Genomic DNA, 576,716 nt, shown 5'->3' with positions numbered 1-576,716 from the left:
CTTATTCTTAAATCATATCCTTGATTGTAAAAGTAAAAATGTGATCATAATGCGTTTACCTTAAAATTTTCAATTTTAGAGTAATAATATAATATAAGACAATAATTCAATTATATAATCGTTAAAACAACCAGACACACATAAAACTATTATTTTCTATATATTATGTAGTTAAATGCATTAATTTTTCAACTACTCCCTTTAAAAAAAACCGGAATCGCCAAGAGGTGGCGTTAAAACAAACATTTATGATACGCCAAGATATTATGTGGTCTACCTTTCCCGGTTAAGTGCAAATTAAAAAAATATAACTATAGTACGCAATAAATTAAAATAATAAATATAATTTTATTTAAATAATATAAGTAAACAAATGGTAAGTACTACTCATACTAGATGGCACTTCACAGTAATGATAGCCACGTCAACATAAAGAAAATTCATACTAACCATCAGGCCCCGGAACCACAGACACAATAGAAAATCTATTGTGTCTGGGACCGATCGGGCCGCTTGGGGCTCAATGGGTTAATACAATCTGAAAACTGTTTCACTATTAGAATCCTAATTTAAAAATAATAGTCCTTTTAGAACATGAAATTAAACTATTCACATTAATATTTATACTCCATTGAAAAGTTACATTTGGGGTTGCATTTTTTAGAGGACGCAATTTTATTTTTTTATGTGTAGGGGGGTCAGTATGAAGCTATCACCAAGTTTGTGGGGTCGCCACCCTTGTCCCATAGTTTAAGAGATATATCGTAAAAACCATTCCAACCGCTATTTTCAAGATGGCGGCCGTGGGACAAGGGTGACGATCCCACAAACTTGGTTTTAGCTTCACACTGACCCCCCTACATATCAAAAAAACAAAATTGCGTCCTCTAAAAAACGCAAGGTTAGGCCTAAAAAATGTAACATTTCAATTTACTATTAAGAAAACTGTAGCAGAAGGACAGCTAAACGTGACGTCACATTTGCTATCTAAAACTACTCTTCTAATTAGGGCACCTCCTCTTTATAAATCGCTTGCGGCTGAAACATACTAAGATCCAGCCCACTATCTGGAAATATATTCGCCAAACCTCGCACAGGTAAAGAGGAGTTACACCGCGCAGTGATTGCCTTTTGATACAACCCTGACTGTAGTTTGATGAGTATTGGCGGGTCATGATTATGGATATTCCCTGTTTTCATTATATGCATATGTTTGTCCACGTACAGAAACGCCTTACACTTCGCATAGCACGTGCACAGCCACCTGGCTTTGGCCGCGGATTTACGCTGGATGTAGAAAGTGTAGCCATTATGTAGGAGTTGCTTCCTGCCGTTCATGAGGTGTATAATCTTACCTGGAATAGACAAACGAAATGCAAGCTTTGTTGGATTGCGATATGCTGTTAGTTAATATTTGGTTAATTGCAAACTGCATGTTTACTATAGTAGTTTTCTTATAAGAAGTATTTTTATATTACTTTTGCACTAGTAATCATTTTTTAATACATTTTAAAGTAGATTTAAGCAGAACTTTTCTTCTTATTAATCAAGAGGTTAAACATTAGGCATCACCTTCATGCTTAGTTCTTTTATATTCGTTTAAATCCAAAAGGTTTTCTAATAAAATTAACAAACACATCGAAGTAAATACTTTATTGCTACACGACAAAAAGATACAATTAAGCTTCGTAATACAAAATAGCGTTAAAAATTAAATGCAGTCTATAAATGCAATGACGTGATGTTAAAACGAGATCCAAACGAGATACATTATCACAAAATCACACAGTCCTTATTTATATACCTACTTACGTTTCTTTAATCACAAACTTAATACTGGATACGTAATCATTATCACACTGATATAGGGATGTATATATTGATAAGCAAGAGAAGAATAGACTTATATTAACGTTTACTTCCTTCTAGGCGTAGGCCCGTGATTTTTTAATCAATTATGTAAATATAATAAAAATAAGTCGGGTTTTCCTTCCTGACGCTATAACTCCAGAATGCACAAACCGATTTCCACGGTTTTGCATTCGTTGCAAAGGTCTCGGGCTCCGTGAGGTTTAGCAAAGAAAAGGTGTATCTGGTGGCGAAACGGAGTTCGCCCGGTTTGCTAGTGTAAATATAACGATTTCCCAGAACTAGATAACTTTTAAAGTAAAACAGATGAATTCATGAATATAAAACCCGACGTGAGTTTAAATCTATTCTTCTCTTGGATATCGAGTCATACATACCTACAACATATCAAAAAATTAAAAATTAAAATTAATGTGTATTAAAACCACGATTATCATGCGATATACTACAAGGCACTTTGATGATTATGATAAAATATGATGATATAGTTCATCGCTAAGTACGAGTAAAATCCTTAAAAATATAAACTTAACTAAGATTTAGTTGAATACACCATGGTTAATACTAAACCACAATCTGAGGCATCAAAACGAGCTGCAATACTGTGTAAAGATCACACTTTAAAAATAATCAATTGATATATCACCGTTATTACGTCTAATAACCATAAAAATTCGATAAAAATATTCAAGCAAACTATTCGATTTATCTTCAAAGCCATTGAAGTGTATTTCGCATCACTTTTGTCTCAATTAAGCATTAAAATTATTTGTATGATCATAAGGTTCTAAAATTCTGCGTTTCAATAACTCGGAGCATGATTTTTCGTTATCCGTGTCGAAAGAATTAAAATGTTCTTGCATATCCATTTTACATCAGAATAAGTGGTTTAATATGAACTCAAGTTAAATGCAGTACCGTTACATTACAATATGCAGTATTTATTCCTAGATCTCTACTTCAAATGCAAGATTTCTTGTGCTCATATAAACTTAGCCAAGTATAGTAGTAACTACTTATACTTAGTTAATAGTGTACGATTGCTTCTACAATAAAATGTACGACTAATTCCCTTAAAAATACATGTGCAGTTTTAGGCAATGTTAATATTATAAATCTAACATGCAAAAATGTATGTTCTACATAATAGATGCAGTATTTGTATACCTCTTTATAAAACGTAACCTAAACTTTAGTAAAATATGGTAAATTCTTAATACAATGATCTGTTTAAAATCACAGAACCCATAAAATCAAATAAGGAACTTTTAAAAAATTGAGGCAAGATCAGCGTCAATTATGAAGCAGTACAAATCATAATAAAAAATAAGCAAATAATAAATCTGTTAATACAAAAATACATTATGTTGACCTAATATGAAAGCACACTTCACTTGATACAGTTAAATTATCACCATTGTCTTCAAATAATTGCTTGATGGTTTACCACTGTGATGTTTATTGTAGACCTTCAGGAATAACGCAAGAAAACATAGTTAGGAACAAAATTAACTTAAAAATACTTCCAATTTTTAGTAACACCTTTAGTAGTTATTGTAAACGCTATGAGCTACCAAATAATCGTGCAAAGGAGTTAGGGAGGGAGGAGTAACTAGCTGGGGGAGTCCATTTTGCTTATCTTTCCTCTCCTCTTTAACTATAGGGTACAGGTATGGGAGTCTGGGATCCTTCTTCACGCTGGGTGGATGACTGTGAGTAATGCTGGCTTTGAGAACTTCCAGCTTATCAGTGATGACGAGGTGAGCCTTACATTTCCACTTGGAACCATAGGCAGTGCAGCTCCAGCGATAGGCGTTACTTCTTGCTTTGAGATGCTTGTAGAAGGTGAAATTGTTCAAGCGCAGATTGATACGACCGTTCGGGCGAAGGTAAAATTCAACTGTTGACAAATATTACCGTTAGTACCTGATTTTGATGGCTATGTAGCATGCAGTTATCATTACCTAGAACTATTTCAATATACGATGCATCATACCAGATTCATTGCTTTTATTAATCACGTCACAGGAATGGGAAATGGTAGGGTAGTTTTGAATTGGAATCAAATAAAATAAATCCCTAGATTACACATTTAATCCTTTCCTTAGCTTATACATCTAAAACAGTTCAAAACATGATTAAATTGTAAGCATGGCATTAAAAAAGAAAAACAACAATAAAACGAAATAAATAATAAAAACAAACACAAAAACAAATGTTAGTTTATTTGTATTAAAATTATTGTTATGTTTAAATAATCTATCCAATTCCACCTTCTCTCTTGACTTCTTCAATAAATTATCTAATTTCAGTTTTTAGTTTGTTATTTTTCCTTGCCTGCAACAAAAATAAAGTTCTGTAAGGAATTAAGTAATTATCACAAAACATTTTAGTCGATTATTATAGCATCGAATATTTTATTTTTTGCAACCTAAATAAACTGTAGTTTATTTTAATAACTTTTTACTTTTCAAATGTTATCATTATTTGGTTTCTTCTTTTACGATCTGTCGAAAATGTGAGTCCGATTCCAACGTCTGATAAAATATAGTGTATAAAACATAGTGTTTGGATATTCATATAAGAAATCACAAAATGAGTATATTAACGAATTGTCTAGTTCCCACTGTTTAATGCGCTTAAATAGTACCAAACTCTTAAAATTGTCCCATCTGACTTCAGCACTTTCGCCTCATATAGAAATATCACAAACATGTACTTACATTCGACAGATTCTTCTTCACGTTATGCAGATAGTACGTCGCATACGGCGGGTGCGTGTGCTGAATATAGGCACGAACCACCATCATATCGGCAGACACATGCAGGAAACCCCTGCAGGACCTGGATCCCATCTGGGTGCAGCTCCATCTGAAGCCATCTCGCAGCAGCTTATGTTGGTAGTACGTGTAACCATTCAGCATGAGCAGGTTCTTCCCGCTCCGACCCTTCACCATGATTACTAAAAGCAACACTCTTGTTAAAAAAATACGACGACGAAAGAGTATTTTCTCCATCAATGACTTATTACCAACAATGGCTGATGCCTTCAAAAGATTAATGATAAAACCACGAAGAAAGGTTGCTGTTAACATAATGTAACACTTTTGTATTTATTTAATATTCGCAATAATTTCAATAAATTTCAACTAATTTGACACTGAGCAAAATTCCCAAGATTTAGAACTATTTACATCAGAATACATTACTATTTAGACAGTGCGCGCACGAGCAACTTTGTCTCCGCAACTTTTTTGTCTCCGCAACTATTTTGTCTCTCCCACCTATGGGCTAGTATGAAAGTGCGCGCACGTAGCGACGCAACTCCCCATACAAATTGATGGGAGAGACAAAATAGTTACGGAGACAAAGTTGCTCGTGCGCGCTAGCTCGAGATCATAAATTGTATTAAAATATTAACAGCCGGTTTCTGAATTAAGAATTGATTTTTTTTACGATTTGAGAAAGCTTACCTCAGAATAAAGAAAATAAAAGTAGGATTTGAGACGATCTTACCACCAGACGTCAAATACTCAATTCAGAAACTTAGCATTCCGTTAACCTAATCAGTTGTGCTTTTCAGGAATATACCGTTCATCTACACTAATATTATAAGGAGGAAAACCTTGTTTGTTTGTTTGATTGTAATGAATAGGCTCATAAACTAATGGACCGATTTTAAAAATTCTTTCACCATTCGAAAGCTACATTATCCACGAGTAATATAGGATAGGTTTTATCCCGGAAATTCCACGGGAACTGGAACTATGCGAGTTTTTCTTTGAAACCGCGGGCGGGGCCGCCGGCGGAAAGCTAGTCTTTAATAAAACGAACAGCCGGTTTCTGGTAGACGCACAAAAGTGTTGCCATTCATGACAAAATTTGGCGGGGAATGCGTATGGTCTTCATTCTTTCTGATCAGTTCTCCCGCGTTACTAATCGTGAGATGCGCAGGACAAGCCTTGGAGGATTGGCTCGAACACTTCCACCTATAACCTTCCTTGACGGGATAATGTCTCGCGAACGTATAGTTGTTAAGCATCACTAACGACTGTCCTCTTTGGCTGTTGATAAAACGAACTGAAATACACAGTTTAAATGTACACTTTATTATTTAGAGCAGAGGTTTTAAATTCCTGTAACTGGTTGTTTTTCTTAGGATTCTTTAGAATACGATTGTTTGTTTTAACAGATTGAGACATGAAATAGGGGGAAGTCCCCTAGTACCGGACACTAACAGGCAACAGCCGTACAAATAAAAACTTGCTTATTCAAACCTTATGCAATGAATAGATATGATTGGAATAAATAAAGAATAAGGATGTCATAATTTCTTACAAATAAATTTGGAATAACGTCGATGTAACTATGCTCATGCTATGCAATAGGAGCGAAGCGGCAACGTAGCAATTCATTCACAAAATTATGAAAACCATCGAAATTGTCTACGGTTAAGTCTTGGTGCTGTCATTTTGACGCTCGTTTGACTTCGTCGAATTTGTTGTGAAGTTTCATCATACGATGTTCTGTTTATTTATTTTTTAAATATTTATTGTTAAAAATTTAAACATATCATTAAATATGCAAGCAAATGAAAGAGAACGATATTCAATATCTGGAGAATAGAAGATAAACCCACCTTGAGATAGAGAGTTACACAATTAAATATATTACAAAACATACAACTCCAGGCTTAGAAGATTTATATTTTCAACGAAAGTTTATAACTATATTATTGTGATAAGTTTAGAAATAAATTTTATGTATGTATGGTTTGGCGCATTCCGTAAATAAATAAATCATTATAAATATCAAAAGGGTTTTTCATAATTTCGTATGTTTTGACATTTCATACAAAATTTTCCATGTCAATACTTAATGAAATTATTATAATAATTCATTTATTTATTGAACATCCTTGGTCCACTTGTTAGTAACAATATTCTTATCCTAGGTTAGTAACAATACAAATTTTATTCTAGTTAATATGTCAGACGCATTATTAATTTGCTCAACTTTTTCTACTTCTCGTATTACTCTCATTGCTATTATCTCAAATTTAGATTGCAAATTGCTTCTAAAACTTATAAAACACAGCACAATGTACTAAAAGATAGGTTATACTCGGTTATGTCAGACTTATTCTAGGGTGGTAGCCGGAATAAGGACGGAATAGCATTAGTATGAATACTTTTTACGAAGTTATACTAGGTTACATATTTTATTTTGTGTTTATTTGTATGATTTTTCCTTATTCTTAGTTTATTCTTTGCATAAAATGTTATAACTCGTTTATTTGTACGGCTGCTAAGGTTGTGTAAATAAAACAAAAAATTCATTCATTTTCATTTTTTCTGCCAGTTTTTTGTATGGTGATTGCGTAAAAATTTCACTTACTACGTTCACATTTTCTTTTTCGAGCCACTCCTCATTTTTGTGCTGCGTCTAGCAACGGCGATAAGTTATGGACCAAAACTTGTCAAGCTTATAAAATAAATGTTTGTCAAATGGATAGATTCCAGTACATTTGAATTCAGCTATTGGCTCAAAAATTACTATTTTTTAACATATTTTTAACGGAGCTAATGTTGTTATTGTGTCGTCTAGGTACTCAGCAGCAACTTTTAGGTACTTTTGCACGTAACTGACACCAGTTTCATCACAGTTATAAATTCTTGAGGGTATGAATTTGTACTGTGTCATCAGACGTTCAACATTGTCGTAGAATAGATCCACTTGTGGTTTGTTAAAGTCAACGGCACGCATCATGCTAATCGATTCCGGTGATCTTAGTGAAATGTCTTTTCATGAAATCGTGGTAAAAATGCTTACCAGCACTGCCTTTCTTTTTGTTGGATAGATGAGGGATCTTCATGACTTCAGCTAAGTCCTAGTCTAACTTCAGAAACTCATTTTTCATGAGCGGCAGAAGATGTTAGCGAACCTACCCAACTTTGGTTCCATCTTTATTGCTTCGCCTTCATTTAACGCCTTTTTACGAGTTATTTTGTCATGTAAAGTGCTTTTGGGGATATTATATCGCATTGCAGCTTGTCGTATACTAAGTTCTTTAGACAAAACCTTATCCATAGCAGTTCGTAAGTTCTTCCACGATCTTTTTCTTTTCTTCTTTTCCATTTCAATTCTCTTTGTTTTTCTATACTCTAAAACAAACTTAAATAATTAGAATAAATAACGTAAATTCTGACAAGAAATATCAATATGTTTGCCGTCCGGTGCTATGCGAAGACGTGTCCGGTGCTGACAAATTACTTCGTACATTAAGTGTGCCTACCTACCAAAATTGTTAAAAAAGTCTCATAATATTATACCAGTTTCCAGGTAATAATAAAGTATGTACTACTTTTTATTTTTAAAAACCATTGCAATTGCAATTGCAAATGCATTGTATATAAATGTGCCTGAATCATTTACCTCGAATTTTACGTGACGCTGTGATTGCCGGCAAAAACAACTAACACTTGCTCCTGTCGTGGCCTCGCGCGTTACTGGCGAGCCGCGGCGCCTCTCCCTTTACATAAAATCCCTCTCCCTTTCACTTGCATTTCGAATCGAGCAGGTTTATACTGGCTTAAATAGTACGAGTGTCCGGCACTAGGAGCCGTCCGGCGTTAGGGGACTTCCCCCTATATAATTAAAGTAAAATTAAAATTGAATGTTTAAATGAGAGTTGAAAAAAGTCATAAACTAAAGGAAAAAATAACAAAAAGGAAACATAATTTCTAATTTGTATATTCATGACCCATATAACAATAAGACTCGAAATATAGAAAGTTATATATAATTTTAGATTCAATTTGGCACAGGATGATATTCATCAAAAGTGGGATGACTAGCAAAGTAAGTTAAACTATATTAAGTCTATACTATAATTTACTCTACAATAAGTATACATTTGAGCGTAGTGCTTGGGAATATTATATAGTATATACGATATCTACATTTCTCTTAAGACTCTTAATTACAGACGATCGGCAAGTCGACGGCACTCACGGCAAGCGGTTGCCTGTCGACGGCAGCCGTTGTCACCTGTCTACGGCAGTCGTCGACGTATTGACTGCTGCCGCCGACGCTTCGACGACTGCCGTCGACATGTGGCGACGGCTGAAGTAGCCTCTGCCGTTCACAACTTGCCGTTCGTCTGTTAGAACGCTTACAAACAAAAGGTGAAGTCGAAATAACAGTGTGATTCTTCTCTACATAAGTACATAATAAAACAGCAAGAGAGCTGAAACTGGCACTTTAACTTATAAATAATACATCACGCTCAGATAAGTAGGTAAGATCAAAACATTATTAGAAGAACATATACAGGCAGTGATAGAATAAAAGCTATAGACATGGTCACTTGTCCTACTTAATGTATCTACCAAATTCATTCTTAATAAACAATATTCATTTAAGCCATATACGCGACAATGCATTTTTAAACATCTAAATATATATGTCACGGCTAAAGGTAGGTGAGAACATAAACTTAAGATTAGCCGGCTAAACTTAGGTTTATTTTCGACGAGGTGTTAATGTTAGTTTGTTCTATCTTTAGCCGGCTAAACTTAAGTGTAACCGCAGGCCCGTGGCTAAAAATGTCGGGGTGGGTAGATTTGGTTAGCGCCGGGCCGGTGGAGGGCTTGAGGGGCCCGCACAGTGCCAGAAAACACTCGCCCTGTTCCTTACATGTATTATAGTAACCAAATCTACCCACCCCAACTCAGGGCAGAAAGCTGGTGGCTAGGTTAGGTTAGGTTAGAACTCTTAAGACCCGCACGAGCCGAGCGAGCGCAGCGAGCGTGCTGCGGCAGCAGCCGGCGAAGTGCCAGAAAACACTCGCCCTGTTCCTTACATGTATTATAGTAACCAAATCTACCCACCCCGACATTTTTAGCCACGGGCCTGCGGTTACACTTAAGTTTAGCCGGCTAAAGATAGAACAAACTAACATTAACACCTCGTCGAAAATAAACCTAAGTTTAGCCGGCTAATCTTAAGTTTATGTTCTCACCTACCTTTAGCCGTAACATATACATATACAATTATAAACCAATTATTAATTAATGAATTGTCCATTATTTAAAGGACTGGAATGAATTTTCTGCCAGAAAGGGAAAATTAATGCTATGTTTGAGCAAATTAAAACCTTCTAACAAATTTCCACATCTATTTATCAAATGTAAGCTTCTTCCCTGTAGAAATCCTTTGCAGCCAGTTATTTTTTTTTTCTTAAATTAACACGTATTAAGTACCTACAGTAAGAACTGTCTTTGACCTTTATACAAATTATTGCCCATTATTCAAATAAATATACTACAACTTATTACTGACGAGAGCGTATTATGCATATTTCTATACTACATACTCAATAAGTATAAAACTAAAAGCCTTGGTAGTATGGCAAGGACGATACAATATACATTTCAAACAACACAGTTAAAACCTATCAATTCAAACTGGAGAACGACACCTAATTATTGCTTCCATTAATATCTATACCACACATTTACGAAAGGCTTGTGACTACTTTTATGGAAAACATATGGAACAAACAGTCTAGAAATATGGAAACATACAACAAACGTATATTCTGGAAAACGCCTTAGGGAAGAGGGTAGTATGAAAAAATGAAGACGTCACAGTTTTGTCATTAGCAGTGGCATTAGTCAGAGGATTCCTCTGCTAAAATATTTCCAGTAGCTACAGTTCTACTGACGACGTGATAATTGGAAGTTGCGACGACGAAGCATCGCATCAGTCGTTGAAGTTATACTTGGTGTAGTTATCTTCGTGATTGTGGAAGCCCTTGTGTTTGATGTAGCGGCCCTCGACGGTGGTCTGCACGCAGCTGTTACACCCTAGCCGCTTCCTGTCCCTGCAGGTCCAGTTTATCGTGTTCTGGTAACGGTTGTTTATCCAGTACTTGTTCTCTTTGAAAATGAGCACCATGCTACCGGTCCGGTGCGAGGGGAGATAGTAAATCTCTGAATCTGAAACAAAACCTTGTTGTAATGCGAATTCTACTTTTTATCATTTAATACTCATAACACAAAGTCACAAAAAATATTTTATCATCAGATTCTTTGTGACTTTTTTAGCTTTTTTTGTTCAAAATGTTACCAGGAGTAGGATAGGAATGCAGGAATAATAAAACCAAACCATTTAAATAAAATAGAAATCTATTTGTAAATTGCTATAACTCGTATACAAATAAAACGTCCACATATACGAGAATAATATATTCTAAAAAAATGAAATTCACAATATTAACCGATCTAAACTAGCAGGTCCCTATCAGAAACATCTGTAAGACTTGTCATTGTATAACCATCAATAAGTACATTTATTACATCACATGATTACTATAAAATAAAATTATTATAATATATAACAATATCTGTGTTACAACGATTTGTGTATTCGACTGAAGTCTTTTTCGCGTATGAACCTTCCATCGTGGCACTGTCGGAGGCGTGGGGGGTAGTGTATGTGTCGTCCTCTGAATATGGATATATAGTCTCTGCCGTCATAGCCTTTATAGGTTATGACGTCAGCTCTGCAGCCGTGGACGTCCCTGGATGAGCAGTACCACTGTTTCTTGCCGTGCGCTTGGTGATTTTTCATGTAGAATGTGAAACCGTTGAGGATGAGAAGCCCAGCCCCCGTCCGACCAGCTATGAACTGTGCAGGCACTGTGAGCAAAACCGAATATTATTACCTTTTGTACCGAATACCTTTACCTTTAAAAGAAGTATGTAACACTAAAGTTAAGACATACTTTAGTCTTTAATGTTGCATACTTACAAAAATTAAATTATGCTTTTTGTCTGCATTCAAAAACAAAAAACATCCTTTTTAATGATAGACGGCAAGGAATAGGGAAGGGAAAATAAATGATACACAATCCCGTAATTCTTTATTTGTTTTTTTTTTCAGGAGTTGGGGTTTAAATAAAACACAAGTACAAGAAACATCATTCTTTTACAATATCTCTGTAGATTCTAGGGATTTGATTATGAATGTTAATTGAAGGTTTAGAAATAAAAAACAAAATTTATTTTTCATATCCCTCCAGTTGTTTTTTCCCTGTAAAATTTCTTAAAATATTTTTGTTTAACATTTTTTTATTTTTTACGAATACGCGAAAAAAGTAATGGCACTATGGTTTCTTTGAAACAATTATATATAAAAACAAGAAATTCCAAAAGCGGTGAATGATATCTTCAAAATAATTAATTGGTCTATATGTATGAAAGCTTTTTAAATAACCATCTTATCGTTCAACTTTTATTTTGACACCATATAAAGATTCATACCATTTGATATTTGTGAAATGTTCTTAAATGTCCATTACTTGGAAAATAATTTCATATTTCGTAGAACTCAGTAATTATACAAATATCTTAAACTAAAACTAACTTAATTCCTGTCAATTTAAGTTTTCTTATCAATATATCTTTGCCTCGCACAACACACACATACACTTTGAAAGCTCATCAGGAATCGAACCTGCTACCAATCAAATTAATCTCGTACATAACATTTAAATTTTAAAGTAGGATTTGAACCCACTATACTAAGACACATTTTTTTTATTTACCAGGAATTGAACCTAGTATACATTCAATAAAACATGTTTCTTATCAGTTATAGTTCGGGAATCGAACCCTATACTAATAACAATAGATATTCTTCTGCTTAACGTCTTTATTCTCTCTTCGCTAGAAATAGATGAAATTTCACCAGGCTTCGAACCTGGTCAAACTATGAAGACTAACATATAAATCCTAGAAAAACTTTAAAAACTTATACCTTGGTATTACAGGAATCGAACCTGTTGCATTAATTTTTTCTTAAACATTATCAATGAGCTGGGATTTGAACCCAACAAGATTGTCAAAACTGACAATCTGTAAAAATAATCCTTCGGTGTGACAATGGCCAATATTTCTTTGTTAGCTGTTACTGGGAATTGAACCCAAAACTTTTCTGTGATGGTTATATATGAACTGCGATTACGTCAAAACTTTAACTGGGGCTTGAACCCAGCACAAAAGTAATTATATATAAAACTTAATACATTTTTTGTAGGAATCGAACCCACTACCTACTTTTATTATTTCTAAAGAAGCCACTGTAACAAAGTATTACATCAAAACTTTAACTGGGGCTTGAACCCAGCAAAAAGTAATATAAAACTTAGTAAAACATACTATGTGTAGGAATCGAACCTACTACCTACTTTTATTTATAAAGCAGTAACTTCCAGGATTCGAACCTGGCAAACAAAAACTTCACTTAATTATAAAACCATATTTAAATCATAAGATGGGAATTGAACCCAAAATAATTTTCATTTGACACTTTTAAATATTATTCTACATTGTATACCTTCAATTTTACCCAAGAATCGAACTTGGTATAAAACTATATCCTTTATTCATTCATTCAACAAAATCAATTTTCATTACTATTTTCTTCAGATCACTGCAGTTGTTCCATATTAACAATATTATATGACCATAAACGATAATATTAAACATTTACCGGGGATCGGACCTAGTAAATGTCCTGTCATAATACTGAATACCATTTATAGAACACTTCTTTTTTACTTACACTATCGCATAAGCAGTTTATCAAACATAACCCGGAATATTATACTTAAACATATTCTAAATAATGATACTTTGCCGACAACATTACAAATATCAACGTTTTAATCGAATAGTTTAAGATAAGGTGTAATTGTCAAATTTCTTACCTTTTGAAATGATTCACAAAGTGATATAAGTCTCGAGTCAATATAAAATTGTTTTTATTTCAACTTACAATACTTTTATCAAGTTGACCAAAACTACTAAATAAAACCATGACAGAAAAATTGTATAAACATGGTATGGCTTGCAATCACTATGTTTAAATGAGAAACAACGTATAGACCAATTATATTGAAGGTATCACCTACCTTTATATACTTGAAAATGAATCAAAACAAAAACTTTTTAAGTAAAATAAATACTTCAAATGACTTTTAAAGTGTGAGATACTTTTGGAATTCCTTTAGCATAAAACTTACTTGCTATTACTCACCAAACTGCCGACTGGTACGGGGTATAAAACCCCAAAATTTGGTAAAAGCGGGAACAAAAACTAACCTCAACACATAATAACACTATCACTTTTTTCACTTACACATTGATAACACGATAGATTATAATGCACTATAACAATAAACCAAACAATTAACACTATATATTATCAACATTAACCCATTTTATAGAGAAAAACAAACACAAAACAGCGATTAACAATTTGACATTCCTACGTTTTAACAATATACAACGATTAAAGAACACTTAATGCACATTCACTTTGCTTAACCGGTGGTGTATTTAACTACGTAGTCATAATACGCGAAAAACTCGATCTCGACGCTTTACGCGGAGAAAAATTAACAATAAACATTGTAAAACAACAGTTATTTGGCATCGAGAGAGTTATTTTGACACTTCTGAAGTATTTTTACCATAAATACTGACGTGCGTCGTTTCTATTTTATGTTTTTTGTGTCAACTACTTGCCTTTTAGAGAGTGACCATAGACAATTTTAGGTGGAGTTAGCAAAGTTTTAAAGAAATCAATTTTCTAGCACATATTATTTTCACCGAACTACATACTCTTGATATATTAATAATTCGTAACGCAGTTTGAAACATTTAACCATACATAGCCCGGACAGACAAACAACGGGAAACGAATTTGTTTTATTTGTTCTATGAAATCATTCTCACTTTTATTGCTCACATATACACATGATTTCTACTCTAAATTTTTCAATGGATAGTTTCCGTCAATAGTTTCTGTGTAAAACTTAGTGTACAATAATATTTTATAAATATCTGGATAAGCTATACATAAATAAGTAATACAGTATACTTAAATAGGTATTATATAGTAGGACAACTGCACATTATCGCGGAAGAATTCCAACCAATCACTGCGGCTGGGCCCCACGGAACACAGTGAGTTTTTAATCGGTAAGAATCCGACATAATCCACAGCTCCTTCCCCGGGGGTCGTGGATATCTAGATGCAAGATTACCCCACTTAAAAAAAGGACACCTGCACATTTTCAGTTAATAAAGCAGTGTTCGGAACCGTACAATAATTATCGTACAAATACGATAATTTTGTGCTTAAGTTTCACTTTCACCGTGGTTTCATAAAACCACACAACATTTTTTTTATTAGATTAATTACAATATAATAAGTACAATATTATTGTTACTTTAATTATAAACAGCATACCTACTGTATATTATATTATTTCAGTAGGTAAGTATTAATTTCGTGTTAATGTATGAGGAATAAGTTGTTGTTTTTCAGGTTGAACTTTATACGCTACATATTTTTACTATAATATCATGATATACATTTAAACAATTCAGATTTTGGTAAGAAATCGATCTTTATTTTCATTTTATGTCTTTCAAAATATATTATTTGTCCATATATAACTTATAATATAGTAGCGACATCTCTTGGGGAGTAGCAGTATAGGATAATTGTCATTTTTGTATCAGTGACATCTAGTGTGTGTTATAGGAACTGCCAGTAAGATTATTCATTCGCTAACATGACGAAACTAAAACAAGTTCATAGATGGCAGTGTTTTAAAATTGGACACAAAAATTGTTTCCAGGGATGTTTATTGCTTAAATTTTAGGTAAACTGTTGATAAAATATTATAACAATAATTCACGATGGAAACAAGTAAATATTATTGATTAGGTAAATAATACGAGGAATTATAATATATTATCTCTATAAGGGCCGATTTTTCAATGCTTGGATAAAAATTATCCGTCCAATAAAGTATTACACGATAATTTTAAAATGTCACGTAAACTGTCAAATACGGGCAATTTGAATACGTTTTTAAAATTATAGTTTTATGCATTATTCGACGAATAAGTTTTATCCAAGCATTGAAAAATCGGCCCTTAATAATACAAATAAATTATAATAGGTCAATGTTTATTTTGAATAAAAATAAAAATGAATTAAAAAAATAAAAGGAATTTGCATCGGCCGGGAATCGAACCCGGGCCGCCCGCGTGGCAGGCGAGCATTCTACCACTGAACCACCGATGCTTGTGGATAGTATGCGAAATTATGTAAAATATGAGTAGGTTTATTAAAAACTTCTATGTATATTCAATATACATACTATGCCGCGCGGTTTTACCCGCGGACGAATCTGCAGGCAAGATCGAATTCGAGTTTAAAGTATTTCATATGTTATTTTGATGATATATTATCTTATATAATATAAAATTCTCGTGTCACAATGTTAGTCTGCATACTCCTCCGAAACGGGTGGACCGATTCTCATGAAATTTTCTGTGCATATCGGGTAAGTCTGAGAATCGGCCAACATCTATTTTTCATATGTACCACGGGCGAAGCCGGGGCGGACCGCTAGTTCTGATATAACTTTTATTAAAGTACAATTTCACTTAAATCCAGCCTTCATTCGAAAAAAGGATGGAATTTTTTTTCGTAACAAACATACCTTTCGCATTTATAATAATATTAGCAGTATCAAAATATCGCCCGATCACCTGTTTACAAAATATATATAAGATCATCACATCAGCTTTAAGTGAAACAATACATAGACATATACAAGAACATAACATTTTATCAGAGGAACAAAAAGGATGCCGAAAAAACAGTCAGGGATGCAAAGAACAACTTACTACTGACGCTGTAGTATCAAAGCTAGCACTCAAACAAAAACGTAGCATTTACACTATGTATATAGATTATAAAAAGGCTTTTGATTCAATTCCACACTCTTGGCTACTATACATATTAAAACACTACAAAATTAATCCGATAATTATTCATTTTCTAAAAAACATTATGCTTAACTGGTATACAAAATTAAAAATATGCAATTTTGATAAAACTACTGAAACCGATTTCATCCCCATAAGAAGAGGTATTTTCCAAGGAGATGCCTTAAGCCCCTTATGGTTTTGCCTTGCCCTTAACCCGTTATCCCACATGCTTAATAAAAATAACATAGGATTTAAAATAACACACAATACAGAAAACATAACTCTTTCACATCTCATGTATATGGATGATATAAAACTTTTTGCAGGCACGCTAAACGAAATTCATGCGCTTGCCGATATTACGCAGATATTTTCAAAAGATGTAGGCATGGAATTCGGAATCGATAAATGCAAAATCCAATCAATCAATAGAGGGGTGATAGAACATAATGTGTACCAATTAGCGAATCATGATACCATAGAAACGGTGGACCCCGCTGAAGGGTACAAATATTTGGGCTACTACCAGTCACAAGAAATTCACCACAAGGACACTAAAAAACTACTTCAAGATAATTTCAGACAACGACTACATAAAATATTACACACTCACCTCAATGCTAAAAATACTATTAAAGCCATCAACACTTTTGCTATCCCCGTTTTAACATACTCGTTTGGGATCATACGCTGGACAAAATCGGAACTTGCTACGCTACAAAGAATAATAAATACTACAATGACAAAACACAGAAAACATCACCCTAGAGCCTGTATCCAAAGATTAACCCTACCTAAAATTGAGGGCGGTAGAGGAATCATAGATATAACAAACCTCCACAATAAACAGATCACACTACTTAGGGCCTTTTTTCATAATCGCTCACACCAATCACGTTTACACCAAGTTATATGTCAGGTAGATACATTCACTCCACTTACACTCTCCGACTTCAACAAACAAATAAACATAATCACCAAACAACAAAAGATAGACTTATGGACCCAAAAATCTCTCCATGGCCGACACCGCCTGGACTTGACCAATCCAATAGTGGACAAGATAGCGTCAAACGCTTGGTTAAAGAGGGGTGAACTGTTTCCCGAAACAGAAGGCTTTATGTTAGCAATTCAGGATCAGATTATAGACACTAAAAATTACAGGAAGTACATTATTCGCGATAGCAGCTCCAGAAGTGACCACTGTCGACACTGCCACAAGCAACCGGAAACGATTCAACATATAACTGGCGCATGTTCATCAATCACTCAAACTGATTATAAACACAGGCACGACCAGGTAGCAGCCATCATTCACCAAACACTCGCCTACAAATACCAACTAATAACGGAAAAAGTACCCTACTACAAATATACACCACAAATAATTTTAGACACCGCAGATTTCAAAATTTACTGGGATAGAACAATACTTACTGACAAAACCATTCACCACAATCGACCAGATATCACACTTCACGACAAGAAAAATAAAACCGTATATTTAATAGATGTAGCAATCCCCAACACGCACAATCTTAACACCACTCATACTAGCAAACTGACAAAATATACAGACCTTACTATAGAACTTAAATCTCAATGGCAGGTAAATACAGTCAAGACAATTCCAATTATAATTTCTAGCACAGGCGTCATACCGAAAACACTCCACGCTAGTCTTAAAATCTTAAATTTACACCCACTCACTTTTATACTTCTACAAAAAGCTGTGATATTAAACACCTGTAGGATTGTTAGGAAGTTCTTGTCAATTGACTAATTATAAGGTAACCATAGTTGTTTGGCCAAAAGCCCGCAACCTTGGTTTAATTCCCCAGTAATGGGCGAGGTATTTATGACCTAAAAAACAAATTAGCAGTATTATTATTATCTTTTAGTCGAACTTGTTTTCTTTTCATTTTTCTTCGTAAAATAGACATGTTGTCCAATTTTTGATTATTTTAGTGGGGATTTAAATTACAAAAAGTTAGTAGGCACTTCCTTAACAAAAACAAAATTTCATAAAACTAATGGCGAAAAGAAAGAATATTTATTAAAAACTAAGATAATAGAATCCAGATTTCTAAGTGATTACTATTGAGACTGTAGGTACTTCCTTCTGATTAAAGTGATGTTTTGTTTAAGCTTTAAAAGGTTCATTTTAAATAGATGAATGCGTCTCCTTGATATTTCTGAATTCTGTTGCAAAGAAACAATATTATAAGTCACTTTTCTAAAGTTAAACTCGTCTTACGTTGCATTTACATCAAATGAACGAATGCTCATTATAAACCAATATGTCAAATTATTTTGTGTAAACTGGCCCCAAGTGGCTTTCTATTAGCGTAAAGTTCAATAGAATAGATTATGAATGTATGAGATTGACGTAATCAATCGTCGTCGTCGTCGTAATCAAACGTCAATCTCATACATTCATAATCTATTCTATTGAACTTTACGCTAATAGAAAGGTTACCTATCTTAATCTCGAATTTTAATATTCCGAATATCATAATCCAGAAAACGTTTGGACATTTTTTCATAACCCCGAATTTTAAAATTTCGAAGTTTTGTTTGCCATATAATCGCAACTCCGAATTTCATTAGCCCATTTCTTTATTTGTACGACGTTTTACAATCCAGACGAATGAGTTCCAGACATACGAAATCTAAATGCACTAAATCCAGATGACCGTAATCCATATGCACGAAAGCCAGATTTTTAAAACACAAATTTTTGAAATACAGTTAATTGATATACAGGCAAACAATGTCCAGATTTTTGAAATTCAAATAAACGATATCCAGCAAAACGTAATCTTTCCAGGGGGACGCAGCACGAACCTAACCTAACCTTCTGAATAGATTTTAACACTTTAACCTTTCTGTAATGGGCAAGTAAAACAATAGCGAGTCGGTTCTGGCACTCGCCGGCCGCTGCCGCGGCACGCTCGCTTCGCTCGCTCGGCTCGTGCATGGGGGGTCACAGTTCAAACCTAACCTAACCTACTGAGTCGAATTTGACACTTTAACCTTTCTGTAATGGCCAAGTAAAACAATAGCGAGTCGGTTCTGGCACTCGCCGGCCGCTGCCGCGGCACGCGGATTTATTGGAGACGTCGACCTATCGCTCCTTTTAAATCGCGCACTTGCCCATCGTCTGAGCCTGTTTTGTTCGCATGATACTTCACTACACTCTCCCCGCTCGGGTAAGGGAGACGCACGAACACTAGTAACACTTTTTTGGTGCACACACACACTAGAATCGACACACTCTTGGGGTATTGTCCGAGACTGAATAGTTTGTTGCGCTGCTGGGACGCTCTGCTGTTGCGCTGCTGGGACGCTCTGCTGTTGGGCTGCTGGGACGCTCTGCTGTGGAGTCGCTCGACTCCTTCGCCACCACACGAAGAAAAAGATGCTTGCTAATATTGCTAGTGTTAGTGTTCCATATGACACTGCGTATTGGTGTAGGTCGTGTTTTGAAATACCTAAGGTATCCGTATTCTCGACAGCGTTTTTCATTATTTTTTAATTCGCAAAAACGTTCATGGTTGCTAAAGCTTATTATAGGACCGTGCAATTGGCAAAAATAAATATCATTCTGGTTTTGGCATGATTGTAGTTCCGCTAATGTTAATGTAATGTAGGCATCTCTCTTTATGTTTATAGAAATATATTCCGCTATTGGTTTTATACTTATCATGTTGCTGTTAACTTGCTTGGGTATGGGTATCAATCTATATAGTTGGAAATTGTCCCGGCTAATTAATGGTATGAGTATTTCAAATATAAAGAAGTTTTCGGTAATTCTAGCTTTTACCTTTATTAATTTATAGATTTTATACAGGTCGGTATGAATGTTCTCTATGGGTAATGTGACGTCCTTGGGAATCTGACTTGATATAATTTGCAGCTCGTCGCGTAATTGCTTTGGTGACAATAAGTGTACATTTATCTGGCCGTGGTAAATTTCAGTGGTGGTGTCCAATAGAGTATCTTGTATTCTCCGTAAATTCTGAATCAAATTGTTGCACGCTATTGCTGATAAGGTCACTTCTTGAATGGTCTCAATTTCTGATTGGATTACATTTGTTTTATTGTTTAGGATATTTAAATGTCTGTTAAAGATTTTGTACTGCGTTTCGATGGTTTTTTCAGTTCGCTTTAATATGTTGAATTCGGCTTCTATGACTGATGTTTGGTTCTTCCAAAGTTGGGTTATATGGTTGGCGTTATTTTTAATGAGCTCGATTTCCTGTTCATATTTCTCAGCAAAGCTTTGATCAAGTACTCCGAATAATGAATTAGCCACTGAGCCGACCGCATTGAAAAGACCGCGCCGGGTTCTTGACCGCGCGTCGAAATGCTGATTCAGTAACAGCTGGTTGTAGTATTGCAGTTCATTGTAATCGTGACGTATTTGTAACAAGATAGTCTGGCAGTGATTCGATTCATTCATATTAGCGCAGGTTTTTTCTAAGTAATCCGATAAAAGATCTGCCGCTGTGTTCCCTTGCCAATATGGAGACATGTCAAAATATGCGATTAGCTTCCATTTGTCCCTAGCTAGTTGCATTTCGCCCATCGAGTCAAAGTATATGGATAGATTGCTTTCAAGCTGTTTTAACTTATATTCCGCTGTAGAGTACGATAAAATGCTCATAAAAAATATTAATGATAATACGACGCTTACAAGTTTTGAAGGAATATTTTGTCTGATTCGACTTTTCTTTCTTTCGCTTTTCAATTCGCTGCTGTTGTTTTGAATGATTCGACTTTCCTTTCTTTCGCTTTTCAATTCGCTGCTGTTGTTTGGAATGGATATATTATTATTTTGCTGATAATTGCTTTTTTCTTCGAGTGGTAATAATGATAACTTTACTACTGGCCGCTTTAAGATTCCATTTTTTGTTTTTAATGTAACGACTCTTACTAACCCGTCGCTCCCTGGATGGGTTTCTACTACTCGGCCCACTGGCCACTTCCCGGCTGGCATAATATCATCGTGAATAGTCACTAAATCCCCTATTTTGAGGTTCCTTTGAGGTTCTAACCATTTGCTTCGAACCGTCAACTGGCTGAGATATTCATTTTTCCAACGTTTCCAAATATCATTAAAAGTTTTATTTACTAAGTACCATCTAGTCCTGGCATCATGTGCTGTTTCTATTAAAGTATTCTCCGCTCGCTGATTTAAAAAATGTGAAGGTGTTAAGAAATCTAGATCTTCTACGTCTTCCGTAATTGAACATAAAGGCTTTGAGTTAAGGCATCCTTCTATCTGGGCAAGGATTGTGCTGTATTCTTCAAAGGTTAATGCTTGCTCTCCCACTACTCTTTTTATATGCTGTTTTAGGTTTCTTATCGATCTTTCCCAAATTCCTCCTGCGCTAGGCCACGATGGACAGTTCCAGTGCCATTCTATCTCCATTTCGGTGATTTCTTTGTAAAAACTATCGCTAAAATTGCTTATTAATTCATTATATTCTTGTTGTATAATTTTATTTGCTCCGACAAAGTTCGTGCCATTATCTGAATATATATGCTTTGGGGTTCCGCGTCGTGCTGCCATGCGTCGCAGAGCCGCTATGAAAGTTGTGCTGCTGAGGTCGGAAACTATCTCTATATGTACCGCTTTCGTAACCATGCATATGAATAACGCTATGTAACCTTTCGTGGTTTTAACTCCTCGACCTTTATTAATCTTGACGTTGACGAATCCTGTAAAATCGACTCCTGTATGATAAAATGGAGGAGCTGGATTAACACGATAACTAGGCATATCTCCCATTAGTTGATGTAATTTTGTAGGCTCTCGCTTTTTACATGTGATACAGGTACGAAGTTGCTTCTTTGTTGCTCGATATCCCTTAACTATCCAGTATTTTTGCCTTAAAATTGAAATAGTAATTTTTGCTCCACCGTGAAAAGAAAGTTCGTGTGCTTCGTTTATCAGTAGTTCCGTTAAACGTCCGCTATATGGAATAATTATTGGATATTTCATATCTTCGCTGATGTTTGCATTCTTTAAACGACCTCCAACTCTTAAAATACCGTTTTCATCTAAAAATGGATTTAAGCTTAATAATGCACTATTCGATCGTAATTTATTTTCCTTTTTTAATTGCTCTATATCAGCTGAGAATTCAGTCGATTGAACATATTTAATAATTGCCGTTTTAGCTTTTCTCACGTCTTGTAATGTGAGATACGTCGGCCTTTGTTTTAATGACGGTGTAATCGCTCGTAATATCCATGCTAATACTCGTACTATTTTTATTAATGAACTATATTTGTTTAATAAATTATCTATTATGCTTGATGTGTATGTTTTTTGAATGATATTTACTTGTTTTCTTATTTCTAAATTTGTCATATAATTAGTGTGCTGCTGCTTATTTTTAAAATCTGAACTCAATAACCATTCTGGACCTTGCCACCATAATAAGTTTTCGTTTAATTGTAATGCTGTTTGACCTCGACTCGCTGCGTCAGCTGGATTTTCTTTCGTTTTTACATAGCGCCATGATTGAGGTTGCATTGTTTCGTGGATTTTCTTTACTCGATTTGCTACAAAGGGCTTCCAACGGTCGGGGTTGCCGTTAATCCAACCAAGAGCTACCATTGAATCGCTCCATCCATAAATTTCAACTTTCGTGCTGCTGATGCTATTTTTTATTTTATTCATTAATTTTGCTAATAACTCCATGGCACATAATTCTAATCTAGGTAAAGATACTTCTTTTTTATTTGGTACTAATCTGGATTTTGCTGCTATTATTATAGTTGAGATTGCGCTATTTTTTTTTTGCGACTCTGGCATATATGACGCATGCATAGGCTTTTATTGAGGCATCGCAGAACCCATGTAATTCAATTATGCTATTCTCATCACATTTATACCATCTGGGAATTTTAATACATTTTAACGTATTTAGCTCCTTTTTTATTTTTATCCATTCGCTTTTTATATCTTGGGAGACTGGATCACGCCATTCAAGATCTGCTTGTAACCATACTTTTTGGAATAAAATCTTAATTTTTGTTGTAAGTGGCGTCAACCATCCTAATGGGTCAAATAGCTTAGACATTTCCGATAATAATTTTCTTTTCGTTAACTTTGCTGAGTTTTCATATAATACGCTATCATAGTCGAATACAAATACGTCACTAATAGGGTCCCATCGTAGGCCTAAGGTTTTCGGCGTGTTTTCCGTTTTAAACATAAATGTTGATTGCTCGTCTCGTTCTTTGCTGATTATGTTTTCAATGAGGCTCTTATCATTTGCAATCCATTTTCTCAATAAGAACCCTGCTCCGCTAAGTACATGATTTACCTCCGCTATTTTTTGCTGACCTTCGCTAATTGTGTGTGCTCCCGAAATGTAGTCATCCATATAAAACTCTTCTTTAATGCTTTTTGCTGCTTTTGGGAAATTATTTTGCTCATCTTGTGCTAGCTGATTCAACGTCATAATTGCTAAGAAAGGTGCTGCTTTCGTTCCGTAAGTGATAGTTGTTAATTGATACGCTTTTATAGGCTGTTCTGGGCTTGATCTCCACCATATTTGTTGAAGTTTTTGGTCTTCTTCTTTTACTAATATTTGTCGATACATTTTTTCAATATCAGATGTATAGGCGTAACGGTATAGTCTCCAATTGATAATGATACTTTGTAAATCCTTTTGCATGTTGGGTCCCTTGTGCATAACGTCGTTTAAGCTGTAGCCTGTCGTGGTTTTTGCTGATCCGTTAAATACGACTCGTAGTTTAGTGGTGCTGGATGCTGCTCGCTGTACCCCATGATGTGGTAAAAAACATTGTACGCTTGAATTTAATGCTGCTAGTTTCATGTGTCCCAGTTGTATATATTCGCTCATAAATTGCTTGTATTGCTCCGATAATTCATGCTGCTTATTAAGTTTATTTTCTAAATTCTTAAATTGTGCTAACGCTAGTTTTTCAGACGATCCCAATTTTTCTAACGCTTGATCCTCCATAGGTATGCTTACTTCATAACGTCCGTTTTTTAATCGCTTTGTAGTTGCTAAGTAATAATCTAAACACTGCTTATCTTTCGCTGACATATCATTTTGCTCTTGTATATCCTCTATTTTCCAAAAATCTTGAATTGCTTGTATATGATTCAAAATAACGTTGCAGTGGAAGGTATTTATGCTGCCTCCACATAATAACCATCCCAATTGCGTTTGCTGTGCTAGTGGTTGTGAGATTTCGCGGCCTCGAATGATCCCATTTAACATAATGTACGAATAAATATCTGCTCCAAATAAAATATCTATTGCTCGGCTTTTGTTAAATTCTGGATCCGCTAAGTTTAAGTGCGCTATACATTTCGACCAGCCGGGTTTTTCAAACGATCTATTAGGTAGATTTTTTATAAGATTAGTCATAATGAATGTATCGACGTTGAAGGTAAAATTGTTATATATAGATTGGCAATTAATCTTGAGTTTTCCACGACAGTTGTTTTCTTGGCCCCCTACACCAAGGACGATCCCTTTGCTTTGTTGACGTTTTAAGCCCAGTTGCTGTGCTGCTCGTTCGGTTATGATGCTAATTTGAGACCCTTGGTCGATCAGTGCTCGCATTATGTGCTGTTTGCCATCTTTAGCTGTTACCTTTACCAATGCGGTGGCTAAAAGTACTTCAGAGTCATCTTGCTGAGACATATTCGATTGATTTTTGGGGCTGTAATAGACCTGTCTTTGGGTGTTGCTACTCATCAATTTTTTATTTCTAAAATTTTCGCTAGCTTGCTGCTTAAAACATTCGTGTAATAACGTGTGATGTGCGCCAGCACACACATGACACCGCTTATTCGAAGTACATTGACTTCCATTGTGATCAAAAATGCAATTAATGCAAAACCGTAGTTGCTTAACCGTTTGTAGTTTATTCATAAATGATAATTTAATAAATTGTGGACAATTAGTGAGCGCGTGTTCGAAATTGCATAAGGGGCATTTTTTCGCTGATGTGTGCATTGACGTCAGTGACCTCTTTACTTGATTATTAATATTAATTCTATTTGAATTAATATGTATGGGTTGTCTGTTCGTTGCTAATAATTGATTTGATGTTCTATGATATCTTTGTTCTGCTGCTGAATTTTGGTTTCTTCGTGATGATTCAAGCGATGTAAATTTGTTTTCAAGAAAATCCAAAAATTCTTGTAGTATAGGGAGCTCTCGAGAATTTTTTAATGATTCTACGTATTCAGAATAAGTTTCGCTGTCTAATTTTTGCGATAATAAATGTACCAATAGCGGATCCCAAGTAGTTATATCTACGCCCAGGTTTTTTATAGCGTGCAAGCTTTCTAATGTGACGTCATGTAATTTCTTGATTGCTAGATATGATTGCTGCTGTATATTAGGTAAATTGAGAAATATGTTAACGTGCGATGTAAAAATTAGCTTCTTGTTATCAAATCGATGATTTAGGATGTTCCAACAAACTAAATAATTATCGGAGCTGATAGGCAAATGCTGTATAAGGCGCTCGGCTTCCCCGCTTACTTTAGCTTTCAAAAATTGCATTTTTTGCGCGTTCGAGATTGATGTATTTTTATGTATAGCTTCATTAAAAAGGTCTTTGAATGATACCCACTGATGATAATTGCCAGAAAATGTCGGTATATCCATCTGCGGAGTTGATTTATCTCTATGACTTGTTGCACACATTTTCGAATTTATAGCTCTCTTTGTATTGATATATATTTTTTCATGCTTAGTAAAATTAATTTCGTACGCTTCATCTTCCTCTCCAAGTTCACCAACTATCTCCCAATGTATATTTTCCACCGCTGTCCATCGATTGTGGAGAATACGAAGGGAGTCTTCATATTCCCACTTCTCCTCCAAATTATTCACATCAATATTGCTTACTGCTCTGATAAATGCTTTAAAATTGACTTCCTGCTTTCGAGATAAATCATCTAATTTGCTGTTGGTCCCCCGTGATTGAAATGTTGTAGACCTAGGCGTCGTTTGAGATTCTAAACCGGATCCTCCCGCTTTCGGCTCTAGATGGGCTTGCTTTTGTAATAAAAAATTATCATATGCTTCACTGATCGCTTCCTTTGCTCGAATATAAATGTCGTGAATGTTAATAAATTCTTCCCGCATAAAATATTGATGCTGTGTCGATTCATATTTTAAAAGCTTTTCATGATTTTTCTGGCATTCATCCCATAAAGATTCTAATATATCTAAACGCTGTCTGCAATATTCGATACTCTTACGCTCTGCACTATCTTTTTTAAAATTCGCTAATAACTTCTTTATTTTGTCCTTGATCTCAAGTTGGACCGTATATAAAGCTTCCATTGTAATATAAAATAATCAAACGGTAGAAATAAAAAATAAAATGGAAAATTCTTACTTGGCTGTCTCGGATACGGTCGACGTGGCTACGTCCCCGGATACCTTAGGTTGCTTGCTGTTGCTGGCTGAAGTGGCGGTTGACGCGTGGCGGCACGTGCTGATGACGTAGGCGGCTGGCTTACGTCTTGCTGGTTGCTGGTTGCTGATTCCTTGTTGCTAATTTCTGATGGCTATTTGCTGCTTGCTGATTGCTAGATGCTAATTTTTGGTCACTGATCGTCTGATGCTAATTGATAGTTGCTGATTGCTAGATGCTGACTGCTGAATGCTCGATGCCAATTGCTGGTCGCTTAATGTTGGATGCTAGATACTTGATGCTAAATGCTAGTTGCTGGTCGCTTATAGTTGATTGTTATATGCTAGATGCTGGATGCTAGATGCCAAGTGCTAGATGCTAATTGCTGGTTGCTAGATGCTAGTTGCTAGATGCTGGATGCTAGATGCTAATTGCTGGCTGCTAGATGCTAGTTGCTAGATGCTGGATGCTAGATGCTAATTGCTGGCTGCTAGATGCTAGTTGCTAGATGCTGGATGCTAGATGCTAATTGCTGGCTGCTAGATGCTAGTTGCTAGATGCTGGATGCTAGATGCTTTTTGCAGTTCACGGATTGCTGATTGCTACTTGCTATATGCTGGTCGCTGAATGATAATTTCTGATTGCTACTTGCTATATGCTGGTCGCTGATAGATAATTGCTGATTCTGCTAATTCTGCTGTTCTGTTAATTTCTATTCCGCTCGAATGCTGCTGCTAGATATTCTGATAGGGGGTTTTGCTGCTGGCTGGCTGTACTTTGCTCGGGGCGATGCGCGTGGCGACACGTGGAGCTGACGCAAGCTCTTTTGTGGCTTGAAAATTCTGGATTTTGTATCTCGTTAAAATGCTAATTTTGGCTGCTGTTGAATGATATGCTGCTTGCTTGTAGTTATAAGATAATACGCTGAATAAATATCACGGGGACAGGAGGGACACGTGGATTTCCGGTTCCACGTCACACTTTACACTCGCGACGCGGCACACTTTTTTACGGTAATCCGGCTCGAAAATGTACGGTTTACGTATTACATCGAATGTGGACTGTATTTAGGTCGCTAATATGCTGATGATAATGCTATGATATTATGGGACAACTGGGAACACTTTAATTATCGCTAATATATAATTTACGCGGATTCGAGCGGATAGATTAGCACTCGGGCGCTGCTATGGAAGAACTGCGCTTTCCGGCCGGCTCGGCCGTCGCACGATAATAATGCTGAGGCAGCTTGACCTCATTTACGTATTGCTCAATAATTGTCATTAATGTAATGTAACTATGGATAATAAGTAATTTAAAATAAAATGTTTGTTCGCTGCTCGAACAGGTATAATCACGATTGTATGGAAATCAAATAAAAAGATTATGAAAATCTGGCAATAGTTTATCTGTTATACGATTATATGGGAACCAAATAAAAAGATTATGAAAATTTGGAAATAGTTTATTTGGAAAATGGTAGTTACGATGGGAAACAAAAAAAAGTATTTTGAGAATCTGGTTTATTGAGATCTGTATTATGAGAATACGGGAAACAAAAAAATACTTTTTAAAAATCTGGTTTTGGTGCATCTGGAAATTGATTCATCTGGGAAATTAAAAAAGGAATTTTGAAAATTTGTCATTCATTACATCTGTCTTTTAAAAGTTCTAACAACCGTTTTCGGGGTTTTAAGATTCGGGTAATAGAAATTCGAGTTTTTAATAGGTTACCTAATAGAAAGCCACTTGTCTAGGGGGGCTGCTCTGCGTTCGAAAAGATTCTATGCAATTTTCTAATACTGAACAAAATTGAAACGAGTTTTCGTTTACACTAAATATGTTGTAAATATTATTTCCATAACAATTTATCAAACCAGATTGTTATTTTCAGGACACCGACGATAATAATGATTTATCACAATATGTATTGATATTATAATATTATCAAGACTAGCAATATTTTATTTTAGTACAAAATACACTATACTTATTAAAATTGTATCAATTAATAGCTATAAGTGAACTTTCTTGGTATACATATATATGCCTTATTTATTAAATTATTTATGAAGTACGATCTGTGTTTTATTTCTCTAGTGTACATTAAAATAACTAAATGTGAAGTTAAAATATTATATTATTTCATTTTATTTACCTTGTTAAAGGTACTGATGTAACAGAAACTTTGAATTCAAACTAATGATGTGCTGTGTATAGCAAGTATTCTCCGAAGTAGGTATTCAGTTCGAAGAATCTTGTTATCCATTTCAATAGACGATGTATCTATCATGTAGGTGGAATAGATGCTAATACCAAAAGGTTACTTGTATGATGTATCCTATTATAAATGTTGAAGTCTATTACTGTAGAAACTTAGACATACACCTAATTCATATAATTTAGTGAATACTTATTAGATATTAAAAAAATCCTCTTTGAAACAGATTTATATGTATTTTCTAGTGTTTGATTTTACGCGAGTATTATACATTTAGAAATTAAAGACTTTTTAACGGATTTTAAACGCGATTTATTCATTATATTATTTTCCCGACGTTTCGAACACTTTACAGCGAGCGTGGTCACGGAGAGACACGGTCTCCCCGTGACCACGTAATATAATGAATAATAAATCGCGTTTAAAATCCGTTAAAAAGTCTTTAATTTCTAGATTTATATTATGTATTTTTTATACCTATAATATTATAATGGTGATGACATGAAAAATAACTATTTAAGCCTTTTCACCTTCAAAAAGTAGCTTATACAGGGTGTCCCACTATTGGTATACTAAGCGCGAAGGGACTTGTAGTTTTGCATACACTGATCACGTAAAAAATACTTAAAAAACAAAATTACATCAAAAATTTTTTGCTAAATTTTTCCTGAAAATCTATGTTTTCTTCTCTAGCTTCGCGCAGCCGGCATATACCGCTCCTCTAATGTGAGCATTTTGTCTATGAAAACATAATCTTAAACGACAGCTCACGTGCTGGTGGCAAAGTTGGGTGGGTTGCTTGTTATGGGTGTACACATAGAGTTTTAAGAATTCATCTTTTTGAAAAAAAAATGCGTCTGGAATTTTTTAATTATTTTTTACGTACTCAGCGTATTCAAAACTATAACCTCCTTTGAGCTTAGTATACCAACAGTGGGACACCCTGTATATGAAAATTAAAATCTTATATCTTTTATTATATAATTTCAATTTTTTTTTGTAGGTACTTTATAAAAGTGCCTGTTTTCTTTTTCTATACTGCGAAATTATTATTTATAGTTTTATTATTACAAGATTACGACTACATTATTTACCTCACATATTTCTACACGTTTATTTTAAAATCCTACTCAAATATGAAATATTTGTTCTAGATAGAACGTAGAATATTTTATTGTGTTAAGAAAGCAAACGACACGGAATGTTATTCCATGCACGTTGCTTTCGATGCAGTTTCTGAACAAATAGAGAAATACTTGAAGGTGTTTATTTAAAAATACAAATATGGATCTCTTTACGTTTTATTTGTTTCTATGATAGTTTCTTCTTTACTTTGTGAACTTTGTAACAAAATTACAATAACAAAGGAAAATGCTCAGACTATCTATACTAATATTATAAAGAGGAAAGGTTTGTAATTATGTATGTATGCAGTATGTATGGTTTTCATGCATAAACTACTCGACCGATTTCAAAAATTCTTTCACCATTAGAAAGCTGCATCTTCACTGAGCAACATAGGCTATAAAACATGTAGGTACTAGGTACCACGGGCGAAGCCAGGGCGGACCGCTAGTATTTTATAATTATGCAGACATCCGTTAGGTACACATGCACGAAATATAATATCAATTTTGTATATTTTTAATAGGGTAAACCTACCTAAGTCCTAATAATATATTAATTATTTGAAAACTATTTTGCTACCCTACAAAAATTATCTATAGACAACATTAAACTATAAAACAAAAACTGCAGCCTTGTCCCTAAAAAATGATCTCCTTCAGGCAACCTAGGGAGAATAGTAAATGAATACAAATGTGAGAAGGTAATCAAAGGATATAGGACCTACCTTCATATTATATTAGGTATCTATACTCCATATATTTACCGCAATACAGAAAAAAACTTAATCTTGAAAAGTATTCGATACTACGATTTACAATAAAATATATAAAACGTGGCAATCCTGCAAACGTGTCAAGGGGTTAACCTTTTCATTGTGTGTTAAAATATAAATATATTGAAGCCAAAGTGTATAAAAATATGCCTGTGAAAAGATAGCGAAGGTCTACACAAGGGACCTGGCTTGCTGACCTGCTTTTTACGTAAATAGGTAATAAGTTTGCCACAATAATAATTCAACTAGGTCCCACTAGAGGCCTTAGTTTATAAAATTATTAAAAATTGAACTTGACGAATTAGCTAAGAACAAACTATTGCAGTTTTAGAGATAAAATCATAGTAACTACGAATTATTTAGCAGGCTCATTTTTTTTAAACTATAATAAATAGATACCTAGAGGTAGAGGTATAATATTGTCTACATAGGTATAAATCTGAAGCAACTACTGGGTCCGATTTGAAACATTAGCAAAATTTTATTTTACTAGAGCCACTACACACATTCAGTTCAAGGTTATCTGAATAAAAAAAACAACATTATACTTACCTACAACTTTTCCTTGCCTTTTTACGCTGCATTTACATCAAACGAACATAGAGCTAGAGCATTCTTTCGTAATATTTAGTGACATTAAACATATTATGGAAATAAAATTTCTAACAGTTACAGATACTGTTGTTTGTAATAAAATGTACCTAGGTACTTAGACATAATTTATAATATAATTCTGTGATAATATATGATACTAGCGGTCCGCCCCGGCTTCGCCCGTGGTACATATGAAAAATAGATGTTGGCCGATTCTCAGACTTACCCGATAAGCACAGAAAATTTCATGAGAATCGGTCCACCCGTTTCGGAGGAGTATGCAGACTAACATTGTGACACGAGAATTTTATATATAAGAAGATATTATAATACCCGGATAATGAATGTACTTACCCTAATAATTCTTTCTCTGAGTATAGACATTTTATTACACAAATATGTAATTTTCTTATGTTTGATTTTACGCGTGTATTATAAATTTATAAATAAAAGATTTTAACGGATTTTAAACACGATTTATTCATTATATTATTATTATCCCGACGCGACGCGGACGTCACGAGAAGACCACGCTCTAAATCGCGTTTATTATCCGTAAAATCTTTAATTTCTTAATAAATATGAAAAATAACCTCAAAAATACTAAAGTAATATTGTCAAATAAATATTAAATATAATATGCATCTAAATCCAAATTGAAGATTGGAACTCCATTTATCGGAATGCAATTTCAATTTTCGATGTTTCATTTGAATGCCGAGTTTGAATGGCATACATTAGAATGTTCTCGAATGAAATGTCAGATTTCATTTCTAGGAGTTTCCTTCATTCCGATACCTGAATAATGTGAATTTGTTATAAGTAGCTTTTAACGGACGTTTCTTTTTCTATTTTAGTTTTATTCGTATCTAGTTATGACATGAATTATAAGATTTTTATTACATTTGATGATATACCTATGTGCATTTAGATTGCAGGTACCACAGACTAATAATAATATACTACGTCAGGTACCTATGTATGCGTCGCTCGTCATTTTGATGACAATTTTTTAAATCTTGTTAATTACCTTTATATTGACACTTAAAAACATAATTTAAACTTAACGTAATAAGTACCTACCTAGTAAGTAAAATATAGCTATACTTTTGTAAAGCAATGATTTTAATGTTAAACATAATCCCACACGTAATAAATTATTCCAATGGTAAATCGAATGCAGATAACGTAAACAAAAATTGTGTTTGTGAATTCGTAATTAGTGCGAATTAAAGGCTGATGAAAATAATGCTTACCTATCTCTATAATATAAAAATGAATCCCAAAATGTGTTGGTAAGCGCATAACTCGAGAACGGGTGGACCGATTTCGTTAATTCTTTTTAAAGTGAAACTTTTATTACATCGTCTCAAACTTTTTGGTCTGTGTAGCGCATGTCGCGTGACGGTCGGCTGCCGAGTAGCTATACCTACTCGGCAACCGACCGTCACACGACATGCGCTACACAAAGCAGTGTTCGGAACCGTTCGAACAGTTTCACTTTTACCGTGGTTTCATAAAACCACACAACATTTTTTATTATATTCCTTGAAGTACGAGGATGGTTTTTACGTAGAGAAAACCTAAATATGTACCACGGGCGAAGCCGGGGCGGACTGCTAGTTTTGTATAAAAAAACATTGTTTATCTTAAAAGTATAATAAAATACCTAATGATTTCTTTTTGTCACTACATAGTATAAAATAAAGTCGCTTTCTCTGTCCCTATGTCCCTTTGTATGCTTAAATCTTTAAAGCTACGTAACCTAACTATTTTGATGCAGTTTTTTTTTATATATAGGTAGAGTGATTCAAGAGGCAGGTTTTAGTATATAATCTGTGCTAGCAATTAAGTACTAGCGTTTTTAAGCACCTATTATATGATACAATTTTCTATTGTAAGAAAAATGGTATCTAAACAACAAAGCAGTTTTAATTATGTTAGCAAGATGTCTTCTAAACATTTTTTCACAACGATTTTCTCGCCACTCACCTTCTGAATTCTGTGGAATATTTAACATGATATTTACCAAAAAATATTATGTACCTAACATCGCATTTTATTTAAGAATTATATATTTTTTATGAAACCCACCTCGTACCTTTTAATCCTAGAGGATTATACTTTTGTACCTAATATATCATCTGAATGTGAAAGCGCCTATGAAATATATTTTCGTTACATTTTGTACTTTTTTGGATGTTTTTTTGAATGATTTATCACAAAGCCTTTGATGCCATCAGTATCAAAAGCTTTGTGATAAATCTTACTAAGTAAGTTTTTAACTTTCGTGGACAATTGGAAAATTCGATAGGTACTTACCTAATATTATGTGTTTTTCCTGCGTGTTTTAATAAAATTGTGCAAATTTTTCATGAATTACCTACCTTATTAGGTATATCTTATAATTTATAAGTAGGTACTAATCTAAAGTTTTCATTTGAGTTTATTTAATGTTTCAGAAATAATATACAGATTTATTGCATAAACATTATGAGATATTCTCACCAAAAATATGACTCTCTGACGTCTTCATCGTAAAATTAAAGCATAAAAGTTATTACCACACATGGTTGATGTTAGAAAGTTATGTTGATGAACTTAGCAGATCATTTTTAGCAGATCAAAAAAAAATGTGAGTTCTTATCGCGTGCAGTTGAGTTCTACAGTTCCTGATACTTTTTAGAAATAGTTCTGGCGTTTTTACCTTAACAAACGACATTTGAAAAAACCCGACCTGGACCCGGCTTAACGTGATGCTACGACGTGATGCTACGACGTGATGCTACGGCGTGATGCTATGCTGTGATGCTACGGCGTGATGCTACGGCGTAATGCTACGACATGTGTTACGGCGTGATGCTACGGCGTGATGCTACGGTGTGATGCTACGGTGTGATGCTACGGCATGATGCTACGGCGTGATGCTACGGCATGATGCTACGGCGTGATGCTACGGCGTAATGCTACGGCGCGATGCTACGGCATGATGCTACGGCATGATGCTATGGAATGATGTTACGGCATGAAGCTACGGCATGATGCTACGGCATCATACTACGGTGTGATGCTACGGCGTGATGCTACGGCATGATGCTACGGCATGATGCTACGGCATGGTGCTACGGCGTGATGAAATATGACATAAATAAATTTTCTAGTGTTTCATTTTACGCGAGTATTTCTAAAAAACTCACGTAAGAACTCACATTTTTTTTTGATCTGCTAAAATTAATGATCTGCTAAGTTCACTAACATACATGGTTGATTGCACTGCCCATAAGTGCGAGGGAGACAGACATATTTCAGAGAGTTCCATACATTTGCTTTTTATTTTCGGCAAATTTTAACAAGAACATCTGAATCGTAAAACGAAGTGTTTTGACTTTTGATAGCAAGAATAATAGGATAGAGCTTAGTCGTAAAGGTGCTTTGTTTGGCAGCACTCCAAAGGAATATGAGGTTTATCTTATATTATCTACGAGATAGATAGGTTTAATATAATATATAGATATATACAGGGTGTAATCGTTAAGTGTGCACAGGTGATTATTCCGTAACTATTGCAGGTATCAAAAAACTTTAAACTGATATCGAAAGTACTTAACCTAATGAGTGAAATGACAATTATAACTTTTTCATAATATAACGAGAAATATCTAAAAATTTTACTATAAACACTCCCATAAAATCTGCAATAGTTACGTAATAATCGCCTGTGCACACTTAACGATTACACCCGGTATATAGATTTCCATGTAATCATGATCCTGACTTTTTGTTTCTTTATATATACGAAATTTGTATTTTTGTAAAAAGACATAAGTATCTTTTTAGCACGGCCCAAGACATATACAGCCACGACCACCGTCATCCAAATCGACTTGTCTATAATAAAACACCCAGGACCACTTTATATACCAAAAATTGTCATGCTATGTGTATTCGGATATTTAATAAACTTCCGGAATCTATAAAAATATTAAATATCGATCCTTTTAAGACAAAACTGTATCAGTGGCTAAATAATAAAATTTTTTATAATGTATCGGATTATTTAAATTTGTGACATTGAATTTTTTATCTTGACTAATTAATATAATATATAATGTGTACCTTTTATGTAAGACAATGAAATAATGTACTTTTTATATAAAATAATGTTGCGGAGCTGATAATATAATTTGCACGCCATTCATGGCTAATGTGTTGATTCGACCTATAATGTAATTTGTTATCTTTGTACACACATTATGCAAATAAAGAGATTTATTATTTATTTATTCAAGACAATAAGACTAAACATTTTTCTTTATCAGATAATAGAAAAAACTTTACATTACTTTTCAGGTTTCTTGCAGTTTAATTTTTTTCTACTGACATAATATGAACATTGTTTCTTTGAGTCCAAAATAAATGCGTAAAAAATCAGAGCAAATATTTTTATATAATAATACTTATTCGCTTAAAAATCAAATGTATAGCTACCGACAGCATAGCTAAAATCACTAAAAAGCGTCATATTATTCATCCGACTTCACAGTACCCGTAAAATTTAAATATAAAATGCTAAATTACACCATTGAGAGTAATAAGAACCCTTCCCGGACGTTTCTGTGAATCCCGAAACGAAATTATCACTGTAACCTTGATTTTATGCAAATTGACGCGCTCTCTGTTTTATCTGTGGTCTGCAATATTATACTCTGTGGTATGCTATAATAATAAATGAAAATGAAAAATGAAAAATGAAAAATTATTTATTTCAGCAAAAACACAGTATGTAACAAAACAAAGTTTAACAACATCATATTTTGCTGTCACTTATTATACAATATAATTATTAACTGTAGCTCCCACACTAAGAGAACTTGTGTCGTGGGAGCTGGTACGATTATAAAGAATGGATTTGCTCGTGGTACCGTAATTGTTGATTAAAAAAGATTTAAAATAACTAATTTAAATATAAGATATGAATTGAGTACAACTAATGAACTAAATTTAAAAAATAAATATAAATAAATAGATACCTAACTATATAAATAAATAAAATAAGTTAAATAAGTACATAAATTAAAGTTAAAATAAATAAAATTATATGATACATATACAATAAAATGTAAATAAACAATAATGTATATTAATTTAATGTATTGAGACAAGAAGCTTTTCTGTTTGTGTGTAATTTAATGATTTTAAATAGCATGTAATAACTTTTTTAGCTTTAAAAATAGAAAAACTCTTAATGTTACATTTTAAATTTATTTTATTATATATAAAGATGCCAATGTATGGGTTCATGCGCTTAGCGAATGTTGAGTGTGTAGTTATGTTTGGAATTTTGAAGACACGCTTTTTTACAAGATCTTTGTAATCAACTAAATTTAAGATAGATTTATGGGTGGAAAGAGAGCTATAGAGGATGAAAAGCTGCCGCACCGTCAGAACGTCACTGTCTTTATAAAGTTCAGAGGTTGGGTATCTGAAGGGCTTGCATAACATTGTTTTTAGGACCGCTCGTTGAGCTCTTTCAAGGCCGATAAGTGATGTTTTCGCAGCCCCGCCCCAAGAGTTAATACAATAAGTGATAATGGATTGGCAAAGAGCATAATAAACATTCCTAAGCAGATCAGTTTTAGCAGAATTCCGAAGTTTTTTTATTATACCTGAAATTTTACGGACACGATCAGAGAGCAGATGTATGTGACTCTTAAAGTTCAAATTTTCATCCAACATGATACCCAGGTATTTTACCTTTTGAGCTCTTTTAATTGAAAGATTAGCCGTCCCTGTTTGCGGAAACTCTATCATGTCGCATAAAGAGGGTGCCGAAACTGAAGTTTTATGAAAACAAATATAATTGGTTTTATCTACATTTAGTGTTAGTAAATTGCGTTCGAGCCATGAATTAATTTGAGTCATACCTTTTTGAGCGGTAGACACAGCCTCATCCCAATTTTCACCGCAGAATATGACAGCTGTATCGTCTGCGTAGCAGAGAATATCCGCGTTAGATAGAGGGACCTTGTGAATGTCGTCCATATAAAGTATAAATAGGGTGGGGCCTAAGATGCTACCTTGTGGGACTCCAAAATTGACCTCTCTCGTTGAGCTTCTTTGGTCTCCAATTTTAACACACTGAAGCCTTCCCTTCAGATAGCTCTCAAACCACAGAAGTGCGTGGCCTTTGATACCGCATCCATCAAGCTTTCTAAGCAGTAATGGAATAGAAACGGTATCAAATGCCTTTGCAAGGTCGAGAAATACACAAAGACAGCTTCTTCTGCAATCTAAATGCGAAGCAACAATTGACGTGAGGAGGGAGACTGCATCGGCTGTGCTTTTCTTCCGTCTAAAACCAAATTGATGGTTTGAGATTAGGTTATTACTCTCTAAGTATTTAACCAAACGAGAATTTACTATTTTTTCGAGAATTTTTGAGAAGACACCCAATAAAGAAATAGGCCTGTAATTATTCGGGTTGTCACGTTCCCCCGCTTTGTGAATTGGGGATACTGAGGCAATTTTCCAACTATCAGGGAAAATTCCCTGTGATAAACTAAGATTATATATTGAGGTTAGGGGGCCGAGGATCTCTTGACGGATCCGCTTAACCAGTAAATTGTTCAGGCCGTCAATACCCGGAGCTTTGTTGTTCTCCAGTTGCATTATCAAAGATTCCACTTCATGTATGTTAGTTGGTGTCATAAAGAATGAGTTTACGGGAGAATTATTAAAACAAATTGTAGAAGCTAAATCTTCTTGAGTGACTTTAATCTTCTCTAATATCTGTGTTGCGTAAGATTCTCCAATAGAAGTAAAATGTTTGTTGCATGCTTCAAGGGACTGAGAAGGATTTAAACAGTGGATGTTCAAGAGCTCTGACGGTTCTCTTTTAGAAATAGATAAATTACAAATATTCTTTACGGCTTCCCAGGTTTTTTTTGGATTGCCCGCACTATCACTCAGAAGGGAAACTTCGTATTCACGCTTAAGTTTCTTCAGTAAATTATTTGTAAAGTTACGGTAACGATTGTAAATGTGCAGTAGCATTGTATCAAGAGGATTTCTTCTAACACGTGTATGGAGTCGATCTCTGTGTCGTATACAACGGAGTAAGCCGGGACTTATCCAAGGTTTTAAGATAGTGTTTGACCTGCGGCAGGGATATTTGCGAGTGTGTTTGTTTACTATTGATAGAATCGTATCGGTGAAAGTTTGGACTATTAGGTGTAAGTTGTTTTTATCGAGGATACTTTGCCAGTTTACAAGATTTAAGTCAGACTTTATAAGCTCAATATCTCTTTTGAAAAAGTAACGTTTTGCGTTGCGAACCTTTATTTTACCAAGTCTCATCCCAACCATAACCATATCGTGGTCTGATATGTCAGATTCGCAAACTACGCCAATTACTGCTTTATTGGATTTTACAAAGATGTGGTCAAGGCACGAACCTTGTCTAGTCGGAAGTGTTATTGCAGGCGCCAGATCAAATTCTGAGACTAGGCATAGGTATTCCTGCCACCAGGGACTATCAGACGATTCCAAAATATTAATATTAATGTCACCTGCTAGGACAATATATTGATTATTCAGACTAGTGAGGTGCCTGTCCAGCGATGTGAGAAACATTGAGGGATTTCTAAATGAAGGGGAGCGATAAATACCGAGTATACACACCTTTTTGTCAACAATGAGTTGTAAACAGTTTGCCTCGTCGATGGGAGGTTCTGAAACTGTGACACAAAGACCATCCCGTACGTATATCACAACACCACCATTTTGATTAATAATTTTAGTAGTTTTATATGCTGTGTAATTTTGCAATAATGGAATTTGAGAATGTTCACTAAGCCAACATTCATTCAACAAAAAACAATCCTTAAGATTTTTTTAAATCTTTATTTTATTAAAGAGTGTTTGATATACACAAGCCTTGAATAAGGTGGAACTATTTTATTGTCACCGATCCTTGATAAGTGTACAAAGTTTGAATTAAATCTGTCCATTTAAAGTTTTTTTGGCACACGAGCTGGCGGGTCTCCTGATGGAAAGTGATGCCCGCCGCCCATAAGCATTCGCGATGTTAGGGCCACCGCGAATGTGTTGCGGCCTTTGAGGTACAGTGTCAAAAGGCGTAGCATCCGCGTCGATTACATACAAAGATACAGTTCAAGCTAATACTAGCGTTTAGCTACTATTATGTATTCTGTGCTAATACTTATAAGCGCAATACCGAGTTTACATACGAGGATACATGCGAGGATACATACAAACAAAAACCTCATGCTTTACTAGCAGCTGTGCTCCGCGGTTTAACCCGCATTGCACCGCTCCTGTTGGTCTTAGCGTGATGATATTTAGCCTATAGCCTTCCCCGATAAATGGGCATAACATAGGAATAATTATTCCAATAGGACCCGTAGCTCCTGAGATTTGCGCGTTCAAACAAACAAACAAACTCTTCAGCTTTATAATATTAGTATAGATAACAAGAGTTTCCTTTATCATTAATAACACGCCGATAGATAAACATTTGATATGTTCAACTTAAACTACTTTAAAGTTCCCGCATTATCAGCCACAAAGCGGAGGAAGTTTGCCAAAATTGAAACCAGGCCGTAAATTTACGTCAGGCGACAAATTTCGTGTGCGTGCGTTGTTAATAGCTTGTTTGATACCCTATTTTATACTGGTAGTGTATGGATTAAGGACGATATTCCTTGTGAGGCTCAATATAAACTATGGTTTGATATAATCGAAGTATGTACTTATATTAGTTTTGGGGATGTTGCCCATTCGGTAGGAAAATAACTTCTTAGTTCCTAGATGGTTTGTTTTTAAGCTAGTAAGTAGCTTAAAAACAAACCATCTAGGTATTTAAAGATCTATTAATTTGACGATTTTATTGACTGCAGCTGAAAGAGAGATGTGTGTTATGTTTCTGGTGTTTATTTTACTTTAGGGGTACCTGCATACATGCGACTTATTTGCACTGGTCACACGAACGTGTAAAAATTGCATTTTTTATCTCTATCATCTAAAGTCTAAACTATTGAACCAAATTTTAAGAGATATGTTAAACAAATAAAAATAGTTTACGGTTAGTGTACAATAATATTTTTTCCTAATCAATCATTTTTAATAAGCTTTGTACACTTAGCTCAAATAATTTTAATCTAATAAACACGACACAAAGCAGACGACATTTGCAAAGCATCTAATTTAGAGCTACCTTTGAAATGAATGCAGTGACTTCGTAATCCCATTAACGGCCGATTTTTCAATGCTTGGATAAAACTTATCCGTCCAATAAAGTATTACACGATAATATTAAAATGTTACGTAAACTGTCAAATACGGGCAATTAGAATACGTTTTTAAAATGGTCGTTTTATACATTATTCGACGAATAAGTTTTATCCAAGCATTGAAAAATCGGCCCTAAGAGGCGCAAATAAATTCTATTTGCCTTGTCACTTTAGATAAATTGCATTTCTAACGAGCTTGTGGAATATATTATTTTAACTTCATAGATTTGAATGATATTACTTGTATTTATTATCTAAATTCTATATATGTTACGGGCGTAGGATCTTTTCCTTTTGCTTTTCATTTCGTAAACAAAATCATTCCTATACATTATAGTTATAAGTAATTGAGGTCAGTTTATCAATAAATACAATGAAATACACAGACTAGATTTCCGCCCGCGGCTTCACTCGCGTTTTCAGAGAAAAAACCTGCATAGTTCCTGTGGGATTTCCGGGATAAAAAGTAGCCTATGTCTTATTCTGGGTCTTCAACTACCTACATATAACATAACAAATTTAATTGTAATCGGTTCAGTTGTTTTTACGGGAAAGAATAACAAACATCTATCCTCACAAACTTTCGCATATGTAATTGTATTACATACCTAGTAGGATAAAACAATTTTACAGTGATTCTAAACACGTGTGCACAACGTCGTCTTTGTTTTTTGTATTTGCATAATATAATATTATTATACTAAACGCAGAAACATAAAGTCCGCAAAGTGTAAATAAACAATAATTTAGTCAAAATAATGAGTTCACTCAATTAGCTGACCTGATAAATCAGGCAATCGATCAAGTGATCAGAGCTGATGAATTGGTACAGATGCTAAGCCCTTGGTAATCCATTATCAACAGCTTAGGGCTGGTGTTAGGGTTGTCACTACATATATTTAACTAGCCGCTCCGCGCGGTTTCACCCCCGTGGCTCCTCTCCTGTTGGTCGTAGCGTGATGGTATATAGCCTATAGCCTTCCTCGATAAATGAGCTATCTAACACCGAAAGAATTTTTCAAATCGGACCAGTAGTTCCCGAGATTAGCGCGTTTAAACAAACAAACAAACAAACAAACAAACAAACTCTTCAGGTTTATAATATTAGTATAGATTGGAGTGTTAAACTGAATTAAAAAGTTCGTATAAATTGAGATTAAAGTAACATTTTAAATTCGAATAAGTTTTATTTGTTGAAATTTTGTAAACTTGGTGTCTGTTTTGAACTACTATAACTATTATTATATAGGTATCTAGATGTAATAGCATCGTAGATTTTTGTAGTTTATTCGTACATTTATGATAAAATTTATCAATATGTTTAGATACGCGAAATAAAGACTATAGTAAGTATAGACACCAAATGAAGACTTTATTCTAGTTTTAATAGAGATCACAAGTTTATGGCATAATCTCTAATTTATATGTTAAATTATTGATGAGGTTTGAACCCTACATAAATTTAAATACGTAAAAATTTCGTACAAAATTGAAGTGACTGTGAGTACGTACTCAAGATATCAGAAGAGCACCGTCAATTTCGATAAGCGGTGAAATTATACAAATACTACGTCCTTTTAAATATACTTCATTCATATATTATGTAATAGGTCATCTACTCTTATATATTTCATAAATAATATGCGATCCGTATTAATATCTTTTTGTTTCGTATAATATCTCCATTATGATAAAATATTACTTGGACTTATTCATTTGAAATTGTTTCTTTATTTATCCATTAACAGACGACTCGTCTTTTGTTTTGCAATCTTTTGTTTTGTTCACTTAGATTTCTAATTCATAGGTTACACGCTCAGTCTGGCATCAGTTCAGTCCATCAGTCTGCTCAGAATGACGGGAGAATTATCGTCTAACCGGTTGACTGACGGACTGATGGTTCAGATAGATACTTAATTACTTATTCTCAGACCTGCCAAATACACACAAAAATAAATTCATTAACATTGACAAAGTACATATATGTTACGGCCGGGCCTTCACAGCAAACTGCTGACTACGCCATTCGCATGGGAATGGAATGCGAGAGTGGTTTTGCTGTGTTAGTTTTTAAGGTTTCTTTATAATTATTATTGAAATTGTATAATTAATCTAGAACTCCGGTCTGTATCGAGCAGACATTAGTATTAGTGTAGTCATAAAAAGTACATTTCAATTTTTTTGGGGCCTCCGGCTGTGGCGTTCGTAAATAGTATTTACCTATTAACTCACAATGTTTGTAATATTATGAGTTGCCACACGATATTTTTTTTATGCATGGATTAAAAGGAGCCTGGTATCATAAAAACGTTACATAACACGTTCCTAAAGAATTTCTCAGCATATCAGCATTAACATTACAAAGATAATGGTAAATTTCACTCAAATAGGCAACAAGAATAATGCAGTGGCAACCCTGGACAAATGATCCCAACGCGACCGTTTGTACCGTTATATTTCTTAAGATAAGGAAACATATAGGTATTTTCTGGAAGGGAAACCGATAAGGCATGTTACCTGAACCACAAATTGGGGGCTTTTTATGGTGTATGGTGCAATTATTTTACTTATAATAGTCTAAGATCCCACTGCAGGATTACTTCGTTCATTGTTTTTTGATGAAACCAAAATTTTATGTTTATTTATAATTAGATAGTAAATATACATACAATTTTGGTTTCATCAAAAAAACTATGAACGAAGTAATCCTGCGATGGGATCTAGTATGTACTATAAATGGTGAGGCTAGATTGAACTCATTTTATTTTTCTGATCATTTTCATAATTAGATAGAAATTAGAATCCAAATTTATCTATGAATATGTACATAACAGTTTAGTCAGGCAACGAACGACTTGAACAAGGAACGAGCAACGTTACGACGAAATAAATGATGCAAACCTATTTATTTTATACTAGCTGTGCCCTGCGGTTTTACCCGCAGTGCTTCACTCCTTTTGGCTTTAGCGTGATGATATATATATAGCCTATAGCTTTCCTCGATAAATGGGCTATCTAACACCGAAAGAATTTTGGACTATTGTTAATTATTTAAAATAATAATTTAAAAAATATATTCATGAGTTTTCAATCTATAGTGGTTTAAAGTTAACTCAAAAATGGACCACTTTCGTAAATTTTCTAAAAAATCTTAGAGAAAGTGTAAGAAATGTATATAGTTTGCTATATATTCGTGATCTACTCAATAAGCTCTTTCATTAGATACCCCACACGGCATGTATTGGAAATTTTTATTTTTTTCTTTGTATGCCATATTTAATTACCGGGGTGCGGGCAGCTCTTTCATTTGATACCCCACACGGCATGTATTGGAAATTTTTATTTTTTTCTTTGTATGCCATATTTAATTACCGGGGTGCGGGCAGGGGGACCACAAAACTGGTTGGCAACAACTGTCTATAGGATGTCTGGGATCTATACAATATATATCAGAAGTCAGATTTAGGTCCGCGATTTTTGCAAACGAAACTCCACTGAGAGTCCGGTCTAGAAGATACTGGCTTTTAAATACGTTTTCTTCGTGTTTTTGTTTTATTTTTTTTATAGTAATTCCACTGTCCACAAACTTTGTCATTAATTAATGTACAAATATTGGCAATCTTTGCTTTCCTGGGATAATTTTTTGTAACTTATTTATGGGCATATTACGTGTGTCCATTTATTTAGCCTAGTTCTGGTAAAACTGTTACGGATCGGTGAATAAATTGCCTCTAAGATGGATGATGCAATTTTCTTGTACAAATATTTATTTTATATTTATGTTATAATGGGTCCAGCTTACATTTAACGTTAGAATACCTTATACTTATTGACTTATTGATATGTGCTGATAAGTTATGATTGAAAATCCTACGTACTTATATAATAAATAAAAACGCATTTTTAATTATTCCACTATACCTACGTACATATACGTATTTATATCTACAATGTTTACGTGTTTGAATGTTGTATCTGTGACTGAATTGTAGTTTCTGTATAATTAAGAATATGTTGTGTTGCATAAATTCGTAGGTATTTCTGGTGATGAAAAAGTTTTCAAAGCGAAAGCTTGACATTGAACAATTGTCAGTAGAGCCTACGCCTACAGAGTTACAAAAATTTACTACAGATGGTTTTATTCTGGTACTATTTCGTTCAGAAACTTACAAGAGTTTAAAGCCAAAAAGAAAGCTTTGTCAGAAAGTAATCGTAGGAAAGGTTTTCTTGTTTTTTGCTGAATTTGTGGAAATGGGAATTGTTACAATTTCGGCCACACCTGGGACTCATAACGTTGTATTATGGCTTGCTTTGTTATTTATTTTCGATACTTCAAATTTATTTTTCTTGTTAAGGTATTTTTGTGAAGTAACAATATTGAATTATGCTTAGTTTCATATTTAACCAAAAGGACAAATTAATATATTTTTTTACATAATTTTATATCGCATGTCTTCGCATGTAGTTTATTCGACATTTTATAGTTAGAAACACCTCTAGATAATTTATAGCCAGTTTTCGACTTAATTTCAGCGACTTGCAGAAATAATACATGAAATACTTATTTAAATAGTCTTAGTAAATATGTATAATATGTAAATGTTCCTATATAGAATCTAAGAAATAATACTAAGCCTTATTTTATCTTCCACAAACATCATCTAACGACATATAACTAGGACGTACGCTACGTTCACACGGAGCCACGATTTGCCGAATCATTTTCATCAGGAAAAACAGAATGTTGTGTTCACACAGCACCTCTTGCATTGTCGTATCGGACGGTCTCGTATCGAGATCCCCTATGTTAAAACCATCCGGCTCTTTTTTAGCAAGAGCGTGTGTGTATGAACGTATGTATTCAAACTCAAACTCAAACATTCTTCTAGAAGCACTTTCGATCGTTATTACATATTTTAAACATTTACCACCGATTCGGAAAGCAGCATCTATGGAGAAGAACCGGCAATAAACTCCATATAGTTGCTCTTTTAAAATCATGTCAATATTACGATAAGGTAAAGATTCGGATTATTGCCGTGTCTTGAAACTGAATGCATGTGTGAACTCATTAATTGAAATACATACAACCAAATCCTGCCAAAAACCGATACGGTAGAGACACACTCAGCACTGTGTGAACTTACCGTTACACAAAAATATGACTTGTTTGGTCTAGCATTTGTTATAAGTACTATAAGCCTTAGAATTAGGGCTATATCCACAAAGTAAAAACGTCGGAAAGCAGCAATGACTACAAATTATATAAATTGCTTTGACTTGCCCCTTTTTGTTAGCTTTTGTTTTTCTTTGGTAAGGCCTAATGTTTGAGCCTTGTTTCATTAAAAATGTAGTCGTTATTCTTTTGGACTTGGGTGTTGAGCTCTGGTTAATTTCTTTGTGTTTATTGGATTTATTACTGAAAAATGAAAATACTTTTATTTCACAATAAGAGTGTTAAAAATGATGTTTCTTATAACATAGAATATACGCTCGCTCAAATATACATGTACATATAAAATTTCGTACTAAGGTTTTGTAAACTATGTGTTAGAAATCAAATCATATAAAGTTAAAAATCTATATATAAATGAAACCCGTTTTCCTTGGTCACGGCATCACGCGTGAACGGGTAGACCGATTTCGATAATTCTTTTTTTATTATATTCCTTGAAGTACGAGGATGGTTCTTATGTTGAAAAAACGTTAATATGTTACCGGGCGAAGCCGGGGCGGACCGCTAGTAACATAATAATAAGATTAGATAAGGTTCTACTTTACAAATAGCATCACGTCGTAAAAGGACTTGGATAAATAAATGCGATCGGACCCGAGGATAGCTTCAATCCTTCTTAAAGATATATTGCACAATAATAAAATTCCGATTTTTAACTGAAAATTTTAAAGGAGAGTTTATTTTGTATTTTCTATTATATTATTCTTTAAAGAATAGGAAAATGCGTATAAAAATATTTGATCACTAGCGGTCCGCCCCGGCTTCGCCCGTGGTACATATTTACGTTTTCTCTACATAAAAACCATCCTCGTACTTCAAGGAATATAATAAAAAAAGAATTATCGAAATCGGTTCAGCCGTTCTCGAGTTATGCGCTTACCAACACATTATTTTTTTTTATTATTTTTTTTTATATATAAGATTAACATAATTATTATGTTACCTTTCGTATACAGCATACTTTCAACAATCTCAAATCACAATTATTGACTATCTCTATGTTTTGTCTTTACAAAATCAGTTCAGCATTTTTACCATGTAAGCGATATAGAAAATCATAAACATTCTCAATTGAATGGATATTACACGTAATATTTTTATTAAATACGCTTTAAATAAAGGTACATAATATTATAATTATAATAAATAAAACAAAGAATCGAAATTCACATCATCAGCGTAAAAGGTGGCCGACATTTTTCTGCAATTCTGCAGCCATGAATGCGGTTATTGGTTAATAACAGTATATTATTTCATACGTTACTAATTGTTAAATGTTCGTCCAGCCGAAAACACACATATTTTATGATATATTGTGCCCCGCGGTTTTACCCGCATTGCTCCACTCCTATTGGTATTAGCATGATTTATTATAGCCTATAGCTTCCTCGATAAATGGACTATCTAACACTGAAATTATTTTTATTTTAGCACCCGTAGTTCCTCAGATTAGCGTGTTCAACCAACCAAACAAACATAAATCATATATTCAGCTTTGTAATCTTCTTCTCTATATACAGGGTGTCCCGCTATTGGTATACTAAGCGCGAAGGAACTTGTAGTTTTGCATACACTGATCACGTAAAAAATACTTAAAAAAAAAATTACGTCCAAAATTTTTTGCTAAATTTTTCCTGAAAATCCATGTTTTCTTCTCTAGCTTCGCGCAGCCGGCATATACCGCTTCTCTAATATGAGCATTTTATCTATGAAAACATAATCTTAAACGATAGCTCACGTGCTGGTGATTTTGTGTGATCTGAAAAATAAAGCCAACATAGCCCCTGATAAAAGTAAGCAGAACAACGTTTGCCGGGACAGCTAGTATTAATATAGATATTATGGAGCACCAAAAATATGCGTAATAAATATTAATGTTGGGGACACATCTGGCCAAAGTCAACTTGTATATAAATATTTACTTTCGTACGAACTCATAAATAAACCGCTTTCATTCATATTAACATCATCCTAAATAGATGTTTCATGTCGTTGATTTTATGACCTTATGTTATGCTTTCTATAACATAAATAATACGAGATACTTAGAACTAAAACTTTATAAAACATTATTTTTTAAACTATATCGTTAATTGATCAGTTGGCTTGATTGGTAGTGATCCTGCCTTCCAAGCCACTGGACGTGGGTTCGATTCCCTCCCAGGGTAAATATTTGTGTGATGAACATAAGGTGTTAATAAAAATCTATATAGTTATTTAAAAATTTTAATATCATATATGTATGTTTATCTGCCATTTGGTTTCCATAACACAAGCGAAAGCTTAGTATGGGATCCAGATCGTGCCTTGTGTGAAAAATGTCCTGAAATATTTATTTATTGTTGAGATGACACTTCCCGCCAATATTAAATTTAATCTAATATAGATGTGAAAAATACAGTAAAAGCAATTGCACGCCTCATAAGCGAAGCGTTGAGGTGGGTACTGCTGTCACTTCGCGCAAAACATCTGATTTTTCAAACTTAAAATGTCTTTATGTATCATACATTGCACTTGTAAGATAATACATACACACACATATTAAGATAAAACACTATTTTTAACGTTCATGATATTTTTGATGTCATTTTTGTTATTTAAACTAGTTAAAAAACAGTTTAAAAAAGTTCTGTCTTGGACGTCCGTGTGTCTGTATGTGCGGATCCTTTTTCTTGTTAACACGATAGCGACCGAAATACTTTACTAATTGAGTCTTTTTTTTTCTCTCACGCTTGAGTATGCTCAGGAATAGAACCCTTTCATTTTTCAGGGTCTGATTCGATGTGGTTTAATTGTTATTAAATAAACAAAAATAATAATTAATAAATATTTATTAAAAAAAATTATGAGGCGTGCACTTTTGGATTTTCCAAATTATTTTGATTAATGACGAATCTCCATTTCTTTTAAAATTAAACTTGTAAAAAACAGCAATCCAGTTAAAATTGAACGTGATTTTTCCTTTAACATCCTACTGAATTAATTTGAATTAATAATGGACGGTTTCATTTGATGCATCTCATTCTTCCAAACGGAATAATTGATATAAATTCATTAAAATTTACATAGTATCGTTTCTCAAAGGGATATATACAAAGGGACATTGATATACTCATCTTTTGTTTACGTAAATCTAATTAACCCGAGGATTTTACGGGTATTGACCAGATTGGGACTTCCTACTAATATTATAAATGCGAAAGTTTGTGAGGATGAGTATGTGTGTGTTTGTTACTCTTTCACGCAAATACTACTGAATTGATTACAATGAATTTTAGCATACATATAGAGGGTAACTTGGATTAACACATACGATAGGATTTATCCCGGAAATCTCACGGAAACTGTAACCATGCGGGTTTTTCTTTTAAAATGCGAGTCAAGCCGCGGGCGGAAGGCTAGTAGGTAATATTACGAAAATATCCGACTTCTAGAAAGAGATTTAAAAAAATTGACACTTAAATTCCTTAGAAATATATTTAGTTAGATATATTTTTGAATCAAGATCCAATATCGCTTAGCAAAAATCTTAAATCCATAATATTGCGATCTTATAATAAATTAAAAGAGTTAACTAACTAAATATCTATAATGAAGTTAACCAATTCCTCGTAAAATCTATTGTAAGATTGAGCAAGTCGACCGCGATGCAGCAATTCCAGATAGCGGAAATTCGAAATACTTTTTGTCTAGTATCTAGAGAATTCAATAAATATCGAACAGTATTGTATTGCAGTTACGCTACGGGCGACTTTACATGTTGCAATTGCATTGTATGCCGTTTTAGGTGATTGTTTATGTATTTATTTTTATGAACTTTCAGGTTTTTTATATGGACACTCAATTATTAAGATGGATTCGTTTTTATATAATTATTATCTACGGCATAGGTCAATCTACGTTATACTAGAAGTTTAAACATAATACTATAGTTAAAAGTAGTATATGTGTTCTATTTATTTTATCAGACATTTTAATACTTTTTATTATAAGGATTATTTTTCCGACCCAAATATCGACCAATAGAATTGCACCATTCGACGTCACGTGGTACAACCTACAAAAATTTTCTCTGGTCGTTGACGTCAAACTGACAGGTTGAATTCAATTGTGAAATTATTGGCCGACATTTGGGACGGAAAAATAATCCCCCGAATACCACACGAGCTTCAAAATTTTCTGGCATTTCCCTCAAGGTTCCCTGCAAACAAATAAAGTCGTCAAGTTTTTCAGGAAAAATCACTCGAGCTTCGCGCTCGTGATTTATTAACCTTGACTAAAAACTTGACTCCTTCATTTGTTTGCAACGAACCTATCGGAAAATACCCGATAATTTTGAAGCTCTTGTGGTATTATAAGTGATTATTCTATTCAATTTAATAAGAAATACATTATGTTATACGTAACATTGGAGCGTAAGATGGGATTCGATTCGCTTCACTGACTGCAAACCACTAAGTACCTAATAGATATTATAATATTATTATAGGTACAAGCTGCATATCCCGGCTTTGCACGAGTTGTCTCTGGATAAAAAAACAGCCTACTTAGTGAATAGCATTCTAACGGAAAAAAAATCGATAATGTAGTTTTTGAGTTTAATCATAATTCATAACAAACATTCTATAAATAACTATTTTCATTATAGTACAGTGTTTTGTTTTATCGAAATTATTTTGTTTATAAACTTATACTCTTATAAATAAAGTTCCCAATTTCGAACGATTCTCAATTTATTGCGTTTTCACTTTTCATATTAATGGGGTATCTATTTAATTTAATTTAACTGAACGAGAAAAAAATGGCGACGATTATGAACTTAAATATTGAAACAAGAAAACGGACAATTAATTTCGGCACATCCGAAATCCAGAGGGAGCGTTTTATCAGGCTTTGTCAGTTTTTTCTCGACGACATTCCGTAATGAGCTCTCTGCCGTTCTGTACATCTGAACCTTTTTATTGGACGCCATTTTCTTGAGGACTTTTCACTATGATGATAGGAATTATGAGCAAATGCAGAATACTTTATAGTTATTAACTATTTATTGTATAAATAATATTGAATATGTACTTCTTAGTTATTTTTATTTACTGTATTTTGAAATGTATGTATTGGAAAAAGGTAAAGCACAAGGGCGAACTTATCGTTCATCAGCAATCTCTTCCGGGCTGCCTTCCGGCTTCTCTTAGGTAAAGAATAAATAAAATAAATGTTATTTGTGAAATAATAGGTACTATTATTTCACGCTGGCGTTATATATTTTATCGCATACACATTGAAACAATTTGCGGTAAATTCGTTTGTGTTCTGTATTTTCTTTAAAATCATTGAATAAAGAAAAATTAAACAAAGGTCGGTTGTTCAAGGAAAAGCCTTTAAAAAAACCTGAATGGAAATTGGAATGAAATAATTCAGGTTTAAAATAGGGGATGAAAGCATTTGTTGTATGTCCACTAGAGCAATCGCGGATATACAGTACCTATTCTAAGAGCTTTATCTTATGCTAATGCGAGATTGGTCATGTCCCATATGAGCACTAGATATTATCTAGGTATAGATAAAATACGATAGCATTCAAAATTACCGTTTACATTCAAACAAAATGCAACGAAAATGAGCAAAATAGGAAGCAGTATCACAATACCACAGTATTGCATGCGATTATTATCCGTTAAATGTGATTTTCAACCGCTCCAGCTTATATCACGAAATCTCATATTGCTGTGTTCAGAAAAAGCGACATTATTACATTTTGCGGTACGTGTCGCTACGAACTAAACGAAATTAAGTTTTTCATTGTATCAACTTTTGCACGCGAACAATGTGACTATGGTCGGATGAAATGTTTCATTTGTTTTATAAGCTTCCAGATACATGTTTTCATTATAGTCTGAATTTTCTATCGTAAAACTTCGTTTTTCGTTGCAAGGTGGTAATTAAATTTATATAATAATGTATCAAATATGACTATTACGTAGCAACAAGGAAATTATAGATAAAAAAGTTAACAAGCAACATTCTATCCTAAAAAACGGCGCACTGCGTTACACACGATTAATCAAATAATGGCAGGTTTCGATTATAGTGTGCAAAAAATGAGCACCAGAAGGAAAACGTAGCTAATTAGCCACATTTGACGTGCAACATTTTTGCTTATATTTATAGCAAGGAATGTTATTTATGAAATAAAAAATGAAGCTACATTACGACTTCCGATATTAATTTAATTGTATATTCGAATAAGGAAATGCCAGATGCAAATATTTTTACATTTCTCGCCAGATGCGCTAAATAAATGTAAATGAAAATGCAATAACGAACCGCAAATCGGAAATAAGTTGATAGAATTCAATTTGGATCGGAGAGAATGTTTGAAATCCAGGAAGATATATGATTTTTGCATTTATCCCGACGGTGAGATGGATTTCTCTATCATTATAAGACTTTAGGTATTTCTTTGAATTAAGGAAATTGAAATGAATGTACTGAGTATTGTGGTTATAAATACTAAATTTAAATTATAGTTTTACACAGGATCTAACATAATAAAAGCAATAGATATCGTTACCTATATCTCGTGTAGGTAAATTCTATTGATGTACCTCTATCATTATCCATACTAATATTATAAATGCGAAAGTAACTCTGTCTGTCTGTCTGTTACTCAATCACGACTAAACTACTGAACCAATTATCATGAAATTTGGTATGGAGATATTTTGATACCCGAGAAAGGACATAGGCTACTTTTTATCCCGGGAAAATGACGCAATCCCGGAAATCACACGGGAACGGGAACTATGCGGGTTTTTCTTTGACTGCGCGGGCGAAGCCGCGGGCGGAAAGCTAGTACTTAATAAATAAGGATGAGTCATTAGAAAAAAAAACATATTTTATTTCATGCTATAATCCTATTGCATTACATACCTATCAGCTATGACGTAAAATATCAAATATTGTATGTTTCTCATATATATATCAAGGCATAAAACAAAGTCACTAAAACAAAATCACTACATAGTATAAAACAAAGTCGCTTTGCCTGTCCCTATGTCCATATGCTTAAATCTTTAAAACTACGCAACGGATCTTGATGTGGTTTATTTTAATAGATATAGTGATTCAAGTGGAAGGTTTTAGTATATAATTTATTAGGTTTTAGACAAAGCGGGCGAAGCCGCGGGCGGAAAGCTATTATTTAATAAATCCTATATTCCTATTAGAGTAGGCACTCAGGTTATAATACTCGGCCATTAACCCCTTTCAGCGGAATATTGGAGTTAACTGTCTTGTAATTGACTACATAGACAAATATCGTCCATGTTGACTATGAACTAAACTTACGCTTAATACTCGGATAGGATTAAAAGTTTAAATTGATATTGCATCCATAAACTTTATTAAATTATCTTTTCTTTAATGGTTCATGGATTCATTTATAAGTTTTAAATTAAAAAAAATGAGCGTGTGTGCCGAGCACAGTTGTCAAAAGTGAAACTTCTTGGGCAAGATTAAAAAATAAAAAAATCGTCGCCTTACTCCATGACGCGACCTTGAAATTTTACTCTCAACGCGCCTAAAAAAGTTTCACGGCAATAACGATCAATGCATACTTTTATTGATAAACAATTTACAATAAAAATAACATTTGAAACTAGTAAATTATCGCCATGAAAGTACAATTGAATAAAAGGTCTTCTGGAAAAATATTAACACAATTTTTAAAGAATAAATGTTAAGGCTGTGTCTAAAAGTCAAGCTAGCCTAAGGCTATGAGAAACAGTGCATTCTTAAGAATAACTGTCGTTGAATGTTCTCTGTAATTGGTCTGTCTAGTGACACTAGAACGAAGATATTTCTTTGAGGCAAAGGAACGTCAAGTTGTTCAGTCAAATGGTTAATTTTAAAGGGAATTTAAAATTAAAAGCATATAGCGGTGATGCCGTGATGATAGAGTCACAATTATTAGAGAGTTATTAATATTGTCATATAAGAAGCTATAAAGTCTTGGTATACTTAATATTATTAAGCCGAACAGTTTCTTAGTTTGTTTGTTTGAACGCGTTAATCTCAGGAACTAGGTCCAATTTGAAAAATTATTTCGGTGTTAGATAGCCCATTTATCGAGGAAGGTTATAGGCTATATATCATCACGATAAGACCAAGAGGAGCGGAGCAATGCGGGTGAAACCGCGGGACACATCACACAGCTAGTTGTCATATAAAAAGTATATTTTTTTTTAATGTTTTAAATTAATTCGAAGTATATTTCTATATATTGTGTAAACCTGATTAAATCCAAATACCAACTGCTTTATTCAATATTCTTCATTTACTTTTTCTAGACTTTTATCATTACTTTAATGATCTTTATCAAAAAGCCATCTTTCTCTTAATACTATTGAGTTTTCAAACTGTAAAAACATATTACATTGATATCCCACTGAAGATACAATAAAACCGAATAAATTTTACTGCCCGCGTAAACCGGATCTCGCAAACAGGGGACTGTAAAATTTATTTGTGTACGTAATTTGGAGTTTTAAAATGTTTTACATCTTTCAAGCTAGTTCTTTGTTACATTGTTGATGTGTTATAACTACATCTTGTAAAGTTTTCTCTTGTAAAAGAAAGCGTATTTTTTAGTCACAATGTTTCATTCGTGTTATTGTAAGTTGTTCTGCTTTGTACATTTGGAAAATATAGGCCTACAATAGGTAGAGAAATGTGAAATATGTACTATACTTACATAATATATATTTTGACAACATGCTCCTACAATCATATCTTATATACAGAAAGGGTTAAAACTGAAACATATTTCTATTTTAAACAAAAATAGTAGTGAGTTGAACTGAAAAAATAGGAGTGATTAACATCATTCGTACGAAAACACACATAATTAATCTGGATGCTTATCTATGTATATATATTGGTAGATACGGTTTTTGGTACATTTAATTATTATTGAAGCCGAGTAGTGTGATAATATTGATAAATGGTTTGAGTTAATTCATGATCTACCGGTGTGTCTTAAATCATTTTAATACACATGCATCACAATATAGTGCATGTGTGTGAGTTATAGGTATTAGCCACAGTATTAGCACAATTGAATAGGTACCCATTCTCGTGAACACGCTTGCTTGTGTGCGTGAGCCATTTCAAACGTTTTGTATGAAGTTTCCCTACTGGTTGTATCTGTATACTGTTATGTAATGTGCATGCACCCAATTTATCTAAGATGCTCATATATTCACAGAATCGTAAAATATTACTTCACCTAGGGCCGATTTTTCAATGCTTGGATAAAACTTATTCAATTTTACTACAGCTCAATAGAATTATATTCACGAGTTATCAAATAAAAAAATGATACTCACAATCGAAAACTTTGCGGTATTCATCGCAAAGGAAAAGCAATAAAAATATGATTCTGTTAAAAGTATTTTTATAAAGAAATAACTCAAACATTTCCTTGTTGTTCATTTGTTTTATTTGTGGTGAAGTATGATAATTCAAAAAGTTTTAATTTATTGCGTTTTGTACATTCAAATTTTTCATGAGCTCGTGTAGGAATGCAAATGGGCAGAATTTTTACTTTTTGGAGCTTTTGATACTCTTATAACTGCTAAAATACTGCAGCTTAGTGCTTCTTAAAAATAGTAGCTTGTATGCGTAAAAAGCTATAGTTAGACGAACACAACAATCGATCTTCAAAAACGCATAAGTAACGCTATCGCACACACGATAGGACGTCAAAATGGCATGATTTCTATCATGAGCGAAAAACAGACAACTGAAATAAATTGTGGCCAAGATTGTGGCTAATTACCTAATGGATCTAATTAATATCCACAAATTTTTACTTATAATATCAATGCTTTTAACTTACATGAAATTTCGTAAACTAAGATTAATGCTACTATTTTTTCTTAGCATAATAACTTTCAATTTATAAAATACTAGCTTTCCGCCTGCGGCTTCGCCCGCGTTTTCAAAGAAAACCCTGCATAGTTCCCGTTCCAGTAGGATTTCCGGGATAACACCTATCCTATGTGTTAATCCAAGTTACCCTCTATATGTGTGCTAAATTTCATTGTAATCGGTTCAGTAGTTTTTACGTGAAAGAGTAACAAACATCCATACAAACTTTCGCCTTTATAATAGTATTAAGATATACTTCTAATAAAATGGAATAATCGAGTAACGTTTCAATTCGCTCTTTTGCATTCGGTTAAAATTTAATAATAAATTGAACCGCTCTTCATACAAAACCAAGACGAGAAACAGACGACTTTAAACTCGAAGCGAAGTTAACAAACGTTTTTGTTATATCATCCGTTATACTAGTTCGTGACGCATTGTTAAACTCATGTTCCACTGAACATACAACGGTATGTACTATGTTAACACAAATTTTACTGTAAAATATGTTTTCGTAGAGCAGATTTCGAGAGTAATTATTTTTAAGGAATTTTTGAAGGGTTGAGTAATAAGAGAAATGAAGTTTGATTATGAATGTATACTGCGATAACAGATGATTATACCACAGTGCAGAAAGAAACAGAGCAAGCGACAAACGTAAAAAATGATTCGACTTTTCGACATGATAATTGAAATTCACATATTGCGTTTAGAAATTTACCATTTTTGGACCAAATTGTTGATTTTCATTTCGTTCCTAGATTCCTAAATATAAGCATAAGTTTTAAAAAAGAAGGTCATTAGAAGTTAACAGAAAAGTCGAGTGCATGTTTCTAGGTAATTGAATAGTGCCTAACTCTGCGTATTCGCTGAAGTTGTAAGGAAGTTTGAGCACTAACACGTTCAAAGCCTCATGCAGTGTAATTAGGAAAATCGATGAACTACTTGAAACCTAAGTAGTAAGTATATGTAGTGTAGATATGTTGCAGGCTTTAGAAATTCACAACTCTGGTATGCTTGTTGAAATATGATATATTCTACACGCTAAATTAGTTACCTCAAGTGATACAGGTTAATTATTGTACAAACTAAACATGTAAAACAAACTAAACAGGTAAAACCAAGGGTAAAACCGAGTGTGTCGTCGCCAAGCATCGAATGGTCAAATGAAAAAGTGTTAATGTTTTTTATGGTTGACGACGACGATGTATACGTCTTTTTACTACCTACATTAATATAATTAGCTATACTAAAAATGCATAGCGCGCACGCTGCCATCGTTTTAACGTCCATTGTGTGAGACAAGGCAAATGACAAGTTAAGAGCGTCGCGATTAATTGCGCGAGTAGAGCAGTGTGTGGCCAGAGAGGGCAATGTCGCGGCGAATAACGGCAGCGCGATGAGCAAAGCGATGAGCAGAGCGATGAGCAGAGCGATGAGCAGAGCGATGAGCAGAGCGATGAGCAGAGCGAGGAGCATAGTGTGGTTGCAGCATAATAGATAATGATTTAGATACATGTCACTTTTAAAGCATTAAATCATCTATTGTTAATAGACAAAGCAAAATAGACAAAGGCATAATGACAAATCACACTTTATTAATTTATAAACAAACCAAATCACAACAAATAGTATGATACAATACCTACAGCCTATAGAGTTTTAAACATTCGCTCTATACGAGGGTCTAAAGCAACTTACGATGTCTCATTACAAGCAAGTTGTTATTTTAGTGATTCTCTTAAAATTTAATACAAATATTAATTGTGATAAAGGAAACAAAACTAATCAAATTGTTATAGTTGAAAGAAAAACTAATTCAACAGTTATAGATAAGAATACCGAAGAATATAAAATTAGTAATAAAATGGCTACATCTCTTGGAATAGTCACTGCCAATTTTCGAGATGTAGGTGTGAGTACTGAAGATCAGAAATTCTACAGTATTTGTCCACATTTCAAAGACAATAAGTTAAATATACATAAGATGGTGGATGTATGGCAAACTGTCTATTATCAAGCATCCGAGAAAGTGCCGTGTTTTAAAATTCTTATAAGATCATTAAGTACTATTGTAAGTAATCTATATTGTTATTATTAAGCTGAAGTTGTTTTTATAATAAAATAAAATAATATTTGTGTTTAAAAGTAGTTATAGTAGACTGGACAAGTATCATGCTAGTAACTGCGCCTTGCGGCTTCAACCACATGGCTCCGCTCCTGCTGGTGTTAGCGTGATTATATACTTACGTGTATTATAGCCTTCCTCGATAAATAGGCAATCTAATACCGAAAGAATTTTTAAATCGGAGCAGGTTCCTGAGATTAGCGCGTTCAAACAAACAAAATCTTCAGCCTTATTATATTAGTACTATAGAGTATAGATAACTAATATAAACGGATCATGAATAAAAAAATACGTGTGGCACTCGGGGACTGCCGCGGTAAAGCTAGTGCATAGCATGCCTTCAAGCCACACCTCCGAGCCCGTCGAGTGGGGAGCGTGAGGTTTTTTCGTTACGGAATTTCTCGATTCGGTCCCCGCGCTAAAGGCCCGCGATAGAAGCTATGCAATAGCTTAAAAATATTGAAAAATTAAGTCTTTTGAGAGTTGACGAAGATATTACGTGAAAGTATTAGTAAATTTTACTTGTCTATTAAATATATTGCTCATTTCAGGAGAGGAAGTTGAATGCACAGAAATATGGATCGTTTCAAAACAAAGTCTTTTGGGATAATTGTACGTTGGAGATCAAATCGGAATCAGCTACAATGAAACATTTTCTGCAAGAGACTTCTTTAGGTCATGGGATATTACTTAACGTAATCATTGAAATTGGTAAGTGTTCTATTAAGTATTGTTAGCCTTTTTGCTGATGTAAGTAAAATATAACCATCAGTGGTTCATAGAAATAAAAAAAGACGTGTGGCTCGGGGACTGCCGCGGTAAAGCTATTGCATGCCTTCAAGCCACACCTCCGCGCCCGTCCCCGTGGGGAGCGTGAGGTTTTTCGTTACTAAATTTATGAATTCGGTCCCCGCGCTCAATACGATATGAACGATATGATATGAAGCTATATTAAAAATATTTTACAATGACTAACTTAACTTTTAGTTTTTTTTTTATATTTGTAAGCACACTGGGAACAAATATATCTAAATATTTCTCTAGTCATTTATCACGACCACTAAAACTTGGCAAGATTGTGACAAAGAAAGTCAAAATTCACAAAGCCCAGATAGTCGTAAATTTCCTACACTCGACATTTCATAACTCAGCGAAATTATGCCCCAAATTTTCCACTTCGGGTGCATTTGTTGCAGTTTCTTTAAAGAGAATTCGTGAAACATCTGAAAAATGAGCTGATGTCTCCTTGATGTAGTTTCGAATGTAAATAAGCTCGGTGTGAACGTTTTGGATAAAGTTTGCAAACATTTTTAGTAAAGGGTATTGTCAGATAAGAACAGTATTCAAAGGTTTTAAAATATGCAGATCAAGAGAAAATATTAAGTGATGTTTGAGAAATTGTTGATTAAAATATCAATAATCGACTTATATGTATTGTAAACAAAATAATATTATTTTGCACTACAGCGTAATAAAATAATTTCTACTTTCAATAACTCTGTATTAAGTAGGTATTTTTTTTATAAAATATACTTTTAATGATAAATAATGACTTTGGAATTGACTCGCGATAAAATATAATATCGCCAATGCTTCTCAGGAATAATGAGCTTCCTGTTGGTGACAGAATGTTTTTGGTAATATTTTCGTATTTTCCTTACAAACCTTTAAAATACCAAAATACAAAAATATATCTATATCACATAACGAGTAATACATAGGCATCGAGTATATCTAAAGAAGTCTGATAATAATTAAGGAGTTTTTATTTACCCTTCTTTTTACAGGAAACGAAACAAAACTGGCCACCGAAGGTCCAGACCAGTGGTTTGTTCAGCGGAACTTGCTGCTCATGAAAGACTGCTGTTCTGGCGATGTGGTAGTTTTTGCGAGGGTACCCTTCTTACCAAGAAAGGACGTGATCATGGAGGGTTTAAAGCTAGTAGGTGGTACGGGTGGCAAGTATACCTGCGTGGATCCTGCTACTAGCTCCCATTACAAAGATGTGGAATTTGAGATATTTGGTGATGTTAATGAATTCATATGAAAGAAATATTAACGTGCCTTGATATTGATTAAACATATTAGAAGTGTATTTATTAGGTGGAATATTAAATAAAGTGACTGGTATATTATTTTTATATAAATTGAAATCGTTAATGCTATTCATTTTTAATTGTTTAAGCTATAATCTATACAAATATTATAAAGAGGAAAGGTTTGTATGTATGCATGTATGTATGGTTTTCACGCATAAACTACTGGACCGATTTTGATGAAATTTGGCACAGACAATCTTTAGACCCTGAGAAAGAACATAGGCTACCTTTTATTGCGAAATATGTACCACGGGCGAAGCCGGGGGGGACCGCTAGTATTTAATATTTTTCTATTGACAAAGATAAGCTGTTTTGTCGATCCAAATAACGGTGATCTAAAAATGTTTTAGGTTGTGTTACTATGTAATGTGTCTTATTAAAGCTCTTTGAAGCAATGTTTTATTACAAGAAACTAGTTTAGCACCCGCGGCTCTGCTCGAGTGCTCGATTCATTAAAAATGTCCTGTCCAGGATTTTCCCAGTCAACCCATTTTTAATACATTTTTTAATACACTAAATTTATTATAAAATTGGTCTCATTCTATTATCACGCCGTTGCATTTCGACTTATATTCGGATCTTAGACCATTCTATACATGAAATATGTATAAAGCCGCTACATTATGAATAATAAATAAATAAGGCCCAATTTATACAAAAATTGAAAATTTTAATTGCAACAAAGAACACTCGTTACGAAAATAAACCAACAAAGTTTATGAAAAAATATGTTTTGCATTATTTTTGTAATTAACAACCATTATTTTTATCCTATCCCTGGGAAAGGACTCTGCAATAAACAGGGATTTACCGACCCTCTGTGAATCTCCTTTATTCACAGTAAAAGCCCTCCAGGAGGGAATTCAGACGATAACTTCAAATTTATGAACATAATAGCTGTTATTATGATGTTTCCTTAGATTTTAACCCCTTTAACACATGGCGGAAGTAAATAATATTACCTCTTGAGAAAATGAATATTAATTAAAATGTAGGTTGCAAGGCTTTCGTTTTGGCTTAAATTGTAATATACTTGTAAATAGTACTTTTGAAGAAGATAATTTAATTAAATAAATATTTGAATTTGAGTCAGAATTTGAATGGCATAAAATTATATTCATAAAAATTCTGTAATTGCTTTGGTTTATTATATAAAATTACAGGAAGCAAAGTATGAAGGCATTGGACATAAAACACTAAGAGCTAAAATATAAATATTATAGAGACGAAAGATTTCTTTGTTTCTTTGTAATGATTCAACTAAATAAATAAATATTATAGGACATTATTACACAAATCGACCTAGTCCCACAGTAAGCTCAATTAAGGCTTGTGTTGTGGGTACTGTGGGTACCAGGAAGAAATACGGTTATTATTTCTTCCTGGTTATCCCAGGTGAAGTCAAAACTAACAAATGTGTAATTTGACGCAATTCAAAAGGAATAATAAACAAATACAGATGACATTACTACCACCACCACCTACGACAAATCTTTTTAATATATATAAATTATAAATCTCGTGTCACAATGTTTGTCCTCAATGGACTCCTAAACCACTTAACCGATTATAATAAAATTCGCACACCATGTGCAGTTCGATCCAACTTGAGAGATTAAATAGTTTAAACATGTAGGTACCACGGGCGAAGCCGGGGCGGACCGCTAGTCTTCTATTATATAAAAATGAATCGCAAAATGTGTTGGTAAACACATAAGTCATAACTAAGTAAGACTGAACCGATTTCGTCAATTCATTTTTTATAATATTCCTTGAAGTACGAGGATGGTTCTTATGGAGAGAAAACGTAAACATGTACCACGGGCGAAGCCGGGGCGGACCGCTAGATAAGAAACAAACAGCATTAATAACCGCGCGTTTTTACACTTTTCAACAATGTTTTCGCAAAAATTTTTACAAAGTATGAAAATACATTTCTGCAAAATCTCGAAGGGTAAATGAGTGTTCGTTTAATCAGCAAAGGGCTGTGCAAAGTGGGTCAATGTGATCTAGTGGTGTTATCACTGCAGACCTTTTTGTATTGTAATTATGTTAAATGGGGTTGGGATTCAAATTAGTTGATTAAAGTTAAATTCGACCTAATTACCTGGTGGGTAAGGTGTTTTATGATCTAATATTATGATCATTTACATAATAATAGTGTACATATTAGGTATTCTTTCGTCAAACTTTGTTTCTTAAAACACCTTTAATAATCACGTAGCAGGCATGCAACGATTAGTCCTTTTTATAGAAGAAGAAGAAGAGAAGAAGATGATGTTTAAAAAATAATCTAGAAATAGAGAACACAGTTAGAAAATTAGATATTATCACATCACATCACATCAGCTAATTTGTTATTTAGACCGTATATGAGCCTTCAACCTATAATATTGTTCATTTCATTCTACGCAGAATCTAATAAAAATTTAAAACCAATAACTGCGCCCCATAAATGAAGACATGAAAATAATAACGTCATAGAGCAATTATTATCCAATCTAGAAGTGCAATGCAAGATAATCCCAGATGCCATTATTGAAGTCTATTAAATTTGCGACTCACAAAGACTATGGAATTCTTCAAAGGGTTCACTGAAGCGATTATACACATAAATGCTCATAGTTATTTTATAATTTGAATATATTTTCATTTCAGTAGATAAGAGATGTGTTTTGTTATAAAAAGGAATAGCTTGTTAGATTTAATTCGTTTAAGGATAATAATTCATTTAAATATGTTAAGCCTTTCGTTTATATTGCAGATTTTATGATACTTTGAGAAGGTTATTTAGTGTTTTTTTTCAAATGTCTATAAAAAATTTAATAAATTGCTATAAAACAAAGTAACAGAATTAAATTGGCTTGGAAATAAACTGGTTCATCTATAATCTATACTAATACTAATATTGTAAAGCTCTAGATTTTGTTTGTTTATTTGAACGCGCTAATCTCAGGAACTACTGGTGCGATTTGAAAAATTATTTAAGTTTATGGAGGAAGGCTATATGCTATATTATAATATCAACACGCTAAGACCAAGACGAGCGGAGCATTGCGGGTAAACTTGCGGGTCATAGCTAGTGTACCTATAATAAAACTAAACGAAAGGACTCTTAATTAACCATATGAGGAACTAAGATGCACAATGTTCGCTTTACACGAGATTTATGGCTTTCCATTATTTTCATCTTCTTTTAAATATATGCCACGTTCATATAACGGAGGTCATAACATAAAATGTTAGAGTTAAAGAGGTACTTTATTTTCAGTGCGTTCCCGCGGTTCGCACTATTTGTTACAAAGTTGTAAACTATTGTCTATATTCTTATATTTTCCTACTAAAATAATGATAAAATAACAAAAAAATTTAACGGATGCATTCGGGAGGTTCTATTCAGTAAGAAACAAAAATAATAATAGAATAGAGTTTTCCACAACTTCTGTATACAAACTAACAGTCCGGGCCAGCATCGCCTGTAGTATACATTTTTATTTAAAACTATATATATATATATATATAATATATATATATATATATATATATATATATATATATATATATATATACAGTGGTGGTCACATAATTAAAGACACTGAGAGCATTTTATACTACCTGAGACACTTTTCTCGACATTTTTCTTTACACTTCCATTGGAACTTGCTAAATAATTTTAAACTGTTTAGATAGATGTTGTCTAATGCTAAACTAAATTTTATCGACAAAACTTGTCTGTTTGTTAAATTTTAATCGGTTTATCCTTACTACTAGCCGTTTTTACCTAACAAAGGTCTGGCCATATAATTAAAGACATTAGACTCGCTTATAAGAAATTTAAAAATTTATTATTTTAATGAGATTATGTTTCTAACACAAAATGCCTGACATATTTTCAAAACATTTTTACACTTTACAATATTTTATTGCATATCCTTTGGCAGTAATGCCGATTTACATCTCTTGGACATTGAAGCAACTAATTTTGTACAAGTTTCATCAGTAATTTGGTTCCATGCTTTGGTAAATGCTTCCCAAAGTTGGTCGATGTTTTATATCTGCTTTGCCAACACTTTTTTCTTCACTTGAAACCATAAGTTTTCTATCGTATTTAAATCCGGACTGTAGGGGGGCTAATCCAAAACAGTTACAGATTGGTTCCTTGACAAGCCTTTCACTACTTTTGCTGTGTACTTTGGATAATTATAATGTTGAAAAGTCCATCAACAGATTAATTTTCCTCCGCATACGGCAGCAGGGATTGCTCTAAAATACTGTTGTACTGGAATTTATCCATGTTACTTCTATCTTTTTGACAGGTCCAACGCCAAGTCCAGAAAAACAGCCCCACACCTTGATATTTCCACCCCCATGTTTGACTACTATCTTGGTGTATCTTGGATGCTTTTCCTTATTGGGAGGGCATCTTACATATTGTTTTTTGACAGAATTAATCATATTAATTTTAGTTTTATGCGAAAACAGCACATGTTTCCATTTCCGTTCAGTCCAGTGATCGTATTTTGTAGCAAAGTCAATCTTGCCTTAACATTTTGTTTTTTCAAAAGTGGTACTTTCCAACATAATCTTCCGAGCAAGTTTTTCTCACACAGTCTCCGTGTAATTGTCCTTGCAGACACCCCCTTCAAGCCTGCTGCACCATACAACACTGAACTGTATCAGTTCCAACCCTTTGAATGGATCTTTTTTAGCCAACAACACCATTTTTTAATCTCCTCGCCGAGTAGTTTCACTTGGTTTTGTTTTTCTGAGTACGTTTTCGGTCGTGTGGAACATTTTGACATGTTTTATAGCATTCATAACCATGTCCTTGGAACAGTTTAATTATCATGGAAGTGAAAAATAATTTTTCTTGTGGATGAGTCGCAACTCTTGTTTTTTCTCATAATAATTGATATTTAAAACTATTAAAAGTAGGAATTTTAGTTATAAAAGTTAAAAAATACTCAAAATAAATATGGAGTGTCAACGATTTATGAAATTGTCTTTTTATTTATAAAAAATTATAACTATTTTTTGTTGTCTTTAATTAAGTGACCAGCTACAAGTACGTACACAAAGTGTATATTACATTCCCACAGAGAGCAAGTGTTGAAACTAACATGGAATATAACTATTTTTTGTCCCTCATTTTAAAGAACACATTGTCTTGTATGGTTTAATAAAAATAATACTAGATTAAATACCTTTTTCAGATAATTGTAGTCCCTAATGTAAATCTTTTGTGGTCAATGTCTGGGTGTCTTTAATTATGTGACCACCACTGTATATCCAACGCGATATCAAGTATTTTTGTTAGAAAGTATTTTTGAATTCGGTAGAGTAATCCCCGAGATTAGCGCGTTCAAACAAACAAACTTTTTAGTTTTTTTTGTATACTAGCATACTAGATAATATCTATATTATAGATTACATTAAATATTTCTACATATACTTAATACTGGTTAATCACATACTTTTTTACCACTGCCACATTATCATATTTCTTTGCTTACAGAAAAACCATTTTATCCTATAGACTTCTTCTTTAGTCCAAACGTAGATAATGACATTAGCTTTGTGCTGATGTTGGTCTATAGATCGAAAATATCTTGGTCTCAGCTGTCTGGAGCTATTCCAGTGATTTATAGCCGTCCTGCGAACAATAGTTACTTGTTTGTTAAATATCTTCTTATAAATGAAGATCAAAACGTAATGTATTCTCAATTTATTGTGAACTTTACAGAATCTATATTATTTAGGTTCTATAAGGTAACTTAGTGTATTTTTTTGCACCCTACAGTAGTCGCGTATCTAAAAGTGACGTGTGAGGTCGCGTGGTCTACTAGGGCAGGTATGAATGTACATCGATAATAATTATGAAAATGGTAATATATTCAAACGTAAAACAAATAATAGTACCAGGCAAGCATAAATATATACACAATATACATGCAAATCATTTTAAGTAACACAGGTAATGGGAATTGTAAGCAATCCGATAAAATCAATCTTCAAATATGAATATTTTATATATATTTAAATTTCGTCCCAAATTCATGCGAATAATTCGTAAGTATGCATGTAAAATTAACTTGGTTATGGTACTGAGCGATCGGCTCGTAAATTGAACGAGCAATATTAGGTTTTATTAGGCTGAAAACTTCGCTATTTCTTTTATATTGTAACTCGAGTTTTGTGAGATGAAAATAAATGTAGTTGATATTGCTTTTGATAATATTAGTTCAAATTATTATGGAAAATATCTATACATATAATAAATCTGTAGAAGGGTCAATTCTGTACATTGAAAATATTGAAAAAAAATAAATTGGAAAATCCAAAAGTGCACGTCTCATAATTTTTTTTAATAATTATTTATTAATTATTATTTTTGTTTATTTAATAACAATTAAACCACATCAAATCAGACCCTGAAAAATGAAAGGGTTCTATTCCTGAGCATACTCAAGCGTAAGAGAAAAAAAAGCCTCGATTAGTAAAGTATTTCGGTCGCTATCGTGTTAACAAGAAAATCCTCCGCACATACAGACACACGGACGTCCAAGACAGAACTTTTTTAAACTGTTTTTTAACTAGTTTAAATAACAAAAATGACATCAAAAATATCATGAATGTTAAAAATAGTATTTTTTCTTAATATGTGTGTGTATGTATTATCTTACAAGTGCAATGTATGATACATAAAGACATTTTAAGTTTGAAAAATCAGATGTTTTGCGCGAAGTGACAGTAGTACCCACCTCAACGCTTCGCTTATGAGGCGTGCAATAAATAGCAGGGGGTGTTACTGGATCCATACCAAATCCAAATATGTGATTAAAAAAATTTTGTCTGTCTGTCTGTCTGTCTGTCTGTCTATCTGTATGTGAAGGCATCACGTGAAAACGGTTCGATTTCGATGAAACTTGGTATAATTAAACCTTATTACCCTGGGCATAAAATAGGATACTTTTTATGCCGGAAAAATACGTATAAAAAAAAATCTTAATTTTTCCGCGCGGACGGAGTCGCGGGCGGAAGCTAGTTTGATAATATTAGTTCAAATTATTATATATGATCAAACGAACTTCAGAGTGAAGTTCGATCATTATTATATGAATCGCTTCATTCGAAGATATTATTTACTATGTAGTTCCCTTTTTCAATGCTAGCAACCACGCACGCCTTTAGATTTTTTTTTTTTTTATTTGAGGGTATTACGACCTGACAAGTATTTGCTTGCTTTGTACGATATTCATTATTTTTAGAGCCTGTTATCTTACAAAACTTTGGGTTAGGGTGTGGTGGGTGTTAATATCTTCGAATGAAGCGATTCATATAATAATGATCGAACTTCACTCTGAAGTTCGTTTGATCATATATTATATTTCATCGCTTCATTCTTCAGATATTATTTACTATGTAGATGTTAAGAGATAAAAGTTTTGTAAGAACCATTTTGTGTGCAAGTTTAGAATACCTAAAACGTAAACATCAATATTATTAATTTTGTTTTATAAATTAACAAAAATATAATTAAATACTATTTCTGTTAAATCGATTATGCAAATTCGTTCTCATTAATTACATTAAGTTTATAGAACCTTGCAAAGGTTTTACGTATTATATATATACCACTAGCACAAGCAGCAGAAGTTGAAGCGTGTCTTGTGCTAAGTGAACTAAATATTGAAATGTTGACACCACTTTCCGATAACACATATTTTTTGACCCAACGACTGATTGTTTGTGACATAGATGTAATCAGACAGTACAGTAGTGGGCAAATACTTATATTTTGTTTGAAATATGGAAGTATAAGAGAAGGTTGGTCTCTACCTGGAGCCGAAGTTTTTACGAGGTCTGTAATGAAAATTTTAGCTCCACTGTCTGAGAAATAAATATTATTAATATTTATAAGAGATAACGTCTGCACTCGCTGTGCTGTACACAGCGCTAATAAAATTACTAGTTAATTTTTTATTCAATTGTACCAAATTTACGTTTCTATTAGGAAACCAGCTTGAGATATGGTTCAAAAGTCAAAACTAATTGTGGGTCCCAAGAATAATTGTATTTAGGCATTCATCTGACCCGATATTATTTCCTAATATTAAAGATAGGCAGACGTGTGAGTTTAAAGTACCACACGAAGCCCCTTTGTTAAACTCTTCTGTTAAAAATTATATAACAGCCGCTACTGTACTTTCAAAATTGGAAATATTCCAATTTAGACAAAACTGCCACCATAATTGCTTTGTTACGTTATATTGCTTCTGAGTGTTACTGGAAAGCGATGCCAACATTAGTTCGATGGCTTCCGATGGGATGTATCTCCGTAGGAAGGCTTCGCGGAGAGCCTCGCTGCAGCCAGCGTAAGATGTGAGTGCAGTGGGCGCGACAGGTGACTGGGATGAGAATGCGTTAGATTCGTATCTGTTTTCAAATATATAATGTTTGATGATATTATAGCTCTCTGACGAGAGGAACCCATGGCTGCGAAGGCCACCACGGAACGCTTCATCATTAACTATTTTTTGTAAACATCTCAAAATAAAAATTAATGGGGAAATGCGTAAAAAATTATATTATTCCAATTTATGGTGAATGCGTCGACACATGACGCATGGGTCGGGATGCCGCGACACTTACTTTCTGCATTTAGCATTGGTGCGAGAAGCGAACAAATCAATATCTGCTTTACCTAATGCTCTTCCAAATTTTTTGATATGTTTCATTACATAAACTCCATTCGATATCAGGATTTATAATTCTTCTTGACTCTTTGTCAGTGTCGACGTTATCTTTACTATTACTATAAGACGCGAACCACCATATGTTTCGATGCTCGCACCATTGCCACAGTTGCTTTGTTAGTTTGTTAAGGTGGAGAAATTGTATGCCGCCCATTCTATTTATGTTACCAACAGCAGTTTTATTATCTATTCGTAATAATATTGCACAATTAGAATAGGTATTTGCGAATGTTTTTAAAGTTAAAAAGACAACCATTAACTTTAAATAATTTATGAGATAGATTTTTTCACATTCTTTCCATGAACCATGTACTCGATTATTATTTCAAAAGTCACCCTAAGAAATTTTTTGGAGATTTCATAAATTTTGTTTTATTATATATATGTTGTTGACCACCAGTTTAATTCACCCAGAATATAACTTGATAACTGAACTTTGGAATCGTAATTATTGTTATGTTGATTTAAAAATAAATATTTTTGCCGTTCTAACATCATAGTATAAAGCCACCCGTATTTAATAGCAGGACAAGCTGCTATCAATACACCTATTAGGTGTGAAAATTCTCGGATTGTACCAATAGGTAATTTTGGAAATTTATTAACTAAATGTGCAATGTTATTACCTTTATCATCAGGCAAAGAAAGTAGGATACATGAAACATATAATATATATAAACCCAAGGAATTTACATTTCTGACTTGGAATCAATGAAGCTTTTTTTTTTTTTTTAATTTTGATTACAAAGCCTAGACAAGACAATAGTTTTATTGTCTCGTTAAAATTATTTAGGCATTCTGTATAATTTTTAACTATACATAAAATATCGTCGAGGTAAATGACAGACTTAAAACCTCGGCGTCTAAGGGGTGTTATAACTGCCTTCATTAATTTAGTGAACACTCTTAGCGCAATGAAAAGACCATAGGGCATAGCTTTAAACTCTTAAGTCACACTATTACCTTGTTTATAAAATGTTTATAAATTTTGTTATTTATAAAATGAAAACGTAAAAATTTGCGAAATACCGGCTCAATTGGCATTAAAAAAGGTAAGCTTCTTTAAGGTCTATTGTAGCCGATGAAACCATTTTCGGGAATAAGTTTCGACGCCGTCCTACGATCTTCGATTTTAAAGTGACATTTTGATATAAATTTATTAAGATTAATTAATTATTATATATTTGAGATATATGTATTTGCCCTTTATTGGGTTACAAACATGAATAGCTCCCAAGTCTATAAGGTTATTTATTGCCAAAGACATGTCAACTTTATCTTGCCCCGACCAAAATTGAGTACGCACTGAATTTTGAAAAACTTCGTTAGAAAATGGTAAATCCACACCGTCTTTAACCCATTTAAGAACGGTTGTATTATTAGTAATTTTACGCCAGCAATCTTAAAATAACGTAATTCTTTATTACTATTTTGGTGCCCAATATTTGCTCGAGCTGGTCATCTTTGGCTGCGAAGAGGGGGTTGGTCTTTGTATGTTCCTCTTGTAACCTCCTCGCCCCCCCCCTGTTTGACTGAAAGCGAGAAGGTGTCTGCCAGTTTCTGGAAACTACTGCGAGATGTGTATGCTGTATGAGCATGTGAACTAGAAGGTTTTGGTGTGGAGGATGTTATCTTTATTTGTTGACCCTGTTTTGTAATAACCTTCGAAGCTTTTATTTTATCAGATAAATTGTCTCCAAACAATGTATTATCCCTTTCAGAATGATCGACAACTTGCAAAAAGTTTTGTCAAAGCAAGGCGTAATAAACTTTTTTCTTATTTCCGTTTGTCGATGATGGAGGTCCGAGAGTATGCGACATATATAACTTATGGCCTCCATCTTATTTTCGTTACTACGCAAGTTTAAGCCTTATTAACGGCTGTTATAACGGCCCCCAATTGTTGCAGTGAATTAGCCATTTTCTTATCCCGGAATTTACCGGATTCAGGGGTAGCAGCCTGAGTCTCCGGATTTTATGTAGGAGCCTGGAGTAATACGCAATTTTCGGGAATCTAATAAGTTTTAAGAAAACTTTCTCTTGATTCCTTTATCAACCCTTTCTTAAGGCTCGACAACCATATTTTGGCGAGACTTTCGTGAATTTTTTCACCATATTCTGGAATCTCATCATTAGCAATGCTGCTAAGATTTCAGGTTCTAAGTCAACAGGTTTCGATTGAGGAGCCGTGGTATCAACCATTACTGGTTCATTTGCTTGAAGCGCAGCTGGATCAGTCGTATTGGTCATAATTCTCGGCAAAGAATTTGTTGGTGGAACAGTTACTGGGATATCTGGATCCGGTAACAAAAAGTTTGTTATCGAGGGTACTTATAAAATTATGATTTAGGGCTATTTTATTTTATACATAAGTTGATATTCAACTAACAAACCATCGTGCTATTATCTCGAATAGCCTCCTGGTAATCTGGTAATTATTAAATAAGTAATTATATACCAATAAAGATTAATAATTTTTCAATAAAATTACCATTGTGATATCATCGCGGATATCCTCCCGGCTTTTATTTTTATTTTTTATTCTATTAAAATTTTTTCGATTTTAACCGTCGTGATGCTATCTCGAACATCCTCCCGGTATAAACATGTACATATATCAATACATTAATGATACTTAAGTATGTACTCGAAAGTAAAAAATTACATAACCTTTGTGATGCAATCGCAGACATCCTCCCGGCATAAATGGAGTAATTTGAAAATATCATTTCACTTCTAGAAATCATGAGCTATTAAATTACCTTTGTGATGCTATCTCGAACATCCTCCCGGTATAAATATGTATATCAATACATTAATGATACTTAAGTATGTACTCGAAAGTAAAAAATTACATAACCTTTGTGATGCCATCGCGGACATCCTCCCGGCATAAATTGAGTAATATGTAAATATTATTTCACTTCTAGAAGTGATGAGCTATTAAATTACCTTTGTGATGCCATCTCGGACAACCTCCCGGTATAAACGAAAAATATTTGAATATTTTTCTACGCTTCAATTTCGTAAGTTATAAGAAACTTTCATACGTCGTATTACAGAACGAAATAAAGACACTTTAAAACTCCAAAGTACTTACTTGTATCGTCTTCGGATTCCGAAGATGATATTATCTATAGGTTTTATGCGACGATGTTTTTTCTTCAACTTCCTAATCTTCATACGATAATAATCAATTTTCTCCTTCGAATTTCTCTTCAACATGACGAAACTTGCACTTATTTAAGACGTCCGTACGTTGCGGCGCACGAAAAAGGAATGAATATCGTACAAAGCAAGCAAATACTTGTCAGGTCGTAATACCCTCAAATAAAAAAAAAAAAAAATCTAAAGGCGTGCGTGGTTGCTAGCATTGAAAAAGGGAACTACATAGTAAATAATATCTGAAGAATGAAGCGATGAAATATAATGGAAAATATAACCAATTACCTCTTTTGCATTATGACGTTTTGTATTTTGCCTCTGAAACCCAACAATTTGTTACTTTTATCACAGTATTAACTATTAACTGAGTTGATTGAAAAATAAAAACAACTATAAAATGGTATTTCTATAAGGTAATGTAATTTTCCTTTAAGTGTGTATATATTATTGCGATTGCAAGTATCAATCATACAGCAATGCGATTAGAAGTATTTTTGTTAATTAGAGACTGGGAAGTTTTAATCACATTCATTTGCGACCATCGGTTTAATGGGTCTTATTATGGCTTGGTTATGGGGTTTTTCTAGTGGAGTATAAGAAATGCATCTATTAATTTAAATACCTAAGCACAATAATATATTACGTAAATAATACAACATTACTGAACATTACAGATTTTTTGAAATTTTACAACAATTTTCATATCAAGAGAAGGCAAGAATGGCTGGTATGGATAAGCGTTAAATAAATTACGTATCCCAAAATTTTGACAAGAAACTGTATTATATCTTCGTTAATATTACAACGTTCGTTAAAATTACTATCTTAATATATATAAATCTCGTGTCACAATGTTTGTCCTCAATGGACTCCTAAACCACTTAACCGATTATAATAAAATTCGCACACCATGTGCAGTTTGATCCAACTTGAGAGATAGGATAGTTTAAACATGTAGGTACCACGGGCGAAGCCGGGGCGGACCGCTAGTACGTATATAAAGGAAGCTCTAATTATACTACTGCTGTTCAGCTACCGTGAAACTGTAGCGAAGCGAAGGCGAATCGTTAATTCATAGTTTTAACCACGCTGTATTATCTTCAGTTTCTCGGGACGTTCATCTTGCTACACTCATTAGCCCGCTTGTAACTGCATCCTAATTATACAAGCTGTGCCATAGAGGTATAAAACAACTGGAAGGAGCAAAATCATTATTATATTAGGAAAAAATAAGAACGAGTAACTTTTCTAGCGCTGTAGGTGTGTATCGACGCTGATCGTTTCGCATTAGGTGTCTCTTAAAAAAAGATATTTCAAATAAATAATACTAGCTAATATAAATAATAAGATTGAATTATCTATGACCTATATATAGCTTCATATCCCGGCTTTGTGTATAGTCTTAATCTACTTTTGAATAATATCTAAAATATAATCTGTGTCCACTGAAAAAACTCTGCTTCAAAAACAAAGCTTACTACATAAGGAGTAGGAGCTTTGCGCTTAATCTGCATGTAAAAGTGACACGATTGGTAATTGCTCTTTCTATTTCTTGTACAATCTGTGGTAAAGAGCTTGTACCCTATGAGCAAACTCTGCGGAAATTTATCTTACAAGCTACGAAGAAACTTTGATACATTTCTGTTTCGAGTTCAGAAACATGATTATTTAATTCAGGGCAAGTTTAAATGTAAATGCACAATGCTTAACAAGAAATGATTTTAAACATTTGTTATGTTTTCTGTTGTTTCTAAGGATTTGTAGTAAAACTTTTTCTTGATTGTAGTGTGAGTGTGAATGTAGTTTTTATATAAATTAAAAAGTTAAAATCACCGTGTTTTGTTGTTCATGATTTGAAGTAAGTAGGTAAAGTTTTTCAACAATTTATATAATTATCGTCAGAAAATGTGCTTTAAATACAATAATAATAAAAATCATTTTTTTTAATACAAATAAATATTACAAGTTTTAACAATTCATATTAAAACTTGATTATGATTGATTCACTTCCGACAGTAGTCCTTAAATAAATCTTCTCTTAAACTTAGTTTAAAGAAACTCGCTTGTAATCAAAGTTGATAATCTGGATAAAAATAGAAAGATGCGCTTTTACCTGAATTTTTTATACTTCCTCATCTAATACTAACATCAATACACACTGAAAGTTTCCTTAAACTTTTCCCATTTTCTCCACGCTAAAATTCATCCAACTATCTGGCAAGTTTAACAACTTTTAAAATACTTCACATCTTTAAACCTAGGTGTTAAATCAGGTTTAAAATATTTACTAGACGTGGAGGAAAATTCAAGTTAACTGTTTCAGCGTATTAAAACAGTAATAGAAAAAAATCATAATAAAATATAATATGTGAGTGATAAATATAATACTAATATAATATTTTCCTGTGTTTGATTTTACGCTAGTATTCTAGATTTAGAATATAAAGACCTCTAAAATAATATAATATTGAATAAGATATTATTACTTCAGGCTATTGTCTTCTACTTAAGCATAGTTAGTTACGCACTAATTAATTTTCATATGTCTTTGATAACCATCAAAAACCACAAAATTAATTTTAAAACCTAAATATCTAATTGACTCTATCGTTTTAAATGTTTAGCTTTTTTATTGAATCAGAATGAAATAGGGAATATTGAATAAAATCTAAAAACGTCTAATGGAGTGTAGAGCAGGTGCATTTTATATGCTATCGATTTTCCTCCACTTACGAGCCAATTTACCTTACCTTGTTACTTTTTGTGTTCGTCGAATAAAATTAAAAGGCGATTAAACCCTCTATTAAAAAAACTCAATTAAGTTAAATAACTTTTGTCGTACCTATAAACTAATTAATGTTTAAATAATTCTTACCAACTTGAAAGTCAAACGAACTGATTACTCAATAGAAATTATCTATACTACTAATATTATAAAGCTGAAGAGTTTGTTTGTTTGAACGCGCTAATCTCAGGAACTACTGGTCCGATTTGAAAAATTCTTTCGGTGTTGGATAGCCCATTTATCGAGGAAGGCTATAGGCTATATATCATCACGCGATCGCGCGCATCCTACAGGAGCGGAGCAATGCGAGTGAAACCACGGGAAACAGATAGTATATAAAATAAATGTAATTTTAGTTACGACTTACGACTAGTTTGTTATTACTATTTCGTAAATGATTTGTTCGAAGCAAAGTCTTTAGGAAAGCAATAGCGTATATTAATTAAATAATTAATTACCTACTTTAGTCGATGACTTTAGTTCTTCATTTAGCGACTACGGACTATCTGTAATACAAAACATTTAGAAAAAATGTTGTGTGGTTTTATGAAACCACGGTAAGAGTGAAACTTTTCGAACGGTTCCGAACACTGCTTTGTGTAGCGCATGTCGCGTGACGGTCGGCTGCCGAGTAGGTATACCTACTCGGCAGCCGCGATACACGCGACATGCGCTACACAGACCAAAAAGTTTGAGACGATGTAATAAAAGTTTCACTTTAATAAATAACCACTCTTCATTAACAGGCATTTAGTCTTTTTAGCGCTTTACTAAAAGAAAATGTAAAAGCTACGCTATCATATTCTTTTGTATCACACAAGTAATCCTCCATTACCCAAAATTTTCCCGATTAAGAAAATCCACGTGAGAAATCCCAGTTTCTAGCAAGAACAATGAAATTCGGTTTAGATAGATTTATCTGATAATGTGATTTATTTCACGTTTTATTCCCATTTCGCGTTACAGCGTGTTCTCTTATGACCTGAGTTTTACGATAAGTTTAATTTTAGTTCCAATGTTCTTTTATATTGGAGACTAGCTTCCGCCCGCGACTCCGTTCGCGTGGAAAAATTAAGATTTATTTATTTCTACGTATTTTTCCGGGATAAAAAGTATCCTATTTTATGCCCAGGATAATAAGGTATAATTATACCAAGTTTCATCGAAATCGAACCGTTAGTTTTTACGTGATGCCTTCACATACAGACAGACAGACAGACAGACAGACAAAAATTTTTTTAATCACATATTTGGGTTTGGTATCGATCCAGTAACACCCCCTGCTATTTATTTTTTCAATATTTTCAATGTACAGAATTGACCCTTCTACAGATTTATTATATGTATAGATATAGATTAGTACTAAAGTGTAGTTATGACTTTGGTGTAGGTAATTGTAAATCTACTTTAACTCAAACTCAGTCATCACTACATAGTATAAAACAAAGTCGCTTTCTCTGTCTCTATATCCCTATGTATGCTTAAATCTTTAAAACTACGCAACGGATTTAGATGTGTTTTTTTAAATAGATAGAGTAATTCTCGAGGAAGGTTTTGGTATATAATTTATTTCGTTTTAGACAAAGCGGTCGAAGCCGCGGATGAAAAGTCAGTTTACATATTATAATGAAAAGTCAGTTTATTATTATTAAAACATTACTTTTTAGAAGCGCAAATTATTGGTCAAAATATCGATATAATTTAATATTTACCAATGGTTTTCGAAGCATGCATAGGAGTAAAATATAGATCCTTCATCTGATCTTGTTCTCTCTTGAACCTATGAAAAGGTGAAGAATAATTATCTTAATCTTAATCTTCTTAATACTATTATAAAGGCGACAGTTTGTATGGATGTATGGATGTTTGTTACTCTTTCACGTAAAAACTACTGAACCGATTACAATGAAATTTAGCACACATATAGAGGGTAACTTGGATTAACACATAGGATAGGTTTTATCCCGGAAATCCCACGGGAACGGGAACTATGCGGGTTTTCCTTTGAATACGCGGGCGAAGCCGCGGGCGGAAATCTAGTACATGACATAAACATTATGAGAGCTGGTCAAGAACCTTCTAAAACTATGTTTATATAACCTTTGAAGACATAAAATTTGAATAATATCCAAACATTCACGTTTCAGCAACTCTGTAACTATCTATAACTTTATGTAAATATAGGGTCCTATAGGGAATTATTTAAAGGTACTGAGTGCCATAAAATAGTACCATTCGACCACTGGCTCATTCTTTATTCAGAGCATCGAGGACATTGAGGCCGGACGGTCATCTGCTTATATTCTGCTTATTTTGCTTCGTTTCTCGTATTGTATTATTTTGTGCGACATGACTTTGTGGGTGTAATCACAATTTCCAATTTTCTGTTTATTGTGTTGTAAACTATTTTATACTTAGGTACAATTGTTTTATTTTTATGAAGGTCATCTAAATACGAGTTTTAGGCATTAATCCTATATATTATACATAGTGTCAAAGAAGTAGAAAATAATCTATTAAGAATATTTCTCATATGAAAACACGATTGAAAATCTTTAACGCCTCTTTAAATAAAGTAGAGTCACTAAGAATTGACCTTCAAATCACACCAAATAAATCTGGCTATACAAACTGACTGTCACGTCTCCAAGCTTACAACACGCTTACGTAAATTTTAAACAGCCCTTTGAGCACTCGGCAACAACTGACGCAATATCAAAGTGTGTGCTACGGATTTAAGGTCGTTTAAGGCTATATCTAACATCGATGCATTGAATTTTAATGGAGAAAAAAAAATAGCGTCAAAGTAGGTAAGTGAGACATGGATTAGTTAAAATTATTTATACATAATTTATTGTTTAAGGATGTACAAAATAATAGTATTTGCTGTGATCCAGATCAAAAGTATCTAAAAAGTGTTAGTCTTATTTTTACTCCTGCTAACTGTTGGATTCAGACTTTCATAGTTAAATACACTTGGCAATATTCATTTCAATAAAAATGCTAAAATGCTATAAGCTTTAAAAAACTTGCTAATTTTATTTCAATAAATAGACGGAACGTTTTCATTTTGTGATTTATTAATATGATTGTAGGTTACTCAAACCAACACTTCAAAATAATCTACGAATATTGTTAATCTTACTAATAATACACTCACGGGCATCGGTGTATTCTAATAGTAATATTGCTTACTTTTCTTGACAAAAAAAAACATTTATCCCCAATCTAAGATTAATGATTATTTGAAAAAACTAAGTTCCTTTTCAATACAAAGTTTGCTCGTTACGAAGAAAGCAACTCATTGATCACGACTTTGTTTATAGATTTTTGCTAAATCGACTGTTTTTCACTGTTCTTTAAACCAAATTTGAGCGCTTAAAAGTATACAAATTATCGCAATAATTCCTTCATTTTATTTAATAAGGATATCTTGATTTTTAGAAGTAAAAATTATTGATATAAATTATTAGTATAATAACAACTATTGCTATTAATTTTTAGAGAATAATAATTGTTTTGGTTTGCTTCTATTTTAGACTTATTTTACTACTACTTATTATACTTATTTGACTAACTACATAATTATAATATATAAAAAAATAATTATAATCGTCTGTGATCGTGTCAAGACAGTAAATAAAAAACGTGAAACTGAAAAGTGTTAAAGTATATTGAGTGTGATTTAAAACCAGAAAATGAACCAGAACATTTCTTACCACTTTTCATCCAAATAATTTTATCTAAAGAGATGAACGTATGAAGAGGCTAAAATCATAACCGTAGCTTCTCCGTATTTTCAGGTTAAAATTACACGCTACGCAAAGTATAAAACGCGATGCAGTATTAAAATACGAAGCCAGTGTAATTTAATTTGGAAACAGGACTTGAAACTTTCTATACAAAATATAAGAGCGAAATTGAATTACTGCCAGGAGCTTAAAGAATAAAGATAGGTCCTGAAATATGTAATCTTGAAAATAGCTCTTGCTCGCTGTTAATATTTTGCTGTTATATATTTGTGTTAAAGCTTTTCAATTTTGCTTGTTTATAGACTGCAGATTTTTTGCCGTTCTAAAGATTCCGATGTTTAGTTTGGGAATATAGTTAAAGTTTTATAATAATACTAGATTTCCGCCCGCGGCTTCGCCCGCGTTTTCAAAGGAAAACCCGCATAGTTCCCGTTCCCGTGGGATTTCCGGGATAAAACCTATCCTATGTGTTAATCCAAGTTACCCTCTATATGTGTGCTAAATTTCATTGTATTCGGTTCAGTAGTTTTTACGTGAAAGAGTAACAAACATCCATACATCCATACATCCATACATCCATACAAACTTTCACATTTATAATATTAATAGGAAGTTTTCCCGGTGGAAGCTTTTCAGGATATAAGGTACTGATTTGACAGACGCCTTGTATTTTTACAAGCATGGAAATTGACATTCACTATGATAATATTAGGTTTGACATTCACTATGATAATATTAAAAGAGCAACTATGGAGTTTCTTGCCGATTCTTCTCCATAGACCTCCTGCTTTCCGAATCGGTGGTAAATGTTAAAAATACTTATGTAATGACGATTCGAAAGTGCTACTAAATAGTAGTCTAATTGAATAAATGAATGTTTGAGTTTGATCCAGATGTTTTTAATTATTCATTGTTCATTTCACAGCTATGATTGTGAATATTCTACCAGTGAAACGAAAACCTAAGAATAACCCATACTGAAAATGAAAAACAAACATTTTGCTAGTTTTCAATCTAAGTATGTTACCACAGACTAATAATAATAACCTCCTGAGACCAGAGGCGGCTCGTGACAAAATTTTATGGGTGTTCACTTGAAATAAAACACTGAAAATACATGGTGTAAAGCAGTACATTTATCAAAAAAATTACTTATAAAGGAAATACATAACTACGTCTTTCTTTTTGGTGTGCAAAAATATCTATAACTTAAAGCGACAAGACATTCGTAAATGTCTGTTGTTGCTTTCATCACAACCACACAACCATGGTGTTTTCACATAATATTGTTCGGATTTAAACACACGCGTATATGTTTTCGTTTTTGTCGTACATTTTTGCGAAAGGTCAAGTTCAGGCCGTGGCAGTCCCTGCTTTCAATTCAAGCCGAATTTGTAACGTTTTATCACACTTTTTAATGAACGCCACATTATAATTATTGTTCATTTTAACACTCACAAGTAATACTGATAACTACAGGCTATTTCAACACGTATTTTATAATTTTAATTAGAAAATTGCATGAATCGCGCGCGAGCATTGAAGTTGACTCGAGTGTTTGTTTATATTAATAGAAGTGGTAACTGGCAACGTCGCGCCGCGCCGCGCGCGCTATCGCTGTCCTGCCGGGCGGTAAAAACGAACCGGCAACGTTTGCGGGTGCGCCGCTCCGAATTTTGCTACTTTTCCATAGAAAATCTTTTGTTTCACGCGCAGGGCTTTGGCAAAACCCTCTCTTTCACTCCTATTGGATTTCGTATTAGGAAATGTACTAAATCTTTTTTCATTGGATCGCAATCGTGAGCGCACCGCTTCGCGCGTTACATTAATACAGTATTAGGTATTATACAGGTGTATGGGATGATGGTATGATGGATATATTCATTGGTATTAACAGTAGTTTTAAAGATTACGATTGATTTTAAATAGTAATAATTAATGTTAATAATTAAATTAAGGAGTATGATTTTATTATAATTATTTATGGGAGTTCACTGCACCAGCGCTCCTTAGGGCGAGCCGCCTCTGCCTGAGACCCAGGACCCCAAAAGTTATAGGATCTTCGTGATTTTTGGAATAGTGGTTGATATTGATGTAGAGACTACGGGAAAAATATTTAAAAAAATCCCCTCCTCCCACAAACCCCAGAATAGGGGGTATCACAGGTGATACTATGGGATCATAATAGTATTAAAAGGCATTAAAATTTATTGAATGTTTTTTAATAGACTTTTAATCAACCTTAAACATTAATCAACGAACCTTAAAAATTAATCATGTTTGGTATGAAATTCAAGAAAACAATTGCGGTTTACATTGAAACATAAGAAAATGTTACAAGTAGAACATTTTACGAATGTTAATTGTCTGCATTTATCGAGTCTACATTTAGACCGATTGCTTTGACTGCCCTTCACGCATATTGGTAAGTGTTGAGCTTCTTTTATTCTTAAGCTTCATGGGGAAGAGAATGCACAAGCCTACGCTTCCGGTTTGAAGGTAGTGCTACAATATCCTCTTCCGGCTCTGAGCATACTCCAGGACTACTGGTACCACTTCGAGGGCTATTACGGGAGATGCGTCGCAGCGAAGGACTTGGACATGACTCTGGAGCGGGAGTTTGACTTCCGTAGATTAAATGGTTGGCTAGGTCCATTTTGAACTCTAAATTCGTTTCCGTGGCAATCCAAACTTGGTCGCATCTTCTCGGTATTGAATCCATGCAGCAGCAGCGGAAAGGTCAAAGAAATGATAAATGGCTTGTACAGTCCATTTACCAGTTCTGCCTCGCATGGGGTATTTGTATTGGGGTATGATCCCATCTCAAAGGACGGTTTCTTAATCTTCTCGTAGCATTAGCACGTGCAATTGAAAAAAGCGGCTAATCGTCAGAAGAATCCCAATCACTTTCGTCTAAAGGCCGAGGTACTACTTCCTCGGAGATATCTTCTTGCTCTAAATTTAGATCTTCCTCGTCTTCTTCATCTATATCTTCACACTCTGATTCATCTAAATTCATTAAATTCTGAATAATTTCACCATCCCGCAACCCTGAAAATGATACGAATTTTAGACGCGAGTGCCCAAAGTATCACCTATGATACCGAAAGAAATGTGCCAAAATTATGTATTTAATTGCATAATCTATACAGTATAACTTCGTGAACATTTAGTGTAATGACGATTCTAAATAGTTACAACAAAAAACACACGCAAAAACAATATAAAATAATACTTACTTCTGCTCAAATTCTCCATTTCGGTTTTTCTGCGTACCTTCAATTTCAAAGCATGATAGGCAAGACCCAGACCAACCAAAACGAGTCGTAGCCACCTAGTAGCATAGCCTAATAACTGTTTCAAGTGATTTTGATAATGATTCAAACAAACCGCGACAAATGGCGTTGCAAAAAAATTATTTTCCCGAGTATCATAGGTGACACCGAGGGTCTCAGGAGGATATACTACGTATACAAACAGATGTTACTGATTATTTGGTAAAATTTGAAGTAAACCTGTGTAAATCCACATGTGTTAGTAATATATACCACTATTATACACATAACAATGCAGGCACTCGCTTGTCACCAATAAATCCATAACCATTACACGCTTAATTGAATTTGGCATTTCGGTACAAAACATGATCGATTTCAATATGTCGACCATGCACAATAGAAACTTAACAATGGCAATGTTCACAAGCTTAACCATTCAATTTGTGGAGATTTCTTTAGAAATATAATTGAATAGAACTATAGATATACTAATTATTGCATAATAAAGATATTTTAGATTGTAGAGAGTTTGTTTGTAGATTTATGAGACATTTTTAAAGAATACAAAAAATTCGATCGCGAGGCGTGATTCGAACATACATTGGCAGAAAGATGCGTGTTCGTATCCCGCCTTGTGATCGATTTATTTCTATGGTTTAAAATTTCTCATTTATAAATTATTTTAATGATTTAAAGCTTAATATAAAATTGAGATTTAGAATATAACGATCATATAGTTTAAGAATTGATTTAAAGTCTTGAAGCGTATTTGGATTTAATATCACGAAGAGAACTATAATCTCAGACAGTTTCATCTAAGAGCTTCCGCTCGTTGCTTTTCATTTTGCGATTAATTGCACTGGTCTGTAATTAAATACTCCGTAAATAAAAATGTACAGAGAAACATTATGAGTTCAACATGGACACAGATTTAACTTGCTCTCTATCTTACGTTTTATCTATATATCTATATCTTAATATATGTAAATCTCGTGTCACAATGTTTGTCCTCAATGGACTCCTAAACCACTTAACCGATTATAATAAAATTCGCACACCATGTGCAGTTCGATCCAACTTGAGAGATAGGATAGTTTTAACATGTAGGTACCACGGGCGAAGCCGGGGCGGACCGCTAGTATATAACTGAAACCTAACCTAAAAAATGAAACCCGTTTTCCTTGGTCACGGCATCACGCGTGAACGGGTGGACCGATTTCGATAATTCTTTTTTTATTATATTCCTTGAAGTACGAGGATGGTTTTTATGGAGAGAAAACGTAAATATATTACCACGGGCGAAGCCGGGGCGGACCGCTAGTACGTTAAATAAAATGTCATATTCAACTATCTTCTATTAATGAGTACCTACCTAGTTATATTTTGATCAATGAAAAAATCTAAAATGTTTTTTCTTATAGATTTTCATACTTTCCAGTAATTTTTACTGGCTTGTTTTTCTGTGCAAGTTAAATAAGGCGAGTTATTAGTGTATCTATATACGAGGGAAACATAACAATATTTATACGAAAATTAACAACATAACAACAACAATGGAGTATTCTAATATGTATGTTGCAAAATGCACAGATACATATTATATAGATAACAAAGTACTTAAGCTTTGCTATATCAAGATCCACTGAGGTTTAAGGACGGTCTCTGTTCTCTCTGATAATTAATGCTCTGTGCACGGCTTTGTATAAAGATGAGATTTGCAAGTTAAGTATTTAATCAAGGGGTGAAATACATAAAATGGCCAAGATTAGATGTCCTTAAGTATATCTATATTAATTATATCTATACCTACCAACATTTTAAAAGTTAATGGGATTGATTCACGTGTAGCTGTTATTTATAAATCATACCTATTTTAATTTATTGCAAAAAAAATATTTAACTTTAAATTACTACTCCTCGCGCTGGCCCTCGCGGCGTAGGGGAGCGTCCCCCGGGTGGCGGATGGGGGGATGGTCGGTAGTACAGCCTAGCTACGCTACCGGCTAAGTCCGATGGACTCGCTGACCAACGATGGGTGTGGTCCTCCAGCAATATGGGGGTTGTGCGGCGGGTTAACACCCCTCCCACATAAAAAATCTTCGTGTTACGAAACCGAGAACGAGAAAAAGAAAACCCGATCCCAAGAACGACGACTCCAGGCATGGCATAAAGGATTTACGAATAGCTTCATGGAATGTCCGCTCCTTGTTTCGCCCGGGTGCCATTTACCAAGTAAATAGTGAGCTGCGTAGATACAGTGTAAAAGTAGCCGCACTTCAAGAAGTAAGATGGCCGGGCAAAGGGGAGTGTAATATTGACGACAAAGCGATTTTATTTTATAGCGGTAATGACACTGGACACCATACACACGGTACTGGATTCATAGTCGCCAAAGATTTTATCCATAATGTCATTCGCTACGACGCTGTATCTGATAGAATATCAGTACTTCGTATTAGAGGTCAATTTGCCAACATATCCTTAGTTAATGTATACGCTCCTACAGAATTAGCGGAAGACGATAATAAGGATCAGTTCTACGAACAGCTTGAATTAATATACGACCAATTACCGAGCTACGATGTTAAAATAGTACTGGGGGATTTTAATGCCAAAATTGGACGGGAGAATATATATGTCCCAACAATCGGAATACATAGTAAGCATGTGCACTCTAACGACAATGGGCTAAGACTAATAAGTTTTGCTTCAGCCAAAGCCATGGTAGTCAAAAGTACTATGTTTCCGCACAAGGATATTTATAAGGGAACTTGGCGATCCCCGGACGGACACACCATTAATCAGATCGATCACGTAGCGATTGATGAGCGTCACAAAAGAACCATTGAGGATGTAAGAACTTTCCGCGGGGCAGACTGTGACAGTGATCATTACTTGCTGGGAATAAAACTGAAGTTTAGAATAAAATCAGTAACAAGACATTCACAAACTGCAGATGATAGAATTGACATAGACAACCTAAAATCACAAAATATTAAAGAAAATTTTCAATTAGAATTAAGTAATAGATTTAAAGATTTAGATATTAATGATAGTATTGACACAGTTTGGGAAAATATAAAGAACACCGTAAAAGAAATTGGGTTTAAAGTATTAGGAAAGGTCAAGAAGAAAAAGCGGAGGAAGTGGTGGAGCCAAGAGTGTGAAGATAAAATGCAAGAAAAACGACACTATAAGGTTCTGGCGGAGCAAGATAGGCAATGGATTGGAAAATACATGGAATGCGGGTTACAGCTCAAGAAAGCAATCAGAAGAGCCAAAAGACGGCATTTTGATGACCTCATTCAAAATATGGAGTCATTTATACGAGCCGGTGAATCAAGGAAATTCTATCAGGAAGTCAAAACCACAAAAAAAGGATACCAACCAACAACCCAAGTACTGGAGGACGAAAATGGTGACCTCATTACTGATAGAGATGACATCAAGATGACATGGCGAGAGTACTTCCAGAACCTACTTAACTGCCCACCTCCTCAAGCTGAAATAATCAGGGAGACTGAAGACAACAAGGAAGATGTACCTGCTCCCACATTTGAAGAAGTGCACAAAGCAATTATGCGGCTCAAAAATAACAAAGCACCAGGTATTGACGGCGTGCCTTCCGAAATATGGAAGCAAAGTGGAGCGGTGTTTCAATCCAAGTTGTACGAAGTCCTTAGAAGGATATGGGAGGAACAGATACAGCCCAAAGATTGGAATACAGGGATCATCTGCCCAATTCACAAGAAAGGTAGCAAGAAGAAATGTAGCAACTACCGCGGAATTGCTCTGCTGCCAACAGCATATAAAATCCTGTCGTACATACTGCTGGACAGACTGGAACCCTACGCGGAAAAAATTCTCAGTGACTATCAGTGTGGGTTTCGTCGGAACCGAAGTACGATAGATCAGATTTTCCTCCTCAAACAGATCATGGAAAAGAGGTGGGAATATGCTCAGAGCATGCACGCGCTATTTGTGGATTTCGAAAAAGCTTACGACAGTATCGATAGAGGCGCCCTGTTCGCAATTTTAAAGGAGCTTGGAATTCCAACCAAACTGGTGGACTTAATAAAAGTGGCGATTGGAGACAGTAACATGCGAGTGAGAGTAGGCAAAGAACTAACAGAAGAGTTTGCGGTTTTTACCGGATTAAAACAAGGCGATTCTCTGTCGCCTGTGCTATTCAATTTGGTACTGGAATACATCCTGCGGAAAATGCTTGCATTGGACTGCGGAGTGCTACTAAATGGAAAGCATAGGGTAATTGGATATGCAGACGACCTCGCATTGCTTGGTGAAAACCGTGACGAAGTTAGCAAAGCCGCTGAGATCTTGAAAGAAGAAGCAGAAAAAGTCGGACTAAAAATAAATGTCAAAAAAACGGAATATCTCCACATGAAGCGCTATAGGGACACACGAACTCAGCGCCAAAACCTACAGGTTGGAGATACAACGTACACGGGAGTAGCTAGCTTCAGATATCTGGGTTGCACGATAACTGATACACACACCAGAGAGGAAGAAATTAAAATCCGCATCCAAAATACCCTCAAGTGTGGTGCAGCATTGCATAAAGTGCTCGTGTCCAGGCTTTTAAGTAAAAAAACCAAACTGCGGATATACAAGACGGTTATAAGACCAATACTTACATATGGTTGTGAAGCCTGGACCCTAACCCAGAACGAAGAGCGTAACCTTTTAGTTACCGAACGAAAGCTTCTTAGGAAGATCTTTGGTCCTATCCAACAAGAGGATGGAAGCTGGAAAGTCCGTAAGAATGCCGATTTAGAAAAACTCATGGCCGAGCCAAATATACTTGGGGAAATAAAATCACGACGCCTGCGTTGGCTCGGGCATGTAGAGCGAATGGGTGAGGAGCGAGGTCTGAAGAGAGCATACTTGGGTCGTCCGTCGGGCCGACGGCCAGTTGGTCGACCCAAGTATCGCTGGCGCGATCAAGTGGAGAGGGACCTGAGTAAGCTCCAAGCCAATGACAATTGGCAAGAGACCGCTCAGGACCGGGGAAGGTGGAGAGTTCTCGTCTCGGAGGCCAAGACCCACTTCGGGGTTTCAGCGCCACAGGAGTAAGTAAGTAAGTAAGTTAAATTACTACTACTACTATTTCCAAAAGAATTTTAACGATTTCATCCACTCGTTCTACTTACTACAAACTATAATTAAATGAACGTATAAACTAATAAGATATATTTTATAACTATAACTAGCTTTTCGCCCGCGGTTTCGCCCACTTTGTCTAAAACCTAATAAATAATATACTAAAACCTTCCTCTTGAAAAACTCTATTTATTTAAACAAACGGCATCAAAATCCGTTTCGTAGTTTGAAAGATTTAAGTATAAAAAGGGACATAGGGAAAGAGAAAGCGTCTTTGTTTTTTACTATGTAGTGATGATTCCCTCAAGAGTTAAAGTATAAGCTATCCACCAGTAATTTGGATTAGGTCATGTGTCTAAAAGGTTATTTAAATACCCATTAAATTTTAACAAGCGTCAGTAGAAATTAGAAACAGACATTGTATCTTACTCTCGCGAGAGATTAATGTAGTTTCATATTTCTGGTATAGCTGTTAATAACAAAATAAGAAAAGGTAATTATTACAATAATCTATACTAATATTATAAAACTGAAGAGTGTGTTTGTTAGTTTGAACGCGCTAATCTCGGGAACTACTGGTCCGATTTGAAAGCGGAGCACAGCTAGTATAGGATAGGAACAGAAGTGTCGGTTTCATTTCTAAGTTATTACACACGTGTTTGTTACAAATTATATGGTGTAGGAATAAAGAGTATTTTTTTTCTATACTAATACATAAATAAATGATGAATAGCATCTTTAGCATTCTATTAATCTATTTACTAACAGTATTTGACACTAGATTTCCACCCGCGACTTCTCCAGCGTTTTCAAAGGAAAATCCGCATAGTTCCCGTGCGCGTGTTATTTCCGGGATAAAACCTATGTGTTAATCCAAGTTACCCTCCATATGTGTGCTTAATTTCATTGTAATCGGTTCAGTAGTATTTGCGTGAAAGAGTAACAAACACACACACACATCCTCACAAATTTTCGCATTTATAATATTCGTAGGATTTTAAGTTGCAAAATCGACTAGTCTTATAAAAGCTGTTTGTTTTACATTACCATTTCATATAGACTTACTAGTTCTAGATATTGTTCTAGACCAAACAGCAACAGAAACAACGCAGTCTCCTGTGAAAAGTAACTACAAGATATTTTGTGATACAGATTCATTGTAAATAAAGTTGAAAAGATTCAGGTTTATTGTAGTACTAGATTTCCGCCCGCGGCTTCACCCGCGTTTTCAATGTTAATCCAAGTTACCCTCTATATATGTGTGCTAAATTTCATTGTAATCGGTTCAGTAGTTTTTACGTGAAAGAGAACATCCATACATCCATACATCCTTACAAACTTTCGCCTTTATAATATATATTAGAATATTAGAATAGATAGGCTATGTTAAAAAAATATTTTATTTGCTTATCCTGTTTATATTTTACTAGCTTTCCGCCCGCGGCTTCGCCCGCTTTGTCTAAAACATAATAAATTATAAACTAAAACCTTCCTCTTGAATCACTCTATCTATTAAAAAACCGCATCCAATATCCGTTGCGTAGTTTTAAAGATTTAAGCATACATAAGGACATAGGGACAGAGAAAGCGACTTTGTTTTATACTATGTAGTAAAGTTTAAAGGAGTGAATAAACATATCTATACATAATATAATAAAACAGTAAAAAGACCGTGTCTGTATATTGTACGCGAACGAAGCCGCGGGCATCAGCTAGTCTACAATAACTTAAATTAATATCCCTTTTTTTTCAGTTATAGATCTTTTCAATACAATTTTAAATGCATGTTCGTAGAAACTGCTTTCCGAAGCGGTTGTAAATACTACATATTACATAGTAATACTTACACTACATAGTAAAACTATATAAGATCCATTCAAGGGTGATTTATGAGTAGTCTAATTGAATAAATAAATCTATACTAATATTATAAAGCTGAAGAGTTTGTTTGTTTGTTTGTTTGTTTGAACGCGCTAATCTCGGGAACTACGGGTCCGATTTGAAAAATTCTTTCGGTGTTAGATAGCTCATTTATCGAGGAAGGCTATAGGCTATATATCATCACGCTACGACCAACAGGAGAGGAGCCATGGGGGTGAAACCGCGCGGATCAGCTAGTGTTTGAATATGCAGATACTGTTGTAAAGCGGATGTTTTACAGAGAAGACATTATTTATTTTAACAATTTATTAAACTTAACTGCAACACTCCGCAACGCTAAAGATACAATAATTCGGGGTACAACTTAGTTACAATAGCGTCTTATTAAAACTTGGTCTTGTTACAATAGGTTTGTACCAGTTGTCGTATTACGGTCATAAAACTTGCTCCTATTGTTTTGTTTATTACGTAAATTTGAAGTTTGCCTTGTAGTTTAAGATATTACATAGGTATTTTACGAGTATATTATTTATACGTAGTTCCGTTTTTTTATTTACAGTTTTACAGCATCTTAACGAATCTTCTGTTAGAATTTAAATATCAAAACTGGTTAGTTAGCCCAGTAAAATTCGTAAACTGAACTAATACTGATTATTATTATTAGTTCTTTAAATGGTGTTTTAATAAAATGAAATAACATTTCTTCACACCTCATGTTATTTTTTTTAAACAACAAATGAAGAACAAATGAAGGTAAGAGACAAAGAGGCTATCAGGGGCATTATCAATAATTATTATCTCTATAACGACCAATAAAAAAGAAAACCAGTGTTTTCCTGTTGGAGCGTAGGATCGGTTTAGATAAAGGTCAGATCGTCTGTACTTGTAATCAGTATTTAGGGACACGAACCTACTTCTCAAATGTTTGCAAATGAGAAATCTGTGAAGCTTAAGTGATGGAAAATAAATATTGCTAAATGCAATTAGTAGATAATACCTATATTTATTAAAGAAGGTAGAATTTGTGCACTATTGTTTGATCTTTATAAAAAGTTGTGTAACAGGAATAATATAAACGATGTGACTATTTGTATGGGGACTGTACGAATAAGTTATATTCAATTATCATCAAAATTATTCGTACGACTTCTGTACGAATAATAATAAATTGTCAAGTACCAGTATTAATAATTATAAAATATTAGTACGATAAACGTATTATTAATTATAAATTGTTCATACAGTACCAGTATTAATAGACTCAGCCTAATATAAATTATATTTTTCAATAGGACCAATACTTAGATTAAAATCCTGTAAGTTTACGTGTCCCAGTCGCGAACAGCAAATTCTATAGCAATTCTTTTGCAGTTCGCGCTGTTAAGCTATGGAATGAACTCCCTCTAGTAGTTCGACAAGCTCAAACTTTGGGCAGTTTCAAAAATCTCCTCAAGGCACACTATCGTAATTATACGTGATAAAATTTATTTTTTCCAACGCAATAATTTTTGCTCACCAACCTCCTTTAAATGTGTTTTCCTGTTAATGTTAATGGTAGTCTGGAAGAGATCGCTGCCTAGCGATAAGGCCGCCATTTGTACATACTTGCATCTATTTGTCTTTCTCTGTGTTTATTGTAAATCTTGTGTGTGTGCAATAAAGAATTATCTATCTATCTATCTATCTAAAAGCGTTATAGATATTGGCCAAAATCAAGAAAAGAAAATACCAAAGTTTAACTCCACGTTATCTCGTATTTACAGATAAATAGAAAAACGCACAAATGTTTTTCTATTTGGCATTTTCGTACATTTATGGAGCGATAACACATCTCTGGCTTAAGTGAAAACTGGAAGAGAAGATTTAGATTCAACGAATGTTCTGGAATTCCGATGATACGCATTGTCATGATTGTTTATTTCAAATTGATCCTTGGTTACATTGATTTTGAGTTTAGTTTTAAGTGCTATTCATGGTGCTTATAGGTTGTGTGATATGATAATGGAATGGCTCTGGAATGAATCTAATTTTTTTATGGCAATGTAAATACAACAATAGGTTAGAAACGAAATACCGGAGTATTTTTAATTTAAGGGAAAAAAGGCCTTATCCACATTTCCTTTTTTATATTAAACAACTAAAATGATCTTTCTATATAAAATTAATAGCCTCTGATTAAAAAAAATGTAAGTATAATAATCCAATTTTATAAAAAGTCCAATTTTAATCTTAATATAATGGAAGAAATAAAGACGCGAAGCTAGTTTAATATTAGTTTGAATGTAATAAGAATGTACTGCGATTCTACACAGCTACCTAATTGATGTAGGTAGTTGATAACAAAACGCAGCTAGTCAACGACTATTAGTAAAGTGAGGGTAGTTGGGTCGAACGTCGTATAAACAGCGTCAGAGCCCCTAGGCACGATTCGTACGAATGCGCCACGAGACAAAGGAATGCGGCAATTTATAGTATGCGACAACTAAGCATGTTCGGACAGGAAACAGTGACAACTATATTGACAACTACTCATCCACAAAAATATTAAATCAAAAGTTACGTCTAACAATAATATATAAATCTCGTGTCACAATGTTTGTCCTCAATGGACTCCTAAACCACTTAACCGATTATAATAAAATTCGCACACCATGTGCAGTTCGATCCAACATGAGAGATAGGATAGTTTTTAAGAAAAAAAACGTAAACATGTAGGTACCACGGGCGAAGTCGGGGCGAATCGCTAGTTTATTTATAAATTTCAAGTTTAATTAAACTCAAACATTACGCAATATTTACGTTAACTTGCTTGTTTCATTCCAAATTGTAATGATGTTAATTTGAAATTTAATATGACGGTATAATGAGTGTGTAATTAGGTATTTAGTTCGCGGTATTAACAAACATAAATTCATTAATTAGTATAATTTTAGTAAGTTAATGATAATTTACTAAAATATATATATAGCAAAATAGCATTTATTAACCGGAATTATATTTTTCATTCTACGTCTTTCAAATAATAAACGATTTAAAAATATAACTCTCAAAGAAAAGTACTAAAGCTACGAACCGTAGCCAACAGTAATTTCGTAGAATGGCGCTACGTGCGGGCGTGCTACGAGAGATGCTACGCACCTAATTACCACTTTTTATCTAGAGTAAATTCTACCTTATTTGCTAAGTGTCTTGATTTAAAATTGAAAATCGTTTATAAGACTCATTATATTACATATTACATTTACATATTATAAGAATTACATATTACAAAGAAAAAAATATATTTAGGTTTATTAACTAGCTTAAAACTTAGTACAAAATTGTATTCCTTATCGAATACTGGGGCCACTGAAAATCAGTGCTGTGCTGTTGAAGGCACAGCTTAATACTGAGTTGGTCCCCTTTTTGCTAAAGGTCTGCCACACTTTTGTCTTTTTCTGTGTTTTTTTGTATTCCTTATTCTTTTCATTATATCTGTTGTTGGCTTTTGGCGAAATAAATTATTCTTATTCTTATTCTTATTCTTATTGAATAATATAGATTTTTTACTCATTTACATCGTTTGTTATAGAATAGCCTTTTCCCCCTTCAACATATTTCCAATATCAACATTTCTATTTGGTACTAATAAGAGCTATCTTTGCAGAAAATAACACATACATAAATAGCGCTGCTGTACCAAGTACCAACACTATAGATTACGCCAAATAGCAATGTCCTTTTAATCCCCAGAGGTATTACGGGACAAATTTCCAGCTTCCAGATGGAAAAACTTGAGAGATTATAGTCAATAATGTATTGTTACTTTTTTGTGATGGCAATTTCAAAGTATTATCAAAATTGTTTCTGAAACCTACTTATAATACCTAGATTTAAAAACAAATAAAATACATTTTACAATATGGCATAATATTTATTTTTCGATACAATTTTGCGTATATTACAAATATTTTGTATAATAAATATTTGGGTTAAAGTTTTAAATTATTTAGATCCTCAGTGAAACCTAGTATAATGAAAAAAGTTTTAGTCACAATTAACTACACAAACTCGAAAGAAAATCGGACTAATACAGAAGTAAACTGCATTTACCTCACAAGTTAGTTAAATACTATTTATAGATATAAATGTTCACGATAATATCTCTTCGGAGCTGGTTAATCACCACAGAGTATAAATCCGCTAGACAGGAAGGTCGGGATGTCTTACTGTACCTAAAAGCTCACTGATAAACTGGTATTTATCTGTATTCTAGGTATAAATTTAAACGATAAATATAGTATTGAAATTGTATCTCTACTTGTTTTATAATAGACAAGTGAGTATGTAACTTAACTTAGTATTGAGTAGATTTTTTTGCATGTTTGTACTAAAATAGTATGCGACGGAATAACTTCAATCATTTTGAAAATTCTTTCGCCAGCAGAAAAGTAAATGTGGGCTAAATTTTAGGCTAAATTTTATTGAAGTGAAACTTCTTTATCGGGGGTGGACAAAAATTTTGTGTAACATTTTTGCGTTACGCCGCGCGCGTGACATTTTTGCGTTACGCCGTACTCGTGACATTTTTGCGTTACGCCGTACTCGTGACTATATACATTATACATGTTATATTAAAGTGATCAGCAAAATCAAAGGGTTTGTTTTAATTCTAATTCCAGTGAATTTCTAAAAAAAGTAAATAAGTAATTACATCTATTTTTCTAATACTTAGGTGTAATAATGGTATTTATTTTTCTAAGTTATTTATGATTAACCTCACTTTTTGATTGTATTTTTCAATACACTAACACGTGGGTGGAATTATGGTATCAATTTTTTCTAATACTTGAATGTTGATTGTGGTATTTATTTTTCTAAAATTATATTTAAAGTTAACCTCAGTTTTTGATTGAATTTTTTAAAACACCAACACGTGGGCGAGATCATGTTATTTATTTTTCAAGTTATTTAAGCTTAACCTCTGTCATAATATGTATATACTATGTGCGTCATTAATTTCTGACTGTTTCGAGATTTCGACATTAGGAATTTATATTTATTACCTCTATTGTTCGAACAAAAATAAGTTACCGCCTTTAAGAACTTGCCGACAATGTAAGTACAGTATTGTTTCTTAGAAAACATTTTAGGAGTATACGATAATAAATCTATGACTCACGTTAACACGTGTTTGCTTGATTGGTGTTCAATTATGATTTTGTGAATTCAATATTTATAAGAATAAACCTCAAACTCTTTATGTCCAATCAAAATCCGCCTAAGTCGAAATCCTTTATAAGTTGAAAACTCTATATAACTCGAATTTTTTGGCGTCTCCCTTGGTCTTTTGAACTACCGCACGAGCTGAGCGAGCGAAGCGAGCGAGTCGCGGCAGTGGCCGGCGTAAATATTCAAATAGGTAGCGAGGAGCGAAGCGACGAGCATCTTAGGTTAACTTTTGAACTACCGCACGAGCCGAGCGAGCGAAGCGAGCGAGTTGCAGTAGCGGCCGGTGTAAATATTTAAATAGGTAGCGAGGAGCAAAGCGACGAGCATCTTAGGTTAACTTTTGATTTTTGAACTACCGCACGAGCCGAGCGAGCGAAGCGAGCGAGTTGCAGCAGCGGCTGGTGGAAATATTTAAATAGGTAGCAAGGAGCGAAACGACGAGCGTGTTAGACTAACGTATTTCTGTAATATTGTATACAAGCTGTGCCGCGCGGTTTCACCCGCGTGGCTATGCTCCTGTTGGTCTTAGCGTGATAATATATAGCCTATATTACTCGTGGATAATGTAGCTTTCGAATGGTGAAAGAATTTTTAAAATCGGTCCAGTAGTTTATGAGCCTATTCATTACAATCAATCAAACAAACAAACAAACAAAGTTTTCCTCTTTATAATATTACTGTAGATAGTAAATTATTTTTTGAAAAATAAGGTCATAAAGAAGTTTCACTTCTTACGTGTGTACTCTAGTACACGCACACATTTTTTTTTTTTATTATTTTTCGTATCAAATCTTAGTAAATAGATACATCTAGATACTTGGCGCTCTTCCACCGTGCGATTTAGGAGGAACTTTCTACCACGCACCACTCCTCTGTGGAACGACCTCCCGAGCTCAGCATTTCCGGACAGATACGACTTAGGGTGCTTCAAAAAGAGAGCGTACTCTTCCCTAACAGGCCGGCAACACACCTGCATCCGTACAGGTCTTGTGGGTGATTATGGGCGGCGCCAATCATCGCATTAATCCGGTGACGCGCCAGCTCGTTTGCCCGCTTATACATAAAAAAAAATATATTTACATTATAAATTAGTACATATTCAAAGACAGTATCATTTGTTTTGGATTTAATTACATATTTGGCCGATCCACCTATCCCAATTGAGGTGTTTGCGTCTTAAAACAATTTCAAAGTAATTCATGCAAAATGACGTCACAAGCGACCGGTTGAAGTTTTGCATTGCAAATGGTGCTGCATTCAGTGCAACATATTTCAGTTACGGCCTTTCATAGGGAGATGGCTTCTATTGAAAACTAGTAAACATATTGCTACTATATTGCCTGAACTTTGCTATCTGGAGAATAGTTTTTGATATCGAAGTTGAAGATATTTTTTCTTTAAAAAGAAAGTCACTTTTCTCTCCATACATTTTATATCTACAAATCTCAAACTAAAAATAACAGATACGTGTTTTACATTGGTCATCATAAAAATACTTGCACTTATATTGTTGGTCATGTATTCTTTAATTATAAGCTAATTTTATAAGCATATACTCCACTGTGTCAAGAGTTTGATGTCACCTGTATCCCATACCTTTACATATAGGACATGATGTAATATCTTATTACAAGGGTACTTGAATCCATACTAATATTATAAATGCGAAAGTAACTCTGTCTGTCTGTTTGTTACTCAATCACGCCTAAACTACTGAACCAATTTGCATGAAATTTGATACGGATATATTTTGATACCCGAGAAAGGACATAGGCTACAGCTTTTATTGCGAAATATGTACCACGGGCGAAGCCGGGGCGGACCTCTAGTATGACTAACTATCGTCCCATTGTGTGTGTAATTGAGATTGTAAAACTATGATAAAGGAAGGGTTTAAACATTCAAATTAAGGGAAATCATCTCTCTGGAAGCCTTTGTTATTATATTGATAACTTCACTATAATGTCTTTTTAGTACCAGGCTACCTGAAAACAGCTTAATTTAAGCTAAATTATTTTAGTTTTGACATAAAAAGAATCAAACACCTTCTTTCGTCAATTAAACTATCTATCTATCGAACTAATACCTAATTAAAAAACGTTGTAAAATTCTTGATGTTTTTATTACATTATAGTGGCTGTATCTATAGGCTGTATCTTATTGCTCATAAAACAATTGGATTTGACGAAAATATAACATTAAAAGAATAATCTTGCCCATCAAAGAAAATAAACGTTTTATTAGTACATTCAAACACACTAACACTAATACAAAGCAGATGTTACGGTACATCTGTTACACTGATCGATTTTATTTGCGGGCAAAAAGGCGGGTTGTTGTGCCCAAGGGATCACGACTTTGTTCGGATCTAGTTCTATTTATTTTTTAGTAAGTCAAGTAAAGGTTAATGCTTTAGTTTTGTATCATTTATTTACGTAGACTTTTATAAAAAATCACCTTTGAAAGATTAGGAAAGTATTATGTAGAATATTATACTTATACAAATGAAATAAATAAACATAGGAGATTATAAATTACTAGTGAGTGTGTGGTTTCAGCTGTCAAAAGCAAGAAATTCTATAGATTATGTATATCACTGCCAAGTATCATCAAATTCCATCCAGTAGTTTTTAACAAACACACATACATCACTACATAGTAAAAAACAAAGTCGCTTTCTCTGTCCCTATAATATGCTTAAATCTTTAAAACTACCCAACGGATTATGATGCGGTTTGTTTAATAGATTCAAGAGGAAGGTTTTAGTATACATATTATAATTTATTACATTTTAGACAAAGCAGGCGAAGCAGCGGGCGGTAAGCTAGTAGATAATATTAATAGGACTACTAGGTAAGCCGATCATAATATTCTGAGTGATGATAATCGACTTGTTCAAGCAAAGAGCCAAAATATTATGTTCAAATTTACAAGAGATTTTTATGGGCATGGTTCAAAGTACAATTTTTTCTCCCCAAATAAATTAAACCTTTTAGCTTAAGCCATGCTCAAGACCGTCATAAATAAAATATGGAAAATATTCGCCATAGTGGTTTTAGAGTAAAAATTCAAATAAGAAGGTGTGGCAGATATTTCCCAATATCTTAGGTTAATGTTTAGATCTCAAAGTAAATAGGTAAGGTATATTTCCCCACGGCAAATGATAATATAAGCCAGAAACAATCACTGTCAACATTTTCGCATAAATTTATTACTCAATTTGCAGGAAAAATTGTGGCCAAGAAAGGAATTTTCTTGGCTAATCGGGCTTGAGATTAAAACCTTGTGACAGTGTTTATAAGGGTGAAATTTGAAAAGCATAAAAGTGACGGTTTGAGGCTTGAAGAAAAATTTACCAATATGCATGCTTCACTCTACGTCGCTATCGACAGGATTAAAATTGTTATGAAAACATTTTTGGACTTTGGGAGATTGGTGTACACAGAGATCGGACAAATTATGATTTTATTTTTATGAAATATTGATTGTGTTAGTTTATGTCATTTCATGAAACTTTTTTTTAGAAAACCATCCATGTCACATGTATCATTATATTTTGTATTTGAGTTTTTATTAATTATTGATTTTAAATTTACTTTTTTTATATAGATTTTTGTCATTTCCTTATTTTAAAGATAATTTTTTCAATTATAAAATATATAAATAAGATTTGCGTATCATATAAATAAATTTCGTTCATAAATTTAATTATTCCATGCAGAGATTTCTCGAGAAATCTAAGATAATGCAATTTATTGTAGATGAGTTGATAGCGCGCATGCTTTTGGCACATCCGATAAGACTTGGCCCGATTTCAGTATGTTTTGCCAACGCTATTTCAGTTATATTTCTGTACAAAATGATATAAATTTTTCATTTTGAAATTTTTTTTCAATTGAACTCAATTTAGAATTGTTTTCTCAAATTTCTATAATATAACCTACATGTGTATTTTTCAGATTGTGTAAAATATAAATATTGTAAAATACTAGTTTTCCGTTATCGATGTTCCTTAAAAATATCAATTTCTTATTTCTCTACTCTTGTTTTTCCGACGGTAAGTAAATTTTTGAAGTGAAAACTTCTTTAGCGGCGTTGGGTATAAAATCTTAAACTCGCGTCAGGACACGTGACCTGATCGAAAAAGCGTAAGACGGATGGATATCAAACATGCTCAACGTTAATAATCAAGTTTTCACTTCTGCCGGCACTCCCGGAGTGCAACCCGTCTTTTTTATGTTTTATAGCTTCCATATACCTAGATTTATAATCATATTAAAATATTAAGAACCAAAAGGTTTGACAACTTTAAACAAACAATATAAATAATTATCACAACAATTACTAAAAAGACGTATCCATTAAATAAGTTATGATTAAATATTTATAAATACATACTTACACAATTCTTCCCACCTTATAACCTGTTTAAAATACAAATTTTCTAAAGACTTAAATACCGATTCTCGCACCATTTTACAATCTATGCTATATTTTGACACATAACATGAAAGCCGTTGGTATCTCTCTTATCCGGCAACACGTAGTCAGATCACGCCCGCTCTTCTACAAACATATGGAATGTAAGTAGCATTTTGATATAATATTTGATATAATTATGTGTATTATAATAATTTTTATTATTTGGTGTATCAATGTGGGATCAAACTGAATAAGTATGAAATAGAATAAAGTACATGGTTTATGCAACAAAATATAATGTTAATTTTAACAATTCATGAGGAATTGACGCTATTTCTAAGTTTATTTTATTTAGTTTATTTTTTATGAAGTAATGTAATTTGTTTACCCTATGTAGGAGGGGGGAATTATTAAGAATAAATAAAAAATAACAAAGACAGACCCTGTTATAGTATTTATGTTTATTTAGGTGTAAAATGAATATACCGGTAGGAACATAATAAACCCGAAGCTTGAACATGAAAACATCTACATTATTATAATAAACTAGCGGTCCGCCCCGGTTTCGCCCGTGGTACATATTTATGTTTTCTCTATATAAAAACCATCCTGGTACTTCAAGGAATATAATAAAAAAAAGAATTATCGAAATCGGTCCACCCGTTCTCGAGTTATGCGCTTACCAACACATTTTGCGATTCATTTTTATATTATAGATGTGTACATTTATTTACTTCACCTTCAGCTCACGGTTCTTCGCAGTAAATACACAATAATCATGTAATAAAACTATAATACTCATTTATTGTATTTGTGTACCTAAAACAACCACGGCATACAAACAATCTTTATTAAATGTTGGGGGGTTAAAACGATGTCTTAAAGCAGTATTACTTCCAGTGTGAAAAACGACAGGCATATAGGCATATAGGTCACAAACATAGCGCCATCTTTTTCCTATTGTGTAAGTAATACTGTTTTAAAACGGCATGATAATCCACCTGGACATTTGAAAATTTAATTTTACCATATTTACCTTGCTTCTCCACGTAGCCATAGGAAATTCCATAGGAATGAGATTTTTCACCTCGATTTTGAGTAATTTATGTATTTATCATTGTAGTTACTAACCAAAGCAGCCTTTTAGATTAATCTTTAAATTTAACACGCACAAAATGGGCTAATCACATAACAGTGGTCTCTTCCAGGCTACTCAAATTTTTATCATCTTTATAGAAAACAGACTAATTGAACCATTTACAAGCACGTCCAGCACCATTTTCTTCACAATCATGTTCGGTAAGTTCTCTCTATAATTTACGAACTCCACATTCCAAAGCTTTACCTTGAAGGAGGTCGATAGAACAATCTTAACTAAGCCTGGATAAAAGTTACTCCTTGTAATGCCATCTCGTCTTATTTGCGACGCAATTCTGACAGTACTATTAAGTGACCCTTTTCGGAATGAAGGACTGTAAACGAATACATAATAGGATTTTATTATAAATATTATTAAAATTTCTATTTCTATTTCTATTTCGCTTTCTTGTCTACATAGAATTAAGAAAGAAAGAAAGAAAGAAAGATCATTTATTTGACTCCACAATAATAACAAACACAATTGACACAGAATACAATAATTAAAATTAAAGCAACACAACATGAAAAAAAAAACAATACAAGTACAATTAGGACTTTTTAATTCATAATAAATATTAATCACACAATCCAATAATAAAATAATAAATTATATCGTCAAAAGTATATATATTATTTTTTATTATTATATCAATAGTATAATTGAAGCTGTTTTATTCATACAATATTAATGTCGCGTATTTCGTTACTTCGGAATAATTTTCACAGCCTTCAGCTACAGGATTATTGCATTTGTATGAGTTTCTGACAACTTCGACTGGTTTTTAAATAGATTTACTTCTTACTTTTATTATGAATACTATGAATAAATAAGTTCCTAGAAAATTAAAGAAATTGTGAACCATGATGTGTGTATGTTATTGTAATATGCCTCAACATGACGATGATATCGCAAAGCGATAAAGCCCTGTAAATTAAAAAAAAGTAAGAAAAATAATTTATCTAAAAAAGTAAAGAAAAAATGTTTTTTTTTTTTAATTCACATATAAACCTATGACAAGGATAGAGCTACGTGTTCAGCAGCTAGAAAGAGATAGTACCTAGGTACCAAATAACTCTTTGTACACTTTAAAATATTTTCTATTTGTTGCAGGAAATCAACTAGATACCTTATGCCTCCTTTATACAAAGTTCAACGCATAGGCACATAACTGAAAGTTCCTAGATACATTCCCGGTGGAGACAAAGTATGAAAATTCAACCTTCTGCTTTTCTTCTTTCTCGGGTACACAAAAAATAGAAAAAATACACTTAAGAAATTTAATGTGTAAGGTTACAAGTAGACACGAAATTTCTACACTTACTTGAAGACATTTCTTAACTAACTCAGAAAAATAAAAAATAATGTATAGTATAAAAACTATTGTATAACATACGCTCAGTCTTTTCGTCTTATAAGTCGTCTAACAAGAATAACTTTGTACCTTCGTTGTTAAAACTTGTATTGTAGGATCCAATTTTACTTTTATTATGTTAACAAATACAGTATTTTATAGAGTGTTGTTGAATAAGTTTTTATTTTGAAACTAAGCTTACCTTCTTTCTTCGTTTTCTACACGATCGTTGTTTTTGTAAGAAAATTACAAACAAAGATGTACCACGATACTGAATATTGGGCTTATTAGTTCGTATCCACTATAAAATATGTCTTATTTTTTTGTATAATTAAGAGCGTATACGCACTATGCGGGTAGCCGCATTGCGGGTAGCCGTCCGGCTGACCGCAAGCACAATTATGTACGTAATATTCATTTCTATGCGCACTGTGCGGTCTGCGGTAGCCGCATCGCAGTGCGCGAAATGAATATTACGTACATAATTGTGCTTGCGGTCAGCCGGACGGCTACCCGCAATGCGGCTACCCGCATAGTGCGTATACGCTCTAACGCATTCACTTATTTACCTCAGCTTCAAAATGTAATAAATGCTTCCCCAAAATACTTTTTATACTATTTTTGATACACTAGCTTTCTAGTATCAAGAAACTAGAGATTGCGTTCGCGTTACTATCCTGTAATATTACTTTGAATATTACCAAGAATATTATGTTCTCTAGAATATTGTCCAAGACATTAAATTCGAATAATTTCTGTTCTAAGAACATAAATGTAATTCCAATGACATTTAAGAGCATTATGCAAAGCATTCCTAGAAATTGTGCATAAATTAAGCTTTGGTACAAATATCAGTTAATATGCGATGAAATACTATCCCTAGAGGCTATTGGTTCTGTATTGTGGATAGGTAATGAGGCAATGATTGTCAAACAAAGGGTAGCCATGAAGTATGAGTACTTTCTTCCCTATATGGAACTGTTAGTAATTAACTACTGAAAATATGTGTATGTAGATTGTACACAATTGACCCAAGAAACGTTGTTTTTCCAGGACACTTATTGGTTACGGGTATAAAGTTGTTTATGACCTTTTCTTATACCTAATATGCTTGCACAATAATTGTATAAGAATCGATCAAGCCGATTTGGTGGTGTTTGGTTATAAAGACAGATAATAATAAACAAATTCTTTCTTTATTTGACAACAAAAAATATACATGTACATGCAATTATGGGATAACTTACATATAAGTAAAACATAAACCGTAGCTGTAGGTACTATTAATTGCAATATTTGAACAATGTCTCCTATGCTAGGAAATGTCCTGTGTTACAGGAGAAGATTGAATATGAAGATGAGATATGAAGATTTTTGATACAGGTAATAAACGGTGTGCTTTTATATGGTCACAATGATATTGTTAATAATATAAAAATGAATCGCAAAATGTGTTAGTAAGCGCATAACTCGAGAACGGGTGGACCGATTTCGATAATATAAACACACCGCTATAGTTGTTAAATATAAACACATGAATTTTATTTAAACACTAGCGGTCCGCCCCGGCTTCGCCCGTGGTATATATTTACGTTTTCTCTACATAAGAACCATCCTCGTACTTCAAGGAATATAATAAAAAAAGAATTATCGAAATCGGTTTAGCCGTTCTCGAGTTATGCGCTTACCAACACATTTTGCGATTCATTTTTATATATAAGAAGATTATATTTATGCAAATAACAGTATTTCATAGAAAAATGTAGATTTAATACTTTTATGAACTGTTTTAAACGAACCCAATATGAGTCATAAATAATGAATAATATCTGCAGTTCCTTTTAATTTACTGCCCGCAGCAGCCAAAATTCAATAAGTATCATATTAATCTTAATACTATTATGTATAAAGGCGAAAGTTTGTAAGGATGTATGGATATATGGATGTTTGTTTCTCTTTCACGTAAAAACTACTGAACCGATTACAATGAAATTTAGCACACATATAGAGGGTAACTTGGATTAACACATATGATAGTTTTTATCCCGGAAATCCCACGGGAACGGGAACTATGCGGGTTTTCCTTTGCAAACGCGGGCGAAGCCGCGGGCGGAAATCTAGTATTAAATATTATTGTATTATCAGTCATTGCATCCCATTGTATTTAACTACCTTTTGTGTAAACCCGAATACTGCATTGTTCCGTTTCTATTGTGCACGGTACATATTGAAATAGCCCCTAATAGGTTTTGTTTAGAAATACCAAATTCAATAACTGTGAAATAAATTAATATAGATGATTATGCAATATATTAAATAATATTATATAATATTATAAAGAGGAAAGGTTTGTAAGTATGTAGGTATGCTTTTCATGCATAAACTACTGAACCGATTATAATGAAATTTAGCACACATATACAGGGTAACTTGGATTAACACATAGGATAGGTTTTATCTCGGAAATCCCACGGGAGCTGGAACTATGCGGGTTTTCCTTTGAAAACGCGGGCGAAGACGCGCGAGCAAGCTAGTAGTTCATATATTTTCTAGGTACTTTCCTTGTCTTTATGTTTCTAAATAAAATTTTGCATACTTTTTACTTTTTTACAATTATGTTAACAGAAAAATGTAGAGACCGTGTTATAATAACTTCATTCACATAAATTACTTTTCAGTCATTATGTATCTTACACGATATATTAAGAAATAGTTTGGAAAATCCAAAGTGCACGCCTCATAATTTTTTTTAAATAATTATTTATTAATTATTATTTTTGTTTATTTAATAACAATTAAACCACATCGAATCAGACCCTGAAAAATGAAAGGGTTCTATTCCTGAGCATACTCAAGCGTAAGAGAAAAAAAAAGACTCGATTAGTAAAGTATTTCGGTCGCTATCGTGTTAACAAGAAAATCCTCCGCACATACAGACACACGGACGTCCAAGACAGAACTTTTTTAAACTGTTTTTTAACTAGTTTAAATAACAAAAATGACATCAAAAATATTAGAATGTTAAAATAGTGTTTTTTCTTAATATGTGTGTGTAATGTGTATGTATTATCTTACAAGTGCAATGTATGATACATAAAGACATTTTAAGTTTGAAAAATCAGATGTTTTGCGCGAAGTGACAGTAGTACCCACCTCAACGCTTCGCTTATGAGGCGTGCAATATACTCACAGTTTAATTACGTCTAGAACTATGTTGAAACATAGATCTTTCAAGCAAAAAATGTATAAAAATCTATGTAACTCGAAACATTGTTATGAATAGAAAATATTGATCACGAGTCGGAATTCGAACTTGCGTCTATCAGACATGATGTGAACTTATGATAATTTTTTATACCTATTCTTTAAAAATATTTAAATATTACAATACTATAAAACTAAAAACTGTATTGAAATTTACATTAACTGCAAAAGTTACCCTACTGCTCATTTCATATCTCCTATTAAAACTAACACGAACCAAACTTCTACAACCATCCCAAAACGAAGAACATGCTCCCAATTAGCCTTAACAAAGATCGATAAAGCCTCGTACACAATGTAAGTTTCCAATCGTATTACCAAGGGTAATGTCAGAATGAGATTATCTGCACTCAGCCTAAGGTTGCGTTTCCACCAGAGATGTACTGCTATATTGCTGTGGATGTGTTTGTTATTCACCAGTCATATTCACTAGTGGAAACGGACAGATATGTTTTTTTATATGGCAGGATGTGTGCTATGGATGCGTGCTATGGATGTGTGCTATTGATGCGTGCTATGGATGTGTGCTATGGATGCGTGCTGTGTGCAGAGCGCCTACTATCGATACATCGCATGGCTCGAGCTCTTACTCGCACAGCTACTCTGCGGCGGCGCATCTTCATAGCACATCTTACTCACACCGCTACATAGCTTAGTATCAGTGGAAACAATCACATAGTTGCATAACATAGCTATTACATTTTCGTAGCATCCTTCTAAATTTTCGGGTGTCTGGCAGAAATCGCTTACAGCGATAAGACCGCCCTCTGTATTTGTTATTACTTGTATAGCTCTTATTTTCTGTATTCAGTGTGCAATAAATAATTTTTCATTCATTCATTTCATAGCTGCAAAGCACATCTCTGGTGTAAAAGCAACCTTATTCCCAGACGGAATTATTCTAGTGCATCTTTGACGCGACCACTTACAGTTGTAAAGTATGAAATGTCTTCCATGCATATTTTAGAACTATCAAGTGGATAATTTCTACTACCCTAGAGACGGACGTATGAATAAATGTTTTTGAAATTGCATAAAGATGATTAAGTTATGTTTATGACAATTTGAGTTGTTTTATTTATCCGGTAATTTATACATAAATATATAATACGCTTGTTTATATAGCGACATTAATAAATAATAAAAATCGTTTATTTGGAAACAATACATAAATACAAAACAAATTAGACACGATGATCGCCTCAACTAGGAACATACCTGTGCTAGAGACCATCAACGCCTTCCTCTCCAGACATAGCCAGTATTGTTTAGTTAACTTATATACTAGTAGACTTTACATATTTTATAAAGTACAGATAATTAGAAACAAATTAAGAATGATATTATTTACTTCGTTACATTTACGTTAATTCATGTTTAAGAACGGTAAGTACCTATCTACCTAACTTTAATTTTTATATATTAACTACATGTAATAAATTTTTGTTAGCGATATTTTATTATTGAAGAATTCAACAATTATCAGTTAAAAGCAAATGACACAGTTAATACAACAGAACAGAGTAAAAGGGTAACAATTACTGTTAATAGCCTCTCTTTATATCTAAAGTAAGGTTATATTGTATGACTTATTATTGCTATTATGAACAGACACCGAGATTAAATTCATACTAATTATGTGAAAAGTTACTCTTTCTGTTTGTTACGCTTTGACGACTCAACTGAATGGATTAGGAAGAATTATAAGAGTTATTATAGGATTAAAAATAAATATTATTCATGGAATTGCGTTTCAAAAAGTTCACAATGAAAGTTTGTTTCGTTATTCGAAAAGTTGGGACTGGGGATGAAAATATTATAATCGAGTTTTTTGCATTAACATATATTTAATACTCGAAGGTTAATCGGCTTGTATTGAAAATATTTGCTGCAGTCGTGTTAGAATGTATTATTTTATAAAAACATAAATATTTTGACTATCTCGCAGTCGGTTAACCATATACATTGCTCAGCTCCTGTTGGTCTTAGCGTGATGATATATGGGCTTCTAACACAGAAATAATCAAATCGGACCAGTACTTCCTGTGATTAGCGCGTTCAAACAAAAAAACTCTTCAAATTTATAATATTACGTATAGATATCAAAGAGAAGTTATCTAAAGTTATTTATATCTAACCCTTTCCACGTCAGAAAGCTTAATTCAAACAAAATACTCTGGAGAGCTACCAAATGCAGTTATAATATATTGACCGCAATTTCTCAACTTTTTCCATCTCAGAGCTTGAAATTTGTCCAAAAATACCCTCGGGAGTCTGTAGGACATTCCCGTGATGCATAGAGGTGCCAAATGGCTGCAATTTATCAGTTTTCATTGCAAACATTACTGCTATTCGTTGTTAGTGCATTGGGTTAGTAAATAAAACTTGGACTTTGATTTTGGACTTTCTTTTAAGTTATTTGTTTGATATGACAAATAATTCTTATAGATTTATATTTTACACTAGCTGTGCTCCGCGGTTTTACCCGCAGTACTCCACTCCTGTTGATCTTAGCGTGATGATATATAGCCTATAGCTTTCTTCGATAAATGGGCTATCTAACACCAAAATAATTTTTCAAATCGGACCAGTAGTTCCCGAGATAAGCACGTTCAAACAAACAAACTCTTCAGCTTTATAATATTAAGTATGAGATAAGAATTCAGCTTTATAATAGATGTTCCTAAACTAGAGTGCCAGAGTTTTTTCTAATTAATAAGCTTTAGTTAATCAATCTATCTTATTGTCCAACTTTAAAGCAAAAGGCCGCCATTTTCCAATTTAATTCACCGGACAAGCGATAGCTAAGTCATAATTTTATGTTCCATATAGAGCAATGAGGAATAGATTAACTTTAGAGCAATAATTGAAATGTATAAAATCAAATTATTATTGAAAGTAATTGTTTTTTGAACAATTTTGAGAAATCACACAGAGTTTAGTAAATATCTATTCTTCTGATTTAAATAAAATTAGATGTGTTCATAATATTACGCTTGTTTATAAACACAAATAAAAGTAAACCTTAATCTAAGTTAAGTGAATATTATTCACAAAATAGGTACTTAATGTTATATTGCTAATAAGTATCTTCGACCTAATAGACTAAATATGCAAACGAACCTATTAAATAAGGGTTTACTCATGCATGCATTGCCTGTATCGTATAGTTTAAAAAATGTTCCACATTTCCACAAATCCAAAGCGTAATAACAACCAAATGAACAAGAAATAATGTAATTTTTCCGTAACCCGTTCTCTGCGAACGGTGACACTTTATCCAGCTGTCACTTGTCACGTAGCACGCCGACTGGCCGGAGATTCACGCACGAAATGGCGTGACATTTCGCAGCGAAGCGGCATTTGTATGCACGTAGCGTGTCATCGAGTAGGTTTAAAAATTCATGGTGTCGTTTTGAAGGCGGCGTTTTGGTGTTAATTGTCACGTCAACTGTTGTAAATTGAGTGAGAATTTGAATAGGAAGTAAGAACTTCTAAGCTAAACCTAATAACTACTACCTAACTTACCTATTAAATATATTCTCAGGTTTCAATAAAATCATCATAAAGTGGAGGTTTATCACATAAGATGGCCGTCGAGGCTTGTTTTGATTGATATTTTACTTATTTTTTTAAGAAACAAAAGCTTTTTTGCATTCAACCAATATTGCTATTTATTTTCCTTGTAGGTAAAGGTTCAAATAGGTATATTCTAAAGTGAAGATACCTATTCCCAAAATTACATAGGTATGCATTGTATTTTTAATAATTAAATGAAAATGAACTGACTCTGTGTTTTATTTACTCTGTGCAAACCCTAAATTCCGATAAGCCTTTAATTAAAAGTTTGTCTCATGAACTGCTCGTATAATAGCAATATGAAAAACGAAATAACCTAGAAAGCTATATAGAAGGGGTTAAATGTGGGGTTAAAGGTAATCTTAATTGTGATTGTAAACTAGCCACTTTTCTTGGATTTACCTGGTTTGAAGAATTTCAATTTAAATAAAATATGCAATTTAGATTTGTCAGTTATTTGTAGGTGTATTGAATATTATCAAAATTTGTTCAGATTTTAACTGGAAAACGAAGATTTTTGTTTAGATTTTTTAATTCCACATTGTTTGACAATTTTTTCATTTAGATTTTGTCAGTTGCAGCTGTAGTATATCACATTTCATGAAAATTCGTTTAGCCGTTTCTGTGGTAGCATAATTAATCTACGAAACAGACGATGTGACAGATTACTATGTGCTAAGAACATTAACTTTTTTTTAAATAATGCTCCAGATATACTATGCTTTGAGTGATCGTTTCTAAAACAAAACTATTTTCAAATTTTGAAATGTGTAATTTCATAATTTTTCTTCGTCATCCAGGTGTTAGATTTCAGGTCTATCATGGCTGTTAAACGATCTACTAATATTATGGACATATAAAACATTTTATATACATTTAAAAGGACTCATTCGAAACGGTAACACATGGTACTTAATTGTTCCAAGTGTATAATAAAAGGAATTAGGGCGTTAAAATAAAAGCAGTAATGTTCCTAATGCTTTCATAATACCAGTAGTGTACTTCATACTAATATATACTTACTAGCGGCCCGCCCCGGCTTCGCCCGTGGTACATATGAAAAATAGATGTTGGCCGATTCTCAGACTTACCCGATATGCACAGAAAATTTCATGAGAATCGGTCCACCCGTTTCGGAGGAGTATGCAGACTAACATTGTGACACGAGAATTTTATATATAAGATTTCAAATTTCAAATTCATTTTTTAATTGCTTGAACACGTACATTAAGCGTACATTAGATGTTTTGTATTACAAAGTATACAGTGTTCGGTACTGCTGTTCGGTGTTTGGTACTGCTTCAATATTATATTTATACTAATAATATAAATATGAAAGTGTGTGAGGATGTGTGTGTGTGTGTGTTTGTTACTCTTTCAAGCAAATACTACTGAACCGATTACAATGAAATTTAGCACACATATAGAGGGTAACTTGGATTAACACATAGGATTTATCTCGGAAATCCCACGGGAACGGAAACTATGCGAGTTTTTCTTTGAAAACGCGGGCGAAGCCGCGTGCGGAAATCTAGTGTTATATAAACTTGTAATATAAACGTGCTCTTAGTAGAATTAATTGAAGCTTCTAAAGTTTTAAACAAGATCTTAATTTATGTCCGTTCTTAATTAACTGTAACGAGATGAGTTAATATTTTAGGGTCATAAAGGCTATTTTTGTTACTGCTATTTCATTACTGTAGATAAATTAATTGTCTTTGACGTTTTGAATTTCATTTTATATTGGACTAGCTGCTCCGCGCGGTTTCACCCCCGTGGCTTCACCCCTGTTGGTCGTAGCGTGATGATATATATCCTATAACCTTCCTCGATAAATGGGATATCTAACACCGAAAGAATTTTTCAAATCGGACCAGTAGTTCCCGAGATTAGCGCGTTCAAACAAACAAACAAACAAACAAACAAACTCTTCAGCTTTATAATATTATATTAGTATAGATAGACGGTGAGTCGATTAGATAGAAATATTCAGTGAAACTCTCAAAGATTATTCTGGATAAGATTTGTATCACTCTTTCATAATAATCGTTCTAAAATTAGGCACAAGTATTAAGACGATACACAAATAATTTGGAAAATCCAAAAGTGCACGCCTCATAATTTTTTTTTAATAAATATTTATTAATTATTATTTTTGTTTATTTAATAACAATTAAACCACATCGAATCAGACCCTGAAAAATGAAAGGGTTCTATTCCTGAGCATACTCAAGCGTAAGAGAAAAAAAAAGACTCGATTAGCATCGAGATATACTACTAGAGGGGTTATTCCAAACAAAAACATTGCGCGCGGCCGATGTGGTGGGGTACGTGTGGAACGAGCGAGGCGTGGCTTCAAGTTCAAAGATTAAGCAATGCGTGCAGATGCGACACATTGTGCAATCTGTTTACTCGGTACTATCTGGTGGTACTGATACTAGGGAATTAATAAAACGAGGATTTTATATTAAACTATGTATTTTAATTTCCTTTAAATAATATCAATTTAGTAAGCTTTTGTCGTTTTGTGTAGTAATCAATAGTTTTATCAGTTTTTGCTTCATGATGTAATCGAATTTTGGAGTATTGGTTTATAATAGCCCTAATTAAATGGATACGATGATTCAATGTTGATGGCGTTTACGTATAAGAAACTCACATTTTGAAAAATCTCACGTGAGATTCGAGGATGGGGGAGGGGTTGAATAAATTCTTACGACATCTCACCAGGGGGGGAGGGAGGTGCAGAAAATTTTAAAAAACACCTCACGTAATTTATGAACGCCCCCTTACTCGATCACAATTTTTGTAACGAATGTGAGAGACGAAACAATAAATACGCAAAGCGGCTTTTACTATAAACGGAACTACATTTAAAAATATACTTTATTTATTGAGTTATAAGGTTGCTTCCATTCTGTTTATTTACATTCTCAAAAACATCAATCGCCGCAGAGGTGGCTTGCGACAAAGGCGGCTTGTGTCAAAGGCCTCGGCGATATCATTTAAGAACATAATATTATGTACTTTAAGCAAACTTGTCATAAGATCTATTTTACTTTCTTATTAGTCCATTTGACAAGGATATTGGGTAAGATACCTATTGGAATAATTTTATTATTATGTATGTACTTATTAAATCCGCGAATAAAAAAAATGTTTAGTCGTGAATATAGAAATTGGGTCGCATTTTTTTAATCCGCGAATGCGAAAGGAACTTTTACTGTATTAGTTTCTGTGAATGTTGTGTTTATTTGTAATGGTTGTGCATAATAATTTATAAATCCTATTGGAACAACTGTTGATTAACCTTTTTTTAATAAATAAAAATAGGTAAATAAATAAATATTACTTAATATAACCTACCGTTTTACTTTGCGTAGTCGGGTAAAAGTATAAATATTTAGGTACTACACCACGGTAATCTTTCCTAGTAGATATTGTATATACATAGTTAAAAAAATCCAGTTACATTTTTTTAACAGACTCATCGATAGTGTCACGTCTGTGCTGTTAGTCTATGAAAAATGGCGCGAAACGCAGAACGCGTGGTGATTTTTCGCAAAATGATAACAATATTAGTAAAATGCATGACTTACTCATAATAAGGAAACTTACTGGTGAAAAGTCACTCCTCGGGCTTTGTTTGTATTATGGGAACTGTTAAAACAATATCTAAGTAAACACGAAGGCATTTTGAACAGAGCAATAACACGTGTTGACGCGGCAAGCGGGGGGCACAGTCCGACACAGACTAAAGAGACTTGTGATTCTTACCTCTAGCTCGTGTTAAAGAGAGTGTAGTAGCGATCGCCTCTCTAGTACGTAGTACATACTATCTCGATGTCGATTAGTAAAGTATTTCGGTCGCTATCGTGTTAACAAGAAAAAGGATCCGCACATACAGACACACGGACGTCCAAGACAGAACTTTTTTAAACTGTTTTTTAACTAGTTTAAATAACAAAAATGACATCAAAAATATCATGAACGTTAAAAATAGTGTTTTTTCTTAATATATGTGTGTATGTATTATCTTACAAGTGCAATGTATGATACATAAAGACATTTTAAGTTTGAAAAATCAGATGTTTTGCGCGAAGTGACAGTAATACCCACCTCAACGCTTCGCTTATGAGGCGTGCAAAATCCACTGCTTGGCGGGCGGAGTCTAAGCTCGCTATCGCGAACGCCGGTGTGCGCGAAGTCATTCTTGCAAACTCGCCGCGCTGCCGCTGGCCGACTCGGGACAAACATGTATGGAGTCGTCATATATAACAATATTATAACTGTATAATATTGTTATACATTTATTCAATTGTTGATTTATTGGTTTTATTTTCTTGCTTATAAACAAATAATCTTCTTTCCAACAACTACTTAGACATTATTAATAATTATTATTATTTCGTAATGTTTACTTTATTACAAAATAATACAGGTTATAAATAATCTTTAAAATAACAAAAAATATTGTTACTCTGAAAAAATGAAATGGTACTCAATAACGCGGACTACTGAATTGATTTAGATAGAATTTGATGCTGACGTAGATATTACATCATGCCCAGAAATGAAAGGTACTATTTCTGAAAGAAGTTATAAACCCTAATTCTTCTCAGTTAAAGTCAAGAGTGGAAGATATCACTAATACAGTAAAACTGATGCGAAACTTTGGATGTTAATTTGTATATTTTTTTGTTAGTTGTTACTTAATCACGTCAAGACTACATTACCAATTTTGATAAAATATAGCTAATTGCCTGGATTTACACATAGGATACTTTTTATCCAAACTGAACACTTCTGTGGGATAAAACAGGATTCACGATATAACCTAATTCCACGCGGGCAAAGCCGCGGTAAAAAATATCATTGTAATTATTCATTACAAATAATCAAAATAAAATAGCCAGAACAAAGTTAGGCCCTGGTAGGGTAGGTAGGCAGGTACAGCAATGTGAGACGAACACTGGCTTATTTATACCAATAATAATGTATTATAAACATTAAATTAAGTTTACTTTCTAACAACAAAAATACATAATATTAGCTAATGTGAAAGCGAATCAACCAATCATCCCACAAAAATGAAATGTGCACACAAATATTCATCCAAATCGGTTCATGTCATTAGGAGCTTCTTGCTGATGAAATTGTTAAAACTTTTAAAACATTAAATTTAAAAAAACATGTGATCTCTGGGGTATGTCTGTAAATTTAGTAAATAACATCATAGAAAACATTGCCAATCAACTAGCGTTTATATTTAATCAGTGTTGCGACTGTGGTATATTCCCTGATTTACTAAAGTTTAGCAAAGTTATTCCTTTATTTAAAAGTGGTGACCAAGAAGACAGTAATAACTATAGGCCAATTTCCATATTACCAACTTTGAGCAAAGTCTTCGAGAAACTAATTTTAAACCAATTAAATAGTCATTTTGCATCAAATGGTTTACTGCACGCCAAACAGTATGGTTTCACAAAGGGGCGCTCTACCACTGATGCCGGAGTAGCTCTTTTGTCACATATATACAAAGCATGGGAAAATTCAAAGAATGCTTTGGGGATATTCTGCGACCTTTCTAAGGCTTTCGACTGTGTAGAACATTCCACTCTATTACGGAAACTAAATTTTTATGGTATCAAAGGTTTAGCTCAGGATCTCATAGCTTCATATCTTCAGAACAGGGTACAAACCGTTGTCGTTAATGGAGAGAAATCTCGCGGTGCGCCGATTAACATAGGTGTTCCGCAGGGATCTATCTTAGGACCGTTTTTGTTCTTAGTGTATATTAATGACCTACCTTATTATTTGCAGGATATGTGTGAAATGGTACTGTTTGCAGATGACACCTCATTAATTTTTAATGTGGATAGACATGACACAAATGTTGACGAAGTAAACTCTGCTCTTTTACGCATATCCAATTGGTTTAATGCTAATAATTTACTATTAAATACAAAAAAAACAAATTGTGTAGAATTTATCCTCCCAAATGTAAAAAAGGTGAAAAGGAATATTATTTTAAACGGGGAGGTATTATACCCTGTGGAATCGACTGTTTTTCTTGGTTTGACATTAGATGAGAAGCTTCAATGGGGGGCCCATGTTACCACCACCGCTGCTAAGCTCAGCTCAGCTGCATATGCAGTTAGAAGAATAAGGCATCTCACCGATGAAGAAACGGCTAGATTGGTTTACTTTAGCTACTTTCATAGCATAATGTCCTATGGAATTCTGCTATGAGGCAGGGCTGCAGATATAGAAACTATATTTATATTACAGAAAAGAGCCATACGCTCTGTATATAATTTGCGTGCTCGAGACTCACTAAGAGATCTCTTTAAGAATACTGGTATCCTTACTGTACCGTCGCAGTATATATTTAATAATATTTTATATGTACATAATAACGCTTACTTACACACAAAAGTAGGAGATAGACATTGTTATGACACAAGAAACAGAAATAAAATTGAAATGCCATTTTTCCGGCTAGCTAAAGTTAAAAATTCATTTATGGGCCAAGGTATACGCTTTTACAACAGAATTCCTCATAATATTAAAGAGTTTAGTAGTTCTAAATTTAAATCTTATATAAAAAATGTACTTGTCAAGAGAGCCTATTACAGTATTAAGGAATATATGGAAGATAAAAACCCATGGAGGGTTGTCGCGTGAAAACCACAGGACAGTTCTTTGGCATATTATGATAATATATTATGATATTACTTAGGTAATTTGTAAAATTGTAAATCTGACATGATTAAAAAGAGCAACTATGGAGTTTCTTGCCGATTCTTCTCCGTAGATACTGCTTTCCGAATCGGTGGTAAATGTTAAAAATATGTACTTAATGACGTTTCAAAAGTGCTTCTAGAAGAAGTCTAATTGAATAAATAAATGTTTGAGTTTGAGTTTGAGTTTGGAGGAGTGACTGCAGCGCCATCTTCCGGGCCCAATTGTGTTTCCAGATCACCCAGGAACTCAATTTAATATACTTACACAAAATTTTTCGAAATGAAAACTCACATTACTATGTAAATATGAATATAAACCTGTTTTATTACTTAGCAATTTCCCGCACAGGTGTAGTAAGTATAAATGAAATAAATATCAACATCAAATTCTTTATACAACATACTTATCTACCACCTTCTAAGAAATGTAATTGCACGCCTCATAAGCGAAGCGTTGAGGTGGGTACTACTGTCACTTCGCGCAAAACATCTGATTTTTCAAACTTAAAATGTCTTTATGTATCATACATTGCACTTGTAAGATAATACATACACACACATATTAAGAAAAAACACTATTTTTAACGTTCATGATATTTTTGATGTCATTTTTGTTATTTAAACTAGTTAAAAAACAGTTTAAAAAAGTTCTGTCTTGGACGTCCGTGTGTCTGTATGTGCGGATCCTTTTTCTTGTTAACACGATAGCGACCGAAATACTTTACTAATCGAGTCTTTTTTTTTCTCTTACGCTTGAGTATGCTCAGGAATAGAACCCTTTCATTTTTCAGGGTCTGATTCGATGTGGTTTAATTGTTATTAAATAAACAAAAATAATAATTAATAAATATTTATTTAAAAAAAATTATGAGGCGTGCACTTTTGGATTTTCCAAATTATATTTTTCATATGTACCACGGGCGAAGCCGGGGCGGGCCGCTAGTACTTTATAAAAACGACTCTATTATTAGAATATTTTTAGAATACTCGTGTAATCTTCTTATATGTATATAAAAATGAATCGCAAAATGTGTTGGTAAGCGCATAACTCGAGAACGGCTGAACCGATTTCTTTAATTCTTTTTTTATTATATTCCTTGAAGTACGAGGATGGTTCTTATGTAGCGAAAACGTAAATATGTACCACGGGCGAAAGTACGATTTCTTTTAAATATAATAATACTCCAATGAGCTCCTGTTCCATATTATGTCCGCCATACTTCCACTAAGTTCACCATGATTTTTTATTTCTTTGCACTTTGTTGCTTTTTGCTAAAAATGGAATCATGCGATAAAACCAGTAGAACGTTGATAACATACATTTTTGACTGAATAAAGGTACGAAGGAGTGGGTTCACATTGTGAACAATCAGTGGGTTTATTTTCCTTCTGGATTCCGGATTTCTGAAAAGATTATCTATGCTTTAAATGAAAATATCTTACACATTCGTTATGTACTTAAAACAGGGGTACATATCAAACATCGTCTATAATACAATTATCATCAAATTTAAAATAAAACCAACTTACTTCATTAATTTGTTCCAATTGTAAGCATTCTTTTTCCTCCAACCTTTATGTTTCTTCTTCTTATTTTCTTTATTGTCCCCATTTGTCTCATTTTGTCTTATCGTGTTGTCACCCTTTTTTACGATTGCGCGAGCGACACAAGTTCCCCGTGTGACGGCCGTAGCGGGAATGACTCGTGCAGCGATCGGGGTAGGAAGGTACAGGGCGGCTCTCGCTATATTGGCTGGTCGCGCGCTAATATCAAGTATTTCTTGTTTATTTCAAAACCATCGCATATTTCAAAATTCTAAATCGATAGACGTATAGGTTGTATATTTTATAGTTAATATCCAAAAAGTCGTAACTTTACGTTTGTTATTTTGAAGATGCCAGAGATTATAAAAAAATAACAATGAGAACTTTGTATTTTTTTTTCTATCGAGAAAATATCATGGAATCATGTTTCTAAAACGGTAGACGTATTGTGTTACTATTGAACTTTCTTGTCAAGAATTTTCATCACGACAACTTTAATAATATAAAAATTACGAAGGTTTAAAAAGGGCCGTAAATGTAAGAAAAATTAATTCATCACCTTAACCTACTAAGACTAAAAGAAGAAGAATACCTACAATCTACATGTATTAAAGTAACAGTTAACTTTTTAGGCCAGTTTTTAAAGTACATTTTGATTATAACATGATAAGTCAGCCTAAAGAATAGAGAAGTAGAGCCTAGGCCCTAAACTATCCATCAAAATCAATAAATTTTCGAATATTCCTATGTAAGATGTAGTATGTTTCAACTCGTTTCTATATCTGCTTGAGTTTATCATGTTTCAAACTCAATAAGAACAGTGAATAGATATTACATATTATTTTGTTAAAAAGTATATACCAAAATAACAAAAAGCACATCATAAATAGTAACGATATTCGTAAAAAGATTCGAAAATGTATTACCCAATTACATTCGGACAGAAAATCAACCTGCGCTTAATATGAAATGTCACGTGAAACAAAGGTCAGAAAATAAAATTACCCCGGGAGTATTTGAAAAATGATATAACGCTCGGAGGCAATAAATAAATGAAAGATGAATGTTTGCTTTACGAGTAATATGCAAATAGCGAGTTTTTTCTCAATTTCGTGACACGCAGTAATTGGTAATTTTGTTATTTTTAGGGTTCTTTACCAAAAGAGCAAAATGTGTCCAACCCTCTGAAACGAGGCTGTATCTCTAGCACCGTGAGTGAAATTTTTATAGATGTAAATTTCTGTTGCTGCTACAAAAAAAAAATAACGATAGGTATTTAGCAAAGATCGGCAGGGTCATAAATTGGATGGGTGACATATTTTTTAAATTATTTGTACGGAACCCTTAGCTTCACAAGTACGACTCGCACTTGACCGATTTTTATTCCCGTAAAATAATTTTTACGTATTAAACGGACAAGCAGCTACTTTGTGCAGACAAAAGGAGGATCCTGAAGCGCGAAAAAGCTTGGACAGTGTAAACATGGCTCAGCCGAGGAAAATGTACGCCTTCATTTTCCTCGGGCAAGGCACGTTCAGACCACAGGTCGAGCTGTTTCGCGCGCAAAATGCTTCGCGAGGTTGCTCGCTCTATTTGAACCACAATTTTGTAAATAGTGCGTCTACATAATATATATTTTCAGCTATGCATGTATCTTTATATGGATTTAAGGGCAATTTACTAAGTAAACAGTACCCAATGGCTCGAATACTATAACAGCGAGTTTTGTCACGTTCAGTGTGATCGTGATAAAATGCAGGAATCCCATTTGAGATACGTAGTAAAGTCAAAATGTCAATATTACTTTTTTTATTAACCTTTAGAGAAAAAACGTAACGTTGGACAGTGGACAAGAGTTATGGGATAAGTTTTTGTGATAAAGGACTTGTAACACTAAGGGCCGATTTTTCAATGCTTGGATAAAACTTATTCGTCGAATAATGTATAAAACTACCATTTTAAAAACGTATTCTAATTGCCCGTATTTGACAGTTTACGTGACATTTTAATATTATCGTGTAATACTTTATTGGACGGATAAGTTTTATTGCAAGCATTGAAAAATCGGCCCTCAAGAGCACATATCTGTTTCTTTAATTGAAATTTCTTTAGGAAAGATTTTTGATACAATTTTCCCACTTGACATTTTGATGCAAAATATATGTGCGAACGGTTTATTATTTTTTCTGAACAAAAGTTCAGGGAAATATGGATAAATGCTACGCTTATATTACTAGATAATTGGGCAAGCGCTTGACCACGATCTCGTCTGTTGGTAACATAGTTGGTAAGCTTAAGATGCGGCCGATAGAGCAGGGCGCACGAACCTTTTCACTCTTCTTTTAAAGACGTCCTAAATTATATTCTAACGAGAAACGTATCTTATTTTTATTTGTAAAATGATTATCTAATAAATTAACGCTCTTCACCCTTCGTCCTTTAGTGTTAATAAAACACAAACACTAAAAGTAACGACAGAAGTGCACAGAGATTGTAGCTGCCAATCTAAGTCTAACAGGGGCGAATAAAACCTTATTGTGCGCTATAAATTTGCTATTACGACACGATAAAGTGCTTAAATAAAATAATAATGTACTGCGGATTTTACGAGGGGTTTGATCTTGATTCAGTTTAGATGTTGCGCCAATAAGGCCTTTCATTTTCGACGATTTGAACATTAACTAGAACGGGAGAAGGTAAAAATATATAGAAACGATAGGTGCCTACTTAAGGACATTTTCTGGCAAAACAATATTATACTGTAGATGAAAATAAGTAAGAAAATGATGCTCTATTTATAGAATTATCATAATTATTCAAATCTTAATATGCTTGTGCAACTAAAACTATTTTAGTGCGGTATATTCTGTAGCCTATTTCAGCCACTTATCCAAAACGACCCTCAAGCAGTATATATTTTTAGCTCTACCTTAATAAATAGATAGTTTTTTAACCTTCTAACGCCGTTTACAAAACACGCAATATAATGCATATTCATCTTTTTAATCTCTCACAATTTTGGCATCAAAAGTCTCGTTAAAAAGTGAATTTCCCTAAAATAAACAAAGTTTTAAACCGTGAAAATAAATGTATCGAATCGAATGCACAATATAAATCCCTGTCACATACATGAATCGCATTGAGTTGACTCCAAAATGATTTATTCTTCGCATACATTAGCTCTGGTTGGAAAGATACATTCATTTGTCATGATTTTTCATACCTGTTTATTTACTGAATAAAGGGGTATCATTTGTCAGGTTTGTGAACCGTACTATTAGTTTTTATAAAGAAAACCGCGTAATGTAGATGTTTTTCAAAAGTCTGCATAAAGCAGCTACCTACTGATATTAGAATATCAGATAGACTACTGAAAGTTTTAGATAGGTATACCTAAATGGCAAATTTCAACTTTGATAGCATATATTCAAAGTTTACATTTGATTGCGCGTACCTTAATTTCTCATACTTACATAATTTCTGTGTAAAATAGGTTCCAGATTACTTTTATACTCTACCAAATCTATATTTAAGAGATAATTAAGCATATCCCTTCTAGGCAGAATGAAACAACGATCAATTGAACTTTTTTATAGTATTTATTTACAACTAGTGGTCCGCCGCGGCTTCGCCCGTGGTACATATTTCGCAATAAAAGATAGCCTTTGTCCTTTCTCGGGTATCAAAATATCCATATACATATACCAAATTTCATGCAAATTGGTTCTAAGTATACGTTAGAAGTGTTTATATTTTATTTAAGTTAAATTCTTCACCAATTTAACATTTGAAAAAAATGTTTCTGTAGGCTTAAAATGTATATGCATAAATAAATCGCTTGATTCAGAAATAATCACAAAATAATATAAAATATTTTTCAATCAATTCGAAGCCAAACCTTATTGGTGCCAAGCCAAGGTTTAATGAAATACAAATATTGATTTACAATCAGCTGAATAAATATAAAATGATAAATCAGTTTGCAAAGGGGATAAATTAAATTGAATTTTTTGGTATGATAATTCGGAAGAAGAAATAATATTGTTATGATTTTGCGTCTGTTGTTCTTATGTAATGTAGACTTAAAAGCCTCGGAAATAAAAACTTACGGGCAGACTGAAAATCAGCGCTGGTCAGGTGTTAAAGCCCGACAGCATGGCTGAGTCTGACCCGATTGCCATGTAAATTCTCTATTTTTTTTTGTAATGTAAGTAGTTGTTAAGTGTGTATAACTTGTGGCAATAAATATTTTTTCTTTCTTTCTTTCTTATTGATTTTTGTTGACTTTAATAAATTCTTGAAGATGAGAAAAAAATCGGTGACCAGGCGGGATTCGAACCCGCGTCTTTCGCCCTTTCTTTAGCTTGTCGAACTTGTCTCTAATAAGTAACGTATCTTTTTGCCTTTATATTGAAATATTTTTGTGATGCCACTTTTAAGCCATGAACCTAGCGAAGACTTAATTTTAAAGAATTTATTGACAGACATCTTCGGAGGTCACTTCCCGTTTCAAATCTTTTCAAACTAAAAAAAATAATTTTTCAAATAGGTCTCGTCTTCGAGTAATAGAAGATACATATAATATGTATTATAAAAAAAGGAGAAATAAGAACTTATTTTTTGCGATGGCAGTTTAAAATATATTTTTAATACTTACAACCAAAATAAAACTTATTTTATGAATTTTTTTTTATCTTGCCATAATATTATACATGTTCATATGTTTGTATGCCTTTCCCTTCGTAATTCCAATGTAAACACACATTGTGCGTAGCCCGTAGGCTCGTTTGCTTTTTGCCTAAAATGTTTATAATTAATGGTGTTTTATGGGATAAGTTTTTGTTCGCCTTGCGGTATGGTGTTGTGTCACACCATCATAATTCTTCTCATTAGATAAAGGTCTTATATAAGGGTTTAATTATTATGCTTAGAATAAATTGTCACAGTCCTCGTGATAAAATTTTTTCTATTCTTTATAAATTTAAGTATATAAAATATTTATTTTAAAATTATTGGGACTTCTAACATAATTCAACTATAATTTAAATGTTCTAGAAGCCTTGAATCTCTAAGGAGAAGCACTCAATATAACGATGCTCTCAGAGTCTAATTTTGAAGTCAATTATATAAATGGTTATTTTAATCAATTTTAGTTGAAGACATAATAAAAGTTTGCCCACGAGACCCTAGCGTGAGCTAATTTTAATAATTTTAAAACTTTATCAGTATTAACACTATTAATAGACAAATGAATTTAAAGACATATTTTTAGGATAGAGTAAAGATTGTCGTAGTTATCGTATAATTTACCTACATGCTATTTCGCAAATTTTAATATTATTTTTTTTTCATAAATTTACTGTAAGCATTAACTAAACAAATACTTCCACAATTTCATATAGCACAATATAATCAGCTGTTATTTTGTCAAAACAAAAATAACCTGAAATATTAATTCCAAAGGTATATTTTGCGCTACGGTGTGATATAGTCAGGCAAAACCATTCCGTTGTGTTATAAGTTATAACTTGCGGTAACTTCAAAAATGGTTGGCAAATTAGGGTAATTTTCATGATGGCCTCAATTCAACCGCATAAATTCAACTTTATATCTCTGCTTTGTGATAATGTTCTTTAATACGAGTTCTTTTTGGAAATTTCGTATTATGACTTTTTCGAAGTTTTCTGTTGATAAATGTATTCGGAATGTTTTGTGATATTTATGTGATTAAAAGTTGTGTGGGTGTTTATTTTTCAACTCGAAAAAATGTTATTGTGCATGTATCTGTGTTCTTTATACTTAATTAATTATTATTGATAGTTTAGATTCTTCGATCATTATGCTAAAATCTGAAATAATATTATGAACAGTAGGGTGCATAATTATATTATTGTTTTAAAAAGGTTTTTATTCTTACCTTTTGTGTAACTATTGTGCTAATAACTAATGATCAAGAAGGCAACTACCTATGATATTAATTATAATATTAAGTACATGTTTGGGTTAAGTGTATATGGGGGAAGTGAAAATAAAACACGCATTGGAAGGACATTAAATCATTTATTTCAATTATTTAATTATAATATATACATACAATAAATTGATCTAGGTGTGTAATAGCGGATTATAATGATATATTTTAAAATTTCAAACAAATACTTCAAATTCCAATAGTATATAATAGATGTTAAAATTGGAATTGCATATGCGTCGATGGCAGTTATCTTAATTTCGACAATATTAAAATTAAACACTATTAAAATGAATTTAAAACCACAATTACAAATACATTCGTAAACGTTCGTTGTAAATAGCTAAGATTGAAAATTTCTAATTTGAGCTTTAAGAGGATGAAAACGAGTCTAGAAAGACTATAGAAGAGTAAATTACACTAATACATTCTGAACACCACGCAAAATTAAAATGTAATAATGTTGACGCAGTCCCCGCGGGCGTTCATTATTTCAGAAAATTTAATCCAATTGTGCCCGCGTCGGACTCGATTTTTAAAACGGTCCTCGAATCTAAATGGAATGTTCTAGATCTTTCCACGGGTTCCCTTTAGAAGCTGGTTCTGCCGAAAATGAAGTTTCCTGGTGCGTTAGGATCCTCGGTGGAGAAATACTCCTTCCAAAGTTCCTGGAATTCCTCCCAGGAGACGTTCGCCTTGCCCTGTTGGAGTGAAATACATGTTCTCAGAAAATTTAATTAACGGTTGTGTTCGTATAAATCTCAGCTTTAGAGTGCTTTATGCTGTGGTAAATAAGATTGCATTTCGCTTGGCTTATTTCTACAAAGCGTTACATTTTTGCGACAGTTTCTGAAAATATACGCCTGATTAAAATATGCTTATCAAGGGAATCCCTTTGTTATGATTATTTTTCATATATTACACAAACATTTATGTTTCGGCACGAATTTAGTGGCGCACACACGATTCTATTAGCCTCTGAAATATACGGAAATATACTCTGTACTGTTTAATATTAAAAAAAGAAATCATAATATTTATATGTTTAGGGATTATAAGTACTGCATTAAGTGTGCGTTTATTATATTTTGGTTGTACTGATATAACTATGTGCTGGCCCAAAGAAAATATTCGATATGCTATTTTCTTTTTCTCGTAAAATTAGGGATCGTTGAAAGTCGAAGATCGTTGAAAGTAACTATGCTATAAACTATAGAATGAGGCGTAGTCACGAAATATTGTGTTGGATGGTGGTATAAAACGAAATTAATGATTTCCGTTGAAGTATCTTGAGTATTTATTTACTTTTGGTTTAAAATTTATTTTGATAAAATAATAAGTAAAACCAAAAAAATGCAATTAATGTTTAATCTGTACGAAATATGGTTTTTTTAAGGGATGAATACAAAGTTTTACATTTTGATAGATTATTTTGGCCATTAACAAAATAATATAGGTATTGTTTTGATCAACTTTGTAACTTCTGTCTTTTAAACAAAGTATATGAGTTATAACTTATTCCTTATGTTTATATCCCTGCTTATAGAAAATATTCGATATGCTATTTTCTTATTTATTTACCTTAGAAGACGTCAAAACAATTTGCATAGATATAGTGTAAAAATTACTTAGCCATCTTGACAAAAACGTTATCTTCTTTGTACCTACTGGTAATCAGTATGTCAAAAGATCTCAATACATAGATAACCAAATTACCTTAGCCATCTTCCCAAAAGCGGCCTTACACTCCTGCGGGTTGATGCCATACGACGAGCACACGGTGGTGAATTCATCACAGTCGATGGTCCCATCTGCGCTGGCATCCTCCAGCTGAAACATGAAGTGGCAGTACTGCTGCTGCCACTTCAGGGCTGCTGAGGGGTTCTGCGCGTAGTCGTTCCACATGGACACCCATTCTTCTACGGACACCTGGGGGTTTATAAGACCTTTAATAGCGTGATCACAGGTAATTATTGGTTTATATAATACAAATACAAATATATTACTTTTACAAAGCGCAGTTAAGAAATTTGCCAAGTTGACAGAAATAAATATAATAAAATCGCTCTGGTGCGATGTCACAGAGAAACAAACACACTTTCGCATTTATAATATTAGTAAGAAAGTATAACTATTGCTAGCTTTCTACTTGCATGGAAGGAAATTCCTGAGGGAGAGGTTTGGGCGCGATACAAATTTTAAGTTATTTAATATAAATAACCTAAATATTTGTTTTAGTGTCGCAAAATGACTAATCCCTTAATTAAATGCTGTTTCTGTTACATAAAATTCTTAAATGATCAAGAAAAAGGTGCCATAAGAGAAACGTAGAGTAACAAAAATATCACTCATATAAAACAACTCTGTCATATAGCAGTTAATCTTTCCAAAGATCTTTAATCCCAGGACATTAAACAACATTAGATAGAAGCGAGATAAAATGTTACGTCGTAAAGTAACTCGCTTAACGGGATCCAGTTTATTTAGGTTTTTCTATCTGAAACCTATTTTATCTGTGCAATACTTTAATCCGGTGATAAAACTGTCTGGAATATTTTTGTAGTAGTATACAGGCTAAATATAGAGCTTTTTAAAATGTTTTTGTTAGATTTTATCTATAACACTTGGAAATAAGGGACATTCTATGTCAGTCTGAATTTTTGAAGTATTTCTTGAAGTAGTAGTCTTAGATAAAAAAAAAAATACTGAAATTAAATGAAATTTATTCAAATCCTAGATGGTACCATATAACATTTCTAATACGATTGAAACGAAAGCTTATTCTTTAAAATATATTTACTTGTTCTATACTACGATGAAATAAATGAAACTATGTGTAAGTATGTAATGCATATTACCCAAAATCTTTATACCATGTTTTCGGTAGTCGTAATAAACAATGATTATTATTATCCTTAAGTACGTAGATAAAATTGCACACAATAATTGATCCATGTATAAATAAAAATTAAGCTTTATTGTCCAAATGAAAGCCAACTGTGAGCCATTTCAGTGAAAAATGTGTTCAGAATGATTAAAGCGAGACTGATGGGATTAATTTTTATGGGTAGTCCAGTGATAAATGGGTTAGCGCAACATTTTATTTTATGGGTTCCGGCCCGCCAAATTATGGGGTTAAAAGAGACAAGAAAGATAAAAAATGTTTGAGCATATGTTCCATAGAGGAATGTATTTAAATATTTTTTCTTTTTGCATTCACATCATTTAGGTATATGTTTTTCGCTAAAATATATTGAAAGATTCCTTAATTTATGTTTAGCCAGTCACAAAGTATATAGCACAAAATAGACATTTTTAAAATGAATATGTCGTTATCATTCAATGAACGCTAGTCATTCAATCAAATAGCAGATTCATCCAGATGATTTCGACAAATCTGTAGAAGTCCTTATTATTCTAGTACAAAGTAAACATTTTGATCCCTCTTATCATCCCATAGGACTTATTTCGAACAGCATTTACAAATCCTCTTTGCGATCAACCGATGCCACTCTGGGAGCATGAATATCGATTATTATACCACGTGCTGATAGTAAATCCCAAAGCGGCTATGGAAATATTATGTATGACATTTTTATTGATGATGAGTTACTTCCAATTGTTAGAGGTTGTTGGTTGTTATACGGAGAGTTATTTTTTGTAATGTGAGTGTATCTACAAAAAAATATTTCCTTCATCTCATAAAATTCCTTTAGTTTTTTTATAAAAATTAATTAAATAGCAACACACTCTAAACTGATCAGGTTTAACCATAGCTAAAAATAAAAGCTACATAGGTATAGCTTAAAAGCTAAATTTCGGCGATACGTACCCACCAAAAGTTATTTTGGGGAGATTTGAACAAAACAACCCATTTTTTCTTTTGGATAGCATTTCTTTAAAAGTATAGTTTATGCATCTCTTTTTATTTTTAGAAACGATTATATTATAAGTTAAGGCTAAGAAATGGTCGTATAAAGGTCACGAATCAGCTTGACATGCTAGTGTAGGGCCATCTACTACCAAGTGATATGGATTTGCAGTTGGATTGCCATTTTCCCGCCTTGATGTAGAAAACTTGAGAAAAGTCTTCGTGCTTTGAATAAGGTTTAATTTAAGGGAACATTATAGCCAGTAAATAATGTGAACAAATGAGAGAGGTAGTTTTAAAGATTATTCGTTATATAATTTATTTTGACGTATTGAATATATAAATAATTTTACACCGCGGAAATATAATCAATAAATCGCATTAATACCGTTAAAAATTCTTAAACTTTGAATATCAATGTAGAATTAAACGGTAAAATCACTCTATGACCAATATTCCTCAAATCAACCGCAGGCCTTTTATCTATAGTATGTTATAAATAAATAAACTAATAAATATTATAAAAAAAAACATGAAATGGAAGAAAATCCCTGGAAAGTTGTCGCGTAAGAACCATAGGACAGTTCTTATTCATCATTATGATAAATGTAATATTGACGTGATTTTAAAAGAGCAACTATGGTGTTTCTTGCCGGTTCTTCTCTCATAGATACTACTTTCCGAATCGGTGGAAAATGTTCTAGAAGAAGTCTAATTGAATAAATAAATGTTTGAGTTTGTTAAAAAACAAACATACCTGTCCATCTTTATTGAAGTCAGCTCGTTTTCTAAGCCCGTCCCAGACTTGGATCATAACTTCGTGCGTCTCTGAGTGCTTGGCATCGCCGGGCTTCCAGCCGCGAAGGCTGCAGATTTTCTGTACAAAATTATATGTAGGTAAGCGTTTTATAATTAATGAGTGAAGGTCTTGAATGTGGAATGTTCTCGACCGTCGTCATTAGAATATTTAACGTTTCTTATGTTCGTTAGGAATATCATGATAAACAGCAGATAGCCTATTTATTATTCAAAAATAAGAAACATTTAACACGTTCGCTGCGAAACAGGGCTTGAAACACCCTGTCCGTGTCTCGTCGTTATAGCGGTAGGAAAAAACTTAAACTTCTCTGTCGTGCGGGAGGCATAACTTCCATCTGGTTCAGTGTAGGAAAGTGATATCTATATATATCTGAGATGTGCTATTGATTCCTAGTTCAATGGTATACCGACCTTAATACCGGGTTTCTTAGACCTCGTGCCGCACTGAACAAATAAAAATTCAAACACAGTGCGGAACGAGGTTGCGAACACCTCGTACCACCGCGCACCTCGTACCGCACCCTAAGCTAGCTTCACGCGGTTAGTGTTGTGCAACGCATTCGAGACTATTTGTGGAACAACTTATTGAAGCTTTTACAAAGAAGGACTTGAATGTGGATACAGGTACCTAATTTTCAAACTACTCGTTATAATAAATATCGTTAATAGAAACGTGAATGTGACATGTTGAGTAACTTTCTTCAAATATGTTGATAATCATGATTACTATTAGTGTGTTTGTTCATTGAATCAACTAGCGGCAAATCCAAAACACCCGGCAATCGGTGTATGGCTCATCAAAATTTAACTCTTGCCCAAGTCAACAAGCCAACAAACAAGGCACATCATCTCTTAAAGGGATCAAAGAAGAGGAGATGTGTAGGATGTTACGAAAAACTCCGCATCTTCTTAACAAGTCGTGAGGCCGACAAAAAAAGTAAAGGAAATTCTCACAGAATGCACTGGTTGCAAACAATATTCTGGTTTGGCCTGTTTTAATAAAAACATCCATAAGTTTGATAAATAAATACAATTAAATAAAATCGATATTTCTTTTCCCATCACTAAATTATATGAAAAACTGCTATTGTTCAGTGCGGTATGGGGTACATCAGACCCCACATTTTATTTTACCCATAGAATCTAAACTAACTAATCTAACCACGGGCGACGGTAGATTTAGGTTAATGAACTCATTGTTAATAATAATCACGACAAAAGCCACACACTTTGTCTTATTTGGCGCCAAAAAAAGGATTTTGGTCTCCTACGGGCGGTGGGGTTTAATATGCCTCGTGCCGCCACAATCTCTGGTATAGGACAAGGTTTAAAACGACCCGTAACGCAGTAATGGAAAGTACAGATATATCTGTGCCGCAGCGAACGTGTTAAGTCACAAGACACTGATCTAATTTTCTTTTTCGGCAGAAAGGAATTATTAGTTTATAGTATTGTTGAAAAATATAAGAATTACTGTATACTAGAACTTTTACTTTAACTTTTGTCTTTTGCTTTTTATTTTTTAGATATATTATTATTATGATTAAAATATTGCACGTTACCTCTATGGCCAGCTCGAAGTCTTTTCGTTCAATGGTACCGCTCTGATTGACATCTAGAAATAAGATAATATAATTAAAAATCTCTGATTAAAACGTGATTTATTAGACTACAGGCTCATGTTGAAAAATTTATGGGTCATTTGAACCACCAGGAGTCCTATCTAGAGCGATATAAGAGCATAAAATAAAAAGATTCAGCACTATGCTGTCACTTCTAAGCTGTCCACCTGATCCAAAAATGGTGGTCCGCAAAGTCGGAATTTATTTTTATTTTCCGACAATTTCCGGGGTAAATTTGGTCATTTGATTTTGTACGGCATCTGTGTCATACTATTTCAATACTGCTTTTAAAACATTATTCCGCAACGCCGTACAAAAATCATGGAGACAAGGGGAAGAAATCTCTACCTGTACTTTCAAATTCTCATCTGCACTCAGGTGGACAGCTTACAAGTGACAGCATAGTGCTGAATCTTATTATTTTATGCTCTTATATATGGGCCTGTAGTCTATATTTCATTGAAATATGAACTAAAGAAAATACTAATATCGTTACGGTATAACGTTCACTATTTATAACTTCGACCTGTTTTAAATTACTAGATTATGCTAATTGTGACAGAACATAATATAGTAAAGAACAGAACAGAACAGAACATAATAAATAATATACGAATATAATAAAAAAAACTTACCAAAGAAAACGTTGAAGACATAGAGAAGCTTCTTCCGTCTGAACTCAGAGATGGACATGTTTGATCTGTAACAAAAATAAATCTATTTAATCACACAGATTCAGTATCGTATCATAAATTTTTATTTTTCTTTAATTTATTATTATGGTACGTATAATAAGTGCCTAAAGAAGTGCGTGTAGTTCATTCACAATAATCCAAACTGCCTGCTTTTATTTTACAATAAAAGTTTGCAAGCAAATATCAATGAGATATAAACAATCATTGAAACTTTTCGTAAAAATCCTAACTGTAACAGTGCAATAAATGTTTGCTAGGAAAATATAAACTGTACAATCAAAACAAGCTGTCATGTCATGTCCCCAGGCTTTATCGTCAAAGTAAAGTCTGTTGCAAAGTTTCACTGCAGTCACTTCAATTACGTATTGGAATCATGAAATTCATACATCGATGTGAATAAACGGCATTCATCAACTTTCACTCGTTTTCAATTAACTTTGCTATAAAAACATAAACGTTATGAAAATTAATTGCTTCAAGCGCTTGAAATGTAGTTACGATCTTTTTTTCTTTTGAGAGTTTTTATTTTCATAAAAATTATGTTTTTGTGTTGTGCTTAATGAGGTTTTACCTTTATTGTCGTGTAAGGTTTTGTTTAGGTCATAATTATTGGCTTAATTAATTAATCTAAATGCATCTAAATCCATTGTGTAGTTTTAAAGATTTAAGCATTGGAACATCGGATGTAGGGACACAGAAAGTGACTTAGTTTTATACTATGTTGTGAAATAGCAGATTAATTACCCTTTAAAATTTAATTGTTTAGTAAGGAAATGTCCTTACTAAACAAATACTATGAAAATCTATCATCAACGTGACCCAAAAAAGTACGAAAGAGCTGAATGGATTTTCAACAAAATTCCTACACTTTTACTAAAACATAACGCGATACTCAATGGTGATATTTAGAAATATTTTATCAATATCCAATCGGCACCAGGTGTTCATAATCACAAGGGTCGCTTAGCTACACAGGTAATAGTTTTGGGCAAAATTTATAGTAGACTACAAGCCCGCATATGAAAAAAATATGGGTCAAATGAACCACCAGGGGTCATATCTAGAACGAAAGAAGAGCAAAAAATAATAAGATTCATCACTATGCCGTCACTTGTAAGCTGTCCAACTGAGTGCAGATGAGAATTGAAAAGTACAGGTAGACTCGGTAAATTTTGGTCATATATTTTTGTACGGCATTCTTAACCATCGATAGATCCATTAAAAATAATAAGAAACCGCTCAGTGCCGTACAAAAATGTTGGTCCACCAAGTCGGAATTTTAATTTCATTTCCGAGAGTTACCGGGGGTAAATTTGGTCATTTGACCATGTACGGCATCTGTGTCATACTATTGCTATACTGCTTTTAATCCATTATTCCGCAACGCCGTACAAAAATCATGGGGACAAGGGGAAAAAATCGAGAGTTGCAATCCCCTCTCTTTCCCCACTCCAGGGGGTCATTTGACTAAGTACGGCTTCGGTTCCAAAACATTATCTAGCACTCAAAAGTACTATTAAAAGCAATGCCGTCAAAAAATAATTGTTCTTTTAAATGTATACCAATAATCATCTTAATTTCATCGAATTCTTGATATAAAGAGCTGTAAGGTCATTTGACCCTGTACGGGAACTTTTTTTTTAACATGATATTGTAAAATTCAATTGTTGTATAGTATTGCCGTTCAAAAGAAACCGTTCTAAAAAAAGTTATAGAGAAATGCAAAACCAGAAATTTTGTTAAAGTTTAAACATCGTAGATTAATGAAATGTAATGGTTTTCTACACTTTATTCGTTGTTTTAAATAGTATTAACATAGATAAATTAGGAAAAAACGATGCCGTACATTTTTGTGCAGACCACATCTTTTAGGCTGATGAAAGCGACGAAAGCTACAATTTTAAGGGTGCTTTATGGCCATTTGATACAGTACGGCATTAACATATTTTTAGCCAACTACGGCAAAGCAAAAGGAGGGTTATGGTTTTGACAGGTCATGTATATATGTTCATCTATTCCCTCGTAACTTCTAAACTACTTATCAGAATTCGACAAATAACATATCATTAGAAGCATCTGAATTGTTCACTGGATAACCAGCGACCAGCTAGCTAAAGGCTATATGGGGTTTCACAAAATCTAATGTGGCGCCCTCTAGCGAACAAAACATACAGAGTAAAAAAATAAAGTTAAGATAAATATGCCGTGTTTGGTATCATTTGAAAGCGCTTTACTTGTACATTTTGAACATGTATATAATACTAGCATTTGCTTGTGACTTTACCTGTATTCATGGGCTGATTGCATATAATTCACATCTTTTCGTTCATAGCTTTTTTATTAGTTCATCAATTTAACAGAGTCCATTCCACTTGACTCCGACTTTCCAAGGTGATAATTAACCACCTCGAGCTTCTTAATATTAATGTTTATTTATATTTTATTATCAAAATATAAAGCAAATATTTCGTTATATGGATTTTTTCTTTTTCAGATTTTTCCCCTTTGAACCAACGAAAATGTACGGCACATGAAAAAATATTATCTATGCATAAAATACTTTAAAAATAAATTTATTTCGTGTTGTGTCAAATGACCCCCTGGAGTGGGGAAAGAGAGGGGATTACAACTCTCGATTTTTTCCCCTTGTCCCCATGATTTTTGTACGGCGTTGCGGAATAATGGATTAAAAGCAGTATAGCAATAGTATGACACAGATGCCGTACATGGTCAAATGACCAAATTTACCCCCGGTAACTCTCGGAAATGAAATTAAAATTCCGACTTGGTGGACCAACATTTTTGTACGGCACTGAGCGGTTTCTTATTATTTTTAATGGATCTATCGATGGTTAAGAATGCCGTACAAAAATATATGACCAAAATTTACCGAGTCTACCTGTACTTTTCAATTCTCATCTGCACTCAGTTGGACAGCTTACAAGTGACGGCATTGTGATTAATCTTATTATTTTTTGCTCTTCTTTCGTACTAGATATGTCCCGTGGTGGTTCATTTGACCCATATTTTTTTCATATGTGGGCTTGTAGTCTATAGCTGTTAGGTCCTGTATTGTATGGCACTATGCGTGTTTCTATAACCTATTGATTTTGGTCCTTGCGAGATGTTTTGGTAGTGTACTTTAGTTGTGTCCTTTGAAAATTGATGAAGGTATGTAGTAACTAATGAAAAAGTTCAGAAGTTTTAGGTTTAATTATTTAAAAAGAAAAAAACTAATTTATCTGGTTTTATGAAAAGGTACACTTTGTTAAAACATAAATATCAAAATGGCAATTTTAAAACTACAATAATTGAAAAAATTTCATTTTCCCTACTAAGTAAGTACTCAGTAAGTATTTTTGTCTTTAATAATCACAATAAGCTTCTGTTTGAAGGAAAACGATAGAAAAACTAAATTAAATTCTTTGAAAGTTATGGAAAACAGTTTGTTCTTATGCATACGTGCAAAATACAAATATAAACTTTACTCTAGTATGGCGCGAATGTTGTCTACAGCAGCTGTGCCTTTTTTATAGGTTTAATATACAATTGTTATTGTTAATATTAATGGTTATTTTAATGCTATGAACTGCTTTTTAGATTAAAGTGTGGAATTTGCTTCCGAAAAACCTACCTATCCTATCTATCAACCGGTTTTGATTAAACTAAAAATATAGAGTAATATGTGAACTTGATTGAATTGTGTTAAAAATAGATGGAAATTATATGAATTATTTTATCAAGTATTCAATTGCTTCACTTAACATATAATTCACCTGCTCTTTATTTAAATAAATGGTAGCACCAAATAAAAACGTCTAAACAATAAAAACAAGTAAAAGTAAAACTAACTCAATTCGATTCTATTATATTTTACGAATTATAACATCATCTAAATATGGACATAGTAACGTAATGGGTATATCAATTTTTGACTCAATCAATTACCTTAAAGTAAATGACATCAAAAACAACACTAGTTACAATTTGCAAAACTTATTTTCCATACAAAAGGTACATTCCAAATCTATCTTTCCAAATGAGTAGCTTAGTCACGCCTCGCAATCAACGTGCAGGCTATTCTGTTTCAAATGAACATGGGTTGTGGTTTTCATTACGTCAGTAATGTTAGGTGCTGAAATTCTCTATACGCCTATATTTCCTGTTTATGAGCCATTGAGTCCACGAGTATAATTAGGGAGGCCTCTGAGCTATTGAAATGGCGTCTCAAAGTCCTTTCTCAAACCCCTTGGTTGAACTATTTTTATGGCTGTTGTGATAGGCTGGTATGTTTTTGTTGGATATTGGCACTATTTGTTCATGGTGTTTGGATTTTGAACGGATATGGTAACCTTTTTGTTGGTAAAATGAGAATTGGATGAATTAAATTGTACCCTCGTGTATCAGTCACGCGTGCGCATCCGTTGGCGCCGGTTGTGTGAACGAGAACCTATCTATATATACGTTTTAACGATGTCGACTTTAAAGTGTTGTCATTGTAATATTGTGATTGACGAAATGCTTGCATTTATACAAAATAAGCTGTCCATAATGAGTGAGGACGGTTTAGTGCGAATTTGTTTGTCCGCATTTACGCGAGATCAAGTCGATACGTCCTGGACTTTATTATCACAATCAATTCCAGTGGAACATAAACCAAAAACGACTCGAAAAGGACAAGGAAAAGAAAATCGAATTCTTAACGATATAATTAATCTACTCAAGACCGTTGAGCCTGATGTCATTCCTGTGTTCGTGGCCAGGGACTTGGAAAAATTACCGCCCGTGACATTTGATCATGTTGATGTGACGAAATTACTTAAAGATATAACGTTAATGCAGTCGGAAATAAAAAACATTAAGTCTTCCTATGTAACGCTGGAGAAATTTCAACATATGGAAAATGAGATAAAAAGAGATAGAATTTCATCGCCTCCTACGAATAATATCAACTCTAAAAGGGGTGCAGGCTGTTCATATGGCTCCCCAATTACCCCAACTACAATAACCAAGGAATATTCCATGCATAAAAGTAATGAAAAAACGTTTTCTACGAGCATGTTATATAAAGAGGGTACATTAAAATTGACGCCACGGAAAAATAACGGCTCGCGGCTGCGTCAAAAAGAGAGGTACGAGCGGTCGCCGTCTTCTCACTCCCTCGCAATGACGTCACATGAGCGACACGAAGTTTCTATTAAACAACCAATGAGAAGTCCGAACAAATCTGACATGACAAATGTCAATAACATTGAACGAAATGAAGGCTGGATAACGGTACAAAGGCGTAAACAATACAAGAAGAAACAATTATCAGGAAGGATTGGCACAGCAGATATACTTAATACGTTTAAAGCAGCGGAAAGAAAAATACCTATATTTATAACGAATGTGCATAAGGATACTTTAGAGGCCGATATATGTGAATATATTTATAAAAATACTAAAGAAAGTGTTGAATTGGAAAAAATTGACATTAAAAAATCGAGTGAATATTGTGCTTACAAATTTTTTGTATGCAGTCTAAAGAAACATTTATTTTTAGACGAAAAGCTATGGCCTAAAGGTATAATATTCAGGGAGTTTATACACTTTAAATATAAACGTCCATATGAGCTTCGCTCCAACGGCAAGTCACATATAAACAATCCATACTAATATTATAAATGCGAAAGTAACTCTGTCTGTCTGTCTGTCTGTTACTCAATCACGCCTTAACTACTGAACCAATTTGCATGAAATTTGGTATGGAGATATTTTGATACCCGAGAAAGGACATAGGCTACCTTTTATTGCGAAATATGTACCACGGGCAAAGCCGGGGCGGACCACTAGTGTGTAATAAGAATAATGCTATGTGTAAATTTGTAAGCTTCAACTGTAAAAGTATAAAAGTAAAAGGTCTATTGACAGTATAAGGCAGTTGTGTATGGACGCGGACATAATTGCGTTGCAAGAAACTTGGTTGCTACCGCATGACCTTTCATACCTACACAATATTAGCGATGAATTCGCTTGTACGGGAACGTCGGCGGTGGACACTGCGGCGGGCGTGTTGCGAGGCAGGCCGTACGGAGGCTTAGCTTTGTTATGGCGAAAGAGTGTGTTCAACAATGTGTCGATTGTGCAGTGCAGTGATAACCCACGCGTGTGCGCAGTGAAAATAGTGCTAGAGCAAAGGTCTGTTTTAGTGTTCAATGTGTACATGCCGACAGATTCGGCGCAAAATTTAGTGGATTTTACGGATTGCCTTAGCTTGGTGAGTGCGATTATTGAAACTTCTAACATTGAAAACTGTTATATTTTAGGGGACTTTAATGCACATCCAAATGAGTTATTCTATGGAGAATTGTTAAATTTTTGTAAAGAATTCGAATGGAGTTGTGTTGATACGGAACTGTTAGGTATAAACACAAACACATACACTTTTGTCAGTGAGTCGCACGGATCTAGGAGGTGGTTAGATCATTGCGTAGTTACTAAAGCTGCGCGTAAATCAGTCTGCTCGGCATACGTAAAGTATGATACGTTATGGTCTGATCACTATCCTCTCATTTTAGAATGTATTTTTCAAAATGTGTGTGTGAAAAAATCACCAGTTAGCTGTAGTGTAAACAAGGCTATATGGGGCGATAGAAATATAAATCAAATAAAATCTTATACAAGTAAATGTCATGAAAAATTAAGTTTAATACAGTGCCCTATAGTCTTGAGAAGCTGCATGCACGGCGTCTGTAATAATCAAAACCATTATAGCGCAATTGACGAGTTGTATGAATTGATTGTGCGTGGTCTCAGTGACTCTGCCGTGGCCTGTTCGGGACGTAGCAAGTCCAAGAAAGTAGTGATAGGTTGGAGTAGACTTGTGGCTGGTGCATACAGGGAGGCCAGGTATAAATATTCAGTATGGGCGCGGAGGGGTAAACCACACATTGGAATTGAATATAATGAGATGTGTGAATCTAGAAAAATTTTTAAAGCACGTCTTAAATGGTGTCAGAACCATGAAGAACAAATCAAAATGGACAACTTAGCGTCACATCATTCGCGTAAAGATTTTCGTTCTTTTTGGAAACAGACTAACAAACTGAACTGTAAACATGGCCTCCCTGTATCTGTAGGTGGCGCTAATGATCCTGTTAGTATTGCTAACCTCTTCAAAGAGCATTTTAAAGTTACGTCTCCATTAGGTCCGAGTCTGTCTGTGCCTGATACTGTGGATCAGGATGATCGGGAATTTAAAGTCACTGCTTTAGAAATTCAGCGAATAATAAGTAAAATGTCTAAAGGAAAATCTCCCGGTCACGATGGTCTAAGTATTGAGCACCTAAAGTATGCAGGGCCTCACATATCGAGAGTGTTATCAATGTTTTTTAATCTGTGTATTCAGCATAAGTATCTTCCCAGTGATTTAACAAAAACTATCGTAGTGCCAATTGTTAAAAATAAAACAGGTGATTTAGCGGACCAGACCAACTATAGGCCTATTTCTCTTGCAACGGTAATTGCAAAGGTATTTGACAGCCTGCTTAATGAACAACTAAACAGGTACGTAGAAATACACCAAAATCAGTTTGGATTTCGATCGGGACTTTCTACGGAAAGTGCAATATTGTCTTTAAAGTGGGCTGTCAAGTACTATATGGACCGAAATACGCCAATATATGCGTGCTTCCTTGACCTGTCGAAGGCGTTTGATCTGGTTTCTTATGATATCCTTTGGGATAAGTTAAAGAAAGCTAATGTACCGTCCTCTCTTATTAACACATTTAAATGTTGGTACAGAGGCCAGATCAATCAAGTCCGATGGGCGGGGGCTTTATCTCAGCCGTTTGGGCTGCAATGCGGCGTGAGGCAGGGGGGGTTAAGTTCGCCCACGCTTTTCAATGTATATGTCAACGAGCTGATTGAATCACTCAGCAACGAAAGGATTGGTTGTCATATTGATGGAGTTTGCATTAACAATGTAAGTTACGCAGATGATATGGCGTTGCTGAGTGCTTCAATCTGCGGTCTTAGAAGATTAGTGGCCATCTGTGAAGAGTACGCTGCTCTTCATGGATTGGTCTACAATACTAAGAAAAGTGAAGTCATGGTCTTTGAGTCTGGGCGCCGAGTTACGCATTTTTTACCCCCAATACGTTTGAACGGAGTGCCATTGGGGAGGGTCTTTAAATTCAAATATCTCGGACACATATTGACCCCTAGACTCAGAGACGATGATGATATTGAAAGGGAACGACGGGCACTGGCAGTGAGGGCAAATATGATAGCTCGTAGGTTTGCACGTTGTTCTAATGAAGTTAAAAAAACCCTATTTCGTGCGTATTGTACATCTTTTTACACGTGCAGCCTATGGGCTAGTCATACTCAACATTCTTACAGCTCGCTCCGTGTTCAATATAACAATGCGTTCCGGGTGTTAATGGGGCTGCCCCGTTATTGCAGCGCATCAGGGATGTTTGCAGAAGCTCATATAGACTGTTTTTACGCTACAATGCGAAAGAGATGCACATCCCTGGTGCGCCGTGTGCGGGACAGCCCCAATGAAATCATGCGCTGTATAGCGAGTCGGCTCGACTGCTGGTATGTGAACCACTGCTGCAGACTGTCTGCTTCCTTGATAGCTTTGTAGCGGTGGAGTACATTTCTAGCAGTCATAAATTTTATTTTTACTAACATAATTTTTAAGATAATAATTGTTACTAACAAAATGAGTCCTGGTTACTTGAATAAATAAATGAATTATTATTATTATTATAAAACGCTCGATCGATGGAATTCGCAAACTATGCGAATCAGCTGACGTTATTGCGCTTCAGGAAACATGGTTGCTGCCACATGACATATCATTCCTTAATAATGTACATAGCGATTTTCAATATACCGGGACTTCGGCGGTGGACACATCGGCGAGTATACTACAAGGGCGACCCTATGGCGGGGTCGCTTTGCTGTGGAGGCGTGATATGTTCCCCGTTGTGTTCAGTGTCACAATCCGCGAATATGTGCAGTGCATTTAGAAGTGAATAGAAAGCATATATTAGTGATAAGTGTTTATATGCCTACAGACTGCGTTATAAACCTCACGGAGTTTACGGACTGTCTCGCATCGGTGAGTTGTATAATAGACAATGAAAATACTGAATATGTTTATTTGTTAGGGGACTATAATGCCCATCCAAATGAATTGTTTTATAAAGAATTGATTGATTTTTGCAATGAACAAAAATGGCATTGTATTGAAATTGAATTATTAGGATTAAATTCTGGTTCCTTTACTTTTATTAGTGATAGCCATGGTAGTAAGAGATGGCTAGACCATTGCTTGGTGACACAAGCAACTAAGCTTACAATAAGACATTGTTATATACAGTATGATAGTTTCTGGTCTGATCACTTTCCTTTGATTCTTGAATGTGACTTGGGGTCTGTAAATGTGAAGATATCAAGGACATTTCTTCCTTTTAATAAAATTGTATGGGGGGAACGGAATACTGAACAAATAAAAATGTATAACAAAAATTGTAATGATAAATTGAAATTGTTATCTTTTCCTGATGTATTAAATTTGTGTTGTAATAAGCATTGTAATGACATGGAACATAGAAAATTATTAGATAATATGTATAACAAAATTATATCAATATTATGTGACTCCGCTATTAGTAGTAGTGATGACCATAGGCATACCTGTAGGAGAAAAAGAGTTGTGGGGTGGAACCGACATGTGGCTCCAGCATATAGGAAGGCTAGGTCTGCCTTGCAAATCTGGTTAGACATGGGTCAACCACAATTTGGTAGAATATATGATGAAATGCGTGAAACCAAACGCATATTTAAATCACGTTTAAGATGGTGTCAAAATAATGAAGAAAAAATCAAAATGGATACTTTAGCAACACATAATACTAACAAAGATTTTCATAGTTTTTGGAAGGCAACAAATAAGCTAAGTGCAAAGCCAAGCCTTCCTGCTTCTATTGAAGGTTGTAGTGATCCACATGAAATTGCCCATATCTTTAAATGTCATTTTTCTGTAAAACCTTTGCAAGTGGCTTCGTGTGAAGAGGTGCCGGATGCTGAGACCTCCGATGATATTACTATTCGGTTCACTGATAAAGATATTCAAAATAGAATAAACTGCATAACTCGAGGGAAATCACCTGGTCATGATGGTCTCAGCATCGAGCATCTGCGCTATGCTGGACCCCACATGTCGCGTGTACTTGCTTTACTGTTCAATTTATGTATCAGTCATTCTTACCTGCCTTATGACATGATGAAGACAGTAGTTGTACCAATTGTAAAAAATAAAACCGGCGATCTCACAGACAAGGGCAATTACCGACCCATTTCACTGGCTACGGTGATTGCCAAGGTCTTTGATGGGATGCTTGAACCGCTTTTAAAAACCTCTATAAATCTACATGATAACCAGTTCGGTTTTCGAGCCGGACTAGGCACTGAAAATGCTGTCCTGTGCTTAAAACATGTCATCAGGTACTATACATCAAAGCAAACCCCAATCTATGCCTGCTTTCTGGACCTGTCCAAGGCATTTGACCGGGTGTCATATGAGGTCTTATGGAGGAAGCTTAGAGATTACCACTTGTCTCCTGAATTGATCAGGATTTTACAGTTTTGGTATGGTAACCAGGCCAATACAGTTCGTTGGGCTGGTGTTCATTCGGACACATTTAAACTTGAATGTGGGGTAAGACAAGGAGGGTTGACTTCTCCAACACTCTTTAACTTGTACATTAATGCACTTATTGTTGAACTTAGCAACACTCATATTGGGTGTCATATTGATGACACTTGTGTCAATAATATTAGCTATGCAGATGATATGGTCTTATTGAGCGCGTCAGCATGTGGGCTCCGTAAGTTGATTACTATATGTGAAAGGTATGCCGATGGTCATGGCTTGCTCTATAACGCATGTAAAAGTGAGGTTATGGTTTTCGAGGCAGGCCGGAAATCACCCCGGTCAATGCCTCCAATCACCCTGAATGGGCTTGTTTTAAAAAGAGTCAATGAATATAAATATCTTGGCCATATACTGACATCCGACTTGAAGGATAATGCTGACATAGAGAGGGAGCGTAGAGCGTTGTCGGTCCGTGCGAACATGGTGGCCAGGAGGTTTGCTCGTTGTTCCACTGAAGTGAAATTAACACTATTCAGAGCATATTGCTCTAATTTCTACACGTGCAGCCTCTGGTATAACTATGGTCGTCGGGCATACAATGCTCTGCGTATTCAATATAACAACGCATTCAGAGCGCTGATGGGGCTGCCTCGCCACTGTAGCGCATCAGGGATGTTTGCTGAAGCTCGGGTAGATTGCTTTTATAGTATAATACGGAAGAGATGTACATCTCTGGTGCGCCGGGTGCGGGGCAGTACCAACACTGCTCTAAAAATGATCGCAGACAGATATGATTGTGTGTACTTGCACCATTGCGAGCAAGTACACACATCCTATATCAATAAAAATAAAGTGACATATAAGTGGTAAATTGTAAAATGATAATATTTAAATAATTAATGTAATGTACTAACATAGTAATTAAGAAATTACTAACAAGTGGACCTATGATGTCTTATCAATAAATAAATTATTATTATATATTATTATTATTATGGAGTTTGTAACACTTCCGAAAATTATCTCTATCGCCATTACCATCTCAGCTGAGATAATATACATAATAATTATATTGTTTTATAACATTACTAGCTTTCCGCCCGCGGCTTCGCCCGCTTTGTCTAAAACCTAATAAATTATATAGTAAAACCTTCCTATTGAATCACTCTATCTATTACAAAAAACCGCATCAAAATCCGTTGCGTAGTTTTAAAGATTTAAGCATACATAGGGACATAGGGACAGAAAAAGCGACTTTGTTTTATACTATGTAGTGATAATATGTATAACTAAATATTATTTTAACTAAAAAATTATGTAGTTTAAATTGTGACAAAAATTAAACGTTTCGAGAAGAGATCTTGAGAGAAATTAATGTTCTTAGTACTCAATATTCTTAGCTGTTTCCTTGCTACGAATACATATTCTTACCTAGAGTTCCCATATACACAAACCAAAATTAAACACACGAGACCAATATAATCAAATCACGTGACACAATCTCTTTGCTGGCGGTTTGCGAATTAATGATACAGCAGGCCAAATTTCCATTTCGATTCCCACGGAAATAAGGTCTCGGAGGGCAGAATGAAGGAATAAAATCTCACGTGAGGAAATTCTCCTTCTAACCTTATATTTAAACTTAGGAATTTTCTATTATTTTGTATTTTACTAGCTGTGCTCCGTGGTTTCACCCGCATTGCGTAGCCCATTTATCGAGGAAGGCTTTAGGTTATAGCCTTCCTTGATAAATGGGCTATCTAACACCGAATTTTTTTTTCAAATCGGACCAGTAGTTCCTGAGATTAGCACGTTCAAACAAACAAACTCTCCAGCTTTATAATATTAGTATAGATTTATTCCCTAAATTTTTCTTTTGGGAGATCAAGATACAGCATGTTGAATTTAAACATTTATAACCTCCTCTGTAGCTTTCTCCAATACCAGGGATCTCTAACAGGAGACATCAAAGTGCCCACATAAATATTCCATAGTGGCTTACATAGCTCTCATCACACTGTCATCTAACAAGGGATAGTACAAACTACACCACAAAGAGACAATGAACCTTACTAAATACTCAAACCAAGAGCTTTGTAGCATTGCAGACGAACTAGCCCAAGCGATACTACAATATACGTATATATCTGTACGAACAGCAAGGGATAGCACAAACTACAACATCATACCACAAAGAGACATTGGACCTTACTAAATACGCAAGCCTGAGCTTTGAAGCCCAGGCCAGTACTAGCCCCAAAGATCTTATACTAAAATATAGGTATATTTACGAGGAGCGTTCAAAACTCGAAACCGTTATGTAACGTTTGGCAAGGCAAGTACGATCGATAGCTTCACGTAAACTTTCAGACATGTTTGTGTAAGAAAGTGTACATATGTTATCAGTATTGTGTACCTCGAAATGTGCTTAGCATATCCGATATGTTATTGAAGAGTAGAAGTATGCCAAATGCCCACTAAATATCTATTCTGGCATATTTTACGTAGATGTTGATATAGGTGAGGTAGATGATATAGGTAATGACACTAATAATCCATAATGTTAATTTTTAGGTGTGTTAAAAATACCTTAATACTAATACTATTTTCACAAATTAGTCTAGAATATTCTCGGTTTTCATGCGTGTTGGTAATTGCTAAGACTATCATTGCCCTGGTACAAGACTTCGCAATCTTAATCGCATGTGAAGAATCTATTTTGAGTAGCAAGATTATTATCTTCCGTAGCTCTTTATTAGCTTTCTTGGAATATAATACCTTTCTTTATTTATTATGTACACTAGGTATACACTAGCGGTCCGCTCCGCTTTTCTCGTGGTACATGTTTTCTCTCCAACAAGGATAGTTCTTAAACTACCCTTGTAGGTCGAGAAATATTATAAAAAAGAGCGTGTATGCCGATCACATGTGTCAGAAGTGAAACTTCTTAGACAAGATTCAAAGATACCAAAATCGTCGCATTACTTCATGACGTGACGGTATTACCATGATGCATCCTTGAACTTTTACTCTCAACGCGCCTAAAGAAGTTTTATATCAAAAATAATTAACAAAATCGGTTTAGCCGTTGTCGAGTTTTTCACTTAGCAAAGCATTTGGCGATTGATATTTTTTATTATATAGATTTCTAGTATCTTCAGTTTTAATATATCCTCATAAAAGACTCAAGATTAACTGTTATCTTAAACATTTACAGCCGTACAAATAAAAACTTGCTTATTCAAACCTTATGCAATGAATAGATATGATTGGAATAAATAAAGAATATGGATGTCATAATTTCTTACAAATAAATTTGGAATAACGTCGATGTAACTATGCTTACGCTATGCAATAGGAGCGAAGCGGCAACGTAGCAATTCATTCACAAAATTATGAAAAACATCGAAATTGTCTACGGTTAAGTCTTGGTGCTGTCATTTTGACGCTCGTTTGACTTCGTCGAATTTGTTGTGAAGTTTCATCATACGATGTTCTGTTTATTTATTTTTTAAATATCCATTGTAAACAATTTAAACATATCATTTAATATGCAAGCAAATGAAAGAGAACGATATTCAATATCTGGAGAATAGAAGATAAACCCACCTTGAGATAGAGAGTTACACAATACAAAACATACAACTCCAGGCTTAGAAGATTTATATTTTCAACGAAAGTTTATATTATTCTGATAAGATTAGAAATAAATTTTACTTATGTATGGTTTGGCGCATTCCGTAAATAAATAAATCATTATAAATATCAAAAGGGTTTTTCATAATTTCGTATATGTTTTGACATTTCATACAAAATTTTCCATTTCAATACTTAATGAAATTATTAATTTGCTCAACTTTTTCTACTTCTCGTATTACTCTCATTGCTACTATCTCAAATTTAGATTGAAAATTGCTTTTAAAACTTATAAAACACAGCACAATGTACTAAAAGATATGTTATACTCGGTTATGTCAGACTTATACTAGGGTGGTAGTCGGAATAAGGACGGAATAGCATTAGTATGAATACTTATTACGAAGTTATACTAGGTTACATTTATTTCGTGTTTATTTGTATGATTTTTCCTTATTCTTAGTTTATTCTTTGCATAAAATTTTATAACTCGTTTATTTGTACGGCTGTTATTGTATAAACTGCCTTACAAAATCATGTTCACCCGCAAGCAATACATTCTGCTCACTTGTCTTTATAAAAATAAATAAACTGTTATCTTTTCAAAGTTTAAAGTGTGTTATCACAAAATGAAGTTATTCTGCTTGAAGTTTCACATTTAGTGTAGTTGGTGATTCACTTATCTTTTTATTGTGTGCAGTTTCTAAAGAATGTACTTTATTTTTATTTTTGGTGCTCATTTAAAGTTGGACAGAATTTATTTTGTGTCTTTCATCAGTATTTTTTATGAAGCATATTAGGAATCTTGGTTTAATAATAAAAATGCTTGTATATTATTTTATTTAATAGTATTATGCAGAAACGAACGTTATTGTTATTTAAACGCCTGAACAACTAAAGTTGAACCTGAACTGGTAATAATAATAATAAAGAATAAATAGGGGTTGTAAGGGTTTGCGTAATCTTATTTCATTATCGAAAGAAAAAAACCATTAACTACTTCTGCGTCATCGTTCATAATATGTAGAGACGTAAATTCAAATCTTATGTACCTAGATTTTATAAAATATTGAAGAAAAAGTTAATACAGAATACTGTGTAATAACTCTACTCAAAAATAATTAAAATATATTTTGATTGCTAAAAAATAACAGACTGAAAAAATAATAACAAGGCGTTTGTATTAAACTACAAAAGAGACTTATCGTTAATTATAAAAATAATTCGATACAACAGTCTTAATAGGTTGTTAAGAAACAGTTTTTAAATATCCAATGAATAAAAACGTCTAACAATTCAATATACAAAAGATAATGATTCTCTTAAAAAGTTGAACATCTTTAAAAATAATTACGCAAATTTTTATACGCTTTTGTTTTCTAAATTGACGTAAAAAGGTCAACTTCTTATTTTATTAACAAAGTACTTTATTTTTTTCATAAAATGAGTTTTTGTATCGAAAAATATAAGTAAGCATACTGAAAATAATTAATCCTACAATATTTAATGTCATCTACTGTTCATCTAATGATAATACAAAAATAATAATTAAATCCAGGATTTTCATTTTTATACCTCTAAAATTAACTAACCAGAAACAACTATACCTCGAAGGCTCAAACAATACTAATTACAATCAAACTACTATTCGATACACATGAGTGTACACATAATTATACAAACTAATTTGCATGTTGTAATTAAATTTCAAACTACAAAGTAAATGATAATTATGAAATCACAGTCCTATGAAATAGACATGTAGTAATTGAGCACGAGTTCATTGGTGAAATCATTATCTGTTGATAACAGATGGTTGGATATTAATTATTATTGGTAAATAATATGTCAGAATCGACAGAATAATCGCTACGTCATCGGTGTACAATAAGCAACACAGTAAGCAATGAAAACACAAAATATTCAAAACGGTTCGAAAACTTGTGACTTTTACTCCATTTGTTTTATTTTACATAAAATTGAAAAATAATTTATTTTACACATTACCAAATTGTGATGATTGACTCAATAAATTATCAACACAGTCCGAAATACCATTATAGAGCATTACAATCATACAATTTGGCAACGTACTGCCTTTTACAATGTAGGTAAGTACTAAGAAAGGACTTTAAGACATTCTCCACTTATGAAGAACTAAATCGATAAAAACGTAGTTCATAGGAAAGCACAGAGGGTAGAAATCTACTCGTATAGGAACTGAACAAAGCAAATGGAATGTCAGGCGTCTACACTCTGAGCAGTTCTTGACAATTTTTAGCTTGACACAGTTTTACTATAGCTATGTCTGTTACACTATCTTAGTGACCTTTTAAGTCTTTAGAAGTTTAATGTGTTACAAATGTTCTTTGTTGTTTATTTTATCACGGTAAGTAAAAGTTTCTAAAAAGTTTTTGTTAGGTATGTTCATGTTTAGGATAATAAAATATGTTATATCAACATCAGGTTAAAAAAGCCATTTTTTTCAGTTTACAAAGACAAAGGATTTATTTACGATTCGGTCAATCTTCTTCATGCAGGCCGAGTGCATACTTATCTGAGCACATAGAGTTATTGGATTATTTAATGTTTCTGTACTGTTTTTGTATTTATTTAAAATCAAACAGCACTTGTGTTGCTATATTAATAGGCATTTATGATCACGTGCTGATGCATGCTTCTATTGCTGAAATTTTATTATGATGGTAAGAATAAAATTACTTGCGTACTAGGTACACCATAAATTCATGGGCAAAATGTCGTATTCTGTTCGATGAATAAAAATAATACTTTGGTTATTCAACGATAAAAATCCTTTCCTATATCACAAATGTTTAATAAATTAAAGGGTAAATCCCAGCTATGACCCCAACGTAATTATATTAAACCCACGTGACTGTTACACGACGGCGGCCATCTTGATTGATGGATCCAAAATTACCTTATATTTGCCGACTAGCGTAATAAATCTTTGAGTCGATAAATTTAATCTGATTTAGGGTTAGCGATATTAAAAATTCCTTGTTACATAATACGTGTAAAATTATACTATGTATATTAGTAGTAGTACTTGTAAAATATGTGTTGGTTGTATGGTGCTTTTGTATGAAGGGGTTGCAAAAGCGGGTGTCAATAACTATTGGACAGTGAGCATAAAATAAATGAGTATATTTAAAGAATGTAAATCCGCCTAAAAGCGAATGAGAAAAAAAAAATTAAAAAAGAATAAAAATTATAACATATTTAAGTAAACAGTTATCGATATTACGACTTCTATTTTAATTCATAGTATGCCCCTCCATGTATTGCCCAAAGTTATACTGTGACAATTTTTATTTTTCCAACATAGTTAAGTAAGTGAATAGTTGTTTTTATTTGTCATACCTAAGCTGAAAAACGATACAACCGTTTTAAAAATACTTTCATCGGTGCAAAGATTTGCCTAAGGTAGAGCTACAATGTTCTCTCTTTTAGTTTTCATCCCAGCTCCAGCAGCTAATCAAAAGGACTAAGCTTTTGAAACTAACGAAGTCTTCCTAACTTTACTTTCTTATTATAGTTTCTGTTGACAGTATCAGTTCCTACTTCCTACATCATTTAACTTTTTTAACAAGGTGCGTATAGTATCCTTGCTCATTTTAACAAGTTGCGTAGGGAGTAGGGACATCCTTTTTCCATACATTTTCAAATAAACGAAACGTAATATTTGTTTATGATTTTCTTATTCAAGCTAACAATTACTTGCCATAAATTTCTTTAAATCGAGACCCGTGCCCGTTATCGAAGTTGAAAATTTGTGTATTGCATGTTACATGCGACGTTGAATGGGAAAAAGAATTGATTGTTCTTATCAAATCCAATCATATTGTATGATTTGACATGCCAATGCCTTGAAGGTTTGTAAACAAAGAAAATCATGAGAAAGTAGAGTTAAATGTGTTTCGTTTTCTTCTAGAAACAAAAGAATATTAATATATTTTTCTTACGGTGCATTTACATCAAACGAGTGAACGCACATTCTAACCCCACTGTGTCAAATTCTTTTAGTGTAAACAGGCGTAGAGCATTCTTTCGTTGTTCTTAGTGCGTGCGAAAAGATTCTATGCACTGTTCTAATACCTACTGAACAACACTGCATACGAGTTTTAAGATCACGAAAGAATGTTCTAAATGTGTCTAGCTCTATGTTCGTTTGATGTAAATGCACCGTTATATTTAGATATATAAATTAAATTCTTAATTAGATTTTATGTAGTACCTATTCCTATACTTTACCTTACCTATAAGTATTTTTTCAGGACATAATCATAATATTTGTTATGCCTTTGTATTATTTTTATAAAACATTTATATATTCAATACCTACCTTAAATGTCCTTTGTGCTATACATAACTTAATATACAAGAACATACCGTAATATTTCAGAGAAGAGAGTAATATTCTTGCTTCAAAAGCTTTTTCAAATGCTAATGTTTCTAATAAAATCTAAAATAAAGAAAATATTTCACACCCGCTGTATTTACCGACATTTAGAGGAGTGGTTTAAGAAACTAGTTCATTTTATTCAATTTTATTCATAAAACCATAAAACATTTTTCTTTTTACTTAAATATTTAATCCGAAAAGGTTACCTACAACACAAATTAATTTGTTATTTTTATGTGAAACTTGACTTATAATTATTTTGTGTACCTGTGTAAATCTTATTATTAACACAACTCTCTATGTAAAATTTATGTATATGCTAAGAGAAAAAGCACATACAGAATTTCTTACTAGCACTTCTCTGTAGAAACTTCTTTCCGGACCGTTGTTAAGAGTCCTAATACAAAATTGCGCTGGACGAAAGCTAGTATTTTTACGTTTTAACGCGATCATCGTGTAGTCGAGTAGCAAAGGCTGAAAGCGCTCAAAGTGGAAACATTATAGGACCTTATTATCTCGTTATCGTCTACTCCACCAATTCTAATCTAATATCGTGGGCTTCCCGCCTACTACGCGCGGGAAAAACGTACTTTAGTAATTTTGTGTCTGACGGAGCAGCGCAACACGTCCTACTCCCTAAAGCGCGGAGCGCGGTCTGCCGTAACAGCGTTTGCGCTCCCGTATATAATCGAAAATTCTAGAGAACTTTAAAATATTCCATTACTTTCATAAATCATATAATATGTATTTTTTTGATTGCAAATTTTTAAGCATAAATCTATCATTTAATGTGTATTTTTTATTTATTTTTTACTCTGTTGTATGTTTTAGAAATTCGACACCAAATACACATAAAATTTCATCAAAGTAAGGCTATTTTAACTTAGATTTTCTTTGAATTTTTGAATAAAAGTACTTAAATTGCCTCGAGCATATTTTAGGATGTCTCAGTGTCTTTACTGTTGTATATTTTATATGAAAACTTCTTCTTTTAAATTCCGTGTAAACTACAAAGACACGAACGTCCCGCATGGAAAAAATTGAAACACGCCTCAGGTTATTGGCTATTAAACAAACTGGACAATGAATATCAATAAATTGTCTCGAGCATATTTTAGATATTGAATGAATCTTTAATTTAAGATAATAAAACACATTGTTACTAATTTAGTTTTGTTAAACGAGCGCCTAAAGAATTACAGAAACAAGTCAAAATCACTCTAAAATCGATATGGCCTCTTAAATAATATGAAGGAATAATGTTGATTAAAAAAAATGTTCGTAAATTAAATAAATATTTGAATAAATGAATGCTTCGGCGCATATAACGATATAGGTATTTGTAGCTGGAAGGTTCACCCTTGAGAAGATAAGCTTTTTTGTCCTTATTTACTATTTATATTGATGAATGGGTTATCCATATCCTTACCCAAACCTTTGTAAACCTTACCCTTAGAACCCTTCTTCTCAATATATAAATTGCATGATGTTTATCGTTTAATAAGACACGACTAAAAATATTTGTATTATATATTTTACTCCTGTTTTTAGATCCTACTAGGTAATATTATAAATGCGAAAGTTTGTGAGGATGGATGTGTATGTGTATGTTTGTTACTCTTTCACGCAAATACTACTAAACCGATTACAATGAAATTTAGCACACATATAGAGAGTAACTTGAATTAACAAATAGGATAGGTTTTATCCCGGAAATCCCACGGAAACGGGAACTACGCGGGGTTTTCTTTAAAAACGCGGGCGAAGTCGCGGGCGGAAAGATAGTTATAACAATAATTCTGAAAGATTGCACGAGCTGATAAATCTTTGATTAGGTACTGAATATACTACATAGGGTTGGTTCAAATTCAAAACGTAAGTATTAAAATGTAAAAAGTCTTTACAGTCATTAAATTTAAAAAAGTGGGTTGATATTAGATATCATGATTTATTTTTTACTATTTACCGAAATAATCTATACTAATATTATAAAGCTGAAGAGTTTGTTTGTTTGAACGCGATAATCTCGGGAACTACTTACTGGTCCGATTTGAAAAATTCTTTCGGTGTTAGATAGCTCATTTATCGAGCCTTCCTCGATAAATGAGCTATCTATCTATCTATACAATCATCACGCTAAGACCAACAGGAGTACCCTACTAATTATATAGCCACGTAACATTTACAAGTCAAAACGTTAATGGACGGATTATATCAATAGTTGGATTATCACCATAAGTAAAGGTATAATTATTATAACTATAATATCATGTTTTGTGCCTGATTGTTTTATAACTTCTAAGTTCTAATGTACATTTCATGTAATCGATGACGTAAAAAAGTTACGACCGAGTCGTGAAATGCGGTAAAAAGCCTTTTACAATAAATTATACATTTTATGATTGGCGTAACTTGATATAAGGTATAATTTTTTTTATTTCCTTATAAAGGCTAGCTTTCCGCCTGCGGCTTCGCCCGCTTTCTCTATGATAAATTATATACCAGAACCTTCCTCTTGAATCACTCTATCTTTAAAAAAACCGCATGAAAATCCGTTGCGTCCTAGTTTGAAAGATTTAAGCATACATAGGGACATAGGGACAAAGAAAGCGACTTTGTTATATATATTATTATCTAGTGACTATACACAAATTTTTTATTCACATTTAATTAGCTTCGATATTGCTAATGGCCTTTTACGAAAATGTGTTTGTAATCCTTGATTTTGCTCTTCCATTTAATTTTTAGAGAAATAACACATTAATTAAGTATATTAAAATAACACAGGATTAACCAGTTTACATTTTATAAGTGAAAAGCATTAAAATTATTCTTAGTAATATAATTCATAAATCAAACAATATCGAAACGGACAAACAAATCTGAAGATCTTTTTCATTATTTTAAGGCCGTATAGTCTTATTACATACCCATTATACAAAGGAAAACTTTAAATGCAATAGAATTTTGTTATAAAAATGTTTACGAATAATTTAATCACAATACTTCACAATTTCTATCGAATTACCCCAATTTATGGCAAGTTATTACACCTCTGAATTAAAATAGCGTGTTTACGTTTTCAACGAAGGTCGCGATAACCTGAGATGGTAATCTTAAAATACGAACTGTTTAGCGGTCAATATTAAAGGTAAGGTATATATAGCACTAGGTTAGACACCTGACTATGTTTGTTTGTTGTGTGATGTTTGTAATAAAGAAGATTATATAATCATGAGTGTTTAACTGGTTATTTTACGAGTATTTATTGGGATTAGCTTTTTCTTCACTAAATATTTAAATGTCGTAAATACATAAAGTCAAGGCATTTCTTTTCTATGTAGGTACCTTTTATTTGTTAATTATTCGCATTTAGCTTTATTAAGCTACTAGATTTTCGCCCGCAGCTTCACCCGCGTTTTCTAAGAAAGACCCGTATTTTTACAATTCCTGTGGGATAAAAAGTAGCTTATCTCTTATTCCGGGTCTTCAGCTACCTAGTTACATACCTACTAAATTTCATTGTAATCGGTTCCATACATCCATCCTCAGAAACTTTCGCATTTATAATATTAGTAGGATTTACTAAAAACGTATATAACCAAAACGTAATTAGCTAAATTCTCAACAAACTTTCCTCCGAATCTAAAATTACAAAGAATCACTAATACATGAATAATGAATTGCTACTCTAACATAATATGAAGAGGGTTCAAAATAGTAGAGCAATTAATTAGCCACACACGGTTCTCTATTAAAATTCAGTCGCATAAGCTAGACTCGAGAACGATCCCGATAACAATGTTGCAAGTTTTCTTTCACAGTTTCCTCTTGTATAAGTTTTAAATGCAATTTAATATTAGCTTCTTTGGAACTTAGAGATTGTGTAGGAATATTCTAGTACATATGAGTAACTTTAATCGAACCTCTTCTTTTTCTTTTGATACAGCAGGGCCCGTAGACAAAGTAACAATTAAAAAACGATAACGAAGTTAGAAAAGGAAAAATGTATGGGATTGACATTAGATAGACCACGTGATCTAACGCGGCGTATGTCAATCCCATACATTTTTGTAATTTGGCCCTGCGCTGTGAATTTAAAACCGATACTTTGTCATCGTATTCGACGTGAACATTTTCTTGTTAAATGGTTAAATGCTAAGCTTATATATCCTTTTTAAATCGGACATGTATTTACAATCAAACTTCTAGTGTAGAATGTAGATAACTAATATTTCAGCGCGATACTTGTAGCCAGAGAGTCGATACAATGAATTTGATTACGTAGCTTATAATTAATATTATGTATATTTCAGGCAAGCCTTTTGGCTAAAACAAAATAATAACTTTTCAAATTATGGTGGAAAATAAACGATTTATTGACGTGACAAGAACTTATAATTCGATAGAGCCGGCTGCACGCACGAGAAAACATGACTCATGCGGCGTTACCTCGCTCTGAGGCGTTCCATGTAAGGCTTGAAGTGCAAGCGAGAGCGCGGAACGAGCGACAAAGAAGCACAATCGGACGTTGTCACGTTCAACTATCGTCAGTAAACCGACTTTACAGACAACCATTTTTTTTTAAATTTACTTCTAGAATAATGCTATATCCTGGTCGTTTGTATTACGGAAATGTATTACGGATGAATCTAATTTTATTGAGTTAAGTGAAGTTGATTTGGCTATACGAATATATTTCAAAGTAGATAATCACAACATAAATTATGATACGATACATACGTTGGGGTGCCTCAAGGACACATCCTTAACCCGACATTATTCCCAGTCAATAAAGAGCTGTATTCCCAAGTTACCTTCCTGAATAGTTCCTATTCGAATCGGTCCACGTCCATTAATATTCAGGATCTCGATAACCTAGACGCTGTTAGAATATCGGAACTAGAGCCAGTAAATAAATTCAATTTGTGTGGTCGCAATCAAAACTAGAAAGCTTCCGAATACCGAATTTAACGATTCGGATTTACAATTATTTATATGGTTGTCGATGGTTTCAGATTGCTTCCAATAAATTTAACGATCTAGAAGTGCATTTAGAGCAATATTTGATTTATCGGTATTTAAATTTCAATGCCTTTAGACCTAACTAGGATCTTTTCAGGGACCCGTTTTTTTACATTAGTTATTGTTTCAGCAATCATAATTTGTTTTTCACTGAGTGATTTTCCGTGTTATGTTTTAATTAAGTTATAAAATGAAATGGAAGAGTCATGCCGTATGTCTTTGGCAGGCTGTCATGTTTTGTTAGTGTCCCCTAGGGACGGCAATAAAAACCTATCCAGGGCTTCACAGTTGTCAAACACGCGAAGAAAATATCGGCGAGCAATGATATTGTAAGTATTATAGTAGAGTCACATTTGACAGTTCAACAAAATTCAACAACGTAACCTTGTAAGGACGGCATAGGCATATATAATTTTAATCGATGTTTTTAGACAGGTCACCTCTCTACGAAGGTAAAATTGATAGACGAAATGTTGCCTATTAAATTGGCTCCACTGTAAGGTGTAGATAGATTAATTATTATCAACATTTTACTGCAGTTGTCATTTTTTGATCACGATAACTGAAACATCTTTGACGTCTAATCGTGTGTGCGTTAGTGTGCCGTTGAAGATCGAATGTTGTGTTGGTAACCTATCTACACCATTTTACTTATAATATCACTAGCGGTCCGCCCCGGCTTCGCCCGTGGTACCTACATGTTTAAACTATCCTATCTCTCAAGTTGGATCGAACTGCACATGGTGTGCGAATTTTATTATAATCTGTTAAGTGGTTTAGGAGTCCATTGAGGACAAACATTGTGACACGAGATTTATATATATTAAGAAGATTTTTGGCGAACTTTATACCTTCCATCGTGTTATATGAATGCTTTTGCAGTCCCATATTATAAAAGGAAAATTTATATTCGTACGTGATCGTGTTCAGGAACCTGTCGAAATATCCAAGTGGCATACTTTGAATGTATTGTTGGATTCGTGCATTGAAAAAGGTTTGTATAAACACGGAAGGTCGGGAGATGGGACCGATAGGACAGAATTTATGATACATACGTTTTGGATAATGGAATACAAGTGGATTTTGGAAATGTTTCCTTATTCGTATTACGTATATCCGTATTTGAATGTTTTGGAGTTTTGAATATGATAATATTTATGAATTTGTAAGTGCTTTTTTGGGAATATGGCTGATATAAGAACGAGTCTATACTAATATTATAAAGCTGAAGAGTTTGTTTGTTTGAACGCGCTAATCTCAGGAACTACTGGTCCGATTTGAAAAAATCTTTCGGTATTAGATAGCCCATTTATCGAGGAAGGCGAGAATTTAGATAATAAACAATTATATAAATTTTAAATTCAATCTTAAAAAGCGTCATATAGTTAAAAAAGTAAATTCCTGTGACTCCTTGTGGGTAACAGGATGTAATGAATACGGAACAAAAAAGTTATATACAGTTATTTCTGATTATAATATACTAGCTGTGTTCTGCGGTTTTACCCCCAGTGCTCCACTCCTATTGGTCTTAGCGTGATGATATATAGCCTATAGTCTTCCTCCATAAATGGGCATAACACCGAAAGAATTTTTCAAATCGGACCAGTAGTTCCCGAGATTAGCGCGTTCAAACAAACTCTTCAGCTTTATATTATATAGTATAGATTACGTAATAAATTACCTTTCATAACATTAGACTAATTAATATTCGTTGCTATTTTAGAAATATTGAAAGATTAAGTACTCATATTATGATTTTCCTCTTATTTGTAATAGACATGTATTCAATAATAAAATCAGGTAATAAATAAATAATATAAATATGTTCTTAGTGAATGTAAAATTCATTCATTTTACGTAAATGTTTGCCTTTCTCTAAAACATATTTTTCCTACACAGGGAAGGTTAAAGCTTCTTACGCCCGCGGCTTCGCTCACGTACTTTACTCGTTATCGCAGGACTAACGTTTCCCATACTAATGTATACGCTATGTTTTCTTTGAAGTTTGCAAGACAAAAAAGATTAGCTATACATGTATAGTGTTGTCATATATATATATTTATTGTATAAAACAAAACTAATTCAGATCAATCAGAGTAACAAGATAGTTATTTCAACGCAAGATATAGTTATATTTATTACTTTCGATTATTTATTTGATACATGATTAGGAAGCTGCTTAAGTACTTGTATTATGTATGTAGCGACGGCAAACTGCACATGAAAATAAAATAGCAAAGAGCCATTTTATCAAACCTATAATATAGGGTCATCTTATTCAGTGTTATTGAGAAGTATAGTGAAGTCCCATGTCCCCTAGTGGGGTAAGGGGCAGATGCATTATACATCTGTTTCACTGATCGATTTTCTTTAGGGACAAGTAGGTGATCAGCCTTCTATGTCCTACCAGATCGAGACATTTTTTTTTCGTCCCCACCGGGAATCGAATCCAGGACCCCTCGGTGCTACGCTCAGGCGTTAACCACTGTATCAAGGAGGCAGTCTGAGAAGTATAGGAAAGTTCTATATATCCCAATGACGTAGACAGTCGCCACAGTATACATTTATTTCCGTAACTACATTCTTACCTTCACACGTAAATAAATGAACAGAAGTATCCCCCCTGGGATAGTCGTTACACACGTCAGCTCTTAATTAAAATTTATTTAGTTCGTAAAATAGAAGTTTTGTTTTAAAACATCACACAACGCATTTGAACATTAATTTGTCGTCTACATAATTATGAATATAAAAAAAATGAATTTATTTTTATTTTTACGGTACGCCATGTTAATAAAGTAAAAAAGGGAATTGAGTAAGTCTAATGCTTGATTATATTTATTTTATTATACATTCTGGATTATTTTTCGGCCTTTTACTTCGTGATTTCATTTTGTTTCAGAATAATTTCATACATTTTGGTGCGAGGATAGAGATAAAAAGTACGACTGCCTTTTAACGGTTAAGTTTCTTGAAACGAATGATTTGTATAATAAAAAGTCCCAAATTATATTTTATATTAAAATTACTCACTACTTATTACTCTAAAAAGTAAGAAGAAATTCCAAAAAAGGCAAAGCACCTGTTCTCTTCTTTTTGAGTATAACAAGTGTTTATGTGCGGTGGTGACCACTTAACATCAGGTGGCTCACCTGGGGTCACAGTTGAATTCCAACCAATACCCGCGGCCCCATCCGACGGAACACAGTGGGGCTTTAGTCGGTAAGAATCCGACATAACCCACGGCTCCTTCCCCGGGGGCCGTAGGTATCTTTGGAAGATTTCCCCACTTTAAAAAAAACCTGGCTCTTTGCTTGCTCTGACAAAGAAAAAGTTGAGTTACCTAAAAATATGCTTACATTTCAAAGTCAGTAGATAATCAACGCGACATTACACAATTTAAAAACTTCTACCGTTAATTAAATAAAATGAAACAAGCACATGTTACAAATAAACTTTGTACAAGCAAGGTTACTGCCAAAATAAACTTGAAACTTGAAGCTTCCGTACTGTTTGCTCTGACAAGTTTGAGTAATTACATAAAGTTTTAATGTTAGTTTCAGTATAAATTACATTAACAACTACGTTTTATGCCATTACTATACATACTGTACTTAAATAAAGACGGAGAGTTTTTTTTTTGCTTGAAAAGTAAGCGAATCGGTCCAGGAATTAATTTTTATGTAAAAGAATAAGATTTATTATCCATACTAATATTATAAATGCGAAAGTAACTCTGTCTGTCTGTCTGTTACTCAATCACGCCTTAACTACTGAACCAATTTGCATGAAATTTGGTATAGAGATATTTTGATATCCGAGAAAGGACATAGGCTACTTTTTATCCCGGGAAATAGGATAGGTTTTATCCCGGAAATCCCACGGGAACGGGAACTATGCGGGTTTTTCTTTGAATGCGCGGGCGAAGCTGCGGGTGGAAAGCTAGTATTATATAAAAAAACCGCCGCCATCTGCAAAATAACTGACAGTTAATATCACAAATTGCAAATAACAATTTTATTAGAACAGAATGTCATTTAATTAAAAAAAGTACATATGTTAAAAACATAAACGTAAAAACAAAACCGGGATCAAAGGATTTCAAATTTGAAATTCCGAACGATACAACGTTAAAGGTGCGTTTACATTATACACATAATTCAGAAATATTACAACGCACTTAAAAGAGAAAAAAGAACTGCTAATAGTAATAAAAGAAATAGAGCTATAATGATGGCCTTTGTTCTTTGTTCCTTTTTATAAAATCTGTGGTTTTCCTCTTTTGAAGATATTGTCACAGATTACACGCTATACAGGGTGTAATCGTTAAGTGTGCACAGGCGATTATTCCGTATACATATATTTTAGATATCAAAAAAATTTAAACTTATATCAAAAGCCCTTTACCTAATGCGTAAAATTTATTATTGTCATTTAAATCATTAGGTAAAGGGCTTTCGATATCAGTTTAAAGTTTTTTGATATCTGCAATAGGTAGTTATGGAATAATCGCCTGTGCGCACTTAACGATTACACCCGGTATATAAACAATGATTGCATATTTTGTTAATCTTCTACGAAAAATCGTTTATTTTTTCGTATAGATATGACAAAAAATAATTTTAAAAGTAGCCGTGGATTTGGAACCTGTTTCAACAATATATGTATTATTATTTATTGACTATTTTCAGTACAAGCGTACTCGTAGCTCTGTGTGACACGCCTATTTTCTATTTGCTTTTTTTATGTCAGAGCAAGCAAAGGGGCAGGTGGGCCACCTGATGTTAAGTGGTCACCACCGCCCATAAACACTTGTAACACTAGAAGTGTTGCAGGTTCTTTGTTAAAAATATTCAAAATATAATATTATTCTTAAATCTGAACCTCATCTAATTAAATAAACTTCCCACGATTTTCATCAACTTGCAAGAAAATCCCGCGTTTTATGAAAGTTTGAGCTCAGAGAGCAATCTCATTTGCTTGGTAAGCGTTTCGCAAATCTCTCAGAAAGGGTTCAATTGGAGTTTCCGCCATACGATTGAGGTTTTTAGGAGTCGCTTTGTAAGCTTGTTATTGGCTAACAATGTCTTTTTAGTCTTTGCTGTGTAAACACGTATTTAAAAATCAGTAATCGAAAGTCAACATATATTTTTCTTCAGTACTATTTAAATATTTAAAGAAAATATTAAAATAAGAAATATTGAAGGCTGAAGAGGTTAAAATATAATATACAATTACAATAAAGAATAGTTTAAAAATTAAACTGCATTGTAGAGAAATAAGAATAAAATATAAATTACATAACATACCTATACCTAATATTTTGATCTTGATCAACAACGTAACTTAATTTTTTAATTAAGTGCTTTTGCACGGAAAAAATATTTTGATATGCAATACAAAGTAAGTAAGTATAATCTAATTCAATGTCATAAAAAGGAAATGAATTCCTTTACTTGATTTTCAAATCAAACATTTGAATAGTTTCCTTCGCAAGAGTTGAAATCAATCAGTATTCAAAGTTTACATACAGTTCTAACCCTAACTAGATCTTGCATTGAAAATTTACTATTCGATTATTCACTGAATATGATCTGAATGAATAATTGAATAGAATAGTTATTCAACCGATTGTTGAAATTCTGCGAGATTGTGGCTTGTAATAACAGTAGTTAAAGTTAGATATTGAGTGTTTTATAAATCAAGAATTTATTGCTTGAAAGGAGATTTGTATGTTCCAGGTGCCTTATACTAAGTTAAGGAATAGATTATAATATAATGGATTAACAGACGTCTCTTATTCATACATGATTTGACTCGTAGACACTAAAGCTCTACTATTTCATTCATTACTATCAATTAGAATTTTTTTATAAATTTTAAATATCTTTCTGAAACCCTAGCTACTGGTAATATCTAAAAGAACAAACAAACAATACAGTTCAATTTAATTCTATAATACGTCTAGAGCCTCATAAATAATCAAATACCAAAGCTATTTTCATCCTATTCACGATTCAATTCAAGTCAAAGGAATGATACAATTATTCTTAAACGAAAATATTTGAAACAGGAGCTATTTTCTCCAGCTCATTTGCATCCCGGGCTGGCGATTTTTAATTTGACGTTCCCGACCCTTGCCCGAGCAATTAATTCGTGTAATTATGCAGGGCTTATGAAGGGTAAAAACAATATTTGTTTTTTATTAACTGCCGATGGTTGATCAGCTTTCTGTATAACGTTTCTTAGAATATTGATATAGTGAAAATTTATACTGTAAGTTAGCCAGCTGTTATTCAAAACACACGTAAAACTTGTATTTTAGAATTGTTACTATCGTTTTTCGAGAGAAAAGCTTATCCCATCAAAAACATCCTGTAAAAAACCCAAGTCTCGCAGCTCAGTCTTTCTACCGTCAAAAGTTGTGAGATCCATGTAATACCAAGTCGGTTAATCTATTTAGTGTCTACTTGAAGGACCTTCTGTCTTAAGTTATTACATAAGTTATTATCATGCCAATATTAAAAATATTTAACGTTTTAAACAAATAGATCGACTTGGACATCGCTTGATTTGATTATTAGTATGTATCACACTACACAGCACGACGGGCCAGCGACCAACAGGAACGAGAGTTTCAATCGCGTGAGGCGCGAGAGACTAAAGAATCTAATATAATATTGTAATATTCATTTTGTTTTCATGCGATGTCCAAGTCGATCTATTTGTTTCAAACGTTAAATATTTTTAATATTGGCATGATAATAACTTATGTAATAACTTAAGACAGAAGGTCCTTCAAGTAGACACTAAATAGATTAACCGACTTGGTATTACATGGATCTCACAACTTTTGACGGTAGAAAGACTGAGCTGCGAGACTTGGGTTTTTTACAGGATGTTTTTGATGGGATCTCACTTCTTTTTGTAGAGCCTTTCTTTTTGATACCACCACCAACCACCAACTGCATAAATAACTTTGTAATCCCATATATTTATATGGGATTACAAAGTTATTGATGCAGTTGGTGTATTTGGAAAACTGGACCGAAATTACAAAATATTTAAGTTTTCCCATGATTAAGACACTAAACTCTATATGTATTCCAAATATGAAGCTTCTAAGTCTGCTAGAAGTGCCTTGGACTTTTGATGATCGGTGAGTCAGTGAGTGACAAAATTTAGAAACTTTAACAAGTTGTCATTCTTAAACTACTGGTTCAAATTGACTGAAATTTTAAATATTCCGTGTTTATACAATGCCGGATTAGTTACTGAAGATTCAGGTTTCTTGCTTTATCCACAACCGAATTATAGGGGGTCGAAAAAGGCCCGAATTGCTTCGAGAAAAGGATGGTACGGCCGTGCCGCTTTTTTTTTGCTCAACTTGGCGGGGGCACTGCCGTGCCCCCAGAAATATCGTCGGGAAATCAAAGGCATATTAGAAAGTTTACGCTATTAATAAATCGCACCTTTACCATAAAAATAGAAATCATCACATTTAGTTGATCTTAATATATTAATCATGATCGTTTTATTCACGCTTGTTTTAAAATTAAAAAAAATATATTATAAAGGTGTATCACAAGACCTTGTCAATTTTAAGGTCGATTTTGCCACGCATAACTTACAGATTAACGCAGACAAAGGGAAGTAATTTTGTGTGTAAACAAAAAATAATGGGGCTTTTTGTACAAACATTTTTAATAAATGTCAGGACGCACGGTGTCTTGGTATTTGTGTTGTAGATACGAAGGAGGGGTAATATGCTATTATATTATTTATATACTAACTGTACCCGGTTATTCGACAGATTTTGTCCTATATTTAGACCAAATTCTTTAGTTTTTTTTCAGAAGAACGATTGTTCTGACAATAACGAACACATGAAAAAAATAACTATCGAAATCGGTACAGTTGTTCACGCGCGATACTTGACCAAGGAAAATAGGGATTATTTTTAGATAGTAGGTATAGAGATTTACGTGGTTTTAATAGACATATGTTTTTTTTAACGTTACATTCATTATTATAATGACTAATTGTTATTTTCAGTACCATATTTTCTGCGTCTAAGACGGTTTATCATATTTTTTAAATGTTGCGGAAAAATGGTCTTTTTAAAACGAAAATTCATTTTCATACACATTTATATAACAAAGGATAGGATAGGATCGAGGAAGAAAAAGTAATTTACCTTCAGGCAACAACAGTACTTGCTCGTTATGGCCTGAAGTAACAGGAAAATATTGACTGTAATTCCAATTAAATCGCTTTGCTATCGGAACGGAACAAAACATGGTTATTAATCCCTGTTTCCTCTGACTTTGACTTTCACAAAATCACTCGATCTTAAATTAAAATAACTAGCTGACGTAAAAGTTTTATTAAATTTTCTAATTTCACATTATTTTGAATTGTTTTCTTTAGGCTCTTTTTACAATAACAAATATAACAACAAAAAATGGTCAAAATCTTTGTTATGTGTAATCGTTGTTATGTGCTATACCTATTATTAAAAAACATGGAGACCTTCCTAATCATATATTATGACATAAACGAAGAGATATTCCGTCATTAGTTGTACTTTGATAAAAAAATCTTCATCTGCCCGTGACCACGTTCACCACAAAATGTGCGAAACGTCTGGATAATAATATTTATAATGAATAAATCACGTTTAAAATCCGTTAAAATCATAAGTTTGTTCAATATATTGTTTTAAATTTTAATTTAAAATTAAAGCAAGCGTAAAATATTATACAAATGTGGTTGACACAGCAGATGCGTCGAATTGTCGCTTTAGCATTTGTTCCAGAACATTTAATATGAAAATGTTGCTAAATTGTTAAACGGGCATGTATTGGTGATAAACTCTATCTGTATTTAGAATGTATTTAGCTATAACAATGCGGTTATGCTAGCCCAATTTGAATATTAATTATTGTTTGATCAAATTAGTTTCTCGTTAAGATAATGATCTACTGTTAATATAAATGAGTACATGAGGATGTGTTGGAATTCCAGCACAAGCAAATCGATATTCTGATGTGAATTGGCATAAATTAAACACAGATCTATATGTATACGATTGTTCGTTTTTAACAAGTTTTGTCAAAATATTCATAGGGGATTTAAAAATAATTTAACCAGCAGAAATATTTAATATACATCCTTGTTACTGGACATGGGTAATATTTAATTTTTTATTCAGGACGAGCGGCTAGTATAGGTATTATAATCAATTTGTAAGCTTCCCATGCGTGGCGCCCGGATAAAAAGTAAAAAATGGGATAATCCAGGGTAATTTGTCTCTCTTCCATACCTTATAGAGATCCGATCACCGTTTTATGCGTGAAAGAGTGACGAAATCTAACGATGTTCACAAATTTTTACGTTAATTATAATATTCGAAAGATATGAATTTATGTGTACTATCTTCATAGTAGGTACACATAAATTCAAGTTTTTTTATAATTTTTTTAAGCTATTGCATAGCTTCTATCGCGGGCCTTGAGCGCGGGGACCGAATCGAGAAATTCCGTAACGAAAAAACCTCACGCTCCCCACTCCGACGGGCTCGGAGGTGTGGCTTGAAGGCATAGCATGCAATAGCTTTACCGCGGCAGTCCCCGAGTGCCACACGTCTTTTTGTATGTTTGTATGTATCTCAGTAACGGGACATATCGTAGGTAAATAATAGCTGTATAACTCAAATATTAAATGACAAGTTAATTAACAAAGTTTATGCACATGCAGCGTCCAATATTCATTAAATTAAAACACTCATTTGACGTCCAAATGGAGCTCACAAAAAGGCTTTTGTTTTACGAGAAAACATTAATTTCGTGACGTATTCTGTGTACGCTTTAATAACAATATGTTAATTATGGTAAAGAGGATTATATCTTATTTGTTTATTTATGGAAAATATTGGATATATTGTAATTTATATTTACTTATATTGTTATTTTATGTTTTAATAATAAAAGCTCACAGCAACTGTATTCTGGCGTTAGTATATGTTGTCATATTAAGAAGGCGTTAACTTTAAGTTTTAACCATATAGGTACACCAGTTTTCAAATAAAAAAAAAGCATAATCTAATTCACACAGTTAAAAGTCTAACTATTGAGAACCTCCTTCCTTTTTTTAAGTCTTTTAAAAACGCTGCAAAATTGGAAAACATTCCTTGTATTAGAAGCCGAAATTATGCGATCGGTTAATAGAGGTATAGCCCCCGTATAGGTATAGTTTGCATAAGGTGAAGGGTCCAATCAAAGGAAATCAAACTTTCAAAGTGATCCCAAGTGATGATGAATCAACAACTGAATTGGATTAGAATTTGATTTAATGTTTGATTTGAATTCTAATAGCATTTGAATATTTTGATTATTTCGGCGTAATTTATTTGATGAAAACTTTAACGTAAAACCATGATTATCTATACTAATAATATAAAGCTGAAGAGTTTGTTTGTTTGAACGCGCTAATCTCAGGAACTACTGGTCCGATTTGAAAAATTCTTTAGGTGTTAGATAGCCCATTTATCGAGGAAGGCTATAAGCTTTATATCATCACGCTAAGACTAGCAGGAGCGGAGCAATGAGGGTGAAGCCGCGGAGCACAGCTAGTCAGGCATATACATTATACATCTCTTCGTCTTCGTACACATGAACATTTCGTCTAAGAAAAGTCTGTCACAAAAACGTTCAAAAACATTCTTACTTTAAATTTTCCTTGTTATAAATTTCCACCAGACTGGGCTGTATTAACACGTTCTTTGTAACACGAACACGTTTTAAACTGCTATTTTAAATGACTATTTAGGTTAATGCAACTTAAACTGCTTGAGCTCGAGTGCACTGAGATAAGTGGAAAGCAAATTGTAATCCGGGAAATGTCTTTTTACTATTTATATATATATAGGAATGTTAATCTATGCTAATATTATAAAGCTGAAGAGTTTTGTTTGTTTGAACGCGCTAATTTCAGGAACTACTGGTCTGATTTGAAAAATTCTTTCTGTGTTAGATAGCCCATTTATCGAGGAAGGTTATAGGTATATATCATCACGCTAACACCAAAAAGAGCGGGACAATACGGGTGAAACCGCGGGGCACAGCTAGTTTATTATATAGGAATAGTAATGTACTGTAGTCTATAAATTAATTATTTTATTTAGGTACTATTCAGAAATAGGATTAATGTTTTTGTTAGTTTCTCGAATTCTCAACAGTTATTCCGGATTCAGGTGGACATAAATTCAACCAACCAAAAATCATTAATATCCGATCCGATCACCCGTTATACTGAGTAATAAGGTGACTAACATAACTTTCTCTTATGTAGTGATATTGCAATTATAAACATCTCAAATATTTCTAAAGCTAAACGACGTAATTACATAACGTAGGTAATAATCTGTGACAACAAGCGTTAATTGCTTCATAAAAAAATACTAAGTATGTCATTTTTTATAAAATAGAATACAAAATTATTTATCGAAGCAAGACCTTGTCGAAAAATAATGTCTGTTCTTTTTAATAACCATTATAAGGAAATTCTATTACGTAAAATTATCCAAATTAAATCATCATTTTTAGGAAATTTTATCAAGTAAAATGTTCTCATTACTCATTGATAAGCAGATGTCCCAAAAAGAATTTCATCACAGCTTAAAATTCTCACAGATAAAATATAATTTCCTGAAATTGGAAGACGGACTGAGAAACGAATTTCCTTATACAAATACAATACTTTTTTGTTAAAGTGAAATACTTTCATTATATAATTAGTATAATAATATGCTGTAATGTATGTATAAGTATAATTCGACTGAGATAAAGAATTGTTGGAGTAATTATGGCAACAGAAACTACCTTAATAGTACGAAAAACATAAACAATACATTTCACCTGTGATAATATATTTTATCAGTTAATCAGTTCATTGAAAAATATTTGAGCACCAATCGACCGTACATTACAAAAATTTAAATAACATACCAATAATAGGCATACAATAGACAAAAATTTCAACGTATTTATAAGAAATACACACAAAGCGCTAAACTTAAAAACTTGTAAAAAGCCTTCGGATAAAGTCGAAACATTATTAATTTAAAAGATTCACCCAAAAGAAAAGTCAACAAAAATATTTTAAACACTCCAGTTAAAGTACTGAAAGCAGTTAATAAAAAATTCACTTACGTGTTTTTCGAAGAGCAACGAGTATCTGAAAACAAAAAGAATCGTTAAATACACATACTTATAAAACTTTTACACAAAGTTTATTTGTAAAGAAAGAGAGGTTTTATTTTCCAAAAAAAATTTAATGACATGGTACTAGGTACCATTAGGTATTTTTTAAAATATAATATACATAATATTTTACTATGTATATTATATTTTAAAATGGAGGCTCTTATTGTCGGAGGCCAAGACTCACTTTGGGTCCCTGCGCCACTCCAGTAAGTAAGTAAGTAAGTATAATATTTTACTAAGATGTGTAATACTAAAAATAATAAGCAAATAAAAATATTATTTGAAAAATATTATTTAATATTATCTTGTAAGTTGTAATTCAATTAGTATATGTTTTTAAATTATGTATAACATAAATAAATACATTACATAGTAAATAGGTAACTATATAAAAAGGAAAGGTCAAATCTAGTAATAGATTCAATATTTGTTTTTTTTACTTTCATACCCTTTGATAACGACTAGACCACTTCACAGCCTCTAAAGAAAAAATTGAGAACCCTTTTCCGTTAAAAACGTTAAGGATATCCAATAAAAACCGTGATTCCAATAACAGAATGTGTGTTCAGGACACAAGGCCCTTACAAAGGCGGATTATCATAATATAGGATACGGTATACCACTTTCAATAATGCTGAGGGCTTATTGATTTTCAAATTTATGTGCATCTTTGTTACGTTAAATCATAAAGTTAGGAATTGGTTAAAAGTAAGCCAAAGAAGGATGAAAGACGTAAGATTTTCCCATTTCCAAAATTGTTTTGTTTCAAAATAGATCATACCATATGTCAGAATCAGATAAAATTAAGTTGTAAATGGGTAAGAGAGGTACAACTTTTTTCTTCGATGTTTTTTAATTTTATTTAATCACCAAAGTTATTTCCTAAGACGTTTAATTTAACTTTTTTTACGATTATCTTACTATCTAGGTACCTATGTCATGAATGATCTAAACTACATTTGAACAAGTAGCACAAATAGATAGATTGGTTCATGAGGAAGGAAGATAATATTATTTGTTAAGTTTTAGACAATGTGGGCAAAGCCGCGGGCTAAAAGCTAGTAGATCATACATTACAAATGTACAGTAAAGATAAAACAACTTTTTACCATTGTAATGCCTTTAGGCCTTTCAACTATTTGAACATTTCACCCCAAATGTGTTTGTATGTTTATCGCGTCGCAATTGCATACGATTCCAAAGTGAGTTCCAAGTTGGTAGTTATCTTGAATGTATTTTGAATATTCATACTTCACGGGTATATTATGTGAAAATACTGATTGTTTGGAACAGGTACGATTGAAAGATAATGTTTTACGTAAAGTTAATAGGCATTGTAGATAAAATTGATTTTACATCTTTAGTCTTTGTAGTTGGCACGTTTAAAAACATATTCCCACAGGACGTATTGCACATCTAAATCACGTGGAAAGAACAAAAATAGTTTCCTAATATTATAGACGTTTATTTCAAATACATAATGTATTTTTTAACGATGTTAAGCTTCCGAGCTTAATACTCCTTCGGTATGTCTGCAAATAGGTAGTAGGAACTTTTTTACCCCCAAGGTTTATAAATGTCCTAGCAGAATAACGATAGACGGGCTAGCTGTAATATCATTAAGTATACAGTACAGAAGTGAAGTTAGTGAAAGAACATGTAACTTGCCAAGTTAAAATGAGATGACTCTACTTTTTAAACTTGTTAAAAATTGTTATGTAATGCGGCACGTTCTTATAAAATTATCTGAAGCTTCTATTACGATACAAGTTTTATCTCACGAAAAAACACGGTAAAAATTTCATCTCTTATTTCAACCGCTAGGTAACTATAGAGATTGATTTTTTTAACTATTTGTGCTGAGCATTCGAGTAATTTTTTTCCAAGACTTTGTCCAAAATGTTGCTATGATTTAGTCGTGGAAACGTAACAAACAAATGTCATAAGTATTGATATGAAGATTGTTTGGAAAGATTTCCTCAATAAGAAGATTAATAAAAGAACAAAATTTATTAATATTTTCATAAGATCTGCGAACACGTTTCGATAACAGTTTGAGTTTGAAATTAGTTTCCCTAACTCCTTACTTCTTTGAATTTATTGCTCACGTTATAGGTATCAGAAGTTTCTGAGTGCCTAACATATATTTTATAAGGTTATTTGTACACATTTTCTTGGTTAAATAGAACAAGGACAATTGATTAGGAATAAATGTGTAGTTTTGATACGCCATATTTAATTGTATTATGCCGTCTAAAAAACTGAAATATACCGTAATGAAAATTTGAGGCGGTTAAGTTTTTTTTTTTTATTTAATAGAAAAGAATATTAAAATGCGTTGCTAAACGTATAACTCGAGAACGGCTCCAACCAATGCGGCTAATTTTTTAACGTTTTTGTTCAGACACAAGGAAGGTTCTCATGGAGAAAAAAGCCTAAGAGGCAATAGGGCAGAAAAACGTCTAGTTTATGCCACAAATAATATAATACTATAGTTTATACTAAAATTAGTAACGATTAAACTCGAAATATGATTATTTTTGTGTAATCCGTATTCACGTTTCATTCAACATAATTATTATTTAACACAAATAATGCTTTTCACTACATGAAATGAATTAAGTGTGGAAAATAATTAATATTCAACTCGTTATCCGTAATTTAATACTGAATACGGATGTAACTTTGACATTTGACATTGTGAATTTGTTTAAAAGTTATGTCTGATTTTAATGAACCGTGATGCAAAAATAATATGGAATGTAGGTCAAAAAATATTATTGTTTAAACTTAGTATACACATTTTTAGTGGTAAATAAAACCATATTATTCGACCAAGCCAACTAGACGCTCGGGTGGAATGCGGCCTCCCCGCCCGCTTACCGCCTCAGGTACCGCGTTCGCCTTAGTACGGTTCGCAGCATCGACGCATCTACGTTTCGCATCGCTAGTTATTTCTGTACTTTTTATTGTTAAATCGTTAAATCTTGTTGTTGACTGTTAAGTTTTTTGTTGTTATTTGTTTAAGTTTTTACCCTTTCCTTTCATTCATAGACAGCCCTCGAAATGGGGAAAAATAAGACTATTCATAGCGGAGAGCGAACAGTGATATTATTAATATTTTTTTTTTGCTATCTGTTCCCGAGACATGGGCGGGTGACGTCACAGTTGAAAAGGGTCTAGTTGGCTTGGTCAGGTAGTAGGTGATAATATCTAGGTTAATAAGACATTGGTTGTTGATTGTTCGGTTCCTAATCAATCCAGTAGAAATTAAGAAATTGTAAAATAAATATTTTATAGATAAAAATTGTACTTATTGATATTTGAGCTCTATGAGAAATGCAATAGCCCATTAGGTAAATACCTATTTTATATTTTCACAAGTAAGTATATCTCCAAAAGTAAGTCCTTAATAAAAATCTATAATTAGATAATATTAATTACATAAAATAGATAATAACAGTAACAAAAATAAAACGTTATCAATTCTTCATTTAGACCTCTAACTGTTGCGCAAATGATCGTGACGTCATCAGGCCATTCACCTCATATTGAGAAAATTGAGATAATATCATCATTACTTCAATACAAATAAAGTGTAGAATCGAGTGAAAGTAGTGAATTTATTTGAAACTGTTACATGTTTCGGACAATAACAACAAGCATCGGTGGTTCAGTGGTAGAATGCTCGCCTGCCACGCGGGCGGCCCGGGTTCGATTCCCGGCCGATGCAATAATCTTTTTTTTTCCTTTTTAATTTAAAAATCTATCTTTAAAATTATTTTTAAATTCTATTTCGCAAAAGACATTATAATATACCAATTGGCTGAACATATTTTATTATTCTTATTTATTTATAGTTTATTAATATTTGTTGATGAAGGTAATACGGAATTAGTATAATAAAAAATTATACATTTATCTACTGCAAATTAGACTTGTAAGGTTAAACTATACATGCAATTCTACAAAGTACTGACTTTTAATTGAATTATAATTAAAATCCATCAAAGTGGCTTACTGATTGGCATTTCATATCAAGCCTTCATGGCTTATCAGCAATCTGAGCATCTCAAAAAGCGCATATCTCTCAAAGGGAAGATATCATCAAAGAGGTCGAGAGATGAAGGTCTTATTTTATTTATAGCACAGATAATATTATACTATATAGAAAACTAATTTTCTTAAATAATATTGCGCTCGATCATAGATTGAAAAAACTTATACAGATTGTAGAGATATTATTTATCTTTGAGAAGGCTCATTTTTAGTGCCTTACTAAAAACAATAGGGTAGTATGTACTACGTACTAACGTTATTTTTAGTCGGTTATTACTGTTGAATTCAAAATAATTCACTTACATTTTTCAGTAAAGATGATCTATTATGGCAAAAGTATCACCCACTACAAGGAGATAATTCAATTCATAATATATGAATTAACAATTATTATTATTTAATAACAAATCGAGATATTATTATGCTTTAAGGGCGCGTATAAAGTCAAATCACCAATCAACTTTTAGTTGATACGTGTAATATTCAAGACCAAATATAAAAAATAAAATATATGTAAAACTTGATGATATTTTCGATTATATTGTCAGATCAAAAACATAAAATATTGAAATTGACTCGATAGAAAAAATTCACGAAGTTACCTCTAAATTTCACACTTTTACGTTTTTTACTGGACATGGTAATACTTATTAAGATTTTTTTTTCATAAACAATTATATTAAAACATTTGCAATATATTTGTCAGAGCATTTTGTGTAATTACTTTTAGTTTTGGTTTAATCACGATAAAACACTTTTGGCGCTTACTATATTTTTAATTACGCAAGAAATCATCTTCCATCGCACGTTCCGGGAGCTAAAAACATAATTCTATTTCATACATCAGACGCTATCGCTCCGTTGAGACGAGTAGACCACGCTAAAATTGCTGCGCCGTGTTTTATAATTACGCCGAATATTGATTTGTAAACAACAAAATGAGAAACGAGAACTAAAAAAGATTCAAATTGAAAAGATAACTAAATGTCGAAGGTAAGTTATAATAGTATTGTTATAATATTAATAAATAATAATTATAATATAAAAAGATAAGTCTTGATTTACCTATTTGAGAAAGTTTAGTTTCTGTAAAATAATTTCCGCGGGCTGAATATTGACGCGATAGCAGCAGCAACTATAGATAGGTAAATAAAATTCATAGTGGTACCTAATTCTTACAGTCGCGGTGCAATCAATCAAGTCAAGAAAGATTTATATTATTATTATTACTATAGGCAGATCCTATGTTCGCTCCAGTAAATAATAATATCAATAATATGTAAACCGGTTGTGAATAGTACATATATATTATATTTACAATCTGTATTAGATAATCATACATAACATCTATACATAGGTATAACAAATTCGTACGAAAGTCAAAACTGTACTTACATTGAATAGGTATTTTTTTATAATATACATAATATGTATATGTATATATATAATATATTCATAATCTGTATTACATAGTAATATGTAGTACATATCTATACATAAATATAGTTTTTAGAATTTTTGTACGTCTGTCTGTATGTATGTCTGGGCTCTAATTTTGGTGCAGATATAGCTTGAGACCTGAGAAAGGTCATAGGATGAGTTTTATCCCGTAAATAAAAAAAAACTGTCTGTGTTTGTCTGTTTGTTTGTACACGCTAATCTCCGGAACTACTGGACGGATTTGAATGAAAGTTATTTTGTTGTGTAGGTACTATTATATTATCCGGGAAATATAAAATAATAATTTATTTTGAAAACTGAAACACCTGATGCAGAACCGCAACAGACCACCTAAACTATAGATTCATTTGAGAAAGTTTATCCAGGCGAGTTTGGATATTATTATTTGTGTAAATTCTGTAAATTCGTTTCGGGAAAATCGGGAATGTTTTATAATATTATATATATATATATATATATATATATATTATAGTATTACTATAGGTAGATTCCTATGTTTGCTCCAGTAAATAACCAATACAAGTTGTGAATAGTAACTACACATTATATATATTTACAATCTGTATTAGATAATAATATTACAATCACATAGGTATAAAAAAAAATTGTACGAAAGTAAAAACTGTACATTGAATATTTTTACGAATACCTACTTGGGGCGTGATTTTCAATCGATATAGGAGCCAAATTATAGAATTTTTGTCTGTTTGTCTGTATGTATGTCTGGCTCTCTAAGCTCTAACTTTGATACAGAGATAGCTTGAGACCTGAGAAAGGACATTGGATAGGTTTGTTCCCGTAAATCCTAAAAAAACTCTATGTGTCTGTTTGTTTGTACACGCCAATCTCCGGAACTATTGGACGGCTTTGAATGAAAGTTATTTTGTTGTGTAGGTATTATCTGGGCAATATAAATATACAAATTCGAAGATCTAGAATGTATGATGAGGGACCCTGAGATCACACTCTAACATTTATAGGAGTGACGTCAACAAAAATTGTTGCGTCTGATGGAAATTTTCTGTTGATTAAAAAAAATCAAAGATCTGGAACATCTGATATAGACCCATAAGAGCCCAGCTACACATTTATAAGAATGATTTTATTTTTAGAATAATTGCTGAGTCGAAAAATGTCGTACAATCTAATAGTCCATTGAATAAAAAGTTCTAGAGTGCGTGAGTTAGTAACGTAAGATGTTTCTTCGGAAACATGTCAAGAGTCCCTAGGTAATAAACATACTAAAACCCCGGGCCACTAGGAGGAGCCCCGGAGTGGGGGGAGGGGGAAAATGGGTCCATTTTTTTCATTTTTCGCTTAAATCTCAAAAACGGTACATGTTAGAGAAAAACTTTCAAGGAAAAGTTGAAAGGCCATAAAATTATCTACAAGTTGTACCTGAATCATTTTTTCCTATATCCTACCGTTTCTTAGTTATACGCAGTAAAACATGATTTTGGCTCAAACAATTTCCACATCAATCGATCAAAAAATATTTCTTTCTTCCAAAAAACTCAAAAGTGCAACTTGTGACCGGTACTGATAGATTGCTCTTAATTAGGTCTATAATTGGTAAAATAAACACATTCCTCCATGGAAGCCTTTAGGAGGAATCGATTGTCAAAATATTATATTATGGTAGTTTGAGTTACTGAACTTGATCTTTTTTATTTTTTTCTTCCAAAAAACTCAAAAGTGCAACTTGTGACCGGTACAGATAGATTGCTCATAATTAGGTCTATCATTGATAAAAATACTAGATTCCACCATGGAGGCGTTTACGGGGAATTGAATTTTATTAGGGTAGATACGATACTTGAACTTTTTATTTTTTTTCTTCCAAAAAAACTCAAAAGTGCAACTTGTGACCGGTACCGATAGATTGCTCATAATTAGGTCTATCATTGATAAAAAAACCAGATTCCACCATGGAGGCCTTTAGGAGGTATTGAATTTTATTAGGGTAGTTACGACACATGAACTTTTTAACTAACTACCCTAATAAAATTCAATTCCCCGTAAACGCCTCCATGGTGGAATCTGGTATTTTTTATCAATGATAGACCTAATTATGAGCAATCTATCTGTACCGGTCACAAGTTGCACTTTTGAGCTTTTTGGAAGAAAAAAAATAAAAAGTTCATGTATTGTAACTACCCTGATAAAATTCAATTCCCCGTAAACGCCTCCGTGGTGGAATCTGGTATTTTTAGCAATGATAGACCTAATTATGAGCAATCTATCTGTACCGGTCACAAGTTGCACTTTTGAGTTTTTTGGAAGAAAAAAATAAAAAGATCAAGTTCAGTAACTCAAACTACCATAATATAATATTTTGACAATCGATTCCTCCTAAAGGCTTCCATGGAGGAATGTGTTTATTTTACCAATTATAGACCTAATTAAGAGCAATCTATCAGTACCGGTCACAAGTTGCACTTTTGAGTTTTTTGGAAGAAAGAAATATTTTTTGATCGATTGATGTGGAAATTGTTTGAGCCAAAATCATGTTTTACTGCGTATAACTAAGAAACGGTAGGATATAGGAAAAAATGATTCAGGTACAACTTGTAGATAATTTTATGGCCTTTCAATTTTTCCTTGAAAGTTTTTCTCTAACATGTACCGTTTTTGAGATTTAAGCGAAAAATGAAAAAATGGACCCATTTCCCCCCTCCCCCCACTCCGGGGCTCCTCCTAGTGGCCCGGGGTTTTAGTATGTTTATTACCTAGGGACTCTTGACATGTTTCCGAAGAAACATCTTACGTTACTAACTCATGCACTCTAGACCCCCCTTGGAGGGACTCATTCAATGGACTATAACCAAATTAATCAAAATAAAGTTCTGGAGGAATGTGTGTCGTCGACTGCGTATGTTTATTTAAAAATAGTATCTATACTCGCTATTTCGACAGACTTTTTTTACGGATTCGTGCTCTATACTGTTTCCCTAATATTGTTTTTTTTTATATATTACATACAGACAGTTTTTTACTGTTTTATAATATGTATCGATTATCATTAATAATTATAAACAAATAATAATAAAAAGACATATTACATAATTTGTGATGATTTCAACTTCACTGTTTTATACAATTATTTTAGACAACATACCTACTAACTACCGAAAATACGCGTTGAACGAGCGAAGAATATTGTGTATAATTTAGCGTGCGATGAACTTTACGTACGTTGGATGAGCCGGGTGTATGAGGGTATTGTGAGGGCGCGCGGCATGGCGCGTAATGTGCGGGGCTTAATCGTAGAATTATCTGGCTTTATACGCACTCTTAAGCTGTCATATATCTTAATTGCTTCACGAAATATGCAATATTCAACAGGCAACAGGAAAAGATATAAGACCTATTTTATCAAAAGCTTGTACGTATATAATCTTATAAATTGTATGTTAAATCTATACTAATATTATAAAGCTAAAGGGTTTGTTTGTCTGTTTGAACGCGCTAATCTCAGGAACTACTGGTCCAATTTGAAAAAATATTTTTTGGAGGAAGGCTTTGTATCATCACGATAAGACCAACAGGAGTGGAGCACTACGGGTAAAACCGCAGGGCACAGCTAGTTGTACATAAACTTACTGTAACTATTTACAGCTGCATTGTTTAATTTTCACTTGTCAATGTTAAAGTTTGTCGAACGTCGACATTAAGTTTGCCAATACTTTGACAGATTTAGCACAGTTGTCAAAAGTCTTCAGCAAATACCTAATGGGAGTCACTGCCTATTTTGAATAAAGTAATTTTCTAAGTGAGTTATAAATGCCGGTATCCGGTAAGGCTTTTCGCATTTAGAATATATGATTATGTACCTATAGTTGAAAAATAAATAAAAATAATATTCGCGATAAAGGCAACTCGTATTTAAAACTTATTTAAAATGATCGAAATTACGAGCTTTGCTGATTTTTTTAATTTTTATTGAGAGAACTACCCACTAAATTTCATAAAAAATAACGTATCAAGGACTTGTTTTCTTCGAAAATTAATGCAGATTTTATAAAAATAAACACTTGACTTTTAACCTTAATTTTTCATATATAATTACTGCAAACGCTAACGGTAATTTCTTCAAGATTTTAAACATATTTTGAGCGTTAATTAGAAGCAATTAAGATTAATCCTTGAATGCTTAAATCCATTTAACTAAAATAAAAGCTCATAATTATTTTGTAATTAAGTATTGACGATAAAGTAAAAACAATAAATTGATACAAACAGAAAATGTGCAAAAAGTAATGTAAATAATCAAAATACTTTAGTAAGTAGGTCATAAATACCTATAATATAAAAATATGCTGTCTATAATTTAAAGAAAAAATGAATCGCAAAATGTGTTGGTAAGCGCATAACTCGAGAACGGCTGAACCGATTTCGGTAATTATTTTTTTTATAATATTCCTTGAAGTACGAGGATGGTTCTCAGGAGAGAAAGTAGGTACCACGGGCGAAGCCGGGATGGATCGCTATAGTTCAATATAAAAATTAATTAGGTATAATAATTATTTTAGAGTTACAACATTTAAAAGCACATATTTCGTTCAAAAATGGAACTTGATAATATTTTATACCGATGCACATTATTTGAACCCATGCAATCACACTCTATATTTCAACACGGTACCAAGTAGATATCGTTTTATCAATGAATACACCATTTATCAATCAAACTATCAACTACAAATGCTCTTTGAACAAGAAGTGTCAATCTTATGTTTTATTAAATCTAACCTATAATTTTAAATGTTTATTATTGTTTGTCAATCATGCTTAAACTATTCTAATAATAATTAAGGATAGACCAAAATGGATATTTTAATGCTGCTTTTAACACAAGGTATAATTTTGTGAGGTAATCCATTCAATTATTTCCATTAATTTCAATTCATTTTGGATTATTTGTTCAATTCCAACACAAAAAGAACAAAAACATTACGTAAAGAATCACATTACTGTATCAAATCTTAAAAACTTTTACTGATAGCATTCGGCAAAAACTCCCGATATTGTTTCGACATTCAAAAGCTTGCAAAAAGTGCTATTTCGCATAAAATTATTAAAATTCAACGAGCACTCCCAGGTGTTGAAGTGTGTTAGGACCGTTCCAATTTATTCTTCCTGGCAATCGCCTGGCCCATTTATTTTTATGGTTTTATTTAGCACACTTCAGTTTTAAAAATCTTTATAAATGGCCCTTACTTAAGCTCGCGACAGGCAATATAGAACAGTCAAGGATCGGGGCGCGTTCATTTTTAAGGAAAAACAGCGTTAAAATACGATGTGTATTAAAAAAATGATAAAAAAGTATGTGTATATGTGGTCTTATCCTAAGTCGTTTTATATTGAAAACTAGCTTTCCGCCGGCTGCAGCGGCTTCGCCCGCGGTTTCAAAGAAAAACTCGCATAGTTCCCGTTCCCGTGGAATTTCCGGGATAAAACCTATCCTATATTACTCGTGGATAATGTAGCTTTCGAATGGTGAAAGAATTTTTAAAATCGGTCCAGTAGTTTATGAGCCTATTCATTACAATGAAACAAACAAAGTTTTCCTCTTTATTAAGTGTAGATGTGTTGAAAACGACGATTTTTAACGGTTTTGTTTTTTTTATAAAATAACAAAATACTCGACTGCCGCAGTTCATATCAAGAATAAATTAGGTAACTCTTTATTTTAAGATAGACGAAAGGATTTATAAAAAATATTATTATTTAAAAAATGGTATTCAAATTCAAATGCATTAAGTTTTAATTCGATTTTCAGAAGATTCGCGTATTATTATTATTACATATACCAAAGGAAACTCCAATGGGAGTTTCCTTTGGTCTGGAACCAAAGTAACAGTTCGGTTAATGAACCGATTTATTACATTCTGTAAACACTAGGTATTCTTTATCTAACTTTTCCTAAATTATTGATTAACCTTAATCATAGCAAAAGAACTTTTTATTTGTATCTGTTTAATAAATAAATAAATAAATAAATAAATCATTTATTTGCACCATTAGATATATCTTACAAAAATTTAATGACCCAGGCTCCTAATATAGTTGTAAACTGTTTTTCAGGAGCCTGTGTTCACACTAATTTATATTACACTGTTACAATGGCGTATGTACACGAATTTATTCAGCTTTAGACATAATTTATTATAATATTATTTGTTACATTTCAACATTTGTTCATTATACATTATTATTAATTACCTATTTAATAATTATGCATGCATTAAAAAATAAAAATTAATAACTAGTCTATTAAATTTATAAAAGTAAAGCGCAGTTATGTGCCAACCCTGACAGGATTGTTGCAAATAACAAGGATGCAATAACAACTACCAATTGATAGAAACGTACTATGTCGTATGATCTTTACTATTATACAATCTATACTAATATTATCAAGTTAAAGAGTTTGTTTGTTTGTTTGAACGCGCTATCCTCGGCAACTACTGGTCCGATTTGAAAAATTCTTACAATGTTAGATAGCCCTTTTATCGAGGAAGGATATATCATCACGCTAATACCAACAGGAGCGGAACACTGCGGGTAAAACCGCGGAGCACAGTCAGTAAAAAGTTATTTATATGATCAATTGCAATATCATTCGATTGAGGGAGTAAAATGACAATTAAAAATAAATAAATAATTATTTATAGATTGTTAGTTTGACGTGAAGTTCATGAAATATGGAACTGTTTATGGTTTTCGTTTGAATTTTCCTTTCTTTTATTTTACTTTTCACAACAAACTCAAAAATATTTTTATAATTTAGAAAACAGAAGAATTGAAAGCTTCATAAGCTTTTTCTTATTGACCTAGATTTTCAGCTGAATATTAAATAGTTATAAAGAACATTACACAACATTATAACAATAAATATATCATCGAGCGATAGTACAGAATCATAAATATAATTTATTCCCATACTAGATTTCCGCCCGCGGCTTCCCGCATAGTTCCCGTTCCTGTGGGATTTCCGGGATAAAACCTATCCTATGTGTTAATCCAAGTTACCCTCTATATGTGTGCTAAATTTCATTGTAATCGGTTCAGTAGTTTTTACGTGAAAGAGTAACAAACATCCATACAAACTTTCGCCTTTATAATAGTATTAAGATTTCCATACAAATTACCAAAAATATTCCCCATACATCAACCAAATGAAATACTAAAGGGGCACCAATAATACATTATGACGTCATCAAACTACGAGTGATATCATGCCTCGTAAACATTTGATATGGAATTATTAAATTCTTTCTCGTACAAAACGTCCAGTATTGCTTTAATTAAAACAACCAGACAAATGGGTTGTACATGCTGTGTTTTATTGTAAGTCCACGGTGCGGTAACTTCGATCACGTAACTTTTTTTTTATGATAAACTAGCTTACGGCCCGCGGCTTCGCCCGCTTTCTCTAAAACCTAATAAATTATATACTAAAACCTTCCTCTTGAATCACTCCATCTATTAAAAATAACCGCATCAAAATCCGTTGCGTAGTTTTAAAGATTTAAGCATACAAAGGGACATAGGGACAGAGAAAGCGACTTTGTTTTATACTATGTTGATGATGATGAAGAGGTAAAAGGGACTTTGTAATTTTAAACATTATTCACGAAAATTTGAGATAGGTAGGTCGTTACTAGTTAGGTACCTTGTGCAATTCATTTCATTATACTATTTGTACATTTTTAAAAGTTATATTTTGAGTATTCTGGTTTCATTATTAATTTTTCATTGTTATTAATTTCGACAAGAATTTATTTTCATTACTTCATAATATAAGTATATTCATAATAGTCTTATTATGATTTTTTAATAGTGCCAATCAAGAATATTTATTTATAAACTCAAATTTGATAAAAGGACTTTTCCTATGTTATTTAGCAATCCACAATTGTAAAAGAACGAAATGCAATACTATTATTTTGCCTTACAACGGGTGGTCTTAAAAAGGGCGGGGCTTTTACATACTGATGTAAGTAATTTACATTATTATTGTTATACTGTAATTTTATTGAAAAACTCACCAAAACGGCACACCGCAAGCAAATAAATAACAATTAAAAACTTTACCCTAAATAAAAACTTACAAAATAAGTTCTTGTTACATAATCTATGTAATGTTTAAAAATAAAAGAACGGGAGTAAGAGATAATATTTTAAACCGTAACAAGATATGAGTTACGAAACGTTCGCAAACTTTCACATACAACCTTATGAAAAATTCCTTCAAACTTTGCACGATACACGTTGAAAGGAATCAAAGTTTTACACATAGAAGTTAAAACTGAAGATTTGACAAGCCTTTGTTTCTTGCCATATAAAATATAACGTGAAGAAAATTATTGCATTTAATTTATCCTTTTACGCAACAGGATACACGACAAAAGCTTTAGTTCAAAAATAAATCGATTTTAATTGATTTCGTTCAATATTGGTCGTAGTTTTTTCAAATATTAATTATATGATTTATAGAGTTTAAATTTTGGCATTTCAAAGTTCTTAAAAAGTTTTTTCTAACTATTTTCGAACAGCATGGAACCTTTTTACGCAGTCCAAAATTTAAAATTCGAACACTTCTAAATAAAAAAGAATATAAATTATTCTTATAATATTTTGTTACTGGCCGTTACGTTGTAAAAAAAAATAAAATTCGAACATGGAGGCCCGCTTACCGTTTAGAAGTCAGTCGGCTGCCGGCGGCCGCGTCACAACGAATAATGCCGTGCGGCGGTCGGGCCCCGACCTAAGCTAAGTCTACGTATTGCAGTACTGAAGAAATGGAGACCCAAAGATTGATCGCTATTGCCCCAGGGGTGTTTCTGTACATCTTTTCACACCACAAATCGAGTGAAGTTTTAATAGAAGTCGATTAACAGGAATGACTTGTGGAAGTAGTTCGAACGTTTTATCACCGTTAAGGATACGCGCTTTTTCCTGTAGGTAAAAAGCTTTAGGTAAAAATTCAATTTAAAATCGAAGAGCATTAATTGTTTACTATTACATTCGTTCAAATAAAAGGACTTTTTACATTAATGAAATATGTAATTAAAGTAGCAAAAATTTAAAGCTAGTTTAAACTATACCACCCTCTCTTACTCTGCTCTTAATTAAATCAGGAGAGAAAAGGAATATGAAGAGTAATTATAAACCAACCTAGAAGTAATCTACAGATAGAAAATTTTTGAAAAATGGTTTTGTTATTTTAGAGCTCAATGCCGTACCTACTAACTACTACCTATAAGCCGTACGTAGTACATATCTATACTAAATACTAATATTATAAAGCTGAAGAGTTTGTTTGTTTGTTTGTTTGTTTGAACGCAGTAATCTCGGGAACTACTGGTCCGATTTGAAAAATTCTTTCGGTGTTAGATAGCCCATTTATCGAGGAAGGTTATAGGCTATATTTCATCACGCTACGGGCAACAGGAGTGGAGCCACGGGGGTGAAACCGCGCGGAGCAGCTAGTAACCCATATAGTAGTACTACGCAAAACTTATTTGTTTTTCATGATTCCTCATGTTTATATTACGTGATCCTGCCACACGCCATCGCATTTCAGTGAAGGTCGATCTAAATAATCTACGTATATTGTATCATTCTATCCAGCCTCAATTGAATAAACACCGACCGATTTGTATGACTAAGGAATATATATTATGCGCACGACTTGATACGAACCACGGGTTGGTTTTCCTGTAATATAATGTTGAAGTTTTACGAATGTTTACATTATATGCACAATTATTGTAGATAAATAATAATAAATATAGCTAAGATCAGATACTTGTTTTGTATAAAACCAAAACAAAAAAATACAATTCATGAAACAAAAAAGTAAGCGTGAGAGCAGTAACTACAAATACTGTAGGTAAGTCAAAATTATTTTGCAACATACTTGCATATAATAGAATGTTTCATCATATTAAAATATACAGGTGAGGTTGATATTAAAAATATTATATTTAAATACATAATTGGACTCATTCTTTTCAAAAACACACAAATTGTACCAACAACACTGTCCCTTGTTTTTACCATCTTCAATTGGGTAAACATAAAAAAGTTTCGTTGCTGATACAAATTTCTTTAAAAATTGCTTATTAAATTGAATTAATTTTTATTTTTATTTTCATTTCGCTCACACCTGGTGCTCTGCGCTTTGTCTTTCCGCTTCCGGCTTCCTCCAAAATTAAGTTTGTGCCATAAAAAACAAAAGCAGGGGAAAAAGTACATTATTCCCTAATTTAAAAAGGTTGAGTTTAGTATTCATGGTATGTTTTAAGGAACTTCGCAATTTCTGGGTTCCGTAGTTCTCAAGAATACAAATTAAGCTTTTTGGTGACTAAATTTTTCCTGGGTAGAGTCTTTTTCAGTCTAAACTACCTTTTCTAGGTATAAAATATTTCATTTTAATTCACTGTTAAGGTCAACCAAAGGGAAAACTGCTTTTATTTACGATTAGTTATGAATATTTTTAGCTAGTTTGGTTTCAGCAAGATTGTACAGAAATATATACTAGAAATGAATCTTTGTTTAACTAAGTATTAGGTACTTATGTAAGGGTAGCGTCTAAATCTGTTTATTCAGAAAAAACTAGATTCTTTATGCAATCGGTTGAGTTATCGATGTAAGAAAATCGCTGCAGAGATGGATAAACATACATTAAAATATAATTATAATATAAAATTGACGCATCCTAAAATAATGAAATACAATTAAAAATTTATCAACCTTAAAACACCTTATCCAATTTTTGCTGAAAATATTAAAATTCAATTATGGCTGATTGTATATTTTCCCCAAGAATATCGTTGAAATAGGTACGTACTCGATGGCATAATTGGATCATTAAGAAGGTACTTTTATAACCTCACCTAGGGTGTTATTACAGTAGTGATGTGCGACTTTATCGATAAGTCGTATTTATTTTATAGATACATATTTTACTTTTGAAAAAAAAAAGACATGCAACAGAACTTAGCTATCTACTAGGCACAGTGCGGACTTATTATGTAGTGAATTATGTTGGCAGATAACTTTAAATTAGGTCGGCAAAACATCTATATGTATTAGATATTAGGTGTGGTATTGAATTCAAATAGAATGATAGATTTTGGATAAAGTAATTGTTTGTATTATACATACGATGACTCTAACACGATTCACCAGAAGATGGATTTATAAACACATTTTTTAGAAAATCTCCAAAAAATTTAAACCTCCATTTATTTCAACGGTAAATTTGAAATACAAATTATATAACGTATCGATAAACCGTCACATCACTAAACATTTAGACAAACGTTTATCGATAAGGAGCCAATTAGCAGCTCTAATACTAGCTGGAGAGGATTCAATCCCACAGAAGGTACCAAGAGATAGTTGTTGATACGATCAGATTGGTAAAAGGTATTATTTTTGAAGAGCTTCTAATAATTTGGAAAATCCAAAAGTGCACGCCTCATAATTTTTTTTTAATAAATATTTATTAATTATTATTTTTGTTTATTTAATAACAATTAAACCACATCGAATCAGACCCTGAAAAATGAAAGGGTTCTATTCCTGAGCATACTCAAGCGTAAGAGAAAAAAAAAGACTCGATTAGTAAAGTATTTCGGTCGCTATCGTGTTAACAAGAAAAAGGATCCGCACATACAGACACACGGACGTCCAAGACAGAACTTTTTTAAACTGTTTTTTAACTAGTTTAAATAACAAAAATGACATCAAAAATATCATGAACGTTAAAAATAGTGTTTTTTCTTAATATGTGTGTGTATGTATTATCTTACAAGTGCAATGTATGATACATAAAGACATTTTAAGTTTGAAAAATCAGATGTTTTGCGTGAAGTGACAGTAGTACCCACCTCAACGCTTCGCTTATGAGGCGTGCAATATTAGGGCTTAACAAAACGATCTCTGTATGTTTCATGAATTCTATATGGCCTTTGTAGGAAAATAGAATATAGAGAATTTGGTAATTTCAATATCTACGTATCCATTTTTGTAAAACAAAAATGATAGGGCCATGTCCGCGTATTTATTGCATCGATTGTGCAATTATGCGAAATTATTAAAACCGGTTTACATTTAAAATGCTTATTATTTATTTTTAAGAATAATTAGTATTTATTGTTTACTTCTATTTCTGTTTATAATATTATCACCTCTATTTCAGGTAAAAGGTCATCGAAGGATTAATTATCTAAAAGAAGCGATATTTAAAAAAAAAACAAAAACTTCTGACAAAATATAAAGTTGGCATTAATTATTTATTTGAGTGGGTATTGTTCCCAGAATTATCAAAAAGGAAACCCGTATCTACAAATAATTGAAGACACTAACTCATTTGGTCTCGCATTTTACCTCGCAAATTGTTAGTACACACACACGTTTCAATTACCGTGTGTAATGTAAATCTTCCTCGTTAATTAAAACTATCTTATGTGGCTGTTTCAGTAACAGCGATTAGCGATGAGCAAAGCGAATGGAATCTCTAGAATGATCTCTATGGCACTTTCTGTCATTTTTTTTACAGCTAGCAGTGGTGGAGAGCCCTTATCTTTCTGCAAATGTTTATAGGCAGAGGTGGTCGCTTACCATCCAGAGGTTCACCAGCTACTTCGGCAGCTCTGACATAACGTATTACCTAACGAATTACGAACACATCCAAAGCTATAATGTTTTCTCTCTACAAAAAATATGATCTTTCGATCTGAAGTAATGTAGAAAAAGTAATATCACTGCAGAATTCTCTCATGTGTCTGTCATGTGTATGTGTAGAATGTAGATATGTCTGTCATATACCATCTTTCTACCATCGGCGACACAGAAATTGTGAAAAGAGTGATAGATTAAATATTGTTGAAAAATATCATTGAACTCAAAACTGAAAAAATTGTTAAGATGAAAGAAAGAAGGACACTGCATCTAGCGGCACTCGCGTTTCGACTGATAAAAGCAAGACGACCAGCATACCTCTACGCTAAACTTACGTGGATAGACGACTATCACGCTCTCAATACGCGTAGTAAGAATTCCAGTCAGTTGGTGATACCGAAGCATAACACCTCAGGCTTTAAAGGTAGCTTTAAGTACGCCGCGTCTAAAATCTGGAATGACTTACCGCCACCTCTAAAATTGAAACAGGATATATCCTTCTTGACATTCAAAAGAAAATTAAAAGACATTCTGTTACAAAAGCAAATCGAAGACTGGCGCGCCGTAACCCAATAGCTTCCTTTCTATTGATCTTGGGGTGATGATATACCTATGGCCTATGAGAACGGTATTCAATGTACTGTTTTGACTTTCCTGCGATGTATATGTATTATTGTATATGTATATATGGGTGATTATACAAAAATGGGGTAACTCGATGTCATCAGCCAATTTAAACAAAGTCTTATTATATTTTATTCAAATAACAATCTATTTTAAAACAATGAAGCGTCCTTTATTTGGTCACTCAATTTCACTTCTTTATTTAAAATAGAAATGAATTAAAAAAATAAATAAATACCTCAAACGTCAGTACTTTGGCATGTCACAACTCCGAAAACCAACAATCAAGTGACTATCGTTTAAACATTATCATCGATTTAAGAAAACTTACTAATTCACTACAATCTTTGATGTACATAGTATTATATACTACAACTTTCATAACGCAATGTTTTCCATTTTATTTAAAAAATAAAATCAAACTTTGTCATCGTTTTCACTAGTCAGTCCGTTGTGTGTTTTTTAAATTCGAAATTCTCGCTAAATATCATCAAGTCGAGGTCAAATCCCTGTCTAAGTATTAATGTTGGTAATGAAGTTACTTGTGCACCGCATATTTTGACGGCCGTCATAACTGTACCAGCGCTAGGGTTGTGTTTGTCCTCTAAAATCTTGCTGCGCCAGTCAACATTTCAGTCCTATGGTGAGTCGTTATTTTATTGTTAATCCGATTTTTATTTTCATTTATAAATGGTTAACTATGATTTGTAAAAATATAGTTTGTTGATATTAGAAATTAGGCAAAAAAACATAATTTGTGATTATAACCTCATATTAAGTCCCTTTTCATCAATCCGCTGGCATCAGTCCTTTGTCAGATATCGTGCCAGAGGACTGACGCGACCCCATAGTACTGATGATTCTGTCGTTTTTGAGAACTTTTATCTTGATTGCTATTGGTATAAGCATTTCTCTTTTATATTTCAGTTTAAAACATCATGCGCCACGCTAAAAGAACCTGAATTTGACTAGGGAAGAAACATTTAAGAAAGAGTAGCAAAGAAAAGAGCTATTGAAACAAACTACTAATAATTTTATTAAAAAAGATCTTATTTTATTTTAATTATTGATTTTGATGCTTTCAGGGCATAGCTTTTTATATTTATCAGATAAATACGTATACGTATATTACTGTGAAGTAAAATTACCTCAAAATAACATAAAAGTTAATTAATATACTTAATAACATTATAAAAATGTCAAGGGGCTCTTATGAAAACTCAGATGAGACTTTCATTCGAGACTTTGGTTTTTAATTTTACTATAATTAGTACTTTTAACATAAATATTGGTAGATTTTTAGGGCTCCAAACCTCAAAAAGAAAAAATAGAACCCTTATAGGATCACTTTGTTGTCCGTTTGTCTGTTAAGACATTTTTTTGGAACGCGTGGAGGTATCAATCTGAAATTTATATTGGATACTCAAGATTAAGAACCCTTGGGGCTGTAAAAAAATCAAACTTATAACGCAACGCAATCAAAAGATACCTACATCCGTTAATACTGCAAATTTCCGCAAAATTCAATATTCGCAAGGGAATAAAAAAACACACAGGATGCTTGCCGTGTATACAGTCTTCTATAAACTGCTATATAGTTTACTTCTACTTGGTAAATAGCATCGTCTTATAACACAGATAAGGAAAAATTGCTAAAAGTGTAAATTTTTTGTTACAAACATAATAAAAAATAGACTCCAACTCGCACTTGGCCGTTTTTTTGTTTCTATTGTTTGTGAATTACTTGAAATATCAAGTAAAACTAAGTCAAAGTAGAAAAAGTTAAGTAAGAGGGTAAGAATATTCACGTAGCGTTAAATGTCAGAAGGCTGTTTAGAAACTTGAGACATTGTTTTTTCCCAGTATCACATATTATTAATTATCATTTTTAAACGTAACTAAGTGATTTTAATACTTAAAAGACATGTGCCATTATTAAAACTGAGTGATTTGTAGTAATTTTCATTCAATTTCTTTAAGAATATTACAAAATTGTGTTTTTTATCAGTACCATGTTAGCCTCGTCAGTCCCCTGGAGGCCAATTCCAGAAAATTTTAAATATCTCACAATCTACTTAAAAAACTGGCTGGCCCGATTTGGAACAATATATTCATTAGATTAGCTATCATATACACCCTAATTTGTAACAATCTGATATAAAAAATATAGTAAACAAAATATCCTCAAAAGTTACCCCATTTTTGTATAATCACCCATATATATATATATATTCTGCCCTAACATAAATTATATATGCATATATTTATTATATTTATTTATTATTAATATTAATATACTTCATTATGTATTTATTTTAAGTAGATACGCTTAATTTATTTTTTTTTAATATTAAGACGGACCTCAACCGCCGGTGCAGCCTGAAAATCAGCGCTGTTTTTGTGCAGCATTTTGCTGAGGCTGTATCCGTTTGCTAATCTTAAGTTAAATTTTGTTATGTTGTTGGCTGTGTTTTTTGCAATAAATTTATTTTCTTTCTTTCTTTCTTTCAACTCAAAACTCACAGAAGTTACCTTTCCCTGACAAATATACAACAAAATTAAATCGCTTACCGAAATATACAACAAAATTAAATCGCTCTCGCTTCCTCCCATACACGAGCAAGTACTTCGTAAGTCAAAGTCTGTAAATCCGCATCTGATGCAAAGTCTCGACACAGCCATCAGCCAACAGATGTTAATTGGACGCCAGTCTGAGAGAATATTCGAACTTCATCAACTGAACTGGGAAGAATTGTGAAACACGTGTGATGTAGCGATTGTGTGAAGTACTGAAGATTGACAATAAGCCTAAGTAATTGTTGACTTAGGTAGATTGGAATAATGTGGTTCTTATACCGACATAGCTTAAGTAAGATTTTTAAGTCATGGATAACTTCTCATTCAAAAAGGAATTTGATAATGTTTTTCCATCTATACTAATATTATAAAGAGGAAAAGTTTGTAAGTATGTATGTATGTATGTATGTATGGTTTTCACGCAAAAACTACTGGACCGATTTCAAAAATTCTTTCACCATTAGAAAGCTGCATCTTTACTGAGCAACATAGGCTATATTGCATTTTCAAAAAAATTAGAGATCCTTACCAAAAATGCAATAATGTAACCCAAGGTGTAAAAAAATCCTCAATAAAACTTCTGTCATCGCGTGCGCTGCGGAATCTATTGAAGATAGAACAAAAAAATGTTCTACGGTATTATAGAATGGATCAATATCTACAAGAAAGTCCGCGATACCATATGTCCATCTTCAGTAGTTATGTTACTACAACAACTTTTTTACGTTTTCAAACTAAATAGAAGCGCCGACAGTAATCAAACCATGTTATTCATACACATATATTAATCCTTATCCCATTAAATGATGTTTTATTATAGACTGTTTCAATACCAGCAAAATACTTTTTAAATGAAAAGAATTGGATATTCCATTCAAAAGATATAACGAATTTTTAAAAGTGTCAATCTACAGAAAATAGTAGGTATACTGTTCGAGCAGGCCGTAGTGCGGGAGTCACGGAGGAATTCTACCAATATGCGTCTTGACGGAACACAGTGGGGTTTTGGTCGGTAGGAATCCGACATAACCCACGGCCCCTCCCCCGGAGGCCGTGGGTATCTATGAAAGATTTCCCCACTAAAACAAAAAAAAAAGGCCGTAGTGCGGGACGGGGTAAAGGTGATTTTCATGTGATTAAAAATTAAACCTATAGTCCGACCTATAGTAGACTTTTCACTGTAACGATATCGCTATCTATGCGGGTGAAACCGCAGGGCATTGCTAGTATATTAATAAAATAGGACATTTCAGCGGATGTCGAATGCGATTTTACTTACTTGTTACCCGACCCGTTGTGTACCCGACACTTCCTTTCTATTTGTAGTTCAAAGATGAAATAGTAACTGCCCCGGAGAACTCTAACAATGAATGCAATATTGAAATTAATAAATACTCAAGTTAAATTATTAACTGATATTATTGAAACTCTCTACAAAAATTGAATTCAATACATTATGACTCAACATAAAACATTCAAACAACCGCAAACAGCACTCAAAACTAACAAGGAACTTATAAAAATTTTATCGACATCAATATAGTTACAAAGTAAAGTTTGTATTTCATGAATAATTGTAGTTGCCATTCGCAATACATGTTGGCACAGTACGAGGGAAAAATTCATTCGCACGGTTTAAATTTACGACAATTGACATTGGTGCGACGTTATTGTTTTTTAAATTATTGTCATTGTATGGAGCTACCAAGAAGCTTATATCTAATACACTGGAGATTGCACTATGACCATTAACTTGTCACAAGAAAATATAACCTTGAATGACGTCAGTGTTGTTTTTTGTCTCTTTCTGTGGGTGACCACACTGGTTTGTATATTCAGGATTTTTCGAAATAAAAAAAACTAAAAATCATGGTCTATAAATAATAACGACATATATTTTTAACAGTATTTATATTATAATATTACTGGTCAACTTAAATGAATAATTATTATCTTTATAGGTACATACCATTTTAATTGGTAGAGAATGATAGTTTTAAATAACGCTTGATAACTTTTGATCTCATACTACGATTTTTTAATTAAAATGAGTGCTACATACATTAAAACATCGTTTTGGTTACTCAAGCTTCAGTCTAAAACTTTTCAATATTCCAAAGGGAGAGTTGCATCGCTAGTGTTCATGTGTGGTAACGATATTACAGTTCTCAGAAATTCGTATGTCTTTCAGGAGCTGTACTTACGGTTACTAATGGTTTCATGGTGGTTAATTATAATTTAATTAAAATTACTTTATCCACAGTTGAGACGCAGTAACAAGAATGTGGTAAATAAAAAGGTATAGCACTTTTCAAAAGGTATTTTTTTTCTGGACCGTAATCCTCAGGCTTAAAATGCAAACTGCATATTCTGGCATGTTGATAAATTTTACCCTTGATAGGCACTATGGACAGCCATTTATTTCTTTTTATTTCATTTTTGGAAAGCTGAAATAAGTAAAACAAAAAAAATTTGGTATGTTAAAAGAACTATTAATTTCTATGTTAAAGAAGAACAAACATAAAACCACATGTGAGTGCAATATCGATGTCGTGCGTTGTTTCATTACTAGTATAAAAATCTTTGAAATGGTGTTCTAAATGTTCATCATAATTTTGTTAACTATTACGATATTTTCTCTTCGCTATCCGTAAAAACTCGTCATCATGGTTACCTTACTTGTTAAATTGGTTTATTGAAAAATGATGAAATTATTAGGAAAAGAAGATAGATAGAAGATATTTAGCATGATTGATTACTAAAATGATGATAAAATTGACGATTTTTGCCATGAAAATGATTCTAAACAGGTAAATGCATGAGTATTGAGGAATATTGTAAATAGCGTAAATATACACTTGCCTGTGAAATTTTATGCCAGAATTTGGTGTCCAAAAACTTCTGCAATTTTTCACAATGCAATACATTATTTATATTCGGAAAATATTTATTAAATACGCAACAATATTAACTTAAATATTAAAAGCGACGCAATTTTTTTGACACTTATGCCATATTGTCAAAGTGAGAGTTGCTACAATTTTATTATGGTAACTACCCATAATCAGGGAGTATCGCTTTTTAATAATTGGTTCAGATACTTATTTTATTTAGCATAAATAATAATTGTCTCATCCAACAATGCTTCTGAATGACGTTGTTGGCAATTTATCAACAAACTCATGTACAAAAACGAACCTTTTGCACAGAATATTACAGCATACATAGTAGCCTTGGGAAAACTTCGTATTAACAGTGGCAATACCAAGTTAGGTGTGAAAGTGATAAAACACAACAATTTTCTTGTTACACGTCAAATGTTCATACCGAAATCTCCAGTGTATTAGATATAAGCTTCTTGGGAGCTACTATGCAGTGACACCCAGTATGGATATACTGAAGTTTCATGTCCAATAGTGGGGTAAGGGACAGATGCATTATGCACTTCTATTATACTGATCGATTTTCTTTAGGGACAGGCATTTTTTTTCCTCGTCTCTACCGGAAATCGAACCCAGGACACCTTGGTTCTACGCTCACGCTTTAAGCAGTCTTAATAGGTTTGTTAAAAAGAATCAATTTTAGCGGAACTATTATTAAAAGTATCAATAATAGAAGACACTCTCATAGTCTCATAGTCTTTGTCCAAACATGTGATGTAAATATATGTTATTGTATAAACATGTGATGAATGCTTAAATAAACTTCCTGCAAGCTAGATTTTTCTTTCTCATTCTAGTAAAAGCTTCAGTATCCTTAAGGTTCCGTTCACACAGACCGGCTCGGAGAGGAGAGCAAATTCTTATCACGATGAAAACAGAGTTTATAGTATTTGTAGTAAGGTTTATTTTTGAGTGTGCACTGCTTTTGACATTAATAATGCTTGAACGTGCTTGGTGTGAAATAATAAGAAGAGTTGACCGGCTCCGATCTCGCACTTTTTCTCGTTCGCGCAGCCGTTCGGCTCCGATTGCATGCGCATCCGCTTTCAGATCTATGTGAAATAGCTGGCGGCTCCGCTTCGACCAACTCCAAGCGTATACGATCCGGTCTGTGTGAAAAGAAAAATGCGCGCCGATGCTCTCCGAGCCGGTCTGTGTGAACGGACCTTAAGTTTCATAAGTGCATGGGCTTTGCAATAGCTTACGATTTGGTTACAAAGCTAAAGGTGGAGTAGGAGGCAAATAAGATTGTTTTTGTAAAAACAATACTTTTTGGATAGACTCGTCTTTTTGACACCATACTAAACGTAGATACCTACATAGGATATGTTAAAATGAAATGGAGCCTATTTACAAATAATGTTTTACGATTTATAAAAAGATTCGATTACCAGTAAATAAAGTATAAAATATACTCCAATAACGAGAACAAAACAAAAAACTTAACACATAGGCATTCCCAAAGCAGACATTTAGACAAGGCATACACCACTTGACAGGTTTTCCCCATTATTTTAAGATGTTGACGCAAAATACGCAATAAATGTGTATTCATCTTAAGTGTTACCTACTGTAGGAAAAGTATTTTATAGTAATGTTCCATGAAGACATTTTTTCTATTGCTTATTGCATTTAAAACAGAAATACCACTTAACTAGTATAGGCCTATAAGTATAATATTATAATTTTAATTTCTATCTACTGACATTATTTAAACGCCAAATCTTACTAATAATTAGTGGTCCTACTAAAATAACATAACAACTTTCATAGTTTTTTATTTGTATTAAAAATACGATTTCAAGGAATATTGTTTAAATTGCCATTTTGTTAAGCCCTATATTCTAGTGTTCTCAATAAATACGCGAATACAAACTGTATTCAAATCTACTAGTTTAAAATTTATTTCTCGTTTAAAGTAAATTTATTCGGTATAGATGTAAATTGTATCAAGGGAATAATTTATTTGGACTTTGGTCGTGTTAAAGTGTCGTTCTCTGAGTAGATTTAACTTCAAGCCAAGGAAATATTGGCCTACCTACTACCTACTAGGTTTATTTCCTAGAAATAATATCTATCTATACTAATATTATAAAGAGGAAAGGTTTGTAATTATGTATGTATGTATGGTTTTCACGCATAAACTACTGGACCGATTTCAAAAATTCTTTCACCATTAGAAAGCTGCATCTTCACTGAGCAACATAGGCTATATGGCATTTTCAAAAAAATTAGAGATCCTTACCAAAAATGCAATAATGTAACCCAAGGTGTAAAAAATTCAAGGAAAATACGAGGAAAACCCGATTATAAATTATTTTACTCTTTGTAAGTTACATCTTTATTGAGTAACATAGGATATTATTTTTATCCCATAATATGAACTAGGGTGATTCCGTAGCAAGTGTTAAACTTATTATTAATCTTCTTATATATAAAAATGAATCGAAAAATGTGTTGGTAAGCGCATAACTCGAGAACGGCTGAACCGATTTCGATAATTCTTTTTTTACTATATTCCTTGAAGTACGAGGATGGTTCTTATGTAGAGAAAACGTAAACATGTACCACGGGCGAAGCCGGGGCGGACCGCTAGTTGACGTATAAATTGCTAGGACTTATATTAGATATTTTATAAGTAACTAGCGACCCGCCCCGGCTTCGCAGGGGTGCAATGGCGGCCGGCCGGTACCGCCGCAAACGCTACGTCCCGCAATTTTTAAAACTGTAATATCTTCGAAAATATTCACTTAAATCGTACGGTGTAATAGATCTATATTAAATGAACAATGGATTCAAGGTATTTAATTGGTTAAGGATTAATGCTGTATTGGTTAAAATCGCTTCGAAAATTATCCATTATTTGTCGTAAAAAGTAAATGACAAAAAAAAGTTATTGTGGGTTACCCATAAGAGATAGACATATACCATCGCGGACTTTTCTGTAGACCTTTTCAATGTGTACAATACTTAGTACATTATTTTGATAAAACTCGTAGGGTTCAGCCTGCGTTTGCAATATAAGCGGAAAAAATGTAATTATTTACGACATCACGTTAGAAACCTCAAAAATAACAGTACTTCTCCACTATTTAATGGATGTTATTATACATATAAACCTTCCTCTTGAATCACTCTATCTAATAAAAAAACCGCATCAAAATCCGTTGCGTAGTTTCAAAGATTTAAGCGTACAAAGGGACATAGGGATATAGGGACATAGGGACAGGGAAAGCGACTTTGTTTTATACTATGTAGTGATAATATGTTTACGTTTACAGTGTATGTGAAAAGAAAAGTTTTTTTTTTGTAGATTTAACCCTCCTTTATGAACATACATAAATATATTTTGTAAAAATAAATAAATAATCGGGCTTTGAAGATACGTGGCCCGAAAACTGATGTGTATTTGACGGCTCACCATTTCCTATTCAATGTTTCATTCGTTTTCCTATTTTTCATTGTTATCTATTCATTTTAAGACGTAAAAAACCTAGTCGAAGGCTTAAATGAATTAGAGGAATTACATATCTAGTATGACTATAACGTTTTAATAAAAAAGGCACGAATCATTTAGGAAACATGTCTTTAATTAAAAAATATAATATGTATGAGGTGTAATACTGATAGGTATACTTCCAATTTAACTTGTAAAGGTGCTATTATAACCAACCTATTGATTACATCATATCAAACCTCTATTAAATTCGAATAGCCCTCGGCATCGGAAAATTACAAGTTTCGATATTACCCTTAGTTCGTGAATATTATACCCGTCACTGTTAGAAAATTGTAACCTGTGTTGTAACATTCTTGTTTACAACATAATTATAATCTTAGGAATTCAAGGTAAAAATTTAAAGGTAAGTAATATATTATATTTTATTATTTAAATGTGTTTCAGTTAATCAGCTATATTCTTTAAATTCTATAGTTATTTAACTGCCCTATCTCAACATAATGCAGAGAAGTAATTTTAATGAAAATAACGCATATATACGGAATTTGCTTAGCAGGATCCAAGGCATCAACGTTAACATTTGGCACCAGGCCATGTAGAAGTTATTTGTACTGACATCCAAGTATATTTCAAATGTAGCATTTGCTTTCTCGTTTATATAAGCTGTTTAAGAAAGTCTTCGTGAATTACTTGGAGAATTTCAGCTCGTTGTTTGGTGGAATTTGAATAATATAGCTGAATATAACATTATACAGCATTTTATTACATTTCATATATTTATTTATCCTACTAATATTATAAATGCGAAAGTTTGTGAGGATGTGTGTGTGTGTTATTCTTTCACACAAATACTACTGAACCGATTACAATGAAATTTAGCACACATATAAAGAGTAACTTGGATTAACACATAGGATAGGTTTTATCCCAGAAATCCCACGGGAACGGGAACTATGCGAGTTTTTCTTTGACAACGCGGACGAAGCCGCGGACGTAAATCTAGTCTCCGTATATATTCTTATGTAAATTAGTCCTTTTTTATAATGATTTTACAAGCTCCTAACATATGCATATCCTTTTTATATGTTCTGTTTTTTAACCAGTTTTGAACTCGATCATAGTTAGATCAAAACTTTTTTTTCAATAATGTAATGTAAAGTAAATTCTTAATTAAAGATCTCTATAGGAAATCCAGTGAAATAGAATAGCTAATGATATTTAAAATAACAACTTTAAACATACGAACAAAATAATGAAATCATAAACAATAATTTTCATGTATAACTGAAAACTTTAAACCCACACTAACTTTTCCAAACAAATAGTTAAACCATTCTCTATTTGGAAAATTCATACCACACTTAAAACCAAAGTGTGTTTTCATTTCATGAACGTAACCACATTACATGTTCTCTTGAAGTTTGAACAACATTTTCATTAAGTTTGGCAACGTCGCATTCTTTATAATAAGGCCCGGTTTTACCACGTTTTGATAATGTCGTGCCTATTTTACACTTTTTGACGTACAATTTTATGAATTATTGTAATTTTATTTGATAAAGTTGTTTCATTTGAATTGAAAATATTATTATAGGACTCAAAAAGAAATCATAGGATTGAAAATTATTGTAACAGTTTTCTGTACGATGAAGTTTGAACAATATTTTCATGAAGTTTGGCAACGCCGCATTATTTATATTAAAGCAGGTTTTTACCGCGTTTTGATAATGTCGCTGATAGCCTATTTTATACTTTTCGAATGCTTTTCAACGTATAATTTCTGGCATTATTTTTATTTTAAGTGACTGTTTAGTTAATTTTATTTTAAGTGAATAAAATATTATACTCAGTACCCGAATTTCGCATTTTACTTTATAATATTGAACTAAAATGATTTCATATTTCTTTGTATAAACAAAAAAATGTTGTGTGGTTTTATGAAACCACGGTAAAAGTGAAACTGTTCGAACGGTTCCGAACTACTGCTTTGTGTAGCGCATGTCGCGTGACGGTCGGCTGCCGAGTAGGTATACTTACTCGGCAGCCGCGATACACGCGACATGCGCTACACAGACCAAAAAGTTTGAGACGATGTAATAAAAGTTTCACTTTAAAAATTCACACACGAATCCAATACCCACAGCAAAACGAACATCAACATAAAAGAGCTTTACAAACATTTTTGCCTTAAAAAAAGCTATATTCCCCAATAAAAGTTAGCCACAACCGCATGCAATTAATCGAGCGTGGAATGAATTCACATCTGTCGTTTCACAAACTTTCCGTACCTGAATAATTGAGTATTGACCGAAACTTCTGGTTACTGCGACATGGCTTTGGTGATTCGGTTTGTAGTAAATACCTACAGGTATACCTGGTATATAATTTGATATTGGATTGCGTAGAATAAAATGATTGCCGCTGTTTTGACTGATTTTATTATGATTATGAAAAATCCTCTACCTGTACCTACTAATAATAAGCAAATTAGTATTATTGGTATTACTATACCTCATTGCGTAGTATAAAATGATAACTACCGTTGTTTTGTAGAAATTTAAGATTTTGAACTTAACATTAGCTTATATAATATTTAATTACGAAAAATGTCAGCATAGCTATACATACATAGAAACATTTTATTTGTGTATATATATGATATTATCTTATTCATTAAATGTTCAATTTACTTAAAAACTTTATAAATACCTAAATGCTTGCCATTTACCTACGGAACCAGTATTATAATTAAATTTATGAAAAGCTTTAACAATGTAGTGAAGTCTGGCTTGCCACTTGGCAGAGGTCCATGCAGTCGCATGAGCGCGGTCTATAGTACCACCTTTTTGTGACGTAGTCGGTTAACATAATTAATGATTGTAATTACTTGCCATTTATTGGGTCATGTTCATGATTGAGTTGCGGCAAACTGCTTTTCATACTCGTATATCAAACTTTTTGCCTTTTAAACATATTTTTAACATAGTAGATACATGTAATGATAAAAAATTAGCTGTGCGCCGCGGTTTTACCCGCATTACTCTGCTCCTATTGGTCAGCGTGATGATATAGGTAGCCTTCCTCGATAAATTGACTATTTAACAGTAAAATAATTTTTATATCGGACCTGTGGTTCCGGAGCTTAGCGCGTTCAAGCAATCAAACAAACTCTTCAGTTTTTTTTAATATCAGTATAGATTACACATAGTATGATTGTTAAAGCTTCAAATAGAGCACACTCCTTAATCGATCAGTGCCTTGACTTTAGGAGTTACGATGCAAAATATGCCAAGATTAAAATTGTATATTGCCAGCTTACTTGTAGCCTCGGAAATAACAACAGACTAGTTTACGTGTATTTCCTCGAAAAACAAATTTTGAAGCTATGTAATTTTATCCCTCATTGCTTGAGTTAAGGTCCAAAATATTTGTTAACATTATTTTGCGTAAGCACAATACCATAGTGATAACATGAACTATATATATACATTTAAAACGATAAACCAAAATTTCAATTCTCTTCTCACACTGAATTGGTGTTTATTTTTTGCATAAACACGCAGAAGAATAATTTCTCAAGCGATTTATTATACCACACCATAAAGCATAAACTATAGGTACGCAACAATACAATAATTTACAAAACTATTTTGCGTTTACAGGCTTAAATCGACAGAAAAAGACCGGTGAAATGTATAGAACACAATAGCAATTTATTTCTAGCAATCATGGCCGCGCCTTTGATTATGGGGAAAAACGCAATTCATTTGAGCATTAGAAAGAAATTTTATTATAGAAATGGCTACATGCAAATTACAGGTAACGTACGTCGCAGGTCTTTTGACATAAATTGTACTATTCAGGTAACATGAAGCATAAGCATTTTCTTTACTTAGGCTAGTAATTGACTTCCTCGTTACCCTGGTCACGTGGGGGATAGTTACTGGCTATAGTTCTAAAAACTTTGGACATTTTCACAGTTTAGTAGCTGCTCTGAAACTTGTAGAGTTGTGCAGTTGGTAAGTATACACTATGTTGAAAAATATGATCTACTATAACTATTTAAGAGCCTTTAGATTCATATGTACATCAATTTTAGCTAATTATTATGTACATCACCTTTAGCGTATTATTATTACTTATTATTATTCACCACCTTTTCTAAAAATAAACGTTAAATAATAAAGTGATTTGCCTATTAATTTGTCATAATATTAAATTCACATTTTCACATATTTTTATGTATAAAACATGCAAAATTTCCCTTCCACTTATCTAATGTATTCCACTTTAAGCATCTGAATAGACTACAACCGTTTAAAGGATCTGCCGAAGATAATGACGAGCAATTTAAAATTTTCAATACATTAACTTGTAGCTTGATTATACCTTCCTACATTCCCGTATCCTTGGATACTCATTTACATATTATGTGAAAACTAAATAATGTACTTGTAAAATGTATGTGAATGGAGTATTAAGCATTTTAGAGCTGTTAAATGTTCATTTGAGAAGAAGTGTTTTAAGATTAACATTTATATTGTTTTATTGTGCTCTTGTGTGTATGTCTATAGTAGTGGTATTCTTTAATGCGTCGATTTAAATGTATATTTGTTTTAATTGAATTTATTATAAGTGTAGAGAATATGTTCTCACTTCAACTATGATGCAAGTCATTAGTCCAATATTTTAATCTCATTAGAACTATCGTCTTGATTTATATTGCAGTAAATAAGTCAACTTAGTTGTGTATTTAGTGTCAATTGACTGACCGGTTGCCATGGTTGGTAGTGGCCCTGCCTTCCAAGCCAGAGGTCGTGGGTTCGATTTCCACAAATATTTGTGTGATGAACATAGATGTTTGCTCTGTGTCTGGGTGTTAAATAATATCTATATAAGTATTTATTTAAAATTATACATGTATGTTTATCAGCCATCTGGTTTCCATAACACAAGCGAAAGCTTAGTATGGGATCAGATCGTGCCGTATGTGAAAATTGTCCTGAAATATTTATTTATTTATTTAATACTTATTATCTTTTCTACAGGTTTATCGATATTTCTTTCATTTTACATTATGAGTAAAACATAGTGTATGCGTGATAGATTTAACCATTCATTCCGGATTTATAGGATTAACAGGGGCCTTAGACAAAGTAACAATTAAAAAACGATAACGAAGTTAGAAAAGGAAAAATGTATGGGATTGACATTAGATAGACCACGTGATCTAACGCGGCGTATGTCAATCCCATACATTTTTGCCTTTTTCTAACTTCGTTATCGTTTTTTAATTGTTACTTTGTCTAAGGCCCCTGTACTTTTGGATTTCCCTTTCATTGAGAAACTTTTCAATTAATTCCCGTGCGACGTAATCTTCGAAAGAAAGTCTTTATGTGAAAAGGAAATACGAATTGCGATATATCAAAGGTATCATTAATCTAATAGCAAAAAGGTGCCACATGGAGTTGCTTATCATTCCATATAATTATTTCTGCCAGCTTCTTTAATATTTTTACCTGCTTATTATGTGTTTCGTAATCTTTATTGAATCTAAATGATATTTCTATAGAGGCAGAAAACATTCAATACTTTAACAATAGTGCAGTTACATTTTTAATATTTCTACTACATTATTGTTAAAGTAAAATATTTATTATCTGTGTTTATTTTAAATTGCGTGCCTTTCATTTGCTGTGTATAATCTATGGTCGCAGAGTAGACTCTGTGAAACATCGAAATGATTGTGGAAAAAGTAATCTTATTAAATCTGCTTAAAATACAAGAAAAGCATTTTATTGCCACTCTACAATAATTATTATATGTATTTTGGATATTATGCTTGTCTTATCAATAAAACATTGATATAAAGCACAGATACTTCTAATGTTATAATTGCGAAAGTTTGTGAGCATATGTGTTTGTGTGTGTGTTTGTTACTCTTTCACGCAAATACTACTGAACCGATTACAATGAAATTTAGCACACATATAGAGGGTAACTTGGATTAACATATAGGAGAGGTTTTATCCCGGAAATCCCACGCGAATGGGAACTATGCTAGTTTTACTTTGAAAACGCGGGCGAAACCGCGGGCGGAAATCTAGTAGATAATAATATAATACACTATATAAAGCATCGATCAATTTGATTTTATTCAGTATAAATAATTATATTCGTCAACTATAAATACCTGAAACAGTTCAGTCGCTAGAATAATGGCGGTGCGAAGCAGTTAACAAAATCAGGTGCCGTGAAATAACAACAATAAAAGTTCATATATTTCATAGTGATTCAATGCACGTTTTGTTTTTCCTTTTATGTAGCGGGATAACTTTATAGCGATATTATTTACTAGATTTCCGCCCGCGGTTTCGCCCGCGTTTTCAAAGTAAAACTAGCATAGTTCCCATTCGCGTGGGATTTCCGGGATAAAACCTATCCTATGTGTTAATCCAAGTTACCCTCTATATGTGTGCTAAATTTCATTGTAATCGGTTCAGTAGTTTTTACGAGAAAGAGTAACAATCATCCATACAAACTTTCGCCTTTATAATATATTAAGATTACTTCGTTTACATGCAACTATTGCTTTATTTATTTTATTACTGTATTTATTTTTTGGTTTTGATACTGTATAAACCCATGAGTTTTCAACTAATTAACTTGATTCTGTTTGTGTTATGGCATAGTTCCATTTTAGAATGGAGCCGGAGTACTTTGGAACCTTTGGAATTTCAGTGAAGATTTTTGTTGTAAATATATATTTTAGTTTTGTATTTATTGAAATATCACTTGATTATAGTATCTTAAACCCGATTTTTCATAAACATTTACTGATACTGTATATACATTAAACCCATAATATAATGTAAATAAGCTTAATATTTAAAAGCTGAAACTTGTAAATCGTGTTACAACGTTAGCAAATGTTCTTACTCTTAATTGCCCCAGAAACGGGCTCAGTGTAAAGGAAAGATAAAAAGGAATTGATTACCAAGTCTGGAAAAAGTGTAAAGCCGAGGTATTTCGATCTAGGACGCCTCCATCCATCCAATATAAATGATAAAACACTGTCACTATCAAACTTATATAACTGCGTAGGTTTTAACATAATTATTATGTATTATATACTGTTGATTTATTATTTCTTCTTTATGATTGTGTATTCATTTATGGAAGTTAGTAAATCTTTAGTCTACTTTTATTGAGTTAATTTGTATTTTATGTCATTACCCACTCTTTTCATCATAAAATATTTCGCATCGTCGTAAAAGCTACTACTAATCTAGTGTAATGATAACTCAGTAACTATGCTTACTTATACCTACTGTTACTATTTTTATAACAAAACATACTACACTTCTGTGCTCAATATCCTGAAAATCAAAGCAAAAACATAGCTTTAATAGCAAAGGTAAGCTTGAAAAAAATAAATCGAAATATGCCTCCAACGTATAGACGCCGTTTCCATAAATTGAATCTGCAAAGTTTCCTCAATTATTTGCCCCTTTTATTTCGTAACTTTTTCATTCTGGATTTGCGAATAAAAATTTAATAAAGGAAGTATTCTGTTCTTTACGGGATTCCAACTTTTTACATTTATTGGATAACTCAATTGAATAATTCAAACATTTATTTTATTTTTATGCTTGATTTCGTAGCGGATATTTGATACCTGGTAATCTGCTGGAGAATTTAGATTTGTTAATACTAGTAAATAATGTTATGCCTCAGTCATCAGTCATATTGGATGGTGATGATATCAAATTTTATAATACTTATACCATTAGGTATAATGCGGTGAAAATACCTGTTTACAATCTTTCAACTTTACTCTTATTTGAGAAAGATAGACATGTTACTTCTCTACCTTTCCTTACTTTCACGCTCTCATAATATGTTTTCATATAATGAGATGTCACTCACAAAAATGTTTCCCTTTGCAAAGATAAACACGCATTTCAGATAGAACAGATAGGTATAAGACAGAAATTGTTAGAATATATTATTTTAATTAATGCATCATTTATGATTTGTGCAGTTTTTATGAATTTAGAATGAAAGGACAACCGCATTAAAGATAATATTATTTATATATTTAAAATAAAAAAATTGGTTGTCTGTAAAGTCGGTTTACTGACGATAGTTGAACGTGACAACGTCCGATTGTGCTTCTTTGTCGCTCGTTCCGCGCTCTCGCTTGCACTTCAAGCCTTACATGGAACGCCTCAGAGCTAGGTAACGCCGCATGAGTCATGTTTTTTCGTGCGTGCAGCCGGCTCTATCGAATTATAAGACGTTGTCACGTCAAAAATTATTAAATCTATTACTACTTAACTGAAAATTAAGAATGATATTGTTTATTCTATCTATTAACATACGATACGTATTTTACTTGTTTTAATAATATTTTATCACAGCATCGTGCAAATACTAATTCATTTTGTGTCACAGAGTATAAAACATACCATCAAAACCTTTGATGTTTCCGTCAAAGCCTACAATTCCTCCATTACATAATTGTCAACAGGGTTGTCACAACTTTGAGTCTTACTTACTATAAACTCGACTTGTGACAGCCCTAGCTCATATCCCATACGTGTATAGGTCAATTAAGGAAAGCTGGCATGTTCACAGTACTCACACTTATGCAATTTCACTTACAGTATGTTCAAAAATAAATGCGACTCTAGTTTCATTTTAGACTTGAATTGTAAAATGGGTGCGTTGTAGATAAATATATGCAAATATAATTACTTATGAAAGATCTCATAATTTACCTGTAAAATTATAATTTAAAAGTAAATCAATTGATGAAGTTAATTATTTATTCTAATAATAATCAATTGGATAAAAGTATTAATAATCATTCAATTATCAAATAATAATTAAATTTCAGGTCATTAAAACAATACAAATAACACGTGCGCTTACCTACTCCCAACACACGGATGGTTGTTTTGAATTTTGATAATGATTTAAATAACGGACGTCTTCTGCAGTTGCGGAGCAGTCTTGTCCTGACTTTGGTCGAGTAAGGATATCTAAGAAATATTATATTTGTAGTAAGTACGTAATACCTACCAATACGCGCTAACAAATATGTGTTACATGTTTATTGTATAATTTTCACACTATTGGTTTTAAACTCAAACTCAAACATTTATACAATTAGACTTCTTCTAGAAGCACTTTTGAATCGTCATAACAGTTTAACAGTTTTAACATTTACCACCAATTCAGAAAGCAGTATCTATAGAGAAGAAGAAGAATCTATTTAATCATAATCGTAATCTTCTACTTCACTGAAACTTTCATCGCTCGAAGAACTCACCGTCGGAATTTCTTAATGTTATTATAAATGAGTCAGTGTAATTATCTACTTTTGGTTCTAATTGAATATATTTTTCCTCATGTTCTCGCGTCTTTCTCCAAACGTCACTAAACATATCCAGACTAATAGCATTTGCTTCCTTTCTAAATAATTCTTCCACAGTTTTCAAGTTAAAGTTCACATTTTGTGATGCTACTTTCCCTTTAATTATGCCCCATAGTAACTCTATTGGGTTGAGTTCTGGATGGTATGGTGGAAGGCGCAATACACTATGTCCATGATCTTTGAGGATTGCATCAAGTAGGTAAAAATTGTGTATAGTTTGGCTTATTTTTTTAAAAAATGTGATAACTCTGATTATTAAATAGTAATTTGATTTTTGAAAAAAAAATGCCGATTTTAGTCAAAATTTATATTTTTCTAACAAGATCCTTATCATCCAAATTTCCACCTTGGTGAGAAAAATTGACATTTCTAATGAAAATGAACAAAAAATTAAATGATTTTATTAAATACTGCAAAATAGTCTATAATTCTTCCATATTTACTGTATCACAAAATTCTTCATAGATTTTTAGATATTCGTACTACACCAATAACATCACCCTGTATTTATAAACAATTGCAAAATATGACACATACATAGGCCGGGAGATACTGACACAAAATTTCGGGTCATTTGTAACAGAATGGCGGTTCTACAGAGGTCTTATAACTTATTACGCAATGACTAAAAGAAAAATGATGGTCAGAACTCAGAACGCTGGTACCGGCGGACTAGTCGCGAGGGCGTTAGTCGAACTCGTCGGATAAATAGCGAAAGTCAAACGATTTGTAACACAAAAATTTTACCGATAGCCCATAAAAAAGATGTAGGCGGTAGTGTCATGCCATACTTTTCCGGTGTAACTTACAGCCCCCCATATCGACGCGATGCGTTGATTTAAAAAAAAACAATTCAACCATTTGTACCAGGCTAACTTTTGCACAGGTAATCATCATCGTGCAGACATTTACGAAAATCGCCATGCCATACTTTTCGGACGATTCCAAATGGCCACCATACCGCCGAAAATCTGCAAAAAAAAAATTTTTTTCGCCAAACAATTTGTACCAGTATTGCATTTGGATTTTTGGAGAGTTTTTGATAAAATGTGACCATGATTATATATTCCATACTTCTAGTAGGGGGAAAAAGTGCTGCCATACTTGAAAAATTAATTTATTCGTCACGTTTCAAAAATACGACTGTACAATACGTAAAATAATTTTTTACAGTATGGGATCATTATATTCTGTTTGTTTGTATACAATTCTACCTAGAAAAAAATATCGCAGATTGCAAACATGGGGCGGATGATTGTAAGACTTAAGCCAAGACGTAAAAAAAATGAAAAGAATTGGCGATTTGTACCAGTACGGCATTTTTGGAAAGTATATGATGCAACGTGACCATTATTATATTTGCCATACTTTTAATAGAGGGAAAAATTAGTGCCATACTGCTACAAATCGTTCAAACTACGAATAAAATCTTACAATAAGAAAAAAATCTTATACACATTCGCCACCTCCCACAGGTATGGCATTATCACACTTCTATTTATATCATTCAGGAGTTGTTGAAAAAAAAATGTAGGGTGGTACAAATCGTTTGGCGAGAAAAAAAAAATCAAAAATTTGCAGATTTTCCGCGGTATGGCGACCATTTGGAATCGTCCGAAAAGTATGGCATGGCGATTTTAGTAAATGGCTGCACGACGATGGTTACCTGTGCAAAAGTGAGCCCGGTACAAATGGTTGAATTGTTTTTTTTAAATCAACGCATTCACGTCTTTATGGCGGACTGTAAGTCACATCGTAAAAGTATGGCATGACACTACCGCCTACATCTTTTTTAAGGGCTATCGGTAAATTCTAAAATTTTTGTGTTACAAATCGTTGGACTTTCGCTATTTATCTGACGAGTGTGACTAACGCCCACGCGACTAGTCCGCCGGTACCAGCGTTCTGACCATCATTTTTCTTTTTGTCATTGCGTACTAAGACCCCTCTAGACCGCCATCCTGTTACAAATGACCCGAAATTTTGTGTCAGTATCTCCCGGCCTAACATGTGCAATGTGTAAATGTGTTGACGTTCCAGCTCTTCTTAATATACCTGTAAGGAATTTAGTTGCCATACGTGGGTCACCTCACTGCGTCAGCTCTATTGTTCTGTCTAGATGCCTTTCCCGTGCTTTGAATAGCTGTATAATAATTATTAAAATAAACCACTGAAACTAGATAATGCTAGTTCTTATGTTAGTTAGATTGCTCATTCACTTGCCTAGAGCTTGGGCGTCTCTCCTTTCAAACAGAGTTACTTATAATCACTACATAGTTTAAAACAAAGTCGCTTTCTATGTCCCTATGTATGCTTAAATCTTTAAAACTACGCAACGGATTTTGATGCGGTTTTTTTTAATAGATAGAGTGATTCAAGAGAAAGGTTTTAGTATATAATTTATTATGTTTTAGACAAAGTGGGCGAAGCCGCGGGCGGAAAGCTAGTATGTAGTAATTATATTATGCTTAAATAGGCATGATTCAATATTTTATCATGGACATAAAATTTTATAATTTCTTAGAAAATATTTAAAGTTACTTAATAGATATTAAAATGAGACTGATAAAAATATTACCCTCTTTTAAACAATCAAGTAAAATGCTACTTACACAAACATTTAGATAAATTCAGTCACTAGCTTTCAAACCATACATAAAATAGCAAAACCTTTGACTCTACATACTCCTCCTAACATGAAAAGTACCTACTTGTTTAGTTTATAAAAACCGCCCCGGCTTCGCCCGTGGTACATATTTCGCGATAAAAGGTAGCCTATGTCCTTTCTCGTTTATCAAAATATCTCCATACCAAATTTCATGCAAATTGGTTCAGTAGTTTAGGCGTGATTGAGTAACAGACAGACAGACAGAGTTACTTTCGCATTTATAATATTAAGTATGGATTTCCTAGATAAACTTAAATATGAATATTTAAAGCTATGTACACATTGCACTATACAGTGTAGACTAAACTACTATCATTACCATTTCCATAGATTTAAGCTTGACTAGATATCCTTTTAAATCCTATAATAGTATTTAATAAAATTCTTAAAGAATAACTTTTCTTATTTTTGATGCTTTACAGGCGTTATACAGAAAGAAAATGAAGTTCATTTTAGAACAAACAAAAATTTATAAGGTTGAAAGGTTGTATTATTTTTCATTATAAATTGCCTCCGGGAAAAGCTATATTATCAGAATACCAAGAGAATAATTAAGTTAAACGGAAAATGTTGGTGCATAACATTAATTTTGGTTTTTAGTTGGTATTAAATAATTAAATTGATGTTTCTGTAAATAAAGTGCAAATTTTTTCAGCTAATTATTATTTCTACTAAATATTTAAATATTTAGATGCGTATTGTAATTGATTAATTAATCAATACAATACGAAATTAACTCTGTCAGTCGGCCTGCCTGACTGCTCTAGTCTTCGCGCCAAAACGAGTGAACCGATATTGATTAAACTTGCAGAAACATAGTTTCAGATCTAAGATAGGATAAAGGATTGGTATCATCCCGTGTTTTCGGTTTATCTCTATGGCAAAACCGCCTGCTACGTAGTAACTATAATTTTTATAAATAAACTAGCGGCCCGCCCCGGCTTCGCCCGTGGTACCTACATGTTTAAACTATCCTATCTCTCAAGTTGGATCGAACTGCACATGGTGTGCGAATTTTATTATAATCGGTTAAGTGGTTTAGGAGTCCATTGAGGACAAACATTGTGACACGAGATTTATATATATTAAGATTAATTCAAAAACATATTTTTAAATACTTTATCTTCCATTTTAACTATATCCAGTATTTTCTAAATCCTTACTCAACTAAACTGTTATATTCACGATCAGTCTCATCAATATGTACATATTCTATCATCAGTGAAACTTCCAGAAACATAATAAACTTTAAATAAAGGCTTCCACTTAATTAAGAAGCTTGGCATCGCTCCAATGAGAAGATTAGGCTTTTCCTGATAATTATATTTTAGTAGAAAGTGTCTTCATAACGCTCGGAAGTTGTTTGATGTTACTTTAAAGCCCGTCACACACGGTGAAGATACTATAATATTTTACCTTAAGATACTGATATATTTTATATTAGAGTATCTTAAGGCATCCGGTATCAGCGTTCTGACCATCATTTTTCTCTTTGTCATTGCGTACTAAGACCCCTGTAGAACCGCCATCCTGTTACAAATGACCCATAAAATTTCGGGTCATTTGTAACAGGATGGCGGTTCTACAGGGGTCTTAGTACGCAATGACAAAGAGAAAAATGATGGTCAGAACGCTGATACCGGATACCTTAAGATACTCTAATATAAAATATATCAGTATCTTAAGGTAAAATATTATAGTATCTTCACCGTGTGTGACGCGCTTAAGAATGTAAAGGACTCAATTTCATTCATTATAATCATAAAGGTAATTTTTAAAATTTTAATCTTCCTTTCAAGCGTATAAATTCAAGTAAATTATAAATTATATATTGTACTAGCTTCCGCCCGCGGCTTCGCCCGCGTGGTGTTTTGATAAAAGGTAGCCTATGTTCTTTCTCAGGGTCTAAAGATTGTCTGTGCCAAATTTCATCAAAATCGGTTGAGAAGTTTAAGCGGGAAAGCGTAACAGACAGACAGAGTTACTTTCGCATTTATAATATTAGTATGGATATTGTTTTATTTCATTTGATTTGATTAGGAGTTTCGAATGCTTTTTCATTGAAGTGGATTTTTGTCGGCATACATTAATCTGTATTACTTCAAAACATGTGTCATCAAACTAGTAAATTCAAATGTCTTTCAGTGTTATTGCACCACAAACAAGCAATACCCGATAAGCAAGGGATGAATATTGGCAGCTTTAAACGCTATCTTCTATATTATTTGACAAACATCTTTGCTACAATAAATTCACTATATTGTGTGCACTTTGCTGATATCTTTCTCTAAAGTCTGGAATTGGATTTGTATGTGTACATTTTAGTTCTCTGTGTTTTAAGAGAAGGTAAATAAATTTAGAAAGAGTTTATGAGCATTTTTTCACATTCGTATTAGAATTAAAAGTGGATTTTAAATGTTTATAGTATATAAGAATAAAATCGGTCTCTTTTGCGATTAGACAGATAAGATTTTTTTTGGGGATTAGAGAATTTGGGCCTCATGTCTAGGGGAAGCTGGAGTACTTGGCTTACAGGCACTATATGAAAAAATATGTAAATATATTTCTAAATTTACAAAAAATGGGAAAGGAGCAAATTCGTATAGTTCTGCAATTAAGCAAAAAATTCATAATAATTAAATATATATTTAAACATAGGTAATATATTAATTTTCTGCTTAATAAAAGAGACCTTATAATACCTAATAAGACCTAATAATTCAGAAGGTCATAAAACTAAGCCAATAAGTGCAATGTTTCCAATAAAGCATGAAGGCTGTTGCCATAAACTGTGTATTGCACCTCATAAACTGAAACGACTTGAGTGAAATTACATAACAGGCTCAAATTACTATGTTGGCAGTATTTTTGTACGTTATTTTAACCTTTTCACGTTCAAGACGTTAAATTTATTTGACCTGATATTTTTACGATAAGTATGTATTACACCAATTACTATTATATATTAATAACTCTCTATTTAACTGTTAATGCTGTAGCGATGGACATTTCTCATAAAAAATAATGGTATCTCCTGCTTCATTCCAACTACTTACGCAGCTTATTTCAGTTATCAAATTCATTTATTTTATATTAAGTACGAGTAAACAAGTTTTACAATTACAGATGCTGTTAAAAGTTTAGTGTAAGTATTTCATAAAGAACAACAGAGCACCTAGGCGTTTATAATTATACGTTTAAAAATATACAAAAATATATCAATGGAATAATGAGAATAAAGATGACTAATTATGCGCTAAGATAGAACCTTATTTGATATAGATTTGTGTAACGATGATAGAGTTTTATTTTCCTTGACATATTAACCACCAAAACACAATTATACAATTTGTAAATGTAATCTAATATGAAGTACACAAAAAAATTATTACTATATTACATAAAATTTACATTGTGCATGCAGCACTTATACAAAACTGATAATTCCCCTTCTACACGTCATCTTTATAATATTTCACTGCAAAATTAATTGGATTGCGTCGGGCTTTAAACTGCGATCAATTGAGGCTCCGTGATTTCACCGCTATGACAAAGGGTGGTTATTTGATATGTCACGTTCAGGTAAATGTAATTTTATTCGATATATATTCCTCTCTGATGTCCCGTATTCCATTTGCTATCTTTTGTAGACTCCAATTCTGCGAACAAAGTTGACGTAAAACCTTTCATGTTATTTTTTAAATCGATATAAAAAAGGGACTGATGCTTTTTATATAAAAATATTGGTACTGTATTTTATGATAATAGTACGGTTAAATTCAGTTGTAAGAAATCACGTATAACACAGAAAATATTTATAAAAAAAGATAATTAAAAGCTCACGTCACTGCCCTTTCTTACAACTTGCCTACACTAATTTATTAACTTATTTTCTACTTACATATCTTTATATATAAAAATGAATCGCAAAATGTGTTGGTAAGCGCATAACTCGAGAACGGCTGAACCGATTTCTATTATTCTTTTTTTATTATATTCCTTGAAGTACGAGGATGGTTCTTATGTAGAGAAAACGTAAATATTATGTACCACGGGCGAAGCCAGGGCGGACCGCTGGTTTATTATAATTCCTAAGCTAATAGCTCTTGAATTGGTAACTTAAGCTCTCCAATTCATAATTATAAGTTATGGACACATGTCCTAAGAACTTGAACTCATAAAGTAGCATTTTGTCTCAATAAAATATGATATATTATTCCAAGAATTTAGCTATAAATCTGTTCAATTCAGTCTAATAGGTAGAACTTCAAACGGTTCTTACGGTGCATTTTCATCAAACGAACATAGAGCTAGAGCAAGAATATTCGTGATCTTTCAGTTTAGGTAAACGAAGAGTCGTGTTCAGTATTAGAACATTGCATAGAATCGTTTCGAACGCACTAAGAACAACGAAAGAATGCTCTACGCCTGTTTACACAAGAATTTGACATAGAGAATGAGCATTCGGTCGTTTGACACCGTTACAGAAATCACATATACTTAAGAATACTGTTAGGATTTAGAAACTTGTACTTTCTCTATTATCTGTTTTAAGATTCTAGTTTCAGGACAATTTTCACTTAAATATTTCATATAAAGTTTCATATAAAGTTGTCTATTTAACCGAAGCTACAAAAGTTTCTATGTAAGTAATAGGTTGTGACTTCTATCGCAGATTCTTTTCAATGCAATGAAACAGCTTTTAGGTCTTGAGTTTATCACTCGTGTTTGATCTTCACTTATTTTATATCGTGGGCCAATAAATGTAGTATGTAACATATAATGGTGTATAATTAACGATTTTTTTTATCTTTTTTTATATTGTACAGGTAATTGGTTTGAATATAACTTCAAAAAACACCTTATTAACAAGGTGGAGGTTGACGTAAAAACACAGATAAATATAACAAGAACTTTTATAATATGTTCCAACTACTAATAAATTAGATGCATGTAAAGTGTAAACATATCAACGGAAGCATTAAGTATACAGAAATATAATAATCATATCCTAAACCTAAACATGTCATTAAATGTTTGTTCAACTAAAAATACGAGCAACATAAAAATAACGTAACGACACCCGACAAAAACACCTCTTAATTCTTATAACGAACCCGCATTTAAAATATCTTGGCAAAAGATTGAATGAGCCCAGCCAAATGGCAGAATTTCCATTGAAGGCTGTTTTTCAGGTTTTTTGAAACAATACTTTTTCTGTAATCGTGACTTTTATTACACCACGGTGAATACATTGAGAGTTAAAGCATGTTTTAACCATATAAACTTCCAAAAAATGAAGCTTATATTTTTTTTGCAAATTCTTAATTATATTTAACTCGCTGTGGGTTTTATGTTTTTATTATTTTCTTTGTTAAATTATCAGACCTCTACAAAAGTTGGTAAAGCTAGTAAACTACAGAATTTGTAATATTTCGATAATTTTTTTATAATACAATAAAGTTATTCGAATTTTTCTACCATTACAAAAGCTAATTTTTTAGAACCATGAAAAAAAGATAAACATTTTTACTACTTGTTTGATCACGTGTTCAGACAATACTCCTTCACATTCCACTATACAGGGATTATTCATTTGAACCGAGTTGCGTACTCAAGTTTAAATTGAGTGAGCTGGCTGTTCGCCAAACTGACCGTTACCATAGTATAAAGAGAACAAGTATGCTGACTCCCAGCGTTTAGGAGCGCACGGTACCTAAACCCGCGAGGCGCAGGGTTGTCACTAGTCACGTTGATACATTAAATAATTGTATAAACAAACACCGACCGCTCACAGAAATGGCGTGGCCCTCACAAGAACGGTCCATGAGAAGGATCAGTATACGGATCATCAGGTCCGATGTACCTTTGTTCGAAGATAACTTACTTGTTCTCTTTATGCTATGCCGTTACTGTGTGTCTGGCCCATTTCCCTTACAATTGTAACTTCCTCATTCGTTAGCCTACTAATTACATTTTGATTCTACCACGTCCGCCCCAATTATAACATAGTATGATCAAATAATGTATTCAGGGGCTTCTCAAGTCTTAATTTATATGTATGTAATACCTACCTTATAATCTGTGAATCACAATAAATAATTTTGAATTTGAATTTTTGTACAAAACGAATCAACTAAACTTTTATGTTATATTATGAAACTTTTTCATGACTTTACAATAACTACAATATTCAAACAGCCTTTCGTAATATAAATAATCATAAGTTGTATCTTATACTAGCTTACCGCATGCGGCTTCGCCCGCTTTGTCGAAAACCTAATAAATTATATACTAAAACTTCCTCTTGAATCACTCTATCTATTAAAAGAAGCTGCATCATAATCCGTTGCGTAGTTTTAAAGATTTAAGCATACATAGGGACATAGGGACAGAAAAGCGACTTTGTTTTATACTATGTAGTGATTAAATTATCTTAATTGCATTCATTAGAAAATCTAATTAGACCGCACCTTGCTACAATGGACACTAAACACAGACGAAAAGCCTGGCAGAGAATTCGCTGATCACCTAGTTATCCGTAAAAAAAATCGATCAGTGAAACAGATGTAAAATGCTAATAGACTAGAGTAGATAATTTTTGAAACAAAAAAAATCGCAGTCGGATGAAACCCATTAGAAAAGGAGGGGAATATGATAAAAATGTAAGGAAAAATAAATTACGGTCAATCCGAGTTCGGGAAGCGGGAGGGGGGAGCTTTTAAGAGAAAAAAATGGTTTCTCTCGATTTCCGACAAAACTACAAGTCCTATAGAAAAAAGTTCAGTGGCAAAGTTGTAGGTAATTAAAAGTTCTACAACTTTTGTATACACAATTTTTTCACATAACCTCAAAATTTAGGTGAAAAATTAAAAAAACCAAGTTTTTGGTCTTTTATTTCTATCTACTTCAAAATTTATTTTTTTTCTACGAAATTTTGTGGAAACTTACTTTATTATGTCCCAAATACACTGTAATTTATTTGATTGAAAATATTTATTTTTTCGCCTTATTTTGAATTAATACCAAAAAAACAACCTAATTTTCAATCGAAAAGTCACCCGTCAAAATATCAGCTTTTTTCAAAAACTGGGAGTGCCTTTTATTCATTGAAATCTCTACTTTCATATGGTGTAAAAAAAATAAACACCACCATAGTAAATGTTCTCAGGAAATGCATACAAAAAGTCTGAAAATTAGCTTTTACTAAATCAGGCACACTTCTCGAACTACCTGAAATGTTTTTATCGACATCATTTTGCTTTTGAATATGCTGTAAAATATTAAACTTAGAACAGATCATTATTTTTCTTTTTAAATATTACCGAAAAGCCGATACAAGAGAAGATATAGAGTTCAAGAAGTGTGCCTGATTTAGTAAAAGCTCATTATCACACTGTTTGTATGCATTTCCTGATAATATTTACTATAGTGGTGTTTATTTTTTTTACACCATATGAAAGTAGAGATTTCAATGAATAAAAGGCACCCCAAGTTTTTGAAAAAAGCTGATATTTTGACGGGTGACTTTTCGATTGAAAATTAGGTTGTTTTTTTGGTATTAATTCAAAATAAGGCGAAAAAATAAATATTTTCAATCAAATAAATTACAGTGTATTTGGGACATAATAAAGTAAGTTTCCACCAAATTTCGTAGAAAAAAAATAAATTTTGAAGTAGATAGAAATAAAAGACCAAAAACTTGGTTTTTTGAATTTTTCACCTAAATTTTTAGGTTATGTGAAAAAATTGTGAATACAAAAGTTGTAGAACTTTTAATTACCTACAACTTTGCCATTGAACTTTTTTCTATAGGACTTGTAGTTTTGTCGGAAATCGAGAGAAACTATTTTTTTCTCTTAAAAGCTCCCCCCTCCCGCTTCCCGAACTCGGATTGACCGTAATTTATTTTTCCTTACATTTTTATCATATTCCCCTCCTTTTCTAATGGGTTTCATCCGACTGCGATTTTTTTTATCTTTTCATTATTTTCAAAGGCTTCTACCCCAGTCTATAATCTAGTTACATCCAATCGAATCTTTTTGGTTAAAAAAACTTCACGTTAAAATTGTAAACTCAAAGATCGCATAGCGAATTCTAATCAAATAAATATCGTACGAAATGTAGTTCAATTTGCAACTAAAAGTGTATTGAGCTTGCAAATTTTTCAAAGCCCAATTTGCAATTACAAAATGGCAGTTTTGCATAGCAACTGATGCTTTGAAACTGATGTTGTTTTAGACAAACTAAGCGACATTCTAGGTGAAATTGGAGGCAATTTTATTTTGTATTTGAATCATGTTTTGGTGTATCTGCTCTTTATTATGTACACGTATTACGTAATTTTTTTTTTAGTTCGTTTCATTTTTATTTAATATTCATAAAAGTTTAATTCAAATGCCTGTTAATGAATCTGCTAATTATTAACTCAGGCCCCGGAACCACAGACACAATAGAAAATCTATTGTGGACCGATCGGGCCACTTAGGGCTCAATGGGTTATACAAAATTGACAGACAGGTAAAAGCAATTGATTTATACTGTTTTGGCATAGAAAAAATGTTAATTAGCATAGTTTAGGCATTGAAAAATAACGCGCATAGAGTCGCGTAGAAGAACTAGTATATATCCATCTACTGACCACAAATTTCATCTTGGGTGAAGTTTGTGTGCCTTACCATTGTGCAAATTATAGTTATAATTGCTTAATTTACTTCGTGATGAACGTGATTCAATTAGCGCCGAAGCTTCCTCAAATACCCTCTAAACTTAAATCATTTACGGAATCACCAACAATACCTGGAAATATGAATATTTCGGAAGATTCTAGAAGGTACTGCCATCTCATTTTATGAATATAAAACCTTACGTGTGTATAATACGCCATCTTTACCAACATGTAAATATTTGTAGCACGCTACGCTGCTACGAACGTAGCACGTTGAAGAAATGAGTTGAAGTTTAAGGCATTAAGAACTAGATGGCGCTGTAATAAATTTGATAACTTGTAACCATCTACGAATGTTTTATTATTTTTTTTTTGAGTTACCACTTATAGCAAAAAGGTTTTAAAGACTGTGTAAATATATCAATATTATTCATAGTATTTCATAAGAGATCCGCGTCATTTACAATGTATGTAATTGTATTTCCTCGTATATACAATCAGTAATGTTATTCATTACATGAAAAAATCAATGATTGTCGTATGATCTATACATAGTTATATACATAAAAATTCTACTTATTAATGTGTTACATGTCTTACAGCTAAATCAAACAATTAATTACATGTCTTACAGCTAAATCAAACAATTAATAACGATACAATAATATTATTACAAAATTAATTCATAGAGCCGCTGAGTTGGCAGAAACTGTATCTTAAGGGTTATTGTGACTACAAAACACAACTTTGCACAATTAGAGGGCGACAAAACTTGATATATTTCGCCTATACATAAGTTCATTAATTAACTTACTCAATTATATTTCAAAGTAATAGTCATTGAAATTGTAAAGTTAAATTCATGACTACCGGAACTACTAACTACCGGATTCGTGCAGCACTTTAATATTATGTGTCTTAAACTATTTGAAATTCTATTTTCATATATGTATTAAAATATTCGAAATATAAAGTCCTAATGAGAAACTGTGACAGAACATAATATTTTTTTTTTATATATATTTATTCATTTGACTTCTTCTAGAAGCACTTTCGAATCATCATAACATATTTGGAAATAACCGATTCGGAAAGCAGTATCTATGGAGAAGAACCGGCAAGAAACTCCGTAGTTGCTGTTTTATTATAGGTATAAATGTTATGAAAAGTTACTAAAAAGTAGTATATAAATGATAACATATCAACAATATTTTAATAATATATTTTAGTCCCCTTAATTTTTAGACGATAATCTACAAAACATTTTTTATGTCTACTTAAAGATCGCCTACGTACATACTAAAGCCAAGTTCTTATGTCAGAAAGGACCAATAAACAGACAATAAAAACAAAATGGCGTCGATCCAGACACCATTTAAACACAAGTGCTTTATTAGAAGGATGTTACGACGTAAATAATGAGGTCTTAAAACATATGAAATATGACTTTTTTAATGTTTGGTGAGAATTTTCTTTGCCTAAATTTGTTTGCCATAAACAGCAATGAGTCAACTACTATTTGAAATATATTTCATGTAAAACGAAGTTGCAAGATTAATAATTGTAACGTATTCATATGCGTCCGTTTATATAAATAGACATTATTTAAGCCATCTGAGATTCGCTGATGATATTGCCATACTTGCTGAAACTGCTAAAGACCTTGAAGAGATGATGAAATCACTGGACTACGAAAGCTCTAAAATCGGACTAGAAATGAATGTAAACAAAACCAAGATATTAACCAACAATCATGAACGTCTAATAGATATAAAAGGGAACAATATACAATATGTAAGTGATTACATCTACTTGGGGAAGCAAATCTCATTTAAAACGACAAGTAATGAAGAAGAAGTAACAAGAAGAATCAACACAACTTGGAAAAAATTCTGGGCACTGAGAGAAATCTTAAGGGAACTACAGCTTGCACATGATATGGTACGCTTGTTGTATGGCTGTCAAACTTGGATATTCACAAATAAAATAAAACAAAAAATTAAATACAGTCAAACAGCGATGGAGAGGAGCATTTTAAAAATTTAAAAAATACACAAAGTTAAGAGCGAAAATATTCGTCAAAGAACTAAATTCACTGATGCTTTCAGACACGCAAATCACTAAAGTCTCACTAAAGTGGAAATGGGCAGGGCACATATCACGATATGAAGACGGAAGGTGGACCATGGAAGCTATAAGATGGAATGGACAAAGGGGAAAAGGAATGTGGGCCGACCATTAAAAAGGTGGGCTGATGATATAATACACGTCGCAGGAAAAGACTGGATAAAGACAGGCAAGGACAGAGAGTTATGGAAAAGGATGGAAGAGGCCTTTACCCAAAAAGGGGTCGAAATCTCTTAAATAATACTAACACTAATTATAAGAAACATTAATTTTAAGTAACTACTTACTAACAAAATTGTATATAACATAATAAGTGAGATTTCGAATAAATGGCTTATTTATTTATTTATTTATTTATTTATTCATATGCATCATTAAAATATTTTATTAAAGCGGACTTTTTGTACAAACTAAATAGGTAGTATAATGATTATTAAGGTTGATGTTCCGACCGTCCCTCCATACATTTTTGATTACCTCTAAACACTTAACACAGACACTATTTCTTTAAAACTAATCATTTTATCACTTCTCTATAATGAAATGTGTGCGCGTTCGACCTTTTTAATCAATAATTTACAATATTTACTTAGAAAAACAACAGTAAAATACCGGAAAAATTTGACACTTCTACAGTAGTGTGCGTGACTTTTGCCAAGCGAAACACGACATAAAGCACGACATCTAGCGCATAGACTATATACTTATTACAGATCTAGCGCGTCAATGTCTAAACGAAAGGCGATGTTTAGACATTGACGCGCTAGATGTCGTGCATTCGCGTTCGTTATCTTATGCATAATGAGCATAATTCTAATAAATCAAAGTTCTGTGTAAAAATTGAGTAATTTCATTTCCAATCGTTCAAAGAAAATAACAATAAAATAAAATAAAACTAATGACCTTAGAAACTATGTTTTTTTTATTTATTACTCATTATTGTTCGTCCGTCGTAGGTCTGTAAACTGTATTGTACACTGAAGGTAAATGGTACTGTAGGTACTTTAGTTCGGCGTCGTCGCTCGTCGGCTTGATATAAAATTACATTCTTGATTTCATTGACACGCGCTATGATTTGCGCGCGGAATTTCTTGTGTTGTGAATTTATTTTTGTATGCTATGCATTTTAATTGATTCAAATTGCAATGTTTCTCTAGTATGCATTTGAGACTATATTGTAAATTGTAATAATTGATCGTGGGTATAGTAATTAATTATTCTAATAACGCAATTAGTAATATATGTATTTTCGGTGGGATTCAAAACAAAAAATTGGCCCGTGATTTTTATGAAATTTCACCACATTGCAAATCACATCAATCATAGTTCATACACATGTATGACGAAAGTGATTAGTATTGTGGCTAACATTGACTCATCAGTTCATCACTGAAACCAGTGATAAATCAGTACCTATATCATATTGTGTTTGAATATTTTTAAACAATGATATAAGTATACAATTATTATAAATCGGTAAACTATCAAAGTAATCACAAACTTGCAAACATTGGTAAAATGTCCAGTAGTTTATGAGCCTATTCATTACAATCAAACAAACAAACAAAGTTTTCCTCTTTATAATATTAGTGTAGACAAACACTATGAATACGATCACGAATGCAAATTCGGGGATTTTCTAATTATTGCTAAATAATAATTGAATTCGTTTTGAAATACTCTATAATTTTTAGTGTATAAATAGACATTTATAATGTGGTGCTCATTTTTTTTGTACTGCTAACGCTATTGTAGGTACCTATTTTCGTTGTTTTATTTCAAGTGAACACGGCCATACAATTTTGTCACGAGCCGCCTATGATTGTAGGTACTTTTGTTAGGCTCCTTCGTCGTCCGCGTCGGCTCGAAAGTTCTTGATTTCATTGTCACGCGCTATGATTTGCGCGCGGATTTTCTTGTTTTGTGAATTTATTTTTGTATTATTATTATTTTTTATTTATTTTTTTATTTTATTGATTCAAATAAAATATTTCACTAGTATGCATTTGAGACTATATCATACTATATTGTATTATGTATAATTTATCGTAGGTATAGTTATTCTTATAACGCAGTTATATTTTCGGTGGGACAATTTGACCCGTGATTTTTCTGAAATATCACCACGTTGCAAATCACATCAATCATACACACGTATGACGAAAGTATAGTGGCTATAATTGACTCATCAGTTCATCACTGAAACCAGTGATAAATCAGTACATATATCATATTTTATTGTGATTGAATATTTTTTAAACAACGATATATACAATATTATTATAAATCGGTAAACTACCAAAGTACTTCCGAATTTTCAGACAGACAAACAAGTAGTTTGAACACGCAGTTTTCTTATACTAGTAGCAAAAATCAAAACCATAATATTATGTTTCCCTACTATATTTTACTAAAAGTCGAGTGCGTCGAAATCGTAAATAATAATATGTTTTTCACCTTCCTGGTTATTTTCCCATAGTAAATAGTGTTTTAGGTTTGTTGTTGTAGGTAGGAATAATAATAATTATTCTTACATGTTGGTTATGAAATGTATATTGAAATAATTTACTTTTACAAATCATTAGTGATATAAGTTTTGAGTGAAAATGCTTGGATCAGCATAATATTATATGGTACTTCAAATACATGTTTTGATAAAAAAAACAATAGTGTAATAAAATAAAACTGCGTTTTATTGTAATCAATGTTGACAATTTTAAATTCCAAAATTATTGATCAATAAAATAGTTTACACCAACAAATATAACTTTTATTTTTATAACAATCGTTCATAATATAAACCGTAGCAGGTGGCGTTTTGAAGTTCTGTCTACTCATACAGAAAAATGGAAAACTTGTTTTTTTTGTAAACAATTTATTACTCATGTTGTTTGGCAACTCGAAGCGTGGTCGTCCGTCGTAGGTACTTTTGTTCGGCGTCGCGTCGTCGTCCGCGTCGCGTCGCGTCGGCTTGATATAAAACATTCTTGATTTCATTGACACGCGCTATGATTTGCGCGCGGAATTTCTTGTGTTGTGAATTTATTTTTGTATGCTATGCATTTTAATTGAATCAAATTGCAATATTTCTCTAGTATGCATTTGAGACTATATTGTAATAATTGATCGTGGGTAGGTATAGTAATTAATTATTCTAATAACGCAATTATATTTTCGGTGGGATTCAAAACAAAAAATTGGCCCGTGATTTTTATGAAATTTCACCACATTGCAAATTATATATTATACAATTACAATTACAATTATTATAAATCGGTAAACTATCAAAGTAATTACAAACTTGCAAAATATGCTTTTCCGAATTTTCAGACAGACACACAATTTTATTAGTTTGTTTTAGCAAAGTAGGTACCTATACCTATACGCTTACGTCGCGCGTCGCGTCGTCGAAAACGGTGCGCCCAGAAACAAACATACCTAATTCAGTTACAATCCTTTTTTTGTTCCGTAATTTATTGTATTTATTCTAATACGATTTTTTTTATTCGTCGGCCAGTTCTACTAGGTATAAAAAGATAAAATTGAAATATAATTATTGTAGCGACAGCCATATTATGTTACTATGTTTTCGTAAATATGTTTTTCACCTTCCTGGTTATTTTCACATAATCTTATCTTCTTATATATAAAAATGAATCGCAAAATGTGTTGGTAAGCGCATAACTCGAGAACGGCTGAACCGATTTCGATCATTCTTTTTTTATTATATTCCTTGAAGTACGAGGATGGTTTTTATGTAGAGAAAACGTAAATATTATGTACCACGGGCGAAGCCGGGGCGGACCGCTAGTATATATATATAAATGAATCGCAAAATGTGTTGGTAAGCGCATAACTCGAGAACGGCTGAACCGATTTCGATAATTCTTTTTTTATTATATTCCTTGAAGTACGAGGATGGTTCTTATGTAGAGAAAACGTAAACATGTACCACGGGCGAAGCCGGGGCGGACCGCTAGTCTTATATATAAAAATGAATCGCAAAATGTGTTGGTAAGCGCATAACTCGAGAACGGCTGAACCGATTTCGATAATTCTTTTTTTATTATATCCCTTGAAGTACGAGGATGGTTCTTATAGCTAGAGAGCTAGTTAGTTTAGTTTTAGTGCAGTGGCAGTGTAAATGTTGTTGTTGAGGTTATGTAAATTTAACACTTTAGTTAACTACCAAGATATAAAGAAATGAGGATAGGACACAATAACTATTGGTTGAGGTATTTATAAACTCATAATATACTTTTAAAAAAATCACGTTTTAATAAATTTCTAGAATTAAATTAGAACAGCTGATTCAAAATAGCCTAAAAAATCTTAATAATAATAATTACGCTTCACAGCAAGAAGAAATGTACCATATGTACCCGCACAAAGTCGATATTGTGTTGCCTACCGTTCGACTCAATGGCTAGGGTTGTAACTACCTTTAATAATTATTACCAAACTAATAAACCGAGTGATGCGAAATAACCATAATTCTTTTAGAGTTTGATAAAATGATCAGGCAGGTATTTTCTTTAATCCTCTGAATTCTCGGTTACTAAATTGTATCGTTGAAATTATTCTTAATCGCGTAAATTTAATAAATAATCATATGGAAAACACTTTTCATTTGTTTTTTTACTTTCACGCCCAACTACTATACAATAATTACGTTGTTTCAGTATTTTGACGAGAAAACGCAGGAAACATCCGTTGTATCATTTTAGATAGATTGTATATTTTGTATCTGTAGAATTGAAATCAAAGCTATGTATATGTTGTCTCCATTCTTTTCTTATCGGATTGTTGATCCCAATGCGAATGCGTCACTTAAATTTTATAAAAGACAATTAAGAACATCAAAAATAAAGTGATACGTAAATATTTCACAGTGCAATATATTATGTAATTAATAATAATTATATATTTATGAAAAAATAATTACATCAGATTTAATAATAGCAATTGTTTTGAATGTACATAATATGAATAAATGATTACATCATAATAGTAATAATCACAATTGTTTTATTTCCCATTTGTTGCAACCCTAGCATATTTTCATGTAGCAGCAGAAGTACCTACACTGGCGGCGCGGCGGCATCGTGCGACATCAAAGGCATTGCCTTACTAGGTAAGTTTATAATGACTCATTTCTTTTATTATATAATTTACGTTTTACTTTTACAGAATCCGATTCAATGGATTATGAAGACGAGTCACACAACGCCATACGATAGTGATGATGAATGAACATTTCAATAAATGCATGCGTGTTTTTTTATGTTGTTTTGTAATTGTTAATTGTTTCTTAAATAAAGAAATAAACTAAATATTTAAATGATGATTTGTTATTTGCAACACAACTTTATATTTGAGATTCTTTACAAATGTATATTTAGTTTTGTATCATCAAATTTATAAATTTTATTCCATAGTTTTCAAAATTAAATGTAAATGACCATAAAAACATTAATAAAGTAAATCATTGATGTAAGGTCAGGGAACGTAATACATATATACATCTGACCATGTAGAAGCTAAGTCTTGTTGACTGCTGAAGTCTGTAAAGTTTTGTTGTCTGCTGAAGTCTGTACGCAATGAAAATGTCTGCCGTTTCGAAAATAAGTTTTTAAGACCCTAATAAATAAAATATATGAATGGCAGATCTGGTCAAATACTTTCAAAATTGTATTTTTTTCAGCACTTTCATAAGTGTCTGCCAGAATGTTATCCGCGTGATAATGGTCTGCCATTGTTATTTTCCGATAGTAATAATAATCTATTTTCAAATATCAAAATGGCAGACGTGGTCAAATGGTTTCAAAGTTCGCCAAAAATTTCCACCTGTCTTACCTAAGCGCGCGCCCCGTCCACCACTCTGGGCTTAGTGACTCCTCATCTCATGTATAGTAGGTATAGGGGAATCAACACACAAAAATCCAGGTCTGGTCAAATACATACAGGTAGCTTTGCGCTAGCTCTCTAGCTATTACTTCTTATGGAGAGAAAACGTAAACATGTACCACGGGCGAAGCCGGGGCGGACCGCTAGTAAATAATAAAATAATAAATAGTGTATTAGATTTGTTATTGTATCTTGTATACCTACGAATAATTATTCTTACGTCTTGTTGGGAAATGTTCAAATACCTACCTATTGAAATAATTTACTGTTACAAATCATTAGTGTTATTAGTTTTGAGTGAATAGGCATGGATCAGAAATTCAGAATATAATATGCTACTAACTACTCAAATACATACATGTTTACACAACAAACACCACTGACCTCTATAACTATAAGTTATAGAGGTCAGTGACCGTCAGTGACAAACACTATGGATACCTACGCTCGCGAATGCAAATTCGGTGATTTACTAATTATTGATACCTAGTCATTGAATTCGTTTTGAAATAGCCTGTACTTTGTAATTTTTAGTGTTATAGACATTTATAAAATGTGGTGCTCATTTTTTTGTAATAAATCATCCCGAACGCTGTTGTATTTTCGATGTTTTATTTCAAGTGAACACCTATACAATTTTGTCACGAGCCGCCTCTGGCCTCTGGGTGAAATAAACAAGTCAAATGATTTTTGTTCTAATTGTATTTTGGTAGTAGTTTGTTTAGAATTTACATTACCATTGTTTAATTTTTATTTTGTATTTGCAGTAAAATAAAAAGATGAAAAACTTCATTAGGTATATTGTACGACACCTCACTCTGAATCGCGCTAGCGAAATTTTTTCGTTACAGAGCACATATACAACTTTCGGACAATCTTCATTGAGGCCGGCCGGCAAATCGAGTATGTCGAGAAACTTCACTTATTCGATGGAGGTATTCTACCTTCCTTCCTCCACAGTTGTGGGACCCCGACGTGCATTGAACACGCAGCTTTCTGATACTAGTAGCTAAAATCAAAACCACAGATATGTCTGTGATCAAAACCATAATAATATTTTTACCTATTATTTTACTAAAAGTCGAGTGCATCGAAATCATAAATATGTTTTTCACCTTCCTGGTTTTTTTTCCATAGTAAATAGTGTTTTTGATTTGTTGTTGTATGAATAATTATTCTTACTTGTTGGTTATGAAATGTATTTTGAAATAATTTACTTTTACAAATCATTAGTGATATTAGTTTTGAGTGAAAATGCTTGGATCAGCATAATATCATATTTGCTACTTCAAATACATGTTTTGATAAAAAAAAAAACAATAGTGTAATGTAGGTAATAAAATAAAACTGCGTTTTATTGTAGGTAATCAATTTTGACATTATTTATTTCCCAAAATTACAATAAAATAGTTTACGCCAACAAATATAACTTTTATTTTTATAACAATCCTACTTCCTACTAATGCGAAAGTTCATACATGTTTCAAAAGAAAAACTTTTACTTTTACATACGTAGTATATTATTATTAGTCTGTGCTTTTACTATTATTTCAATTTATCCGGTTTAATTAAGACTTAATATTGATACATATGATCATTATAAATACAAATAGGAATTAACAATATAACGAATACGTGGCACAACTAAAATTTTACCGATACCACCCGTGGTCATTCTCCTTTGTGGGTCATTTGTAACAGGATGGCGGTTCTACAGCGAAAAAAGAAAAATGATGGTCAGAACGCTGATACCGGATACCTTAAGATACTGTAATATAAAATATTACTAGATTAGATAAAATATTATAGGTAGTATCTTCACCGTGTGTGACGCGCTTTACATTCACGCCATCTAGAGTTAAATCTTTATCATTTTTGTATACGTCTGTGTGTGTAAACGACCCTGTATGCAATGACAGATGTTAAAACGCATAATTTTACCGAATTGGGTGGATTTTAAGGCAATGATATAACATATTTCAATAAAATATAATATTCAGTAACCGCCATGACTATTCCTAGGTTTGATGACTATTCCAATTACGCAAAAACTCAAATAAACTAGAAATGTAGAATTCAGCGCCATCTAGCGGGATATTGGCTGGGAACAGATCGTTGCAATCACCTTAACGTACAAATATAACACATATAAAAATATATTATAAGACCACAATTGAAATTATTATGAGCTAGAATTTAGATTCAAAATAAAGCAGAAATGATGCTCTTTCTAAATGGTTCATGCAATGCATTGTAGAATATAGCTAAATACTAGAATTAAAAGAAACAGTTACCATTATGTTCGACATAAGGGAATGGAACAGGAAACGGAAAGAGTAAGGGACAGCATAATGACCTGCATTCTACAGAATGAAAATAGCATATATAATTATGTATATTAGGACCTACATTTGAGAACTAAGTATTTTTAAAGTACTAATGACGTAGTACTAAACAGAGTAAAATACTAATATAGATAGCTTTTCAAAGTGTTTCATTCTGAAATTCACAGAACAGAATTAATTTTTTTTTGGTTCACGTTTAATGAATATTTTCTTTGAAAATAAATAGATACACATTGTAAATCGCACCAATATATTATAATTTTAATTATTACTTGATCACTAATTGCTTTATAAAACGAATTCTATTTTTAGCAATTTAAACTTTATTTAAAGAAACTCGCAAGCACCGCCTCCGTGTAATTGAAATATGAGCTTAACTTGTTACTGTTATCACAATATTAGATAAATAAGTTAGACTTAAAGAAACTACTCGTTCCTGTAATTATAAAAGTTCATAACAAACCTCTTTAGTGTTTACAATAAATACAATCTACTGTTCAACTTTAGAAATAATTGTTGTTAGGCCCGGATAAAATAATAAAAATATTTATATAAAATTGTATTTAACTGCTTTAAAAGTAATAATAAAAAATAAAAATAAATATTGTATATTTATAAAAATTTTGTGGATTTTATTGGCTTCAAATAATGCCGCGTTATCGCTCACGCCGTAGGTCTATTTTACTGTCGTAGATCCCTTCGTAGCAAGCGCGTAGACCATCTACACTCTCAATAATAACTAAATATTTACTGTTTCTTTTATTATGAAATGTGAAGACAATCATTAATATTATTTACAAAAACTATTTGCTCTACAAAAGGTATGGTTTGATCAAAGGGTGATCTTCGAATATGTATCGATAACGATGACAAAAAATTATTACTAATAAGCTCACTTTTTCACTGTTTATTTGTTTATATTTATGTTATTTATTACATAACTTGTATAAATGTATAGTATTTCAAAAAATATTATATAATATATTCAATTTATTGAATTCAAATCTTATTTACGTTTAAAATGGAATAAACTCTATTGTTTATTTAATCTAAAATTTGTCTCTAGGTTGTAGTTACTATAATCATACCATTAAATAAATAGATAGGTTGATTTCTGTTAATTTAAAACATTTAATGGGAACGGGGTTTCTTACAGCAGATTTTAAAATATAGTGCAGTGTTTGTAAGAAAATTAAACTCGCCATTTATATCGAAGATTAATAAATTATTTCTTTTTTGAAGTGAAACTTCTTTAGTCACGTTGATAGTAAAATTTCAAGGTCGCGTCATTGTAATACCGTCACGTCATGGTAAGGCGACGATTTTGGTATCTTATTTTGAATTTTGCCAAAAAAGTTTCACTTCTGACGCGTGTGCTCGGCACACACGCTCTTTAATATTAAGTTTTGACAATATATTGTATCAGTTGTTACTACACTACGTTGTATTGTGTACAGTACGTTTCGTCAAATTGCACGTGGGATCCTAAAATAACTAAGTATGAAAGCTATTTAAATTTATAAAATATGAGTATAAGATTAATGGCTTTTCTCTACAACTTGATCCTGTTAAATACGTCTCGTCTGATATTTTATAAATAATAATAAAAAAAATAATTTAATATATTATTTATACGTGTATAGTAACTTAGCACTAACATCATACAAACCCATCATGTTTTGCACAGGGTTTCTGATGTTATAGTACTTCATAAATGAGATAATTTCGATAAATTGTATTATAATTAGAAATAGAAAATTAGTTATTTCAATAATATTCGATTGTATTCAAAATATTTGCCTACATGAACCAGGCATCTGAATGAAACATATTATTATTATGTTTCATGGTACAGTTTTAATAGGGTACCTGCATATAACACAAAATAATTCCCTTTTTAGCCAGTACTACTTCAATTTACAAATAAATCATCAAATATTTAACATAACATTGAATTTAAAAGTAAAAATGATATCGCCCTGGTATTGCAACGACAATTATGTTATCATAAAAAGCCATATAACTAAAATTCTATTTTATGTTTAGACATAGATGTGTATGTGATTCACAGACACTTTATTCAATAAAAAACTAAACTAAAAAAGCAATATTAGTCGCCAAAATACATTTTACTTTCACAACAGCGTTAATTCGAGGCTCCAATAGAAGCGCGGGTAAATACGCGATCGTTGTTAGCTCAAGTTGTAATGTATGCATAATTTCATGTTTATGCAGTAATTTTAGTTCTGCCTACATCACTTATGATTTGTAGTCCTTGAACCTTTATACGGTTTAACTGATATATGTTTAATACGAGAATATCTGTTGCTAGTTGAAAATCTCTATATATTACTAGCGGTCCGCCCCAGATTCGCCCATGGTACATTTTTACGTTTTCTCTCCATGAGAACCATCTTCGTACTTTAAGGAATATTATAAAAAAAATAATTAACGAAATCGGTTTAGCCGTTCTCGAGTTTTGCTCTTACCAACACATTTAGCGATTCCTTTTTATTATATAAGATATTAAATTCCCATGTCACAATTATACCATACCATACTACTCCGAAACGGCAGGACCGATTCTCATGAAATTTTGTGTGCTTATAGATCTGAGAATCGGCCAACTTCTATTTTTGAGACCTACCTCTAAGTGATAAGACTAAGGCAGAACAACGGTTGTCAGGACAGAACTTAAATAATAAAGCTGAAGAGTTTGTGTGTTTTAATGAACGCGTTTATTCACGAACTACGGGTCCGATTTGAAGAATTCTTTCAGTGTTAGATAGCCTATTTATTGAGGAAGGCTATAAGCTACATATCATCCCGCAAAGAGAGACAGGAGCGTATCAATGTGGGTAAAACCACGGGGCACAGCGCGTAAGTCTTAATATAATCATTTATTTTTGTGTTGATGATATTTTGGACAATCTATTATCTCAAAATAAAATATTTACCTACTTGTAAACGTAAAAATAACGAAAAAGCTCTTAATGGATAAGCTGTTTTTAAATTATTACGCTTAGCATTATGGTCATGATAACGAGAGGCAAAACGATTTTATTGTACGTTTATGTTTTTCCTATTTGAAATTTCAATTTTGAGTCTTATATAAAGTTGAAAATCATTAAATACTACACGAAAAACATAATTTTATATGTTTACAATCTATTTATTTAAAACTATCGGTCCGTCCCGGCTTCGCTCGTGTTACATGTTTACGTTTTCTCTCAATAAGAAACATCCTCGTGCTTCAAATAAAAAAACAAAATCGGTTCAGCCGTTCTCGAGTTTTGCGCTTACCAACACATTTAGCGATTCATTTTTATTATATAGATAAACACTTTTTACTATTGGTATTAAATAGCTCTCTTTATTTCCCCATTTTTACATACATTGTAAAACTTATCGCACCAAATATTTATTTCGCCGGCTTAATGCAAACTCATATTTTCATACGAACCGCTATAGAGTGGATTAGTTCTGATGACGTGAACAAAATAATGACATGTTTAACAATTACATTTTATTACACGATAAGAAGCAATGATAAAAAAACAATAAACTTTCAGAGCTTTGTAAATTCATTTTTCAGTGTAACGCCGATAGCTTAATAGGAAAAACTATACATAGGTACTCAACACATCACTACATAGTATAAAACAAAGTCGCTTTTTCTGTGCCTATGTCCCTTTGTATGCTTAAATCTTTAAAACTACGGAACGGATTTTGATGCGGTTTTTTTTAATACATAGTGTGATTCAATAGGAAGGTTTTAGTGTATAATTTATTAGGTTTGAGACAAAGCGGGCGAAGCCGCGGGCGGTAAGCTAGTAATTCATATTCTAAAACTTTTGTAAATATGTAGTTTACAAATAATAGTAAATCTCACGGAACAATAATTGATAATAATACCTTTTGTTAGAAACAGTCTAATTAGGAACTGCAATGTTCAATACAGATTATAAATATTTTATGAATTAGTAAAAAGTGAAAAAAAAACTTTATTAATATAAAGCCTGCAGAAATAAACAAAACTTAATTAGAAACACTTGCTTAATTCATTATCGATTTTTTAAATTTACATAAATTCTTAAGTCCTTACCTCAAACCACCTCGTTGGACCTTCTACTACCATAAAAAAGAATAATGAGCCAAACTACAAAAAAATTATCCCCATAATAAAATAGGAATAAATATGAAAACTCAAGTACGTAGGTGCGTTGAGTATATAAGGGAGCGAGTTCGACTCTACCGCCTAGACACCTGTGCGTCGCGATCAGTGCTGCCTGCTTGTCGTGAGTTTGTACGTGTTTTTTAATTATATGTAGTTTTATATTATTTCAAAAGTATTTTTTATGTTATTTTAGTAATGGTTAGGTAAATAATTGTATAATAAATATATAAAACAGTTTTTCTGGTAGAGTTTAAAAATGAAATACTTTTGTAGTAAACTTTTGCTGAAGAATTTCTGATAGGTTTTAAAAAGTTTATGTACGTAATTTAGGTTTTTTTAAATATAAATTGTATCGAGTAATAACAATAATTAATTTAATAAAATAATGTAGACTACTTTGTACCAAAACCAAATGTATAATATTATACAAAACTTTAAAAGCTCGCTCTACTACTTGTCTTGTAATTGTAAAGTTTTTACTAAGTTCTGTAAAACAAATTTAATTATTACGTTTAAATAGATAATCTTATGAATATACTAGCGGTCCGCCCCGGCTTCGCCCGTGGTACATATGAAAAATAGATGTTGGCCGATTCTCAGACATACCCGATATGCACAGAAAATTTCATGAGAATCGGTCCACCCGTTTCGGAGGAGTATGCAGACTAACATTGTGACACGAGAATTTTATATATAAGATTTATTGTTTTATGCGCGTGATATAATAAATATAAGATAATTTACTTACATAGTTAGATCTATACATAAATCTTGCAGACACGTTCCAGAAAAAAAAATTTAAGTACCTTAGTTACCCTAGTTTCACTATTTCGTTTTATTATTTATAGTTTATGCATTATAAATATTTCCTTTCGAAGTTTAAGTAGATAACTTATGCCTCCTAACTAAATGAATACGTTATTAAAATAATTTTAATTTGAACTAAAAGAAAAATCTTCTTAAACGTTGTGAATTTGCGAAAAATAGAAATGTTCTTGATAAAAATTAATAATAAATTAATATTACATTAAAATTTTTGTAATAAATAAAAATTAAAGGATTTCTTCAGAAAAGGTCTATTATAGTTGATTTAAATTAAAAAGTCTATTTCAGCTACGACTTTCTATAAAAGTTATCTTCATATATATAAATATCGTGTCACAATGTTTGTCCTCAATGGACTCCTAAACCACTTATAATAAAATTCGCACATCATGTGCAGTTCGATCCAACTTGAGAGATAGGATAGTTTAAACATGTAGGTAGCACGGGCGAAGCCGGGGCGGACCGCTAGTATGTATATATTTCCTTACGATATTCAATTGTCTATGAACCCTATAAAGAGTTACGAATTTATATTCATTGTTCTTTATACCTTATATCTTTTTTCTATCTTCATACATAAAAATTACCGTTTGAAACGATCTCGTAAGAGAGCGAAAATAATTTCACATATATGTATTTTCGTATCCTTAGTAATGAAGTTAATATAATGAAATAACAAACAACAAAAAGAGATATATATTTAGAAACTTTATATAAAACTGTATGTAGTATTATTGGCATAGTTTTTAGTTATTTTCAATCGAGATTAAAAAGCAGTTAGGTAAAAATCCCTACTAATATTATAAATGCGAAAGTAACTCTGTCTGTAACGCTTTCCCGCTTAAACCTCTCAACCGATTTTGATGATATTTGGCACAGACAATCTTTACACCCTGAGAAAGAACATACGCTACCTTTTATCAAAACACCACGCGGGCGAAGCCGCGGGCGGAAGCTAGTATGTTATAAAGAATTGAATGGATAAGAATAATGCATCTTCAAGGTATTAAAATACATTAGTTTTATAAAAACAGAAAATTTCTCGATCCAAAAAATACTTTTCACTATGATCGCGTAAAAGATGATGTACAAAAGTTGAAAATTTGAGGTTAAGGAAAATCTAAATAAATTCCAAGAATTTGTTTGTCAATGAGAAGACTATTTATTTTTTTCTTTTTTGTTTTTACCTATCTATATAAATCAGCACAACAAATCAGAAACATGCCAGAAGCAGCTCTTTTCCTGTGATTAGAAGTTTTTATTTCAGTTTTATTAAACTTAATAAATCCAACAACATTTAACTTTTTTGTAAATAAATCTGAACACAGTAATTTACCAGAAAGACAATAATTATTCCACCCGTAATAAAATGACTGTTTAACTTTCTAACAAATTAAATAAGAGTTCTGTTTACTTATAGAAAATGAGAATTATATTTCGTCTTCCATAAAAAAATACCTGAAACATGAAAAATACTTACATGAAAAATTCTTGAAATTATCTCTTCAACTAAAAGTATTTCAAGCTTAACTCGCGACAATATCAGTTACTTCCTCCACTAAAAGGGAGGGAAAACTAAAAAAGTATGAAATTCTTATTATTTATTTAAATGAGATAAATTCATTTGTCCATTTTATGTTTTACAATTAATGTACGACTAATATATAAAAATCCCGTGTTTTCCCCGTTAGTTACCATACTCCTCCAAAACGGCTGGACCGATTCTCATAAATTTTTTGTGCATATCGGGTAGGTCTGATAATAATCGGCCAACATCTATTTTTCATACCCCTAAGTGATTAGAGTAAGGCAGAGCAACGTTTTCCAGGACAGCTAGTAAATAAATATATAAGCATACTAGCTGCGCTTCGCGGTTTCACCCACGTGGCTCCGGTCCTGTTGGTCTTAGCGTAATAATATATAGCCTTATAGCCTTCTTCGATAAATAGGCTATCTAACACCGAAAGAATTTTTCAAATCGGCCCAGTAGTTCCTGAGATTAGCGCGTTCAAACAAACAAACAAACAATTTCTTCAGCTTTATAATATTAGTATAGACTATAGATAATAGTCCAGTCTGTGGGGAAATGTAAAAGCCTCTGCTCTACAAAAGGTGGCGTAGAAAATGTTTTGAAACAATATTGTTTAGGTATGAAAGGTTAATAAAAATCCAAGTTTTCGACCTTGACGGACCCAGGCGCTAGCCGCCATCTTGAATTAAAGGTGCTAAAATTAGGTATATTTTAAATAACTTCTCAATTGTTTACTGAATCACAAAAGTGTCTATGAGGGGTTCAAAGAAGACAAAATTACCTACATTTTTTCATACATGATTATTCTGTAAGTCTTAAAGGTAAAAAGTTACAAGCGTCGGAAATAATAATATTTACAGAAATCATATAATTTTAATTTTGTTTAATAATTGTGCAGCAATCTTTTTTTATTCTTTTTGATGGCCCGGGCTGGTTAATGGTGGCTTCTTCATTATCGTCGCTGAAATTTTCTGTTTCATTGTCTGTATTTTTAGTTTCCAACCATGAAATTTCGTCGATTAAATTTACTTTTTATTGATAACTTTATGAATCGTTCATATCGGATATCTTCTAAGGATTCCTTATCCATGTCCCCTCCGTAAAAAGTTACTAGAAAGCGTGCTCCAGCGTCTTCGATTTCTTCTGGTCATGATGACGTAATTTCATGGTTGGAAACTAAAAATACAGACAATGAAACAGAAAATTTCAGCGGCGATAATGAAGAAGCCACCATTAACCAGCCCGGGCCATCAAAGAGAATTAAAAAATGATAGCTGTACAATTTTTAAACAAAATTAAAATTATATGATTTCTGTAAATATTATTATTTCCGTCGCTTGTAACTTTTTACCTTTAAGACTTACAGAATAATCATGTATGAAAAAATGTAGGTAATTTTGTCTTCTTTGAACCCCTCATAGACACTTTTGTGATTTAGTAAACAATTGAGAAGTTATTTAAAATATACCTAATTTTAGCACCTTTAATTCAAGATGGCGGCTAGCGCCTGGGTCCGTCAAGGTCGAAAACTTGGATTTTGATTAACCTTTCATACCTAAACAATATCATTTCAAAACATTTTCTACGCCACCTTTTGTAGAGCATAAATACCTACAGACTGGATTATAAACAAAGGCTACACTCACATCGATGACAATATTTCAAATTAATTCAATTTCCATTGCATACGATTTTTTATTTTACTCACGGGAACGTAAAAATGAAATTAATGGATAAGGATATATGAAAATACTTTTTTTAACAAATTGAAAAAAAAATACGAAAAACAGTTGTCATGTCATGTTATTTGTTTGAATCTTCATCACATAGTAAAAAACAAAGTCGCTTTCTCTGTCCCTATGTCCCTATGTCCCTATGTCCCTTTGTACGCTTAAATCTTTGAAACTACCCAACGGATTTTGATGCGGTTTTTTTTAATAGATAGAGTGATTCAAGAGGAAGGTTTATATGTATAATAACATCCATTAAATAGTGGAGAAGTACTGTTATTTTTGAGGTTTCTAATGTGATGTCGTAAATAATTAATTTTTTTCCGCTTACATTGCAAACGCAGACTGAACCCTACGAATTTTATCAAAATAATGTACTAAGTATTGTACACATTGAAAAGGTCTACAGAAAAGTCCGCGATGTATATGTCTATCTTTTATGGATAACCCACAATAACTTTTTTTTGTCATTTGCTTTTTACGACAAATAATGGCTAATTTTCGAAGCGATTTTAACCAATACAGCATTAATCCTTAACCAATTAAATACCTTGAATACATTGTTCATTTAATATAGATCTATATGGCCTTTTACACCGTATGATTTAAGTGAATATTTTCGAAGATATTACAGATTTAAAAATTGCGGGACGTAGCGTTTGCGGCGGTACCGGCCGGCCGCCATTGTATACCCGTGCGAAGCCGGGGCGGGTCGCTAGTACAAAATAAACTCAAAAGACTTCTGGCAAAAGACATAAGTTCAAACCCCTGCCTCGAGTAAAAAAAAGTCTATCCTATCCTACTAATATTATAAATGCGAAAGTTCGTGAGGATGTGTGTGTGTTTACCACAGGTGTTTACTCTTTCACGCAAATTCCACTGAACCGATTACAATGAAATTTAGCACACACATAGAGGGTAACTTGGATTAACACCATATTATTATAGTACTCTTTGATTAACACATAGGATAGGTTTTATCCCGGAAATCCCACGGGAACGGGAACTATGCGGGTTTTCCTTCAAAAACGCGGACGAAGCCGCGGGCGGAAAATCGGAAATCGAGTTCTTTAAAAATTCTACAATATTAACTCATTTCGCTATACTTCCCTATTTTTATCACTTAAAATTTATCAGATTATCTATATGAAACTAACAAATATTATAAAAATATTCTTCTTTAAACTAAAATCTGATAGTGCACATGCTATGTAGGAGTTTCAGGAATTACGAAAGGAAAATAAGACAGCTTAATAAGACATAAGCCGCTTTATTCAAGTTTTCTGAAGTCATTGCTTTTTATATAATTTATTTTTTAAATCTTGTATGACAAACGTAGCATTAAAATAATTATATGGAATGATTAGGTAATCTATTGTATAAACCAAGAAAAATACGAATAATAATAATTCATTAAATAATTCTCGTACTCATTCTTGTATTATACAATAGTTTAAAATACTTTAGAGTTTAGAATCTTTGACGAATCAATAGTACCGTAAAGTATTCAAGATAATTCATTTTGAAGCAACTTTTTTTAATAATAAATCTCAAATCGTAGCCAATTTTGTACAACAATTAAGTAGGTACTTAAAGCATTAAAAATTAATCTGTTACATCTTTTTTAAAATCGTCAAACATCGTAAATCAAACAAGCTTTTTATATAAGGTAATGATTTCTAATAAACGATCTCTAAAAAAAAATCTTAATTACAATAATATTATACCCGTTAAGCAGTTGATCTATTTAAAGAACATTAATCATAAACATTTAATGACAGTGACGATGTTTTGTTAACATAGTATTTAATGCCTAAATTACTCACGTTTTAAATTACATTTACTTCTTACTAGCGGTCCGCCCCGGCTTCGCCCGTGGTACATATTTCGCAATAAAAGGTAGCCTATGTTCTTTCTCAGGGTCTAAAGATTGTCTGTACCAAATTTCATCAAAATCGGTTGAGAGGTTTAAGCGGGAAAGCTTAACAGACAGACAGACAGAGTTACTTTCGCATTTATAATATTAGTAGGGATTTAATTTTTGTTTCATAAAATTTCAATATTTTTCATTCAAACATCACAAATTTTATTTAACCTTTAAACAACACACGATTTGTGTACAAATTCCGCTAATCCTTTATTCTGTCCATTTATTTGATCTGGCGTTTATAGAAATGCAGAAAAAACACGCGACGATTCTTTTCTATGCGAAATAGACTGTCAGTGAAGACATGCGAACGCTTTGTCTGTATAAATGTTGTTCCTTTGTGCGTGCAGCGGCGCCAGTTGTAAGCGACTTTGTTTAAAATATGACCTGTCACTTTGGTCATGGCATTTTTTTTAAATACGACCTGTCACTTCTGGTCATGGCATTTGTTTTAAATAGCTGTCATTTTTAGTCTGTGGTAAGTTTAAAAAATATAGCGGTGGTTAGACTAAATAATTTACCGAGTTTATCATAGGTTTTTGCTATGCTTCCGACTTTTGAATTGAAACTTCTTTAGGCGTGATGAGAGTAAAATTGTATGGTCGCGTCATTGCAATACCGTCACGTCATGGAGTAAGGCGACGATTTTGGTATCTTTGAATCTGGCCAAAGAAGTTTCATTTCTGACACGTGTGCTTGGCACACATGTTATTTTTTTAAACGTTTGTTATTTTTTTAATGATAATTAATGATTTAGTATATACCGAGAACATAAATGACTTGTTATTCCATATTAAACTATCGGTGATAAATAGAAAAGATGTGATAAAAACAACGCAGTATAAGACATTTCCCTTCCTATTTTACGACTATAATATATAATAACTGAAATTTTACTGCCTGTCATTAAGCCTTGGGATGTTGTATTTTTTATTGTTTTCCGGTCACAAATATGTTCGAACTATATATTAAGAAATTAGTCTAAAGTCATAATTAGAACGAGACATTAATAACTTATGAAGGTTACTTCCATGCAGTGATGTCTAATGGAACATAGACTTACGTTCTTAATTTTTTTAATAGAAAATTAGGCAAACGATCATCGCCTGGTGGCAAGTAATTCCACAGACCATTGGCATCTACAGACGTGCCTGAAGAGGTGTTGCCGATTTTTTTACATTACCTACTTCATACAATTCTAAAGGATTTATTTAAAATTTTAATGTTTATTAGGTTATGAGATATCATCATCATCATGAGCCCATATACGTTCCATATACTTTTGGGACACAGGCCTCTTATGAGGGTACAGGCCATAATCCACCACGGCTAAGTGCGGGTTGACGGACGACACATGTCGTCGAACTTTTGATTCTTCGACATATAAAATCACCTCATAAAGATATTAACTCATGTTAATTTTCAAATAACAATATATGTAGAACTATAAATTTAAATTTATAGAGCCTAAAAACGTAATCGCTTATAACTTAATACTGACATATAGCAGTCATTGCGGATCCGAGATGGCAAGCGATTAAAAACCTTTATGCATCTAGAAACAATAAGACGACGGAAGCTTATTTTCTGCTAACAATTGAGAATTATTTGACCTCTGAATGTACACATAATTTCTTACGTAGGTATCGTAACATAAAATTATGTTTTTTTTTTTAATAATACCTAGTAAAATTATAAAGATACATGTTATCTGATTTCGAAAATTATTGCAATGTTTTCAATGCACATGAATAGTATGAGAGAAGAAATAAAAAAGAGGCATTTGTACTGCAAAAATGAACAATTATTTGATGCACAAAAAAACCTTTTACAATAAAACGAACTGAAACAAAAACATCTAGATCATGGGGTTTTTGGAATATAAACAACATTAAAAAAATGAAAACATCAGCGAGTTGGTTTTTTATTTTTTAATGTAATTTGCGCAGTCATAACAACTATTATATTCAGTGAGCTATCCTGGATTATCTATTCTAATATAATGTTATTTTGTTTAAGAAAACATTAGCTTCAACCCACAACTTTACATGGTTGTTGTTATTCTATATTATAAACTGTTGGCTCACATGTTACTTAAAATAACCGCTAAATCGCTTCAATTTAAGAAGAATCTACATCCATATACCTAAAGTTTTTGTTTACTAGCAGTCCGCCCGGACTTTGCCCGTGGTATGTGTTTACGTTTTTTTTCTCCATAAGAACCATCCTCGTACTTCAAGGCATATTATAAAAAAAAATTAACGAAATCGGTTCAGCCGTTCTGTAATTTTGCGCTTACCAACACATTTGGCGATTCATTTTGATTATATAGATTAGCCAAAGATCAGTCGTATCGTTCAATATAATAATAAATAATTTCCATAGTAACAATAATCATTAAAAAATAGATATCTCAAAATTAGATGTTTATTATTCTAAAAGCGGCCCAAACTCAGCGTTATTATTATTTATATTCAAAACAATCTGCTTATAAAATCAAAGACTGCTTATTCGGTATTTACAGAAGATTGTTTACTTTATTATTATATTGACTTGGACCTTGTCTTAACAATAATTTGAATTATAAACAAAACCGGTAAAATCTGCTGTATTTTTTGTGGGTATATTAAATTTCGGTGTAATGTTATAATTAACTTGAAAATGAGACTTCATTAATTGCAGTTTGTCATACGCCTACAGCGCATGCAAATTTCTTATACTTACGTGCGATTAGGGGACATATAAAATGGTAACCACACCTTTTCTAATAGAATTGTATTCTCATTTCAAATTTTCAAACAGAGTTACTTGTCTCCATGTACATCCACTACTAAATTTCTCTACTCTATCTACTTCCTAGATCCTTCGTTTGCGTCATAATTTTCCAATAAATTAGTTATACCTTTTCCATTATCAACACTTTTTCTCTATATTACCTACAATACAATTATATTTTTGTTACAGATAAAAAAGCAGCAATGCAGAAACAGAAATCCACTAAGTCATGCCTTCCCAGCGCGTCTGCCACGGCCTTACTAATCATTCTACTGATCGTCTGCCTCACTGAGGGCGCAACAGGTATGTCCTTATAAGATTACGACTGGGAGACTAATTCCTGATATATCCTTGGTGATGAAATAAATATAAAAAAAAAATTGTATGTCAAAATTTTGGCGCGAAACGAAGATGACGTTTATATTTTTTTTTTACTGTGCACTATTCAAAAAGGTTCATAAATGGAGGTTGAATTAGATTGTTTTTTTTTTTAATTAATTGCATGGATTCATTTTTCTTAAACATTAGATACGTACATTTTAATTATAACAAAGTACTTTGTCACTTTTAAACGAAACATGAAAACAATATTGAATAAATTATACGAACTATTTAAAAAGCTCTATCCGTATTACTGTTTGCTAGCTAAAAAGGCAGCTATAATAGCTATTTAAGCCAAAAAGTATTTTTAAATAAGTTCTATTCGGCTAGGAATAGTTCTTATAATGTTAATTTACTGCAAATAACATACAGTTTTCTTAAGCTGGTAATGGAACTGTAATAATATTATCTTTCTACAAAAGAGTTCTTGATTAACATACATTAAAATATTACTGAGAGTCAGATAGTTATAAATTGGAGTTATACTTGAGTATACTTTGAAATAAAAAAAAATGTGTGCGTGTACTAGTGTACACACGTAAGAAGTGAAACTTCTTTATGACTTATTTTTCAAAAAAAAATTACTATATATGCAGCTTTACGGAAAAACTTCGAATCACGCGTGATAGAGATAAGAAAAAGATGGCGCGTAACGGAAAAATGTCACGCGTAACGACAAAATGTTACACTAAATTTTTTTCCAACCCCGATAAAGAAGTTTCACTTCAATAAGTATAGATGTGTTTTAATCAAGAGTTTTAATACCATATTTGACATAAGGTTGACATGGTATAATAGAGTAAAATGTCGGATATTACAACACATATATTTTCGTAATCCGTTTTTATCAGACATAATATCCATTAGTCTCTTTACAATTCTGGAAGGCAATTTAATAATGTTCTAATTATATTTTTCTATTGTTAATCCTCCTCTATTTGATACAATGTTTACGGTATTTCGTCTTATAACCTTTTCACCGTTTTAGGAAAATCTGTAATGTGTCACAATTCTATAAAAAAAGTTCAGTTCAAGACAAAATTAGTATACACTGAAAAAAAAAAATGTATGCGTGTACTAGAGTACACACGTAAGAAGTGAAACTTCTTTATGACCTTAAAAATGTCACGCGTATGGCGTAACGCAAAAATGTCACGCGTACGGCGTAACGCAAAAATGTCACGCGTACGGCGTAACGCAAAAGTGTTACACTAAATTTTTGTCCAACCCCGATAAAGAAGTTTCACTTCAAAATTTTACATTAATTACCTACAGGTATTCTCAAGTCTACTCTACCTATATATTTTTTAAATTTTAGAATGGTGTGAATTGCACGTTTCTAGAGCCAATTAATTATTTATTTTTCAAAAACCGTTAAATATCGTATCGAAGTTACAACGCATAGGTAAAACCTAACACTGAACCTAATTCTTTTAGTAAAACCTAACACTGAACTTTAAAATTAAGCTGAAACGAAAAAAAAAAGACGGGTTGCACTCCGGGAGTGCCGGCAGAAGTGAAAACTTGATTATTAACGTTCAGCATGTTTGATATTTTGGAATGGTATCCGTCTTACGCATGGAATATAAGGGCTAAAAGAAAAAAAAACATCCGTCTTTCGCTTTTTCGATCAGGCCACGTGTCCTGACGCGAGTTTAAGATTTTATACCCAACGCCGCTAAAGAAGTTTTCACTTCAAAAATAGGAAACAATCTATTAATTTTATTAAGGATATTTTTTCGAATAAGTAGCAACACTCGTAGGTATAATAATTATGTGAATTGTTAATTTTATTTTAAAAACAAACTAAGTCGAGACGTGAATAAAACTGTTTTCTACGAATTTAGCACCTTATCTTTTTGGGATATTTAAAAATAATCACGTACTACATGTAAACAATTATTAACTTATAACTAGTTGTATTGTTTTGACAAGGGAACCTTCGATTTGGGAACAACTTGGTAACTTTGTGTTTTTTTGACGTTCTCTGATTTCCAACGAAACACAGATTCAATTATGGGAAATTGTTTTATTAGTTTCCATTATCTAACACGTGTAGACTTATTTAGTTTTATTTCTTATAAAATTTGGTAGTAAGTTGCTTGATTTATTTTTATAATAAACTAACTTCCACCCGCGGCTTCGACCGCGTAGTGTTTTGATAAAAGGTAGCCTGTGTTCTTTCTCAGGGTCTAAAGATTGTATGTGCCAAATTTCACCAAAATCGGTTGAGAGGTTTAAGCGGGTAAGCGTAACAGATAGACAGACAGACGGACAGAGTTACTTTCGCATTTATAATATTAGTACAGATTGATACTTTACCTTAGCTGGATAAAAATAGATTGGATAAAAAGCTCTAATGTTATCATTATCAACATATAAGTAGGTACGTACTTACTTTGAATTTTATTTATTTACACATAAGATGGACTCTATAGTTTCACAAAAAAAAATTAAGCCGTTTATTTAAAAAGCGTTCGAAACGAAATTTGCTATTTTTTTTACACAGATTATTTTTATTTTATTTTTTTCAATAAATAAATGAAACGATACCTTCGACGCTTACAATTTTTATCAATAATATTCACCTAACTTTTGTAACAGATCTTTGTGGACTATGTTATGTAGGTATAGACTATAGTATATACTTTCAATAAAAGCATTCATATTACTATTATCGTAGTTCAAATTTTAATGAAATATCCGTAAGGAAAACATGGAACTTCCTTCTCGATAGTTGACTCAGCTGAAACTGGTCAACTAGTCTGCTATGATAGTAAAACGGTTTTAAATCACGACATAAAATGAAACTTTTCATGATGACGTTCAACTTTATTATTTAATGCAAGTCTGTTATCTGTGGTTTTGAAAAATATTGAAATATATTATTTTTCTTTTGATTCGCCTGAGCTTTGACCTCGTTAAATTATTCATAGTTTTGTTGTCTATAATAAGTTGTTATTAATAAGTTGGACTGTCTATTCTTACAAATTTTTATTTATTATTAGATAATAATAATTAATTTTATTATATTGTTGATTTTACTTTGTTGGAGTCATTATATTCATGCCCTTACGTTTGACAGATGATTAAAAAAAAGACGTGTGGCACTCGGGGACTGCCGCGGTAAAGCTATTGCATGCTATGCCTTCAAGCCACACCTCCGTGCCCGTCGGAGTGGGGAGCGTGAGGTTTTTTCGTTACGGAATTTCTCGATTCGGTCCCCGCGCTCAAGGCCCGCGATAGAAGCTATGCAATAGCTTAAAATAAGTTTTAGGCGGGAAATTCAGTAACTGTCAAAAGTGTATCATTCTCGTTTTACATATAATTTACTTCTATTCAATTTAAAACAGCATCATGTATTATTCATACTTTACTTTACAACTTTTATTTCTATTTTTAATTCATATAGTATGAATTAAGAAATAAATCAGCCCGTTTAACGCTGGCTAATATTTGTGTGATATTTTATGTCGCCGTTAAAGTCTAATATGATTGGCCCTCTCCACTTTACGAGCGGACAAATATGTATCGTGCTGTAATTAATTTAACGGCTTAATCTAACTTGGTTTACCTTTTAATCCTAGTTTTATTTTTACTGTGAAATTGACTCCAATTAACAACTAAATGTTGTGTGTTTTTTTATTATACTTATTGATAGGTAATTAACTTATCCGAATATATTGAATCTTTTTAATGAAATCTGTCTGTTTTAAGTAGCTCAAAATCGAGTCTAAATAAATCGGTTACATAAAAACATACCAGTAAAACGTGTTAAAAATAATCGCGAACTTCATGGTAATTGCCATTTCCACAAATATTTCTAAACGTATTGAGGTAGGTCTACACCACAGGTCTACACGAACGTGCGACGTAATGGGTTCATTACACACGGAGGGATTTGTGTATACGACCTTACATTTGTTCTTTTAATATTGTAATGTGACGTTTACACAGAGTACAGAAAATTATGATTTAGGAAGATGGAAAGAAACGGAAAAGATATTGTTTTATGTATAATGCTGCATAATATGACAACACACTTAAAAATAGATATATGTAATGTATCTTTCCCTTCAATAATTGTTCTAAAATGAATGCCTTGTGAGCTAGGTATTTATGAAACAATAAATTAAAATAATATCACAATATGAACCCTTACCATAGACCTACTTGCAACTTATCTTCTATAAATATCAAATTTTAACAATAATAGAAATTGTAAAACGCTATTCCTAAAACAAAACAATAAAAACTCAACAAGTTTAAAAATCCTAAGAGCAATGACATTCCATAATACCACATAATGCAATGTTATTTCCTACAAGTCCACAATTCTAACGTAATCGGCTTTCAAATAAGCCAATTCTACTTTCCACTCAATAAACGTTTAAACAGACGTTAAACCGCTTGACGTCTTGCTCATAACGATGTTTATTATTTTCAAGTTCTCGTCATATTGCGAGATCAGACAAGTGGCCATTTTTGCTTATTACTTGAAAAGCTACTTTTTGAGATGGTTAAATTCAAATGTTATGCACTTATGAAATTGTTTCTCAATATTTTTTTTGGCTAACCGGAGTGTCTTTTTAACCGACTTCAAAAAAAGGAGGAGGTTATCAATTCGGCCGGTATATATATATTTTTTGTAATTAAAAACCAACATTTAATTGAAGAGTGTATGTATGTAAATTGTTTCTTTCACCACAAATTTAAAGCGTCCTAATACCTACGTTTAGAAGGACAATAATAAAGTGTAACTTCTTTTATTTTTCAAAATTAGCTTCTAGAAAAAAATCGAGAATTAATTTGAAACTTTTGCATAAGCTTATCTGCTAAGCTACATTTGTGATATGATGTAAAAATATTACATTGATGATGACGAAGTTAGTTTTAAAATAATACCTAACTTAAAAGTTAAAATTTTACATTCGCGTGATTTTGAATATAATATTGAATATCTCTTAGAATTTTGTATAATTATGTTATATTTTGGTTCACAGAACAAAGAATTAATAATAGGGGTAGCAAGTCGTCCCATCTTATACAGAAAATCAACGGATGGCGCAGCCAACGCGGAGGTATGAAACTGTGCTGTTACACTTGGCTCATGTTACCTGACTTGGCTCATGTATACTCATGTTTCATGACTTGGCTCATGGTTCTTGACTCTCATCTCATGTATGTTGACTTGTTTTTTGTCTTGGCTCATGTATATTGACTCATGTTTCATGACTTAGCTAATGGTTCTTCATCTCATGTACTTGACTTCTTTCCTATCTTAGCTCATGTTCTTTCTCTTAACTCGTGTCTCTGGACTCATATATCTCATGTACTTTAACGAACTCTTTCGCTCTTTTTTCCTGTTATTTGTTCGAAATTCATTCTTGAAATCATTGTACTTTCAATGGTAAGTAATCTTCTATGTTTTTGTTAATCTGTTTAATTGTTTTATATTCGTGAATGTCTGTTCCTTGTAGCTGTTCTTTCCGGAGCCTCGTGTCTCTAGCACAGTGTAGTTAACGCATTGCACTGTAGTTTGAATAGAGGGCGAATCAAATGCTGCCTCTATTATTCATTACACTACGCTTGTAGTTTTTCAAGCTTGTATACAGGGTTATTATCATTTCAACCATCGGTCAGGCAATTATAAATATGCATGCGTTTGCATTTTATAAAAAAAGTGTAATATTTTCACGGAACCAGCTAGCCTTGTTGTGAATGATTCTGGGAAAATTAAATAAAGCCCTTAAAATTGAATTATTCGAAGTGCACTGCCAAGGTTAGTTTCCATGAGTTTCTAGTTAAACATTGAAGTAATTACCACAATATATTTCAATACTTTTTTGTAAATAACTTTATAATGGTTAGTCGCATTATCGCATAACTTATTAAATGTACTTATAGATAAACTTATTAAAGTCACACTTGTTTTTCAGTCAAAATATAACTTTAAAATAAACATGAAAGGCCTCATACAATTTTTATTGTATCCAGATATTAACATATTTTAGATACTTAGATATATTTCGATTATATAGGTAATAATATTATAAAACTGAAGAGTTTTTTTTTTCTTTGAACGCGCTAATCTGAGGAACTATTGATCTGATTTGAAAATTTCTTTCGGGGTTAAATAGCCCATTTATCGAGGAAGGCTATAGGCTATACAGGGTGTAATCGTTAAGTGTGCACAAGCGATTATTCCGTAACTATTGCAGATGTCAAAAAACTTTAAACTGATACCGAAAGTACTTAACCTAATGAGTAAAATGGCCATAATAATTTTTAAAATAAAACGAGAAATATCTAAGAAAATAACTTTAAACCCTACTTTCGATATCAGTTTAAAAATTTTTGATATCTGTAATAATTACGGAATAATCGCCTGTGCACACTTAACGATTACATCCTGTATATCATCACGTTAAGACTAACTGGAGCGGAACAACGTGGGTAAAACCGCGGGGAACATCTAGTATTTAATAAATATAATTTTGTCATTGGCATTAATAAAATTATTAAATCGTTCGAGTGTAAACTCGGAACGATTTAATATATAATATAGACACATGAAAAATGCAAAAATGCGTTTCATTCTCTAATATAAATGTCTGAGAAATAATATTTTAGCCCAGAATATAAAACAAATAAGTACTTATTATATGAGCTTCCGGACATCCAAAAGCTATCATAATGCCGATTTAAATTTTGAAATGATCTGATTACCATAGAGAATTATAACACTCAATTTAGTTTTCCAATTGTGTTGAAAACTAATAAACACGATGAAGCTTATTTATGCACATATATTAACGAATGGATATTACTCTATCCTATATTAATCTTATGGTTTAATTTATAATAACGTAGATAATCAAATTATGTTGTGACAACAATCACAATATAATTTACTAAAAAAAATCATTTTTAAATGCAGTACTTTTGGCATTTGATTTTTTTAATTGAAAATATTTAAATTTACCTAAACCGAACAATAAATCCGTTACTTCCCTTATTTATTACTGAAAATATTTGTATTATTTTATGAGCCCGTTGAAAAGTCAGCTGTAGAAACGAAAATAGCACATAATATTTTAAAAAACGTTCTTGACTACCTATAAAAAAATAACACAACACAATTGCATTTCCTTATCCCATATTCATCCCACTTCATCTAATACAATTCTAAAGAGCCATAAACAACTCATAAAGTGAAGAATAAAAATTTCCCAAGCGGTTAACACTAATGCAATTCTTTCAACATAATATGCAAAGGCGTTTAAAATCCACATGAGTGGAAACTGTCATGCGTTTTACTTATTTTGTTCAATTATTTCAAGATAACGCCTTGTTCTTTTGAAACTAGAGTTCTTTTATGGGTTCACTTGTTTGGTGTATCATGTTAAGTAAATGTTAAAGCTATTGTTAATAGATACAATTAAAGGTACTCAAGAATTATCATTTTAAATTAAATTTCTCGAGAATTGAAAATCAAATGACTCTACCTTTTTATTTCGGAAGAATGGTCGCATAGTTTTAGAGTTTATCGAACACAGTCAAAAATACATACTAAATCTTTCCCCTGAATAAACGAAGATTTAGAACTGAAATTAGTTGAAGTTATTCGAATAAAAAAATGCCCACAAATACGTCGGTTTTTACTCGCAGGTATCTAACGAAATATTAATTACACTTTACTACACATTTTACGCCTATACCTGTCCCAAAAAAGGAATATAACGTATTTATAACTCCTAATTATATTTATATGAATCTACTGAATCTTATAAATTTTATTGCGATGCTTTCTAAATACCTGATGGATTTAGAAAGCATCGTAATCAACTAAAATTCTATATGGATCTCGATACTACTATACCAGTTGAATTGTCAGCGTTATTTTATCAACCAACTACGTATTTAAATAAAAGTAAAGAGAAGAAATAACTTTAATAAATAACAATTTTACTTCTCAGCTTTCAACAAAACTTGTCTTGTTTTCATCGAAACACATCGATCGCTATACGTTACATCAAAGTGATAGGTTAATGTCTTCACTTATTAGATAGAGGATAGAAGCCATTCCTAGTGCATGCGTTTTATGATCTAATGCAGTGGAGTGCCTTGTGGCTGTGCGATGACTAATAACCTAATAATAGGCAGTAATATAGGCAGTATAAACAATGTGAGGTGTTTGAATACATAGTGTTAGTTACAATTATTACTTTATATCGGCTAAAACGTTTTTTAAAGTACTCAGTGTTATTTAATGCACTTATAAATCAAAATTGGCGGAACGAATTTTAATGATTTATGAGTTGGATTCGACTCCAATGGAATTAGGATACTACCTAATTAATGACATTTTGGAAAACACACACAGCTAGTATGTGAATAAAAATGAATATCGTAATGTATTTCGGAGTATAATGGCTTTACCAAATACGGAAGTATTTTCATGTATTCAAGTTAAAAAATGTACAGAAAACTCGGTCGGGCGTAGCAAATGCAAACGGAACTAGTAGCTAATTTCATAAATTACTTAGTATTTAATTGTATAAATTCTATATATGAGAGAAATACTGAATAACACTATTTGTGTAATGTTTTAAGCATAATATGTTTATATTTTATACAAATCTTACAGAAATACTTGAAGATATAATATGTTATTACTATAGCTGAAGCTTTCATGACACGCTTTTAAAACTGCAAAATTCTTATTATTTCAGGATCCTGTTTAAGCTACGGACATTCTTGTTGGGGAGGTGAGTTAAAGATATTAATACTTACTAGTTGTAATAATATTATTAATCACTATCTTTCAGTAATAACATTATTAATTACGATCTTTCAATCTTCTTGTTCCTTATTAATAAATATTTGTTTTGTCTTCTCCTTCTAGATAATTATTTCTAATATATAACAATATGTACAGTACAGGTGTAATTTTGTATTAATTTTCGTCACCTGCGCAGTAAAAGCAAATAAAGAGCTTATCAAAAGACAGTGTTGACACAAAAAATATAGCAATCATTATCATTGCCGATTAAAGCATTAAGTTTATTGCCTGCAATAGATTACATCGACGATTACTTTGATAAATAACTCATAAATCGACATGACAGGGACAACTGCATTTTCCCATACGAATGCAATGGAACTTTAAGTTAAAAATAAGGTTGTTTATTAGTGTAACATCAATATCTGCACTTGACCGCCTCCTTGGTACAGTGGTTGACGCGTGAGCGTAGAACCGAGGGGTCTTGGGTTCGATTCCCGGTGGAGACGAAGAAAAAAAAATGTCTCGGTCTGGCAGGAAACAGAAGGCTGATCACCTACTTGTTCCTAAAAAAAAATCGAACAGTGAAACAGATGTAAGCATAATACATCTGCCCCTTACCCCACTAGGGGACACGGGACTTCACTTTAATATCTGCACTTAGCTTAACAAATTATTGTGCATTAAAAACCAAAGTTTTATTGATTTATTAACACACATTGTAATATTATAATGTTCAATCTTTTTCTCTATGTTTTTCATTTTTTTCCGTTAACAAATAAACTAAAACTTACCTACTAAGATGAATCACTTATTAAATCTAATTAATTTCAAATAATGTAGGTATGTTTAATCATTCTTATTCCTGATATTGTGTTGCTTTTAATCAATCATTCTGCTATTTCTTAAAACCCACAGTTCGCGAAATTAAAGCTAAAAAATCTCAATATCAATCGAGCCTAATTACAATTGCTACGTTTTCCAAATGATGCGAAGATTCCTCATTGTCTAATTTCTAAACGAAACGTATTTCCATTTCTGAAATTTCATGGATAACATTTTCATTCATAACCAATATTAGGAAAATTTCACAAAACATTTGGTTTTAAACAGTTTTTGTAAAACGCAGACGTTGTTTTTTCTTGTTATTTTTTTTAAAGACTTGGTATTATAACTTCAATACTACTGAAACCAATGAAACAGTTTCGAAATTCTCTCGCCTAATGTAAAACGATTACCTGAACTTAGACGCATTATTTTTTATACTGATATTTTTAACACAAATCGTATCATATAAAGTATTTTTTAAAGTTTTTTTATTATGATAAATAAATAAACCTAAATGCTATGTAATTAGTTTATTTATAGAAACACCTTAATTGACATTTACCTGATTCAGTTTTAATCATGGCGGACATTATAATCTCATCATTTCAAATTATTTCGAACACGTCTAAGCGTTTCCCGCCAAAATGTGCCACGTATGAATATTAATATGGCTAATGAATTAAATACAACACCCGCTAATCCTAATATTACATATGAATCGGGTAAATTACCTTTTTATTATAGTAAAGGTTATTTAACGGTTATTTAAAGGTTAATAACCCAAATATACTAGAACAGAAAATTTAACGGTATGCCAGGAAGTAGGGTCATAAATCATAATATTAGCTAATAAATATGGGATCAAAAAGACTAAAGGCGGTTTCTAATTATTGAATATTTGAATTGATTTGATGTGATTAATAAAAAATAGAAAGATCAATTAGTAGAAAGACGTATTATAGCTATATTGTTACTTTGTAAGATTTATATTTTACGTACGTACAAAAAGAGTATTCTTTGAACAAATTTTAAGAAAGTAATAAAATATCTAAAATATCGTTTTTTCTCAAATCCAATTATAAGAAAATTAATATAGAATGTGACCATTAATAAAACTGAATGTTGATTAATTTGAAACTTTTTATTAGAAAGCTAGATAATGATAGACTTAAAACTTTGTAACAGACATAAATGGTCTTCAGGGAATATATTTTTTATAATTCTCCCCGCGTAATTGTGAGAATTAATATCATTATTTTAACGAGTTCTATGCAATACATTATTATTTCACGGAACATCCTACTAATATTATAAATGCGAAAGTTTGTGAGGATGTGTGTGTGTTTGTTACTCTTTCACGCAAATACTACTAAACCGATTACAATGAAATTTAACACAAATATTGAGGGTAACTTGGATTAACACATAGGATAGGTATGATCCCGAATCCCACGGGAACGGGAACTATGCGGGTTTTTCTTTGAAAACGTGGGCGAAGCCGTGGACAGAAAGCTAGTAATAAATAAATACGATATGTAGCGTAGGTACAATGTAACATGCTACCTACGCTACATACACATATAGAATACCTATGGATTAATTTTGCTCAATATTAAAGATAAAGTAAAAAACAAAGCTTTTCCATATTATTATTATTTATTCACTTTGAAAAAACTGTAAAATAAAACACAGTTATCTACGTCCTTCACATCTAAAAGTATAACTTAACATACCTATACATCTTATAAATAAACAATAATTATTGATTACGGCTATTTTGGCGGGATAATATCGTCTGATCATATTTTTTAAACAAATCCAGAAATTTACTTAAAAATAAAAAATATATTTGACTGTAAGAAAACTAACAATTTCTCTACCTATCTATTAATTATCTTACTACCAGACATTAAGGCCTTAATAGGGGCTATCGACCTTGCTAGGTGATTTACAAGGCGGGATCGGGGGACCGAATCTACCGTAGTAAAAGTACGTATAAAAATTATTAAAAAGATATTTGGATAATATGGAATCAAAATTTAAAACAACCATGCCCTGTGTTTCAATTTCATAAACACACTGTAAAAATACTACAATAGTTGACGTTATATTGACTTAGCGTTTTGGTTTAAAGTCCAAAAATCGACCTCAGTTCATGATTTTTTTCCACAAAACCTGATTGTAAAATAAACAAATTAAAACAACCATGCCCTTTATCATATTCGAAACTTTAATATACATTTTTTTAGATAGGTATGTACATTAAGAATCTAAGAAGAAAAACGGCTATAACTAGAGTTAATTTTCGGTATTAAAAGGGAATTCTACATAAAATACTAGCCGTCCGCCCCGGCTTCGCCCGTGGTATATGTTTACGTTTTCTCTACATAAGAACCATCCTCGTACTTCAAGGAATATAATAAAAAAAGAATTATCTAAATCGGTTCAGCCGTTCTCGAGTTATGCGCTTACCAACACATTTTGCGATTCATTTTTATATATAAGATATTATGGCTTATAAATAGAAAATTAATTAAACATTTTAATTTTCAGCACACGGCAAACGATCCGGGAAGCCGCCCGCATCGGCTCCTGATTGGTTCATTACAAGAATGTTACGTCGCATGGCTAATAATGAAATGGTAATTTTTGTCCTTTTTGACGTGACAACGTCTTATAATTCGATAGAGCCGGCTGCACGCACGAAAAAACATGACTCATGCGACGTTACCTCGCTCTGAGGCGTTCTATGTAAGACTTGAAGTGCAAGCGAGAGCGCGGAACGAGCGACAAAGAAGCACAATCGGACGTTTTCACGTTCAACTATCGTCAGTAAACCGACTTTACAGACAACCAATTTTTTTTCAAGTTATTTTTCATATGTATATATTAATTTGCTTAAGTTTAAAATGCAAAATAATAGTCATTTTTCTTAACATTATAAATTTATTGCTAAATCTGCGTTGAGTGAATATTTGGGGTCCAAATCGCAAGAAATAAATCACCGAGATTTATTTCTTGCGATTTGGTTGAGTTGAAATAGGTATGTATTTTTCTAGTAGTGAAATAATTTTTGAATATGGTCCAGCAATTTTTGTGTGAAAATATTACAAACTAATAATATCAGTTTAGATTTAAACGTAATTTAAGATGTTGGAGGACAACGGCATCTATGATTACAACATACATTGCTAAAATCTAATAAACCGCCATCTATACAAACACTAGCAAACCGGGCGAACTCCGTTTCGCCACCAGAGACACCTTTTCTTTGCTATTTAAACCTCACGGAGCCCGAGACCTTTCCAACGAATGCAAAACCGTGGAAATCGGTTCTTGCATTCTGTAGTTATAGCGTCAGGAAGGAAAACCCAACTTATTTTTATATCTATCATTTTACAGCATAACACCATCAACTTTGAAGTGAAACACGACGACGCTGACGACATCTTCCGGGTGGTTATAGACGACTCGTCGGCGAACAGCCCTCTGTAAGTTTTCGTTTTTCAGTATAATAGTTATACGTGTGAACAATAGATGGCGCTGAAATAAATGACAGTTTGAAAAAGCTTCACTTAAAAAGTTTCTAGCTTTGTGTTAGGGGGTAATCTTCGGAAGTAGAGAGATCATGAAAATTATGTACTCTGATCATGAAAATTTTGCACTACTAATCAAGTATTTAATTAATTTTAAAATTTTAGTTATATCGACCATACCTGCCGATATCCTTTAATTAAGGTGCTTTGGCGAAATTCCGGCAACGGGGAAAAAAAAGTGTTAAATTAGATATTATATTACACAATTACATAGTATAATACGTAACAAGTAATTGATTAAGCAAATATGTACATGCAAATATTATCAATTAACCCATATAATATCTCCATGCAATGGCATCGCGCGATACTTACAATAAAGCAATACCTAGGTACTCTAAAGTGGTATTAACAATTTTCTGAAATTACCCTACATCCGAAATTTCTCCAAAGCAGTAAAAGTCAGTAAAAGTTAGGAATTAATGATTTAGCTTCGGCAACAGATAGCTAATTATAAATTCTCTCCTCTCTCTTTTCCAGAAAATACAGTGAAGAGCTACCTCAACAAAACATAGACACAGCATCAAAGTTACCCGAGGCCAAACCAATGTTGGACGACGATTTACTTACAAAAATAAAACTATGGCAGATAATGGTATGTTACTACTATTGCGTTAAACATAATTATTTTTGAACAAAAAATTCACACACAATTAAACAGCCTTGAAATGGTAAGAAGTGGAAAAAAATTAATTAAGACCAACCGGCTTTCAAATAAAAAAAATCGTCAAAATCGGTTTATCCAGTTGAAAGTTTTGAGGAAAAATACTCAAAACAGTCGAATTGAGAACCCTTTTTTGAAGTCGGTTTAAAAAGAGCTTCGTCGTAATATCTATAACTTCTTAACTCTATAATAAATTGAACGATTAGTTACTATTCTAGGATATGACATTGTAGGGGCTTGTTATGTGCGGGTGTAATAAAAGATGAATAACTACGCAAAGGTTATATTTCGTTAACTACATATATATATTCGTATGTAATTCATATTCGACCTAATGCGACCAACCCGCGTCCCGACAAGCCCGAAACTGTCTATGCATAACGCACAAACTGTTCATATACGAGTTACCCTGTGAACCTGTGGTGTGAACTTTCTTAGTAGGTACTACACTTGAAATTCGGTAACTCGTAAATTGGCTTGTCGTCGCTACAACATTATAACATTAATTCTTACCTGTGGAAGTAATCCCGTGCGATTAAACCCACATGTTGCACAGCAGCTCAATTTTCTTCTTTACAACGACATTTTAAAAGGTCATAATAATTACCTACAACACAGGTACTTATCTTCTTTTAAAGAAATACTTCGCATGAATCTAGGGGTATAGGAAAAATTAAATTGTATCTTTGTCATCGATTATGTTAGGTGTGACATGTCAGAGTTCGATATCGTTTTTGTTACAATGTTATTCCCATTTCATATTTTATATAGTTCTCTTATTACGCCCTTAAGTTTAAAAATACTTACTATTCATCCTACACTTTATGTGAAGGAATTTACCCATAAAAATTTTTAAAAGCCGTTTCGAAGGAGTGTGATCACAACACTAATATTAGAATATTAATTTATTTAATTTATACATAATATACCAACAGAAATTTTAAATAAGAGCAGGACATTTGATACAAAGGGCGGCTTTATTGCTTCAAGCAATTTCTTCCAAGCAACCCCAGTAACTAATGTAGTATTTAGAAGTGATAAGGAAAATTATGTACACAATAAAATAATATGAATATTGTGTAGATAGTAACTTTTTTAACTTTTGTAACTTTTTTATATGTTTTGTTTCGTAGTTTTTGACGTATCTAATTTTTTTTTTTTTTGTTTCAGCGAGTCGCCTCACAAGACCACTAAGCTACACTATTGACTGAAGAGTTACTACATCTTATTTATACGAATACTCTTTTATCATCACCGTCAGTTGTAGGGCTGGGTTACAATTGACTGTCTGTATCATATAGTATAAGATTTCTGAAAACATATTTCTATACAAACTATTATACTTCAAATGTCTCTTAATATTTTGAATTTTGTCTGTTGGAAAATATGAAAATATAGTAGCTCAAATATTACGTATGTATAAGTACGGATATAAAAATATACTTCATTGTTGGTGTTAAATAGGAAATCTGTAAAATAAAGGCAAAGTAATTGTAATATGTTTTTTTTTTATCCTCATTTTTTATATTAACTTCTTGATACACAAATCTCACTTATTTTAAAACTAGCTTACCGCCCACGTCCTTCCGCTTTGTCCGCTTCGTCCGCTTTGTCTAAAACCTAATAAATGATATACTAAAACCTTCCTCTTTAATCACTCTATCTATTAAAAAAACCGCATCAAAATCCGTTGCGTAGTTTTAAAGATTTAAGCATACAAAGGGACATAGGGACAGAGAACGCGACTTTGTTTTATACTATGTAGTGATACTGTTTTCAAATAACATTTAACTGATAAATTTGAGTTATTTCGAAAGGGATTGTGTTGTTATTCAAAGTGACGAAATTCTTCAAATATACAGTTCGTCTCAATTGAATAATTCAACATTAAGTTATCTTGGTAGAAAATACTTATCATAATTTATAATTTTAATTACATTAGGTTTAAATTATTATCATGACGATTATTTTCTTATTGCAAGTACCAAGTTCATTATCATTTTCTTTGTTTCAAAATAGCAGTGAAATATTATACATAATCCTACCTATTTAAAGATTTATATCATTTTTTGATAAGCTTCATATAGATTTCGAGGGAGATTCTAATCCAAAATTAACAAACACGGCCATGTCCAAAGGCCTTATAGATAAAAACACAAAATAAGCTACAGCATGTAGGTACGAAAGAGAGGAAGTTGGATATAAAATTCCCAGATTTGTACTTTTACACGATTATTAAAAAGGGAAAAATGTCTGGGTCACGTATGAACGTATGAATTCCACAATATTGGTATGAAAATATTAAATAATAATAGGTATCTATTTTTGCATTTTGAGTGTAATCGGTTCTGTATCTTTTGAATTTTAAGAAATGCATACGTCAAATTAAAGTTCTACTACCCACGTAGATATAAGGATGTTCACTCAAAAACGGCGAAACAGATTTTAATGTTTTTTGTTGTATCACAATACATACAAAATGTAAAATTTGAAAAAATTTCGAGAAACCTGAGCGCAGGGAGCAGCTTATAAAAGATAACTTCAAAATAAAATATGCAAAGCATGTCTGGTGAATCGATAGTATTGACTCAGTTTCAGAATATTTATAGGCTTAAGGTTATTTCAATTTGAAAGTTTATTTCAAAACCACCTGAAATAGTTTCCAAACTTTATGTGCAAATAAAAACAGCAAACAAATTGAACCAAAATATTCAATACAAAAAATGTTGTGTGGTTTTATGAAACCACGGTAAAAGTGAAACTGTTCGAACGGTTCCAAACACTGCTTTGTGTAGCGCATGTCGCGTGACGGTCGGCTGCCGAGTAGGTATACCTACTCGACAGCCGCGATACACGCGACATGCGCTACACAGACCAAAAAGTTTGAGACGATGTAATAAAAGTTTCACTTTAAAAATGTTTATCGTATCTACCTATAGGTATTCAAAGTTAAGTTGCTTTTACACATTCGCTAATTTTGACTCCAATCTCCTTGCAAGTGATCTTTCTAATGGATCCTTCTAACAATACAGTAAGTTCAGTAAAACTACAATAATTTGTTGTAATGACGAGTTCACTAAAAGCATTCTACCCTCCCAGAGGATCAGAGTTCTAATTGCGTATACCCATTGGTGTATAGAAGTAAAATATGTATAGCAACAGGTATTTTATTCTGCGCAATTTCTGGTAAGCAGTATCCTCTTTATTTTTATATACCCTTACTGATATATTTTATACGTATATTTTATTGGTAAAAACAAGGTTTAATAAAATCAATAGTAAGTAAAAAGTAGAGCAAAGGCTCTCCGTTCACTGTTGTTATTCACATCAAAGATTTAAAACATAGGAATAAAGTACTATGACGTAAAAGCTTCTCGAAAACGTTTTTTTCTTTATAATCCAATCTTCGATTTGTACTTCATTGTTAGTAATAAATAATCACTTTCCTTATGAAAGTAATTACGTAGTTTTTTTTTCCTAAACTTTTAAATTGCATTATGCCTCTCGTATAATATGAAGGCGGGTTTTCTCATCACATCATACTTTTCCTAAGCTTTATATGACTCAAATATTTATTTATTTAAACTAGATAAAAATCGCTTGGAGTAATTGTTATAAGATTTATATTGTACGAATTACCACCGCTTCAGAGAACTGGCTTATAAGTTTTTAATTGTGTGTACATTTACGTAATTAATAATTTAAAATAAAAAGTTTCTTTAATATGCTTCCATTATGACGCGCGGTCATCATTGAAAACTTGGTAACAACTAACACAAGATCCCCTTCATACTAAGATGTGCTCATCTCCCACTTGACACTAGGTAATGACGTCTTTAATACATGTGACATAAGCATTGTTTTTCTATATCAATCCCTTATATTTAAACTAAGATAAACATGCCTTACAAATAATAAGTAAGAATAAGAAATATCTAAACCAATAAAAACTGACGATAAGAATGAATACTAAGAAAAAGTACATACGTTTTATTTGTCTTAAAAAAATCTAGCACTCAATATAGAGCTCTATAAGTTATCATAATTTTAAGAGTTCATTCGTTAAAACCTAAATGTAAAGTCATAAACAGATTCATCGACAGAGCCTGAACGCGACATGCCGCGACATTTAAATTGCAAAGTGAGGCGCCACTCGTTAAATCTGATTCTCCATACACGGATATAGAATTACTAAAAACAGTAGTATATGGTACAGTCCCTTAACGCTCCGCTAATACCTATAATTGTTTTCTGCGCATCGGATCGGACGATGTTCCGAGCCGCCATTAAGTTTAAATCGTACTATAATAGTCTGTACTAAATTAATTTGGAACATTTTGGTTGCATGGATGAGGAATGAGAAAAGGTTGGGCCGCCTGATAATTCCAACAACGAATAAAACCAACAAAAGAAACACATTTTCATTTTTATTTCTGTCACTCATCGATCAAATTAACATTTAATCAGATGCTAATAATTAATGTATCTACCCCATCAAGTATTTATTCTATTGCTTGTGCTCATGCCTTAATAAAGAAAATATACAAGACTTTACTTGCTGCAATAATTAATTACAATTGAAGCATTTTTTATGACACTGTCGTAAGTATTAAAAATCGCCTATAAAATAAACTGATATTAAATATTAATCTTATCGCTTCCAGTAACGCTAAATCATTGAGATACGAAATTGAATCATAGCTACCTCGATTATCCGTACTCCTAAACACTAGAATGGTATTCATTTCAACACTCCAAATTTCCATGTTCGATGAATTTTTTACGAATGAGAATAAACTTTGGTGTTTAATTTTCATATGAAAATGTGGAGATATTTATTGAATTTGCTTCTTGTTAAAGATTGCACAGTATGATTTTAAACATTCTCTTTTAAACACGCCATCGTTAATGATACCTTTTTAATCTGTCTTCGCAAACGAAAAGACGTACGTAGCAAGAATGGAAGAATATATAGGACTAATAATAAGTTTAATAACGGAAGTTTCTATATAATATTTTTCGGGGTGAAAATCGCAAGTCAACGAAATATTTCGCTCTATTAAACCATTAAATTTCACCTCCTCTGAACCTCTACGATAACTTCTTAAATTCATAACTCGATTGATTCATTTCTCTCTGACGTAAAACTTGAATCTAAAAGGATTAAAACACTGATTAAATTAATAAGTGTCGCATTTTTAGAAGTTAATTTTACTCTTTTGTTTTTGGTTTAAAATATTGCTGATATTTTATAACTATTCCCGCCATCATTGTACCAACAGATTAAATAAGCGCGCGAAATTCAAATTAGGAACAAGACTCATTTTTTTTTTGCATCCAGAAGCAGTTTACAGCCAGTATTTTTCCATAGTGATGTTACCTCGTGTATGTGAGTCTATATGAGGATCGGTCCTCATTTCCCTATTACAGCTAGGCTCGTTGCCTCGCAAATACCGGAAACGGCAGGCTGAATCCGTGTGCTTGTTACATTTTTATAGTTCTATTGCATTTTTTTTCAATCGACTTTAAATAAAGGTGGAGGTTCTTGAATTTATTTTTTTTATATTGTTACGTAAGAACTATTGACTGGGTGAAGCAATTATGGTGATTCTTGTAATGTTTGAAAGCTAGTGATTCCGAATAAAATAAATTATAAATGAAACCATCATATCGAATATACATTTTTATTGCAAATTTTATACCTTATATTTATCGAGCACATTATAAAATAAAATTGATAATGTTATCTGGTCACTATATTATATTATTATTGTTAAAATGGTACATCGCGCTTTCCTCTTAAAATAACATTTCGTAAACTTGTTACAATTATACAAGTTTGAAATATTCTATCATAAACGATAAAGCACGTCTAAAATCCTTAACGAATTCTAAATTGTACATCAAAACAAAGTATCTGTATAAATTGTTAAAATTCAATTATCATTGACGATACTCCAGCTGTAAATAGGTAGATACTAACTGTAAATTAGCTTTAAAATACCGTCTCATTCCACGGCATTCTTGATACATTACGCTCGTTAAATGGAGGAAGAATTAATTTCTCTTAAGCCCGGGTCAATTGGCGCAAGGGTTACGATTGTTTTCAGATTTTATCTGTTTTACCTGTGTGAATCGTTTAATGTTACTTTTTTGTAATATTTTGGCAAAGGCTATAAGTATTTTTATGGTTTTTGAGATTGGGCATTGTGCAGGAAGCTTGTGTATTTTTTACCGTTTAATTTTGATACTTTGATAAGGCACACGCTAAAACATATAGCTTAGGTACTTTTCAAACCAATTATCTATCTATTAAAAATACAAGTGATAACTGCGTTAAAAACAACCGACTTCAAACTTGCACTTGCAACATTTACAAATATACAGACAAAAATGCTCATAAAATAAAAACTACTGGGCCTATCCGAATAAAATTTTTATGGGACCAATTCGACACCATCCCGCTGTTCCCGCATCGAACAAAAAAAGAATCACGTAAATCGGTTCAGAAACCTCGGAGTAATCGGTGTACATACATAAAAAAAAAAACATACCGGCCGAATTGATAACCTCCTCCTTTTTTTTGAAGTCGGTTAAAAATATGTATATAGACCAGTTTACGCGCGCCGGTGGCATTCAAAATACAAAATAATTTTTAAAATCGATTGAATTTAGAAGTTAAAGATTTTAACGGATATTAAATGCATGATACATTAGCCTCTGTTAGAATTACAATATCAATGATTTTGTTTGATTTACATAAAATTTGTTTTCACTTTCAAAGGGATAAAATTGGGCGTCAACGTTTATGTGGTTCCTTTTTTATTTATCCTAATATTTTAGATTAATCACGCGACCGAAGTCGTCGACAAAAGCTAGTAATTTCCACCCACGACCCAAACAATAAGCCCATTGAAAAACTTCTGTATCGAATCATTTAACCACAATTATTGTTACGGTAAATAAACATTGCAGCGTATTTTGTTAAACGCTTTAATTTGACAGAGGAAATTTTCCCCTTTATTTCAACAAGTTTTTAACTCTTTCTTTGTAATTTTTCTTGCCACAGCTTCAAGAAAAATTTAAATTGCGAGGTTAACTTTTGTTTTTTAATTCATTTCTCATGATTCGTAAATGTTTTCTTGGCGAGTTGTTTTAATGATAGTATTTTTAGGCATACGGATAATTCATAGCGTCTCTATGCAAAAGAAATCTTTTTATTAAAGATTTCTTTTGCATAGAGTATTTCATTTAACTTAAGTAAATCTGAACCAGAGATCCCAAAATGACGGAGTACCTTAATTCGCAGTTAATTTTTATTATTAAGTCGTATTTTTAAATATAAAATAGTAGGTTTCTAAATTATTATAAATCAAAATAAAATGGATAATTTATTTCTATTTTTGATTTTGACTAAAATGCAACGGAGGTTTTCTTTTAGTATATGTCGTAACACATTAGATAATTATTTGATATTTATATACTGAAATCCCTTTTCCTATAAAGATACCTACATGATAATCACAAATAGTTCTAGACAATGATTCATAATTAACACACCGGTCCCTTCACACAGAGATAAATTCACTTCTAGTCCAATTAAAGATTACCTTTAGCAAGATAATTCGACATGTGATTACGTAGAAAGATTTGTGTGTCGGCATAATATGTATTTTTACTGTAAAAGTCTGCTTACATGAAACTATAATTATAATGAAAGGGAAATAAATCCTTTCTATTATTATAAACTAGCAATGCCCTGCGGTTTCACCCGCATAGATAGCGATATCTTTACAGTGAAAAGTCTACTATAGGTCGGATATGAAAATCACCTTTACCCCGTCCCGCACTACGGCCTTTTTTTTTTGTTTTAGTGGGGAAATCTTTCATAGATACCCACGGCCTCCAGGGGAGGGGCCGTGGGTTATGTCGGATTCCTACCGACCAAAACCCCACTGTGTTCCGTCAAGACGCATATTGGTAGAATTCCTCCGTGACCCCCGCACTACGGCCTGCTCGAACAGTATACCTACTATTTTCTGTAGATTGACACTTTTAAATTCGTTATAGGTATCTTTTGAATGGAATATCCAATTCTTTTCATTTAAAAAGTATTTTGCTGGTATTGAAACAGTCTATAATAAAACATCATTTAATGGGATAAGGATTAATATATGTGTATGGATAACATGGTTTGATTACTGTCGGCACTTCTATTTACTTTGAAAACGTAAAAAAGTTGTTGTAGTAACATAACTACTGAAGATGGACATATGGTATCGCGGACTTTCTTGTAGATATTGATCCATTCTATAATACTGTAGAACATTTTTTTGTTCTATCTTCAATAGATTCCGCAGCGCACGCGATGACAGAAGTTTTATTGAGGATTTTTTTACACCTTGGGTTACATTATTGCATTGTTGGTAAGGATCTCTAATTTTTTTGAAAATGCAATATAGCCTATGTTGCTCAGTAAAGATGCAGCTTTCTAATGGTGAAAGAATTTTTGAAATCGGTCCAGTAGTTTTTGCGTGAAAACCATACATACATACATACTTACATACATACTTACAAACTTTTCCTCTTTATAATATTATATATATATAAAAACATAGCGGCCCGCTCCGGCTTCACGGGTAATAGATAACCGGGCGGCCGGTCGGTACCCACCGCAAACGCTACGTCCCGCAATTTTTAAATCTGTAATATCTTCGAAAATATTCACTTAAATCATACGGTGTAAAGGGCCATATAGATCTATATTAAATGAACAATGTTTTCAAGGTATTTAATTGGTTAAGGATTAATGCTGTATTGGTTAAAATCGCTTCGAAAATTAGCCATTATTTGTCGTAAAAAGTAAATGACAAAAAAAAGTTATTGTGGGTTATCCATAAGAGATAGACATATACCATCGCGGACTTTTCTGTGGACCTTTTCAATGTGTATAATACTTAGTACATTATTTTGATAAAACTCGTAGGGTTCAGCCTGCGTTTGCAATGTAAGCGGAAAAAATGTATTTTTTTACGACATCACATTAGAAACCTGAAAAATAACAGTACTTCTCCACTATTTAATGGATGTTATTATACATATAAACCTTCCTCTTGAATCACTCTATCTATTAAAAAAAACCGCATCAAAATCCGTTGCGTAGTTTCAAATATTTAAGCGTACAAAGGGACATAGGGACATAGGGACATAGGGACAGGGAAAGCGACTTTGTTTTATACTATGTAGTGATATTTTCTATCTGTATTATTTATCATTCATCACATGATATTTTTTTTAATAATAGTATAAAACCAAGTCCCTTTCTCTGTCTCTATGTAAGCTTAAATCTTTAAAACTACGCAACGGATTTTGATGTGGTTTTTTTTATAAATAGAATAGAGTGATTAAAGAGGAAGGTTTTAGTATATAATTTATTAGGTTTAAGACTAAGCGGGCGAAGCCGCGGGCGGAAAACTAGTTACTTATAAAATATTAAAATACCATAAAGGCTTGTATAATACCATAAATATTAAAATACAAGAAAAATATTTCTAGTCTTCAGTTCTATTTTTTCCCAATTCATTAGTCTAACAAAAATGAGGTCACAATGCTAAAGACCTTTAATGCATCAACCGCTACTTTTTATGCTTATTAATTCATTAGAAAATTTATTAGGAATTTAACAATTGAATATGCAATTCTGCTCATCTTTATTTGTGTGTCTATCAAAATGAAAAAAAAAATATTGCTATTAAAGAAAGAGTGTGTGTGCCGAGCACATGTGTCAGAAGTGAAACCTCTTGGCAAGATACCAAAATCGTCGCCTTCATTCATGACGTGACTCAATTGCCATGACGCGACCTTGAAATTTTACTCTAAATGCCCTAAAGAAGTTTCACAGTTCACTCTAAATATTACAAGAAATATCTCTATACTGTGCAATTTTCAATGTAGGTAATTTTTCCGGAAACTAAGGAACGGATGCTTATTATAAGATGCTACTAATGTAATAAATAGGGACATCCCCATTCTATTACTTGAGAAAAAGGTCACAAGTCAAACAACTAATAATGTCATTTTCTAGTAACCTCTGCAGTCCTTCTATCATAAAAGTATTGACAAAAAATCCTTGAGATAAAAAGTTACATACGCTACAAAATTAGTTTAACGTAAACTTAAAAAGTTGTCACAGGAATCGGAACTATAAGCTCGAATACAAATTCAATATAGAGTCAAACTAGCTTTATGCCTGCCGCTTGGCCCAATAGAATAATACCATATGATCATCTTTTAGCTTTAAAATTACATTAAACTATATGTATATTTCATTATTCAATGAGATCTTTGTTTCTTTAAATTTCAAAAAATACCCATTCAAATCGGTTCAGTGCTTTATGCGTAAAGAAGAGACAGAAAGACATTACAGATTACTTACGCATTTATAATGTGAATAGTTCTATATTAGTTAAGAGAAGTGGTTAAGTGAGTCCCAAATATTCACCACCTGTTTAATTTTGTTGTTACTGTGAGCCTGAATTCATAGATTTCATTCATTTCGTCTTATTAAAGGTGTATTATAGAAATAAAACAAAATACAATGTCTAATAATTTATTTAATAAAACAAAGTCACTTATCAACTCTATAACTACTCTACAATTTTCGTGTGATGGTAAACTTATGTTTTACTCCATATTTTATTTAAGGACAAAGAATTAAACATTCAAGTTAAACAACAATAGATTTTTTTAATAACATTTTGTCTTAAGAAACAATTATCTGTTTAACAAGAATAGAATATGAAAAAAAAAATAGATTATAGAATATAATTAAAATATATCAAGACTAACCCAGCCTTCTATTATTTATATCTAAATTTAAGAAAAAAAACAACTCTTAATTGACAATAAACATTTTTAAGTTTAATTTTTTTTACGATTTTCGTTAACATGTTTTTAAAAAGAGAACAGTCAGTAGAGAGTATCATTTTATTGAAATTAAATAAGTTTTATACAATTAATAATAATGTTGTTTTGCTTGCAATTCGTGTAATTTTGAAAAGTTCTATGTTTGTACAACGAAAAAATGATACAATTTCTTTGTTTTTTTATTCCAATAACTTTCCTTTATAACAAGCAGATTTTGAAAATTTATTGAAAATTTTATACAAGAAAAAAAGATACCCTCTTATTATACATAAAATTCTTATTAAAATGAAGCGATCGTAATTTACAATGTCTCGATATAATACCCGTCTTCATTCTGTTGCGACCGTCGGAAATTGTCCATCTGTACAAAAAAAGACATTAGTTAAGTATATAAATTTGTAAATATATTAGAAAAAAAAACATATACGTGAAATTACTACTTATGTTTCATAATTAAACATTTATAAGTGAAACTTCTGTAAGTGCGTTGAAAGTAAAATTTTCAAGGTTGCGTCATGCCAATACCGTCACGTTGTGGAGTATGGCAACGATTTTGGTATCTCGAATCTTGCCAAAGAAGTTTCACTGTGCTCGGCAGACACGCTATTTTTTATAAAATTATTACACCAGAAATTTCTTTAAGTAACACACTACACTGCAAGCTTTGCCTTAAGAAAGCTTACATTTTACAAGGAATACCTGACACAGTTTACAATAAATATAATTCATTATATTAAAATGATATCTAAATTTTACGATTCACTCATTTAGGAACTTATTTTTTAAATTAAGCTTACACCACAATATTATTGTTACATAGTTTTTTGTTAGTTCATACATACCCAATGTTTTACGATGTTCCGCAGCTTCATCCTCATAACATCTCGCACACCGTTGTCCTCTCGGTCGTAAACACCTATTGAGTATTACAATTAGTACATACTTGTACAAACACAACAAGACTACCTAAATATTTATAACAGTAAGCAGTTTTATCCTCGGAAAACTAGTCTCTACATTATTATCTGAATTATTAACATAAGGCGAACTATTTTTTTTATAGTTCGACAGGAAGAACCTTCAAAGCTTTATAATATAATAGTAGGGGAGCCCAGGATGCTAAATGTGGATTTACTCGAGCGTCACGGGAACCTATTAGAATTGGTAGATTAGACCATAGCGAGAAAAAAAGGTCCTATAATGTTTTCACTTTTAGCGGTGGGGAAGGGTTTTTTGATTTTTTTTAATTTAAAAAAGAAAAAAATTGGCTTGGAAATACTCAAGCGCGTTAGATATTGATATTTTGCATGCTCCAGGACGTCACTGAAAAAAAGTATACGTTAATCTGACGATTTAAGTGGCGATTTAATCGCTATGAAGAAAGGGTAAAAAATTTAAGTAATATTATTCGAGCGCGTCAGATTAATATATGGGGGGGTTAATTACAATATAAGAAGTCCCCATTTCGCTAATCTGACGATTCGAGCTCAACCTTAGGAAATTATGGATTATTCAAATTTTCCAGCGGGGCCCCTGAGCGCACCCACCAATCATAACTTCTCATATTGACTAGAGGTACTAATGAATAGCTAAGGTACCGTCCCTTATAGTAATCTGACGCGCTCGAGTAAATCCCAAAATCCCCTCTTGGGCTCCCCTACTATAAGAAACACATTATTTCTTTAAATTACAGTACGATAGAAATTCAAGAGGACGGAATGATCAATTGTACCGATTTGAAGTTACAGTGTGGTTAGAGCCTCTACAACTCTTTTATGTGTACTTTCAAGTTTCAGCAAAAATACTTTCAAATAATATTATTTTATAAACCAAAAAATTTATATATCCTTACCACCATCCCTTACAGGTATGATGTCATCACCAGAAGGCAGGATCCCGTAACCAGAGTGAGGGTACACGGGATGTGGGGCAGTTTCTTCCTGACCTAGCTGACGGCCCATCAGCTCTGAGCTGGATGGCTATGGAGACATAGCAAAAATCATTGTAGTATATAGACTCTCATAGAAAATCCCCCTCCCCTTGTAAAGAACGTGGCGGACGAACTAAATTTTAAGCTATTGCATAGCTTCTGTCGCGAGCCTTGAGCGCGGGGAATCCAGAAATTGCGTAACGAAAAACCTCACGTTCCCCATTCCGACGGGCGCGGAGGTGTGGCTTGAAGGCATAGCATGCAATAGCTTTACCGCGGCAGTCCCCGAGTGCCACACGTCTTTTTTTAGTTTTACTGATCGATTTTGTCTACGAACAAGTAAGATAACCTCATCTAGGTTCCTTAATCCTTAGCCTTATGCGTCCTGAATGACCAAGAACTATTTTTTTCTTATGTTCGTAATCGAACCCTGGACGTCTGGGTCCTTGGTACGTGTACTATGTGGCGTCGTATTGCTTATATTATGTAAATATGGCACTTGTTAAGACTTCAAGATAGATGACGAATTGATTACTTATTATTTATATAATACAGACCAATTTAAACAATCTGTTATTGTAAAGAACAAGGGCATAATATTATAGGTAGATAAACATTTATGATTTACAGCAGCTATGGCATAATAGAATTATTAGGTACATAATTATTTTCCTATCCTCAAATTCCCTGTAACATTTATTAGTAAAATAGTTGCATATTACAGTTCAGCCGATGGCGATCAACAAGTCAAACAAGACAACAGTCAGGAAAGTTTGTTTGTTTGTTTGTGTTTGCCGATACATCACGTGACCGCCGACCTTGGCTGGTAAACGAGAGACTAATAATATCTTGTGTTTTATAGTCTTTTTGCGCAATTTGATTAAATTGTTACATTTGTTAATTACTAGATTAAGATATTAATACTAGCCACTAGTTTACCTTTCTATATTTATGAAAATATAAGCTCTATATAGGCCACGATATGTAGATACCTATGGGCAAATTATATTACACACAAAGTTTTATGTAACCGTGTTTTTGAAAGTGAAAAGAGACCTTCAGGAGTGGAATGGAATTCTCTAGACTTTCGTTTTGAGAAGACAGATGGCTATGTAATTACTTAATCAAGATTATGTTGATTACATTGAATTGTACTTATATTCTTCTATATATATCTTTATTATACTGTAAACGCTTTGTTGTATCTTTAAACATACCCTTATAATATATATTCAGGCTATTGGCTAAGTTCTATTAACTAAACATACTTAAAACCCTTGAAATTTCTTGCAAGTTCCAAAGGTCAATTTGTTTATTAGGGCAAATATTTTATGTAACTCTTCGATCAACGATGTAATATTACCTATATTTTGAGATACATTTATACTTTATTGCTTCATTCTATTTCTATATACAGAAGACAAAGTAGGTAGATATAATTTGATAAATAATCAAAATCACACAACTTACATTGATGGGTGAATCACCAGACCTTTTTCCGTGACCACCGAAGCAAGAGTGACCAAATGCTGAACATCCACCTGTAAAAATACTTTATAAGTAACACAATATATTTTTAAAGTATTGGAGACGTATTGGCAGATTTAATTAAGGAGATATTAAGGTAGGTACCTATCCCCGTGAAAATCAAAGTAAAACTATCAGTAGGTACTTATAGTATCATAATACTTTCTTTAGTAAAACTAATTTTTATCTAAACGAGCTACAAGATTTAGAGAACCAATGTAACACATTTTAATTTTTAACAATATTGTAAAAGAGATTATGTAGCGAATAATAAATGTTCACTATAGAAAGACGAATAAAGGAAAACATAAAAAGCTCAATTAAAAGAATCATTTACGCGCCAAGCTAGTCCGTTATAATTTAAAAAGACAATTTAAGTATTCATGGCGCATTATGTTAATGTTGACAAACATCGTCCCTGTTTCCTGCACATTCGTTTGTTTCGTTATATATGCGGAAATTTACAAAAAAATATTCTTTGCAAAGCTCTGAAAACCGACAGAATAGTGATTTCATACGATGATACAACAAAATGAAAGTACTAGACTACACACGCTCATTTAAAATAACGATTAACTTAAAAAAAATCTAGTAAGTATGAAGAATGTAATTTAAAAAAAAATTTTCATGTAAATAAATATTAATGTATTTATAATATTTAATTTTATAATTTATCTACTTATTACCATTACATACACAAAGTTTCTTTCATTTATATACATAATATCAGATTATAAAAGTATGATTTCTTCTCTTTCATTAATAATTTTTGCATTTTTCCAAATAATCAATATTTTTGATTATTTGATCGTCATACCTTCATGATTCAATTATATCGACATAATAGTTTACGCACTCTATAAAGATTTCTTTAAAATAAAAACTAAACTAAAAATAACGAAGCAAATGCAAAACGGACGCGCTTTTACCTATAATAACCTAATTACTCTATTGAGACATCTACAGGAAATTAATTCTTGCAGACAATAACCACAAAAGTCGAGACGTCCATGGCCTACATTACGTATAATATGTTTAATGAAACATTAGAATGCTATTTTATTTCTATAAATAACTAGCTAGAAGAAGTTATCCTATTACCCCTTATTCGGGTTTTCTCTCCTTTGCCTTAACAAAAACGTAAAAAAATTAAGCCGAGGATTGGTCGCTCTCGATTTTAACGCTTAGCGATACATTTAGCTATTTATTTTAATTATATAGATTTAATAATAATCCATACTAATATTATAAATGCGAAAGTAACTCTGTCTGTCTGTCTGTTACTCAATCACGCCTAAACTACTGAACCAATTTGCATAAAATTTGATATGGAGATATTTTGAAACCCGAGAAAGGACATAGGCTACCTTTTATTGCGAAATATGTACCACGGGCGAAGCCGGGGCGGACCTCTAGTAATTTATATATTTAAGATTTAATCATAACGAAACTAAAAGTCTAGTAGTAAACTTTATAAGTTTCTGAAAACAGTAATTTGTTAATCTATCACGATTTGAAATGTCGCTTATATTGAAAACTAGCTTCCGCCCGCGGCTTCGCCCGCGTGGTGTTTTGATAAAAGGTAGCCTATGTTCTTTCTCAGGGTCTAAAGATTTTCTGTGCCAAATTTCATCAAAATCGGTTGAGAGGTTTAAGCGGGAAAGCGTAACAGACAGACAAACAGAGTTACTTTCGCATTTATAATATTAGTAGGGATGCAATTCACAGCAGTTTAGTTATAATAAGTATAGCGTAAAAAAGTTTTTCGTTGTTTTTTAATAAAACCATATAATATTAATCTTTATCAAAAGCATTAGGAGTTAATTTTTCAAAAAGGCTTTTACGTACCTACCTCGTTACTCTTTAAAATAATGAACATACATAAATTGCTTTTTTGTTTCATATAAACTAACAAGACTATTTGAAACAATCAGAGCTGAAAGTTACGGTTTCTGCATTAAAATAATCCGTCCTTAGATTATGGATTGGTCTCCGCGCGCGCGCTACGACTAGATACCGCCGGCGTACTCGAAAAATGCGGCAACTAATAGTACGCCGAATTCGGCGTACCCAATTGGTACCCAAGCCAGTCGTGTCACAAGCATTGTGTGGAGAGGGCGAACCGATAGTTTATAAAGATTTTGAACAAAATCTGAAGTAAAATGCCTATTTGTGTCATAAAACTATTTAAAAATAATACAACAAAAAATAAGAAAGACACTGGTATCACGTACCATCACTAAGTATCGTATTAATCGAAATTTCTCCTTTACTTCGAAAATTTTTTCTACGAAAATACGACGCCATTCAGTGTTGCCGTACTGCATATCCAAAAAAATACACGTGGTTGAGGAAATCTTTTAGCAATAATTTGAACTTTTTTTTCAATACTATTACTAACACATGTATAAAAAAGTATAATAACAATAATTTATTTCTGTTTAACCATGTTTAACTGACTCATTTATTATGTTTTTTTTATTTCCGCTTTTTTACTTTTAAACAACCTTTGTGACTATAGTATAGTAGCGTCGCAAGTGGATTTGAGTCGCATGTTCATGGATTCGATTCCCGGCCAGGTCAGGATGAAAAAAATATTTTTCAAACTTCTTTCCAAGATGCCAGATTTCCCATTTATGAGGTAAAATTTATGTAGCTGGCAGCCCAATTCTTCACACACACTAGCGTCTTTACAAATTGCCTAACACACACTACAGAAATGAGTTGCCGCACTCACAGAGCTATTGTTTTTAGGTGGGGCGGTATCTAGTCGTAGCGCGCGCGCGGAGACCAATACTTAATCTAAGAATCCGTCATTAATTACGCTTTTGTAAATCCTAGATCTTTTATCAAAGTTATCGTTATTTCAACATAAACATTATATTAACTAAGGCCCATATAAAAATATATTCTCATTTTTAAATTCAAAGGAATAAAGTAGTTTAAAAATATGTTCAAGTAACTATGAATTTAATGTTTAAAATTTAAATGATTACTGTCATTCATTTGAAATCATATTACTTATTCATGACTAAAGTTCGTTCTGAGTTATAAAAAGTTTGCAAGTTTTCAAATTTTTCTACTAAATTATATTTCAAAATATCATCTTGAAGATGATATTCCTAACTTATTTCATAATGTATAATCTCGTGTTTATTTTTAAATATTTGAACTGTGTTAAAAGTTAAAAATTCACATTAGGTACGCAAAATTTCGTAATATTCATATATGCTGTATTTACTTTATATAATTGTGATATAAATTAGAAAGACTGAAAAACTTTACATCGATCGTCGAGTCATATTCTCAACTTCCGTAAAAGTTTAAAAAGCTCAGTAACTCTTCATTTCATACGCACCAAACAAAAAGAACTAAAGATTAGTTACCACGTTAAAACGTAATAAACAAACATACTATTTTAAATAAAAACGTGAACTAACCTAAAAAAACAATCTTTCTTTGAAACTTTCTCTTTAAATTAAAATACTTAAGAATAAATAAGTTCATAATCATGTTTATTTCCGACGAACCACATCTCAGCTTAACCTGCGTTGACCCGGGATAAAAAGTAGCTTTGGCTTCTCTGCAAAGATGAAGCCTTCCTAATGGTAAAGTTTTATTTCAAATTAGTCGAATAGTATTTAATTTAAATTTGCAACAAAAAGTTAAATCTCTTTTTTTTTCTAACAATACCTACCCAGTACCTACCTAGTTACAAGACTACAAATTACGCTTTTTATTAACAACTAGCTGTGCTCCGCGGTTTTACCCGCATTGCTCCGCTCCTATTGGTCTTAGTGTGATGATATTTTTGAGTAAAGATAGCCGTTAGCCTTCCTCGATAAATCAGCTAACTAACACCGAAAGAACTTTTCAATCGGACCAGTAGTTCCTGAGATTAGCGCGTTCAAACAAACAAACTCTTCAGTTTTATAATGTTATACTAGTATAAAATAATGAAAACAATATCACAAAAACTAACTTTTATAATCTGTAGCAACGATTGTACGTTACAATTAAGCTAATACTCGTACCTCTAATACCTCCCTTGGAGCACTATATCAATTCTGCAAACAGCATTTTTAACCTCAACGTATGTACACAGGGCGTTATTTGGACATATGCTTTACTAGGACCTTGTGTACACAATACGTATTAGAACCTATGGTAATGTTAAGACGTGAAAATACTGTTTTAATTCGGGTACAATGGGATACTTTTGTTTGCTTTGGGAAAACATTGAGACAGAGATATATTTTTGATACAGCAGAAATATATGTCTGTGTGTATCTTTTTTTTAAAGTGGGGAAATCTTCCAAAGATACCCACGGCCCCCGGGGAAGGAGCCGTGGGTTATGTCGGATTCTTACCGACTAAAACCCCACTGTGTTATCCGTTGAGCCGCTTTAATGATGGAACCGCGGGTATATTGGTTGGAATTCTTCCACGACCACCTCCTACCTACCTAAATATTCTCTACTCTCTCATTTAAACTACTTTTTCTAACTTAAACTGCACTCTTATTAAGTTAAAACATATGACCACAATAAACATAGTGCAAAGGCGAATAATAAACTCACTAATACTAGAACAATAATGCAAATGGAATACCCAGGATTAATTTAAACCTGTGGTCCATTGTATGCGTTATATAATAGTTAATATCGCTAGTGACTGTCGGATTAGCTGTACCTCTAACGAACCTTACGGTTTGGCACTTAATCCAGTTACGAACGATGTTACACAATCAATGGGCTCGCTTGACAAAATATTGCTGATTTGCTGATACAATAAACATAATTGTTGATGGAGATTGCAATATTGTAGGAATGTCAAAACTGTACATTGAATATTTTTTTAAAAGAATACTTGGGGTGTGATCTGCAATAGATACGGAAGCCAAAAATATAGTTTTTAGAATTTTTGTCTATGTCTGTTTGTGTGTCCGGGATAAACTCAAAATGTACTGCATGGATTTACTTCAAATTTGCTACAGTGATAGCTTGAGACCTGAGGAAGGATATAGGATCCCGGAATTATCCCGGAAATCCCAATCCTATGCGGGTTCTTTAACTACTTACGCGGGCAAAGCCGCTGGCGGAAAGCTAGTATGTAATAAGGTGGATCGTTAAATTAATTTAAAAAGGGATCTGTGTTCTCTTCAACGTCAAACGAGATAAAATAATAATTTCTTAGAAAAACTATAAAATATGTCTCATCAGAGGAACCATCATCTGCAGAAAAACAAAACAGGATAAATTAAATAAGTAATTAAATAATTGGTCGCCCACAACTTTTATGTATATTTAATGTATCTTTTAAAATAATGTTAAAATCATAAAAGTCGACACCAGTAAAATAAAATTCCTTTTATTAAATGCTCTATAAAAATATACGTCATAACTCTTACCACACTATACCAAATAACACATAAAAAGCGCAGTTCCTAATTATCTAAAGATTAAAAATGCTATTGCTAAAACATCATTAAGGAAGTGGAAAAACAAGGGAAAAATTGCAAGCAGAGACTATAGTTTTATTGCTTGAATGTATGGAAAAAGGACGAGTCGAGAATTATATGTATTTGCAATTGCTTTAACGCTCAATAAAATAGAATTAACATTACTATTAGTAAAGGGGACATAAAAATTATTCTGTAAAGGCTATATGTTATTTAACATTTAGTTTCTCAAAGCCTCAACAAAGTCAATCATGGTAAATGTACTTATTAGTAACGTGTGGAAAACGTATTAGTTCAGAGAGCCTATTACAGCATTAAGGCGCCCTTGTTCAAAATGTATGTTTCTAAATCATGGTTTTTGGATAGAAATCATCATATTTAAAATCCTAAAAAAATATATAGCACAGATAAACGTTTGATCTAGTGACTTTTTTGGATAAAAACACAATATTAAACATTTAACTCGATCAAAAAAAAATCAGAAGTAACATCGATTTTGAAAGCATAATCAGTTTTATGAGAATTAGGGGAACGCTATGTTTATGAAAATTTTACATTTCATTTACTAATCAGGTTTTACAGGGAAATTTTTGGATAGATTTATAATTTAGCCCTTATTTTTTTCTATATAAAATATAATACGTAAAATGCGACTCGCGCGCACCACGTCAGTGCCGCCAGAGTCCAGCCGGACGTCATCGAAGGAGGACCTGTGCTAGTTTTGCTCCCGACCACGTTGTAGTCGCCGTTCGCGTATATAATATTTAAGTTTATTCAAAATAAGTGTAATATATAGAAATTAGTTAAAAAAATACTCGTATCGAAGTACACAATAATAACCTATTTTTTTAAACAGTGTTTGTAAATAAATACTTTTTGTAAGTTGTGATTTAATTAAAATGGCGAATAAAAAATGCAAAATTAGGAAAAGAAGCCTACCTAAAGTGAAGAAGATCAGAAAGTGTATTGCGTAAGTATTTAATAAGTTCCCATTTACAATAAAAAAATACATATTCGAATAATTAGATATTATCTATTTTAACAGGGACATAGACTAGCTAAATCTGTATGATAATTTTTATTTTCATTTTACAATTTACCTTAGAGCAACAACCAGAGGCGGTTCGTGACAAAATTGTATGGGTGTTCACTTGAAATAAAACAACGAAAATACAATAGCGTTAGCGGGATAATATATTACAAAAAAAAAAATGAGCACCACATTTTATAAATATCTATTTATACACTAAAAATTACAAAGTACAGGCTATTTCCAAACGAATTCAATGATTATCAATTAATTTAACTTTCGCCTCTATGGATAATATCGAAAATTTCAAAAAGGGATAATTTGCGCCTGTAATCACACTAGACATATATTAGCAACATAATAAATTATCTATTATTATACGAATTTATTTAGATCAGTCGGCCGCGAAAATTCCAATATTTTAAATATTTTTTAATAAAACTCTGGGTGTTCTACTCGTGCATTCAAAAAGAGAAGCTCCTTAGATATTTCCAATAAAACAAGAATGTCAGTTTTTCGGGCCTAAAAACACATAAAGTGCGCCGTTTATAGCGGTTATATAAAACAAAATGACGCGATCCTACCGCCATTTTGCTAATGTCAGTGAACGTGTAAAAACAGGAGCGAAATATCCCAAATTGTAAACAAATATGCGTAACAAAAACAACATGAAGTAACTTTCTATAGTAATTTTCTGGTTTTCAAAAATTGATAGCTCAAAAAGTAAATGGTTCCGTCAACTGAAATTTCATATTTATGTTCCATAGGACAATAGCTAACCACAAAAAAATTTACGCATTTCAACTCGACGTCCGATAAAGTACAGTTTTACCTCGTATTAAATAAGTATAGGTACCTAATGCAATTTATGTTGTATAGATTTATAATCTCTCACACTTTTTTAACCGCTATGTTTTGAAGTCAGGCACGACTTTTTTATTCGTGATAAATCTAAGTGATAAATATTTAGATGTCAAGACAAACACACACTATGTCACAAATATTTATTTAGTTGTCTATGTGTGTGTTTTTACCCAGGTTTGTACTTATGTGTGTTTAGTCTATGCTGGTGTTTCATTATTTTGTTGTGTGCGTGTGTAGCGACGTAATCCAAAAATGCGTAAGTGTTAACACGATTTGTATGTGTTGACTCGTCCCCCCCCCCCCCCGCAGATAATGGCAGACTTTTTGACTATGAAAGAATTGCGCGTGTCGTCTCCGGTTGGTTTGATGCTCTAAGGTTTCTTTCGCTACACAGACTAGATCCTATAGTAACATTCTAACTTATAGTAATTCGTTTTTTTTCATTTATTTATTCCATTCCAGATCTCTGAGATCTCGTACCGAAAAAGGTACTTTAATGTCCAAAGAAACTACTGATGGGCACTCTAAGGAGAGGCAGTATGCGTAAGTACATTATATGTATACATAATATTACACAATATACTAGGGTGGAGCAGTTTTACCTATTATTTATATTAATAGAAATTACAAGAGAGACCGGGTTAAATATTAGTTTGAAATGTAAAAATCGCAGCTAGTTAACGACTATTAGCAAAGTGAAGGTAGTTGGGTCAAACGTCGTATAAACAACGTCCGAGCCCCTAGGCACGATCCGTACGATTGCGCCACGAGTCAAAGGAAAGCGGCAATGACAGCTAAGCATGTTCTGACAGGTGACAGTGATAGCTATATTGACAACTAGCAATGCCCTGCGGTTTCACCCGCATAGATAGCGATATCGTGACAGTGAAAAGTCTACTATAGGTCGGACTATAGGTTTAATTTTTAATCACATGAAAATCACCTTCACCCCGTCCCGCACTACGGCCTGCTTCTTGTATTGAACAGTATACCTACTATTTTCTGTAGATTGACACTTTTGAAAATTCGTTATATCTTTTGAATGGAATATCCAATTTTTTTCATTTAAAAAGTATTTTGCTGGTATTGAAACAGTCTATAATAAAACATCATTTAATGGGATAAGGATTAATATATGTGTATGGATAACATGGTTTGATTACTGTCGGCACTTCTATTTACTTTGAAAACGTAAAAAAGTTGTTGTAGTAACATAACTACTGAAGATGGACATATGGTATCGCGGACTTTCTTGTAGATATTGATCCATTCTATAATACCGTAGAACATTTTTTTGTTCTATCTTCAATAGATTCCGCAGCGCACGCGATGACAGAGTTTTTATTAAGGAATTTTTTACACCTTGGGTTACATTATTGCATTTTTGGTAAGGATCTCTAATTTTTTCGAAAATGCAATATAGCCTATGTTGCTCAGTAAAGATGCAGCTTTCTAATGGTGAAAGAATTTTTGAAATCTGTCCAGTAGTTTATGCGTGAAAACCATACATACATACATACATACATACTTACATAATTACAAACCTTTCCTCTTTATAATATTAGTATAGAGTATAGACTATTCATCCACAAAAATATTAAATCAAAAGTTACGTCTAACACGGCCATACTGACAATCGTACGTCCTCGTACGCCTTTTCTCGTATAACAATACAACGGTAGTTCATCTCGGGATTTCAAAAATACACTGCCTCGGCCACACTGACCATACTTTTCTACGCACTCGTTAGTAAAACAGCGACTAGACAATACCTCAACGCTCAAATCCGACTAGCGAGTCAACTCACTACGGACATACAGATGGCGACTTGACGGTATATCTACGCTCGTACGACTAGTGAAATACATCACTACGATACGTCAGCGACTAGACAATACCTCAACGCCAGGGTTCGACTAGCGATTTGCATTTACATTTGAGTCAGTATTTTCCGAATGTATGTGATTATATGCCTAATATTTGTTTACAAATATTGATTATTATTTTTCGATAAATTTAATTTCAGATAGTTTAAACCAAATCCCTTTCATTAATGACTTTCCATTGTTTCAGGAAAACTAGAAATGACGAAGATGATCCCCTTGTCGTTTCAGCTAAGAATCAAGAAGACAAGTTTCAGAAGACAACTAGAAAAGACGAAGACGATTCCCTTGTCGAAGATAAGTTTCAACCATTGGTAGGAAGACGCATTTGTGATATAAATTATATATTAAGTCAATTACAAGAAAAAGCACGCCACAACAACTTATTTGACTGCAAAGCTGGAAATTTTCAGCTAATCAGTGAAAAAAGGGTTGGCTTACTTTCAGTATTTAAATTTGAATGCAATATTTGTAAACAAATTTGCCTTATAAAATCAGAAAATATTGACTCAAATATTAATGTGAATATCGCAGCTACTACTGGCATCATCGCAACAGGGATCGGCTTCTCACAATTCGAAGAGCTTTTTTCTGCAATGAATATTCCTGTATTTTCTACAAGATATTACAATCAACTCCAGGATCAAGTGTACGAATGTTATGAAAAAACAGCAGCCGAATCGATGCAAGATGCAGCAGAAGAAGAAAAAAAATTGGCTATCGCAGAAGGTCGCACCAAAAATGGCATACCGGTAATTGACGTTTACGTCGATGCTTCTTGGTGTGCTAGATCGTACGGATCAAATTATAAAGCTGCTTCTGGAACTGCGGCAATTATCGGTAGAAAAACCGGTAAAATAATTTTTCTGGCTGTAAAAAATAAATACTGCCTCGTGTGCGCCCGTGCAGATAACAAAAATGTCGCTCCTAAGGAGCACAATTGTTTCAAAAACTTCGATGGTTCATCGTGTTCTATGGAGGGTCAAATAATTGCCGAGGGGTTCAAACTATCAATTTCAATGTATGGCATAATTTATAAAAGAATGATTGCAGACGGAGACGCCTCGACATACGCAAAAATACTGAAAGAAAATCCATATAAAGACCAAAATATTACGGTGGAAAAAATTGAGTGTAGAAATCATATTTTGAGAAATCTGTGCAAAAAATTACGTAGTCTGGTTTCAGAAACAAAATACCCTTTGGCTCACCGAAAAACTTTGACAGTTGTGAAAATTATGTCCATGAGGAAAGCAATAGTAAGGTCAGTTATACACCATAACAAAAATCGAAAGGACAATGCTATAACGATTCTTCACAGTGATATCATCAATTCTGTAGCGCATGCATACGGCGATCACAGAATGTGCCAGGATTATAACTGTGACAAAGAAAAAGTTTATAGCGACGGGCTGAAAACGATTCAAAATTCAACATTTTTGTTCCGGATGAATTCGATTATTTCTAATGTGGCAGCAAAATCACGAAGTTTAATAGAAAACGTGAATACCAATCTTGTTGAATGTTTCAACAATGTCATTGCGAAATTTATAGGAGGAAAGCGAATAAATTTTGCCTTGAAACGAGGGTACCAAGGGAGGTGTAATGCTGCAGTCATAAAATTTAATGAAAAGTCAGCCATATCGCATGTGCAAAACACATTAACAAATAAAAATCGACCCGGAATGGGATTAGCTGAAGTTGTAGAAAAGAAAAGGGAAGAAGCTCAGAAAAGAAAAAATAACTCAGAACGTCCAGTTAGAAAGAAAATCAGGAAATTGATAGACTCGAAACAAAAACAAAATGACTATGGCCCCGGCAGTTTAGATCCAGATATGTCCCAGTCTGAAATAGAAGTAGCTAAAGAAGAATTTCTAAAAAATTTAGAAATTCTTACTGCTGACAAGGACGCGATTGAGCGTAAATCGTAATACAATACTACAGAGAGACAGTAGCGAATGGTTAGAAATTCGAAAAAATCTTATAACTGCCTCTAATTTTGGCCTTATTTGCAAAAGGCAAATATCAAAAGACTCCGCACCGCTTGTAAAAAATATATTGTACAAAAAAAATTTAAGCCATGTTGCATCAATTGCTTATGGCATTGAAAATGAGCAGCAAGCATTGCACAAAATACAAGTACAAGAAAATGTGACTATTGAGCCTTGTGGACTCTTTATAGATGAAGATTTTCCATTCATTGGTGCTACGCCAGATGGGCTCATAGGAAATGATATTCTAGTTGAAGTCAAATGTCCTTTTTCGGCATCGAAAATTGGCACAAAAAAAGCAATTGAGGAAAATAAAATCGAAATATTAAAATTTAATAAAAAAACGCGCACTGTAACACTTAATAAAAATAGTAATTGGTTCTACCAAATCCAGGGACAATTGCATGTGGCAAGACGACAGAGATGTCTACTTGGTATTTGGGCTGGAGAAAAAGAGCCAGTCCACATAGAAATAATTGAAAAAGATGACGTATTTTGGAAATCGAAGATGGAGACCAAGTTAATACAGTTTTACCATAAATGCCTACTTCCCGAAATTGTAAATCCTAGACATACGCGTGGTATGGGCATAAGAAATATAACACAAGAAAACAAATCATCCGAAAATAAGGAAAATGAAGAACCTGTAACACAAAACAATCTGGATTTGTTATCAGATCCTAGTCCCCAACACGGAGGGAAGCGCCATGAGGACTGTGGCCCTCTAAGACGAGACTCAAGCCCAGCATTGAGGAATATATGGGTCGATGAAAATGAACCTGGACCTAGCACACGAAAAGTAGATTTTATTGAATTTTAATTTCCAGTTCGCTGTTTTCCATTCTTCAATATTAAAATCTTTTTGAGCTATTTATAAAATTGTTATTAATAAATACTAGCGGTCCGCCCCGGCTTCGCCCGTGGTACATATTTCGCAATAAAAGGTAGCCTATGTTCTTTCTCAGGGTCTAAAGATTGTCTGTGCCAAATTTCATCAAAATCGGTCCAGTAGTTTATGAGCCTATTCATTACAATCAAACAAACAAACAAAGTTTTCCTCTTTATAATATTAGTGTAGATTAAATATATATGTATAAATAATATTCATAAAATAAATCTATAAAAATAATTTTTGTTATTGTTTATTTTTTCCTTTATTATTAAAATTTCACCCAAATTTTATTTTAATTTTTTTGATGATTATAAAGAAGCCTTTTCAATCTTTTGAAGCATTTCGTAGTTGAATGGCAAAAACCGGAACCGACACTACTTATAACCGCTCGGCTACGTAACAATTATTTCTATACTAGCTTCCGCCCGCGACTCCGTCCGCGCGGATGTCGGTCTTCGCGTGGATGGTTTATTTCTCCATTTTGAGTAACTCTGACAATGACATCTTATAAATATCTATTATAAAGACCAAATACGGCTCGACCTATAATAATACGCAACGTGTGTTCGCGGTTCTACAGAACAACGTCTATAGATAAAACTGAAAAATTAAGATAATTTTTTTCTACGTATTTTTCCAGGATAAAAAGTATCCTATTTTACGCCCAGGATAATAAGGTATATATTATACCAAGTTTCATCGAAATCGAACCGTTAGTTTTCACGTGATGTCTTCACATACAAACAGACAGATAGACAGACAGACAGACAAAAATTTTTTTAATCACATATTTGGGTTTGGTATCGATCCAGTAACACCCCCTGCTATTTATTTTTTCAATATTTTCAATGTACAGAATTGACCCTTCTACAGATTTATTATATGTACCTATAGATTCTTTATAAGAATACCGGTGAAATTACGAAACGTACTGCGCGGGTAAATCTTTGTGCGTGAAAATACGGCTAAAACGATTTCCATGAGACCTAACTAGATCGATTTTTCGTCCCTGTAAACCCTTAAATAGAAACTTTCATAAAATCGTTAGAGCCGTTTTCGAGAACTTTCCAGATTAATATATAAACAAATATATAAATATGCAAATATTGCTCGTTTAATGGTATAAGATAAGTAGGGAATTTATTGATCAACAACATTCCCAGGATAGCAAATAAAATCGAACTACTGATTTATTTATACTGTGGTGTAATCGCCCGCCTTCATAGGTCACCGGAGTTCATGTCGCGCGGGCTCCAGCGCAACGTGGGCGCGAGCCGTCTCAGTGCCTAAAAATGCCTAAACTTTCAGTACAAGGGGCTCTTAAGGAATATATGGAAGATAAAAACCCATGAAGGGTTGTCGAATAAAAACCACAGGACAGTTCTCTGGCATATTATGATAATATACAGTTACATATTTTGTAAAATTAAATTGTTATACTGATATGATTTAAAAGAGCAACTATGGAGTTTCTTGCCGGTTCTTCTCCATAGATACTGTTTTCCGAATCGGTGGTAAATGTAAAAATATGTATTGACGTTTCAAAAGTGCTTCTCCAAGAAGTCTAATTGAATAAATAAATGTTTGAGTTTGTTTGAGTTTGAGTTATACTTGAAATGTGCCAAAATAATTCCGACAAATCTGATCAAAGCATCAAAGAGACTGTAAAGATCCATTAAAGTGATTAACAGATGTTAAAATATCGAATTCGAAGTACCTAATATTATTATTATTGAATATAGAACTGCTGCTGCATTCTCTTTTGAATTATGTATAAGATTAATAATTCTAAAGAGAATGCAATAAAGAGAATTAATAAATAGATTAATAATTATTATTAATAAAGATGCTATGAATACACGCATGAAATTCTATTTACGTCTAGACCTGGTCAAAATCGTACATCGTAAGTTGTCCTAAAAGCATCTCATCCGAGAGTCTATAGAGCAAAATAGGTGATTCAAAATCAGCGACATGGAAGGGACAAAGCAAAAAGTGACTTCTCGTAGAACAACGAATAGTGTTGATGTAGGGTAAAAACCTGTGACATTTTACCTAGCATTTAGTATTAGGTCATTTATCTTGGCTGGAGTAGAGTTTCTTGCAAAATCTTAAGGATTTGTCACAATATATTATATATTATGGTTTTATGGTCAATTACCTCGATTGATTATAAATGTTTTGGTTTTATTTGTCTCTAAAGTCCAACTAAATAAATAAATAAATAAATAAATAAATAAACGTGAACGGAATTACTTAAAATACTGTATTGTAATTTGACACAATTCTTTAAAACAACTAAACTACACACAAAATATGTTCTATAAAAAAATGCATTCAAAACTCTCCACTTTAATAGAAATTGCGTAACTCAACCTTTTTTAAAACATCAAAAACAACGCCGATTACAAATCCTGGTTAACGCGGTAGTTGCAAAGTTCCCAAATTGATAACAACACGTCTTTCGTACACAAAATTCACAAAGATACAGATAACACACGTGTTTATTAACTTTTATCCTCATGTACTTGAGGTGATGTTACTTGAAAAAGTTTCGGCTCAGTATAAGAGGCTGGCTGAGTTATGTTTAATAGGAGGAACACGCATCGTAATATAACACTATCGTCTCTAAATATTTCTTATAATTTGATTTTTTATAAGTTACAGTTAAAAACCGTATAAAAAGCATTAGTTTAAACTAAATACATAGTTCGATATAGGGAAACCGCGTTGTACCGAAAAACGGATTTGAACACATCAAATAATTTTATTAAATAACTATAAGCTTTCCGCCCACGGCTTCGCCCGCGTTTTCAAAGAAAAACCTGCGTATCTCCCGTTCCCGTGGGATTTTCGGGATAAAACCTAGCCTATGTGTTAATCTAAGTTACCCTCTATATGTGTACTAAATTTCATTGAAATCGGTCCAGTAGTTTATGCGTGAAAACCATACATACATACATAATTACAAACCTTTCCTCTTTATAATATAAATATAGAAGTATAGATAAACTAATTTTACGTATTGACAATTAGCATCTTAATTAATTGGTCTGAATATTTATTTTTTATAAAACACATGTAAAATATTCTTCCTTTTCAACAAGTGGAAAATCCTATAGTTATGTTACATCGTTAATGGTAATTAACAATAATTATTGGTTCTACAGTTTTCATTCGCTCGATCTCGAATATCCCAACACTTTTCTAATAATGCTTTACAGGAGACAGGAACTAATTACATCTGGGAGTTGAAATCCCATATCCATGAAGGATTGAAGACGTTAGAATTAAACGACTTTCCTTAAGCCGAAATAAGGTGATTTTCAAAAGTATAGGATTAAAAGGTATCTATTTTGGTCCCTCATCTTTAATTTATATTATACTAGTGGTCCGCCCCGGCTTCGCCCGTGGTACATATTTCGCAATAAAAGGTAGCCTATGTCCTTTCTCGGGTATCAAAATATCTCCATACCAAATTTCATGCAAATTGGTTCAGTAGTTTAGGCGTGATTGAGTAACAGACAGACAGACAGAGTTACTTTCGCATTTATAATATTAGTATGGATTGAAATCACGAATGAGGTAGGTATATGAATTTTATAAAAAAGAAACCCTACCGAATCGATCATCATCTATTCTCGGAAAACTAATTCATCTTATTTTTTCACCATGAGCATACATAGGTACTTCACTCAACCGACTTAGCATTTTCCTCTGTGTGATTTATGAAGATTAGACCTTAATATAGACCATATAGAAAACTAACAAATTTAAAAAAAATTGGTATGGAGGAAAATAAGCAATGGACATTGGTATATCAATACAGTCACGAAATAAAGTGCAATGAAGTCATGGGTTAAAAGCTAGTGAAACGTGAAGAAAAGTAAAATGCACTAGCAAGAGGTAACAATTCAAAATAGAACGAATAATGTTGTAACAATGTGTTTGGTTTATTTATAAGAAACCACCGCTTTAAAGTTTGAACTGATGCAATGCTCTCAATAGTTATTGATATAATTTAAAAGAGCAACTATCGTTTTTCGTGCCGGTTCTTCTCCATAGATACTGCTTTCCGAATCGGTGGTAAATGTTAAAAATATGTAATGATGATTGAAAAATGCTCCTAGAAGAAGTCTTTTTGAATAAATAAATGTTTGAGTTTATGTTGTTTAAACTTGAAAGTTCATGGCGTAAAACGTGGCATACTATAAGGTACCTATACTTCATCTTTATATTGTGTTTTTTGTTACACAAACCTTGAAAAATTATATAAAACATTAAATTAAACATATTTTACGTAGTTAAGTACCTACAAAGTTTTGTTAACACAAAACAATCTCTGTGTGTTTAGAGGCATCATTTGGTAAAGACGTTCTTAGAACAAACAATAGTTGTGAAAGTTAACTATAATAACTTCCATTTAAATCTAAACTTTTGCCTGTTGTTTACAATCTCACTTGGTTTTAAAAGCAAATATCTAGTAAGTAGATTTTCCTTATGCAGGAAATTTACACCGGCTAAACTAAGAAAAGACGAGCCAATTTTGCATTTGATTTGTGTAAGTGTACATATTGTCAGATATAAACAATAAATACAATAAAACAAATTATAAAAATCTTTACTTCTATTTCATTAAGTAGAAATAAAATATTAAAAACTCAATAGAGTTTAATTTAAAGAATACGCGGTAGGTACCTACACTATGTTTCTTTGGAGTTTCAAATATTGTTAAATATTATATGTGTTTCAAATTCAATACATACATACTTAATGAATTAACACAAAAACCGGTAATTCGCCCACACATTTTGTATTCAATCTTATTTTTATACATTCCAAATATATTGTTATCCCTTACCACAAATGAAGGGTTTTGTCTCATTACGAAAACTCGCAAGTTAAGTAATTTTCAGTTTGTAAAGGTCTAATCAAGCGGAGAGAATGTATTGTGCGATCGTGTATTTTAATATCAACAAATCTTACTTGTAATCATTTCTTGAAGGTTATTTAGCATGCATGAGTTTTCATTTTAATTATATCGGAGATTGTATAGTTTAAGACTATGACAAATATATTATTATTCATCAAAAAGCATAAACTTATTTACATATATATACCTAAGTAAAAATATGTAATCAAGGGCTTGTAAAAAAATTGTCTATTTACATTTCAGCTTCCTTGTTCAAAATCATGATTTTATAATTAACAAGTCTGAATCTGGAGATAATAGATTTACAGGAATAAATATAATAAAAAAAACTTACGTTTTGCACTAACTCCAACTGTAATTACAAGCACTGCGATGATAGAGACTGCCAACAGGTTCTGCGCCATTTTAATTCTGCAACAAAATATCAAATGTAAAATAATGTTTAACTCACTCTATATTAAAAAAATGTAGGCAAATGGTTTAATAACATCGTTATATTGTTTTGTGTAAACAGCGATTTTTATTATTCCCGCCAAAACTAGAATAATAATATGACGTTTGCTCTACTTTTTTTTCTTTGTACAACAAAATTATAATGGCCAGTATCAAGTCTTCACGTCATTATTTGCATAGTCTATAAATATGTTAGGTACTCATAGTAAATCTTAACATTCTATTCATATTACTTAAAATCTATAACATATTTTTTACAAATAAAATAACGCACCACGCCTTTGTTAAATTACTTTGAACTAAAAAGGCTTCATCAATAATGTCTGCTAAAGAAATCTGACTTACGTATAAAACAATTCGTGGTCAAAGTTACGAGGTTTTGTTCATTACAAAAGGGAAATTAATTATAATATCTATTGTTCAAATCTTAGAAACAAAAATGTATCAAATGTCGTTAATTTTATATTCAATCTAATCATTATTACAACTACTAATATAGGCATATTATGATGTACTAACCGATATTAAAAAAAAAGTTAAAACAAATATTATAGTATTTTGTGCATGCAACACCAATCTAATAAAAATCAGAACAGTCACAAACGTGGAAGTCAAAAAAGAAAATTACTCAGTTAAACTTCGTGTCTAATCTCGATCCTCTTAAAAATTATGAGATGCAGCTTTAAAATATGAATCATCAGATTCACCTTCTCAAAAGTTCTGATAAACCGCATACAAAATCCTATCCTATTGTAAAGTCGGTAACACTGTGTAAAATTCGGCACATTGTCCATAAAACTTAATGCTATTATCCCGTATTAAAAGTTCAATTTAGCTTTTAACTTACGTCAACCTGTGAACGGTAAACCAAAAATAAATAAATTAATGGAAACGCTTTATAAATTGTTTGAAAGAAATACTTGTATTTACTAAAAATGTTTCATAAAATGATGAACGAATGAATTTTGAATCTGTATTTTTCATATTTTGTAATATTTAGACAATTTTCGCCTGGCCGTTAAATCTTAAAAAAAAGTCAATTTTCGAATCTACGTTCAAATTTGAATTAGGTAGATAGTAACCTATTTAGTAATCTATGGTAGAATCTTACGTAGCTTTGTAAACAATCATTGTAATTGAATTAAAAACACTATCAATTAATTAAATAACTACCAAATTCACACACCAATTATCAAAATGAATCTCCGATTCCAATAACTATCATGCACTTTATACGTAATGGATTAATAAACAAACGTGCAAAATCTCGCAACACATGTTTGTGACCGCAGATCCGATTTTATCTTCCACGTGTTCGGGCCTTTGATGACGTATCTGCTGTTACATCTGATTTTGTTCAACGGAATGAAATGACCTTTGGACTTTCTTTTAATGAATCGAAATATTAGATCAAAGTTGAGGGAAAGTTGTCTATTTTTAATCTTTTATGGTTGAAAGACAAATTTTGATATTAAATGTATAAATTGGAGTTCAATGTACTATTTACTAACTCGATTTATTTTTCCACTTTGTTTACTTATATATAATTTATATATCTCTTTGCATCTTTACTAAAACCGTTAATTTCAAAAATATCAAAGAATTATATTAAATTCATTTCATTTTTATTGATTTTATAGACTTTACATTTTATATCAATTTTAAAACAATACAGTGCGTTATAAATCCGTGGTATTCAGTCTTTAATTTACAAAGTGAATAAAGTGGGTGTGCCAATCAATTTTTCAAATTGAAACTATCAATCACAAAATAAATTGATAACTGATATATATTACAAATTACAATATATATACTACAATGTTGCTGCAGAATATTTTTCCCTGTTTTATAACGAATAATATATGTATTAACAGAAACGCTTATTAAGATTTCTTAAAATATAGTAATTAAATAAAATTCATACAGACAAATTAAAGCTATGAGTTGGAAATTTTCATTCATATTAGCATAAAAGTTGAGTCCTCAAATCAGTTTATCCCATGTTATTCTTATAACAGATTTAATCAACTACTTCACTACATAGTATAAAACGAAGTCGCTTTCTCTGTCCCTATTTCCCTATGTCCCTTTGTATGCTTAAATCTTTAAAACTACGCAACGGATTTTGATGCGGTTTTTTTTAATAAATAGAGTGATTCAAGAGGAAGGTTTTAGTATATAATTTATTAGGTTTTAGTCAAAGCGGGCGAAGCCGCGGGCGGTAAGCTAGTAGTGTATATTGTATAAGATAAATATAAATCCAAGAGAGTGGCACAGGCACCTAGCCACGTTAACAAAGTAAATAATTATAATAAGCGCGAAACCGTGTAGTTTCATATTTAGATTTAGGTTATCCCGAGAGAGGAATAATTTTAAAAGGATAACCTTGAAGGTAAGTAATGCAACGCTCCAAAAATTGTTAATTTTAATGTTGGGTGTAGACTGTAGAGACGCTTTACTCTCGTTGAATTCATGCTACTCTAAAATAATGTAATATGTAATATATTATTTATAAATAAAGAATCAAGGCAATTATCTAATTAAATCTGTATGTTTCGAAATTTCTGAACGAAAATTTTTTAAACCTGCCTTTAGTGCTAAGGCCTGTCCTAGGCTTTGATGTCTCGAATATGATTTAAAAAGTAATTAAATCTCTAATACCAGAAGCTAGCTATCCACTAACTATTAGTAGGTACTAGAAATTAATAAGAGCAAACTGAGCAATAAGACAAAGAAACACGAAGCAACAAACTTGAAAAGAAAGCAAGAACAAAGAAGAACGAAGCAAGTGAAAGGTCTCAAATATTTTGGACACAAATTGTACATATCTACTACGAAATTACAATACAAAATATTTCTACAACTGATAATATCATACAAAAATACGTGTATTTCTTTTGTACCTGAATAATTACACTATCCTTTGGTATACAAATATCATTCCTAAACAACGTACCTACTTTGGAAGTTACATAAAAAAAGATAAATAGGTATGAGACTTTCATCCCCGCTCTCCCCTACCAAATAATAGACGACCTATTTTAAAGAAATTCGCTTCTTATTAAATAAGTTATTATTATTTTGTAGTACGTTCTTATCAAGTCTTAAATTTCCTAGTAGATTTCCACAGTGAACTCCATTGGAAAGACAGATTTCCAAAATCAACACGATGCAGGGGTCACGTTATTCTGGTCACCGCGACCGGTACGAATAGTTAACTTAGTTGTTGCTGGTCCCAATCTGATTAGATTCATGCACGAAGTCACTCTGTCAACATGTGGGTATATAAATGGATCACCAAATACGCCCGATCAATCTGTATATTTGTTTTGACGAATTCCTAGTTACAGGTTAAAGTCTTTGAGTGTAAACGCTGTTTTATCTGTATTTTTCTAAATAGAAGAAAGAAATACTGTTTTGTACGTATTTTTAAGGAGTAAATGTTAAAGTTTTTGTTGCACTTTGCACATATATTTCGATAATTTTCAGTGTTTAAATAATATAACAATTTTAGTAACATGTTCTACTTATGGTTTAATAGACTATTGTCATCTATACATATAATAAATCTGTAGAAGGGTCAATTATGTACATTGAAAATATTGAAAAATAAATTGCAGGGGGTGTTACTGGATCGATACCAAACCCAAATGTGTGGTTATTTTTTTTTTTATAAGATGTCATTGTCAGAGTTTATTTAGAAATAAACCATCCACGCGAAGACCGACATCCGCGCGGACGGAGTCGCGGGCGGAAGCTATTTGAATAATAAAATAAATGATCTATCTTTTCATTCTAATACAGTATTTAATTTTCACATGTACACAGGTTACTTAGGTACTGTAAGTGAACACCTAAACAAGCTTAGTTGATTCAAATAGTTAAAAGCGTGATATAAAATTTTTATCACAAGTCTTCATTTTGGCGCGAAAGCATGAACTCTACGGCCATATTATGTTGATATTATGAATACTAAAACATCGTAAAGCAGCCAGGCTTTTGTCGTAAAGTGACAAATAATGTACTCATGTGTATAGAGATTATGTTTAATGCCATTGAATCGACTTTACACGCGTTTTATTACAAATACGCTTGTAGGTCGTCTTAAGTGATTTACCCTTTTCTCAATTTTTACATCAGGCGAACTTTTTTAGATGAAGTCGTATTGCTAAAAAAATAGGTTTAAAGTAGCCAAGTTAAATCATTTAACTTCAACATAAATTAATAAAAATTCCAAACTTCGACTATAAATACGTATTACAATTTATTCTTTAAAACAATGTAAGCGAAGGTTCTGGAGGTTTGAAAATAAAACAAATTTATGTAAGCATCACAAAATCCTTGTTGATATACATCTGTTTGGGAATTTGTTAAAATGTTTACTGTTGCCTTTGCTATAAGTACATTTCTTATCTTAGGTATGTACGTCTCTACTATTCATTAAAAGAATTGCACATATCTTTTGTTTAAACAATATTTAAAGTATTGATCATTAATATTTTACTTATCAGAACCAAACATAAAACAAATAAATGATAAGTAGATGTACCTATGTAAGTAATGAATTTTTCGTAAGTTTATAAAAATTAAAATTAATTTAAATATCATTTTCACTCAACATATCTACGAATCTACCATCTACGAATTGTTCCTAAATTAGATAACTTAGTAACAATAGATAGTAGAATATAACCTTTAGCTACAGTAAACAATCGTTTCCCTTCAATATCCAAAACCTAAGGAATACCAATTTATAGGCTGTGATATTTAAAATGTATATAATTTTAGCTAGTAAGGTAAATTGGGTAATCTTAATTTCTATTTTCTTTTTTCCAAACTCACCGTTCATCTTGATGCGTTTCCTTCCCTACAAATCTATTAAAACGATTTTTTATGCATACCAAAAATAAACTCGTATTCAGTGTTGTTCAGTATACGAACATTGGATAGAATCTTTTCGAACGCCCTAAAGTAAGCTCTACGCGTTTACACTAAAAGAATTTGACATAGTGGGGTTAGAATGAGCATTCGTTCGTTTTATCTAAATGCACAGTTATAAAATATCATATAATATTAAAAATAACATAAAGAACAATATAGCAATTGACACATCAGTTGCGACGTTCCCGGGAGGAATATAGCCTTACAGATAACAAATGCTGTGTAGGTATTCCTTAGCGATTCTTGCAGTATAAGTGCTCAAGATCCATTAGATACGTAATATATTTTGACAATTGCGATACGATAACCTTTAAAATATGTTTTCAAATTATTTTTACCTTAAAACAAAATACTTCTGGTTCTTGCTGGTTCATTTTTAACAAAATACGGGATCAAGATAATATCGTTACAAAACATTATAAAGTATGTAAGTGTGTATGTATGTATGTATTAATATGTAACTTTAAGAGCTAGCGCGCACGAGCAACTTTGTCTCCGCAACTATTTTGTCTCTCCCATCAATTTGTATGGGGAGTTGCGTCGCTACGTGCGCGCACTTTCATACTAGCCCATAGGTGGGAGAGACAAAATAGTTGCGGAGACAAAGTTGCTCGTGCGCGCTAGCTCTTACTCCTAAACATAAGCATTAGGCACTTATTATATTTATACAATATAATTATTGTCAAATCCACCAAAATTGTATGAAGCAACCACAACTTAAGCTAATAATACCCTTCCTTAAAAATAGTCTTCGGTAAACATAAATAAGAAATGAATGTTTTGAAGAGTGCCCAGTTATTTATCGGCCTTGAAGTTAGGTTACTTCTTTAATAAATGATATAAAAAATCGTACATTCAGAGAAACGCGTGGGAACTCCCTTTGCTATTTTGAAAGTATAATTCACGCAATGAAATATAGATACTGATCTTTATCTCTGGATAAATCCCGAGAAATCGTAGCAATGTAACCCTTTGTAGGTTATCTGTTTGGTAAAAAGTTCTACTTGAGATATTTTGGGCATAAATATGAATGCCGTATATTCTGAGAAACGTAATGGCAACGGTGCAAGAAATAAGAGTACTTCTAAAAACTCATGAAAAGTTAGATAAATTATCAAAACCATTCGGTTATCGTTTATATTAACAAACAAGGACCCAGTTATTTGGGAACATTGCTCCACAAGAAGTCATCCATTATCTTCCATATATAATTTAACTAGCTTTCCACCCGCGGCTTCGCCCGCTTTGTCTAAAACATAATAAATTATATACTAAAACCTTCCTATTGAATCAATCTATCTATTAAAAAAAACCGCATCAAAATCCGTTGCGTAGTTTTAAAGATTTAAGCATACAAAGGGACATAGGGACATAGGGACAGAGAAAGCGACTTTGTTTTATACTATAGGGACATAGGGACAGAGAAAGCGACTTTGTTTTATACTATGTAGTGATTATACTTTTAATCACCCCAAATGCGACATTTTGAAAACTAGACGTATTCACATGAAATTCGTTAATACTATGTATGAGCTACACACAAGAATAATTGAGTTATTGTTTCGTACGAAATCGTGGATTATCCACGATTTCTGGAATCTGCTAGTTATGTAAAAAACGGTTCAGAGAAAGTTCAACGAATCTGAAACTTGTCCTTAATTATGGTTTAGATTCGCGTAACTACGTGTGAATTTAAAATTCATAAATAATTGCTAATATATTCAAGGATCTATATTGACTTTAAAGACTTTAAAGTATTCATATTATTGCATATTGTTCTCCGTAATTTCTACAAACATCGACGTTAATTTGCAATTGAGATCCGGGCTTTAAACTTCATTTAAATTTATGAGTTTATATATGGAAAATAATGATTGGAAATGTACACTGATTTAAAAAATTCCGAAGGTATTTTGGTTTCGTGACATTATAAATACCTATTAAGTGTGCTTTAATTTGTTGAGAACGATCTATACCTACCTGTTACGGTGAATTTACATCAAACGAGCGAATACTCATTCTAACTCTACTATGTCAAATTATTTTGGTGCGAAACAGACTTATAGCATTCTTTCTTTGCTCTTAGTGCGTTCGAAAAGATTCTATTCAATGTACTGAACAACACTGAATACGAGTTTTTGTTTACACTAAAAGATCACGAAAGAATGCTCTTGCTCTAGCTCTAGCTCTATGTTCGTTTGATGTAAATGCACCGTTAGAAGACTAACGGGTGTTATTACAGGTATATCTAAAAATATCACATTGTTAAATTTAAGGAGATTTGAGTTACAAGTGCCTACAGAGGGACACATTCTGTCTTCCTTTTCACGACAGGAATAATGTAACTAAAATTCCACTGCGACACATCACTACATAGCCCTTTGTATGCTTAAATCTTTAAAACTACGCAACGGATTTTGATGCAGTTTTTTTTTAATAGATAGAATCATTCAAGAGAAAGGTTTTAGTATATAATTTATTAGGTTTTAGACAAAGCGGGCGAAGCCGCGCGTGGTAAGTTAGTAATCTCTAAAATATTAATTATTGCTGTTTAGGCTCTTTTTATTGATTGCTCACAAAATTGATCACATACCTTCCGTTAAAATGGATATGCACTTTATTTCAAAGGAAAGTAGATATAACTTTATTTAGATAGGTAGGTAGTTTTAAACTTGTTGAATGTTAAATTATCTATTCCTTGATCCTTTTTCTTTACAGAGTTACTTTATCACAACATTAACATCGATATCTAAATTTTCCCATTCATAAAATGAATGGTACACGAAAAAGAATATTCTGGAACAATTTTCCCATATTTTATACGAATTTGCGAAACAAAAATTTAAAATACGACGCGTACAAACCAATCCAATTTCATTCGTATGAACGTATATGAGTAAACGGCTCTTTATGAATCTCTATTAGCAATACAAATCCATTTTTATATAGCTTTAAGCTTTATGATAATGGAATATTGTAATAGATAAGTGTTATTAAATATTTATTGTGCTAAAACTATTAAAACATTGTGTGTTTATTTAAAGCTTCTAGAATGTGTCCATTTTATAACAAAAAACAACTGTAATCATTTCATAGTTTACGCTTAATATAAAACTCGTTTATTTCCAATAAAAATAATATGTTTATGTTCATGTCTTTTGAATTTCTTAAGAATTTAGTATCGCAGTTTTAATTTTAATACAGTCTTTTGACATCCTATACTTATAATATTATAAATGTGAAAGTTTGTGTCTTGCACGCAAATATTACTGAACCGATTACAATGAAATTTAGCACACATATAGAAGATAATTTGAATTAACGCATAGGATAGGTTTTATCCCACGGGATCGGGAACTATGCTGGTTTTTCTTTGAAAACGCGGGCGGATCCGCGGGCGGAAAGCTAGTCTTTCTATATTTTAGTTTGTGGTTTTAACGCGAATTCGTGTAAGGTTGACAAAACGTGAAACTGACATGCATCATAAATCCTGAAACCGGAGGACATGTTGCTGTACAAACTTAATGCATATTAACGACAATTAGTAAAATAAACTATAATTTTAACGTATCATTCGTGTTTATCGTGTTAAATATATTTTTCTTTGTAAAATTCATAACTCATACCGAAACCTTCAAAAATTTTAAATTTTCATTGTTTTAATAAGATAAAAAAAACTAAATTTGAAATTTCGCAGAATTGTTTTAATTTAGTTGTAATGAGAAAAAGAATTGTCTTTATCAAATTTAAAGTGAATTTACTTTACACTACTAGTGAATCTTAAGTGAATTTAGGTTGTTCGTTTTTTTCAATGGAAATAATATATTACCTATATAAATGTAAATAATTTGGAAAATCCAAAAGTGCACGCCTCATAATTTTTTTTTAATAAATATTTATTAATTATTATTTTTGTTTATTTAATAACAATTAAACCACATCGAATCAGACCCTGAAAAATGAAAGGGTTCTATTCCTGAGCATTCTCAAGCGTAAGAGAAAAAAAAAGACTCGATTAGTAAAGTATTTCGGTCGCTATCGTGTTAACAAGAAAAACCGGCCAAGTGCGAGTCGGGCTCGCGCACAAAGGGTTCCGTAGCAGCAAATATAATAAATTACAGTTAAATCAACCTATCTCAAAAACTATAAGAGATACTTTGATCAAACCAAAAATCGTTGAAAGAGTTAATTAGCATGCATCACCTCTATTTTTTTTAGAATTTTATACCCCGTAGTTATAAAAATAGAGGGGGGGGACATACTTTTTACGACTTTGAGAGCTGATATCTCAAAAACCGTTCACTTTAAGAAAAATGTTTTTTAGAAAACTTTATATCATTTTAAAAGACCTTTCCATTGATACCCCACACGGGTATGTACATCGAAAAAAAAATTTCATCCCTCAGTTACATGTATGGGGGGCCCCACCCCCAATTCTTTTTTTTACTATTTAGTGTCATATTTTTGTAGCGGTTCATACAACACATATTCCCATCAAATTTCATCACTGTAGTACTTATAGTTTCCGAGTAAATCGGCTGTGACAGACGGACAGACGGACAGACGGACAGACGGACATGACGAAACTATAAGGGTTCCGTTTTTGCCATTTTGGCTACGGAACCCTAAAAAGGATCCGCACATACAGACACACGGACGTCCAAGACAGAACTTTTTTAAACTGTTTTTTAACTAGTTTAAATAACAAAAATGACATCAAAAATATCATGAACGTTAAAAATAGTGTTTTTTCTTAATATGTGTGTGTATGTATTATCTTACAAGTGCAATGTATGATACATAAAGACATTTTAAGTTTGAAAAATCAGATGTTTTGCGCGAAGTGACAGTAGTACCCACCTCAACGCTTCGCTTATGAGGCGTGCAAAATGAAACCCGTTTTCCTTGGTCACGGCGTCACGCGTGAACGGGTGGACCGATTTCGATAATTATTTTTTTATTATATTCCTTGAAGTACGAGGATGGTTTTTATGTAGAGAAAACGTAAATATTTACCACGGGCGAAGCCTGGGCGGACCGCTGGTTAGCAATATTATTACAACTAACTGACATAATTACGGACATTTTGAATATCCTTTTCTTTTTATTTTTGTTCATATATTTATTTATGCTCTGCCCTACTCCTATCCTTTACTTAATTTCTCTCTGTACAACCGGTTGTCTGGAAGAAATCGCTATTTAGCGATAAGGTCGCCATTTGTTACAATGTATCCTAGATTAAGTCTCAATTTGTAATTTTTAAGAGCAATAAAGAATAAATAAATAATTTGGAAAATCCAAAAGTGCACGCCTCATAATTTTTTTTTAATAAATATTTATTAATTATTATTTTTGTTTATTTAATAACAATTAAACCACATCGAATCAGACCCTGAAAAATGAAAGGGTTCTATTCCTGAGCATACTCAAGCGTAAGAGAAAAAAAAAGACTCGATTAGTAAAGTATTTCGGTCGCTATCGTGTTAACAAGAAAAAGGATCCGCACATACAGACACATGGACGTCCAAGACAGAACTTTTTTAAACTGTTTTTTAACTAGTTTAAATAACAAAAATGACATCAAAAATATCATGAACGTTAAAAATAGTGTTTTTTCTTAATATGTGTGTGTATGTATTATCTTACAAGTGCAATGTATGATACATAAAGACATTTTAAGTTTGAAAAATCAGATGTTTTGCGCGAAGTGACAGTAGTACCCACCTCAACGCTTCGCTTATGAGGCGTGCAATATGCCGAAATGAAATTTAAAGTCAATAGAGATATTTAAGTAAATATTCAGAGAATTTCAGATGCCGAACGGGAAATGTATTACCTAATTATTATTCATTACTTTTAAAATCTATGCTACAACTTTTGCACATCGCTCACCTTTAAAAGAAGCAACTTATGACATTAATTTTCTACTATTTTTAAAGTTAGGAAAGTTACTCACAAACTATTATACAGTGGGTACTTTATCTCATATTATTACGAAAATAAAATACAGTTAAAACCTATTTATCAAGGTGGAATAACTTAGTTGTTCTAGGTACCTATATGGTTATTAATTTTAAAATACTGGCTATAATATTTCACCAAAAATTAACTTTTAATGAGAACATTCTTAAAATGCATTTAATAGCCAATGATTACTTACAAAACAGTTTCATTTTTAATATTAGAGTTTTATTATACCAAATTAACCTAGTAACGAGGTAAAAAAATATTTTTCGTAAATAAGAATACTTCGAGCGAAGAAATGCTGAAAGTTTTCGATCTAGTATGTAAAAATTACTTGTTGCTGTATTTGTTATTATAGTATATTGTTATCACTTAATTATATGTATTAAGATTGTTAAGTTATTCAATTGTATTTGTATTTGTAGAACGACATTTATTTCACTCATTTTATACTGAATTTTGGTTATGACACAAAGTAACGACAAAAGTTAGTTTTATGTTCTTGACTCACTTCGTATCGTACAAAATTTTAAAGAATATTTGAATCATATATTATACTTTTAATACAATATTAGTAATTCTAAAATATAAATGACCAATGTTTATTATTTCAAAAATTACACATAATGATTAAAACTTTTGGAAACTGATTACTACGTTTTTAAAACTTTATTTTATTATTCGCTTTTATGCCATAATAATTTCTAAACTAAATTTTACAAAAACCCTACTATTTTCAAAAAACAGATAAAATATTCAAAACAAATTCTATTCTTAATTTTTTAATTTACAACATCCAAAATCCTGGCTGCACGCATTTAAAAAAAGAAAAATAAAACTTCTACTCACGCCAAAAGTGCAGGTGCTCGTTCAGGAACCACTAGCAGCGCTGCTACCACGCAAAGTACGATGGGGCGGGCGGAGCGCGGACTTTTAAAACCCGCCCATAGATCTAGTTAGCGCGGAGAGCGCGGGACGAACGTACGTAGGTACGTCTATATTATACGTTTCTAGGTACTGATACATTTTAAACTGAATAAGTAATGTTGTAGTGCTGGTGTTTAAAGCACACATATTATGACGATAGTAACTTTGGACAACTTATTTTTAATCTTTTCGTTCAATATCAATACTTCCTTCTCTTATAAATATAAAAGATCTTAACGATATACCCTAACATTGTACTAGTTATAATTTCATTATGATATAGATTATAGAGTATGGCTCTCTCAAAGTTATCAATTACGATTGTTTTTAAAACAAATCTGTAATAGAATTAGCTACTTCTAATTACTAATTAGAAGAAATAAATAGCATTTATTAAACATAGGTTACACTTTTACACAAATATTATAATATCTAACTATGTACTTAGTTATCGATTTAACAATACATAAGATTAATAAAAACTGAAATATTTTAACACAAAATCTATCAGCTCTATACATTCGTAGCTCTACACAGAAAGCTAACTTCAACCACCGACTTCAGGGTTTAGGGGAGGAGCGAGACGGCGCATGTGCCTCTCGCTCGCACACCATACACACTCAAGTTATTAAAATTGTAATCAGTTGATTATGGAGTTGTTATTCAGTTGATTATAGGAAGCACTCGAAGCTTTTTAATTACAGCCGTTATCACAGATCTGTAATGATACCCATAGGTTATTTTGATTTTTCAATCTGGAAGCTAACAAACTTTTGACAGCTACGAGATATCGTTATTGTTTTGACGGGAATAAATTGTTAATTATAACTTTTATCGTAACGTAACAACAACGTTTATGAAGTTTTACCTAATTATTGAAATTGTTATATTGCAATCAATGCTTTGATAACATTGTATTAGGCAAAATATATAACTAGAATATGTAAGTATTAGATGAATAGTAAATAATATGAAAATATAAATAACTGGATTTTCCTTTACGAATTTTATTACTTGCATCGTCCCGAAACATTCTACCTTTATATTTAAATCTTATAGTTAACTAGATTTCCGCGGCTTCGCCCGCGTTTGCAAAGGAAAACCCGCATAGTTTCCCGTTCCCGTGGGATTTCCGGGATAAAAACTATCCTATGTGTTAATCCAAGTTACCCTCTATATGTGTGCTAAATTTCATTGTAATCGATTCAGTAGTTTTTACGTGAAAGAGTAACAAACATCCATACACCCAATGTGTTGTTCACTTCGATATCAAGAATTAATATTTCTTCTTAATTTACTATTTCACATCCTGATGTCATCACAAATGTGTAAATTAACTTTAATTTTCAATCTATCTACATAACTGTATAAAAATAGTCCTAATGTATTTCGTTATTGATTTCAGAAGTAATAAATTGATAGAACTTTTCAACGTATATATTTTACTAGCTTCCGCCCACGACTTATGACGTGCATCCCCGTTTTTCCCCGTTCCCGCAAGAATTTCGGGAAATCCTTTCTTAGCGGATACCTAAGCTACGTTCTAACATCTACCTGCATGCCAAATTTCAGCCCGATACGTCCAGTGGTTCCCTTGAATCACTTTATGTATTAAAAAATCCGCATCAAAATCCGTTCCGTAGTTTGATAGATTTAAGCATACAAAGAGACATAGGGACAGAGAAAGCGATTTTGTTTTATACTATGTAGTGATATTCATATACAATCCAGAAAATCTACAGTTATATAAAAAATATATTATAATTCCAATCAAAAAGTTCTTCATTCCTTCAACACCTAACTATCTAGGAACTTACGTATACTAAAATAATTAAATTACCGTCGAAACAATGCATTTAACTTCGTGGATTTACTTTAGATAATTCGAACAGTTTACAATCGAAGCGGTTCATTGGATCTTTGTGATATTGTAGTCAAAGTGACTAATGCTACACGAACTTGAAGTCAAAATAAATATTAGTAGTTATATTATCTTAGTTGTGATTGATTTATTGATATATTTATTTATTATGTAAGTTCGTGAAAAACCCTGTTTAATATACCTATAACTAGGTAAATGGAAGACCTGTGTGCAACAAGGCCACACATATTTTTTATATTATAAACATTAAATAACGTTATTTATAAATATATAGAAAATAAACAAGATGTAACATTTCAATGGTCACTTCAACAACTTAGAAATCATGTTTAAATTATATTTATTGTTGATTAAATAAATCTCAGTTTCAGAGGCCACTACTACTTGATGTATGTCCGGAAATTCAAACGAGTAAATAAATATTTCAGGAAAATTTTCACACACGGCACGATCTGATCCCATACAAAGCTTTCGCTTGTGTTATGGAAACCAGATGGCTGATAAACATACATATATAATTTGAAATAAATACTTATACAGATAATAAACACCCAGACAATCAAAAGAACAAACATCTATGTTCATCACACATATATTTGCCCCGGGTGGGAATCGAACCCACGACCTCTGGCTTGGAAGGCAGGGCCACTACCAACCAAGCCAACCGGTCAGTCAATAGAAAAAGAAGATAAATAATACGCTCATTGGAATCTCTTGTAGGTATTCATATTTAAAATCCCCTGTTATTTATGCATCCTGAAAGTTTAAGAAACAGATCTACCGTAGAAACAATTAAACTGTAATTGCTTCTGAAGACAGTATATTATATGCATTCACAATTCACATATACTTAACAAGGTACCATTGTCCAATTTAAACGTTGGACACTGGGCGACAATACTGTATCATTTGTTACTATCACAAAGGAACATTATTGTAAGGTACAACTACATTAGTGGACCTCAGAGTGAATAAATAGCATTCATCATACAGGACATGTAAGGGGGATTAAGTGTACTGTAAATTCTGTAATCTATTTGTTCAATTCCCTTTTAATGTATTTTTTGGACAAAACATTACGAATAAGAGATGTATGACAGACTATTAAGCTAGTTGTTTTTGAGAAGTATGTGTGTAATTACTACAAAAGTAAATTTTAAATATCCAACGTATTGAAATGTTTATCCTACTAATATTATTAAGGCAAAAACTGCTGAACTGATTTTCATGAATTTTGGCACACACACAGGATAGCTTTTATCCCAGAAATCCCACATGAATAGGGGGTTTTTCTTTAAAAATGCGGGCGAAGCCACGGGCCGACAGCATGTTTTATTTTGTTTGACTTTTTTATTGTTACAAATAAAGGGGCGGGATATAGGTTGTACTTAATGGAAAAGTTCTGTGATAATGCCTAATTGTAATAAGCAGTTGATAACAAATCACAGCTAGTAATAATGATTACATTGTTGATAATAGATTTTCCCGGGTTAACTAAATATAAACCAATTCTAAGTGGGTTGAATACCCTAGCTGTATTTTAATTGAATCGTACCTACTAAAAAAAGAAGAAAAATACAAATCCTTCCTGTTACTGTTGTACCTTAGTTTCGATTTACCTATACCTACTGGTTTTGTTATCAATTGTAGATCTACTAACTAAATATTTAAACTTTAAGAAAAACACTCATTTTGGTTTGGTAATCCATACTATAATTCATACATACTATAATATTAGCATTGGGAATTGAAATTAATATTGCCAAATCCATACTAATATTATACATGCGAAAGTAACTCTGTCTGTCTGTCTGTTACTCAATCACGCCTTAACTACTGAACCAATTTGCATGAAATTTGGTATAGAGACATTTTGATACTCGAGAAAGGACATAGGCTACTTTTTACCCCTGGAAATAGGATAGGTTTTATCCCGGAAATCCCACGGGAACGGGAACTATGCGGGTTTTTCTTTGACTGCTAGCTAGTAATAAATAAACATATCTACAACATTTTCCTTAAGAGCGCATATTCTATTTAACGCAAGTCAAAAACTCCGCGATCTATTACGATAGATCGCGGCTTGCGCTATCCTTTTACTATGAACAGCATAGGTCCACAGGAGAGCGCCGAGCAACATGTCCTCTCTCTGGAAAGGCTCGCTGCCGACAGTGTTGCCAACAGAACTGGCCCTAATGTCGCCGTTTTTCATGCACGAAGTAGCCTAATATCGCCGAATTTCAGTTGTAGTAGCCTAAAGTAGCCCAAACACCAAAATATCAATATGAATAAAATAAAATGTAGTTTTCATCAATTTATCTATACTTACTAATATTATAAAGCTGAAGAGTTTGTTTGTTTGAACGCGCTTATCTCAGAAACTACTGGTCCTATTTGAAAAATTCTTTCGGTGTTAGATAGCCCATTCATCGAGGAAGGCTATAGGCTATATATCATCACGCTAAAGCCTAACACTAACAGGAGCGGAGCCACGGGGGTGAAACCGCGGAGCGCAGCTAGTTTATAATATGTTCCAGTGTGATAAATAGACATAAGCCATCTTTAGAACACGCTATGAGCGTGGCGTTACTCCCGTTCAACGCGTACCGGCCGCGGCCACAGACATGCGGACATGCCACAGAGCAAGAATTAATATAGGTAGTACCAGCCGGCCGTCCGCGTCACTGAGCGCGACCGCAGTATTACGATAATGTATATTGTAATACTGTGGCGCGAGTTCATTTTAAGCTTAAGTTCATTTTTTATCCGAACCGCGAGGGACTGGACTGCTTCCTGTGTTCTGTGTTCCCCGACGAGTACAATAAGGGGGTCTTGAAGTGAAGAGTGAAGGTACCTTCTAGGGAAGCGCGTTCCATCTCAGACCACAACTCAGCTTAACATCAGGCGAGGTTGTGGTCAAGCGCTTCCCTAGTCCCAATAAAAAAAAAGCTGTATTTAGAGCAATTTAAAAAAAAATCTACAAAAATATGCGTGTTTGAGTGGATTTTTGAATGAAAATTAAATATATTGGAGTATTTTTTTCAGCCAAGTACTAGTAAATTAATCGGTTAATTGAAATACAACGTCAAAATAGACGAGAGTCAAATAATTTTACTAATATCTGGCGTCTGCGTAAAGCTTCGACCATAAATTCAAAAAACGGCCTGTGTCCGATTCTAGGACATGAACTCTCTTATTGAAATGATCGTTAACATTTTAAAAACTACATAATTTTTTTTATTTTTGAAGTGAAACTTCTTTATCGGGGTTGGAAAAAAATTCAGTGTAACATTTTTTCGTTACGCGTGACATTTTTCCGTTACGCGCCATCTTTTTCTTATCCCTACCACGCGTGATTCGACGTATTTCTGTAAAGTTGCATATAGTAAATTATTTTTTGAAAAATAAGGTCATAAAGAAGTTTCACTTCTTACGTGTGTACACTAGTACACGCACACATTTTTTTTAATTTGTTTATATAATAGAACTAACATGTACAATTTGTTTATATTAGGCCATCATTTTAAACGACGTATAATCTAGTTTCAAAATGAGTTAGTAAAAGTGAAGTCGAGGGCATAAATTTGTGGTAATAGAATTAAATTTCCAGAAAATCCGTCCAAAAAAAGTACAATTAAGTATTTTTTTTTTTATTATATTAAATTATAATAATAATAACCGTGCGGCGTGACCTGTCCCGATAAAAACGTTCTATTTAAAATCTAAATTTTTTTCTAACCCCGATAAAGAAGTTTCACTTCAAAAATTTTTCCCTAGAGTAGCCTAATCGGCGACCAGTCGCCTTTTAGATTTTTTCGTCGCCGATTCTCGTTCTGAGTAGCCTAAATGGCGAAAATTCGCCTACGTTGGCAACACTGGCTGCCGACTGATTTTAATCGGGTCGCTCGCAGTGTTTTATAGTACTTTAAAAAAAATTGTAGAAAAATAATAGAGGTACCTTAGTTGATTTTTTAAATTTTATCGTATAAGTAAGACATTCTTTTATTGCAATATGTATAAATTATATTCAATAAAGTCAAATATCTTGGTGAAAATAATCATTTTGTCGACTATAATTTCTAAAAAAATTCACATTGTTCGGATTTTAATTTCGTAAGTTAGGAGTCCAAAATAAAAAAATCTGTTAACTAACTATTTTGATAAGGATTTTTGCAGTTAGTTAAAAATAATTGTGTGTTAGATCTGTCAGCAATTTCAGATATTTTTAGCTTCGAAATTGACACTAAAAGTGAAATCAAGTAATCATCGGCTCAGTTATCTTGATGGTATTCAGAAATACTGTATTAATTGAAAAAAAACTCTTAACTAACTACATAGACAACAAAATTTCCTAAAATTATTAGTAATTCATATGTTTGTAAGATAAGTGGTTGATGGACAATCTGGTTTGAAAAATCACATATTTGAGCCAAACAGCGCACGGACCGCGTACACGGCCTTAAATTTCAACGGAATGAACTATTTAATTTGGCGAAAAATCTAACTCGATTTAAAAAGTTTGTCGACGAAAGCGTGAAATTTACTGAAATTATTCCGTGAATTTCACAAATTTGCATTATATTGTTAATATTTAGTATCCCAAAGGACGTCGTCGACATTTTAGAATTAGCCATGATAATTGTTGCACAAACTTTTTATGATTTTTTTACTTTTTCGTGTCCAAAATGGTTATATTTTCTATTCATATAAAAGTTATTTATCTGATGTTTGATTTTACGCGAGTATTATACATTTAGAAATTAAAGACTTCTTAACTAAGACTCAATGTGTCTCCCCGTGACCACGCTCGCTGTAAAGTGTTCGAAACGTCGGGAAAATAATATAATGAATAAATCGCGTTTAAAATCCGTTAAAAAGTCTTTAATTTCTAAAGTTATTTATGCTTATTATTCTATACGTTAAATATTAGAGCAACAAACATTAGGTTTGTATAAGTAAATACTAGTACTAATTTTAAAGGGCTGGTAACAAAACAAATAAAAAAAAAATTATAAAAGGCTTTATAATTTACTAGCTTCCGCCCACGACTTTGTACGTGCATCTCCGTTTTTCCCCGTTCCCGCAAGAATTTCGGGAAATCCTTTCTTAGCGGATGCCTACGTCCTAACATCTACCTGCATGCCAAATTTCAGCCCGATACGTAGAGTGGTTTGGGCTGTGCGTTGATAGATCACCTTTAAGTTTTATATAATACTAGCGGTCCGCCCCGGCTTCGCCCGTGGTACATATTTACGTTTTCTCTACATAAAAACCATCCTCGTACTTCAAGGAATATAATAAAAAAAGAATTATCGAAATCGGTTCAGCCGTTCTCGAGTTATGCGCTTACCAACACATTTTGCGATTCATTTTTATATATAAGAAATATAGATTTCATACATCATCTATTAAACCTTTAGTAAACATAAAGAACTTTTGACGCACAATCTTTGACAACAGATTAAAAATAATATCAAGATTATATTACATACAATTTATAGCTAATTCTCATCAATTAAGTTACATTACTTACACTATCCAAATGACCTTCATTATAAAAAATTGCCTCATATCTAAAACACAAATAAGGCTTTCCTTTCACTTCTCTTGACTTGAAAAAAAAAATAACGGTATCAGGTCACTAAATTCGAATGTGTTACTAACGGGGGCGTAGCTCAGATGGTAGAGCGCTCGCTTAGCATGCGAGAGGTACCGGGATCGATACCCGGCGCCTCCATTCTTTTTTATAAATCCTTGACAAGAAATATTATCAAATCTATTCAGTTTTATTTTTTGAACATAATCCATTTTTATAGGATAAGAGGAAAATGGGGTATTAAAACTACAGCGAAATAACATTAATTTTACTAATAATGAAATAATTAAAGTAGTATATAACCACAGTTAGAAAACTGAATAATAATATAAGGGCAAAATTGGCATTGAACTTATGATACACTATTAATCCAAGTACTAGGCGATTCCTATATCCAACTTACGAACAAATTTCCTCGTCTAGCACATGTCTAACAAGATAATTTTACCAGCCATGCGACTGTCGCTCTTAATAACAGCTAACAACATTAGTCACCGACCATGACCATTCACAAGTCATTTTCATAAACACTAGGTTTCCCCGTCCTACTGTTCATCAGTTGCATCAAGTCCACCTTCTGCATTGTCACCCGTACGAGGTCCTTCAAGATCTTCCGTATATCCATATCCTGGGATATTAGGCTTTTTATATTATCCTTAGTGAATCCTAGATCGCGTCTCGCGAAGAACGGTGCGTTGCGGGCACGAGGTCGCGTCGGTCGAGAAGGTTCAATTTTCCTTGGCTGCTGGACCGGGAACGGCTGTCTCGGTTGGTTCATTGGCATGGTTCTTCCAGAGTTTGTCTGTGTGCACTCATCCCCACAGCACATGGTACAACACATTTTGCACTCTTGGGGCTTCTTCGTGGTCGTGGAAGTTTCCACCGCTCTGAGCTGCAAGGGCTTCGGGGGATCCTTTTTGTGCTGGCAGTCTTGATAGTATAGGACGTTTTCTATGCTCTCCTCTGATGATGAATCTCTGTATCTCTTTCTACAGAGTATAAGTGATACGTGTAGTAATATAACTGCCTGAAAATAGATACACCATTTGTAAATACACGTAATAGAAGATAATACCTAGTAAATATCTTTGACTTTAATTTTCATTCATATTTGTTTACTTACTTACCTTTACAACGAAAACATTGCTAGTAATCCTCTGAGTACGACATACACGCACTCTAGTGAAATTATCATAATTTTAATAACAAATAAATATATGAATATATATAAATAAAAAAATATACGCACCACTTGAAAGGCTTGCATTCTGATTCAAAATGTTCGATGCAATACAGAGCATATCGGGTTTGTGTTTTTGCAAACAATGAATGTTTAAGAACTGCTTTTGATACAAACAATTTCATACTTACATAAGTATGGATACTGAACATATTTTACCGTATCACTTTCTAGATACACTTTCCCAAACCTTATCTATAGTTTCAGTATAATAAAAACGATATTTTAGTATAAACATATTGTAATATTTCACGTTTATTTTTCTTTCCCAAACTAAAAGAATCGCCTGATAAATATTTATATCTAAAGTTCGTTCTTGCACATACTTGATCAAAATCGAACAAAAACTATAATAATAAAATAGGATTTTATTAACATCTCATGAAAATATATAAACAACTGAATATCAAATATCTCAGTCCCGAAATCAAATTCTTTGAAAACTACACTCGAATTTTACGGACAGGATTTTTCTTAGACGGTTCAAAAATACCATTTCTCCTGTACCATTGAACTTTTTCTACAATAGCACTGTATAAGGGTAAATAAATATTATTTGGATTAATCTTTTTTTCTTCTTGCTCTCTTAAATCCTGGCAATAATAATACCACCATGGCAACACTAAGGATTTTCCCGCGCTATTTGACGCCATGAAGGTGCAGAAGTCCTTATTTGGTACTTTGAGGTTAGGTGAGTTTCCTTGTAAATCAGGTAATATGGATGGTCTTGGATGGGTGTATCGTAGTTTGTTAGCAGATAACCGACGAGGCATTGCAATGTGAAGACATGATAGTAATATCATAACCTGTGAACAGGTACGAATCAATATAAACCATATTCTTTAGTAATGGAAGCACATTGGAATTTCCCGCCTTTTAACTCAATCTTGAAAACTTGTAAAATGAAAAATATTAGCTTTCACAGTTTTCATACGAAAAATCATCATATAATGAAATCTAAAATACTTCAAACATTAATTAAAGTAAGGGATAAACATAAACATATTTTTTCCTACATAACAGCTACCATATGAAGAAATTAATAAAAAATAATAAAATGAGAATCAATTTACCTGGATATACATTCTCACGATAATATTTGATAGGTGTAGATTTACAACTTTTTTAGTTTGGGCGTTTAATTATCCAATTAACATAAAAATATAGGTAATAGCCGTTTACATTATTATGACAAATCCAGTAATTCTGTTTATTAAGCGCGTTAATCACATAAAAATTGTTTCATTTTATCTTGAATACAATCAATGAATTTCATTTCTTATGTTTTAAAACCGCTCTCAATAAATTGAAAATGTTTTTTATCAGGCGCTGATTTTTATCCAATTTTTATTAGAATTTTTATTACCTAGAATGTATAGAATTGTATTATGATTTAAAATTTGTTTAGACTTATTGACGATAAAATAGTTTATTAAATTTTATAAACAGACATCGTTACTGAGTTGAAATAAGTACCTACTGAATAAAAATAATATTATTCAGGGCAGATTTTTCAATCCTTGGTTAAAACTTATTCGTCGAATAACGTATTAAACTACCATTTATGAAAGGTATTCTAATTGCCCGTATTTGACATTTTACAGGTGACATTTTAATATTATCGTGTAATACTTTATCGGACGGGTAAGTTTTATCCAAGGATTGAAAAATCGCCCCTTATTCAAATTTTCTTACAGGCGCATTGCAATTTCATAAGGACATTAAGAAAAATAAAATGTATGAAAATACGCTACATCGTTATTTTATTGCTCTCTTTAATGAATACATATTATATTATTACTATATTTCACCCTATTTTTTCAAATATAACAGTATTTACAAACTAACATTGAAAATTGGATCAATAATACAACATTCACATTACAATTCACAACGATACAACTTTAAAAAAGAACAAAAATGGTATGCAAATGATCTTTATTTAAAATAATGTTCACTTATTTCAACATTTCTTAAAATATATCAAGTTAAGAAACGTATTGTATAATATGAGGAATAAGAGACGGAACATAAATATTGAAGTTGGCAACTTTCAATTGTATTTCGGTAACAATTAAAAGTATATTTGGGAAGTTTATTAAACTTTGAATAATATTTTTAAAGTATTCATGTTTCTTAAAATATATTCAGAGTAATTTTGTACGTGGATTTCTGTCTATTTGTTATGACAGATAATTTTAGAAACGATATAGTTTACCTTTAATTTGTTTATCTTTACCTTTAATAATTTATAATATAATGGTACGTTCAGAGCTGCAAGCAGCCTGGCAAGCAGCCCGACAAGTAGCCCGGCAAGCAGCAAACAAACAAACACGGGCGCATGCACAAACAACATGCTAGTAACTCAGGCCACGGAATCACAGACACAATAGAAAATCTATTGTGTCGTGGACCGATCGGGCCGTTCGGGGCTCAATGGGCTAGTGTCCGTGTTTGTGCTCGTTGAATGTCACTTTGAAGTTCATAGTTTGAACGCAAGCGTCTGAATCAGATATAAGCTTCTTGGTCTGAACCCACCATATAAAATATTCTGTCAATTGAGAAGCAGCTGGCTGCTGGTATACCAGAAAAACAATTCTTAAGCGTAGAACTACATCTTGAAAATAAAATTGTACTCATTTGAGTTTCAACATAATGATACACACACACAAAAACACAAATAACGTTATTAGAGCTTTACATTATGTCCCTTAAAACTCCAGTCCTTCGAGAATTTCTATTTTTCTTGAACTCTGCCAATTCTTCTATAGCCTTTTTGAAATACGGCTGTATAGTACTTGAAGTTGTTTTCAATGGAAACCCGGTTCTGGGTCCCGTGATCATTTGGCAGAAGAAATACCACCAGGGTATTGGTAACCAGGGTATAAGAGGTTGTGATAGCTTCTCCTTGCAGATCTTTCTAGAAGGTATTTCGAGGCATGGTCGGGTTCCATCACATTCTGTATCAATGGGGATAGGGCCTGGTGTGAATGGAAGGAGTATTGGACCCCAATTTCTATGGTATGCGAATGTTGTTTTTATATTGATAACCAGTAAGAGGATCATCTGAAATAAATCAGGGCAGAGCATTTAATTAAAATATATCCAGCTCGAAGGACCAGAATGTACGGGCCTATCCCGTACGTGTGTATGATTAATAAATATTCTTTGGAGAATACAAGAACTAGTGTTTAATTATTAAACGTCTTTATTGTTATTAAGAACAAAGCTTTAAAGACTCTATTTTCTTTTCCCAGAGTGAATAGAAAATCTTTAGAGCTATACAGTTTTTCTCTAAAATTTAAATGAATTTCGTTCACAGATCATATTATATACTTTGACAACTTTTTTTTGTAGTTAATCGAATTTATTATGTAGAGTGAAATTTTTATATAAGTAACATGGAATAATACCCAAATAATTATAATTTATGGAATTACATAAAGTATGTGTACTACAAATAGGTACATACCGTACGTACGTTCAGTTTATTTCAATTAAAAACAGAATAATAATACCTATGATGATTGATGATGATAAGAATTCCCTTACAAAATTTATGGTTCTTAAAAAAGCAGTAACCATAATTTAAGTCTCCGTAAAACATTTGTGGTAAAATAAAACATTTTTATATATTTTTTATTCAAATCAAAGTCCAGGGAAAAGGGAGGATTTTTGCATTATTGAAACATGTTACATGAGCGTCATTTCTTTGTTTCTTTGTTATTTTTCTTTATCCGATGACTAAAATTGATGGAACGTAATAAGGATAATAATAATACGTGGGATAGAAGAAAGGGTAAAAGAAGCACACCGGTGAACATATTCGAATTTTCTTTTCTGTAGTTCCTTCATTTTTCTTCTCATCAGTAGAATTTGTATCAGAAGAAACAATTAAAAATTCTCCCATGAATAACATTGACACAAACAAAAATAGGTACATTTTACGGTTCATTTCACTTCCCTGGCAACTTTATTCAATAGATTAAAAAAAAAAGTTTTAAAAAATAAAAAAATAAATCAAATTTCGAACAAAGTGCCAACCATGACGCGACAAACGTTGAGAAACATTTACGATGATTATTTTGTTATCGGTAAACAATTAACGATTATTGAATTACGACGAGCTCTTAAAATTTTACTTGTGAAATTGATGAAGACTTTAATTGTAGGTATGACAATTTATAAGAACCATAGGTAAATAAATACCTAATAGAAGAGACTAGGTTTTTTGGAAAAGAGTAATTCGCTGTATTTGTGCATGTATTTATTATTAGATAAGTATTTATTAAAATACTACTTAAATATTACTTGCACTATTGCACGCCTCATACGCGAAGCGTTGAGGTGGGTACTACTGTCACTTCGCGCAAAACATCTGATTTTTCAAACTTAAAATGTCTTTATGTATCATACATTGCACTTGTAAGATAATACATACACACACATATTAAGAAAAAACACTATTTTTAACGTTCATGATATTTTTGATGTCATTTTTGTTATTTAAACTAGTTAAAAAACAGTTTAAAAAAGTTCTGTCTTGGACGTCCGTGTGTCTGTATGTGCGGATCCTTTTTCTTGTTAACACGATAGCGACCGAAATACTTTACTAATCGAGTCTTTTTTTTTCTCTTACGCTTGAGTATGCTCAGGAATAGAACCCTTTCATTTTTCAGGGTCTGATTCGATGTGGTTTAATTGTTATTAAATAAACAAAAATAATAATTAATAAATATTTATTAAAAAAAAATTATGAGGCGTGCACTTTTGGATTTTCCAAATTATTTGTATATTTTATGGAGATAGTATATTGATGATGGTTTTGATACATTCTTAGGATTTTTTTGTATTTCACACAACACGTCACAGCATTCTTTTTTTTTCAAATGCCACTCAACAATTAAAATTTAATGTTTTAATCCAGTGATTGAATTTAAAAAAGTTTTTTCGTCGTTTTATTTTTTCGAGAAAACAAATCATATTTAATTAAAATCGCAAGGAATTGATTTTGCGTTTTAACTGGTAACCTGATATTTTCAATAATATTTTTATAACCTAAAAACCGATATACATACCCTTTTTATTGATTATTAAGTTATTTCCAACGAATGGGGCATAAAATGTTCTTTTCATCTACATCAGGTGCGTGAATAAATTTCGTCACTTAACTGATTTTACGATATGTTTTGAAATAACATTGTTTTTATTAAAGCAAAATATACCAGCCGTTAGTCTTGGTTTCGCCTGGGTAAAAAAATTCTATTGATAAAATAATTTTTTAAGTCCATTCAAAAGTCGCTAAATCGTGATATTTTTTTTAATAAATAAACTCCATAATTTTCAATTTACCTAGGTACATATTACAATATAGGAACATAGCACAAAAAAAATCAACACATCGATTGCGCATTTCACCAAATACATAGCTAGGTATGTTGCAAAGAATAAAATGGGATTTATAGGCCTACACCGCTTAAAATTAAATGTAGCAATAATTTCAAGATGTTATCGTAAACAAGCATCAAAAAATTATCTGATGGCTGTATGGGCAGAGATCTGCGCTTAACGATTCACTACGCACGTTTGCGCCGCGCATGCGCCTTGCAAGCGCGCTTTTGGCGCCAATTTTTTATCTGCAGTTTTTTTTTTTCAAATGTCAATTTTATAGTTGAATTAATTCATGCTAATTTTTAGTGTTTAGATTATATTAGTAAAATATTAATAGCTTTTGTTAAAATGTTGGAATAGCTTAATTACATAGAATTTTGGAAAAGTGATAATAAAAATGGTTTTGTCTGCTGTGATGGAATTCCCTGTGATAAAAATAAGTTGTGTTTTTAATAGCATTAGCAGAAAGTGTAGAAATGTTACCTTCAAAAATCTGTATGCGGGTTTAGCCATATATTTTATTTTAGTGCCATCCGTGCTCTGCAGCCAATCAGGTAAGTTTAAAAAGAAAATCATTACCTAAGTAATAATAATTGTACTAAGAAAATAATATTTCAACTCAGTTTTTCGATTAACAATTGCATTTACAACTGCTTTTCAACCGACTTCAAAAAAGGATGTTTTCAATCAGACTGTATTTTTTGTTTGTTACTTCAGAACTTGCGACTGGATGAACCGATTATGATGATATTTTTTATTTGATAAGTAGCTGGTCTTATTGTGATAATTTGGAGGCGGTTTAGTTTTTTTTTTAAGTTATAAAATGTATTAAATTAAAACATTTTTGCATAACCACGTATTTTTAACTTTCCAAATACCACAATAGTAAAATCGAGCAGGTTTAAGTCAAACTTGTTCTATAAAAGTAATGGACAAGTGAAATTTAATTACCATGGTAATCGATTATATGATACATGAATATTCGTTTTCTTTAAGTAAATACGAAATTATTTATTGTTATAAATGATTAGGAATCGAATTATAAGGTGGAAAATATTAGCCGACAAATTAAGACTATTATGAACAATTTAATTAAAAAACTAATATTTGAACTTGCACATAATAGGTACCTATATATTTTTTTGTAAAGAAATCAATTTCAACTCATTTTATAGATAGTACGATGTACATATTATTATCATGTAGTTATATGCAATCGATGTACTTGGCAATAAACTTGAACAGTCGCATTTCCTTATAATGCGCGTCACACACGGTGAAGATACTATAATATTTTATCTTAAGATACTGTTAGGTATATTTTATAATACAGTATCTTAACGCATCCGGTATCAGCGTTCGGACCATCATTTTTCTTTTTGTCATTGCGTACTAAGACTCCTGTAGAACCGCCATCCTGTTACAAATGACCCACAAAATTTCGCGTCATTTTAAGATAAAATATTATAGTATCTTCACCGTGTGTGACGCGCTTAATACGTGCGTAATAAATAAGTACTTATCTATCAATTGCATTTTAATCTCAACGAGATAGTTCATTACGTGCATACAGATAAGTACAAATTTTAATGTGTAGGTAATGGACATTATATTTTGCCTCTCTGTGCATAAAAAAATACCAAAGCTGATATACTAATTAACTTATTTTTTTATAAATAAAAAATATAACATATACCTAAATTAAGGTACATCTCATGACTGTCCTCGACAAATCTGAATTTTATAAAACAAATAAAAATTGCAACTCCTGTGAAACTTTTTTGTTTAATTTGATAGGTAGGTACATAAAATTTCTGTCCCTAATATCCGCCTATAATTGTACAAAATTGGTCGGCAAATTTATGGACGAAAACCATACAATTTTTCTACATTGTACAGACACGGCCTATTGCATTGCATGGATGAACATTTACTGCAACTTTACACCATAATTATTAGGATCTGTGTTAGCTAACCTAACCTGTAATTATTCAGACAATGGTATGACCTAGTATCAGAATCATTTACAAATAACCTTGAACTTTAAAGACTTACACAATAGAACCATCATTTATCATACATATAACTTTTTATAAACCTTTTTAATGAATTAGAATTATTGGGTTGATGTAAACATATATTGAGAAATGTTAGCCATGGCCCTGATTGGATCTTCCCCAATTATTTATTGCAAATAACCATCTCAATTAGACTCGCTTTCTATTACCGCATCAAAAGCGGTTCACGCGTTTATCAGGGTTATAGTAATTAGTACGAACGACGAAACAGATCAAATGTAAGCCCTTCTTTCATAAAATTTACAAATATTTTTGCTGAAAATGACATATATGCGATACTAATAACCTGCTTAAAAATATCGATATTTTATTAAATCATGTTTACACTTAGTAATCTCGAAATAGGAATAAATTAAAACAAAAAATACTTATATATAAACATCATGCTTTCAGTTGTACACACTTATATATTTTCAAGGTCTGCTTGTGCTTAATTCTAAATTAATAATGCAACACAAATGAACATCACAATGGTGTCTTAATTGTATAATTAATATTTTAATGAGTAAAACATAAGATTAAACTATCTAAATGACTTATAAAGTAGAACGTAAGCTTATGTAACTTTTTTATAATGCAATCATTATTTCCGATACCTCCATAGTAAAAGGGCCATAGAAATGTGGAAACCAAAACAAAAAATGATTAGACGTTTTTTGTTCCTTGATGTTTTCAATGAAAACTTACATTTTAACTAATTATAATAGAAAGAAAAATTACACTGTCTAAACTTTTTTAATAAACATTTATGACCACAACTTCATCTATATACATATATATAAAACTCAAAGGTGACTGATATAGTGATCTATCAACGCACACTGCACAGCCCAAACCACTGGACGTATCGGGCTGAAATTTGGCATGCAGGTAGATGTCGTAACGTAGGCGTCCCCTAAGGATTTTAGAAAATTCATCCCCTAAAGGGGTAAAATAGGGGATGAAAACTTATACCATGAAAATTAATCTTTTCCACGCAAGCGAAGCTGCGGGCAACAGCTAGTTTGTTATAAAGTCATCCTTTCAATCTACAAAAAAAAAACAATTAAAATAATCTTTATAGAAATATGTATAGTCAACATAGTGTACGGTCATATTTTATGCAATCTTCTGCATTTTCGTGCTTTTAAAAATGTACTTTTACCCGATGTCCGATATAAAATGCCTTTCAACTACTATCTGATGATTACTACGTTTTACGCAAATAGTTGCACTATAATAGATAATCTAAATGATTGTATGATTAGGCCAGAGCACCTGCAACGTTCCTATTGTAATAAGAGTTCATGGGAAGCGGAGGTGGAGCATCGTGATTCGTGACCCGTTTGACCAAACTAAAGCTTATTCTTAGGATAAATAAATATGTTTATTTTAGCACACAGACTTACACAAGCAGTTAAAAATTCGTTGCGTTTCGTTTAGGAATATTGGGTAAAAATATAGATAAAAGTTAAGAGTCAGTTTACGGTAGACTAATTTGTAATCCACTTTAAGTATGCAGGTATAAAAAATAATGTTTTCATTATAAAGCGGCTCGCATAATTCTATAATTTTAATGATTAAATTCTAACATATCATTCTAATTTAGGTAACTGTACAAAATAATCAATAATCATACCTTTTCCAGTAGTAACATGTAGTAAGTAACAAACAATACATCCTCTCGCGCAATAGATACCTACTACGACATTCACATTAGGTACCTTTCCTTTATACTTTTACTATAGTCTAATATCTAATATCTTAATCTTAATACTATTATAAAGGCGAAAGTTTGTATGGATGTATGGATGTATGGATGTTTGTTACTCTTTCACGTTAAAACTACTGAACCGATTACAATGAAATTTAGCACACATATAGAGAGTAACTTGGATTAACACGTAGGATAGGTTTTATCCCGGAAATCCCACGGGAACGGGAACTATGCGGGTTTTCCTTTGCAAACGCGGGCAAAGCCGCGGGCGGAAATCTAGTATTAAATAAAGCAATATCACAGTATTGAAACCTTAACAGAAGAACACACTGTTCTATTTTCCATAGTTTAACATGCCCAAAGGTAAAGGTAAACTATAGGCAGAATACATAATAGTAGCTAAACGCTACTATAGGTATATCTTCGAAAAATGTCAAACATATCATGCAATCAGTCTGCTCCGGCAATAAATCAGTGCACCTTGATTCCATCATTTAAATTTACACGGTGAAAGTAAGTACTTTTATATATAGGATTCGCTTCGTTAATACTCAATAATATTACAATCCCCTTAAAAGTACAGATAGGAACAGAAATGTCAAGGTCTTGAAGAATCACTGAATGGTAATAGGTGTTTTAAATTATATTAACTAAGCAATTACTTCTGGTATACACGGTTAATAAAACAAAGGGTGGTCTATAATAAAGACAACGACTGGGCTGGGCTGGTCAGGCTTTTTTGCTGTTTAAGATAGGTACTCCTTAATATATCAGGAAATAAAGAAACTCTCACACATTGTTAAGCTAATAATTAATAAAAAAATTCCGTAACGAAAATACCTAACACCCCCCAATCCAAGAAGCACAGCGATGCGATGCAATGCAATAGCTTTACCGCGGCAGTCCTCGAGTGCCTAACGTATTTTTTTTATTTATCTATTTTGTGAAATCCTTATCATATTAGGCCTTTCAGAGAACTTTAATCTTTATTTAATTATTTATATTAACAAACATTATATTACAACTTTAGCCTTTCCAAAGATCTCTTCAACATGCCTCCGTCATTACCTTAAAATGCCATTACAATCATTTTCGATTCTTCGAAAAGTTACAGCTTCGTTAAGGAATTTCAAGTAGATTAAATTTGTTACCATGTAGGTGTATAAATAATTGTGGTAAACCAATCTGACTGATTAAATTATACACCTTGTGAATTGATGCTGACGTTTTTGTATTTTGGATTTACGTAACGTAAATTCCTTAAGGCAATTTTGTATTGTAGCCATTCATTAGTTTATTACCTTTACGAGGTATGGACTTCAAAGTGATTCACTTCTGTATTTGCCGAAAATTATCGTCAGGACTGTAATAGGTACCTACGAACAATATTATTCGACGAAATATAAGATGTAATTAGAAGGCAGACTTAAGTTAATGTTGATGGATTTTGAGAAAATTGTAAGCCACAAGTTGATAGAGTCATAGGCGTTGGACACACCAGACAGACAGTACCAATAAATACAGCATTTACAAAGAATAAAATTATCACAAATTTAAGGGAAGGACACAACATACTAGTACTTCATCAGAATAAAATGGACATGTAGATTGTAAAGTGGAAATTAAGCTCTTTTTAGATTCGGCACCTAGTTAGTTTTATGCGTAATATCGTTATGAATTATATATTATTTTATTTCAATTTACATATAATATGATATAACATATTCTTGATTACCATAATATTACTTGTAACATACTAGGCGCCTTTCACAGCGTTTCTCGCGAGAATTTCGCAATTATACTCCACTTTCACTGTCATATACGACTATAATTTAAACACGTTTGTGTAAATATCATCTTTAATAATCAAAATTATATAATACAATTATGCAAATTTGCAAAAAATATCATATTAGTTATAACGACACACCGAGACAACAGATAGTTCAATATGTAATACAAATACATATATACAAATATATATAATAGCCTACATTTAACTCAAACTTACGTAAATAAAAGCTTCCGTCGATAATACTCAACCGTAAAACAAATTCCATATAGATAAATGAATAGATAATAGACGAGTGCATAATTATAATGTTCTAATACAATTATTTCCAAACATTGTGTTAATGACAAATTTCACGACCGGCATAAAAATACACAAACACGCACAAAACGGTCGTTAAGAGCCCCATCTCTGATTGAATTATCCACCATGTGTTAGGAAGCTTTTATAGAAACCCATATTCTATATGTATAAGAATACACGTTTAGGTATACATACTTTATTTTTCTAGTTTTAAAAAATGAAGGCAGTTCTCATGTTGACTTTTTTGGGTTTGTTACCTTGGGTAAACCGATTTTGATGATTCTGTTTGTTTTTGTTTGTTTGAAAACTAATGCCTACGCTGGTTTAATTAAAGTTTGGTTCAGTTATAACCATTTGAAGGTGGTTTAGTTTTTTTTTAATATAATGTGCGATCTCCAAAGATCTTTAATTAGTTCAATTTGCCTCCGTAAGCAAAAAAAAGTTCATAAATTAAATAAAGGTCACAGTTCAGATCCATACCAACCTTAAAAAATATTATTATTTAGTTTTAATTAACGTTATGTAATTCCGAAACCGCTTTCTTTAGCGGTCAACCGGTGGTATCCGAATAATTCGGCTAAAAAACTTTCACTCGCCAATCAAGTTCGCTCTCATAACGTTACAGATTTACGAGCATACGTAACATTTTTTAAAACAAGTAAAATATTATTTTTAATATAATAGACAGGTATAATAAGTACTTCCATAACATAGATCAAATTTTATAAATATGAACATACAAATTGGTTTGTTAGATTATATATCAGTTATTTACACTGAACCATTGTGGAAAACTATGTCGAAACTCCAAACTATAGTAGCTAAGTATTTCCTGCAACTAAGACTCCTTCAAAAGCACTCGTGAAATGCAACAATTTTATCATCCTGGATAGACAATAACTTACAATACTTTGGTCAAAATTGCAAGCAGGTTTGGTCAAATGGAACCCTGAATGAATAAAGTGGACCACAAACACGAAACAGATTATTAATAATATAGAATACATCAAAAATGGTCCAATTACATTGAAAATAACAACCTTGTATCACTCCAAATCGAACCTAAGACTATAAACATCGCATTGTAAGGACTATTTCTTAATAAAATTATGTATATTAATGTGCCACGGACATTCAAAGCACCATATTAAGATATCGCGCAGAGAATATGTATTTAGAGATTACTGTAATAGGTGCCTTGACCAAAAACAAAATTTCGATAGAACTATTAGTTAACTGTTTAAACAAGGCGTTTAACTAGCACTAGGAATCTTGTTTAAACTGAGTAATATTTCGCAGTAGCTGAGTATATAAACAAAACGATTACTCATAGAATTTGCACTAAATTACGATAGTAGCCTACATAATATAGGTATAAGACGCGCAGAACAGTTTTACTCCCAGGTCCTCTATCTATGTGAACTCTATTTAATTATAGTGATAAAAAACATATTATCAATCGCATATAATACAGGTTATTCAAAAACTTCATAACAACATCAAAAACAAAATACATAAAGATACATTAAAATCGATGTATCTACTATTCACTACTTACCTAATAACTAGTAATTCGTGGTATAAGTTTTATGTATCAGTAATTTCTTCTATTTACAATTTCCTATTCCACAGCTATTAAGCTTATAAAGTCAAGGTCACATTGTACATTCGAAGCATTTCACCGTCGATTTCCATAGCCTGTTCCAACTTCCATCCTATTGTGTACTATCTTTAATCAAATCATTGTTCACATTATTTAGTGCGTAAACAGATCTAATTTCAATGGGCTATGTTACATCAGGCTATTATTTGCATATGATAGCTGTTTAATTATGTAATGCAAGAGACATTCTTTATTTCCGTACTTTATAATGTACTTATGAAATTATATATATATTTAGCTAAGTATATGAAACACATTTATTGTAACTTGCGTGCGCAGGGTAGAAGTATACAATTGTCCCAATGATGTTATTTCATATACATATACATATATTATAAACATATTTTATGACATAGCTTTATTTATGTATTTGAATGCTATCGTATAAAGATATATCTGATTGTAATACAATACATAATTAGATATTATTTTTACAATGATTATCACGGATAAATATAGTCGCCTTTTATACCCATACCTACATGTATTTTATGCCGGTAAACTTCGATTGATACAATAATAATTATGAGACCTTAATAATTATATTAAATATACATGTGTACTTACATAATTAAGCGTGTATACTGTACATAACAAAATAAAATTAATGGTTTATCAAACAAATTGTTTTTAACACACTTAGCTTCATCTGCATGTTTGTGTGTAACTTTCTTTCGAGTCGATTTTGACCCAGTTTAAACGGACAGATTTAATTCAAACTTTTTACACTTATCAAGGATCAGTGACAATACAATAATTTCATGCATTAAACCGTGTTTTTTAAACCAATTATTTTCTTTCAGTTTGGCCGAAGCAGCTCACCTTCGAGCACATATACAACAACACACGCTACGCCCAGATCCGCCACACGCCTCGACCCTTCTCTCTAAACCCCAGAAACACGCATAGTCCAAAAACCAAAGGAACCGACTTAGGATATAATTACGTTAGAACTAAGAATTTGCTCGTCGGCTTCGCACATGACCCCTTCAGGTATTCCGTGCCGGAGGCTGATTATTTAAAAGGTGTCAGGTCAGTAATATTCATTTGTAAGACTATCATTTAATCAAGTAAAGTTAATTGTTATCAATTAGTTACTTTAGTACCTAGATAATTTCTTTTAATAACAATAGTTAAAATTTAGGTACCATGTGAATGTAGTTTGTACAGATCTTAAGAAGAAATAAACTTAAGAGGGAGACACAGGGAGTCAGGGACACCACTCATTTTAGCTTTCAACTCTGAACTCTAAAATTAATTCAACCAGATTTATTTCTAAGTTTTTCATCATCACATAACATACCTAACATCAACAAATATCTCAATTAGTCATACAATTAGTCATCTAAAATCATCATTATTATTTACATAAAACAAAACATGGACATAAAATCTCCCAAATTACAAAACATACATACATTTACGCTTTTCTATTTCAGGGTAATAGATCCCAACCAATACATGAACAAAACAGACCGCGGCAAACGAGGTGTACAACATCTCTACAGCATGCTAACTTGTGCTACCGGCTGCAATCCCATCTCCTACAAGGGATATGGATGTTATTGTGGGATCGGGGGTTCCGGACGACCCACTGATGGGATTGATAAGTAAGTTCTTAATCCATTATGACATGAACTTTTTTATTTACAGAAAGGTTAAGATAAAATATTTTCAAGTGTGTGTAGGTGCGACATTCAACAAGAATAAAAAAAACATGTTTTTATTTTGACACTAATAAAGCTCTAATTTCAGTTTATTTCTACATAGAGCGACATAAAGATTGTATTTTTGGAAATTTTGCACCAATGATACATACCGCATACTTACATACCGCAGAAGAAAATAAAGCTCACATTACCCTTAATATTCAAAAAAAATAAATCTTTATCGAGATCTCGTAGCGTCTTTTTAAAAAAACATACAAGACATCTGATACCTTAGACCAAAGCCTTAGACCTTTCCTGCAGAAAAATTACAATTAATTTCTTGACTTTGATACCAAATTCCTAACACACTTGATTTCAGGTACATATCTGACAAGACATTAGATACACTAAACCTCGCACATGCCCTTTATAATAATAATTTCCCTTCCAGCTGTTGCCGTCTCCACGACGAATGCTACGAGCACATACACTGTCCCTTCTACACAGTTTATTTCCAGCCTTACTACTGGACCTGCTATGACGGTGAGCCACTTTGTGCTCTGGAGAACTACTCCCACCGTCATCAGGTCATCAATAGCTGTGCTGGGAGACTCTGTGAATGTGATAGACGATTTGCTATGTGTGTCCGGGAATACACGTGTCCTATAGGCAGGCCCTTGTGCAGGTCCTCCCCGTTTAGGCTGCTGCAGAATATCTTGATTGTCCCGTGATTTTGAGGTGTAATGAGAAGTAAATTACCTTTTTTGGGCTCGGCATTTTCGGGATTTTTGGTAGAAAAGTGTAAAATATTTCAAAAAAATGTTAAAATCAGTAAAAACTTGTTATTTTCAACTGGAGAACTACTCCCACCGTCATCAGGTCATAAATAGCTGGGCTGGGAGGCTCTGTAAATGTGATAGACGATTTGCTATGTGTGTCCGGGAATACACTTGTCCTATAGGCAGACCCTTGTGCAGGTCCTCCCCGTTTAGGCTGCTACAGAATATCGTGATTGTCCTGTGATTTTATGATAATTTGAAATAGACTTTTGGCTAACTTTTCTTAAAAGTGACAAAATTTTTATGATTTTTATAGCTTTAATGAAATGCTTGTTATCTTCGATGGAAATAATTGTGTAGAGATCAACTAATTTTAAGCCATGCTCTTGTCTAACTATAGTAGCTGTAAAAACTTTGTATAACTGTATAGATAAATAATTATAACGTTTATGATGTGTTTGTAAATATAAATAATTAATGAGTCTAGTCTTAATAAATAAATATGCCTAGTTTTTCCATGGTGTGAAAGACTTATAGGGCAACATTGATCCAAGACACTACTTTTAAGATTTTCTTAATACGAATGAAGAATGAAAAATTTACTTAGGTAAATGTTTTTGATTAACCATAAAGACCTAATAAATTTAAAATGTGTGAATAATTAATTGTTTTTGTACTAACAACAATAATTTTAACAACAATAAGTTTTATTTAGATAAGCGGGTAATAAAATACGTACTAAATTTAGGTTTTTAAAATGTGTGATGTACCTATATAAGAACCATATTATTCCAATTTTGTTTTGCAAATTGTGTAAATACGATAAATTTATTTATTTTCACAATAAAACGATAATCACAAATCTAGTTTCATTTACTTTCATGATACCTACCTACCAAATTTTTTCTTGCATATCTTTCATAACATTATAATATATGAGAATTAGAAGAAATCTATGTCTTATTCTTTTTCTTCAGCTACCTACTTACATACTTAATTTTATTGTAATCGGTTCAGTAGTATTTGCGTGAAAAAGTAACATACATGCATCGATCCACAGACATATATGTCTATGATCCATCCTCACAGACTTTCGCTTCTAAATATTAGTAGGATACATCATACATCATACAGTAGCTTACCTATGTAACTATGATAGGTATCACTCACCATATTTACAAGTATTAATATGTTCTTAAAAACGAAAGAACAACTTTTATTGCAATTTTAAGAATATCCACTGCATGGTATTGAGTTGTGGATTATGAAACGGAAAAGTAGCAACCATAAAAAGTTAGTAATATTTGAACTTAAGAGAAACTTTTGCATACTTTTTTATTTTTAAACGTGATCTCATTACGCGCAGGGAACATGAAATGTCTGAAAGAATTTTATTTATTTTAAGAAATCTTAGAACAAATGGTCTAGACTCTGGAAGTAAATAATTGCCTAAGATCAAATTATGAAGATAGATCGACTACACAAATTAAAATTGTAAAATTAATTTCATGCTTAATCACTCTTATCTTGGCAATATCATCATGTAAAAATTAGGTTCTATACGATAACAGAGATCATAATTTTCTACCACACTGGGAAAGCATCGGAACTGCATTGTAAGTAAAATAAAATCGGATCTAGTCTTAAAATACCTAATAAAGATTTAACTACAAACCTAAACTTACTAAACCAGAATTATAAAATTTGTCGATATTTTTTCCGACCATTTTTTAATGTGGTGATACTGTGAATGTGATGATTATGTGCGTTTATAAGACAGAAAGAAAGAATGAAAATACAATTATTTGCATACTGCACTTACTTATACATGCGTACGAATAGCGTGGCGAATAAAAAAAACATACATTTTTTACCCCCTTTTACGGCATCCGCCTCGCTATGCGCACAAAAAGTAGGTATGTGTCACTTTGTTTGTCCGCGACGGACTCCAAAACTACAGAACCGATTTTAAATTTGATTTGCACTCCGTGTGCACTTTGATCTGACTTGAAAGATAGTATAGGTTACATTTCAAAACAGGACAATGTCTGTCGGGTCAGCTACTATTATAGTATAGTATATAGTATATACATTATATCCGTGTTATCTGTGGTATAACCTAACTTAACCAAAACGAATTCCAGATGGCGCCACGATACGTTTATTTTTCTTTCATAATATTATTATTACTACAACAAGTTTTAAGTAATGGCAACCCAGTACCACAAAACTGCATGAAAACTCGACGAGATGGTACGACGAAGATAAATGTCCAATGTGTTATTTACTACCCATATTATTACCCCTATTACTATTATTATTACCCTTATCCATACTATTATTACCCGTATTATTACGTTTATGGATAAATAATAAGTTTGTTAAAGAATAAAACATATTTGACGGAAAACTTTTTTTTTTATCTTAACTTAAAAATTACTTTTCCTGGCCTTTTTAATTGATATTAGTTTCATAAAAAATAAAAAATCTATAGAAATAAAACACACGAGAACCATAAAATATAATATATTTCAATATATGCAACAATTCGTCAAATAATTAACATTTTACAAAAACTTCACACCTCCAATGATATTGACGGGACGTCCTTTGTACTTTTTGGATATTTCCTTTTCAATCTGCAACAAATAAAAAGTAAATTTGTGGGGTATATTTCTTAAATCACTCCTCGCTCGATAGGTACTCTAATTAGTATAGAAAAAATATATTATAAATGAAAAAGTAAGTATTCTTGTACTTTAAACAACAAACAAACAAACAAAAATACTTTATTGTGCACCAATAAATAAAAATTACAAAAGTAAATATATAAAATAAATAGACACAGTTGAGCACAACAGCCCCCCTAGTCAAGTGGTTTAATATCAATTTTTTTACCGTATGCATCTTCTTTTTTCAGAATATCATCTAGTAACTTAAAAAATCACAATTTCAACTAAAAAAAAATTGATTAAACTTATTAAAAACACATACATTAGCCTGCAAGTCAATAGTCCGTTCGACCAATCGTGTCAACAGAGGGCGTAGTTCTATCGCTCTCTCACTCGCAGCTTTCTTCTTATCTGCCTCTCGCTCTGACAGACGCGCCATTTTGTCGCAAATCGCTAACTTCTGCTGTAGTTGCGCTGTTAGCACGTCTACGTATCTGTTAGAATATATTATTTTGTGATTTATTTTTGAAAAATATCTCATATTTCAACTATATATTTAGGTCGTAACATCAACTATTTCTACTTGTAATGATAATAAAAGGTAAGATATGGGATTAGTAATTTAGACACAAAACTAAAAAAAATGCTTCCATTAATGGCCCCGATTAATGTTTATACTGTAAAATGTGTACGGCTACATTATTTCTGAAAGCCAGGCTGTTTCTGGATATTTCATTTATTGACACTTTCACGGATTGTACTACAACTTTTAAGTAGTAGGTAAGTACTAAAAAATATACCAGCCGAATTGATGACCTCCTCCTTTTTTTAAAGTCGGTTAAAAACATCCAGGACCTATAGGTTATACTAACATGGTTTACACTAAAAGAAAAAAAATATATACTTAAAATATATCCAGTGTGGTTTATACTGACGACGCGGTTGGCGCAGTGGTAAAGTAACTGCCTACTGAGCCGACGGTCCCGGTGTCAGGGAAAATATTTGTGTGATGAACTCAATTATTTGTTCTTGGGTCTGGGTGTTATTATCTATATATGTATTTATTAAATACATATTATATTTATCGTCGCCTAGTACCCACAACACAAGCCTTAATTGAGCTTACTGTGGGACTAGGTCGATTTGTGTAATAATGTCCTATAATATTTATTTATTTATTATTTATTTATACTAACTTATGCGAATGCTTCACATTATGCAAGTGCGCGATCTCCGGCGCAGTGAGAGCTCTACTCGCCGCTTGTACTGTATCCAACATGGCCGCTAGTGCGTCTTCGCTTTCAGTCGGCAATTGTTGTATTAGCGAAAACGTTTGGCTCTCGTTGGATATCATCGTTTCGTATACGCGCATCTTGAGGAAGGACTCCAGCTGTAAATGAGGGTAGTTAGACAATATATGATTTAATTTGTTAAGTTTGAAATAGTGTGGACCAAATAATGAATGAAATCAATTTTAGTAATAATTAAAAGATTTACATTTACAACAAAAGCATTGGAATAAACAGGGGAAAAAAGTTGCATTTTTTGTGATAAATTCACAGATTAGATTTTTAAATCTTACATGATGATAAACTCTTTAATAATTATTATAATAATAAAGTATTAAAGATATATCTAGCAGATTTTTTAACTATTTTTTTTTACTTTTGCGATTTTTTTTTTCATTACCGTTTTAGCTCTATAATACTAACTTCAACGAGCTGGTCTATGATCTGATTCCTCGTGCTGGGGTTGTCCAATAACGTGAGAGCCTCCCTCCCCCGCGCCACCCCCCCTCCCACCCCCTGTTCCTCGATCACTATACCCGCGTCCGCTATTGATATATCCGCTACGGAGGACAGGTCCTACAAAATAATTTATAGAAACGATATTTATTTAGAATCTCCAAAAAAGAAGAAAAAATATTAATTCTAAAGTAAGCAATGGTGAAAATAAGGCATCTTAAGATGGATAACTAAAATACAATCAATAATTTACAACAATAGACAATAATTTTGAGACAAATCAAATAAAATAACCTTCAAACACAAAATAGACCAAAAACAAAAAAAAATATTAATAATTCATATTCAAAATTTATATTTAATCTACATGAATTTGCTAACCGTACACATAGCTATACATGTACGGTTCACAAAAAAAAACTCAAAATCTGCAGCTTAATCAATTAAAACTCACAACTTCAGCAGGAGCTGCGTCAATATTGCCCCAGTCAATTTCTCCACCAGTGTCTCCATCTCCGAAATCGATTTCTGCCGATGCTTCCGTTGCACCGAAATCTATTGCATCATCTCCAAAGTCAATCTAATGTTGGAAAATAAGCGATAAGTTTTCACTAAAACATGTCATTTTTCTAAGGATTGAATTTCACAGCATAATTATATTTATAGCATTACAGAATATGAAGAAATATTTTCATATCTGATTCACAGTTTAATTGTCTTAAACGCAAGTAGCTATTTAGCTTTTTGCAGCTTGCTAAATTGGGATATTTATTTTTCATTATAATTATAGAAAGAAATTCTTCCTGTTACAATGATTATGATATACATATTTGAAATAAAGATATCTTTAAAATAAAATCTATACTAATATTATAAAGTTTGTTTTGTTTGTTTGTTTGAACGTGCTAAACTCAGAAACTACTGGTCTGATTTGAAAAATTCTTTCGGTATAGATAGCCCATTTATCGAGGTAGGCTATAGGCTATATATTATCACGGTAAGCTATATATTATGACACTAAGACAATTATAACTGGGACTTTCAAGTAAATTCTTATAAAATTACAAAATTTGCTTGAAACTATTATCTCAATAGTCAAAATACCTGATCACCAGCCCCCTGCTCGGCATCATCCACCTCAATATGTATAGTATCAGGTTCCACACTCAATGGAGCCTCCCCATACATCCACTCATATACTGTGGTATTGCCATGCTCGACTATATATTGCAGCAACGGCAATACATTGGATGTATCGTCTCCAAGCATGTACTTTGTGAATGCAGAGTATAGTTCTATGCTTGGACGGACGGGCTTGAGCGAACTGGCGATCTTAAAGAGATTTTTTTTTTAATGAATAATATTGTTAGTGATATAAAAAAATAATATGTTTATATGATCTTATAAGAAATTCAAAGAAATATGTATTTTATGTATGTAAAATTATTAGTTAACTAATTGGACAAGAATCATTTAAATATATTACACACTAATCAAATCTTTGTTTTATACAAAAACGGCATAAATATTAACATTTCTTACTAATTACTTACGAGGCAAAATATCACAAGAATCATTTAAATATATTATATACTAGCGGTCCGCCCCGGCTTCGCCCGTGGTACATATTTACGTTTTCTCTACGTAAAAACCATCCTCGTACTTCAAGGAATATAATAAAAAAAGAATTATCGAAATCGGTTCAGCCGTTCTCGAGTTATGCGCTTACCAACACATTTTGCGATTCATTTTTATATATAAGAAGAAGATTGATCATACCTTTCAACATTTGTATAAATGACTTGTAGTAAAAGCACACTGATCAGATCTTTAGATAAAACAAAAGCAAAAAATGTTAATATCTCTTACTAATTACATACCTCATGATATATTCCAGGAAGTTCTTCTAAACGCTCCACCAATTCCTTTTTAATTTTATCTCCTTTGATACCAAGTTGTTTGCAGAGATTAAGAAACTCAGTTTTTGTTGATGCTTCACTTTTCAAGTAATCATTCTTTTTCTTTTCACATTCCTTTAAACATGACATAATAATTTAATTTATGGTAACATTAAAGTTATTTGAATCCATACATCACTACATAGTTTAAAACAAAGTCACTTTCTCTGTCCCTATTTCCCTATGTCCCTTTGTATGCTTAAATCTTTAAAACTACGCAACGAATTTTGATGTGGTTTTTTTTAAATAGATAGAGTGATTCAAGAGGAAGGTTTTAGTATATAATTTATTAGGTTTTAGACAAAGCGGGCGAAGCCGCGGGCGGTAAGCTAGTTTAATATAATATGCTAAAGTAAAGAATTTTATTGCACAATAAGTTATGGTACAATGTTTAAACAATCTAAATTCTAATACAATTTTAACATAATATCTTTATAATTTCCATTTTATTTAGTAGATTTGGCAAACATAAGATGCCTAATAAATTCTAATAAGAATGTTATATTTCTTACTCACCACTTGCAACTGCTCCTCTTTCGCAATTTGCTTCTTTAATCCAGGAATTTCATAGCTTATATTCCTGGCTAGCATTTGGGCAGCTTCAGCCAAGTAGAGATTATCTTTTTCGTAATTCCTTACCACATCCAGCCAGTCCTTCATTCTTTGTGACCCGTACCTTCCAAACAGATTCTTAGTATCTGCCTCAGTTTCCTTTAAAATCTCAATGATTTTCAAACAGTGAAAATAATTGATATAACTCCCAGATAGTAAAGCGGCTATATCATTATGGGCAGGCATGTCTTGGATAGCATTATTAATCTTTTCCCTTACAGGAAGAATACTCTTCGGCCATTCTTTATTTACGTGCCTTCTGCTCACTAACCAATCTTGAAGTTTTCCTATATTAATGTCGATGGGTATGTTACACTCCTAGAACATAAATTCATTTTAAATTAAAGAGATATTGTGAAATATGTGAAATTATTTATAACCTTTACGAATACTTACGTCCATTGTTAATGTATGTTTTGGTAGACGTACAGGATGGATACAATTTACTTTATTTATATATTAACTTTTTACATTTATATTTCCATTTTATTTAATTATTTGCCAAATAAGTAAGTGACGTATGAAGAATTTATTTACTAATACCTGACACCTGTTTGACATTTGACAATTACTTACTAACTGTCACTTTCACATGCCAAATCACCAGTCAAATGTCAAAAATTGCTTCCAGCCAAACTCTTCCAGCCTCAGAGCTTCCAGCTTCCAGGCCTTGCTTCGAGGAAAAGCTCCGTCACCAAAAAAAAAGTTATATTAATAATTATTATCACTGTTGTGTTATTATCATATGATTATCATTTTGTAATATCTTATATTAAGGATTTTACTACGACTTAAAAAAGAGAGTAATATATGTCAATTTTATAATACGTGGGTTTCACTCATGAATTGCTGACCAGGTTTTGATGTAATTTGATAATAAGATAGATAGATATAAGAATAAAACTAGGATGAATTTCTTTTTTGCACTTATAAAACATACAGCGCAACAATGTAATGCGCGAGCGAAGCAAATATTGGACCGACAGAAAACGTGTTAATGGGAACATAAGCCAGTATTAGGAAAGAAACGTATTGTAACGTCTTGTACCTAGGTAGGTAATTATTTTGTATGCACGAATATATCGCCAGGACACAGCTACGCCCCGAGATTTCGGTTGCATTTTGAGAAAAATATATAATACAAAATATTTCAATTGTGGTCACCACCACCGTATTTCAAAGTGATTCAAATATATACATTATAATATTATATATTATATTATTATATTATATGGATCTTCCCGCAGGAATAATATAATATTGTCACTGCTTTGAAAGTTATAAGTAGCACATGTAACTCTTTCAACTCCTTATTATCCCCAGACACTGCATGCTGAGTAAACTCACGTTTCAATACGTTTTTTTTACATTGACCTTGAAATTTGTGTACCTACGTGAATTTTGATATTTATCTGTAATGTAAACAAACTTTGGTAAGCCAAAATAAATAAATATCACAAAATCTCTGTATTGGTAGGTACGTGAAAGAAAGACAAACGTACCAACTACCACACTTTCGCATCTATAGATACTAAAATTATAAAGCTGAAGAGTTTGTTTGTTTGTTTGAACGTGCTCATCTCAGAAACTTCTGATTCGATTTTAAAAATTCTTGCGGTGTTAGATAGCCCCTTAGATTACAAAATAAAATACAGATGGAGCATGTCAATCATTCATCGCCCTTGTCAAAGAAAATACGAAATCAAAAACGAATACGTTCCTCCGCTAGTGCTATAGCGATTCTAGTGTCATGCAATACGTCAAAAGGGGTTTGATATTTTAGTAAAAAAATGCTGTCTTGTGATATTAAAACGCTGTAAAACTTGTTCCCGAAAACAAACAAAAAGATAAAACATCGTTTTACAGATTTTCTGTAGATTATTTGGCTTATTTAATTTTGTATACAAATAATAATTTTACAAATACGAAGGAATTCAAAACTTCAACGTATGCTGCCAGTATTTTGAAAATGAATTTGCCATTTTTAGGGGTAAAATGGTTAAAAGATATTCGGGGTAGTGCTGTTGGATTTTTCGATCGTGAATGTGATTATTTGTAAAGTGCAATAAAAGTTCATGGTCATTATTAGATTATTTTAAAAAGCATTATACATTTTTTTGTTACTTTTATAAAAAGCGTCGTTTTCGCTTGCGATGATGATATTATGATGAAAATAAAATGTCCCGCATTCTCGACTAAAAACTACCGCTATTCGCATTCATATGTTTTGAAAAATAAAAACTTTTTTTAATGTAATTTATTTAATAAAAATTGAATTAAATTATTTTGTCCATGTATAACTTTAGTAGATAGGTGATAAAATAATTTTTACAATATTATAAAATAATATCAAAAACCCGAATTTATATTAAAATAAAAATTAAAACATGACTGCTAATAATTTATGTAGCCTACGTCACTACCACCACAGCTACCTTCATAATTCAGATGATTGCAATGACACCTCATAAGTCACAACTCAAAATCGATCCAACAGTTTATACTGCAGGGCGTGTCAAAGAAATATTATAAATATACATACATACCTACACTCGAAAAACATAACCCTCTTTCTTCCGTAGTCGGGGAAAATTTTGGGAAAATTTTCAATATCTGGTAACATAACACCCACACAGAAGCACCGTGTACGTACAGTGCAACGGCGAAATGACAGCACACATAGCTTTATGGAAATGACGATAAATTATTCGGTTTAGTTCGGCAACGCTCCATCTGTCTTTTATTTTGTAATCTAAGGATAGCCCATTCATCGAGGAAGGCTATAGGCTGTATCATCACGCGAAGACCAACAGGAGCGGAGATACGCGGCTGAAACCGCGGAGCACAGCTAGTTTATAATATAAGAAAGAATAAGGATAAATTAGTAAGGAAACCTCATCTAATTTTACGCTTCATATACCAATCGTGATGTAAATCAATAAAAGTAAAGGTTATTAGCAAATTAACATTAAATTTATTGTTCGTTAATTACCTATTTATGTTTGAATGTTCTAAGTATACATACACTTCGAGCATTTAAAGCAATTTTGTTACAAAGTAACATTCAAATTTGTTTTGTATTTTTGCAAATAGTTAAGTAGGTAGTTAAAATAAATATACTTTACCTACCTAAAATCATCTGAAGACTTAGAACACGAGACAAAAAGTCCTGCAGCTTTCATTGATAGCGTAAATTATAATATATGAAAAGATAAGGCTATAGGCATTTAGGTATTATGTAGTACATATTATGTAGTACATAACGACTCACGCAGAGCATAAGGAAGGCAGCCGAGGAATTTGGCAAGACAACACGTCAAAATAAAACTATTTTGTCGGAACGAACAAAAGATCTGCTCGAAACGAGACGTGCTCTTCATAGCAAACCGGAAACAAGTAATGTAGTGCTTTCTGATATTAATAAGCAAGCAAAGCAAGCGGTAAGGCGTGATGTAAGGCAACATCGGTACAAAACTATTGTCAATACTATTGAAAAGTATAGAGGCCCAAAGGTTTTTCGGAAGAAATTGGTAGAGGGTAATAAACAAATACACAGAATCAAAGATGCTAACGGAAGAGAAACAAATGACCTCGATGAAATTATGCATGTGGTAGAACAATTCTACGAAAAACTGTACACCTCCAGAATAGTGGAGCCACTGAAGCTTCAATGCCCACGCGCTAAACTGATACGTCACTTTACAGAAGATCTACCAGACATAAGCTTGTATGAGATTAAATCGGCGCTTAAAAGTATGAAAAATGAAAAGGCTCCAGGTGAAGATGGTGTACCTGTGGAACTTTTAAAGTTAGGAGGCAAAACGGCTTTGCTAGAGCTTCAAAGGCTTTTCAAGCAGGTTTTAATGGAAGGTATTACACCGAAACCTTGGAAAAACGCATTGGTTACGCTTATATATAAGAAAGGGGAAAAAACCCAACTCAATAATTATAGGCCAATATCCATATTGCTCCATACCTACAAGCTATTTACTAAAGTTCTGACGAACCGTCTAGCCAACAAACTTGATACTGCACAGCCAATAGAACAGGCAGGTTTCCGTCGTGGTTTCTCCACTATCGACCACATATTTGTAGTGCGGCAGTTGATTGAAAAGTGTGTGGAGTACAATCAGGATCTATGTGTTGCTTTCGTAGATTATGAAAAAGCGTTCGACACTGTAGAACACTGGGCTGTGTTTCATTCACTGCAAAGATGCATGGTAGACACAAGATATGTGGAAGTTCTCAAGGAGATTTATAAAGGTGCAACCCTCCAAGTAAAGCTGCACGAAGTATCTCGCCGAATACCAGTTGGTCGTGGTGTAAGACAAGGCGATACAATTTCTCCCAAGCTATTTACAGCTGCTCTAGAAGACGTTTTTAAACTATTGGAGTGGTCTGAAAAAGGCGTTAGCATCAACGGGTCAATGTTGTCACATTTGAGATTTGCTGACGACCTCGTGCTCTTTGCTAAAACCCCGGACGATATAAAAGTTATGCTCGAAGAACTACATGATGCCTCACTAGCTATTGGATTAAGAATGAACATGCTCAAAACTAAATTTATGAGTAACAGCAAAAACATTACACCTGCGATCACAATATATGGTCAGAACATCGACAGAGTAGAAGAGTATGTTTATTTAGGTCAAATGGTTACGCTGGATAGGAATGCACAAACGAGGGAAGTAGACCGCCGCATTCAACTTGGCTGGGCAGCGTTTGGCAAACTATCAGATGTATTCAAAGACAAGCAAATGCCAACCTTTCTGAAGAGGCGAACGTTTGAGCAATGTATTCTTCCAGTAATGACGTACGCCTCTGAAACCTGGACACTAACCAAACACCTAGTGAATAAACTCCAAGTAGCGCAAAGGTCGATGGAACGCGCTATTCTCGGGATTTCATTGATAGACAGAGTTCCAAATACGACAATAAGAAAGAAAACTGGAGTTATAGACATAGCACTCAAAGTGTCTCGGCAGAAATGGAGGTGGGCGGGACATATCTGCAGATTAAGTGACAACAGGTGGACCAACAAAATCCTAGAATGGCGTCCTTGGACCGGACAAAGAAAAGTTGGCCGTCAGCCTACTAGATGGGTTGACGACATAGTGAAGATCTTGGGAAAGAAGTGGATGCGAGTGGCGACGAACCGAAAGGAATGGCGTGCACATGAAGAGGCCTATACCCAACTTTGGGTCACACCGGGCTGAAAAAGAAAGAAAGAAAAAGAAGTACATATTAATAACTCAATGGCTATAGGTAACATTAGTGCTAAGTAGGTAGGTATTTATATAGAAAAACTTAATAATTGGTTGTTTTTGCAATAATTATACTTACAATAATAATTATACTACACTATCTTTTGTAGCTAGGTTCCACCATGAGGATTGAATTAAGGTAGAAAATATATATTACCGACTTTATTAAAAGGCTTTTTCTAAAAATTTTAGTCGTAATACTGTGATTGACTCACTTATTGTTCTCATAATTATTTAATTTAAAAATTAATTGATCTTTATTATTTAACGACGAGTTATGGCTACGATGCGAGTTACACAACCTTAGTTTCAGCGGCTAGAAAAACCAGCCAAGTGGCTTTGCAAAATTGCAATGATTGATTTCGTACTACATATATGTTAATTACTACGATTCAATAAATAAACGGAACAATGCAGGTCACTAACTTTTCGATAAACGCGTTATCTACCCTTGTTGTAGCTTCAGTTTGATAAATACATTCGTGTAGACACGAATTCTGTGGTGTTGATAAACATATTAATAATATTATGTGCTAGTGTCAAAATGGTTGATGTGAATAGTGAAAATTTGTAAGTTAGTTCTTCTGGAAATTCTGAAAGATACAATTTAGGTACACTTGTATTATAATACCGGTTGTTTATTTATATTTACTGGTTAAAATTGTCTATAATATAGGTACGTAATTAGATTGAGAAGTGATAGAAGTTTTGAACAAGAGAGTAGGTGGTTAACTTGAACTAATTAGTATTTATACCCTCATAATTATAATGATATGGAAATTAAATTCAACTATTTGTACGTTTTTTTTTCGTCTTGATAATTTTTACAACACTTACAGTAAGTATTATTAAAATAATCTTTTGACTTTATAATAATAGAAATTCTAATTTATAAACACCAAAAATTAAAGTACTTAAACGTTTTAAAGCAGGTGTAGTTTTGAATGAAATTGGTAACTACAGAAATTTATAAAAATATCGATAGGTATGGTTATACAAAGCCGCGGCTGGTAGATGCTTTGCTGGCTCTTACTACCTACTTGGCTGGACTTATTTTACGAAACCCGGTAACGGACACAATAGAACTGAAAGATCATGATAAATTAAATATTAGGTAAATTGTGTGTACAACAAAACATCGGAAATAGACGATTGTGCCAAAATTAATTTGATTTTACAATTTGTTTGATACTCCTACTAGCCGATCCTTCCGGCTGCACCGAGGTCAACCCGGGATAATAAGAAAATAAAATTGTACATAATAAAAGCATTAAGCAGCACCGTATGCCACTCATTGATAGTTAACATGATGTTATAATAACGTAGACAGAGAAAACAAAATAATTTGTAGGATCAATTCCGTAGATCCCAAGTTTGTCCCAAGTAGATCAGATATTACACATAATAATATTATCTATAGAAATAATTTTAACAAAATTGTTTAAAATAGGGATAGTATTTTCTACTATACATTTAGAAATTAAAGATTTAAACCTATTTTAACGCGATTTAATCATTATATTATACTGACTGATCGTGACCACGCTCGCTGCAAAGTGTGCGAAATGTCGGGATATTAATATACATAATTAATAAATCGCGTTTAAAATCCGTGGTTTTTTTAATGAGTATGATAATTGGTATGATAGGCCTTATTACGAGCAATAATTCCTTGAATAATCTATGCTAGTGACAAGCCGCACTTTTGCATTTTTAGGGAGAAAAAAAAATAAAAACGAAAATCTGAAAAACAAATATTTCTTGGTATTCGGAGGTAGTTTTCCAAAAATAAAAACTGGATAATATGCGCCCAAATACAATGCTTTTTAAGACTATATTTATTCAAATATATTATATCTTAGCATAGACAGTTACGATTGATACTTTTTAATGATTTGACTGTCTGTGTTTGACTGGGTCTGGATTTGACAAGGATTTGACAATAATTGACATAGATGTGACATGGATGGATTTGACTTTGATAATTAATTTAAGTTGACGTATTATTCACATAAAAATATAAAATGTTATTAAAAAAAAGTTTGTTTTGATTTAATAATATTATATTGAGTGAATTGACCTGCAAAATAAATTACTTTGAATAGAGAGAGAGTAGGTGTTCCAAATAATCGATGTTTACATATTTCTACACACAAAACTGTTGAAGTATTAAAACTAAAACATTATTTCACAGTATTTTCAGTGTTCCTACGAACCAGGATGAAGGTATAATAGCTGTGGATATCTCTAGCAACGTTCTGGTAGATTCTGTTACAGCTATGCCTCAAACATCGATCTCTTCCGACTTAATAGGGTGAGTTTCATTAAAATGTTGAATTCCAGAATACTAATTTCTAAATTCATTAATTATTCATTCTTCAAAACTTTGTTTAGATATATTCATTACGTTATTTTATGTTTTTTAATGTAGTGTTGATGATGGTAGTGCTGAAGAAGAGGAAACAACCAAGTTAACTTTGGCCTATGAGAGATTATATGAAGTACCAAGAACCATTGTTGAAAAGTTCTCAAACTACATCCAATATTTAGATATAAGTCACAATAAAATCACGTAAGTTGTGTTTATTTGTATATAGCTCATGTAAAAATTTGCTTTAAATTTTAAATAATAAACCTATGTACTTTTGTTAAATTTAAATTTGTTTATATACCATTTTTTTTTTTTTTTTTTTTTTTTGTGTGGTGTCTCTCAATGTTAGCCAGAAGGGCTTCTACATTTTAACGCGGACGCGTTTATATACCATGCTAACATTTTATTTAGAGCATGTATCCTAAATTTATGGTCTTTTTGATATTATGAATACGCCTGGGTAACAAGATCTCGATTTTCATATAAATTTATTGTTTGAAGAAATGTTTGTTTTAATTTTAGAAATCTGGATCCTCTAGTCCACTTCAAGCACCTCACATCATTGATAGCTGATGATAATCCAATCACAGACTCCAGCTTTTTACCGCCATTGCCAAAATTACAGTTATTATGGTAAGTAAATATTCGGGAGTAGCTACTAGCTAAGGATTTGTTTACTGTAAATTTTTAAATAGTTTGGAAAATCCAAAAGTGCACGCCTCATAATTTTTTTTTAATAATTATTTATTAATTATTACTCACTCACTAAAATTTATTTTGTTAACTTGCCAAATATAATGTAATATGGAATTTGTAAGGGAAGGCACTGCCTTCTGAGATACAGGTATTTACCTAGTTCAGAAGGCAGAGCAATATTGTAATGTTATATTTGAAGTTGCTAATAAATTTTATTTTATTTATTTATTTTATTATTTTTGTTTATTTAATAACAATTAAACCACATCCAATCAGACCCTGAAAAATGAAAGGGTTCTATTCCTGAGCATACTCAAGCGTAAGAGAAAAAAAAAAGACTCGATTAGTAAAGTATTTCGGTCGCTATCGTGTTAACAAGAAAATCCTCCGCACATACAGACACACGGACGTCCAAGACAGAACTTTTTTAAACTGTTTTTTAACTAGTTTAAATAACAAAAATGACATCAAAAATATCATGAATGTTAAAAATAGTGTTTTTTCTTAATATGTGTGTGTATGTATTATCTTACAAGTGCAATGTTTGATACATAAAGACATTTTAAGTTTGAAAAATCAGATGTTTTGCGCGAAGTGACAGTAGTACCCACCTCAACGCTTCGCTTATGAGGCGGGCAATATAGGCAATACTAGATATATTCTTCTGTAAATATTGAAATTAATTTTAAATTAATCTTTTTGCCTTTGAAATTTCGTTCTTTTGTTTTTTGGATTTGTTGTTAAAAAATAATTAATACTTACGTCTAAAACCTAATAAATTATATACTAAAACCTTCCTTGAGAATCACTCTTTCTATCAAAAAAAAATCACATAAAAATCCATTGCTTAGTTTTAAAGATTTAAGCATACATAGGGACATAAGAATAGAGAAAGCGACTTTGTTTTATACTATGTAGTGAATAGTGATACACTTAATGGATTAACTATAAAACATATTGTTTATCTTGTCATGATTTCTAATTTCCATAGCCTATTTTTTTAAATTGTGTAACTATTTAAAATTATTCATTTTCAGGTTAAATTATTGTAAAATAGCATCCTTGTACCCTTGGGTGGGTAAGCTAAAGGAATCATGCCCCAATTTACAATATTTATCGCTAATGGGCAACCCTGCTGCCCCTAGCTACTTCAATGGAGGCACTTTTTATGAATACTTACAGTACAGGTAATATATTTTGATTATATTATTATTTATTATCTAAATGATCACTTTTATATGAAAACACAAAAGTTTTGTATTTGCAACAAAGTCTTTAACATGTAACATTTTTAGATGCCTTGTAATGACCTAAAAATTCCCTTACATTTTAGGCCGGTTGCAGAGGTCCTGACGATACGCATCAACAATGTGTATGACTATGACACTAACAATACGCGTGCGTATGGTCGGTCTAGCTATGAACGGTTTTATGAATTTCCATACATATGACAAGCGCGTCTGACGTACGCACTGATGGTTGGTCAAGCTCTGCAACCGGCCTTATTGATTTTAAACATGTCAAAGAACTATGCTAGATAAGATTGACACTATAATATTTATAAATTTTCTTTCCTAAACTACACAATTAATTAAATTAAGTCAGTATTATTAACTTAACCCACTATTCATTACTTACAGACTCTTCATAATATCCCAATTCTCTTCCCTATACCACTTGGACGACAGAAAGGTCACAGAGGACCAAAGGGAAGAAGCTCAAAGGCTATACAAGCGGCCATTCTTACAAAGAATAGCGAGCCCTAACTCGAGTGGTATAACACAACTCATGACCAGGTCAGTGTCATGGAACTCTCTACAGAATAGATTGACGTCAATATGGAATAAGGATAAGCAAGATGGGAGGAATTTGTTAATCTAAAGATAATAATATTGTCTTAGTACTGGAATACGCAATTGTTGTTTTTTATAGTATTTCTTCTTTATGGCAACTACAATTGAGGGATTCTGCCGTGTGTCAAATAAGAAATCTTTGTCTAATGTTACATGTTAATATGTAGAAGAATCTTTTTTATTCGTTAAGAATAAGCTGTTATCCCTTCCCTACTAATATTATAAATGCGAAAGTAACTCTGCCTGTCTGTCTGTCTGTCTGTTATGCTTTCCCGCTGAAAGCTCTCAACCGATTTTGATGAAATTTGGCACAGACAATCTTTAGACCCTGAGAGAGAACATAGGCTATCTTTTATCAAAACAACACGCGGGCGAAGCCGCGGGCGGAAGCTAGTATTGAATAGAAATTAAAAAGGTGTTCAGAATTTAAAGCTACATCGAATTTACCTGACCTTATGTTAAGAATATAAAAGTTTTGTAATTGATGTTATGAATTGAATGTTACTGTTTTGATTAGAAAGTTACTGTAATTTGAATATTAATTGTTAACATTATATTAGGCCTAGGCCGCACTACGGCTAAACCGCCGCGATTTTTAAACGGGATTATGTGTTTCAAGGAAACAAATAAAAGCGACCTGAAGTGTGGTTTGTTCTCGAGACTGATTTTAAAACCGCGGATTGCTACAAAATGCCCGCGGGTAAAAACTGTCAAGAGGCGTCAATATTTAAATATAGTGTGTCTATCTCAGCCGTATTTGCGGTTACAAAGACTAACACCTCGCAGAAAAAAACCGTAGTGCGGCCTCAGCCTTATTGTACATATATTTTGAATTCTGATTCATAAGCATAACCATAAACTGTTTATGGGTTTTAGGCACATCTAGACATATAGTCAGTAGATCGTTAATCAAAAACAGCAATAATTTTAATGTTTTAGAATGTAAGAGTTAAAACATAGATTATGCCATAAAATGTAGTTTTCTATAATCTATGGTCTTATGCTAAAATTGTGTCTTCCAATTTAAAATTCTAAACTTTGACGAGTACGAATTTTTAAGATTCTACTGTTATCTCTTTCGAATTTTATAGTATTTAATGTTGTTATTATACAGGTTTCAAATAAATCATAATAAAATACAACAGCATTTTATTCAGATCCACTCTTAGTATTATGAGATTTTCTAAAAAAATAAATTAGTCTTCTATAGAAACAAAAATATACATTATTATCAACATTTATATTTTATAACATCATTAATATTATCAATTATCAATGTTGTATTCTATTATTATTGATCTAATCATAGAGTTCAAATTTAGGCCTCTTCCATGCCGTCAGATCCACAACGGGTATATTATCATAATCATCACAACTGTATTTGGGATTGTATACAGATTCTGCTTCAAATGCCTTTCTTTGAATATATTTCACTCCCTCCGTGTTGTCGCAAATTAGACGCGCCATTGATGCCTTTTTAATTTCTTTTAGTTGATCTGTAAAGATAATAAAAATGATAATTTTTAGGTTCTTGATGAAACAGTATTAACAATGACATTCTATTATAACACTGGTCCCAAAATAGTTCCTTGCGTCACCCCCCATCACAATTTCAATTTTTTCGTCATTATTTTATTAAATAGGTACATAGAAAACCAACAATATGACATTTACCTGGTGTAAAAGAATGCGGCATTTCACTGTTATCATAAAAATATCGATCTCCGATACGAGTTCTATAGAACTGCTCAGCGACAATGCATTGAAACGTATAACCTAAAACGGAACCTTGTACGTCCTTTTCCATAGCACCTCCAACGAATAAATCTATATCGTCAACGCATTCATACAATTGAGCAAGTGCGTTTAATCTCTGAAAAAAATATAATAAGAATTTAGAATAATCAATAATTACATTTAACAAAAAAAATATTGATTACTTACATCTTGAGATATTTCACCAATTAAATCTTGGAATGTCGTCGCTCTTTTTAGTCCACATGTTTCTCTATAACATATTATTTAACATTAAGTCAGATTTAACTTATTTCCCTTATTATATTTCCGATATAACAATGTACGTACCTATAGTCATTATAAGAAGCGATACCATGATCTCTGCCTCTCTGTATATCCATAGCAATAAGGTCTAACCCCCATTTGTTGTGCGATTTAAAGAGTAAGTTCGTCAATTCTCCAGTAACATATGGATCAGATTCTGCTGCTCTATGTGTTACTAAACCTCGTACAATATCATCAAACGAATCTTTGGAAGCTTCTACAAGACTTGGGTTGAAAAAGTAGTCACTTATCCTGTGAAAATTGTTCCAAATTTGTTTATATTGGTCATAGATCTTATAGACCTGCTTGATAATGCTTCTTTCCTATAACTTTTTTTATAATTATTATTATTTACTTTTTAAACTTCAGATCTGTTAAATACTCACTTATACAAATACGCTGCTTGGTATGACGCGGGACAAGCCATAAAGGAATCTGGTATCATTGTGTGAAGGAATCTAAATGCGCCAGCTCCAAATCCGTTGATGATTCCAGGGTTGACATCTTCATTGTAGTCTCGGCTGTAGAGAGATGATGGTGCGATGCGGTAGTATCTTAGATAATTCTCGCCTAGAAATCATATTTGCGCTATTAATTACAAGATGACTTACTTTTGCAACCGACGATATTGCTAGAAAATATTTGAAATACGTAATTATACCTAAATCATTAATATTGCTTATTTGTTAAACTTGCAATATCTTACCTTCTGACTATTAAGCTAATTTGTAACTTTTATCATTTCACGACTCAACTATTATAAAACAAAATTCTTACCGAAGTTACAAGGCAGCCATTCCTGGTACGTAATATGTTGTATTTCGGCAATTACAACTCTTCTAGCCTCCTGATAAATTTTCTCATCCGACCACAGTGGGTTCAATGTACCCAGTATATCAGCGACGCGGTTATGCTCTCTTAACAGTAATGTGTGTAAAACTGCTAAAGTTGGCGTTTGGTTGATTCGGTCATCGCCTGAAAAATAGTGCTTTTAAGTCATTAGTTGCTGAACTTTCGGTTATGAGGTGTAAAAAATAATAATATGTAATACGAAAGTATTATTATTATTTTTGTTTGTTTAATTTGGAACACCCTTTTTCGAAATGTTTAATATGGCCATAGAAATGGTACAAAAATTATCATCATAAAATCTTAAAAAAGTCTATGTTGCTTACCTGCTAAATAACAAGGTTCCGACATATTTCTCAAGTCACAAGTACCTGCTTTATCATCAACAGATGGCAGGAAGCCCTTCTTACATGAGTTCCTTGTCTCCTCTTTGAGTCTTCCACCACATTTCGTTCGTAGTTTTGACGCTAGCTTATTATCTGATCCATATATTGCTGACCCGTCTAGGTAACTAGTCACTGTATTCATCTATATTGATTTGGAGTCAGGTTTTATGGTTAGTTGTCGTATCTTATTTATTAATGAATATACAGAGTTGTATCTTCAGTCGCATACAGATGTGAGTTTCATTTCTTGTGCAATATTAAAGTATCAATGAAATGACATTAGTAAATCTACTAAATAAATCTTCTAATAATATTTAACCAAGAAGTATTTTAATTTAAATCAAGATCCCACTAATGTAGAAAATTATTATATTATGATCAACGTTCATAAAAGTTAAATGCATCAAAAGTCCCATTTTACCAAACATTGTTACCTGCTCAGCATGGCCCAAGCTGCAGTCATCTCTCGGGGCAGTAACGCTCCTCACAAAGTTCAGGCATTTAATACCATAATACTGGTAGAAGGGATCATCATCAGGTACGCATATGGGTATGCACTTTTCGTTGAGCAAATCTTGAGGCAGAACATCTTGGCCGTTGCCGAGGCAGCACTGGATTCCACCTTCGTCTAACAATGTGTATGTAAATCCGATAAGATCGAGAAAAATTTAATTTAAACACACGACTTTCTTAATAGATACTATCAGATGTGTTTAAAGGGAATTTATTCAAAGCAATAACTTTAATAAATTGCACCAACTTGGTATATTTGATTTACAACTTGTCCAATAACTTGTTAGCAATCATAAGTTGAAAGTATTTATTTCAGCTCACCTTTTCAGATTACACTTATTGCAGTTGATGACTTCGTTAACTAGACGACCTGATTGTATTTTTAGAACATTTTCTACGTGTACCATTACCTTTTTCTAATTTACTTTACCTGTTACATCCATGACCTTAGACATCAGGTCATGCGTGATGAACTGTCCCCACTGCATGTTGAGGTATGTGAACACATGGCTAGCTATCGGGCGGTCGGTGAACAGCCTGGTTGAGAGAACACGAGGGTTGGGCAACGGCCGACCGCTCTTAGCTACCGGCATTGCGTAGATTCCTGGATAAATCTGGCATTTGTATAAACTGGTACAAATATATTTCTAACATTAATCCGATGCTGTTAAACATAGATGCTGTATAAAACCTGATGTTATGGACATATTTTCAGAAATCTCTAATTGAAATATCATTGCTATTTCTAATTCCTATCCGTGATGTCGTTTGCTCCTTGCAACCATGTTAATTCAAATATATTTATTTGCTCGTATATGGTCATTAGGGGTGTTAGCATGTCTATACGAATTTTATTTCCTATTGAATCACACATAAGACCCTAGTTAGCATCTAATGCCATAAACATATTATTTCTAGACGGAAAACATTACCATCAGCATATCTCGGTGTAGCTATTCGAGTAAACGGCGCACCTCGTCTACCCCAGGAGGGATGCTGCTTGTTATTGCAAGTGCCATCAATGCTACGGTACTTGTCATTGCAGCACACAGGGCTAAAGGGCTTGCAGAATGTTTCTTTGGGACGAATGACGTGATGCTCCAAGTAGGAGAGAAACGTGTTCGGAGTTACGTTAGAGCTGAAAATAAATATTTTGAAGTAATGCTGCCTGTTTTGGAGTTACGAATACTCTTACAATGCTTACAGAATATTTTGAGATTAGAATATAATTTAATAAAATCTAGATGTTTCAATTACTAGTCAGGTCGTCTTTAATTATAAGGGTTATATTATTACGTCATCAAATATTTTTTATTCTTTTTTTTTTCATATCTTAGTATATTGTTTAAAAATTTTGGTAAAGTGAAATTACCCCGAGCACATCTTCATTTGCAACAACTTCGTCGCTTTAATCAATTCGTTAGACGTCTCGGAGGCTTTCTTCATATCATGTGGCAGTTCAGTGTAGAAGAAATGCAGTAGCGATGGAGAATACGACTCTAAAGTGATACCATTCTTGACTAGTTGGTTTCCCCGCTTTGCAGCTGTCTTCGCTAAATCCCGACCGCATCGCAGGCACTCGGAAACCAGGTCTGATGTGATGGGGCCTTCGTTTTCTGAAGGATTATAAATGAGAGCATAGAAAGTTTATGAATTGACCTTCAACTTCGGTCGTGTGTCTATTTCAATGAAGTACACGACCGAAGACGACAGAAAGTGCTGTTAGTTTTTATTAAGATTTATGATGACAGGTCAGGAAGGAAAATTCACACTTTTTTATAATTATGTCACATGTTACTCGTAGATTCGCTCATTACCAAACGTTTTCTGTATGTATGTGTCATAGACAACATTCAAAATTAAACGGATATTTTCTCTATGTTCTGCACTCTATGGGCGTATTCAGAAAGAAAGCTTGAAACTTATAAGCGCTTATCGGCGCTTGTCATGTTCATATATTTTCCTGTCAGTGCTGTCAACCCGCGCAGGAAAATATATGAACATGACAAGCGCCGATAAGCGCTTATAAGTTTCAAGCTTTCTCTCTGAATACTCCCTATGTAACCACCTACCTTCAGAACTAGACGTGAACAGTTCCTTTAGTTTCAAAGTAGTGCTGGCCAATAAGGGACACACTTCACACACATCTGCGAACACGTCGTCAAGCAAACCCTCTAAACCACAGTTTATACAACCACTGACACTGGCACAGAAGAAAAGAAACCCAATCGTGCAATTAAAAAATAAAAATGTTCGAATCGATTTCATTTTTGCACAGATACCTACTTAATAAAAAAAACGTCTCAAAACAATTTACATGACAATATTTTTACGAATTTTCTTTTCGAAGAAATACAAAATTATTTTGTTTGTTTTCTTTTATTGATATTCGAAATAAAAGCTGTTGATAATATGCGACTGTGTTATGGTATTAAAATGTTTGTTGTGTTCAAAAGCAATGGAGTTGCATCTTATCGAGTCACGTATTCCTATTGCGATAATTACAAGAAATTTACATGTCCATGGCATCACCTGCTCTTTCCCAATCCTTTATCTTTGATTATTTATCTGATTCAGTGTTTCACACAATACAATTATGTTGTTAACATAATAATTTAATAACCATAATATTATTTAATGTCGTCTTTATTGAGATATTACAAAAAACTAACATTTTCGATATCATATTTTTGAAATAAGGTACCTAAGTAATTTAGCATATAACTATGGTACTTAAAAATAAAGAAAATAAAAAGCAATTAGTTACCAAAATAGCATTTTATTTTAAGAAAAACAATGGCACTTGGACAATGACAATTTTATTCTGTTGTAATGCAAGATGCAAGTAAACTAAAACTAAATAAAAGAGAGCACTACCATAAAATTATGCAAATAGGTATTTTTTGTTTTTTATGTAATGTTGATCGTGGACATAATGGACGTTAATAAAAAATTATAAGTGAAGGCACTTACTTACTCATAAATATTAAAAAGCATATTTTTAACACGCTTTTATTATAAGCTTTACCTGTATTTAAACGATTCCTATAGTACACTTTAAATGGACAGATTTAACTTTTACACTCATCAAGGATCTGTGAAAATGAAAATACAATAATTTCATGAGTGCTTGTTTTTAGTTTTTTGTTAAATGTTAAATTAATTATTTCAAATTAATTAATGATTAAATAAAAATGCTTGCCTCATCTTCATTGTGTTTCTAAGGGGTTTTTGATTTTTCCACGTCAAAGCTCTCCTATTCGATTTATGTATATATTCCTTTCATATATTAACAACTTACCTGCACCATAATTTAATTCAAATTTAACTAAAACACGATTTATAACAAAAAAAAATCTTTAAAAGGTAAGGGTTTGAATAAATATATTTCTGTATCAGTAAGTTAAAGTAGTTCATGACTAGCGTTTGTGTGCTTTGACATAATGTTTTATTGCCAATAAAAATAGATAATTGCTGCGTATTTTATAAACTATCAAAACAATTTATTTTTTTTGCAACAGTGCATTTTAATACTAATATGTCCAAAATTATATGAGCAATTCAAAGTATATCCTTTGCAACGCGTTCGGTGGATCATTCCAAAAGTAGATATTTTTATAAGTTAAAAAATTTCAGCTCAAAAAATATTTTTGGTCACAACTTTTTTGATCACACATAGCGTAGGGTTGCCAAGTAAATGTGAAAATTTACATATTCGGACATTTTCTCTACTATACATTCTTTACATTTTGTTCGTGTTCCTACCACATTTCAATATTAATACTACGTAACTACATTAATTATAAAGTGCATTGAATTCTAAAAATACTTTAATTGGCAACCCTTTAAAATACATTTATCATTTATCAAAAAATAACTCTATTGTTATACTATTATAACCATTCGCTAAAACTCCTTCATAATACAAACTACCACCTTAAACTTATGCCTAATTTCTTCACTTGAACAAATGTGTTGAACGCCAGATCCCATATTTTACTGCTGATTCCAAATGCTGAAAAGACAAAACAACTATTTATATTGTGTTTTATAGAATTCAAATGTTTCAATATTCGAACACTTAAAAGAATAAAAAAAATGTGTGCGTGTACTATAGTGTACACACGTAAGAAGTGAAACTTCTTTATAACCTTATTTTTCAAAAAAATAATTTACTATATATGCAACTTGACAGAAATACGTCGAATCACGCGTGGTAGGGATAAGAACAAGATGGCGCGTAACGGAAAAATGTCACGCGTAACGAAAAAATGTTACACTAAATTTTTTCCAACCCCGATAAAGAAGTTTCACTTCAAAAATCGATTACAACGTTATTTATAACGGTTAAAATTCAATACGACACATTTGCCAAACAACTAATAATTTTAGGTTGTATGAAAATAACTATTTCGTTTACAAAACTAACGAATAATACCTTTATCGTGGTTAACAAAATGGTGATTGGAGTGGTATCGCTTCATCGCGTACAGATAACTGCCAGCCCTTGGCGTGCCTTGGTGAACGTAAAAATGAATCATATCGTACGTCAGGTAGCCTGAAAATAGTGAATATTAGTTTATTAGGAATAGGTAGGTACTCATTACTCGATGATATTTTCAAAAGGTTACCATCACAACATTCTTTACACTGGGCAGGTTGGCCTAACAAATGATCGTCGATGTTTGCCGTCATAACGGCGATTATGAATAAACAATAAACATCTACAATCACAGCCGATCATAGACAATTGAGCCCTCTACGTCTACACTGTCATGATTGCCTCTACTCGCCCAACGCTGCCAATTTTGAAGAGGGCCCATTCCATCGTCTAAAACGGCACACACGCTCACACATTTAAAGTCAAAGAAGGCATGATTTAACTATCACGAGTGCGTAAAATGTGGCTCATTATTATCGTTCTACTCCCGGAGTACCTACTAATAATCTATTTAAAAATCCACTAGACATCTTTTAGAAGCGCAGATCAATCGTCAAAATGCAGTAAAATAATAATTTACCACGACGAGGAAGCAGTTTCTACAGAGGAGTTTACAAGAACCCTGTAGTTTTTTTTAATCATGTCCATGTAATATTTTACATTATTAAATATTTAATAATTGCGCTGATATTATGTAGCGAGTGATTCCTCTTTACAATAGATATGTGCGTGGTGGTTTACAGAAATTCAGCTTGCGATTTTGCCTTTTCAAGAAATGATGTATAATCAGGTACAACAGGGTACCTACAACTTTACAAGCTATGTATTTCTTTGATTTCTTACCTATTAGAACTCCAGTTAATTTAACCAATGGATACGCAAGCAGTAAACTAGCTGGCGTGTATAAGAGACACGTGATCACAAGCGCAGGAATTGGCGGGAAAACTTGACGTAACTCGTCAAATGGCACCTGAAAAAAAATATTCTTGTAAAAACGGTTTGTATAACGAAACTGATAATAATGGAGCTATGGGCTATGATAATTTAAGTAATCGATTTTTTTCTATGTTTACAAAAACGCTATTATTAGATAGAACTAGCCGAGCCAGTAAACGTTTTGCCAAATGCCATGATAAATGCTATTACTCTTATCACATATGGGTGTGCAAAATACATAACGGTCTCAAATAACGCTCAAAAATCATTAAACCCAAAAATCTAGTAAAAAATAAAATTTGTCACAATAAGTAGTTACCTTGTGATGCATTCCATGTATCAGAAAATGTATCTGTATCATTGTGATGGACGACCCTGGGTCATAATGGAACACCCATCTGTGTAGAGAATATTCGAGAAGCGTCCAAATTATGAAACCAAATGCCATGTGCCAGAGAAACTGCATTGTAGTCAGTTTATTTGCAGGACATTGATCTGGAAATTAGATAAAAGAAAGAAGTTAATTGTAGGTATATTAATTGATACGATAAATAAATAGCTACACCTACCTACATAAATTTAATCGACATTAACTATAATGTTTCATAGGCTGGTAATATTTCATTCAGTGTTTCCCGACGATTATTGTCTTTAAAAATGATTTACGAAACGATAAAAGAATTTCGATGAAAAAAAAATGTCACGCGTACGGCGTAACGCAAAAATGTTACACTTAATTTTTGTCCAACCCCGATAAAGAAGTTTCACTTCAAAAATGTGTGCGTGTACTAGACACTAGTGTACACACGTAAGAAGTGAAACTTCTGTATGACCTTTTTTTTCAAAAAATAATTTACTATATGCAACTTTACAGAAATACGTCGAATCATGCGTGGTAGGGATAAGAAAAAGATGGCGCGTAACGGAAAAATGTCACGCGTAACGAAAAAAAAAATGTTACACTAAATTTTTTCCAACCCCGATAAAGAAGTTTCACTTCAAAAATGCAATTAGTGATCAGTCAACAAAAATTCGACGTACATACAGATAGACTATGTGTAAATAATAGGGGCATACTTGGGGCTTACCCATTACACATAACTTATGTAGGTACCTAATTGTTTTCTGTAATCCGTATCTCGATAACTTTCAAAGAGATACATTTTGCTTTTAGCATGGCTTTACACGTGACGTGAGTCTCAGGTGGTTAAGAGAATCTTATCAAGATAATGAAATAATCATTTATACTTTTTACAACGATAACTCTTCTACGAAACCATCCACGATTTACAAATCCCCTTTGATACATTTTATAAATGATAAAACGCAAACCTGAGGCTTACTTCGTGATATTTATATCTTACATGTATTTTAAGCATATTGATTATTGATATCTATCATATACTAGCGGTCCGCCCCGGCTTCGCCCGTGGTACGTGTTTATGTTTTCTTTCCATAAGAACCATCCTCGTACTTCAAGGTACATATGTATATTATAAAAAGACGTGTGGCACTCGGGGACTGCCGCGGTAAAGCTATTGCATAGCATGCCTTCAAGCCACACCTCCGTGTCCGTCGGCGTTAGGTTTTTTCGTTACGGAATTTCTCGATTCGGTTCCCGCGCTCAAGGCCCGCGATAGAATAGCAATAGCTAAAAAAAAGAATTATCGAAATCGGTCCACCCGTTCACGCGTGATGCCCTGACCAAGGAAAACGTTCCGTATATTTCAGAGGGTAAACAGAAACTTTTAATTATAATTTAACTACCTACTTATAATTTTAATCAGATTCAATATTTACTTTACGTTAGTTCAATTATTAATAAAATAACAGATACTTAATTTTTATTTATTGTTTAAATATTTAAAAGCCATGTTAAGTATAATATTATTCTATACAATTTTTATTTTATTTTATAATTAATTGATTATTAAAGTGATGAGTGTAATGATGTTATATTATAACATGGGCATTGCTAACCTATCTCTAGAGCAATTACCTAAGTATGTAGGTACAATTTTAAAAAGGCAGTTTTCTCTTGCCCTGCATTTATTTCAACGTAGGCAAAATTTACTACAAGTTAAAAATGTCCCTAATTTTATTTACAGGAAAGTATTTATCATAATTTCTAAAACATGTTAAAAATGTCCCTAATTTTATTTACAGGAAAGTATTTATCATAATTTCTAAAACATTACGCAAACTATTTCCTACCTATGTAACACCTACATAAGCCTATGTAAATAACAGTCTTTGCGTAAATGTTACAAATTTCACATACGCTCTTATCTTAGATAAAATATCGATAACGGGTGACTATAACTGTTAAATATTTGTTGTAGACTGATTCATTCGACACATGGATTGATAATATTGATTTGAGACACGAAAATTCAAGGTAAGAGATAAAGAAGTCAGTTGAAGTCTCTCAAACAGATAAATAATAAATATATATAAGGAGAAAAAAAAACATAAACGAAAGAAACCAAGTATAATATGTAGGTACGCAAATTTCACTTGCAATCAATAAATCATATCAAATACTAGCTGCGCTCCGCGGTTTTACCTGCGTGGCTCCGCACCTGTTGGTCTTAGCGTGATGATTATTATTAGCCTTATTTTATTACTATTAGCCTATAATAGCCTTCCTCGATGAATGGGCTATCTAACACCGAAAGAATTTTTTAAATCGGACCAGTAGTTCCTGAGATTAGCGCGTTCAAACAAACAAACAAACTGTTCATCTTTATAATATTAGTAAGTATCTATATAGGTAATATAATTTGGAAAATCCAAAAGTGCACGCCTCATAATTTTTTTTTAATAAATATTTATTAATTATTATTTTTGTTTATTTAATAACAATTAAACCACATCGAATCAGACCCTGAAAAATGAAAGGGTTCTATTCCTGAGCATACTCAAGCGTAAGAGAAAAAAAAAGACTCGATTAGTAAAGTATTTCGGTCGCTATCGTGTTAACAAGAAAAAGGATCCGCACATACAGACACACGGACGTCCAAGACAGAACTTTTTTAAACTGTTTTTTAACTAGTTTAAATAACAAAAATGACATCAAAAATATCATGAACGTTAAAAATAGTGTTTTTTCTTAATATGTGTGTGTATGTATTATCTTACAAGTGCAATGTATGATACATAAAGACATTTTAAGTTTGAAAAATCAGATGTTTTGCGCGAAGTGACAGTAGTACCCACCTCAACGCTTCGCTTATGAGGCGTGCAATAGATAAACAAAAAATATAGTGTTTACTTTTCGCCGGACCTTCCCTTTACTCTATGATTGTACGATTAAGTTTATGATTGATAGTACAAATGCAACAGAATGATAAATGATCCTAGAATAACTGTGATTTAATTTCATATGTGCTGTCAATAAATCAAGCACCTATTATTCTATTGAATAGGGTGAAAAAATTAAAACACTAGAACTTGATTGTTCGACTAAATTTCTGTCAAAACTGAATTATACAATTTTCAACAAACGAACAACGAACAACAATATTCGTATTGCTTGAGAACATCTTCTCCCCAAAAAAGAAGACACCCATAACATTAAACTAGATGTATTTCTTATTTTGTGAATAAACTTTAATATATAACAATAAAAAGCCCATACTTTACCTCCACAAAAAACATATTCGAAGTACTGCGTGCATATCAGGTACAATATAATCGGTACCCAAAAAGCAGGTACCAGGTACCATGGAGTATACGTCATACTCTCAAGGATAGGGCTGGAGAAGAGTCTGCATTTTCTGTACACTGCGCTGTTTACCCATATCTCGTAGTGTGGCGCTATTTTAGGCAGTTGAGACAGTAAGGGTTTTGACCAATCCAGTCTGTTCTGAAACAAGGGGTAATGGTTAGAAGCTTACTTATTTAGTTTTGTTGTAGTTACAGTTTCTATAATACGTAGTAAGTATTAAGTAATATGTGTTATTAAGTTTATTGTAAGTTTAAACTGCGTCGATTTAACTGAACTGCGACTTCTAACTTCCTGAGTGCGGAGCGCAAAGTAAAACTTCACTGTACTGATTGTTTTACAAAGAATTGAAAGAAATATGTATAAATATATTATTTAAGAAGTGTCCATAACATTATGCATACAATTTATTTTGAAATAATTAGTTGCAGTTCCATCCAATGATATTCTTATTGCTCTGAAAGATACAAGTGGTTTTTAAATAATAATTTAATACTACCATCCATACTAATATTATAAATGCGAAAGTAACTCTGTCTGTCTGTCTGTTACTCAATCACGCCTAAACTACTGAACCAATTTGCATGAAATTTGGTATGGAGATATTTTGATACCCGAGAAAGGACATAGGCTACCTTTTATTGCGAAATATGTACCACGGGCGAAGCCGGGGCGGACCTCTAGTTTCCTATATTTATTTAGTAATATGTGTCAAGAGCAATCGAAGACAGTGAGAAAGTAGCAGGTGAACAATATGCATTAAGTTCGATTTCTTGATTCATTTGTGGCATTTTCAATCGATATTAATTTGAATTTATTATCAAGTTGTGTTAGTGAAGACTGATGATTATAATAAGCTTGTATGTTTATTTATTTGAAGATAGGTTAAAACTTGTCTCCTGTCCCTCCTGATAGAAAATCGTGAAGGTTAGTAAGGCTGAAAGGCAAAAATTACCTCCTAGAAAACAAATGTCAAATGGCATCTACCTATACCCATCCTATATCCCATAAAAGGATACAAGACAAACACAGTGTAATTTATGTCAAAGAGCTTTCAACATTTTCAGCAATTGAACCTATCATTAACCCCGTCAAATCAAGTGTGGCTTATCGTTTTTCCAATGACAAACTTCTCGGTATTCTCTTCTAACTTCGGTTCAAATAACTATAATTAATATTGTTTGAATTACTGTACTTAAAAGTGAACAGTTAAATCGTACATTCCCCGATGACTGATAAGATCATTGGATAAGATACGGACAGTAAAATAATTGGGTAAACACAGGGTAAACATTAACGTATATTTGCCTATAATTATACCTATAATTATAGATTTTATTTTCACGTTATGATACTTAACTAGGTACCTAAGTATCATAACGTGAAAATAACAGTTTGCTTAAAATTCAATATTAAAGATTAAAGAATAAATGTATCTTCCTGAAACTTGTTGTTTACTTTAGAATTTAGATTATGAGCGTAATGTTCTATTTATAGTAACATTTCCAATTTTAGGATTTACCTAGATATAATATCAAAGCATCGTCTTTGTTTAAATCATGCATAAGTTTTATGGACACGGGTTATAAATAATTTTAAATTGTATTATGCTTTTATGAATAGCGACTCTGATTTTATTGTAGGTATACCTAGAAAATACAATTTATAATTTCAACTTAAATATCTACGTTTTTATTCTTAAAAATCTCTATCTTTGGTTGGGAAACTGTTCTGAGTTCTGACTAAACTTCAGTTCTGACTTTGCTCCAATAATAATAAGTACCTACCAATAGCCACTTTAAAACATATCCGACAACGAAAAACGTAACCTGACGATAATTTTCTGACCTTACTAAATTTTCTTCCTATAGGTGGCTTTTAAGAAACTGAAATTAGTCTCAAAAGTCAACCTGCACTTATGTAGGTAATAACTACGCTATTAGTAAAATTCATGAACATTGAAAAAGTCCTTGAAACAACAATAATTATAAAAACGATTACGAGACTTATTTCATGATTATTCAGAAATAATGGTCTCATAAAACACGTCACTTTCTAGATAACTGGAGTAAAGAATATCAAGTCACTGTTAATAGTTAAAAATTATTTTTAACATGGTCAAACCAAAATAATAGTTTTTTCCCGGAGTTTATTTTGGTAATATCTTTGCATTGTTGTGTACAAAGTGTAATATGCGTACCTAAATTGTTTGTTGGACTAAATTTACTTATAATTTATAAATAAATGGTATTTAAATAATAAATAACCACGTCCATACTCCATTTTTAACACTCATAATATAATTCCTCTTTTTCGAATAAAGCTCCATAATATAATCGTAATAAGCTGCATGAGTAAAAATGCACATAACCCAGATTAAGTATCTGTTGACATACAAAATAGAGATACGCAAAACAATGACAATGAACGTGGAAATTCTTTTATAATCAACAACAAATCCAACAACAGGGTCGACATTCAAGGGCCAGTCAATTCCGTTTTATAGCGATTGTGATCGGGAAAATTAATGATATCTTCGTGCGTTCATACGATGTGTAAATATGTCTGAACTACAATGACTACAATTAATTAATTGATTTAATCGAGATTGAACACTGCTACCGTATCGTTATCGTTTTTTATATGTATAGATAGACCGTGGATAGACCTATAGTCTAGAAATATTTTGGATTGGTATGGTAAAACTATTTTACCAACTAGGTAGGTAGTGACTTTCAAAAGTTCAAAACCTACAAAAAATTATCACCTCTTAATGAAGTTAAACCTTACGAACTTATCACTTTTCCATGTTCATTTACTTTCGCCACAAATTTGTTTTTCATGTTCATTTACTTTCGCCACAAAAGAGTTGTTGCTCAACAAATGTTTGCTATGAATGGCTTAAGACTATGGTACCAATCAATCAATAATCCAATATGAGTTTTATGTGATACATATCTGTATTTGGTGACTTATCAGTTGACCCAAATGAAAATAACGTTCGGGTATCATAGATACGTGGTTTATGAGACTTTTGTGCAGTCAGAAAGATCTCTTAAAAATTATTATATTTATGCCAATTTTGGCATCTCAGCATAGTCCTTTGCCAAATAATATTAGATCCAACTACATACAGTGTTCGGTGCGGTGTGTCCCTTAGACACATAAAACTGAAATAAATTCGATTGCTCTGGCGGTTCACGACTCACGAGTGGCTGAGTTGGTCAGGCATCGATGCGGGTTCGAGTCCCGCCTCGTATTTATATTTTATACAACAACATACAGTTTACAATATTTAACCAAATATACCAAGAGCGACTATAACATTCTCAGATTTGTAGTAAGAATACCTACACCATTTCCCATATTTTTGAAAGCTCTGTAATTTTCTATGAATGCGCATTTCCTATTAATAAAAACTATGTCATCATTAATCATATCATCATCATAATATAATCATATCATCTTGCAAAAACTTTTTGTGAAATCGAAAATATCAGTATATAGTCTTAGCATACTAATTTATTATCAATTATCATACTATTTGTCACCTGATTAGATCAGTATTATAAAAATACCCTAAAACTTTCGTCGATGTGATGCAATACTTGATTAACGAAAAAAGAGCCAATTAGTCAGATAATCACAAATACCGTGTAAGTAGCGATAAAAGATCTAGATAGAACCCTAAATATTATGGCTCTAACTGATACTGAAACACATAGAGCCATAGATGTTGATTAACTTGTAGAGGCGTAGCCGCGTAGGTCGTTTTTAGTTTTGCAAATGTTCATAGCCGGTGGTAGCGCTTACCATTCGATGCTCCATCAGCTCCTTTCCAAACAACGACTTAAAAAATTGAGTACCTATATGTAGAGATTTTTTAATCACCGTTTTGAATAATTCAAACTCAAACTCAAACATTTATTTATTCAATTAGACTTCTTCTAGAAGCACTTTGGAATCGTCATTACATTTTTTAAATTTACCTAACTACAACCGATTCGGAAAGCAGTATTTATGGAGAAGAAAAAAATTAATTCTGAATAACCCTGGAACGCCATCACTTACACACATAAATATCTGAGATTTTATAACATTTTACGACTAATATAATATCTATTGTTAATTTTCTTTAGGCTTCTAAAGACGTAATAGCTCGAACTAAAATCGATGACCATTAAGGTGATGAATTAATTTTTCTAACATTTACGGCCCTTTTTAAACCTTCGTAATTTTTATATTATTAAAGTTGTCGTGATGAAAATTCTTGACAAGAAAGTTCAATAGTAACACAATACGTCTACCGTTTTAGAAACATGATTCCATGATATTTTCTCGATAGAAAAAAAATACAAAGTTCTCATTGTTATTTTTTTTTAATCTCTGGCATCTTCAAAATAACAAACGTAAAGTTACGACTTTTTGGATATTAACTATAAAATATACAACCTATACATCTACCGTGTTAGAATTTTGAAATATGCGATGGTTTTGAAATAAACAAGAAATACTTGAAATTAGCGCGCGACCAGCCAATATAGCGAGAGCCGCCCTGTACCTTCCTACCCCGATAGCTGCACGAGTCATTCCCGCTACGGCCGTCACACGGGGAACTTGTGTCGCTCGCGCAATCGTATCATAGGGTGACAACACGATAAGACAAAATGAGACAAATGGGGACAATAAAGAAAATAAGAAGAAGAAACATAAAGGTTGGAGGAAAAAGAATGCTTACAATTGGAACAAATTAATGAAGTAAGTTGGTTTAATTTTAAATTTGATGATAATTGTATTATAGACGATGTTTGATATGTACCCCTGTTTTAAGTACATAACGAATGTGTAAGATTTTTTCATTTATAGCATAGATAATCTTTTCAGAAATCCGGAATCCAGAAGGAAAATAAACCCACTGATTGTTCACAATGTGAACCCACTCCTTCGTAAGTACCTTTATTCAGTCAAAAATGTATGTTATCAACGCTCTACTGGTTTTATCGCATGATTCCATTTTTAGCAAAAAGCAACAAAGTGCAAAGAAATAAAAAATCATGGTGAACTTAGTGGAAGTATGGTGGATGTAATATGGAACAGGAGCTCATTGGAGTAGTATTATATTTCAAAAAATACGAAAAAATTTCAAGAATTACATTTCTTAGTAGGTGGTAGATAAGTATGTTGTATAAAGAATTTGATGTTGATATTTATTTCATTTATACTTACTACACCTGTGCGGGAAATTGCTTAGTACTAAAACAGGTTTATATTCATATTTACATAGTAATGTGAGTTTTCATTTCGAAAAATTTTGTGTAAGTATATTAAATTGAGTTCCTGGGTGATCTGGAAACACAATTGGGCCCGGAAGATGGCGCTGCAGTCACTCCTCCTAATCACATGAACCGATTTGGATGAATATTTGTGTGCACATTTCATTGTTGTGGGATGATTGGTTGATTCGTTTTATTCGTTTCACATTAGCTAATATTATTATGTATTTTTGTTGTTAGAAAGTAAACTTAATTTAATGTTTATAATACATTATTATTGGTCTAAATAAGCCAGTGTTCGTCTCACATTGCTGCACCTGCCTACCTACCCTACCAGGGCCTAACTTTGTTCTGGCTATTTTATTTTGATTATTTGTAATGAATAATTACAATTATAATAGAGTGCAAAAAATAAATACATGCGTCAATATATTTTGTGTTTTTTTTTAAACAATTTTTTTATTTAAAAAAATATCATTCCGACCGCGGCTTTGCCCGCGTGGAATTAGATTATATTATCGTGAATCCTGTTTTATCCCACAGAAGTGTTCAGTTCGGATAAAAAGTATCCTATGTGTAAATCCAGGCAATTAGCTATATTTTATCAAAATTGGTAATGTAGTCTTGACGTGATTAAGTAACAACTAACAAAAAAATATACAAATTAACATCCAAAGTTTCGCATCAGTTTTACTGTATTAGTGATATCTTCCACTCTTGACTTTGACTGAGAAGAATTAGGGTTTATAACTTCTTTCAGAAATAGTACCTTTCATTTCTGGGCATGATGTAATATCTACGTCAGCATCAAATTCTATCTAAATCCATTCAGTAGTCCGCGTTATTGAGTACCATTTCATTTTCTCAGAGTAACAATATTTTTTGTTATTTTAAAGATTATTTATAACCTGTATTATTTTGTAATAAAGTAAACATTACGAAATAATAATAATTATATTTTTTTTAATTATATTATGTCTAAGTAGTTGTTAAAAAAAAATATTTGTTTATAAGTAAGAAAATAAAACCAATAAATCAACAATTAAATATATGTATATTTAATTGTTGATTTATTGGTGGTGGTATATATATTATAACTGTATGACGACTCCATACATGTTTGTCCCGAGTCGGCCAGCGGCAGCGCGGCGAGTTTGCAAGAATGACTTCGCGCACACCCGCGTTCGCGATAGCGAACTATTAGACTCCGCCCGCCAAGCAGTGGATTTTTTTTTGTGTATCGTCTTAAATCAAAGCTCGACCGAGAGCCGTAAATACGAGTAATTATGTTAATGGCAAAGTGGAGGAATAACTAATAGACGACTGTCGACCTAATAATTTATTAGGAGCCTCTTGATTAGTATTTTCCTTCGGATTTATGCGTGTTAACTTTTAAGTGAATTAATTGGAAGTGTTCTAATTAATACCTAGGTACTAGAACAACTGAAAGCTTCCTAAGTACAGTGCGTAGGTAATGCATAGGTAAGCGTAGACGCTAGAACATTGAGTTTCTGAATTCGATGCTCAAAAGAAGCAATTAAATATTTTTCTGCTGGGGTACTAGAATAAGGGTTTATCTATGTATTTATTTAGCCTGCATACAAAATAAATGATAAATTTAGTGATATGCACTATGCAACGGAGCTATCAGCTTCCTACGATAGTGCTACATAAATATCTGGTCCTGAAAATATTTCACGCAACCTACTCGCAAGTTCAGCAAAGCTCTTATATTTCGCAAATAAGCATACTTCACTATCACACATAGCATAAAACAAAGTCACTTTCTCTGTCCCTATGACCCTATGTCCCTTTGTCCCTTTGTATGCTTAAATTTTTAAAACTACGCAACGGATTTTTATGCGGTTTTTTTAATAGATAGGAAGGTTTTTGTATGTATATAATTTATTAGGTTTTAGACAAAGCGGGCGAAGCCGCGGGGGGGTAAGCTAGTTTTATATAATCAAATACTATGAAGCAGAATACAACACTTTCTATTTGTTTTCAGCAGCGGGGTTCGAACCCACACCCTCTGGTGCAAAATCCCCTCTAATTTCGCTGATCGTTATCAAATGATAGCAAGTGATACAACCAGCTCATACATAGTTTTATTTTAAGCAGGTCATCAATAAAAATTCAATTCCGAAACTGCTGTGGAGCAGCTAGATTTTTTTATATTTTTTATAGGTAAATTTATAAGTGACTAGCAAACCGGGCGAACTCCGTTTCGCCACCAGAGACACCTTTTCTTTGCTATAAACCTCACGGAGCCCGAGACCTTTCCAACGAATGCAAAACCGTGGAGATTGGTTCGTGCGTTCTGGAGATAAAGCGTCAGGAAGGAAAACCCGACTTATTTTTTTATATACATAGTAGATAAAGTTGTTCGTCGAACTAGACTAGCTTTGCGGAAAATGTGGTATGTGCCTACAATATTATAGGGAAATAATGAACACTTATGACTTCAAACTACTTTTAAACTTGTTACATTGTTTTGATGAAACTTGCACTAATTCAGTTAAACTATCTGATTAACTGTTGTGTGTAAATTGATAATTTTCAAAATTACTCACAGACATTCTTATAAGTATTTGTAAATAGCTACTACTAACTAACAATAATTCTATAAAAAAAAGTGAAAAAACTAACTACATAATATGTGTATAATTATCTCCTCTACCTTAGGTGGTCTGGAAGAAATCGCTTTTAAGCGATAAGGTCACCTTTTGTACTTTACTTCGCATCTATACAACTATATAATATATACTGTACATTGTAATGTAAAATGGTGTGGTAAATGGTTAAATAAATAAATAAATAAAACTCCTCCTACCTCCAATTCTTCTAAAAACGCGATCTCCTTCTCATCCCTACCACTATCCTCCTTAGTAATAATCCTACCATTTTCACTAACACTACCAATTAAATTGCCATCAACTTTAAAATCACTTAACATGTGATATGCACTGACACTATGCCCATATTTTACCATAACATCGTTTATAGACCGCCCCTTAAACTTTTCCAATGTATTCACACCCCCGGGATGATCGTGTAAAAAGTTCTTTATGTCATAATTTTTCCCGCCAAAGCGTACGTTGAAAGCCATGGTGCCGGCTACGGCGTCACACGACGACTGAATTCATGAATATTATCAGTTCACTTTTTGTGAGATATCTGACATGTGTTGTTACCTGAGAATTGAATATAACAATAGTTCGTGTCAATGTTGGAGAAATATTGATGTATTTTTTTATTTTCATAAAAAAAATAATTACACGATAAAATTTGAGACAACATTCCACCCATCCTTGAGAATTTTTTCAGGAAAGTACGGAAAAATGTTTAAGGCAGGGGTTCCCAAACTGTGCGCCGTAGAAAGTTAGAGGAGCGCCGTAAGTCGATCTGCTCTACCTTTTTTGAACGTTCGAATCGGTAAGAAAAATAGAGTCGTAAAAAGACATTTGAAAACTTGCTACGACGATAGGTACCTACTTAAGTCGTGCGCATCGCCTTTATTGTGTTTTATTTTTGTTTTTCTCTTTAAATTCTTTTAGAATAAAGAAATTGAGTAAATATTTTTTTATTTTTGTTCTTCTCTGCCTAACCTAATTTCTGTTCTTGTATTGTAGGTACCTGTATTTGACTATTTGACTGACCTTTTCAAATAGCTAGGTTGGGTGGGTAGGGCGCCGCGCCGTGACCGTGACAAAAAACTTAACATGAAACTGCGCCGCGAGCTGAAAAAGATTGAGAATCCCTGTAAAGGTTTTCTTTCCTAGCTGGCGGGTCGCTGAAAAATAATGACTCGACTAATAATTATTATGATGAGTAGTGTAGGTGTGTTGCAAGGTACAACTTCCATCAAAGTTTGGAAGCCTCATTAAACGATAATATGTTTTTTTTTTATTTTTTAAACGACCTTCCGTAGAATGTTCTAGATGCCAATTTATTACTATCTACCTACTTACTTACGTTTTTCAATTTTCTTGTTTTTATTGTCATTATAAAACTTAATTTATATACGTAGATAAAGGTAAGTAATTTACCTAATACCTAATTGAGGTCGTAATTAATTTTTAAGTTTTTATTTATATGTATAACGTTTTGAATGTCGTTAAATGTTTTATTTTGGATTGTTTTTTTATTAATTATTATATAATATGTATATGATTAGGTATTACACACATTTAAACATAAATATTTGATTCTTATCAATGTACCCATTGTTAAAAAGTTACAGGAAATTATTTTAATATGTATCAGTAATCCTACTAATATTATAAATGCAAAAGTTTGCGAGGATGATATCGCGAAAAAGGTAATGAACGGATTTGAATGAAACTTAACGCGATAGCATATAGGCTTACATATAGGTACTAAAATAGTAGTCGGCAGTCGCTACATAAATGTAGTATACTATCTGTGCTTCGCGGTTTTACCCGCAGTGCTCCGCTCCTGTTGAGATGATATTATAGCCTATAGCCTTCCTCGATGAATAGGCTACCTAACACCGAAAGAATTTTTCAAATAGGACCAGTAGTTCCCGAGATTAGCGCGTTCAAACAAGCAAACTCTTCAGCTTTATAATATTTTCAAACTCAAACTCAAACATTTATTTATTCAATTAGACTTCTTCTAGAAGCACTTTTGAAACGTCATTAGGTACATATTTTTAACATTTACCATTTTATTAGGATAGATATGCGGATTTTGAATAGATAGAGCAATTTTGGAGAAAGTTTTTATTGTATATAAGAAGTAGCGTTAGCTACTATTATTCGGTATTCTGTGGACAACGGGTTATATCGGATCTTTGGAAGATTTCCCCACTTTAAAAAACGGTATAAAGTAGCATAATATTATAATAAGAACCTAACTATCAAATTTCATACAGATACAATCAGCTTGCGAAAAGTCCGTTTTATCCATGGAGTTACTATGATTTATCTAAACTCATTAAAGTTTTTCTGTGCCCACAAACCGCTACAATATGTTTTCACTTTTCATACCTACTTAATGCCTACTTATTGTTATTTTATAATCCTAATGAGGGACGAGGGTACATATAAAACTTTTAGTAACGAGCGAGTTAATCTAGTATGATTTATCGGCAAATTTATAAACAGCAATGTCGCAGCAAATTTATTGAATACGTGACTCTGCCCACAATTAATAATGGCCGTTACTAGATTGCAGCCAGGCGCCACACTTAGCTAATTGATACAGCTAAATAATTAGCATTCTGCTTCGTTCAATTAAAACACGCTTCACTGATTTCATGACCATTGTCATGTACAAATACGACGTTGGTTAATAAAAATATAATTCCTTTAAAGTTTTTTTATTATATTTATTCAATTAAGTTTCAAAATACTATGTATATCATCGTGATATCATCAGATTTCGATAGGTAATTAAAATAGAAGAGTTACATATAATAAGTATATGATATATGCATGATATATGATTTTGATGTGCTTAAATTGTATTCTCTAAACTCTAAAGCAATAACTTCATTTGTCCCTAAAGAATCGTTACTTAGTAGTTAGCTTAAAAATAAAAAAAATGCGTGTACTAGAGTAGGCACTGTGTATACACGTAAGAAGTGAAACTTCTTTTGACCTTATTTTTCAAAAAAAAATTTACTAGTTAAATGCAACTTTACAGAAATATGTCGAATCACGCGTGGTAGGGATAAAAAAAGATGGCGCGTAACGGAAAAATGTCACGCGTAACGAAAAAATGTTACACTTAATTTTTTTCCAACCCCGATAGAGAAGTTTCACTTCAAAATACATAATATTATATAATCTGACGTAGAAGCTGTATATGCGAACAGACAAGCAAATAAAGCCGTTCCCACAGAACAAGTAATTGGCCGTTCCGCGTTAGACAAAGGAAGAGAGTTAGCAATGTGACCGACAACGTAAGCAAACTAAATTAGCTGACTTGAAACGGAACGTTTTTTACGCGTATGCCGCTTCAACCTCTGTTTAGATAATAATTATTATGTATTTTAAGTTTAGTAGTTACTAGTTAGTATGTAAACAATTAACAACCTCGTTTTAATATCCGCCGTTTAATCGATAGGCTATAATATTATATCGAATAAGAAAAAAGATAATTAAACGAGCAAGGTCTAAGTTAAATACATTTTGTTTTTTCAGGAAATAAGGAAATTAATGAAATAATTACATATTGTTATATTGCTTATATTTGTGCAAATCCAAGGTTATTCCTAAAATATAATTCCTATGTAGCTACTTTATCTGTCATGTGAATATCCATAACGAGCTGTGATAACGAGTAGGTAATATTAATTTAATTCCTTATAAAATCATTATAAAATATATTTTTTACAACAAACTACCTATGGTGCCTCCTATTCTCAATGAACCATTAATAGGAACCTACTCAAAACAATAGTTTACTAATGATTTACTATAGGTAATTATTTAAAAGAATAGTACCTATACGACGTCTTAATATTACTATTTTTGCGTTTACTCGTCAAAATATCGAAACAACATAATTATTGTGCAGTCGTTGGGTGTGAAAGTCATAAAACAAAAGAAAGGTATTTTCCAAACACACGAATTATAATTTATTAAATTTACGCGATTAAGAATATTTTCAACGATATAATTTAGTAACGAATTTGTTATTGTAGCGAAGGTATTTTCAAGGAACTATGTATTTGCTAGTATCTAATCTGTGATATAGCATAGTTCTCATCTTAGAGTATATATTAATACAACTAGCTGTGCCCGCGACTTCGTCCGCGTGGAATAGTGACTGCATAGTAGTTACTACTTAACACACAATTATTGAGTAAACATGTCTTGAAACACGTACTACCATAAACAACTAAATTATAAGTACTTAGTTACAGATTATTTTAAAGTTAAGAAATAAAATAAATAATAACACAAAAAAAAATGTTGTGTGGTTTTATGAAACCACGGTAAAAGTGAAACTGTTCGAACGGTTCCGAACACTGCTTTGTGTAGCGCATGTCGCGTGACGGTCGGCTGCCGAGTAGGTATACCTACTCGGCAGCCGCGATACACGCGACATGCGCTACACAGACCAAAAAGTTTGAGACGATGTAATAAAAGTTTCACTTTAATAACTGTTGTTAAAAGACATTTTATGTAGAAAATTTACCTAGAAGTAACCATAATGCTATTTGTGCAGGTTTTAGACTTATGAGCAAAAATCTAAATAAAGGTCCTTTGATCCCCCTACTACCCCCTCAGCTAAACCCCCCCCCCCCACGGTACTTTCGATATGATCATCTGGACATGTCAAGGAATAACTTTAGCGTATAATTTACGTAATAAAGTTCTTCATGTATAGAATGCCTTAGCAAATGTTCGCCGTGATTACTTAAATGGTCATAACTTTTTTATTTATGAACCGATTGACATGAAATAAACACTAAATGTTAAGTGAAGCTTACCACAATATATTAGTGAAAACCGCATCTAAATCGGATAAGCCGTTTCTGAGATTAGCGTGCACGAACATACAGAAAAACAGACAAACAGACAAAAATTTTTTTAACTACAGTTTTGGGTTCAGGATCGATTTAATAAAAACACCTGCTAAGTTTTTTTTTTATATTTTCATTGTACAGACATCACTTTTCTACAATTTTATTATATGTATTGATAGTATAGAGCGCGTGTATTGCACAAATTGCTTAGTGCGCATCGTAGGCAGATGAGCTATAGCTCGGAGCAATTAACTAGCCTGGAGAAGTAACAATTAATTGAACAATAACGCACTAGTTTGGCCTTTTTAGCTTATATGGCAAAATGTCATGCGAAAAAAGAGGACAGATATATGTCAGTTCGACAGTTTGAAATGACATGACTTCATTTCAATTTGTTTTGATCACCAGTCTGGTGATCATCACTTGGTTATTTTAATTATTTTTTTTGAAGTGAAAAACGAGTGTTTTAGTTTAATTTGTTATTTTATGAAAAGACAATTGACTAAAGATAACATGGCTTGTGTTGCTTACGGCTGTAAAAGCCGTAGTAATGTGAAATCGGATGAAGATAGAAATTTGTCATTTCACAGGTTAGTGTTTTGATCAATTTTTTTGTTAATTGTGTTATAAATAAGTTAATTTACCTTATTTTCTTAATCATCTATGTTTTATTTAACCGTAATCATTGAAATGAAATCATAATCAGCTTAGTTTTTAGAAAAAATGCAAAATATAACCTCCATAGTGTTGTGCAATTATCGATACTTGAGTAGGAACGAAGTACTTCATTGATAATGACTGCTTTAGGTTAGGAGAAAAAAAAGGTATTTAAGTATGGATTTTATTGTTATTTGCAGGTTTCTGGCTTGAGAACAATTAAAAGATGTTTGTTTTGCACAGGAAAAATTGGAAGCCTTCAAAACATTCTCGGCCTTGTTCAAATCATTTCGAATCAGACGGGAAGAAAAGTAAAGTACTTTGCAGAGATGCTGTGCCACAAGTTTAAGGTGGCATCTATTTTAAATAATAAATATTGTAGTTTGGTAATTAAGTATCGAAATTAAAAGGTTGTAAAAAAAATAAATGTTTATTTGTTTTATTTGAAGCAATTTATTTTAAACTTGTACCAATTTTTTCCTGGGGGAATGAGTTATTTTCCTGCGGTAAATTGTAGCCTATATGTTATTCTGATGTTTAAACTATATAATTGTAAAGTTCCATAAAAACTCATTCAGTAGTTTTTACGTGAAAGAGTATCAAAATATGTCCATTCTTATATTTTTGCTTTTATAATATTAGTAGGATACGACTATTGATTTGTAAAAAGATCAACCAGGTGGAAGTCAGATTCGCGCACGAATGGTTCCGTATAATTCTATGAATAAATCTATGAAAACAGGAAAAAATACGTACCTTTTTACGAAACCATAAAAACAACCTAAAACGAAATATCTAATAATATTTTTTTATAAATACCACTACCATACAATGCAAGGCAGTCAATACGCATCGTAAATGAATAGATAATTCCAAATTAAACGAATCTTAAAACTTGGAATTACCTATCCCAAATTCAAAATTAAACGAATCTTAAATCAAATCAAAATTAAAAGTACCATACGAAAAATACACGAGGTAGAAGCAACAATGCCTTAATCATACCGAAACACCACACGTCAGGTTTTAAGGGTGGATTCAAGTATTCTGCTTCAAAGATCTGGAACGACCTTCCACCACCCTTAAAGCTTAGTATGTCTTATGTATCATTCAAGTGTAAATACAAAAGGATACTCTTGAACAAACAGACAGCAGAATCAACACGCAGGTAAAATAAATTATTGATTACAAATATTCCCATCCATATACATATCTATCTGAATTATTTTTAATATCTATGTAAGTATAATATCTATATCTATGTTGTTTATTTTATAATATTTATATGCATATATTATATGTACTCAGTATATGTACAATATGTAGACGTATTTATAAATTTTTACTTTTATTGGTAGGAACAGTTGTGGATGTAATTTTTTTTTAATTTTATAATTAGTATTTATATAAAATATGTAGGACCTCGGAAAATACGCGGGCAGACTGAAAATCAGCGCTGTTCGGGTGTTAGCCCACAGCATGGCTGAGTCTGTTCCGATTGCCTAATATATTGTGTTTACTTTTAAGTTAAGATAGTCTAAGTTTTTTGTTGGCAATAAAGCTTTTTTTCTTTCTTTCTTTCTTTTCTAAATTATCTTCAAGCAATTTTATAACTTCATTTTTTCATTTATCGATATTTTAGTATTCGATAAAGTAAAGGCAAGCACTACCTTTTTAGAACAAAAAGTGGCTACATGTGGATTTGAATGCCAAGCAGATAACAGTGTGTTGTCTCTTTCTATCGCATTAATTAGGGTATTGAATAAAAGAGAGCCACTATATAAGAAACGTTCAATTAATTGTTACTTCTCCAGGCTTGTTAATTGCTCCGAGAGCTATAGATACTTTATCGATGTGTGTGTGACAAATAGGGATGGGTAGGTATCAATTGCGTGTTGAACTATCGATAAGTTGTGTAAATAAATATGTATCATAAGTAAATTTTATGTTCAATAAGTTATTAAAGGAAAAATATATGAATAAAGTATAAATATGTAATTTTAAATTTGCTAACCAACTGAATTAAGTTTGTTTATTCCATTTGAATATTTCTTCTATTAATTATAAGTATGTACTTTAAAAAAATATGTTTAATTGGAATATCAGATAAACGTGAGTACTTTTTAAATAATAAAGTTAATAAAATAAAAGGTCGGGTTTAGCGCTATTTCTTTAATAATAAATCAAACAATAATAATAATGTTTTAAAAATGTTAAATAAAAATAAGAAATAATTAATAATTTTAAATGATAATATAATAAATAATATTAATAATTTTTTTATTTCATTTTATGATTTATCCATTCTACTATCAAAATCTTCAAAATCAATTTAGCGGTTCAGAAAATATATCGTAAAATTACATACTTTACATTTACACTATAATACATTCGCATTCATAATATTAGAAAGTGTATCATACAAAACACACCACAAATTTATTTAAAAATTTATTTACATTTTTAAAAGAGTTTTAATTTTAAAGTTAAATAAATAATTTGTAAAAATATAGTTCTTCTAGTAAACTTTATATCGAGTACAGCGTTGATCGTCACATCACTACGATAAAATGGCGGCAGTGAGGCGCGCGAGCGAGCCTGCGCGTGTCCGCCTTCCACCTTCCCTTCACCCCCGCGATGCTAGATTTATTTTCATAAAAATAAGTATAACAATCGACTTACCGATGAAATGTGATACTGGATTTAAATTTTGTGTATTTTCTAGTATCGTTTTTGCAAGATATAACTGCACATTTCACCATGTTTATTCCTAGATATGAATAAAAATCAAGAGCAACGCACTTCGTCAGCACTCAACCACGACTACGAGCGCGCGCGGCGGGAACGTCGTGTTGTTCCCACCTGTGCCTACTGTTCCCACTTGGTTGTTCGCGCTCTATAGATATCTATACTCTAAGGTTCTCATTGTCAACGTCATTTGTCATCTTGATTTATATATGTCACAAAAATGAAGTATTTCAACCATTGTTTACATCATAGAGTAATATAATATATACGGTGGTTTACATATTACTATTTACTTTACATTTGTAGATTCTAATTGTTTGTAGTTAATTTATTTGGAATAGAATATGAAATTATTTTAATGAAATGTCTTTTTTTTATTTGTCACCAATAAAAGGGTCAATACCTTTTCATGAATTGGAAGTTATTGTCACAAACAGGTTAGAGTACTTAAATACTATCTTCAGGAATACACCAGTTGAATACAATGAATATGTGATCGAAGGAAGCGTTTATGACAATGTTGGTCATTTTACGTTATGTATAGCAGCTATCCTTGAACGAAATAATGACATAAACAACTTTTTATTGAAGACTGAAGTAGCTCTGTTCAAACACCGACTGTATTCCCTTTCCACTTCTTACGATATCAGATGTTTTGCAAGAAAATTATTGAAAAATATAAGAAAACTCGACAATGCATTTGTAAGCTTTATAAAGCCATTACAAGTTGTATGTCAACATATTTATTTAAAACATATATCACAACATCTTAGCTGCGAATGTAATGAAGATTGTAAATCCTACACTATAGAATTAAGATTTCTTCACTGTTTGGAATTTATATCTAAAAGAAGAGTAGAACTAATTAATGGTGTGGCTAAAATACCATGCAGTCAATGGAAAGAATATTTAATTGTATTATTTAGTAGAAATTTAAAACATAAATTGTATGACATTAAATTAAACAATATGACCTGTGATCCAAGAATAAATGAAATTGTAGCAAAAGTAAGAAATATATGTAGAGGCAAGTTATCGTCACCAAATGCTCTATCTAGTCAAGAAGTTGATTTTGCATCCAAAAAGTTTCCACCGTGCATGTTAAACCTGCATTTGCAGCTTAGAAAACGGCATAGACTATCCCATGAACAAAGATTTAATTATAGTTTATTCCTCAAAGATATTGGAATGCCTGTGAATGAGTCTATAGAGTTTTGGAAGATGGAGTACAGTAAAGAAGCTCATGCTCACAGTTGTTGTCATAATTGGGAGAGAGATGAAAAAAAGCTCCTCTATGGTATAAGACATATGTATGGGTTAGAAGGGGGCAGGAAGAATTATTCATGTCGGAACTGTGACCAAATACAGAACATTGGAAATTCATGCTCAGAGGGCGGATGTCCATTTAAATCGTTTGGAGATGCACAAATGCGACAACTTTTAGACTTAAATGAAAATGATTCCCTCTTGTCACAAATTACTGAACTGAAGAATAAAAATCAATATTCAAAAGCATGTGTAATATATTTAGAAAATAAACTCAAAGATTCCATGGACTGTGATAAAGTTAGATTAAATTTAACACCAGTGAGGTATTTTTTGATTGCTTCTGGTATATAAATCATGAATTCCTATCTAAATTTTATCTTTGTTTCATTTTACCTTTACATAATAATTATATTATGTTAGGTATTAATACTTGTAAATTGTTAATAATTTATTGTACAAAAGTATTTGAACTGGTGCCCTTATAATGAGTTGATACAGTTTTTAAATATTATGTGTTCAGTATTATACATTTGTAATCACAAGCTACAACTACAGGTTTTCCTGTCTACAAAGGTATATGGTTATCATACTGCAGGTATTGTATTCTTTGTTACAAGTGCTTCACCCTTAGATCATACTAATATATTATAAGATTATATGCTTTACCTGTTGCATAAAATCTGTGTGGGTCATGCTCATGTATAAAAGAGTTTTGTGTATCAGCAGCATTATGAAAATGCCACACAACATTTATGCAACAGCCTTTTATTATCCTTCTTAGTATTTTGAAAATAATATACAGTATTTATAACAATTACCTTTTGTCATTACAACAGATTTTTTTTTTATAAAAATCGGTAATTTTAGAAACCGTTTTAGGTTAGGAATGTGGCACATCTCTTTAAACGTCAAAAAGGGAAGCTTTGGCTTGTGACTTGATTGCTTGTTTGATAAATTATTTTTTAAAAACAAATTGAATCACAGTCAATAACTTAATTAAGAGCTACAGATTCAAGTGTTTAATAGTGCTATTGTAAATTGTGTGGACATTTTGTCTTTTTATGGTTGGGATGTGCGTTGTTTGGTTGACGAATTGACATGTACTTATGTAGGAATCTTAAATAGACTTTTGATGTCGGGGCCGTGTTTAAAAATAACATTGGATTGTCGCGACGAGTCGGGCGGCGGTGATCCCGTCTGCGCCACCAAACACAATGGCTTCTAACATTATATTTTGTATATCACTGATTGTCTTAGGTAAGTGAGCATCTCTGTTTTCTTCTCATCGGATAAATCCTTCGATATAAATAAATGAAAGTAAAAAACTCATAAATAAGTATGTGTTTTTGCATGTTATTTACATTAGAATGTCTAGATAAACAATCTGTCAAGAACTGTTTATTCATTTCAGCACTCTATCTATGATTAAAGATTAATAACTCTTATCTGTAGACAAATTTGATGAATTAGTCTTTACAGGTTACTGATTAATATATAAAAGTTTAAAAAGGTGTATATGTATACATTTTTTCAGTAAATAGTTATAATCTATTTTTACAAACCAAACATCATTTTAACGGTTTTCAGTTTTGGTTATACTAATAATTTTTTTATATAAAATATTACATTTTGTAATCAATACTCTGTCATTAAAAAACAATAATATAAGAGCCCACGACGGCCAGACTTTCCTTTCTTTCGGAAAGTTGAAAGTTTCTCTGTATATATCTCCGATACAGATAAGAACGACTAGCGATTATCAAGTCTGGGTTGTGGTTACTTTGGCAGGAAACAGGTAGTAAGGGTGTATAAAATTGTACCTCACTTTCATTATAGTTTAAAAGCTAAATTTTATATATGTTACTTGGGGACCTGTAAAAAGATATTACCTTAAGAGCCAGACAGTTTTCATGGTTCTTACATCTAGCCAGACACATCTAAAAAATAACTAACATATCATCAAATTCACATAACTACCTAAAAGCGTAACAAATATGAAATAACCCACTAAAAACATTAGTTAACTATAATTATTAAAAAAATAAAAGTATAATATATAAGTAATAAAGTTATTACTTATCTTTTACTTAGACTTATGTTGATGGAATTTCACGTATCCCGATGACTTTTTTATTGTGTCATCGAGATACGTGAAATTCCATCAACATAAGCCCCCGTAAAAGATAAGTAATAACTTTATTACTTATATATTATACTTTTATTTTTTTAATAATTATAGTTAACTAATGTTTTTAGTGGGTTATTTCATATTTGTTACGCTTTTAGGTAGTTATGTGAATTTGATGATATGTTAGTTATTTTTTAAATGTGTCTGGCTAGATGTCAGAACCATGAAAACTGTCTGGCTCTTAAGGTAATATCTTTTTATAGGTCCCCAAGTAACATATATAAAATTTAGCTTTTAAACTATAATGAAAGTTAGGTACTATTTTATACACCTTTACTACCTGTTTCCTGCCAAAGTAACCAGAACCCAAACTTGATAGTCGCTGGTCGTTCTTATCTGTATAGGAGACATATACAGAGAAACTTTCAACTTTCCGAAAGAAAGGAAAGTCTGGCCGTCGTGGGCTCTTGATCTACAACTGTATTATCAACAATTTCATTTATTGTTTACTATGACTCTATCATAATTATTATATAAATATATACTTACTGCTGACTCAGAACATGTGCAACATGCTCAAATAACAATCCATGTTTATGTCATAAATTTAAAAGGATAGTCTTATAAGGGATAATAATATCACAGGGATAATAATGTATCTGATACAGTAATTTTGTATTTATTTATAACTATGGTAGACATTTTACAGAAAATCAGTTTATAAAATAAGTTTATATTGTAGTTCAATTCTCGATGATTTATTAGCATGGAAAAACTAATTATTATATATTATTTTCTTTTATAAATTCAATTTATTCTAGAACAGTGTCATGCTTTCTGTAGTGCAAGTATTATTTTTCCCCTAAACTGCTACTTTGGATAGTATTGTTGCTGAGGATTGTGTTTATTAAAGGACTAGCTTTCCGCCCACGGCTTCGCCCGCTTTGTCTAAAACCTTATAAATTATATACTAAAACCTTCCTCTTGAATCACTCTATCTATTACAAAAAACCGCATCAAAATCCGTTGTGTAGTTTTAAAGATTTAAGCATACATAGGGACAGAAAAAGCGACTTTGTTTTATACTATGTAGTGAAGGGTAAATCTTGCAAAATACTTTCATATTAAACTAAAAGGATGCCTTAGCTCTACTTACGGATATTAAGGAAACAGTTTTAAACAAACAAGAATATTTCTGTCATTTAAATTCTCTGTTCAAAGTATGTTCAGCAGTTTATGTAAACTTCTAAAGTCCGGTCGCGGAGCAGAAAGAATTTCGTACAATGACCTCTTTACCTACTGACAGTGGTCACAAACATTTTTGAATGAAGTGCAGTTTACATGAAATATTTGGAGGAGAAAATGTTTTTTACTAATTTATTAAATAAATGTCCTTTATTCATTTACAATACTTATTAGTTAGTTACATTTTAACTTTTTCAATAACCACGATATATTATATAAAAAAAGTGTGCGTGTACACACATAAGAAGTGAAACTTCTTTATGACCTTATTTTTCAAAAAAATAATTTACTATGTAGGTACAATATTATAGAAATACGTAAGTCTAACACGCGATTTCGACTTAGGCGGATTTTGATTGGACATAAAGAGTTTGAGGTTTATTCTTATAAATGTTGAATTCACAAAATCATAATTGAACACCTGACACCAATCAAGCAAACACAAACCTTACGCTCTCAGGTTAAAGGTTTACAATCCCTAAGGACGGCGGTCATTGCACCTGTGCGAGCAAGACACATTATTTTTACAAGGGAGTGACAGTGACAGGTAATAACAGGTTAATGTACGAAATTCTTCCTGCTCCGCGACCGGACTTTACTTGTATTTATACTTTGTCAAATATAAAAAAAAATATATGTATAACCAATTTGTCTTGAACAAGCTTGCATGAGTTTATTAATACCATTTTGTATGCCTTTTATATATACATATATAGTTTATTAATACCTTGCATTATTGGAACTAATATTATACAAGGTCGCTCAAAAGAAAGTTTATATTTTGTGGATGAATAAAAAAAAGTAAGCAGTGTATTAAAAAAATGTTTATTAAAGTGCATAATATGGGAATTTATTTCTTAAAAATAATATCAAGTCCAAATGCAGTCCATTGCGTTCACGGCAATCATCCATCCACTGTTGGTCCATTTTACTGTTCGATTAAATGAGTGCCTTGAACGCAATGGACTGCATTTGGACGATATTATTTTTAAGAAATAAATTCCCATATTATGCACTTTAATAATTAATAAACATTTTTTTCAATACTTTTTTTTTATTCACCCACAAAATATAAACTTTCTTTTGAGACACCCTGTATTTCCAATATCTTTTAATTCTGTAGGTATCCATGCAGTACCACCAAGCGAGGAAAACCTGCCACCTCGGCCCAAAGAAGGAGGTGTCACTACACGTTATTGTGAATTCTACAATAACACTTTACCTGAACCTTGCGATAGGTCCAAAGACGCGACATGTGTCCCAACAAATATCGTCAAAGAGGAGTGTCAGCCCATAGAGGCTGATAAGAGCAATCACTGCTTTACACTATGGCAGTTTGACAATATAACAAACACGGCAACCGTAAAAGTCAAAGGATGCTTCCTCGACACTGTAGCATGCAACGACCGTGCGGCAAACTGTCGCCTTCACAACATGAAACTACCTCTTCTCCACTGCTGCTGTGAAGGTGATATGTGCAATGAGAACGCCACTTTCCCGGGACTAGAAGCCGGGATGCCGCTACAAACAGAGATTCCACCACAACGTGTACCTGCGTCACCTCTGCCAACAGCGGAGGATGACACGAAAGCAGTAATCGCGTACACCTTGACACCGTTATTCCTGCTATTTGCAGTACTTGTTGGTTGTTATCTGTTGTATAGGAGACGTAAAGGTGGATCTTTTGATGAGCTCGGAAATGGCGAGGCGTCGCTATCTCGACCGCCGTCAGCGAGCGCTGGTATGGAAAATGAAGGCGTGAGCTTACTAGGGCAAGTGACACTTTGTGAGGTTCGGGCAAGAGGCAGGTTCGGAGCTGTGTGGAGAGCGAAGTTAGGCCAACGTGACGTCGCCGTCAAAGTCTTCCCCTTACAGGACAAGCAATCGTGGGTTGCGGAACAGGAAATATATCGACTACCACGAATGGATCATCCAGATATATTGCACTATATTGGAGTTGATAAGAAGGGAGATAATTTACAAGCGGAGTATTGGTTGATCACTGAATATCATGAAAGGGTGAGTTTTATTTCATTTTCTATTTTTGACTTAATTCCAGGTTGTACCTACTACGTAAATATAGAGTACTAGAGGTCTGCCCCGGCTTCGCCCGTGGTACATATTTCGCAATAAAAGGTAGCCTATGTCCTTTCTCGGGTATCAAAATATCTCCATACCAAATTTCATGCAAATTGGTTCAGTAGTTTAGGCGTGATTGAGTAACAGACAGACAGACAGACAGAGTTACTTTCGCATTTATAATATTAGTATGGACTAGGCGTAGTTGATAGATCTGTTCATAAATTTAATGTTGTAAAGAGCAAAATGCATCTGGCATTGAAAATCTTTTCTATTGTTAAATTTTCCACACATACATATTTCGCTCATGTATGAATGTTTAAGCAACAAAAAATACATGCATCATATAATTTTATTACTATTTTTCGTACTATCCAAATTAATTCCTATAAAATTTTTAGGGCTCCCTATGCGACTACCTCAAAGCGCACACGCTAACCTGGTCAGAAGCGTGGCGCATAGCAGCGTGCGTGGCCCGCGGGCTCGCTCACTTGCACGAAGAGGGCGGTGGGAAACCGGCCATTGCACATCGAGACTTTAAATCCAAGAATGTGTTATTAAAAGCGGATTTAAGCGCTTGCATCGCTGACTTCGGTCTAGCGCTGATATTCGTCTCTGGGCACGGGTGTGGGGATGCGCATGGGCAAGTTGGTACAAGGCGGTATATGGCCCCTGAAGTGCTAGATGGCGCTATTAACTTTACCAAGGACGCATTCTTGAGGATAGATATGTATGCGTGCGCGCTCGTGCTGTGGGAGATTGCTTCGAGGTGAGTGTTTTTATTATGAATTTTAATAATATTGTTCATTGTCTAATTGATACTGATGTAGGTCATGAGGACTTTACTAACAAAATATGGATGTATAATCTGTATTAAAATAATTATCAATGGCCTTATTTCTCTTCTAAAATTTCTTCCTTAATAAAACATAGCAATAATTGAATACACTACATTCAAATTGACATATTTTACGAATATTTCATGAGCATTATTATTGAACTTAATTACAATTTGGAAATAACGAAAAATATGGCTTTGACTCTGGAATCAAATCTCAATGCTAACAATAATTTTATGTTTATTCTGTTGTGTATTAAAAAAAATGTTGTGTGGTTTTATGAAACCACGGTAAAAGTGAAACTTAGGCACAAAATTATCGTATTTGTACGATAAATATCGTACGGTTCGACCGTCACGCGACATGCGCTACACAGACCAAAAAGTTTGAGACGATGTTATTAAAGTTTCACTTTAAAAAAGCTAATAATAATTTAAATATCCCCTTCAGATGCGAAGAAGGTCGTATCGATCCAACGGCGCAGTACCGTCTCCCACTAGAAGAGGAAGTGGGTTCGCATCCCGGCTTGGAGGAGATGCAAGAAACGGTTGTGCAAAGGAAGATGAGGCCACATATCCCGCCGCAGTGGAGAGATCATCCTGTGAGTATTTTGCAGTAAACAAGTAAAAAAGTAAACTTCTTTAGGCACATTGGGAGCATAATTTCAAGGTCGCGTATCACAATACCGTCACGTCATGGAGTAAGGCGATGATTTTGGTATCTTTGAATCTTGCCAAAGAAGTTTCACTTATGTTATAACATACGTTATGTAAGAAAAGATAAGTTATTACATATTATCAAGTCACTTCCTATGGGTTTATCATGCGGATAAAATGTCGGGTAAAAGCCACAGGGACAGGGGTTTTGAGCCGTAACAGATTAACGGGCATGGCTTTAATTTTGAATTTTATAGTACTTATTGGTATTAGATAGTGAATAATATTGGTCATGTTAAAAATATTGTATAACTTATTTTTTTTATTTGTAAATTACTACCCAACTACCAACAGTTAATTCTAAACCAAATTCAAAATGATTTAATTACTTGCCAATTGTACTAATGACCAACTGTAAAAACTTACATTCTGGCAAATAAATGATGATTTGATAATTTGCTCCTTGCGAAAATAGCAAAATCGATATTTAAAATACTTTACAGTCATTGCAGTTCATTTACGATTTTAAACAGTCCATAGCAATAATGTTAGTAAATGAAACTATTCGACCCAGTTCAAGTTCTATTGTTATCCAATCGGGTTAACTCGATGCATTTAGAGCATCTATTTCAGACTATTTTAGCGTAAAAATATTACGTGAAGTTTCTAAAAATGATATGAATTTTTGTCCGACTATATTTTGCTAGATGAATTTTTACTGTCTCTTGTCCATATTAATCAAGTTCTTAATTTATAAGAACTGCGTCTCTTGTCCATATTAATCAAGTTCTTAATTTATAAGAACTGCGTATACTCGCGCTTCCATATATTTTCTCAAAATCATTATGAGATTAATGTTCCAAATAAAAAACCGGTTTGTAGGTTGTTGAATAATAATAGTTATTCCATCCAATCCTTTAGCTGATACAATGAAAGATTTTAAGTTCACGTTCACGATTCACATTCGTATGAGAAAAAAAACTTTGAAATAGACAAAAAATGAAAGAAATACCTTTTCTTTATCCCATAACTATTATAAATAGCAATCTGCAAATGTCCATGGGTAGTTTTCTCTATCCCATAACTATTATTGCTTGCAATCTGCAAATGGGCGGTGGTTATCACTGACAATAAAGCAACCCTCCTTCGTCATATTTACCAAGAAAACATACCTTTATCAACCAATAATTCCAGGGTATGTCTGTCCTCTGCGACACAATGGAAGAGTGTTGGGATCACGATGCCGAAGCCCGGCTTTCAGCCTCTTGTGTGCTTGAACGAATCGCGGCACAAAGACCAACTACAAACTTTACAGACACCACACCACTTCTTATACACGAATTGAATGAACAGAACTGCTGACCGCTGCTAAATGTGGAGGATCTACCGTTGATCACGCTCTGATGGTGAGTCTGGGAGAAATGATGTTTTAGGGTTAGGTTTCGGAGTATGTAGGGTAGAGGTATAGGGACAATCTTTTGTGAAGTTCGTTTGTAGGTAGTAAAGCGTCTACCACTGGGATACTTTTCCACTTTTGTTACATGAACTGAATGAACAGAACTCCTGACCGCTGCTAAATGAAGAGAATCTACCGCTGATCACGCTCTGATAGTGAGTTTGGGTTAGGTTTCGAAGTATAGTGGGTAGACGTTATTCGGACAAATATATGAGAGTAGAAAATAGGGGAAAAACTGTTTTGAAATTTCATTCAAATGCATAAATCAGTAATGCATAGGAAATAAAAAAAAACTTGGCATCTAATGACGCAATTCAAAATTTAATAAAGATACTAAAGTGGAAATCCATAGGTAATCCACTTTTTTATTTCACATTCACCTAGTTGCTACAAAATCGTGATGATTTTGATTGTAGCTTTTCAACGAACACTAAAAAAAAGCTTGTCCAATGTCCATCTTACCTCTATTCTGCATATTTTTGAAAAGTGGTACAAACAGTTGGCGACAGTGATACAGAGAGTACACAAAGTCCTTTCATAAGCTGGGAACACATCTACTGATGTGGATAAATATCATAAGAAAATATATAGCATAAGAATTGTTCTCAAAAATATAAAGATCAAGGCCTAAGCATTGCTATGGCCAAATAGCAATTGAAATTGCTATGTTAACAATTCAGAATTTCATAAAATTAGATAGTCATTTTGGAACATTAATTTAAAACAGAACATAACATTATTTTAAAAATAATGTTTCATTTTTACTATTTAACTGCACTATTGGAAAAGAATGTTTTATTTTATTTTAATTCTCTAGGAATTATCAATTAAATATCAAATCTTTGGCAATGTTTACAAAATTTTGGTGTGTAGGTGTGATTGTGATGTAAATTGTCGTAAAATAACATTTCCCTGTAGTTTCGATAAAATAAATATTGGGGCACTATATTGTACACTAAAGAGAATATGATTTAACTTAGAAAAGTTGCGGTATATTGTTACCTACTATAGTTTTTTGTTTAAAATAATTATTGACTTTATACAGTGCCCAGATCAACAACGATAAAATTGTATTTAATTTTAAAATATGACTATGAATGACAGTGTACAAAGTATTGACCCAATTTATCATCTGATGTTGTTTAGATATTGTGGATAAAAAGATCGTTCACAATTAAAGTGATGAAAAGACGCGAAAGGATAAAAATGTTTGCAATATCGTAGGAATTTTAATATCATTGGTATTGAATAAGGTGGAATCAAATATCATAAGTAGGTTTAAAGCAGAGAAAAATCATTTCAAACCTCGATTTATAGAGATAAAATGTAGGCATAATTATAAGTGAGGCATTTTCTGAGGGGAGGGGAGAACGTAAGAAAATGATACAATATTTGAGGGTAATTTTAGAAACTTCTATAATCTTTTATTTTTCGTAGTAAAATTATTTAATTATTCTTTTTGTAAATATCTTTAAATGTTTACTGTATAATAACATAATAATGAAATATTTTATAAAGATTTTGTCCCCCTATACATTTATTTTACATTTTTAAGTGAAATTTATATCATTTACTCCAATATTTAATTTTGTTTACATACTTTTGTAAATATTTTTATTGACGTAACTCCTGCGCATTCAGATTTGTTTTATTAATATTATAACATTTAGTTAAATGTGTTGTAATTATTATTATGTATTTAGTTTTGAAAATAAAGACATTTATTGTGTTTTGGGTCAATTACGAATTCAGAAATGTGATAACTGATAAATCCTTTTTTTGTCTTGTAACCTGATTTTGATTTTTGCGACTATGTATGTCTACAAATATATGAAATAATATATTTCTTTTATAAACAATAAGTTCGTAAATACCCCAATGCACTTATAACATAAAAACAAAATGAAATAGATTATTTTATATTTTTTAGTTGAAAAATGTATCACACTAAACATGTTTGTTATATCGATCTGTTTCTACATTTAACTAAAACAAATGTCCAATTTTACACCTTGTTAGATTTAAGTTTCGAGTATTTATAAAAAAGTTAAATGTAAGTTATATAATTATACTATCATAACTTATTTTTAGTTGTTGCTTTTTTAATGAAAATTAACGTTGGTGCCAATTATGTTGTCACGAATATTACAAGTTATCTTTTCTCATTTTTACATATTTTCATGGAAAAAAATTATAAAAATTGTTTTACAGTTTTTCTCAAATATGTTTTGCAATGGATCAAGTATAGAAACGTTATTATTTTGCTACGAACAACATAATTACATAATTATTAATTGCATTTCAGCTTTATTAAAAGACAGTGGCGGAAAAAATATTTAAAAAAAAATTATCGGAAAATATATGCATGTTAGAAGCTATTTGATTTTTTCTTTATAACAGGACATGTTGAGATCATGGGTGAAAAATACTAAAATAATTGTATTGTTAAAATGTTATATTAATTATTCTGTAAAAAAAAAAGGTTTTTGCTCCTGCTTATTGGTTGCTTTTTTTTTTAAATAAATGAATCGTATTTGGAAATAATTAAAATCATATTATACTTTAAATTGAATTTTGCAAGATCAATAATTGTTTTATATATTTTACATGGGGTTAGTATAAATAATAATCAGCAATAAATGACAATAAAGTTAATTTTCTTGCCTAGTTTTCATAACCCCAGACATAGAAAGACTGTATTTTATTCAAACAGCTTTCATGTACTATTCTTTATATAGTGCAGTAATAAATTGTTGGTAAGATGTAAAATATTTGTTGCCATATAAAGCCTAGTCTTGCTTAAATTATATTTGAAATAGCAATATTTTTTAACTAGTGTCTTTGCATTTGTGCCTTTTACGTTGTGTACAAAATATGTTTATATACTCGTTGTGTTAGTTACGTTTTATTAGCTAATCTGTTGTTACTTCGAGAGTTATACGCTAGATGGAATTGAGGGGGCGGTGTAAATGAAGAGTTCTATAGTAGGTTTCACTTCTGAATGTATAGTATTGAATTGGGCTATAGCCCAGCGCGTGTTTCGTGTATCTCGCTTCTGTCATAATATTTGTAAATTATTATGTCAGTATATTTTTTTTTGGCAATTATTGCCATACTGCAAAAAGATCATAATGAAATATAATAATTATCTATGGCCCGTTAATCGGTATTTTATATTATAATGTTAATTTCTGCTAACTTATGCGGTCGTAAAGATTTATTTATGACTATAATATGTAAATTCCTCCATTAACTTCCACGACGTATATTTAAGGCACCATATATCTAAAACGAACTACAATGTGATTTGAAGCATATGTTTGTAATATATCAACACGGAAATCCAGACTATTTGGTTTCCAACGCCGTGCGCATATCACCATGAATAAATTAAGTTTTGCCAAATGTAAATAGCGTATTTGTAAGTGTAGAAATTTCGATGTCGAATGTAGGTTGTGGACGTGCTGTTAAATTTAATATAACCATACATTACAGTATGGGACATTTATTTTCAAGAATTGTTCCACCTGTTGTATTTAAAAAGACGGCCTACAGTTTCAATACAAGATTCAGAGAAGGTTGATGTTTATAAAGATCACTGTGTCCTAAAGGCTATATCACAAGTTTCTCTTTTATGTTCTAAAATATCAATAAGGGAGAAGGAATGCCTTGAAGGATACGCATCATTTAAGATGTAGACTACCTGGCAAACTTTCTTGCTTAATGGACACTGATAAAAGTAGAAAGCGATAGTCTATATTCGATACAAAGCTTGTTTCACAATACTGAGTATTACGAAGCAATAATGAATCTTATCTCTTTCGACATAAAGTTTACATTCCCTGACACTTGTATTGAAATGAAAGTTAACTTCAAGACACGATTCCTATTTTGTAAAATATAGCTGTATATTCTGTGCTCAGTTTTATTTTTATATCATAGGGTAAGTGTCCACAACTCTAGTGGTGTAAGATTTTTAGAATTCTAGAATATTCTATAGCTATTAGGTATTTGAGATTCTTCGTAGTCATATGTGAAGTGTGACGTCAACGATGTTTATCATGTATTTTTATTTTTAATTAACAAACATGGATGTCTGTTGAGAATTGATGTATTAAAATATATTTTCTAGATATGTGCGTTTTTTTATATTGAACCTTAAACACTGATTACTATTGTTATATGAATTTAAATATGTAGTTTGTTATCAATATCAGTAATTACTAATAATATAGCATTGAGGCATTATTATAGAGAGGACACCACGAACAAAATCTGTGCAACAAGCGTGGCGGCGCGGGCCGGCTAGTGAGTACTCACTTTGTAGATATTCTGCCTCTTATTACTTATAAATTAAAACCAATAAATGTAACAAAAAACATAGTTTGAGACGGTTGACTCTAACTCATATTACAAATAGTTTAGTAGTGATGCCCTCTCTAGTACGTAGTACATGGTAATATAGTGTAATAATGACTTGACACCAGAGATGTAACGGAGCTTCGATTCCGGTTCCGTTAAGTCGGAACTTCCGATTATTATTACACTTTCGGTTCCGATACTTTTGTATCGGATGTTAATCGGAGGTCGAACGAAACAAAGCGGGCGGCGCGCGACGGCCTGTGCCGAACAGGTTCATACATGTCGCGCGGGGAATCCTCCGACCCCCACTCCGTGCACTCTATCATCAATTATTTTTTCACTTGTTAGTTGTTACAAAGCATCAAAGCTTTTGTTCATAAAGTACAATACATTACTTTTGGAGTCCATTTTGATTTAATTTGCTTTAGCTATTGTTCATTTATTGTAATGTCACCAAATGTAACACGCTACTTTGGGTTTTAATTTTAATTAAACTTTAAATTCATTAATTTTATCTTTTGTTCATTTGGAATTATGCCTATTTTTTTTCACAGTTGTTTTTTATTTTATAATAAAATATAAAAATGAAAAGAATTGACTATAAATCATGTTTTATTTGTCCTTAAACAAACTGACCCTGCCTGATGCCTCCGATTTCGATTCCGATTCCGATAAACCAAATTTGAAAACTCCGATTCCGATTTCGGTTCCGATAAAACTACCTCCGTTACATCCCTGCTTGACACAATGACACAATAATTATCTCTATATGACTGTTGATTCAACATTAACATTTCAACGTACAACACTGGGGAAGGCCATAAAAACAAACATTAAAGTATGAAAAATCTGATTTATTATCTGTATAGCAGTTCTTTTCACTGTACAAGTTGTCAGCGGGGTATGGCAATATCTCACAATCTCTGCGTTACTATCTGAACACTTTATGTACACTAATCCTTGTGAGAATCGTACGACGTACACGGCGCTACCTCACTCAATTTTACACGCATTTTGGAAATGAAACTACCGAAAAAAAAATGAAACAACAAATATTTGTGCTATATATCAATCACATAAATGCATTGGACTTAAAACTTTAATACTTTGGTATCGACTACCCTCATTAACAATTTCATGGTGACAATCACGCTTGAACACAAACTGAAACTAACCAATACAACGATAAAATGCATAAAGAAACTGACAAACAAAACTTGTACGACCAAAAAACACCTTGTATATACAGGGTGTTACAAAGAGCACTTGATGTAAAACTGAGTGAGGCGTTCAGTGGGCTACGTGCGTTCGGTTGTTTCCTCTGCCCTTGAGGCGGTGGCTCTCAGGCAGTCACCGTGGGCCTTGTATTCTATGGGCACGGTTGCGGGCAGTTGGAGGATACGACGTAGAGCGTCTCTCACCCGACCTGCCGCGGCTATGTCAGATGCCGTCCGATGCCAGACGGCTAGGTGGTCCTCCTGTATATGGAATTGATGATGTTAAAATAAATAAATAAACTGTGTAATACAGGATTCCATTTTTATGTTGTAAATGGGGGTAAATATACTATAAGCAGTTTTTAATTCAGATATGCTGTTGGCCGACCCGCGGCGGCTATGTCAGATGCCGTCCGGTGCCAGACGGCTAGGTGATCCTCCTGTATTTGATTAAACTGTGTTATGAAGGATTTCTTTTGATGTTGTGAATGCAGGTAAGTATACTATAAGCAGATTTTAATTCAGGTATGCTGAAACACTTTGTATGAACATATTATTTAATAAATTAATTAAAACATGTTTTAATTAAGAAGTATTGTTATTTGCCTGTAATAAAAATACAAATTTGTATGGGTTGCCCAAAACAAAATTATTATCAAAGTTGAAGTCGTCTAAACTAGTGAATTTTTACTTCTTATTCTGCTCAGTTCCGTCTAAATTCACCACCTATTATTATATGTAGTAGACTCACCTGAAAGCGAACAGAGAGCACTACCCCACAGAGCTCTGCACCAACCATGAACTGTTCCCCCAGCATTGCCATACACAAATCCTCCCAGGCTCTACCAGTTTGCGACTTTCTTAGCCTCACCACCTGCAATTATTTTTTATATCTTTTACACTATAATAAGTAGTAGCCTGAAATGTTTTTAGGGTAATGTACAATAAATAGTTTAGCAAACTAGGTTGTATAGCATATCATCAAGAGAGAGCTTTGGCTTTCAAAAAGTCTTGTAATAGGGTCAGTCTTCAACAGGTGGTTTTGAAGTTCAAAATGTGGTTTAAAAATTGAATACAATGTAACTATATTTCATTTTATGTACAATCACAAATTTAAAACATCTAGTTTGACAATAAAAGGGGGTGAAAGATTTTCTTTACATTTCCATGAATCAAATTTTATAAAATACTAGCGGTCCGCCCCGGCTTCGCCCGTGGTACATATTTACGTTTTCTCTACATAAAAACCATCCTCGTACTTCAAGGAATATAATAAAAAAAGAATTATCGAAATCGGTCCACCCGTTCTCGAGTTATGCGCTTACCAACACATTTTGCGATTCATTTTTATATTATAGACTAGCGGTCCGCCCCGGCTTCGCCCGTGGTACATATGAAAAATAGATGTAGGCCGATTCTCAGACTTACCCGATATGCACAGAAAATTTCATGAGAATCGGTCCACCCATTTCGGAGGAGTATGCAGACTAACATTGTGACACGAGAATTTTATATATAAGATTTAGTTTTACAAAAATAAAAGATATAATATTACACTTTATTAACAATTCCATATTTTTATTTTAATTAACTTACCCATTTACCACCATTAACATTAGCCGGGTCCTCCCACATGGGTTTGATGCCCAGTTTGAACAGGTGCAGGTCGGAGAGAGGCGGCAGCTCGTGGGGCCTCGCTAAGTGCGTGTACAGACCCCACCATTGTTCCACTGAACCAACACAACCTACCATTCTTAAAGCCTGGAAAAAATGTTTTTTAAACGTGAAATTGTGCAATAGAAAATTGTTTAGAGGAATTCATATGCTATGAAATCAAAATTAAATCTATGCAAGTTTAAGTTGTTTTTGTATCTACTTCTAAACTATTGGAAACATATCAAGAAATATAACTTTCTATATGGGCAATTAAATAGATTTTAGCTTTAATGCATTCCATTATTATAAATACATATATATCTGAGAAAATCCCTGTTGTATTTAGTATGTTTTTTGAGACTTATATTTTTACTAAGCTCACAAAATAAAATGTTTATGTTTCTTTCTGTATTTAATTTAATTAATAGAAATATGTGGATTGCCTAAAAGTTAAAATAGATTAATGATATCCAAAGTTGTTTGATGTTATTAACTCAATCAATAAATTATTTACAAAGAGGATAACTTCTACATTAATTTAAGTTTTAAAATAGCAAACAATAATAAACCGGAATACAATCAAAAAGACATAACAAATGTGTACATTGCAAGGCTTGGTTTAAATGGCCTTATGGTCAGTTTACCTGTCCATAACCAGTAGTTGTATTCGATAGCTCTCTGGCGGGCGGCCGCCTCGAGAACCACATCCAATAACTATATTCCAACTTATGCTCATTTGGGGGCACGTAAGGCTGCATAGGGTCATCTTGGTTCCTATCATCCTCCTCGTTGCCCCCGTGGTTTTGAAGTCCAATGTCACCAGCGCGTCGTTCAGGCACGTTTAAATTATAGAATTTGCACATTTTCCTTTCTGTCATGTTACGCCAGTAATAACATGATTCCTATAACGGCCTAACCTAGGACACGTTGCTCACTAGTTTAGGTTTCTATTATAAGGACTGTATTTATAAATTTAACTAATACAATTCGCAATATAATTATACTATTTTAGGAATTATTTAATTAACTTATTCTCTCAATTAATCATAATCAGCCTATTCCCTCTTTTTCTGTATTTAACCTTTTTCTTTCCGTCATCAAAATTCAAACTGTCAGATGACAGCATGGGAAAAATGATTTAAGGCCTAGGGTGTCCCATTTTAGGGACGTTCTATTATTATATTCATGATAGAAATGTAGTTACTGTTAGTCGGTTTTTAAATATTTAGAGTAAAAATGAAAAACTATATCATAGATTAGTTTCATTTAAAGTTTAGTTCGCGAACTGATTAAATATAAATTACACTTTTTAAGCATACACGTATAAAAATAATATGTAAAATATTATAAGTTCTTTTTGTTATGTACAGTACATACCTATTTTTAATAAAAAATATATTTAAATTATATTTCTATTAACATTATAAAACTTTGTTAAAATAATTAAAAGTAATAGATCGAAGGAACTATTACGAAAATCGATTTTATATTTTTCATTAGGCATCTCTTTATGTCAAAAAATTGTCAGTGTACAAAACAAATCTGAATTGTCAAATAAATCAATTTTTGTCCCAACGAATTTATTTTAGCGCGATAAACAAATTCCATAATCATTTTTTGCCCTTTTTTGTGTTAAATTAAAAAGCGTACAAATTATAAAATAGTGGAATAGAGACAGTGTATTTTTAATATAGATAGACCACAGAGAGATAGACAAATAGTTACGTAGTGGATTTAAGACTATACTATTTTATAAAACATGGCTAAGGCAGAATCGTGTACAAGAAATAATGTAGATTGTTTGAATGTGGACTTTATGCGCTCCCTTGTAAAGCAATACTCTGAATTGGTAAGACAATCCTGTGTCCATAGTTGTAACTTATTACAATTATAAGAATAAACGTAGTATCCTTATTAAAATTATACTTAAAATTCAATTTTATTCAACTGGTATCTATTTGAAATCATAATAATACGTAAGAAGTTTGTTAAGTAACTAAAATATCCTTTTCCCACTCCTATTTTCATTTTGTATGTTAACAAATAATTTTTTTTCAGGGCCAATGGACGAGTGCTTTCTTCTGGGCAGATGCAGCTGCAGCTTCCAGTGGATTGGATACACCTAGTGGTGACGATATATGGCTGCTGGCTAGCACCTTGTTAGCAAAGGGGGAGCTGCATAGAGCAGCACACGCTATCACTTCAAGGGGATTACATACGTAATATTCTATTTACTTTTTCTATAGCTTAAGGCAAGAGATATTAAGGCAAATAGCATCTCTTGCCTTATGAAATAATCAAAATGTGAAAACAACTTTTAGACAAAGTATTTTACTGTGATAATGTAACATTCCAATCTCCGATTTGAAAAATTCCGATATAAAAAATTCTTTCGGTGTTAGATAGCCCATTTATCGAGGAAGGCTATAGGCTATATATCATTACGCTAAGACCAACAGGAGCAGAGCACTGCGGGTAAAACCACAGGGCACAGCTAGTGTAGACATAAACCCAGATTATAATAATTTCAAACAACACTTAAATATACTTGTCTAATATACAAATGCTATAAGATCATTACACTATTTTTTATATTAAGAATTTTGAGTTATTTTAACTTTATATTGACATGTTGGACTTAACCATGGACTTATTTTTGCAGAAATCATTTATTATGCCTCGGAGTGGCGATGAGAGCTTTTATTACAGCCAAAGAACCATCTACAGCACTCAACCTCATGGAGGAGTGTTTTCCAGCACTATTGGAGCCCAGAAACATGGATCAAACTCATAATGTAGGTATAGGTATACATGCAATGGTTTGATGGCTGATTTTTCAATTATTGGTTAAAACTTATTTGATAAATATCTTTTAAACCACCATTTGAAAAATGTGTTACTTTACCTCCTTTTGGCAAGTGAAGTTTTTATATTTTTGTTTTAATTTTTCGAGGGATAGGTTTTAACCAAGGAAAAATCGTCCCAAAACTATGTTGAACTTTCGTTAGTCTAGTTCCTTGTTTTAATAGAAAATATTTTTTTAATATTCTCGAAATCTATACTAATATTATAAAGCTGAAGAGTTTGTTTGTTTGATAGCGCTAATTTCATTTGATTTGAAAAATTCTTTCAAAGTTAGTAGGCCCATTTATCGAGGAAGGCTATATATCATCACGCTAAGACCAACAGAAGCAGAGCCATACGGGTGAAACCGCGAAGTGCAGCTAGTTAATAATATACAAGGCTCACAATCAGGGTCTTTAATATACAGTGTGTCCGGACATGACATACCGATATTTGAAGGGGCTATTCTCCAGGTATTTTTATCGACAATTCAACCCCTCTACAGTCCCCTACCTCACCCCCCTCAAAATGGTTTTCGAATTTTTTAAAGTATGTTTCATCACTCTTATCAATTAAATTTGTTTAGTGGTCCCTAGAATAACTTGTTATTGTTCAAATAAAACCAAATTTAGTATTTTGTGACACTCACTTTCGAAGTTATTACAATTTTCATAAATTCACTATCCGAATTGATAGGTTTGCCATTTTGAGGGGGGTGAGGTAAGGGACTGTAGAGGGGTTGAATTGTCGATAAAAATACCTGGAGAATAGCCCCTTCAAATATCGGTATGTCATGTCCGGACACACTGTATATGTGTCTAAAAAATACCCCCAATCAATGAAATATATTATGTTTCCAGAGAGCCCTTGCCGGAGTACTTGTATGGCAAGCAAAAGCACTAACATGTCTAGAAAGGCGAGAAGCTGCTATAGAAGCACTAACATCTGCCCTTCGAGCTGATGTAGCTTGCTTTGAAGCTCTGGATCTGTTGCTGGAACAACATGCGCTTACACCTAGTCAGGGTGAGTTATAATTTATGGTTAATACCTCATATTCTAATGAAATTATGGATCTTCACTATCACTACATAGTATAAAACAAAGTCGCTTTTTCTGTCCCTATGTCCCTTTGTATGCTTAAATCTTTAAAACTACGCAACGGATTTTGATGCGGTTTTTTTTAATAGATAGAGTGATTCAAGAGGAAGGTTCTAGTATATAATTTATTAGGTTTTAGACAAAGCGGGCGAAGCCGCGGGCGGTAAGCTAGTTGTATAATATATAACAGCTACACACTTTATGTATTTTAATAAAAGGATATTGAAGTAAGTAAATATCTTTATTGTTTTTGCTTTATAGTGAACGCAGTTGGCTGGTATATTCAACTTTTAGAGGCCTTCCATCTACAGACAGATAATTTATTCATTTTATCTAATACAATTTACTTTTAATGCTATTAACAGGGAACTCAGTAAAATAGACATTTTATACAAATTGCAAAACAATGCGAATTTTATACCTGCATCTAAATAGTTGAGTTACTCAAAGGACTTGATTATAATACTACAGGCAAAAATGTAAAATTGTTAAATTTAAAATATTCCAGAGAATGAACTAATAGAATCTCTGCCCATAAACAACCAACTGAACGCAGCAGAGGCAGCGTTGTTGCGAGTCGCGTATCGAGAGCGGCTCTTGCGATATGCGCCTATAAAGAATACGCCGACAGAGGGCGACAGTGTGAGTCAATTTTGTCTTTTATATTTTTTAATTAGGGTTCCGTAGCCAAAATGGCAAAAACGGAACCCTTATAGTTTCGTCATGTCCGTCTGTCCGTCTGTCCGTCTGTCCGTCTGTCACAGCCGATTTACTCGGAAACTATAAGTACTACAGTGATGAAATTTGATGGGAATATGTGTTGTATGAACCGCTACAAAAATATGACACTAAATAGTAAAAAAAAGAATTGGGGGTGGGGCCCCCCATACATGTAACTGAGGGATGAAATTTTTTTTTTCGATGTACATACCCGTGTGGGGTATCAATGGAAAGGTCTTTTAAAATGATATAAAGTTTTCTAAAAAACATTTTTCTTAAAGTGAACGGTTTTTGAGATATCAGCTCTCAAAGTCGTAAAAAGTATGTCCCCCCCCCTCTATTTTTATAATTCTTTGTGATTATTATTTCTTTAGAGAGAAATATTTATTTGCTAAAAATAAGAGGCTCGAGGCTAACAGAGATATTTTTAAAATCTTTGTTTGATGGTAAACTAATCTTTATCGACTTAGAAAATTGTCAAGAAGACATTTAACTCCCATATTACTGTGTGTAGTCTCGCACGGTGGTAGACCATCCCGTGCGCGCAGTATAACCGGGCTAGAAGCGTCTCAATGAAAAATCTCTATCCAATGAAAATTTTGTCTATGCCTAAAAATCAGTTCACAACTAACTAGCTTAAGGGGGCGCATAAAGCAAAATAACCAATCTTCTATTAGATGATACATGTAATATGCAAGACCAAATCTAAAAAATAAAATATAGGTATATCAAACTAGATGATATTTTCAACGATTCTGTTTAATCAAAAATCGTATAGGAGCTACCAACGTTGACAAGAGAGAATTTTAGTATAGTTGGTTCTTTGATATACTGTTCCTCTTGCTATTTCGGTTAGAGTCCGGGCTGTCTGGCTGGTCGCAGTGGTTGCGTTTAGTAGTGCGCATCTTATCTGCACAGGAAAATATCCTTAATTTTAAGTCATTTTTTAACGCGTAATTTTTAATCTTTTGCCTTTAGATAGATCCATCAGACATAATTTTTTTATTGCAAGACGTTTTTTTCGTTGTTAAATAGGTGCCAGACGCAATTTTTTATTTCGCTTTTATAAAAAATTCAAATTATTTTAGTATGTCTGTAATTTTCATATTATGTTCTTCAAACATAATATAATCTAAAATTAATTAGCCAGACGCTAATTCGATTGTTAAGTATTAAATAATGTGTATAAATAAATAAAAGTAATGAAGCATGCTACTCATCAGCTTGTGTATTTTAATTATGCGACAGGAAATAATTGCAAGAATACAATATTATTTACACTTGTTCTTAAATAAAAGTTAAAATGAAAAAAAAAAACATAAAAGTGAAAAATAAATTAAAATTACGGTATACATTCAGACTGAAGAGTTTTTGAAATTGGAAGCTTGAGACAACTAAAAAATTAGTTTCAATATTGATGTACACACATACACACACAACACACCACACACACCACACACGACACACACACACACACACACTCGCATGTTTAAGTTTGTATTGAATTTAACTAAAGTATAGTTAGCATGAATTTATATAGGTATACTAGCGGTACGCCCCGACTTCGCCCGTGGTACCTACATGTTTAAACTATCCTATCTCTCAAGTTGGATCAAACTGCACATGGTATGCGAATTTTATTATAATCGGTTAAGTGGTTTAGTAGTCCATTGAGGACAAACATTGTGACACGAGATTTATATATAATTGTTATCATCATCATCACTACACATAGTATAAAACAAAGTCGCTTTCTCTGTCCCTATGTCCCTTTGTACGCTTAAATCTTTGAAACTACGCAACGGATTTTGATGCGGTTCTTTTTAACAGATAGAGTTATTCAAGAGGAAGGTTTATATGTATAATAACATCCATTAAATAGTGGAGAAGTACTGTTATTTTTGAGGTTTCTAATGTGATGTCGTAAATAACTACATTTTTTCCGCTTACATTGCAAACGCAGGCTGAAACGCAGGCCCTACGAGTTTTATCAAAATAATGTACTAAGTATTGTACAGTGTACACATTGAAAAGGTCTACAGAAAAGTCCGTGATGGTATAATATGTCTATCTCTTATGGATAACCCACAATAACTTTTTTTTGTCATTTACTTTTTACGACAAATAATAGCTAATTTTCGAAGCGATTTTAACCAATACAGCATAAATACTGTAACTTCATACATTTCCTTTCCATCAGGTTGCCTGGTAGAGATTGCTGCTTAGCAATAAGGCCGCCTCTTGTACAAACTATGTCTTTCTTATGTATTAATGGTATTTTTGTCATATTTTAGTTTGTGCAATAAAGAGTTATAAATAAATAAATAAATAAATAAATCCTTAACCAATAAAATACCTTAAATACATTGTTCATTTAATATAGATCTATATGGCCCTTTACACCGTATGATTTAAGTGAATATTTTCGAAGATATTACAGATTTATGGATATGGAGGAGTATGGATATTGGATATATATGGAGTTTCTTGCCGGTTCTTCTCCGTAGATACTGCTTTCGGAATCGGTGGTAAATTTTAAAATATGTAATGACGTTTCAAAAGTGTTATAAAAGTTATATAAGGAGTCTAATTGAATAAATAAATGTTTGAGTTTGAAAAATTGCGGGACGTAACGTTTGCGGCGGTACCGGCCGGCCGCCCGGTTATATATTTTATACCTGTGCGAAGCCGGAGCGGGCCGCTATGTTTTTTTAAACAACGTTCACAGTTTTTCTGTAGTGTATTTAGTATCAGCATTGCGAACCCGTGCGAAGCCAGGGCGGGTCGCTAGTTAAGTAATAAAAAAAATTGTTTTGTATAGAAGATTGTTGATGTACATAGTTTATTTTTTAGCCTAAGGAATAAAATGTACCATGGAAGGTACTTGTTCTCACAACACAGGGAATCCTAGAGTAGGAACAATTCAATTTCTATGCATCTTATATTTTCGAAAAAAAAAAGTTATTGTTTATTGTTATTTAATTTTCACGGCCGACCCTTTCTATCTCTCTTGCACTTTAAACTATCTCTCCATATACACAATCATCAAATTGTTATGCTTACCTACTTTCACTACGTTTTTATTTGTACATATTTAATACTTAACAATCGAATTAGCGTCTGGCTAATTAATTTTAGATTATATTATGTTTGAAGAACATAATATGAAAATTACAGACATACTAAAATAATTTGAATTTTTTATAAAAGCGAAATAAAAAATTGCGTCTGGCACCTATTTAACAACGAAAAAAATGTCTTGCAATAAACAAATTATGTCTGATGGATCTATCTAAAGGCAAAAGATTAAAAATTACGCGTTAAAAATGACTTAAAATTAAGGATATTTTCCTGTGCAGATAAGATGCGCACTACTAAACGCAACCACTGCGGCCAGCCAGACAGCCCGGACTCTAACCGAAATAGCAAGAGGAACAGTATATCAAAAAACCAACTATACTAAAATGACTTTTTTTTAAACGTTACTAGCTGCCGTACCAAAACATAAAATATTAAAATTTACTCGATAAAAAAAATCACCAAGTTAGCTCTAATTTTCACACTTTTACGTTTTCTACTTGACATGGTAATACTTATTATGATTTTTTTTTCATAAACAATTATATTAAAACATTTGCAAGATATTTGTCAGAGCATTTTGTGTAATTACTTTTAGTTTTGGTTTTATCTGCGATAAACCACTTTTGGCGCTCTTTTTTTCTCGAGATAAACGTTTGATTTTGTCACGATAAAAGTGGTTTATCGCAGATAAAACCAAAAGTAAAAGTAATTACACAAAATGCTCTGACAAATATCTTGCAAATGTTTTAATATAATTGTTTATGAAAAAAAAATCATAATAAGTATTACCATGTCAAGTAGAAAACGTAAAAGTGTGAAAATTAGAGCTAACTTGGTGATTTTTTTTTATCGAGTAAATTTTAATATTTTATGTTTTTGATTAAACAGAATCGTTGAACATATCATCTTGTTTGATATATATTTTATTTTTTAGATTTGGTCTTGCATATTACACGTATCATCTAATAGAAGATTGGTTATTTTGCTTTATGCGCCCCCTTAAATACCACTATCATGTTAGTGTTTTATTTTATATTAAAAAAAGTGACTTCAAAAATACACTAACTGGGTGCTATATTACTGTCTGTAGTCCCGCACGGTGGTAGAACTGGCCCGTGCCCGCAGTATAACCGGGCTAGAAGCGCGTGGGCGCCGTCTAGCGGCTTGCGGGGAGTGGGAACAAGCGCTCAAAGTGTTAGACGGCGCCGGGCCGTGGGCGTGCGCGGACGTGCGTGTCGCGTGTCTCGTGGAGCTCAAGCGAGCGGCCGAACTGTTCGCGTTCGCGCACACGCTCGTGGACGCGTACCCGCTTGTGTGGACCTCGTGGTTCGCGGTCGGATGCTATTATTATTTGATTGGTGAGTTGTTTTATTGTTATGTTGCATTTTTTACTGGTATTATAAATTTCGATTTGTTATTGAATTGAATTTTAAATTGAAAAATAAAGATGAACCTAATTGAATCATAAATATTTTGGTTTTATTCATAAATGGTTCATGGACTTGACTCAAACTGAAAGTGAAAGTATCAATTATTGTAGTATCAGCACAGAATACATAATAGTAGCTAAACGCTACAGAACGGACACTCTCCGCCTCCCGCCAAAATTAAACTTACCTCACCCCCGCGCGATCAGACATAAAATGGGCCATATTTTTCTGCAAGGACGATACGCAACGAAGATTGACAACATTAATCAAATTGACTTAAAGTAATTTTATTATTTTGGATTTGTGATTATCGTTTTTCGTATAGAAAATGGTTAGATATTGTGCTGTTTACGGATGTATTTCATCAGAAAAACGCGAATTTTTTTTACGCTAGTCACAAATGTGCCAACCATAAAGCGTTAACACACACATTTGCAGTCTCTACAGTGTGACTGTCAAAACGATCATTTTGTATGGAGTGTCCGCGGTGTGGTATCAGTCTATGTCGTTTCCCATTTGTAATCTTAGAATGGTGACATTCTTACTTGTTATGGTTGAATTTATTACAAAATGAAATAATATTAATTGCCCCTCGTTTCAAGTAATGAAGTTTTATTTTTTTCCGTCAATTTTGCCAAAATAAATTATTGTATATTGTAATGAGTACAATCTTTTTTAAATAACAGGTAAGAACGAATTCGCCCGTCGCTACCTCAGCAAAGCGTGTTCTTTGGAGCCGAGCGCGGGATGCGTGTGGCTCACGTACGGACATAGTTTTGCAGCTGATAACGAACATGATCAAGCTATTGCTGCTTATTTTAAGGTATTACATTTTATAACTATTTTAGGTTTTTCTCTACACACAACTGGTAAATAGTTTATTGAAGTGAAAACTTCTTTAGCGGCGTTGAGCACTTTTTCTGTAATGGGTATAATTTATCTCCACTTCTATCTGTTATACTTTTGTTCAAAGCATTATGCAGTTTAATATTTAGTTTTGTACCATTGAAATGCTTTATAAATGACATTTTTTAAGAAAAGAAAAAATTAATTCGCGAGGCGGGATTCGAGCTCGCGTCTTTTTGCCAATCCGGGGCAACGTCTAGCCTCTAGGCGTCGTGATGGATTTTTTCTATTCTTTAAAAGTCTCATTATTTTAGTAATAATTTATTTGCTTTAATAGAGGTAATGTAATAGAGGTTTTAATTCAAAATATTGGTTTGTTTAAGGCGAGTCAACTAATGCCGGGCAGTTATCTACCACCGCTCTATGTCGGTGTGGAGTGTTCCTTACTCAATAATATTAACATGTGTGAACGGTTCTTAACAAGAGCGGCCATATTGCATAGCAATGCTGAAGTGAGTATTATTGTTTTCGATTTTAAATAAGTATTTATTATGCACTAGCTGTGCCCTGTGATTTTGTCCGCAATTCTCTGTTATAAATAAATATCTTCTCATTCGCCTTCCTTGATAAATGGGCTATCTCACGCTGAAAGAATTTTTCAAATCGGACCTGTAGTTCCTGAGATTAGCGCGTTCAAACAAACAAACAAACTCTTCAGCTTTATAATATTAGTATAGATATATGATAGCTTTACAATTACATGGTGATAATATTGTTTTATTGCAAAAGTTATCATTTACACAATAATATTAGAAAAATTTACTTTTACATTCTACTTGTGGTCCTTCGAGCCGGATACGCGATTCATCTATCATATAAAAGAAGAGAAAAGTTAATTTTTCATTTCAACTCATGGACCTTCTAGTCTGATTAGTTATTTACCTATAACATGAGTGACAAAATATTTTTGCATTTTCAATTCAACTCATGGAAACCGGACTCGTTATTCATCTACATTCTGCAATATTAATGAACAAAATATTTCCATATTTAAATTCAGCTCATGGTCCTTTGAGTCAAGATTTAATTACAATTAAAATTGTCTATTGAAATTACGTATGGTCCTTCGAGTTGGATCCACTTATAATAAAAAAAGGTTCTATTCATAAATTTCAATAATGGTCCTTCAAGACGGATCTGTGTTTCACTTAAATTTTTTACGTCTATTTTATTACATTTTGGTCCTTCGAGCCGGATCTATAATTTAATTTTTGATCCTTCGAGCTGGATCCTTACATATTTCTCTTTCTTTATATAATTATTTTTATACTAGCTACGCTTCGTGGTTTCACCCGCGTTGCTCCGCTTCTGTTGGTTTTAGCGTAATGGTTATGGTAGCCTATAGCCTTCCTCGATAAATGGACTATCTAACCGAAATAATTTTTCAATTCGGACCAGTAGTTCCTGAGAATAGCGCGTTCAAACAAACTCTTAAGCTTAATAATATTACTATAGATTTAAATATTTATTCTACGTTTTTTATATTTACTAGTCCCCCGGCGAGACCGCAATGGACGACTCACAAGTAGACAAAAAGTGTCGTTGGGAGCGTATAAAGCGTTGCGTGACCAGCGCGGCCATCGCGCACGAGGCGGGCGCGGGGGCCTACGCCGCGGGGGACTGCGAGGCCGCGAAGGCCCTGTGGCTGAGGGCCCTGCACCTCGCGGGGCCCGCTGACCAGGTGTGCACAAGTTAAACAAGTTAAAACAAGTTATTAAAAATATTTTATGTTTATAGTTAATACTAATTTATGTATTCAGTTATTAATGTGGCTAATTAGCCACATATTGACATGCCACTTCCGGAATGCTAATAATAATCTATAGACACCTTTTTTTCTTGTAATATAATTGGTTACAACAGTGCAGTATTAAATTTCTAGAAAATTATATAATATTATAGAATTTATTCGCTACCGAGCATATAATTTTCCAACATCATTCATTCGGGCCTTAACGGCCTTAACTGGTCGAGGATCCTCCCTTTTTCTTTGGAGAATTCCACCTTCGTTCCACACACTTGTTTTTTATTTATTTCATTTTATTTCCACATGTTTTTAAATAACACCATTACATTGATTCCCAGCTAAAACCCTGTTGGGCAGCAACCCTCGATGCAATAGGGCACGCAGTCCGAGCCCTCGGCTCTCCAAGCGAAGCGGCCACGTGGCACGCGCGAGCCCTAGCGCTCCGCCCCGCTCGGGGGGCTTCGCTTGCGGCTCGGGGGCTCTGCCTCGCGCTCTCTGGTCAAACTGCGCCTGCTGCTGATGCTCTACATGCGGCTTTGGCGAAGGAACCAGATAATGTGGTAGCCGCTGCACTACTAGATGCGGTTGTGGAAAGATTGGATCTGCTTAATGGTAAGTTAGTAGCTTTTAGTAGAATGTTTGCGTTGCGGTCATGCGGCACTAATTTGCGGTTTGAAGCAGTTACAAATTTATTGTGGCTATGTACGACTAGTTACTACCGTCAATCAATCTTTAACAGACACTCGCTTCAATTGACACATTAAATTCATTAAAATATTAATTTTAGCCTATATCGCACAGTAATAATGAAACTATAATTGTTAAAAAAATTTCAAATTCGATCCAAAAGTTTGAGCGTTATTTCGCTACAAAAATTGAAAAAAAAAAACATTCCTCTCAATTACATATTTTCTCTCTTTACAACATACCCCTACCTCGTTTATTACAATACGAAAATATTAAGTAATAAATTTTTATTTAAATTTATATACTTACAATTTTCTTGCAGAGGAGGAAGTCCCCCAATTCCCATTCCCCCCGGTGACCCTCTCCCTCCCCCCTCCCTCCACCCCGGTGGCCCTCACATCACAGCATGACGTCACCAACACATCCGATATGAGCATGAGCTTCGACTGATCTAATAAGACAAGAAAATTGATGGCAACACTGAACGAGAAAAGGCAGGCAAGACTGAAAGGATTTCATAGACAATTTATTCGTTTTTAGTGAAGTTGAATTTAAGTTATACAGTGCTATTTATGTGTACTAAGTATAATTAAACAGTAAGGCAGTACAGTGAAATTAGTCTCGAGAAATTTTTGCATATGTAGTGGTGTGTATATTACTCAGATCTTAGAGCGCGTTTCCATTATATCGTTCTAGCCTATACAAAAATGTTTCGATATCCTAACATTACTATTTAATTTTATACTTATCCCTAGCAATACTCTGATTTATGTTTTAAAGAAAATGGTTTTGACTTTATAAAAAAAATAATATATCATTCAATTTTACGTCCTTGAGCCAATGACAAGGCGAATACCGTGAAACAATAAAATATCTTGTTCATAATAATTTGTTTCGTAATTAATATTTGACCATAATAATTACGAAACAAAACAAATAAATAAATCGTCACTTGATAGTGGAAAGTGGAAACACGCACAAAACCAGAATAAACCAGTTTACGCTGTCCGCAGCCCGCAGGTGCCTCGTGCAGTCCGGCGTCAGTCGCTTGGTACCGTTAGAACATAAAGCACACATTTTATTCGAAAATTATAATTATTACGTAGTTTAATTGTTAAATTTTGTATTTGTTGATTGTTGTTATTGTTTGTTATTAAAGTGAAACTTTTATTACATCGTCTCAAACTTTTTGGTCTGTGTAGCGCATGTCGCGTGTATCGCGGCTGCCGAGTAGGTATACCTACTCGGCAGCCGACCGTCACGCGACATGCGCTACACAAAGCAGTGTTCGGAACCGTTCGAACAGTTTCACTTTTACCGTGGTTTACATTTTTGGCCGGAGAACACCTAATTCATACACGTCTTCACTGAAGTAAAAATCGGCACTGCTTGTAATGTTTGGAACTAATAAAATATTAATAATATTAATATTATATACTTGAATAAAAACTAAAAATAAAATGTTGTTTTTTTTTATTTGCTGACCATACACTACTACAAACGCAAAAATTTCTCCAAGCTAATTTACCTGTATTGATGTGTCCATTCAGTTTTATGTAGTTTAAGTATTGATAACTGAAATCTAAAGAAATTGTAATTTAAATGATCTGATATTGGAATTTTATTAAATTCAAATTACCAACTATTTTTGCCAAATATTCTCTTAATTTGTAACAGTTTTTTTACGTTTAAAATTATAAATTATTATGGACTATTTTCACTTTTCATTACTCCACAAACCATCTTATTACAAAACACGTCTTGTTTGTATCTTTCAAAGTAGCAAAAGAGTGTTCAATTCAATCAACTATTTAAAATCTTTCGTGTATGTATCTTGTCATCAAGTCTTCATATATCATATTATGGTTGTCTATACTCTATGGTTATTAACTTAATTAAGTATAGACAACTCTATGATCATTATTGAATGTAACTATCTAGTATAAAAATTCGAAATTGAATTTCGGATTACCTAACACAATCTCAATGTAAATGTTGTATATAAGTACCGTGTATCTGTATTAAGTATGCAATATAAGGTTATATTGAAAAGTGTAGTTTTATTTTTATCCTACATTCCTGTTTTTTTTAAAGTTTATAATTCCATAATCATTCAAAATGCATTGAATCTTAATAAAACTTGTCAGCATTAAGACGCAATGAACAAAACTAATATATATAAACAAGTGCGTGCCACTTTGTTTGTTCGCGATGGACTCCAAAACTACTGAACCGATTTTTAATATGATTTGCACCCCGGGTGCGGATTGATCTAACTTGAAAGATAATATAGGTTACATCTCAGTTTATAGTCGCATTGTATTTTTATTTGTCTATTATTTAACAGTCACAATAATTATCCTAGCTCTAAATTGGCTCTAAACCATAATATGGCGATATCTGTTGACGGGATTAGTAAGTAGTAAGTATGCGATAGATGGCGCTATTTAATAATAAATTAGAACCCTCTATGCGTTTGACCGTTCATATTCGCAACTAAGACAGGACAATGTCTGTCGGGTCAGCTAGTATATTTACCAAATATTTATAAACTTTTGTCAATGGTTTCATACTTAAATAAATATCATGTAAATATGTACTAAAAGTATCACTATCCGATAGCTTTGAAATAGGATGCTTACATTTAAACACAGTAGACTTCAAGTAGAGTTTTTGTCTTAGAATGTTGATATGTAGCCTTCCTGGATAAATGGGCTATCTAATCAGTAATTTGAGAATCTAAGGACATTTAAAAACTTAATAATATGAACAACATTGACACTTACATGTTTGCTATTTAGTTTTGGGTTGTTCCTTAGATATATAAAACCGAAAGAGTAGAAGAAATTCGATTGCTCTGTTCACGGGTAGCTCAAGTCAGGCATCGCCCAAGTATGGCGAAAACGCGAATCCAGCCCCGTGATCGATTTTTTTTTCTATTCTTTAAAAATGTCTCATATAGGTAAACCAGAATCTGATGGCAATTAGGGAAATCAAAATTTTGAGTGTGCAACCCTAGGGAAAATGGACTGAACGATCTTGATACTGCTTATTTTTTAGTTTGTTCTCAATATCATTAGTCACATTACATAAGTGGACAATACTGTACTTAATAATGAGATATCCACTTAATATTATGTAGGTACATACTTACATGTATAATATACATATTACTTTTACACAGGTAATACATATTATTATTTACACATACCTATATTTGTATGTTCATTATCATTATGCCATGTGAAAATATCGATGTTATATCGATAGAAAACTAGACTGCTTATAATTTTTTATAAAATAAAATAAAAGTAAAATAAAACTATGTTTATTTTCGTAAGTATTAAAAGATATACACATTATAAAATTGACTTGGACAGCTTGGACTTAACGAATAGCCGTATTGGAAACTCCTGTAATAAGTTTTCATAAAATTATATTCCAATCAACAAACAATATTATAGTTACCTACATATAATATTTTTTAATTAAAAGTATCAAAGCGGGTAAGTCCAATTTACCAATAAAATCTTCTAAATTGAAAATTGTGATGTGTTTGACCCTTCTTCATCAAATATTTTTCTATACACATTATAAACAACACCTCTTGCTTGTGATCACAGCGGCTTTTTCGACATTTTCGAAGATTTTTTAGACAAAATCCTAAAAATTATTTATCAACTGCAAAAAAGACAAATAATTTGACAACCAATTTGATAGTTGTCAAATAAGTTGCCACATGAAAATCTTTTATTTCTTAAATATAAATATGCCATCAGATTCGTGTCCCTTCGTCCAGCATACTCACCATGGAATCCTGATATTTCATGAATGTCAAAAAACTGTTCTGAAATAGTGCTAAATAGTGCCCAAAGGAAAAAAATAGTGCTCTTGTACTTGCGAAGTTATAGCCATAGTTCGATGAGTATGCTGGACGAAGGTTTCGCCCAGCATACTCACCTCCGTCCGGAGAATCTGTATACGCTTCAAACATAATTCATACTTCAAAAAATAGTTCCCAAATAGTGCCAAACGGTGCCCAAAAAGAAAAAACAGTGCTCGAATAACTTCGGAGTTACAGGCTTCGTTCAGTGAGTATGCTGGGCGTAGGTTCTACGCCCAGCATACTCACCTCAGTGCGCGAATATCGAACGAGCTATAGGAACAATTTACGTCTCAAAAAATTGTGCTTGAAATAGTGCCCAATATCAGTCCAATTTTTGCTTGACTTTTGACCTAGAAAACCATTAAATTTGATTGTAAACTTCTACATACATTACATTGAGTACAGTCGAATACAATATTATTAACTTTCTTTCTAACAATTTTTGTCTTGTGTAAATTATTTGTTTTGTTATATTGTCTATGTAAGGGAGTATTTACTTTAGAATCGCAATATTATTAATTACACATTATTTTAATAATATGATTAAGCCTTCGCGCGTCGCATGGGACCCCGGTAGCTAGGAACAATGATTTTATATATTTGTCTAGATCACGGCGCTTGAAGGATTAAGATATCAAATGAAGTAAATCATGCATGAAAAATAAAGTTGCTGTTATTAATGCTTAACTGACAAAATTATTCAAAATAATCATTTTCCGGATCAAGGACGGTACCACAACGTTTACGGAATTGACCTGTATTCCTCATGTGATAAAGTTCAATATAGTGTGGCAGTAATGGATGCACGTACGGTCAATAGGTATGGGGCTTACGACGCGCGGCGCCCGCGACGCTGAACATTTTTTTATATGTATATTATATACAATATTAAAACTACAATTTTTTCTATTTACATTGATTATATTATGAATGTTAACAAAAGCTGTGAACTAGTTAACTAGAATTCTGATTACTTTGGCCCTTTAAATAGTAATAAATAACGTAAGTAATTAAAAATGTTTTTTATTGCTAAACCTTTCATTGATGAAACTATTGGAAAGAGTTTTAAAAATTTGTATAACTATGTCACAGTACTAGTTTTGACTGGTTATAAGTTTTGCCTGCAACATATATACAAAAAGAAACTGTATTATTTCCTTTTTACAATTTTTCAAGATATTAATTTTATTGGCTGCAAATGACTGTTTTTATTCAGACAAACACACAATGCAATGAAGTAATAGACTTCATTTACGCTTAAATTTTCTTTCATTCATTTATTATTATTTATAAAATATATAATAATGCATTTAATCGAAAGTTTTTGTCATGTGAGAAAATACCATAATTATTTCCAATAACATGAAGTCTACAATTAGAAAGTTTAATATTTTTGTCCAAAAACATGTGTCGACGACTGTACCCCATTTTACGTTAGTATGTAGAAGTTTACATTAAAATTTAATGGTTTTCTAAGTCAAAAGTCAAGCAAAAATTGGACTGATATTGGGCACTATTTCAAGTACAATTTTTTGAGACGTAAATTATACCTATAGCTCGTTCGATATTCGCGCACTGAGGTGAGTATGCTGGGCGTAGAACCTACGCCCAGCATACTCACTGAACGAAGCCTGTAACTCCGAAGTTATTCGAGCACTGTTTTTTCTTTTTGGGCACCGTTTGGCACTATTTGGGAACTATTTTTTGAAGTATGAATTATGTTTGAAGCGTATACAGATTCTCCGGACGGAGGTGAGTATGCTGGGCGAAACCTTCGTCCAGCATACTCATCGAACTATGGCTATAACTTCGCAAGTACAAGAGCACTATTTTTTTCCTTTGGGCACTATTTAGCACTATTTCAGAACAGTTTTTTGACATTCATGAAATATCAGGATTCCATGGTGAGTTGTGGTGAGTATGCTGGACGAAGGGACACTCAGATTCTGGTAGACCTATAACAAGGCATTCCTAAATTCATCCATATAATATGTTGTCCTCAACCATCTTAATTATTACAAAACACAGAGTAACTAAAAACCATAGTATGTATAAGTAAATGTCTACAAAAAATATTTTCGCGTTTAACCATAGATAAGGCCAAGTTAAAACCTCTGTACTATAGTTAAATCACGATTTTAAAGCTTCAAGCTTAACCTGAGCTATTTAAGTATTGTAATAAGATGAAAAGAGTTCAGTAGAATCAGAAAATGCTTATTGGGCAAATATTACTCATAGCTATGCTTTAAAAATATGGACAGAGAAAATTATGTAATAAAGAATTGAGTGAAATAGTAACTTTGTTAGGTGCTTCCTTTTACTTTGTGTTGCCATTAGCATTAGATTAATATTTAATTTGTACATGAAGTACATTCAGACTACTTAATTACATAATATAATCGCTATTACATTATAGTGTGTGATTATGTTCGAATTACGAATATTATACATTAAAAACGTATACCACCTATGAAACGTGATGGATTTTCCCTATAGGTTAACCAAATATTTTTGATAGCGGATTTGCAATTCCAATTATGAAGATAAAATTTACACGCTTCTATAGTCTGGGAAAGTAAAAAAGCGACTAAATGAGGGATAGTAAATAAAATATACATATTTATCCGGTAATACATTTCTAGAATCATTTTTATACATTATACATTAATCTTAATAAAGCACTTTACAATCGACATATTACAAAGTTCAACAGATATAAACCAAGGTTGTGAGTTGCATTAGTTAGTAAGTAATTTAAATTCTTTTCAGTCCTTTAGATCTACATAAAATTAAAATATCTTTATAAAAAATTTCAGATTTACAAGTGTAATCTATATAATATCTAACTATAACAAAAAAAAATATAAAGATAAGATGAGATGTTTTTAACATTTGATATTTTTATGAGTGTTCATAAAAATGTATAGCTTGTGTAATATTTACCATAATTTGTCCGTTTAGACAGCCGTTATTAAAACAAAACTAAAAGACTTTCCCATTGATAAGGTAGGCCTGATAAAGGATAGTAAATAAAAGATGCATATTTTTCATAATATTTATTTGCAGTAACATTTTTATACATTAAAATAAAAAAAGCACTTTAAAATCAGCATATTCGTAGAGATCTAAAATTCTATAAAAATCACAATTTATTAAAAGCCATTAAAACTTTAAAACGTTTCAACTGCCTAACCGATAGGCACCTTAAAATTGTTTAAAATTGCCAAGTTTAGGCAACGCTACGAACGCATGTGCAAATCACTATTCGATACCTGATTGGTACAATTAAAAATCAACAATAATCATTTTTATAACAATAAACAAATAATAATTAATATGTTTAACAAATAAATAATTAACAGCGACGTGCGGTTACTAGTGGAATGCATTTGCACGTCAAAACATGGAATCAACCTTAAATCTAAGTTAAAAGCGGATGCTGGCGAAGCGCCCAACTTAATAGCGGCTCGACAACGTGCAACACGGAGTGTCGCGACAAGCTGTGATGGGTTGCGTCGGGTGGTCTGTGACGCCTGTCACTGTCATCTGTCAACGTGTCAAACTGACAGGTGTCAAATTTGACAGATGACAGGTGTCAAAGTGACGTGTGTGGGCTAGTGCAGCGGCCACTCGCCTGCCTCTTCAGTGGCGGGCTCGCTGGAACCGCTCGCTGCACTTGTGGATGGTGATGGCGTCACTGGAATAAAATATTTGAATTATAGGCTGTTAAACATGTTGAAACAAATAGTGAAATTTAAATAAAGTTTTAATCGTTAAGTATTTTAATTTCACATATAAAAGGCTAATATTTCAATAATAGTCTCCTCGAAGTGCTAAAAGGCTACTAAATAAGTGCAAAAGGATAACCCGTACTTTTATTTTAATAATGTACTTACAATCATTAGGAGCCCCGAACCCCCCACTGATGCTGCTATGGTCACTGTGCGGGGATTGCCTTTGTCCGTTTCCGTTATTGCAGTGCATATTTCCGTTGTTCCCATTTCCGTTTCCGTTGCCAATGGTCGCGGTAACGGGTTGATTAGTCTTGAAACTGCGCATCAGGGGCTTGTGGTTGTCTGTCGGATGTTGCCAGGCCCAGCAGGAACGGCAGAAGTATCTGGAATAGGACAAAAATTTACGATCACTATGTAACAAATAGTGTAAGATCCCACAGCAGGATGCGTTCATTTTTTGCTGAAACCAAAATTTTATGTAGGTACTAGCGGTCCGCCCCGGCTTCGCCCGTGGTACCTACATGTTTAAACTATCCTATCTCAAGTTGGATCAAACTGCTCATTAAGATATTTGAGAATATACATCGTCAGTAGTTGCCAGTCAAATTTTGGCCGCAAGCATTTTTACCGACTGGCAACCTAGTCGATATATATTCTAATTGTAAATATACATAAAATTTTGGTTTTAACAAAAAAACGAACTAATTTTGTTGTGGGATCTCTTACTAAAATTACACGTAACCAAATTTTAGCTCTATATCGCTCACCTAAAGCATGAAGGGTCTCTGCAGAAGTAGGGCCCTTGGTGCACATTGCACAGTGAACACATCGAGTCCTCTAGATATGGGTCCACTTGTACCTGAAAAAAAAAACATACATAAGTCATCCCACTGCAGAAAGATTATCCAAAATCATTGGTTAGTGGTTACTACACTGTTCTAAATTTTATATAGCAGAAAAGTGTATGGAGAATATTAAAGAACGGTCCGGTCGCTATGAAATTTTAAAAAATCTTACTTTACACGTATTATTTATGGATTTTGTTCTAGAATCTTAGGAGAAAAATTATCTTTCAATATAAAATGTTGCCTGGAAGAGATCACTCTTAAGTGATAAGGCCGCCTTCTGTGCTGGACTAGTTTCAAGTTTTAATTTTAAGAATTTGTATGCCAGCACAATAAAGTGTTAATAAATAAATGTTATTTATCACTATTTCCTCACCTTTTTAGTAAACTTGTCTGTGCGTATCTCCACATAGCCCGCGGAGATGGCTCGCACGTACGAGCGCACGTTGTTGAACGTCACGCGACCCGAACCGATCGGGTACTTGTTCTTGTCCGTGTCTAGGCCTGGGGACAGATACTTTTTATTTCTGAATCTAAACTTTTTTTATCGCATATAGTTTACATACATTTTAGAAAATTAAAAAAATAGGATCTTTATTTCTATCATATTTTGTCCATTTACGACAAAGATCTTACTATGGCATGTTAAAAGAATTCCAATGCATTCATATTTGTCTAAAATCGGTAAATTCAGCCGGTTACATTTGTATCTGGTCACCAGCATTAATAACTCCTATGCGAACAGATTGTTGTAGCGGACTCGAACCTATGGGTAGAATTTGGGTTTTTTCACGTGTGTATATGTATGTGTGTGCACGCAGACTCGTACGTGTGTACCCATTTATGTGTATGCTAGATGTGTTTAATTGTTTATATGTGTATGTAGACGATGTTGTGATCTATGTGTGTTTGTGCATGCGTGTTTATGTGTGTAGGCGTGTATGTGGACGTGTATGTGTGCGTTTTGCGTGTGTGTAAAACTTACCAGCATAAACAACCCCCGCGAACAGATCATTCATAATAGTGGCCAGCGCATGCGCAGACAGCATCCCGTGCAGGGCTCCCACAAATACAGTCCTGGTTGGTTCCAACCGCGCTGACCCCCCGCGTACCCAGCTGCTGTCGTGTATACTCCAGGGAATTACTTCTGCCTGTAAAAATTTCATACGTTTAAGAATTTTAAAGGAATGCATGCCTATATCTATGCCTATTAAAAAATTCATAGGTTTAAGAATTAAAAATCCATTTCAGACTGCATCACCCGTATATGAATAATACTTCACAAGAAATCTATAGAGAAAGGGATCACCTTCCCCTGGATATTCCCATTACCTTATGTGATTATTCATAGGTTAGATATTTAAATAAGGCGGGGATTTTCACCTGCGCACAAATATAGCACGATATTTCATTTTTTTATGGAAAAATGCCTACATGCCTCTCCTCGTTGGAGAATTGAGCCATCAACTGAATACAGTTTACTATCTGAACGTCTTAAAAAAGATTACTCGTACAATGCGTATTTAACTGGTTTCATTCAATTTTTTTAAGTTAAGCATTCAAATCTACAATTCGACACCGTAGTTACCGCGACAGCAACCTGAAGTCAATATTTTAAAATTATTAAACTGACGTTACACACCTCTTTGGACTTGCACGTCCTGGACGAGATGCGGTAGTTCCACTTGTTCCCGTTCCTGCGGGAAGCTGCAAGTAGCGCGTGAACACATCTCTCGCTCTCGAACGTGACGTACGCGAACCCGCGCGGCCCGTCCGATACTGTGCCCGTTCGACCCGGCCATTCCACGCTGGAAATAGTGGAATATGGAAAATATAGGTATATCTGGGAATATTAAAGGTAGCTGTTAAAAAAATGATTCTGTATTACATAATTTGATGTATATCTATCAGATTTTGTAGGAGGATTCTTGATTCGATTCTTCTGAATTAATTAAATATTGTTAGGATTATGAGGTTGTAAAGAAATTTAACTGCTTGTGCCATGTGATCCAGCTACTTTTTGATGCGGAAATAAATAATTTATAATAAAAAATATAACTATTTGTGAATCAATACAAAAATAAAAGAATTCCACTAGAAAATGAAGTAGCGTCCAGCGTACAGATAGCGGTCCGCTTCGCTTTAGTGCCTCTTTTAACCCTACTCTACACCAGTTATACACATCCCCAAATACCCACTCCAAGACAATGCCGCCTTCCAAACAGTCTTAAAAAAAATGCCCAAAATAACCTGCCCAAAATACCCACCGCACAGGATGAAAGTTCCTCAACGCTTGCATCAGCGTATGCTCCGAGATATCCCAGGGCAAGCCTCCCAGGAACACTTTGGGCGAATATCCGCCTCCATCCAACGCACGGGCGGGTAACGGTCCGCTCCATACTAGTGCTGTTTCTTCACTACCCCCTACTGCACCACCTTGGGAAATAGATATATTTGTGAACACCTAAGAAAGTTGGAAGAAATCAGTCAAGTGGTTTTTATGGAATGGAATAAGATGCCTTTAAGTAATAAATAATGCGAAAGAAATAGAAAATAAATAAACGATAAAAAGAGCATCGATCCCGTGGGATTCTGGGATAAAACCCATCGGTTCAGTAGCATTTTCGTGAAAGAGTAACAAACACATACATCCATTTATAATATTAAGTATATATTAAGCTTTTAGCCTAAAAAAACGGATTTTGGTGAATCGAAAATAAGTTTTCTCGTTTATTTTTAATTTGTATGCTCGCCACATAGTTACAAATAAGTCAAAATCTTACGAATGTAAATTAATAAAACTAACCATATGTTACTATAATAAAAAAAAATATCTTACTGTAGAGCAATTAATAAGAGTAATCATCAATTGAAAAGACTGCTTTATGGATTAGTTTAGAGCCACACACTTCAGGATTAAAACTTACAAAAAGATGACCGGCGAGGCAGCAGCTCTTTTTTCCGATTAACCGTTTGATTTTGTTCCGAGGACCAATGCGATTCGACCTGTAACAAAATACAATAACAAAAAATACACATCTTGTAATGTAAGGGCCATAGAGATTTAGTGAATAAAATAAACAAATCTATCTATACTAATATAAAGCTGAAAAGTTTTGTTTGTTAGGAGTTAGGACACGCTAATCTCAGGAACGTCAGATTTGAAAAATTATTTCGGTGTTAGATAGCCCATTTATCGAGGAAGGCTATAAAGGAATCACTGCGAGTAAAAAGCTAGATAAATATAAAATAGAATAGCCGATTAGTTTCAGCAAAACAGACCCTCACTAAAACAGTTTCCGCACACCCTTTAAATTTATTTTCTCCAAGCCAATGCCTTAAAGTTTAACACTCAAAGCTCGTACTTTTTTACACCTATCCCTGATACTATATAACTATATTATATTTTATATAATAGCTCAAACACACATACCGTAGTATGGTACGAAGTAGTAACAGAGGTGTGCAGCGAGTCGCAGCTCCGGCCCGGCGTGTGCGATATGTTCTTGGGGGGCAGCGTCAGAGCCTTCTAGAACAATTGGATGTATTACTGTTCTACATAGTAAATGGTTTAATTTAAACTTACCAACTACACTTTAATTTTATGTATTCATTTTCTCTTTCATGTACAATGACGTGTCATAAATAAAAATAACTTTGCCAACTGACAGACCTGGACAAAATTTAAATGGGACCAACCGGGAGGCACTAATAGAAGCTTGCAATTTTAAATTAGGGGCGTAGCTACCGCCGTATCTGCCGTATCAATTATACGGGGCCCCAGTGCCAAGGGGGCCCCCAACGTGCGCTTTTGTGAGAAATCTTTACACTTCCTAAGGGCCCCCAAACAAATTTTTATACGGGGCCCCCGCCGAGGCACGCTACGCTTATGCAGTTGCAAATGAAAAAAAAATGGTTAAAATCGATTCAACAGTCCGAGAAAAAAATAACAGTAATTGAGAATCATTTTTTGAAGTCATGTTGAAAATATCCAGTTGGAATACATTTCAGAATTGTTCCATGACCTATATTTGGCTTTGCGGAAAAAAAGACCTACCGGTTTTATAGTGGTCTCCAGGATTGAACCAGAGATTAATTCCATAATAAAAAAATAATGCTAAATAGGGATTTAGCGGTAAACAACTGCATCACTTAAAAAATGAAAATGGAAATAAATACCAGCTTGGAAAATTGACCTGTCGTGTACGTATACCAATTTCACCTTGACTCCTAACTTACTGGCCTAAACAGTAAGATTTTAAAACTTACTAAAGAAGTCTCTCGGGACAGAACTAAGGTAATCAAAACATTAAGAATTATGAACAAATTTGCTATAGGAAATTGGTACTTACCAAGCTAGCTACAAGGTCGGTAATGCCCTGGCTGGAGGGCTCCTCCGCCCAACTGCCGGGCCGCGCACGCTCACTACAACAATTAAACAGAGCAATTCATTTTCAGGTACATGTTATATCACTTAATGTACAAATAAGATGTGTGGAACTTATTTGAATGTACGGAAACATTTTTAAAATGTAAAGTTAAGTCGTTTCATGTTAAATTGATTAAAATCAAAAAACTAATGTATAAAATTCTCGTATCGAAGTGTTTGAAGTTAAACTTCTCCGAAACGGCTTGACTGATTTTCATGAAATATTGTATGCTTGTGCACACATGGTTCTCAGAATCAAGACAACGTCTATTTTTCATGACCCTAAATTATATGAATAAGGCAGAACAACGTACTCTGTCTAGCATAAATATAAAATTACTATAGTTATTTATAACCTAATTAGTACAGGTAAGCAAAAGTAAACATCAATACATTCCAAGTAAGCCCACTGTCAAAAAAGTGTGGGAGTGGATGTATCCAATGAACAATATTGTTACTATACTCTGCCCACGGCTCTGCACGCGTGACTACCTTTAATCCTGATAGAATATTCTTTATGCTGGGGCCACACTAACGTCTAACGTCGAATGCCCTTTATCGCGATAATTATTCCGATAATTTTTAAGGCGTTAAGTGGGTGGCTACACTTGAACGGTCAACGTGAATGCCGATTGTTGGCGATAAAAACGGCGTTATTTTTACTAAAATTCTAGCAAGATGGACGTAGTGTGACCGCTTCATTGCGTTAATTCTCGCGATAAAGCTATCGCCTCGCCAAACGGCAATGTTAATGCCGTTGTTAAATAATACTGGCTACACCTAAAGTTAACGTCCATTATCGCGTTAATTAATGGCATTTCCCGTTAGTGTGGCCCCAGCATTAGTAATTTTAAATTCATGGAATAGCTTTTTTATAAAAAGCAACATTACAATAAAATTCGTAGCTCTGCATAATATAGAGCAACTATGTAACATGGCTTGAAAGGCAAGACGAACGTTAATACTTTTTTATTAAAACTGAAATGTTTATTGTTAATTAGAACAAAAGACGTAGTCACCTGTAGCTAGTAAATGCCGTAGGGTGTCGCGGCGGGAAGCAAGCCGACGGCACCAACGAGCGAGGGGTCGGTGCAGCCTCTGGGCTCGCCGGCGTGTCCCAGTGCCACTCCTCGCTTTCCTATATAAACTAGACCTTAGAAACCTTTCCTATGTAGACTTTAGAAATGTTCTAGACGAATGACTCTTATACGTATTGTTTACAGAATAGATTGTTTTCCTTATGTAAATAAAGTATTGTAAAAATGTTAAATCAATTACGGATGTTAGACAATGAAAAATTGCAGGAAAATGAAAAATAGGTTCAAAGTTTTATCGAAATCAAAATATTGCCTTTCGATTAGACAAATTTATGATCATTACAAGTAGGTACGATTTGCTCCTTTTAAAAATAAAAATTTAAGAACATCTATTGTATTAGGATTCCAAACTGTTACACGATAAAAACAGATCAAGATTCGCATCTCGATAAATATTCCTTGTTCATAATGATAGTGCGTATGGAAATGAACTGGAGGCCTAGATATTTGAGATTGACATGAAAATCTACGGCCAAGGATCCAGACTAGACGATATACGTTATTGACGTCATTACTAACGATAGAATAGGGAAGACGTTTACGGTAAAATAGATAGGGATATAAAATAAAATCCCCATGAAATCCAAGTAAGCTGAAAATATACCAAGATTTTCATACGCCATAAAATAGAGCTACAAATTCAAATGGAATAATAAAATTTAATGAATGGCGACAACATTTATCATATCTAACATTTTTAGATCGTATTTTAAGCGGCGATGCACCCGACAAGGTCCAAGGAGACATTTTTCCGGGTCGCGTATTCGCGATTAAAACTGCTTCTGCTTGGCATAAGCCTATACAAATAATATTAAATTGCTAGCCCCATGCCAATAGCCGGCGATACTCAGACGTCTGCCAAGTGCACGATTGCGAACTTTTGTAACCGAAAACAGACTATTGTAACGAAAATACACGCTCTATACCTATTATATTCTTAATAGTGCTTAATGTTTAGCCGTTCTTTGAAATGCAATAATTCCAAATAGGAATAATTCCCTAAACTATGGGGAGGGCAATCGCAATAATTTATTTCATTTATTCAAATTGCTTTAGCGAAACTGAACATACAAAATAAATGTTTATTTTTCCGACAAACTTTACAGAGTTTAGAAAAGCTAAATTTTGATAAAGCACAGGGTTACTCAAATCTGCGGTTGCGCCAAAAACGAAAAGTTACGATTGCATACATCAGCAAGTAAAATCAGGTAATACGCAAGATTATAAACTATAATTTAACAATTTCAAGAAGAATAGCTGGAAAATTCGCGCATGTTGCAATGTAAAAATTATCCAATTAAATATTTTCTAAGCTAAATCTATTTTATTCATTATCCAAACTACAGCGCTATAAAAAAGTATCGGGTCCATTAAATTAAGGTGTCACTGCATTTCAGCCTTAAATGGTGCCGAACATTATGGCTGGTTCACACTTTGATTAGTGCGAGTGCAGGTGATGAGTAGTACTACGTGTGGACAGCGACTGTTTAGTGCGAGTGTTTAGTAGGCTGTGTAGTAAAGTGAATAGAAGCGTGTTCTATTTTTTTGCGAGTGGACTGCGAGTAGCCACGTCCCGCGCGCCCTCCCTTCCCCCTCACTCGCAGCGTGCCTGCACTCGCACTAATCACCTTCACTCGCAGTCAATTGGACACTACTCGCACTACACACCTGCACTCGCACTAATCACCGGCACTCGCAGTCAATTGGACACTACTCGCACTACACACCTGCACTCGCACTAATCACCTGCACTCACACTAATCAAAGTGTGAACCAGCCATTAAGCGCAGTGCAACTATTTTTAAACCGATTATTGCGGAGTAAATTTAGCAGTCCAGCTTTGATATTGATCTGGCAAAGCTTAAATTTAACCTGCTGAATATTTAACAATTGACCCTATGCGAATGATTTTAATAAAACTAGTATTTCAGGATTGCTGTAAAGTTATTTTGTTCTACAGACTATAGATAACTGACAAGTAAATTTTGAAACGGACGTTACTATAAGTTCATTTTACAACGTCCGTTAATATCTTCATTTTTATATTTTAACGATCTCATTTAACTTAAAAGTACCAACATATTATAACTATTATAATTGATATGATATCTTAAATATTAAATAAAGTCAAACGGTGGTTCGTCAAATCTTTCCTTTCGTTCTTTACACATGTGATTCGATCAAAACGATACAAGACTAATTTGAAGATAATCCGAAATCTCAAGCTAATGCAAGTGCATAGCTTGGGCCTGCATTATTTGGCACAGGCGAGCCATTAATACGGGCTGCCAGCCACCCTCCTACATTAACTGGCATCAAAACGGATGTCGTACGGTATATTATGAACGGACAATAAAACTACAGTGCTTTGTACTCAAATATTGAGAGTTGAGCCACTGCAGAATGCATTAGGGTGTGCCGTTTTATGATGCACGCGTAGCTTTTCAAATAAACGGCCAACGAATGGGGCAAAGTTAAAAAATATTGCCCATTGCGGGGAAGTTGGCGGTAGTTCGCAGAATACTGCGTCACGACATTTAAATGCAAAGCGCGATTGAAAATATTTGGCGCCCAACGGTGGCTTTTTGGTTTATCTCGTGTATTGGCTAAATTTTATTTCAATTTATAGAGCAGTTGCAGAAAGTTCACGAAACTCTACAAAATTTACTAAAGAGAAAAATACGCGCTTTTATATTTTTAAAAAAGAACTACCCTCAATATAATAAAAATGGAAAATATATAAAAAAAACTACGTACATTACTGCGCGAGGCCCTTGGGGCCGCTGCTGGTTCTGTGAGCTGAGACGCATCGAATCCCAAAAACTCCGCAAAAGAGCGGCGGTTCTCTCTCGAACCGCCGCCACGACCATTATCCTGCAGAAAGTAGAATATTAACGAGAGAACATCTTTGTATGTAGGTTTATATTTGGAAAAAATAAAATAATTTGTAAATTGTTCAAAGATTAACAATAAGCGTTAATCTACAATCTAAAGCTTCAATTAAATTTTGAAATTGGAAGAATAAGGGTAGATGAAAAATTAAAATAAACGAAGGTAGAAAAAATAAATGGAGCGTTTATTTAAATATGCGCGCGATATTTAAATTTATAGAAGTTAAACTAACCAGACGAAAAAGAAAAGATTCAAGAACGAAAACTATAACTACAGAACACTTGTAAAAATTACCAACCTGTTGCAGAAGCGGCATGGCGCCGCCGAAAAGTTTCAATTGCCGATGAGTATCAAAACTAGCAGAGTTTCCTGCTGACTTGTTCACGCGTTGGTTCCACTCCGACAACTGCCGGCGACACAGAGCGCAGCGCAGCACGAAGCGCACCCCCCCACCACGCTCCCCACCAATTGTGAAAGGGGTGGTAAACCACGCCTACTTTCATATCAAGTTGATATTTTTTAATTCAAACAAACAAAAACAATACCAAAATTGATTTTATTATTATTAAAAAATCTTTTTATTATTATTTATCAAAACTTGGAAAAAAAAAATTACACATATCGAAGATGAAAAATTTGAAAACATTCGAATTGAGTTTCCCGCGCATTTTGTTCTAAAATTTGCCAGCAGAGAGCGCATGCGTCAACATCGCGAAGTTATTTTGGATAGTTCAAATATTGATGAAATCTAATTTTAACTTAGATAATTGGGTGGAATTTTAAATATTATGCTTCTCATGAATACAAAAAAAATAATTATCAATGATGAATGAAATAAAAGTAGAAGTGGAGACATCAGCTGTGGAATAAAGTTGAAAGGTCGCGCAGTTTCAAAAAAAATATACCTTTTTATTGTAAACAAATATAATTATATGTTGAATATTATTTGCAAATAATTTTTCTAATCGTTAAAAAAATCATGGGAAAAAAAAATACACTTCGAAATTCGAACTTATAGCTATCTGTATACCACCTGTATACATATGTAGTTTTCTGTTTTTGTAAATTCGCGTTATAAACAAGATTTTTATTTGTGTTAAATAAACATAAAATTACCTATTTTTTTTATCTCATATAATATGATACACTATACCAATTATGCTGGATTAAGTTGTGTGAACCGGCGGTTAAAGCGAACGAATTCTACTGATAAAAGGTAAATTTATAAATAATTTCGTAAGAATTGTATTGTCAATTTGCAAAAAGGCACAGTAATACATAATATGAATCAATGTATTTTTATTGTTTATTTAAAAAGTTCATGGTGGTACATTAATAGCAAGATACCACGAGCCCGATAACAATCAAATTTATAGAATAAATTAAGCAACTTAACAAAATGTTTTTCCTTGTATTGGGAAATAAGCTTTTTGGAGCCGACGAGCCGTTGCGCAGTATAAATAGATTATAGAATCAAACTATAAAGGATAGTAGGTGAGTTAAAATAAAATTTATTTAAGTAGTAACTCCCTAGGCTCTACTCGCTTGGTAAGTTCATTTAAACTTATTATCTTCTCATACACAACACTAACAGTAACATTTTAAGTGAAAGGATAAACATACATTCATACACCCTTACAAACCTTTAGCGGTAGGATTGAGTGAAAATTTTCCTGTTAGAAATTAGAATATCAGTGAAATAAAACAACCACTTTATTATTATATTTTTATTCTTGCAACCCAAACAAGGGTGTAAGCATTGTCCCCATGTGGCCAGAAGCTGTCCTAGGCCGTTGTATGGGGCCTCTTTCATCCGCGTATATATAGGGCAGGCGTAGGATCCAGTAAGCTGAAGCACTGAGTTTTATGGGCCCTTCTGAATCTGGCTGAGGTATGAATATCGGCCCAAGGGGTACTGGTTGCACCTGAAATGAAGACTTGTTAATTTAGATGTAATTACTAACATTAATGCTTAGGTTTTTTTTTATTTTACTAACAAAATATGGATCTGCGATATCCGAATTTTATGCTAAATAAATAAATAAATATAAATAAAAATAATTCACAGTGTTTTAAAGGCGTGTTGGAGAAAAGTTATCGTAGTGCGTAGAAATAAATTAAATTGCTACGTTTTGAGGTCGTCGAATAGCATGTCGTCCATTATACGAATTTCACTGTGTTCTTTCTATGATAATAAATCATAAGACGAATTGTGTGATATTGGTAGATGATATACAATGCATACATAACAATTATGGATCAAGGCTAGAATGTTGTTTTTTCCCCTTACATGGATACATTTAAGGCAGAATTAATCACACTAGCCAAGAGTAGAGATCTCCCCAATTACCTTCAGCTGCAGCGTGATATACACGCTCGCTTTCAGCGTGACCACGTGCAAGTGCCACGCGAACAGGGGCATGGCACTAAATGGCATGGCATCTAGCCATGCTCCCCCCCGCAGAACATATTTCCTTGCACTATATAGGGCCATCCCCCCTCCAATTAATTACCTTCGGCTGCAGCGTGACATGCACGCTAGCCTTCGGCGTGACAACATGCAGGCGCATCAATTGCGCTAGCATGGCACTGGGTCGGCATATGCACGGGGCGAATAACGGCATGGCACTAGCATCTAGCCATGCTCCCCCCCACAGAACATATTACCTTGCACTATATAGGGCTATCCCCCCACCCTCTACCAATTAATTACCTTCGGCTGCAGCGTGACATGCACGCTAGCCTTCGGCGTGACAACATGCAGGCGCATCAATTGCGCCAACATGGCACTGGGCCGGCATATGCACGGTGCGAATAACGGCATGGCACTAGCATCTAGCCATGCTCCCCCCCACAGAACATATTACCTTGCACTATATAGGGCTATCCCCCCACCCTCTACCAATTAATTACCTTCGGCTGCAGCGTGACATGCACGCTAGCCTTCGGCGTGACAACATGCAGGCGCATCAATTGCGCCAACATGGCACTGGGCCGGCATATGCACGGTGCGAATAGCGGCATGGCACTAGCAGCGAGTCGTGCCCCCGCCCCCACGCCCGTGGCCCCGGGACCACCCCACGCTGTACCGCCCCCGTTTACCACTGTGTCCGGGGACGACATCATGAACCTAAAAAACAATTTAAGTAAAGTAACTCTTATTTTTAGTCACCTTTCTCACCTGGTATCTGCCTAGGTGTCACTGGGCAAACTTCACAAACACGCAGGTATACAAAGTACATGAGACACTACTGAGAACTTAAAGTTTCATCTTTTAGAAAATAAGTTATGTCTTATCGCTCTGGGATCTTGGACTATTACTGTGAGTACCGGATATAAGGTCTTTCAGAAAAAGATGCTGTAGCAAACAAGTCTATCCTTTACGATTTTATATGGCGAAACGCAAAAATAAAGAAAGTTTTTGTGCGTGTTTTGCTAGTTTACCTTAATATCATACAGTAAGGGAAACACAAAATCATAAAAAATGTTTCGATTACATAATTAACTTTAATGAATATAATAAGACATCTAATTATAGTGTAAACATACAATGGCATAAAATGTAAAAGACCACCAACATATTATTCAAGAAAATATGAACATATTTTTTTAAATACCTTAAATGGTGAAATCAAAAAGTGTCTCATTACAAAAAAAAATACCAATATAGAAAGAAAAAATCATTACCTGTGTCCTCTAGGGCATTCATACTCAAAGCCAATAAATATCTTCACAGTAAGGTTATGTGGCGCGCCGCCCTTACCGCGCCCTCTAGTGGACGTGCGCCATACATTCGCTTGTTCCATTCTGTAAAACAAATATTATTTTGAAAACTAGCTACTAAAAAAAAATTGTGCGTGTACTAGTGTACACACGTAAGAAGTGAAACTTCTTTATGACCTTATTTTTCAAAAAATAATTTACTATATGCAACTTTACAGAAATACGTTGAATCACGCGTGGTAGAGATAAGAAAAAGATGGCGCGTAACGGAAAAATGTCACGGGTAACGAAAAAATGTTACACTAAATTTTTTTCCAACCCCGAACAAAGAAGTTTCACTTCAATTAACAAATTGATTATTAAATAATGACGAGATTTAGATGGCAACTTGAATAGATATCTTTTGTCTCTATCAACTATTTTGTTAACTGTATTTCTCTGTAAGTGATTCAAATGTAATCTTTTGAGATATAATTGATATTTTAACAATGACGAGATATGGATGGAAACTTAAATAAGGATGATGGAAAAGCAATAAGTAAAAGAGTAGTAACTGTAAGGAGAAAGTTCAGTAAAACGAATAAAAATGTTGACATTGCATTCCACACATTCAAAATTTCTCTCTATCTAGAAGTTCTTGGCAAAATTTCTTCAAATCAACTATTGTTTCAATTAAAATTTTCATCATTTTTTTTTCACTCACCGCACAGTACAATCCCAGGGTAACAAATAATTAGTATGTGGCAGGAACCCAGGCTGCAAGTGTTCAGGCAGACCCAAACTATGAGAATACAGGGACGAAGCTCCCAAACACACCAGAGACCAGCTCGGGAAGGGCGGCAATAGACCAGCCGGGCTTGTCATGTGCAACATGCCTGGTAAGTACTCGGTTGTTGATGGCTGCCGGCTTATTGCTTTCTCTGTGACAGTGTTTAAAAAAAATTGGTTGTCTGTAAAGTCGATTAACTGACGATAGTTGAACGTGACAACGTCTGATTGCGCTCGTTCCGCGCTCTCGCTTGCACTTCAAGCCTTACGTGGAACGCCTCAGAGCGAGGTAACGCCGCATGAATCATGTTTTTTCGTGCGTGCAGCCGGCTCTATCGAATTATAAGACGTTGTCACGTCAAAAATTAAGTATTTTTTAGTAGTATAATTTTAATGACATGTTTACTAAATAATACACTGATTATTTAATTTTAATTCACATCAAATAATGTAATATTGGTTTATTTTGCAGTTACCCCTATAAGCTACGTTTTAGTTAATTTAAAATATCCAGCACTTGGAATGACGCAGCAAATATAAAGTAAGTCAATTGTAATTAAAATTATATCCAAAGAATGGCAAAAAAATTCTTTCACTGCTAGTTACACAATAAAAATGTAGGAGCATTACAATTGCCGGAAGATATCCGACTCGAAGGACCATCAGTAAACCAACCTTTAGCTGTATCTTCTCTGACCGGCATCACATCAATAGCGTCATCACTTTGCAGTTCAACTTCCTCCTCCTCATCTTTTTCAGACCCTGGAGACAGTTCATCCGGTGGAGACCAGCCTTCGGAACGCGGGGGCGAAGCACCCGGTGACTCTGCGGAGTCTTCGTCCACTTGAGACTCCAGTCTTTCTTGGGTTTCTTGTGAAGATCCTTTTAGTGATGCCGCTCTGGAAAATGATTGAAATAAGCAGTGGAAGTTTTTGATAACATTTCGAAGGTAACGTGACTGAACGTTTTTTGTTGAACTCTGTAGCAAAATTAAAATATTAACATAAAATTTATTACTAGTCATAAAATTTATAACTTCAGCATTAATTTTTGTAGTTCTATCAGAATGACTTATTTTAAGTTTAATAACGATACAGCTAATTGTATTCTGCTAATAATTTGCTAGTATTCTATCGTTATTTACAATTAATCCGGTGTTTTTGGTACACCAAAAACAAAAGCCCTATAATACAAAGCACAGATAATTTGCTTATAACTATCAACTAACCTAAAACTCGGGGTAGACGGTTGGAACACTGGAAATTCCACACTCTGCAGCGTGTTACACACACCACACTCCTCCGCCGCGTAAGTGTAGAAGGTGTAATTCGCCATTTTGACCGTGTACGGGTCGTCCCGGGAACATTTACTGCGACCGCAGTTACACACGCTTATGTAGCGGACGCCGGATGAGTGGTCTTTGGTACTGTCACTGTGAAATAAATTTTTAGTATGTATAGAGAGGGGTGAATAATTAAATGTGATAAAAAGTAAAATAAAGGTTTAAAGGGAGACTGAATTTCGAATAGTTTGATAACTTTTAACTGGAAATGTGAATATTTTCGTGGGTTCTCATTTCGACTGTATTTTTTGGGTTTGTTACCACAACATACTGTTAATTTTTTATATTATTTTTATCTAGACACTGAAGACACACGCGTTACTCAAGCGGCCCTAGTGGCCCACGAGCCATTTCTACTATGGACCCACTTTTTTTGGGGTTGCTCTTCATTTCCCCTTCCTTCCAGAGGAAGGGACTTTTGTATAAGGGAAAAGTGTTTTTTTTTCATCATTTTTTTTGGATCGACTATAGACCCTCTTGTGGTAGTATCACCACTACCCCCACATATCTACATACTCACTGGTCAGGGTTGATACAGGGGTGCGAAGTGAGCGAGGGTGCTTCACACAAGCGCCGTGTCCGCCAGGTGGCAGCACACGCGGCACGCAGGCGGGCCCGGGCGCCGCGCGCTAGCGGCCCGCGGGCCATTGCCGATACTACTCCTAGGGCTACGGTTACCTGGGATATTAAGTATTGTGTGAATACTAGTTAAGATAATTTCGCATATACATAAAAATCGTTTTTGTAACTTTTGGTATTACTTAATTCCGCAACTAAAAAGGTTAAGCAGATGGACGTGTAGGTATAAAATAACTGAACGCGAATTACATCACGCAACACGAAGAAAACGATAAGTTTCAAAGCATCATTAAAATATTTACCTACTAAATAAATTTGAGTTTTCAGAGAAATGCAGGAAATGCAAAAATAAAATAAAATTAAGTACATTTCCAGTGGCCCTCTTACAACTTTAATAATATGTAATGCTTTAATTTAACCCATTGACCACCGAGCGGCCCGATCGGGCCGAGACACAATAGATTTTCTATTGTGTCTGTGATCCGAGGACTGACGGAATAATAAAAAAAATGTCACTAATACTTACCTTATGAGCATGATGTTGGCTTGAATAGTGAGATGGTAGACCTTCAGCATAAGACGCTTGAGCTATAGGCAATACCTATAAAAAAGTATAAATATTTTAATACACATTTTAAATGAAAAGCAACCTTAGTACATACTAATAGAGTACAATTTACCTTAGCACACCTAGCTTGCGAGAATCTAACATCCGTTGCTACAGCATCAAAGAGGGCTCCGCTTGCTTCCTGGTCTTCGTCGACTTTTGGAGACTCCTTCAAGTAGACTTGGGTAAGAGCTTGAGCGGCCGAACGCCATGAACTTGCGCTTGGAAGCTAGAAGAGAAAATCTATTTAAACAATTTTCTAGCCCCAAATAAAGTATTAATTTAACTCTCAACCCGCCTAAAGAAGTTTCACTTCAAAAAGTATGGGATAAATGTTTGTTGCTACATATACATACATCGATAAAACTAAGATTTTGCTTTAACAATAGGTTTTTTTTCCTTTTTTTGATTTAACTGAAATTACTCAATAAATCATTGTTTATCTGCACACCCTAAGGTATAATAGCAAATGGTTTTTCTATTGCCTACCATCAAATAACATGTGAAAACTCGATTCAGCTAAATTTAAATTAAATATCCATTCCAAATACCTCAAAAAACGACGTGCTCATAGCATATTTTCCAACATTATCATCAAAACCTTCTCCAAATGCCACATCCAGGTGTGTCTGTAGAAATTGCCCAAAAGTTGGTCGAGCTGTGTCTTCAGTTTGTGTGCCTGAACATAATTGTACAAGCCCTCGCACTAGAGAACTCATGTCTCTAGCATTACCATTGTTTTCTTCTGCACTTATGTATACGAATTCCTCGTTTTTAGGGATTGCAAATAGTGATTTTGCGCTGAAAAGACAGATTAGTAGATAAATATTATCATTTAATCATGTATATTTATTTTATTTCCTCTTTAGACTGTATTTTGAAAATAATATAATAGGTTTTTTTTTTTCATTACAAAACATATAATTTAGGTGTTGTTTTCACAAAAATATTGCTAAACCCAATTTAATGAATTTAAAATACATTAAGATACATCATATTAGAAGGAATAACTTATAGGTGAAAAAGCGAAGTGTAAGCAATTAAAAAAATACACATAATTTTTATTTTATTTATATGTTTACATAGTGTAGTTTAATATACCGTGCATTATTTAATATTTTATTCTGTTTTTCTTGTTTGAGTTGCCTTGTTTTTGCTCACCCACATTTTGTTTTATTTCTTTCCTTTACTGTAAAGGTTGCCTGGTAGAGATCGCTACCTAGTGACAAGGCCACCATTTGCTTTTTTTTAATTTATTGTCTATTGCTTTTTTATGTCTATAGCAATAAAGGATATTCTTACCATACATTAGTAATAATCCTAGCTTTCCTCAAAATAAAGTATATTTGGTCCTCCACGGCATGCTCCAGCCGTTTCAAGCCAGCTGGGTTCTTGCGCAGTGGTGTTGGGGCTCTTCTGAAGTGGAACAGGAGACGAGGACAGCAGGACCTACCATGGGCCTCCCAAGCTCCAGATACACCAGCATCCAGTAACGCTGTTGTTGTTAGACCCGTTAACTCATTTCTGTGTGTTAAATTAAAAAATGTAAGTTATGCAAGTTCATAATATGATTGTATTTTGTAATAAACTGCTTATTTTAATGAATTGAAATATTTACATACAAAATATATGAATAATATAAGAAAAATCATTAAATTGAATATCTATATAATACAGGTAAATGGCAAAAATGTTTCATGTCATTTCAAAAGTGCTTCTAGAAGTCTTATTGAAAAAATAAATATGTATTTGAATGTCTATTAAAGTTTATCTATACTAATATTATAAAGAGGAAAGGTTTGTATGTATGTATGGTTTTCATGAATAAACTACTGGACCGATTTTGATGAAATTTGGCATAGATAATCTTTAGACCCTGAGAAAGAACATAGGCTACCTTTTATTGCGAAATATGTACCACAGGTGAAGCCGGGGCGGATCTCTAGTTTAGTATATTTTAAGCAAAATAAGTTTACTTTACAATGTCTTACAATTAGATAAATCTTTAATATTAAAATATTTATTCCCAGTGACTTACCTATAAGCATCCACAGCTTTAAACAACTGCAAGTACCCCAAATCAAACACTGGAGTGGGAGACGACAATATAACAATATGACACAAATGAAAAAGCAAGGCTATTGCTTTACAAGAATCAATAGCTAGTTCACCAGATGCGACAAGCCAGTGTGCCGCGTCTGCATCTTTGACTGTACTAGTTGAGTTATCATTTAAATCCTCTGCGAGGGCTGTTAACTGTTTCGTGTCGAGATATGTGACTGCGTGAAGGTAGAGTATGCTTTGCCTTTCATCCCAGTGACATTGGATACCATTCTGAAAGAAATTCGATATGAATCGTTGACAGTAAACATAAAAGAAACAACATATAACCAAACTCTAAATTAATACAAAAGAGACTGAATATATATAGATGGAAAGTCAGGAAGATAGTATAAAAATGCCTTACTTCTTCCCAGGCAGGTACAGTTACAAGAGGACTAGCTTTATTTGGATATCGATAGGGAGACTTTCCTATTATTCCGACTACTACTATGCGGTCCTTATTGGAAAATTCTGGTATGTCGCTTATAGAAAACGCTTTCATCGTTTGCTTTTTTACGTTCTATATTATATGCCTAACTTAATTGATAGCATTAGTCTTATTGCTAACTAGTATTTATTTAAATAAAAAAGATTTTACAAATTGAACAACTTTTGCGATTGTCAAAATCATAAACAAAATATGTCAATTGTCAATGCCAAATTGACGTTTTAATGAATATACAGTATATATAGAAAAGATAAATACCTATTTATCTAGAGATAAATAAGATAAACCCCGTTTTCCAATTACAGCACTAGAGTGCATTATGCGGCATAATGCTTAACGTTGAATGTTCCAACTACAGCAATGCTTCGCACAATCGAGCACTAGAAAAAGTAATGCGCGTGAATTGATGCGTGCAATCGATTTATCGTTAGTAATTATTAATTGTTGGAAAAAAAATTAAAGCTTTCGTTTCATTGTAGTTTTTTCGAAATAATCAAAGTTAATTCAAATTGTGTTAAAAAATAAATATAAGTATGGATGAAGGTACAAACATTGAAAAAAATGTTAATGAAATAATCAAAATCCAAATTACTTAAAATAACCGTAAATATTTTTCAAAATTATTATGTATACCATTTTATTTACACATGAGGTTATTGCTAACGCTATGAATATTTTTTTTTCGACACTGAACGCGCAACCTGCTGGCGTTTCACGTTCCAATTAAGCATCAGCATAATTTGGCATTGTGCGGCACTGAGTCGCATTATGCTCTGTAATTGGAAAACAGCCAAATTTACCAACCTAGGTTTGTTAGATCATGATTTTAACTCGACTTCTACAAGAAAATAGATTTTACAAGTATTTTTCTTATTTTTATTAAGGGGTATATGCATAGGCTGTTTTCCAATTACAGAGCATAATGCGACTCAGTGCCGCACAATTCCGAATTATGCTGATGCTTAATAATTGGAACGTGAAACGCACCAGCAGGTTGCGCTCGTTCGCACGTTCAGTGTTGAAAAAAAAATATTCATAGAGTTAGCAATAACCTCATTAATCTATACTAATATTATAAAGCTGAAGAGTTTGTTTGTTTGTTTGTTTGTTTGTTTGTTTGTTTGTTTGTTTGAACGCACTAATCTCGGGAACTACTGGTCCGATTTGAAAAATTCTTTCGGTGTTAGATAGCCCATTTATCGAGGAAGGTTATAGGCTATATTTCATCACGCTACGGGCAATAGGAGTGTAGCCACGGGGGTGAAACCGTGCGGAGCAGCTAGTGTGTAAATAAAGTGGTATACAATAATTGGTTGAAAAATATTTACGTTTATTTTAAGTAATTTGTATTTTGATTATTTCATTAACATTTTTTTCAATGTTTTTATGTACCTTCATCCATACTTATATTTATTTTTTTAACACAATTTGAATTAACTTTGATTATTTCGAAAAAACTACAATGAAACGAAAGTTTTAATTTTTTTTCCAACAATTATTAATTATATCGATAAATCGATTGCACGCATCAATTCACGCGTATTACTTTTTCTAGTGCTCGATTGTGCGAAGCGTTGCTGTAGTTGGAACATTCAACGTTAAGCATTATGCCGCATAATGCGCTCTAGTGCTGTAATTGCAAAACGGGGATATTTTTCATTTAAAAACGTCGTGTCAGTGCTACGTCATGCCAATGTCAAAAATGTCATTTCGCAAAGGCAAATTGACATTTTTTTAATTTGATATTTGGTGAATGTTGCCAGTGTTGCCATATATACAGATTTATCTGTATCTATACAGATTTTAAGACCACTATACAGATTACAGATTTGGCTTTACTTTTATACAGATTTTAGGTAAAGGACACTAACTATGATAAAATAATTGATAAGCAAAGTAAATTTTATACATTTGTTAAAACCTTTTTTGGATAAGGACACTACTATGATAAAATAATCCATTATCTAAGTATATTATTTTTATACAGTTGTTTAAATCCGGCAACATTCATGGCGTACATCGGGGATTTCCCTCGGAACAAACAAACAATAATTGTATATTCTTCTGGGGATTTCCCGAAACATGTATTTTGTTAACGAATGAATGTATTTGTTTCTTTTTAATGTTTGCAAATCAATCATTCGTTCATTACGATGATTACGAGTCGACTACGTTTTCTGATTACATGAAAGGATTTTTTCATCTATTAATTTAATTAAAACAAAAACCAGGAACCATTTAGGCACCGAAACGATGGAGGGGCTAATTTTGACAAAACAATTATTGAATAACGAGCCATGTTTTAAGCTCAATGTTCACAAGAAATTGATTAATAAAATGAATAAAAGTATGTATTTTTTTAATCAATAAAGTTTTAAGTACAATCCAATGTTTTCTTTAACAAACATACCATTCAGATTTTAAACAGCTTACGGTTTGATTTCATACAGATTTTATACAGATTTTTAGACTACTATATCCAGATTTATCGATTTGGCATGTGGCAACACTGAATGTTGCAGTTCACTTTTGTATAAATTGCATTGTGTTTCTATAATTTCTGATACTGACGACATCGCGTAACATATGTTTGATTGGTTCAATTAGAATGTCGTTCAAGTTGAACTAATAATTGAACTCGCGCACCTTTCGAAATCAAGGTCTCGCTTCCACGTGGAGTATGGGAAAATGTTTTATTTATCAAACAGAAGCTCTTATCAATAGACGTGTGCGATTTTTCGCAGGCGATACGTTATCAGTGAATTGATATATCAAATCATTTGTTTTAAAAATGTCGACTGTGTTAGAAGATGTGTGCGAACTTTTGGATAGTTACAATGGAAGAGACAAGGTAAAGTATGCGGAAATCTTAACTTGTTCACCCTTGATATTTGCAAATTAAACAGGAAATAGTTGTCCCATAATTCAAACTAGAATCTGCGGTATTAATAGATTTTTACATGCTTAAATGTATGCAACACCTTTACAATTTAAGTTATTTATGTACTTATGTAAAAAATGTATTTAAGTAAAAATTTAATTTTGTAGAATACTGCTGATTTTTTTTTGAACCTAGGTATATATTTTTATTACACACATTAATCAAGGAAAACAGTTGTGGCCTAGTATGTAAATTAATGAGATAAAAAAAATAATCACTAATTAGTAATTACCTATGCTCATTATTAAATACAGCAACTAATTACAAATTTTAAACAAGAAAATCTAAGCCTAAAGAACTTAAAATTATATTTAAAGTTGGCATTTTAAATTTCAGGTAGTCCGTCTAGCATGTTACACATTCAAGTTATATGGGTGCATCAAGGGAGACAAGCCATGGCAAACCGCTGGGTCTCGCCTCTCTAATGCAAGGATGATGTTAAGGCTGTTTGATGATATCCCTATGATGAGACACACTTATAATTATGGCTTTGGCAAACATGTAAGTAATAAGTTAAAAAGTTGAGTTAAAGTGTAGTATTATTTTGTTAAATGATGGAATTTCTGTATAATTATTATAAACTAGAGGTCCGCCCCGGCTTCGCCCGTGGTACATATTTCGCAATAAAAGGTAGCCTATGTCCTTTCTCGGGTATCAAAATATCTCCATACCAAATTTCATGCAAATTGGTTCAGTAGTTTAGGCGTGATTGAGTAACAGACAGACAGACAGTACTTTCGCATTTATAATATTAGTGGGTCAATCAACTTTTTAACCGACACTACCATGTCCCAGCTGCTTTAGGTCTCAAATTACAGAAAATTAAAATATTTCTTAAAAATATAATTTACGTTTAGGTTGATACGTTCCTAAATGATTATAATGCACAGTCAATTTTGATAATAAGCATTACATTTACAGAAAAAATATGGTAACTCTGTATACTATTTCTCGCCTCCCATATAAAACGGAGCTGTCCCCAGAGAGAAGTAACGTTAGTTATTGCTGCATGCTGAAAAGAAATTCTATGGAATAGCTCATACTTATTCGTGAATATTCTGCATGATTAAATAAAGTTTATTATATGTTGGTAAAAAGTGGAACAATCTTATTCTATTACATTTTTAAAAAGTGTAAAAGTTCTGTCCCTAATTAATTACATTTCAATGTGTATGCTGAGTTACCTGCCAAAACTACTAGAAAAGATACGCTAGATGTCGCTAGCTGTCGCGAATAGAATCCCGTGTCGCCTAAAGTCTTTGTCGGCGCGGTGGCATCTCTTTGACGTGAGCCGAACGCCGCCAGTTGCCGACCATCTATCTGCGGAGTGCGCGTGTGTTTATTCGGTGTCAACGGAGTGACCGGATTATTTCGATAAAGAGGTAAATCACTACATAGTATAAAACAAAGTCGCTTTCCCTGTCCCTATGTCCCTATTTCCCTATGTCCCTTTGTACGCTTAAATCTTTGAAACTACGCAACGGATTTTGATGCGGTTTTTTTTAATAGATAGAGTGATTCAAGAGGAAGGTTTATATGTCTAATAACATCCATTAATAGTGGAGAAGTACTGTTATTTTTGAGGTTTCTAATGTGATGTCGTAAAAAATTACATTTTCTCCGCTTACATTGCAAACGCAGGCTGAACCCTACGAGTTTTATCAAAATAATGTACTAAGTATTATACACATTGAAAAGGTTTACAGAAAAGTCCGCGATGGTATATGTCTATCTCTTATGGATAACCCACAATAACTTTTTTTTGTCATTTACTTTTTACGACAAATAATGGCTAATTTTCGATGCGATTTTAACCAATACAGCATTAATCTTTAACCAATTAAATACCTTGAATATATTGTTAATTTAATATAGATCTATATGGCCCTTTACACCATATGATTTAAGTGAATATTTTCGAAGATATTACAGATTTAAAAATTGCGGGACGTAGCGTTTGCGGTGGTACCGGCCGGCGAAGCCGGAGCGGGCCGCTATATTATTTTTATATACAACGTTCACAGTTTTTCTGTAGTGTATTTAGTATCAGCATTGCACCCGTGCGAAGCCGGGGCGGGTCGCTAGTATTTTAATAATAATCAAATTAACTTCGAAGGTTGTTGGGTTTTAATTTTAAATGGTCAGGATAAATATGATGCGACAATTTTATTTAATCGGGTGTTACTTAAAAAATGTCTACTGAGTTACTTGTATGCTGCGTTACTGAAATGGTAACTCTAGAGACAAATTTGGTAACTCCTGAGACAGTAAATGAAATTGTGATGTGTTTTATGTTTATGGTGAGGTATTAAATCACGTAATTACTTTCAGATTACATCATACAACTTAAAAAGAATCCAGAAAAATACGAAGAGGCTAAAAGAAAGCACAGAGAACTCTATCATAAAACTAAAAGACTGGTTAAGGACTTGACTACAAAAGAAAAGCGTAATGCTTATATTATTTGGAAATTGCGACAGCGGCAATACCGCAAAAACAAAAAACTTTAGAAAATCTTATGGCCACCACACCTTCCAGTTCACCAGTTTCCAGTTTACCAAAGACGCAAAAAGATTCAGGTTGGATGAGATGGATATCTGCTACATCAGTTACGATGATGTCAATAAAATATTGCCAGCTCCTGCTTTTATCAAGAGAGGTCACAGGACATACTATGAGTTTAAGACAGCAATAGATGTTTTTGAAAAATGATAGGTTCCTACTTGATTTCAAAGAATATTTCAAAAAATTGACAAAGATAGGTAGATTATACTATTTTGTTATAATACTTAAGTCTTATTCACGAGGTATAAAGGTTTATTTTTAATGGTTCAACACATAAACACAGTAAGTATTATCCTGAGTTACCAAATTTGTCTCTAGAGTTACGTTTTGTCCCCATAATTTATAAACAGTTGTAATGATAATTAATGTATTGTTGATTTTCTAAGAATTGTTATTTTATTTTAATCATAATAGTAGAATATTTCCTTTGATCTCAGAAAATTTAAGCAAGTTACGGTATCTTGAAAAGATATAATAGAGAAAATAAGCATGTTTATGTAACGTTGGTAACGCAGCATACATGTTGTTTATAATTTGAGGTAAAACAGGTAAAATGATTACCATGGCATAGGTGCCAAATGATGTGATTTTGCATGAGAAAATAAATACATTAAAAAAATATATTAAAATGATTTTCTTTTTATTTATAAATTGATCAATTTTTTAGTAACGCAAGTGACAAAAAAAATGACTTGGGTAGATATTTTAGTCTATTTTAAGAAAAATATCCGATAAACTTCGCTGCTTTTTTAAGAAAACACATATTCATTTAATGTGTTACCGAAAATAACTGAAATAATTCAAATATTCCATTATAAAAAAACACAGAAAAAAAAATGTTAACCTATTTTCAGTGTCGGTAAAAAAGTTGATTGACCCTAGTATGGATTTTATTTATATTACAAAAGCAAACAATAGAACTATTAATAGAATAATACTTTATCATTTAACCGTTATACCGTGTAACTACATATTCGTATAAAACAGGGTAGTGTAAGTCGGGGTATTATAATAAATAAATAAATATTTCATTACAATTTTCATACATGGCACAATCTGATCCCATACTAAGCTTTCGCTTGTGTTATGGACACTAGATGGCTGATAAACATACATATATAATTTTTAAATAAATACTTATATAGATAATTAACACAGAGCAAACATCTATGTTCATCATACAAATATTTTCCCCGGGTGGGAATTGAACCCACAACCTCTGGCTTGGAAGGCAGGGCCACTACCAACCAAGCCAACCAGTCAGTCATATTACTGTGTATTTCTTCTTAGCTTCTTTTTCAGCATTAAAAATCAAAAATATTCTTCCATTATTCAATAAGTCTAGTCACAATAGAATATTAATTATTTAAAACTCCATAAAAAGAAGAGAAACAGAATCATACAGGTCCATATTACGTTGACTTTCATTCATTTGCAAATGCTATAAATAACTGTCTGATAGTAAAATTTTATTACTTATATTAAATTTTTTATTTATAAATTATACAACCTTTGCCCCTAATACTGATATTATCATGTTGCAATTACACCTTTGACATCGATAAAAATGATAAAAATTTATTACAGGAGTCATCAAAAATAGCAGCGACTCTTGGAGTGTTAGCAAATTGTGTGGACCAAATGTTTCTCCCAGTGGAGAAAGCGTGTTGGTTACATGATGTGGGGATTTTGAAGCTGACTCCTGATGTAGCGAATAAATTGGAAGTGTTCAGCACGGCTCTGTGGGCTGCTAGCTTGTATATATCACTTATACAGTAAGTACTTTTATAAGACATTTTTAATAAATATATTTTCGAATTTTTTTTTATGAATTACTTAGTAGGTGAGATTGTGGATTATATGGCAATATAAGGTGTCGCCACTATAAGGTGAAGGACACTGGTATATGGATAAATAAATAAATATAAATAAATAAAATAAATAAACTGCAATTAATGCTAAACTTGAAATAATAAATGTATATGTTTTTAGCATGGTATTAAAAAGAATACCTAGTGCATTACATTATGAAGTGTGTAATAAAAACTATTATGTGAATGCATGATTAAATTCGAAAATTATCTTGTACTAGCTGCTCCGCGCGGTTTCACCCCCGTGGCTCCACTCCTGTTGGTCGTAGCGTGATGATATATAGCTTATAACCTTCCTCGATAAATGCACTATCTAACACCGAAAGAATTTTTCAAATCGGACCAGTAGTGCCCGAGATTAGCGCGTTCAAACAAACAAACTCTTCAGCTTTATAATATTAGTATAGATTTTTAATAAGTATATTTTGAAAAAAAAATTATGGATCACCTAAGTAGGTGAGATTGTTGATGGCATAGCAGTATTAGGTGAAGGTTCGACTGGTTTGAAACGTCCCTTGTGTATTTTAAAATTGCATTTAATGCTAAACTTGAAGTAATGTATATGTTTTTAGCATGGTATTAAAAAGAATACCTAGTGCATTACACTATGAAGTGTGTAATAAAAACTATTATGTGAATGCATGATTTAATTCGAAAATTATCTTGTATTTAAAACGATAATATCAGTTTACATTCAGTTTTTTTTTAAGGTTACATTATCTTATAATTAGTATTTTTTTATTTGATTATTTCATTATAAATAATTAGATAATTTTTTGATTACTAAAAAGCAATTCATACAATTCTGCAGTTTTGTATAATTATATATTTATAAAATATGCAGTTTATTATTGACATGCAATAAACAACTACTTTCAATCATGCTCACATTAATTGTTCAAAGCAAAACTCTGCCTACGCGTGTATGAGGCAGAGTTTTCTATTGTGTTATACATCATACCGCCTCCTTGGTACAGTGGTTGACGCGTGAGCGTAGAGTCCTGGGTTCGATTCCCGGTGGAGACGAAGAAAAAAAAATGTCTCCGTCTGGCAGGACACAGAAGGCTGATCACCTACTTGTCCCTAAAGAAAATCGATCAGTGAAACAGATGTATGCATAATGCATCTGCCCCTTACCCCACTAGGGGACATGGGACTTCACACACTTTTATACATCATACAATATACTTTGAACATTATTGCCTTGAAATAAGGTGCTAATTTCAATAAAAATTAAAATATGTTACCAATTTTACAATACCGGTCGGACATTTTTTTGGCGAGATTATTAGGCGATTGTGAGCTAATTCTGATGATACTGATTTTCCTATCCTTAAAATTTATCAAAAATTCATAAATTGTATACAAATGAAACACAATATACATTATTTCAGAAACTTCCGTTCACTCCGGCATCTCTGGTGGTCTCGGGATTGCCTCCAAAGTACGGAAGACGTCAGCGAAGCGATGCGGAAAGTTGACATACGCCTAGCCCTACAAATAATTACAGTTGGGAAGTTATTCCTGGATATAACCCATGCGGTTAGCTGTTTACCCGCTGGGTGTTTGTGGGGAGAGAAAATTGGTTCGACTAAAGTAGCAGCAATCGCTACCACTTCTTCTGTGATCGGTATTGCGATGTATTTCGCGAGGAAACGACTGCTCAAATAAATAATTAAAATAGTGAGTGACTGTGAATAGTGAAGTGATAATAATGGTTCTTGCCAGAAAGTGGGGGTTGTAGGGTATGACATGAGATTTTATTGTTTAGTTTCTTTATTAACTAATTCATGGTAGTAACAGGGTTGATTGCGCACACTAATTTTATTTTGTAAATAGTTTGTGTTTATGTTTTGGTGTCATAGTGACAATAAACTGGTAATTAATCTGAGTTAAACCTTAAAGTTTTAAATAATTTGAAATTGTATAAATGTTTGAATTGTTTATTTGAAACAAAGAATTTGAGCATTTTGCACTTGTTTATACAATTTTATCTGAAAAAGGTATTATGAGGTTGTTGTTATATTTATAAATATTATATTGATTTGTATCTGTTTTTCAATACATTTATAAATGACGAAATTATTTTTTTAATGGGCAAATGTTATTGATTTTTTGGATTATAGATTAAAAGAACGCTTTTCATCAAACAAACTGGCCTGCATCATTTTCAGCATTGAAACTATTAATAAACTAGACTCATAATCGACTATTAAAACGTCGTCAAAAAATGTACGATCGGCGTTATATAGATATCAATAGAGCATTAATTTAAATAAACACTTTATTGTGTTGAAAGTCTACGCCTAGGCCGAAGGCAGAGTTTTGCTTGTCGCGGAAGAATTCCAACCAATACCCGCGGCCATCAATAATCATCAGGCCCCGGAATCACAGACACAATAGAAAATCTATTGTGTCGTGGCCCGATCGGGCCGTTCGGGGCTCAATGGGTTAAAGCGGCTCGACGGAACACAGTGGGGTTTTAGTCGGTAAGAATCCTATATAACCCACGGCTTCTTCCCCGGGAGCCGTGGGTACCTGGAAGATTTCCCCACTTATAATAAAAGGCAGAGTTTTGCTTGTCGCGGAAGAATTGCAACCAATACCCGCGGCCCCATCATTAAAGCGGCTCGACGGAACACGGTGTGGGGTTTTAGTCAGTAAGAATCCGACATAACCCACGGCTCCTTCCCCGGGGGCCGTGGGTATCTGGAAGATTTCCCCACTTAAAAAAAGGCAGAGTTTTGCTTGTCGCGGAAGAATTGCAACCAATACCCGCGGCCCCATCATTAAAGCGGCTCGACGGAACACGGTGGGGTTTTAGTCAGTAAGAATCCGACATAACCCACGGCTTCTTCCCCGGGAGCCGTGGGTACCTGGAAGATTTCCCCACTTAAAAAAAAGGCAGAGTTTTGCTTGTCGCGGAAGAATTGCAACCAATACCCGCGGCCCCATCATTAAAGCGGCTCGACGGAACACGGTGGGGTTTTAGTCAGTAAGAATCCAACATAACCCACGGCTCCTTCCCCGGGGGCCGTGGGTATCTGGAAGATTTCCCCACTTAAAAAAAAGGCAGAGTTTTGCTTGTCGCGGAAGAATTGCAACCAATACCCGCGGCCTCATCATTAAAGCGGCTCGACGGAACACGGTGGGGTTTTAGTCAGTAAGAATCCGACATAACCCATGGCTCCTTCCCCGGGGGCCGTGGGTATCTGGAAGATTTCCCCACTTAAAAAAAAAGGCAGAGTTTTGCTTCGGATTACTTTTTAATGTGATTGTGAGTCTAGTTGTTTATAGTATGTCAAATCTTTAAAGAATATAAGTGCTGATAGTGATTCAGGTTTGGGATCGTTAGGCATAGTAATCTGCTGGTGTCAGGATAGGAAAAATTTGGGTAGAGGAAAGTTCGAGCGGAAATCGAGTTATTATTAAGATGAAATTAACCATAAACAGAAATTCTCAGTATATAATATTCCTTCCATTATCTTATCTTCCAGTAATATACAAAGTATAGAAAAAGGCTTTTTACAAACGCGTAAACAAATATTCGATATAAGGAAGAATGTGGTTTAAACTTAAGGTAATTGTAATACATATATTATTGTAATGCGGGTTCTATGTATTATATAGACATTTTACCTTAATATATCACAATATGATGACATACAAAATATATTATGTTCCTTATTACGTGTTGTGTATTTTCCATGGTACAAAATTGTATATATATTTATTCCTACAAGCTTAATGTATTTAAAGGTACTTGTATGAAACTGATTTTAAATAAATTTGTATAATTATTACTTTTTGTGTTTAAATTGCTATAACTGTATGCAGTGTTTGAATGTGCATTTTTATAGTATAAATTGTATACATAAGTTACCCCGAATAAGATGAAAATGTAATTTTTGTTATAATTTTTTTACATTTTAACAAAGTATTCAATTAAAGGAGATATTGATTATAATAAAATTTCTATAATATCTTGAACCAAATGAAATCCAATTGTATTGCACATTGGTTTCAATAATAAATTTGACTTTTCTCACATGTATTCAAATCTTTCTAAGTATTTCATAGTATTTTGACGATATTATCTATTATCACAGAAATATTTAGAACTTTGGTTTAGCCATTAAAATTAATGCAATTACCTACATTCCAAGCCTATGGAAGTGATTTTTTTAAACCGGATATAGAATTTAGAATGTGCGGCCTCACTTCTAAGGAAGTGTAAGTAATATTTATTTATGGTAGATAACTTCAGGGTCACCTCTCTTTAAAAGGTCAATAAAAGTCGTATATAAGTATATAACCTGCATTTATTTGCACATACTAGGCGGAAAATTAAACTAACATTTATTCATGAATATGTTCTTTATTATAACTTCAAATGCCAATGTATCAGAACAGATGAATTAATTTGAAAACATTAATTCAGTAGGTACTTATAAAGCTTAGTTATAAAAATAAAGTCTACGGTAGTCTAGAATCATAGAATAATAGGTAGTATGTGCTTATTTTCAAACATCTTAAACGTTATATATAAAAAGCTATTCAAACAGATTACAGAAGTAGGTATCGTTAAAAATACTGAACCGATTTTGGTGGAATCACGATGTTGCAAAGTTGGAGTATCAAGAAAATGTTGGAGAGTAAACAATAACTGACATCCAATATTCAGTATAAGAAAATAAAAATACAATTATATAGAGAGCATACAGAATTACGAAACTGCTTAATTTTTATCACATAATATACTGCAGAGTGCTCCATCGGTGGCAAAATTTAATTAATCCAATGTCATCTAACAAATAACTATACGTCGATATAATGAAATCCTAGTAAAGCATATCACGAATTACTTATGAATTTTTATCAAAAAATTCGGCTATCGTTTATTATCTAATCATATTTTGGATAGAGTTAAATTCGCTCAGTGTATCGTGTTGCCGCCATGGATTTGGTCAACGAGCTGTGTGATCTGCTGCAGTCACATGCGAGTCGGGATAAAGTAAGTGACCACCTAAGATGATACCTTTAAAGATTAGGATTTGATTTAACGTTGGAACGAAATGAGTCGAAGTTCTGAATCTGAGTACTTCAATTCTACTTCAATTTATCAATGAATACTACGTTGATATATAACAAACTACAGTACAGATTAGTCTAATACTGTATGAGCATAACATTTCAATCCGAAGCTTAGCCGAAAGGTCAAAAGTAAAAGCTGTCACCCGCGGATTCGCTTGCATGGTCAAAGGAAATTCCTATCTAGCCTCCTAACTATATTTAGGCATAAAAATCATACCTAGTCACTCCATTGTTATGTGAAAGAAATACAAACAAACAAACATTTGAACATATAAGGATAATAATTATGATTTCCAAAAACACTTCCGACAACTTAACGTACGTAACGTTAAGTTGTCGAAATGTAAGATTTTGACTTAGACTTAATATTTGAAGATTACGACTCATAAACGGCTTGACCGATTTTAATGAAACTTATGTCTTTGAGAATTGTTAATTCGACCACGAGCGCAGCCGTGGGCCAGTTATACCTATGTCGAAATTAATTGCAACATTGTAAGATTTACAAGTATAGTTTGAGTAGCCTATTTGCACCTGCAGGTTTATGTTAATAATATCGAGCGTTTGCCATTTCAAATATATTTTACTCAATTATTCACACAATTATTAACTTATTCACTACCATCAGGTAGTAGGTCTAACATGCTACACTCTGAAGCTATGGGGCTCCACTTCGAACAAACAGAGCCTGCTAACCGCGAGCGCTCGACTAGCGTCCGCGCGGGCAACTCTACGGCTCTTTGACGATCCTGCTGCGATTAAAGTTCTTCAAACTTATGGACTTGGAAGACATGTGAGTATAAATGGCTGTATGATTTGGTAAAATAATGAGCAGTTTTCATATTGATATTTTCAGAGACTTGAAAGAATGTCGATACGACTCATAAATCAAAATACCACATAGCCGATTGATAATAATATTGTATGAAGAATTCTGAATGTTCGTACGTAGCCTGTAGGTACTTACATCTTTTATCCAAACATTATTCAATTCTCATAACCAAGATTAAGTTTTATATATATAAACGAATTATCTTAGATGTAGTGGATGAAGATAGAAATCCGGAAGGAGTACGATTCTATAGTTTGAGATCAATCGACAGCTTATCGTTCACTTATCTCAGTCATTATTTTTTTTTTTAATGCTCTTGTCTTGAATCTTATCAATACAACGGTAGGACCATAATGTTGAGTGTTATTCGGTACTTCAAATATTTCGAATCATCCAAATAAATGTTCAGGCTATAAGCACAGTTGGCCATTTTAAAAAACGTATTAAATCAATCAATTAATGGCTATTTATTCGAATGCTTTTAATTTTTTTAGATTAAGTTTATATTTTTTAAGATATATTAGGTAACTATCGTAAATAAAAAATACCTACAGAATTCTTATTAGTATGATATTAAACATAAACTAGGAAGGTCCATGGTGGGGAGCTCTAGGAGTGACCAACAGCATCTTCACGTTAGCGTATCTACAAGCTGAGAAACTTATGTGGCTGGTGGACACAGGTGTTCTGAAGATCAAAGAAGAATATGCTACGAATATTCGGACAGCGCATAAGCTGTTCTGGTCACTGTCCGCTTTTGTTGGGTTTTTAAGGTAAATATTTTTACTTAAAAATCTATAAAGATTCTCTATTCTCAGAATAAGCTTAAATAGTTTAGCCCAAAGTCTAGCTTTAAGATACAAGTAATCCATAATATTAATATTATAAATACGAAAGTAACTCTGTCTGTCTGTCTGTTACTCAATCACGCCTTAACTACTGAACCAATTTGCATGAAATTTGGTATAGAGCATAGAAATCTAAATAACAAGACACTAGAAGTCGTAAGCGTGCGTGACCTTGTCGCCACTCAGGTGATTTGCACATCACCAGTGGCGTAGCTAGGGGGACAAGGGCCCTGGTGCATAGGGAAAGAATCGGGCCCTCCTCCCCTCTTTCCACGTAGTTTGAACTTATATTTGCGTTCAAAATTATTGATAAGAATAAGAATAGAAAACAGTAAGTGAACTTATCCCTAGTAGGCTAAATCCATACGTCGTCTCGATTAGAATCTCCATGTGTTTAATAGAAGAAAAAGGGAATAAATAAACAACGACGCACATGACAATATAGAATATTTATTATACAGATGAGATTAATTAATGGAAAAAACGATTTTTAACAGAATTCCCCGCCCAATTCACAATCTCTTGCGCGCTTTAATTTTTGCGAATTCGTCTATAATTTCACTCAAATCCAAGTTTGATGCCGCTTCATTTTCTATTGCAATCCATACTAATATTATAAATACGAAAGTAAATCTGTCTGTCTGTTACTCAATCACGCCTTAACTACTGAACCAATTTGCATGAAATTTGGTATAGAGATATTTTGATACCCGAGAAAGGACATAGGCTACTTTTTATCCCGGGAAATAGGATAGGTTTTATCCCGGAAATCCCACGGGAACGGGAACTATGCGGGTTTTTCTTTGCCTGCGCGGGCGAAGCTGCGGGTGGAAAGCTAGTTAACGATAAATGTCGGAGGCGATCTTGTCGAATGCTGTTTCTTAAATATTTTTTTATAATCTTCAGCTTACTGAAAGATCTTTCTGCTGCTGCGGAAGTAACAGGAATTGTATGAAACAGTAGCATCGCTGTATACACTTCCGTAAGGCCACATTCGAGCACGCCAAATTTTGTTATAATTTCTTTGCAAAGTTGGCGAATAGACCACGTCTCCATCAATTGAGGGAGAATCAGATGATATACATTAAGAAATTGGAGCGAGAAATTGGGTCCAATTATATCGCAATATTTCTTCTGAAACTGATCACATTTCTCGAGTAAAATCGTTTCATTCCAGCTAAGCAAGTTTTTTGGCATCAGGAAGACGAACGATTTACAAACTGCACTCATACCAATAAAACGCGCATCTAACTGATTGATTATTATGTCGAGTACATTGTTGAAAATAGTTACTCTAAAGACTTCTTCCTGGTTTTCGAATCGGTGATCAGAAGCCAATTCATCGAAATGCTTTTTAGTTTATCTTCGTCGCTTTTCTGGAATGGTAGTATCGATATCGTATTTTCTCGCGGTTTCGGTGGCCTTGGATTTGAAGGACTCGAAGTCATTTCTATACTTTTTCAATTTATCCGTTGTTTCGTCCAATGATTTCGTCCAAAGTCGAATGAGGAAGCGCGGCGCGATCGGGCCGCACGATGTTTAACAGAATGGCGTAATTCGTCATAGCGCGGCCCGATCGGGTCGTTCGGTGTTTGAGAGGGTAGTCAATACTAAATAAATAAAATAAATATTATAGGACATTATTATTTTAATTATTTATTAGTAACACTGTAACCGTTGCTGCTGCGTACAGTATGAAAATCAGTGATGTCATCTAATTTTGACAGTTGAACACTTTTACTGGAAACATTGATGAATTTAGTGTGTCGTAAAAGTTTTTTTTTTAATTAAAAAAAAATTTTTTTTTTCAAAGCTGAGGTTTGAGGGCCCCCTGAGCTCCGGGGCCCTGGTGCACTGCACCACCTGGCCCTATGATAGCTACGCCACTGCACATCACCAGTTGCATTCGTCACTGTTCAGTTGCTCTGGAGACGTATGAGTGTATACATGGTGTGTTTCAGCAATTCCCATTGCGGAAATTCTTCCACAAGTTGTAATTATACTTATAAAGGAATAATATTTCATCGGAAAATATTTTTTTTTAGAAATAATGCCGTTTTTCCTTAAAATTATAGAATATTTACAAGTATTACGAGTGTCACCATAGTAATCGAAATAACAATGAATGACACAGTCTACCATTCTTATTATCACGTTTGTTCGTATTGGAGCAAAAAGTCTCATATACTTAGGGATGTTATTCTAAAATAAACCGTAAATTCGTGCGTTAGGATACATATTCAAAAGCTTAATTTAATAGTTAAGTTAGTTTTCACTAAAATCGAGCTGTCCAATAAAAGGCATAGTTTACTTGTGTGTACTGTTTAGCTTTCGGTTTGAATGTGTTGATTTTGGCGACAGCGGTTTTCATACGAATTATGACAATAAAGCACTTCTATGTGTCTTGTTATTTAGATTTCTATGGTATAGAGATATTTTGATACCCGAGAAAGGACATAGGATAGGTTTTATCCCGGAAATCCTACGGGAACGGGTTTTTCTTTGAAAACGCGGGCGAAGCCGCGGGCGATAAGCTAGTTATTTTATAAATGCTATTTTATCAGCGTAAATTTACCTTGCAACAAATCGAACTATAGGTACTATCACTTTTAACGTAGATTAATAAATAAAAAATGTTGCCAGATCAATCCGCGCTCTCCATATAGCGGCGCAAAATCTAAAGACGAAGCGAACAAAATGTGCCCCAGCGCGTTTCACACAAGCAACTCTCACGAGCACCAAGTTTGTGCTGGACATCATACATATAGTCAACTGGTTACCGAAGGGCTGGTTGTGGGGAAGTGCCATGAAAACGTCTCATTCTGCAGCGGTGGCTACTGCTTCTGGGGTTATGGCGTTTGTCATACATTATAATGGGAAGAGGTTGCTTCCTCGGTAGAAATTTAGTGTAATTGTCTGATTAATTATGTATTCCTATGTAAATAAATTGAGAGTACGTAACAAAATTCAAAGCACGTCGAAATATGTGAGCTAACTGAAAGCAAAGGACGCAGAAGTTTTTTTTGTTTCAGGTGTTGTGTTTATTATTACCTATTTATTTTATTAAAATTTTAATTGATTAGTCTATAATAATTAATTAAAAAAATCAAGTTTTGATTACTTGTATATAACTTATACATAAGGAAAACAATGCAATGGTTATATCTAACACTATCTAATCTAATATATTCTGTTTACTTAGATATAGTTTCTTAAGATTTAAGATAAAATACTTCACGCTGTATAAACTAGTATTACTTAGATTTATTCTTTCTTCTTGTCATTCTAAAGCGCGTCACACACGGTGAAGATACTATAATATTTTATGTTAAGATTCTCTAATATAAAATATTACAGTATCTTAAGGTATCCGGTATCAGCGTGACCCGAAATTTTGTGTCAGTGTTTCGGGTCATTTGTAACAGGATGGCGGTTCTACAGGGGTCTTAGTACGCAATGACAAAAAGAAAAATGATGGTCAGAACGCTGATACCGGATATCTTAAGATACTGTAATATTTTATAGTAGAGAATCTTAACATAAAATATTATAGTATCTTCACCGTGTGTGACGCGCTTTAATCTTTATATTTATTTGTATAGCTTAACTTAGCGAACGATGTGTTCGATTCCTTATTAATTATAGTTTTAATAATAAGTTAGCGAAATATACTATCATATATTATAATAGAATTCTAGTCATGAATAATGTTGTGTGAAATAAAACACTGAATTACAAAATATATTTTATTTATCTTAAAACCATCCTCTTAATATAAAAATCAGTCAACATAATATAAAGTTTAACACAAACATTCGATATGCCTTTTGCAATGAAAAAAAAAAACAATATGCTAAAAATTAACAAAAATATTATATAAATTCGAGACGAAAACTATTATATTAGGAATATAAAATAAAAAAAATACTAGGAAAAAACAAATTAACTATATTTATCAGCCATTTCCAATTCTTCTTTGAAATAAACTTCTTTCCCTGGATACAACTTATTCGCTAAACGCACTAATTTCTTTAAATCCGGTGTTTTGGCCCACGTGATGACGTCACCGGGATTCGAACGCAGGACTGCTGTGATAGCTGTCTCGTAACTACGCAGTATACTTTCAGAGGGAGATAGAATACATTGTGCGAAACGGCAGAGTGCGCGATGCCTGAAAAAAATAAATGTTTTAGACATATTTTGAAGATAATATCAAAACATTTTATAAATTGGCACATAAAGCATTATGTATGAAAGTATTTAAAATTCGAAAGTAATTATGTTTATCTCTTTACACCTTAACCACTGAACAGATTTTGATGAAATTTACAAAACAGTTAGTTTGAGACCTGAGAAAGGACATAGAATAGATTTAATTCCAGAAATCGAAAAGGAAAGGAGTTATACGGGTTTTCCTTTGAAACAAAGGAAAGCTAAAGCAAAAGGAAAGCTTAAAAGAAAGGAATCACCTGTTCGTAGGCGCAGGAGTAGACGCCTGTAATGCTACTACTTGTAACAACGACCGTTTCGTATCCAACGCCCATTTATTGATCAACTCCCTCGCAACTCCCCCATACTCCCTTTCCTCCCCACTTCCTTCCACTAAACTCTCTCTTGTCTCTTTTATGTCACTCCTTTTCACTCCCTCTAAGTCTCTTGAGTCTATCTTTTCTTTGCCTTCCCCATTTTTGTGTAATGCTAAACGACAAGCGACGCATATCCATAACGCAACGATTTCTTCATTTTCAGCACTGAAATAGATAAAAGTATGAACATTAAAGTATTGTAAAATACGATATGTATATATTATATATAATATACATATATATATACTAGCGGTCCGCCCCGGCTTCGCCCGTGGTACCTACATGTTTAAAATATCCTATCTCTCAAGTTGGATCGAACTGCACATGGTGTGCGAATTTTATTATAATCGGTTAAGTGGTTTAGGAATCCATTGAGGACAAACATTGTGACACGAGATTTATATATATTAAGATTGGTCAGGCGTCCGCACTGGATTGTTGGAAAGACACGGATTCGAATCCCGCCTCGTGATCGATTTTTTATATTCTTTAAAAAAATATAAATACGATATGTTATTAAATCATTGTGTAAATCAATTTTCTGAACACTGAGCAAGTTGTACTAGACAATAGATGGATGACATGTCGGTGCAGTGTGAAATTTTTTTAAAAATTATAACAAATCCTTTTCATGGTATAAGAATATACTCACAAGTGAATCTCCACATTGTTCAACGCCAGCATAGTATCCAGTAAACGCTCGGGCGTGTGCCTGCCGCGTGTCGCCCGCAGCGTGCTAACCGCCGCGTTTTGCATATATACTCATACATATACTCACAAGTGAATCTCCACATTGTTCAACGCCACCATAGTATCGACCAACCGCTCGGGCGTGTGCCTGCCGCGTGTCGCCCGCAGCAGGCCGTACGCGGCGTGCAAACCGCCGCGTTTTATACACACGCTCGATTCCCACCACGCGCTGGATGACCAACGTGTCTCTAGTTCTGACCAGCCTGTTGTATCTGTAAAAAGATCATAATTATAAATTATAATTATATCCATACTAATATTATAAATGCGAAAGTAACGCTGTCTGTCTGTTACTCAATCACGCCTAAACTACTGAACCAATTTTCTTGACATTTGGTATGGAGATATTTTGATACCCGAGAAAGGACATAGGCTACTTTTTATCCCGGGAAAATGACGCAATCCCGGAAATCCCACGGGAACGGGAACTATGCGGGTTTTTCTTTGACTGTGCGGGCGAAGCCGCGGGCGGAAAGCTAGTTAGATATTTTAAGGGCCGATTTTTGAATGCTTGGATAAAACTTATTCGTCGAATAATGTATAAAACTACCATTTTAAAAAAGTATTCTAATTGCCCGTATTTGACCGTTTACGTGACATATTAATATTATCGTGTTATACTTTGTTGAACGGATAAGTTTTATCCAAGCATTGAAAAATCGGCCCTAAAAATGATAAATACAATATTTCAATTTCAAAGTTATTTAATATTTTATTGTTTAATCCTGCTTCACGAAAGTTTTATGAAATCTAAAAACCTAAAAAAAACAAAATTCTTACTAGTATCAAGATGTGCTTTAGCCAACCGGTCAGCGAGCGGCAGAAAGTAGTCCAACGCTGTGAGAGTGGCCACTGCACTTAAACTGGCCTTTAGCACGGGTGGTGACGTCATCCATTCAAGGTATACCTGATGATGTACAGGATATTTTAATTGGTTAATTTGTGGTTTACTGAATTGTAGGGTGTTCGTGAGACTCGATGATTTAGTAATAATAAAGTTTAGAACAGATTGTGAATTTGCTTGTAAAAAATGTATTTGGCAACATTTGAGGCGTTATAATTTATATAAAAATAGTTGAAAAAAAAATATGATTGGGAAGTTTTTTATTTGTACATATTTGAGAAACAAAAAAGTCACTTGTTTTTTTTATATGATTGAAATAATACAATAGCTTATCCTATTTTCTTGAAAAAGACTATTTTATTATTTTAAATACTATTAGCGCGAATACTCACAGGTAAAACAATTTTGGCAGCGGGCTCCATACACAATACGACAACAGTTCGACTCAAGATATCTTCTAACTGGCCTTCTTCATTCTCTATGTGAGGAACTGTAAAAAATATATAATTGCATTATATTATTTTTGAATATACTGATTGATCGGTATACAACAAAATATAATAAAATAAATACGACCTAAGATAGTGGAATAGAATTGCAAAAGTTTCATACTATGTTACTCTCGTTAGCACAACCTAGTTTACACAAACACATAGAACATTCGTCTAGTGTGTTTGTATAGAAATACGTCAAAGCCACAGTAACGCAGGGCGCTCAAAACGCTGCTGCAACGCGCCGCGTGTGAAGCGCCCTTAGAAGATCCGCGCGATCCATGTAAAATTATCACTTAAGCACCACAGGAACTGTCCTGATAACTGTATCTGGCATGATTATTACTTATTTTTAAATAAGTTAAAAAAATGTCTTCCTGGTTATTCTATGTAGAAACTGCCCGTGGTATTTTACAGTATTTTGACGATTCAAAAGCGCTTCTTAACAAAGTCTAGTTGCATAAATAAACGTTTGAGTTTGTTTTAGTAACAGTGACTATTCACACGGTACGCAGTTACCTAGCGCGTGTGAAGTGCTCTTATGTGACTCTACACCAGGACATAGTTACCTAGTTCCGCTACAACTCGCAGTAAGCACTTCACAAAGGGCCGCAAGTGCGCGTGTAAGGGCGGCGCCACACCGGCCCGCAGCGCGCACGACACGCCGCTGCAGCGCGCCAAGTGTGAAGCGCACTTATTTTGGAGTGAATTGGGGTAGACGATGAGTTGAGCCGCTGATAGTACTATGCTGGAAGGGTACAATAGAACATTTAAATATACTATCGTTGATTTTATCTACACTAACATTATAAAGAGTAAAACTGTGTTTGTTTGTTTGTAATGAATAGGCTCATAAACTACTGGACCGATTTTAAAAATTCTTTCTCCATTCGAAAGTTACATAATCCACAAGTACTATAGGCTAGGTTTTATCCAGGAAATCCCACGGGAACGGGAACTATGCGGGTTTTTCTTTGAAAATGCGGGCGAAGCCGCAGGCGGAAAGTTAGTTTCTAAATAAAAGTGATGTTCACTGTGGAGAGATTGAATTCCTCCATTGAATAAGGCCGTTAAGGCCCCGATGAATGATGTCGGAAAGTTGTATATATTCGATTCAGAGCAAGGCTTCGCTACATATACGTAGAGAAAGAAGTCTATTTATGGAGTTGAAATCGAGAGTTTTGCTAGGACTTTTTTGACAGATTTTTCTTTTCATATCGACAAATATAGTATAACAAAAGCAAAGAAACAAAAACATATCGACAAATAAATATAAAATTGTTAAAAAAAAAAAGATGAACACAAAAATAAATAATGAGTCACGATAAATTATTATTAAAGAATTCTCACCAAAAATGCGGCAACTCATGGTACGACATAGCGGGATTGAAATGCTGCTGGAAGTACTGGTCCAGCAGCTGCTCCAACCCGCTGAGGGGTAATCTCCACCATGGCAACATGCACGCTTGGGAGAGACACTGGAAATAGACGAAAATGATCTTTGTTGCTTTGATATAAGGTTTAATTTTCTTTTAATAGAGGTTTCGATAAGATTAGCGAAAGTGAACTCTATTGCTCGGAGATAAGGTTTAATTTTCTTTAAAAATAATTAAAGTTATAATGAGTGAAAGTGAACTCTTTTACTCGGATTGTTCATTCATCTGATTGAATGAGAACTGAATTCCTCACTATTACTTTAATTATGGCAACATTATTTTACATAGTGACATTAGGTGCTGTCAGTTTACTTTGTCTAATTATAAATCCGAGTACACAAAAATCCGGTTTAATGTTCTTTGTTGAATTGAAGTTCGATGTTGGTCATTGTTTCGTTAATAACATATGATGCGTGATTTTTAAAAAATAACAAATATTACTAGACTGTTCGATATCGATATATTATAACCTAACCTCTTGTGAAAACTGCATATTGTTAGACGTGAACAACGCGAAGAGATTGGCCAACGTTGGCGCCAAGTGTTGGTCCAACACGCCATGCAGCCAAGTGTCAGTGAGCGTGTGATTTAGTGTCACACTACACCATGATGTTATCTCTCTGTCTGATAAAGTGCTTATCTGGAAATAAACGTTTTATCAATCATTTTTTGTTTGATTTTGACAATAAAAAATGTTGAAATGCGAGTCACAAACGCAATTAAATTTGTATTTAATTCACAAAATGTAAATATCAATATTTTTTAGATTTTTCTTCTGGCAAGTGCAAGGCAGGCAGTGTTACTACTGTTTATTAACGTACTTTTACTATTCGTTATTACCGCAACCGACTGAACTCTACTGTATTCCGTTGAGCTGCTTTCAGTGGCGCCACGAGATGATAAGAGTATTATTTCGTTCGAAGTGTTGCGGATTGGCAACGCCGCACACCGTAAAATCCTCTTATTGCTCACTTTCTAAGATAATGTGTTGCGGACTGGCAACGCCGCTCGCCGTAAAACCTCCTCACGGTGTGCGACGTTGCAAGTCCTACAGCTACAACACGTACCTGCACGGCCAGCGGCAGACAGGGCGCGCTGTACCACTGGCGCTGCCAGTGCGAGCGGGACAGAGCACACAGCAGCGCCGACAGCTGCACACGCGCTTCCTGCGAACTGGCAACGCCGCTCACTGATAGATACGTCTCTATGGACCAGCGCCATACTTCGCAGAGCAACGGTTCTGCGCTTCCTGGAGTGGGGAAAATTTTATATGATGAATATTTAAATATTTCCATGATTGTATAAGTCATCAAAATTGGAGAAGAAATGGAAAAAATGGATATATTGCTGTGAGAAAATACCACGAAGGATGATCAGGAAAAACCTTACAGGGTTAGAACATTTTTTTATATTAATTAAAAAAAAAATAATTTAAAATACACCTAAAACAATCTTATTGAAAATCACCTAGAAAAAAGTAAATAAAAAATTTTGAATTTTTTTTCATACCCCTTAAAATTCCATCTATACCAGTCTTTCCAAACTAACCAGGACAGTCCTCCATAACCTGTTGGAAACAGGCCACGAACCTCTCCAGCATGGTGGTGTAAACTTCGTCTTCGCAGGTCGAGGGTAGCAGGGGCGGGAGGGACTGGGGTAGGATCCAGGGTGACCAGGATTCCAGTATGGCTGACCAGGCGTAGAGAGTTACTGGAATCATAATTTTATATTGCCATCTTTTGGGAAAATCTCCTTTCCTTATTTCTTATTTCAACGCGCAGATTGACTTGCGTGCACAATTTTTTATACCATATACGACAAAAATACCCAAAATTCTTCTCAACATACCAATTCATTGAAATCTGTTCAGCCATTCTGACGAACATACAATAGACAAACAGTATCACTCTTATATTAATCGATGATATTTTTTTAACTACACTACAATTATATTTTCACACTTTTACATCAAGCAACACCATTAACATTTTTGGTGTAATTTACAAAAACTTCAAACTACAATTTTCCCAAATAAATAGAAATTATCAATTGATATTTGATACTACTCAGTACGTTATTACTACTCATCTCACAAATGGATTTTACCAATATTAATTAAAAAATGTTCAACCAATCATCACATCTATTTTCTAGTCTAAGAGGTATTTGCGAAAATTACCTCTCTCAGGCGCATAGCTCATATCCATAGCAGCGTTTACAAAGGCCTGTAATAAAGCCGCCAACACATCGGCCATATGTGTAGCGTAGTGGGGGAACATTTCCCTATTGGAGGCAGTCTTTCTAGCTTCCCACCAGATAACGCCTAGCTCACGGAGGAGGTGACCGATCTGGGAATAAGAGAAATAGGTTTAAAGCTAATATTTTTTATTTAGTATTGGAATAACAAAGAAGTTTTTGATGAACAATTGAAATATGTTACTGGAATTTTTAACAAAAATAATGAAACGATAACATGTTAATGATAAAGAAAATCTTTTTCCATCATTCCGATAAGTTTCATCAGAAAAATTATAAAAATAATATCTACAAACTTTATTTTCAAAAAAGGAGGTTCTCAAATTGATTGTATTTTTTTTTTGTTTTTACCTCTTAGAATTTTCTACAAATTTTCATAATTTTTATTTGTTTGAATGCTGGTCGGCTGTGCTTTCAATTTAAATTTAGTTTAGTCCTGATAATTTTAAAGCGGTTTAGTTTTCCAAAAATAATATTTTTACATTAATTAACTACCCACTTGATCAAACGTCAACTCGCTGGCTCTATTCCTCACTACGCTGGCTGCGCACGCGCAGTACATCGGCGGGAGCGTACAGTGCGCCGCGCGACGCGCAGTGCCGCACACGTGCGCGCTCACTTCGCGCGCTGTTACTAGTGCGGACGATTGTACGCCTAGCAACTGTGTAGAATTTGTTTATTGGAAATTTTAGGTGTGTTTTCTTGTTGCTCATGTTACCCGAAGGTCATGGGTATGCATTGTCCAATATAAATAAAACAAAAAAAATATATATCCTGTGTCAGGTTTTTAATTCGGAATTATTTCTTGGTATGTTAAAAGTTAAACAATTTTACATCCTACAACATGCTTCAATAAATCGGGATACTTTGCCCCAACTTAAAAGATATTAAACATTAAACTGTTTGGAAGAAAGTTATCCCCAAAATAAAATTCTACTATTAATGATTTCAACTGACTAAAGAAAACAGGTATTTTACTAATTTTTAACAAAATATTTATAAAATTGATCAACACGTTTATTAAAAAAAAGACGGGTTGCACTCCGGGAGTGCCGGCAGAAGTGAAAACTTGATTATTAACGTTGAGCATGTTTGATATCCATCCGTCTTACGCTTTTTCGATCAGGTCACGTGTCCTGACGCGAGTTTAAGATTTTATACCCATTACAGAAAAAGTGCTCAACGCCACTAAAGAAGTTTTCACTTCAAAAAAAACATCCTATCTTAACAAAACATACTCACTTCAATAAGAACATGATGCTGTTCGTCGGGCTTCGCCCCCCACCTCTGCGCAGCGCCCGTTATCGCCTCCAATACTTGGAGTCGCTGGGAGGTGTCCGCGGCTTGTGACCAACGTGACATGTCGAACTAAAAAAAATGAACATTATATTATATTGTTTAAAGGACTATTTATTTATCAAAATGCTCCAAAAATGTCTTATTGTCTAAGCAATGCAATAAGACACATTTGCATTCCAAAAATGCAAATGTGTGGAATGCATTTTTTTGAAATGCATTCCAAAAATGCAGGCCGGATATCCGGCTTATCGGCCGGACTGTTAGTTTAGTTTAAAATTTAAATATTAAGGATCTGTTTTTGTATACCAGCACAGTAAAGTGTTCAGTACAGGAAATTAATTTTATTGTAATACATATCCAAAAAACTGCAAAATCGTATTAAACATTACAAAACCTCACAAATCCCCTGCATACTCACTTTAGACAAATAGCTAAAGAAGATGTGAAAATTAATTTAAATGCAATACACATCCATCCAACTAAACAATCGTATCATAAAAATAAACTCACTTTAGACAAATAACTGAACATCGCATTTGAGGGTAGTTTCGTTTTACACACAGCTATATACACTTCAGCCCAGTTGTGTAGCGGCAAGCGAGTGGGTGATATTAGAGCTCCACATAACATTTGTTGAGTTGGATCACCTTTACTCCAACGGGATAGGACTTCCACTATACGAGAACTGTCGTGGCATATCCATTTCTGGAAGTTTGGTAAAAATAGGTGTTGGTTAATGTTAATCCATACTTAATATTATAAATGCGAAAGTAACTCTGTCTGTCTGTCTGTTACTCAATCACGCCTAAACTACTGAACCAATTTGCATGAAATTTGGTATGGAGATATTTTCATAACCGAGAAAGGACATAGGCTACCTTTTATTGCGAAATATGTACCACGGGCGAAGCCGGGGCGGACCTCTAGTTTTAAATATACTAAGTTTTTGAAAATTTGAAAATTTTTATATTAAATTGAAGTATTTGAAAATTCATTTTTTAATCACTTGTGTGAAGCCTAGTTGCTAAGCGAATGGGAGAGATCAAAGCTCCGCATAGCATTTTTTGGGTTCACATTTGCTCCAACGGGATAGGAAGGCATAGATCATCTTTTATGTATATCTTATAATATATTTTATTTTGCTTTTGTGGTAAAGCAATGTTTATTGTCAATAGACATTTTGGTAAATCCTAAAATGATTCCAGAATACCTTGGAATTATTTAACATCTGTTAACGTCTTGTACTAAAAATTATTAGTACAATTATTGTACTAATAATTTTCAAGAATGAACTTAACAATTTTAACGTTTTGGTTCTATTTTTGAAAAATAGATTAATACAACAATGTCAATGTTTTTCAATCTTTTGTGATTGTTTAAGAACAATTTAATCCAAGAGATTATAAAACAAATTCTGGTTTTAAATCTAATTCTTACCTCAGCAAGATCTGTAACAAGATTGGTCAACAGATCTTTCGCGTGCGAACACGTGTGAACGAGAGGGATGTATCGCCACACTCTTTCGCACACGTTTACTGCTGTATCCGCGTTTCGAGTTTGTCTATATCACACATTTACAAAATAAATTAATTAAAATTCAATTGGAAATATTCTGCCGATTGCGTAGCGTGGTAATGTTTTAAATGATATACAGGATGTCCCACTGTTGGTATACTAAGCTCAAAAGAGGTTCTAGTTTTGCATACGCTGAGTACGTAAAAAATACTTATAAAATTCCAGACGCATATTTTTTTCAAATAGATGAATTCTTAAAACTCTATGTGTACACCCATAACAAGCAACCCGCCCAACTTTGCCACCAGCACGTGAGCTATCATTTAAGATGTTTTTATAGATAAAATGCTTACATTAGAGAAGCGGTATATGCCGGCTGCGCGAAGCTAGAGAAGAAAACATGGATTTTCAGGAAAAATTTAGCAAAAAATTTTTGACGTAATTTTTAAGTATATTTTACGTGATCAGTAAATACAAAACTACAAGTCCCTTCGAGCTTAGTGGGACACCCTGTATAAAGATTTTAATTTCGAAATATTGATCGATATAAGGGTAAATGAGTAAGGAGACTGGATGAACATTAAAGATAATATATTCTAGTCTTGTGCTTTATTGTTATCCTATGTTACTAACTATTTAATCATGAATTGTTATGTAATATGACCCCTACGAATAATAAAATAATCTTAAAATATTAGTCTAAGTTTAAATAAATAATAAATAAAAAGATAACTGACCTCGCACACGTGAGCAAGGCAGCCGCAGTGCGTGCGAAGTGCGGTCTGGCACGACACAATCGCCGCACGCCCGCACGGGACGCACGTCTGTACACAAATGTTACATTTTTCATATATCTTATATGTTATAATGTAACTAAAAGGGTTTTCACACAAATTTTATAGAGAAAAGACTCTTAGCTATTATACATACTATAAATAATTTAGGGCAGTGTGTATAGACATAGATTTTTAAGGTAATTTTCCAAGAGTTGTTTAAATTGATAACTGCGTGGGTTAGTTTAAAGGTAAAATTATAACGCAAGCTATTACACTAACCTATTTTCTTGTATTTCACGTTCCACCCCAGTAGATATGCACCATTCGTCTTCCTGAAAAAGAAATGTATTATAAATTAATAATAATTTGTTTTTATCAAAGTTACAACAATTTGCAAATTCTTTTTAATCAAGTTTACAAATCAGTCATCAATTTACAACATAAGGAACTTTTTTTACACTTAAATGACAAATATTCTGATAAACTCTTTTAAATAAAATTGGTCCTTCGAGCCAGAATACTGACCGCAATCCGTATAGTGATGGGTCGACAGTTCTGTGGACACGACTTCTTGACTGGCGGCAACGGCCTGCGCACGCGCAACTTGCTCACTAGCTCCCATAAATTGTTATCTAGTTGGGAAATACGAGACACTTCTGATGTCCATTCCCTGGTAATAAATAATATTATAGTAATTAATTACTATATTCCAAGAAGATCACTACGATTATAGAAATTATTATTATGACATTAAGGGGATTACTATGGTCAAAACCGGAAAACACCTTATACATATTGAATTTTGTTGAGGAAACTGTTGGTACGATTGTCTTAAAAAAAATATATGTGATACTCAAGGATATAATTAACAAAGTGTATTGTTTACTTTTCAGTTTATAACGGCCTAAACATAAAAAAAATACATACAAATCAACCCCTTTTTGAACTTAAAACGCATTTTGTTAGGAAAACGGCTACATATTTATACATGAAATTTATACAAAAAAATATGTTATGATATTTGTAACAATTTGTATTGATTGTTTTTTCAATTTTCATTATTATCGTTAAATTATCAAGAAAAAACTCGAATTTATAATAAAACCCACATAAAACCTCACCTCTATTGCATATTTTCGACGAAATTTGACGGTGTCAGTTCGACTCGGACGGGGGACTGTACGTGCGGTTTTTTTTGCAAAATAACGCTAAAATTCACCGAATTGAATGTTTTGTTAAATTAAACCAGATTGTAATAGGTATTTACATGAGCAGTTCATGAAATGAAAGTTAAAAATAGGTATGTAAAGATATAAAAATCTGTTTGTAAATTAGTTTTGTTTTTGAAAGGCGTCATTGAATAATATCCAGTGTTGATAATTTTTGACAGTAAAATATTATCAGAAAACACATACCTATAGAACAGTAACCAGACTTTCCCTGTGCCTTGAATATTTTTAAAAAAAGATTAATTGCTGTTCTATCGTAAGTATATTTTAAGGGTCCAAAACAATCCAAAGCCGGGAGATACTGACACAAAATTTTGGATCATTTGTAACCGGATGGCGGTTCTACAGTGGTCTTAGTACGCAATGACAAAAAGAAAAATCATGGTCAGAACAGTGGTACCGGCAGACTAGTCGCGTGGGCGTTAGTCGAACTCGTCGGATAAATTACGGAAGGCAAACGATTTGTAACACAAAAATTTTAGGATTTACCGATAGCCCAAAAAAAAGAAGTAGGCGGTAGTGTCATGCCATACTTTTCCGGTGTAATTTACAGCCCACAATACCGACGTGAATGCGTTGATTTAAAAAAAAAATCAACCATTTGTACCAGGCTAATTTTTGCACAGGTAATCATCGTCCAGTAGCCATGTACGAAAATCGCCATGCCATACTTTTCAGACAGTTCCAAATGGTCGCCATACCGCCGAAAATCAGCAATTTTTTTTTTATATTGTATAAAATCATTTAATTTTATATTATTGTATAAAATCGTAGGAAAGTCAAAACTGACATAAACGTATAGCAACATTTTTAGCCGACGCCATTATAGGACGAAATTCTCAATTCAACTGAATTTTTTGTTGGTTCCGTTACCTCCGCACTTTTAACTGGGTGAACCGATGATTTCTTCTACACTAATATTATAAAGAGGAAAACTTTGTTTGTTTGTTTGATTGTAATGAATAGGCTCATAAACTAATGGGCCGATTTTAAAAATTCCGTTCACCATTCAAAAGCTACATTATCCACGAGTAATATAGGATAGGTTTTATCCCGGAAATTCCACGGGAACGGGAACTATGCGAGTTTTTCTTTGAAACCGCGGGCGGAGCCGCCGGCGGAAAGCTAGTGATTCATAAAAATATAAATTATATAACAATAATTCCTTTGCAGTGACTCTCCGAGGAAAAAAGAAATAGATTCGTGTTACAAATTTTAAAATCATACATAGAACATTTCCATCGACAAGGTTTTCTGGTATTTATAATCTACCGCCTGACAACTTAACCTCCCCTCCAGTTGGTTAGTTGTCAGTCGATCGCTTACATTTTTTGAAGAGACGATCAGCGAGCCAATTGATCTTAAACAGCCGACCAGTGCGGTCTATAAGTGCCATAGCCGTGCCTTGTGATTTATGTAAGATTTAAGAAAACTATCAAGTGAATGTGAAGGAATAATAAAATATGAATTGTGACGAAGGCGTTTTTATTCTACAACCCAACATTCGGGATAATAGTAATCAAATAAGGCGTCATTATAAATATATTTTTAAGAATAACGAAGGTTTTTTCAATATTATTTTTTTGTTAAATTTTTACTTCACGAAACCGAAAACTCTTCTGAAGACGTCAACTCTCTGGAAAATCTGTTTAATCGGAGGATTTTAATAAGATACTAGATAATATGTCGCAGTCATCTGCTATTTGATTGAAGACTAGAGCGATTATTGAATGACCACATTTAATTGAATGACTAAAGAACAACTCGTCATCCAACAATATGCCGAACGTTCTATCCGCTCTGTTCAAAGGGCTATAAATTCGCTAACTAGTTGGACGTCGTGAGTGATGCTTGTTAAATCAACGTTCGGCCTAGTTATCCAAACAAATATCAGATTTAATCAGATGTCGGCGATGTCTTATAGACACAAATAATGGAAACAATGCTAAAAAACATAAATTTAAAGTTACAACATCATAAAAAATAGATTTGATCGGAACCCTCAGTGCGCGAGTCTAACTCGTACTGGGTCGGTTTTATTTCCTTCTCGAATACCTTTAATCTTCAACTGTACTATAATTTTCCTGTTGCCATGACATGGTGGTACTGATCTACACACGTCACATGCATTTTTTCCAAAGCCACAACAAAATAAATTATCCAAGTTTGCACCCTTATAAAACCAATTCCAAGTTGCCCAATTTCTTCCTTGCCCGCGCCAACATAATATGTAAGACTGTTTAACTATAGCGTTGAACATAGTAATAGACCATAGATACCGACACAACTAACACTGTATTCTTTGAACGGAAGGTATGACCCATATCAGTCATAGTCATAGGCTCTGGTAACTTCAGTCGCAGGAAAATCACTCATTTTGTAATGTGTTCAAAGATAAACAGTAGAAAAAAATAAACTCAGTTTAAAACACGTTATAATATTTTTGATTTTAAGCTGCTAGGTATATAGTCGATAAATAGGCACCAAACTCTTTAAGGGGTATAATATTTTAATGTTTAAAAATTGAAACACATTTTATTTCTCGTCATCATTTCAAAGACGTAAGGGATTTAAAAAAATAACCCCGAACTAACTACAAAATACACAACAAGTCGAAAAAAACGTGATTTCTTGTCCGTTCCCCTATTTTTTTCGGTGTGTGTAGGTTGCATGCATATATTCCTACTAGGTATGAAGAGATATACAGAGAACGCTAAATACATTTGCCTGGTCACCATTACCATTCGATACACCATGACATGGTAGAGGCCGTTCTATAGAATTACGTCAAATAATGTACTCCATCTTTTATATCTCTGTAGGTGAAATGTTCTCCACCCTAGCCATCATCAGGTCTCCAGAATATAGTAGAGTCCGTGTTGAATAAAATTAATTTCTAAATCGGTGTTTTCTTAACTGTTCCCCACTCTAGAACTTATAATTACTTGCTTAGTCATCTTAAGGTCTCCAGAATGGGTCATGTAGTAGAGACTTTGCTTATAACGGTTAATGTTGAAAGATGAGTCTTCCTACATTACATTTACAACATACATAGTACACAATATTTACTATTCATAAATGTAATATGTTACTGCCTCTCAGAGAAAACATAAATTAGGTAGAAACCACTAACACATTACGATACAATACGATACAGTATACAATTCCATAATCTTTGGTCACTTTTACTTCAACAACGATGTATATTTATAGAGGGCGGTTAAAAAAACAAATTCAAATGTAGTGACAGAATCATTAAGGTTGTTGAACCGTGTAATTGCCTTAAGTAAAAATCTTATCTTAATACTATTATAAAGGCGAAAGTTTGTATGGATGTATGGATGTATGGATGTTTGTTACTCTTTCACGTAAAAACTACTGAACCGATTACAATGAAATTTAGCACACATATAGAGGGTAACTTGGATTAACACATAGGATAGGTTTTATCCCGGAAATCCCACGGGAACGGGAACTATGCGGGTTTTTCTTTGAAAACGCGAGCGAAGCCGCGGGCGGAAATCTAGTGATATATAACTAAATGTCATAAATACGGAATTCTTTAAAAAATCCGAACAACTAAATGCATAACATAACTTTTTTTTAAACCTATGGGGATTCAATTTTTTGTAATCAATGACACATTACTAAACGAATGTAATCCTCCTGTTTTTCGATTACTCTATAAATCGATATATTATTAGAGAATAATACACATAAATAAACTTACCGTGCAAAATCAACAACATCGCCTAATCTCTGATCTATCGACTTCAAGACAGCGCGCGAGTCCATGAAGTTAACATCTTCAACCAGTGATTTGACAACTAACTTTTTTCTTCTGAAAATAAAAAAAAATTATAAAAATTAAGTTAATAAAATCAGCTACAATAACACTGACTAATAACTTGAACTTTCCATATGAATAAAATAACGTTTCTTGTTGTTATGATAAATCTTTACTAATATTATACGAATGCTTGTCTAATGCTAATAACGAACCATATTATTTGTAAAATTTGTGTATTTAGTTTTTTATAGGATTCAAATGCTTTTTAAACAAATTTTTTTAAAGATGACATGGTTGTTAAATCATCTCAATAGATGGCGTGAAGTGTCCCGTAGACACATAAAACCGTTTTCGATTTTTTGTATTCTTTAAAATTTTACATATTTGACAAAATTTATTATACATATAGTTAAATATCCAAAAACAAACATATGCAACTTATACCTTACTATACTAAGTTATGGAAATATCTGTGTGCAAGGTCTCATAAAGTTTATTAACCTTAGTCTCAAATTAAAATCGAATGATCACCTGCGATGTGTCCTATCGCTAATTTCCCGTATAGCTTGCAGCGCCATCTCGTGGTGAGTTAGTTGAACTCGCACTGGACAGGGGACTGATTTTCGAGTTTGTTCTATATACTGTGGTACTGACGCTGACCATGCCGATGATAATACCTGATTGATTTTGTATAAAAGGAATCATGATATAACTTTATTATGTGGATATATTTTTTTTAACGCTTTGTTAAGGCACAAGGATGATTCTTATGGAAAGAAAGCATAAAAGAACAACGTTTGTAGATATAAGATCGACTCATTATTGATATTTCACTAAAGCTCCTATCAAGGAATTCAAAATTAAAGATTCATTTAACATTAGAATAATTTAACAACATTAGAATGAAAAAATTACCTTTTCAGGTATAAACCTAGATATATCGGCATGGTGGGGCCAGGCTCGTACTTTTTCACCTTCGTCCAACCAACGGGAATACTCTCGTAGCAATCTATAAAACATACAACAATTACATAATTTATTAAAAAAAAAGACGGGTTGCACTGGGGGAGTGCCGGCAGAAGTGAAAACTTGATTATTAACGTTGAGCATGTTTGATATCCATCCGTCTTACGCTTTTTCGATCAGGTCACGTGTCCTGACGCGAGTTTAAGATTTTATACCCAACGCCGCTAAAGAAGTTTTCACTTCAAAAAACATAATACATATTACATATTGCAAAAGAAAGAGCGTGTGTGCCGAGCACACGTGTCAGAAGTGAAACTTCTTTGGCGAGATTCAAAGATACCAAAATCGTCGCCTCACTCCATGACGCGACCTTGAAATTTTACTCTCAACGCACCTAAAGAAGTTTCACTTCAAAAATATAAATAAAAAACATTCCTACCTCTCTGCTGCAACATGATAAGCCACTAAACCAGAATTATCATCAACAGCAACCTCGTGTACTTCACCATTATTTTCTTCATCATCATTCGAATCATCACTCGATTGTTCCACCATATCGATAATCGATAATTTCGGGAACATATCAGACATGGGACTCTTCTCGATTGTTCTAATCGATGTATCGGGTGAATCGATACTTTGTTTGTTTTTCAATGATTCTATTTCGTTGTGATGGTGTGATATTGCGTCTTGGAGGCGTTTTTTTAGTTGTCCTAGTATTCGCGATTTGATTATTCCACTGAAGAATAAAGGTCCAACTGGTGGTGTTGCTTCGTTGCTAAAACATATTTACTTTAATTAGCTATCCTATTCATTCAATTTATTAAACACGTTTTTCAGGAAAAGCGGTTTTGTAAAGTTAAATTTATTTTGGATTGAGTTCGATTCGAAAAAAGTTCGATTAATTTTAGATTTTGAAGTGAAGATGGGTCTTTGTTTTTTGAAGTGAAACTTCTTTAGGCGCATTAAGAGTCAAATTCTAAGGTCACATCATGGCAATACGTCATGATTCATGGAGGAAGGCGACGATTTTGGTATCTATGAATCTCGCCAAAGAAGTTTCACTTCTGTCTTCTCTACATATTTATTTGTAAAAAAATTGTTTTTTCCTACAAATTAATTTCGCCATTTATAATTAGCTTTACCTGCTTATACTATTCATGTATGTATGACTCACTTATTAGGCGGTCGTTGCAAATAGAGATGAAAGAACAATCTCCATAAGGTCAGATGCGCTGGGTTTGTGTATGGCGCATACAGTACTGCGGCGGCTGTTTTATGTATCACTAAATCGTCTGATGTTATTGAACTTCCTGCTTGCTGAAATGGAAAAGATTGGTGTAAAATTGAATATTTTTCGACAAGTAATTTATAGTATATGAATTTTAACGTAAATCTTACTTTGATACTGATAATAAAGATATCTGTGCCGAAATATTAGTGGCATTTATTCTGAAAGTGCAATAACTATTTTTTAAGCTATTGCATAGCTTCTATGGCGGGCCTTGAGCGCGGGGACCGAATCGAGAAATTCCGTAACGAAAAACCTCACGCTCCTGACTCCGACGGGCGGAGGTGTGGCTTGAAGGCATAGCATGCAATAAATAGCTTTACCGCGGCAGTCCCCGAGTGCCACACGTCTTTTTTTTTAAATTAATACAGAAAATAACCAAAAAGTCAACTAGAAAAAATGAAAGGGCATTTTAAAAGAACCTTTTGTGGATTATTACCTCAGGCAGCACACCATAAATCGTCTGTGATAGACGTAAAGGCCAATGATGATGATTGTGGATTATGCTGTATTCTTACGGTCTTACTAATAAAATTTTATCCATTCGCTTTGCAATGGATTAGTTATTGCAATAACACAGGACACAGCTATGGTAGAAAATGGTAGAAGATTGTTTAACTTTTTATTAGTTAGGCCGTAATTCTATCGATTATTACTACTATTTACTACTAACCTACTACTAGGACAGGTATTGCCTAGTGCGGGAACCAATAATTTCATTAAGATAAGATAAGATAGCCTTTTATTTCAGATCAAACTTAAGTCTAATCTATACATATAATAAAATCGTAGGAAAGTCAAAACTGTACATTGAATATTTTTTTAAAAGAATACTTGATCCATGATCTATAATCGATATAGAAGCCAAAAATATAGTTTTTAGAATTTTTGTCTGTTTGTCGGTTTGTCTGTTTGTCTGTTTGTCTGTATGTATTTCCGGGCTAATCTCAGAAAGTACTGCATAGATTTACTTCAAATTTTGCATGAATATTCCTAAGAGGTCGGGTGAGGATAGTTTAAACATATTATCATGATATCACCTTCGCGGGAGGAGCTGTGAACCTTTATTTGTCTTACATATTCCGTGTACTACGACAGCGTACAATCTAAAGACTCATGTTTAAATGTTGGTTTCGAGTAAGCCATGCTATTATCTAGCTTTACAAAATAAAAACTATGTCATTTACGTAATTTGGGCAGAGAAACAGTTTAATGAATTTAGTAGTATAATAAAGACAAATTTGAAACAGCGCCATCTATGAGATTTCGTAAAAATCAAATCAATTTACATGTTATCACTACTGAACAACTGTTGAAAATTAATAATTTAAATATAATCATGTTATTTATTTAACTCTTTAACCCATATCTTCCCTTCCCTATAAGGTGCGCTTATATTTCGTGTGAATATACTACATTTTTAAAAGTGAGGGAAGATGTTTATTATTTTAAGTCAAACTAGACACCATTACAATTAATCTAATATTGATTGTGTTCATTGGTTACATTTCTAATCTTCGTGTTTTATAAATTTATAAAGAATAGAAAAAATTCGATCACGAGGCGGGACTCGAACCCACATAATTTCGTGATCGAATGTTTCTATTCTTTATAAATTTATTATTTATAAATTTATATTTATAAAGCATTTGAATAAATAAATAAATAAATAAATAAAATTAAAATAAATGTCATAAAACCAAAAATATCAAATTCAATCTTCGTGTTTTGTGAATTTTCACCATGCGTTCCCACAAAAGGTAAGTTGTTACTTTTATAGGTATTTATTTTTATAATGATAGCAATTCATGTTTTTTATTGGTTTTATAATGGTTTTATATTACACTTTTAGAATGAAATAATAAAATGATGAATTCTTTTTGACTTTTACAAGATTTTGAGGTGCGTTGGGAACAGTAGTTTGTTGATAAAATTTTATTTGTAAGTAGCTTTTTTTATTGATTTACAATTATTAACGTTTGATTTTTTATTTACAGATTCAATGTTCATAAAATTATATCGCCTTTGGAAGACTATTTCTGCTGACAATTTTACAACACCACTTGAAAATTGATGATTTGATGATGAAGATAGTGGCAGCAAGGATTAAGTGGAAATTAGTAATCATCCGCTTCGTCAATTTTTGACTGAAGTTAATGTCCAACGTATGGTTCAATCATTGGAAGTATCTCGGGTAATTTTGGAGGATATTTTTCAGGAAGGAGAGGAGGGGCAGCCAACCACATATCAAACTACTACGTTTTAGTACCGAAAAAAATGTTATTGCCAAATGAAACATAAATTTTGCACTCACAACTGTACAAGTTATGATTTTTATTCTGACTTTGCTGTTATCTGATTATAATATTTATCGTTATGGCTATCGAGGTACCGACCGTACTGGGATGAGAGTACATGATATTATACCTACTCATCATCCAGGATTGCTTAGAGCATTTTCACACTGAAAAAGATGTTTTCTTTGAATCGTAGTTGCTTCATTTATTTATTTTTAATCATTTTACATAATATGTTTTATATTTGCCCATTTTCATTATATTTTATAAATAAAATGGAACCAACATAACTTTGTTGTGTAGGTATCATTTCTCTATTAATAATCCGGAGGCATATTTTCCGAGCACCCCATTTAAGGTGCGGTCCTGAAATTATAAAAAGTTAATGTATACTTTTGCCTAATACATATAAGCTCAAGATCATTTTTAGATAAAAATAACAAAAAGAACTTATTTATTAAAATTTAGTAGATAAAAGAAATTATGTTACGATTTTATAAGAAAACACAGTATATTTATTAGGCGGCGGTGATCTCTTCCAGGCAAAAGATATTCATCAGCTCAATAAAATTGAATAGTTGTTGTCAGTTATTCTTTAAATTCACTGATTGTAATGAGCATTTCCGCATGCAAGTTGTATCGTAGTTTAGATATATCATAGTTTTGACACATTACAGTTCCAACAAAACCCTCAAATTTTTGAGCAGAGTTGAGCAAGATAATTTAAAAAATGTGCTGTGTTAAGTATTATAGAAAAGGTTAGTTCGTTGATAATTATCATTTCTTCATCATTTACATGGGTGTTGTTAAATGTTAGTAAAAATAAACTTTGACTGTTAATACTTTTGTTCAGTATTTACCTGTATGATTATTGCTTGGTAATTAATATGTATATTTTCATGTCGTATAGCTAATTATAAACATAAGTGTGATGTGAAACTAGCTGGATTTATTTTTACACACTCACAGCCATATATTTTATATTAAAATAGTGTAAATCATAATATTTTTTCACAATTAAAAATATTTCCTTTTTTCTGATGGTGTTGGCATCGAATTAAACCGCGCTGTCGTTTCGTTCACTAAAAGTGATGTTATGAGGACCGAATATGTAGCCGCCTCAACTTACGGAAACGAGATTAACCTGCGCGGCGTTGTCTGTTAGTTATTGTATAGTCGAATTTAACGTTACATGGAAATTGGAATCTAAATATATTATGTATACTTAGGTATATTAAATCTGTACATGAAATATATTTCCTAAATAACTATCACGGGGTGATTAGGGATCGACACTGATGCCAAAGAAGCAAACAGTAAAATTTTTGTCCGTATAACCGGTATAGAAACAAAAACTACTCGACGGATTTAAACGAAACTTGGTACAATTATTTTTCATATTCCTGAGCAGAGCAGTAACTCCATTTTTAAGCTTTCGTCGCGTGTGCAACCTTAATGGTTAAAGCTACACAGAAATCATGTATGAAAGAAATGTTCTCCTTATTATATAAAAAATATCTCCCGACATCATAAATGTCTATCTTTTATGGTTGACTCACAATAACACGTGTAACTTCCGATAGCTTAGGAGTTCGAAGCTTTCTGATTATATTTGTCTATAACACTCTCAGTCCGTTTTAACTCAATTTTTATTTTCATGCATCAGTGCCACCTAAAAAATCTTTATCTCGAAATTCGAGCAAAGCTAAGAAAATGAGAAATAAGAGTTCTCAAGAATCGTTAGAGGTATACTCTAGGCCGAAAACAACACGTGTTATGCCGAGAACCTGAAACCGCTTCACAACGAGAATTGCGGCTCACAGCTGACCGCGAACGGCATGTACTATCCCGTGAGACCGAAATCTTCACTGAGAGGGTATAACGTCTCACAGCTGATCACGGCCGTCACATTTTATCTCGAGAATCTGAAACTTTTACTCAATATGAAGACCGTTTGACAAATGATAGGGTGCACCATAATATTATTCGATCTCTTGAAGATGAACATGAGCATAAGCAATGACTAGAGTAGGGACGCGAATATTACAATTAATTGAGACAAAAACGATTATTAAGTTTGTTTAATGAAAGATTAAGAATTGAAACTATTCGGTCTCTGGAAACGGACGAATAGCGAGAGGCCCCTCTTACTGCAGACAGATTTCGCATAGTCTTAATGACTTAGAGGTAAACATAGAAGATCAATCTACGAATTCGGTGGTGGGGTCCGACAAATATAAAAGTGGGTTTTCTTATAACCTCACAATTGATTACAGATCATCTTCTGTATAGGCGATATTAACGTAGTATGTTATTTTTGTAATAATTTTAAAGTGGAGTAAGGAGTCGGCTTTCGTTTGAAGATACACCGGAACCTTTGAAATCACTACTTTTAGAGGAACATGACGTGCAATCTAAACAGTTCTTAGACAATATTCGCTCTTATAGTAGTGCGTTTCAAATGATCCTTTGGTGCTCAACAATTATCAGAAGGTCCTTTCATGCTTACTTTTAAGATACCAGGTCAAGTTTACCATTTGATAGGATCTCTTTTGCCTGAAGGCCAACCTAAGTTTCTTTAAATATATTTTGTATTCGACTACAACGAATAGTCGAATACAAGAATTATCAATATTTCTCGAATTTAAAACTGAACTCATTTCACAATTTTAGAACATGTTTCATCAGGTTAACATGCTTAGTTTGTGGTACCGAGCGCGAAAGAAAGTCATCGTGTTTTTGTTTTGTTACTATGTAAACTAACGTAATTTAATACTTAGGTACATATTCTATAACGGTGCGCTCAAACTGTTAATCTACATTTAATTTAGATTATTATTTGAAATACTAAGTAATGTAGAATTTAAATCACATTCCTTCATGTTTTCCTCAGATTTTCAATTTTCTCCGATTTTAAGATTTTCAGAGTGTTCAATTTTAATGTAGTTAAATTTTACAAGAGACAATTAAGAACATTCAAAAATAAAGTGTCACGTATTTTTTTTAAACGACGAATGACCTAAAACGACGTAATCGCGGACGAAGTCGCGGGCAACAGCTAGTACATACATATAATGAAAATGAAACAATTGCAAAAACTCATTGATTTTATTACTGTATTTAAACGTTTTTCTTTAAGAAACTGTATTAAGTACTATGTAAAATGTATGTATGTATGATTGATGTACGTGTCTTAAATAATAAATATATTTTTTTTACTAGCACTAACTACCTTGAGGGCGTGGTCCACGTGCACCCTCCCCCCCTCCCCCCTCTGCGCGTGCAGCACGTGCAGCAACCTCGCACTGAGCCCACTCGCTAGCTCAGCCCCGAGAGCCCGACGTAATACACTCTCGCACACTTGTGGGGATGTGTTCGAGTTGCGCACGCATTCGTCTATGTGACGTTTGCTGTTTTTGTCCTGGATATATAATCTAATATCTAATATTTGTTACTCTTTCACGTAAAAACTACTGAACCGATTACAATGAAATTTAGCACACATATAGAGGGTAACTTGGATTAACACATAGGATAGTTTTTTTCCCGGAAATCCCACAAGAACGGGAACTATGCGGGTTTTCCTTTGCAAACGCGGGCGAAGCCGCGGACGGAAATCTAGTTAATCATATTATTAAAGTAAGTTTTATATTAAAAGTCTCGAAGTCTCGAGAGGAACTATTTATGTGAAGAAAAAGTGATTATAACATGTAAAAATACAGTGATGTTGAAATATTTAATAATATTTGTAATATTTATTTCTTTCTTTATTTAAAAAAAATTGTTATAATTAAATACATTTACATTTCTTATTTATAAGTTTATTGAAGTTATAAACCATGAAATCAAAATGAAAAAAAAATAACACAAAATAAAAAATACACATTATAATTAACCATACCTGTAAAAGCACAGCAAGATATCGGTCAAGCGTGTCCCAATCACCCGTAGCTCGTACAGCTGCATCTAAAATGGCGCGACTCGAACCCGAGACCGGCCACAGTGCGTGCATCCACGCTGTTAGTAGCGCTGAACGATATTCTACGTGCGATCTGTAGGAATTTTAGTGAATATGAGCAGAGGCGGCTCGTGACAAAATTTTATGGGTGTTCACTTGAAATAAAACACTGAAAATACATGGTGTAAAGCAGTACATTTATCAAAAAAATTACTTATAAAGGAAATACATACGTCTTTCTTTTTGGTGTGCAAAAATATCTATAACTTAAAGCGACAAGACATTCGTAAATATCTGTTGTTGCTTCATCACAACCACACAACCACCAACCTGTTTTCACATGTTGTTCAGATTTAAACACACGCGTATATGTTTTCGTTTTTGTCGTACATTTTTGCGTAAAATCAAGTTCAGGCCGTGGCGGTCCCTTAGCTTTACATTCAAGCCGAATTTGTAACGTTTTATCACACTTTTTAATGAACGCCACATTATAATTATTGTTCATTTTAACACTCACAAGTAATACTGATAACTACAGGCTATTTCAACACGTATTTTATAATTTTAATTAGAAAATTGCATGAATCGCGCGCGTGCATTGATGATTGAAGTTGACTCGAGAGTCGAGTGTTTGTTTATATTAAAGACGTGGCAACTGGCAACGTCGCAATCGCTGTCCTGCCGGGCGGTGAAAACGAACCGGCAACGTTTGCGGGTGCGGCGCACCGAATTTTGCTACTTTTCCATAGAAAATCTTTTGTTTCACGCGCAGGGCTCTGGCAAAACCCTCTCTTTCACTCCTATTGGATTTCGTATTAGGAAATGTACTAAATCTTTTTTCATTGGAGCGCAATAGTGAGCGCACCGCTTCGCGCGTTACATAATACAGACTTAGGTATTATACAGGTGTATGGGATGATGGAATGATGGATATATTCATGGGTATTAACAGTAGTTTTAAAGATTACGATTGATTTTAAATAGTAATAATTAATGTTAATAATTAAATTAAGGAGTATGATTTTATTATAATTATTTATGGGAGTTCACTGCACCAGCGCTCCTTAGGGCGAGCCGCCTCTGAATATGAGTGATGGACTCGAAGAACCAACATTATTTAATAGGAGAATTTGATGCATAATTCCTGTCGAACCAGAGACTGACCATAGTGCGTGCACCCAGGCTGTTAGTAGCGTTGAACTGTACTCTACTTGTAATTATTTCTGTAATTATTCTAAAAGACTCGAAGGACCAAAAACTTAAATTAAAAAAGTTGAGGTTGAGGAGTTAATTTGGTACATGATTGTTTGTTTCTTTAAAACGATGATACATAATTTGAAAGAAACAGTTTATAAATAGTCATTTAAAGGCATGAGTTTATGCTTTTTTTTTAATGATTAACATTTTTGTCCGTAACAAAAAGGAGACTACACATAAAATATTCTAGCGTTAACTAGCCACCTTTTCAGCTTGAATTTCTTACATGTACATATTTTTATGCAGCACACAACGTTTTTCATCATAAACATAACTTGTACACCATGACAATATAATATATCACAAAATCTAACTTCATATCATCCAACTGCTGCAAGACGACTCTCTGCAATAACTCAAAACCGCTCAACCCACCGCGGCCTAACGCTCGCTGTACGAGATTGGGACCCCAGTTTAGTATTGTCGTTATTGCTTCTGCGAACCTAGAGGAAAAATAAAAAAAATTGGTTTTGGTATAGATTGGAAATTTTATTTTGAGATTGTTTGCAAAGGTTACGAAAAATGATAAATAGAGTTTTGTAAGATATCTTTACTGAACTAAACGATGTGAAATAGGAAATAGGGTTTGATTAAAGTAGGAGATGTATTGCTAAGGCCATAAACCTTTGTGCAGAAAACGTAACTCAAAACAACTACCGAAGTTTGACATTTTTATAGGGTAAAAAAAACTCGAGTTTTTACAAATTATTTTTCAAGTATTTATACTTAAATAAAAAAATTCCACCTACCGGGGAGTAAGTGAGATGGACTCGGGCGAGCTGGCCAGCACAGTGAGCAGCCGCGCCAGGCAGTGCACGGCTTCCACCGGCCGCGATGCTGACAAGCGATATAGCTCATCTGCTGCTGGTCCACATGCCTAAAATAGTGACATATGTGGTCAAAAAGGTGATATTAATGGAAATTTGAACTCTATATTATAGTTTGAAATAAATAAAACTTTTCATTAAAAGGCAGCCCGTCCGAAAATAAGGATTTGTAAGAAGTGGACTTGTGTTCCTACATACAGGAAAAAATAATAGGAACTTATGTTAGAATCACACGAATAGGCAATGTTTACCTTCATAATCACTTGATAATTACACAAAAAACATATAGAATTATCCAGATATTTTAATAAAATCATTAAATAACTCACCAACGGAACACAGTGCCCCCAATCCGTGGCCAATATAGCATACATTGCCCCTAACAAGCTCTCCGGTGGCTTATCCAAACCTGGGGCATCGAGGGTCAAGTGCCAATGCGACCGGTGCAGGTGTAGGGACTTCATTATGCCCCATGCCCACTCGGGGGCGTCGGGGACGAAGTTGTATAGCCACCAGCCGATGAAGAGCTGGCTTTCTAGTGATACGCCGCTGTAAGGTCGGAGTTATTAACTTTATTGAGATTGGCGAAACAAGAAAAGTGTTTTTGAAATTGGACAAAATTGCAGTTAAATACTAAGTTCGTTCTACAGTTTATATAATTACTAGCTGAGCCCCGCGGTTTCACCCGCGTGGCTCAGCTCCTGTTGGTCTTAGCGTGATGATATAATAAAAAGCCTATTAGACTACAAGCCCGCATAGGACAAAAATATGGGTCAAATGAACCACCAGGGGACATATCTAGAACGATAGCAGAGCAAAAAATAATAAGATTCATCACTATGCCGTCACTTGTAAGCTGTCCAACTGAGTGCAGATGAGAATTGAAAAGTACAGGTAGACTCGGTAAATTTTGGTCATATATTTTTGTACGGCATTCTTAACCATCGATAGATCCATTAAAAATAATAAGAAACCGCTCAGTGCCGTACAAAAATGTTGGTCCACCAAGTCGGAATTTTTATTTAATTTCCGAGAGTTACCGGGGGTAAATTTGGTCATTTGACCATGTACGGCATCTGTGTCATACTATTGCTATACTGCTTTTAATCCATTATTCCACAACGCCGTACAAAAATCATGGGGACAAGGGGAAAAAATCGAGAGTTGTAATCCCCTCTCTTTCCCCACTCCAGGGGGTCATTATGACCCCTGGTGGTTCATTTGACCCATATTTTTGTCCTATGCGGGATTGTAGTCTATATAGCCTTCCTCGATAAATGAACTTTCTAACACCGAAAGAATTTTTCAAATCGGACCAGTAGTTCCCGAGATTAGCGCGTTCAAACAAACAAACAAACTCTTCAGCTTTATAATACATATTAGTATAGATTATTGTAACTAAAAACTTTATAACTATGACAATATCTAACCTATGTGGCGTATAATCCAAGTCCAATAACAAGTATTGTATCAATTGCGGGCATCTCTCTGTCCAGTTGTCCAAAACAGATCGAATCTCACCCGTTGTGGGCCGCCATTTTGACAAGCATAAGTGCTGCACTAGTGACGCATCTGATTCTCCTTGAAAATGGGGATTTATTATTATTTTTGTAACGATAAAAGCGCATAAATCTTTGAAAATTAAGCAAATAAAAAATAACTAACTTCAAAATAAATAAAATACCAGAATAAACATTATCTTAACAGCACGTGTTTAATTTTTTGAAGTGAAACTTCTTTAGGCGCGTTAAGAGTAAAATTTCAAGGTCGCGTCGTGAAAATACCAAATCTTGAATCTTACCAAAGAAGTTTCACTTCGACATGTGTGCTTGGCACACACGCTCTTATTTCTCTTGCCAATTGTGCAGAATCTGGTAATGCATTAAAAACTTCTTAAGTATTGCGAATTAACCCTTCAATTCCCAGTGTCACCTGTAGGTGACAGTAGTTTAATATTTTTTTTCTACCACATGAAAATTTATTTTTTAATTCTACCACGTTTGTAGCTAAGCTTATTAGTTGAACTATTCATGTTTTTTTTTTCTGGCAAAGCTAACCTTATGATATTTAGCAAATTTGTTTAGTTGTTTCGCGCGTACTTGAAGTAGTCAGAGTTTGTGTGATTCCTTGAAGTATAAAGTGATATAACAATGTCCCGGCAGTAAGTATTGCTTTTTTTCTTATTATATATAATAAATGAATGTATTAGCTATAATATAAATATATTTTATGCTAAAAATAACTAATAGCATCTTCACTACAGCACTGAAAATATGCCGTGTCACCTGGAGGTGACACTGGGCATTATAATAACTTTATTATTCCGAATTCATTGTAAGTAATAACAAGACTGTTGTTTATATTTTGTCTTATTGCTATGTTGTGATATTGTTTTAGAGCTTATTTACGTATTACAGGTTGATGTTAGATAAGATTGCCGAGGAGTTGCACGCCGAAGAAGACCCAGGCGATATTATTTTATTTCCTCCTGATGATGGTGTGGTGACTGACGAAGATAGTGGAGACGAAAATGACGCTAGTATTTTTCATATTTTAGTCGCATGTTTTGGTCACAAGTATAATGTCAAAATAGAACTTCCGTCTCTGGAGAAAATTGTGTACATGACGAGGAAGATCAAGTCGAAATACCGAAGAAAAAAGATATTAGAAAGCTTCTGATGAAATTATTACCGCCAAGTGGCATGACAACAGCATCGTTACCATTGTATCCAACTAACACGGATTGGATTCTATCATAAAAGTAGATCGCATTGGATTTGTGGATAAAAAACGGGTTTTGGCATAGAAGCAGCTTGCCAAAATGCATGGCTGATCAAAGGGCTGATGGAAACTAACTGGACCTACTACGATTTCAACCAACCGTAACGATACAACCGTAATTCTGCCTGGGGCATTTCAGCACAAATGAGAGTGCCCACAGAAGTGAGGAGTGCTGGATCTGTGGATGACCACTCGGCATTCGATTGCTCACAGTGAAGATGCAGGTACTATCACCAACGCACTAGAAAAATGTGCGCCAAGTGCAATATCGGTTTACTTCTAAAGTGTTGGTACATGTTCCACAAAAAATAAGTTATGTATTTTTTTTCTACTTGTTCATAAATAAATATTATTAAAATAAAAATCGATATTTTATTTTACCAAAAAAAGAAAAACCTCGTTAGTCCTTTAGAGTCCTAAGTTAAAACAATGCCCAGTGTCACCTGTAGGTGACACCCCCATAAAAAAGATGGGGGGTAGAATTAATTTTTTTGTTCTTTGTTTTTGTCTTCGCCAGATGTATCTAAACTATTTCAGTAAAAGAGAAATGCAAAATTGCTATTAATTTAGACATGGGAATTGAAGAGTTTTACACAAAAAATTTACATTTTTATTGATATTTTTTTATACATACCATGTGTAATATCAGCAAATATATGAAAAGCGATGGTATGTAAATATGGATGTACTTCCAATAGCCTCGCTAATTCAGTGCGCGCTGATTCTATGCATCCACATTTAACTGTAGAAGACTTGTGTTTTATACCACTCTGAAAACGCAAAAATCCATATTTTATTACTTATTATAATTCTTAAGAAAAAAAATTAAGATGACGATAAAATGATATGTACTTTAAATTATTCAAGATTCAAGACAAACAATTCCACACTCGAGACAAGCACATAATAACATTATCAATTGATAAAATAGTCACACAAAAAAAAAATTAAAAGTTTAATCCATGTCATTAATATTTTTCTTTCATCCAAGCAATGTGCATCCTACCTGAAACAAAAAGTCAAGCACGTGTCTGGCGAGTTCATGATCGCACTCTCTATCTATCGCGGCTTGTGTGACGATGCGCACGCGCAGATCGCACGGTAATACTGGCATTTCAATATTTAGGGCTTCTATTCGTTGTGGGGTTTTGTCTGAAAAGGTTTGGTTAATTTCAATAAAATATGGTAGAAGAAGCGGGTTCGATTTTTTTTTATTCCTTAAAATGTATATCAATAAAATATTCAAGGGTTGCAATTAAAATTGACTATGTAAGTTTTAAACGGATATAAAAAATAATTTGTTTAATTAGTAACATCAAGAAGGAATACATAAGTTTAGTGCAGGCGAAACAAAAACTTTAACCGTGAGATCGGGTATATTTAATTTACCGGCTGTTCTAATTCATGTTTTTTTTTAAACAACTTTATTTTGTAAATCGACAATCGATATTTTTTGATGATTTTTTTTCCGAAAGTACTTCCAAGAAAAGAAGATATTCTGATGGCTGATGCAGAATACAAAACTCACCATGCAATTTCTGGAAGGCCAAACAATATTCTCTAGCTGTATCCTCCGTGAGCAAAGTGGCGGGCAGTCTGTGTAACTCCTCCCCCATTATAGACACACCGGACGCGAAGCACGCTTCTAACTCTGATAAGATGCTGGCTTCTAAGTCCTTGCTGTATGTGGGACTGGGAAATAGAAAAAATAAAAGACTTGAGAGGTGTCAAAGGGCACCCGGATGGAACGAAGTTCTTTTCTCGATGAGATAGAGACAGAAAGAGAAACACGCTGCACGGTTTACAACTATAACAAAAAATGTCGTTACAACTTTTTGTATAAGTATTTTTTTTTTCGTCTAGCCCCGTTTCGCAACACGCGATAAGGAACTTCGGTCCAAAAAGATTTAAAAATGTTTGTATTTAAAAAAAAAGAACACGCGGCTACGCAAGATCTACCCTGAGTATTTATGTAGAGATTGCTTATTTTAACGTATCTAGAATGATCATGTGTGTGGTTATATAGAGCGTGCTATGAACTGCACGTAGAGTACAATACTATAGATCGCTCATGTAGAGCTTACGCAAGACACCTAGAGAATGAATGTAGAGCGCATTAAAGGTAGAGTTGACATATAGAGACACACCCACCTGGAGCGCAGGTGCAGCGCGGCGAGCGCCCTTAGCGCGCCCCCCGCCAGCCCGCGCATGCGCGCCCGCAGCCGCTCGTACCGCTCCGGCGCGCGGCACACGTGCAGCAGCGCGCGTACGCCACAGCACGCTTTGCGCACACCATGCCCACCAGTAGCATCGCCCCATGAGCTACTATCACTTAAATCCTGTCCAAAAAATTGGTTGTCTGTAAAGTCGGTTTACTGACGATACTTGAACGTGACAACGTCCGATTGTGCCTCTTTGTCGCTCGTTCCGCGCTCTCGCTCACACTCAAAGCCTTACATGGAACGCCTCAGAGCGAGGTAACGCCGCTAAGTCATGTTTTTTCGTGCGTGCAGCCGGCTCTATCGAATTATAAGACGTTGTCGCGTCAAAAAGAAATCGCTATTTAGCGGCGACCGCCTTTCGCCCAAAGTGATTATCACACTGCCACGCACGACGCAATCAATGCGCATTAACATTGCTTGAAATTATATCCGTTTGTATAGAAAGCACGCACAGTCAAACACCAATCACCATCCACGCACGTTAATTCAAATCATACGCCTGCAAGTGGAGAAACATATACACAGGCACGAAGGTGCGGACGAGACGCAGCTACGGTACATAGAGCACCGCAGTGCCGAACCGAAATGAGTCAGAGCGGAGCGTTGACACGGAATATACAGCGTGATGCGTGTCAGTATGATTATCAGTTACATTAATCTTATATTATTTTTCTTTTCAGATCTCATTCATCAATCATTTGTTACATTTAGACTATCATTTATATATAGAACGAAAAGGATAGGGCCTAGAATGCTGCACTGTGGAACGCCACATTTTGAATATTTGTATTCCGTATAAGTTACAACTTTATTCATTTCACTAATGTTAGAAAATAGAAATCACAACACATTGTTGTCTATTATATAGATAAGAAGCTAACCAATTAAATGTTGGACCTCATACCAGGATTTTCTAACTTTTTCAGTAAACATTGGTGAGATACAAAATCAAATGCTTATGTTAAGTCAAAGAAAAGTCCTGTTAACTTATTTTTATTGATACTATGCACTCTCAGAGCGAACTAAAATGGCGTCACCGGGGATGACGTAATATCGTAAGATCGGAAATTCTTGCGGTGCGTTCGTGCGAATTCGTAGATAGTTGCGATGCGATGCGAATTCACAGTTTTGTGTGGGAGCCCTAAGCCACCAAAAAAATCGCATTTTCAACCTAATAAAAAAAACTTCCAAAATCACCATAACTTACCGCTCTCATAAACAGCACGATCCTCGCCACCAGATCCCTGAGCGGCAAAGCGTTGATCAACATGAGTAGATCCCTCTCCCTGAGCCTCCCCTCCCCCACCGCACCACCATCCCCTTTTATATCCACTTCCTCCCATGCGTCTAAATCTTGACAAACATACAGAAATATCCTTGTTAGTTATTAAAGAGTAAGGACTTATGGAATCGTGTGATATTTTCATTTCCATGACTGTTAAACAAATAAATATTTTGATGTAAATTTCAAAACTAAAACATATAAAGTAAGTGCTAAATTTAATTTATCTGCACATTTATTTACGTGATAGAATAGCTTAAACTTACACAGAAAGGACTCTGAATCTAAAAATACATTGACAGTGATGAGAAATGTTGATGATAAAAGATACAATATTAATGCTGTTGAGAAAAAATGTGATTGTGACGCTCAATGTTGTGACGTAAATAGTACTGCTGTTTAAAGATATTGTAATTTTGTTGAACATAGTGCTATTGTTGAAAGAAACGTTGTTTGTTTTGAAACTACTGATAAGAAATTATTTCATTATCATTCAAATAATTTCTCATAATGATGACAACTTACCCTCAGTACACTCCGTAGCATTATCCAGCGAAGGTCTAGAGAGCAGTACGTCTAAAAGGGCTACTAGGGTTGCGGCTGAGCTGGTGTCACTCACGCGCATGCGTATTACTCGCCCCGCCCATTGGACCGAGCGGCTCTGTCTGAAGAAATTTTATAATTTCAACAGATGATGATGTGGCATGTAGCTATTATATTCGGTAATAGAAGAAATAGTAAATAGAATAGGTATATGTAGTCCCGGGAATATTCTACATGTAGTGTTGCATATTAAGTTTAATCTTGATATCAACATATCAAAATTACTAAGTAAAATTATTACAGTACATAGTTTAACAAATCAAAAAAAAACAGTCTTGATTTCCCGTGAATTAGTATTTTTTGTGGAAAAACTGAAATAGAAATATTTTTGGATTTCATGGAATAATTGACTATCTGCCAACCAATCAAATAAAATTCTAAGGCTAAAATTAACAGCAACATCTTATACTCAACAAATAACCCATAATCACCTAAAAAGATGATGTACAACAAACAGCAGCTGTCGCAGATCGCGCTCGTCCACCAGCCCATCAGCGAGCAAAGCGGCCCAGCGCTGCAGCGCTTCAGGGTACACGCTGACGCCGTCGCTGAGACGCAGCGCTTGAAGGATCAGCGTCAGCGCTTCGCGGATCTCGCTTTTGTTGCTTTTTATTGTTTCCGATATTAGTTCTTCTATCTGGAAGTCAAAGAGTATATAATTACTATGTTTAAATGTGTTTGGAATTTGTAAAAGTCAATTAAAGCTAGTTTTAAACGAGTTTTGTAATTGTATTGAGTAAATATTACAAGATTTTGAGAAAATAACAGAATGAAATAGAGAAATAGTAAAGAGGGACAGTATTTATATTATATTATATATTATATTATAAATTTTAATTAGGACTTCACAGAGCATTCATCAAAACGCCATCTAGTGAGTAAAAGATGTATTACTTTTTGTGACTGTATGTAGTGAAGTATCCGTTCATTTGTTTTACTATAAATTATGTTAACGTACTAGCGCGTAAATATTATTTATTTTACCCTAGACATAGATTAATTCTAATTTCTAATAATTAAAAGCTATACATACCCGAAAATGTGCCAACAAAGCCGCATGTTGGTGATGACAATAACCCTCTTGTACATTTCGTAACAACCCTTCAAGCCGTAACTTAGCAACAGGGAGCCTGTCCTTCTGCAGCTCAGCATGATCATACACCGCACGAAGATCTACATTCGCTCCACAAGGACACTTCTCTGATATTGTTATACTTTTTTTTTCTATTCTCCACAGTAATTCTCTTCTCTTTTCTTCTTCGGTGAATCCACAGTTTATTGTTATCCTCTCTCGCTCTAAAGCTGATAGCGATGATCTATGTATAAAGAAATGTATTGTATGTTTGTATTTAATTTTATGAAAGTTACAGTTATTTTAAGTTCTAATTCTAAACTAAAAAGAATGTGTGTGCCGAGCACACGTCTCAGAAGTAAAACTTCTTTGGCAAGATCCAAAGATACCAAAATCGTCGCCTTACTCCATGACGTGACGGAATTGCCTTGACGCGACCTTGAAATTTTACTATCAACGCGCCTAGAGAAGTTCCACTTCAAAAATGTCATATTTGATAATGGTCAAAACTGCTATTGTTCAGTAATTATTCAAAGATATTTTGTTTATATTTATAAATTTAAAAACAAACTAAATTATACAATATGATAAGTGAAATAAGTGAGTCACTTTGTTGTTTTGCAAAAACCTTTAGTTACAATTGTTTAGTAATTGACCATAAAGATAAATAACATTCAGATAGTGAAAATATTTATACCTACTTCAAACCATCTATGAATATCAATGTTAATTTGACCTTTATAATGTTATTAACCTTTCAAAAAATATACAAAATGCATGAATTATTTGTCATTTAATTAAATTTAAGTTTTAAATACTTTAGATATGAATGTGAAATATGTATGAATTGTAATATATTATATTATATAAAATATGTTGATGCATTTTATATATAATATTTTTCTGATCCACTAACTATATTTCAATCTTTCAATCGCTCTAGCGGGTCACGAGTGGCTGAATTGGTCAGGCATCCGCCCCGGTTTGGCGCAAAAGGATGCGGGTTCGAGTCCCGCCTCGTGATCGATTTTTTTCTATTCTTTATATAAATTAAAACATTATGACCGCCTCCTCTGTACAGTGGTTGACGCGTGAGCGTAACACCGAGGGGTCCTGGGTTCGATTCCCGGTGGAGACGAAGAAAAAAAAATGTCTTGGTCTGGTAGGACACAGAAGGCTGATCACCTACTTGTCCCTAAAGAAAACCGATCAGTGAAAGAGATATATAATGCATGCATCTGCCCCTTACCCCACTAGGGACATGGGACTTCACACTTTTGAATGCCATTAAACCAAAAATATCAAATTCAATTGATTATATGTTATACACTCACCTAAATGTAGACAGTAGATCAACTAAAGGATGCTCTGGTCCACTCAATGGTCCGGTTTCAACATCCATTTCAGCTTTATCACTCATTGCTCTAACTTCAGCCATTTCTCTCCCTCCAAAAATTCTTATTGCCTCTTCTAAAGGCATACATGCTACTTTGGCCTTTTTTACTATAACCTGATCAACATATGATTCTGTTATTTGTGCTGTTTGTTTTATTTCGGTTACATCAAGTAAGGGGGCTGACGGAATTGTGTTTTCTTCTACATTTTCAATAGCATTTATTTCAACCGGATCTATAGGTTGCTCTTGCACATTATGTATTTCTTGATTTGTTATTTGTATCCTTTGCAATCTTTTATTTAAATCATGATATGTATTTCCTATTTCATTAAAACCTAATTCTGTGGCAGTTTTGACATTTAAATTAGGTAAAGCTTGAGCTGTATCGCTACTGTCTTCAATGCTTATCTCTTTTTCAACTTCAATTGTATTTTCACAAATTTCTTCTTTAGCTACTTTTGGACCTATATTTTCTAATAAGTTTATTTCTACACTTAAAGTTTTATCTTTATCACTTGCTTCAGGCATAACATTTTCATCTGGTATTGATTCATTTAAATCATCCTGAATTGTGCTTGATATTTCTAGTAAACTACTTTCTATATCTATATTTACTTCATCTGTAACTTCCTTGAAACATGTCTCAATGTTTTGCTCTTGAGAAGCTTTTGTATTTTTAACTTTTGATTTCTTTTTCTGAAATAATAATAAGATGTGGTTGCTTGAAAAATGAGACATTACTCACAACACATGGACTTTTCTCTACATGATCCTAATTTATTATTTAAATATGTAATATTTACATGATATCTAAACTATTTTTTTAACTCAGAATTTGAAACATTTTAAAAGCAGTTCAAAGTTAATGTTCTACTAATTCTCATTATTCAGCTTATTTCTACATTACTTCGCATGAAAATAATCCATTAGTTTCATAATAACAAGTACTCACAATCAATATTCAATAGCACTTATAGATCTCTAAATAAAGAATCTATCTAATTCTAGTCTAAATGTGTATCTTATTATATTTCAAGTAGCGGTTTCTACGCATTATTATAATAAGTATTAATACAAAAACAAAGAACGAATTATAAATACCTCTTTTCGTTTATCTTTTACTAAGGTCGCCATTGTATTACACTAAATTAAAACAATAAGTTGAAATAATTACAAGAATAATAACTTATTGCTATTGCCAGGCAATGTTTGTTAAAATTTTCTACGTAAAACAAAACCATTTTCTCAAGTAACTTTGTTTTATTTTGATGAAACATCTGATTTTCAAAACTTCAAAAATCAAATGTCAATATTATGTCAAAGTTATGTCAACAGTATACAATGGGTTGCAAAGGTTGCAAGTATAAAATATAAAAGTAAGTCGTATTTACTCGAGTATTTACTTGTATAATTAGTTCTTGCCAATTTTTGCAAAGGTTCTTGCACGGTTCTTGTATCATCAAAATATAGTTATATTAATTACTAGCTTTCCGCCTGCGGCTTCGCCCGCGTTTTCAAAGAAAAACCCGCATAGTTCCCGTTCCCGTGGGATTTCCGGGATAAAACCTAGCCTATGTTACTCGTGGATAATGAAGCTTTCGAATGGTGAAAGAATTTTTAAAATCGGTCCAGTAGTTTATGAGCCTATTCATTACAATCAAACAAACAAACAAACAAAGTTTTCCTCTTTATAATATTAGTGTAGATTATCTTCTTGCCTTATCTTTATCAGAGAAAAAAAAATGTTCTTGTATCAAATTTTAATTATTCATTTTTGAATGAGTTCTCTCCATGGAACATAAATGTGTGCTGATAAAAATAGGTTATTATAACAAAAAAATAATGCAAATACACTAAAACTTGTTTAATCTTAGTATAATATATATATACAATTTTTAACACGATACTGAATTAAGTACTTATGTACTTTCAAGTATCATTTTGTTCCTGATACATTGAATTCTCTTCATCATACTGGTTATTACCCGTTGGGGTAACAATGAAAATGGGAGATTTTATCTTCCTTGGTTGAGCTGGTGATATAGAATCTGAGTAATTCACGTGCGATGATTCCATTTTTGCGTTAAATATTAGGTTATCTATTTCATGCATAACAACGTCTCGTTGATGCTCGTCCAGCCTTCTTAATTTTTTAGCAAGTAATTGACAATATAAATCACATTCATCTAGCTCTTGTCTATCAAAGTTATAACTTTGTTCATGTGAACTATCGCTTATTGCTTTCTTTGCGTTTCGATTTATTTGATGTTGATGCTTCAGTATTGGTTTTCTTAGTGGTGGTTTATGCTGCTTCACAGTACCCTGTCGTTCGGAAGTCGATGGGTTTGATATAGTTTGTAACGGGTCGCCCGTCTGACTCGTATTGTATGTGTCATAGAACTGAAACAAAGATACATTTGAAAAATAAATATATTTTAATAATTCCGTTAGTTCATCTTAAGCATATACGAACACAAGTATGTATAATTTCTAATAAAGCTAGGTTTGCTTCTAGTATAAAATAATATGCTAATACTTAATAGGTATCAAAATCGTTATAGTCCCACTCTAAGGTCCCACTATAAGAATTACATGATCTAGATTCTAGACAGACTTGTACCGAGAATGTGTGCACGCATGACGCAACTGATAAGCATAATGTATCGACTCGTCGCAAATAGGATCGACTTCTTTTCACTCTACACATACTACATAGGGACTTAGTATTAGTGACAAGCACTAAGCTCTTAGTTACTACCAACTTACTAATCCCGTGTAAACCGAGCATTACACAGGTCACTCATTTTCCTGCGAACTTCGTACAATGAAATACGAATATTGTATTAATCTATACATCTTATGTCCACACTCCAGAGTATAAAAAGACATTAGACAATATTATAATGAATCATAGGAATTATAGGATTTTATTGCATTAACCTATCTACAATAATTTCGCTATTTTTTACAAAGACGAATTATTGAACTATTAATAACTAAATAAATATATAACACATAACAGGTGTATATATATTATGATAAAGCTCTAAATCTATAATATGTATTACCTTGTAAATACCTTAATTAATTAGGCTCAACATCTAAATAATTAAATAGTACCTAGTGATTTAAACTTTTTCTTTAATAGGTATAATTAACAATAATTATTTAAATACCTCTGTTTCACTTTGATGTGTGCTATCACACTCATATCTCTCGCCAAGAAAACTCTCCATTGCCGAAAACGGAAACCAAGAAGTCTGGTAGTCGGGATTCTTTCTCTTTCTCTTAATATGGTTCCGAAACGCCGTCATCAAAGACTCTTTTTTCTTTTTTAAGTCAACAACAGTACATTCTATACTCATGTTTTCTCGTATACGTTCCCATGCTTCGGTAACTTCATTTCTGTTTTTATGTGAAGCGTGTTTTGGATCCCATATGATTTCTTCATTCTTGTATAGTTCCACAAATTCCAAAATGTGGTCATTTGACCAAAACATTACAAATGTTGGACAATTATTACTCTCAACGCCAATACACAACAACGAGCGGAGTGCGACCAAAGCTCTCCCTTTGTAGCGAGTCACTGCCATCGGCCTCGTCACGTGACGTGTGACGTGACGTCACTGCGTGCTTTGATTAGCGTCGATTGTGGCGTCGACCAATGGCTGGCTCGCAATCCCAAGCCATTAGCCAACCTTTGTTTACGATTGCGTTGGCCTCGTTCACAACACAAAATATGCGATCAATTCGCCAAGTCGTTTTGACAAACATTTATGCATGCACTTTCAAAACAAAATTATATAATCTCATATTATTAGTATTTACTAAATGGTATTCAATATTCGTACTTAATAATCGGCCGTATCACGTATATTTAGGTAAGTAATTTAATTTATGAATTCTGAAACACTAACTTTTTGCACGCCTCATAAGCGAAGCGTTGAGGTGGGTACTACTGTCACTTCGCGCAAAACATCTGATTTTTCAAACTTAAAATGTCTTTATGTATCATACATTGCACTTGTAAGATAATACATACACACACATATTAAGAAAAAACACTATTTTTAACGTTCATGATATTTTTGATGTCATTTTTGTTATTTAAACTAGTTAAAAAACAGTTTAAAAAAGTTCTGTCTTGGACGTCCGTGTGTCTGTATGTGCGGATCCTTTTTCTTGTTAACACGATAGCGACCGAAATACTTTACTAATCGAGTCTTTTTTTTTCTCTTACGCTTGAGTATGCTCAGGAATAGAACCCTTTCATTTTTCAGGGTCTGATTCGATGTGGTTTAATTGTTATTAAATAAACAAAAATAATAATTAATAAATATTTATTAAAAAAAAATTATGAGGCGTGCACTTTTGGATTTTCCAAATTATTTTTTAATTATTAACTTTTTCAGTTATTCGCTCTTTGCTCAGTGGCCAGTACTTATAGATAATATATTTTTCTGTTTTCCAAAAATCTACAACGCTATCATATTTTTTTTTTTCATCAAAAAGACCTTACAAAATAAAATTAGCTAGACTGTACCTTTTTTTAATTTCAAATCAAACTTTTGTTAGCTCGTAAAAACTAATTAAAACAACAATTTTTAACAATAAGTAGGTACATACCTATTAATAATTTAATAATTATTGTAGGTACCTAATCATTGAGAATAAATTGCGGTAAAAGTTCAAATTCAGTTCATGGAGTCATGGACCCATTCATGGACCACGGTATTTTGCTTTCTATAGAGAAATACATACCTAGTTACTTAGATGATTAAATCTATTTCAAACGATTTACCAAAATGGTTTTAGGAATGTGAATATAGGTACCTATATATACTATATACTTAAGTACCTAACGCGGGACTAGCTAATTAATAATTTATTACTTCGGGTAAACATTCATCATCTGCAGAATCCCAATCCGAGAGCTTCATTATGAATTCCAACTCAAGTCATTTTCACCATCATTAGTTGACAAAAATCTATGTGATTTAAAGTCATAATAGTAACCAAAATAACTGGACATTGGACGCTGTTACCGAGAAAAAAAATGAATAGGGTCCGAATATTGGGATCTACTGTTAGTTGTCTTAGAGTAAAGATTACTTAGTTGTATTCATAAAATACCTATGTGTCTTCGTCAATACTGGTCAAGACGTTAGTCCAGTTAAAAGTCCAGTTGATACCAATCGCAGGAGCTACCTAATACTAGAACTAGATAGTAGATAATATTATATGGATACCTATTGAGTACTGCTGCTAAATTTTAGATATTTATTAGTACCTACCTATCTTACTAAGTTAAATAAGTAATTGTCTACGATTTTGTAAGGGTAGGTAGTCCTGAGTCCATATATAAGTACTTCATAAGTATTGTTAAACGTGAGTAACCTTTGAAAATCCAAATAACATATTTTTAAACACATATGTAGTCATCGCGCTATTTATCGATAATAATACGTACTCGTATGATTTAGTGGGACAGAATCACAGAATATAGTAAGTATTTCCGTTAATAATTATTATTACTGTACTTTGCCCTTTACATTCTATTGCATCATTGTAACCACAAAAAGAGTGATTCTATTATTTCCTCATTATGTAGGTATGTTTTGAAATACTCCGTCTGCACATATCCGATACTACCTATCAGTTGACAGTTTACTTAAATTGTAGACACATTTAAATATGAAAGTTTCCTGAAAAGGACAATCAGAAAAATAGATATATGATGGTTCCTATGTTCCTATTTAGTTAGTATTATAGCACATATTACTAATTAGTTAGGTAACTAGGTAGGAACAACATAGTTTCATAACTTTACGGCTCTAGTAATATATTTTTGAAGTGAAACGTCTTACTTTTACTCTCAACGCGCAGCGCGTTGAGAGTAACATGTCAAGGTCGCGTCATGGCAATACCGTCACGTCATGGAGTAAGGCAACGATTTTGGTATCTTTGAATCTTGCCAAAGAAGTTTCACTTCTGATACGTGTGCTCGGCAACGCTCTATTCTTTATTATTTACAAGCTGTGCCCTCGACTTCGTCTGATCATAAATTTATAAATAATTTTATTTTGGTGTACCTACTGTGTACATTCCATATCCATATTAGGCATTTAGCAAAAGAGAGTTATTTCAATTATTATACTAACACTTAACAGTCAGTTCATTTTTTTATTTGTAACAAAAGATGATGTATGATGTAGGTCAGAAGTAAGTACCAAAGAATATACTACTCTCTAACGGTAAGTACACAATGAACCTGTGTCATGAACAAGTAGTGACCACAGTAGTGACGGTGTGTACTGTGTAGAATCAAGAATGTAGATATGTAGATACGGCCTTAGCGAATGATGAGTTGGTGAACGATATTATGTAGGAACTACCGACTACGTGACTATGCAGAATTAATCCTGACTAGCACTGAGAGCTATGCTAAAAATATAAATAAGTTCAAATAGTTTAGTAATACATAGTTTAGTTAATACTGTGCGAATTATACTGACTGTATTTGTAATCTCTTTACTATCATCGGGTACTATTCAAGCAGCTCTGTATTAATTTGTACCTTAAAATAATTTGCATTTTGCAGTTTAAACCTATTTATTATAAATGAATTAAAAAATAGGTATTTTAAAATCATTAATTTAAGTCATTCGAATGTCCAATAAATTAAAATACCTATAGCCTAGAAAAGAAATCTAGAATTTACGAAAATGTATCGCTCCAGCTGGTTGATGACCTCTAGAACTCATAATCTAATCAAGTCAACCAATGATGATTCAGCGTTCACAGTTCATTCACGATTGAGTACGATTCACGAACTTTCATCATTCATGATTTATTTCATTTAGACATTTAATTTCATTCAGTTTAAGTGTGTTCATTTGCGAAATAAGTTGTGTTCTATAAAAACATTTCTGTTATTTAATTTTATTATTCCACAAAGTTTTAATATATTTGCGAGTTCCTAAACGACATCCTTAAACTATTTTATCTTTTACAACAATAATTATAATTTAACGAGGTAAGTTATTTTGTTTCTTCAATGTGACCCCTTGTACATTCTTTCCGGTAATTTTCTAACTATTCATGGACATAACATTTTGTAGAACTTGTTTCAAATCTAATTATGTTTCGTACTGCAACAATTTAATTGCATTAAAATGGACGTCGTGATCTGTATAACCGATGTGTTTTTCATAATTACCCTCGAATAAATTATTTATTACAATCGATTCAGTTCATTTCTTATTAGCATTGAAGTCATCCACCATTTTAAATGATTATTAATTTATCATCCTTTATTTTTACTAGGAATTGTATGTTCTTTTTCAATTATTGCATACAATATCAAATACTACCATTATTTGGCATACACTACACATTACTTAGTAATATTCTGAATGATTCGTAAATATTTTTAAAATATATTGTACAGATGGCGACAGAAGTAGGCACCCCTTCGCTGGGACAGTTGCAGTCAGTGCAAAAGGTCATGGCATTACCCACAGTGGGGGCAGCAGTTGGTCAAGTTGGTGCATTATATAGCAGAGTCAAAGGTAATTTAAATGTACATATCTATACTAATATTATAAAGCTGAAGAGTTTGTTTGTTTGAATGCGCTAATCTCAGGAAATACTGGTCTGATTTGTAAAATTCTTTCGGTGTTAGATAGCCCATTTATCGAGGAAGGCTATAGGCTATATTTCACCATGCTAAGACCAACAGGAGTGCAGCAATGCGGGTGAAACCGTGGAGCACAGCTAGTTTCTAATATAGTTTGTGCCTATGTGTGTTATCTGATTAGATTATCATAATTTGCAGTTACAATTGTGCATTGGTAATTTTTGCTATCAATTTATATTTTTAACTAGACTAATGATGCTAGAATGTTCCATTGAGATGATTCAATGTAATTATTTTTAGACTACCTGCATCTATCAGAAGCTAATAAATAGTGCATGGTTTTAGAAATTTCTTATTGATAATCAACAAATGAACTCTTGAGAAATAAAGTTAAAAGTTAAATAATTACAATTTTTCAAAGTGTTTTTAAAGTACTACTGTTTATGTGTGGTTTCATCCGGTTAATTTATAGGACTATTGGTTGTAGCATGATCTCATGTAGCCTAAAAACCTTCCATAAATGGTCACTTGTTCCCAAAGTAAGCATGTTCAACCAAACAAACTCTTGTTTAGATTCTAACATGCAATCTGTTCAGGGGCACATTCGCTATTAGACTGGGCGCTATCCACTGCAGAAGCGAGTGTGACCCTCGCAGCGAACACAGCAGCTCCCTTTGTCGCTGCACCACTCGCAGCTGGTGACGCAAGAGTAGCAGCAGCTTTAGATCAGCTTGAGAAGCGAGTGCCCATTGTCACTGAGCAGCCGAAAGTTATTGTAGAAACTACTAAACAAGCAGTGCTGTCAAGGATTACCCCACAGTTGAATAAGGTTAGTGTCTATATTGTGCCGTTAATCTCAATATTTCAAGTGAAGACTTTTAGAAGTGTTTACAAATCATTGTAACAAATATTATAATACTAGGTTCGCCCGCGCATTCAAAGAAAAACCCGCATAGTTCCCGTTCCCGTAGGATTTCCGAGATTGCGTCATTTTCCCGGGATAAAAAGTAGCCTATGTCCTTTCTCGGGTATCAAAATATCTCCATACCAAATTTCATGAAAATTGGTTCAGTAGTTAAGGCGTGATTGAGTAACAGACAGACAGAGAGAGTTACTTTCGCATTTATAATATTAGTATGGATTTACCAATTACCACAGGTTCATAAAATACTAATTATGATCCTTATTAAGTCCTCATAATATTGGCAGGTAATAAGATATTTATAAACATAAACATAGAAAATATGGTAAAAGATAATGTTGTGAGAGACTGGAGTTTGAAAAAGACTTCATTACATGTTAAAATAGTTTGAAGTTCATAGTGCTATTAGAATTTAGAAAGTTTGTTAACATCAAGATTTAATACCAAATTCTACGGTTGGTAATCAGTATTGTTTAATAATCATCAGATTAAGTTACTCGAATTTGTTTATAAATTTGTACAGGTAGGTTCTTTATTGGCAAATATTTTGCTTACTAGTTAGTGCTACATGGATAGATTTTTATTGAGTATAAGATAAACATGACCTTAATTAATATGATAAAAGATTTATTATTTAAATACAGTAGAAGTAATCACTTAAAATGGCTATGCTATGCAAAAATTAATCCTGTTTATTGCATCTATAAAATATTAATGCATTGCTGATGCCAATTAATAATTGAAATGAAATGTGTATTATAATCAGCCCACATGCTCCTTACACAGCATATTATTTTAATTAGCTTATGTACCTACATACATAATAAACTATTTGATAAAATTAAATTTTACCTACAGTCCAAAGTCCACTAGGCTTCTGATGCAAGCAATAATTACAGTTGTGCAACTTGTTTTGGCGCATTATAATATAGAAGTGTAAACAAGTTTACCATATATGGAAATTATATTTTAATACATTCTTTTTATTTATAATTCATACATACAGAATAAATAAGTATATTACTAGAACAATGGTTTTAAAATAACAAGGTAGTGCGTATATGCATAATTAACGTCATGAGATATAAAGAAATCGAGAAAATTTGCTGTATTGTTAGTATCGAAGATAATATCGTTTTTTGAAAGTTATTTTTGTTGATTGTACCTATCTAATGTGATTTTTAGATAGGTAAGTATAAAATTATCTTTGTGACGATATTATATATGTAGATATATAGGTATATTGTAGACGTTAATTGTAATCAGAATACCTTACTTATTTGAATATCTAAAAGAAAAAATATAATAGGTAGGTAAGTAGTTAGGTACCTACTGAATTACTAAAATAAACATTTTATGTATTGATGCAATCAAAAAACTTGTTTCACCATAGAAGGTCATATGAGAGATAAAGATAGAACTCCTATTTATATTTCAAAAGAGGAAAGTTAAAATAGAATATCCATAGAAATTGACATAGAGTTGTTCAGAAAAAAAATAATAAAAGTGCTTATTCATCCCGATATTTTTTTTATTTGCTGTTAATATCTTTAATTCTTCAATGCCTAGGTATTAAGATTTTACGTGACTTTCACAGCTGGCTAGTCTTTAGTAGAAGTTGGTACAATTTACAAAATACATTGTAGACTTAGATTCGTATTGTATAAAATTACCATAAGTTTACATAATGCTTTAACATTTAGTAAAGAATGGCACATACCGTTTCGTTACATGTCGTCTTGCTTGCACGACATCGGTTTTTATATACTTACCGTATTTTTTAAGTATTTGAGACTTTTCATACCTTGAACAATTTTACTATGTATATTTTTGAGCCATATATGGATATAGTGTTAATGTTAATGAGCATTATGCAAACGAATGTACCAAAAAAGACCGTTTCCAGTTTAGACGTGATTCTCGTCTTATTTCAAACAAAATATCAACAACTGGCACAGATCTAATTTCCACATTCAAAGGTCACGATAAAAAAGTAAAGTCAATAGGATGCATATTATCAGTATTTTTTTCAAACCGTTTTAGTCGATTAGATACCTACATTATACAATGGAAGTGATAAGAGCGCACATTGACCCGGATCGGTGGAACCTTCGAGATATCAGCCCTTTGTGTCCTTTAATATTCAGGGTCTCCCCATGGAAAAATGAATCTATCAATAGAAACAATATAGAAACAAATGAAATCTACACAAAGAGCTAGCGCGCACGAGCAACTTTGTCTCCGCAACTATTTTGTCTCTCCACCCATGGGCTAGTATGAAAGTGCGCGCACGTAGCGACGCAACTCCCCATACAATTGATGAGAGAGACAAAATAGTTGCGGAGACAAAGTTGCTCGTGCGCGCTAGCTCTAATATTACAGAGAAAGATTTTTTGTATGTATTGAAAAAGCTACAAAAGTACTGGACGGATTTTTATGATGTTCTCACAAATAGATAGCTACATTATTAGGAAGAAACATGGGCAATATTTTACTTCGTGGGTCAGCCCGGGATGATCCTATACCTGTGACCAATATAAAAGTCAATCGATACAGGCATATGGACAACAAAACACTGAACACTGCGAGAGCACTTGCAAGATATTATATTATTCATACATATAAAAATGTGTGCGTGTACTAGTGTACACACGTAAGAAGTGAAACTTCTTTATGACGTTATTTTTCAAAAAAATTGGTTGTTTGTAAAGTAGGTAATCATAATTCTGTATTTATAGGTACTTTGTAGTTATTAAAAACGTCTGCGGTTTTATCGATTCGTAATCGTAATTCGTTATAATCGTGTTTTGAATAAACGCAACGTAACAATTTATCACAATGATATCAAACATTTCTAGAACAAACATAAAACATTGGATTATAAGTTTTATTTTATAATTCTTAGTATAACAATTTACTTGTACCTTAAACCATTACTAACTTGTTAGTTTAACATTAATTTGTTAGTTGACCAGTTTAATTTGAAATTGTACTCATTACATCCTGCCAAGGACAAATTCACAGATTTTTTGTACAAACAACTATTTAAATTGTTTTGCGCAGTTTCTGTTCTTGGTTCGCCGATTATCATTAATTAACGCATAAATTCTACAAATTAACAATATTTGGACACACTAACAAAAAATTTCTAATTATACGTACATAGCTTATGAAAATCTCAAGTTTATCCGATATGACTAAAACGTAGTTTATTTAACCTTCCTTATAAATTGATCAGAAAGAACCCCATACTAAAGAAACCAGAATCCTTACAACATTATTCCCATACACTTACCTTTTCCTTAGGAGAACTAACACGAGCCTGTTCTACTGACCTAACCTACCTTTTTCCTCAACACTAGTACTAACAATTTACACATACCAATAATTTAAAGGTGAATGTCACCAACCAGGTGTATGGAGCGCGTGATGCGGCAGAACAGCGCGTCAAGTCGCTCAAAGAGTTGACCTGGGTGAAGGCAAATGCTCTATTGTCTACGGCATATGGCCAAAAAGCAGTTCAAGGTGTGGACAGTGGAGCAGTGTATGCTATGAGACTGCTGGATCATTATCTACCACCTGCTGTAGATGAAACTCCTGGTAAGAACCTAACTTTATGTTTTTCAAGGAGTATATAAAAATATTTTTTTTGTAATACAAAGATTTTCTTCAATTGTTAGATTATTGTTCAAAAGTAAAACACTCATTTTTAACCGACTTCATTCTCAATATACACAAAAACATGGTATTTTTCTCCGTTTGATAAGTCTCAAATGTTTGAAAAACAATGTAAGATGCTGTGTCTAAACTTCTTCCATTTCCTAATTGTCCAAATTAATTTCCACCATTCCAAATTTCTCGAATAGTTGAACACCATTCTCAACAAAAGGGAAATTAATAAAAAAGACGTGTGGCACTCGGGGACTGCCGCGGTAAAGCTATTGCATGCTATGCCTTCAAGCCACACCTCCGCGCCCGTCCCCGTGGGGAGCGTGAGGTTTTTCGTTACGCAATTTCTGGATTCGGTCCCCGCGCTCAAGGCCCGCGATAGAAGCTATGCAATAGCTTAATAAAAGCGTCTAAAAAACATCGAAGAGTTCAATCTAACGATTACTTCCAGCTGGCACCGAAGTGGTAGCCTTCGAGAACGACCCCACACTGCACACGGTGCAAACGGTGCGGCGACTCGGCGCAGTTGCAGCGCGCCGGGTGTGGGCCAACCTTGCCGCGAGAGTCACGCAACTAAGGGCTAATGGTAAGTGGGATATATTGAAAGATCTTCCTAATCTTTAGGCATAGGACATGTCTATCTCAAAATTTGACAGCCATATTTATATTACAGCATTTCCATGTTCTTGCAAAATTTACTCTATTTACTATTACTTATGTACCACTATAGGTTAGTTGCCTACATGGTGATGACTACATTGGCATTTTATAGTGTTAAATTAATACATAGTTTTACAGAGGTGTCACAAAAGTTATCAAAGTCTTATAATATTCACAAACATTACAGGCATAGAACTGGATGTCCGTCGCTACATAATGGCTCTGCTCGCAGCGATACACCTCGCCAAAGTGACAGGCGAGCAGCACTTCAGGGAACAACTCATGGACGAGAAGAAACAGCAAAAGTCTGCGGAACCCGCCAAAAATGTCCCCCCCACTAAAAACGAAACACCCACCGCCCCCCCTACTGCAGAAATTGTAAAATCATCCCCCGAAGCAAAATCAGAGGGAGACCAATGATTCTTATAATCTTTTCTTATTATTTAATAATTATTATTATTTAAGTGTAACCACAATGAAGATATTATACTTATCTACATTGTTTTGGTGATATTTTATTATAATGGAAAATGTATTCATATATTATGATGAGACTGATCAGTCTTTGTATGCCTTTATATGTGATCTTTGAAATATAAGCTTTTTTATTTAAAAGGTTTGTTTCAATGAAAATCCCATTTTAAAATAAGTATTTAATAATACCGATATTTCATACATTACTTATTCTATATTTGTTTCACAACAGAATTCATTTAACAATAAGATAAAATGTTGTTCGTTATTATACATAATATAGTTTGGATATTTCTTTAATTATTATTGGCATCCATTACTTGACACTCGTTGATAATACTTCATGAATAACAGCAGCACAAGAATATATTATTATATAGAATATTTTTAAAAGCTGCCGTTAAGATATTAAAACATAATTATAAAACTGAATTATTATTCGATATTTAGTAAATAACAATAAGTAAGACTTTAAATGCTTAATTTACATACGTCCAAGATTAAAACTTTATCAGTATCAATAATTTAAATGTATTACTAAATTTGTTAAAGTAATACTCATTATGAATTTCATTTGATAAAAATAATCCATCAAAAGCGATTCTTAATTAACAGATAAGATTAAAAACTAACTGCGCAGTAAAAATTGTATAGAAACCATTTTTATACATTGTATGTCTGCATTATAAATATTATTTTATTACCTACATACAGACGTCTCATAAATCCCTTTCATATAATATGTAACATAACCATGCCAAAAAAATAAAACCGTGCCTTTTAAACTTTAAGTACATTGAAATAAAAGAAACCATACGCGTAACGCTAAAACTTTGTGCTCAATAAAACATAACATAGCTAGGTAGGTACCTAAGAAATTAAGCCAATCACAAAGAGAGTAAACACTAACATCTTAAATATAACCAATAATAGCAATAGATAAATGGATTTCTAACAAATTACTGCAATGAGATAACCTAATAGTTCTTTTCGCGCTGCGGCTGCTGTTGCGTGGTCTCCGTAGATTTATCCAAGCCCGTGATCCTCGAAGAAGCCCTGCGGAGTCTCCTCCTGCAACAAGGGTCATCACTGAGCCAGTGTCGCTCGTGGCCGTGTTAAACCGAGCCATCGCTTTTCGGCGGGAAACGCCGTTTCGTGTTCGATTTTTAAATACAATACAGATAACATATGACGTATATGAAGAGAATATCTAGTATAGAAGGGATAAGGAATATTTATTGTAATAAAGCCTTATCTATGTGAATCACTAGCTTTCTAGAAGTCTCAAAATGTTGGTAGGTAATTAATTTCGTCATAAGGGCTTAACACTTCATAATTTTGATCAATTGTGTATAATAATACAAATTTATTATCTGTGATAAGAATAACGTCGTAACCAAAGTCAACTCATAATTGAATCAGCTTCATAATCAATACCTATGTAACTACCTAACTTTTAATAAGGTCATTGACATGTCCTGTAAGTAGACAGTAGGTACTTTTGTTCTATTATAATATTATCCCAGACCTATATGTATGATGATATTTAAATATTTTTACACAATGAGTAACCAAGAAATTATAGATATGGGTAACTAGAATTAATAAATGATTTTCACTATTCTGAAGATTTGAGGGAGTTGCAATGGTTGCAGGTATAAAATCACATCTCTAAAATATTAAGTGGATTGAGAAGAAATGTACCTCCTTTATCGTTGAACTAATAACTACAGGTAACTAACCTGTACTTACTTTATAGAGAAATAAAAAATCTTTAATTTAAATGAGCGTCGAAAAATTTAAAATACAAGTTAATATTTCATATTTTTTTTATTATTTAATGAATAAGTATAAAAGATAGAAATACTATAATAGTAGTTACATTACAATAGTATCAGGTAATTAGAATTTCGCACAATAGGCTTTAATACTTAACATTTTCTATGTAATAGAGAGAGAGAGATAGAGAAAAAAATATAAATGAATATTAACGACTTTCATAAAAATACAAATTAATTGTCATCAAATTATAGTAGAGTCAATTTCATAATAAATAAAAAGAAGTACCTACAATATGTAAAGAAGAAAATACAAATTCGATGCATTACATAACACAAATACTTCAAATTAAAACTAATAAAATAAAATCATCTTTAAAAATTAACGTTAAAAATAAATCTATGCGAATGTCAAACAAAACAATAAAACTAAAATTAAATAAACAGCTCTTCTAATCTGTCTTCTAGAGAATGGTCTGCTTTGGCTAAATAATACGTTATGAATGTGATGTCTGGAATATTTTTATAGTCAAATGACTAAAAATTAATTGCTCACTATAAAAACTTCAGAGAGCTTTTGCACCAATTACACTTAAAAAGGGCAAACTTGCATGCTAACTTATACAAAATCGATACCATGTATCTGAATTCTAAACATTAAAACTCTTCTAGATTTTATCATACTTACGCATGTCCTTACAAAATGGTCACATTAACATTGTACCTATTTCAAACACAACCCGCACACTGTATTTCACATTTATTATTATTTTAGCGTCCTTAAACCATGAAGAGTTTCTCTAGCTGACTCCCTCAGGCGCGGAGGACGGACCTCAGAGCAGACCGACTTCGCGGAGGGCATCGTCCACCGTCTCGTCCTATCAAATACCACCCAACCAGATTTTGCTTGTAAATCTATTTCTTATATTGCACATGTTTTAGAGCAAATTTTTAAATGATGTTAAGAATTGAATAGAAATTTAGTATTGTTAACTAGTACTCTAATATCAATGCCAGTGGTGAAATCTATATGTTTATAAAGAACATTGTAATTTTATTGAATCACTAATAAATTAATAGTTAATGTAGGCAATATCCCACACTTAAACATGCTTCCTTCACCACAAGTTAGTTGAATGCAATGCAATGCCCATTAATTGTATTAGCTTTAAAATCTGAAGCGTGAGCTTTAAAGACAGACAAAGAAATTAACACTAGTTATATTTTTAAATTTTTATTAAAACCCAAAGCTCATGCTCAGTTAGGGTTAGGAGCAGGATCATGCAAGAAAAGACGTTTAGTTCTCAACAATATATTTATGACAACCCATTACAATAAATGCAACATCCACGATTAATAGTTGGGTCATTGTTTTACCTTTTCCAAGAGCCATGCATGATTATAAAAGCGGACGAATTAATGGATATATAAAAGAATATTTATGAAAATAAAAATAAAATTTATAAAGTTTAGCCTGTTTTTTTTTTCATATTCTGTTTTGTCACAGAATTAGATGAGTTGACCCTAATTTGGAAAATCCAAAAGTGCACGCCTCATAATTTTTTTTTAATAAATATTTATTAATTATTATTTTTGTTTATTTAATAACAATTAAACCACATCGAATCAGACCCTGAAAAATGAAAGGGTTCTATTCCTGAGCATACTCAAGCGTAAGAGAAAAAAAAAGACTCGATTAGTAAAGTATTTCGGTCGCTATCGTGTTAACAAGAAAAAGGATCCGCACATACAGACACACGGACGTCCAAGACAGAACTTTTTTAAACTGTTTTTTAACTAGTTTAAATAACAAAAATGACATCAAAAATATCATGAACGTTAAAATAGTGTTTTTTCTTAATATGTGTGTGTATGTATTATCTTACAAGTGCAATGTATGATACATAAAGACATTTTAAGTTTGAAAAATCAGATGTTTTGCGCGAAGTGACAGTAGTACCCACCTCAACGCTTCGCTTATGAGGCGTGCAAAATATATAAATAATAAACATACAGAAAGCAAGTTATCCCTTTAGGACATTTAACAGTTACGAAATATGATTTAAAAATTGAACAAAGGTATAACAATGTCCACGATACAATACGATAAAACTAAGCTACACAAAATATACCAAGCGCTCGGCCATACACTAACAACTCGACGTTGAATCTTAACAATACTTTAAGGTTATATAAATACAATCAATCTAAGACAGAAAGCTCTCCCAAATACATCCGAATACAATAATTAGTATATATAAGCTCGTTTATAACCTGAGTGTGTTAGAATACTATAAACCAAGAATATTATATTGAAATGAATTAGAATGTAATAACTTAAAACTAACAATATGAGTTTATTAATAAAATTCTAGATAAATGACCAGTTCTACTGCGTTATGTGGTATATGTATTGAAGTAGATAAAAGTATTATTGAATTATATTGCATTTCTAATATTATTCGCTAAGAAAAATGTACTTGCGTATAGTTCTAAATAAGTGCAATATTGTAGTGTGTGAACTGTATAAGACAATTAATTTATTCTTATTGAAACTCTATTATTATGATTGAAGCTGAGAAAATAAGATGAAATAGATTCATGCAATTTTTTAATAAGCTATGACATCTTGTGTGGTTCAAGTTTTATATGGAAGATAATATTTTAAAGCCCAATGCATGCACAAGTTAAGCCAAAGCCTTTATATATAAACGCTTTTTTCAATCATATTGAACAATGAACATATGATAAGTTGCGCTGGATGACAACATTCCATGTCTAAACGGGGTTTTGTTAACGATCAGATAAATGATTTTATGTTTTTATGAAGTCAAATTGTATTGGAGTAACACCAGACTAAGACAAGGTTTTAGAACAGACATTTGTATCTGTACATGTTTTTCGTTGTTCGTAAATATTCGTGAACTAATTTGCCTATTCTGTATGGATGCATTGTTTTTAATTATTGAAGGTATTATATTTAAGTTGCATAAATATCAAGTAGTCTTGCTCTTATCCTGGTTTTATTCCAATAGAATCATTCTAAAACATGACCATAAACTTTGATGAAGCATAAACAATCACGATTTCCAAGGCATTTATCTGAGCATTAAAACTACAGGCCTAAATTAAAAAAGCGTTTATAACCTTCACAGTTGAGTTAATATTCAGTGCCACAGTCCGTCGATTAAATCCTGACCACCATCGGAGCATGCATACACCACAGAAAATGGGGAAAAATTAGCCGAGTGCAGTGCAATAGAGAAACTAACTTTAGGGCTGCTTTTAATATTTTATAGTTGAAATAACTCTATGTGTTGTATTTACAGATTGTTTAAGTGAAGTCAGTTGTGTTATAAAACAACTTTCAGATAGCATTTTAAAGAGGAGTTGAAGCCAAAGTGTTGTGTATATACTGTTTTAGAGTGTTATGTGGACTATTCACTGTTGGGGCATCAAATTTCTTACATATTTTTGGAAAAACACATTATAGTGATGCATTATATTATAAAACTCCTAAAGGCAGTGCTCCTACTATAATTAAACATCTACAAGGCACTACGGAGGCCACTCATCAATCACAATGGTCCACATTTTATATATATCAATTTTATCCTAAAGCAAATTTAATTAACAAGTCGCAGATATGTATTGACTAGAGATATATGATCAAAACTGTTAATGGATATACCAATTTTACATTAAAGCCCTATTTGTTTATAATATTACCACTAAATCATTTATTTTTGTTCAAATTGATATGATTCACAGCAAGATATGTTGTAAGTTAAAGAGAATTCTTGAAATTGTATCATATAATATTTACTAGTTAACTAGTCTATAGAACTAAATTTTGGTACTCCATATTATTAAATATTGTTATCACTAATATTACAAATTAATACAAATATAAAACACTGGCTATTTAAAGACACTTTTGGTCCTACCATCTAAAGGGCAACCTACCTACACTTAATTGTAAATTTAAAAAACTTCATTTTGTTCACTTAATAATCAGGTTAAATGAAGTCTGAGCAAAATATACCAAACTAATATTAATATGAACATTGAATACAATAGAAGAGTCCGGAAAGGCAGCATAAAAAAGAGATATTAGACAAGTTCATTATCCTGACTACTGACCTCCTGGAGCAGATCCTGTGCAGCGATGGCCTTCAAGACGTTCTTCTTGCTTGTTTCCTGCAATTCACCGCCAAGTACCAACTCGTCCAGGATGAAGTACGCCTTTTCAAAGTTGAAAATTATATCTAGTTCGCAAACCTGAAAATGTTTGGTACATTCATTACAAAAAAATATATTTATATTTATATGTATTTAAGATTTACATATAAATCAGTGTAGTTAAATATTTAACCAATAATTTATTTCCCTTTTCTATAACCATATCTTTTTTATATTTTTATATTAATTATACAGGAAGTTCTTATCAAATCAAAGTTTTACATGTTTGAAGCAGAATGAGGAATATTTAATGTTGTTAAACTGTTGCATATAACTCATTAGTATATTATTAAGGGTGCTTGCACATTGTGAAGCCACATTTAAAGCTATAGCCTTTTTATGCCATTAACGGTACTAAATATAACTTACACTGCCAAAATACTTGTCAAGTAGCTCAACGTATCTATGAATGAGCTCCAAAGTGAGCAGCTCATTGTCCTCTTGTTCCATAGCACAGCAGAAGTATAATGATGCATATCTGAAATTATAGGTTTGATCAGGTAAACATTATTTATTGTGTCTATTTTAGGTTCCATATTTACAACACTTAAAATAGTGTTAAAACAGACTACTAAATTTATTAATATTTTAGGCCTGGTCTCTCTCAGTTTTTATAATTTTTTAAATGATTCAGTTATTATGAAATTACCACTCAATAATTAACCCATTGACCACCGAGCGGCCCGATCGGGCCGAGACACAATAGATTTTCTATTGTGTCTATGTCTATGATCCGAGGACTGACGGATTAAATAAAAGTTATTAATGATAAAGACCACTATGTGGCTATGACTCTTTAAAATATATTTTTACTAATGAATATATTATTGTTTAATTGAACCATATTAAGTTGCATAGAATAATAAAAGAATACGTTCTTAAAACTAAATTAAAACAACAAATTTAAGATCATAACATGAGAGCCACACCTTTTGTAAACAACCTTAACATCCTTCCATTCCAAGAAGGAACACATCTTTGGCTTTCTGGCTAAAACAGTGGTAATCAATTCTCTGGTGATTTTCTTCTTCAGCTTGTCTGGATGAGCCACATACCATTTCTGTAGTCGTAATTTGCCTTGTCGGCTAAATAGAAGCATAAACTGCATCTGCAAACATTAAATAAGCAATTTGTCGTAAATGTTATTGAATGGCATAGCTAAGTGATTAAACCTCAGGTAATTGAACATAAATATACGGAGAAATACAGTATTTATGATTAATTAACTCCAAAAAAACATAATTATTAACTTACCATTGTGGATAAGTAATAATTGTTTCAAAATATATGGAAATGTTTATACAAACTTCTTTCAATTGGCTTTCATGTTATAAAAATGTTTTCAAGTTTACCGTAGATAGTTCTTGGAGTAATTTGGTGTTTTTGCTTTTTGCCTGTTGGCAATTTTACTTTGTAATTTCTTTTTTGACGACGGATGGACGATGGATCATTGGGCAATAGACTAAAGATGTGCTCAATTTGACAGATATCAAATGACAGCTGATGCCTGATGTTGTCAAATATAGATAATGTATATAGGAAAATGATAAACCGTAGACAGAGAAACCAATGGATTCTCTGTCTACGTGATAAACACTTTGTTTTTACTGTTCTGTGGTAAACACAATTAGTCTATTTTTCTTGCTATGTTCTATTTTTATTTTCAGTTGAAAAGCAAATTCAAAAAGCGAAGATAGAGAACCTGTTTTACGCCAAAAATGCGTCTCTAAGCCTATACATATAATATGAATGTTACGAATATTGTATAGTAATTAAAATATTCTTGAACTCTCCAGTAGTTGGGGGCTGGGGCAACAGTTCGGTCTTTATTCTGGCTTTGATTGTTATTATAATCGTAATATCGTCTAAACTAATTAATAAACCTGTGTCTATCAGATCATTATAACATCAATAGTTGACAGCACAGTAGCACTTCTACTTGTCTTTAGGTTTTACTCGTAGACAGACGGTTTTACTGTTCTGTGCTCAGAGGAATAAACCTATAGAGTACTTGTATCGAGCGTATACAATTTACATATATTTGTTTCTCTCTATCTAAAGAAAACGTCGTAAGAAAGAATGAGATAGCTATAGACTACAAGCTACGTTTCAACATAGTCATGGCACCATTTTTACTATAGGTACGTATTTAGATAGATAGAAGGTGATAGTGATGGGATGTGCTTCAATCGATAAAATCGTGAATGCATTTTGCATTTACGGTTTCGTGAAATAATAAATAATAAAAAAAAAACAAAATTAATCATAAATTTCAGTTGAATACATTATTTGTTTAATCCTACGAATATAATAAATGCGAAATTATGCGAGAATGGATAACTTTCTCTTTCACTGCTGAACCGATTACAATGAAATTTTGTACATACACACATAGGATAGGTTTTATACCGGAAATCCCACGTGAACGGGAACTGTGCGGGATTTTCTTTAAAAACGCGGGCGGAAAGCTAGTATATTTTAAAATAAATTTTAAAACTTGAAATATAACTACATAATTTAAAAGAAAGATCAATAAAGTTAAAGGAGTGAGGAGAAAGGCACAGTCAGCATGAATTTTAACAAGTTCATAAAAGGACAGTCTTAAAGAAAACATTTTCCTTACATCCTACTAATAAAGCGAAAGTTTGTGAGGATGGATGTTTGTTACTCTTTCACGCGAATACTACTAAACCGATTACAATGAAATTTGGAAAAATTACTTTTGATCCCGTAAATCCCACAGGAATGGGAACTATGCGGGTTTTTCTTTGAAAACGCATGTATATTAAGTATGTATTTCAATAGTAGTTTCTCATCTATGAGAACTGTCATTTAATCAACCGTTTAATTTTCACATAGTTACACATTAATAGTAAATGTGTAAAAAAAATTCCAAATAAAAATTCACTCACACACAAATGTATTTATTATCTAAAGGAACAAAAAAAACGTAAGCGTAAGATTGCACAATTCTTCTAGAGTATCCATCTTGATAACACGCAGGCTCGAAATGCAGTGAACACAATCTAGCAAATTTCGACGGCGTCCAATCTACACGTCTCATGTTTTATACCCATTTCTTATTTAGCTCTGGAAATCTAAAACAAAATGAATTTATTAATAATCTAAAAGAGAAAAAACAAACTAAACAGATAAGTCAAATAAAACAACCACGTGGTATTTTTTATTTTCCTGCTGTAGAAAATTTACATCAATTATTTGCTACAACAACTACATATAAATCTGATATAAGAAACAAAATAAATAAATCAACGTTAATATGAAATAGATTTTTTGTCATAAATCGATAATATACGCTAGATGTGTTACAACACTACGGTGGTAAACAAAATGCCAAACTTGATAATATTGTGACATTTTTTAAAAATTATTTAATTCTTTTGTATTCCACAACCCCATAAAGTGGGTAAATGTTACAGTTACAACATAAACTTATAAAAAAGCGCTTGATAAAACCTTCAAATAGGGTTAGAACATAAATATTTATCAATTTGCTGAAAATCACTTACCGATGGAAAGATATTTTTTCATTGTTTTCATCCAAAACTCCCATTCGACTAGTAATAGCCGGTAGCTAAACATACAATAGTCATTTTAGCACACTGACAAATAAAAAGAAACACTATACACTTTATATTTACTAAATATTTCGTTAAAAACACTTGACGCACTGAGCCCACCAGCTGGTTGGAAAACAAACTGACTGCCGGCGCGCTACGTTTGAAGACAGTGCAGATACTCTATCGCTATCTCAATCTGACTTATGCTGTTATTGACTAAGAGTAAGTAGATTAGAAAATATGTATTTTGTTCTGTCTCAATATAAGAACTCTATAGGTTTATTCCTCTGAGGTTCTGTGGTTGGCAAATGTCAATTTTTGCGATCAATCTCAAAAGTCAAATCTGCATTAAACTCAAAACTGTCAAACGTCATAAAAATATTGCTATCAATAAAAGTTTTAACAAAATTTTAATTACTTTTCCAAATAAAAAAGATAAACAGTTAATGATCATCAATTTCGTTTTAAAAAATACGATTTGCACAGAACAAGTAAAATGGTATGACAATAAAACCATAGGTTACGTATGTTTATAAACAAGCACCAATGTTATATTTTGTTGCCTTATGTTACAGGCTTCTGCATCAGGCTCAGGAGCAGCCGGTTCAAGTGACTGTGAGGGAGAGGAGCAGGATGACTCTGCTTCTTCTTTTTCCAATGACTTGGCGGAAGTCAACAATAGCTTGAGACAAATCAGCATTGATAATAAAACTGAGGTATGTATGTTCACAAGGCTATAGAATATTAATGAGTTGATTTTGGCATATGGCGGTTGTGTAATAATAATCTAATTTGTGTGTTGTACATAAGGATAAAAATGATTCTATGTGTTATTTATTGTATGTACAATCAATTTTTTTTAAACCGTTCAGCGCTTGTGCACTTATAAACCTCCAGACATTTAAATCTATTTCTACAATTTCATGAAATATAGAATGTCATTTGATCTTTTAAAGGGTCAAGAAAGACAAATAATATTAAGTAATATTATAATATTTGTATTTATAAAAAGTATTTGTATTTTTAATTCTTTTATAGGTTTGTACTTACTTAAAATGCAATATGCTATGTTATTTGGTAATGAGGTAATCACTGGTGTTAATTCTGTTAAGATCACTATTTGCGTAATATAATTCCTAAAATGCTTTTAGAATAAACCTTATGAAGATGAGCTGTCTGCATTCAGACAACAGTGGCAGCGTGAGTTGGAAGGTACTCCATCTCAACAGAGAGAGGCAAAACAAGTACAAGTTGAGGATGTTCCACAAACTGACGAAGAGAAGGTCATTATTATTTATTTATTTTTATTTAATTATTTATTGAACACACAAAAGAAATAGAGATGCATAAAAAACAAATAAGAGAAAATATGTACAAACGGTGGCCTTATCGCTAGGTAGCAATCTTTTCCAGGCTGCCATAAGTAATGCATAATTATCTCTGGTTCTTTGATATTTTATATAAAAAAAAAAACATTGTCATCAGAGAAAGGCTCAAATGAGTGTGCAGCATAAGCCAGAGTGTTGACCTAAATAAAAAAATGTTTGAATTTAAATTTATTACACACATTAGTTGTTTGTGATTTACAGTTTTGAAAAATAACTGATCAATTGACCTAATTTTGTCTATGAATATCCATTAGACTTGTTTGTTAACAAATAGTTTTTTTTCATCTGATTTTTTTTACATTATTTATATAGCTTCCATACTTTAAATTTTAAAATTGACTCAGTAAAAATATTTTATTTATTCCATAATCACAAATAATATATTTCCTTCCAGGCGAAAGACCTGTTCCTGCGTGGTGTGGAGATGGAGCGCGGTGGCAAGCTATATGAAGCTATACAGCACTATAAGCGAGCTATACAAATTCTGCCTGATGTGGAAAGCAGGCTTTATGATGGGAGTGACATGAGGATGGACACTCCTGTAGGTGTGTAAAATTTTTTTTTTTTTATGCAATAGGGGGCAACAGAGCAGACGCGTCACCTGGTGGTAAGTGCTCCACGTCGCCCATATGTACGCACAGTGTCAGAGACATTGTGAGTATGTTGCCGACCTTTCAAGTAGGAATATGCTCTTTAATAAAATAATTATTAAAATATGTCTTTTTAAATATATTTGTTCTTATTTTTAAGTTTTTCGGCTCTTATACTGTTACACTTGATTTGATTGATTGAGATTGATTGAGTTGTGATTTCTTTGTATTTTATTAGAGTAAAGATTTATTATGAGCATTCTATCCTAATTATTTAATTTAGATTATGGAAGCTGAATAAAAAGATGTCTTTGGAAAGTTGTTTTTATTAGCAGAATATTGATGTACGGCAATCATGTAATTTATTTATTTATTTAATAACATAATTATCTTAATCGTAGAGGAATCTGAAACTGAGGAAATATGCAACAATAATGAAGAAGACAGTGATGATGACTATGACGCAGTGGAGGGAGAGGATCTCCATGCTCGACTGCAGCGAATTGTGGCAAGGAAAGGGTATCTGTGTCAGCCGCAATTTCCTACTAAGGTATGGATTTTTGTTAATGCGATGCAAAGATTTTCTGGTAATATATTGTAAGTACTCTATTTTGTTATTTTGATTTTACTTTTTTGCGTAAAGGAGAATGACCACGGGTGGTATCGGTAAAATGTTAGTTGTGCCACGTATTCGTGATATTGTTAATTCCTATTTGCATTTATAATGATCATATGTATCACTATTAAGTCTTAATTATACCGGATAAATTGAAATAATAATAAAAGTTTGTGTTTTGAAACATGTATGACCACGTATGGAATCGGTAAAATACTAGTTGTGTCACGTGTTCGTGATATTGTTAATTCCTATTTGTATTTATTATGATCATATTTATCACTATTAAGTCGAAATTATGCCGAATAAATAGAAATAAAAGTAAAAGTTTTTGTTTTGACACATATATCTATCTCTCTTGCAAGCATCCTGCGTTATATGTCATAGTTTCTATTTGAAATGAATGTTGAATGAATGTGTTCGACGCATTGTTCGACGTTATTTATTTTGAAAAAATGTTTATTACGATTTACTTTTCACATTTGTCTTGTAAATTAAAATATTACCTATGTAATAAATGTAAAACTTATCGTTTATCGTTAGTTTAAACTCGATAAAGTATTTTTTTGAAGTGTTGAATAAAACTATTGTTTTATTTTTATTGTCGCGAACTGCGGCTTATTTACATAAAAACTTTACTAACATCAAGCTTTAAATTGAGCTATATTTCATCTTGACACAATAAGTTTGATTGCGATACCAAGTGCCATAGTCACTTGGGCAATCTCCTTTATAATTTTTGTTGGTCATTAATGATGTAAATAAGAGGTGCAAAAAAATACTGCTTAATTTTTTCACTAAGAATTGCCAAAATTTATATACCTTGCGCAAAAGAGATACATATGTATACCAATGGATGTAACATTTTAAGATTGATTTGGTCAGTTTGAAGATGTTAAAACTTCTGTGATATACAAAGAAATTTAATGTGTGGTGGTGTACACAGGGTGGTCACATCTCCTGGCTACCATATGAGGTAGTGCAGCTAATCCTGCGGTGGGTGGTAAGCGCAGATCTAGACGCAGGCTCACTGGAGCGCGTGTCGGGCGTGTGCCGCGGGCTGTACGTGTGTGCGCGCGAGCCGGACGTGTGGCGGGCTGTGTGCGTGCGGTGAGTGATACAGGGTGTTCTAAATTAAAAAAAAAAAAAAAAATTGCAAAAAATGTGTTTTTTTTGCAACAAGTGCTGAAGATTTATGTTTGTTCGTTTGTCAGAAGTAAAATAAAGTGTATCATATAAATTTATTTATTCTATTTTTGACACCAATTTTTGTGAAGATAAGTGTCTTTTGAAATGCAACTCACGGTCTTCTTGAGCTGGTTTAAAAGGTAATATTATGTAGTAAATGTGTGAAGTTGTTTCAAGTTTGGATTGAACCTCATCACATCAAATTACAAAATAAAGCATGAAGCTTTATTTTTTACTAGCTGTGCTCGGCGGTTTCACTCGCATTACTCCGCTCCTGTTGGTCTTAGCGTGGTGATATATAGCCTACCTCGATAAATGGGCTATCTAACACGGAAAGAATTTTTCAAATCGGGCCAGGAGTTCCTGAGATTAACAAGTTCAAACAAACAAACTCTTCAGCTATATAATATTAGTAAAGATTACACATAAAAAAAGCAAAAAAATTCCAGCACCTGGGGAATAGAATGCGGCACCCCGCGTACCCACGGGTTCCCAAACTGGAGACAAATGTTCATAGACCGGCCCCGGCTCAACCTGAACGGGTGCTACATCAGCAAGACGACGTATCTTCGACATGGGGAGAACAGCTTCCAGGATCAGTTCTATCGGCCCTGGTACCTGGTGGACTATTATCGGTACCTCAGGTCAGTTTTGGATGAATAACTTATGCTTTTGGGTTTATGTAATAACACTAAACAGACGGAAGTTTTGGTAGAATATACTTTGAAGAAAAATGAAAATATAAAATCAGCAAAAAAAAAAAATAGTAGTACAGTTAGTAGTATATATGTGCAATCTATTTGTTTTAAATATAAATATTTAAAAAAATACTGAAAAAATGACCTGTCATTGGTTAAAATATGGCAATATATCTTTAAAATGAATTTGACATGGACATGAAATATTTCCTGGCAAGCTTTTATTTCCCACAAATTGTATATATGCCTTAGTAGTTGTCTCCGCTTGAAATAAGGTAATAACTGTTTAAAAAAACACTATTAACAAAAAATGCTATTTAAAAATATGCCAAAAAATTGTATTACATGATGCTCCATTCACAGCATCATTGAAATTAAACAAAAAGCTCATATTTAATATTTCAGGTTTTTCCCAGAAGGCCTAGTGCTATCCTGGACTACGGCAGACGAACCGGCCCAGTGTGTAGGACACCTAAAGTACAGAACCCCAAAGCATTCGCTGGGCATCGTCGCGGGGCATTATAGGCTTGTGGGGGATAAGGTAGCGAAATAAATTAATTTATAGGTCATGGAGCTGTTATTTCAATAGTCTTAATAGGGATAAAGGTAGGGCCATATATTATTCCAAGCTGTTATCAAATTTCCGTAATTCCTCTATGTTTTTTTCTTACTTTCTAAAAATAACCATAACCTGAATTTATTCATAATTAAATAAAACTCCAACATTTTCCAGCGAACTCATGTTTTTTTTAACTACCCCCAAATATTTAAGATTTTTTCCATATCTTTATTCCTACATTCAGAACCTAGTTCTTTTATTTTTAGTAAATTCAAAGCAATGTTCCAGGTGGTGGTAGTTATAAAGAAGACAAACAGCGGTAAGAAAGCGTCTCAACCAAATTACTCGAGATTCAAGTCGCGACGGAAGGAGGCACCTGACGTGCACGAACAGATATTTCATATGGTAACATTTTATGTTTTAACTGTTGTTATTTTGACGGTTGCTGTTGGGATGGTATTTTGTATGTTTGCCATTTTATTCTTAATCAATTTGTGTATTAGACCGGGAGATACTGACACAAAATTTCGAGTCATTTGTAACAGGATGGCGGTTCTACAGGGGTCTTAGTACGCAATGACAAAAAGAAAAACGATGGTGTGAACGCTGGTACCGGCGGCTTAGTCGCGTGGGCGTTAGTCGAACTCGTCGGAAAAATAGCGAAGTCAAACGATTTGTAACACAAAAATTTTAGAATTTACCGATAGCCCATAAAAAAGAAGTAGGCGGTAGTGTCATGCCATACTTTTCCGGTGTGACTTACAGCCCGCCATACCGACGCGAATGTGTTGATTTAAAAAAAACAATTCAACCATTTGTACCAGGCTAACTTTTGGACAGGTAACCATCGTCGTGCAGCCATTTACGAAAATCGCCATGCCATACTTTTCGGACGATTCCAAATGGTCGCCATACCGCCGAAAATCTGCAAATTTTTTTTTTCGCCGAACCATTTGTAACACCCTAAATTTTTTTTCAACAACTCCTGAATGATTATAAATAGAAGTGTGATAATGCCATACCTGTGGGAGGTGGCGAATGTGTATAAGATTTTTTTTTATTGTATGATTTTATTCGTATTTTGAACGATTTGTAACAGTATGGCATTAATCTTTCCTATAAGTTTGAGGTTCAACAAATATAAATACAAAATTTCAAAGATCTAGGTGGTAGAAATCTTCACTTCTATAAATTAATAATAAATTTATTTATGAAGTATGGCAGCACTTTTTCCCCCTACTAGAAGTATGGCAAATATAATAATGGTCACATTTTATCAAATACTCTCCAAAAATCCAAATGCAATACTGGTACAAAAAGTTTGGCGAAAAAAAAAAAATTTTTGCAGATTTTCGGCGGTATGGCGACCATTTGGAATCGTCCGAAAAGTATGGTATGGTGATTTTCGTAAATGGCTACACGACGATGGTTACCTGTGCAAAAGTTAGCCTGGTACAAATGGTTGAATTGTTTTTTTTTAAATCAACACATTTGCGTCGGTATGGCGGGCTGTAAGTCACACCGGAAAAGTATGGCATGACACTACCGCCTACTTCTTTTTTATGGGCTATCGGTAAATTCTAAAATTTTTGTGTTACAAATCGTTTGACTTTCGCTATTTTTACGACGAGTTCGACTAACGCCCACGCGACTAAGCCGCCGGTACCAGCGTTCACACCATCGTTTTTCTTTTTGTCATTGCGTACTAAGACCCCTGTAGAACCGCCATCCTGTTACAAATGACTCGAAATTTTGTGTCAGTATCTCCCGGTCTATATGTATAAAAATGAAACAAAAAAATAACAAATTAAAAATGTTTATTGTTTCCAAAACTATATAACAACAATACATCTAACATTATTTTAAACATTATTATTGTAAAAAAAACATGTGCACCCTGTGCCTTGGCCACTTATAACACGAACAGGCAAAAAAAAAACGTTTACTTTTTAAGCGTTCTCGTTCGAAATTTAAAATAGTTCCATCATGTGTAGGAGTTCGAGTTGCGCAGCGCGCGGTCGCGCCGCAACGCGGTGCTGTCGTGGCTGCACTACGCGGTGCGAGCGCGGGCGCAGTGGAGCACGCTGGAGCTGGCGGCCGGCAAGTTCCCGCCGCTGTGCTTCAGCCGCGTGCGCAACTACACCGCCGAGAGCGACGCGCCGCTGTGCTCGCGCGCCTGCTGACTGTGCTGTACTACGTTCTGCAGTGAGTGTGGCCGCTGCGCTACGTTCTGCAGTGAGTGTGGCCGCTGCGCTACGTTCTACAGTGAGTGTGGCGGCTGCGCAACGTTCTACAGTGAGTGTGGCCGCTGCGATACGTTCTGCAGTGAGTGTGGCCGCTGCTCTTCGTTCTAAAGTGAGTTTGGCCGCTGCACTACGTTCTACAGTGAGTGTGGCCGCTGTGCTACGCTCTACAGTGAGTGTGGCCGCCGCGCTACGTTCTACAGTCAGTGTGGCTGCTTTACTTCGTTTTACAGTGAGTATGGCGGCTGCACTACGTTCTTCAGTGAGTGTGGCCGCTGCGCTACATTCTACAGTGAGTGTGACCGCTGCTCTACGTTCTACAGTGAGTGTGGCCGCTGCTCTACGTTCTACAGTGAGTGTGGCTGCTTAACTTCGTTCTACAGTGAGTTTGGCCGCTGCTCTACGTTCTACAGTAAGTGTGGCTGTTTTACTTGGTTCTACAGTGAGTGTGGCCGCTGCGCTACATTCTACAGTGAGCGTGGCCGCTGCTCTACGTTCTACAGTGAGTGTGGCTGCTTTACTTCGTTCTACAGTGAGTTTGGCCGCTGCACTACGTTCTACAGTAAGTGTGGCTGTTTTACTTGGTTCTTAAGTGAGTGTGGCCGCTGCGCTACATTCTACAGTGAGTGTGACCGCTGATCTACGTTCTACAGTAAGTGTGGCCGCTGCTCTACGTTCTACAGTGAGTGTGGCTGCCTAACTTCGTTCTACAGTGAGTTTGGCCACTGCTCTACGTTCTACAGTAAGTGTGGCTGTTTAACTTGGTTCTACAGTGAGTGTGGCCGCTGCGCTACATTCTAAAGTAAGCGTGGCCGCTGCTCTACGTTCTACAGTGAGTGTGGCTGCTTTACTTCGTTCTACAGTGAGTTTGGCCGCTGCACTACGTTCTACAGTAAGTGTGGCTGTTTTACTTGGTTCTACAGTGAGTGTGGCCGCTGCGCTACATTCTACAGTGAGTGTGGCCGCTGCTCTACGTTCTACAGTGAGTGTGGTCGCTGCGCTACGTTTTACAGTGAGTGTGGCCCCTGTAGTTTGTTCTACAGTGAGTGTGGCAGCTGGACTACGTTCTACAGTGTGTGTGGCCGCTGTAGAATGTTCTACAGTGAGTGTGGCCGCTGCGCTACGTTTTACAGTGAGTGTGGCTGCTTTACTTCGTTGTACAGTGAATTTGGCCGCTGCACTACGTTCTACAGTGAGTGTGGCCGCTGCTCTACGTTCTAAAGTAAGTGTGGCCGCTGCTCTACGTTCTACAGTGAGTGTGGCCGCTGCTCTACGTTCTACAGTGAGTGTGGCCGCTGCTCTACGTTCTACAGTAAGTGTGGCCACTCCTCTACGTTCTACAGTGAGTGGGGCCGTTGCGCTACGTTCTACAGTGAGTGTGGCCGCCGCGCTACGTTCTATAGTCAGTGTGGCTGCTTAACTTCGTTTTACAGTGAGTATGGCGGCTGCACTACGTTCTTCAGTGAGTGTGGCTGCTGCTCTACGTTCTACAGTAAGTGTGGCTGTTTTACTTGGTTCTACAGTGAGTGTGGCCGCTGCGCTACATTCTACAGTGAGCGTGGCCGCTGCTCTACGTTCTACAGTGAGTGTGGCTGCTTTACTTCGTTCTACAGTGAGTTTGGCCGCTGCACTACGTTCTACAGTAAGCGTGGCTGTTTTACTTGGTTCTACAGTGAGTGTGGCCGCTGCGCTACATTCTACAGTGAGCGTGGCCGCTGCTCTACGTTCTACAGTGAGTGTGGCTGCTTAACTTCGTTTTACAGTGAGTTTGGCCGCTGCATTACGTTCTACAGTAAGTGTGGCTGTTTTACTTGGTTCTACAGTGAGTGTGGCCGCTGCGCTACGTTCTACAGTGAGTGTGGCCGCTGCGCTACGTTCTACAGTGAGTGTGGCCGCTGCGCTACGTTCTACAGTGAGTGTGGCCGCTGTGATACGTTCTGTTGTGAGTGTGGCCGCTGCTCTTCGTTCTACAGTGAGTTTGGCTGCTGCTCTACGTTATACAGTAAGTGTGGCTGTTTTACTTGGTTCTACAGTGAGTGGCCGCTGCTCTACGTTCTACAGTGAGTGTGGCTGCTTAACTTCGTTCTACAGTGAGTTTGGCCGCTGCTCTACGTTCTACAGTAAGTGTGGCTGTTTTACTTGGTTCTACATTGAGTGTGGCCGCTGCGCTACATTCTACAGTGAGCGTGGCCGCTGCTCTACGTTCTACAGTGAGTGTGGCTGCTTTACTTCGTTCTACAGTGAGTTTGGCCGCTGCACTACGTTTTACAGTAAGTGTGGCTGTTTTACTTGGTTCTACAGTGAGTGTGGCCGCTGCGCTACATTCTACAGTGAGCGTGGCCGCTGCTCTACGTTCTACAGTGAGTGTGGCTGCTTTACTTCGTTCTACAGTGAGTTTGGCCGCTGCACTACGTTCTACAGTAAGTGTGGCTGTTTTACTTGGTTGTACAGTGAGTGTGGCCGCTGCGCTACATTCTACAGTGAGCGTGGCCGCTGCTCTACGTTCTACAGTGAGTGTGGTCGCTGCGCTACGTTTTACAATTAGTTTGTTCTACAGTGAGTGTGGCAGCTGGACTACGTTCAACAGTGAGTGTGGCCGCTGTAGAATGTTCTACAGTGAGTGTGGCCGCTGCTCTACGTTCTACAGTGAGTGTGGCCGCTGCTCTACGTTCTACGTAAGTGTGGCCACTAATCTACGTTCTACAGTGAGTGTGGCCGTTGCACTACGTAATACAGTGAGTGTGGCCGCCGCGCTACGTTCTACAGTCAGTGTGGCTGCTTTACTTCGTTCTACAGTGAGTGTGGCTTCTGCACTGCGTTCTACAGTGAGTGTGGCCGCTGCTCTACGTTCTGCAGTGAGTGTGGCCGCTGCTCTACGTTCTACAGTAAGTGTGGCCACTCCTCTACGTTCTACAGTGAGTGTGGCCGTTGCGCTACGTTCTACAGTGAGTGTGGCCGCCGCGCTACGTTCTTTTGTCAGTGTGGCTGCTTTTCTTCGTTTTACAGTGAGTATGGCGGCTGCACTACGTTCTTCAGTGAGTGTGGCCGCTGCGCTACATTCTACAGTGAGTGTGACCGCTGCTCTACGTTCTACAGTGAGTGTGGCCGCTGCTATACGTTTTACAGTGAGTGTGGCTGCTTAACTTCGTTCTACAGTGAGTTTGGCTGCTGCTCTACGTTCTACAGTAAGTGTGGCTGTTTTACTTGGTTCTACAGTGAGTTTGGCCGCTGCACTACGTTCTACAGTAAGTGTGGCTGTTTTACTTGGTTCTACAGTGAGTGTGGCCGCTGCGCTACATTCTACAGTGAGCGTGGCCGCTGCTTTACGTTCTACAGTGAGTGTGGCTGCTTTACTTCGTTTTACAGTGAGTTTGGCCGCTGCATTACGTTCTACAGTAAGTGCGGCTTTTTTACTTGGTTCTACAGTGAGTGTGGCTGCTGCGCTACATTCTACAGTGAGTGTGGCCGCTGCTCTACGTTCTACAGTGAGTGTGACCGCTGTTGTTTGTTCTTCAGTGAGTGTGGCCGCTGCTCTACGTTCTAGAGTGAGTGTGGCCGCTGCTCTACGTTCGAAAGTGAGTATGGCTGCTTGACTACGTTCTACAGTGAGTGTGGCTGCTTAACTTCGTTCTACAGTGAGTTTGGCTGCTGCTCTATGTTCTACAGTAAGTGTGGCTGTTTTACTTGGTTCTACATTGAGTGTGGCCGCTGCTCTACGTTCTTCAGTGAGTGTGGCTGCTGCACTACGTTCTACAGTGAGTGTGGCCGCTGCGCTACGTTCTTCAGTGAGTGTGGCCGCTGTTGTTTGTTCTTCAGTGAGTGTGGCCGCTGCTCTACGTTCTAGAGTGAGTGTGGCCGCTGCTCTACGTTCTACAGTGAGTTTGTTCGCTGCACTACGTTCTACAGTAAGTGTGGCCGCTTCTCTACGTTCTACAGTGAGTGTGGCTGCTGCACTACGTTCTACAGTGAGTGTGGCTGCTGCGCTACGTTCTCCAGTGAGTGTGGCCGCTGCTTTACGTTCTAAAGTGAGTATGGCTGCTAGACTTCGTTCTACAGTGAGTTTGGTCCCTGCACTACGTTCAACAGTAAGTGTGGCCGCTTCTATACGTTCTACAGTAAGTGTGGCCGCTGCGCTACGTTCCACAGTGAGTGTGGCCGCTGCCCTTCGTTCCACAGTGAGTGTGGCCGCTGCGCTACGTTCTGCAGTGAGTGTGGCGGCTGCACTACGTTCTACAGTGAGTGTGGCCGCTTCTCTACGTTCTACAGTAAGTGTGGCCGCTTCTCTACGTTCTACAGTGAGTGTGGCGGCTGCACTACGTTCTACAGTGAGTTTGGCCGCTGCACTACGTTCTACAGTAAGTGTGGCCGCTTCTCTACGTTCTACAGTGAGTGTGGCCGCTGCACTTCGTTCTACAGTGAGTATGGCCGCTGCTCTACGTTCTACAGTGAGTTTGGCCGCTGCACTACGTTCTACAGTAAGTGTGGCCGCTTCTCTACGTTCTACAGTAAGTGTGGCCGCTTCTATACGTTCTACAGTGAGTGTGGCCGCTGCGCTACGTTCTAGAGTGAGTGTGGCCGCTTCTATACGTTCTACAGTGAGTGTGGCCGCTGCGCTACGTTCTAGAGTGAGTGTGGCCGCTTCTATACGTTCTACAGTGAGTGTGGCCGCTGCGCTACATTCTACAGTGAGCGTGGCCGCTGCTCTACGTTCTACAGTGAGTGTGGCTGCTTTACTTCGTTCTACAGTGAGTTTGGCCGCTGCACTACGTTCTACAGTAAGTGTGGCTGTTTTACTTGGTTCTACAGTGAGTGTGGCCGCTGCGCTACATTCTACAGTGAGCGTGGCCGCTGCTCTACGTTCTAGAGTGAGTGTGGCCGCTGCTCTACGTTCTACAGTGAGTGTGGCTGCTGCACTACGTTCTACAGTGAGTGTGGCCGCTGCGCTACGTTCTACAGTGAGTGTGGCCGCTGCTCTACGTTCTACAGTGAGTGTGGCTGCTGCGCTACGTTCTCCAGTGAGTGTGGCCGCTGCTTTACGTTCTAAAGTGAGTATGGCTGCTAGACTTCGTTCTACAGTGAGTTTGGTCCCTGCACTACGTTCAACAGTAAGTGTGGCCGCTTCTATACGTTCTACAGTGAGTGTGGCCGCTGCGCTACGTTCCACAGTGAGTGTGGCCGCTGCCCTTCGTTCCACAGTGAGTGTGGCCGCTGCGCTACGTTCTGCAGTGAGTGTGGCGGATGCACTACGTTCTACAGTGAGCGTGGCCGCTGCGCTACATTCTACAGTGAGCGTGGCCGCTGCGCTACGTTCTACAGTAAGTGTGGCCGCTTCTCTACGTTCTACAGTGAGTGTGGCCGCTGCACTTCGTTCTACAGTGAGTATGGCCGCTGCTCTATGTTCTACAGTGAGTTTGGCCGCTGCACTACGTTCTACAGTAAGTGTGGCCGCTTCTCTACGTTCTACAGTAAGTGTGGCCGCTTCTATACGTTCTACAGTGAGTGTGGCCGCTGCGCTACGTTCTAGAGTGAGTGTGGCCGCTTCTATACGTTCTACAGTGAGTGTGGCCGCTGCGCTACATTCTACAGTGAGCGTGGCCACTGCTCTACGTTCTACAGTGAGTGTGGCTGCTTTACTTCGTTCTACAGTGAGTGTGGCCGCTGCGCTACATTCTACAGTAAGCGTGGCCGCTGCTTTACGTTCTACAGTGAGTGTGGCTGCTTTACTTCGTTTTACAGTGAGTTTGGCCGCTGCATTACGTTCTACAGTAAGTGCGGCTGTAATACTTGGTTCTACAGTGAGTGTGGCCGCTGCGCTACATTCTACAGTGAGTGTGGCCGCTGCTCTACGTTCTACAGTGAGTGTGACCGCTGCTCTACGTTCTACAGTGAGTGTGGCCGCTGCTCTACGTTCTACAGTGAGTGTGGCTGCTTAACTTCGTTCTACAGTGAGTTTGGCTGCTGCTCTATGTTCTACAGTAAGTGTGGCTGTTTTACTTGGTTCTACATTGAGTGTGGCCGCTTCTATACGTTCTACAGTGAGTGTGGCCGCTGTTGTTTGTTCTTCAGTGAGTGTGGCCGCTGCTCTACGTTCTAGAGTGAGTGTGGCCGCTGCTCTACGTTCTACAGTGAGTTTGTTCGCTGCACTACGTTCTACAGTAAGTGTGGCCGCTTCTCTACGTTCTACAGTGAGTGTGGCTGCTGCACTACGTTCTACAGTGAGTGTGGCCGCTGCGCTACGTTCTACAGTGAGTGTGGCCGCTGCTCTACGTTCTACAGTGAGTGTGGCTGCTGCGCTACGTTCTCCAGTGAGTGTGGCCGCTGCTCTACGTTCTACAGTAAGTGTGGCCGCTTCTATACGTTCTACAGTGAGTGTGGCCGCTGCGCTACGTTCTAGAGTGAGTGTGGCCGCTTCTATACGTTCTACAGTGAGTGTGGCCGCTGCGCTACGTTCTAGAGTGAGTGTGGCTGCTTTTCTTCGTTTTACAGTGAGTATGGCGGCTGCACTACGTGCTACAGTGAGTGTGGCTGCTGCGCTACGTTCTGCAGTGAGTGTGGCCGCCTCCTACGTTCTACAGTGAGTGTGGCCGCTGCTCTACGTTCTACAGTAAGTGTGGCTGTTTTACTTGGTTCTACAGTGAGTGTGGCCGCTGCTCTACGTTCTACAGTGAGTGTGGCCGCTGCTCTACGTTCTACAGTGAGTGTGGCCGCCGCGCTACGTTCTATAGTCAGTGTGGCTGCTTAACTTCGTTTTACAGTGAGTATGGCGGTTTCACTACGTTTTTCAGTGAGTGTGGCTGCTGCTCTACGTTCTACAGTAAGTGTGGCTGTTTTACTTGGTTCTACAGTGAGTGTGGCCGCTGCGCTACATTCTACAGTGAGCGTGGCCGCTGCTCTACGTTCTACAGTGAGTGTGGCTGCTTTACTTCGTTCTACAGTGAGTTTGGCCGCTGCACTACGTTCTACAGTAAGCGTGGCTGTTTTACTTGGTTCTACAGTGAGTGTGGCCGCTGCGCTACATTCTACAGTGAGCGTGGCCGCTGCTCTACGTTCTACAGTGAGTGTGGCTGCTGCGCTACATTCTACAGTGAGCGTGGCCGCTGCTCTACGTTCTAGAGTGAGTGTGGCCGCTGCTCTACGTTCTACAGTGAGTGTGGCTGCTGCACTACGTTCTACAGTGAGTGTGGCCGCTGCGCTACGTTCTACAGTGAGTGTGGCCGCTGCTCTACGTTCTACAGTGAGTGTGGCTGCTGCGCTACGTTCTCCAGTGAGTGTGGCCGCTGCTTTACGTTCTAAAGTGAGTATGGCTGCTAGACTTCGTTCTACAGTGAGTTTGGTCCCTGCACTACGTTCAACAGTAAGTGTGGCCGCTTCTATACGTTCTACAGTGAGTGTGGCCGCTGCGCTACGTTCCACAGTGAGTGTGGCCGCTGCCCTTCGTTCCACAGTGAGTGTGGCCGCTGCGCTACGTTCTGCAGTGAGTGTGGCGGCTGCACTACGTTCTACAGTGAGCGTGGCCGCTGCGCTACATTCTACAGTGAGCGTGGCCGCTGCGCTACGTTCTACAGTAAGTGTGGCCGCTTCTCTACGTTCTACAGTGAGTGTGGCCGCTGCACTTCGTTCTACAGTGAGTATGGCCGCTGCTCTACGTTCTACAGTGAGTTTGGCCGCTGCACTACGTTCTACAGTAAGTGTGGCCGCTTCTCTACGTTCTACAGTAAGCGTGGCCGCTGCTCTACGTTCTACAGTGAGTGTGGCTGCTTTACTTCGTTCTACAGTGAGTTTGGCCGCTGCACTACGTTCTACAGTAAGCGTGGCTGTTTTACTTGGTTCTACAGTGAGTGTGGCCGCTGCGCTACATTCTACAGTGAGCGTGGCCGCTGCTCTACGTTCTACAGTGAGTGTGGCTGCTGCGCTACATTCTACAGTGAGCGTGGCCGCTGCTCTACGTTCTAGAGTGAGTGTGGCCGCTGCTCTACGTTCTACAGTGAGTGTGGCTGCTGCACTACGTTCTACAGTGAGTGTGGCCGCTGCGCTACATTCTACAGTGAGCGTGGCCGCTGCTCTACGTTCTACAGTGAGTGTGGCTGCTTTACTTCGTTCTACAGTGAGTTTGGCCGCTGCACTACGTTCTACAGTAAGCGTGGCTGTTTTACTTGGTTCTACAGTGAGTGTGGCCGCTGCGCTACATTCTACAGTGAGCGTGGCCGCTGCTCTACGTTCTACAGTGAGTGTGGCTGCTTTACTTCGTTTTACAGTGAGTTTGGCCGCTGCATTACGTTCTACAGTAAGTGTGGCTGTTTTACTTGGTTCTACAGTGAGTGTGGCCGCTGCGCTACGTTCTACAGTGAGTGTGGCCGCTGCGCTACGTTCTACAGTGAGTGTGGCCGCTGCGCTACGTTCTACAGTGAGTGTGGCCGCTGCGCTACGTTCTACAGTGAGTGTGGCCGCTGTGATACGTTCTGTTGTGAGTGTGGCCGCTGCTCTTCGTTCTACAGTGAGTTTGGCTGCTGCTCTACGTTATACAGTAAGTGTGGCTGTTTTACTTGGTTCTACAGTGAGTGGCCGCTGCTCTACGTTCTACAGTGAGTGTGGCTGCTTAACTTCGTTCTACAGTGAGTTTGGCCGCTGCTCTACGTTCTACAGTAAGTGTGGCTGTTTTACTTGGTTCTACAGTGAGTTTGGCCGCTGCACTACGTTCTACAGTAAGTGTGGCTGTTTTACTTGGTTGTACAGTGAGTGTGGCCGCTGCGCTACATTCTACAGTGAGCGTGGCCGCTGCTCTACGTTCTACAGTGAGTGTGGTCGCTGCGCTACGTTTTACAATGAGTGTGGCCCCTGTAGTTTGTTCTACAGTGAGTGTGGCAGCTGGACTACGTTCTACAGTGAGTGTGGCCGCTTAACTTCGTTCTACAGTGAGCGTGGCCGCTGCTCTACGTTCTACAGTGAGTGTGGCTGCTTTACTTCGTTCTACAGTGAGTTTGGCCGCTGCACTACGTTCTACAGTAAGTGTGGCTGTTTTACTTGGTTGTACAGTGAGTGTGGCCGCTGCGCTACATTCTACAGTGAGCGTGGCCGCTGCTCTACGTTCTACAGTGAGTGTGGTCGCTGCGCTACGTTTTACAATGAGTGTGGCCCCTGTAGTTTGTTCTACAGTGAGTGTGGCAGCTGGACTACGTTCTACAGTGAGTGTGGCCGCTGAAGAATGTTCTACAGTGAGTGTGGCTGCTTAACTTCGTTGTACAGTGACTTTGGCCGCTGCACTACGTTCTACAGTGAGTTTGGCTGTTGCTCTTTGTTCTACAGTAAGTGTGGCTGTTTTACTTGGTTGTACAGTGAGTGTGGCCGCTGCGCTACGTTTTACAGTGAGTGTGGCCCCTGTAGTTTGTTCTACAGTGAGTGTGGCAGCTGGACTACGTTCAACAGTGAGTGTGGCCGCTGTAGAATGTTCTACAGTGAGTGTGGCCCCTGTAGTTTGTTCTACAGTGAGTGTGGCAGCTGGACTACGTTCAACAGTGAGTGTTGCCGCTGTAGAATGTTCTACAGTGAGTGTGGCCGCTGCGCTACGTTTTACAGTGAGTGTGGCTGCTTTACTTCGTTGTACAGTGAGTATGGCTGCTGCTTTACGTTCTACAGTGAGTGTGGCTTCTGCACTTCATTCTACAGTGAGTGTGGCCGTTGCGCTACGTTCTACAGTGAGTGTGGCCGCCGCGCTACGTTCTTTTGTCAGTGTGGCTGCTTTTCTTCGTTTTACAGTGAGTATGGCGGCTGCACTACGTTCTTCAGTGAGTGTGGCCGCTGCGCTACATTCTACAGTGAGTGTGACCGCTGCTCTACGTTCTACAGTGAGTTTGGCCGCTGCACTACGTTCTACAGTAAGTGTGGCTGTTTTACTTGGTTGTACAGTGAGTGTGGCCGCTGCGCTACATTCTACAGTGAGCGTGGCCGCTGCTCTACGTTCTACAGTGAGTGTGGTCGCTGCGCTACGTTTTACAATGAGTGTGGCCCCTGTAGTTTGTTCTACAGTGAGTGTGGCAGCTGGACTACGTTCTACAGTGAGTGTGGCCGCTGAAGAATGTTCTACAGTGAGTGTGGCTGCTTAACTTCGTTGTACAGTGACTTTGGCCGCTGCACTACGTTCTACAGTGAGTTTGGCTGTTGCTCTTTGTTCTACAGTAAGTGTGGCTGTTTTACTTGGTTGTACAGTGAGTGTGGCCGCTGCGCTACGTTTTACAGTGAGTGTGGCCCCTGTAGTTTGTTCTACAGTGAGTGTGGCAGCTGGACTACGTTCAACAGTGAGTGTGGCCGCTGTAGAATGTTCTACAGTGAGTGTGGCCCCTGTAGTTTGTTCTACAGTGAGTGTGGCAGCTGGACTACGTTCAACAGTGAGTGTGGCCGCTGTAGAATGTTCTACAGTGAGTGTGGCCGCTGCGCTACGTTTTACAGTGAGTGTGGCTGCTTTACTTCGTTGTACAGTGAGTATGGCTGCTGCTTTACGTTCTACAGTGAGTGTGGCTTCTGCACTTCATTCTACAGTGAGTGTGGCCGTTGCGCTACGTTCTACAGTGAGTGTGGCCGCCGCGCTACGTTCTTTTGTCAGTGTGGCTGCTTTTCTTCGTTTTACAGTGAGTATGGCGGCTGCACTACGTTCTTCAGTGAGTGTGGCCGCTGCGCTACATTCTACAGTGAGTGTGACCGCTGCTCTACGTTCTACAGTGAGTGTGGCCGCTGCTATACGTTTTACAGTGAGTGTGGCTGCTTAACTTCGTTCTACAGTGAGTTTGGCTGCTGCTCTACGTTCTACAGTAAGTGTGGCTGTTTTACTTGGTTCTACAGTGAGTGTGGCCGCTGCGCTACATTCCACAGTGAGCGTGGCCGCTGCTCTACGTTCTACAGTGAGTGTGGCTGCTTTACTTCGTTCTACAGTGAGTTTGGCCGCTGCACTACGTTCTACAGTAAGTGTGGCTGTTTTACTTGGTTCTACAGTGAGTGTGGCCGCTGCGCTACATTCTACAGTGAGCGTGGCCGCTGCTTTACGTTCTACAGTGAGTGTGGCTGCTTTACTTCGTTTTACAGTGAGTGTGGCCGCTGCTCTACGTTCTACAGTGAGTGTGGCTGCTTTACTTCGTTCTACAGTGAGTTTGGCCGCTGCACTACGTTCTACAGTAAGTGTGGCTGTTTTACTTGGTTCTACAGTGAGTGTGGCCGCTGCGCTACATTCTACAGTGAGCGTGGCCGCTGCTTTACGTTCTACAGTGAGTGTGGCTGCTTTACTTCGTTTTACAGTGAGTGTGGCTGCTGCTCTACGTTCTACAGTGAGTGTGGCTGCTTAACTTCGTTCTACAGTGAGTTTGGCTGCTGCTCTATGTTCTACAGTAAGTGTGGCTGTTTTACTTGGTTCTACATTGAGTGTGGCCGCTGCTCTACGTTCTACAGTAAGTGTGGCCGCTTCTATACGTTCTACAGTGAGTGTGGCCGCTGCGCTACGTTCTTCAGTGAGTGTGGCCGCTGTTGTTTGTTCTTCAGTGAGTGTGGCCGCTGCTCTTCGTTCTAGAGTGAGTGTGGCCGCTGCTCTACGTTCGAAAGTGAGTATGGCTGCTTGACTTCGTTCTACAGTGAGTTTGGCCGCTGCACTACGTTCTACAGTGAGTGTGGCCGCTGCTCTACGTTCTACAGTGAGTTTGTTCGCTGCACTACGTTCTACAGTAAGTGTGGCCGCTTCTCTACGTTCTACAGTGAGTGTGGCTGCTGCACTACGTTCTACAGTGAGTGTGGCCGCTGCGCTACGTTCTACAGTGAGTGTGGCCGCTGCTCTACGTTCTACAGTGAGTGTGGCTGCTGCGCTACGTTCTCCAGTGAGTGTGGCCGCTGCTTTACGTTCTAAAGTGAGTATGGCTGCTAGACTTCGTTCTACAGTGAGTTTGGTCCCTGCACTACGTTCAACAGTAAGTGTGGCCGCTTCTATACGTTCTACAGTGAGTGTGGCCGCTGCTCTACGTTCTACAGTAAGTGTGGCTGTTTTACTTGGTTCTACAGTGAGTGTGTCCGCTTCTATACGTTCTACAGTGAGTGTGGCCGCTGTTGTTTGTTCTACAGTGAGTTTGGTCCCTGCACTACGTTCTACAGTAAGTGTGGCCGCTTCTATACGTTCTACAGTGAGTGTGGCCGCTGCCCTACTTTCTAGAGTGAGTGTGGCCGCTGCCCTACGTTCTACAGTGAGTATGGCCGCTGCTCTACGTTCTAAAGTGAGTTTGGCCGCTGCACTACGTTCTACAGTAAGTGTGGCCGCTTCTCTACGTTCTTCAGTAAGTGTGGCCGCTTCTATACGTTCTACAGTGAGTGTGGCCGCTGCGCTACGTTCTAGAGTGAGTGTGGCTGCTTTTCTTCGTTTTACAGTGAGTATGGTGCTACAGTGAGTGTGGCTGCTGCGCTACGTTCTGCAGTGAGTGTGGCCGCCTCCTACGTTCTACAGTGAGTGTGGCCGCTGCTCTATGTTCTACAGTAAGTGTGGCTGTTTTACTTGGTTCTACAGTGAGTGTGGCCGCTGCGCTAGTAGTCTGCAGTGAGTGTGGCCGCCTCCTACGTTCTACAGTGAGTGTGGCCGCTGCTCTACGTTCTACAGTAAGTGTGGCTGTTTTACTTGGTTCTACAGTGAGTGTGTCCGCTTCTATACGTTCTACAGTGAGTGTGGCCGCTGTTGTTTGTTCTACAGTGAGTGTGGCTGCTGCTCTACGTTCTAGAGTGAGTGTGGCCGCTGCTCTACGTTCTACAGTGAGTGTGGCTGCTTTTTTTCGTTTTACAGTGAGTATGGCGGCTGCACTACGTGCTACAGTGAGTGTGGCCGCTGCGCTACGTGCTACAGTGAGTGTGGCCGCTGCGCTACGTTCTGCAGTGAGTGTGGTCGCTGCCCTTCGTTCTACAATGAGTGTGGCCGCTGCTCTCGGTTTTACAGTGAGTGTGGCTGCTGCGCTACGTTCTTAAGTGAGTGTGGCTGCTGCGCTACGTTTTAAAGTGAGTGTGGCCGCTGCGCTACGTTCTACAGTGAGTGTGGCCGCTGCTCTACGTTCTACAGTAAGTGTGACCACTGCTCTACGTTCTACAGTGAGTGTGGCTTCTGCACTACGTTCTACAGTAATTGTGGCCGCTGCTCTACGTTCTACAGTGAGTGTGGCCGCTGCTCTACGTTCTACAGTGAGTGTGGCTGCTTTTCTTCGTTTTACAGTGAGTATGGCGGCTGCACTACGTGCTACAGTGAGTTTGGCTGCTGCGCTACGTTCTGCAGTGAGTGTGGCCGCCTCCTACGTTCTACAGTGAGTGTGGCCGCTGCTCTACGTTCTACAGTAAGTGTGGCTGTTTTACTTGGTTCTACAGTGAGTGTGGCCGCTGCGCTACATTCTACAGTGAGCGTGGCCGCTGCTCTACGTTCTACAGTGAGTGTGGTCGCTGCGCTACGTTTTACAATGAGTGTGGCCCCTGTAGTTTGTTCTACAGTGAGTGTGGCCGCTGCTCTACGTTTTACAGTGAGTGAAGCGGCTGCAATACGTTCTAAAGTTAGTGTGGCCGCTGTGCTACGTTCTACAGTGAGTGTGGCCGCTGTTCTACGTTCTACAGTAAGTGTGACCGCTGCTCTACGTTCTACAGTGAGTGTGGCTTCTGCACTACGTTCTACAGTGAGTGTGGCCGCTGCTCTACGTTCTACAGTGAGTGTTGCCGCTGCTCTACGTTCTACAGTGAGTGTGGCTGCTTTTCTTCGTTTTACAGTGAGTATGGCGGCTGCACTACGTGCTACAGTGAGTGTGGCCGCTGCGCTACGTTCTGCAGTGAGTGTGGTCGCCTCCTACGTTCTACAGTGAGTGTGGCCGCTGCTCTACGTTCTTAAGTGAGTGTGGCTGCTGTGCTACGTTCTGCAGTGAGTGTGGCCGCTGCTCTACGTTCTACAGTAAGTGTGGCCGCTGCGCTACGTTCTTCAGTGAGTGTGGCCGCTGCTCTACGTTCTACAGTAAGTGTGACCGCTGCTCTACGTTCTACAGTGAGTGTGGCTTCTGCACTACGTTCTACAGTCAGTGTGGCCGCTGCTCTACGTTCTAAAGTGAGTATGGCTGCTTGACTTCGTTCTACAGTGAGTTTGGCCGCTGCACTACGTTCTACAGTGAGTGTGGCCGCTGCTCTACGTTCTACAGTGAGTTTGGCCGCTGCACTACGTTCTACAGTAAGTGTGGCCGCTTCTCTACGTTCTACAGTGAGTGTGGCTGCTGCACTACGTTCTACAGTGAATGTGGCCGCTGCGCTACGTTCTACAGTGAGTGTGGCCGCTGCTCTACGTTCTACAGTGAGTGTGGCTGCTGCGCTTCGTTCTCCAGTTAGTGTGGCCGCTGCTTTACGTTCTAAAGTGAGTATGGCTGCTATAGTTCGTTCTACAGTGAGTTTGGTCCCTGCATTACGTTCTACAGTAAGTGTGGCCGCTTCTATACGTTCTACAGTAAATGTGACCGCTGCTCTACGTTCTACAGTGAGTGTGGCTTCTGCACTACGTTCTACAGTGAGTGTGGCCGCTTCTCTACGTTCTACAGTGAGTGTTGCCGCTGCTCTACGTTCTACAGTAAGTGTGGCCGCTGCGCTACGTCCTTCAGTGAGTGTGGCCGCTGCTCTACGTTCTTCAGTAAGTGTGACCGCTGCTCTACGTTCTACAGTGAGTGTGGCTTCTGCACTACGTTCTACAGTCAGTGTGGCCGCTGCTCTACGTTCTAAAGTGAGTATGGCTGCTTGACTTCGTTCTACAGTGAGTTCGGCCGCTGCACTACGTTCTACAGTGAGTGTGGCCGCTGCTCTACGTTCTACAGTGAGTTTGGCCGCTGCACTACGTTCTACAGTAAGTGTGGCCGCTTCTCTACGTTCTACAGTGAGTGTGGCTGCTGCACTACGTTCTACAGTGAATGTGGCCGCTGCGCTACGTTCTACAGTGAGTGTGGCCGCTGCTCTACGTTCTACAGTGAGTGTGGCTGCTGCGCTTCGTTCTCCAGTGAGTGTGGCCGCTGCTTTACGTTCTAAAGTGAGTATGGCTGCTATAGTTCGTTCTACAGTGAGTTTGGTCCCTGCATTACGTTCTACAGTAAGTGTGGCCGCTTCTATACGTTCTACAGTAAGTGTGACCGCTGCTCTACGTTCTACAGTGAGTGTGGCTTCTGCACTACGTTCCACAGTGAGTGTGGCCGCTTCTCTACGTTCTACAGTGAGTGTTGCCGCTGCTCTACGTTCTACAGTGAGTGTGGCTGCTTTTCTTCGTTTTACAGTGAGTATGGCGGCTGCACTACGTGCTACAGTGAGTGTGGCCGCTGCGCTACGTTCTGCAGTGAGTGTGGCCGCCTCCTACGTTCTACAGTGAGTGTGGCCGCTGCTCTACGTTCTTAAGTGAGTGTGGCTGCTGTGCTACGTTCTGCAGTGAGTGTGGCCGCTGCTCTACGTTCTACAGTAAGTGTGGCCGCTGCGCTACGTCCTTCAGTGAGTGTGGCCGCTGCTCTACGTTCTTCAGTAAGTGTGACCGCTGCTCTACGTTCTACAGTGAGTGTGGCTTCTGCACTACGTTCTACAGTCAGTGTGGCCGCTGCTCTACGTTCTAAAGTGAGTATGGCTGCTTGACTTCGTTCTACAGTGAGTTCGGCCGCTGCACTACGTTCTACAGTGAGTGTGGCCGCTGCTCTACGTTCTACAGTGAGTTTGGCCGCTGCACTACGTTCTACAGTAAGTGTGGCCGCTTCTCTACGTTCTACAGTGAGTGTGGCTGCTGCACTACGTTCTACAGTGAGTGTGGCCGCTGCGCTACGTTCTACAGTGAGTGTGGCCGCTGCTCTACGTTCTACAGTGAGTATGGCTGCTGCGCTACGTTCTCCAGTGAGTGTGGCCGCTGCTTTACGTTCTAAAGTGAGTATGGCTGCTATAGTTCGTTCTACAGTGAGTTTGGTCCCTGCATTACGTTCTACAGTAAGTGTGGCCGCTTCTATACGTTCTATAGTGAGTGTGGCCGCTGCGCTACGTTCTAGAGTGAGTGTGGCTGCTGCCCTACGTTCCACAGTGAGTGTGGCCGCTGCGCTACGTTCTGCAGTGAGTGTGGCGGCTGCACTACGTTCTACAGTGAGTTTGGCCGCTGCACTACGTTCTACAGTAAGTGTGGCCGCTTCTCTACGTTCTACAGTGAGTGTGGCTGCTGCACTACGTTCTACAGTGAATGTGGCCGCTGCGCTACGTTCTACAGTGAGTGTGGCCGCTGCTCTACGTTCTACAGTGAGTGTGGCTGCTGCGCTTCGTTCTCCAGTGAGTGTGGCCGCTGCTTTACGTTCTAAAGTGAGTATGGCTGCTATAGTTCGTTCTACAGTGAGTTTGGTCCCTGCATTACGTTCTACAGTAAGTGTGGCCGCTTCTATACGTTCTATAGTGAGTGTGGCCGCTGCGCTACGTTCTAGAGTGAGTGTGGCTGCTGCCCTACGTTCCACAGTGAGTGTGGCCGCTGCGCTACGTTCTGCAGTGAGTGTGGCCGCTGCTCTACGTTCTAAAGTGAGTATGGCTACTTGACTTCGTTCTACAGTGAGTTTGGCCGCTGCACTACGTTCTACAGTAAGTGTGTCCGCTTCTATACGTTCTACAGTGAGTGTGGCCGCTGTTGTTTGTTCTACAGTGAGTGTGGCCGCTGCTCTACGTTCTAGAGTGAGTGTGGCCGCTGCTCTATGTTCTGCAGTGAGTGTGGCTGCTTTTTTTCGTTTTACAGTGAGTATGGCGGCTGCACTACGTGCTACAGTGAGTGTGGCCGCTGCGCTACGTGCTACAGTGAGTGTGGCCGCTGCGCTACGTTCTGCAGTGAGTGTGGTCGCTGCCCTTCGTTCTACAGTGAATGTGGCAGCTGCTCTACGTTCTTAAGTGAGTGTGGCTGCTGCGCTACGTTCTGCAGTGAGTGTTGCCGCTGCTCTACGTTCTACAATGAGTGTGGCCGCTGCTCTCGGTTTTACAGTGAGTGTGGCTGCTGCGCTACGTTCTAAAGTGAGTGTGGCTGCTGCGCTACGTTCTGCAGTGAGTGTGGCCCCTGCAGTTTGTTCTACAGTGAGTGTGGTTACCCTACTTCTTAAATCTAATGGTTTATTCGCTCTTGCAGTATCAATTACACCAATGTTAATTAAAAGATAATATTTAATCGATTTCCATAAGTTATTTCCTAATTTTTATGGAAATTTCTATTATTTTAACAAGTAAATAATTTGATTTTCTTTCTATTACAGATTACGCTTTTCTACCTGCAGCACCCGTGCGAATTCCTTTATGGTTGTTATTTATAATTTAAGTATATTTGCAATATTGTTTTGTAAAAGAAATGCTATTTTTGTGATGTGTAAATAATATTATATAGATATGCCAGTGCAAAATAAATTTGGAAATAAAAAATAATGTTGCACAAAATATATTGTTGTTTTATTTTACATTTTTTTAAATGTCTTTACAATACCTATAGCCTCCAATTTCATCATTCCGAATTTATAGCATATTAAAATACTTCATAAGAAATAACATTTTGTTGATTGAATATCATAAATTTTTTAAGCCATAAAAAATTTCTAAATGTTTTATTTTTAAAGTGAAACTTTTATTACATCGTCTCAAACTGTTTGGTCTGTGTAGCGCATGTCGCGTGTATCGCGGCTGCCGAGTAGGTATACCTACTCGGCAGCCGACCGTCACGCGACATGCGCTACACAGAGCAGTGTTCGGAACCGTTCGAACAGTTTCACTTTTACCGTGGTTTCATAAAACCACACAACATTTTTTTTTATTAAAGCCCTTGAAGTCATCATGAATGCATTCCTCTATTCACTGTGTTAGAAAAGTCAACATAATATATTTTTAGAAATTTGAGGAAATCCATACTAATATTATAAATGCGAAAGTAACTCTGTCTGTCTGTCTGTCTGTTACTCAATCACGCCTAAACTACTGAACCAATTTGCATGAAATTTGGTATGGAGATATTTTGATACCCGAGAAAGGACATAGGCTACTTTTTATTGCGAAATATGTACCACGGGCGAAGCCGGGGCGGACCACTAGTATAAAATATCCTTTGATTCTCTCGATGTTGCGTATAGGTACTTATGTAAAAGGATCGTGTTAGTTGTACCACATATAACTGCTGTTTTTTTTTAAATTAATGTTTGTTATGTTAAAATTAATGTTAATAATTATTAGTATCAATTAAATTATAGAAACTGAATTTAAAAAGTTATACTTAAGGTTAAAGTCGAATTTAACAATAACAGACAACAGTAGAGGTAACTTTTAGAGTGACAGAGAAATGGGTTGCACCAGCATATTTTCTTGCAAATCAAAGTTATCAGAGACTCAAGTCAAATGTCATTTCATTTGACGCCTCTGACAGTTATTTAACGTTAACAATAACTTTAACCAGTGAAACACGAGCGGTTATAGTTAGTGTTACAATTATGACGTCCAACATAAAATTTTTAAATGGTCATATTTTCCCTAACCGTTACTTTAACATGTTTGTTATTGCTAAAATAACATTTTGCCTCAGACTTGAAGAAATTCCATTGTTGGATAGTATTGTAGGTAGGTGGTTTAGCGGTCTTAAAAATAAAGTGTACCTACAGCGACCATAAAGTTCGTGGGTTCGAATCCTGACTTACGATCGTACTTTTTTCTACTTATTTCTTTTTTTTCGTACAAATAATTCATTCTTATCAAACTTTTGGCATTATGGCTTCTAAGGTGTGGTTCTTGTGTGGTTCTTACTCAGTTTATATACCTACCTTGATGGGCGTTTTGCATAACAAAAGTTGATGTGGAGCTCGTTGACACACTACAGTGTCCTTAGAGTCTACACTTTTCAGCATAATCTATCAATATGTTAAAAAAAGAATGTGGTTTTAGTTACGCATACCTACTCAAAAGTTTCAAGTTTGGCAGAACGGAAATATTATTTGATTTTGATAGACCGAATTTTCTTGAGTTAATGAAAATCTGAATATGTTATAATGACGTTATATAAGCATTTCTAACTACTTAACTATTATTAATCTTTGTTTACTGAACAGACTTTACGATGTTAGGTTGCAATAAAGTTAAACTAGGTACTGTTTAATTTATATGTGTCGCAGTCATCTGGTTGAATCTACTATTTGATTGAATGACTAGTGAGTTCATTGAATGACGACATTCAATTGAATGACTAAAGGACAACTCGTCAAGTTGTTGAATGTATCTTTCAACGTTTTGACGTTGTTAGTTTGAATAAGGGGATGGGTTAGGTTACGTTCGTGTTTTTTTAACTACACAGAAATAGTTGCATTGGCGTCGGCTCGCAACAGCTGTCGTCTAGTGGACTTTTGGAATAAGTAAATTTTGTCGTCATTCAAAGAACGCGTTAGTCATTCAACAATATGCCGAGCGTTATATCCGCTGTGTTCAAAGGGTTATGTTACAAATTACAATTCGCTAAATACTTTGACTTTGACGTTAACGCTTGTCAAATCGACGTTCAGCTTAGTAATTCAATTGAATGTGGTCATTCAATGAACGTGCTAGTCATTCAATCAAAAAGCAGATTTAATCAGATTGTGGTGACATATTATGCATTTACTACCTGCCTGCCTGCGTTTTCAGAGAAAACCCGTATAGTTCCCGTTCCTGTTGAATTTATGGGATAAAAAGTAGCTTTATGTATTAGGTATTCTAGGTCTTCAGCTACATACATACCTAATTTCATTGTAATCGGATCAGTAGTATTTGCGTGAAAGAGTAACAAACATCCATATATATAATATACAAACTTTCAAATTTATTATTCTAATAAGGGCCGATTTTTCAATCGTTGGTTAAAATTTATCCGTCCAATAAAGTATTACACGAACATTTTAAAATGTCACCTGTATACTGTCAAATACGGACAAATATAATATATTTTTGAAATGGTAGTATATTACGTTATTTGATGAATAAGTTTTAACCAAGGATTGAAAAATCAGCCCTTAGTAGGATAAGTAACTAGGTAAGTACATTATTTCTTATTGTAAGGTAATTATTTTTATCTTCATCTATCATATACCTAGATAAATAGCGACATAATATTATGATATAGTGGTTTACATTGGGAATCGAACCCAGTATCTATTTATTATGATCTATCATGTTTTATGTGTTAAAATATCCCTCAATTATTTTGAAATTCAACTAACTCATCATATACCCAGGGGTCCCAGGCCGTAAACAAAAACACGAATCCATATTTAAATGTTTATTATACATCCGATCTAGAAATGAAACAACGTCTAATGACTATAAATTTATTTTTCAATTATAAGTTATATATTATTTGCGTATTTACATATCCTCTACGGCTACTCGGGACGCGTCCCGGCGAGCGTCTCGGCGGCCTTGAGCCCGAGGCCGCTAGATGAGGCGCTCGCTGAGCCAGATTCAGGAGTCCGGGGGCTGCGGGGGCGGCGGGGGTTGCGCGGGCGGCGGGGGCGGGGGCTGCGGGGGCCCGGCGGGGGGCGCGGGGGGCGCGGGGCCGGGGGGCGCGGGGGGCGCGGCGCCGGGGGCGGCGGGCAGCGCCGGCTCCGTGCTGCGGCGCCGCATCTTGGCGCGCTTCTTCAGCATGGTGGCCTGCGGGACGCGCGCCGCTGAGCCGGGCCGGCGTCACGGGCCCGCCGCGGGGCCCGCGCCCGACCCGCGCTTCGTCTTCTTTAGCATCGTCGCCTGTCACACACACCCGCTCAGCGATGCGCACGCAGGACTTCGCGTCAACGCCACGCCTCCGATGCGCAAACGCACTCCACTTTAAATACGTTACTTTGGAAAATTCTTTCTTTTCATTATTCTCTTGTGTTATGAAATTGGTAATCATATATTTGGCTGTATTAAGAAAGTTTCTTATAGAATGAAATCAGTGGTTGAAGATATTTAAAGTTGAGTTGCGTTTGTACAATCGGAATACCATTTGGAACGAGATGTTTAATCTATTTGACTATTTAGCCATTGGTTTTAATTTTATGGTAAGTAGCTTATTTAAAGAGCAAAGTCTTCAAAAATAATTTTAAAATATCTCATCCAATTAGAAGTGTAAAGTTAGACGTAGACGACGCAAAGTCCCGTGCTCGGTAATACAGCCAATCAAAGTCGAGAGTACAGTAATTTTGTAACGTATACCAATGAGCGACGACCGCGTTTTCACTGAGCATACACAAACAACGCACGATCAAAGCGAGTCCTTTGAGCAGCGCCGACACGGGGCTGTGACCAGCGACGTGAATTAAACCACATAATACATTCATCTATTTTTACTGAAACCTGATTAAAATTTCAAGGCTCCACGATCTTGACTCTACTTTGATCACCTTTTCAATTTTACATTAACAGTACTCGTATTATGTGCTTTAAATCAAATAAACGATACAAGTTATACTTTTATAATGAGGTGTACTAAAAAGGCCGCGTGTGTCGCGGTGCTCCAAAAATGTCGATGAAATTATGTTACTATAAGCAAATGACTTATCATAATGGGGTCATTTTCACGTTTGGACAAAGATATTAAGAAGGCAAAAATTGCAAGTCCCCTGTGTTACAGTAACATAAACAAATTGGGAAGCATTTCGGCGCTGCCTCGACAGTGAAAACGCGAGCGCAGCGTTGTCTCGTGCAAGCGGTTTGTCTCTGGGTAGAACATTAACCATAGACACAAAACCATCGACAAGCAGACCAACAAACGTTTTAGCACATGTCCGCTCGTGTGAAAAGACAGATTCTGATAAAGTCAGCAGAACTATTTCAGAAAATGCCTCGATTGGTACAAGACAAGCGAGCATGCATCCGGGCGTGGCGTGTGATCAAAAGCAATAGCTTCACCATAAAAAGTACTTCATCGTGCACAAATAAAGTTAAATAGTAGTTTACAAGTTAGTACTATATAGTCAAAGGTGTATATGGTGAAACTATTTTACGAAGAAAGACAGTGAAGACACAGTATCCTAATTAAGTGATTTTAATCTCTATCTTACACAAGATGAAAAGAAGTGGAAATAAAGACAGTATATTTTTTAGATATAAAACTAATATTTAAAGTGTTGATCTCGATAAACAGTAAATAAGTTAGTAAATACAAAAGCCCTGGGGCAAAAGGGTTAATAGTTAGTAGTAGGCGGAAGTAGTAAGTAGAAGAAAATACAAAATGCCTTTACTATGAACATGAAATTGCAACTGTAGTTCCCCAAAGAACTCCGAACTAAATGATCCTACCATAGTCCATAGAAATATAGATGACAAACTCCTAATAATAATGTTTTAATAGAAAGACAGAAGTCAGAACTAGAATGTTCTAATCCTAGTAAAAAATCAGAAGTCAGAACTAAAATGGTCCTAATGTCCTAATAGAAAGATATAAGTCAGAACTAAACAGTCCTACCATAGAAATACAGAAGTCAGAACTAAATGAACCTACTAAAAAAGACGGGTTGCACTCCGGGAGTGCCGGCAGAAGTGAAAACTTGATTATTAACGTTGAGCATGTTTGATATTTTGGAATGGTATCCGTCTTACGTATGGAATATAAGGGCTAAAAAAAATCCGTCTTACGCTTTTTCGATCAGGCCACGTGTCCTGACGCGTGTTTAAGATTTTATACCCAACGCCGCTAAAGAAGTTTTCACTTCAAAAATGTCCTGTAAACAATTCGTGCAACACGAAAGCAAGGCGTTTGAGATGTGGGTTACCTTAAGCGCAGACTTGAGCACGACAACCTCGCTGGGCGCGGCCACCCAGGGCTCGCCGTCCACTTGCACCGGGATCTCGCTCTTCAGGTTGATCTTTATGTGCCCGCCCTGGAACATACATTTACTATCGAGCGCAGGGCAATTGGAGTTGAATTGGCAATGATTCATTTTTGACGTGACAACGTCTTATAATTCGATATAGCCGGCTGCACGCACGAAAAAACATGACTCATGCGGCGTTACCTCGCTCTGAGGCGTTCCATGTAAGACTTGAAGTGCAAGCGAGAGCGCGGAAAGAGCGGAAAAGAAGCACAATCGGACGCTGTCACGTTCAACTATCGTCAGTAAGCTGACTTTACAGACAACCAATTTTTTTTATTAGTTGTCACCGATTTAGCACTTTAAATGTTATAGTATTCATAAAAATTTGATTGGCAATGACTCGTATCTTTTTACGGATTTAGAGAACTTTCTATTCGTTTCTTGCCGCAATTACGTAACTGATTAATCCATCAGTCCTCGGAATCACAGACACAATAGAAAATCTATTGTGTCGCGCCCCGATCGGGGCTTACGGTGGTCAATGGGTTAAGAGAAAACCTAGGTATTAGTGTCAAGTTTAATTTGCAGAATGGTAATTTAGAACAAATCATCTTTATAATGTGTAGCAGTATAAAAGTGGTGTGAATTAAACCACGTGTTTATCCCTAACGTAGCCTGTATACCTACAGGCTACGTTAGGTTACCTTTTTTGCCTAAGATAAAACCCACGGCTCCTTCTCCGGGATCCGTGGGTTATGTCGTATTCCTACTGACTAAAACCCCACCGTGTACCAACGCGCTGCTTTAGACGGGATGCGAGAACACATTCGCAATTTTTCTATAGACCCTGACCCTATAAGTAATTATTTTACAAAGTAAGTTAGTTCGCAGTTGGATTCCGCACCGGGCGGAGCTCCATCCTAGATCATCTCATCCCATTATAGTGAATTATTAATAAATATATCTAAATCTCAATGTTGAATCTCATATTTTACCGCATTAAGCGCGTCACACACGGTGAAGATACTATAATATTTTATCTTAAGATACTGTTATATTTTATATTACAGTATCTTAAGGTATCCGGTATCAGCGTTCTGACCATCATTTTTCTTTTTGTCATTGCGTACTAAGACCCCTGTAGAACCGCCATCCTGTTACAAATGACCCACAAAATTTCGGGTCATTTGTAACAGGTTGCGTTATATGTGATACCTGTGCGATCCGCATGGCCCCTCGCAGACCGGACTGTATCTGCCCGAGATGCACGACGCCGGTGACTCCGACCACCTCCAGCATCCCGTCCCAGTGGTTCGGCTTGTTGAACTGGTCGTCCTTCTCCGGGCCCCACGGGTTCGCGCCGGAGCCCCAGCTGGAGTTATAGCACTGTTAGGGCTTTGCTAGTGGTATAAGACAATGAATATTGACAAGATACCGCTCAGGAAGCTAAAGTAAGGTGGAAATTTCTACCGAAGACCGACACCGTTTCGTACTTCGAGTGAATTAGTAATGCTAGGCTAGATTCGAAGTTCGTCAATGATTTCTTCCCGGCCGAAAATTTGTAAAATTATTAAGCCCAGCGTATTATTAAGTATGACTGTCAGTTGCACCAATATTGAACTGTGATCTTTAATATACGAAAAAGCTTCTTTGTTACTTGCTTCGGCTCGAAAAATTGCCAGATTATAGCAAAAGTATCTAGAAGAAATAAAATCAGATGGTTGCAAATTTACGTTAGCAGCACCAATTTAGAACAAGTTATGGATGGTGCTGAGTAAGCTAGTCAAACAGCTTACTTAGCACCATCCAACTTTCTTTTTAATTTTCACATTAACACTACAAAAATTTGGCCTATACCTAAAAATCTTGGCTTACCTAAGAATGTTCAGGATGATAATGCCCTCAACAGCAGGAAGGTCGACGGGCTTGCCGTCCACCTCCAGCTTGACCGCCTTGTGCAGGTCCTTGCACATCTTGCGACCCACCATCTTGCGGAGACCCATCTTCACGTACACGCCCTTGTTGCGTAACCTAAAAGGATTGTTTCAGTTTTGATGGGCTTGATATAGGGCTAGTTATTGATATATTAAGTATTTTATTTTAATAATACATAGGCATTAGGCATATTGATAGAGCTGCCCATTTCTGTAAAAACATTTTACAGGATTTAAGATTTCTATTATGGAAGTTTAGGTAGAAAAGAAAGAAATATAGGTAACATATATTTTATGCACTGGTTTTCTTGGAAAGTGAAAATTGATCAAACTAGCCAACTTATTTTCATAATATTTTACACTTTTGAATCTATATATTAAGTCATTTGCATCATTCACAATTCTTAAAATATGCTACGAAATGATGAAATATATGGACTGATCACTGGAGATACAAGAACAAAACATGGAAAGTCACAATATTTGAGTATTTGTTACCTGCTATTAAACTTATTAGGATTCTCCTCCCTCGCATTATGGAAGTCCAGACAGAGATCAGCGTCGATGCCAATACCGAAGTAGTTGTTCATGACCAGGATCTGCGAGTTGTCCTCGCTCTGGGAACCGAGCCCCGCGCATGTGAATACTGCGGATTTTTATATCTCTATAGTGTTTTTTCCAGCTGGGTTACGTATTAAATCAATTTTTAATGCTCTTTCAATGCTAAGAGTAACTTATGTACAGAAAAAGAGAAGAACTTTATTAATATAATGTGCATTTCGTCTAGATCTTAAAAATTAAAGCATAAGGTTTGATATAAATTATACTTTTCTCATTATTATTTTTTATTGTTTCTCTATGTACATTGCAATTATACTTTAGTATAGGATCAGATCGTGCGTGTGAAAATTGTCCTGAAATATTTATTTAGTTACCTTTCCTCCCCCCCACTTACCGGGCTGCAGCTGCTTGGTGAGCTCCTTGGGCTCGTCCTGCTTGCTGTCCTCCGGGTGGAAGACCACGGTCCAGCGGTCGAGGCGGATCTCCTCCGCGTCGATGACGTCACTTTTCCTTTCCCCCCACTTACCGGGCTGCAGCTGCTTGGTGAGCTCCTTGGGCTCGTCCTGCTTGCTGTCCTCCGGGTGGAAGACCACGGTCCAGCGGTCGAGGCGGATCTCCTCCGCGTCGATGACGTCACGCAGCAGAGACAGTGGGTCCTCGCAGCCCGTGTAGCCCGAGCCCCAGCGGAGCACGCGGGCTAGGTCGTTGCCTGGCAACGGGAGATATTGGTTTGTTATTACATCGAGCTGTCCTATGATATGAAACTGGATATTGTTTAGTTTTAAATCTTTGATGATCAATAAGAGATGAGATGATAAATAACCACATCGAAATATCGCGCGTAGTATTATCTAATTATTTACAATATCTATAATGTTAGTGATATATTACAAAAATGGAATAGGCCCTAGGACACTTCCTTGCCGAGCGCCCAAGACAACGCACGTGTCGTTTTCATAGAATACGTCAGTGCAGCCGGCAGCGCCATTACTAATAATAATGAGCGATTAGAGCGTGACTAGTCGAGCAACAAATCCGTGGATTTGTTTTTGTTTGACGGCCGTCTCATTACGCACACATGCGTTGTGAATCTTGGTGGTGCATTGTAAATACTTTCACAAATACTCCACTCTGGTTATACATGTGAATTCAGATTTGTACGTTACTTTCGCAGTTAATTTATCAGTCCAAGTAATAATTACACTTTGTTTCATATTTATAAGTAGGTAAAATCTGAACCAATTTTACAAAAGTCATCTTTTTTAAAATAATTATTTATGGGATAGTTGATCGAAGGCTTTTGACAAGTCAACGTAATTTATTTAATTGAGAATTATGGATTTATGTTGTTTGTCTTTTGTAATGAGATCGTGCTGTGTTTCATGTGACAATTCTTGAACTAACTGTATTATGATATGAAATATGATATGATAAGGTGCAATGGGATAATTCCGAATGACGGAGTAAATGCAATAATGTTAGAGATAAACTACGATAACATGGCGCGCCCCTCCAAAATTCAAAACGTTTGAAAGTATTTGTGAAAGTATTTACAATGCACCACCAAGATTCACAACGCATGTGTGCGTAATGAGACGGCCGTCAAACAAAAACAAATCCACGGATTTGTTGCTCGACTAGTCACGCTCTAATCGCTCATTATTATTAGTAATGGCGCTGCCGGCTGCACTGACGTATTCTATGAAAACGACACGTGCGTTGTCTTGGGCGCTCGGCAACTTATGATTAGTTGACCAACAAATCTGGACGTAAAGTACTAAAGACGAATACGTACAACTACATACAAACTCCTTCGTAAGGATGTCACTACACACATTGAAACAGTAATTTGGAGGGGCGCGCCATGTTATCGTAGTTTATCTCTAAATAAATACGTAACTTGATTGATTAAATAAATATGCATGCTATTATTATTAAACCCATTTATTTTATGTGATAGCTTCACGATACTCGCATTAAAAAGATGCTCTGAAGTGGCATTCACAATTTTCCGAATTACACGGATGCACTATACTTATCTATTGCATATATTTATACATTTTTTTTATAGATTTTTATGAACATCCAACCTCGTATTTCAGTCACATTTAATTCTATCAATACATTTTATAACATATATCAGTACAAAAGCACTACTCACCAGTGCCAAGCGGAACAATAGCACACGGCGGGTTGGAACACTGCGAGTCCTGGCCCACGTTGTCGAGGCACTGCAGCACCCAGCCGATGGTGCCGTCACCACCACACACCAGGATCTTGTAGTTGGGGATGTGACGGAATACGTATAACCTTTGAGAGAAGAAAATCTAAAATAACAGTGGAATTTTTGGGTAGGATTGCGAAGTGCTGAAAGTTGTAGTATGTACGTGTGTCTTGATGAATTTTATATTTTGTAAGTTCTAAAGAGAAATAACCACTTCGAAATATCGTGTGTAGTGTTTTCTTATTATTTGTAAATTATATAATGCCATTGATGTAATATAAAAATAAAATAGGCCCCAGGACACTTCCTTGAGGTACACCACTCTGGTGTGTACATGTGTATTCAGATCTGTACATTACTTTCTCAGTTATATTATTAGTCCGAGTAATGATTACGCTTTGTTTCATATTTATAAGTAGGTAAATTCTGAACCAATTATACAAAAGTCATCTTTTTTTAAATAATTATTTATGGGATAGTTGATCGAAGGCTTTTGGCAAGTCCACGTAATTTATTTAATTGAGAATTATGGATTTATGTTGTTTGTTAATGTCAATAAGTTTAAGATGAGATTAGAATAATTTTAAAATGCACACGAGTGACTTCTTATGAAAGCTTTGATTAATCGACTTAATTAAAAAAAATGTTATACCAATAACCAATAACTTAACAGACATAGTAGATTTATGTCAATTTTAAGAAATCTAAAATAATGCGAGGTTTTGTGTTGTATCCGGATTATACTGGGCAATTACTTTAAGCAATTTTTTATTACCTTTACAAAAGTTGTTTATGGCAACTTACCCAGGCAAAGGGCCGCCGTTCTCCAGATCGAACACCTGGTAGGGGTTGAGGAGCTTGCGGAAGGAGGAGATCAGCTCGAGCCCCTGGCAGCCCCCGGACTTGACGTTCACGAACACAAGCAGCGGCTTCACGTCCGAGGGCACCATCGCGGGTTCGATGCTTGGGAGTAGCATAACTGTATAGGGAGATTTAATAAATGTTTTATAAAAATACAATATTGTGGTATTAATTTCAAGGTCGCGTCATGGCAATACCGCCATGTCATGGAGTAAGGCGACGAATTTTGGTATGTTTGAATCTTGCCAAAGAAGTTTCATTTCTAACAAGTGTGCTCGGTATACACGCTCTTTTTTATTTAAATTGAAAATATTTAACGAAATGAACGTAAAAAATGTAATTTTTTTATTTAAGAATTTTTGCCAATAAACAATCTTATATCATCAATCATCACCTTTCCCATATTGAAAGTGATCGCATGTACTTTTATGTTTTCTGTCTAGTGACGTACCTAATAAATGTTTATCTTCATATTTAGCCTCTCTTAGCGCATAGAGCGCACGCACAGCCTTACTTGCATCTTCATACGTGATCACCATTGATCCATACTCATAATAGATCGGTCCGATTGATGTGAACTTATTATCTGTAAGAAATGTATTTTTATGGGAACTGTCAAGAAACTATGGAATTTCAGATATATGTTTAAAATTGACAAAATATTGTTTTTGTACAACTGGAGTTGATCATTTTTATCAGTGATTTTTTTTAATCTGTTAATTTTTTATTTTTTTTTATTGGTTATCACAGGGTGTTTGCGTCACCCCTGGATTATTATAGTCCAGAGACAATTTTTGCTTTTTTTATTTAAAATCTCCACAACTGTCAACCCCAGTTAATCTTCTTGCCATGAAGAAGAAAAATACCCCAGTTAGGTTTCTAGTTATGTCCGTGTTTGTGGCCACTCACCAGCGCCCAGGAACTCGACCAGTATCGTCTCGTATTTCCGCTCGGACAGGCCGGCGGGCAGCGAGGCCACGAACAGCGCGAGCGTGGGCCCGTGCGGGTCGCGGCGCGGCTGCAGGTAGAAGCGCGCCAGCTCCATGCGCCGGACCGAGTCGCGGGCCAAGCGGACTAGTATGCGCCAGGGTCGCTCGTCTTCTTCTAACACGCGTTCTGATACTAAAGGGATGGGAAAAGGTTTAGAAAAGGGCTGGACAGATTTGGTGGAAGCTTTTGAAATAATCTGGGAAAGCTCTAGACATTGATCGTTCTACTAATACTAGCAATAACGTGTTTTAGTTTAATTATTTTTGTTCATTAGTCTTTATTTTTTTTTACGTGTTATTTCTTTTTTAAATTTTGTTATGTGTATGTTCTATGTGGTGTACCTAATAAAAATGATTTTCTTTCTTTTCTTTCTTTCAATAAGACTTTAAAAAGCTCTTTTGATGTGAATAGACATTCTTGATTCTCGATTGCGTGTCGAGACAAAATTTCGTGTATAAATGATTCTGAACGGAACTGACACTGTACATTTTAAATTAAAAAGAAATTTTGAAATATAGAATTAAAGCATTGTTTTACAATTAAAAAACACTGATTGAATGAAGTAAATTATCAGTGACTAACCTCCTCGATCAAGCAAGATCTCCGAGCACCGATAGTCCTGCGTGGCCCTAGCTGGATCGAGGCCGAACCTCTCCAAGGCATACGCCATGAGGTCAGCTACTGAGTCGTCTCCCGAGCAGGTGACGGTGACGAACGCGTCTCCCGCGCCGGCAACTCGGCCCGGGTACACGCGGACCTCGCCGCCACCTGTTTCTGGCTCCCTAGAGGAGGAAATTAAAGGCAATTTTAGAAAAAAAAATCTAAAAGCCCTTTTTCACATAGGACTTATAACGTCGGTAGAGAGTACTTGTGAACTTATTTTGGGTAAAATGTAAAAAGTAATGGGAACAAATTTAAGCGTATTTCTTAATTCTAATCATTCTTTGCCTGAAAATACTAGTTTCTTTTTTCTTTAAAAGCGATCTTCAGGAATTTTGATGTTCAATATTCGATTTTCGATGAACTTATCGAGCCTAATGGTCAAAATGCATATCGCGCATAAATCTAGTGGTTGGTTCTAATATCCTGTTATATGATGCTTACTTGAAGCGTAAGAATAAAGCTGGTCTCTTATTCGTCAAGCGGGTAACTCTTGCCAACCGTGTAAGATCTTTCAACGGCGGTTCTTCCCCTGCGAGTGCATCTGTCAGGTCAAATTGCTCCGGATCCCGCGCCACGTGGAAGGCACAAAGATCCACGAGCTCACGTTTGATCCAGTCTGGTAAAAATGACGCTACCAGGCTGTTTCATACTCACTTGAAGCGTAGGAATAAAGCTGGTCTCTTATTCGGCAAGCGGGTCACTCTTGCTAACGGTGTAGGATCTTTCAACGGCGGTTCTTCCCCTGCAAGTGCATCCGTTAGTTCGAACTGTTCCGGGTCCCGCGCCACGTGGAAGGCTCGAAGGGCCGCGGCCACGAGCTCATGCTCGCTCCAGTTGCGGCCCACAACTACTGGCCGGTACAAGCGACGCGACCACGCTGCTTCCCCGTCGTACACTTTTACGACCTCTGTTGATTGAAATTGTGAAAGGTCAGGACTATGGACCTGTCCTAGTGCCATTAGTGGTCAATAATTTTACCGCTCCTATCCATCAGAATAACTGATAAATATAGATAAAAATTGCTATGCAATTTTGCATGTTTTAAAGACCCCAAAACAATATTTAGTAAACCATTTTTCTGTTTTTATGTGTGTCATTTAGATGAATGAACCTTTAAAATATTCCTGGCTAACTAATCATCCATAGTGGCAATATACCTATTTGACAAAATGCTTGAAGAGGTTTCTAGAGAACTAATACTAATACACAATATACACAAAATGCTTTTGAGTGAATTTCCTTTCTTTCGAGAAGTAGTCATAAAATATACACAGAATTCTATTTGGGGAATTTTGTTACAGACACAGGAAAAAAATAGAGAAATTTCTAGAGTATGAGTCATTGTTTTCACGTCCACATACCTTCATCTCGATCATCCGGTGTTCGATCTCTATGTTGTTTATGGTCAGGTCTATGGTCCTGGTCGGCGGGTGCTCCAGTGGAGCCGCCGCCGGAGCCCGAGCGGCCCTCGCAGCCCGAGCTGAACTCCTCGCTCACGCTTCGAGCTGCAACACCCAGAACTTTGCTTTCGCCCCCCAACACCCCGAATAAGATCGCCTAGATCAAAAAGGTGTCCCTTTTGGTCCTCAAATTAGTAAAGCGTAAGTCTGTCATATTGATTGGGGAAAACATCAATTTTGATACGGAAAGATTGCACTAACAAACTATTATTCAAATAAAATTTGAAAGATGTAAGCACATTTGTGTCGCTTCACCCTGTTTTGTGACCAATATAAGTAAACATATTGGTGGAATGGGTGCCTTCTAAAATAAACGTCCATCTAGTTTCTATAAAATCCCCTAAAATCCCATGCTTACATGCTACTCTCTTCATGTCCTTCTATGATTCTACTGAACATTAAAAGCCGAAAGACTTTTTATTGAACTACATTTAACTCGTGTGTTTATAAAGGTTTTAGGTTTTATTTATATAATAGTTTTATGTCAATTTAGAACACCAAAATCTAGTGTGTTATTGCTAAATTGAGTCAGTACAAAAATAGCAACACAGTTAGTCATATTGAACACATACAACACCGAAATGTTAACAGCAATGCACATGTGTGTGTGTTACCTTTGCAGTTGGGATACAGAGTACCCTGACCCGTACGCGCCGTGCCAAAATAATTCAAAAATGTAAAGTGGTTCTACTAGTTATAGAGTCTAGTGAATTGAGGACTGTCGAAACGTGAACATGGAAGTAGGAAGTGAGCTAAATAGTTATATAGTTCACTATGATGTGTCAGATAGTACCAACTAATTGAAGTTTCATTCATTTTATTTTAATTTAACTTGCACGATCTTTACTGTAATAACTCAGGCCCCGGAATCACAGACACAATAGAAAATCTATTGTGTCGTGGGCCGATCGGGCCGTTCGGGGCTCAATGGGTTATTTTTCAAATAAAGTAGAATTGTAATTCACAAGGCATGTATTTGTTTCTATTGAAATGGATTATGACCATGTGATGTGTAAAGGAAAGCTCTAGCGGCATGCAGTCTAGGACAAGTATGAGCAACAAGGATCTAAAGCTGATAGAGCAAAACATGCAGAGGCGACATTTTTAGCTGGCTCCTTGGGAAAATCCTCTTGTTCAAAACCATTACATTAAGGTTAAAGTTTACAAAAAGCCCCATATTTATGATCAGCTTTTGTGGACCATCAAAGTTGAATTAATATGGTGAAAAGTAACTGTCTGTTGGTAGCAATTTTTTTGTATGGCAAGCTTGATAAAGCAGGTCGAAATTTTCTCGCTCGAGACGCACCAACAAATTTTTTGCTATTTGAAAATGGACAAGAGGACAATTTATTCGAGCATATACCACAATATTGGCAAAAATAATGTGAGAGTCAGTATTAATTTATTATAATGCGCAGTTAATTTACAATATTAACAATTTAGCAAGTAAAAGTTATGTCGGATTCCCAAGGGGCAAGTGCTCACACGGCAAGAGAAGGTGGTTAGTAGTATTTAGCTAGTTAAAGTTATGTCGGATTCCCAAGGGCAAGCACACGGCAAGAGAAGGTGGTACCTCTGGAGTAGGGCGGCGAGGCGTTGTGGTGCGGGCTGCAGGCGCTCGGCAGCAGGCGGCGCGCCAGCCGCGCCAGCCGGCCCCGCGCCCAGCGCCGCGCTGCCCAACACAACCTCACCTCACGCACCACCCTCATCATCATCTCGGCCTATATCTGTCACCGCTGGACCAGTGCCGGTGTAAGGGCCACTGACACCCCGGGCCAAAATATTGCACCAGGAGAGGCAAGTGACTCCAACTTCAGACCTTGGCGCCCCCCATAATTTGACGCCCTGGGCCATCACCCCCCCCTAACGCCGGCACTGCGCTGGACATAGGCCGCTTTACCCTCAATAATTAGACACTTACGGCAGCCGAAGTCGCGCTGCGAGGGCGGCGGGCGCACGTGCACGCCGATGATGGCCTCCATCGGCACCTCCGTGCGCGGGATCGACACGGCGGCCGGCGGCAGGAAGATCGGCTGCAGCGTGCCGAAGTTGCACTCCTCCGGGAGCAGCGCGCGGCAGCCGGCGTGGCACTACACAGTGTAGCAATGTTTTTAATTGTTGTAGTGTTTTGTTTTTTTATGTTTTTTTTAGTTTAGTTCAATCCACTTGGCAGATATACTACATGAATTTAAGTCAACTAACTACCTACTCATGTTTTTCTATGTCTTAGTAATTACCATATTGGTAAATAGTATGTTGTAAAATGAAATCGAACGTTCTAAAACACTAACAAATGATCAATATACATTATACAGAATGTCCCAGGATCTACCGATACTGAATTGGCCTATCAGCTTAACACAAAAAAAAAACAGCATCTACCGCAATAATTCACGTCACCATAAATAAAAATCTCATCATACTCTGACGATAGGAGAGAAAAAAATCATAACGCTGAAAATACGAAAAAGCGCGGAACATACATGGAGATAATTCAGATAGCCCTCTAGGTCCTCTACCACCCAGCTTCAGTATATCACTACTTCGTTGGCCACGATCTCGCCTGCTCACTTATCAACATTAGTGAAGATGCGGCTTAAGATGGAACGCTATTCCCTCGTAAGTACCTATTCACTCTAGTATTGAAGACCAGGATCCTTGAGCCGCACCCTCAACAGCACCTGTAAGTAAACTCACCGTGCTGCCGCACCACTCGCAGCGGTACCCGGTGAGGCACTCCGCGGACCAGCAAGCCCGCCGGCACGCCGCACACTTGGAGTTGGCGGGCAGGTTGCCCTCGCGCCAGTGGTGCACGTGCCGCGGCTCGCTGCCCGCGCAGTACGTGGCGTTCTCCTTGCAGTCCGCTGCCGCGAAGTCCACGCATTCTCCGTGGACGTAGTACTCGCATACTGCACAGAGTCATGCTTCGTAAGAGATACAGTTCGATTCGAACTTAATGGCGGTTCGCAAGACGTTAGGTGCAAGTGCGAGTACGCACAGGAGTCAGGACCATTTACGTCCCGCTAATACCTAAATTTGTTTTCTTCGCATAGAATCGTACGATGTTTCGAGCTGCTATTAAGTTTGAATCGTACTATAACACAATGTACTTAACGTACGGAGTACTTCAGCGCAAACATACACATATTATGTACCATAGAGTCAGTTGTATACTAAGTGATAATCACTAGCTCTATATGTTAATTAGATGTGAATGAATTAAACCATTACATGTAACCATTATAATATGTATGTATAGCTTTTTGTTTTTTTAAGTAAGGATTGTTTATAGGTTTTGTAAATAAGTAATTTGGAAGCTACAAATAAACAGTGCGATATATCATTTAGCGAAACATGACGTATACAATAGCGTTTTAAATTTAACTAATCATGGGGAATTAAAAGAATTTTCATAACTACATTAAATTATGTAGGTATTATATAATAATATCTAAGTATAGCATGAAAATAAAAATATTCAAACAATCTAGCAATACGTGTGCGTAATCGTTAAATATTACATGATTAGTTCTCCTTTTCATGCGGGCGATATGTAGAGTTCACAGTTTTCTATAAAAATTATAATAAAATTAAATGAAAATTTGTAAAAATAACTAACTTGTTTATGAACATAAGTAATTTCTTTCTTTCTGTTACTTATTGGATGCATCAAAAGAAAGTATAAAAAAATAAACTGTGAGCATTATGTAATTTAGAACGACGCTAGAAAGTTGTCAAGTTTCAATCAATAATTATAAATATATTATATCAAAAACGCTATTTATTAAGTTCATTAATAAATTTACATTGTTATTATATAAATATACTCACTCATACAATGTAGTGCTGGCAATTCATCGAGCCGTTTCCGACACACCGTACAGAACTTGCGCTTGTGGTGCGTCGGCTCTGACCAGCAGTGAGCCACCGGGTTCTGGATAAACACATTATTTTAACAATTACTTTAAGTGAAGTAAATAAATAAATCATTTTAGTATATACAGGGTGTACCTAATCGTTAAGTGTGCACATGCCAGTGCATTGTGTTGCGTTTTTGATCTCACCGAAGGTGGACGTGTACAGTTCTTGCAAAAAATCAGTGACTCACCCATCCAACTCTAACCGCAACATCACAACTACCTGGCAAGTCGTCACTATTACTTATCTTTTAATCTTATTCACCGACGCATACTGTCATTTAACATGAATAACAACTGCGCCGCTTGTAACAAGTCACTAAAAACAACCTTTATTAAATGCTGCAAATGCGTACTTTCATACCATCCCATATGTGTTAATGTATCGAATGAAGAAATTAAACAGCATTGGGCATGTCCTTCGTGCTTATGCAAGGAACCGAAGCGAGACAATACAAACACGCCGGTGCGCAATAATAATTTAAGTGACGAGCGCGACAACGTGACCATCCGTCCCAGCGGCCGCTGACCGATTGCTTCGTCGCAGAGCCCGTCGAATGAATCATCTGTCTTGTTATCGCTCGCAAACGATATTAAACTCCTTCGCTCGGACATGAGTGAATTAAAAGAACATATGAAAGCCGTTACTGATCATCTTTCCAATTGTAGCACTCGCCTCGACGACTACGAGACTCGAATTAAAATTCTAGAATGCCATAGCAATGAAATAATTAATTTAAACAAAACTATATCGAGTCTCCGTGAACAACTGGAGTCACAAAACCAAACATCGTTAAGAAACGAAATCGAGATCTCCGGCGTCAATGAATTCCCCAACGAAAGCCCGCTTCACATAGTTAAATTATTTGCCCGCAAAATAGGAGTTTCTTTGGAGGACAACGACATCGATTATTCTACAAGGGTGGGGCCCCGGCGGCGCTCGCCTAAGGATACCAGTGATACACCGCCGAGGCATCTCGTCGTCCGATTTCTGCGCCGGCTAAAACGCGACGAATTCCTCAAAGCAGCAAAAAGTAGACATGCACTATCGTCATCCGATATTGAAGTCCCTGGTGCGCCAAAGACACTGTACGTGAATGAACGGCTTACTAGTTCAAATCGCCAGTTATTTCGTATCGCAAAGCTTCGCTCAAAAGAACATGGGTATAAATACTGCTGGACAAAGAACGGCTCTATACTTCTGCGAAAACAAGAAGGAAATCCATCAATCCTCATTCGGACCATGCAAGACCTGGAATCGGCGCTCGGTTCCCCGACCTCCGAAAACCAATAACTGCAACTATGGAGCGTTCCAAGGCAACACCGTAAAATTCCTCAAAATTCTTAATTATTGTTATAAAATAACAGCTAGCACTCCTAATTTGCATAAAACTTATGTTTTAATTAATTATCGCATGAATCTTCTTGTATTATTCTTACGTTATACCTTTAAAAGCACGCAGACACGCATCATATATCACACACAACACACTAACCACAACTCTCTATTTTACACAAATACCCAACTCACAAACACTCTTTATCAATATTGTTATCTAAGTAATACCTTCAAATTCACGCAGACACACATTCTATATTACACACTATACACACACTACAACTATTTACTTTATACATATTATACTCAACTCACTAACACTCTTAATCAATATTGTTACATAATATGCACTTCCTTTAAGATCACGCAGACACACATCCTATTTTACACACTACACACAAACCATAACAACTTATTTTATACCAGTACTGAATTCTCAAAAAATCTTTATCAACATCTGCATCGTTACAAAGACATCCCAAAAACTAATTTTTCGTGTGCAAGAATTATTCATATACTTTTCTGCATTCCATCTTTTCTCGCACGTTGGCATTCCACAGCACTTCATATAAAGCAACTCCACATCGTTATACTTTCATTCGTTTTAATTCACATCTATGGCTGTAGTTAATATTATTGAAGATTTAGATAAATACTTACAGGTGGAATGCTTCACTTTTGAAAACACAGAAGATTGCAGAAAAAAGCTTTCCAACACACGACTTAACTTCAAATTATTAACGTTCAATGTAAGAAGTTATCAACGCAACTTTGATGATTTTGCAGTTACTTTAGTAAACCTCAACCTTAATTTTGACATTATCGTTTTAACCGAATGTTGGCTTTCTGATGGTACAATACTAGATGTTTTACCTGGATATACTGTAGCTAGGACAATTACACAGAACAACAAAAATGGCGGGATAATTATCTATCTGCGAGACATCTACACCAAGACCATTTTACAATCGAACATAACTGACTCCGATAGTCTCCTCATTCAAATTAACACAAATACCGTTATACTAGGGCTATATCGTTCTCCTTCTTACTCAAACATAGACAGGTTCTTATTCTCTCTAGACGAAAACTTGCGTACATTAAGCAGATACCAAACAGTAATGGTTGCAGGGGATATTAATATCGACATATGCAATCCGGCTCATAACAAACGAAACGACTACCTGAATGTCATGGCATCGCATGGGCTTGTTCCAGTAATAAACGCTCCGACTAGAGAGAATGCGTGCTTGGATCACATATTTATTAAATCACCCTTTGGGCAATCTGGTGCTGTATACAAAAGCTCTATAACAGACCACGACATCGCTATTGCTGCAACTACAATCAATCATAAAGAGAGCTCCACTCCTCGTATCCGATGGAAATCTTTTATCGACGAGACAGCGGTTACTAATGACGTCAGTAATTTAACGTGGTCAAACGTACTTTCATGCAGCTATCTTAATACAGCAGTCACTATATTCACAACTTTAATACTAAACATCATTGATAAACACTCAAAAAAAGTTCACATAAGTCGTAATAAACTAAACATTAAACCCTGGATAACTCCGAATCTTATCAAATGCATAAAACGTAGAGATAAACTGCACAGTCTCACCAAAAAACATCCCTATGATGAAAATATGCGTCTCACTTACAAGAAATACAGAAATGTTTGTAACAAGCTTCTATTCACACTAAAGTCCGAGTACTATAGCAAGCAAATAGAGGACACCAAGCATAACCCAAAAAAACTCTGGAATACACTTAAATCTATCATACATCCTTCCGCACACAAAAATGACCCGATAAAACTAGCTAATGACACACACAACAACACACTAAATTCACTCAATCACTATTTCACGACAATTGGCAAAAATCTCTCTAATACAATCTTAAACAGGCTCTCTGCAACAGAACAAACACTCACAAACAATCACTCACTGGCCACCCCGTCGATAAACTCTTTTTTCTTCCTCCCTACTGATGAATCCGAAGTCAACAAGTATCTCTTACAGATTAAATCTGATAGCTCGCCTGGACCTGACGGCATTACGGCACGTTTATTGAAAAAAATAAGGCCTTTTATTGCTATACCTCTTTCCCACATATTTAACCTGAGTTTAAGTTCAGGCTCATTCCCTGATTGCTGGAAAATTGCAGCCGTAACCCCCATTCATAAAGGGGGGCCAGTTGACATCCCTGAAAACTTCAGACCCATCGCGCTATTAAACATTTTATCGAAACTTCTTGAGAAGATAGTTAACAGAAGACTACTTAACTACCTAGATAAACAAAATCTTATTAGTGACAGGCAATTCGGATTCAGAAAGGGTAAATCGACGGAAGACGCTGCCATGCTGCTAATTAACTCAGTGGCCTCGCATATACAAAATGGCGAACAAGCTTTGGCGGTATTCATCGACCTAGCCAAAGCGTTCGATACCATATCGCCGAGTCTGCTCATTAAAAAGTTAGAATCAGTCGGAATAAGGGGCCTTGCGCTTGACTGGTTCTCTAGCTATTTGACTAACCGCAAACAATATGTAAAAATAGACGGGATAGCGAGTGAGGTCTTACCAATTAAATTTGGCGTACCGCAGGGCAGCATACTCGGTCCTACCTTATTTACCCTGTACATAAACGAAATAGTAAACTTACCCCTAAATAGTGCTCAAATAATATCCTACGCAGACGACACAGCCATTATATTCCATTCTAATGGATGGGATGAGGTGTACAAACTCGCAGAATCTGGACTCCAAACTTTAGCTAAAGCTCTCGATAGAAATCTCCTAACTTTAAATATAAAAAAAACTAAATTAATTGCTTTTTCCAAAACACAGGCATCGAAACCAAATCAAAATCTCCAAGTTAAATTTCATACGTGCAATAATCCTGAATTAAACAACTGCGACCAAAACTGTACTATAGTGGAACGTGTAAAAACTATAAGATATCTCGGAATTATACTGGACGAAAACTTATCATTCAAATCTCACATTGAAACATTGTCTTCGCGAACTAGAAAACTCATTTATGTAATGAAAAAACTGCGAGATTGTACTCCTCTTCCAATTCTCACCTCCGTATTTCACGCGCTCTGTCAATCTATTCTGCAATATGGCATATCTGTTTGGGGGGGTGCAGGAATAACTAACTTTATCACTGTGGAGAGAGCGCAAAGAGCCGTCATAAAGGTGATGCTGAGAAAACCCTTCCGCTTCCCAACAGCTGACCTGTATAGCGAGTTCGCAGTCCTAAGGGTCAGGCAGCTCTTCGTTCTCAAGGCTGTGTTAACTACTCACAGAACCTTAAAAATAAGAAAGGACTTTAAAAAACTCACCTCAAGGCGTACATTCTCACTGCCATGTCCTCGTGCATCCTCCCTTTTAGCTAAACGATGTCCAAAATTTTTGTTTCCTCGGATATACAATAGTGTCAACAAACATTGTAACATAACACTACTATCGAACTACACATGCAAGAAGGTCATAAAGAAATGGTTACATACACTGTCTTTTGAAGAAACCGAACAATTACTTAAAGGACCACTGAGCTGACACACACTATAACAATATGCCTTCACTCACAAACAATGACACACACACACAAACACGCACTCACTCACGCACACACACACGTGAACACACACACACACACACACGTAAACACACACACACTATCACGAACACGCGTGCTGCAAACCGCAAAATAATGTACTTTGTTTTTCTTTTATTTTTTTATTAATTGTATTAACTTCCATTACATTAGATTATTTACCTACTTGTTAACTTTCTACTGTCCATAACATATGTATATAACCAAGAAGCGCAACTCAGGGTCCCAAGACACAAGTATTTCACTTAGTTTGGGACCCACTGTCGTACATTAATTGTAAATCATATAATGGACAAATAAATTTATTTCATTTCATTTCATTTCATTATTTCATTATTCCGTAATCATTGCAGATATCAAAAAACTTTAAACTGATATCGAAAGCCCTAATGAGTAAAATTACAATAATAACTTTAAAAAAATAAAACGGGAAATATCCAAAAAAGTTACATTAAACACATACATATCCCTCCCGTACATAGAATTTTCCATACATTTTGTGTTCAAAGCAAATTTTCGAAGTGACGTCCTCGTTTTGGAATACCATTGTATTCCACATCGAGCAATATTTACAGTTTCTAAATGAATTTTTATTAAAATTTTTGAAGTAATTTAAGCACAAATTAAAAAAAAGAACCAAAATTTTTCATATTACATGTTTAGGATAGTCATATCTCATACTAAATGTATGGGAGTGTTTGGTGTCAAATTTTTGGATATTTCCCGTTTTATTTTTAAAATGTTATTATTGTCATTTTACTAATTAGGTAAAGGGCTTTCGATATCAGTTTAAAGTTTTTTGATATCTGCAATAATTACGGAATAATCACCTGTGCACACTTAACGATTACACCCGGTATTTAGGATATTGTTGAGCTGTTGAGCTGTAGAGTTCTCATGGGTGTCCAACCGATTCCCGCTGTCTGTTTGGCGAAAACTACGCAACGTATTTGGATGCGTATTTTTAACAGAATCATGGATTGTGTGTGTTGTGTTCACTTATTTAAGATATTGTGTATGTATCTCATTTTAAAAGATTGTTATGTAAACTATGTGTATGTGTTAATTTCAAGTTGTGTATACCTACAAATAAAAAAAAATACAGTGGTTCTCGTCGAAGAATTCAGGAGATAATTTGATATGTTTTAGACAAAGTTTGAGAAAAATTAGAGCTAGAGCTCTATCATTAATATTACTTGCACTTTCATTGAATAAATACGATTATATACCTACCTATTGTAACTGAAGAAATTTATGAAAAAAGTCAAAGTATTTTGCTCTCTCATTGCGAGTGGTTATCGTCAATTAATTTATACACTAATGAATACCTAAAAAGGTTATCTTTTTGATCAATTAGCTAGAGCATTAACCCTAATATAAATATAAACATTAGCATTATTAATGTTTCCATGTCCACCAACAGTCTGCTATCCCTGGAGTGCGTGTTATTCGAAGAGCTATCAATTACATGATGGTTGGTTGAGCATGTGCGGGTATAACAAGGGAATCGTGGCACGCGAACTCATTTTTATTTTGTAAAGCTTTGTGTCTAAAATATACTGCTTTTAAATTATTATAAGTTATTGTGTTCTATTATCATTTATAATGTACCTAACTAGTTAATTATAGAGAATAAGAATATAAATGTAATTTGTTCATAAAACTGAAGTAGCTGGATTGTAGATTATATTTGGGTAAAATTGTAAATTGTCGTAAGTATGTAAGTAAATACACAACCAAACGTGCTTTACAATTTCTCTACATTTTATCGAAAATATATATTTTTGTAGAAAATGGATCAAGAAATATTATATGAAATACACCTATCTGCTATCTATTTAAAAAAAGTAGAGATTTAAAAATTTAAGCTGTTTTTTCTTATTGAAGTGAAACTTCTTTATCGGGGTTGGAAAAAAATTTAGTGTTTAACATTTTTTCGTTACGACTTACGCGTGACATTTTTCCTTATCTTATCTTTTTCTTATCCCTACCACGCGTGATTCGACGTATTTCTGTAAAGTTGCATATTATAGTAAATTATTTTTTGAAAAATAAGGTCATAAAGAAGTTTCACTTCTAACGTGTGTACACTAGTAGTACACGCACACATTTTTTTTGTTTTTTATTGTTAGTTGTACGTGTTATTCTTTGTAAAGAAACGATTGTCTATATCTATGATTGTATCAAGCAAATACATAGTAAATTATACATTACCTTGATGAGGCTCGGCGCCACCCCACAGCACGGCGTCACCACCTGCCCCACGCATCGCTCGTGCACTATGAAGTTGCACACTGAAACGTACATTGGGTACATTAGTATGGTGATTAGGGTTAATGATATGGGCAGGGAATATTTTGGGTGAACGAAAAAAACTAAACATAGTATCGAACTTTTCTTGTAGAGGTGTAAGTACATACATGATTAAAGTTGAAAAACGTAAACGTAGTCCTTTTATGTCAAATAAACTGTTGGTATCACTACATTGTATAAAACAAAGTCGCTTTCTCTGTCCCTATGTCCCTATGTATGCTTAAATCTTTAAAACTACGCAACGGATTGTGATGCGTTTTTTTTTTATAGATAGAGTGATTCAAGAGGAAGGTTTTATAAGGTTTTTTTTAGATATATAATTTATTATGTTTTAGACAAAGCGCGCGAAGCCGCGGGAGGAAAGCTAGTTTAAGATAAATAAAAAACTAGTGAAACATTATATATAGCTAAATTTAACTTCATCATAATATTAAGTAAAGTTAAGTGAATAGTAAGTAACTTGGTAATTACTTACGTTCACACAGATGTAATATAAGAAATTGATTTAGTCATATTTAGAAACAGGATTAGGAATTAGGAATATAATATCTCGTAACAGTTTTATATTATTAAGCGTTAGGAGTTAGGACTTGCGTAGGTTTTTTTTCGTAGCCTATCGTAGGCTCTAGGAAAGATAGAGGTTGAATACATTTATTAGACTATAATATGATAAATTTATCGTTTCATTAAATACATTATTTCATTTGTACATATTATAATCAGATGATAGCAAAGAATGTTAACTTCCTTAATAAAAATAAAAACTCCTGTAAATACAGTACAAAACAACAAAAGTAAAACCTAATCAAGAGAAATACACACATAATTTACAGTTACATCTTAATCGAGAACATAGACAAGATGAGCGCACAAATAAGAGGTGGGTAGTGCGCGGTCATCCCGGAGTTGAGATCAATAGCGGCGCGCATGCCCCGGCCCCAGCCAGTGATCACGCTCGCAATCATTCCATCCAACTAATCGACATTTATTAGCCCCTTGTACAAAGATAGAAGCAACTTTGGAAATTGGAATTGTCTATGGTATATTTTTTTAACTGTTTTTGAAATTACCCTTGAACTTCGAATGTGATCGAGTTATTATTGAATGTTACGTCTTGTTGCATCAATATCGTTATCAGAGATATTACTAAATGTTTTAAGAAAGAAAAAATATTTTTGTTTCAGAGACGAATCTCGACTACGTACCTATAGGTAGGATGTTGTCTCGACAAGACATTTGAAAAAGCTTCTCCTTTTTAAAACTTTAAGACGCGGGCTTGCAAAAGCACTGTTTTGTATTAACGTTCACTTATTTTTATGTAGCAAATTATAGAAATCCAATTTACAATATTTATCGCGTATATTTATTTACATATTGTATGTTATACTTTTCGCACGTCACCTATTTCATGCCTATTTCTTATAAGAAGTTGAGCGATATGTACACACATAGAATTGTTACAAAAATACTATTAAGATCAACACAGTTAGGGACTGTCATAATTGGGAAGTAGAAAAGCGAAGACGTGGTCGGTTGTGTGTGCACTTTTTCCTTTGTATAATATTTACACAATATAGGTACCTATTTTAATGTTTTAAGAAGTCCGAAAGGTCGTGATTTGTTTTCTTTTCAAATAAAAATTTGCCTTGTCATCGATTTAGTTCAGTGCTATAGCATGCTACCTTACCCAACAGGCAACAGTGCCAATAATGAAAGAATAAGCTAAATCAGAGCTTTTGATTTTATTAAGACAAATTTTTGAGGCTATGGAGAGAAATACTACCTAATGTGGCGATTAAAAATCAATCATTAATAACAAATTGGAGTTGTGACTTTTCTTATCATCCAAACTAAGATATAATAACTACAGGTTAGAACTATATGTATTCCTAGAGGCTTTTTGACGATTTTGTTTAAGTCGAAGAAACTCGACATAAAATATATAATAAACTAGCGGTCCGCCCCGGCTTCGCCCGTGGTACATATTTACGTTTTCTCTACATAAAAACCATCCTCGTACTTCAAGGAATATAATAAAAAAAGAATTAACGAAATCGGTTCAGCCGTTCTCAAGTTATGCGCTTACCAACACATTTTGGGATTCGTTTTTATATATAAGAAGATAATATGGTTATCACAAAAAATCTCAGTTATATTTATGTGCCTCGTTTATTAAGTAATTAATTATTAAATCATAATACTGCACATTTCGTGTATAAAATTCACGAATAGGAATGATGGGAATGACCGGGTCACTGAAACATAAGGAATTTTGAGGAACCATTCGCTGCCTAGATTCCGATACATTCCAAATAGTGCATCTGAATTCAATGCAACTAAAACAGTTTAATTCATTTCAATATTAATTACGATATTTGATGTCTCTACTTTTTACTTACTCTATACTATGGCTCTATGACAACGAATGTAGGTAGATTATATTATACTAGAGGTCCGCCCCGGCTTCGCCCGTGGTACATATTTCTCAATAAAAGGTAGCCTATGTCCTTTCTCGGGTATCAAAATATCTCCATACCAAATTTCATGCAAATTGGTTCAGTAGTTTAGACGTGATTGAGTAACAGACAGACAGACAGACAGAGTTACTTTCGCATTTATAATATTAGTATGGATTGAGTATCATTTTTACACTTTTAGGATTAGTTTAACTTCTAACTAATAAATACCCTATTTGATACTTTTTGACAAATATTTTAATACATTTGACATCTATTATTTAAACTGGTAGATAAGCTAAACAAAACATATTCAGAAGATGTAAAATCGGCTCATCATCATCGTACACTTCTGAATAAACTGTTTCAAATGAGTTTGTGACACTGTATTAAAATTAAGTGATGACGTAATTTTCACACAGAGATAAAGCAGATAAGACATTATAGATGACGTAGCACTCACGTAGCACTAATGAAAATTTTCTTAAATATTTGACGATCATCACTTATTTAAATTTATATCACATAGATAATTTATTATTGAAACTGTGACCGTTCAAATATTCATCCAATGTTTTGATTATGTTTCAATTCCTGTTTTAGGTACATAACATCAGGCTAATCTTTTTTATTTTCAACTGTTAATAATTCGAAAAATAAATAATAATAACTAAGTAATGAACAACAAATTAATACCTATTTACGATTGATATGTTATTCTTCTCTTGTTTTTCTTCAATTTAACAAAACAAAACAACGAAAACTAATCCCTACTCTAGATTCATTAAATTACTTAGCTGTAATATTTTATAGCCGAAATGCGATAATGTAGATTACAAGATAAACAGTAAAAATGTATGCAACTTGCAAGACCTTCGCACTATAATGTCTTAATTAGCTTCGATTTTGATATGCAATTTCCTTAAATATGTACGTAGTTACTATTCGATAATAGATGAAACTCACACTTATGTGAACACAGCACCCATCCGCCCCTCCGTAGCGCCGAGCAAAATATCGTAGACACTTGAGAAACTAAACTTTCACAGGACATTGTCAATATTTGCACATATCAAACACTGCTTTATTTCCACAAAAACACGACCAAAATAGAAACGATATAGAGCAACACTATGTTTATATTTCGCGCCCTTTTACATCCGTCTCAAAACAAAACAAATAAGGCTATTTTTACCCGCTTGTCAATAAAGACGAGGTTCTTCACGCGGAAGGGCACCGGCGGACGGATCAAGGAAACGTATTAGCGGTGTTCTGACGTTCATACGTCACGAATCGCGATATATTTAAATAGCCTCGGGGCGGGGCCGAGCGGCAACAGACGCCATCGCAGTCCGCGCGGCACCACCTCCTCCATGTTGCCATTTTAAAAATAATAAAAAATCACCACACTTCTCCTTGACAAATCCATTTATCCGGTAATAGTATTACAGGTTTATGACACACGTAACGTAGCACCCCTGCCAAAGTAAACAGATGGAAATAGTCTGAGGGCATTAGCCTATTTGATGATCATCGACGCTCGATGTTTTGAAATGTTAAGTAGTGGAAAAGGTTGAGGTTGTATATTTGCGGGATCTGTGCTTTGGATGACGAGGCGTATTTATTTCAGGATGTCACAACGCGTGCACTCTAAAGCAAATACAAACGCGGACTACAGACGACTTGTCAGGCGGGCGGGGAGCTGCTCACGCGCATCGTGTACGCCTCATTCTAATTTCTGTAGTTTGTTTTGATTTTTTTTATAGTCAGTACTCTGGCGTATCAGGTGCGATTACTACAATTCCAGGAAAAGCGTCTTCATATTATTTTCTTATATTCTCTATAATCACTTTTTATCATTTCTTATAAACACCAATCTTATGAATCCTTCATTTTTAAAATACTTAAATTTTCATCTCTATGACTTTTCCAAATTATTAAAACACGACTAAGTATTGTATTTAAATAGATACCACGATAATTAATTGATATTAAAATATTTTTTCTTACATAACACAACTTTTCCCCCTCTGTCCTCCAATCCTCTCAATTTTCCCTCATTTTAAATTAAACAGTCCGCTCTACAGAATGTCTAATAATACCACCAAAAGCGTAAACTCCAATGAACTTTATCTCTCTTAATAGCTCATAACCATTACCATCAGCGAAATCATTACTCATATAAAATGTATAAGCTTTGCTATATTCGTATCCACAAATTATGCCAGAATACTTTTATTTTAAAATTAGGTTAACAAATTAATTATTTAATTCAAATAAAAAGCTTTAAGAAGTAATTAATAGCGAAATAAAAATGCGTAATATGAGAACTGAAAATATTTGGATAGTCATGCATGAAGAATATTGAATGTTTGAACTTTTACTTCCGAGAGTAAAAAAATAGAGTAAATTATCTTACCAAAAAAAAGGCTAATTATTGAGCACTGTATAATAATAATACTTAGAGTATAATAATACTCATATTATTTATAATATTACTTAAGGCCACCCTTACATCAAAAATGCCTATATACTTCAAAAATGCCTATAATTTTCTAAAAACATTATAATCATAGATTCTCACAATCCTAAACCTTACATCAACGCGTCATAAACATCGTGGATTTGTTCACAAGTGTATACGGATATGAACTTGATGGTGTGTGAAAATAAGTCTAATTAAGGCAATGATTCAGCAGCTCTAAATAGAGCGGTTAAATATAGGCCGGCAACACGTGAGCCGTGCCCTTATCGAGATGTTATGAATGTCTTCGCTTTTGAGTTTACGAAATTGTTTAGGTTTTTTAAGTTCGTTCTCGTATGTACATGTTATGTTTTTTATAAATGTGAATATTTTTGGAATAGATGTGTGGTACGTCTCTGTAATAGATTGTATATTTCTTGATTGAGATTGTAGTTTCATCTCAACTAACTATTTGTTCGTTCTTTACACGGTCCTGCAGCCAACTTTTTTGGAAAAAAACGTGCAGATATTTAAAAATCACTTTTACCATTGAATACTGCTTGTTCTCTGTTGATTATATGCGAATGATGGATTTGCTTTTAAACACTAAAGTAAATTTTACATCTAATATTTTTAATGATTTGTTCCAAATAAAATGTAGGGATAATATTATCTTATATATAAAATTCTCGTGTCACAATGTTAGTCTGCATACTCCTCCAAAACGGGTGGACCGATTCTCATGAAATTTTCTGTGCATATCGGGTAAGTCTGAGAATCGGCCAACATCTATTTTTCATATGTACCACGGGCGAAGCCGGGGCGGACCGCTAGTATTATATAATATATTGAGAAACTATTAATAAATGGTTGATGACCGCGACACCGTGAATATGAATAAAAATTACAATAAATTGAGTCATTTTGCATTATCTACTAACAAAACAATTTTGGAAATTGGGCAACCACATTTAATAGGTGGAAACAACATTAAAGAAGCATAAGATAATTTTTATTTACACAGAAGGATATTATAAGATTTTTAGAGCTTAGGTTTAAAGAATCATTGCACATTGCAGCAGCACATTGCTTTTATTTTTTTATCAATAATATAGATGAAGCTTTCTTAAATCTCATTGTAAGAAATTTGACACAATTCAGCAAATATTTCCCTCCGATTTTTGATGTAGCGCATGCATGTATATTTAATGTTTACTTTGGAAACATTATTTTAATATGCAAATATATTTAACCATTCGTTGAGAAACATACGTTGCACCTTAATTGGCACGTTTTATTTACCAAATAATTAGGTCAACATGCTAGTGTTATTTTATACACTCAAATTTTGTTATAAAATTAATTTTATTTTAAATTGCCTGCAATATTATAGCAACGTAAATAAAATATGTGTAAGTACATACATACTATAGAAATACATAAATTTCCAAAACATAATTATTTCATAGGTAGTTTCGTATGCTACGAAAGCTATTGCTACCTACACTAATCTACCTATAACAACATATGCAATATGACCATACTTATTCCACATAATATCTAATTTACAATGTAATAATACAAATAATTTTTCCATCCGAAAATCGAGAATATTTTTTCGAAGCGTGCGGCCTTCGGAGTGCGGGCGGCGGGGGGGCGGCTGAGGTCGGCATTGACGTCACGAGCTCCAGCCAATCGCGCGTTGTACGAATTTTTTGACAACCGCGCTTTTATCCCGGTGGCGTTTAGGAATAGGGAATGTTTAACGTGGGGTTACACATAATGTTAGATTATTGTAGCTTGCTTATAATTCTTATTAATTTTAGCTTCTTGATTATTGTGGATATCCGTAGTTGTCTTATTGTTATTTATTAAACTGTGTCTCAGATAATTTGATTACCTATGGGTACGTCTATTTAATTATAACATTATTTTATTTGGTTATCAATCAACCAACATGACTCTACCAAAGAAGTATCTACATCGCGTCGTCGTTATAAAAAGTTCCTAAATACAAGATTCAGAGCTTTTCTTACAAATATTATACCTAAATAACAACGAATCTTGCAAAATATTGACACTCGAGAGCATCGTCATATTTATTGAATGTTAATATTTTTTTGATTCATTATTGAATCTATGATAAAATGCATCAAATAAACCATAAATTAGCTTTTAATTCTACAATAAATGACCCGCATTTATTCACAAAACCTCATGTTGGGGTCGATTAATCGAATTATAAATTATCATATAATTGATACACATTACAGTTTACACACTAATAGTTTATCAAATTATGAATCCTGTTTAATAAAATTAATTTCAGTTGCACGATGCTGGTCTGTGAATTGTAATTAATTCAGACTATGTTTTTGTTTTATCGATTTGCAATAAATCTTGAAATAATTTAAGGTTTTTGGTACATAAATATTTAAGACATGAAATGCAATTCTATTTTTATACTGATTATCTTGATTTCCTATGAAATTTAACCAAACATAAATTAAGTGTTTTTTTTTTTAGTAGTTATAACAAAGAAGTTCTTATAACAAGAAAACGTTTATGTTTCAAAGGACTACAGGTAAAGTCGAAACTTACCTTATTGTTAATCTCTTCAAAAAGCTCCCCAGTTAGCATTAATCTTAAAAAAAGCAATTAAAACTATTGCAATACGTTCAAACGGATATAGGAAGTGTACGCACTCGAAATCACTTCAATAGGTAGTTAACACGAAATAAGTGCAACATTAAACTATCGAGTAACATCAAAAGTGTCGAGCCGGAACTGACAGGACACCTGCTTGAGTACAAACAAACTAAATATAGATAACAAAGGAGGGGCCGGCGTAAGCTGCCTTGTGTTTTAGGAAACACTGTTCTTTAAAATTCGGTGTTCAATTTAGATTTTTTGGTAATATTGTTGTTTGGATGAACTACAAGATGGCTACATCTTGAACGTCACTTAACTTGATATTTTAAATACACTTTGGTAAATTTATGGGATATTTTGAACATACTGCGTACATAAAGTACATAAAGTTTATCGTTGTCTCCTTTTCAAAGGAAATTTACTATTGATTTTCATTGTATCCTAAACTCATTATAAAAAATATTTTTTTTTTCTAGGTACCTACCTATTTAGATCATTATAGTGTTCTATATAATTAAGTTCTACAGTCTACACCATAGTCTACACATATACAAGCCTAATACAAAATACAATGTGTAGTGTCTACAACGTCTACGCAAAGTGCTACGTGGACCTTGCTACGCCGTAGCGGAGTTGCAGTACTTTATTATTATTATTGGTAAATTTTTTCACGGGAAATAAAACATTCCATTAAAAACTATAAACACTGATGAGAGAACAGAGAGAACAAAAAACCAGAACATAAATTTCGATACACTTGAAGATTTTCAAGTGCAACAAGCTTACTGACTGCTTAATAAATTAATACCAATTGTATTTAATTAATTGTGTCAACTTAAAATTAAATTAATCAATAGTTTTAATAGTTTATTAATTACTAGCTTTCCGCCCGCGGCTTCGCCCGCGTTTTCAGAGAAAAACCCGTTCCCGTAGGATTTCCGGGATAAAACCTATCCTATGTCCTTTCTCGGGTGTCAAAATATATCTATACCAAATTTCATGCAAATTGGTTCAGTAGTTCAGGCGTGATTGAGTAACAGACAGACAGACAGAGTTACTTTCGCATTTATAATATTAGTATGGATGCGAATCAATAATATAATTAAAATTCTCCACATTTTTTTATAGAGAACTTTTATATAAAGTGCTTAAAATATTTTGTACGTAGTAATATCATACGAAATCTACATAAAATAACGTTCTTTTACTTATCGTGATATTTAGATAGGAGGTATTCAACATTGTTATTATTTTTTAATAATGACCTATTTCTATCAAAACTCAACAGCTAAATTCCTGTATAATATGAAATGAAAGCAAAAAAATACGTGTGGCACTCGAAGACTGCCGCGGCCGCGGTAAAGCTATTGCATAGAATCGCATCGCAATGCCGGTTGCAGTGGGGGGTGTTAGGTATTTTCGTTACGGAATTTTTACATTCGGTCGCCGCGCTCAGTCTGAGATAAAAGCTATGCAATAGCTTTAAAAATGTTAACAACCATTCCAGTTTGAACTTTTTATACCATCACATATTTACAACTAACATTTCACGTATCTTAATTCCCATCTCCTATCACAGCAGTTTATCTGAACATGCACAGCTGCAAAATATTTCGGTGCGGCAACACTGCGCGTTAAAAGGAGAATTACGCATTTATTTCTGTCAGTGTACAGAAATACAGACTATTATTTTAGCTTTACTTGATATAAATAGAGCCATTGTAAATATGTTTTGACCTATATTTACTGCCAAATTCTAGTTCACAACGATTTTCGGTAAAACTAATAATATTCTGTATGTTTTTGTCTCGTTTTGTGGAGTGTTTTTGTCTTGTAGACGCTTTTGCTATTATAAAAGTTCTTTCTTAAAATATCTTTATTATTTAAATTAAGCTTTACGAGCACAAAAAATTTTTAACTCTCCAAAACAATGAAATTTTTTTAGTCAACATAACTACTCCATTTTATAGAAAACTAGCGGTCCGCTCCGGCTTCGCCACAACAATTGCCCAATATCGATAATAGAGATATTTCCTTTGTAATGCCAATAGAAAGAAATAAGTTGTAACTTGTAAGGTTAGTTCATGTCGGGGCGTACACGGCATTTATAATGCAACGAGGAGCCGACATGCTTACGTGTCAATAAGTACTAGACTATTGTGTGTTTATTCTACTTAATAACAACTGTAATTGGTTTGTTCAGCTTTTAAATTGACGGTTTTTAATTCGAGCGATGGTTTATAAAAAAAAATGTGTACGTACACTAGTGTACCTACACACGTGTAAGAAGTGAAACTTCTTTATGACCTTAAAAATGTCACGAGTATGGCGTAACGCAAAAATGTCACGCGTACGGCGTAACGCAAAAATGTCACGCGTACGGCGTAACGCAAAAATGTTACACTAAATTTTTGTTCAACCCCGATAAAGAAGTTTCACTTCAAAAATGTGTGCGTGTACGTACACACGTAAGAAGTGGAACTTCTATATGACCTTATTTTTCAAAAAATAATTTACTATATACAACTTTACAGAAATACGTCGAATCACGCGTGGTAGGGATAAGAAAAAGATGGTGCGTAACGAAAAAATGTTACACAAAATTTTTTTCCAACCCCGATAAAGAAGTTTCACTTCAATAAGTTTGTTAAGACAACTACTCTAAGAACTAACATTATTTAAGAAGAAAATGATACCGTTACGGTTTAAAAAAGTGACTTGCAATTTTAATCGTAATCTGGCAATTCTATGAGGAAAATTAACAACAAAAACTATAATCTAACGACTATGTATCTAAACAAATTCCAAATCTTTCCTCAAAGCATATGTTTATACGTTCACTCATTCAGTTCATTATAATCATTTTTCATTATGACAATACTTAATTTAGCACAGAACATGCACAGAAATATATTTTTACGACAAATTACATTTCAATTAAGAATGGTCTCATTGAAAGTTTTACAAACTTTCTTTTGTTAATTAAACACAATTGACACAATAGTGGTTAATAACCTTTGATAGAGTCATTGCCTCTACCTGTTGATGACTGTTAAAATACTGTAATAAAGTACTCAAATTGATTTTACCCAATATATTTTCTTTTAAGTCATGATCAAAATACATATATACCTACCAACATATTATCACACTTATAATAGACCTAAAGAGTAAAGACACGACGGAATAAAACCAATAATTATCATAAATACCCATTACCTACTCCATCTTTCAAAATTGTATGTAAAGTGTGACCCCTTTGGCATTTATATTTTGGCAATTTAAAGATCTACAAATATAACTTATGCAATTTTAAACATACAATTTTTCTGTCATCAAAATTACGCTTTACGCATTGCACGTAGCGTTATAGTTTTCATATTTTTCATGTATGCTAATGATTCCGACCCCTCCCATAGACCAGAGGGGAGGGGTACACCATTGACGCGCGTCTGCTTTCAATGGCATAGGAAGTAGGTCACCATCGTGACGTCAGCAGTGGCCTACATAGAGACCCGGGCCCGCGCGGATTACTTGCAAGGGACTCTAAATATAGAGGAAGGATTACAGCCTGATTACAAGATTTTAAACGGTTTAAGTGACATGCTTCAGCCTGTGAAGTTGATGTTTTAAAATTGCTACAGGAATTTAATTTTCCTTTAAAATAACGAATGCATAGACAGTGCGAGTTGACGATCGGTTGTGAGAAAAAATGGACTTTGTAAGGCGTTTAAAAAAAATATTTAAAAGGTACTTATGAAAATTGTAATGTTTGCTTTGTGCGTTTGATGTTTATTTGAAAATAAGGAATAATTAATTAATTCTGATACTTCCGCGAAAAGGTACGGCTACGTTAGTGAAGTTAAAACAACTTGACGACGTCAATAAAAATGGAAATATATCCAATTAAATTGAAAAGCATTTAAAATAAAAATATATTAATCAGTACCATATCTATTAATATACGAATGTAGAGCTATATATAGGTTGACAGTCCATTAGGTTAATTATCAGCTTTCCTTAAGGGAAATATGATTGCTATAAATAAAACAAATTACTTTTTAACCGACTTCAAAAAAAAGGAGGAGGTTATCAATTCGGCCGGTATGTTTTTTTTATTTTTTTATGTATGTACACCGATTACTCCGAGGTTTCTGAATCGATTTACGTGATTCTTTTTTTGTTCGATGCGGGATGGTGTCGAATTGGTCCCATAAAAATTTTATTCGGATAGGCCCAGTAGTTTTTATTTTATGAGCATTTTTGTCTGTATTTGTAAATGTTGCAAGTTTGAAGTCGGTTGTTTTTAACGCAGTTATCACTTGTATAGCCACACTTTTAACTAACACTCAATTAATTGTTCCATATCAAGCCATTAAAATTATTCTAATGAATGACAAGTCTAGACAATTTTGTGTTTTAATTTATTTTTTTTTAACTATAGGACAGCCATTTTATTCCTTAACTAGTGGTCCGCCCCGGCTTCGCCCGTGGTACATATTTCGCAATAAAAGGTAGACTATGTCCTTTCTCGGGTATCAAAATATCTCTATACCAAATTTCATGCAAATTGGTTCAGTAGTTAAGGCGTGATTGAGTAACAGACAGACAGACAGAGTTACTTTCGCATTTATAATATTAGTATGGATTTGTTCAAGTTAGATAGATAAGACTTTATATAAGACGACAATTATTAATGTTGTAGTTGTATGAATGAGAATAGTTTATACAAGCAAAATAAACACTAATTTAATGACTCTGTAACTCTGTTACTGTTCGTTGGTAGATATAATTCACGACCCCTAATTGAGGAGCATAGAATAGTCTAATACAAACAGTCTATAAAAGGGAATTAAAATTATGGTACGACGAACCTTTCTAGTTTTTATTTACCTATATTTTTGAACCGTATTTGGTAGATGAGATCGACATGCCAAAAATTTGGCTAATCCAATGAATTTAAAATTCCTTAGCGGAATCGCCAATTTCTCTACTCTTTCAGTCAACTTTCAGTATTTACAATTTATTATTTAATCGGTAAATTGAAATTCAATAATTTGTTTTTTTTTTAGTTTATTTTTAAAACCTTTTATTGTTCTATCTACAAACTGGAACTGCATAATTCAAAAGTACGAATAGTATCCCAATGTATTTCTATTATCTTGCCCGCCTCCTTGGTACAGTGGTTGACGCTTGAACGTAACACCGAGGGGTCCTGGGTTCGATTCCCGGTGGAGACGAAGAAAAAAAAATGTCTCGGCAGGACACAGAAGGCTGATCACCGACTTGTCCCTAAAGAAAATCGATCAGTGAAACAGATGTATAATGCATCTGCCCCTTACCCCACTAGGGGACATGGGACTTCACTTTATTTCTATTATGCCATGAAATGCCTACCGCTGTAAAAACAACGTCAACTTCAGCCCTCATCTGTCGATTCAAGAAAACCGTTACATTATGTCAAATTGAATAGAACGTCACAATGCTACCCACACACGCTTATCAACGCCGCTCTAGTTCGCTCTATTGTCCGTGTTCCATTGTCTATGCGCCGCTTTGTCAGCGTGACGTTGATGTAGGAAGTGGCATAATGAATATTATTGTTACCCCCAGCGAGTCTACGCCCACCTGTGTCCGATGAAAAACTCCATTGATAAATAGACAGCATGTGTCATGTACATGAAGACAGGTTGCGCTTTGTAACGTAGAGGAAACAAACAAGTTTTCTAGATACTTTTATGTGATAGAAGCTGCTTTGTCTATGGTCTCGTAACATATTATGGACTCTCACATTTATACTACATGAATAGTGGTGCTATTTTAGAAGTATAGCGTGCTGGAAAAATCCATACTTTTTTGGAAAAAGATCGCATCCAAAACAAATTATCATCTAGATCAATTTGTTTAACGATGATTCAAAAAACACATCGAACAAAATTAATAATCTCTTGAAAATTCAATCGAGAAATGCAAAATTAAGTTTAAGCTTTAAAAGCTCCGGATGTGAGGTATTTGTTGTATTTTTGTAAGTTTACATAACGCAGGCTAAATTTTATATTTATTGTGATAAAAAATGTCTTAAAAAACTTGGAATTAAACATTATTACATCATGTTACAAGTTACTTGTAATAAGTAAAAATAAGGCGAGTGCTACGAAAAGTGCTACGACTTTTATTTAATCACTGATTAACTTAACCAAATGATTAAACTGGCCTATTAGATACAATGTTTTAGATAGAAAGGTCACTTCTAGGATTCTGTATATATTTTTCATATTCTGTATCAAAAAAAGTTTTTACGATTTAATACAGTTCCTGCTTATAATTTGAGTGCTTGAATTCTATGATAAGATCTACACAGTTAATAAAACTGAGAGACTGACTATTCTTATTCCGCCATTATTATGAAATTGTTGATTGAATTGTAGAGTTTTGAGAAAGTAAAGAATTCAGCAAATACATAAAATCTATATAAAAACCCATATTTGGTTTAATGATTTTGGTTTAAATTCAACAACAAGGAAGGAATTATTGCATATTTCAGAACAGGAAAATTGCATTGAAATTTATGAATTATCTTATGTCAATGGATAGTAATTGCGTATTATAAAATATTCATGAAGTTATTTTGGTTCGTTTGATTTTCTCTTATAAATTTTCCATAATTTGAGGAAGAAAGATGGTTGGAATAATATTATGGTTATAATAATACTAGAGGTCCGCCCCGGCTGCGCCCGTGGTACATATTTCGCAATAAAAGGTAGTCTATGTCCTTTCTCGGGTATCAAAATATCTCCATACCAAATTTCATGCAAATTGGTTCAGTAGTTTAGGCGTGATTGAGTAACAGACAGACAGAGTTACTTTCGCATTTATAATATTAGTATGGATGACTGATGAAGAACACTTAAGTTTGATTTAGTTCGGTTGTTTTGAAGTGAAAACTTCTTTAGCGGCGTTGAGCACGTTTTCTGTAATGGGTATAAAATCTTAAACTCGCGTCAGGACATGTGACCCTGATCGAAAAAGCGTAAGACGGATGGATATCAAACATGCTCAACGTTAATAATCAAGTTTTCACTTCTGCCGGCACTCCCCCAGTGCAACCCGTCTTTTTCTGAAAAGAAAATATGGAAGTAATAATCTCGAATAAACTTTTATAAATAAAAGTTATTAATAGAAGTTATTATTATTATTATTACCTATGCATTGACTACGAATTTATTTAAATCTTAATACTATTATAAAGGCGAAAGTTTGTAAGGATGTATGGATGTATGGATGTTTGTTACTCTTTCACGTAAAAACTACTGAATCGATTACAATGAAATTTAGCACACATATAGAGGGTAACTTGGATTATCACATAGGATAGGTTTTATCCCGGAAATCCCACGGGAACGGGAACTATGCGGGTTTTCCTTCGAAAACGCGGGCGAAGCCGCGGGCGGAAATCTAGTTATCAATAAAATAAATAGATTACGTGCGTTGTACAAGATTTGGTTATTGTAGCATCGAGCAAAATTCGTATACCATAGATTCAACAATTTCAGGATTTTCACACACGGCACAATCTGATCCTATGCTAAGCTTTTCGCTTGTGTTATCAATATCGTTTAATAAGACTTAGATCTTTAATTTATTAATTAACATATAACTTAGCACTTTTTATATTAGACGGCCTACTTCAATTAATATAATGTTGGTCAAATGGGATGTTACTTAGTTACTTAAGTCTCATACTATTTCGGAATGAGAGCTGATTTAACTTTTCTGTTTTTTAAATGTCTTACTTTCAGGCTATTTATTTTATTTATAATATGATGATATTAAACTTAGATTCGTGGTGTTCATGAATTCGGAGGTTTAAAGTTAACTTTCGACCAAAAAACATCTAAACCGTAGCCGTAAACGCGCTTTTTATCTGCTACATTGATTCTCTCCATTTCTTTAGATTATTTTTTATTTTTTTATTTTATATATACCTAAATAAGAAATGTTACGAATTTAGATTAATGAAATACTAATCATAGTTTATGTTTGCAATGTTTCGTACGCTCTAATTTCTTAGATTTGGTTCTCTTCAGTGCGTCACAGGCGCCGAAGATTTTTGAATGCTTGGGGAATTTTATTTCTTGCTATTACACACAAATTAGATAAATGGGTACATGTTCTTTTAAAACGGTAGAATAGTGAAATAGTTAGATTATTAATAAAAACAAACACATCATAATTAAGAAAAACTTTCGTAGAGCAAGCAGATTAGCGCGATGGTCCCTTCGTAGCCAAACGTTTGACGAAATTTCACCTGAATGGGAGATTTTCACAAATTCAATGGCAAACGTAGAAAGCATCGCAAATCTGACCTTCATCGGGTCCATGTAAAGTTAACGGTGACTTACCAAACAGAAGGATAGCTCGCGCCGGGCGGGGTGCGCCCCCGCCCCGCGCCGCTTGGAAAAAAACCTCATACAAAACAGACCGATCGATATCTCACAAGCTTCGCCAACACCATCTTTTCTGCTCCCGGCTCGACCTAGAGGATGACGGGAGAGACCAGGAGAGAGCGTGGCTCGGCCGGGGGGTTAAGGTCGAGGTCGTGCACTTGGAGCTGGAAGATGGCGGGTTCGGGCTCGAGCTGGTGGCGGAGGGATGAAGGGGTGAGACACGCCCGGGTTGCATAACTGGTCGTGCTTCGCGCGCGGGCGTATCGACGCGCGCGGGGCGCATGCGCGTACCTTCGCAGCCGTAGCCCTGCCCGATGAGCCCCCAGAGCAGATCGGAGCAGTGGTGGCAGTAGGTCGGCTTGTGGAAGGTCTTCTTGGCGAAGGAGTGGGTGCGTTGGGGCGCGCCGGCCTGCGCCATGGCGGGCGCGCGGGCCGGGCCGGTGCGGCGCGCTACTCATGCCGCGGCGCCAAGGGGCGCGCCGCGCTCTCCGAGCGGCTGTCGCGGCCCACCATCGCGGCGCGTCTGCCGCCCGCGCCCGTCCCTCCCCGCGCACGCGCTCGCCCGCCCCGCGCCCCGCACCGCACACCCCGCGCCGCGCCCGCCGCGCCGCGCAACGCTACGCGCACGCAACACGTGTGACCTAAGGATGACGTCCTGCTCCCCAAATCGATCGATGCTTGTTTGTTGGGGAAACAACTTCAATTATGTTTCATTTCAGCCCGTGCGCAAATATACATTTTTGTAAATTTCAAATTATTAAGTCTCTGTGATCATGGAAATTTTCATGTATCCACAACATACTCAATCAAGCTGTAAGATTTCAGTTAGCTGTATCCCACAGCTTTACATGATTGTCCTTAATTTTTCGTTGCTAACACTTATCACTTTTATCCAATTCAAATCCAATTTTCTTAATATCGAAGAAGAAAACGATGAATTGATCGTTAAAAATCCTTGTAGTACTATGTCTACAACTACTGCGTACTATGTATACTATGACTATTCTTGACTTGAGGATGATTGCTCTTATTAGAAATTGATTTGTTACAAGGAAATGAAAAACGCACAATAAAACTGAAACATCATGTGCCTCTATATAATGTACCTTATGACCAATGAATTATAGTATTAAAATTTAACCTGAAACCGTACATAAACGGGCTACACAAAGAAGCGACAACCAAAACCATATTTCAATACTTATAACTTATAAATACTAAAAACAAACGAAACCACAGACAACAACGAGTAAAAAATAATAATCAAAGACGCCTGCACAAGATCACTTACATCCGCGCGTGCGTAGAGCGCCACCAATCGAAACACGGATTGTTTACAATATGAACCGCGCAGCATCCCAGAGGCGCGACCGACCGACGTACACCATAGCACCTATATACACTATATCTATGTATAATAATATATATGAATAGTACTGGGGTGCGATTGGACTGAAAAACATCGCACTTCGTATGAATTACAGGTTTTAACGCAAGCTACTTCGTTTTTCATCGTAGTAGGTACTGTTATGCGAAAGTTTGTAAGGACGGGTGGATGTTTGCTTGTTTTTCACGCAAATAATACGAGTATAGGATTAATTTGTTGAATTACATACACATTTTAATCTGAAATAGAAAATAGGCTTTTATGCAGATATTAGTGTAATTTTGACAAAAACGAGCTAAAGCTCTAAATTTATTATTTTAATAATCAGTATAGGTACACACCGTGCATAAGTATCAACATATTTATATGTTGTTTCTCTATAGAAAGGCTCATTATCGTTTACTATTAACAACTTGAGTCCGTAGCTTCTCTCGCGTACGGCGTAGCACCTACATTAAAGTATTTAGAATAATATGGTCTCTAGCATAAAAAAAACATTGTCCACCCCATTTTTCTTGTACCACGTGAAATAAAAACGAAAACATAATTTTTTGCATATTCTATAATATCTATTCAAATATAAAGCGGAAAAGTTTGTTTGTTTGTTTATTTTGTTGAGCTCAGTAATCTCTAAAACTCATTTCGTTCTAAATCCTTTCTTTTGTTTCGTTGAATTTTTTTTTCGGAGTACCTAATCTATTTATTTATACATGAATCTATATAAGATCAAGTAATCGATAGGTATCAAAGCAGACCATCAATGAAAAAATTGCAAAAATGAGAAAAAATATTGCGTGAGTTCACTAGTTCATTAATACGTGGCTTAAATTATTATGAAGTAGCACGGCTAGGTAGCGCAACAAATTGTTGTTTGTCTGTATGTCCGGGCTAAAGTCAAAAAGTACAACATGGATTTGCTTAAAATTTTGCATGAATATTAATAACAGGTCGGGTCATATATTATAATCACGCTAGTAACAAAAGTGGATGGTATAAATAAAAAGGTGTAGATAGTTACGAACACAACATATTTTTATCTTCAAAAACTGCACACAAGATTAGACGTCAACGTATGACATGATTCAACCACCGCTATCGAATAAGAGAACAACTGAAGTAAATTGTGGCTAATTAGCCTCATTTCGACTTGCCACTATACAGGGTGTCACACTTTTGGTATACTAAGCTCAAAGGAGGTTATAGTTTTGCATACGCTGAGTACGTAAAAAATACTTATAAAATTCCAGACGCATTATTTTTTCGGATAGATGAATTCTTAAAACTCTATGTATACACCCCTAACAAGCAACACGCCCAAATTTGCCATCTGCACGTGAGACATCGTTTAAGATTATGTTTTCATTGACAAAATGCTCACATTAGAGAAGCGGTATATGCCGGCTGCGCGAAGCTAGAGAAGAAAACATAGATTTTCAGGAAAAATTTAGCAAAAAAATTATGACGTAATTTTGTTGTTTAAGTATTTTTTACGTGATCAGTGTATGCAAAACTACAAGTCCCTTCGCGCTTAGTATACCAATAGTGGGACACCCTGTATATAACGTTAAGTGTAAATCGGTGGAATTATGACGGTAGTTGGAGAAATGTCAAAAAAAGTAGTCACGCTCTTTTGAATTGGGGTATACATAAAATTTATATAGACGAAATTTTATATTAAACAATATTTTTAAGATAAATCGGATTTCGCAATGTAGAAATTTATACACGCAAAAATAATTTCAAGTGATCTCACATTGTGAGATTGCGGGTACCGCAAACGCTCGCGGACGCTCGCGGCGCCGCACGGTTGCCGCACGGAGCGTTTTGTATGAAAAAAGAGAAAATACTTATGTCTTAGTTATTATTATTATACGCCAACCGACACGGCCGCGGCATATGCAATTAATATAATACCTAAGTGAATTATTCTATTCGTAGCTACCCTCAATTCAGTGCTGTAAATTATTTTATCCTTTGTCAGGATTTTAAAATCTTACGTCTTACCAGATCCTTCCCGTTACAGCTTCTACAGCCAAAGCACAGTGACATTTTTACACATAACCAAGTTACAGAAGGTATTAAATCTTCTCTAGCGTTATTGAGTAACAAGTTTGAAGGGAAGTTATAAATAGAGGTGTGGAGCGGGCGAGTGAGTTTCCAGCCGATTAGCCTTAGTACCCTCTGGGTTAATCGAGGTTACATGCTTGCTGGTCAGCACTTGCAGGCCCGTGGATACACCGTACGGATTTAGGACGGACCAGAGCGGGTTTTAATAAAATTATAGGAGGTATGTACTATAATATTGTGAGTATGCGGTATTGCGTAAAGGTTGTTTATACAGATAAGGATTGGTTATCGTTGAATGTAAATCGGTTGAAATATGACGGCAATTGAAGAAAATGTTGAAAACTTAAGGGCTTGGTCTAGTAGTGCAAACAAATGCATCCTGTCATCCTATATGTAAATAATACAAATGTACTAAGGGAAAGTTGCTCCACTTAATTTTTAAAAATTAAATCATTCGTATGCATAATTTAATATTCGTAATAAGTACCAAAAATGACAATTTGAAACAATTTTCGTGAAAATTACACCGGGTGATTTTTTTTATCAGTACACAAAATTTGCGAATACTTTCTATTGATATCTTCAACTTCATGTTTATATAACTGATCAACTTTTACAAAGAAATTTGGACGAAATATAAAAAAAAATAAGCTTTCCATACAAAATGCAGAACTCTATAGGTACATTTTTTTCGACCTAAGTTTCTTAGTGAAAGTTGTTCAGTTTAACTAATAAAACGGATAAACAAATTTTGTATAAAATAAAAAAAATGTAATGTTTGTGTTAAATGAAAACAAAAGATATTTATTTCTGACTAGCTTCCGCCCGCGACTCCGTCCGCGCGGATGTCAGTCTTCGCGTCTTCTACAGATTTATTATATTATGTGTAATATATAGATTTATATTGTTAAACCTAATAAATCTTTTGCTAGCATTCTGATGCTTTATCGGTTGCACTGGATTTATCTCTTTTTTTTTCAATCGCTTGAATGATATAGGATGGGTCCTTGATGGGCATCGAATGCTGAAGTCTCGAATCAATCAATTCTGACAGTAGGCAATTTATGTAAAATCTTGATAATGGTCCATCATTTTATTTTGCCTAAACGTTACATACTTTTTTATATATTCTATTTTTAACGAATGATTCACTCCAGTCCAAACAGCAAATAAGCAGACTTCTGCTTCTGCAACGTTTAGTTGTCCATGAATTTAGAAAAAATAGTCATAATTATTATCTATGACAAAAGTGTTATTTTTTGCATTGTATTTCAAATATTTAATTTTTTTTAACCGCATCTTCCGCATTCATGTCTTTTGCCGGAATTAGACATTTAACTTCTACTAGTCCCATTTTCCCTTTTTGATATGGGAGTGTATAAAGTAATTTTTTTAGATATTTCTCGTTATACTTTTAAAAAGTTATTATTGTCATTTTGCTCATTAGGTAAAGTAATTTCGATATCAGTTTTAAGTTTTTTGATACCTGCAATAATAACGTCATAATCGCCTGCACATACTTATCGATTACAACCTGTATACAATCCACCATCCACATTCATAATGTTTTCCTGTCCTCCTCTCCTTTACGCTGTTCACCGATACATTTGAAATGAGTAAATCTGCTACCACTGAAGGATGTTTCATTGTGATCAGCAAATTTTCACCACTGTTGTCGATTATTTGTTTTTCATTTTTAATCAGCAATTGGGAATCATCAGTTTTGTTTTTTGCAGATTGGTGATGTACCCTAACAATACGTCGAAAAGGGAAAGCATCAACGAATTATCTTTTTCGTCCTCTTTTTTTATTCTTCGCGTCTCTGTTACTTCTGTTTGTTTAGTTCTCAACACCCACTGAATTTTCTATGTTATTGTGATCTTCCATTACATCTGAGTTTTGATGATGTGATGATAATCCATTCGTTTTAATATTGGTACTTAGAGTTGATAGACTAAACTAGAAATGGCGGACTAAATTTGTCAGCGCGTCTGTAAGATCAGAATATAAAACCAACATCCTGTATTTAAGTTACAAAATTAATAATCAAACAACATGCCGCTACGTTGAAAATGACTAGAAGAAAAAATTAAAACACCTCGGATCAATTTTGGAGTAAACAAATCATTTTCCCCGTATGGGGATTTCCCCGGATGAAGTTCAAGTTCTCAATACAAGTTTATATTATATTTCGTATTTCTCAAACGAAAAATAATCATTTTTGGAACTTCAAAAAAATTATATTATAAGAAAATTTATGAGCTTACTTTAGTTTTAAAGAAATATACATCCCTTTACTGACACCCCGTAAAATAAAGAAATTGTTGCCAATCACCTTTGCAATCTATTTGGTTTTTTTTTTTTTTTCTAATAATTTTTTTTCTAGTAGTTACACGCGTATTTTTTTCGTTTATTTTCCATATCGAAATCAAATGTTTAAAAATACGAATATTTGCACAAAACTAAGATAAAAATAATCAATTAACAAAAATATTAAATTTAATGAAGTAGAGCAACTTTCACTTCGGTATGAAGGAAAATCGAGCGTAGAGCACACGTCAGAACGCTCCGGCCCAAGGAGCGCGACTAAAGAAATTCGCTAGGATTTTTCCTAATTATTTTAAATATTTTTTTAATATTTAAGGAATTATCAAAATTCAAAAAAAATTTTTTTTAAAGGATTAATACTCATTGGTCTTCAACCAACTCGAATAAATTAATGGAAAAAATAACTTTTAGCAGTATTTATCAATAGATTTTGTAAGGCAAAAAATGGGAAATTTAATGAATTTATAACGTTCTAATTAAGAAAATCATAAGTTTTTCGGCAATTGTGTTCAGCAGTTTTTAATAACGACTATATAAGGATAATAATGCGCTGATCAGATTGTGTAAATTGTAATCGGTTGCAACGTAGTGAGTGCACAAACTTAGCTGGAAATGTCTTTGGGGTAAATAGACTTATCTTGAAGGCCTGATTAAGGTAACATAAAGTAACTTTATAAATGTGAAAAAATTCACGCGCATTGCGTATATAACACTGTACGAGCAAGCACGTCCAAAGTGCAACAAGGCGCTTTGCTTGCAAATTGTATCCAACATTTTACACTTTATATTAAGATGAGTCACGCGAGGTACTCTTAATGCCCGTCGACGATGAACTGATTTTAATTTAATATAAAGTGTAAAATGTTGGATACAATTTGCAAGCAAAGCGCCTTGTTGCACTTTGGACGTGCTTGCTCGTACATATTCCCGGGCGGGAAAGATGAGGGTTAGTATGAGATGAGGTGACCCCATGATACAAGGTGATAACAATATTTCTTAATTATAGTGAACCCCATGATTAGTAGTAGATACATAATTATTTCTTAAACTATAACTTATACAGATCAAATATTCTACGGGAATAATAAACCTAGGTGTCTGTTTCACCATTAGGTACACACTATAACACTAGAACATTCAATTTGTTTACACTACACTGCACTTTCACTGTGGACTGGAGGGCCAGGCTCACCGGAGGCGGCCGCGCCAGGGCCGCGCGCCTGCTGCTGTACTGGAACCGCTTGCAAACATTATTGCTCCGCCGAGTCCAGGATAGGAAATAATATATGTATCGCAGCGTAGTATTACTTGATTGGATCAACTATTGGTTCGGTATTTTCATGTATTGAATATTTCTTGATAATCTTGATCTTAATCAATGATGTTATGCTTACGAGAGATATCATTCGTAGAGGCTGTATATGTTTAATTGTATGTTATTGTTTACATTGAGTCATTAACAGGCTATTATTCGCTCGCCTCGTGCCTTGCAATATGACTCCGTCGCAATATGATCGCGATTGTATTCTTCCACAAATCTTATCTGGGTACTTCATATATTTTTCCGTGGCCTTATTGCCTTCTGATTAGGGTTGAGTATTGTAATATCCAACTAACCACCAATCGTCTCTAATTATTTGCATGTATTTAATGCGATCAAAATAAATACTATTGTTACTAAGTTAAGGTAATTTACTTATATTATAAAACCATGACCTACAGCTATCTTAATACAAATTAATGATAAAGAAATTGCAACGGATGCAAAACTCAACTCTTTTTAGATGATGTTTCAGAGATTTTACTGCAGCCTCCCACAGCCCACCGGCGGATGGCCAAGACGGGCAATTGTGGTGCCATTCTATTCCCATATCTACGATCTCTGACTTAAATTCTTGACTTTCTTGGAGCTCGGTCAGCTGTTGCTGTAATACGTTATTTGCTCCAATAAAATTTTTTCCTTGATCACTGTATATGTGACCCGGTAAGCCTCTTCTAGCGATCATCCTACGCAACGCGGCAAGGAAAGCGGATGTTGATAAATCAGAGACGAGTTCCAAGTGTACGGCCTTAGTTGTCATACACACGAACACTGATATATATCCCTTTGTGGTCTTAATACCACGGCCCTTGCTGCATTTCACGTTTACGTGTCCGGTATAATCGACACCGCAGTGATAGAATGGGCGCGAAGGGTTTGTGCGCGCGGAGGGCAAATCTCCCATTATCTGTTGTTGAAGGTCCGGATTATGCCTCCTACACTTAACGCACATGCGTAGACGCTTTTTTGTAGCATTATTGCCGCCTATAAGCCAGTATTTACGACGAATGATCGAAGTTGTTAATCGCGCACCCCCATGGAAAGTGAGCTCATGCGCTTGATCGATGATGAGTTCTGCTAATCTCGTGTTACAGGGGATGATGGCAGGATGCTTCATCTCGGCATCGATGTTCGCATGTCTAAGCCTACCACCGACGCGTAAGATGACGTTTTCATCTAATATAGGATTTAAACTAAATAATTTGCTCCTGCTTACTAATAGCTTTTCCTAATTTTAAACTATGTATTTCTTGTGAAAAGCTTTCTATCTGACAATTTTTAATAATTAAATTCCTAGCTCTATTTAATTCTATAATGCTTAAATAATCTTGCTTTTTAGCTTTAGCAGTGAACCTTAATATCCACGCTAATATTCTAACAGCTTTAGATAGTGAGCTTTGCTTTTCAATAATTTTCTTAATAATTTCGCTTCCGCTTATAACAATATTAACTTGTTTAATAGCCTTCAAGTCTTGATCTGTGCTATAAATTTGTTTATTTTGCTTATCAGGTATATAGGTAGGTAGCCAGGCAGGACCCAACCACCATAAGCTATGTTCTCGTAGCTGAGAAGCCGTAAGACCTCGACTAGCGCAGTCCGCTGGGTTTTCTTTAGACGCGACATATCGCCAACAGTCAGCCGACATCGAATCTGTGACTTGTTTCACTCGATTTGCGACGAACGGCTTCCATCTGTCGACCTGCCCGTTAAGCCAGCCTAGTACTACCATCGAGTCAACCCACCCGTAGACGGTGATGTTGTAATTGACGAGGCATTTTTTAATTTTTGCCATTAATTTAGATAATAAAACTGCACCACATAATTCTAAGCGGGGCAGTGAGCATTTTTTGCTTAGCGGTACTAATTTTGTTTTTCCCGCCACTAAAACAACTGACGAATTATTATTACGCGTAATTTTACAATATACAACAGAGCCGTAAGCTTTCGTGCTTGCGTCACAAAAGCCATGCAGTTCTATCAGATCATTCTCTTGAGTTTGCAGCCACCTTGGTACTTGAAACTGGCTGATGGTGTCGATATCTTGTTTTATCTTACACCATTTTTCAGTGATGTGTTGTGGTACGAGCTGATCCCATGCTAAGTTTTCTCTCCAAACATCTTGAAACAATATCTTAAGCTTTGTTGTGAGGGGAGAAAGCCAACCTAGTGGGTCGAAGATCTTAGATATCTCCGACAATAGAGATCTTTTCGTAAGCTTTGTACACGTATTTAACTTAGACTGAAATATAAAATTATCGTTTTGCGGATCCCAGCCAAGACCTAAGGTCTTTGTTGACTCCACTTGCTTGAAGTCAAAGCAATCTTGATGCTGTATAGTTACATCAACGTGCTTAAGTAGTTCAGGCGAGTTTGATTTCCATTTTCTTAAGTGGAAACCGCCCTTCTTCAACAGATTAATCATATCTGTCTGTAGCTGCTTGGCTGCCTGAAGCGAGTGGGTCCCATGAATGAGGTCATCCATGTAAAATGATTCCTCAAGGACGCTAGGCGCTAAACTATCTTGAAAGTTCGACCTTTCGTCATGAGCTAATTGTTTGAGTGTCATCATGGCAAGGAACGGAGCCGCCTTTGTTCCATATGATATAGTAGCCAAGTGATACTCAAGTAACTTTTTATTTGGACTATCCCTCCATAAAATCATTTGTAAATTCTGATCTTCAGGGTTAATCCATATTTGTCTAAACATTTTTTCTATATCGGCCGTAAATGCATATTTAAATTGCCTCCACTTAATAACGAGACTAAATAAATCTTGTTGGAGATTCGGCCCCCGATACATAACATCATTTAAACTAGAGCCTGATAAAGTTTTACTCGAAGCATTAAATACAACGCGTAACTTAGTTGTCGTTGAATCGCTTCGGGTGACACAATGATGAGGTAAATAACACCTAAGGTATGTGCTACGGTCATCGGTCGCGGGTGTCATATGTCCGAGCGACAAATATTCATCAATGAATTGCACATAATCATTCTTAATAATTTTATTACATTCGAGTTTCCGTTCTAAATTATAAAATTGAGCAATTGCTTTTGATTTGGAATTGCCTAATTTTTCCTTGTAATCGGGTAACAACGGTAACCTGACTTCATATCGCCCGTCTTCCCGTCTTTTTGTAGTTGCCTTGTAAAACTCTATACACTTGTTATCTTCCAAAGATAAATCGGATTTTTCGGAAATATCTTCAATTTCCCAAAAATTTTGTATCGCTTCGAAATTATGTAAAACTACGTTGCATTGAAACGTTTTTGTATTGCCACTCAAAATCCAACCGAGCTGCGTCTGTTGAGCAGTCGGTAAGGTCGAGTTTACTTTACATATTCCATCCATAATAACAATAGAATATATATCTGCACCTAATAAAATATCTACGGGACGACTTTTATAAAACTCAGGGTCCGCAAGGGTAATATGATCTAGGTATGACCAGTTTGGTTTTTCAAAAGTACAACTAGGCAAGTTTTTAATAAGTTGTTTCATAATTAACGCGTCGGTTTCAAAGGAAAAATCGCTGACTAGAGATGAACACTTTAATGTGACCATACCCTTACTATTGCTTTCCTTATCGCCGACTCCCGAAATAACACCCTTACACCGCTGCCTAGGGATCTTCAGAGCCTGTGCTGCGTGTTCGGTAATAATACTAGTTTGCGAACCTTGATCTAGTAGAGCTCTAAGGATACAGTAAGAACCATTCATGGCTTGCACCCTTAACATTGTAGTAGGAAGTAGGACCTCGTTGGTGTCCTCCTGAATTGACACGTGCGAGTTACTTGGGAGCTGTTTTTCAGCGGTGGCATCGACCGCTGCATTTGCTGAGTTGCCCCCACGCACGCTCATGCCCTCACCGCTGTGACCGAGTTCCGCGCGCGTGTATTGCGATTGCGCAAACGCCTCGTGTAAAAGACGATTATGGGCCATATTGCACTCGCGACAAACTTTATTTGATTTGCATTGATTGCCATTATGATTAAATAAACAACTTGTACATAAATTTAATTTCGTAATAGTTTTAAGCCTATCACTAGGTGGCATTTCTAGAAATTTTTGACAATAATATATTCCGTGATCATTTCTCCTACACAATGAACACCTAAATTTTAAACTTAAATTGCCTTTATTATTAAGAACTGGCGAAGTTATTTTACTACTACTTAACAACGTTTTATGATAATTAGGCTTATTATACTGCGGACTAATATATTGATTCTTATTGCTAACGATATTTTTTTGCATAGGGTTATCTTGTTTCCTATGTGACGATTCTAATGAAATAAATTTAACTTCTAAATACTTTAAATATTCCTTAAGGGATGGTAAATCTCGTGGGTTTTCTACCGATTCCATATAATCAGTAAAGGACGCGGTATCTAATTTTTGACTTAATAAATATACAATTATAGGATCCCACGAACTAATATCTATCCCTAAATTTTTGATCGCATTAAGACACTCTTGTGTAGTGTCATGCATACGTTTAATTAGAGCGACTGACCGCTGTTGCATTACAGGTAAACCCATTAATGCATTCATATGCGATTGAAAAATAAGCCTTTTATTATTGTATCTCTGGTTTAGAATGTCCCAGCAGACTATATAATTATCTGAACTTACAGTTAAATGTTGTATCAGCCTCTCAGCTTCACCTCTTACTTTTGTTTTAAGATGTTGCATCTTCTGAGCGTCCGATATTGAATTATTGTTGTGGATTGTCTCGGTGAACAAATCCTTGAAAGAAACCCAGTTGTTGTAGTTTCCACTAAACGTAGGAATCTCCAGCTGTGGCGTGGACTTCGCCATATGTGCCGCTTCCCAAATTTTCTTATTAATGGCCTTCTTGATAGCCACGTACTTCCTCTCATAAGCCGAGAAAGCACGGTCATATTCGTCGTTGGACCCGTCCAGCACCAGGTCCAGCTCCCAGTGCAGCGAGTCGATCGCCGCCCAGCGGGACTGGGCCGTGCTGAGCAGATCCTCCAGTTCCCATCGCTCTTGTATAGGGTCCAAATCAATGCTTCCCACCGTCCGGTGGAAAGCCTTAAAATTAATCTGTTGCCTTCTTAACATCTCTACGGTCTTGCTTTCATGAAGAGCAGCCTTGCTGCCGCTCGGTTGTGGATTCTCTTGAGTGTCTGGTTTATTGAATTCGAACGTGGGAGGATTGAGCGGGGATTGTGGTTTGTCCCCACCTATAACCTCACAGCTCTGTAAGTGCGACTTAATAGCACCATACCTTTCCCTTATTCTCTCCAGATCCTTTTTTATTGCCTCACGAGTGTGTCCATCTATCTCCTTACTTGATAGCCTCGTGAAGTTCGCCTCATATTCGAACCAATAGCTTTCCAGGAGGTCCAATCTCTTCTTAATGTACTGGAGTGTTCTCCTGCTTGGGCCATCTTTCTTGAAATTAGTATAAATATTTTCTATGGCCGATGCCAGCTGCTGCTGGTTGGCTTGTATATCAGCGACCGAAGACATTGTTGTTGATGTAATATTAGGACTCTACTACCGACTATTCACTTGCTAGAACAGTATATAGTAGAGAGTCACTTGTCTATAATGCACTGTATTGCAGGTGCACAGGTCTACGGAACCACACACGCGAACGTACAAGGGTCCCGCTTTACGATAGCTCGAAGGACCAGAATGTACGGGCCTATCCCGTACGTGTGTATGATTAATTAATATTGAAATAAAAGAATTATTAAAATATAAGAAACTTGTAATTAACTGAATATAATAACTATATAATGGATGGCTTGCTCGTACATATTCCCGCCCGGGAATATGTACGAGCAAGCACGTCCAAAGTGCAACAAGGCGCTTTGCTTGCAAATTGTATCCAACATTTTACACTTTATATTAAAT

The 576,716-nt window shown here is 33.9% G+C and overlaps 29 protein-coding genes, 4 long non-coding RNA genes, 3 other non-coding genes and 1 pseudogene across 49 annotated transcripts in view; 16 read left to right on the top strand and 21 right to left on the bottom strand.

Annotated features, from left to right (window-relative positions):
- Window positions 1–6,608, bottom strand: part of LOC149488309 (uncharacterized) — a 9,990-nt gene extending 3,382 nt beyond the window's left edge. The window contains exon 1 of one of the 2 annotated variants that reach the window (XM_089694974.1): window positions 5,079–6,608. The gene's annotated coding sequence lies outside the window, so the exon portion shown is untranslated. Of the gene's footprint in view, window positions 1–450; window positions 1,421–5,078 lie in introns of those variants that run through there. The other variant, XM_089694975.1, reaches the window with a different exon arrangement.
- On the bottom strand, window positions 1,664–5,080 carry LOC149488310 (uncharacterized). The gene is made up of 2 exons (XM_089695067.1): window positions 4,593–5,080; window positions 1,664–4,206 (listed from the first exon to the last, which is right to left on the bottom strand). Exons 1-2 carry the CDS (start codon window positions 4,962–4,964, stop codon window positions 4,168–4,170), a joined length of 411 nt encoding a protein of 136 aa, XP_089551193.1. The 5' UTR covers window positions 4,965–5,080; the 3' UTR covers window positions 1,664–4,167.
- A 4,497-nt stretch (window positions 6,609–11,105) lies between the features above and the next one.
- On the bottom strand, window positions 11,106–14,539 carry LOC149488308 (uncharacterized). Its single transcript, XR_016315642.1, has 2 exons — window positions 13,975–14,539; window positions 11,106–11,573 (listed from the first exon to the last, which is right to left on the bottom strand). It is a non-coding gene; the product is annotated as an uncharacterized LOC149488308 (long non-coding RNA).
- A 1,428-nt stretch (window positions 14,540–15,967) lies between these two features.
- TRNAG-GCC (transfer RNA glycine (anticodon GCC)) lies at window positions 15,968–16,038 on the bottom strand. Its single transcript has one exon. It is a non-coding gene; the product is annotated as a tRNA-Gly (tRNA).
- A 3,954-nt stretch (window positions 16,039–19,992) lies between these two features.
- LOC149488306 (uncharacterized) lies at window positions 19,993–22,518 on the bottom strand. Its single transcript, XM_089695280.1, has one exon. It carries the CDS (start codon window positions 22,516–22,518, stop codon window positions 19,993–19,995), a length of 2,526 nt encoding a protein of 841 aa, XP_089551406.1.
- Window positions 22,519–58,220: 35,702 nt separating this feature from the next.
- Window positions 58,221–60,528, top strand: LOC149488305 (uncharacterized). Its single transcript, XM_089695279.1, has 3 exons — window positions 58,221–58,427; window positions 59,033–59,192; window positions 60,269–60,528. Exons 1-3 carry the CDS (start codon window positions 58,221–58,223, stop codon window positions 60,526–60,528), a joined length of 627 nt encoding a protein of 208 aa, XP_089551405.1.
- A 55,686-nt stretch (window positions 60,529–116,214) lies between these two features.
- Window positions 116,215–116,771, bottom strand: LOC149488304 (uncharacterized). Its single transcript, XR_016315601.1, has 3 exons — window positions 116,563–116,771; window positions 116,375–116,436; window positions 116,215–116,304 (listed from the first exon to the last, which is right to left on the bottom strand). It is a non-coding gene; the product is annotated as an uncharacterized LOC149488304 (long non-coding RNA).
- A 5,857-nt stretch (window positions 116,772–122,628) lies between these two features.
- On the bottom strand, window positions 122,629–179,827 carry Scp2 (Sarcoplasmic calcium-binding protein 2). The gene is made up of 7 exons (XM_089695060.1): window positions 179,785–179,827; window positions 165,509–165,533; window positions 129,496–129,560; window positions 128,801–128,853; window positions 127,177–127,296; window positions 124,265–124,477; window positions 122,629–123,249 (listed from the first exon to the last, which is right to left on the bottom strand). The coding sequence occupies exons 3-7, from the start codon at window positions 129,551–129,553 to the stop codon at window positions 123,139–123,141; spliced, it is 555 nt and encodes a 184-aa protein (XP_089551186.1). The 5' UTR covers window positions 129,554–129,560; window positions 165,509–165,533; window positions 179,785–179,827; the 3' UTR covers window positions 122,629–123,138.
- LOC149488303 (uncharacterized) lies at window positions 134,107–135,213 on the top strand. Its single transcript, XM_089695307.1, has one exon. The coding sequence runs from the start codon at window positions 134,107–134,109 to the stop codon at window positions 135,211–135,213; it is 1,107 nt and encodes a 368-aa protein (XP_089551433.1).
- Window positions 169,225–169,295, top strand: TRNAG-GCC (transfer RNA glycine (anticodon GCC)). Its single transcript has one exon. It is a non-coding gene; the product is annotated as a tRNA-Gly (tRNA).
- A 48,980-nt stretch (window positions 179,828–228,807) lies between the features above and the next one.
- On the top strand, window positions 228,808–253,247 carry CCHa1 (neuropeptide CCHamide 1). 2 transcript variants are annotated; one of them, XM_089695472.1, is made up of 8 exons: window positions 228,808–228,847; window positions 237,696–237,809; window positions 242,891–242,968; window positions 246,623–246,658; window positions 250,054–250,142; window positions 250,903–250,991; window positions 251,577–251,691; window positions 252,931–253,247. In XM_089695472.1, the coding sequence occupies exons 2-8, from the start codon at window positions 237,710–237,712 to the stop codon at window positions 252,952–252,954; spliced, it is 531 nt and encodes a 176-aa protein (XP_089551598.1). In that variant the 5' UTR covers window positions 228,808–228,847; window positions 237,696–237,709; the 3' UTR covers window positions 252,955–253,247. The 2 variants fall into 2 exon arrangements, with proteins under 2 accessions (XP_089551598.1, XP_089551599.1); XM_089695473.1 differs by lacking the exon at window positions 242,891–242,968.
- Window positions 253,248–262,799: 9,552 nt separating this feature from the next.
- Window positions 262,800–295,446, bottom strand: CCHa2 (neuropeptide CCHamide-2). Its single transcript, XM_089695474.1, has 6 exons — window positions 295,405–295,446; window positions 283,532–283,608; window positions 266,087–266,157; window positions 264,539–264,665; window positions 263,529–263,602; window positions 262,800–263,047 (listed from the first exon to the last, which is right to left on the bottom strand). The coding sequence occupies exons 2-6, from the start codon at window positions 283,599–283,601 to the stop codon at window positions 262,988–262,990; spliced, it is 402 nt and encodes a 133-aa protein (XP_089551600.1). The 5' UTR covers window positions 283,602–283,608; window positions 295,405–295,446; the 3' UTR covers window positions 262,800–262,987.
- LOC149488299 (uncharacterized) lies at window positions 271,933–279,483 on the top strand (annotated as a pseudogene). The gene is made up of 3 exons (XR_016315641.1): window positions 271,933–272,574; window positions 273,961–274,041; window positions 275,572–279,483. The product of XR_016315641.1 is annotated as an uncharacterized LOC149488299 (transcript).
- Window positions 295,447–303,028: 7,582 nt separating the features above from the next.
- TRNAA-AGC (transfer RNA alanine (anticodon AGC)) lies at window positions 303,029–303,101 on the top strand. Its single transcript has one exon. It is a non-coding gene; the product is annotated as a tRNA-Ala (tRNA).
- A 167-nt stretch (window positions 303,102–303,268) lies between these two features.
- LOC149488296 (uncharacterized) lies at window positions 303,269–304,277 on the bottom strand. The gene is made up of 2 exons (XM_089695215.1): window positions 304,210–304,277; window positions 303,269–303,987 (listed from the first exon to the last, which is right to left on the bottom strand). The coding sequence occupies exons 1-2, from the start codon at window positions 304,225–304,227 to the stop codon at window positions 303,469–303,471; spliced, it is 537 nt and encodes a 178-aa protein (XP_089551341.1). The 5' UTR covers window positions 304,228–304,277; the 3' UTR covers window positions 303,269–303,468.
- A 5,498-nt stretch (window positions 304,278–309,775) lies between these two features.
- On the top strand, window positions 309,776–320,395 carry LOC149488295 (uncharacterized). Its single transcript, XM_089695471.1, has 4 exons — window positions 309,776–310,145; window positions 317,927–318,155; window positions 318,563–318,733; window positions 319,224–320,395. The coding sequence occupies exons 1-4, from the start codon at window positions 309,989–309,991 to the stop codon at window positions 319,501–319,503; spliced, it is 837 nt and encodes a 278-aa protein (XP_089551597.1). The 5' UTR covers window positions 309,776–309,988; the 3' UTR covers window positions 319,504–320,395.
- Window positions 320,396–322,061: 1,666 nt separating this feature from the next.
- On the bottom strand, window positions 322,062–327,145 carry LOC149488294 (CDK5 regulatory subunit-associated protein 3). The gene is made up of 9 exons (XM_089695469.1): window positions 326,935–327,145; window positions 326,443–326,856; window positions 325,849–326,001; window positions 325,073–325,300; window positions 324,423–324,548; window positions 323,936–324,088; window positions 323,420–323,613; window positions 322,546–322,717; window positions 322,062–322,190 (listed from the first exon to the last, which is right to left on the bottom strand). The coding sequence occupies exons 1-9, from the start codon at window positions 326,938–326,940 to the stop codon at window positions 322,119–322,121; spliced, it is 1,518 nt and encodes a 505-aa protein (XP_089551595.1). The 5' UTR covers window positions 326,941–327,145; the 3' UTR covers window positions 322,062–322,118.
- A 5,065-nt stretch (window positions 327,146–332,210) lies between these two features.
- On the top strand, window positions 332,211–337,864 carry LOC149488293 (leucine-rich melanocyte differentiation-associated protein-like). 4 transcript variants are annotated; one of them, XR_016315640.1, is made up of 7 exons: window positions 332,211–332,372; window positions 333,997–334,116; window positions 334,234–334,374; window positions 334,696–334,806; window positions 335,907–336,056; window positions 336,510–336,920; window positions 337,113–337,864. XR_016315640.1 is itself a non-coding variant. In XM_089695465.1 (6 exons), exons 1-6 carry the CDS (start codon window positions 332,347–332,349, stop codon window positions 336,748–336,750), a joined length of 789 nt encoding a protein of 262 aa, XP_089551591.1. In that variant the 5' UTR covers window positions 332,211–332,346; the 3' UTR covers window positions 336,751–337,864. The 4 variants fall into 4 exon arrangements, 3 of the variants coding, with proteins under 3 accessions (XP_089551591.1, XP_089551593.1, XP_089551592.1); XM_089695465.1 differs by having other exon boundaries at window positions 336,510–337,864; XM_089695467.1 differs by having other exon boundaries at window positions 332,237–332,376; window positions 336,510–337,864.
- A 133-nt stretch (window positions 337,865–337,997) lies between these two features.
- LOC149488292 (immunomodulatory peroxidase-like) lies at window positions 337,998–344,026 on the bottom strand. The gene is made up of 12 exons (XM_089695468.1): window positions 342,604–344,026; window positions 341,904–342,147; window positions 341,464–341,669; window positions 340,962–341,135; window positions 340,453–340,646; window positions 339,959–340,160; window positions 339,561–339,758; window positions 339,170–339,353; window positions 338,808–339,035; window positions 338,667–338,730; window positions 338,397–338,595; window positions 337,998–338,218 (listed from the first exon to the last, which is right to left on the bottom strand). Exons 1-12 carry the CDS (start codon window positions 342,797–342,799, stop codon window positions 338,022–338,024), a joined length of 2,286 nt encoding a protein of 761 aa, XP_089551594.1. The 5' UTR covers window positions 342,800–344,026; the 3' UTR covers window positions 337,998–338,021.
- Window positions 344,027–344,292: 266 nt separating this feature from the next.
- On the bottom strand, window positions 344,293–358,031 carry Fa2h (Fatty acid 2-hydroxylase). Its single transcript, XM_089695464.1, has 6 exons — window positions 357,742–358,031; window positions 349,554–349,776; window positions 346,228–346,403; window positions 345,816–345,942; window positions 344,970–345,089; window positions 344,293–344,546 (listed from the first exon to the last, which is right to left on the bottom strand). The coding sequence occupies exons 1-6, from the start codon at window positions 358,015–358,017 to the stop codon at window positions 344,461–344,463; spliced, it is 1,008 nt and encodes a 335-aa protein (XP_089551590.1). The 5' UTR covers window positions 358,018–358,031; the 3' UTR covers window positions 344,293–344,460.
- LOC149488291 (uncharacterized) lies at window positions 354,170–355,328 on the top strand. Its single transcript, XR_016315639.1, has 3 exons — window positions 354,170–354,393; window positions 354,520–354,581; window positions 354,656–355,328. It is a non-coding gene; the product is annotated as an uncharacterized LOC149488291 (long non-coding RNA).
- An 8,070-nt stretch (window positions 358,032–366,101) lies between the features above and the next one.
- LOC149488289 (DNA primase large subunit-like) lies at window positions 366,102–367,454 on the top strand. Its single transcript, XM_089695214.1, has one exon. The coding sequence runs from the start codon at window positions 366,178–366,180 to the stop codon at window positions 367,432–367,434; it is 1,257 nt and encodes a 418-aa protein (XP_089551340.1). The 5' UTR covers window positions 366,102–366,177; the 3' UTR covers window positions 367,435–367,454.
- A 544-nt stretch (window positions 367,455–367,998) lies between these two features.
- LOC149488288 (receptor protein serine/threonine kinase put-like) lies at window positions 367,999–379,619 on the top strand. Its single transcript, XM_089695463.1, has 5 exons — window positions 367,999–368,340; window positions 371,580–372,475; window positions 372,937–373,304; window positions 373,825–373,975; window positions 375,225–379,619. The coding sequence occupies exons 1-5, from the start codon at window positions 368,298–368,300 to the stop codon at window positions 375,390–375,392; spliced, it is 1,626 nt and encodes a 541-aa protein (XP_089551589.1). The 5' UTR covers window positions 367,999–368,297; the 3' UTR covers window positions 375,393–379,619.
- Window positions 379,620–380,681: 1,062 nt separating this feature from the next.
- Window positions 380,682–383,848, bottom strand: eIF4EHP (eukaryotic translation initiation factor 4E homologous protein). 2 transcript variants are annotated; one of them, XM_089695462.1, is made up of 5 exons: window positions 383,366–383,848; window positions 382,662–382,826; window positions 381,817–381,939; window positions 381,454–381,505; window positions 380,682–381,274 (listed from the first exon to the last, which is right to left on the bottom strand). In XM_089695462.1, the coding sequence occupies exons 1-5, from the start codon at window positions 383,597–383,599 to the stop codon at window positions 381,147–381,149; spliced, it is 702 nt and encodes a 233-aa protein (XP_089551588.1). In that variant the 5' UTR covers window positions 383,600–383,848; the 3' UTR covers window positions 380,682–381,146. The 2 variants fall into 2 exon arrangements, with proteins under 2 accessions (XP_089551588.1, XP_089551587.1); XM_089695461.1 differs by lacking the exon at window positions 381,454–381,505 and having other exon boundaries at window positions 380,682–381,326; window positions 383,366–383,847.
- A 427-nt stretch (window positions 383,849–384,275) lies between these two features.
- On the top strand, window positions 384,276–395,835 carry Cdc16 (cell division cycle protein 16). The gene is made up of 11 exons (XM_089695458.1): window positions 384,276–384,570; window positions 384,780–384,940; window positions 385,384–385,516; window positions 386,426–386,588; window positions 387,172–387,305; window positions 391,555–391,822; window positions 392,581–392,717; window positions 393,124–393,252; window positions 394,293–394,481; window positions 394,886–395,159; window positions 395,557–395,835. The coding sequence occupies exons 1-11, from the start codon at window positions 384,481–384,483 to the stop codon at window positions 395,682–395,684; spliced, it is 1,806 nt and encodes a 601-aa protein (XP_089551584.1). The 5' UTR covers window positions 384,276–384,480; the 3' UTR covers window positions 395,685–395,835.
- Window positions 395,836–402,439: 6,604 nt separating this feature from the next.
- On the bottom strand, window positions 402,440–412,541 carry orb (polyadenylation element binding protein orb). 2 transcript variants are annotated; one of them, XM_089695456.1, is made up of 13 exons: window positions 412,416–412,541; window positions 411,983–412,099; window positions 409,148–409,266; window positions 408,052–408,124; window positions 407,133–407,228; window positions 406,627–406,705; window positions 405,967–406,135; window positions 405,342–405,507; window positions 404,685–404,850; window positions 404,076–404,203; window positions 403,622–403,713; window positions 403,017–403,237; window positions 402,440–402,817 (listed from the first exon to the last, which is right to left on the bottom strand). In XM_089695456.1, the coding sequence occupies exons 1-13, from the start codon at window positions 412,431–412,433 to the stop codon at window positions 402,735–402,737; spliced, it is 1,527 nt and encodes a 508-aa protein (XP_089551582.1). In that variant the 5' UTR covers window positions 412,434–412,541; the 3' UTR covers window positions 402,440–402,734. The 2 variants fall into 2 exon arrangements, with proteins under 2 accessions (XP_089551582.1, XP_089551581.1); XM_089695455.1 differs by having other exon boundaries at window positions 407,133–407,225; window positions 412,416–412,516.
- A 1,303-nt stretch (window positions 412,542–413,844) lies between these two features.
- On the bottom strand, window positions 413,845–421,882 carry LOC149488284 (nonsense-mediated mRNA decay factor SMG8). Its single transcript, XM_089695454.1, has 13 exons — window positions 421,604–421,882; window positions 421,175–421,470; window positions 420,439–420,660; window positions 419,688–419,937; window positions 419,210–419,365; window positions 419,056–419,130; window positions 418,471–418,628; window positions 417,837–418,040; window positions 417,284–417,507; window positions 416,544–416,760; window positions 415,805–415,924; window positions 415,031–415,247; window positions 413,845–414,042 (listed from the first exon to the last, which is right to left on the bottom strand). Exons 1-13 carry the CDS (start codon window positions 421,739–421,741, stop codon window positions 413,845–413,847), a joined length of 2,475 nt encoding a protein of 824 aa, XP_089551580.1. The 5' UTR covers window positions 421,742–421,882.
- A 2,375-nt stretch (window positions 421,883–424,257) lies between these two features.
- LOC149488283 (peroxisomal membrane protein 11C-like) lies at window positions 424,258–432,867 on the top strand. The gene is made up of 4 exons (XM_089695460.1): window positions 424,258–424,538; window positions 424,965–425,129; window positions 428,781–428,968; window positions 430,459–432,867. Exons 1-4 carry the CDS (start codon window positions 424,479–424,481, stop codon window positions 430,733–430,735), a joined length of 690 nt encoding a protein of 229 aa, XP_089551586.1. The 5' UTR covers window positions 424,258–424,478; the 3' UTR covers window positions 430,736–432,867.
- Window positions 432,868–434,021: 1,154 nt separating this feature from the next.
- Window positions 434,022–438,958, top strand: LOC149488282 (peroxisomal membrane protein 11C-like). Its single transcript, XM_089695306.1, has 4 exons — window positions 434,022–434,078; window positions 434,787–434,951; window positions 435,579–435,763; window positions 438,482–438,958. The coding sequence occupies exons 1-4, from the start codon at window positions 434,022–434,024 to the stop codon at window positions 438,735–438,737; spliced, it is 663 nt and encodes a 220-aa protein (XP_089551432.1). The 3' UTR covers window positions 438,738–438,958.
- Window positions 438,959–439,576: 618 nt separating this feature from the next.
- Epg5 (ectopic P-granules autophagy protein 5) lies at window positions 439,577–476,060 on the bottom strand. The gene is made up of 39 exons (XM_089695457.1): window positions 475,864–476,060; window positions 474,701–475,458; window positions 473,328–473,610; window positions 472,726–472,931; window positions 472,217–472,356; window positions 471,617–471,762; window positions 470,339–470,526; window positions 469,716–469,879; window positions 469,194–469,339; window positions 468,822–468,957; window positions 466,837–466,987; window positions 465,736–465,955; window positions 465,329–465,456; window positions 464,894–465,022; window positions 463,266–463,416; window positions 462,597–462,785; window positions 456,954–457,096; window positions 456,216–456,554; window positions 455,726–455,819; window positions 455,342–455,487; window positions 454,751–454,861; window positions 450,317–450,461; window positions 450,071–450,123; window positions 449,753–449,839; window positions 448,938–449,061; window positions 448,011–448,205; window positions 447,444–447,569; window positions 446,701–446,862; window positions 446,125–446,293; window positions 445,494–445,655; window positions 445,013–445,194; window positions 444,421–444,585; window positions 443,860–443,987; window positions 443,079–443,257; window positions 442,411–442,508; window positions 441,955–442,081; window positions 441,203–441,386; window positions 440,308–440,589; window positions 439,577–440,009 (listed from the first exon to the last, which is right to left on the bottom strand). Exons 1-39 carry the CDS (start codon window positions 475,894–475,896, stop codon window positions 439,781–439,783), a joined length of 6,798 nt encoding a protein of 2,265 aa, XP_089551583.1. The 5' UTR covers window positions 475,897–476,060; the 3' UTR covers window positions 439,577–439,780.
- A 542-nt stretch (window positions 476,061–476,602) lies between these two features.
- On the bottom strand, window positions 476,603–478,373 carry LOC149488280 (uncharacterized). Its single transcript, XM_089695213.1, has 2 exons — window positions 477,939–478,373; window positions 476,603–477,162 (listed from the first exon to the last, which is right to left on the bottom strand). Exons 1-2 carry the CDS (start codon window positions 478,353–478,355, stop codon window positions 476,692–476,694), a joined length of 888 nt encoding a protein of 295 aa, XP_089551339.1. The 5' UTR covers window positions 478,356–478,373; the 3' UTR covers window positions 476,603–476,691.
- A 3,259-nt stretch (window positions 478,374–481,632) lies between these two features.
- On the top strand, window positions 481,633–488,267 carry Lsd-2 (Lipid storage droplet-2). Of its 2 annotated transcripts, none has more exons than XM_089695450.1 (6): window positions 481,633–481,798; window positions 482,213–482,333; window positions 482,998–483,230; window positions 486,737–486,923; window positions 487,444–487,578; window positions 487,840–488,267. In XM_089695450.1, exons 2-6 carry the CDS (start codon window positions 482,213–482,215, stop codon window positions 488,070–488,072), a joined length of 909 nt encoding a protein of 302 aa, XP_089551576.1. In that variant the 5' UTR covers window positions 481,633–481,798; the 3' UTR covers window positions 488,073–488,267. The 2 variants fall into 2 exon arrangements, with proteins under 2 accessions (XP_089551576.1, XP_089551575.1); XM_089695449.1 differs by having other exon boundaries at window positions 486,719–486,923.
- A 23-nt stretch (window positions 488,268–488,290) lies between these two features.
- Window positions 488,291–495,629, bottom strand: AP-1sigma (AP-1 complex subunit sigma-2). 3 transcript variants are annotated; one of them, XM_089695453.1, is made up of 5 exons: window positions 495,499–495,629; window positions 495,076–495,254; window positions 494,516–494,624; window positions 494,048–494,185; window positions 488,291–489,197 (listed from the first exon to the last, which is right to left on the bottom strand). In XM_089695453.1, the coding sequence occupies exons 2-5, from the start codon at window positions 495,252–495,254 to the stop codon at window positions 489,153–489,155; spliced, it is 471 nt and encodes a 156-aa protein (XP_089551579.1). In that variant the 5' UTR covers window positions 495,499–495,629; the 3' UTR covers window positions 488,291–489,152. The 3 variants fall into 3 exon arrangements, with proteins under 3 accessions (XP_089551579.1, XP_089551577.1, XP_089551578.1); XM_089695451.1 differs by having other exon boundaries at window positions 495,401–495,625; XM_089695452.1 differs by lacking the exon at window positions 488,291–489,197 and adding an exon at window positions 490,183–490,782 and having other exon boundaries at window positions 495,401–495,626.
- Window positions 495,630–497,054: 1,425 nt separating this feature from the next.
- Window positions 497,055–498,018, bottom strand: LOC149488277 (uncharacterized). Its single transcript, XR_016315638.1, has 2 exons — window positions 497,677–498,018; window positions 497,055–497,244 (listed from the first exon to the last, which is right to left on the bottom strand). It is a non-coding gene; the product is annotated as an uncharacterized LOC149488277 (long non-coding RNA).
- A 48-nt stretch (window positions 498,019–498,066) lies between these two features.
- LOC149488276 (F-box only protein 9) lies at window positions 498,067–522,450 on the top strand. Of its 3 annotated transcripts, none has more exons than XR_016315636.1 (11): window positions 498,067–498,226; window positions 498,303–498,443; window positions 498,879–499,010; window positions 499,510–499,660; window positions 500,107–500,255; window positions 501,268–501,431; window positions 501,959–502,153; window positions 502,613–502,748; window positions 503,055–503,171; window positions 504,761–505,001; window positions 522,271–522,450. XR_016315636.1 is itself a non-coding variant. In XM_089695447.1 (11 exons), exons 1-10 carry the CDS (start codon window positions 498,224–498,226, stop codon window positions 504,947–504,949), a joined length of 1,377 nt encoding a protein of 458 aa, XP_089551573.1. In that variant the 5' UTR covers window positions 498,067–498,223; the 3' UTR covers window positions 504,950–504,971; window positions 522,271–522,450. The 3 variants fall into 3 exon arrangements, 1 of the variants encoding a protein (XP_089551573.1); XR_016315637.1 differs by having other exon boundaries at window positions 504,761–505,031; XM_089695447.1 differs by having other exon boundaries at window positions 504,761–504,971.
- A 3,223-nt stretch (window positions 522,451–525,673) lies between these two features.
- LOC149488275 (diacylglycerol kinase theta) lies at window positions 525,674–564,188 on the bottom strand. Its single transcript, XM_089695446.1, has 18 exons — window positions 564,014–564,188; window positions 547,605–547,684; window positions 540,336–540,438; window positions 539,202–539,413; window positions 538,426–538,594; window positions 536,406–536,549; window positions 535,699–535,951; window positions 534,964–535,163; window positions 534,301–534,513; window positions 533,843–533,977; window positions 533,335–533,509; window positions 532,468–532,616; window positions 530,701–531,015; window positions 530,244–530,391; window positions 529,687–529,842; window positions 529,027–529,183; window positions 527,770–527,877; window positions 525,674–525,760 (listed from the first exon to the last, which is right to left on the bottom strand). The coding sequence occupies exons 1-18, from the start codon at window positions 564,138–564,140 to the stop codon at window positions 525,701–525,703; spliced, it is 2,904 nt and encodes a 967-aa protein (XP_089551572.1). The 5' UTR covers window positions 564,141–564,188; the 3' UTR covers window positions 525,674–525,700.
- A 6,620-nt stretch (window positions 564,189–570,808) lies between these two features.
- Window positions 570,809–574,769, bottom strand: LOC149488274 (uncharacterized). The gene is made up of 3 exons (XM_089695304.1): window positions 572,408–574,769; window positions 571,310–572,001; window positions 570,809–570,919 (listed from the first exon to the last, which is right to left on the bottom strand). Exons 1-3 carry the CDS (start codon window positions 574,767–574,769, stop codon window positions 570,809–570,811), a joined length of 3,165 nt encoding a protein of 1,054 aa, XP_089551430.1.
- Between the last annotated feature and the right edge of the window lie 1,947 nt (window positions 574,770–576,716).

The sequence above is a fragment of the Colias philodice genome, chromosome 5 (genome assembly GCF_061535455.1).
Source record: "Colias philodice isolate Cphi_HAF_F1 chromosome 5, ilColPhil1 Martin Lab GWU primary, whole genome shotgun sequence".
NCBI lineage: Eukaryota > Metazoa > Arthropoda > Insecta > Lepidoptera > Pieridae > Colias > Colias philodice.
Note: the sequence above shows the minus strand (reverse complement) of the source record. Positions and strands in the feature narration are given on the sequence as shown.

Coding starts and splice junctions, on each gene's coding strand:
- LOC149488295 (XM_089695471.1), top strand. CDS start 309,989: ATGGTTTTGTCTGCTGTGATGGAATTCCCTGTGATAAAAATAAGTTGT. Junction 310,146..317,926: donor CGTGCTCTGCAGCCAATCAG/GTAAGTTTAAAA, acceptor ATTTTCTTTCAG/TTTGGCCGAAGCAGCTCACC. Junction 318,156..318,562: donor GATTATTTAAAAGGTGTCAG/GTCAGTAATATT, acceptor TTTCTATTTCAG/GGTAATAGATCCCAACCAAT.
- Epg5 (XM_089695457.1), bottom strand. CDS start 475,896: ATGGCGACCTTAGTAAAAGATAAACGAAAAGAG. Junction 463,417..464,893: donor CAGCAGTTGGATGATATGAA/GTTAGATTTTGT, acceptor AAATTCCTACAG/ATCGCACGTAGAATATCGTT. Junction 446,294..446,700: donor GCGAGTTGACGTTTGATCAA/GTGGGTAGTTAA, acceptor TCTTATTCCCAG/ATCGGTCACCTCCTCCGTGA.
- LOC149488275 (XM_089695446.1), bottom strand. CDS start 564,140: ATGGCGCAGGCCGGCGCGCCCCAACGCACCCACTCCTTCGCCAAGAAG. Junction 527,878..529,026: donor GGGCCATGCGGATCGCACAG/GTATCACATATA, acceptor TGTATGTTCCAG/GGCGGGCACATAAAGATCAA. Junction 525,761..527,769: donor TGCTCAAGTCTGCGCTTAAG/GTAACCCACATC, acceptor TGTGTGTGACAG/GCGACGATGCTAAAGAAGAC.
- LOC149488294 (XM_089695469.1), bottom strand. Junction 325,301..325,848: donor TTCCTGGAATATATCATGAG/GTATGTAATTAG, acceptor AATCTCTTTAAG/ATCGCCAGTTCGCTCAAGCC. Junction 324,549..325,072: donor AGCAGGGGGCTGGTGATCAG/GTATTTTGACTA, acceptor TTCCAACATTAG/ATTGACTTTGGAGATGATGC.
- LOC149488305 (XM_089695279.1), top strand. CDS start 58,221: ATGGCTACATCTCTTGGAATAGTCACTGCCAATTTTCGAGATGTAGGT. Junction 58,428..59,032: donor TAAGATCATTAAGTACTATT/GTAAGTAATCTA, acceptor TGCTCATTTCAG/GAGAGGAAGTTGAATGCACA. Junction 59,193..60,268: donor TAACGTAATCATTGAAATTG/GTAAGTGTTCTA, acceptor TTCTTTTTACAG/GAAACGAAACAAAACTGGCC.
- CCHa1 (XM_089695472.1), top strand. CDS start 237,710: ATGCAGAAACAGAAATCCACTAAGTCATGCCTTCCCAGCGCGTCTGCC. Junction 237,810..242,890: donor CCTCACTGAGGGCGCAACAG/GTATGTCCTTAT, acceptor TTTGGTTCACAG/AACAAAGAATTAATAATAGG. Junction 246,659..250,053: donor CGGACATTCTTGTTGGGGAG/GTGAGTTAAAGA, acceptor TTTAATTTTCAG/CACACGGCAAACGATCCGGG.
- eIF4EHP (XM_089695462.1), bottom strand. CDS start 383,599: ATGACAGAAAGGAAAATGTGCAAATTCTATAATTTAAACGTGCCTGAA. Junction 382,827..383,365: donor CAACTACTGGTTATGGACAG/GTAAACTGACCA, acceptor CATTTTTTCCAG/GCTTTAAGAATGGTAGGTTG. Junction 381,940..382,661: donor ATGTTAATGGTGGTAAATGG/GTAAGTTAATTA, acceptor AAATAATTGCAG/GTGGTGAGGCTAAGAAAGTC.
- LOC149488289 (XM_089695214.1), top strand. CDS start 366,178: ATGTCTTTTTTTTATTTGTCACCAATAAAAGGGTCAATACCTTTTCAT.
- Lsd-2 (XM_089695449.1), top strand. CDS start 482,213: ATGGCGACAGAAGTAGGCACCCCTTCGCTGGGACAGTTGCAGTCAGTG. Junction 486,924..487,443: donor TGCTGTAGATGAAACTCCTG/GTAAGAACCTAA, acceptor GATTACTTCCAG/CTGGCACCGAAGTGGTAGCC. Junction 487,579..487,839: donor CACGCAACTAAGGGCTAATG/GTAAGTGGGATA, acceptor CAAACATTACAG/GCATAGAACTGGATGTCCGT.
- LOC149488282 (XM_089695306.1), top strand. CDS start 434,022: ATGGATTTGGTCAACGAGCTGTGTGATCTGCTGCAGTCACATGCGAGT. Junction 434,079..434,786: donor CACATGCGAGTCGGGATAAA/GTAAGTGACCAC, acceptor CACTACCATCAG/GTAGTAGGTCTAACATGCTA. Junction 435,764..438,481: donor GCTTTTGTTGGGTTTTTAAG/GTAAATATTTTT, acceptor AAATGTTGCCAG/ATCAATCCGCGCTCTCCATA.
- orb (XM_089695456.1), bottom strand. Junction 407,229..408,051: donor CCGACCTTGTAGCTAGCTTG/GTAAGTACCAAT, acceptor CAATTGTTCTAG/AAGGCTCTGACGCTGCCCCC. Junction 404,204..404,684: donor CGCGGGGGTTGTTTATGCTG/GTAAGTTTTACA, acceptor ATCTGTCCCCAG/GCCTAGACACGGACAAGAAC.
- LOC149488303 (XM_089695307.1), top strand. CDS start 134,107: ATGAGTGAGGACGGTTTAGTGCGAATTTGTTTGTCCGCATTTACGCGA.
- LOC149488284 (XM_089695454.1), bottom strand. CDS start 421,741: ATGAAAGCGTTTTCTATAAGCGACATACCAGAATTTTCCAATAAGGAC. Junction 418,041..418,470: donor CCCTGTATCAACCCTGACCA/GTGAGTATGTAG, acceptor TTTATTTCACAG/TGACAGTACCAAAGACCACT. Junction 414,043..415,030: donor ATGTCACGCTGCAGCCGAAG/GTAATTAATTGG, acceptor TCTTCATTTCAG/GTGCAACCAGTACCCCTTGG.
- Scp2 (XM_089695060.1), bottom strand. CDS start 129,553: ATGTCCATCTCTGAGTTCAGACGGAAGAAGCTTCTCTATGTCTTCAAC. Junction 128,854..129,495: donor TGTCTTCAACGTTTTCTTTG/GTAAGTTTTTTT, acceptor TCTTATTTCTAG/ATGTCAATCAGAGCGGTACC. Junction 123,250..124,264: donor CTTTTGGGAAGATGGCTAAG/GTAATTTGGTTA, acceptor TCACTCCAACAG/GGCAAGGCGAACGTCTCCTG.
- LOC149488283 (XM_089695460.1), top strand. CDS start 424,479: ATGTCGACTGTGTTAGAAGATGTGTGCGAACTTTTGGATAGTTACAAT. Junction 425,130..428,780: donor ATTATGGCTTTGGCAAACAT/GTAAGTAATAAG, acceptor AATTTATTACAG/GAGTCATCAAAAATAGCAGC. Junction 428,969..430,458: donor TTGTATATATCACTTATACA/GTAAGTACTTTT, acceptor ACATTATTTCAG/AAACTTCCGTTCACTCCGGC.
- Cdc16 (XM_089695458.1), top strand. CDS start 384,481: ATGGCTAAGGCAGAATCGTGTACAAGAAATAATGTAGATTGTTTGAAT. Junction 391,823..392,580: donor ATGCTATTATTATTTGATTG/GTGAGTTGTTTT, acceptor TTTAAATAACAG/GTAAGAACGAATTCGCCCGT. Junction 394,482..394,885: donor TCGCGGGGCCCGCTGACCAG/GTGTGCACAAGT, acceptor ATTGATTCCCAG/CTAAAACCCTGTTGGGCAGC.
- LOC149488274 (XM_089695304.1), bottom strand. CDS start 574,769: ATGGCCCATAATCGTCTTTTACACGAGGCGTTTGCGCAATCGCAATAC. Junction 572,002..572,407: donor AGCGGACTGCGCTAGTCGAG/GTCTTACGGCTT, acceptor ATCCTATATTAG/ATGAAAACGTCATCTTACGC. Junction 570,920..571,309: donor GTGGGCTGTGGGAGGCTGCA/GTAAAATCTCTG, acceptor AAACATATACAG/CCTCTACGAATGATATCTCT.
- LOC149488288 (XM_089695463.1), top strand. CDS start 368,298: ATGGCTTCTAACATTATATTTTGTATATCACTGATTGTCTTAG. Junction 368,341..371,579: donor TATATCACTGATTGTCTTAG/GTAAGTGAGCAT, acceptor TTAATTCTGTAG/GTATCCATGCAGTACCACCA. Junction 373,976..375,224: donor CGCAGTGGAGAGATCATCCT/GTGAGTATTTTG, acceptor CAATAATTCCAG/GGTATGTCTGTCCTCTGCGA.
- LOC149488292 (XM_089695468.1), bottom strand. CDS start 342,799: ATGAAATCGATTCGAACATTTTTATTTTTTAATTGCACGATTGGGTTT. Junction 342,148..342,603: donor GTTCACGTCTAGTTCTGAAG/GTAGGTGGTTAC, acceptor ATAATCCTTCAG/AAAACGAAGGCCCCATCACA. Junction 340,161..340,452: donor GCTTGGGCCATGCTGAGCAG/GTAACAATGTTT, acceptor AAATCAATATAG/ATGAATACAGTGACTAGTTA.
- LOC149488306 (XM_089695280.1), bottom strand. CDS start 22,518: ATGCCTAGTTATCGTGTTAATCCAGCTCCTCCATTTTATCATACAGGA.
- LOC149488276 (XM_089695447.1), top strand. Junction 499,011..499,509: donor CACAAACTGACGAAGAGAAG/GTCATTATTATT, acceptor ATTTCCTTCCAG/GCGAAAGACCTGTTCCTGCG. Junction 499,661..500,106: donor GAGGATGGACACTCCTGTAG/GTGTGTAAAATT, acceptor TCTTAATCGTAG/AGGAATCTGAAACTGAGGAA.
- CCHa2 (XM_089695474.1), bottom strand. CDS start 283,601: ATGGCGCAGAACCTGTTGGCAGTCTCTATCATCGCAGTGCTTGTAATT. Junction 266,158..283,531: donor AGTTGGAGTTAGTGCAAAAC/GTAAGTTTTTTT, acceptor GTATTTTTACAG/GTGGATGTTCAGCATTTGGT. Junction 263,603..264,538: donor CATACCTGTAAGGGATGGTG/GTAAGGATATAT, acceptor AATACTCAATAG/GTGTTTACGACCGAGAGGAC.
- Fa2h (XM_089695464.1), bottom strand. CDS start 358,017: ATGGCTTTCAACGTACGCTTTGGCGGGAAAAATTATGACATAAAGAAC. Junction 349,777..357,741: donor CGTTTTTAGAAGAATTGGAG/GTAGGAGGAGTT, acceptor CCCTTGTTTCAG/AACAGACTGGATTGGTCAAA. Junction 346,404..349,553: donor CGAATATGTTTTTTGTGGAG/GTAAAGTATGGG, acceptor TCTAATTTCCAG/ATCAATGTCCTGCAAATAAA.
- LOC149488280 (XM_089695213.1), bottom strand. CDS start 478,355: ATGGCAGTGACTCGCTACAAAGGGAGAGCTTTGGTCGCACTCCGCTCG. Junction 477,163..477,938: donor CACATCAAAGTGAAACAGAG/GTATTTAAATAA, acceptor TCTTTGTTTCAG/TTCTATGACACATACAATAC.
- LOC149488293 (XM_089695465.1), top strand. CDS start 332,347: ATGGTTGATGTGAATAGTGAAAATTT. Junction 334,117..334,233: donor ATCTCTTCCGACTTAATAGG/GTGAGTTTCATT, acceptor TTTTTAATGTAG/TGTTGATGATGGTAGTGCTG. Junction 334,807..335,906: donor CCAAAATTACAGTTATTATG/GTAAGTAAATAT, acceptor ATTCATTTTCAG/GTTAAATTATTGTAAAATAG.
- LOC149488310 (XM_089695067.1), bottom strand. CDS start 4,964: ATGTTAACAGCAACCTTTCTTCGTGGTTTTATCATTAATCTTTTGAAG. Junction 4,207..4,592: donor TGAAGAAGAATCTGTCGAAT/GTAAGTACATGT, acceptor TTTTTGTTGCAG/GCAAGGAAAAATAACAAACT.
- AP-1sigma (XM_089695452.1), bottom strand. Junction 494,186..494,515: donor TTGACAAGTATTTTGGCAGT/GTAAGTTATATT, acceptor AAACATTTTCAG/GTTTGCGAACTAGATATAAT. Junction 490,783..494,047: donor CACAGGATCTGCTCCAGGAG/GTCAGTAGTCAG, acceptor GGTATTTGATAG/GACGAGACGGTGGACGATGC.